Source organism: Pezoporus flaviventris, unplaced genomic scaffold, assembly GCF_033815535.1.
Source record: "Pezoporus flaviventris isolate CSIRO_AGI_PZ_B2104156 unplaced genomic scaffold, CSIRO_AGI_Pfla_v1 ptg000035l, whole genome shotgun sequence".
Lineage (NCBI taxonomy): Eukaryota > Metazoa > Chordata > Aves > Psittaciformes > Psittacidae > Pezoporus > Pezoporus flaviventris.
This window is the reverse complement of record NW_026892583.1, coordinates 13913539-14487139: the sequence shown is the minus strand read 5'-3', so window position 1 is coordinate 14487139 and position 573601 is coordinate 13913539. Positions and strand designations below refer to the sequence as shown.

Here is a 573601-nt window from a genome sequence, read left to right as displayed (position 1 = left end):
GTAACTCAAATGAGCGTATTCAGTATTGATGAGCAAAATTCCATGGGGATGTTTTCTGAATTGCCTGTACAATTCTCACTTTTAAAGAGAGGCCTTATTACATATCCTCTTAAAAGCATTAGGCCAAAATGTTTTCCAAGTCATAATTTATTGAAAACAAAATGACAAAGAAATTCTAATTCCAATACCAGCTCTATTACTGTTTGATTATATAACTTTGAAAAGTTAAAGAACGTAACATTTACAGAAGGAAAAATACCTCACACCAAACGCAAGCATTTCAGTTGAAAGCTTTTTAATAAGATCATTTTAATTCCGTATTCATTGAATTAGGGACCATTTGCATTTTTAACTTTTCTTACACAAAAACAACTAATGAGGCAAACTCATGTGTGTGTCTCTTTCTCTAAACATATATTTGCTAGAAAATGCTAACTAAATGCTAATTAAAGCAAAGGATTGGCCTCTTTTATTCCTGGAAGAGGAACTAAAGAAAGAACACGGGAAAGAAAAAGAGGCACAAAAATAGCTCGAACACAGGCAAGCATAAGTTCAAAAGTTTAAAGTGTACTTTTCTGAAAGAATCAGTTTTCAAGGCAGTGGATTATTCCTGAGTCCTTGTGTCAGCTCCCTGATCTGCCACATGTAGTATTATTATCATGTTACTTAACATGTTTTTAAACTTTCAGCAAGATCCTTTAATGACAGTTTTTACACTAGTAGACACTGAGCATAAAATAAATGGGCAGGTGGAATGAAATACAAACGTTTTTTGTTCCCTGAACTATCTTTGCATATTGATGAAGAGCTTATGGATGACCAGGCGCACCTGAAAGGACTAGCCCATGAAACTACATCTCAGTTTAAAGCCAATACACAGTTGTGCACGTATGATACACTTCCAGAAATCAATGCAATTCTAGTTCAAGTAGAGATGACAGATATACTATAATCTGCACTAGACTTTTAGATGGCATACTCTCAGTTCGACATAGCCACTATTCTGAAAATTTAATCAGGCATAACATCTAACAGCTTAACCCATGGCAAGCACAAGCTGCATATACTTGCCTCACAGCACGGTTATTGTGATCGGGAGCAATAGCTGCACGCCGTCCACGCTTTCCTTTGCCTCTCCGGTAACACCTCTTCATTTCTACTTGTAAAACAAACACACACACATACTTCAATGCTACTTGCCTGGAACAGTCACAACAGTCTCTTAACACAGCCTCTTTTCGATGAAATAGCTTTGCAAAGGCCTAGAGATCAAAGCCATTTAAGAGAGTAATTTACTTGAAAGAGTTTCTTTCAAGCAAAAGAAAGTCCAAGCGGCACCGTATCTTAAAGAAAGACAGACCATTACTACTGGCTGTTCGAAGGGAGGCTGAAGTAAACAGCGTGCGGCACTGATCGCCTTCCCCACACAGCACGAGTAAACGTGCTCTTGCCAAGTCCCGCCATGCGCAGCACGGAGAACAGCGTGTTTACAACCACCAGCCTCCTCCCAGGCAGAGGAGCTTCCACGACACGGGGACAACCCAAAGCGACCCACAGCGATCTCCCTGCTTGCCGCGCCGGGCCCAGGTGCCGGACGAGGCCTCCCGCCTACAGCAGCCAGGCTGGACAGGCGGGGGTTTGTAAACGGCCAGGCCCACTGACCGCTCGCACCACGAGCGCTTCCTCACTCCTGGCGACTTCGCTGTTGGGCCGAGACCAGCCCCGCGGCTCCCCCGCCCCGCTAAAGCCAAAACCCCTAACGCAAAGGCCAAACGAGCACCCCTTACCGGCTCTGACCCCCAGGGCGCCCCAACGCCGTCACGGCTCCGCCCGCTCGACGACGGACGCTGCTGATTGGTCCGTATCCGCCCCCGCCTCTTGATAGACAGCTAGATCACCCAACAGGAGACGGCTGAGCTGGCGCGTGCGCCCCGCGGCAGGGGTGGGCCACGGCTGAGGCCTGGTGGGCAGGGCCTCGTAGGTGTACATGGGTAGGTGTGTGTGAAGGTGTCGTTTACCGCGGTAGGGAGGTAATAGAGTAGGGAAGTGAGGGCTTTCAGGGGGTTAAGGGGTGGGAGTGTGTGAGGGGAGCCGCGGTCAGGGGTTCGGAGCGTTTACTGTGAGGAGCAGCGCTGGGCTGAGGGACGAGCTGGTGAGGCCTTGCTGCTGCTGGTCAGTGTGTTTGGGGCCAAGGGCTGGGAGAGGCTGCTGGGGAGGGTTCACGGGCGGCACAGGTAGGGCAAGGGGTGGAAGAGAGTCAGTAGTTGAGTTCTGTGAGGGGAAATGCTTATTTTTCATTAATTGGGTTTGAAGGCAGTACGTTTGTAGGAGGTGTTAGGGGAAGGAGGCAGAGATGTGTGTTTCTGAGCAATGGGGTCACTGAAAGGGTGCCACTGCTTCCTTCGGTGGGTCAGTCATTGGTTAAAGGCCATTGCTTGGCTTTGGGGAGCCAGAACTTGGTACAACCTCTTTAAATTTCTCAAGAATTTAGGAGAGTGCTGGTTCTGAAGTGGCCTTCTCAGCTGAGGAGTCTTAATGCTTAAAATAGTCTTTGAGCTGCCTTCTGGGCAGCAAGCAGATAGATGGGTGATATTGAGGCAATAAATCTAGGGCAGCTTTGGGAAGCATGCAGCAAATGGAAAAGTTAAGAAAAAAGTTGGGGCTGCAGCAATCAGTAACAACTCAGGTGGTCAGCAAAATCTGAAAGAGCTATAAAAGGATGTAGTGGTAACTACCATCATTTTATAGTCCTTGTAAGAAACCTCTTCTTAATCTTTTACTAAAAGTGCCCTTCAGCTGCTAGTGTACAGTGGCCTTCTTCCTCCCCTTCCTGCTTGTATAACATTTAATTAAGAAAACCAGTATGGTAAAAATATTAATTCATTTTATGGATGATGAAGGTTACAGCAAAACATGAGCTGTAGTTCACACACACACAAAAGTGGAAAACCAGATTTACTCTTTTTTCTTCCAAAGGCTTGGGTTTGGTTTGTTTTTGTCACTTTAAGAATTTTAAATAATAAAATGCCAGTACTGGGAAAATAGGCAATAGGTTTTTACTTGTTTCTTTAAATGTTTGGACCTTGCACAAGTTTGCTGTGGGTGTGTCGCAGGAGAGTAATTCTTGGGAGATAGTAATTTATTCTGCCTCCTATTTGCCTGGGCTGTGTTTTAAGATCAAAATGCAGAGTCAGAAATAGCCAGGAATGTGTGCCTTTAAGGATATAAACAGCTGGAGAATTCACCTGCAGTTTGTATAACGTGAGCTCTATGCCTTTACAAGGCAGATTACCTGCATGGTCTAAGGCATTTTTTTGTTGTTGTTGATTAGGCCTCTTTTTCATAGTGATTTAGTGATATTAATCTTTAGCTTCCAGAAGATAATTTCGGATTTTAATACAGTAACAGGAGAAGAATGAAAGTGCTGATAGAAAGCTGCCTCAGCAGTCCTTTCCATGAACTGTTCAGTTGTTGATACTGTCACTGGTGTAGACTGGGTTCAGAACAATGGTTTATACTTGATTTCTGTGTAAATGCGATGCTGGTACAGCTGTGGACAGCATTCTAGGGAATGTTTGGGTTTTTTCCTGTTGTTTGTTGGCTCACGGGCAGTAGTAATTCAGCATGTCTAATGTTTTACAAGTGATGGTATGACTTTCCTTCTCTTGGCTTTGTTTCATCGTGTTAATTTCAATGCTAGTGAGCAGTGTTTCAGGTTTTGTGGTGCTGTTTGTAAGCTGTTGGTTTGACTCCACTGAAAAAGAATTAGTATCAGTGAAGAAGTGTGTTAAATGATTTGTTTTCACACTTGTATTGCATATACTTACTATGGGAATCCATAGACAAGAATAGCCTGGTAGATAATTCAGAGCTCGCTGTTTTTCCATTTATGCATTTAAATAAAATATATAAATAAAATACGTCACCCTTATGGTTGCTCCTTAGCAATTGTTTGTCTAACCTTTTCTTAAAGCCTTTTGATTTTGTTTGTTCTGATGATTTTATTGTATCTCTCACTGAAAGATTTTTCTGATGTGTTACTTCAATGCTTATTGCTGCAATTCAAAACCATTACTGCTATTCCTTCTGCCTTCTGTGGATATAAGAAACAATTTAAAACAATTTATTACCTTTCTTCCTGCAACCATATTCCATATTTTAAAATTGGTAATGCTGTCCCAGTTTTCTTTTTCTCTAGATTAAAGAGTGGCTAAAGAATGCCAATTTGCCGTGATGTTACGTATGGCAACTTTTAGCTTTGATCATTCTCTCTTCCGGTTTGGACCCTTTTCATGGGGATCACATACTTCCTTGAAGTGTGCTCCCAAAAAGTGGATATACCACTGCTCAGTTGAAGCCTTCCTGGTGCTGAGTGTGTTTTGCAGGATGTACTCACCTTTGATAGTCGTGTGATGTTGTACGCCTGCACAACAGTGTTGGTGTTCAGGAAGCTTATGGTCAAAAGGGATGGGGAGTTCCACTTTGGGAACTGCTATGTGATCAGCCTTTTTTCAGTCTGTGTTTGCGGAACTGGCTGCGCTTGGGCTGGTTACAGTTGAATGCTGCTCTGCTCAGGCTGGTTCTTGGACTTGTGGAGGCCATTCTGACCTGCAAAATGGACTGTGCCATCAAACTGTGTCCTTCATTTGCTCTGGTTGTTCTTGTAATTCTTTGACTCTTGTACTTACTTGAGAGACTGGTTTTATACCTGTTTAGTCCATTAAATAGATATGTCCAAGCTATATTTACTTAGTGTAGTAAGTTTAAAATATAATTCTAAATTTCATTAAAACATTCGGTAAAGACCAAACTTTGGAACTAACATTAGAATTTATGGTTTGGATGTAGGCTGAGGGTTGTTGCAGTATAGTGAGTTGCTTTTCAGCTGAGCTGCAGTACCTGCGTTCATTCTTATCAATCACATATGATAATTAAAATTAATTTGCCTAAACTCCTTGTAAGCTTAAACTGTGTATTTTCTCATGCTTGGTAGGGGTTAAACTTGCAATTTTAAGCTTAGCTTACATAAGGCAACTCATTAAACTGTGGTAAATGGGAGGTGTACTTGGGCCCATGAATTACCCTGGGCTTGCGCAGGGTAATCAAAAGCAGGATTTTATCTAACCATAAAATTTACCCTTGTTCTAGTGCCACTGAAATCAAAGCAATTGCAGTAAGAGCCTATGGAACTTTGTATGCTCGCACTTTGCATTGTGAGTTGCCAAAGCTTTCAGGTGTGTCTGAATGTGAAAGTTGCTGTTTGACTTTTTATCTTAGCTTTCTGAATATTCTGCTGTCCAGTGGTGTGCTCTGCTGTTCATGATGAAAATCGCTTTTGGGTTCTGCATCAGGTGATGCAGGAGGGAATAAAGTGCTGTCGCATTTAAGGATTTCAGGTGATGAATTGTCATAGTACATATAATGATCAGTAACTTGCTGTGTTTATGCGGCACGTGGTTTACTTTCTGTTTGTTTGTTTGTTTGTTTGTTTTAAATCTCGAGATTCCCAAACATTCCTGATGGCCCTGGGGGGGTGGAACTCCTTCAGGGTCTGCCGGGTGGTGGAAACACGGGAGCGAGCAGGTCTGAGCCGCCCCAGGAGGGGGCACTAGCGCACTTGCACAAAGCTGCTGTCTCTCGGCTCAATTGGCTCTTTCCTTTTGATCTCTTTTGTCCCAAGTATCGAATTCCTATAAAAATCAATTTAAAAAGCAGAAGTACACAAACGAGTCTCTTTGAAACACTACTTAGAGTGTATTTGTTTTGTATTTATAGATCTAAGGTCCCGCAGCACTGATGTTACATATTTTAACCAGACTTCTCTCCAAGCAAGAAGCTTCGTTTTCCTGATATATCAGCTTTGTCTCCCTTGCAGGTCAGAGGTTGAGAGAAAAACCTGAAAAGTTGGCAAATGAAACTGAACTTTTGCAGTTTATATCATTTCATTACCTAAAAGGGTGGGATTGTTGTTTGTTTGTTTTGTGTTTGTTTTGTTTGTTTGATTTTTTGTTTGTTTGTCTGGGTTTTTTTGTTTGTTTAAATTCAGTACTTCTGGCCGTTAATACGGCAAGAAGTATTTTTATGCTAATAAATGACTCCTGGAAATTTTGTGGTAGGTTCTGTATCTATCAGCTCTTATGTATATATATAAAATACTGTGCTTCCTACTAGTGCACTGTTTTCCTTTCAAGTATCTTTAGCCATGAGAAATATTCTGGTCAAATCTTGTCTTCTCTTCAGTGCTGCTGTTCTTAATGGAAGTTTTCAGAGATAATTTAATGAATACTCTGCTGATTAATAAACTTTTTTTCCTGTGTGGTCAAAAAGGAATAAAAAGTCTCAAAACCCTGTATGTGAAACCTATCAGAATGAAGTCTCACCTGAAAATTATTTAGGTGCTTAGGAGGGTTTCACTGACTGACAGTAATGAGGATATTTAGGTTATATTTTTGCTAGCACTTGGGGAGAGACTTAATGGCTTCTGATTACAATCTGCAGATTGACTGCAGGTAAGTGGGTGCCAACAATTTACTTGGTTTGTACAATGAAACTGTGGTGTTATGGGTCTCAATAGTTAGGCTGGCACATTCCAGGTGATAGCCTGTGGTAAAAACCCATCTCTGAGACCTTCTACTTGTCATTATCTGCTCTCTCCCAGGAAGGCCCAGGTGATTGGGCTGTGCTACCTCAGTGACTACTCGTCACTTCCTGTGACTGCAGTAGCCCAGTACAGAGCTGTGTTGTTGCTGCTGGTATTTGGAGCTGTCTGGAGGAAGCAAACAAATAGAATCCCCGACTCACAATGACAGGACAAAAAACCCAAACCCTATTCGATGTTAAGGGAAAAGTTGCAGGTACGCTCCTGATCCATGTAGCATGAAACTAGTGAGTGCAGAATGGCAGGTCTGGTGGCTGCTGTTGCCAGTTTGTTAGAGAAGTGCATTTATCACGTTTCCTGCTGTAGCCTCTATGGGTATTAGAATGCATGAATCACTAGGCTGCTATACTTGCGTATAGACTCTGCTATTGCAAGGGAGGCATGGTCTTAGATATAAAGAAAAGATGTACCTGTACTTGCTAATGTCAAAGTCAAGTGACTGACCTGATATGTCTACTGAGTTACTTTCCAGAGTGGAAAAAAAAAACCAACAAAACAGCCTAAAATTGAGAATTCAGAAGATCAGGAGCTGTACTGTGCAGTAGCTCACTTTAGTTGTGCATATGTGGATTTATGTTTGAAATCTTTTTCACTAGAAAGACAAGCTGAAATCCAGACTCTGCTAAATTTTACTCGGTAACCTGCATTTGTCTTAAAGTAGCTCCTCTTGACTCTGATTCTGAATTGATGTTAAAAATCTTCTGACTTTTGCTGTAAAAAGAAGGGTTTACTTTGTTGCTTTGGTTCAGACTTGCTACTCCTGTGATGTAGGGCAGGCTTTTGTGCACCAACTAGTTTTTTAAAGTCTGTTCCAGAAATGGCTGCTCTTTAATACTACATCTGTCTTTCAAAATAGCATGCGGTCTCTCAGACAGCAAACCGCTAGATATCTGCAAAGCCCTTTTGAATGATTTTGATGTTTTAGCTAAATGTCTTAAATGTGATTTATGTGCAGTATGAACAGTTACCTAACACTTGAAAATGTCTTTTGTTTTTTGACTTCTGCCATTATGACTTGTGTGCTCAATCTACAAATTAGTAAATAAAGTAACAATACTCTCCTCTCGTGCTGGTGGTGTAGGTATATGTAAGTTGTATGTGTGTATACACATAGATGAATGTGTCTCAGTCTACAAACCCAGGACTTCATTACCACATATTTCTGTGTATGGGTGGAGGGAATGCTAATTTGAAGGCATGAGATTTGCAAATGATTTTGACCACAGAGGTGTCTGTGCTCTGACATGTTTCCTGTGGTGCTGCATATCTGATGTTTGTCAGTTCAAAATCATAGAATAGTTAGTGTTGGAAAGGACCTTAAGATCATCTAGTTCCATCTGCCCTGCCATGGGCAGGGACACCACACACTAAACTGTGTCGCCCAAGACTCCATCCAGCCTGGCCTAGAACGCTGTCAGGGATGGAGCATTCGCAACTTCCTTGAGCAACCCATTCCAGTGTTTCACCACCCTCCCAGTAAAGAACTTCTTCCTTATATCTAACCTGAACTTCCCCTGTTTAAGTTTGAATCCATTACCCCTTGTCCTGTCACTACAGTCCCTAGTGACCAATCTAAGAAAATAAAAGCTGTCCCCTTCATTAATAATTTAGTGCTGTTTTGAAGCGGGTTTTTTGTTTGTTTTTGTGTTGTTTTTTTTTTTAACAAATGCAGGTGATAAAATGATCCTTCAAGCAGGAAGGGATGGTAAGGGGCTTTGCACTGCCAGAACATGAAAACGCATCACATGTTCCTTAGAGAGTGGAATATCCTGATGGTGTGCTCTTTGAAGAAACCTGTGTCTAATAATGCTGTCCTGCCTCTTCCTAGGGGGAAAACTTAGGATGTTTATTGGGCGGTTAAGTTCCTGGTATAAATAATGCTGTCTTTAGAGTAGTGGCAGCTGGCAGCTTTTTCATTCTTCCTCCAGACTTATTTGTTCAGCTTATGGGCCTCTAATACACAAAGTGCTTGCAGTTACAAGATTGATTTCTAGCCTCGTTTTTACAAATTGCCAGTGAAAAGAACTGGTCAGCATCTCCAAGGTAGCATTTTCTTTTAGGGTGAAAATTGTGTTTGCTGCTTTAAATTCTCCCTTGTCTGCTTTGGATGTAAGTTGTACTTTTATACAGAGAGAAGTGAACTGTTTTGCTTTTACACATCAATAGCAGATGTCAGGAGTCTGACAGCTGATTTCCCACTGGAAGGAAAATTGGTGACACAGACCATAGGAATCATCTTTTTAGTAGACTTTTATGTTAAATGTGCAAGGCTTTGAACAGATATAGAAACCAATGGTAATGCAGGTAAAAGAATCCCATCTCCAGAGATGTCAGTCTGGAAACCAGTGTTTCACTTGCAGAAAGCAACACTTTATTGAAGTTTATAGCAACTTAACTAAAGACACAGTGTCACAGGGCTACTAACACCTCATTTCTCAACGTCTATATCCTGCTTACATCCAAAGGAAAGTAATTGGTGAGACTTGTGTGCGGGAAGCATTGTAATTATGTGACTGTGGTTCTCAGAAATGCACAGTAAATGAACACAGTGCTGTCTTAGAGCATGAGCTTCCTCAATTATCTTGTATGTGTTGTGTGCTATAGATGTACCCTTTGTAAAAGTACTGTTTGAATGATTCAAGAGCGATTCAACTTGTTTAGTCTTTCCTCCTCATTGTCTTTGAAGGTATGTGGTGGAATTCCTTGTTTCAAGTGTTCTTTGTTTTTTTTTTTTAAGGAAAAGGGAATGAAAGTTTTATGAGATAAGAATTCTTCCTTCTGAATCCTCTGTCAGGGAGAATGCAGAAGGAGCAGTAGGAAGAAGCTCAGCCCAGTGTATGCAGAGACTAGTGTGGGAGCCTTCCTGTTATTAAGGTGTAAAAGTATTGAGAGTAAGTTTCTTTGGAGGTCTTTCAGGAGCAGACCCTGAAGGAGAAAGTGTGAGAGAAGGGAAAGTTACCATGGGAAAGCAGTCTCCATATTCCAGTACATTCCGTAGAGGGTACTTGTGGGTTCTTTGCTTTGATGGCAGGGGAAAGGGTTTGAAGGGAAGTTAAAAAGATGCCAACCGACAGATACGTAGTCTCATAATGATACCGCATGTCATCAACTCATGTCTTGGTTACTATTTATATACTGTTTCATATTCCGGATACTTCCAGATGTATCATTGTGGCCTTAGCCTTAAAGACTACTGGGCTTTTGCATATGTATATTGATATTTATGATGGACCTTGGCATTGCCTGCCACTGGAATGCCTGTTTTACATCTTGTGGACGGCACCATAGACTCTCTGCTTCATGGAGCCTTTCTAGGACCTGTTATACTCACTACTTGTTTTCTGTGCACTGAATAGAAGCCAGGACAGTGAACTGTGGACAGTTATAATTACCAGCATAGACATCACCCTGTAGATTTCAGTTCATGTGCCTAGGTGCAAAAGTCTCCCTATGGGAATAGCACTACAAGTTCTGTCCTGTATAGAATCATAGGATCATAGAATAATTAGGGTTGGAAAGGACCTTAAGATCATCTAGTTCCAACCCCCCTGCCATGGGCAGGGACACCTCGCACTAAACCATGTCACCCAAGGCTCTGTCCAACCTGGCCTTGAACGCCACCAGGGATGGAGCATTTACAACTTCCTCAGGCAACTCATTACAGTGCCTCACCCCCCTCACAGTAAAGAACTTCATCCTTATATCCAAACTAAACTTCCCCTGCTTAAGTTTTAACCTCTTACCCCTTGTCCTATCACTATAGTCCCTAATGAAGAGTCTCTCCCCAGCATCCTTATAAGCCCCCTTCAGATACTGGAAGGCTGTATCTATAAATTAATAAAATTAACTTTCTGCACAGTTTATGATCTATCATTTCTTTGTAGCTGTGGAAAAAAGCTGTAATAAAAAGGTATTTTAGACCAAGACATACAGCACTTACATACAAAACAGTTAACTCTTTCTGGAAAGAGATATTAGATAAATCACTAAATTAAAACAAAACTGCCAATACGGTAGTCTTATTCTTAGCAGTATTTTGTAAGGTCTTCAAAAGTCTAAAGATAACTGTAACTGCTCATGTACTTTGTGGAACTGAAGCAGTAACTGTAGCCTATAAAATTTAATATATCCTCAAAACATCCAAACAATACCAGCCGACTAAATGTTAGCTTTCAGCTTAATTGGGTGGATGTCAAAAAAGAGGTAGGATATAGAAGATGGTTTTTGGGCTTGGTTGAGCTATCATTTCCCTGAGCAAAGCCCTTTCTGATCAGGAGCTGGAAATCTCTGCAGGTCCCAAGGAAAGAAGAATAACGGAAGTAACTGTCTGTAGGATAGTGCAAATACCATACTATAATCTTGTGGGAAATGAGGAAGGGATGAGAGAACTCTGTATGAAATGGTTAACAGCTTCCAGAGGCTCTAAGGGGCTACCAGACCATGGGGTTTAAGCACTATTAATTACCCAGAAAGGTGGAATTGTGTGTGCTGTGTAGTTTTATTTTTTTATTCCATCCCTCCCCCACCAACAACTGAGTGTGAGTCGACTAATAGCATTTACTTGTTTTCTTTATAAAACATGCCTGCTTTCATAAACCTAACAGACAGTGCAATTATGTCAGCTGGTAGGAGCATCCTCACCTTCAGTATTGAATCTATTGTATCACCTTTGTTCAGACTGTCAAGTGTGAAAGAAAAGGAAAATACAGATGATCACCAAGTGTGTGTAAGGTTAAGGTCTAGGAGAACTGTGACAGAAGTGATATTAAACGGAGGGCATTGTAAAGTGATAAGTCAGTGAAGTAAAACTGCTCCTAAAAGTTCTGGATAAAATTAAAATAGCAGATTAATGTCTTTATAGAGTGTAGCTCTACCTGTATTCTGTGTCCAACAGAGAAGTACTTCTGACTTGAGGAGATTGTCCTTGTTCTTGACTGATAATAAGTAGTTCAAAGACTGAAGTTATATATGCAAAGTTAGGATTGTTTAATGTGTCACTTTGTCACACATTTTACTTGCCGTTTAATGTCTTATGAGTCAGTTTCTCAATCTCTTACTCCATCCCTTCCCCCTCATCTTCTGAAAACCTCCAAAACAAAAAATGGGCAAGGTGACTCCTGCTGAGTTCAGTTATGTGGGAAGAATAAAGTTCAGTTCCCAGGCTTCTCTGCAAGTCAATTGGAAATTGTCACCAAGAGCCTCTACCACTGTACAATGCCTTTTCAATAGGTGACCTGAAGGGAGCTTGCATCCCTTGGAAAAAATCCATTACTTCAAGGTTCCCATTTCTAGTTCTGATAGAACAACTTGGAATGCTCTAGAAATGTAATATGACTGATACTAAGTGGTTGCAGGCTTTCTGAATCAGTGCCAAATGGTTTGGTGAAAAGAAAAAGTGTCACTGGAAAGACACGTCCCTGATTTCTTTCTGACTGTTGCTGGTAGTGGCAAGCAGTGCTACAGGAACTGGAGATGTTATTAAAAGTTTTGCATGCAGCACATCCACAAAGAATGTGGCTGTCCCTTAAGAGGATAAGAACTTGTCACTTGCAGGTAAAAATAATGCATTTAGGCTTAGCTAATGCTGCAGAATGTGGGGTTTGTTATGCTGCTGGCCTGTGGTGAGCTGCAGGCTGCAAGGTGTGGTGCAGGAGAAATTTCCGATTGCTTGCTGACTGTGTGCCATAAATACATTCTATGAGTTGTGTCACAGTGGATATAATCTAAGGATATAAGCAGTGCCATAAAGATATTGTTTTATCTAAACTGTACTAGTCTTAACATGTTGGGTGTATCCTACGCATTAAGAGGAATGAACTAATAAATGTTCCAATTTAAAGTCACCTCCATAGTATTTCTTAAAACATTAATAAGTTTATGCTGGCTTGTGAAATCAGCTGTTTCCTCTTTCATTTTCTAAGTTCATACACCTGACTGGCATTTATGTTGTGTTTGCATGGCAGCTTTGTGAGACGATGGCACCAGGGTCGCTAAGGAAGGGGTAGCTAAGTCATCATCAGCTTCTGGCTGCATAACTGGCATGGCCATATCTGCATGGAACACTGTCAGAGACAATAAATCCTGTTTGATAGCTAAGGAGCTCCTTTCTTGTGCCATGTTATTTGCAGCTTTGTTCACCTGTCAAGTTTATAGTGAGCATGATGCTTGGCCAGTGGAGTTTGTTGTGGTAACTTGGCGCAGCTTGCTCTGGTGGCCAAGCAAACAAGCTGTAGACAGCTCCAGATTTGATGTGCGTCATGGTGTAGCTAAAGAGTAGGCAAGATTGGCCATAGAGGAGGAAGACACACCCTGATAGATCTGATGCAAAGCCTATTTAATTCTCTAGAATTATTTTTTATGGCATGGGGATTAGGTGCTAAATCCTCAAATGGCATTTAAAGGTTTCTTAGATAAGAACATTTAAATCTCCCAAGACATACAAAGTGCACCTCTTCAGCTTGTTTTGCTGAACCAAAACAAACTCGTTGACTTTAAAGTATCAAAATAATATGCATGGTAGGGTTTTTGGTAGTTTATAGGTATTCTGGGTCAGACATGTGACTACCTAAATTAATCTGGGGGATTAATCAGGCACTGTCTTGTTATTTTGGGGTGTAGTAACTTGACTGTCCTTTAATATTCCTGATGTTAATGAGAAAATTACCAGACTTTATTTATTTGTCTTTTTCACTGCATTTTGTTTCAACCTGCCACACCACAAAGAGGAGACTCTTTTCATGTCCATCCCTTTCCATGGATGGTGGTCTGGGTTGGTTACTGCCGCTGGCTTTTTGTCATCCTACCCTGCTGCCCATTGGTGGCTGGTTCTGGTGTGAAGGGCTGGGAAGGCATTAGCTCTGTATCCTTGGACAGCAGAAGTGTCCAGCCTAGCTTCTAAAATGCTTGAGAGCAGTGCCAGATGTGTTAATGCCAAAGCCAGTGACAAACTTTCACCAGGTTATCCTTTCCACAGGGCAGTGCTTCAGGCTGTGTCCACCTCAGTAGAAGCTGGTCTAAGTGGAAGGACTTGAGATGCTGAGATTGCTAAAGAAGCTGGTGGAGTCCTTGTTTGTTTGTGTTTGTTTTTTTTCCTGAAGGCAATTGTTTGGGCTGTTTTGTTTACCCTTTGTTATTGGAGGAAGAGGTTTTTATAGTCTGGGGGTGAGTGGGGAAGGCAGCATTAACTGATTATGTTCTTATTTTTTCTACTTTAAGGACAAATCTGGAAAGGACATCTTTAAAGACATCTTTAAGGACAAATGTCTGGAAACAGTGCCTTAAAGTATGGAATTTTAAAATAAGAAGTATCGGATCTTGAAATCACAAGTTTGCATTTGTCAAGGGTTTCTGCTGGCTGATATTGGTATTTTTAGCTTTTTTTTTTTTTGGGGGGGGGGGAAGGGTTACAAACTGAGTAACACTTTCTATATTTATGAAAGAAATTGGTTTAAATACTGTAACTATCTGCTTTGCGATACAAGACTTCAACTAAGTAAGTGTCTTGTAAGCTGCTTTGGCTCTATGGGCTGTGACTAGCAAGTCCCATGGTATTTGAGAGACAAACATAGTAAATCCTGAGTGACCCTGTCTACAGGTTGTAAATCTTTCTTTGATCATTGTATGGTGAAAAATTCAAACTTTAGAGACGTGTATGGATTTTCATTGCTCTCTTACCTGATTTGTCCTGATTAAAAATTTTGGCATGAAAATGCTATCTTCTGTGTAGGTGTTTTGTTCTTCACCTGAAGCATCATCATCATCCCTATAAAATCAGAGTTGGCTGCTGTATGAATAATTAGTGTTACAAACAGAACTATGATTTCAAGTGAACAGAGCTGGAGCAGATAAAATACTTCAAAAACTGGCTTTCAAAGGAGTATATCTACACTAGTAGGGATAAATTAAAACTAATAATGCTGTGTCTATAGCACTGATTATTTTGTTTTTTTAAATTGTTTTCAGCTCGAGTTTTGAGATTGTCCCAAGGCTTCCAGCCTGACTTCAAAGGTTGAACGATACTCTGCAGTCTGTGTTCTTGCTTGTGTGTGCATGCCTAAATGCTGGAGAGGGACTCTGTGTGTGTGTGTGTGTGTGTGTGTGCACGCATACAAAGAATGGTCAAAACAGAAGTCTTGGGGTGTAACCTCTTTGTCCTAGTACCCGTAGTTGCTGTTCTGGGGAAAAGCTATATAGAGATAGAAGACCATGTATATGATATGATAAAAAATAAATGTACCATTAAGGTTGCAAAGTCAAGCCTTCAAAAAAAATAAATAATAATTTAGACAATGCCAGAAGAAAGGTTTTCCTCAGAGGTTTAATTCGGCTCCTTTACGTGCACTGCATTAAGAAACAGTTTTCAGTTGCAGGGCTGCATCCATTTTCTCTCCCCTCTGCCCAGCGTACATCAGCAGAGGAAACCCAGAGGCTGGCAGTGTTGGTGGTCCCTCCCTGCTACCTGGTGCAACAGTAACTTCTGGATGAGGAACAAATACTGCAAGAATACAGATGAAAACTGGGGGATTGCATTGCTGCATTCCAGCAGGTTTCTGATGGTATCTTTCATGGCTTGAGGAGTTGTGGATGTTTTTTTTACACAGAAAACTTGTAAAGCTACGCACTTGACACCAAATTCACTGAGTGGTTTGTATTTCAATATAGGTATACAGTCGCTGAACTGTATTATTGTTAAATGTAAGGTACCTTGTTTACTCTCACTGTTGGAAATGCTTAAGTTGTTCAAATGCCAAAACTTTATCAACTCCTTTACCTCATTTCCCCTCTACCAGCCCTGTTTAAAGCCAAACCACCTGCCCTAAACCCCACCAAGCCTTCTCTCAGTGAAGCCTTTGGGCTGGAAGGCCCGGGGTAGAAAGACATGTGCCTTTCACTGATGGCCAGCTGGGTGAGGCTCCCACCCGTGTCACACCACACAGAAGGTGATGGATGCCCAACCCTGGGGAGGTTTCCCATGTATGGGAGAGCTTGGGAAGGCAATTTGCTGTGGGCAAACACCTGAATGCAGAGCAATGGAGAATTATATTATTCTGCAGATATATAATGTTCTTCTGAAGGTATAGAGTTCTTCTAAAGAACATTATACCTGGTACAGCTGAAAGGGAGCGTTGTTGTGCGAGTGTGAGGTTTTTTTACTCATTTATTTGGTTTTAACTCCGATGAGGAGCTTTAATAGTTCATGCAGGGCCGCGGCCGACCGGCAGGGGGCGATACAGCGCCAGGCCCCGCCGCAGGTGAACCGGGTCGGTGGGCGCTTGTAGGGGAGTGTGAAGCCGGAGGGGTTTCTGTGGCCTTAAACCATCGTCCCCAGAGGTGGTCACTGTGCATAAAACACATGGAGTTCAGTTTTGACAAGCGCACTGGTGGTGTATATCTGGGGAGTCAGCACATAAATGAAGCAATTGCTGGGTAGTAGACAGAAGGATTATGTGTGTGCTGCTGTGTTCAGGGTATCTTTTTCTTATTAAGACCAGCTTTCATAAAGAAATACCATATATGCAGGTGAAATTCTGCACTTATGGATATAAAGAAATGCTAGTCCTTTTCAGGCCAGAACTTCTTAACTTTTAACCCTGACTTTAGATGGTACCAGTTTATCTGCTGGGTTGGTCTTATGAGAACAGTACATGAAAATGTGCACGGAAGATTTCAGTGGCAGCATGCATGTGTTTTAAAACCTCTATATAAACGTAGATGATGTTCTGTTTTAGTTTACACCACTATAAATGCAGAATAAATCTTACTGGAAGTATAAACTGGATTTGATTGTGACAATGTTGGACAGCCCTTTTCCCTGTTGAAGTCAGCTTTGGCAGAACCAAGCCTTTGGTTTAGAATTGCATATTACAGATGGGCACAGAACCTGACTGGCAGGGTTTTCTTCTGTTTGTTTTTGACATCTGTAGCCCAAACATTCACCTTAAGACACTAAAGCTGGGCCCCTGAATCCAATAACTCCCAGAGTTACCAGACAGAAAACACTAGACACAGTGACCCATATGGAATTTATGCTGTGTGAATCTAGGCTTACACAGCTATATTGCAGCACTCAAAAATATTCTATTTTGCTTTTTTAAAGTCTCTTACAGTTAAGGCCCTTTGCCCTTAGTGATTCTGCATTAGCTATATAATCCTACTCTGATTCTAGATACATTCTTTACAATATCCAAGTCCCAGCATCCATTGCTTCCTAAACTGTTTTCCAGACCTGTCAGATACCTGTGTTGCTTCTCTTCCCAGTCTTGTTTCCACAAGGTATTTAATAGCAGAGCTTGTCTTTAGCAAATTAATGGTATCAATGATTAGGCATAGACAAATGTTTTAGTGTCTTGCTGAACTAGGGTCTGCTTTTCTTGATATGATATTTGAAAACAGTGTAGGGCTTCCATAAGCCTTTAAGCAGAGGTATTAGGATATTTGTATAAGAATATGGTCTGGAAATAAAGCTTTGCAGGTGGGTTAGAATATATATTTGGGGGTAAAGGGGGAAGGAATATGCAGTGACTGCAAAATAAATGCCTATTGTCCCAGCATTCTTGATGTTATGCTAACAAGCAGGCCAGACTTGGATGTCCTCAGCAGTCCAGTTTGGAATAGCGCCCAGCTTTGGACTATAACATGCTTACGTTTGTATCTGGAATACAAGTGGGATTCTCATGTTCAATAATCAGAGGGAGTGTGAGTGAGGGAAACAGCTGCATGTCACTGGCATTGCGTACTGACCCTTGTTGTGTAACCTCCGTGCTTCAGAAGTTTGAATCCATTTCAGGAGGTGGGCGTTTATTTAGCTGGGAAAAGTGTTAGCTAGTGAATTATTCCAAGTATATAAATAGAGTAAGGGAATCCATCACTTGTCTGATACGGGAGTGATATTAAGCAATAAGCACCTCTCACCCACAGCAAATGCAAGTACATTTCAAACAATTCTATGCTATCTTTCCTCTTCCCCCTAAGTGGATTTGGCCAATGCCTATGCCTAGAAGAATGGTGCGAGTGGATGGTTGTGATTGCTGGGAGAAATTATTACTGTGTGGGGAGAGAAAAGGTTTTAATCAAAAGAACTTGGAGAAAAACTAGCCAAAGGCTAGGAAAGAGTAAGAAGCTGTTGCAGGGCCAAAGGGGAGTGCAAAAGAACGTGGGGCAGTTATGCTTGCTGGTACCGTTTCTGAAGAGTTGTAAACTGAGTAAAGATCAATTGTAAGGCTTTATTTTGTGGACACTGGCTGCATAAAGTTCCTGAATGCTGGCTTCCCACTGCTTTCCTTTACAGTGAGATGCTGATGCTTGCAGGAGCCAGGGAGGGAGGATCTCCCCTAAGAAAATAATTTGTTCAGCTATTCTGTTTTGTGCAAGCTGGAGCATTGCAGCAGCAGCTGCAATATTGTTCTTTGTAGACATTTTTATTCTATCAAAGTTGTTCTTATGCCTTTAAATCATATTTCATAAGGGTTTTAGCCATAGACACCAGATGGGAGGAAGCATTCTGCTGTGTGTGAGATGGGCAAACCTTTTGGGTTTTGCAAGTGAGTGTAGAATTCATCACATACAGTCACCTGTTAAGGACAGTGACTTAACAGGTAACTGGTCTTGCGCTCAGTTTTATGAAGCTCTGCTCTGTTTAAAACATGTAGTGCTTGGTCATTACTGAGCATGACAGGTGCCAAAACATGCTAAATGCTATGAAGCTTCCTCAGGTATCTTTAATGGGAGTTTTTCTGATGTTGAAGATGCCTGTGTCTTCTTTTTTGAATGTCCAGGCTGGCATGGTCCTAGCTGGCTGTTGACCTTTAAAACAAACAAAACCCATCACAAACAGGCACTGGAAGGAATAGAGAGGTAGGGAACTTGGAATTTCTGCATGTGGCACAGTTGGCATGATGGAAGTGTGAGCTTTATGTGACAGTGTTGCATTTAGACTTGTACTCTGCTTTCAGCTCTTGGGTAGCAATCCTTTCTGTCCTGACAGCCCGAGATCTGAAGTGTGTGGTATATGAGAGTGCTGCCTGTAGCAACGTAGGGGGAAGAGTGTGTAGTTCATGACTGATAGGAAGCCTGAGCCTCTGTGGCCTGCTTGAGCCTCTGTGGTCTGCTGGAGCCCACTGGTAACAAGTGTTGTGTGGGGTTTGGATAAATCTACTCTTTTCAGGTAAAAAACAGCAGTCTTGGGCTAAATAGTAGCAGTAGCAGAGCTGAAGTCAGTAGGCCCGTACTAGTAATACACATGAAAGATGTGAACCTGGCCCTAAGTATATGCCTGGTAAAGACTGCCTAGTGCAGAATAATAATAAGCAGCATCAGTGGTAGTGAAAATATGGGCCTTGCATCAGACACTATCCCATCAGCCTTTTTCTTTGCTTGGAACTTCCTAATAAACTTTGACAAGCTCTTAGTTGTTTTCTGTTGAGGCAGCACAGAGTAACGGCGTCAGGAAAGGCCTGTCAACTCCAGCAAAAGCCTGAGCTTTTGTAGAAGGCTTGACACAAAGGCTTAGATATGAGAAAAATAATGGCTGGGGCAAGAGTTACACAGCAGAGCTTCTTACTGGAGGGGTGGCTTCTTCATTAGAGGGAGGTGTCCTGACAGCAAGGCTGCTCCTCCCTTGCTTAAAACAACAATCAAGAACACAAATGGAAACCCCCCAACAAATAATGCACCACCCTTGGCAAGGTTGTGTCTGTATAAGGGATGTTATCAGTGTGGCTATCTCTGTTAAAAAGCATCAGGGACATTATTCTGAAGGGGAGAATTCTGGCCTGAGAGCCTGTTTGGATTGGGGAAATGTGTATCAGATTATGTCCACAGGTGCAACTGTTGAGGAGATTTGGGGTAAGTAAATCAGGGCTGGCTCCATTGTGACATTGACTGCAGTAACTTTCTCTAATAGATTCCCAGGATCAATTTTGTGTTACACCAGTACTGCACGTGTCCACTGAAATTTGCAGTTGTCAAGTTTTAAAGTTAGGCTTGACCTGATTTTTTAGGCAGGTCAGTCCATACCTTTCTGTTGTTTTCTTCCTCTACCAAAGTAAAGTTGGATGGCAAATGGAAAAACAATTTCATGACACTTTTAAAGCTGTTTGTTTGTTTGTATTTAGCAGGATTCAAAGCACAGCTAAACAAAAGGAGACTTATTTCCCCTTACTTGCATTTTCCTGTGGTGTTTGACCAATCAATGCAATAAAATGAGCTAGTGCCTTCTTATCCCCTTCCTAATTCCAAACTGCTGTTTATGTGGATGTTTTGCTTTCCACCAAAACCATCTTGTCAGGTTTTATTTTTCTTAATCTGAACTTTTACAAAGTGGAAAATATTTTTAAGTTACAGATTGTTTTGAAAATAATAGAATAAAACAGAGAGAAAAAAATGAATTCTGCAATACTCTGATTCTTTTGTATATGGAAGAGGGGGTGAAACCATTGAAGGTGTTATTAAAATAATAAAATATTGAAAATAAAATTACAAATAATATTAAACTACAAAAAGGCAGGTGAGATTTTCTGGCTAAATCAAATTTTCAGTGTAGTTAAGAAAAAAAAGACTGGTTTTGTTGTAAGCTGTATAACTTTTTTATGAACTACAAAAGTAGCCTACTTACAATAGTGTTTGTTCCAAAGACCAAAATATACTTTATAAACAAGGAAGCTCAAATATTGAAAGAAAACAAGTCGTTACTCTCAAGCTGTGTCTGGGCAGCTCACTTATGCATGCTCTATTAAAAAATATTATCCGTAATGGAGTCATCAGATAGTCACAGTGAAATACTCATTCATTTCTTTGAGGTGGTCTCATTGGTAATGAAGGAACTCTGAAGCTGTTCAAATCCACAGCAAAAGTTGAAGTTAGCACTCTCTTTGGATGAATGTGGCAGTTTATGTTTTTCTCAGCTGTTAATTTTCTCCAGTAGAGAGCTATTCATTATGTTCAACCCAAATGTTAAACCTATCTTAGAATTGTAATTACGGTGTGTGCTTTGTGCTTATTAGAGATAAGATTGATTAGCAAGGTATTACATTCTGTTTTCTACTCATGGGCAAGAGGAACTCATGCTGCAGCACTCTTAGGCCACATTTGAAATCTGTGTTTAAAGGTGGTTAATACTGTAGGTAGGCAGAATCCCCAGGCTCCATCCACAGTGGTGATGAGGAACTATTCCAGTGGGTCAAATCTGTCCAGGTAATTATGTCCTAATCTACACAGTCTCCTCCCTCCAAGATTTAAGGCACTTTTGAAACTCCCTTTCAGCCCCACGCTAGGAATAGATGGAGATGGCACACACAGCATTATCTCAGATGAATTAGGATACCACTCCTATATTCCATTCATGGATGTAGATGCAGAAATACTTTGTCCTGTCTTTAATGCAGGGAACAGTGAAAAGAAGTCCTAAAGGATTCACTTTTTTCTTTTTTTCCCAGCTCAGGCAGACCTGTGACTCTGGACATGTAAATCTTGTCCTTTGTGATGGGAAAAAAATGTTGCTATAGCTATAGAGGGGAAATTTTGCTTAAAAATGAAACCAACCAAACAAAACCAACTAAATTTTAAGTCAGCTTTTAAGAATGCGATTCCCCAAGTTGCAAAGAATGAATCGTTGGTGCCAGTTTTTATGCTGTGTAGCTCCATAGTTATCTTTGTTATGCTGATTGTGTAAAATTTTTGGTGATGTGTCTGTCGAGTGTTGAGTCTGCAACACTGACACTGATATCTTTCCCTCCCCTTTCAGCTCACCAACTATTGGTAAAGATCAAAGAAAGTGAGGAGTAGGGCTGACAAGAAACAGGGTATGAGAGATGTCTGCACAGCTTTAAATAAAAAGGGGTTAAGACTTCAAATCTGTTGCAAGGTATTTGTGTATGTGGGGCCCTGTTTTGCTGTAACAAGCTACATTACAGCACACAGAGCATGCTGTCATTTGTTAGACCTGGTCCTTGGAATAGTAATGTATTTGAAGAAAATGAAGTTGCATATCAATGGAAATACCTGGGAATAACAAAGCTGAGAAAGACATGTGGCTCCTGGTAGACTAACAGCTGTTTGTCCTGTAGGTTTCCCTCCATAGCAGAATTAGATTTGTGGCTTTCAATGTCAGTGTCTAGTTTGTTTCACTTTCCAGTTTAAAAGAGCTGAGGAACGTGTAAGTAAAACCTAACTTTCCCTCCTTCAAATGAACAATTCTACATTAAAACTTAGCAATGTAAAAAGGAAAGCAGGAGACAATAAATACCGGGTAAAAACTCTTTCACAGTGAAAGCTTCTCAGCTGTGTGTTTGTAGCTGAGTGTGTTTCAGATGTGTTGGTCTTGTTGGGTGTAAACCAACGGTTAGTTACACTCTTGATCAGTGACTTACTGAAATCCAAAGAAAAATTAATCTAAAGATTTGGTTCCTAAATGATTGGTTGATGGTAGACTGGGATATATATGAAAATGGAGGTAACCATGGTGTGGCATAAAGTTTTTATTAACATAGGTTTGTGATGGTCCCTTTACTTGCAAACAGTGAGTAAGTTATGCAGTTCATTACAGCCACTCAGTGCTCCATGCCTCTTTTCCAGCTAAAATGGTAATCTAATTTGTGGAATTCTACATGAAGCACACTATAGGAAAACTATATGGATACCTGAGCAAAGCCTGGCGGATGTTTTTGTTACCATGGGCGAGTCTTCCCACAGCTTTGTCCTTGGGCGTCCTGGATGCTTCTTTGAGGGAGGCAGTGCTGTTGACTGGTTCTCCTGGCCAATAACTTGGGGTCTGGCTGCGAAAAGGGCTATCAGCCGCCCAAGGTCATCTGTGGCTGTTCTCCCTGCTTGTTGCTCTTGCTGGTAGCTGATAAAGGCCCAACATCTGAAAAACAGGAGCAGCCGAGGAAGCACATACAGCTTAATCCCATTTTTGCAATACAGTCCCTGCCAAGCAGCACCAAGAGCTCTTTGCCGCAGAGCAAGAATGGGCCTATATATCCAACAAACAGGACTAGAGGGACTTATTGAACTCCTAAAAATGACCTCAATCATTTTTTTTTTTTTTAATTCTCCGAAAATGTCACCAGTTCGCATTAGAGTATCTCAAGGCTTTCTAGAACTTGGCTGAATTTTGGTGCCTTCTCTCAGAAGCACAAATCTGTCTCCAGTTCTGCAATGTGGCACAGTCCTAGGCTATTTTTTTTTCTTTTGTGTGGATCAAAGTTGCTATCCCAGGAATATTGCCTGTCCTAGGGTAAATGCTAAAATTTGGTTGATGTTTGTTTTTAATATTGTGGCAGTAAGGACAGTCAAAACAGAAAACCTTGTTGTAGTGAGTTATGGTACAGGTCGCTAGTTCAGGGTCACCAGTTCAGGTGCATGCAAAGGCGTTTCTTTCTTTGCTGCATGAACATCAGCTGTGTGCTTGTGAAAATGTGGCAGTTTGTGGTTAGCTTTTCCTGTGAACAGTGAGTGAGAGAGCACTGAGCAAGAGGGTCTTAAGTCACACTCAATGTCACCTGGGCTACTACCATATTAAATAATATAATGTAATATGATAATGGAAACATTCTTAAAGATTGCTTCCCAGAAGCAATGTTTTGGGATAGATCTCAGCATCCTGGCAACTCTCCAGCTGACAGAAAGCTTATTTCTTCTGAGCAGTGCCTGTAACCAAATGGCTTAGATTGCTTTGATGGAAGAGCTGATTCCCTCCAGGGATACATGCTTGGCACAGTACCCAGGCTGACCAGGTAGCTGGAGCAGGCAGTGTTTTGGAAAGAGGGACCCTAGGCAGATCTTAGAAAGTTTAACTTCTTTCAGATTTCTGATGTATCTTTGTTGAATGGGAAGCTGCTGCATTGCTCTCCCATCTTCACTGTGGGTAATAATTTCTCTGTCTTTCTGTTCTTTTTGTTTTTCTGCCCCAGTATTAGGAAGTTTTATTTTGTCAAGCAGTTGAGAGATGTTTTGTTTGTCTTTGCCTTTGCCTAGTTCAGCCACTAGCTTGGGAAGATTGCTATTTCTCCTTCTGTTAGCACCTCAATATCTCACAGACATCATTACTTCCATTTTTTGATTCATTAAGTTGTGAATTCAGTTGGTTCTGTAGTCTCTTTTACTGTTTTGATGTCTGTGCATTTTAACTGTCTTTAGCTGATTTCTTCTGATTATATTAACGCAAAGAATGGAGGAGCCAGCTTGGTTTTGGTGATGGTTGTTGATGTGTTTTTTAAAAGGGATAGAGGATGCCTGAAGGGAGGCAAGACCTTTTAGAGAGAGAGAAGTGTAAGACGACAAAGCTTACGGTAGTATCAGACAAGAAGAAAACTTCTTGGTTTGATTCTGCTCTCGTTAGACCTAATTTACACTGGTGTAATTTTGCGAACTTCAGTGGGTTTACTTCCGAGAGTGAGATCAGGATTGACAGCCTCTTAGATCACTTGGGTCACGCTCCATAATTAATTTGCAAGTCCTTTAATGATTGCAGGTAAGCCTGGGCTTCTGGAGTTTGCTGCCTCCCCAGACATGGGCTCTGCCTGCGCCCTCCGCGCTCTCGGGGTCCAGCCTCCCGCTCTCCGCGGGGCTACACGTCTGGTGGAGTGCGGCTCAGGGTTCACCCCACTCTCCTTGTGCCGCAAGCCGAGGGTACGGCTCCGGCCGCGCCAGAAGTTGCTGTATGGCGGAGCCTGTCGCTTGTCAGTCGGCCGGTCCGGCCGCCGTGCGTTATGTAAGGGCGCAGGGGCTGCGGGCCGGGATGACGGACAGGGCGAGGGAAATTCCTGGGGGAGGGGGAGCGGGAGCGGAGCTGCCCTGGAGCCGCTGCCAGCGCCGGCGGCTTCTGGAGACCTGGAGGGGAGCGCGGCTCTGGAGGAGGGGAAAGCAGACGGGGGAGCACGCTGCCGTGCAGCGTGAGGAGCGAGCGGGGCAGCGCGGCTCGGTTCCTCGCGGGGCACGCCGCCTGGGGAGCCAGGGGCAGCGGTGCGCAGGGGCAAGGAGAGAGCCCGGCTTTGCCTCTCCCGGTACGTTACATTGCAGCCGCGGCCGCGGGCCCGTCTCCCTCTGCCCGCCTTCGTCCCCCCCCCAGTCCCGGGCTCGGCGGCAGCCCCGGCTATGGGCGCTGCCCCTTTAAGACCTGCTCGCCGCCAGCCCCGCGGAGAGGGAGTGACCTCTGGGCTTTGACAGCTCCCCTAATAACTAGAAGAGCCCCGGCCCCGCCCGCGGCGCCGGATTGGTCGGCGGGCCGGTATGCCGCGCTCTGATTGGCTGGCCGCTTCCCCTGAGCGAACCTTTAGAACTCCGAGACACAATATTCTGTTACATTGTAGCAAAATGGCGACTGTCATTCACAACCCCCTGAAAGCGTGAGTACGGATCAAAAATGAACATATTCCGCGTGGTTTCAATATGAAAAAAGGCGCCTTTCCGGCGGCGCTGACAGCGCCAGCCTCCCGCCGCCGCCCTCCCCCCGCACTCCTTTCCGCCCCGGCGGCTCGCCCCGCCGCGTTGTGTGCAACACATCCCCGCGGCTCGCGCCGGAATTAACGAGCAGAAACGGTTCGGTTCGAGCGCCGGTTAATTAGCGCCCGGGCGGGGAGGGGGGGGGGACGAGGCGGCGGCGCGGGGCTGCCCGCCCGGTGCTCCCGGAGCAGCGGCGCCGTGGTGCGCGCGCTTGACAGCGTCCTGCCCGCGTTCCGGCGCGGAAGGCGGCGGGGACACATACACGTATCGGGGACCGGCCCGGGGCACGGGTGAAGGGTGTCTGTGCGCGGCGCCTCCGAGCTCCGGCCGCGGCTTGGAGGAGCCGCCGCTGCTGGAAGAGTTAGGATGTCCTGACGAGCCGGGAGGGAAGCGGCCCCCTCGCTTCTCGGCGGGGAGGTGGTGGTGGTGGTGCTGGGGGGGGGAAGGGGGGGGACGACACTGCCGGCGCCCCTCGGTGTTTGCAGGGAGAGAGGGAGCGAGAAGGGAGGGAGGTGAAACAGACTTGGGCGAAATGAATGACTCGGGAGTGCCGGTCGTGGATTTGGGCAGGAAGTCCGGAGATCTGTTTTGCATATGACAGGCTTTCGCTTTTGGAAGTGGCGAGAAGAGTTGATGGTGTTTCCATCCTGAGAGCGGGCACCCGCAGCCACGGGACCTGCCCCGCTGCTACCGAGCCCGTGAGGCGGGAGCCGGGAGTGCGCTGGGGGAAAGAGGGAAACAGGAGCTTCTGCGGCGAGGGTCCTGTCCCGGTCCGAAATCCGGCCGGTCTAAGAGGGGGACCACGGGAGCTGGTTGTCGACTTCTGGATCGCGTCCTTTATTTTCCTTGTGGCCGGCGGCGCACGCCGCTAATCCCTGAAGGCATTAGGGAGAGTGGGATTTGGCACCGCGCGTGGGGAGAGGAGCTGTCTTAACCTTTGTAAAACGACTGCTCTGCTAACGCGGGCAGCGCTCTCGCTATTAAAGTGGGGAAGCAGAGTACCTGGCGGTGACGCTTCGTCTGCACTTTCTGGCTGCGCTGAGTGGGTGTTTTTATACCTTTGAGTTTTCAGAGATGAAATTAGGGCTGCGAGGGTTTGGGTTTTTCTTTTCATTCTTTTTTTTTTTCTTTTTGTTTTTTCTTTTTCTTTTTTTTTCCGCCTCGACTCGAGTCTCTCCAGCTGGAGTTGGAAAAACACTTGAAGGTTTTTCCAGGGATTCCTGCCGTTGTCTCTCAGCGATCCGGAGGGAAAGGGAAGCCTCGAGCTGGGAAGGGGTGCTGACATGTTTATCTCTTTCCTGCTCCGTCCTGACAGAGAACCTTTGCTTTCATATATCTGTCCTGTCTGTAGCACCTTATGAAAATCCGCGGGGAGAGCGGAGCGCAGTTGCCAGGGGGTTAATCAAAGAAGCCCGAGTATCCTCGGCGGGGGGGGGGGGGAGAGGGGCTGAACACACTCTGGAAGCAGCCCGTTTGACGGCAGGTTTAATGCTTGTGCAGGCCAGAGCAACTTCTCCCCGTGCCCCTCCCGGGCGCTGCGCGGGCTCGGGCTCAGGCCGCGCACCCCGGGGACCGGGCAGCGCGCCCACAGCGCCCGCCGCGCAGCGCTCCTCACCTGGGCTGGGCTAAGCCGCGTACGGTTGCGCTATCCGCTGGCAATGCCGGCTTCGGGGACCCCGGGCTTGGTGGCCTCTGTGGCTGGCGGGCGGGAGGCGGGAGCGGCGAGCAGGGCACGGAGGACGGGACCTCGTCTCCTCGCCTCGCACTTGGTGGCACCGCGGGGCTCCCGGCAGCCGCGGCGGATCGCGGTGAGGGCGAATCCTGTGCCGAAATGATCCGGGGGCCCGATCCCGCTGCCGCTGAAGTCGGGGGGGGTGGGGGGGACGGGACAGGATTAGGCCATTTATAATTAGCTCCCTTCTCCTCCCCTCTCCCCTGGGGGGTGTGAGAGGAGGAAACAATAGACATCAAGTGCTGGATTCGCTTTTCTCTGCATACCTTTTAAAGTATTAACGCTATCTGGAGGAAACAGAATTGGTGCTGGCCGTCTGACACTCAGCATTTTTTATTGACAACTTGTTTAATAAAACATTTTAGAATTTTCACTTATTCTTGAAAGTTGCTGATCGGGAAACAATACACGTGTGAATAAATTATGCATGGGATAAATTAGGACAAAAGCAGTAGGACACATAATAGGGGAAGGGATGCAGTGCACAGTATTTTATCCTCATGTGTCCTTCCTGACAATGAAAAGGAGCTGAATGACATTTGCATTTCCTCTGTCTGCGTTTTGATTGTATCTCAAAACCCACAAACGCCCCCTACAGAAACTGGCCACACAAAGGTTTTGCTCTGAGATGGGGACAATGTGGAGCCTGAGAAATCCTAGCTCAGGTATCAAGCAGCTCCTTGTGTGTGCTTGTGCATTTAAGTGCATCCACTACTCGGTTTATCTCTGGCACTAGGACACACACATGCTAGACTCGTCTCTCGGGATAATGTATTCCAGAGTACCTGAGCATCTGTGGGAATACATTGTATAGAATAGTATATACATACAGTATGTGGAGTCCCGTATTAATGATTGGCAGCTCCTCCACTCAGCTTGTGTCTGTCTCCATCTAGTGCACTCTTCTCACATTCTAGTTCTCTTGTGGTGCTTTCATCCCTTTGCTCTTCTACCCTTCTCTTCCTCTGATGAGCAAATCTACCTGGCATGACCACCCATTATTTCTGCCATTTAATATCTTGTTGTTTACCAAGATGGTGCTACAGGCAGAAATACCAGACCCAAGTTTAACAGATCTGCAGGGAAAAGGTGGCAGGTGTCTTGGTAAACACATTCTTCATCCGCAGGAAAGTCATTATTTGGGTAGCTTTGGTGCGGCAGCGGTGGATTTGAACTGCTGGATTTGTTGGGTTGGGTTTTTTTTCCATTAGTCTGTGTACCTATCTCCATACGTTTTTTTTTTCCCATGTTCTTCTTTTTTGGATATGTTAATATGGAGACATTTGAGCAGTGCAGTAGAAGAAACAAATGCAGTTAAAAAGTATTCTGAATTACGTCGAATGTCAGACAGAAATCTCAGTGGAGTTTGTAAACATTAATTAATTAAACCTCTCAACACCCCTGTGAAGAAATGATTATTGCCTTTGTTTTATGGATGGCTAAGCTAGGACAAAGTGGTTCAGAAACTTCTTGATTTGAAGATGAAGTCTAGAATGCAGCCATTCAACTTCCAGTGTTAGGCATCTAGTCCCATTTCCTCCATCCTTATTAGCCATGTGCATATGGTACCATAATACATTTAATGTAATTAAGATCTTGCAATTTGCAAAGTCTTGTCTAAAAGCAGAGCTGGTTTCCCCTCACCCCTTCTCTGTCTTTGCTCCTACATATGACTTTTATTTCAGGTTGTCAGTTAAATGTACTCATAGGCATATATGTTAAGCTATTGTCTTTTCTGCATGTGAGATTCCTGCTGCCATACAGTGCTCTGCTCGAATGCTCACTGGTGAAGCTGTTGCTTTCCAGTAGTTTGGCCTTGGAGTAGCAGTGCTGGTGCTCTCCCTTTCTTTTGCTCAAGACAACTTCTAGGACAAAAGAGACTAACTCAGACTCAGCTCCTAGGCTAAGTCACTCGCATGCTAGCTGTATTGTCGGATAACTTTGATGTGCTTGGGGACGCTTATTCCCTGCCAGGTGTTTGGGGACCAGATCATTGGAGACTTGTGTGTGCAGTGCTAGAGCTGACCTTATAAACCCTACCAGGCCTGTTCTGTCTCTGTGTTCCTGCTGCAAACACACAGCAGCGGTCGGTTTTCCAATTGCTGTACCTTCTCAGAGAAAATTGCCTTGACATCCAGCTCCGACCCCTGGGCTGCCAAACGGCCGTCCTTGTACTGATGAATTCTGTGGTATGAGACACCTGTGAAGGAATGATCTGTGCTCACATCCCTGTTTCATGTTGGCAACAGACCAGCATGGGTCTTGGGGTCTTGTGCGGCAAGAGTATTTCATTAGTGATACTCTGGCTTGAATTCAGTCTGGGGAATCTTTACGGGAAGGTCCTGTATCACATTACACATCCCTGAAACACCACTATGTCATGATTAAGTGCTTATGAAGACTCACTTTTTCTAGGGGGATGTTGTTGCTGATTTTTAATATTAAAGTGAAAGTATAGTGTGCAGTGCTGCTTTCAGCAGGTGGAAGCAATAAAATAGACAGTTAGGTTGCCAGTTCAGTGTTTACAAGTGATGTGGAGGTGATTTTAATGTGGCTTTGCAGAAGGGAATTTTCTTCTGCTTGACAGAGCAGGGTTGTTGGGCACATTAATTCGTGTACCAAAATCTCTACAGCATTTCCAGAGTGGCTCTGATGTCATTTAGAACCATAAATGAGCCCTAGTGTGACACATTTCAAACCAAAACTGTTGTCCACATGAAACCTATGTTTTCTGTATCTCAGTACCATCCCTCAGAGAAAATGAGGGATGAATGTTACTGTATTTATGCAAGGATATATAAGCATGAACCGAAGTCACTGGGGGGCAGAGAAGCCAAGTTAAGAAGACCCGGGGATATGCTGGTTTGAATATGGGTGAGTCTGATAAAAGGTACATTACCGGTTACAGTGTTCCGTCTGGTTTCATGAGTCTTTTAAGCATGATTAGTTGTCGCAGTGCTTTTGTAGTTCTGTTTTGTTGTTGTTCCAGCCTTTCACAGTGCTTTTGTAGTTTTGTTCTGTTGGTGTTCCAGCCTTTAACAGTCTGTCCAGTTGTGTGGATGGATGGATGGAGGTTGTATCACAGAACTGTCGCTGAAGAAAAAGTTTTTAAAGCTTACTGTTTGTGGTGTGTGAAAGCAATATTGAACCATCTGGGTTGTCCCACAAAGGCCCAAAGGTATGATTTTTTTTGGAGGCTGTAATAATTTCAAGGTAAGCACATGTCCAGCGGGCTGGATGCATAATGCCTATTAGATAGGATTCTCAGTGTCCAAATGGGAATAGTTTACCCAGACCTTGCAGAAGCACAGTACACAAAAGCAAAATGGGGCTCTGTCTTCAGTCTGAGTCATGGTGAAGGTAATGTGGCTCATCCTTTGTGTAGCCTAATGAAAATTGATTTCCTCTCTGCTTTCTTAAAACTGAAAGTGTAGTATTTGGAACTTGCTCTCAAGAGCAGACTTTGTCCATCTTGCATATCTGTCTTCAGCAGTTTATGACACTTGGCTGTACCTCTGCAGTCCCCAAATGAGGAATTCCAATGCCCCCATTGGCTGTGAAGAAACCATCACCATCTTTTAGGATTATAATTTGCTAAGTCTAGTGCTTTCTCACCGTGGTTTTCTTTCATGTCAAAGCTGAATTTCTTTGCTTGGTAGATCAATTTTACAATCTTGGTATTTATTCTGGACTCATCACTGTGTTGTCTGTATGTGATGTTGCCTTGAGCAAGAACCATCCCTGTATTGTTTATCCCCGAGGACTTGTAGGAGCGGAATGAATCTGTTTCTGGAGTTGACGTTTTTCTTCCTTGGACAGACCGACCTCTGATCTGAGGATTCCCTGTCTGGGGTGACCAAGGCAACACTGCTTAAGGCCTGTTCCAAGGGCTTCATTAGGATTGTACTGCTCTTCTGGTTTTGCCTGGCAGTTTTGCCCAGGATGCAGTGACTGAGGTGTGTTAATCACTTCCTTTGCAGGTCCCAGTTTTAACACTGGTCTGTTTCTTTCAAGAAAAGTTATCAACACAATCTAAAAAACCCCATACTTTTAAAACCCTTTTTATTTTTAAAAATTTTCAGATGAAAATGCTTCTTTCTTGTCTTTAACAACTTCTCTACAATTTGTGGAAAAAAAATGAAATACACTGGACTAGTGCGTGAGAAGCAGAAAGTGGTTTTCCTTTCTTCTTTCTTCTTTCAAAAGAACAGAATTGCCCAATTTATTTTCACTGTCTAAACTGACTGACATATAACATAAATATCATAAGTGAGTGCTTGAATACTAAATGTTTAAAATTCATACTTATCGTTAACAGCCTAAATTATTAGAAGCATGATATTATTGTTTTTAATTGTTATATATGTTTTATTTCCCAGCAGAGCAAATTTTAACCACAGATTCCCAGCAGATGTCTCAGAAAAGAATAATGCAGTGTCTCAACGGCTGCTGGCAGATATTCTTCTCACACCCCCGTCCCCTCCAGTATTGGAATAGCAGGAGTATGTCAGCATGTGCCTCAGTTTTCAGGTTACCTGCCTGAGCCGGGTGCGGTCCAAGAGTTGCAATTCCAGCCACATGGAAGGTTTTACTGGCCCCAGCACTGAGGGGAGGCTTCACTGGGAGTCAGTGGAGCAGAGGGAGCAGGGCAGGGACAGGTACTGATGAGTGTGCGCTAGGTAGCTGTGATCAGCAGTGTGTGCTTGCCAAGTCCTGATTCATTGGTTTTGTGTTCTGCTGAGCTGTAGCCAGGAGAGAGTCCCCTGCTCAGGTGTTGATGGGGACACTGACTACATCAGTGTTATTCTTCTGGTGAGAAAGCCTGGAAGTGATATTTAATATTGCAGTCCCTTGTGACAGAACTGATCCAACCTAACTGAGGATCATCTCTCCATTCATATGAGACTGTGAGTTGTATCAGTCTTTGACATCTGATAATGCTGTCTTTGTTTTTTGATAATTTTAATAAATGAATATAAAATGCTAACTATAAGATGCATTGCAATCTTAGTATGGAAAAGAAAGGAATCCCATGTAACTTAGGTGCTCCCCCTTGTTTCTTCTCAGATTCCGTGACAGACTCGTGACACACGATACTTGGCCCTGGTTAAGACGTGCTAAATTATCTACAAGCACATGGCTAAATGCTTCCTGCCTTTCAGGTCTCAAAAATCTAAATAGGATGGATAGTGCAAATGAAATCAGGTGCAGTGCAGTGAAATAAGGCCATGCCCCGAGTTGGTTAATTCCAGTCTGCCCTACCGCATCAGCTGGCAGAGCTGATTTGATCTGATCAGATGTGGGCATGCTACTTCTGCCAAAACACAAAGTACAGTGCTTATGCTGCTTTTATGCTTTGACTTGGCTTCATGCTAGCCACGGGAAGATAGATTATGCCTGCTGGAACAGAATTTCCCTTTGAAAATGTTTTGGGTGCTTTTCACGTTTTGGAAGAGTAAGTGAACGCCAGTTCAGTGCTTTGTGTCATGTGGCTGTGAAATTTTTGGTCTGGTTCTAGGAATTTTGCAGTTTCTAATGTGATTAGTCACAAAGTTGGGAGAAAAAAAATGAAATGGCTGGAATTATAGCCCAGATAGTTCACTATCCATTGAACAGTACTATGGGGAAACTTAAAATGGAGACACAAAGTTAGTATTATTTCTTCAAGGGAAAAGTAATGTCCATTTTTCCATTTTCTTCAAGCGCAGTTCTGAAGAACATAATCCATGGATTTGTGACTGTTCAAGTATTTTGGTCTCAATATTGCCTCCTGTGAGGTTGTGTTTAGTCAATGACAGGGACAAATATATTTTATGTTTAAAAAATGCATGCAATCTGAGTAAGGAATAAAGGGAGCAGCGGTTTAGAAGGCTGTTTTACTGCTAAACTCCTCTTGTCCTGACCATGAATAAAAACTGCATCATGTTTGAAGCTGCTCTTCTGGGTGTTTGATAAATCACTTACCTGTGTCCAATATCGGAAATTATGACATGAACTCACTTGCATCTACAAGCTTACCCTGATTGGTTTTGTAGTTTTTTTTAAATTTTCTATGGATTCTTTATCCTTGGAGTTTCCAAATCATTAGCATGATGTGAAATGTAGAGTAAATCAGGAGCACAATTTTAATGCAGAGCTTAGTACCTTGTGTAGTTGGGGTACTGCAAGTTAAGAGGCATGTGGGGTGTGATGGGTGAGGGTTGGTGATGGGAAGACTCTGCAGTGGGCTCTTTCTTCACAGGTGTGGAGAAGCCCTCTTAACTGCAGCACTGAGATACTACTTCTGCTGCTTCATCCTATCTGACTGACCCTTTTATTTTTAGGAGCTGCTTCTCCAGAATGGATGTGTCCATCTGTTAATTTTGGTGATGTTAGTCCTTACTGACCAAATGGCATGTGGATGAAAGTGACGTTAATACCTCTGCAGGTAGAATAGGGCCCCAAAGACTTCTCCTTTCTCCTCTCCCATGCTGATACATATGAATGGCAACTTGGTCAGGTTAGTTGGCGTTATGTTGATGGCAAGCAGGCATTCCTAAGGTTGAAATCTAACCAAAAAATGTTGATGGGAGAAATATGTGGAAACCCCTTCTCCATTTCCTGTCACCAGATCTGGTTTGTTTTTGTCGATAGTCTCAGCTAAATGTTTTGTCTTCTCCTAGCTTTCCTCTCCCCTGCCTCCCAATCTCTTTCCCCCATTGACCTCTACAAGTGCAGTCCTAGCTGTTGATTTATCAGGCCAGGCTGGCTCAGCACTGTGTGGAGATTGCTTTTAATTAACTCTCTTCGTTTTTCTAACCTTCAGGGAGCAGCAACCCTTTAATGATTTTAATATTTTATCTGGATTTATATCCACCTTATGTATTGTTTGTTGCTCTGCTTCCTCACATGTTCTTCCTGAGTCATTTCCCCAAATGAAATGTTTGTTTCAGACCCCTCATACAGGATGAGGAGGAGAGATTTTAATGGCTTCTGGACTGGGACAATGGACAAGGATCTACCCTGGTGTGTTGAAAGAGGATGGGAAATATGAGGTGGTACATTGTGGTGCGCTCACTTCAGCGTTCTGCCTTCATGCACGGGGAGAGGCAGCTTTGTTTCATGGTTGCAGAGCGGCAGATCAGAGCCTACTGAATTAAATCTGACCCTTGACTTGTTGTATGGTATAGGTAAGTCATGAGCTTATTTTCACAGACAGGTATGACTCTCATGCTAGTCAGGGTGAGTAGAGGAGGCATTAATGTAATTACTTGTTGCTAAAATGTAGTTTACTTTGCACGAATACAGGTCTAAGGGAGAGTCCCTCTTTGCTTACAAAAGTTTACCTTTGCCTGCTGAGAGTAGCTCTACCAAGTGAGCTTTCTTCAGACTGAGCAGAAAGCAGCTATACAAAATTTCTCCCACCTGGAATTTTCCCTTTTCATATCCTGCAGTGAGGATTTTAGGAGTTTCAAGCATGAATCAGGAAAAATATATGTTACGTATAGTGTAAAGTATGTGGCACTTTCATGCCAGAGCAGGAAAATACTTCATAATGGCGCTTAAAGTAAACATCACAGTCACTGTCATGGGATTATTTTCTCCATTGTTTTGATGGGAGGGATGGCGTGCACTGACTGACTGGGTGATGGTCACACTAGGCACACCATCAACCGTTGACAAAATTGGAGGTTTAGAAGCCACATTGCTTTGCCTTTGGTGTTTAGTGTTAGCATATGACTTACGTGTTGAAAGTTAATGGGAATCCTCCTTCTTAGCACTTCCAGGGCCAAGCTGAAATTAGGGGAACAGAGAAAGAATGGGAAACTGAGTTAAGATTGTCTGCCTGGTTCTGATGGAAGAAGTTCACCAATAAATATCACTAAAGCATCCTTAATGGCAGTGATTTATGCCTAGAGCTGATAAAAGCACCATTTGCGTGCAAGGATTTTACCACAGAAATGAACCAAGGGGCAAGTAGTTTTGCATTTCAAAACATACATGCTGCACAAGAGACAGTCTGTCCAGTACAGTTGGTTCATAGAATTCAAAGTCACTGGTGTGAGAACAGTTTGACTTAATTTATTTTACAAGGCTACTTGTATGTGTAAGTGTATTTAAAGTTGCTTTGTTAAAATGGCAGAAGAAATGAAGTTCCCTGGTCTAGTCCTGCCTTACTGAGGAAAGGGACTCTGAGACACTAGCTGAAAGGAACACAGTTGTGGGTGCTACTTGCCAAAATACTGGCAGCAGATCACTGCATAAGATTGTCTGTGTCATCTGGTCTGTGGTTTCTGTTTGTGCCTTTCCTATCTTCCTCTGCAATATGCTTTAATTTAAAAAAACAATACTTGTCCGGGTGCATTTTTTCCATGTTATTGCCGTGATTCCAGAGTAACTAACTCCTGGCATTCTCATCTGACCAGATTGCGAATGTATCTGGTTCAGGTATTCATTCTGCTGAGTTGATATGAAAGCAAATTCCCTCCTCTACTATTATTAACTTTCTAGTTTTGTTTCCACAACTAACTTATCCACAAAGTGCTATGGTTAGGAGAGGCTGTCTCTCCTGACATGTCTTCCAAATTCCTCACTGCTAAACACACACCATGCAAAGTTGAAACCTGGCTGGTCCTCAAAGGGCAGTCTATTTCCCAGGCTGCTGTTTCCAGCTACCTTCTCCTCCATGCAGCCCTTGGAGCGGAAGAGGAGGAACAGATGAGGGATGAGCACTCTGCCTTTGGGAAAGGCTCTGACCTGAAAGTGGATTGCAATTCCAGCCGAATGGTTCCTTCCCTTGGTAACAGAATTGCACGCCTGGGCTCTGAGCTCTTTGCATTAATTCCATCTCTGCTAAACTTTCCCAGTCAATTAACCATGTCCATCTCCTGCTCTAGCAGCCACATGTGCCTTTTCTGCCGCAGCAGGGTTTTGGAGCAGTGACTCCCTGCAGCCTTAGCTGCAGCAGTTTTCCTCTAGCAGCTTCCTTCAAGCATGGTTATCAATCAGGACCTGTCAGGTTTTTCCCTCCGACACATCTATTTTCAGGGCTGTAGGACTTTGACCTTTTGCTTTTGTCTTTATAAGTACTATTTTTTTCCAATAGGGGCCAGTTCAAATGCTGAGCATTAGGTCTTTACACTGATACAAAAGCAGCATGAAAATTTCAGTCTGTGAGGAGGTTCTGCTAAACCTGGAGATTTCTTTTGGTTTCTGTCATTTTGCCTCCTTTGAGTTTTAATTTTGCTGGTCAAAAAGGCCTCATTAAGCTGGCCAGTAGTTCTTGTGAGGTGTTGCAGGCAGCATCTGCAGTGCAGCGGTCTCCTCTGAGTAGCCAACAGGACTGGATGAAAGAGTAGTGAGTTCTTGGAGGCTGAAGTGTCTGGGAGATGCTCACCCATGGGGTTTGATAAAGACTACCTTTGAAGGGAATTTGGCACACACCTCTGGAAGAACGGTTTGAATGCTGGCACTAGTGGTCCCTTGGCAAAGCCATGACAGTGCTTTGAACATGATTTTTTTTGCATGTGCTACCATCAGATGTCAGGTTGGGCTAGAGTGCCTATTAAAGCAAGAAACTGTGCTTAATATCTTGAGTGTGTGGGTAAGTCTGGTCCTGTTTCTAGTGGGTAAGTACCTATATCATAAAGACTGCCATCCCAGTTGACACTAACTGGTTCCTGTGTGGATACTTTCAGATGAGATGACAAAGACTAAATTGGCCTCAGAGGCTCAATTAATAGAAGTGTAGGTTTAAAAGAGGGTTCCTAGGTCTTATGTCCAGTTCCCTGGTACCATGTCAGATAATCCCTTTCATAAACTGAAAAGTCCTTGTCTTAAATCCCCACTTAGACTGTGTGTTCCCTTTACTCCTCTTGGGAGAGTTCCAGAACCCACTGCTCTGATGGCTGGAAATAGCATTTTAATCCCTAGCCTAGCCTACTTGTGACCAGTTTATACCCATTTGTTCTGGTGCCAGCACGGAGTTGTTAGTTTAAATATGCCTGCTCCCTCCATGTCTTCCTCTCCACTGTCTTGCCTTTGTATGATGCTATTATAAGCCTTCTCAGACTTTGTTTTGATATACTAAACTGTCTGTGCTATCTTTTCCTTTCCTTTGATCGCTGGAGTATTTATTGTCTTTGCCTTCTCTGCTCCAGCTTAGATTACTCACATTCAACTTTCTTGAGTGTGAGTAGACAGAATTTTACACTGCTCCAGGTGAGGTTTTGCCCTCTAAAATAACTGTATATTTCACCTCTTTCGGGAGCACCTTGCTTTTGCATTTGCCTGTGGTTGTGTTGTGCTGGCAGTTCATAGTCATCTTGTTACATGTTTCTTCTCCCATACTTCCAGCTGTTGCTGTTAAGACGATGACCTCCAGGGTATTAAGTGAAACTTACACCTTATTCATTCCATCTAATTCTTCTTGTGTGATCTTCTTAATATTTTTGATGTGCCTTCAACTTTTGTGTCTATTTTTTATCAGCAAACATACTTTTGGTGACAATGTCATCAATGGAAATACCGATGTCAGTCTCCAGACCAGTCCTTTCTAGAACTCCAGAGGTAACCTCCCGTCAGCCAGTTACTGTCTCTGTTAGGAGTTTACCTGCGTCCAACTCTTTTAGTGGTTTTTCAGTCACATCACCATTCTTCTATACATACTCATTGTCTCCATGTTCACAAATTTCTCATAGAGCACTGTATGAAACGTCTTCTGAAAGTCCAAATAGCTAACAAGATGTCTGGAATTTCAGTGTCTTATGAAAGCAAGATGACAAGATGCTCTGGCCCAAAGTATGGATCTTGCATCTTAGTCTTTCCTTGTTCAAGAGTGTCTGTGATCATTTTGCACTTAAAAACTGCATGTGAGTAAACTCTGACGCAGTTAACCTTACTGCAGTAATTTGCAAGGCTTGTGTTCTAAAACAGTTAACAAAGAGAATTTAATTTTGCCTGCAAATTACTTCAATAGTATGGTAGAAACCATGATTTTCAGTGTCTGTTTAAATAACTTGCTGGTAGATGCATGGTTTCATGTCACAGTTCTTGGGCAGAGATTATTCAGAATTGATGCTGGAACTGCACAGATGTCTTTGTGACTTCCACCTCAGTCATCCCACTGAAGCACAGCATTCTTTTAGTTTTTGGCCTGTTCCTGTATTATATTTAATCCATGTACCATTCTAGCTGCAAAACAGCAGAACTTTCTTTGATCACGTTTATTTTTATGTTTGAAGAATATTACTGTTTTTTAATAGCTTTTTCAAGTCCCAACTCTTGACTTTGGCAATTCTCCCTATACTTCCTGACCTGTAAGATCTGATTTTTTCTTCTGTTACTGCTATTCTCTGTTCCTGAAAGGTGTCTGTTTAATTCTGATGTCCCTTTCCAAACTAATTATTCAGCCCATAACTTCTCTAGTCTTTCCTATGAGTTTCAAACAATTCTTTCATTTTAATTTTAAAGAAATTCCCCAAATTCTTTTGTATTCCACTCCTCCTGTGCTTACAGAGCAGGTTTGAAGCACTCAGGCACAGGTTTGAAGTAATTTGTGATGGTGATGGGAATTGTACAGTTTTGTACCTATTCTTGGACAGCAGAAGACTTTCGCCATGTTGATCTAAGGCAAGCAGGGGCAATTCTGCTTAATGTTGCTTTCCTTAATTAGATCATTCCTAAATGTGGCTTTCAAAGGTTTATCAATGTAAAATAATAGTATATCTTGCACCAGAGCTGCAACCATTAGCTTAAAGTCCAAATGAGCAACATACCTTTTTTCTTAAATCACCTCGTTCTGTTTTTCTCTGATGTTATTAGTTTGTTATTACTTAGAGAAAACTGTGTGCATGCACACTATTTGTATATGCATATTTGTGTGTGTGTGGCCAATATAGGAAAGAAAGAATGTGTTTACAGATGGTGTTTAGGAAATCATGTTATTGTTCGTTAATCAGTGTCTTGCCATTTTAAACGTTTCCATGTACTTCTTACTGATTTATAGCAGTATATAATTGAAGTCTTCCCTACTGCTCAGTTTTACAGACTCATATAAATAGGAAAAATAAAGAGACATATATACTTTTTTTTTTTTTAATCTTCCTAGGGGGCTTTAGTAACTTTTAAAATATAAGAGCAGTCTATGGATCAATGCATATCCCAGCAATCCCTTGCATAAGTGACCTAAAATCGTGTGATCAAACCTCTTCTCCCCTCCCCATCCCTGGAGAGATATTTGTAATTAGATAAAATGAGGACAGAATATGCATAAGTATCTGTTATGCTGGGATTCCTGCCCAGAAAGGAAACTAATGGCCTGAGCTGGCCATAATCTTTTGCACCCCGTGTACTATTGACAAGTACAGAGATATGTACTGTGGCTTGAGATGTTGGGAGTTCAGGAGCAGATTTTTGCTGCTGTCTTATGGTAACCTTTCTAAATTGACTGTTTTCCAAAACGAGTGTAATCACACAACCTATATTTTACCCGTCATTTATTGTTGGGAACATTTTGCCTGTAAGAGAGGGCCTGATCCTTCAGTGTCATGCCTAATGCAGTGGAATTGAGTGTAAATTACTGCTTCTGTGGTTTGGAAGTGTTTCATGTTGACTCTGCCCAGATGTAAATGACCACGTGAAGTGCAAGACAGTGGAGAACTGGGAGTGGAGTTGTTGGTTATTTTTTTCCATTTCATCTAGCAATTACTGCTTGTCTGGTTCTTCAGAGGAAGGGACAGTGGGGTTCTGCGGGCAGATTCATCTGTCTCAAATTAAAGTAAGAAGCCCCTTTGAAGTCTATGTGACAGGTTGTCTAGCACTGCAATACTACACAATGCAAGAGGATCAGATAGGTAGTACTTCAGAAATCTGGAGGCTGTTTTATGTACTGTTGCTGGTTTCTTTCTCCCAATGTGTATGGTAGGTGTCAGCTCACCCCTCACACAATTGTGGATTTTAGTCCTCTGCTAGATTTGTGGGTTTTGTCTTGTGGCTTGGCAACAGCGAAACACAAACCCTGGGCACTTATGAATCTGTCAGTCTTCCTCAGATATCCTAGTCGTTGATAAATCCATCGATGAAAAGCTTTTCTTAGAGCAGGCGGGCAGCCTGTATGCACATCTTCCTCTCTTGCTTTGCTTCAATGTCCTTGGAAGTAAATGTCAGTGAAAGTAAGAGAAGTGCTTTGATAAAAGGCGGGGCAAGGTCAGGTAAAAGCATGCCCTCATGCACGTTCCCGGGGGTGGTATCTATCCATCATTGCCATTGCTCTGCCCAGTGTAGCTAAATCAGGAAGTAAGAGATCCAAAGCCACACTGAAATGTGATTCCTTTTTTTTTTTTGAAATTATGTCCAGTTTGGCATCTTTTTGAGCTGAGAAAGTTTGGCTTGCTTTCCTGCCTCACTCAGTAATTTGTGGAGTGGGACATTTGGGGTGAATCTCTGTTTTCTGTGCTTACAAGGCAGCAGGAGTTTCTATGGCTGGGCTGGAATGTGTTGTTTCAACACACTGAAAGTGAAAAAAAAACTTTAGCTTTATACAGACTGTGGTTTTTGTTTGTACTCAGTCAGTGTGATTTCACTGAAGTCCAAAAAGCAATGCCAGTGTGAGAAACAAACCAAGTCTATGTTATTTCAAGACAACTGTACTACCAGAGAAAAATTCCTTTTAGTCCCCCACTTAACCTTTCAGAATCTCCCTCCACCTCAGATGTTCAGTAGCGCCCGATGCTTATAATTTGGCAGCAAATGTTGACATCAGCAGCCACGTATGAGATCCTCGCCCGAAGTCTATGGCTTAATGTGCAGGACAGGCAGCAGATGACTTCTTAGCAACAGAGATGGGTCAGAATAAAATCCTGGATCTCAGCACTTCTTGTGAGCTTTGAAGATTGAACCTGGATCTGAAGTTAAATGTCTTTAATGGACAGGATCCAAACACCCACTTGCTTTGGCAGAGCTCAGATCCAAATTTTGTCTACCTAAAGAACCAAGGTTCTGTTTTCATGTAGATTCTTTTACTAGTGAGAAGCAAGGGAAGGGATAAGACAGAAAATATGACACATTGGCAAAATTGTTTTTCAATACTATGTTTTCCAAAGTTTTTTCCATGAGTCGTCAGCAGCTCTTAAAAATCACAGGGAGAGCTACAGCTGTCAATGAGCCAGAACGGTTAAATACTTTTAAATATTTGAGTTGGGTTATTCCTTCACCTTTCTTTCTCACAAACATGTCTGGTAAAACTCCAGTAATGAAAACACTTGCTTGAGAAGAGGGATAAAATCCTTTTCAGCAAATTATGACTGTGACATTTTAATCACATCATAACAACATGGTTAGCAATGGTTTAGGTTTGGCATTGAACATATACACAATGTTTGTTCTTTTATGCACTATTGGTATTACATAGTAAAAATAACACAATTGCAAAACTAATTTCTTACCCTTGTGCCAACTTTGTTCATCTGACAGTTGCTGTTTGAACTTTTAAAGCAGTGTTTCATCAATACGTTAATAGTGACTGCATGATTAATTCTCTCTGCTTTTCCTGTGTCCTACAGACCTGCACAGCAGCTACTTCCCAGTTTGAGATACCTGCAAAACCACTTCTGTCAGATAAATTGTGCTCATCCTGAGTGGGTCCATATTTCAAGAGGGTAAAGAAGAGCCACTGCCTTTAAATTTCCCAGTACTTTCCTGCACAGAAGTTTGTTATAGGTGCTTCACTTCACTGAGGCATTTCAGGATGGTGCTATTCAGAAATATTCATCTTTCTAGTGAGAGATTTGGAGCTACTCTTTGGAGCTACTCTGCACTGTTTTGGATGCTAGATATTCTCTGATTATTTGCTGTCTGTGAAGGATGCGTATGATTTCTTGAGTTACTTAATAACAAGGTTTTGATTTTAAAAATGAAAGAAACAAAAACAAGAGGGCAAAACCAAGGCTAAGAGCATCCATAGGTGAGCATTACAAGTAGTTATGTATAATAACACGTGGGAAGCTGTCATGATGTCTCCACTGGATCACACTTAAACTAGTTTCAGATTAATAAAGTCAAAAAATGCTGGTATATGGGAAGTGGGAAGAACTGTCCACAGGTGGAATGGTACTCCCATGGCAAGTTACTAGCTGGAAACAGGTTGACATACAGATAGACCTGCTGCGGCATCCTTCTGGAAAGTTAGAATTCAACTGAAGAAGGCATAAGTAGATTTTATTTTAAAAACTTTGAATTCTACCTTGTTCCTACTGTTACAGTAAACCCACACTTATTTTAGGAAGGTTGTTGTTGTTTTCTGCATTTACTTAACAGTTTCTTGGTTGGGGAACTTAAAATGGGTAAGAAAGAATCAATATGCAAGAGTTTGTATGTAGACTAGAATCTGATCCCAGAGAGAGAAATCAATGGGCTTTCACACTAGGGAGGCATCAGAAGGGGTACATTTAGAGAGATCAGAGAGGAGCCAAAAGTGATGTTGGTCCTTAAGAAGTACCTCTTACCTAGGAGTTACGTGGAGAGATTTTGTTTTCTGACATGCCTGCTCAGTTTCACTCAGTGTTTCCTTTTATGTATTTATAAACATATCAAATGTTTACAGATGACGGTGAACTTGATTGTTATGACTGATATTAGACCCAATCTTTATTTTGTCCAAAGATACCACTAAGGGCTCCTGGGGCAGGTAGACCTTTGCTTAGTTGGAGGTTGTTTGATAGTTACTTCATAATAAAACTGTAGCTCCACTGTAGGGAGCAATGCTTGTGTGAGACGTTTGTTTTTCTGCTTTAAGTTGGCAGCACACTTATACAGCAATAATTCTTGCAAAATCACTCTTCAGCATGTTTATGCAAGGTATCACCTACTCTAGTTGCAGCAGTGCTCCCAGGGACTGCAGATGCTTACGCTCTGAAGAGTCTTGGGGCTTCCCAGCAGTGGAGACAAAGCTGCATTTTACTTTTCTAAGATGAGGGACAAGGCCAGTGCTATTCCATCTATGGGGAAGGAAGAAGTAGGAAGATCTGGAATGAAGAATGGGGGAGGACAAGGCTTGCTTCTCCTTTTCTTGATGGAAGGGTACAAAAGATGGGAATGGCACCTGCAGCTCTGGAGCAGAGCTTTCCTCCAGCAGCAGCAACTCCCACTCAGCAGCCACCGCAACACTCAGCCTGGTTTCCTAATAGCTTTGACAATGTTTTTCTCTAGAAGCTTTTAAAGAAACTAAAGTGCCTTGGGAAGTCCTCTGGAGGCACAGTTGTTTAAAAGCCTGGAAACATAGGCTAGGAAGAACTGGTTGGGTCACCTGTGGAGACCCAGCTGGATCAGTGATTGGGCCTGTGACAACTGATATTTGCAAATGATCTAGAAAAGAAAGTTGAGAGAGAGATGGCAAACTTAGCTGATCATACTAAGTATATTCCATGTGGGAAAAACACAAGGTTGCTGCAAAGTGTTGAAGAAGGACCTCATGAAACTGAATGATTTGGCTCATTCAAGCGGCTGATTATGTTTGATTTAATTAAATGTAAATTAGGACATGTGGGGAAAACCGATCCAAAATTAATGTATACAGCAGCAGGGACAGAACTTATTACTGACACTGAAGAGAGAAGTTGTAATAGATCTACCAAAATATGAGCTTTGTGCTCAGTAACACTAAAGATAATAAGTAATATGAAGAAAGAGAGACAGGAAGAGACATAGGCTGAATGATAGGAGTTACTATGAAAGGAAAGAAAACAAATGTCAGTGCTGTGACAGTATATTTGACATGTTATTGATCTTAAAGGTCTTTTCGAACCTAAAGGATTCTATGATTCTATACAAATCCAGGGTTTGCTGCTTGTTGAATACTGGGAGAAGTTTGGTCTCCTTCTCATGAAAAGGATACAAAAAGCTCAAAGGTGCACTGAGAAGAAAACAAGGATAATCAAAAGGAACAACCTCTGTAAGAGGAATTATTAAATTGATTTGGGTTTTCAAGTCTGTAAGAAGATTTGTGACTCTCTGCATGAGAGAGGTTCATGAGAACACGGGCATCACAGAGGGGGCAAATAGGGGATGAATGTTCATTCTCTCTCTTGAAGCCAGAAGTTAGGACATCAAACAAGATTACCAAGAGGTTAGTTCAAAAGGGGATGTTTTTTCACTAAATATTAAATAAAGCTGTGGAACTCTACAGTGGGATGTACGAGGTATTAAAGTTTACCTGGGTTCAGAAATCATCAGCTTCACAGAAGGAAAATCCTTCAATGGCTATTGAATACCAAGGCATCAGAACTACAGTTTGCCAGCTGTAGAGAGGATATGCCAGTAAATTTCCTGCAGAATATCACTCTATCGTGTCTATATTTTGTGCACCTCCGTCGGGATTCCTTATTGGCTGAAGTTTGAGACAGAGTCCTGTGTTAGACGGACCTTCGGTCTGACCTGGTATAGCCGTTTTTCTGTTTCAAGGGCTCTGGCAATCACATAGTACTAAGCAGTGTTGCAAGAAAGGCCTCAACGTTTCAAAATAAGAGACCCAGAAATGCAAGATGGAATTACGATTGCTGGCTGGGTAACCAGAGCTTTATTTCGTTCTTTGCAACGTTTGCTCCTTCATGTCAACCCTAGGGGGAAATCTGTGTGCCAGTTCACCCAGGTCTTGCAACAACCTGAGACAACCTGTTTATTAAACATACACTTTGGCTGCTGTACAGAGGAAATGGCATGATCCAGGCTGGTAATGCAGAGACTTGCATTTAGTTTCTGCCTACACCGTTGACTTTCTGTATATTTCCAGCCAAGTCCTGTACCTTATTGTCCCTCTGTTTCCCTATGCAAAGAATAGATAAAATCCTTTGTATCTCTCCTCAAAGAGCAGTTTGAGATTAATGGTTGTAAAGTGCTAAATAAATGCTAAAGGTTGTGAGTAAATGTGAAGTGTTTGATGCTGATTTGTTTAATGGACATTGCAGTTGAGAGACTTGCTATCTTCAGTGTCTGTTCATAGGCCCCTCATGCAGACTGGCTAAGAAACCTATATTCAGATTCATTCTAGAGGGAAAAAATCAGAATTACTTGTTTCTATAATTAGTTACTCATTGGTTTGGGGTGTATATGTCAGAACTGGCAGGGTGAACCCCTGGGAAATCTGATCTGACTAGGGAAAGCGTTATTTTTTTGTCCTTTCTGTCCTGCTGCAGTTTCTTTTTGTGTTTGTGCTCCCACTAGGTCACCGTTGATGGGATGAAGTTTCTAGTCATGTCTCAGATTCACAACCACATGTGACCTTTGTTCTTTCATGTGGCTCCCTTTCTGCTCCTCTGGTCATTTGCAGCCATGTCTTATAAGTTATTATTTATAATGAAAGGCAGCTGATGGCACTTGCACACAAGATGGTTGTCCTCTGCTCATGCTGTGTAGTAGCATCCTGACTAGAAGACAAAGAGATGCTCTTGTTCAAAATTAAAATTATCAGAGGCCCCAGAATTTGCCTTAGCATTTGGTGCTGAGCTAGATGGTACCACATTTCACTGCAATCTGCCAAAAATTCTTGTGGTCCAGCTGTTGTGTCCCAGGTACTTGCTATTTGCTTAAATCAGGTTTCAGCAGGGAGGTAGATACGTAGCCATGAACATAACAAATGCTGTTCCTAACCTTCTTTACACATGTTGCAAAAATTGAATGCATTATTTAAGGCTTTCACTCCTTTGGACTGACTAAAATCTGTCAGGAGAGGTGACTTGAATCTGCTCGATTTCTGAATTTCTGAGGAGTGGTTTGATTCCTGGCTCTCTCTGCTATTACGTCTGATCGCTGTGGTCCTTATGCTCCTCTGGTATAGTTGGGGTATGTGGGTATTTCAGCTCTGCCTTGACTCTTTCCCTACCCACAAGCCCTTGTTTCACTCCCTTTTCTAGGGGAGGAGGCCTTCTAATTTGCTGCATTGCCACACTGGGGTTCATCTGCAGGAGACCTGTCTTTTCACAGGAGTGGCTGCTGCAGTAGGTTGGCAACTGATAAAGAGGTGCATATGAGACACTTGATCAGGCATCTGTAGATGTTTCCAGGATACTGTACATACTGGGTAAAAGGCATTAAAAAATCCATCTTTTCCAGTGCACTGGCTAGGTATTAACACAGATTTCTACAGTCAGGAGGAAGCTCTGATGTTCTCCTTTTATGTATCAGCATTTGAGTTCTTAGACCCGATGTTTTTGAGAAACCTTTGGAGATGAAACACAAACTTTGGCAGCATGACCCACAAGACCTACATGATTGCCTTTACTACTGGGATTTAAATACTGGGATTGCATCAGTCTTCTCCCTCGGAGCTGTTATGGGTCAGGAAATATGGGAGAGGACCCAGGTGGTTGTGCAAACCTCCTCTAAGTTTCACTAATAAACTTCCACATACTTTTCACATGAAACAGCTGGGACTGTGACTTTCCTATGGAGAACCTTGTTGCAGCAACAGGAATTAGCAGCTCCTGTTATATCTGCTTGGTTCTCGTATGTGGAATAGTCCTATTAGGTATGGGGAGAGTCACAATGTGAATGTGAATCTGTATTGTAGATATGAAGGTAAAAGATGTGGAACTGCTTCTTGATATTATTGCATGTTTCCAATGCTTGTTGATGGGTTCACAGGGCCACTAAAGACTGCGGTAGTAAGCTGTCCAGATATAATGCAACACCCGTCCCCATACATCTCATTTCATTCATGCTGCTCACCCTGGAAATCATTTCCACTTACCCTCTAAGAGACTTGTGTGCCAGTTGCAGCTACTTTTTAGCTTGGAAAGAAAATGATTTGTCTCTTTAAATTTTATGTAGTTTCCTGATCCCTGCATGTAAATTCTGTGTGAAGGCCACCATGCCCTCTTGCTCTTTGCATAAGTGTAGAGAGGTACCTAAACATGACTTAGGAAACAGTTATTCTATGCTATGCAAACAGCAACTCTGAGCAAAGGGCATTTACCCCAGCCTATGCTGCCAGTCATGATGCTCAAATGGTGGTCTGTCTCAGGCTTTCCTTGTTAACTTTATGTCTGATGGTCTGTGTCCATTGCACTGCTTCACCATCTGTCTGGAGACCAAAGGCATCCTGTTATGAAGTACAATAACTGATTAAAAAAAACCCAACAAAACAAACACACAAAACCCAGTCTAGTTTAAGATATGCTGCCTTTTTAGCCAAGTACTAGGGTGTGCCTTGAACAGTTGAAACAGCCACGAAAATGGAGTGAAATACATGAAACTAAACTAGAAGCATGAACTCTAATTCAATATCAATATGTCAGTTTATAGGGGTACTGTACCTTAGTTTCACTTTATACCTTTCTCTGTGTGTAATCCCAGATATAGTTCAACATTTTCTGTACTTTCTGGGTGCCTGAAAACTATCTTCTGGCACATTTAAGGTAGTTGATAACACTGTGAACGTGTTAACTTTGAAAGTCCACTCCTCCACTTTAACCCTTCTTTTTGAGGGGCCCAGGGACACTCTTCTTGCTGGTTTTCCAAGCTCTATCCATTTTTTTTTTCCCTTTTTCCTCACTTGCTGTTATTTTTGAAGAAAATAGAAATATTTCTAGGTGCTAGGGCTTTCTATTTCTCTAATTCCTAGAAAGGCCAAAGTGAGATGGGAGAAGCTAAGCAAACCCCCAACAAAGGGAAGTGATGAGTTACCGCTGTTGAAGCAGGGTGAGAGGTCAGGATTGAAGGAAGGATTGGAAAGAAAACATATGCGTTTGTGTGCATGCATGTCTGTGCTGCTTTGCTTTGAGAACAAGTCTGAGGGAAGGACTGCAGGTATGAAGACATCCCATCCTTCAAAAAGTTTGCAACATTTTGATTTGAAGAAACTGATATTCCGATGGGCAAAGGGATATGTGCTGTTTTTTTCCCATCACTAAACTCTTGGCTTTGCTCTAATTGCAGTAGGGACACTTCCAAAATGTAACTTCATGGGTCAGCGCTCTCCTCATATGCTAACAAAAAGTAAGGTGGTAGTGGTTGGGGCAAACTTTCAGCTCCTGTGGAGGGTGTGAAAGCAGATATAAAGGCTTGCTACAAAGTGTGGTGACACAGTAAGACTTAGAGAGAACCATCAGCTGAGTTCTCAGGAAGAAGTGTTTTAGTGGAGGAGGGCTGATAGGGAAGGCTCTACATGGGGAAGTGACTGGCAAAAGCACATTGGGGAATAAATAGGAAGCATGGTAAGATAGGAAAAGAGGTTTTGTGGGCCAGCAGGGAAAATGAAGACACAAAAATACAGACTGTAATGAAAATTAAAGACATTTCTTAAATTAATTCCTTCAAAAATACTATTAACTAGAAATCAGTATTGTAAGTGGCTCCCACTAGGCTGTGATTTCATTGGACTAATTGAGCAGTTTGTGACCCAAAGAACGTACAGCTGGCAGTTACCATTGCTCCTTGCCCCTGCTAAGTAATGGGGTGGGCATATATTAGCAGATGAACAACATGAGAGCCCTTAGCTATCCGCAGTGCTCCTTGGAAATGTTAGCTTGTGGGGCCTGCTGTGATATCCTATGTGCAATGTTGGGATTTTGGATTAGAAGGCTGGGATTTGGAAGAACAACAAGACCTCTTTTCCAGGTCCAATGTGAAAAAACGGCAAGAAGGAGTTTGGGAAGGTTTGCAATGTGAACAGCGGGAGGGCATTCTTGGCAAAGGGGAGGAAAACAGCTTCATCAGTACGTACCAAAGCTACTGACTGATAATTGTATTCCTGTTCCTGAGGGGAGGTGTGAGGCAGAGACCCTTCTGTGCATTTGGGTTTGAGAGACTACATGGGTACCACAACTCAAAGAATCTGATCACTCTTCCTTCCACTGGTAATGGAAGGAGATCCCTGTTCCTCCTACTCCTGCCACTGAAGAAAAGAGGCAGGGCATACGGTGGCAGCCTTTCTGGGACGGGCAAGAGGCAGTGTCAGGGATACCTCTGCACCAGTCCATTGCAACGTGGAAGAAAAATGCACCACTGTCACATTGAAGCTTTGGGGTTATTGTTCTGGGAGGAAGCAGAAGCAAGGATCCTTTTGCTGCAGCTCATAGGCTTAACCCTTGAGTTGCTAAGCAGGATTTGTCATACCAGATCAGACCTGTTATCTGCCTCATCCAGAATCTTCTTCTGGCAATAGTTTTCTAAGCTGGATTTTTAGTGTCTTCTGGGGGTCTTCAGTGAAAGCTTTACCATGACAGCCCAGCTGCTTAGGCTAAAGAGAAAGTGTATGCTGTCTTCAGAGGTGCTGTTTGCTTAAACAGATGCCTTCTCCTGTGCTGTTTCCACTCCCTTCTATTGGGAATTTATGGGGACTGGGAAATGTAATCCCATTATTTATTTTGCTCATGGGTACAGAACGGGTTCTGTGCCTGCTGAATTCAGCAAGGAGGTCCCGAGGGGAAACCTGTGAGAGTAACTCCCTTGGGGCCTGCCTGCATGTGGGTGGTTAAACTGATCTGACCACCTCTTCCCCCTTTCCTCCTCTTGGAGAAACTTTCTCCTAAACCTCCTTCAGCCTTTGTGTGGCCTGAAATCATTTAGTCATAAGTGTCCAACAACAGCTCTCAACATACAGCATCACCAAATACAACAGAGGCAGTTTCCCACCCTTACCATCAATCTGTGCTAGAGTCATCTGAGTAGTTCCCTATTTTGTGCCTTTTTTTTTTTTCCCCCCCTGACTTGATCAGTATAAATCAGGATTTGGTAAGTGAGCTTCAGCCTCTGTTGTTTTCCTGATACGGTGGTTTGTCCACCAAGGGCATGTAAAATACTTCAGTTTGAAACCTGTCACATTTTAACCAGGTGTCAACAGCAGTGCAAGGTGTGCCAAGATGGGTGAGATGGGCCTCAGGCTCTGTTAGTATATAAAATTGGCTTAAGAATCAACTCTCTTCTGTCCTAAATGACTGTTTCACCTTTGCATTCTCATTTTTGAGGCAGTGAATAGCACACACAAACATATTCTTTCCTCTCACATCATAGATATGAGACTAAGGGATACAAAGTCCAGCCCAAGATGCACACATAAAGGTGGAGTGATGGCATTATGCCGTTCATCTTCAGAAGACAAATAAAAACAGTTCAGTGTCAGGAAGGGTTTTCTGGAAGGTTGGCATTTGCAAAAGATGTTGCAGTGGTCCTAAAGACACCCTCTTCCAGTTATGGTTTGGATTGGTGCTTGTCTATTGTGTACAAAAAAAACATACAAGGAAGTGCTACGTAGTTTCTTGTATAAATTTGGTAGATGTCTTTATTGCCTTGCTTTGTTCTGTCCTCTGTCCAGGACAGGGCTTCAAAACTGGCACTGGACATTGTGCTGATGGCCAGGGCAGTTCTACAATAGGAACCTCTCCATCCTGTGCCATGTGCTTCAGAGACTCTTTTCTCTACCCTAACATACTTCCTTGAGAAAGGAGCCACAACCTGCCCTATATTTGCTTCTGTTCATTACAGACTCAATGGTAGGGAGACACACCTCCTTACACTCACTGCTTAAATACTACTGGGAGTTGCGCTACATGCACTCAGAACTACTGGTGGGATTTTAGTTTCATGTAGTTTCTATTTTCAACAACTGTGCAGCCAGTAAAGATACTTCACAGGCTTTATACTGAATCCAGTGTGTGCTGGGCAGGATTTTGCATGTTTAATCATTGCTGTGTGACTGTGCGTGTAGTGCAGAAATAGTCCAAAAAGTGTGTAATTATGATACACCTCATTGTCCACTCTTCATGACTTGAATTAAGGAGCTCAGAGTAGCAGTTCACATCTTCAAAGCACCGCACCAGTTCTAATACAGGAAATTCCTGTGACTAGGCCAAGCGATGCTATTCCCATTTTTAAAATGAGGGAATTGAAAGAGTAGAGATGGGAGAGAAAGAGGGAGAGAGTGGTGAAGTCAGAAGCTTGGGACTGTAGGAAGATTTAGTAACATTTAGAAGTTTCTTGCCCCTATGCTTGTCCTGAGCATGACAAAACATGTCTCTGTCTGGATATTATTTATATAATCTTATATGTGTATTACAATTCCTTATGAGTGTCAGTCATCTTGGAGACACAGCTTGTTAAGTGCCATACTAAAGTGTTCTGATACAGGTTCACCTGCTTGCATCATTTCATCAGACCCCCTCTGTGACCCCTGTCAGAGCTGGCTGCTCTTCCCTTAATGTGCAAGCTAGGAAATAAATACAAGAGTGTACTATAGTCTGAAAGGTGACATTATTGATGTCCCATCTCTTCAGTTTCTTTTGCATAAATGCTGAACATGAGAATTAAAATAACTTTTTCTTAATATTCCGAAAAATCACAATCTAATGCCATTTGATTGGAGACATTAGGAAGACCTTTTCCTGTGAGGAGTGGCTGAGGGAAATGGGCAAGTTCAGGCTGGAGAAGAGACATCTTTGCGGGAAACTAACAGCAGCCATCCAGTACTCACAGAGAGGTCATCAGCGAGATGGAGCCAGGCTCTTCGCAAAGCTGCGTGGTGGGAGGATGAAAAACAATGAGTATAAGTTGAAATAAGCAATTCAGAATGCATGAAAGGAAAAGCTCTTTCACCCTGAGGACAGTCAAGTAGTGAGAGAGGCTGCCCAGAGAGGTTGTGCAACCTCTATCCTTTGAGTTTTTCAAGACCGAACTGGAAAAAGCTCTGAGAAACTTGGTCTGACCTCACTGCTGACCCTTGTTTGAGCAGGAGGTTGGAGTGGAGACTTTTGGAGATCAATTCCAACCTGAATAATCCTTAGATTGTTATACAGTACTTTGCTTTGTGTGCTACAAACAAACCAGTGTTCATACCAAATTTCCAGAAGGCTGTGATGGTAGAGTAAAATGCTTCCCATTTCTGAAAAGTTTCTGGGTCTCCTTTTTTGTAATGGAGGTGCTTGAACACAAGAATTTGATGGAGAGGCTTGGTGACAGTCTTGTGCCTTGGAACTAGCAGAGTGAAGAGCTCCTTTAAGCTTTCTGCAGCTATAAAGTAGTACTCTGTTTCAGATGGTGCATATAATTCCTGCTAACATTAAAGGTCTGTAGCTCATTCTTTCCCCTTCTCTCTCCTTCCCACCAGAAGCATTGCCTTGGGGTGACTCTTTTACAGTTGATGGCTGTGAGAAGAGGTGGAGGAAAATCCTCACAGCTCTTTTCTCTGGGTGGAGCACAGCAGTGTTACTTACAACCCCTGTTACCTCCAGTGACCATTGTTTGTGGTGTATGACATACACATTTTCAAGGAATAATTTCTTTCCTAAATTGTATTTTTGACTAGGGTAAATGAAGACTGTCTAGGCCACAAGTGTTTGCTTTGGAGAATTTATATATACGCTCTGGAGAGAGATGAAAAAAAAAAGTAGTTTTTGCAAATACTACATTTTGGGAACAGACTAATATTAATCACTTAATACCCTTTCCTTAGAAAGAAGAACGCAGGCAGTATGTTTAATTTGGTTAGCTTTCTTGTGCTCAAAACTGTTGATTTATTTGCACTACACTATGTCAATAGAGCTACTTTAAGTGAGTGCTGGAAGCGGTAGGTTTTGCGTGGGATAGGATGCTGTATTTTTCATTTTTGATCATGTATTCTGATGTGCCAAGACTTGAGTTCAAAACAGCTGTCCTGCACGGTCTGGAGAAATAAAAAGTCATCATCAAAGAAGAACATAGTGCCAGACAAAAAAGGTACAGCTATGGAGTAATCATTGTTGAGCTGGATACACCGTAGGGAGCAGCACAATGATCATGGCTTCTGCCTGGAGCTCCTGATCTGAAAAGGGCTCTATGAAGTCTTTGCCACACTTTACCCTTCTCTACCTCATTTGGTGTCACTTTTTGGACATGTTGCCTAACTGTTCTTACTTTCTGTGAAAGCCAGGCTTTTACATTGAAACAGAACCTCTGAGTCTCTCACCTGACACCCAGTAAAGGTAGATAGCATGAGACTCTCCACTTACCATTGAACATCTGAAGCTGTAAGAGCTCCTTTGCTCTCCTTTGCTACGTTGAGGCTCCAAAAAGCTTAGCAACCTGTTTCTCTTTTCTCTTGAACTCCAAGAATACCATTAGGATAGGAAAATTGAAGCTGATATAAGTATAAAAAAGAAGAGTCTCATTCCTTCTCTCTAGCCAAGTTGGGCAGGAAAATCCCTTTGACAGTTCAGATAATGTGTTTCCTGAAAAAGTTAATGAGCTCTGCGAGCTGCCTGGAGAAACTAGCATGAGAAGCATGCCTAGCAGTTAGATTTCAAGCACAATGAGTCAGAACACCCAACTTGTGTTTGTTGCATCCTTAGTATCCTTGGACAGGTTGTTTAACTACTCAGCGACTCAGTTTCGCTCCTTTATAAGGAGAACAATAAACCTCACATGCATTAAAGTGTTTAAGGATTAGTTGATGCATACTTGTAAAAAGCCTTAAAAGGGCATATTGAGAGGCAAACTGTAATTATCATGTGCATCATGATTACTTGAGACTGCTTCTGTGTGTGTACATGTATGTGTATGCACACAATTGATTCAGGTATACAGTCTGCTGAGGGCACCTGATCAGTAGCAGATTCAAAAAGGGGTTCTTAGACTTGAAAGATGGAGAACTCTTCTGCTGAAGTTAAATTATTTGCTTCAGTGGGAGTTGACATTTACTGAAGTATTAAATTTAGGCAAGGAGGGGGTGATGAAGGAGGAAAATAAGTGCTCCCTATATTTTGGTGGTTGCAGGTTCTTTCCTTTATCTACAGCAGGCTTGCAGGCAAGATCTTACAAGACTCCTTCATCTTGCCTTAAAAAGATCAAGGGATCCTTCATTCAAAGGAATGAGAAGATATGTTATGCTCCACAACCCTTTTAAGCCTATGGCTTCTCTCCAAGGGAGGTAATTCTAATGGTGTTTCTAGTGATGTGCCTGCTTGTCCACAGGAAACTAAATCAAACTACTTCTCCCCCCAGGTTCACAAAGCCATGCACACCATACATGTAAGAGTAGGTCACTGCCAGAAAGAGCTGTGTGGAAAAGGCAAAGATGAATTTTGGTGACTGTGCTTTTATAATAGATGTTTAATAGAGAAGTGTTGATCTCAGGTGGGAGAGACAAGAAGTACAAAGAAATGAAAGGTGTGGTTGGAGGTGGAGTCTTTTAGTAGGGCAGCTCTTCCTCCTCTTGATCTCCCATGTATTTTTAGTTTTCTTGCTTCTGAGACCTTGAAAAGAAATAGAAGCCTTCAAAGAAATACTGCTTTATTTTTTAACCAAAATCTTTAGATATTCACATGTCTATAATCAAGGAATGCCTAAGACCTATATAATGCAAGACTGGCCCTCCTAGTTGGGGGTGCTACCTGAACTCTCTTTAAGTTGTTGCTCAAGAGTAGAATGCCGTGTGCTCAACTTGTGAGGTGGGTAGAGAGAGCAGGGAGTTTCTGGAGCAGTACTTTGAAAACTAGAGAAGGCTGGGCAATTTTTTCACTGACTGTTTTGAAGTATGCCAATTCATCAAAACCGGTCTGGTTCACAGACCACAGCTGATTTTTGATTCATTTCTTAAATCAACGAATTAAAGTTGTTTTTCAGAAAAGTTTTAGAACATGTAGAAACATTTCATTTTGATGTTTTCCGACTTATTTCTTTTAAAGTGGAAATTACTTAATAATTTAAAAGGCCCTAAAGGTTAAAATCAAAGTGAAGCACTGTAATTGACTTAAAGACTTTTTTAATGTATTTGCAGTTTATGCATTTTTCTGAGATTTTAAGTTTTTGTGCTGTTGTGGGAGGGGGCAATGAATTTCCTCCAGACCACCAAAGGTGAGAAAATAATGTCACAATCAGATTTAGTAAATGAGAGAGGTGAATCCGAGAACTTCTAATCATAGTTCTCTGAATGTCCGTGCTGTGTTGAACGAACTGGGGTGTAGGGTTGCAGTACTGCTAATGTGAAAACTGCGACACAGACAGATGCTTTTCTCTTTATTCCTAAAATTATGGGGTTTGAGTATTTAAGGTGCAAGTCCAAGGTACTCTGTGCAGATCCAAGAGTTGGAAACACTTTTATACCTATGAAAGCTATGATTGTGTAAATCATATGGTTCTGGAGTTGAAATTTGAGGAACAAAGTCACATTACACAAAATGTGAAATCAGTCCATGGGAACTGGTAAGAGTTGCTTTATACTTTTTGTGATATTGCAAGTGAGCTGTGAACTGATGGCAGCTTCTGAGAACCGAGCTAGGAACTTGACTATCCCTGATTCCTATTTATGGGCTGACTGACTACACAGCAGGCATGTGGAAATGCATTCTTGTTTATAAAGTTCCCTGAAGTTGCAAAGAGAACGTGATTTGTGCAGATTTTATTAGCTTTCATTTTCCTGTGATGACAGCCTATTTCAAACTGGAACAAAGTGAGGCTCTTTCTTGTTTGCCAGGATATATTTAACTTTCCATAACTTATTCACCTGGTTTGGAAGCTAGCTTGTTTGTTTTTTTCAGGAAAGGTGCCTGCTTTTGCCCCACTATGATGGGTAAACAAAAATGCAAAGAAGATGAGTGGCTGATACAAGGTCACCCACTGAATTATCTGCTTAGCTGATTTTAGAGCTGTAGACCAGTCTGAGTCATGGTCAGGCCTGAGGACCAGAAGTATGTATGCTCTTCTTCCCCCATTTCCAATTCCTCACATGCAAATCAGTCCCCTCCATAGTCAGGGATGACTTGCTTAGATTTGGATGTTTTGCCCAAAAGGCACCAGAATGGGGCATTAATTCGTGGGGTGTTTCCTGACATTTGTGGTAGGCTGTCCTGGGTTCAGCAGTAGCAGTCATTTTTCTCCTTCTTAGTAGCTGTTGCAGTGCTGTGGTTTTGACTTTCAGCCTGGGAACAGCGCTGATAACACCGATGTTTTTAGTTGCTGCTCAGTAATGTTTACTCTGACCAAGGACTTTGTGAGTCTCATGCTCTGCCAGGGAGGAGGGGAAACTGGGAGGAAGGAGAGACAGGACACCTGACCCAAACTAACCAAAGAGGTATTCCATACCACAGCATGTCATGCCCAGTATAGAAACTGGGGGCAGTTACCCAGAAGGGCTAGATCACTGCTTGGGTCGGACTGGGTATTGGTCGGTGGGTGATGAGTGGTTGTATTCTCTTCCCTTGTTATTTCCTTTATCATTATTATTATTGGTGGTAGCAGCAGTGATTTGTGTTATACCCTAGTTACTGGGCTGTTCCTATCTCAATCCATGGGAGTTACATTCTTTTGATTCTCCTCCCCATCCCTCCAGGAGCTGGAGGAGGAAGGCGGGGGAGTGAGTGAGTGGCTGCGTGGTTTTCTGGGTTGCCGGGTGGGCTTAAACCATGACACAGGCCTACCTCCAAACTCAAACAGGTTCTCTTTAAAGCATGTATACTCCATTGTGTGCAACTTGGTTTACAGAGTGACTGTTAAAAGATTAGGTTCACTATAGAGGCTGAGGTGAGGAACTGTTGTTGATGCAGGGTGAATAATGCCCTTGTGCCCTTTGGAGGAGCAGTTTCAATCTCCTCACTTGGCGCTTTTGCAGCGTTGTGTTGGAATGGCATTTGCCTGGCTGCTGCTGTCCTAGCCTGATCCCTGCTCCTTCAGCTAGGTCACCCTTTCAGCTGGTGTTTTCTGTTGGGCAGATCAAACAGTATCCTGTTTTATCTGCTGTGCTTTATCTCCTGTCATGAAAATCAATTCTCCCATCCCTGTCTGAGAATAGACTATTCCCCTGTGAAATGTCTCATGTCTTTCTCCCTCAAACTCTTACTTTAACTTGTTCATGGCTTGACCAGGTAGTTTTTTATATTGCCACATGCAGTTTATACAGCTGGGCCTCTGAGAGGGAAAAGAACACCCCTCAAACCTGCAACTTACATCTCTTTTTCTCCACCTCCTCTTCCTTCTCTCCTCCCTCCCGCCATACCGGAAAAATATTCAACTAATCAACCGTTGCATCTATTAAAATATTAGTCTGTGGGATACTACATGCAAGAGCAAATCCTACAGAAACTTCTTGCACCTGCAGGGGAAATGTTCCATATATGGTATGGAGGCTGGCAGACTCTTGATTCAGAATAAAATCTAAATGATTCTGGTCGTTTTGCCACATCCTGTTTCTCTCATTTATGCATGCACTATTTTGATAATCAGCCAAAAGTTCACAGTTTGCTAGAGCTAAAGATAGCCTTGCATTGTAGCACTAGTATCCTGCTTCTTCAGAAGTGCTTAGGTTCTCTCCCCTTGGGGCCAGCCTTAAAAACTGGGGTAAGCCTGAAGTTTCCTTTCAGGCCTTTCTTTAGGTATAGCACAATTTCATAATTGTTTTTAAAGTGTTTCGGAGTAACCCAGACATGACAAGCTGCAGAGTTTCATTCTCTGGTTAGTCAAATGACCAGTATCATCTCTCTCTTTGTTTCTTGTGATCCTTTGTTTTGTGTGAGATATGAAGTAGTAGGAGAAAAGCAGTTGGTATGCTTCAATTTCCTGACTCTGCCTGAGGGCCTCCCCCAGTTAACTCTGTTTCTAACAGTAGGTCTTTTTTGGCACGTAAACCGTTCTGTAGATCCCTTGGCTGATTTTGGCACATCTTGTTTTTACATCCTGTTTTATTCCTCTCAGACCGTAGGTGTTTTAATGCCAGAGAGAAAATTTGATCTTAAGAACACTGTTAGAAGCCGCAGGAGAAATCTTGATGTGGACCCCCTGACTAACATGGCAGCTATGCCACTTTAGCAGTTTCCTGCTGCTATCCCTTAGTACTGCATCTCGCCCTGTAACAAACCATGGTGGTTCAGGGTGCTCCTTCAGTCTTCAGCTATGTTTGAATGTCCATGTTGTCTCCTTCACCTCTTCTGCAGACTCAAACAGTAGTTGGATTTAGAATCCAAAAAGCCAAGCCACGTATGTAGGATTGGATAGATCCACCTACGTCTTTCAAATTTGCAATGAAGAAGGGAACATGTCAAGAAGACGCATCAAGGCCCATTGCTTGCATGTACTTTTATTTATTTAACTTCCAAAATTGTTTGGTCTATTTTGTATTGAAACATTTTTCAATACAAAATAGACCAAAAAACTTTGAAGTCTTTGGAAATCATGCAGTCTGTGGAAAAAGCAATGGTGCTGTTGGAAAGAGTGATGCAGTTTTACCTTCAGTTAGTAAACCCATACAGAGCTCAAATATGAGGGAAAATCTTTATGAAAATGTGGGGTTTTCTAGCCCGTTAGCTGTTCAAGTGAAGCGGTGAGTAGAACTTAGAATTTACCTTGATCTGTTAACGCATTAATAGTGTAAATGCTTTGTCTTGGAATAGTGTTTTCCTAATGAAGAAAAGAGGTAGATTACAGAAGTTAAATATCTGGCAGGGATTAAAGTGGGAATTTGATAGTTTAACGGTGCCCCCCTGCTGGAAAATCCCAGTATGGGCTCCACACACCATGCAGTTGATGTGTGTGCTCAGGAGCTTACATGTGCTGTTGGATCCAGCCTTTATGGATATAGGCCTTCGCTTGAAACTGAAATCTAGTCAAAATCAGTATTTGGTTACTCTCAAATCTGAAGAATGAGCAGGCTGGTATTCTGTGCAGTTCCATCACACTTTTAGAAAACAGAGTTCGTCCTGATATTTGTCACTTTCTGGGCTTTTCACTTAACGTATGTTAAACTGAATCAGGCTTCTATGCAGGCTGTTGTGCTTCCTCAGAGAGATAGAAAAGATGTATATTTTAACTAGATATTTATGGAAGATTTCAGAGGACAAAAACGGTAAGCAGCTCCTTCTACAGGCTTATTAACTTCTTCATGTTTCTTTTCCTTGATCTATTTGGAGATGCTAACTTAATACACTACAGTCATTTAAAGCTGCACACAAAAATACTTGGCTGTCCAATGCCCAATAGCGAGAACGCTGCAGCTCCTGTGTGGCAGATGGGAGCCCAGCACAGGGCACACCAACCATTATCATCAGTTATTTGCTATTTGTAGGTAAGTAGCATCCAGTATAAGGATGAAGTCAGTAAGACCTCTCAGGTGAGCAAGACTCGTACTTTGGGGTGCCTCATGCTCATCAGCAGCCCTGGAACTACTCAGCTGTGCGAGGCTAGTAGCATTTCACTGTGTGTGCAGGGAGTTGTGTTCTTTCCATTAGACAAAACGTGAACTCTACAGGTTCTCCTTTTCTGGTGTAAGCATGATGTCTACACAGTCTGGGCAACCTCTGTACTAGTGCTGCAGATTCCAAATAAAGTAATGGTGACAGGACCCTACCCAGGAACTTACTCTGCCAAATTCATAATGCAGCAGTACAAGAAGATGAACTCATTGGACCAGATCCTCACAACTGTGTAAATCTCAGTCGCCTTACGGACTTTGCTGGAAGTGTGCCAGCGTACACAAGGAAACAAATGGGGTCATTCTCCTTAAGAGAATTCCCTAACACCACCATGTATATTTTATTTTACTTTTAATACTTGTATGTGACTGATGCTCTTTCTTGCAGGAAGTCCTTTGCTTACTTATTGTTTTCTTCAGTGGTACAGATGTGGTTTGTTACCAAGTTTCAGTGTGTGTTGCCCACCCCTTCCCCTTTTGCCTCCTTTGCTGCATTTTGGAGCAGATGGTGCTAATTCCCATGGTGGCTCTTGATGCAGCTGAGGTCTCTTTCCTGTTGCCTCTACTCTATCATGGAAACTCCCTATGGTCTTTTTGAAGAGGAGAACACACAGTTGATTATTTGTCTTTTGTTTATGACTTTTAAGATACTATTAGCATTATATTTCTTTACGCTACTCTCTTCTACCTCCGCTTCCAACCTGTCCCAAAGTTCTTCTGAGTGAAACTCCCTACATCTTGGGGAATACTGCTTTTCATTACTGTTGTTTGTTATGTTATTTTGCATTCTTACAGACACCCATCCACCACGTGTACCTTTGTAAGCATTTTCCCTTTTTGATTGTGTTTACACTTATTTTCAAGCAGAAATGCTGACTCTTTACATATAACAAAGGTCATTCTAATGTTTTGGGTTTCAATTTAGAGACTGAAAACCCACTAATTGCCATTTTTAATTAGCCCTTTCTTTAGTGACCCTTTTCTCATCCTTTGGGACTCTCCCTCTCTTGTATTATACAACAGGATGAGTGCCAAAACCCATCTTCCTCTCCACTGGGCTGCCAATGTATTCTGCCCACACCTCTTGGACTCTTTGCTATGATTTTTGGTCTCCTTATCCGATTCTAATACCACATCCCTGTCTTGAGCATATGGCATTGCTCTCTCCAGACCTTTGTGATTCTTTTAAACTATATTCTTTCTTCTCTGTAATTAAGTCAGTGGTTTTATATTGGTGAAATGAGGAATAGAATTTCACCTTGTATATCTGATTGCTTTATTTCTTGTGCAGCTTCTCCTAATTCAGCTTGCTGCTGCTCCAGCATTTTCCTGCCACATCTCTGTGCATTTTCACGTATCATATAATGATGCCTCCCTGACTCTGTGCATTGTGCTACTCAACTGTCTTTCAAAGCACTCACAGAATCCACTTCATTTAAGTTAGCCTTCCCTTGCTGTTCTCCACCCTTGCCTTTTATGCCAGATATGAAGCCAAATCCTGACGCTACTAAGTCATTTGAAATGGTGCCATTTGCTTCCCTGAGATGACGACTGAGTTCACTGTCTGCAGATTTAAATATTATGAATGAGGGGAAGTGGGGAATGAAGAAGAAGAAGAATCATCAAGAAGAAAAAGAATCATCAAGTTTGTTACACCCACCGAACAGATCCTGTGAGCTCTCACTGTTGTGGTATGTGTCCTCCTGTGCTGCTGTTTTTTGTCACCCTTGCTGTGCTATGCTTAGTTTAGACTCTAAATTCCTCACATCAGACTTTCTGTTCCATTTCTCCTTGATGTAGCATGCCTATCTATGGCACTGTGCCAATGTAGCAACACAAGGAGAAGATGTAGTCTTCTGAGAATTTTTCCCACTTTAAGCAATTAAAAAAAATAATAATAAATAAATCACCTTCTCATAGTACCAAACAGGAAACCTCTGAGCAGTGGTCAGGAACTCAATGGAAAGTCTAGCTTCACTGTGTGACAGGACATGCAGTGACCACAGTAAGGGGCAGGAGAGAGGATTGTGGAGGAACATTTTGTTCATCAGCTTTGTATCTGTGGCAGGCTGAGCTGTATCAATCCTTAAAATTCTTTGTATGGGCAGAAGTACTCTTCTTTTGAAAATATGCTCACAGAAATTACCTCGTTATAGTCCTCAGCAAGTATTCACCTTGGTGCTGTGTTATGAGAGAGGACAAGCAGCGATCTTGTGTTTTCTGTTACGGTACTGTGTATGGTCTGCTAAACTCCATCAGCCTTTCAGGTGAATCCTTAAAGGCCTGAGCAGTCCCAGTGACAGAATGTTTTAGAGTAGCTGTTGTATTGTAGAAGCCATTGGGTTTGGTCCAGGCGGTGCTAATGATGTGCTGAGTGCAGGTCATGTCCAAAAAGCAGGCAAGAAGTGCTCTGTACAGCTGGAGCTCACACTGGCGGTGCGGGAGCAAAGCAGACTGTTTCTGGGGAGCTGCATGACTCTGCTGGTCACCCTCTTGTTCATTAGTAAGTGGCCCGTGGCCTTTGTGAGATACAGAGCCATGTATTCTAGTTAGATACAACTCTGATACTGCCTAATAGCCAATGGCACAATGGATTTGATTTTATTTTGCAGACGTCAAAAGCTAATTTCATTCTTACTGAAGTCACTGGCTAAACAAAGCCAACATTCCTCTCTGATGTGTATGAGATTACTTCCCTCCCCCCCCCCTTCTTCTTTCTGTGCTTAAAGTCCACTTTAAAACACAGAAGACCTGATTCTCCTCTTGCTCCAGGATTTCACTGGTTCAATTCCTACAGCTTGCACTGCTCTTAGTTTAGGGAGGTGATAAAAGAAAACCGGAGTATCTTTTATGTCATGTGACAAGCCAGTGGTGGCGTGGTGCACTGGGAGAGCTGCTCTGAGCATTGGCTAGCAGCGAGGGTCTGTCTGTCTTGCTGCATCTGTTTCTTTGATGTTTGAATAGGACTCTTTTGAGGCCCTGTCACTCCTTAATTAACCTGTTACTCCGGGGAGAGAAAAAAACTCAACAGAAAAAACCTGGGATGGGAATCTAATCTGGCTTTCCTGAATGACAGGGCACAGCACAAGGCTGGCCAAAGGAATACGTATTTAAACAAAACGCTTCACATTTACATGTTAAACCTCAAGTGAGTGTCTTGTGTTCCTTAAGAATCTATTTTGTAATTGACTAATTTCCCATATTTTGCTAAGGAAAGTGAAAGAGCATATATGGAGAGTACAATCATTCATGTGTTTCTGCAATTATTCCTTCTATCCTGTCTTTTCTGTGCTAGAAATCCTCCTCTATCTCACTCCCAGACAAGTATCTCAGAGTAGAAACCTTCTGTTCTGACCATTCTTAGTGTCCTGTAGTCTAAGAAGTAATGGTGGGAAGTGGTTTTAGGCAGGAATTTCAGAACATCTCCTGTAAGCATAAAGATGCTCATGAGAATAGTGGCGAAGGGAGACTGTGGTCAGAGATCTACAGCAGGAAGACTCTGCTTCACACTGTCCTCTAAGAATGATGGCTAAAGTTTTGGATGGCTGATTTGGAATTCATGTTTCTCTATAAGATGGGCTCACCTGTACCTGAGAAACAGCCTCACTCACTGTCCTTAGGATCTCCACTAGAGCAAAAGGTATCACAGGAGTAAGCGAAGATTTTAAACCAGGCTGGGATGTCCTGCTGTGTGCAAGATAAGTTTTAGTGAGAGCCAGTTGCAAGCTTCAGAACATGTTTGAGCCAAGGATAAGAAAGGCCGCTGTGGGAGTTACAGTAAATGCAAAACACAGGCTTGCTCATTGTTTCAGTCACTTATGAACAGTGAGTAGTCCATTCATTTAACTCTCTTAACAGGTGTCTCTTTTCTTGCAAGAGATGAGAATTCATGTTTTCAAGTACATAGCTCTCTTACGGTGCTTTCAGCTAGTATTTTAGCTAATACAAGTACAACTACTCTGCTACTCTGCAAAACATGTGATGAAGTCTTGTACTTTGATTTTTTTCCTAAGGTCATCTGCCACTTTAATTTCTCTACAACTTTATTTTTCCTGCTAGAAAAGATACCTAACAGTTTCACTGTGTGAAACCTCTTTGTTTTATTGCTATAAAATGGTATTTTCTCCAAACTGTGTTTAACCGGAGTGTTCATCTTTGTCGTAACTCTGACTTCACTGGAATTACAGCAGAAACAAATTTTGTCTCTAGAAACCAAATAATGGATCAAAGATTTATAGTTATATCTTGTACCCTGTGGTCCTGTAAAAGTTTTCCACATCAGAGGCAAGGTCTTCATTAGGATAAATGTGATAATACACTTCAGGCTTGTAGTAGCCATATAGGCTTTTTTGTCTCCCCATTTAAACAGATTTAAGTGAAGTCAGTTCTCGCTGCTGGATTTTCAGATTGTTGACTTAAATCTCCTTCCTGATGAGCCTGTCCAATATTGTCAGTAGGAATGGAAACTTTCCCATGGGCTGTCCTGCTAATCTGCGCCAATACTAGGCCTTGAACATGTGAGGTAACTGAATCCTTCTTATTCTTTCAGTTAGAAAGTAAAATGGTAAGCAGTTGGTTTAAAGTAAATCAATGTATTACCTATCTAAAGCAAAATAAAGCCATATAGAATGACACTGTGTTAAACACCATCTCAACTGAACTCAACAGCCCATGCATGGGAGCTGTGGCACTCCAGCCAGATGGCAAGGGAGGAAGGAAACCTGCTCTTAAAGCTTCAGTGGTCCCTGTTCTTGTCTCCTTAACAGGAGCAGGTAAGGGGCAGGCAGGCTCTGGGTCGTGTCAGTAGTATTTGCATCTATCAAGACAAAAAGGTCTGGTGCAACCCGAAGACATCAGAGGAAGGAGCTGCCCACAGGTACCCAGAGGGTCTCTCTGTCTGCATTGGGAAAACCGAGGGCAGAATTGGGTGATATGGCTTAGTGTGAGGTGTCCCTGCCCATGGCAGGGGGTTGGACCTTGATGATCTTAAGGTCCTTTCCAACCCTAACTATTCTATGATTCTATGTTTTAACCAGCACAGTTAGTTTAGAGATGGACAACTTTTAATGAGTGACATTGAAATGACAAGCTGTTTGTGACTTCCTTGCTCCCAGAAATTACTGCTGTCCCAGCCTCCTAGGAGAGCAGTTTGTGTGCAACAGCTTTCATCTTACATGAAAACAGTTGGTTTGGTTCTGACCGCCAATTTAAACTATTTAAGCTAACCCAGTTTCTTTTGCTTGATGCAACTGAGGAACCTCCTTCAACAAAACTGAGTCAGTAACCTCTGATATGGTGCTGTAACCATTGCAGCTGGAGCCAGATGAGGACTTCTGTGCACAGCAGAAATTAGTACAATTTCCTGGGTAACTTGTTCTTCAGAAATGCTTTTGGCACATGTGGTCCTGAAGAAATAGGCTCGTTGTGGTACAGGTGCTCATGGTATCATTATCTGACCACTACTAACTGATTCTAGACTCCCAAGACACTATGTGAGGATGCAAGTTTCATGAAATTATCTCAAAGTATTTCTCTCTGGTTTTTCCCAAATCCCTTTTATTTCAAAATGTGGCTGATGAGCACCGCAAATTTTGTTAATCTTCATTACAGATCTATATATCTCAGAATTTGGGCTTTTCATATGTCACAAGGAGGGTATTACTTGCCAGTAACACTTTTTGTTGTTGGATCTTCATAGTTATCTATGAACCATATCAAGAAAAATATGATGCTCAGGGTGTATGTTGACTTGCACCAGCTGATGGTACTCTAGCATCTAACAGATGAAGTGTAACTCTGTGTTCACTCCTCACTTATCCCACCATTATAAAGAACAAACATAGAGAGGCAGTTGTGGAAATTATCATTCTTGTACTCTACGTCAGGAGAAGACTTAGTAAGAATAGTGCAAACAAGTTCAGATTTAATAAGAAGCAACTTGGGCTTTTACCAGGATAGACCCATCTTGGATGACAAATTTCTGAAAAGTAAAAATTTCCTCCTGTATTGCTTTCACATTCCAGCTTGCAAAAGTAAGTAGAAAAGCCAAAATAGAGTGAAAGTGCTCTGTGGGTTAGTGAGCCTGCCGGGAAGGGAGACATTTCTCCTGTCCCAGAGGAAGGCTGTGCTCAAGTGGAATCTTAGCTCAGTTGTGCCAGACCAGGCAGTTTGTGTCCAAATCACAACTGAACCGGTTTGCTAGTGAGATTCCAAGGTGGTTGGCTAGAGAGATGCAGTAAAGCTTCCCAAAGCAGGGCATCAGTCCTGAAACAATTAGCCATCTTTGTGTGTCTGCCCCAAATGCAAGTGTTTGAGAAGAGGTTGTTTATTTTAGTTCACAGAGGTATCTATAGACTAAAATTTAGTTATGGATATCCTATATAGGGCTTATTCAAGTATGAGTGTATGTACATGATGAAATATTTATAAGGATGGTTACAACATGGAAACATGTTGTCTGTTTCTGGCTGTACAAGTTTTGGAGGAAGAAGATGGAAAACTACTCTGAATTGGAGGAATTAAAGGGACTACTAACATGAAACTCAAATTTAGTAGAAGACTTGGACATTAGAATTGCCTTATACTTGTTTTTAATTGTTTTTCTATTTTTCATGTACTTTTTTCTCATCTGTTCTGTATGAAAGATGTGAAAAATGGTGATATCTGTATATGAGTAAGGCATTGTCAAAACTGCAGAGTAGGCAAATTGAGGAGCATTAGCTTTTTTTTTTCCCTAATGTCTTCCTTACAGTGACCTTCAATATGACTTTTGTTAACAGGAGGTTAAAAACCTTCTGGTAGGAATGAGACTTTGAAATTGGCCATGTTCCATTTACTGAAGTCTTTGTTACAAGGGACCCCCAGCCTTCCTGCTCCACTGTTGAGAGGCCTGGCACTGCTGTGAGGTTTTTCTTGTGGATGGAACAGAAGGTGAGTGCTTTCCCCAGGAGAGTTCACAGCCCATTGTGAGTATTACAAAATCACTACACTAGTCCTCTTCCTTCTCCCCATAGGAATAAGTTTGTACTCTCTGTTCAGAAGGTCAAAGTCACTGTTGAGTTTTAGTGGAGTGTGGTCCATCTTAGTATGCATTTGACTTCTATGATAAAGTCTGTAGGATCTCCAGAAATCATGGTGTGTCAGGATCTACACCTCTGCTGATTTGGGCATCTGCTCAGTGTTCCATTAACATTAAGTTTGGGCTTTGATTCAGTAGTGATTCACTGATTACAGAGCATTGCTTCATGAAGTACCAGCTATGCACTCTGTACTGCCTGAGGTTTCAAACCAACCCATAGAAACACTGCCTTTGAAATGCGTGCCCAAGCAGTTCATAATACAGTGATGCAAGGAGGGTAAATACTGGGGACCAGTAGCCATACTGGTGAGAAATCTTTTATAATTGCAGACCATCTCAGGACATTCTGATTTCTTCTGGAGCCAATATGGCTTTGGCAGTTAGGGGCTAGTTCTGAGAACCCCCTCCCTACCAGTGACATACTTGAGACATCACTGGCAGTTCTTTGTGGTTGTATTGGATGTAGTGTGAAATGATCCAGAAGAAGCAAAGGTTCAGTCTATTTGTTTGTTTTAATGTATTAGAGAAGATTGTTGAGGCTACCAAGAGCATTGGAGAGGAATATTTATTTATTTATAGACACACTGTTTACATATTATAACTTGATGAAAGGCTGAACTCATTACACTTGAACTGAACATGTGACTGTAGTTATCTGCATCACACTGGGTGGCTGTAGGCCAAGTCGATACATATATGTGTTATGAGCTGCAGTCGTGCCGCTTGTCTTTGCCTCTCTGCTGAAAGTTAACACCCCCTTGGTGTGCCACCTAAGCTCCCCCTTTTAGATATCTCTTTAAAAGATAATTTAGTTTAGCATGAATAATTTAAGCAGTAGATCTGTTTACTTAGGTTTATCTCAACTGGTGAAGGTTAGGGTATGCTTGCACAGGCCCTTTGACTAGCAACAAACTTCTGGCTGAGGCCTTGGGGATTAAGTGGGGAGCAGCAGACTCTCCATGTATTATGGTGGCACTTCGAGACATGTGACAAAGGCATTTCCCTTCATAGTTCTTTATTTAAATCCTGCTTTGCCTAAGTAATCTCCACTGGCAGCAACAGTAATTGAAATGGAATACACTGTTCATAAAGGTTTCTTTCTGAATCACCACTGTGATTTAGTATAATGGGTTTCTGTAGTATGCAGTGGAGGAGAGAGTAGGTAAAAAGACAAAGTAGATTTCTGCTTCTAAGCAGAGTGAAGCTGCACCATATTCTGATATGGTGCATCCAGCTTGAATAATACCACAGGGGTTATGGCTGCTTCTTACGAACAGGCTTTTTTGAAAGAGAGACACTTTATTGTGGATATGTTATGTTGACAAATGCACAAGAGTAATTGTGCTTCCTGTTGACAGGGTAGCTTATGAGTAGCACATAGACTATATATTTGGAAAGAATTTCTGTGCAGTCTTACTAAACACTACCTCTTCCTTCTTTGGAGGCTTTTCTATTGGTGTGCCTTCACAATATCATCTAAATGAGCAGGGAACCACATTTGGGCTTGTGTAATCTCTTAATGAGAGGTCTAGCCATGTTTTTTGTTATCTTTGCACTTGCAAGTACGTTAATGACTTGCATACCAAACAGAGAAACTGGACAGAGTGGATAGAACAATATATGGTTGACAGCACAGCATAGGAGAAGAAAGTGGGCTGCAAGAAGAAATAGCACGAAAGTTGAACTTTGCAGCCTCATGGAAAGCCCAAGGTGGCAGGCACATTAATATTGACTAGTCTGTTCCTGGGAAAACTGTCTTGTCTGCTTCAGCGGGTCTGTATGATCACACTTCATTTGCAACATGGATGGCAGAAACTTTGAAGGTGCTAACAGAGGAAAATGGGACTGAAATAACAAATTTATGACTTCTGAGGGTGAGAGTGAAGTTCCTGCAGGTATGCTGAAACAACAGGGACAACTCCTATAGCCTTCTTGCTCCCATCTTTTTTGAAATGTGAAAAAAAGTTACTGGATCAGTAATTTGAAGGATGTGTAAGACTTGCTGACTGAAGGTGTAGGTTCATAATTGGTTTAAGCCAGTGCTGCAGTCTGTCCTCCTACTGTCCCTGACTATATGTCCCAACCCCAAAACTACTTTTTCTTGTATCAGCCAAGGAGTAGTTCAGGCCAGAGAATCAATTGCACTTAAAACATATACTTTCTTTTTACATCATTGCTTTGCATTTAGTAATTATGCAAGACCTTGTGCTGGCATAATGGGGAAAGCAGTGGGAACACTGGCAAGAGAAGGGTAGAGGACATTTATTTTGAGGTCAGTGCTAGCTATTGCTGGCTTAAACTGATTGTGGAACTATGGCATAGAGTGGTCATGTAGTAGGCAGGGAAGGAGATAAAGAATGCCTGGTTGATTAAAATAGTGCAGGTGTTAAAGCTAATGTAGCAGGTCCTGTGCTTGGAGATGGTTCATGTCCTCCCTGTGCCTTTAGTTACTCTATCAGCAAAAGTGCAGATAACTCCCTCAAGGGGCTCCTGTGGGGTTTAATGCAGTAAAGCCCTCAGGAAGGGAGGTTTATAGAGATAGGCAGTGTTTGTAGATTGTAACCAGGTGCCTGTGCTGACCAAGAAAGTTTGCAGCATTTACACTTCGTTGGAAGTGTGCAGGTTTCTCAGGCCTGGCTGGTGTAGACTTTCCTTCAGAAATGGGGATATCAGCTTTGTAATGCTGATGTTGTGCTGCATATTCTGGCCTACAGCCTTCAGTGATGAGAAACAGGGCGAAGGCAGTGTATGTTCAGAGGGACAATGCTTGCAGGGAACAAGTGCCACCTTGTCCTCGGTGATGTTTGCTGATTGCAAATTTGTCCCTACGTAAGTAGCAGAGCATTGACTTTCACTGAGACTCTACCCTTAAGTAGATTATTCAGGTAACACCTGCATGATAGAGGAGATGGTGCAAAGCAATTATCTAGCAGCCTCTCAGCTGGGAGAACAAGAGCAGGATATTGTTTGAAAGGTCTTTAGTAGTGAAATTTGCTTCCTTTTGGTATATTGTCCTAGCTCTGTCTTATCTCCAGACCCTCCAGAAAGGGAAGAATAAGCCACAGTGACAGCAGGGAAAATTTGTTGATGATGCTGAAGCATATGAAGAGGTGGTGTTTCATTTTATTTTGAATGGGGACTATTGTAACACTAATGAAAGTGCACAGAGGTCTGGAGAAGGAGCCTACCTGCTTTTCACCTGATTTCTTGTCACCCTGCTAAGCAGACATCTTTCTGGTTACTCTTGGTTTTCCCCACTAAAAGGTCACATGTACAATAATTTTGTTTAAATCTGTTTCTGTCAAGGAGGGCAAAGAAAGAGACATCATTAGGTCCCATAGAACCTGCTAGGTTTAGAGCAAAATCTGAGGTCTAGGTTTTACAAGAAGATTGATTCCTCAGTTTGTTTCTGTGTATTTCCAATACTTCTGCTCATTTATATGTCTCAACTCATGTATCATTTACTATTTTAACATAGTCTCAGGTCAAACACTGCTTTTGAATATAATATTGACTGTCATAGAGTCATAGAATCATTTAGGTTGGAAAAGACCTCTACGAATGAGTCCACTGTAAACCTAACACTGCTAAGTCCACCACTAAACTGTATCCCAAAGCATGATGTCTACACACCTTTTAAATACCTCCAGGGATGGTTACTCAACCACTTCCCTGGGCATCTTGTTCCAATGTTTGACAATTCTTTAAATTCACCTCTTCAGTGAAGAAGTTCTTCCTAATATCCAATCTAAACCTCCCCGGCGCAACTTGAGGTCATTTCCACTTACCTATTACTTGTTACTTGGGAGAAAAGACCAACACCATAAACTTGCTTCCTCATGGAAGATTCCCCTTCTCTCCTTTTATCTACCTGTCATATAACAAATGCGCTTTTACCTTCCCTTGGTCAAATAGATGGGCCACAATATTGTAAGCATGAAATTGTGTTACTTTGCCCAAATGTCCTGCTCTCTGCATAACTTGAGGGAGCTCTGGTTTTGTATCTGCAGCTCTTTTGTTCTGGAGATGTTGCCAACTTCCAGCAATACAAATGTGTGAGTGGAGGGGACGTCAAATACCATAGTATTTGGTGTACTTTTATATCTGGCTGTTCTTTGACTCTGCCTTCTACTACGTTTTCTTTAATGTTCTGATTCCTAGAAGAACATCATTCAAGTCATAATTTGGTCTCAGAACAGTTTGTTACCCCTATTTTAAAATATCTCCCAAGATGGTATCAGGAAAAACAATTTTAGTATTTTTTTCCCAAAAAGTTGTTAATCTAACAGCCCTTAACAGCACTTACTGAGTGTGTGCAGGAACGGTGGGTGAGAAGCAAACATACAAAAGTTCTTGCAAGAGGCGATGGCATGGAAAGTGTGGAGCATCCTGCATGAGGAGCCTGCCTGGGCTCTGCTGGACTTCCCGTGCCTTACTGTGCTTCTCAGCCAAGCCTGCCTGGGCCCCCAGTTCAGTGGGAATGATGAGCAGTTGGTCAGCACTTGATTCCTCAAGGTTTTCCACATGAGAAAGCCTGTGGTGCTTCTGGGTTGGCTTCCTCCCTGGTTCTCATCTGAGTTAAGTCAAAAAAGGATATAGGGACAGAGTGATTTCTCCTGAAAAAATGGAAAGCATGAGAATTAACCTACCAGACATTGCTTTGGCCAAAGCCAGAATAGGGGAAACAGGAAGGGAAATTACTACTTCTTCTAGGAAATCAGAAGACATTCATCAAAAGGCAGTCCTGTGTATCCACCTGGCAGGAACACATAAGTTTATTTTTGTCCTGGGAAGCTGGTTTTGGATCTTTGAAATATAACCCTTGTTATGGCAAGTTTGAGAAGTTTGCAGAGTATTGGACTGCTGAGGAATTTGCTTTGTTACATTTTTGTCTCCTTCCTTCTGCTCCTCCCCAAGGAAGATAACTTTTCAAGCTTCTGCCCCCTCCCAAATACCATAGTAACCACCAACTTTGCCAGAAAATGCTTAGCACATTAGCGGGTTTAAGTGTCATAGTTGTAATCACTCAGAAGGCCACAGAGCTGCATAGATTTCATTCCAGTGTCCTTTCCAGCTTTTTGACAACACCCGGTGGGCAGAGTTACAAACTCATGAAGCCTGTGGTACAGATGAAATACGAGTTGCTGCACTGCGCAGGGAGGATAGTCGTATATGTGTGGATGTGGCAGAGGGAGGAGTGTTATGAGATCAGCTGGGTGTCTGTAGTGAGAGAAGTGTGAATGGGAAGGGTAAGTTTTCCATTGCGGAGTGTCCAAATAAAAATGGTTGTTATTACTGAGGTTATCTGTTCTAGAGTTAAACAAAAAAGGGTCAGCACTGCCCTATCCAGCATTCTCTGTAAATAAGCCGTATTTATGCCCTATTGTTTTGGCTCTTTGGCTCTCTTGGATAATCCTTGCCTCCTGTAACTTACTTCTGCAATTGCCTGCGTGCCAGATTCTGCTCACAGCTTCAGGAGCATCACATCAGGAACCATTTTTTGTTTTAACCTGGGGCAACTGAGAGCACTTCTTGGTCACTGTCTGTATTAATACCTGTTAGCCAGAACAGAGAGGGCCCCATGCTGCTGAATGGAGCCAGACAGCTGCTTATCTCTCTTGCAGATGTTCCTCCCTTTTTGTCTGCTCAGTGTGAGAAGAGATGATGGAGCGCAGGAATGTGTCATATCCTTTCCATTCCCCTCCCTGCTGGTTTGGGGCAGCCAAAAATGAGAGGGGACTAGGGATCCATTAGCAAAGTGAGTGAGCGAATGCTTAATAAGTCTATTTTCTTGAACATGGGATTTGACTTTTTGGCTGCAGGCAGGGCTGCAAGTGGGGATATGTACAAAGAGGATGGGTACCTCTACATTCTTTTCCCCACATTAAGATACTGCAGGTTTTTGGTGTGCTTTCAGACTGTCTGCTGGGTTCAGACAAAGCCCTGCTCTCACATCCCCTTGCAGGACCTTGCAGCAGGCTGGCTTAGGATTTCAGAGTGCTGATGTTCGCACATTTGATGGGCAGAACCTCACTTCTTCAGAGCCAGTGGTCCTGTCCCAAGTTGTTTCCAGCCTGGGAGCTCCTCCCTTGACCAGGGCAAACTGAACTTTTGCCTCTATGCAAAACAGTCTCTTCCAGCTCCCTTTGCCTTTTGAGCTCCGATGGAACCTGGATTTCTTCTCCTACAAAGGTGAGATATTGCTGATCATTCTTGCACTCAGCAGTGCCACACATTTCTTGCTAAGTTCAGCACTCACCCCAGCCTGTATCAGCTGTTTCTGGGCCTACACAAACTTAGCAACAGCTCTGCACTCTCCCACAGAGGTCAAACGCTACCAGAGGTATCCTGCTTTGTGTAAAGCAGAGGCTTCTGGATTCCCTTTCCAACTCTGAACACTAGATGAGGTCTGAATCCCATTAGGGAACAGCACTCTGAGTGCTAGGCTGCAACAGAGTCTGTTCACTACTGGGCCATAAATACCTTTAATAACTTTTCATTTTGGCATTTCATAGCTACAGAGCACAACCAGCTCAGTACCTCTGAGGATGTGTGTCTGGCCTGGCAGGGAAGGCAGGGAAACTTTACTAGGAACACTCAGGCTGCACAAAAATGACATGGCAGGGTCCCACATGGGGTAATCTTTGTTTTGTTAGGAGCTAGGTGCAGTGTTCTGGAGGGAACAGGTCTCAATCTGTCATGTTTGTAGGGAGGAGCAGAGTCCACCTAGAAAGGGCAAAAGAAGAGGTGCTTATCCTAGTCTGCTCTTTTGCATGCTCCTACATGGTCTAACCTGTGGAGCAAGTGATAGAGTTGCTTACACCAGGTTGTCATATTTACCCACTTTCTATACATTAAAAATCAAAAAAATCAAGGAGGAACATCAAGATTTTTTAGAATTGATAGGCCACTCCAGTCTTTTTCTGTTACTCTGGGACAAAAGCAGTGTTTAATGCAACATGCCATCTCTTAAAACAAAGAGCAGAAGCAAAAACCCACAATTCCAAGTCTTTCTTCCAGTATTTCCCCAACATTGCATAACACTACAAATGTGTGTGTTAAACAGGTGTAGAGGTGTGCCTCACTGCTTCCTGTATTTCAGTACCTGCTATCTGATTGGAACGAGAGTACAGGTATTGAGTGCCTGTGTGCCCTGTGTCTTGGTAACAGTTGATTATGCATTCACTGAATCACCAGCTGCTTGGTTTTCTTTGTCCAGAGCTGGAGTACATTTTGGAGTACATCTCCATCCACCTTTCTCATCTCCCACTGCTTATACACATGGTGCAGCCATGCACTGGGCAGAGCTCCTGCTTGTGCCAAATCCACCATGCTGTCGAAGGAGGATGTTACAGTGCTGGAACCAATTGCAGCATAAAGAAGCCAAGAAATGCATGAAAAAGGGAATTGTGTTTAAATCATCACATCAAATAAAAGAAAAACCCAAATAAATGTGAAGAGAACATGAAATTTCCTCTTTGATGTTCTGTGCTGGGAAGGTTTCAATCTCTTTTTAAAGCTCCACCTCCACTCCCTTTCTTCTTATGGGATTGTATCCAATATTCCAATGTTCATGTAATGCCTTGACTTTGCTATCATTCTTCTTGGGATAATTATAGGTTAGTATAATGTACCTATTGTTCTGTTCCACAAAGCAGCACTGTCATACGGATGGCAGGGGTGGGGTGGGGGGGATCTCTGTGTGTTCCCCTGCATCCACACTATGTCTTTAATTAGTGTTCTTCCTTCTCTTTCTTTTCTTATTTTAAACGTTTTTACTTCCCCTGGTGAATGCCAAGCACTTCCTTTCTCTGACTGTTGGTCTCATTTTCCAGTTACACTGGTGCCCTGTTTTTTGGTTTTGGCTGAGTTCATTTTCATCATAACAGGTTTGCCTTTCAGATGAAAATGACATGAAACCCAAGTAATGAGCTATTGGTATTTACAGAGAAAGCAGATAAATGATTCTTTCCCAAACCTCATTAGTTGAGTCTCGTATATTATCTTGCTTGATTTTTCCTAAATTCAGGAAGAAGAAGAAACCTACCCTGTGCCCAGGGGCTCCACTCTGCATTTGGGCCCTGCTGCACAAGGCACTGCATAAACATGTACTAACACAGTCCCTGACTATGAGTGCTCACACGATTTTCTATAACAGCATTTGTCTTTGCCCTCCAGGTGCAGGTGTGGGAGACTGCTGTTGAGTGCTGTAAAGTGTTTCTGGTGCTGGGGCTTTGCTTGTGTTCACTAGAGAAGGTGCTGAGTATATTACTGGTTGCTTGAGATATATTAAGGCTGAAGAACCCAGTTAAATCGCCGTTGCTGTCCACAGGAGATAAAAGTTGGTTCATAAGCGGTGGAGAAGCTGTGTAATCAGTTGCTCGCATTCTGTTGTTGCCACCTCCAAGATAAACAATATCCAGGGCTGGTGCTGTATTTTAGCCATTAAGGCTATGTAAGCAAATAAGTTCATCTTGATGAGCTGCTGTTTATTTCACTGTAAACTACTTTTTGCCTTTGAGTCAAACAAGTGGTCTGGAGAGATGGTTCCTGACTAGCCCATCAAAAGAGAACAGTAGTGGGGTGGTTTTTTAGTTTTCAGGACTTCACACAACTTCCTCCACTTTGAATGTGGGTTTACCAGAATGATGAAATGGGAAACCTCCAAACCATTGCATTTTTAAAACCTATTGTTTTAAAGGAGGAGTTATAGATTTTGGGAGAATTTGGATTAAAACCCTTCTGCTAGCAATGAACATGCCTCAAGTGCAACTTTCCTGCTACAGAAGTAGACAGAAGTGTGTTCAGAGGTCAGAACTCTGTCTCCTCTTCTCTTGAACATCTCTTGTAAAATGCCCAACATGAATCTTGGAAAGATAGGAAGGTTCATCCAACACTGTCATTGCTAGGCTGTTCTGTCACAGGGAATGACTTCTAGTGTAAAGCCTTTAAATTTGTCAAAGCCTCTGTATACCTTTGCAGATTTAAAAATCTGAACAAGTTTAGTGTCCATTTGTGAGTGTGCGGAATGGAGGAAAAGGGACTTGGGCGATGGAAGTGGACTTCTTCTTGTGCCCTGAGAATGTGATCTTTCTAAAACAAAAATTAATCTCTTTCATAATGATAATTTATAGAATTGTGTCTCCAAAACAAAAGAACCAACACAGATGCACAATTTGGCAAGCTGCAAATATTAAACAGCCGACCTCTTTCTCCCTGGTGTAATTCCGTGGACTTCAGGGGAATTACACCAGTGACAGTGAATCTGGCCTAAAATGCCTTTGACTAAAATTTGTTGGTTGTTTTTCCCAAGTAATGCTGGATGAGATCTGATGTTTTAGAAATGGATGAAATCTCATGTGTTCGGTGGGGCATGCTGAGAAGCACACTATGTGTGAGCACACACATGTCCATGCATGTGTACACATGTGATTGCTTTCTGTGGATGTTCCCAGAACTAGCCAGGACACGCTAGCCAGGTGTGTTTGCAAGTCAGCTCTGGCTGTGTTGCATGTGTTGGAGACGCACAAGGATGCTCTTTACAACTGCTGCTTGGCTTCTGCTTATTGTATTTCTCCTTTGTATCCTGAAGTGGAAACCATAGGTTAATCCCAGTCAAATCTTGTAAATGATTGCCCCTGTTGGACCAGACACAGAAAAATTCCTTCCCCTGGCTTAAGCGTATTTACATACCACAGGTCATTACAAGTTGGCACTCACCTTTGTATTCATTCCCACGTGTCAAAGAACAGATATTGGTTCCTTTTTCTTTTTTCTCTCCAATATATCTTCTATTTTCTAGGTTACCTTTTTTTGAAGGAATAAGAAAGCCCAAGGCGTGATCCCCACGGGTCCTGACATCTGCTGCAGTTCATTCTTACTGACTCAAAGAAGACCTAGGGAAGGAGAGGGAGCAGTCTGGCTGCAGTCTCTTATTGTTTCTCTTGCGTGGGCCCCCACCCTGCACCCTCCTGGGCCTGCAATCCACTAACTAGCTCCTCCTGACTCCAGCTGTCATTTTTCCTTTTTATCTACTCCTCTCTCAAAGAACCAAATGTCATCTCTTGTTGTTCCCTTAGCTGGGGTCAGAGACTCCTTTATGTGCTTTGCGCTGATCAAGGGTTTTAAACTGGGAATGAGAGCGGTAATCAAGTGCATGGTTGGGGAAGGAGCGAGATTAAATCTGAGAATTGCCAGTGATTGCCCCACATGAAAAACAGCAGCTAGCAAAACACATGCTATCATTATGCTCTTATGATTATTTTATTCCCTTAGTGACAGTAAAATGCTATCTGTAGCAGAAAGGTAGGACAAAGTCCATCCTTGCTTAGCCCTGTGGTATTCAGTGGATTTTCAGTGGGGTAGAATTGGCAAAAATTTAGTTTTTACAGTGAGGAGTGACTCATATTTTCAGCCCCTCTCCCTGAGAGATTTTAAGAAAGAGAGAAGGCTAATCAAAGACATATTTGTGTTCTGAATTGAGGACCCACTTTTGTTGAAAAAAGGGCAGCCATTTTTATTTCCAGTCTTGACTCTACAGCTACAGGGAAGTCATTGGAAGGTGTAGTGGAATGTGACTTCTGCTGCATCCTGACACTTCCACTTCATCAGCCAGTTTTGGGGCATGCTGGCTTGAATAAATGTGGGGACAGGAAGGGTTCCTGGCACTGTTTCAGTCTCTGCCCATGGTTTATTTGTCTGGTTTATTCAAGACAAAAATCAGGTTCCAGGGACCGCAAGAGATTGCAAAATGTAAGTTGCATAGTCAAACCTAGCAAGGCGAAATAGTTAACAAATGGGCAAAATGATGAGAATTATCTTTGGATTGATTAATTTCTTCAACTTTAGTAGTCTAAACTGTTTCATTCAATAGCCTCTTTTTAAAGTCTTGCCAGTCCCTCTAAAATGTCTTCTGTTGTTACAGTGCTATAGGAAGAATAGTACAAAGTGTCCTGATTCTCCTTTTGCACTGATGGAAGTCAAAAGTACTCTGAAGTACGCAGGAACTGAGTCAGCCGTCTTCCAGAAAAACGTTTTCTGTACAAGAGAAAATCAGGCTGTATTTAGAGTTTGTTTAATTAAAGGAGACCTGGCCTGGTGGAGGAAGAGGTTTCACTGAACTCAGATTGGCAACTTTTGCCAAGAAGTGTTAGGGACTAGCACTCTAGTATCATTCTGTGTTTATTCTCTAGGCATTTGACAGTGATTTTTGTTAATGCTTTCAAAACTTGTTACTTTCTTAGCAACACCAGCTCCTAGAACTGATCAAAAATTTCAGTTTTATAGCTGAAATTTCTCGTTCTGCTTGCTGTAGAAATATCTACATCTAAAAAAATCTACCAGTTCAGGAACAGGACCCAACTCATGATACTTTGAGTGGTTTGATTTGGAAATACCGTAAGTACCAGGTGCAGGTGGTAGCTGGAATACAGGGGAAAAAATGGGAATATCATGGTAAAAAAATACTTCTTTACTGGAAGTCCAGGGTTAAGCTTCTTGAACTTGGGCTTCACCGCCTTCCTGTCTGTTTGTCCAGTTAAAACAGGAGATGTGCCTGAATCTCAAGTTTAAGATGGAACCTATTTCAGTCAAATGCTACATTTTAAAGCTCCCAAATCTGGGCAGGTGTGGAGTTGTGTCTGACTTGACTTTTCATCCATCCCTCTACCAGGATGTTTCAGCTGTAGCCTTTGGAATGGGCCTTTATATATGGTTTTGAGGCCTGATCACCCCTTTTATGCACTGTGATATGAAAAAAAGGATGGATGAGAGGAGTCCACAGCCCTAGAGATGCTTGTCAACTGTATTCTTGGTCTCCTCCTTTGCCTTTCTCTGTAGCATGGGATATGAATCACCTCCTAGAACCTTCGAAGCACATACATCCCATGAATGCCTTGGAATTGTGCATGCCCTAGAACACTAATGATGCCCTTTTTTTGTCTTTCTGGGGCAGATTGTAGTACTTGAGAGTACTGGTCTTTTTTACTATAGACTTTAAGGTTTTTTTAGAATACTTTGAATTTGTACCCAGTTTTTTGTAGGCCTCTCTGTGCCAAATACCTTGCACATTATTTTCGGGAGTTGCTGGAGACTGGTCTCCATCTTTCAGTTTGTAATTTCCAGTCCTTTGTTGTTCAAAGCCACACAAGTCCCTGCTGTGTGCTGTTCCATTTACTGCTCCCTTTTCAGTCTTTCCTTGCCATCATTCCTTCCTAATTCAAATTTTTCATTCCCAGTGGTATTGCTGTTTTGTTCAGTGGGAGCCATGATTAACAGTTTCCCCATTGGACTGATTTGGATTGACACCTGTCTTTACAACCTAGCAGTCTTTGAACAAATCCCTCAGTACACAGGCAAAAGCCAGCACCAAAACTGCAGCCTCTTTCTTCTATCTTGTGTGTCTCTTTACCTCAGCAAAGTGGGTATAAAATAATAGGAGAAATAAGGATGGAGAGCTCAGCATTTGCAAGCTTTAATAGCAGCCAAGCGTACAATTGCATGGAAATGATGTTTCTGAAGTTCAGATTCAGACCTTGTACCCAGAGTGAGGTTAAAACATTATTTGTTGTAATTTACCTGCAATATTAAATGTTTTAGAAAGTGAAGTTCTATTTTTTCTGCTTCCATATTTCTTTTTTTTTCTGTGCTGTTGATGTACTCAAATGTATTGACAGTTGTAATCACATGGAAATATTCTACTACAGTAGCCAGTTTGGTTCTTCATTGGCATATCATAAACATGTTTTTCAAGTGACTACAGACCATACAACCCTGAAGGAAGCAAATAACTGCAGAAACAACATACAGTATTTTTACTGCCATTTTTTGAACACTAACAACTCTCAAAGAAGTGGATATTGCTAGAATTTGTCCTCTTCCTTCAGCAGAAACACATGCTCTGGGATTCTTCAGTATTTTATCAAGATTTTCTCTTTTCTGTAGGTAGAATTAACAGAAAACAGAAAATCTAACAAACCAAAGAAGTGGTAAATGCTCCATCCCTGGCAGTGTTCAAGGCCAGGTTGCCCAGAGCCTTGGATGGCATGGTCTAGTGGGAGGTGTCCCTGCCTGTGACAGAGGGGTTGGAACTTTGGAACTAGATGATCTTAAGGTCTTTTCCAAGCTAAACCATTCTGTGATTCTGTGATAAAAGCATGCGGAATAAAGATTCTGAAAAGTGTTTGTTTCTGTATTTAAAAACAATCTCAAAAACAAGTCAGCCTATACTAAATTATAACCATACATGCTATCACCTTGAATCCTTCAGGAATTTTTGCCACAGATGCTTGCCAGATGCTGCAGCAGTTTCCATCTGTTTCTCCACTTTTGGATGCACCAGGCAAAACTGAGAAACCTCACCAGCTAATGGACAAACTTATGGAGGGTAAAGTGAAGTAGGAGCTGCTTAGTAGGAACAGACAGAATTTCATCTAAAATGATGCTGACTGAAGACACAAATGCCAGCTGTTTATCAGCTGGCTTCATACTGAAAGTTCATTTAACTTTAGCATGCTCTGTACTTGTACTTTCCCTCCTTCCTTCAGTCTTTTGCTTTGCTAGGAGTATAAGAGAGTGAGATATGAAGTTATTCATATAAGTGTATAATTTGCTTATAATTGAACTACTTACTTTCAAGAAGTCACATGGAAAGCAAGAGAAGAGGTGTCTCAGCTCTTCATTACCCCTGCAGCAAGAATGACCTGTAAGGGATTGTATCTAAACACATAAAATGTCAAATAAACCTCAGTTATTCTTTGCATTCAAAAGCCAAGCATAAATTCCTACGGCTCCTTCAGAGTAAAACGTTAAGTCATTCATGGCAGCCTTAAAAAAAAAAAAATCAGTGTGTCAGTGATTCATTTTTAAGTATATGCAATCTGTCTGTGTATAGGCAACATTATAGATCTGTGATAGTCAAACCTGAAAAGTTTGATTTTTGAATGGACCAAGAGGAAGCAACATAATCAGCAGGGTGTGGTGACCTGACGCTGTGCTTGCTGGCTCTGATGATTTGTCGTCATTGTTGCGTATTGATGGTAACCTGTGAGCAGATGCCTTGGTGCAGTGTCATATCCTCACACCATGATTAGGTTGTAGAACTCTGCAATTGTGTTTTCTTCCTGACTGTTGGTTAAAGTGTTGCTTCCCATATCTCCATCTTCCTGCCTCTCTTTGACTACATCAAAGAGTGAAGAACAATCTCTAGTGCTTTGAAATATTAGCCAAGCCTTCTTGTTTGTTGAGCAAAGAGAGGTTCTGATTAAGCCTACAGTTTCCTCCAGAACCCATGTGTGATGGCTTAAGGAATTCAAGTTGAGCATTGTTTATATTACATAAATTACAATCTATGTAATACATTAGATTATTTTCTGACTTCTGCAAAAATGTCCCATATTTCACTTAGTGACATGGTGCTATGTCCTAGTCTTTCTCTTTATAAGATGCAATGTGTAGCTGTTTAGTGTACGTTACACAGAAACTCCAAAGAAAGACTGTCTGCATGGCTTTACTCTCGTACCTCTAACCAGATGATGAGAGTTTTTACTGTTCAGTGCATATGGCTTGTAGTTCTTTTTGGAGAGAAGTGGGGAGAGTGTACTCTTGGAGAGACAGGAGATAGTCATTCTGTTGTGCATGTGATAAAGCCAGCAATGTTGCTGTCAAGTACTAGTGGTTCCTAATGTAACTACAATGGAGAACCTCTGGTTGAGGACTGAGGAGACATTATGTCTGCTTTGTGCTCAGTGGCAGTTACACCAAGATGATTTATCTGTGTATGATGGTCCTCAGAAGGAGAAGACTTCTGTGCCCTCCTTGTGTTGTGACCTTTTTGCAAATCCTACTTTCTTCCCTTCCCAGCTCCTGCCCATGGAGGCACTCTTCCCTTCCCCCTTCCATTGCCTTGGAGCTGTTTTGCTTCTCCTGATGAATGTCAAGTGCTTTGGGCTTGCAGCCCTAATGGGTGGGGGTTAAGACTTGGATCTACCCCTGAGACAGAGTGGAGCCAGCAAAGACGGGTTACTTTAAATTGTGTGGTGACAAGCCTTTTTTTTCCTTCCCTTTTTGTTCCCAGAGGATAGCTGGGGAAGTTTGTTGTGCCAAATGCTTGGAATGTGATTTTTCTCCTCTTCTTCCCCTTCAAAACAGAAAGAGAAAACTTTATGCTGTGAATTATGTTAATTGGGAAACATAAATCCCAACTGTAGTGCAGCACTGCTGGGCCTAGGCACCTACTGAAATTTAATGAGGGAAGAGCAGCTTTCTCTTGCCCTCCGTTCTTATGCTCTCCCCACATCAAACTCTTTCTTGTTCATATGGGAGCATGGGAATGCCAGGGACAGCATGTACATTGGTCCAAAGTTCTCACAGGTCTGAATGCAGTATGTGACTCCTTTAAAATAATGCAGACAGAGTAAGGCATGGATGTTCTCCCAGGCCAAAGTTAGTTGTGTAGCCAGAGTAGGAAAAAAGAAAGAGAGATTCACCTGGGTACGTGACTGAAGTGTTTGCAAGCCTGTGTAAGGCTCATCCATGCCACAACAGAGATTTGATGCTGTGTGTGCCCTGACCATACACTTCTGGACTGATGACAACATCCATGTAACATGTTACATGACTGATAGTTTCTCAGAACTTTATGTTGAAGTATTTTTCTCATGGTTACTGACTGGCCGAAGAGATGTCTCATTATATTCACAATGGAAAATAAGAATCCTTCTTCCTATCCCAGCCACAGTACTGGGAATAAGTTGGTGCCCATCAACTTATACAGGATGTAATGGAGTCTTACGCAAAAAGCCAGCCTAGAAGGGCCTTGATCATAGCATGAATTTGAGTATAATTACACAGAGTGTATTAATGTATACTTTAACAGAGATGGACAAGTCCATCTGAAATGGCTCTGGAGCAAATGCCAAAAGAGAAAGTTTCCCTTTGGCACCAATGTTTCAAGAAGAAAAGCAATTCATAAGTGGAAGAAAGGTAGATTGGGAGGGTAACAGTAAGAGAGCTTAGAGGGCCCTGGAAGTCTCAAAATTTAGTAAAAGCAATACTGACTGGCTCTGAGGTCTGCTGCAATAAAACAGTAAAATTTGCTCTCAGGTAAAAATGCTTCTTATGGTGGTGCAAGACCAGTATTCATCCCTCAGTTCTGGATAATATAACGTTACTGCAGGTGGTATTTTACCTGCTGGTAATATTGCACTGCTTTTGCCCACAAGCTCATCAATGTTTGTGTAGCATTAAGCATTAAAAGTCTTATTTTCATTAGCTTCACCAGCCCTTGCTGATGCAGCACTGGAGGTCTGGGAAGAACTGCTTGCTTTTGCTTTGAGAGATGGGATGAAAGGTTAGAGGGGGTGGATGGTGATTGCATGAGCAATGCAGGTCAGGTTACTGGTGGATTCCTCTTGCAAGATAACTGAGAGCTCTCTGAAAGGTAATTATTGGAAAGCATAAATTCCTGAGATAATCTGTCCAAGAAGAAATACTGACAGGAGCAGAGGCCATGTGCTAAAGGCTAGCCATTACTCCGGGCAATGGGCTAACCTCTCTCTCTTGATTTTTCTGTAACCTCTCCTTGCTCTAATAGTTGACTCCCTCAGTTCTTTTCCTTCAGTTACTTGTCAGTCTTTTCCTGGTTTTTGTTATGGACCACTGTGATACTTGTCTCCATTCTGTATTAATTGGGGTGCAGACAAGTGAAGCCTCAGTATGCAGTTTAGTTCCAAGTCCAAATCCTTGTTTAGTCATTGTCTTTGCTTGTCATTATCACTGCAGTGTTCAGGTAGCTTTTACAACATATCTAGAAAAAAAGAAAGGTTGTTTTTGTATTTCTTTTCCTGATTTTTGTATAGAAGAGCTTCAACTAGCTTTCAGGGATGACATGGAGTCAGCTTTGCTTCTGAATGAAGAAAATTGCTGGATTGCAGTTGGAGAAGGATGTCTTGAAGACAGAAAAAATTCAGAACAAAAGACAGCAAAACTGGGAAATAAGAAAAGAGCCTTCTCTTTCTCTATGGCTTTGTTATGTAAACTCTCTGTGTTTTGTCTGTAATGTAGAGATAATGATATTTATCCAGCTCCTTTTTCCACTGGTTGATTGATTATTGACTGTCTCATGATCCCTAGATTACACTTTTGTGACCTACAGCTTTAACTAGTGCAGTGTATTAGATCCCAGAAAAAAATGGAAGCAATGCGTTAGCTGTGGCTACTTCCAGCTGGGAAAACATGATAAACTGACCTGAACAGGCTTGCCTACGTGTACCTGCTTCTAAGACCTCATTCTAAAAGTGCACTGAAGCATATGCTGTCTGTTCAACTGCCATCTCTGTTCAGCAAGGCATTCAAGTATCTGCCTAACTTTGAATTGAAGTGGACCTGCATACTCAGTGAGGTGCTTTGCTAAACTGGGACCTAATGCTTAGTCACAGCCAGGGTTTCATCTTGAGTCTTTGAAGACATCAGTGAACAAAGAAGACCAAAGAGGAATCTGAGATCTCCTCTAGCATAATTGGGATATGCATTGAACAACTGAAGTCCTTAAGAATGGTGACACTTGACAAAAGAGTAAGTTGTCTGAGCAGAAGAGAGGATCTTCATTGTGCAGTGGTAATTGCAGGAGCACACTTCTGCAAGCTTTGCTAATTGCTAAGTGAATTACAAGGCTTTTCTATTTTCTTTAGTTGTTCTACAGTAATCACCACCTCAATCTGATACTTGAGTTAAGGTGGTGCTGAGAACACGAGGCAAGCTGGAGGAAGAGCATATGCAAGGAAAGTTGGTGTATAGGGGAACAACCATCAGATATTTGACTTTCTGAAAGCTAGTTGTGGCAAGTGCTTTTTCTTGACTTTAATAAAGAGTTCCTCTTATATGCTGCATAAGTATCTACAGAAACAAAGGCACAGGTGTTTGAAACATGCCTCCTCAGAGTTAAAGCAGTGTGTGTATTTGCAATGATAGTTTTCTGTGCTTCAATTGGATGTGCTCCAGGTGCAGAAGATCTTGTACCTAGTCGTTTGACTTAGTTCAAGTGTGCTCTTAAGGCAGGACATTCTTTATTCTGAGGCAACCGTGAGATGATGTGTTGGAAGACACAGTGCATCTGTTTCACCTCTTCTAACTTTCATTGTTTCTTTTTGAGGAGCAATAACGATACTTCAGCAGAGGAATGCCCGTAATCTGCCCTACTTGCATTTGTGGGTGGAGCTGGGGGAAGGAGGTGAGAAAAGGAAATCTAATTCACAGTGCTCTTGGGAATTCCCCTATGTAGCATGAGTCAAGTATATCCCTGCTGTACGTCTGCTGAGGTCAGTAGATTTATACAAGTGATTGTTCCTGTGTATTCAAGAGAAATAATAACTCAGAGAAACGTAACTTTAATTATGTAGGCTTAAGATGACTTTGGAGAGAACAGAAAGTATGATTTCCCGTTGTGTTTTGTGTGGTTAATAATTATTGACTGGGTAGAGTAGACTTTTGTGTTTTCTTACATGTGTATTCTATTTGTCTTATGTATCTTGACTGAGGAACTGAAAGTGCTACCCATTCAAGACTGGTAACTTTATCTTTAAAGTATTTGTTATAGCTGATCATTTTTTTCCAAGCCTGACCTCAGAGGCAAAGTAAACCCTAATAATTCTTATTCTAGATCTATATAAATCTCTGCTTTGCTTGTGTGATCATTTCACCTGAGCAAAATGGATTGTTTCCTGTAGTGGGATTTCCGTTGCAGCAGGAGATACAAAGTTCCTGCAAAGGAGGCAAATCAGCAGAAGAAAGTGAGCTCACGAACTCTTTCTAGTCAAAGGATAACATAAAATATTAATGTTATTACAGTTCTGTGTGATAGGGAAGCTTGTCTGTCATTTAGGAACATTTCTACTACTCTTCTATTCGCATGTTTATTTCGATCTCTTCTAAATTCTGCCATCTGGATTGACTGGCACTGTGTACCTGTCTACTCAATAACTACACAAGGTGCAGAGGAAATCCCAGACTGGGAATTTCCAAGAGGGCTAACAGATATCATTTTAGAGCAGGACTGTGCTGTAGAGCTTGGACAGTTGTGACTCTGACATGGGTAAAAGCATGCAAAACCCTCATGCTCTCTGCTGACACCTCACTGTCTGTTGAGATCTGATGGAGATGCATGGCTTCGTGAAAGATGAGATACGTATCGGCACATGAAAAGAGATGCTTGTCAGCTTAGCTGATGTCATTTTGGCCAATGATGTAACTGTGGTGGGAGGGAAAAACTCCTTCCATTTGTATATGCTGTGTCTCCCAGGATAGCTGTGCTGACTGAGTGAGGTAGCTGTCACCACTGGCAGCATGGACAGGCTTTTTCCCATTGCAAACAAACAAGTGTACTACATGAAGACTAACCCTAGCTGTACTGCTGGACACTACCTTTGGTGGCAGAAGGGGGTTTGTGAGCTCACCCTCAGCTCCCCCAGGCAATGCCAGCTGGGTTTGCTCAAACAGATCAAGCAGCCTTTCCTGAAGTAGATCAGGGAGCACTGGCAGGAAGTGTGGGAGAAGTAAGCTTTAGGAGACAAGCAGTGAAATGTGAATAGGAGGGAAGAGGTGACATTTTTAGCCAGCACAACTAGGGTTAGGAGAACATGTCCGTTTATGATCTGAGAATCTTTTTGCATAGATAGTGCCTAAAGTGATGCACATGGTTTATTAGTGAGGTAAATGTAGGATGTTACCTGTTGTCTACAGGGAAACTGTTAAAGGTACAAAGGAAGTTATGGCAGAGTAATTTGTAGAACTCTGGTTTGCTGGCTTCCCAGTGCCAGCTTGAGTAATAAATTGTTTTTTACTAGTCTCCCTTTCTCCTGGATGTGGGCATGCAAAAGATAGGTCCACTCTGGGAAACCAGGACTGAGGGAGTTGAATGGATTGATTTTGTCTTTGACTACATCTGTCCCCTAAGGTGATGGCTGCACTAAACCAAACAGACTTCTGGTGACCCCAAACCCCAGCAGCTTGAGATGCTTCTTTAAAAACACATATAAAAAAATATCTCTTGAATGTTGTCCTGTCTGATCTAATACTGTTGCTGAAGTTTTCATTAGTTCATTCCTTTAGTAATTGGAGAGATTTTTTGACCTTTTGGTGGAGGTTAGGACCAAGCTGAATTCTGACTGCTGTCTTCAGATGCAGAAGAGGTCTAGGTTATTACCTTTCACACCTGTTGTTCATTTAATTGGATGATGCTGCATCTCTTTAATAAAAACAGAAACCCTGGCCCGAGAAAAAAGAGGTGCTCTGAGATATCCCCAAGGAGTCTGCCTCTGAGATTAACCTAATTGGTCACTGTGCTGAGTCTAATAGAGATTGTATGCAAGTCTGTCTCTGGAAACAGCTTAGATAGCCCAGTATATGGCATGGAAACTGTTGCTGTTACTTCTCCATGGAAATGGAAGAAAAGAGGAGAAGTGGGCAAATTACTACAAGCACTGTAGTATAATTGTTCACAGTCCAGTATATCTGAATGGGCCTGAGCAAATTAATCTTCTAAAATGCCTCAGCTAAGTACACATCATCTTGTACTATACAGAGATATCCCTTGTATCTAGCCATTAACTTGCATATTAACTGCTGAGTAAGATGGGCATACTCAGCAGTTAGAAGCAATCCCGCTTTTTTGGCTTTGGGAGCTGGGAATGTTGCTGCAGACTTTGCGTGAGGCCATGAACAACTGCAGGAACACCTCCAGCTCTGGTCCTTCCTGCACAAAGCTGCAGCATCTCCTGAGCCTGAAAGCCAGATTCGGCCTGCAGGCTGCTGTCAGCAAAATGCCGATGCACAACACTCTTCTTGGCAGTATTAACTTGTGCTGCTGTTTCTTTTCTTTTGATGGAAGTGCTGGCAGAGTTGTCATACTTTCACAATACTTGTGAGGATGGGGGTAGTCAGATCCATTTTCCCCCAATGTAAGTTATGCCTACCTTTTGTCATTTTTCCTTCACAGATGGGTTGTTTTTTTTTTTTGCGTGAGATGATACCTGTAGTTTCACACTGGATTAATTTACAGTCTGAGACTGTTTCCGGGGTAGTGAATTTAGCTCATTCTATAAGGTTGGGTTCTGTTATGATTCAGCATCACACCAAGATTCAGGCAGTGAAAAGCCTGTTGATTCTGCCACAAATAGCCAGTAGGGATTTCCAACCTACTGAGGGAAGTCTGCTGATAAATGCCTGGCAAAAGGGGATCCCTCTGCCCTTCTGCACATAGGGTATAGGATAATACTAGGTGCTCAGAGGAGGGTACTGGAAAATCTCACATTACTCTTTCACTGATGTAGGATTCAACCTAGAATTGTAGCTCAGAGCACCTCCTTGACTGTTGTAAAGTCTGGGCTGTGCCAGTGCTGACCCAGGAACTTGTCATCAGTTCTCTGATGGCTCCTAATCTCTTGCACCACATACAGACTATGCACCTGGCACAGTACTTTTGAACAAGTGCTTGAAAGCTTGTCTATTTTGACCTGGCTGTATGAGTTCTTCCGAGGAAAGGCATTAAACTCTCCTTGAAAGCCTTTCCTTTCATTTACCCTTCAATCACTGGTGCTCCAGCAACACTGTGTCTGCTTGCAGCTGTATACTGCTTTGTTGTCTGATACGTGTACTCTGTCTACTACTGAAATAGTTCTACTAGCCATGTTTTTTCTCTGACTCCCATGGTGGGAAAAATTGTACAGGCCTCTTCTTTTGTCCATCAGGTGAAATTATTCAATCTGTATAGAAATGAAATAGATGTCTCAATGACTGGCTCTTGAAGAGTCTGGGATAGATGTGTGTTTGTGGGTCTTTACAAAGCTGCCAAGTTTATGTTAAAAACCTGAAAGCCCAGAATGTTTGAGTCATCCTGTAGCACATCTGGAAATCCTATTTTGCCTTTACTTATATTCACACCCTTTACATTATCAGAAGGTGTCGTGCAGGGACAGACGCAACTGACCATTCTGAGAAAACTGATTCTGCACCTTCCTGCACTACCTGCTTTGCCCTCAGAGTTTGTAGTAGATTCTGAGCAATCTGTTACACTTCACCTAATATCAGGAAAGCCATTCTGTACTTCTGTTGAGTCTCAGTGTCCTACCTCTCTGCGGTTGCAAAGTGTCCATAATTGTAGCATGCAGGAGCTGCCTACAGGCTAGAAGTTCAGCCAGAGGAGGGGGCCAGCCAGGCTTTGGTGGTCTAATACTCTTGAATATGTCATATTTTCTTTAGCTTGGATCTTTTGATGAATGTTGTGTTAGCATCTTGCAATGTAATGTGAGGATGAGCAGAGCGGAATACTTCATCTCCTCTGGGAAGATGCTCTGGAACTGGGGGTCTGCTGTCCAAACTTGCTGCAGGAGGCTGGTGATACTGGGCTCTGCTAAGCACAGATTTCCAGTTGCAGCTGCTCTTCTGGGTCTAGAAAGAAGAAGCAGCTGTTGAAGCAGTTTGAAATTAGTCCGCTGTGCCCTTTGTGAAAACTGGCATTCAGAGCATATGAAGAAAATGCATGAGGACAGGCTGGGGACTACTCATCTCTGGCCTGCTCGGCAATAGCGTAGGTACCACAGTTTTGCAACTAACTCTGTCTTCATTGCTTATCTGCTTTAAGGTAGGGAATCATAGTAGCCAAGCCCAGATGTAAAAAACACACGTGAGCATAACCAGACTACTGCATGAAACAGAATTATGCTGACTGGGGGGGAAGGCCCTTTTAATGATTGTGTCTATTAGATTGTCCACATTAGGGTCTGCCTCTGAATCATAAGCAATGTTAGCTCATAGTTTGTAACATTTCCCACTTCCAGGCAGCCTCACTACTACCTCTTCTGACTCTGGGAGCTATGCTACCCTTGCTTTCAACACTGAGAAATCTGGGAGCCAGCAGTCTGCATGAAGCAGGGGGAAAGATACATAAAGCTGTGTGTCATCAACATAATGGCTGGCATTGCTGCCTATATTCTTCATCATATTCCCTAGAGGTTTTGCACAGATATTAAATAGAAGTGGTGGAAGAATTAAGCCCTGTGGCATTCTTCAAGTCAAGGCTCAGGGAGAGGGGGAGCAGTCTCCTCTCAGGGGCCTCCTGGGATCTGGTGGAAGGAGCAAGTGTAGCCAGCTCAGCGCAGCTTTTCAGCACTTGCCAAGACATGTGGTTGGTCAAGTTGTACCTTTGGTCTGCAGTGTTGTGGGCAGCTGAGAGCTCAAGCAGGGTCTGCATGATATCTTAGTCTCTGTCCATCTGTGTGAGAAGGCCCCATTGGTACTTCATTTACAGACTCACTCATGGATGTCTCCAAAAGGAGAGTGCAGAGTACTTTCTGAGGCTGCATTGCATCACTTGTTTCCTACCACTTCTCAGGCCTTGCCCAGTTTGAAACTGGATGGCAGTGCTGCTGAAGAACAAAGTCTGATTTAAAATGTCTTTTTCAGTTGTCCTCAGTGTTCCTCACAGTATCACATGATCTAAAATACAAGACTAGAGGCTAAAAGTATAGTAAATGAAAACTACATGGTCTTGAGGAGAGCAAGTCCCATATTTTTGATCATGGCTGAGGACCACTGCAAACTGTGGAAGGAAAAGCCTGTTGCTTTCTGTTACATGATTAGTCATTTCTTTCTGTGCTATCAGCTCTTTACTTGCCTAGTCATGTAGTGAGCATGGTTTTAGAGGGAAATGACTAGAAAGGGGCCTGGCCTCAGGAACTGGAGACAATCTGGATTCATACTCAAAGAATATGTTGAAAATTTAAGAGCTGCACTTACGGAGGACTGCTTCTTTGTTATACAAGTTCTCCAGGGGTGATGTGGGCCAGTAATCATTGCTGAGCTTGGCTGGTTTTATGTCTTCAGTGAGTGCTCTCCTCTCGATCCTAACCTGAAACATGAAACTTGGATAGCTGTGACTTTGCGGGATGGGCAGGAAAGCAGTGGTGGAGAGCTGCTTTGCTGCTTTCAGGGCCCATCAGGATCCCTTGTCAGCCGGGAAATAAATGTCCTGGAGCAGCTGGAGTGAAGCCAGGCTCTGGGCCCTTGTTGCTCACTTACAGGTTTATAAGCCAGGCCAGTTCTTATTGGTTTTTGTTTTGGTTTTTTTTTTTGTTGTTTAAGGCATACCTAGACAGAGGAGTACAGGAGGTACTGTACAGAACAGTGGTATGACAGAGTTTGATCAGAAAACTTCTGGTCTAGTTAAAGCAGGTAGGCGAAGGTTGAGAGAAGGGAAGGGTTGTTCTTTGCCAACTTTGTTATTAGGTGACCTGATTCTATCACAAAAAAACTCAGTCTCTCAATGCTTAAAAGGACAGTGACCTCATGAAAGTCACAGGGGACGACCCTCCATCCCCGTGCACGCTCTCATACCAGTGACAACCTGTAAGGCTGCATGGAATTGCACCAGTCTCACATCGCTGTCCCAGGACCCTTGGAGCTGGTGGTGCTTTCAGAGTGCTCACCTCCCTGTACACACTACATTTCTGGTGCTCCAAGCCTGCTGTTTAGTTTCAGTCCCCTCCTTTTTCACATAAAAAGAGCCACTAACTACTAGTAGACGTATACCTCCCCCATGCAGCCTTGCAGAGATTCTGGGTGTACAGGTTGTTCTTTCCAAGCCAGGGAGCTTTTCATAGTCATCCAGAACCAGGTTATTTTAGTGTCCTTGGGCTGGAATGTCAATGCAAAGCCTGTGTGTGTGCCAGCAGTGTCATCCTCCCACCTGCCCCAAGCATCTGGGATTTCATCTGTGGCCTTGCACTGAAGGGCTCTGTGCTTTTAGTAGCGTGCTGACAACTGTACTCTGCGTTTCCAGTTGTGCTCTTTTCAGGATGATTTGCCTTCCTAGACATGCAGTTGTTCATGTCTGCTCCTTAATTTTGTTTTCCCCAGCGTCTTTGAAATCTATGCGTATGCTGATGATTTTGTGTCATTAATATCAATCTAGGCAAGTCTGTGTGACCTTTCACTCCCGTGTCCAAAGGGAAGGATCGACCCTTGCAGTCAATCACAGCACAGCACTGACTCATACATACTTTTCATAAAAATAATGCAGAAATTCCCCATAGCCTTTAGATATTTTTTTCAGGAGATGAAGTGTAAGTGTTCCATAGCAACACAGCTTGGGAAAACTATGAAGCATGTAACATCAGCTAATTAATCTTTCTGACATATCATACACTTTTTTACTATTCATATTGTCTGTTTATTTTTCTTTTTTGTTTTGTGTATCTTGCTTGCTCAAACTCAGTTGATCCGTTTGAGTTTGATTTGAGCTCTTGTACTCTCAAGTCTTATTCCCGTCCTTGTTCTCCAGCTCCATTGTAAGCCTCCTGGGAGGGCACTGGTATTTGTCCCACCTCCAGGAATTCACAATGATGAGCACAATTGGATTGTACTTTCCCTCTTTTAACCCAATTCTAATAATACTTTCTGCTTTTCCTGCGTAAGGCCAAATATACTCTGTTTAGATATGTAGCACAGAAAATAAAGAAAACAAATCTTGAAGTTTAAAGTTCCTTAAAGAAAAAAACCTAACTGAAATTTGGAATGAGTGGGAGTCACTCCAGTGAAGTCTAATGGTAAAACAAAACAACCAGCTACCCAGAAGTAATTTGAGAGAAGCTGTTTTCCACTGAGATATGACTGTCATAAGGAAATATTGTTCCTTTATTTTCCTGTATTTGATTATTTGTCACCTTTTAAAAGTTCCATTTATAATTAAAGTCAGGGCAAATCCTCAATGTCCCAGTATCTGAATACGTTTCCAATGAATACTATAGGTCTGGGGGTTTTGATCATGCTTGCTGTAGTGGAGCCAAGGCAAGCTTTCTTAAAGTATGGAGATGACTAAATGCTTTCCCTAAACTATTTTTCTTTAAGGCAAAAGATGCATATTTAATATCTTTAACATAAATGTAATGAAACAGCTAGATTACAAGACTGTGTCAAGACTGAATGTGACCTGTTAACTGGGCAGTTTCTCTCCCATTATGGTTAAAAAAAAAAATCCTTTCTCTCTCTAGTACAAATCTGAAATTTAATTTTACAACCCACTTGAGTGTGCCATTTAAAGCCAAATATTTAATATTCTAAGATTTACAGTTATTTTCAGTCTTAGAAGAATGTGGAAGCTGAGGTCATCTCCAGCCAGATCCTGTATCTGGGCTGCTGAGACATACTGGTTTTGTTAATATGGATGCTTTGTGGTGCAGTTACATTCTGATGAGTGGATTGAGTTTTAGCATAAAGAACACCTCTGCAGGGGTGGCATTTTGTTGTCCCACACCAGTGCTCATCCTTCCAGTAAACTCCTTGGAGTTAGTGAGCATCTCTGGCCTATTACAGGGGGAATATGACATAGCTCTGTGGAAGCTCAAGTGTTTCTGGAAAGAGCTGTTAATCTTTGATCAACTGGAGTCTCCTTGTTACTGACTTTGATTACACAAGTGTACAACTTTAATTACAGCTTTTAATAAGCTTTCATGTCTTCCTAGTCACATTCTTTCTGTAGTAGGGCAGCTTATCTTTTCCTTTCTCCTGCTCTTCCCTTACATCCCCCCTGCCTTTTTATGGAAAAAGGGGTTTGAGGCCACTGTGGGGGATTCAGTGTCCAGAGGGATCCCACTGTGCTTGCCCATGGCTCTGCCCTCTGCATGTTAGACCAGAGAGCTCTCTCCTTCACCTGCCCTGCAAAGATCCCTGCACTGGCTGCTCCCCAGGAGCTGGTGGTCAGCAGTAGGGGGACAGGTCTGTGAGGCACCACATACACACAGACGTTCGCTACTGCACAAACCCACTGAACAACCCTTAGAAAGTCTCTGTAGCCAAGGGACATACCGACTCCTGAGTGTGATTCCTGCTCCCTTCTCTCCCTTGAGGATGCTTTGAAATGCAGCAGATGAAGTCAGAATAGCAGAAGGCAGCAGGAAGCTGGTGGGCTTTAGCATGCAGACATGGTATTCATTCCACATCCGGGGGCTCAGTGTGCTGGATACCCTCTGCTCATTAGAGAAATGACCTGGTGGAAGCTTTGTGAGAGACTTATGGACTTGTAATTATACATAATTGAGATATGGCTTAAAATAAGCATAAGAAAGTGGGTTTTTCACATGAACCATTTCAGCTGTGGAACTCGTCACCCCGCAACATTTTAGGTATGAGAAAGTTAAGTGGTTTGAAGAGCTGGTTGGATAAATTCAAGGACAAAAGAATCACCGAAGTATTAAACGTAATATTGCCACCATTGGGTAACCTGAGACTTGGGGAAGCTAAGTTCTGATCATCAGACATGAGAATGGGGAACTAGAGGTGCCTCCCTCTGTATTTGCCCTGGTCTTGCACTCTTCCTTGAGCCTCTGCTGTTGGCCCCTCTCAGCAAGAGGGTATTGGGCTAGTACAGCCCAGGGGAAAAGAAGATGGCTTCCATGGAAGTCAAAAGGTGCAACCAAGGAGTGACTTAGAAGGTGTGAGTCAGAAAAAAGACACAGAGGGTAAAACAGAGCAAGTTGCTGTGATTTGACGTTCAGAGGTGTGCAAAGGGAGTATACTTTTAAAACACCAATTGTGCCTGTGGAAGAGGATAGTGGGGAAAACAACTAATAAACCAGGAAAGGGAGCCTCTTTTATCTCTGTGCATGCATCCCTTTGGCTCCCTTGCAGTGCATGCTATGCTCTTTTTGCACACTAATGAATATCAGAGTCAGAGCAAGTTATGCTATGTATCACTCTACTCCTATTTTTCTAATGAACTTACCCCTAATGGGTACCTTTCCTAGCTATTTCATGTCACAACTCAATTTCATCTTGACAACAGATCAAGAATGAGGTTCAGTAGTGTGGCCCACCTACTTTGCAATACTCCAGCATGACAGCTGCTTTGTGTCCTTAGGGTAGCTTTACTTTGATGCTTTTCCCTGTTTAGAAACATTTGGAGGGAGGATTTTGGTAATCTCCAGCAAGCAGAGTTTTTAAACCTTTCTCAAGGGAAGATGAAGATTGTATGGAATTTTTGAACAAATAGTTATTTACGAAGTAAGTGACATTGTCTTTAGAACTGTCCGTCCCACTGGGCCTCAGAGGAAAGCAGCATTTGCCATGCTGGATCTTACTGGTCAGTGTTGTAGCCTGCTGCTGCTGGTGCCTCAGGCTTGAGTGTGGCAAATTCTGGAAGGGTTATGACCAAATGTCTAGTCTGACCACTGCAGACATGGCCCTAGTTGTTTTCATACCTCAGAAGCACTCAGTATGAGGACTATGCCCTTTCCTTTTATGGGCTCTCTGACACCAGAAATGCTGGAGTAAAGTTCTAAGCTTGGCTGGCTTTCTGGTTGCTCAAAATATAGTGCAGGAGTTGCTGTTAACATAGGGTTGAAATGACTGGTTTGCTGCATTGGCTGGACAAACCACGGGGGAAGAGAAATAATAGAATGAGTTCCCTGTGGTGTATGTGTTGCCTTACCCAGGGTCATGGGCCAGTGTGGTTGCATCATTGGCTCATTTGGTAGCTGTGCCACTGCTGAAAAGATCTGTGTCCAGTTCCTGAGTGTCTGATCTTTTGTTGGCACGTTCTGCATGATCTGCTCCTCCAGTGTCTCGTGTCAGCAAGCTTTGCATGTCATCAGGGAAATTTTTTCTGCTTGTGCACTTATAAACCAACCTGACGTCCTCTTTTTCCTCATCTTGTTTGAGGGGATGGTGCAGTCTCTCTTACTCTCTGCCCTGTCTCTTTTGGCAGACTCGGGGACCAGTTCTACAAAGAAGCAATCGAGCACTGTCGCAGCTACAACTCTCGGCTGTGTGCTGAGCGCAGCGTCCGCCTTCCCTTCCTGGATTCACAAACGGGGGTAGCTCAGAACAACTGCTACATCTGGATGGAGAAGAGACACAGGGGACCAGGTCGGCAGCATTGTGTGTGTGTATGCATGTGTGTATGGAGGGCTGGCCACCGAGCCCTCATGGGGTTTAATTAATAGGAGCTCAAACCTGCTGCAGGCCACACAGAAGAGAAGCTGCCTAAACCTCTGTGCCTGCAGGGGATTTCCTTTGGTAACTGCAGAGAGCTCATCCTGATTATTCTCCCTCTACCCAAAGAAGTGCCTGGCATGGTAGTTTCTAAGGCTGCATCGTCACTCTATTCATGCTATTGATCCCAGTCTGTAGCAGAAGACACAATGCTTTGCTCTAGGTCAGACTGGAATTGTCTTCAGGGTGGGGAGGTGGAGGTGGGAGTTTCTCAGGTGAATGCTGAAAATAAGGAATTATATAGGGAAGGATATAAGGCTGATGTAAAATAGAGGAGAGTTCAGTTATTGGAATGAATGTTTTTTTGGTGGTTACAAACATATCTATAACTCCTGGTTTATGTATGTCCTTAAAGAGCTTTGGCTAATGCCTATTCCAAAGCTCAGTGAAGCCCAAGGGAAAAGACCGCTGTTATTTTTTTAGACTTTGGTCAGTCTTTCCTATGTTAGAGTAAGTTCTTCTGAAATCTGTGTTTGAAAGGCAAAGGACAGTCATCAGTTCAAAGGCTGTAGGTGTTAGTCAGAAGTCCTCCTGAGCCCCAGGAGAAATTTTTGCCGAGTGTGGCTCAGCGTCTGACACACCATTAGCTCAAGGAACAGTTTTTTTTGACAACACCAAACTGGGGTTCTATTATTTTGGTTGTTTTTTTTTCAGGGGCAGACCAGAGAATGCAGGCAGGGAGGGTGGTAGGGTGCATGGGCACTGGGAGCATGACTTGCACATATGCACGTGTACACATGCCAGTTCCTATAAACCATACTGAAAAAACGCCCAAAACTCCAGATCTGGAATTACAGGAAGGTACAGCCTGCTCTTACCTCTTCCACTGGACAGTTTGCAGGAATGGCAGGAATACATAGGATATTTCCCACCCCTCCTGGGGCTAACAAAGCAATTGCTGCTTCTGAAGAGTGCTTAGCTGAAGCTTTCCCTCTCCCTTTCCTAGGATATACTGAGAGAACAATCCTTGCACTGCTTCAATTGCTGAAATATCCAAAGTAGGTTTAGTATTGCCTTGCAGTATTATCAGAAAGCTTTTTCTATGGTAAAACACAGCCAGTTCTGGTGCAGGAGGCAACAGGTGTTTTACCAGTGTTAAAAATACCCGAAACATGTCTCAGCTGCCAAATCTGCTGGGGTAATCTGGGACTGCTGAATGTGGTTTACAAGCTGGGAGTTGTCTGAGGTTCTGGGCTAACCCTTCATTTGTAGGTTGCTTCATGACCACAGCTGGGTTTTTATTTCAGCCGAATATTCCCCATTCCTAAGAGATTATGCCTTGGCATAAAAACTAGCTTTCCTTTTTTCCCTTTTTTTTATTTTTTATTTGCTAATCTATTTACCCAAAGAATTTCTGTTCTTTTAGCATCTTGTTGAGTAAGGGGCTGCTATTTTTACCCTTTTGAGCACAGTCATAAGTAGGTGTACATCCACTGTATCCACAAAGTAATGTTTTGGCAAGAGCATCTGCTAAAAGATAGACACAGGTAGACTCGTATGGGTCTCACTGGTGTCTCCACACTTACAGAAGAAATCATCATAACAACATTATGGCATCACATCAGGAACCAAGAGGTCTTAACACTTTGCCTTTCTCAGCCACAAGCTGTCTGAACTACCTTGAGAAAATTCACTGTGCAAATCTTTCATTCCTCACTTCTGATAGTGAGCTATCAGTTTACCCTGCCAAAGGGGATCACTGGCATTTCTCCTGCAGGTCTGCAGTGGAGACGATGGAACATTCTTCACAGAGAGTCAGTGTGAAACATGCCTCCCACATCTGCACTGGCTACCAGATCTGTGCCTTTGTTATTTAGAATTAGAATAATCAGTGCGAAATGAAGCAGCCCTCCTCCCCCATGTACACTTTCCTCTTTCTTGTTTTTTATTAGCCCATTTAGTGCTCCCTTGGGTGTCTTTGCATCATCTATTTCTTGCAATATTATGGTGGGTCAAAGCATCCCTCTACAGCTTTAGCATGCCTGTTTTCAGGCTGTACAAAGGCATTTATGTCCATACTGAAGGGCTCTGGAAAGTCTCTGCCAACCACCCTGTATGTATCTGTCTTGTGTATTGTGTTCAATGCCATTTACTATCCCTAATCTGAAAAACTGTACAAAGACAAATGGTAAAACTCCAGGACCTCTTTTCATTTAGGCTTGAAAAACAGAGAGAAGAGTCAGGATATCAGCATATTAACCTGGGTTCTTGCTGTCCTCTTTGTTAAAGGAGTCAGAAAACTGCATTTCATGATAAAGAGTTCAGGGTTAATTTCACACAATACTGCACATAACTCCCTCCTTTTCCCCTCCTCCCCCAGCCTTTCACACCAGCTTTGAGTTATGACTCTCCTACACTAATGAGATAAACAACATAGCTCACTGCAGGTTCTGCTATTCCATCAATACGCAAATGGCTGGAGCCTTCTTTGGTTGCCCTATAAGGCACCAGAAGGAGAGACATCTGAACCAGTACTGAAGACAGTAAGACCTGTATATGCATCATTTCCATATGCACTGCAAGATCAACTGTGTATGGGCTAGATTCAAAGTATTCAGAACTGACCTTTTCCTCCTTGATCCTCCTTTGTGTAAAGAATCACAGATCCACACATCATGTGAGCCAGCACAGTGGAGGTCAAGGTGGAAAACCGAAGGTAGCATTTTATAGGTTTGGATCAAGCAAAAGTTAGATATGTTTTTAAGTTCACTGAATGGCTGTGTATTAATGAGCAAGGGTATTGTGAATAGAAACTGAGATCTTGCCTCAAGGGTTGCAGAAATGGATGTTGGATCGTCCATCTCTTAGTGATCTGTCTGCCACCTGGAGTAGGTTGTAGGTCCTCTAGGGAAGAGGCTTTCCCACCTCTGCTTTTTCAAGGCTACTTGCTTTGTTTCTTGTTGGGCTTTCAGTATTTGTGGTTGACTTTCACTGCCCTGCCTGAATCCAAACTGCTCTTTCATGTATGCGCACTCAGTAATTGAACATGAACAGATACTCCCCAAAAACCGCATAGATCCTTGTTCCTCCCTGTCTGGGACTAGTGCTCAATGCTGTGGTGCTTATTTCATTCAGATGACTTCTCTGTGGAGGCTTCTGCAATGGAGAGCTGGTTCTCTGTCCTATTCTTTGGTCTAGCAACTGCCATTTCAATGTTGTGAGCAAGTTCTTGCAGAGGACCTGCTGGGAAAGGGTGAGGCTTCTTGCCTCCACCTCTCTAACGACTCACATCAGAGCCAGGCACAATCCACCTCATCATAATAGCAATTGTTTGCAGTGGTTAATGTTTGCAAAGTGCCATGAAGAAGTGTGTCTAAACACTGCAGAAGTGCTAGTTATTCACAATTTTTATTTCCCAAACCAGTCCTAAGTGCCCTGCTCTGAAATCTATCTTTCTTAGGGTGGGCATAATGCCCAGTAAGCTGTGCAGCAATGAAAGAAGTGTGTGAAACCCCACCATTTGGTAGCATTGTGTGTCCTGGAACAGCCAGGATCTCTTCGAATACTCCATCATTTGGCCATAACAGGCAGTGTCCTGTAGATGCTTAGTTTATGCACCACAGCCTTAGAGGTAGGTGCGAAGTGCTGGGGTCTGAACTAGTATTTCCAACAGTTGAAATATTTCAAACCAGGAGCTTAGGCTTCACTTGCAGAATTTGATTGGCCCATTCTCTTGAGGTGAATAATTTTGTTGTGTCTTTTCCCCACGTAACAGGATATTGTTTTCATTATCCTCATTTGGTTTGGTGGATCAGTTTTGTTCTCAATCTGGTCCACTCTCCTGACTGTTTCAGAAGAATGAGAGAACACTTCAGCCATCATGCTGCCCTTGAGCTGTTCTACTTCACTGGCACCCAGCTGTTCATTGTTGGTGCAGTCTTGATAGGTAACACCAATCCTGTCCTTTCTTATGCGATCTTACCGTTTTCTACCAGCAATGAGTCTGAAATTGCAGTCACACTCTGTAGCCCCTTCAAGACAAAGCAACAGCAGAAGGACAGAAGAGCCAAAGCAGAATTGGTGGATGGAAAGGGTAGGCGGAGCAGGGAGAGAATTAAATTCTTCCAACTTTTCTGTGTCTTGCTGGGTATTTCTCTGTGTCATGAGTATCTGGGGCAGTTGAGGACACTTTGAAGCACTTGGCAGTGTGCATCTGTGTCCCTAGTAGCATTCACGAAGCCCTGCTGTGTTCTGAATACAAGAGAGCAAAGCATAGCTTGAATGTTGGCTAAGGGGTGTCTGTCAGGAGAACCAGGGCAGCTCAGAAGCCAGTGATGCCAAATGTGATTCAATGGAGCATGCAGTAATATAAACATTACTGCTGTATCTCCTCCCACATCCAGGATGTTGGCATGAGGAGGTAATAACTAGAACGAGGTATCTGTCTTCAAGCAGAAATCCAGAATTCAAGCAAAAATACAGAGTCCAAATAGAAGGACCTCATGGATATTGATCTGTTCCCACTTGGAAGACAAAAATTTCCAGAGCTGCTCTGTGCATCAGGGCCTTATGATTTGCATGTCAGAACTTCATCTCTTCCCTCCCAAGGGGCTTTCTCTGCCAGTGGAGGAAGCATCACCCCTGTAACCCAGGAGAGTCTGAAATTCTATTTACCTTCAAGAAATCACAAATTATTTATGTGCGGCTCTGGTTTCAGTGAGCTGAGTGAAGTGTCTAAGTGAGACCTAGATTCTCTGTAGGCCTGATCCCAAGAGGTGCTGAGGAGCCTCAGGAGCACTGGATGCCTTGAGTGTGTAGTTCTGCCTCATGATGTGCAAGATTGAACCCTCCAACAAACAATATGCTGGAAGGGCAAAAACAAAGATGCTGGAGACAGTGCTTGTGGTTTGCAAACTGAGATGTGATTATATTTATCTTTTGCCTTTTACCTTCAGGCCTGGCCCCAGGTCAGCTGTACACGTACCCAGCACGTTGCTGGCGCAAAAAGAGGCGTTTGCATCCCCCTGAGGATTCCAGGCTGAAGCTGCTGGAAATTAAACCTGGTAAGTATTTGTTTGCCTCTCTCCCTCTCTCTCTCCTGTGCTGCAGAGCAGCTGGTATACGTGCAAACTTGGCATTTAGACCTTGGACTGTATCTTTTTGCCCCTCTCCAACCATTTCTCTGTACATCTGTTGCGTCTTACTTGATTTGGTGTAACAATATACACTAAACTCTCTGCATGCAACTTATCCCTTACAGAAATGTGTGCAACTTGTATTGAATGCATTGGGAGCTGAATTTACCTTCCGCAGGGGTGAATCCTGGCCTTTATTAGCAAATTCATAAGGATGTAAAGGATCAATGTATTTCTAATTATTTCCTCAGTGCGTTATTAATACAAAATCTCAGTCTGGCATCTGCTGCCTCATCTCTGTGAAAAAGGCTGCTGTGTGTGTGGAACACTCTGGTAAGATTTTTCATAATGGGGCTGGGGACCAGGGGTGTGACCAGATTATAAACAGAAAATAATAAAAATTACTGAGCATATGCCACATTTGTATATGCGTGTATGGCTGTATGTGTACCTTAGTCCATTCTTCTTTAATTCTTATAGTTCTTGGTACTCTTCTCCTAAAATTAAACTATGTGAAGTGATGAGTCTGAATCCTGAATGAGTGACTGTAATGCAGATGTGAAGGAGGTACAGCTGTGTCAGAGCATAGTGTTGTGCATTCTTCCCTGCAGTTAGTAATAAAGGCTTGCTGTCATTGGGGTCAGCTATTACAAGAAAGAGAGAACACACATACTCACAGCTGCATGTGGATTTTAAGAGATGAGACACTGCCAGTATGGAAAGGATGGGATAAAAAATACCCCAAAATACAAATTAAGAATATTTAAAAAACCTGTCTGTCTGACAGAAGAAGGTGTCTGGGAATGGAGCAATGCTCAGCGATACTGATGGCTTTGCTTCTATGCAGTAGTTGGTGAAAAGAAAGGAAGGCAAGTTCTAAACCCAGTAAAATCACAGGCAAAATTCATCTTGATTTTGGCAGAAACAGTTTTTGAAGGCTTTCTATCTTCAATATAGAAGATGTCATCAGGGAAATGGACAAGAGGAAGAAATGCCCGTAACTGCTCAGCAGAGCCCCTCAGAAAGAAATGGTGAAATCAGTCAGGTACACTGATGGAAATGGGACTGGACTCTAGGAAGAGGATGATATTGTACCATAGAAATGTCTATCTTGGACTTTGTGATAATGTAAATGCCGCTGTGTCTTGGCAATTTAGTAAAGTGGTAGTGTAGAGTTTGACTCTTCTTTGTTTGCATTATGCTTCTTTGCTGTATTCACTGAATGCCAAATTAGCGCATCCTACATGCCACGGGGCACGAAAGGCAATTACCACAAAGTTATCAGATAAAGAGACCTCAGCAGGTCTGTGTCTGTGTTGTTTTCCCTGCTATAAACATTTCTTCTGCATCTCAGGAGTACTACTTCTGTTGCATTGCCGGTGGCAGCCGAATAAGGCAAGTTCTATTGCTCTGCCATTTAAATCTGTTTTCCAACCAATTTCTATCTAGCGATTAACTTTCCTTATCAGGTACACCACAAAATAATTTCATTCCATTTGTGCATATCCAGAATAGACTCACTAGCCAAAAATGTGGTTTTTCCCTTCTCTGATTTGAAAGTGTAAAACTTATGGGAAGCGTTGGATCTCTATTTAAAGATATCTTTTGACAATTTGCGAATAAGATAGTTTAAATGATTTTCAACATGGACAACAGAAATACTGTTTGGTTCAGAGGGGGACATTGTGGGAAAACCTAATGGTGAACTTAGGAAGCTACCTTGTGCTAGCCTCTCTCTTCCTCAGTCAAATGTTAGATGACTGTGGGGCAAAGATTTCACAATTTAAGATCCCCTAAAAAGCACAGAGATGAGAATTGTAGGACATTTAAAATAAATTTGGAAGAAGTCTAATCTAAATGTTCTATAGTTTCACTCTTCCTATGGCTTGGATATCCTAGTCATGGCCTAGAGCTGCTCTCTGCAACCAGAGAGGGCTTGCGCTCGATTTTATGTAGGAGTCTGTTGAATTGGTTACATACTATATAACATACACAAGCAGTGCAATTCTACATCAAACTAGGGCTAAACCTCACTTCTATTATCTTTTATATTTATTGTTTAGTACTTCTCATAAGACTGCTGCTGTAACAAACACAGAATGGGATCTTAGTTCCAAAAGTTGCCAATCCAGCGGTCAGTGGGATCAGCACTAGAGCAGTGAACACTTGCTTGGACTGCATCTGGGCTTTTGAAGGAGGCTTATTGTAGTAGCAAGCTGTATCCAGAATGTCAAGACTTCTGCATACTTCAGGAGATACGTAGACCTAGGTTTTTTGTTTTGATAAGTCATAGCTAGTCATCAGCTGGTAGAAACTAGAAGCAAACCGTTATCTTGCTAGCAGTTCAAGGGTATAATAAATCACTTATTAATTATATAGTATTTATATTTACAGCTTTTGTAGTCTTGGTACCTTACAGGTTTAGGTAGTACATGAGACAGCTTAGTGAGTGAGAGTTTCGTATTTGGTAATACCAAAACCTGATGAAGAAAATGATCAGGCTCTAATGGTCTCCTGATTTTTTCTAAAATGCAAGTGCACTATAATGTTTTTCTTGGGGTCAGTTGCTACATGCTTCTTAACAGAGCATGGTGTTTTTATTGTCCTGGTCAGTTGCTTTTATTTGGTTTTAAGTGGAAGTGTTTGGTTTTAAGAATAGTTACAGCCACAGTTGTAAAGATCAGAACACTGGAATAGGTGTTACTGATGCAGCCTTTAGATGTCTGTTTTCCTCTGCCACTGTACTCAGAGTTACATGTGTGGGTTGCCTTAGTAGAGTTATTTGATCAAATATCTAGCAATGTTCATGTTAATGCTATTTCTAAGCATGATCCATTCCACTCAGTAGCCTATCCAATAGATAGGAAGTAGAAATAAAGTATTGCCAAAACTTACTTATGATAACTGCTTCAGTGACAATACACTCAATATTATTACCAGACCTTTAGGATTCCTGACATTTACTTTCACATGGTCTTCATCTTTCAGTGGTATATTCATATCATCAGAACCAAGTGTTATGGCTCTAATGCAGCCAAGTTTTCATTGTTGTAATGGATATGATCTGTTATATTAGTCATTATAGTGTAGCAGTCAAGATTCCTTTGAGCAGTGGCATATATTTGAAACAAATCCCCAGTCATGGCAATATTGACATGCTGCAAATATTGTGATTTTCTAGGTAGAGTGCTAAAGTTATTTGATGTTAATACTCTCATAATACTCATGATACTAGATTTCTGTTCAACCAGGTATTAGCAAATCTGATTCTCTGCAAAAAAGGCACTTTCCAATTTCCAGCTCTCCTCCCACCACCTTGAACTGCAAATGCTGTGAAGGCAAATAATAGAGTTCTGGCCCTCGTTAATATCAGAATGGCAAGAAAGATGAGGGTTAGAAATGGAAGAGATCACCAATTACCCTCAAGGACCCTTGAAATCTTAATTGGTCTTTGTCCTATATGCTCAGTGGTTTTGTGGTGCTGGGTGCTATCACAATTCTGTGTTGGGTTACATACCAATATTGTGGAAGTGGTATTACCTACAGTAAACCCTGCTGACAATCAGGTATTACCCAAGCTTTGCAGCTATGTGGATGACAACAGATAGGGTGTGTATGGCCAAAAACTCCTGTGGAATTTAAATTGGTAGTATCCTACTTCAGTTTTACATGATGGCTAAATATGGATGTGTACATACATGCACAACAGAGCTTTTATTTCGCGTCGTATGTAAGTGTAAAGAAAGTGACTGGGAAGCTTTTGTCTCAATTCACTGCCATCCTTTGGTTTTGGACTGAAAGCCAACAGTGAGGTCTCACAACGGGCAGCTTTCCCACCCACTTGGAGGGTATGGAGTAGAGTTTCTACCATGGTGAGAATGAGCTGGTGTCCTGTGCTAGTGTCTGTCCTATTACTTATCTCTGGGCAGTCTAGTGTTCAGTTGAGCTACAGAGATGGCTTTTTTTCATTACCAGCTGTTGAAGAAGTGACAGTAAACAAAAGTATTTTTCATTTGCTATTATGAGCCATGGTAGAGTAGTTTGAGGCGAGTACTGATAACAGATTTTTAGATGCCACTTAAGCAATACCCGATCTCTTTTTAATCTGACATGTGGGATATACCTATGTGAGTGTGCTTGTGAATGAATGAATGGAATGCTTACAGATTAGCTATTATCTCTGTCAACCATCTCAATTTACCCTGTAAAGCCTGTGTCTGTTTGTACAAGACACTTTGTTTCTCCTGGGAAGCGATGAGTGCCCTCAACTCTTACGGGAGATGTTCAGCATGTCTGTGGAGGCCCATGCTCTTTAAGATGGAGCACTTCACCAGGACAAAGTTAAGATGAAATAAAAAAGCAAAGGACAGAATTTGCATTACTGTCACATATGTGATAGTTTCAGAGACTCAAGCAGCATGTTAGATCATCATCCTGAGAGTTGTCGTAAAGGCTTCTTACAGTCTGCTATAGTCACTTACTAAAGTAGATTTTAGCCAAATATACAAAATATAGTAAAGGAAGGACTTCGATTCCAAAATGGAGAAATGAGCAACAAATCCGATAAACTACTTCTTTGAAGATTTAACTTTAGGTTTGTGTCAGAGCTGGAAATCAAACCCAAGAACACAGAAAAAGCTCAGCTCTCCTGAATTCCCTATTCTTTTTTCTTTCCTTGTTTGCTATGTCCACTATCAATGATATTAGAGCCTAAAAAAGAATTCAAAACACTAATGAGAATTTCCTTGTATCATTTTTCTCAGATAGGCCAATTATTATTGACTACTTTCACTTTTCATTTCAGCAATTTACACACGTTGGTTCTTGTTCAGTGCTACAAGGCAGCAGTGTTGTTTCGCTATGAACACTGTCAGGAGTGGTGCATCCTAACAAAAAGTTTTGCTTCTATTTAATATATGGGGAAACTTCTCTGTGATTAAAGGTTAGGTTCCTGTTATATTATAAAACTTGCCTGTACCTCCTCTTTAAATCTATTAAGACTGTGTTAGGATCAAATCTGGCAGAATAATAGTGCTGCCAAATAGAACACATTTGTAAAATACAGATGAGTTGGATATGCTATTCCTGAAGGGGGCTAATAATATCAATGTACTGATTGTTCAGACTTCTGACAGGTGTCTGCACATGTGAATTTACCAAAGATACTTTTGTGTAGAGGTTATTTTTTAATTGTTCATGGCTTTTATAAACACTTGCTGCCATGAAACCTAAATTTGGGGTGGAGATAATATGATGACAGAGAGAAGCAACTTTTATCCTTTGGTGACTTGGTCTAGATTCCTCATGTAAGATGGATTTTAACAGCCTGTTATCATCTTCTGTGACTTTTGCTGTCTGCCCTCCAAAATATTGAAATTATTATTATTATTATTATTATTATTATTATAGTAAGGGAAGTTGTGGATGCTCCATCCCTGGCAGTGTTCAAGGCCAGGCTGGACAGAGCCTTAGGTGACATGGTTTAGTGGGAGGTGTCCCTGCCCATGGCAGGGGGGTTGGAACTAGATGATCTTAAGGTCCTTTCCAACCCTAACTATTCTATGATTCTATGATTATTAGTTTTAAATCTGCTTTTTATTCAAGTACTCCTGCATTCTGAAGTACTTTGGCTTTTAACATAACTCTCCTCATTCTTTAACAACGTATTCTTCCCTATTTTAAAATATCACTGATTTTAGGATTTTGTTTTCCCTTTATCCTCGTTTTCCCCGGTTTTCCCACTCCCTATCCAGCGTTTGGCTGCTGTGGGACCGACGATGGGCAGCCGGGGAGCTGCGGGCCAGCAGAGGGCGCAGCGGACGGCGAGCGCTCTCGGCAGGGGCAAGGCCCGCCCCCGGGTCACCTCCGCGGGGTCAGTCACGAGCTCCTTCGGGAGTGGAGCAGTGAAAGCAGGGATGGGACGGAGCGAGCTCGTTAACACACCTCCTTCCTATTCCTGCTGAGGCAGGAATGGCCTCCTTTAGAGTTATTATGTGTTAGAGACTGGCCTTGGTTTTGGTAGGTGGTGCCAGAGCAGCAATCCTGCAGTGCGTTCGGGTCAAGTGTTCGGTCAGACATCAAATAACATCAGTGTGGACAACGATGAGCTTCATGATTGAAGAATCTGAGTGACCCACGTCAAAGAATCTTACTGAGCAATTCCACATGTATCCTGTACTTTCCGGTTGAGCTAGAGCAGATCTTATTTTCACCCATTCCCAAGAAGCTTTATATTTGGCACCTCACATAGAAGAAAACAAAAGAAATCCTTAGCTTTTTGTGACAGGGAGAGTGGATAATTTTCACTCCTTGTTTGGTGATTTGATCATCATTTGATGTGTTCCAGTGCACATCTGCAGGATGTCCGTGCTGAATCCTGACATTGGTCTATCATGTACCTGTGTGTGTCACATTTTTGTAGCACTTTGAAATAACATGAAGCTTTATATTGTGAATCCAAGACCGGGAGCCACAATGCTGGGTGGTGGTTTTGGTTTGGTTTCTTGTTTGTTTGGTTTTTTTTTAGATCTAGATAAGAAATTTCAATGTATGAGAAAAAGGAAACATTCATAATGGCTGCAGGAATTCCTAAGCACCCCAACTGTCTTTTTCCGATCGTTAGTAAATTTGGAACCTCTCATGCAGATGGGGGGGAAATTAATTTTTACCAACTCTAGCTTTTATTTAAACCAAACATAATACTGATTTCTCCTAGGCCTTCTCTTCTGGGTGTCTTATCCAGCAAAGTACCTAAATATTGGCCTAGATTTAGGTAGGTGTTTATTCATCAGCTAAGCCTGCAGCTTACAGATGAGTCCATCAGTGCTACTGAATTAAAACAGTAGGCTCCAATTCCCCACTAATCTTGCCTTCGCAGCAGAATGTGGCACGACAGGCAGGAGCTGCTGCTCTATGGCCCTTATACATCTAGCTATGTCTCGGGTTAGAAAAAGTGACTTTCTGTCACTGAGAGAGAACTCATAAGTGTGTGACCTCCTTGCAAAGCAGCTTCTTTTTACACACATTTAACCAGACTCCATGCCATCTCCTCGACCACCTTTAAATTCTTCCTACAGTGGGGACCTTCGCTGGACCAAATCTTTGGCCAGATTAAGTCTGCTTTCCTTTTCTTACGTAGCACTAAGAATACCAGAGAGCCTGTCTCTGCATGTATTCACTGACACTGAATCATGATGTCGAAGTCCTGCAGTGAAATATCTTTGTCCCATTGCCAGTCTGCAGTAGAGGTGCCAACCTCTGCCTTTAATGTCCTGCCCCACTATCACATGCATGCATCACCTGCATCCCATACAGGAATACACAGCACCAGGGACACTGGGATATCTTTTCTCTCAGCTTCTTGGAGTATAACATGGAGGTGCTAAAACATTGACCTCATTGGTCTATTTCAGAGAAGTGCCTAACAGATAGTTAATAAATCCTTTTAGAGAGTTTGGGAGGGGTACGGGAAAACTTTAAATAAAAAGGAATGTATGAATAAAGCATGCCACTTGCCAAGCCTTTTAAGTGCCAGTATTAAATGTTTTAACCATCAGCATAAAGCCTTGCAAAACTGGTATGAAAGTGTACCAGCTCTGGTGCAAAACCTGGGCTTATGTGTACAGGGATGGTGATGAAAAGAGCAATTTGTTACACACCCTTAAATACAAATAGAGAGACTCACCGTAGACAAATTGTTGAGTCAGTTTTTGCGAGGCTGGCTGTGCAGGGTAAATGTTAGAAAGATATCTCAAGGTTTGCACAGTGTAACTCTTCTTGCTTCAGTTTGGCCACCGATAAGCTGGCCTTCTACATGTCACAGGCCTGTGATTACTTCTTCAGATCACGCACTGTTCTTCCTGGGTATTGTTACATGATAAGCTGCAAATTCTCAGACTAATTCAGCTCAGTGAGTGTGAGTGAATACATGTTTTTCCCCAAATGGGATTTCATGATTTTGCAGGTATGGAAATAAAAGACACTCATTTCTAGAAAAGCAAATACTGTTCTATAAATAGTCCAGTCAAGAAAACAAAAACATTGTTGCTGCTGCTTGGCTCTACAGTCATGCTGCGAGAATTTACAGGCTTAAATTCGTGTAAATAGTTTCTCTTTCATTTGTGGGATCTGGAACAGGTCACTACAAGTATTTTATATGCACAGTTTTACCAAGAGAAGTGTGTTAGCCAGCTAAGATTGCTCCTATGAATCACCTGAGATTACTCCTGGTTCTGGTTTGGCTGAGCCAGTTTGCCACGCTGCCAGAAAGCTGTGTGAAGAAGCCATTGGGCTTTGGAACCTCTCTGGGCTTTTATCAAAAGCCCATTGAATCCAGACCCCTCTGGCTCTGGTCATCAGGCTAAGGCAGAAGTAGCAACTGAACAAGATAAGGCAATTTTGGAAACTTAAATCTCTGAGTTCTCTGGGTCTCATCTCTGAGAGTGGGAATGTAGGCTGCATGTGCAGCAACCTGCAGACACAAGGCTGTTGTTATTTCAGAAACAGCACAGCCACTTAGTAGTGATTTTCCCAAGTGATTTGTGAAAGTAGAGTTATGATGACTTTGGGGCTAGGCTGTTTTGGTCACTACAGTAGGCCATTAAAGCTGAAGGAATGGGTTGTGCTCTTCAGAGCCTCTGCAGTGTGACTGCAGGTCATCTCAGGGCTCAGTGTGTGGAAAGCTTGGATGGCTCAGGCAGCTGAAACGTCATTGGCTTGAAATACCTAGGCTGCTTGAGAGGGACCTTACTTGTAGTGCTGCCACCCTTTCTGTGTTATCCAGCCCATTGTTTTGGTTGTTTGCTTTTCTTGGCTACCGTGTGTTTGACCTACATCTGGCTGCTAGCGTGCATCTTTGGAAAGAGGTTTTACAGCATGTGCCTCTTGGGCTGCCAAGGCCTGATCATGGATGCTGTGTCTCTAGGAGACATATTATACCTCCTGTAGAGGGAAAATGCTGTGGGATTTATCCCCTTACTATGAAGTTAACATTGATGTTTTTTAGTAACTATAAGGATTATTTATTTCTGAAATAAACAGATTTAAACTTAAAAAGAGGGGAGTGTGGTTAGGCTGAGGATGAGATTCTCTTCTTAGATAAAAAGTGGCTTTGGAAGAGTGTTTCAAGCAGATCCCTAGAGGCTTCTCAGAAGGAAGGGGTGTGGGAATCCCTGGGGAAGCGCCAGGGTATAGCACCTGAGGAGGTGCTGGAACCCGGCAGATTTGTTTCCCTCAGGCTCAAATCATCAGCTCTCCAGCACAGGGGAGGGGTGGCTGGAAAGCCATCTGCCCTGTAGGAGTCTTGCAGCTAGAGCTGAACCTGAACAGCTTTGCTGGCAAACCTCCTTGCCACTGTTCTTAGTACAGCTGATACCAATGCCTGGAAAAGAATAAGTGGCACTTGAAAAAGGATTTTTGTGAAGAACAGAATAGTTTAGGTGCAAGTACTGGACACAAGATCCTACAACATGGGTATCTTCTATCTAATTCACTGTGTCTATTTTATATGTCCTTGTGGGTAATTATGGGAGCTATCCAGTAATCACATGAAAAAAGGTTTATAGGATCAAGTCCTCTGGGTTTAGTCTTATAAGATGCCAAGCTGTCTAACCCCAGACAAGGGAAGCACCTGAGCTTGGACTTTAAGAACATAAGTGATCTTTTTGGAATTAATGGCACTTGCCACATGCTTAAAATTAAATCCACATGTAAAGTACCAGGTTGGACTAGACTTGCAGGTTTGGTACTTGGCATCCTGCAAGGCAGAGCCCAATAAAGGCACTGGGCTACTAGGTCAACTGTAAAGTAGCACTTGTGCACTATTCTATTTTGTAGAAGAAAATGTTAACAAAAAATAGCAAAGGTATAATGGAATATCATTACATTCAAAATATTATTTAAAAAAATCTTTGATTCAGTTTTATTGTTTTCCTGACACATAGAGAATGAAATTACTTTATAGTACAAAATATAAAATTTATAGCAGGTGGTATTTTTTCTGGTGTGTAATATAAACGAATGAGCAGTAAGTGTTAATATAAAGTCCAGTTTGAAATCTTACAAGACAAGCTTTAGAGATCTGTTGAGAATACAATAGTGAGTGTGATGGCTTCCCATCCCACACCCCACTACCTCCCTTGGTGTAAGCCTTCAGTCTGTCATTCCATTCTCTGGAGTAAACATTTTGCAACCTCATAATCATCTTGTACCTGAGAGATACTAAGTATGTTTTTACTAAGTTACAAGTAATTTCAATATTCCCTACATTTTCCATTTGATTGCCCAATAGTTTATTACAGGTATTTTACGCTTGAGGACTCTGACACCATTGGTGTTTGCCATGGCATCCATTCCCAATAAGGAACTCCATGGGGGAAGGAGGGTTTATGCAATGTACATTTGGAGAGGAATTAAGAATGGTGTAGACGGATATGGCTTTTCTGTGCAATGTCTTTCAGACCAGAGATCTCACTTAGGATGCACTTTGAGCATGGTTCCCCCTAAACAAACAAGGTAATTTAGGGTCAGGACCTTAGGTGTTGTAGGAAGTTACAGTTCTGTTAAAGACTACAGGGAGCAGTGATTTTCATCAGCTAAAGCTATCGTTCTTGATGTAGGAGAAAGGGTGAAAACTTTACTCCTCTTGATGGAAATGATGCATTTCTGAATGCATGTGATTGCCCTCGGGAAGTATGGGGTTGATGTCTTAGGGACACATATGGTCATGATTAATATCCTGTGCATGTCCTACAGAGCTGTAGTGAAAATCCCTTTGTTGTTGGCTTAAAATAAACAGCATTGCATGATGAGAATAAAGCTGGCTCAGACAGAATGCTAAAACTACGTTTAAACACTTCAAATAAGTGACTCACTTCTTCGTGTTTTTGAGAGATAGTGAATGCTTCTATCTTCTCATGATTTCCTTGGTGCAATGTCTGTGAATGACACGGTTACAGATCTGTGCTACTCTGACAAAGTGAGCTTCATAGCCGTAGGAATTTCTGGAGTGACGTTATATTTGTAAATGATGCTATGGATACATCTGCCATGTAATGCTCATTGCCTATGTGAGGTAGCAGTACAGCAGAACTGGAAACACAGAGGTTGTATCTATCTGTGAGCAATGCTATCCACCAGGACAGTATCAGCAAACAAAGACACTATTAGCTAAATACAAAGGAGTCAGGATTAAGTGCTTTGTGCTTCTGAAGCTGCTATACCAGGATTTGCACTATAAATATACTTGCAGTATATTCTTCCAGGGAGCTTTTTGTTACTACCTATCTGGATGGTCAAAATAAAAAAAATTAACCTCACTCTGCTAAAGATGATGCCCCAAGTATATCTGAACTCTCAGCAAGTTGTACAGATGGAACCAGAGTGCATCCAACTTTTTTGTTTTGCCTTTCAATCCTGAATCTTAATTAGTTCCCTACTGCTTTAGTACATGCACAACATTTTAATAGTCATAAGGACTTACTCCAATTCACGTTGCCATTTTCACAATTCACTCTTTCATACCAGTAGCAATGCTCCCCCCCTGCCCTGCATTAAGGAATAGTGTAAAGAAAACTAAATAGCCAAGCGTGTAGCTGTAGATTGATGAGGTTGTCACACCATTCTCTTCACCGTTTTCTTCCAACATGCACTGTGCTCTAATAGATGGATGATTGCTGGGGGAGGGAGAGAGTTAGCAAATCCCACAGCCAGATGTTCAGGGATGGACAGAGCAACCTTCTCAAGGAAGCCAGAGGACTATAACTGTGTCCTTCTGCGGGAGAAGGACACTCAGGTGCCTCCGGCTGCCTGTGTTTATCTCTCTTTTCAAGAGGAGCACAAATGGGCTCAGCATGGCTGCAAGGATGGATGTTTCTCAGTGCATCGCGGGAAATGACCAGTCATCCGTCTCTTCTCTGTGGAGTCTGCCTGCAGCCATCAATCTTGTAGCCCAGCACGGCAGCTCCTTTGGCTTAGTTTGGCTCAACATTAGATGAACAAAGGGAAATGAAAGCTGAGCAGGGGGAAAGGAGAGAAGAGCAACTGTTCTCTATTTCACTTTGTTTTCCCCTTGCATGGCTATCTCTCCCTCTTACCCATTATCATCTATTTTCACTGTGTTTTGTAAGGTGTGGAAAGGGCCCAGAATATATATTTTCAAGATCAGCTTACAGCTTTCCTCTGATAACAGAGAGGAGAAAGGAGAGAGATACTGCAAAGGCATAATTCAAGGTCCAGAGCTTTCATTTTTCAGACTTTTCTGTGGCAGTTTTCAGAACAAGCCTGCCATGGTTTAGTTGCAGTAGGCAAGGAGAAGGAATATAGTAGCTTTCCTCCATCTTGCTGTTTTTCTCTCTTGTTCATCCTGATTCCTTCCTCAATACCACTTTAGTGTTTTCAGGTGTGTACATCATCTCTCCATTCCTCTTCTATTCAGGAAACCATCAACAGAGCTACATGATGGGGTTTCCTGGAGAAAGATATGTACTGATGTCCAGAGCCATGATAGCAGCTCCTGTCAGCAATTGCAAGCTCACTTGAGCCAAGCCTGCTTGATGCAGCAGTGGTGGGGCTGCACAGGCTTTGCACAAGGTGCTTGAACTCATCCAGCACCTGTGGTTCCCACTGTGAAAGTGGGTGGTCAGTATCTTCATTGCGGTTGATTTGCAGCCCATCAGAATAAAAACTATTTGGATACGTCTGTTTGTACACTTAGCATGGAATTAACTGATTCAAGCACTGAATTCAGATTGGCCAGCTTTTACCTGAAATACTCAGACTTTATGTACTTTGAGACAGGCTGGAAGGAAGAGAGGTATGTAAGTTTACTACGTGTTGGGCTCCCACAGCTGAGGTCTGCTATTTTTTATAATGAGCAGCAATGTGGCTGCTTATTCTGTTTTCCCCTAAAATTCTTGCTTCTGGACATTACAGCAGAACATGTTTGGCTTATTTTGTAGAAGGGTTATTTGAAGATAGCATTGTTCCCTTAGCACTGCCCCACTGTGGTGCTTGGCTGATGTGTTTAAAAAAATGTGTGACTGCATTTACTTCTTAATTTTCCTCAGTGATCTAAGCATCAAGTCTGAAAGAGCCAGGCTCCCCTGCAGGACTTTTGTAGGAGATTTCTCTCCCCCATGTTTTACTCTAGGCAAAGAACTGAACTTCAGGTCCTTTCCAACCCTAACTATTCTATGACCTCCTGGGCACTTTTGTGGATATTCAAGATCCAACTAAGCACTGAGATGGAGCAAGGTAACTCTGTAAAGGCAGATATTGGACATAGAGATGTCTGAGGAATCTTCACCTGCTTTCAGTCCAAATGTGCCATCTGAAGTGAATAGACTTATGCCAAGATAGGGAAAATTTACACCATCATCAGTTAAAAGAGCTGCTTTGCAGTTTGTGCTGAGTTTTTTTTTTTCTTCTTTTTACCATAAACCTAAAGCATAAACCCTCCAAGAAAACATTTGTTTTCTCTTCCCCCACACGTTGCATGAGCAGGCTTTACAAGTGGGCACAAGATGGGGATGTTCAGGGAATGTTCAGGGAATGCGAGGATGTTCAGGGGATTTTTTCATATTTTCCTTAGTGGGGATGTTCAGGGAATTCTTTCATATTTTCCTTAAAAAATAGGCCGCACACTTTTTGAGCCTCACATTTAGTTGTGCCTCTTCTGCGTGAATGGTCATATTTCCTGTTGCAACCCATTTTGCCTCCCTGCAAATTCTGAAGAAGACAAATCTTGTTCATGTTGTCATGAGACAGCCTACCCCAGATGGCACATCTGTGTCTCAGGATGCCCTCTGGCTGTCCTGTTGGCAGGCATTCCCGTGGCTTTGAAGGTCACCCTGTTTACACCTTGCCTTTCCCCCCCCTCCCTATTCAGTGTCTTGCTGAGCCTGCAGGCTGGGCTTCACCATCTGCATTTTCTCTGGTGCCATTAATCTTCCTGTTTACCATTCTGTTATTAATTCTGGAGTTCACCTTTTTTGTCTAAACACTTTATAGGCCTCTTGGAGTTTCTTGCCTTTTTGTGGCAGGAGATCTGAGCAACTCAGTAGATGATTTGCTTTGTTCTTTCCCATTTCTGAAAGGATACCTACTAGCATGTCGTGCCATTTTTCTCTTACAAATCTTCCTTCTTATAATAACATTTTTCAATTATATAGCTTCATCTGTCAGATGCATCTTGCCGTATGAGTAAACATTATCCTCATTCCTTGAAATTTGTGAATTGGCCACTGAAATCTGTTATCTGTGGAAATAGTCTTGTTTTTCAGTGTTGTTCATGGCTGTAAGAAAAATGTGTTTAAACCTGGCTTTGCGAGAGCCTGTAAGAACACCTTGCATTTTTGGTGCATTTTATTTGAGTGCGTAAATGCCTGTGAATATTAAACAAGCCCTACCAAACCCCAGAGGGTGGATGAAGACTATCTCCATTTGACAGATGATGAAAAAGCAGCGGGTACCGTTGTTGAGTTTGGCCCAAGATCACATAGGGAGGCAGCAGCGATGCCAAGAGCAGCATCTAGCCTGATTGTTCCCTATCCCATCCTAAAATCATTGTCACTTTGCTGTGGTCTTTCTGTTCTTCAGTGGTTTATGCAGGTTTGGTATTTACTGGGCCAAGGCTGTTGAACCAGCTCTTCTTGGTGTGGCTGACTTCTTCAGACAGGGCACCATACGAATGTGGCTATCCTGCTTCCCAAGCCTGCCTGGCTTGCAGAGCACTGTCTTCCTGCAAGTGGGAGCTTTGCAGACAGATGCAGGATCAGGACTGGGAGACCTGTAATCTGGCTAGTTGGTGCTAATAAGCTCTGGTGCATCCTTGCTGATGCCTTCAGAGCTGACAGGGTGTCTCTGCCTGCACCCCAGCACTTCAGGTTTTAGAAGGGCCTCATTAGTGGAGTTGCCGCATCACATGGATATGTGGAGCAAGCCAGAGCCAGAGCATGAGAAGGCGCAGAGCAGGCTCCCCAGGAATCACTGCAGGACTCAGATTGGCTTTGGCAGGTTTATCAGCTCTGGCTTAGTGCCGGCTCTGCTAGGCCCAGACTGAATTAATTGGGATGCTTGTGCACTGCAGTTGAGAGATAACTGCATTACAGAGATTTATCTGTTACTAAAGGTATCCCCTCCACTGTCCTCGATAAGAAAGACGAGAAGCTATTCAACATCTCACAGAATTTGCAGTAAGGTTACAGCATGGCTGGTTTTATGCATGGTTTATGTATGAGTTTACCTCCAGCATGACTGGTTTTATTCAGTGTTGTCACATATGGAAATAGTACAGTTGATTGCAGTGGAGGCCCCCACTCCCTGTTACCATTTGCAGAGTGCGCAGTGTGAGGGTGCCTGGTGTTTGCTGGTAGCTGTGTGGCTACTGGACAACGATCACATTCTGGTTGTTCTGGTGGATCAAAAGGCCGGCCCATCTATCTCTGTGAGTGTATCTATGTGGCCACTTGCAGATAGGTAGGCCAAGTTATTCTATTACTCCAAACAGGCCAGAAGCCCTGTTAGGGTAGGGCAAAGCCCAAAGGAATAGAGTTTGTACTCAGGAATTTTCTCTAAATCATAGCAGTTACCTAGCCTCTGTCCCTTGATATTGCCTATGGTGTTGCCTGATGCTGCGAAAGTCCTGGTACAGTGTGAGTCCATCTAGAACTCTAATGCAAGAGTGACCAGAACACAAATGAGTGCTAGAATAATGTTATTGATGGCGATATTTCTTTATGATTTGAGCCCTGAGGGCAGTTACCCAATCCAGCATTTAGCCTGATATTGTAATTTGGCAGTCTTTGAGAAGCAGGTACGGTATATTATATGTGACAATGATTTATATCTACGCTGAGAAATAAATCTGTAAAGAACTTCCAAGAGACAACTGACAGGATGGTATTTTTTTTACTGAGAGATTTTATAGAGGCATTCTAGTCTGCCAAAGAAATACAGCTGCTTATAAAGTCCACGTTTTGATGGTGGGTCAAACTAAACAATGTTTAACCTTATGTTTGAGGGCCTCTGCTCTTTTCTGCAGCCTTACTTCTCCCTCCTGTTGTGTTGTAGCCTCTGGGACATATTTTATCTAGGGGATGATAGCAACTTTCCATTGGATCCTGGTCTTAAAACTGAAACTTGTGTTCTGATTTTTCTGCAGCTGACGTCCAGGCTGAAGAGTGAAAGAGTACAATCCCTCCATGTCATAGCTTCCTCTGTCTTCTTCCATCTCTTCACCTTCTCCTCCTGATCCCCCCTCAGCCTCACCATGAGAGTAGCAGCTTTGCAGGAAGAGGTGTTATTGAGGAATGGGGATGTTCCAGTCTCCCAGTGCTCCCTAGAGCAAACCTCAGTGGCACCTAAAACTTGGAACAAGTGTCTACTGAGATTCATTTTTGAGCTTTACAGGGCACCAAGGCTCCATCCTGCAGAGGAGTTTTCACTTAATGGCAGATCGTCCTGTCAACTATTCTTTCCACATAAAATGGTTTGTTTCTGAGGAAGCAAATGCTCTTTTGTTTACTCTCTTGTCTTGCTTCTAAAACCAGTTTATCATTCTCTTTGACTGGATTCTTGTTCTCATCATGGCCCTGTTATCTTGAGAATACAATACTATAGATGAGGTTTGAGGGTGGAATTGGCAGTGGAAAGCAGTTACTGGTGTAGCCTTACAATCTCCAGGATAGCCATGGCTTTATTGTGTCTGGCTTGGATTAAAAATAAAGTGAGTTGGATGTTTACTAGTCTCTAGGGGCATTTGTTTGGCTTTATGGACTCATTGTGAGAGTCTGTGTTATCAACAGTCTAATCTCAGGGGAGGCCCAGGGCTGGGCTGGCCAGAGGTCCTATGGACCAGGGTTGGAGAGGATTGTTAAGTGTAGAACTGGCACTGGCAAATTTGCTACAGATGGGTGCTGAATTGAAGTAGTGTTGGGAGAGCAGGCTGGGTTAACAGGGACTGGGGAACATCAGGATTAAAACATAACACTAATAACATGAGCATTTGCTCCTGGGATAGCAGGAGATGGTGCAATGAAAGTAAGGTTTTGGAGATCCAGATCTGCAGGAGCAGTGAAGATCCATGCTGCCCTGTGCTGGCAGAGGCATGCTTATGAAAACAAGCTTACAGAGCCCTGCCTTTAGTATACCTGGTTCTGGTCACTGCTGTGAATGCATCAATTCTGAGTATGCTAACAAATCACTGTATTGGTCATGAATGTAACAGGCAAGTGAGCAAACAAGCTAAGGAGAGTCTAGTTGCACACACACAGCATAGCTACAAAATCCAGCTATTCACGTAAGGCATTGTCTTGTCTTTCTTTCTTAAGGGATTCCATTCCCCCTGCCCCCACCCTTTGCACTCTAATGCTGTATTTGTGCCTTGGAGATGTGGAGATGAGCGTATGATGGATGGATGGATGCTGCTTGTCTGGGTTTTTCACCACCATTTCCCCTGGGGCACTCTGTCTGCTGGCAGAGAGCACCATCCCAAAAGATGGTATCTTTTGCAAACTCGACAGCTAACAGACAGCTTCTCTCTCTGCATATTTCCCAAAAGAAGAGCAGGCTTAATCTGGTTTTTATATGGCATATTTCATTATAATCTTTTTGACTTCCCATGTTCCCAATGCACTATCATAAATAAAACGCTGGGGGTGGGAACAGCAGAGATGCTGAGGCTTCACACTCTTGTGACACTGATAGATTCTCATTTTAAACTGTCATGGGATTTAATTGCTTGCTGAGCCACTGCACTGCACTTTCAGACACATCCTGCCACATCCTCTTAATGAGCTTAGTGGCTGCATTCACTCAGCAGTGGTTCTGTTTGCTGTGAATTAGGTGGCTTTTTTAGACCACCTATACAATTTTAAAGAGGTAGTGGTTATTTAGTTAATATCCTTGGATTTATCAATCTTAAACAGCAGTTCATGGACTCGTAATATGTAGTTTCCTCTGACACTTTTTATGTTCCAAAAAGCCAGAACCAAGAAACAAAAATGCAAGAATCTATGTGCAAAGTCAGTGTTTGTCTAAAAGGGGTTTTGGAAGCCGGATTGCTTTGGTTTGCATAGTAGCTGTCTCTGGCATGATAGATCATGCTGGAACTCACCCAATAAGTATCTCTGGTCCCAATTAGAACTGGAAATGGAGCTGCTTACGAGTGCACAGAGATGATGGCTTGGGTGGCAGCTGCTACTGTGGAGATGGAAATGATCCATTGTAAAACAAATACATTGCACTGTATAGAAAAAGAGATGGTTGTTTTTAATTTATGTTTCAAAGAGACACTGAAAAGTTGCTTAGCCCCCAATGCGTTGTAAACCAAATGTAAGATATTTAAGGACAGGAATTTGCAGCTATTTTGGTGAATCAAAACTTGAAAAAGCCCACCATTTTGTAGGATTTGAAAATGTGCTTCTTTTGGAGTCAGCAGTTCAATAGAAACCAGATACAGGAATGATACTGGCATGGGTGCTCGTTCAGATTCTACCACTGCGCTCTAAGGACCTTGATAAATAGAGAGGTTGCTGCTCTGAGCTGGTAAGCAGAAATAACCATGTTAATTTAATCACTATGAAAGGGACTCTGCCAAGTTAAGAAACATAAATCTTAATTATATGCAGAACATGTTTGAATTATAATATACGCACAATGTTTAGCTGTGACACCAGTAATACTGTGATTTATAAAAACTGGAAGAGTTCTTAAATTACATTGTATTTTTCATTGATGATTTTTGTTGATTTGATGCTTCCATTCTGCATACTTTTGACTATTTCCTGTATCTACTACACCAACCAGGTGCTACTACATTTGCAATACTAATCAAAAGGAATGTCATCTACAAACCTTCTTAAAATTTTTATACAAAGAGTAGGCTTTGAGTTATAGTGCTTTTACTAGTTGTTATTACTTGTAATAAAGATTATATTCTCTGAAATTACAATGTCTGAAGAACAGTTTGTGATACAAACTAGGAGTTCAATAGAAAGAATTTAAAACAATTAGTGGGTAGGAAAGGTTACTACCTGTATTTAAAAAGGATTTGGATGTGACTCAAGGATTTAAAGACCCATAAATTCTATATGAACATTTGAGAAAAGTGATTGAAGCAGTAATTAGGTGTAAGCAGTAAAGCACCTGGGAAATTATGATATAAGAGGTTCTGACTACTACCAAGGAAAAGCATATTACTACTTTCTTAAAATTCTTCATATGATCTGTAAAGGACTAATCAATAACAGGGTTAACAACTAACTTTGACTTTCTGAACACCTTTGGTACGTTATAGACATCCAAAGAGAAACAAGCCATTGGATAAAAACTGTTAGAATAGAATATGAAACAAAGAACAGAATGAAACTAAGAACTTTCATTGCAGAAAACAGCTAACAGCCAGTGCTTGAAGGTTTGACGTTTGGTCCTGTGCTGTGTAATATAGTAATGACCAAGCCAGAGAGATGGAGTATCTTGTAAACTATAAAGGTTTGCACACAGTACAAAACAATGTAGAGCCATCATGGCCAGAGCAGTCTGCAGGCCTCCTTAGAAGATCTGAATGTGCTTGGTGAATGGGTGGTGGAATGGATGTTTTAACTGATCTGTGTGCTTGAATGTATGACTTATGGGAAGTTCTTCTCCCTATTACAAGGTTTCTAATTCTGCTTGGTATGCAGCTTGGACACTGCCTGAGGACTAATATAACAAATATTATAGTGCATTTATTTAAATACGAGTTGAGGTTTCATCTGAAAATACTGTGTGCAGTATTGGTCCATGTTGGGAAGATTATTGAGGAATAAGAGGAAGTTCAGAGAACTGTAACAGGACCAAGCCATATGGAAAACTTGCCACAGCAGAGTAATAGAAATGATTGTGGATGTTTATCCTCAAAAGGAGGGGAATAAAAAGAAATGACAAAAAAGTTTGGTCAGGAACTTCTATTTTACAGAACTCACAGCAAGAACAAGGGGGCAGGCAATAAAAAAGGTGAAACACCCCTCCTTTCAAACCATAGTTTAACTAACTGTTGAATGTACTTAGGTAGGAAAATATTGAGTATACCAAAATTCAGAAAGGGCTGGGCTATTCTGTGTATTTCCAGAAAAGCTAGGTTTAGGATAACAGGAGCTGCTGTATTAGTCCTTCAGGGTTGACTTGTTAGAGAACAGAATGAAACACAGCATTGGGGTATATGATTTTCTTTGCATTTCTCTCCTGACAGACACTCATACCTTCTTTCGCAGCATCCAATGTGACTGCATAATGTAGCACAACAAATATTAAAGCAAACAGAGGCAAGTGTGGGGTCATAGTTTCTCAAGCCTATAATGGTCCCTCTCTGGCCTTGTTTGAAGCTTCTGACACTGGCTGGTACTTTCATAAGCAGGACAGTGGGTGGAATGGACCCCACATTGCTTCCAAACAGCAGTTCCCAAAGCCTGGGGGAAGCACGTTCTTCCACGTGAAAACTACATTTCAGGTGTTGAGTTGGCTTCTCAGTTTTCTTCAGGGTACAGGCATAAGAGAAAAATACACTTTTCCAGCTTTTGTGAGAAATCCTGGAGAGTTAAAAAGGAAGGAGGAAATTAGGGATTTAGTAAAATGAATTTAATGACCCCCTAGTAGTGTTTACCTATTTCTCTAGGTTAAATGAACTATCTTTTAGATTTTTTGAAGATTTTTATCTCTGAGGATTCAAAAAGTGGTTTGGAAACATAATTTCTTTCTTCATTACTGTGTTCTTTACAGACTAGCCATCTTCCAGGAAGGATTGAATTCATTACAAAGATTGAATTCATTATGAAGAGGTCGTCTTTGGGCCTCTGAAGATTTTTATATTGTAAACTTTACATTCCAGATAAGATAAAGTCTGTCATTTCCCACTTTCAGAGCTCCTTAAGCATGAAAATGGACACCTAGAAGCTACTAGAGAAGAAAATGGGTTGAATAGGACTCAGCTTGTTGTGCAGCTGGGAGGCAGCTGTCCTGAGTTTCTTTTCACCAGATTTCCTGCTCACTAGGTTAAGTTTTTGGTGACTCAATCTGCCCATCAGTGAGATGGGAACAGAAGTATTACCTCACACCGCCTTGCCAGTGGGATGTTAAATTTAATAATTAAAAAATGCTGTAAGAGCACTGGATGAAAAGCCTCCTGGAGTGTTGCTGGTGGGAATTAGTAGCTCCACACAAAACAAACATGACTATTAAAGACAGCTGCTGGTTTTGACCTTAAAGCCTACCTTTTCCTCTGACTTAATGTTCAGTATGTCTGGAACAAACAGGGGGTAGTTTTACTTTCATATATGTTCTACTTATCCCTCACTCCTTCCTTACTAATTCCCTTTCCTAATGCATTCATTTGCTGAGTGTATTGGCATCCAGAGACAGACATAGCTCATCACAGTGCAGACATGCTTGTTTCCGATGCCCTTGAGCTTGTTTGAAGCTTCTCTTCCTGAATGTAGGATGACCCCTTGGGTTTTGCAGTCCCACAAGGTTCTAAATACAGAGCAAATGCCCTTTTGCACCTAAGCACAGGACTTTGAAACCAAGCCAAGCCCACAGCCAGAGATGATTACAGAGGTTCCTCAGTAACTTTAGATTCAAGTGTTGGGATTTGCACGTAAATAAATTCTAAAATCCCCTCTTTCTATTGAAATGTCTGGATTTAACATCCAGAGGGAGAAGTTCATACAGGGAAATTCAATCTGTATGACTGTTGATTTTTCTGTCATTTTTATAGCTCAAGTAAGGAAGAAGTTGGGGAAGGTGGCATAATGGGGTGGGTAGGCAGAGCTTAATGCTGAAAACAGAAGCCTGATTGAATAGACCTCCTTGTGATGAGAAAGGGGTTCAATTCACAGTTGACCCCATCCCATTGTGTGGGCTGTCCTGGGAGTTTCCTTTGAAAATCCCAGTGGTCTTGGTTTTCTGCATGTACTCAGCCTTTCCCTCCATGAACAGAATAGCTTTTTCTGGAATTCTTGCTGGATTTTCTATGGTTGTTGGCTGGGCAATGCTCTCTCACTTCAGAAGCAAGCAAGTTATGGAAGCGCTGATTAGGGACCCTGAATCATTTGCTGGTTTAGAGTTTTTCATATATACAATAAACATATTCCTGGGACACAGTTGACCTCCGGAAACAGATTATACTTTACTGTCCCAGGTGGAAGTGTTCATTCATTATTTGGATTGCAGGAGTGATTTGGGACTTCATAAACACATGAATTTCTGCTCTGCAGAGTTTACAGCTCATGGTGGGTGATAGAAAAGCAGGGAGCTTCAGGAACACAACACGGTCCTAAAAGATGAGAAGTGAACTGAGCTCTGAAATAAGGACACCAGGTGCTGATTTGTGAGCATTAGTCCTGTACATTACTACTTTATATTGGCCTAGATGAAGGAATTAATTTCAGAAGGGAGGGAGTACTTGAACCTCTGCATGAGTGAAGTAGAGGCAAGGATCTATGAGGAAAAACAGAATTCTTCCCTAGGTGTATTTTAGCATCTTGCTAAAATTAACATCCTGTATTTGCCTGTCTGCTGCACCACCTCATAATCTAGTAGCAGCATTTGGAATGGGAATAGGGCTTTTTTCCTTCACTTGTATGGCAAGTTGTATCAAGCTTCCTCATAAACATGCACTGTTTTTGGAGTTCCATGCCAGCTTTTGGCTCTTACTGCAGTGACTGGGGGTTGTCCTGTTTTATGGGCTATATTCTGCACTCATAGCTGTGCTGACTGGTTTCTTTATTGGTATAGACCCATTTAAATGAAACTGAAGATTTTATCTAGTCAATATTACATAAAAATTCAAGACACATCCCTTTGTTTTTTTCAGTTTAAGTTCTCAGCACTGGCCCCACACTTTAGCTTTCTGTTTTTTCACATGTGGAATATGCTCTGGTGTAGGAGAATGCTGCTTGAAGCTGTGCTGTATAAACTATGCCAGATGCTAAATTACATTAAGCTACTTTTCTGCTTCAGGAGATCAGATTTTCATATTTGTTATTTCAGTATCTTAGAAAGTGCTGGTTTTATTCTTTATTTGAAGCATAGGGAGTTTACATATGAGAAGGAATTTTATTTCCTCTTCATACAATACAGCCAGCCTTTTTTTCCTGTAAGCAATCACAGTGATTTAAAAGATATCAGGTTTTCAGTAAGATAGAAATGAATCCTATATGGAGATCCTTAGTGGTTAGAAGAAGATCTTGAAGAACTGCAAGAAAGAAACAAGCTTGAAGATCTGTCATTCTTCTGCTTGTCATCTCTGTCCTGCTTGTTGGTTGTCTGGAGAGACACATACAGTTGGTGTGTTTTGTTTTTCAGAAGTTGATCTGCCTCTGAAAAAGGATGGGTTCACCTCAGAAAGTACTACTCTGGAAGCCTTGCTGCGTGGAGAGGGAATAGAGAAAAAAACAGACACTAAAGAGGAAGACACTATACAAGAAATCCAGGTAAAGGAGATCCCCATGCCCTGACAGCAGGGCTGGATGTCACAATTTGTCTCTAAGCCTAGCAGACTTTTGTCCTGTGGCAGAACCATCTGTTGATAGTTGTGTCATTTGACTGTCAAAATGTTATCAAACCTTTGTGCTACACTGTGATGCTCAAAATGAACTCGGGATCTCACACACTTCTCCTGTCACAAGAATCTCGGTCGCTTGGCTGTGTTCTGCACAGCTCCTGTGTTAGAATTTGTTTTGCAGCACTATGAGATGATTATATATAAAACTGGCAAGCAGAGATGGGTCCCAACCATAAACTGAATTTTTAGTGCCGCATATTTAAAGTGAATTTGGACATGGATTTGAATTTGGACTTACAGATGCTGACTATAGACAAAAATGTGTCATTGCCTTGCCTGTCTTTTTTTATACTGAGAAACCTTTACAAAGTATACAAAAGAAGTATATAAGCAAAATAATTAAAAACATTCTAATCTTAATTATCTCAATTATTATTAGTGATGCAGGTATGAGCAATATTACTTCACATGTATTATGGTTTGAAAGTTTTCAGGATTCTATTTAATCCTGAAATACATTTAATTTAAAAATTAAAAGTAGAAACACATTTGTGGGTCTGCTGTGGAAGGAATTCAGCTAGTATGAAGGGTTCTTATAGAAAAACATGTCACTTTATAAAGGCATCTTAAATTGTTAAGAAAGGGGGCCTCTCTCACAGCAGCACATCTTTGGTGATGTTAAAACACCATTGTGCTGTTAGTGTGTTAGTGATTTTTAGTGAGAGCCGTAGGCAGTATGTCGAACTTGGTAACTTTGGCTTGGCATGTTGCATCTATACGTACAGTTAATAAAAATCTGAGTGGTCAGCCTCATGCCAAATGAAACAGAAGAGTGTGGGCACCAAATCTGTATTACTTGGAGTTCAGTTCTATTTGCCTGTTTGCTAGAAATTTCACACGTTAGGGCAGAAAAATGAGGTCTGCTATTCCCAGTTACACAGATAAAGGAGCCCCATCTAAGATGAAGCATCCCATGTTCATGAAGTGGGGAAAGCTTGTCATGAGGCCCTATCTGTTCTTCCTTCTTTAGTAGTGTATCCGAGTCTATTAAGCTGAGAACCCTAAAACTTTGTTTATACCTGCTTCCAAAGCACAAGAAGTCGTGGTGCTGCATCCTTAGTAGATCAACAAGTGCTTTTGGGTGTTGTGCAATCTGAGCTCCCAAATTATCCTCATCAGCTGTTCAAGGAGAGAGACTTCAGAGATGATGGAAATGGCACAAGTCTGGGCATTGCAGAGCAGGGAGGGAGTGCAAAAATATACAGAAATTTTTCAGCTAAACTGCTGTAGCTGTGACCTGTCACCTGGATGCTAGTTTCACTGGAAAAGGCATGTCTTGCCGTTGTTTCTTATGCAAACACAGCTTATCTGGATTCAGTCTATACAGCAATGATTGCTGAAGCCTTTAGTAGTAGCCAGCTTTCAGTGTGTACTTCAGCACCTGGCAGCTAGGCTGTACCAATCAAAATCTTGATCAGTGCCTTTTATCCCTATGACAAATAAGAGAATGCAAATCTCTCTTTTGTTCCTTTTCGTGCTCCTCTATGCTGTAACTTGAAAGGGCCCAGCCTCAGTGCAGGGCAGAGTGAGCAGGTGGGATGGTCATAATTGTAATTCTCACCTCAGTCCCAGCCACTTTAACACCCTCTCTAACTCAGAGTATCTGCCAGGAAGAGAAGACTTGGTGCTTAGCTGCACTGAAATACATTAGGCTGGGAAACTGTCTTTGAAAGACAGAATATAAAAGAAAAGTTACTTTGCTAGAAAGGGTAAGAGTTCCCCCTGCTAAATAGATGCAGACATTGGGATCTGCTGTACAGCTGGTATTTAACAGGGTTGAGGATTTTGCCCTACAATAAATTGGTATTGAATGTGTGTCGGAGAAGGCTTAGAATAGCCTTTTGATCATGCATCAGAAAGGCTATGCCCCTTCTATCAAGGACTAAAGTCATTACCCTGGCAGTGTCACTAAATTCACACTTGCTTGCTTATTATCTTTTTCCTAAATTGGTGCTGCAATTTTAAAGGAAGTTGTTTGTAACATTTCTCTTAACTTCCCTTACGTAGTAGTATTGCCATAAACTAGCTCCTTTCCCACATATGATATGGTTGCAACCTTATCTGTTTTTTTGAGATATATTCAAATATGAAGCAATGTGAAAATATAAACTCATATCAGTAAGTTTGCTTATTTTCTTACATACCACTAGTATGTAACGTTTTCCAAGTGTTTCAGTTTCCTAAGATCAAGTCAATTAATATGCAACTGCACGAATTTTGAGGAAACATTTTACGTATGCGGAGCTGGAACTTGCTTAACTTTTACACCCTCTAGTATTTAGTACTCTAGTATTATGTGAAATTACATTTCATGATGGTCTCACCTCGTTAATAGCCTCCTGAGATTAAAATATAGAAGGAGAAAGAACCACATGAAGACTTGATCCTCTACCACATTCTAAAAGTTCTTAGTACTTTTTAAAATGGACAGTGTCCAATATTACTCTTAAATATTTAGCTGATAAAATAAAAATAAACTTGTGTAGTTGGTCTTCCAAATCCAGGTTGTTTTAAAAGTGAAATTTTTGATGTATCCTTTCCCACAAATTCAGAATTTGGTGTTTGAGGTATGAAGGAAGGAGAGAAACAACTGTCATTTGCTCCTGTTCTCCCTCTGCTGGCTCTCAATTAGCTGTTAAATAGAAATTACAGGGAAGAAAAAAACACAGAAAGACTGAAAAAACTTCCCATCAGTTTAATGTCACTGATTTGAATCTGTATCATGGTTGCATATTGTAATTTAAATGTATGGTGGCATGGCAAACATAAATTAGTTATTCCAGATTAGTCCCTTGTGAAATGGCACCACCCCATGAATGGCAGGAGAGACTGGAGCCCATTTCTGTATTTCTAGCAGACATGCCAAGGGTCGAGGGGACTTCAGTGGGAATTCTTTCCACATCATTGTAGTGATGATTTATCATCTTGCCTTTGTCTGTGCAATGTCTGACTTGTGCATGTTTCCAGGGTGGCCGGCCTGTGTTTGATTCTATAGAGGTTACCTTCCAAAAGATCAGTATTAAAGGATTTAAATTTGCTGGCCTGGGAATCTCACAGTTACGTGAGATGATAAATTATTGCTCCCATTAACTGATTGAAGGAACTATTGCTATTTTTCCTATTAACCTCAGTGATATCTGTACTTCCTCAGCATTCTCATGCAGCAAGATCCCTTCCAGTTTACAGAGTTGTATGCGTGGTGTAAACTCCAAAAGATGTTACGTTCTAGATGCATTAAACATGCTGGAATATATGGAGGAATTTTCTCTATTTTTGCTAAACAAAGGAAACGTGAGGAGAACCACTGATTTCTGTCACCTTCAACTGCATTGTCAATATTAGAGGAAAACAAAATAATTAAAGGTGCAAGAAACCAAAACAAAAAACATCATGCAAGCAATACCCCAAACATGGCCTGCAGTTATGCATACTAACACTTGTGTTGACTTGGGATATCGGTGCTCAGTGATGCCACTTTTATTTCTTAGGAACTTTTTTTATAGTTGACTGATATCAGTGGTAGTTTTTAAATAAGAACTCCTTGGAGAACTGAGGGTGGAAGGGAAAGCAAGTTTTGCTTTAGTGGAATGAAGTAGGGATCCTGGGCTCTGATTTGGCATTAAACCATTAATCAACTGTAATTTAATAACCTGTAGTCTCTGTGGTAAAGAGCAGAAGTTGGTTGATTGTGTCATCTTCTTCTAACCATTCTTTTCTATTGTTCAACCACAGAGGGTTTTAGAAAATGATGAAAATGCAGATGAAGTGAATGAGGAAGAGGATTTGGAAGAAGATATTCCAAAACGAAAGAACAGGCCTAGAGGACGGGTAGGTGGAGAATTTACTGGAAGGAAAGGAAGGAAGCAAACATCTGCTTTCTCATGTATATGTCACGTATATTGTATATGCAAAGTGTATATCCATGGATACATGATCGTGATAACACTATAGGTAATTTTCAGTCATATGGTCAAAGGTTTGAAATACTTTTTTCAGTTTATTTTTGTGACTATTTGCAGAGTAAAAAGTTGGGATAAATTTATTATAGTGTTGTGTTTACAATTGTAATGTAAGGTCTAATACTTACAATGACATCCTGCTATTACAATGCTTTTACTTTAAAACAACATTTACTAATTACAGAAAAGCAACAAATTCAGTCATGACACACCAAAAAATATTCAATATTAATAAAAGTAACTTGAACTGTGTTAATACATTTTGCAGCTTTCCCCAAGGTAGCACTCTGTGGCTGACAGTGGCCCTCTTGAGACCCTGGCAAATCTTCCATTTGCTTAAAATGGGCAGTATTTTATCCTTAGGGGAGTCTGTGTCCCTTCTCTTACCTAAGATATCTTTTCACAATTTCAGCAGGGCACCAGTTAAGTAATGAGGCCAACATTTTAAAACTTGGAATCAACATTTCCAGTTGTGGCCCTGCAAGCTAGGCATCTCAATAAGTGTGAGCACAACTCTCAGAAGTTTCAAGCATTTTCATCTCTCTTTGGCTCCAGTGGATGCTGCTGGGGCACAGGAGCTCTAGAAGTACTTTTTGATGTGTTTGTAGGAGTCAAGCAAGAAGGGCCACATTTTAGGCCAAATGAGCAGGATATAATAGCTTTTGAATAAGAGGGAGACATGAAACTACACTGAATACTTGCAATGTACTTATGCATCAGACCGTCTCTTTTAGTTTCTTCTGTTATTGTGTTTCAGTTTTCTGCTCCTCATTGTTTTGGAGCTTAAGTCTTTTAATATAAGATCAAAGCACTTTAATAATTGGATAAGTATTATTTCACCTTCCTTATTCTCAAAATCACCTGAACCAGTTTCTTTCTTTCTTTCTTTCTTAGCCAAAGACCCCCACCTGGAAAAAAATTTTCCAGAAAAATGTAAGTTTCAGAAAATTTGTATGAACCAGTAACCAAAACCAGGAGTTAGAATCGACACATGCACATAGGCTTGACTGTAGCAACCAACTAATATTCCAGGCTAATAACTCTTTTCTAGTAAGTTGCTGTCACATAAATTACACATGCTGGTCAGGGTGAGTGAAATGGAGTGAAGAGCTAAAAAAGATACACTGCTCAGGAGAAGGGGATTTCCTATATTCATATATCCTAGGCCTACATAAAGTTCTGAAGTTACTGTTAATGTGTAAAGTTTTACTCCCCTGATAAGGAAACTGTTTCAGAATAACTCTTATTACATTTTCTCTGCTGCTGCAGGGAAAGGAGTTGCAGTACACGTCCCACTCATTTTTAAAGCATAGATTTACGTCGTATTTTCTGCCCTAGAACTGGCCCCCTATAAAGTACAGGAGCAGCAGGATCTCTTGATTTTTTCTGGCAACTAACCCCTGCTCTGCTAGTGCCCTGGCTTCATTCAGTGCAAAAAAAGAGAAGTCTGAAGACTGCCAAATACTTTGAGCAATTTTTGGTTTTATTTGATGGCATCAATAACCAAAGCAAAATGTGGTATAAATTAGGATTTCAAAATTAGGGCCAGATTTTCTTGCTGTTGAAAACTGGTAAGCCTGAATTGTGTCTGGTCCTGAGTGTTTTGTTACTGTTCAAGCAGCCCTTTTCTAATGTGAGCCTGACCCAGTGTAGGGAATTGAGGCTAAGGATTTGAAATTAGAGGATACGAAACCTGGGCAGCACTTTTGTTCTGGGAAGGAATTGGTTAGGGTATTTTTAGAGGACAGAAGAGAGGAAGGACATGCATAGGAAACTAGATCCACCAGAGTGTGGCCTTTGGGGATTCAGAGAAGGAGTGAGAAGGGCTGACAGCATTGATGCAGGATTAAAGTGACAGAATTACTGCTCTGGACTTTCCAAATCGCACATGACCCTTCCTTTCCCTACAGCATGATTTTATTTTTAATCCTGGACTCTCCATCTGTCCCTCTGGCTACTCTCTGCGGCTGCTTCAGTGCTGCTTGAAGGCTGCTATGCCTTGGCTTCCAGGCCTCACACATCAAGTCTTATAGACTCTGCTGCATCCTTCAGGAGAATGAATGCAGTCGTGGATGACTGAATTCAACAGACCTGAGTGCCAACAGTAAGCATGAGGCACTGAGTTTAGTGCCTCTGGGGCAGCTGCTCAGTTTACTAACCCCTCAAGGCTAGCCCTGAAATTGTGGGAGCATTAGGAAGGACACTGAAGGTCAAAGAGATGGATTTTCTGAAGGAGTTGTGGAATATCTTTGGTGGACAAGGAGAATTTGATAGGAGCTGGGAAGGACAGTTTGCTAGGAGATAAGAGAGGAATGAAGCTGCACCTGTACAGATTGTCTGCTCGTCAGCTGGATATCCCATGGGACAATTTCAAAGGAACTAGAGACATTTAGGAGCTCAAGTTCCACTGAAAGTTATTGACTTGAAAAATCTCTCCACGTGTGTTCAGTGTATGAAAAAGCATACCTGACATCTGGTCACGACATGAACCCTTACCTTTGCGTTTCTGTAGAAAACAGTTTGAAGGGAAACAGCTGGCTGTAAGACTAGCGAAACTCTGAGCAACAGACCTGAAATTACCATTCTCTTCTGGAAGGTGCCTATATAAAAATAGTACTTTCTTACTCAACAGATCTATTCTCAGTGTGTAAAAAGTCAGACCTACTGACTAGTGAAAGGAAAAGAGTTTACAGGTTTTTTTCACAACCATGAAAAGCCAATGCAGCTGGGAGGATAGAGAAATTATATCATAATCCAGGTACCAGCAGAAATATTCATGTAGGGCCAATCACTTGTCTCTTTGAGGACTCTCTGATGAGCTGAGGGTTGTATGGGAGCTGCCATGGACTAAAATTCAGATTGCAGCACATTTTGCAGTAGTGAGGGAAGAAAGGAACTAGCCTGGGATTGATTTCATAGCCCAGAGGGAGTTTACAGAGCTGGCAGTCAGAATGAAAATATTGCAGACTAGTAAAATGCTTTTATGTGATATGGTCAGTAAAGTAGCTTCCACCAAACAATTGTTGCTGGAGCCTTTCCCAGGGTGAAACTGCTTTTCAGTCCACCCTTACAAGTCTCACTTCACATGTGCTGATCTGCACAGAAGTCTTTGCAGAAGGCAGAGCTATACTTGTCATACTAATAGTATTTACCCCATCCAGACAGCTGCAAATCCATGTCTTTCCTTCAGGACTCTGTTAAGAGTTAGACCTGAGCAATCCCAGAGAAATGATGTGTGAAGTTTTTGCAAATCCCTGTTTTGACAGATTTTGGCAGGCCAATGTAAATTGTTCCTTGTTCCTTCTCTTTAGATGTCCCATGGAATGCAGCTTGAATAGTGCTAGTTCAGTCCTAACTCCATAGAAGAGGGGCAGAGCTTCTATGACCCCTTTGTGTCTGGGGTACTAATATTTTCAGAATTTTTACATCTTCTCCAGCTTTACTTGACAAAGCTCTGTCCATTTCTTATTTTTACATATAAAAGCTTGAAGGATTTGAGTCAGGCAGCCTTGTCTAGTGTGAGAAACATGATTGGTTTAATAAGAGGAGCAGCAGAAACAATTTTGTTGCTTTTACACAGGAAAAGAGTAGTTGGCAGAACTAATAAAGGGCTGTCTAGCCATCTACCTGCAGATCACTTCCTCTAATAAAGATCAAGTCTAAAATTATTGTCATCTACACACTGCACATTAGTGAACAGGAAAGTATTGAAGGCCTTGGCTCAGTTCCCATTTACACCTCACAGCCTCTACTTCTGGAAGGATATGAGCTGTCCCCTTGTTGGCATCTCAGCTGAGAAGTGTCAAGACCAAATAGCTTTGATGCTGGAATTCCACTCTTACCACTGGAGCTCAGGACAGGGCAGTCTGTGCTGGGGAGAAACAAGAGCTTTTCCATTTCCAGGGCAGCCAACTTGGTATGTTGTAGGAACACAGAACAGTGAGACTTTCTGGGTAATTCCCATTCTCTGTTATTGCAGGTAGCTATGTTTCCTAATCTTCTCCACTAACTGACCAAAGTTCCATTTTAGAATTAGCCATGGTATCTTTGTCACAGAAGGCCATTTCAAAACATTGCTTTTCAGCTAGAAAACAGAACAAAACAACCCACCCCCCATTTGAAAATATTAAAGGAAATAATTTTACCTCTCTTCTATTTGGGGCCTATTTTCTGGCTGATTGAATAGCTGCATTTGTCCTCTAACACCTGTTCATCTATTCATTCATATTCAGTTAAGCAAGGTATTTGAACATCTTCAGAGATGAATGTGTGATGATACTCGACTGAATATGTGCTGGCAGTAACCTATTGCTATGGATGAACAATCTGGGGTACCTGTGAAGGGGATCTCCACTGCATTACAAGGTCCACTAACATAGTGCATATCTTAGGAGGTGAAGGGTCAAGCCCACCCTTGACAGCCCTATATGGCAGCTGAGGAATTGTTTAGTTTATATTGCACATTTTTCATAGGAGGGTGAGGGGCACAAGGATACCCAAGGGGCGATGGAATAATGTTAACATTCATCTTGTCCTTGCAGGCTCGGGGATCTGGAGGAGGCAGGAGACGGAATGATGCTGCCTCCCAGGATGATCATGACAAACCCTATGTTTGTGACAGTAAGTAGCACCAAGACAGCTGATTCTGCTTCCAGCTTGGTCCTACCAGCTTGGTGTACTCAGGGCTTCGTCTTTTCTCTTCCAGCAAAATATTCTGCTGCACTCTGACTTGCATGTTTGCCACCTGCTGCTGCTTCATGCTCTTAGTGTTTTTGCATGAAGGAAATAAAATTAAGTCCTCGGCAAGACTCCAGTTCCCTTTGCCCTGTAATAAATCATCCCTTATATTTTCTTTCTCTTCTCTTTTTCTGGCTTCTCTGCCTTTTGTCTTCCTTCCCCCATGTAAGATTCACCCTCTATTTCTTTCTCTGTTTCAGATAGTTACAAACAAAAGCATAACTCAAAAATCTCGGACAAAGGTACTTCACCCTTGTTGTATCTCTTCATATATTTGGTGATTCTCTTTCCTTCAAATCTCACTGGACTGAATTTTGAAGGTCTAATTCTCATCCATCACTCAGAAAGTACTCTTGTGGCATCATCAGAAGTTGAGCCCTCCTAAGAAACAAACACAACCAGAATGCTTTGTTTTGAAACATATTCCCTTTGAATATGGCCATGCTGTTTGACATGTTGCAGTGGGACTGCAGGTGAAGTAAGGCATTGCCCTACTGAGAAATTATACCAGAGCCCAAAGCTCAAACTGAAGAAGGATACCAGAGTCCTACTATATTTGATACACAATATATTTTTTTAAATAGTCTAGTCCTTGGTGCTCTCCTTCTTCTTTTGATATTCTTTTTTGCTTCACTGTGTCATTTCTGTGAAGGGCAGTTATTTTACCCACATGCTTTTGAGGTCTTCCATCTTAAGGCTTACTGTAGTGTACATGCAATGGTAATTTGTGCTACTGGCTGCTTTTTATCCTATAAACCAAAAACCTAAGAATAGTTAACAGGAGAATAGTGGGAGGTCTTCACTTCTGTGATCCAAAAATGTTTGGTGGTTTTAAGGATGATTAGAAACCCCCTTTCTCCAATATCTACCTATCTTGCAATGTTACTGACTTAAAAGACCAACTGTTCAGATGTTGATCTATGGGATATTTTTAAAAACATAAGAATATATGTTTTATATTTTTATATATAATACATATAAGAACTACATTCCATGTGATCAAATACTCTTTTATGGTGAGACCAGGTGACTCTGCACAGTACAGTGAGGGACATGTTGGGTATTTTGCTTCAGCAAGGTGAATATTCTAAGGGCAATGAGCAGAAATGGAAAGACTTGCACATGAATGGGACTGTCTGAACACATGATCAAGGGGGAAGAGCTCTTTACTATATGAAGAGTCAGGAGATTTCTACTGTGGTTAAATAGCTGTCCTTGTGTGTTAGAAGAACTGAAATGTGACTTCTAAAACTTCTCTGGGAGCCCAGTATGTATCTTGCTGAAATCCACATCTGTCTTCTATTGGTATATGCATAACTGTCTTTAACTCTTTTCTGGAACATCCTTCTAAATCCAAGGACACTTGTCAGTGCTAGTCATTTTGAACATAATGTCACTAATTGTCTGATCTTGTTTTCCTTTTGTATTTTTCAGAGAAATCAAAACATGCATAGTAGTGGTTTGCACACAGTAGATAAAACATACAAGATATCAGAGTAGGCAGCAGAAATCTGGACTCAAGTCAAGGCTTTAGCACATTGTTGTACTGATGGAATTTTGCCTTGGCTTACATTTTGGAGCATAAATTTCCTCTTTGGTTTTGGAAATATAAACTTTCCTATTTCAGTTGGCTGATACCTTTCATTTTTAGGAAACTTATAGTTAGAGGTGAGTCATAAGGAATCTTGGAATCCGAACTTTAGACAGTGATGACTCCTTTTCCATTGTAAATAGCTGAGAAAGGGGTTATGTGGCAGCAAAACTCTTTTACCTGACTGTGGAGTGGAAGGAAAGAACTGTCCCAGTTGTCATTCCATTGTCCTGAAGTAATATCCTACCCTTGTTAACTTTCTGTAGAAATATTACATGCAATTCATTGTGAATAATTGGCTTAAGTTGAGGCCTCTTTCATGCTTGGGTGGATTTATTGAATCAGTTTTTTTTTTTTTAAATTATTTACTAAATATTTTTATAAATAAACCTCAATCTAGTTGTTGTAGGTTTGAAATTGGTTTGCAGTACTCCATGTGCATATGTTTTGGGCAGATAGATTTGTTTTACATGGAAACACGCAAGTCAAAAACAGTGAAGCTGTTTCCTGTTTGGGAAAACATGATTCCCACAATCACATTATTGGTATAAATAATAATGGTAAACACTTTACCTTTTCTGTGTATTATTGCTTTTTGTGCAAGTGTTCTGATATTTGAGTTTGGAAAGTGACCACAAAGAAGAAAGTATAAGCCTATCTAAACTAAATTAATTCTCTTATTTAGAATCATAGAATAGTTAGGGTTGGAAAGGACCTTAAGATCATAAAGTTTCAACCCCCATGCCATGGGCAGGGACACCTCCCACTAAACCACGTCACCCAAGGCTCTGTCCAGCCTGGCCTTGAACACTGCCAGGGATGGAGCATTCACAACTACCTTCGGCAACCCATTCCAGTGCCTCACCACCCTCACAGTAAAGAGCTTCTTCCTTATATCCAATCTAAACTTCCCCTGTTTAAGTTTGAACCCATTACCCCTTGTCCTATCACTACAGTCCCTAATGAAGAGTCTCTCTCCAGCATCCTTATAAGCCCCCTTCAGATACTGGAAGGCTTCTATGACGTCTCCAAGCAGCCTTCTCTTCTCCAGCCCCAACTTTCTCAGCCTGTCTTCATACAGGAGGTGCTCCAGTCCCCTGATCATCCTCGTGGCCCTCCTCTGGACTTGTTCCAACAGTTCCATGTCCTTTTTATGTTGAGGACACCAGAACTGCACACAATACTCCAGGTGAGGTCTCACAAGAGCAGAGTAGAGGGGCAGGATCACCTCGTTCGACCTGCTGGTCACGCTCCTTTTGATGCAGCCCAGGGTACGGTTGGCTTTCTGAGCTGCAAGTGCACACTGAAGCTGGCTCATGCTCATTTTCTCATCCACCAACACCCCCAAGTCCTTCTCTTCAGGGCTGCTCTGAATCTCTTCTCTGCCCAACCTGTAGCTGTCCCTGGGATTGCTCCGACCCAGGTGTAGGATCTTGCACTTGTCATGGTTAAGTTTCATAAGGTTGGCATCTGCCCACCTCACAAGCGTGTCAAGGTCCCTCTGGATGGCATTCCTTCCCTCCAGCATATCAACCAAACCGCACAGCTTGGTGTCATCGGCAAACTTGCTGAGGGTGCACTCAATCCCTCCATGTCCATGTGACTGACAGATGCTAAACAAGACCAGTCCCAACACTGATCCCTGAGGGACACCACTCGTTACTGGTCTACAGCTGGACATTGAACCATTGACCACAACTCTTTGTATGCGGCCATCCAGCCAGTTCTTTATCCACCGAGCAGTCCACCTATCAAATTGATGTCTCTCCAATTTAGAGACAAGGATGTCATGCAGGACAGTGTTGAACGCTTTGCACAAGTCCAGGTAGATGACATCAACTGCTCTACCCCTGTCCATCAGTTCTGTAGCCCCATCATAGAAGGCCACCAAATTGGTCAGGCAGAATTTCCCCGTAGTAAAGCCATGATGGATGCCACCAAGCACCTTGTTGTTTTTCATGTGCCTTTGCATGCCATCCAGGAGAATCTGCTCCAAGATTTTGTCAGGCACAGAGGTGGGACTGACTAATCTGTAGTTCTCTGGGTCGTCCATTTTCCTCTTCTTGAAAATGGGGGTTATATTTCCCTTTTTCCAGTCATTGAGAGCTTCACATGACTGCCATGATTTTTCAAATATGATGGACAAAAATATTTTTGAAATATGATGAACTGCATGGGTACTACTCCTTTGCTCTTTTTTCATAGTTGCACATTCATATTTATGGGAAACAAGAACATATTACCAGCTCTCATCAGTAATAAACAGGTTATGGGAGAAAAGTAATCTGTGGGCCAGTAAGATGAAGTACCCAGCTGACACTGCCCCTTGTGCTTGAAGATAGCAATGTTATTGCTGAATAGGCCTGCTTGTTTGGAAGAGGCATTCAGCTATACACCAATATTAAAACTGATTAGAAATATGGAATTTCTGTCTGAAGGGCAGTTTTCAAATCTAAAATGTTTCATATTCCTGTGTTTTTAGGTAAAGGTGGTTGGTCGCTTGTTTTGTGGAATGAAATATTCTGAAATACTTCCATTGACTTTATTGAGCATATACTGGATCAGAAGTTCAGAATGAAAAGCTTGACCATCCTAAGCATTGATAAAATGGCTAACATAATCATGAAATGCCTTGTTTCATCAAATCAGGAAGTTCATCAAATATGGAAACCTCTATTCTGGCTTAAAAGTTGCCATCAATTGTAGCAACTGAGCTTCATGACTCCCGATTCCCTAGCCAGAGTGATTAATTTGTGCTGAATCTCTGAAGATATTAACTTTCCTGCTATCCATACTTACTGGTCTGCTCTCATTCTTTTCATGTTCCCATGGAGGCTTACCTGCATACATACTTCCACCTTTGTTTTCTGTCATTCTATCTATTGAAGATTTCCCTCGCCCATCTCTAAAAGTTGTTTCTTTCTTTTCCTTTTACCAATATGTCCTTGTTTCCTTTTAGCTTAATTCATGTATAAACTATTTTAGCATAACAACTTATGTTTGTATCGTATCCTTTATTCATAGCCCCTCTGAGGTTGAGATATGAATTCAGATTCATTCCTTGTGCAAAATGAGAATTGACTGAAACCTTCCTGTGATCTCTGCTGGATCAGTGACTAATGCAACCTTGCATGTATCCAGAGACACCGATCCTGTAGTGTTTTGTAGAAGCTGATTCTTTGTCAAAAATGTCATTTACAGGTTTTTCTAGTTATTTAACTTGAATTTTCTCTGTTACAGTCTAAGACCAGCAGTCCTTCCTTTGTTCATAGTGGATAACAATGTCCTCTGTCTGTTTCTGTAAACAGTTACTCAGGCTTCTTTCAGCTGTGTTTTCTTCAGGAATTTAACTAAACTTGTTTCTTTTCTCTGAAAAATCTCCAAAGGGTCTTATTTAAGTAGCAGTGGCCAGAATGAAGTTGAACGTGCTGTTCTGAGGATGAAATTAGTTCAGAAAAGGAATGGTTGATACATTTACATGTAACTTAAATTCACTTCTAGAACTTTGATTTATGCAACTTGCTCTGTTATGTATCTGTGAGAGGTTCAGGCTGACCTAACAGGTTGTTTAGTAAACCTTTCTTCAGTGCAAGACACTCCTCTCCAGTGCTGCGTCATGTTTCAGTGGCAAAGGAGTTCTCATCCTTGTCCACCATGTGAGTTCGTATTTAATATACCATTTGCTATAGTTTCTTGATCCTTCCCTCTTTCACCTGTTTCTACTCAGACAGATTATCTACCATCTTTAGTTTCCTTATTATGCTGCTTTGTCCTGTTTATACTGTGTTTTTTCTATGGATAGTAGATTTCATATTAATATTTACTAATTAGACTATGAAAGAATTCTTAGATTCATGAAACTCATACATTTTTATTATTATTCCAATATTTTTGCCAACAATCGGTTCTCTGTATGTTTGATACTTTCATTTTCCATTCCACCCTCCAAAATAATGATAAAAAACACAGGCAAGCACTGGGCCCAGGTGCCTTGTGAAGTTTACAATAAGATTAGACTCCTAATCCACACTGATTTCAACTGAAGGTAGGCTCCTAAACTGTAGATTTAGATTAGACATTAGGCAGCAATTCTTACTATGAGGTGGTGAGGCACTGGCATAGGTCGCCCAGAGAAGCTGTGGATGCCCCATTCCTGGCAGTGCTCAAGGCCAAATTAGATGGGGATGGGGCTTCGAGCAACCTGGTCTAGTGGAAGGTGTCCGTTCTGTGATTCTATGTGTATCCCACTAAGTGCCTATCTCTTTGTATTGTGCCCACAGATCATATAGGGCTTGGTCCCTAAGTGGACACTTTGAACTTGATTTTAAACTACCAGTAATTATTCAGAACATGGTCTTGTTTTTAAAAGTATTTCACCCTACATCCACATTCTCCTCCTTTTTCTCTAAATTCAGCAGCAGAAGGGTATTGAAATTTCATTATTTTGAGGTTAAATTTTTTCTTCCCTCTTTCCTTTCTTCACTAAACATATTGTAGGTGCTGCCAACAGAAGGCTAGAGGCTTCAGGTAGTTTAAGCGGCATACATAAGATGAACAGATTCCACTGAGTTTCAATTGGTACCAAGGATCTCTCTCTTTTAGTTTCCTTAGAAAATTCCAGTTAAATGTCATATTGCTCCAGCATGATTTGCCAAATGCAATTCCTTGAGGCCTATTCTTTAGGAAATATTTGATTGCTCACAAAGTGATGGCTCTAGTAATTACCTTGCTAACTTCACCTGCCTTCTTTCTCATCTCCTTGAAATGGACCTGTTCCTGTCATACTCGTTTTAACAAACATCTCATTGACTCCCTGGAAAGTTTGCTGTAATGCAAAAAGCCTACAAGATAAATCATGATTTAGCTTTATTTTTACCAGTTCTCTGGCACTTAATCTGTTGTCTTCTTACAGATACTATGAATGAGTCCAGCACTACTAACTGCTGCTTCTTAGGACAGACCTTTGCTTAAATATCACAGTGACAAGTAGATTTGAAAAAGCTTTGATTATAGCATTATGTTTTTATATGCTTCTCATCAATCTCCATCATGACTTCAGCTTCCCTGTAAACAATTAGTAGTTCAAGCCCTAAATCATCTTCTGGTATTATCCTTTCTGGTGAATCCTTAAGTAGTTAATGGGCAGTAAGATCTAAAATAAGATGATTGTTCAGTTGAAGCCAACAAATAACTCTCCCACCATAGCTGCTGTACTGGACATTCATTGACTCATTATTGGTAAAATCCCCAAGATTATAGAGGCAAGGACACTTTTTTTTTTTTTTTTTTTTTAAATAATATTGAATAATATATGTCTGGAGTAGAGCCTGTGGTAAGAGGGGAACAGAGGTGACTCATAAGCTACTTGTTTTCTCCTTTGCTCCTGCTAGCAATTCATTTATTGAAATGTGGACATATATATTGTTGGTCTGTGCACGTTCTGCGCTGGAGTTTAGCGTTCCTATACAGCAGGTAGACTTGTCCTCTGGGGGCACTGGAACAAGGACGATTTACTATCACAGAAACCCCCCAGTGAAATGGGTTGCTAAATAGCTGCTCTAATACTAGAGGTGAATAGCATGACAGTACTGATCAGAAGGATGAACGTAATGTCTTCCCACCAGTGGAGGTCAAAATGCATACACTGTTAGTCCAGAGTGTGGACATAACTGTAACAGGGGAGATTATATTACCAAATCAGTGCAAAACAAGGAATGTTTTTTTTGGAGTGGAGTGAATGGTGGGACTGGAAGGTAACTTTGAGGAATGACTGCTTGCCAGCAGTTAACTTAAGGTTTAGTGTTTGACAGCCCAGCTGAGAATTAAAAACAGGAGGCAAAGGAGAAAAGCAAAGAAAGACAAGGAGGGGAGCAAGATTCAGTGACAAAAAAAAAAAAAAAAAAGCATGCACTCCCCCAATTTCCTGGTTCCACTAAAAACATGGATTGTTTCCTTCTGTCTCATACTGGTGACAGATTGTGCAAAATGTATGTGGAGAACTGGCTGGAACATAGCTCACAGCCTGCCAAGGACCAAATGTGTAACAATTTCAAAATGACAGCAACACAGCCATTAAATATTTGATGAGGAAGTCTTTCAAGTCATGGATTTCAAATTCCCTTTTAAAGCAGGGGAAGTATTTTGTATTAATTTTAGTTATTGAGAAATGTAAACAAGGTGAGAATTTGCTTATCCGAAGAGTTGCAGGCTGCTACAGGTCAGAATTTAGAACTGAGCTCTCTCTTATGAAACACTTAATGCTTGTGATTAAACTGTCTGCAAATTGTGTTTTTTGCCAATAACTCAGTTGTGTAATGTCTTCATTTCAGTCTTCAAATTGGAGGGAAAGTGAGGTTCATCATAGAGTGTCTAGTGGCCTAATAAAATCTTTCCCTCTTTCCCATTTGTGGCATTTGATCTGCACTGCTGTATTACTGCTTACTTACCCAGCTTGTTCCTAAGATGGCATTCACATCAGGGTATAGCAAAAATATATCTTTTGAATACAGGAGGAATTGGAATGGGTTACGTTCTTCAAACTCCTGCTGTTTTCATTGGGCTTGGCTACCTAATTAAAGATCCAGTCAACTTCCCAGTGTTGAAATTCAGGATGAAATCTACCACATGCAAGGATGATGAGCCTATCCAGCAAGGAAAATTAAAGATGATAAAAGTCAAAGCTGCTGAAAGAAAGGCAAGGCCACCTGGCAAAGTTTATGAAAGGCACACTCTCACTTGCTATGTGTGAGCTGCATAGCTTTAAAAACTAATCAGCAGTGTACATTTCAGACTGGGAGAACCAGTTCTCATTATGCTTTTGTCAGCTTGGAGAATGAGAAAGATGCGGCGTAAGCACTGGTGTGGATGCTGGAACTCATGAATTCCAGTCCTGGTAATGACAAAAGATCACTGTGTGGGCAAGTCATTTAACCCCTCTGTGGTTCTCTTTTTTTCAGAAGTGAAATGAGAATAGTATTTCCCACTCAGAAATTCAGAGGAAGATTAATTAATGTTTGAAAAGCCAGTCTTGCAGTGGGAAGAGTTACATAAGAGCTAAGTGTTTATTAATGATCACCCTTTTATAGAAACTACTTCCTAGCACAGTGATATGGTAGATTAATAAAATGTGCTCTATCTGGAAAATAAGAGATATGGTGAATTCAGGAAGATTCAGTCTGTTGGAGAAACCATGAATTTCTGACTTAGCTTTTATTTTAGCAGTCTCAACTGAAGCCAATGGTTCTTTTGCTCAACTAATATCATGATACCGTTTTCCCCCTGCAGAAGTCTAATTTGCTTGGGGAATAGGAAACCTCTGCAGTTTCAACTCATAGTATCACTTCAGACTTTTTTGGTGACAGAACATGAATTTGAAAGGCATAGAAGTCTAGACACCAAGAAAAAAAATGCTACTGGAAGCTGCAGGTCTTTGGTCCTACAAAGGATCTTTGGGGCCTGTGTAAACGCCTTTGCCTGCACTCTGGTTATAAGGTCCTCCAAGGTTTCCTTTTAGCTAGGCATGTCTCAGCTTATCGCCAGCCTCAAAGGCCATCTGAAAGTTTTGGCATTGGGAAGGGCTCAGCTGCAGAATTACTACTGCCTCAGCTTATATTGACACTTGCTTCTTTATTAGTGGTGAACTGATATTTTTTGCTGCAGAAGGGCAAGTCTACAGATCCATCTTATGCCATCCTGAACTTTGCAGTTAAAATCCCTGCAGGATCCTGTAGGGAAATGAGGCAAGGCCACTGCCTTGCGACTTCATGCAGGGAATGCAACCTTTCTTCTGTGCACTGAGGGAGAAAGATCCTTGGAAGCTACATTCAAGGACATGGTGCTCTTGTATGGTAACAAGAGTAGAGTTAGAACCTTGGGTGTGTTTTCAGGTAGACCTTAGTGAAATGAAGTCTGGTAGAATTTCTAGAAATATTTTTATTTTGAAATTTTAAATGCCCTCTAATAGCTAAATGGGACTGGGGTTTAGACCGTATCCGGTTTTACATCTAGGTTAGCACTGACACAAGATTAAGCTATATAAGAGCAAAACAGAGTTGGAATGCAAATCTGTCTCTCCGTTCTAAGAAATGCTGTAATATTTGGGTAATTAGAGGAGTTATCTTTCTGAAATAATTTAAAGAGTGAGTATTTTGTTGGTCTCTCCAGGTTGATGGTTACTTTTGTGTTACAGTTTTTTTGCTGTTCAAAAAGTGGAGACAAAGTCATACAGAAGTGTGGATATCTTGTTGTTTGATTCTGCCAGCATCTGTTCCACTGCTTGTCCTTTGCTCTGTAGAGCTGCAGAGGAGGAGAGGGAGTAGTTTCCATCTCCAGAGCGCATTAGAAGAATACATGGTTGGTACTAGGAGAAGAGAGACTGAACTGATGCTCTCTGGAGAGCATGCATGTAGCAGCAGTCTAGTTGTTCAAAATGTCTGTCAGAAGAGTTAGGTTTAGATATGAAACAAAGACAGATGCTTCAAAGAATGGATGTGCATATATATCTGGGCATTTTATTTCTCCCCCTCCTCCCTCCTGCATGAGTTCTCATTTCTAAATCAAGAGCATTCAAAGTCTTTAAAAATCTGTCACTAAGGACACATTACATTTGGAAAAAACTTTAGTCCTGTTATGATGACTCTGTGATCATCACCTTGCAGAACAGAGAAAACTGGATAAAAGGACCTAATATTCCAGATCACTCACCTTATTCATATCATGAGGTTCTTTTACACGTTTCTAATAAGGCAAAATATTTTCCTTGAGGGAGTCTGCAAATCAGAGATCTCTGCAAGAGATGCAGAATGGATTAGGTTATCATGCTAGGCTTTGTTTTACAATTTTCTGTCATCTGTTCCGGAATGTGGACCATCAATTGGCTTTTTTTGTGAGTAGTACCATTAAAGTATAATAATGAAAATTTTACTTATATGTAAATGAATAATTTGGGAGTGGGTCTTTTTTGTTTGTTTTGTCTGATTCATGGAGTCTTATGACATTCCCAGGCTTAGGTGTCTGGGGAATAGGAATTAAGTATCTATATACATTTCAGGATACATTTTCAGTCTCAGGGCTGAATGAAGTTTTTAAGAGTGAATGCTGACTTTCCCCTTGGAGAATTTTTCAAGGGGTCTAAAATCAAGACAGAGAACTAGACACTGCTGGGTTCCATTCTCTCTTCTTGCACCACTTCCTTTGCCTTTCTAAGCAAGATATGCAGGATAAACTACTAGGCATGACATTTATTCCTGTGTGAAATCCTTAAGGTTAATGAAGCTAATGAAGTGCCTGGAAATGTGGCTGGGAGTAAAAATGTACAAGAAGAGCACTAAGCTTTTTTGCCTTTGTTTCCTAATCTCTGAAAATGGTAGTAATTGCATTTGGTAGACAAAATAGCTGTATAAAAGAAAATGGACATTCAGAGACTGCTTTAAAGATGAAAAAAGATAACTTTTAGAGACAATAACACGAACTAAAACCTTTATAGAAGCTGAATTTGTATGTAAGGAATCTTATGATGAAGCCCACCCTTGTGGTGAGCTCCCTGTGAAAACATAGACCTTTCAACATCCTTAATTGTTTGATCTTGTTCTCTGTATCAATTGACTTTGTCCTAGAATAAAAAAAAGTTCAGAAGGATCATCCTCTGTCACATGTATTATTTATTGGGATTCTGAATATGAAGTTTACCTGGGCAAATAAGTGTCACTGATATGTGTTCTTTTAGCAAGAAACTGTGGATGATTTCCATGTCCTCGTCTTGACTAGGAACCTGCGAATAAAGCTGTTACCCTTTAACACAAAGTCTTCTCTTAAAAACAAACAAAAAAAAAGTTTCCTCTTCTCAGAGATCAGTAATGAAGAAAATAATGTCCTTTCTTCTCAGTTCAGTTCTCATTGCTGTGGGTTGTGCAGCACCAACATCAGAACTGGCATTTCATTTAATTTTATGTGTAATCTTCTTAGTAATCTTAGCAGAGAGGATTAGGGCTGTATGAGCTGCAGAGACTCAATGTGCATTTGCCCAGGCTGTAGGAAGGACTGCTGGCAGCACCACGGGAAAAAAATCTTGTCCAGGGACCTGCAGCTTCAGGGCTGCCCTTCTGTCAACTTTCAATCTCTTGGTTGGAAGAGTTTTGGGCAGGCAGTGGAGTCTGCAGTGCTGCTTGTGGTGGGGAGAATGGAGCATTATTTGAGAGGTTGCTGCCCTTGTTGCAGATTACACTGATGTTTCTGTTCTCTCTTCCCCTCCCTTGTATCTTCTTTCCTTCCAGTCTGTGGCAAGCGTTACAAGAACAGGCCTGGGCTGAGCTACCACTATGCTCACACCCATCTTGCCAGTGAAGAGGGTGATGAAGCCCGCGAGCAGGAGACCCGCTCTTCCCCTGTCCACAGAAATGAAAACCATAAGCGTGAGTAGTTTTTTCCCTTTGCCTTTGAGATCCTTTTCAGGGATGTTGCCTCCACTTTGTCTTTCCCTTGTGGATGCTGGCATGATTGCCTGGCTCCATTGTGAGTGATTGGGACCTGGATGCTTGGAGCTAATCAGCCACAGCTCACACGGGTGCTGGCTGAGCTAGTCAGAAATTCATTTCAAACCCAGCATTATCTCTGCAGCAAGTCACTTTTCCATTACTGATCCTGAGAGGAGGAGGTGGCAAGGAGAGGGGGGGAAAAGAAGAAATACCCAACCTGCCCATCCTCAAGCAGTCTCTCAGTGGCTGTTAGCAGGGATGTCAAGGAAATACACGTCCAGTAGTTTGAGGGGGCTGCCTTTGTTTTGCTTTTGAATAAAAGACATTTATGCATGTCTTAATATTTCAGGTATGAAATTCATAGCACCTGTCCCCCTCATCCTTGCATCTCCTCCCCAGACAGCTTACCCTCAATTTTACCAAAAGCCACTTCTTAGTTAAAGTTTGGGAAAATCTATGAAAAGCATCAGTACTGATCTGCAAACAGGAGAGCTGGAACACAGAAGAGTTATGTGCCTCGATTCCCCACACTGGAACAGGGATGACAGAAATCTTAGTAGCGTGGATGGCTCTACTTGACTCTCCTTCCTCTGATTCTTTTGTGCAGAACTGCGAGTCAAAGAGACTTTGTTTTATTGCTGATTGTTTTGATTGCAAGTCTCTGAGCTGCTATTTCTCAGTTTTTCAGTGTGCAATACTATGTGGTGTTTGCTTTCACCTTGGGGTTTGTGTTGATAGCTTTGTTCACTTTCAGAAAGTTCTTTCAGATCAATGTAATGAACAATGTGGACAAAGCGATGAAAATGCTTATGGAGAAAAATATCCAGGCAAACACTTTCTAATACATTAAGAACTGGAAGAAATATGGAAGTAGAAAAACGTTTTCTTTCTAAGCAGGATAATTGATACTTATCCCCAGGGAGGTGTGCGAGGGGGTTTCATTCCTCCAAAGCATCTGCTACTAGCCACTGTCTGAGCTTGAAGGGCCGTTTAGTATGATCCCATTTGGCAGTCCCTATGTTTCTGTCACTTTTATGCTCTACCTTTTAGTTATTAACATGTTTTGTAGATTCACAGCAAAAGTAGTTTTGACTCCTCCAGCTGTTGATAAACTTGAGCTGTCAATGCACTAAGAGTGACTGCTTGAGTAGGCTGGAGAATGTCAGTGTTAAGCCAATGGCTTTTGTTTACTTAGCATTTAGATCATCTCTGTTGTTGTTTTTTTTTTCCTGTGCTTGTACTAGTCAGTAATAGTTGCATATCTGAGAGGCATATTGCAAATCTATTTTGAATTAATATTGATAATGGCCTGGTACAGGTGCCCAAACAAAGAAGGGTAGTGTCCCCTGCCTTTCAGCTTGTTACAGAGGCCAAAGACAGTTTCAGTCCTTAGGTTTCTGGTGCTTAGGAAATGATACAAGTTAGAAAGAAGAGGAGCTAGAAAAGCTGTGGTAAGGTTAGGAGCAGCCAGACTTAGCCTATGGAAAGAAAGGCGCATTCTACTCTATGGGAAAAGTGGGAGCTGCTCAGGCTTACGTTCCCCCAGAGTTCCTGTGTGATGCTTGTGGCAGAGGGAAGCTGCTGATGCACAGATCCCCAAACAGGCAGAAGTTTAAAGCCAGTGGGGTAAACTGCTCTGAGACCCAGATTCCTGAGCAGAAAGAATCTGCTTAACAACCAGCCACGAGCCAGTGAGGTATGGGCAACAGCCATGTGAAGATGAAGATCACCCCTGGGGAAAGTCCCAGCCACCAGAAGGTAACTCTCCCAGATGGCTTAGCTGCTGCAGTGGCTGTTTGTTCCTGTTTGCCTGTTTGTTTGTTTACAGCCTTGAGCTCAGATCTTGCATCTTTGCTCTTTCACTTGGCGATATTTAATTTATGCTGCCATTTATCTTCCATGTGAATGCTAATTGTCCACATTGCTAATGTGCAGTCATTAAATGGTCCCTTTGTACAGGGGATGGTGGGGAGCCAGGGCATCAGATCCTTCCTCTCCCCTAAGAACTGCTAGGCATGTGTTATGAATTAGATTTGACAGGTCTGCAGCATTGCAGGGCTTGGGCTTCAAGAATCCTCTCTGCATGGGCTTGGGGGGCAGGAGGGAGGGATGAATGGAGGGAGGGAGGGAGGAAGGGAAGGCAGGGGGGATGTTAATCCAAACAGCTAATCCTCAACCTATTGAACAGGAGGAACAGAGATACGGTATAGAGCAGGGTCTGGTTATTTGCTTAGCAGTGTGTCAGAGAGATATGAGCAGCCTGATTTAGAAAAGGCAAGGAAAATTCAAACCAGCCATTTGGAATTTGCTGTGCTGTGGGAGGTGAGCACTGGGTCAGCAAAGTTCAGGCGGGTGGCTGCAGTATGAACTTCCTTCCATTGTACCCGTGTCTGCAGCCTCCACTCCTCACAGTAGTTGTGGCAACAGCAGCCGTGCTGATGCAGGAGGGAGCTTTCTGGAGCACCGCTTCTGCTGGATTCAGCTATTGATGCCCTGGCTGGTGCCAGCTCAACAGCTGATGTCTTCTTATCTTTCTACACACCCAGTCCCCTTTATCTTTACTCCTCTCATGCACAGAACAATTTGGGTAGTTCAGTAAATTATCCAGGGACTGGAAAATTGCTGCAGATAGGAGGAACCTACCTGAAACCAAGAACCACTGAACAGATGTGTATCAAAGAACAGGGACTGGCCCAAGCCCCAAGCCTCGCCTTCTTGGCACATGTCACTGTCCTTGACTGTCATAGAAGGTTTGTTTATTTACATCTCTCCTTCTGTCCTTCTTCCTCATCTGTAGCTTACCTTTTGCAATGTGGAAGATAGTTCAACAGTCTTCCTTGGCCTTTGTCTTTCCTACAGCATCTTAGCCTGTGCTTTGTTCGAGCTTTAGTTGCTTTGTTTGTATGTCTTATCTAGCCCTTTGACACAGATAAATAGACCTTCCTCAGTGCCTAGTCTTGCCTCTGCCTACACATGCATTTATTTTTTACCTACTCTGATTTTTCTTACGGGAGTATGGAACTGTGAAAAGGGTGTTATAGAAAACCCTTACAAAAGTCAATTTCCCCAGCTCCACTGATAAAAAGAAATGATCCCCCCCCCCCCCCCCGTTTTTTTTCTGCTTGCTTTTCCTCCACATGTTGGCACTGAGAGCATGAGATTTGTGAGCCCAGAGTGCATCCAAGCCTGCCACAAAACACCTGCTGTTTTATTCCATCTCACTCCATGGGTACTGGCCAGCTATGGGGGCAGCTGGTGCTCACAAATTTTGAGACACTTCTGATAAAGGAATTACATTAGACTTCCATCTATTGAATGTGTGTGTGAATGAGTGTACTGGTATAAATGCTCTTCCTTAATTCCTGGGAGAATAGGATAGTGTGTCTACATGGAGAAAAACTTCCTCTCCTTTAAAGGAGAATACTTTTCAGTGGCTTTTTGATGTTTGAAACACTGGTTACAGGCAGCTGTGTAGTAAACAGCAACTGAACGAATCTTATGCCCACAAGCACTTTGGCCAAAGACAATCCTAAATAAAGGACACTGAGGGCTGTCACTGGCCAAGCTACTGTGTGCAGGTTGGTCCATGCAGTTAATGAGAATGCAGTCCTGTGCCCTCCTGTAACTCTGCTAGCTTACACATCTGACCTGCAAACCCCCGTGTATGTTATTTCATGGCATCAGCCAGTTGTGCCCAGTTCCATCACAGGTTTTATTATGTGGATAAATCTCTAGTGGAGAGACCAGCCAAAGTTGTTTGTGTACTCTAAGCATAATTGGATACCCAGTCTCCAGAGATAAAAAATTAATGTGCTAACCTTAGTGTGCCTCCAAGCTGTCCTCCAGCTCCCCCACGCAGTCATCTCTGAAACATTTTTATTTCCATCCAGGCAGGGGGCTGCCCATGAATAAATGACAAGAGTCAGCCCCTCAGTTGGAGACGAGCTGTTTGTTCCTCTCCACAAGCAGCATCAATTTGAAAAGCTGCATCAGGCCTACTTTTTCTGTGCCTAGTGCTGATGCTCGCTGGGGCCATGATGGGAGCTACTTCTGAATGCAAGGATGCATCAGTGCCCACCTTGCGACAAGATACCCTGCAGCAGGTGTCTTTTCAGTGAAAATATGTACATTACCTTGGGTTGACTTCTCATTAGTTTAATCTGGCTGTGTTTTTCTGTTTTCCAGAGTTTGTTTTCGTAAAGAAAAAGAGAATACTAAAAGAAATAGTACCAAATGCAGAGCTTGGAGCTGTGTAATGATTTCCACTCAAACCCTGTCTGCAGCTGTGAATTCTCAGACTTTTGTGCCTGTGTTTTGGGGTGCTGAGTCAAAAATAGATCAGTTTGAAAAGCTGCATCGGGGTATTTTTTGAATAGTGGAAAATCACAAGCTCATTTCCTACGTACAGGAACCCCCAGGGGACTTTTTATTGTTTTTGTTTAGAGTTGCGGGGGTTTCTTTTTGGTAGTTTGGGGGTTTTGTTTTTACATACTGCCTGGCCAGGACCTGAAATGTTGTTGTCAATATGCAGCTACATTGAAGAGAAGCACCTAATGCTTCTCAGTGGTTTATGGTAAAACATTTCCAATTTAACTAATCGGTTTTTGAAAACCCTGTGTTGCTTCAAGAACATGTCAGCCATTGACATTATAGTGAGATATTGGGACATTATAGTGTCATTTATGTATTTATATTTATTTTTCCTTTCTTGCTATCTCCTTGCTTTTCTCCCCTGTGTAGAATTTGAAGGAAGTAAACCCCAAAGTTTTGACTGAATTTAAACTTAGATGCTTGCCTTCTCATACTCCTCCAGTGAGTAATTTCCAGACTCAAAGTCTACATACTGCAGAGACCCATTTCATGACACTGGCTGTTCTTACCTGAACCCTAAGGGATGTTGCCAGATGAGGCTGTATATTGGGCACTATAATCACTCCATGAGTTCCCAGAGCTGATGGGAATGATGCTTTTCAGTGGCTGATGCTTTTCAGTGGCCAGATGCCAAGTCCCAGGACAGGTACCCCTCAAAATCAGGAAAAGTATATGTTAACATGTCAGACTCTTTGTTTGCCTTTCTATTTTTTACTGTCTTTTTTTTATTGTCATGAGGCACTAGACAGTCACAATGATTTACTGTGGGATTTTGGCTCATGCTTTACATGTTCCTGCAGAAGACTCTATAAGATCAGCCCACGGACATTTCTACGAAGTGCTATCTTATGATGCAGGAATGCTGGCTCTCCAAATCTACGATATCTGATCAGTTGATGCTGTGTTTTCCTAGCTGTACCTTCCACTGCCCACCTCCCAGCTCATTCATTAGCTGTTAAACCCAAGGGCCGTATTGATTCCTGTAAAAGACATGATCAAATGTTCTTCCTTTCCCCACATTCAAAGGCTTCCTCTGACTTGTACAAATGTACCTCCTTTTCATAGCACTTCCTGTAGCTTGTAGTGCTCCTTGGCCATGCCTGAGCAGAGCCTGTAAGAAAGGCAGACTTGTCAGACCTGCTAAAAGCTGCACAGGCAACAACTCCTTCTATCCCCACAGCACCAACTAACTCAGAGAGGAGATAAAATTCAGTTACTAGGGAGAACTGGCAATACTTTGAGTGGGTGGTTTTCAGCACCTTTTGGTAGCATAGCCTGCTTCTCTGGCTGCCAGCAAAGGGCATGGCCATGCTGTGAGGGGGAGTGCAGCATGGAGAGTCTGAGCTAGCAATGGCCCATGGGGCTGCACTGTCTGATTAGCTTGGCTTGGGAACAGAACAGCAGCCATTTCCCAGTGCTACACCCAAGTTAACAGCTTATTTAGTTGAAAACTGTGCCACAGCCACACAAATGCGTTGCTACCAACCTAAGCTGTGCTTAGAGCCTGACAGAGGGTTTCTGTATCAAGTGCCTCAACACTTCCCAGTTTGGGGCTAGCCAAGGTGCTTATCTCTGGCGTTAAGGACTGAGTAAACATGCCCAGAGAGACCAGCCATTTCCTCTCATTCAGTTTGATTTACATTTCTTCTTGGAAAACTGCAATGAAAAAACCCTGCACTCAATTCATGGCGAGGGGGCTGCAGAAATGACTGTGCACATCTTTGCCTGGCTGCACACACACAAAACACCAAGAACCTTGAATGCATTTCAGCTATACCAGGCCTGTTCCTCACCAGGAGTTACAGATATGATGTTCCTTTATTGTTCCTTTCCAGGACAGGGTCTAGCCTGAGCAGATGCCTCTCCACAACCCGCCTCTCTGACCCTCACCACCGCTCATTATACCCAGGCAATGACTGGGGCCCAGCCAGGCATCTCCCTCCTCTTCCTTCAGGAAAAGCCATAGTCCTAGTGCCGCTTTTCTCTTCTCCACAAAGCCATTTTTGCATTTAATTCTCACGTTATAATGTCTTGCACAAGCCTGCTATCCTCTGCTGATGCATTCTGAGCAGCAAATGAAGGGGCTTATTCCTTACACTTGAGAGATGAAGCACTAACAGGTGGCAAGGCCGGAGGCAGCCCTGGCCAGGCACTGTGGTCACCATGGAGACAGGCCAGGCCTGCCATGGATGAGCGCTGGCGGGGGGATAAGTGAACGCACATGGGAGAACTTTGGCTGTAGGTTGGGATTATATGTCATCAAGTCCTCCAAGGGGCTTGACGATCCACGATGGGCTCTGGATCTTGGCTGGTGTTTTGCTGCACAGGCCTCCAAATATTGGGCTTGCACTTCAACAGTGAGAAAAAGGGAGGAGTCAGGAAGGAAAACCTGCCCCACGTAACACAAAGAGTCTTGTAGTTTAAAAAAAAAAATCCACCCAAACCAAAAAACTCAACAAAAACCAAATCCAACCCTTTTCCTACATTGCAAAGTGCATTGACTTGATTCAGACCTACACGCAGGTTACTGTGGTCTCTATTGTGCTCTGCAAATTTTTGTTGCAAATGGAGTAAATGGCCTGATTCAAAGCCTTTTGAATTGAATTGAAAACCTTCTGTGGATTTTTTTGGTTTTGGACCAAGCTCAGAAGAAACAGGTAGGAGCTGGACAAAATGTGCTCAGAAAAATCCCTTTGGGAGTGCATACATGTCCAACTGTAACCGATTTACTGTAATCATTTAAAGAAAAGATGCACCACCCACAATCCAACCACAAGGCATGGACTCTACTCCTCATTCTCTACTGCCTTTCTAGTAGTGTGGATATGACCAACATAGGGATAAAATGCTACCAAACCCAAATGCACAGCTTAAAATATGATTAAATATTATGCTGTATTACCTAGAGGATGAAGAAATGTATGTGACTGTGATTCGGTACCAAAGAATAGGGAAATCAGTTTTTCTTTTAAGCACTGATTCCAGCTCCAGGTTTTTAAATTATTATATTTATATTTTAAATCATAATCCAAATCATCAAAATAACTTCACTTAGAAATCCGAAAATTGAGCAACTACAAGGTTCTATTTATTTGAGGTTTTGCTTGTATGTATTTAAGGAAAACTATTTAAAATATCTGGATTTTGAATTTTCTGATTAAAATCAAGGACAAGAATTGCTTCTTCTGAACTTGCCTTTCATTCAAGGTACTCTCTGCAGCTACGAAAGCTAGAAAACTGAGATTCTTATTGAGTCATGTGGCTTTAGGAAATGATGTTCAACATCTTTGTTGGTGACATGGACATGGAGGGATTGAGTGCACCCTCAGCAAGTTTGATGATGACACCAAGCTGTGTGGTTCGGTTGATACGCTGGAGGGAAGGGATGCCATCCAGAGGGACCTTGACACGCTTGTGAGGTGGGCTGATGCCAGCCTGATGAAGTTTAACCATGCCAAGTGCAAGGTCCTACACCTGGGTTGGAGCAATCCCAGGCACAGCTACAGGTTGGGCAGAGAAGAGATTCAGAGCAGCCCTGCGGAGAAGGACTTGGGGGTGCTGGTCGATGAGAAAACGAACATGAGCCAGCTTCAGTGTGCGCTTGCAGCCCAGAAAGCCAACCATATCCTGGGCTGCATCAAAAGGAGCGTGACCAGCAGGTCGAAGGAGGTGATCCTGCCCCTCTACTCTGCTCTCGTGAGACCTCACCTGGAGTATTGTGTGCAGTTCTGGTGTCCTCAACATAAAAACAACATTTTAGTGTGAGGTGTCCCTGCTCATGGCAAGGGGGTTGGAACTATTCTATGTAGAAAAAAAGTCCTCATGTCTTGATGTTATTTCTCTAGAAGCAGCTTTCTTTTCTTATTAAACTGAAACCATGAGGAAAAGAACTTCCAGATTTTTTATAAAATCATAGAATGATAGAATAGTTAGGGTTGGAAAGGACCTTAAGATCATCTAGTTCCAACCTCCCTGCCATGGGCAAGGACACCTCACATATTTTTTAATTACTTGGGGACGGGAGAAGGGAAACTAGAACTCTCTTTAGAGCCCCTGCCTTCAAAATCAAGAAGGCATAGAAGTTATTTTAAACCTATAAACTCAGTCAGTTACAGTTTGTTACATAACAAAGTTACTGTGTGATATACTACAGAATTTATTTAATATGAAGTACTTACTTTTCAAGAAGACTCTTGTGAATGATGGCACTATATTTTAACTAGGGCTTTATTCTGCTTAGCTTGTTACAGTTTGAAATTAACTTGATTAGGCTAAGAAGAAAAAAAATGTCTGAATAAGCATATATCTAAGTTATTTGGAAATACTGACTTCATTTTCAGTCTGCATCCTGTCTTCACATTAATCAGCTTTCTGGTGCAGAGAAACTAGCAATTGAACTGTGCAGATCTGTGGCTCTTCTTAATCTATTTTCAAAAGTATTCTATAAAACTGTACACTCTATTTATTTTGGAGCAAGTGTACAGGAACACAGGGCCTTTAAAACTAGGAAGCAAGACTGAGTTGACAAGGCAAGAGGGACTGATTTAAATCCACCCCCTATGAGCACACCTCAGCTCAGGTGGCACTCCTCAAAGCTTTTCATCTGTTGTTGTAGTTTGTAATGTACAAGAAAATCAGAGGAGTTTTGAGTAAGTTCGGATGAGACCATGGCTGGTTTTCAAGGCTTTGCTTTAGAACAGTTTCTGATTCTGGGTGAACTTTTTTTAGACAAAATCCTTGATTATAGTCACACGATCCCAACGATTGAGCTCACTACTACTGAGTTACTTCTCATTAGCTGAGCTATTGTCTGACTTAAGATAGTGCCTTCTACTTTGTGATTAACATGTGCAAAATTGTATACCTGGTTAATTAGTATATGTATATTATAAGCAGCAACACATTAGTCCCTCGTAATTTAATTGCTTTCACTTCTGCATTCCCATGCTTACTTTGGTAAATAATTTTATTGATTAAGGGGTGGGATTAGGGTTGGGCTTTTGTTACACAATATCCTTCTCATGAATATTGCACATCATATTTTGCTATCATTTCTTTGTTCCTGAATTCCCTCATTATTTCTGGACTACAGTAAAATAGAACTAAAAACTCCAAGGACATACATAAAAAAAATAAAATAAAAAATCCTTTGAAAGTAAGAACTCTGCTTACTATCATTTGAAAATCTCTTTATTCTCAAACCTTCTGTGATTTAGCCTGGGGCTTAATTCACTGTACAGTAGTGATCAAGAAAATAAGCTTGAGTCAGGTTTGATTCTAGTTTTTACACCTGTTAGAACAAAAAAATCATTGACGAGAATAACATTGCCTGGCTGATTTGGCTCTAGAGATATATCATTTAAGACATCTTTGATGTAACTTCAGGAACTTCTCATCTGTGTATGACTTTTCAGGCCTAATATCTCTATTACTCTCAACTGAGCTAGGTACATATTAAAAATTAAATTAATTTGGAAGCAAAATAAAAAGAAGAGGAAGAGAGAAGAGAAAGGAGGTGATCAAACCCCATGCTTTTTCCCTTGCCAGTAGTCTAGGAGAATCTCTTTGGCTTTATTGCAGTCAGTAAATACCCTGCATCTGTCTCAGACACCACAGACCAGTTGATCAAGTATACGTATTTTCACAGGGTCCTCCATCCCATTTCCAGTTTGACAGTCAGTGGATCTTACTTAAGTGTCATAAGCTGCAGTGGAAAAAATTAAGTCAGTATATGAAGAGTATTAAATCAATGATACTCTTCTGAGTGGTTGTAGAAGTGGAGTTCTTTCTTAAGGCTGTTGTCTGGCACCTTGAATGCTTGTTTTGATTTGTGGCCTCACCACAGAATTGTTGTGAGCCAGTTCATCACTCTACCATCAAATCTTTTCACTGTAAAATGCAATGTGGCCTCCTCACCACGAGACTTAACCAGGGCCCAGCAACACTTCAGTTAGAGTCAATGGCACAAGAGGCTTCTGACCTCACTAAAGGCTAATATTAGGATCTTGCTATCTGTAAGGCTCTTTAAGAAACTCAGATGTAGGTGAAGTATAATAAGGGACAAAAAAAATTAAAAATGACTGAACATTGAGCTTGCTGAGTTTGCACTGCACATGGTCTGTCTGTAGATGCAGCACAATATAAAGAAGTAATTACTTAACTTTTTCAGAATGGGGCCGTAGTGGGAAAATAAATGCTAGGGAGTTCTGCTTTTTATACACAAAATATATACAAGTAGCAACTTTATGATCATTTTGTTACAGCTCTTAAAATGAGCCAGCGTGCTAGTCTTCCACCTGGTTCCTGTTCTTTTTTTGCTTATCTTGCATGCAAGTATTAAATGCCTCACAGTGAAGAGGCAAAATGCTAACCTAACACTGGAAGTTTCTCTCTAGTTTTGGGAAAATGGGCTATCTGCTAACCAGGGCTATTTCACAGCAAACTCCATTGTTCAGTAGATACTATCAGGGACTTGGCGACCATGCAGGAAGATACTGATGTATTTGCAGCCTTATGGGTTTTCATTTTTTTCTTAATGTTACTTTACTGCAATCTTTCAGTTCCCAATCTCCAAAAATTTCAGCTAATCAACAACTGGAAGTAAATGAATAGCTAGATGCACCCAAACCAAAAAAGCAGATTGAACTCAAAGGAAATTTTAATTTTAAGTGTATGTCTTGGACTGCTACCAGAAGCCCTTTAGAACGTCATTGTTCTTTGGGGGAAATTTGGTTGTGGACAAAAAGACCATTAATAAAGGCTGTCAAAACATCTGTTAAAAATCTGCAAGTTACAAAATATGCATTAAAAAGATAATTAAATATAGATGGTGCTGTTTAATGGTCTTCATTTTCTAGTTTGTAGACATCTTCATGGGGTAGTCTTAGGTCAGGTATACCACTGGCATTTTTAAGTTAAAAAAGGATAAACAAAGATGAAGACCAGCTATTCCCTCTCCCTTCTGCCTTTCCCAGTTCATACTAAGAGTGTACAGGAACAAGAAGTTTACCCTCTCTGGAGAGCAGAGGAGGAAAATGGTAGTTGTGAGTGAGGGAAAAAGAGCACATTGCTCTTCTGCTCAACTAAGAGGAATGCAGAAGACCTCTGCCCTTCTCTTCTTTCCGGGGGAACTGCCTCCTCCTCTGCTTAAGGCCCAGTGTGTGTCTTGTGTGTGTCTGCTTTCCAACTGTTCCTATCTGGAAAATAAGAATGTAATTTCCCTCCTTTTTGTCTTGGCTTAAAATAGTTTGTATCTCTACCAGCTGGGACATCTGTTCCAGGATGAGTACACCTGCGCTGGGTGCTCAGGTAGACCTGCTTACCTCCCCACTCCTCCTGGGGACATGCATTTAGCTTAAACTTAGGGTGAACCACTTACAAATGGCTTTGCCTGTGAATATTCATGGCCATTTGTATCAACTTCTTGACTAAGGGCACCCTGCCCCTTGACATGTAATCCCCCAAAAAGCTACTTGAAAGAAAACCAGTTAAGGTACCTATCCCTTCCATGTCCCTGCTGCTGGCTTTTGAGTTTTGGGGAATGTATTTTTCCTTACTGAACTTGTGTTTTGTGGTTTTACAACTGTGACTGCTATCTGGAAAAACAGGCTTGGCTTACTGACAGTGTAGGCCAGATTCTGCATTAGGGATTGTTTCTATTTTGGTCCGTGTTACCAAGTCCCTGAACTGTACAAGGATATCTGGCAGCAGCACCTTGTGAGGGACCAGCCTGGCTGGCTTTATAAAGGAAATGGTGAAGTGCATTTCAGGCAAAATAGATACAATGCAGGGTGTACTTAAAATGGAGTGATTTATACAGTTCACTTTTTGTTCTGATTGACAGTATGTTGGGAAGACTATAGCCTGAGGACTCAGAGCTATCATGTAAGGAGAAGGGGCAAATGTCCACACTGAATGCTCTTTAAGTAAATCTGATTTCTAACCCAACTGCAGCCCAGAAAGGACCAGACGGGGTCATCATTCCCAATAACTACTGTGACTTCTGCCTTGGAGGCTCCAATATGAACAAAAAGACTGGTCGGCCAGAGGAACTTGTATCATGCTCAGACTGTGGGCGCTCTGGTAGGTGGCTCCTTCTTGCATCTTTCTTGTACAAAGGCATTTGTGTGATTTGTTTTTTGCTCCTTCTGAAATTTTGAAGATAGGCAGCACATACGGGAGGGGATAGAAGATGAAGTCATACCTCTTGTGTGTGTTTGTGGGAAAGGGTGACTGGGAAATTTTCTATCATAAAACCCATTGTTGGATTCATATTTTTAAGCTAATGGGGTCTTGCAAGATAATGAAGGTTTAATATATTTATTGGCTTCTGTGAACATTGGTACATGTACTAGTTGTTCTTCAAATGGAAGGAGAAAATCCTATGACAATGTTAAAAAATGGTCTCTGTCTTCAAATGGTGCAATTACAACTATAAATTACTTACAAGATTTATTAAAGTTGCATGACAAGCATTTCCATTGATTGCACATTTCATGCATTTCTTCATCCAAAAAAAAAAAAAGGAGGAAATTACAGGGTAGGGATGGGGGTAGCTGTCAAGGATTATCCTCTTACAAGATGACTATCATTAATTTTGTTTAAAGAGGTTTTTTATTTCTCCATTTTCTTCTCTTCCCTCTATTTAAATGTAGGCAAGTGTGCCTTTCCCATTCTCAGTTGTCTCTATTTCTGGACTGTTGTTTTCTTCCTTCCTTTTTTTTTTTCTTTACCTTTTTCCTTGTTTCCTTTTTTCTTTTTCTTTTTTTTTGGCTTTGTTTTGTTTTCTTAAATTTTATCCCAGCTGAGCAGTTATTTATACCTTACATGGAAGCTGGTGGTGGGAATGAGAGACCTTTAACAACTGCATGTTCCAGTTTTGATCTAAGTTTCCAGTTGTGATATTTCTAGGCAATGGTGATATGAGTGGTGGTAAGACCATCAGATGGAAATCTGAAAACCAGAGAGACCTTGACATTCAGTACTGCTGCTGCTCCTTCTGTACTGTAGTCACTGAAATATGTCTGTTGCTTGATCGCTGAAATGCAATGTGGAGTGTTCTTGTGCCAAGGGAATGGCCTTCTTATGCTCCTGCTGAAATTCATAGTAAGCCTCTTACCACATTCAGTGGGAGCAGGGCAAGACTCTCACTGACAAATTGCCTTCTGCAGTTGTTGTGACCTCTGAAGATACTCTGATACGATACTGACTTGCCACCAGAGGACTGATGGCAACCCCTTTGGTATTCTTCAGGGGGGTCCTTATTAATGCTGTGCAGTCAGGGACATGAACCTTTTAGTATATATGTGTTTGCTTCTTAATAACTGAAGGGGGATACGCACGGGGTCTGTGGTGCCATCTTGGGAGGTCATTGCCCTTCCCCTTGATTGATATAGTTCAATATAACTCATTTCAGCATTGTCCTGATACGGCACTATAAGATGGATCCATTTTACTTTTTTTTTTCTGCTGTTTAAACATTGCCATGGTGATTATATCCAAATGAAACACAATTAATTTCCTTGATTCCTTAGTGTGATAGAACAAGAAGCATGTAACCTAAATTGTGCAAAACCAGTTCCATTAAATGCTATCCTTGTACAAATTCTGACCTATCTGGATCATTCATAGGAGTCTGCAATGATGTGACTGATGTGTGATGAAAGTGATAAAGGTACAACCACACTAATCTCTAAACTAAAGCAATGAAACCTCTTTGGTGGCTGCCATCTTTCTCTTTCTTGATAATGGAGAACATTTTCATTATACTGAAAGAGAGGTTGTGGAAATGATACTGTTTCTTCTGTTCACAGTCAGTAAAATCACATCTCTACAAGGTGGTTCATCTGCCAATCATTTTGTTATATCCATTTTCTTTTTGTAAGCAGGATTTAATTATTTGTGTCTCAAGCAATTCAGTGTACTTGTTATATGACTGATTCCTGTAGCTGGAGTGGGGACCAAACAGTTGGTTACTTAATACCATGCTACTGTTTCTGAACGCTAAAATAGCCATTTCCTAAAATCTCACACTCTCATTTTGCTGGGGTGCAAGAGACATCTTTTTCTCTTCCTTTCCTGAAGAGGGAATTTGAAAGCTGTACTATTAATCACATAACATGTTTGTTTGAGGGAGAAAATAAGTCTCAGTTTCACATATTTCAGTACATGACTTCTCTTTTTAATAGTTGTCTTGTTATTGTTGTTGTGGGTATTATGGATGTCCTGTGTGAAGAATTTCCTGTTCTATTGAAAGTTGGATTGACTCACACACATTTGAACTTTTCAGTGTTCCCCAAGATAGTTCACTTTGTATCTTAGTTGTTCTAGTTGTTGAAATCTATACATTTGTTTCGGTTTTGGTTTTTTATTTGTTAAGGAGATGCCATGAAATCAGAATAAAAGCATTTCTTTAGGTTACTTTCACTTAGTCTTCAAATTGTATTTCATTTTGTTGATAGAGGATGCTCTTTAGAATCAGGTGAAGGACAGGGACAAAAAGTAGTCCTGAGGTTGATGAGCTATCTAATGGGTTACATTTCTATAGTGGCAAACTTGTGATAGTTGATGCCAGTCTGAAGGACAATCATTGTGCTTAGAGCTAACAGTGTCTAATTACTTTTATGGTGTATAAGTCTTTTAAAATTGATCTAAGTAATCACAAGGAAATATGTTAATGTCTATTGAAGAGAGGAAAACTTGATTAACCCTTTCGCTGCCATAGCTGTGGGCACCTGTTGTTTGTAGACTTTTTTCCCTTGAAACTGATCCTTTTTTATTTTACTTACTGGAGTTCTACTGAGCTATGTTGTTGAGGTGTGGGCACAGACAAGCACACGCCTATGAGCTCAATAGTCTGTATTGTTTAATAGTAATGATGATTAAAAGAATGATGATGATGATGATGCCTGTTGCTTAACCCATGTGCTGATATATTCATCATACATGTCAGCTCATTTGGGAAGAGAAGGCAGGAGGGACGAAGCAGCGCCAGCACGCACTACGGAGGACTTGTTCGGTTCCACGTCAGAAAGCGACACCTCGACCTTTCATGGCTTTGACGAGGATGATGCAGAAGAGCCTCTCTCAAACCGAGGAGGTGGCTGTGGTGGCAGCTCTCCCTCTGCAGACAAAAAGGGCGGCTGCTAAAATAACTAAAAAGACACACAAACTTTGAAAGATTTGCTGTCCTTTTTACTACTAGGATTATTATCACCTTTTATTTTTATTTTTATTTTAATTTTAGGTCCTTTTTTTTTTTGTTTGGGTTTTTTTTGTTATTATTATTTTTGTTGTTTTTCCTGTGGGGTGTACACTGAAAGCACAAGCGTTTAAAGCTCTTGACAACTACTTTGAAGAAACAGAAGGTTTTGATTTTCCTGTTATGTTTTTCATTTTTATTTGTTTTTCTCCCACCTCCCCCCTTCTTTTTCTCTCTGGAGATGTAAAAGGTGGATTTAATATTTTTTTTAATAGTGAGCAGAGTTGATTTTCTTGTCTTTTAATATATATATCGGCAAACCACAAAAAATACAGATGGGCTGGGGAGCAGAGAGCAAACCCAAATAGTTTTTTTTAATTATTATTATTTATATATTCTATATATTATTAGAAAAACTACTTTTTAAATAAAAATAGAAAAAACCCACAAAAACAAAAAAGCAATGGATGTCTACTTGATAATAGAACTGTTCCTAGAGAACCAATGTGGGCGGACTCTATTGCGGGACAAAGAAACCCTTGATGTGATGGCTTCTGCATTTTGAGATTTTGCACTTACTGTAGCATGTGGAGTTTGGCTACACTTGTCTTTAACAGTCTGAAAACATAAGCAGCACCACTGAAAACCATAACCTTGGGGAACACATTTCCATCCCTCCTTTGGACACCTTTGCACTCAATAGATCTCTTCCTCCCTGAACCCCTTCATGTCTTCCTCACTCCGTTCTACTTTTTATTTTTTCCTTTTCCTCCACCTTTCACTTCATGGACAGCAATTTCCAAGAATAGGGATGGAATATGAATGGCAAATCATAAACGTCAAAGACAAAACAGATGGAAGAGCAGAATCATGGAAGAAATTACATGGAAAAATACCTCACCTGTACTTTTCTTTCCATTTTTAAATTTCAATTCACAGCATTTTTTCCTGTGTCGCCCAGTTTTTTCTCTCTTGTAGTGTCTTGTGGGACACTTTGTTTGCTTTTCAATAGCTTCTTTGAAATAAACCAAAGCAATACTAATTAAAGTTCCAAGGGCAATGGAGAAGAGTGGCTCCCTTCCCAGCGACTTTCCCAGAAAGGAGGAAACATGCAGCAGGATTTGAAAGGTATGTCCAAGCTGAAATGTCTTTTACTGAATTGTGAAATCTCTATGCCCTGGATTTTCAACAGACCCATGACTGGGCTTTGTTGTAGGACTAAATCCCACGGATTAAATTGGGTTACGAGTATGTGCCACATTCACACCTCTTGTGAAGTTAATTGAAGTTCTGTGGGAGCAGGATCCAGCCTGATTGTACAGTCAGAAGTGATTCAAAATGGATTAGTGTGTAGGTTGCATTTTGCTGTCCTAATGCAGTCAAAAATCTCCCTGAAGTGGGGGCAAGATTAGGTTCTAAATAAATATTTTTACTAATGTGTATAATACCAAAAATCATGACTTTATTTAAATTGAAGGCATCTATCTGGACAATGCCTAATCCTTAATCTGGAGCTGTGCTGTTTTAATGCCAGAATAAAAATCTCAGCCTTGCAATAAAGACTTTGAGTATATACTGTTTTAGTGCATGAATGATGCCTATCCAAATGGATTAAATTTCTCCTGTTTCTTTTGGTGGGGTAGCACAATACTGTCTGTGAGAGCTCTAATATTCAGCCCCGAAACCTTAAAAAAAAGAGAAAGGATCTAGTCTCTTAATTTTTTTTATTGTTCACTTAGGACATGGAATAAACAGTGGTCAGATTCTGCTTTTAGGTACATGGCTGTAAATCCAGAATACATGCTAAGTGATGTCTAGATTATGCTAATAATCTGCCTTCAGAATGCTATCACAAACAGTTATAAAATACCTCTGTGTGTTTATACCTTAGGACAGGACAAGCCAGAGCCATGCACACCTGCTGGGAGAAAGCCTTCTTTAAACTTTCCTCATATTGATAATTCTATTCTGCTTCTATTCTGTTCCTGCTGGTGTATTATAATTGATCAGGTGTCAAATCAATGATATTTTGACCTAATGCTGTCAACAAGAAGTGTATTTTAACTGATAAAAACATTAATTCATTCCACAGCCAGTCCTTTTTCCTCAAAAATAACATAAGATAAATTCATAATATTCTGCCACTCTTCTGTATTTCCTAAAGCTTCAAAGTTAAGATGGTTTCCAGGGGTGAGGCACAGGTATACAGGCATCAGCTTTTGCAAAATCCTTGAAAGAGCTAGGGCTTAGTTTGCATATCTGTATCACTTTATATATGTATATGTTTGTGTAGGTAACCATATATCAGAAATATATGTACACAGACACATACACACATATAGGTAATGCAAACATTAAAATAAAGAGCAACAGAAGTCAAGACGGAAAACACTTCCCAACCAAGAATGGGTGGAACCAGCACTTGTATGAGGCACTGTGGGCTCACTCGTTCCATCCTGACCCTACTGTAATTGAAGAGTATCAGTAAAGTCCAGTGGATTTTGTCTGAATTTATGCTAATGTAACTGAGAGCAGAATCTGGCCCAGAATTAGAGTTACTCCCAGATCTGAAAGAAACACCACAAACCCGAAATGTTACAGATTTTAAAAGTGCAGTTCAATTTGATCTCTCTTGCTACTCCTGCCCTTCAATCCCTGCACTTATATTTGTGGCATTAGTATTATATACTCTCCCTTTAAAAAGAAAAAAATGTGTTTTTTCTTTCTCTTGCCACTCTATGACATGTCCATGTGAACAACAGGGAATATAGAATGGGAGCAAGTACCTAGAAATGTTCCAAATCCACAGTAAAGAAACAACATGATTTCATGTATCCATCCTGCATCTACCTCTTGTACCCATATACTGGTCATGTCACATAGATTAGAAGGTTAAGAAAAGAGTTTATATTTTACCCAGTGTTTTTCAAAATACTCTGAGTATACTTTCACAGGGAAAGGCTCACAGGAATAATGGAGGCTTGAATTATCAAGGACTTGAAGAGACCTCAGTTTTCATTTGTCTACCTTTTTCTGCCTCACAGGTGTAGGCTTGACACACTGGAAACAGAGATTTGCAACTGACCATGGTGCAGGGATGGCAGCACACAACAATAGCATTTACTAGGCACTGCTTCTTGCATGCTGCTGCAGCCCATCCTGAGCTCCATGCTGTTGTGCTGAGTGTAGTCCTCACAGCACCTGAGCTAGCTAGCTGAAGCCTCCTCAGGTACATCTGGCTGAAGAACTCCACTCGCTGCATGAACTGCAGAATAGGCATACTCTTAACTCTACTTTTTTTCAAGTGGAGTTCTTAACTATTGTCTTTAGTGAACCATGCCTAACACATTCTGGGCTCTTCTAGAATACAAACAATAATCAGACACCCATAATTCATTAAGTCTTGGTTTAGTTTCACAAATGCAGTTACAATAACAATGCATACAGACTTAATCCTTTCGCAACCTAACCACCCATCTTTGTGACAACTGAGTAGCACAGTACCCTCAGAAAGAAGCCACAACAGCTCACAGACTGCATAAAAGAATTGCCAGCTGACATTTGTTACAGATAGCATAGAAAAATATCCATCACCGTTATTTATACCACTAATGTGTAATGAACAGTCACTGGTTCAACCTAGTCCTGAGAGAGGAAGGAAGGTAAACTAAATTCATTGCTTTGGAGAGCAGAGTAATTCTTGAATTCCTCAAGATGTCTTAATTAGATGGAGAAAACTGACATGAGTTTAGTTCAGCAGGCTGAGAAGTGTGGTACTGACCATAAGAGGGCATTGATCATAACGAGGAAATTAAAATGTAGAGGTGGAAGCTAAAAGAGTTCTTGTTTAAGATAGGCTGTAAAGTACTGTTAATGGCGAATACTGAATGGAATGTTGATATGGAAATGAAATATTCTCAGGGCAGGTATTACGAGAGTGAAGGCTGGGAACAGGGAAAGGAGGTTGGTATCTTGTAAGTTAAAGGTGAAAGCAAATCAAAGGGGCTGCTACATGAGACCCTCTCAGACTGTTAAGGGGAAGGTGATAATGTTAATGAGGCAGAAAATATACAGGAGGAGATTTCATCAATGCAAAAAAAAAAAAAAAAACCCAAACCCAACAGAAAAGGAAAATCCTGGCACTAGCATAGCTAGGTCAAAAATGAGGGAACTACACAGTATCAATTGTATCATCAAAGACACATAAGTCCCAAAGCAAACTAAGAAGGCATGAAGAGAGTTTTCAATGTGAATTCTGGGTTGTACCTGAAAAACAGAGTCATCTTTGAAATCAGAAAGAAATGTGATGCTCTGTATTCCTCAGTGATTTCAGCAGTTCAATAAGACCTGCTGTTCTGAGCTTCATAGGAAAATCACTGAAGGTGCAGTCCTTCAACTTATCACAAGCCTAGCTCTTCCAGTCCTCTTCCAAAGATGTCCTTCTTATTAGAGGAAGGTTAGCATAAGGCTGTCCAAAGATTCTCCTGAAACATATGCTCCCACACAAATCATGTACCAAAATGACTGTGCCAATGTGAAATGTGAATAAAGGGATGTTTCATTTCAGGCCCTAAATTCAGACTTTTCTGTGTTTAATCATGGGAGTTGTCTTCTCAGGCACCTTTCTACTACTCCACACTGAAAGACCTTAGAAAAGACACATAATTTCCTGAGCCATCCTATGCAAACTCTGATTCACAGATGACAGCAGGAGAAATAAGGAAGTGACGTGCTGCTTGAGCAGCTGATTAGGGAGAAGAAAGGCTATGTAGAGTATGCACTGATCGTTAGCATATTCCCTTTTGTGGCACTTAATTAGTTGACATTTTAGCAGGGACAGACCTCAGCTCCTGCATGAAAACAGTATAAAATTTTAAGCACGATAATATATATTGGGAAACTTTGAAGAAAATGTGGGATTCTGAGATAGCAGTTAAAAAGTAAAAGGAGACCATGAAGCATGTTGCAAAACAGGCATGGAAATGAAATCTGGTTTGCTTTACTTTGCACCTCTTCCCTACACCCGGGCACCGCCCTTTTTTGTGGGTTGGGTATTTATTTCTTTTATATGTAATGGTGTTTGGAATAACATTGTATATATATGGCAAGGTTATTTACGATGAGCCTAGGTTGCTGAAACAAGGGCCAGAGAGAACTTTGCCATTGGCTTCAGAAGGGTTAGCTCTGGGCTTTCTTAGTTGTTGCTTTTATTGAATGAAACCTCACTGTTAATACGCTTGCTAGTATGGTGTAGACAAGCTCTGAGATGGCCGTTTGTTTCAGCGGAATGTGTTATTAGAATCCCCTCCCCACATTGTTTTGCCTTTGAGCTTTTACATTATTCATTTTGAGTTTGCCATTTTACAGACCTCAGCTTAGGCTCTTGATTGAAGACAGGGACTCAGTTTGCTGCCTGCTGATGCACGGAGCAAATGAGAACTGCACCCGGGGAGTCACTGAGTCTGGACTGTGCCGAGGCACTGCTGTGTTCTCTCCTGCCTGCTTTGCGTTTCTTTGGTTAATTCTTGCATTGATATTTTGAGATGGGCCCTAAAATTATAGTTTAAATACCATCAAACTATAGAGCTTTCAAAGCCTGGCTCCTCATGCAACTTGCCTCTTCCCTGTGGCAAGCAGTTTTACCAAACCAGTTCCTCAAGCAAACATTGTATTGACCCCCCTGGGAATTGTCTTCTTATAAAAACGGCAAATTCTGCCCAATGTGCTTTGTGCTGCAACATATGTAGATGTTTCCAATAAACACCCATTTCTTATTCTCTGTGATTTTTTTCTATTTCTATAAAATTTGTAGCTACAAGTATACGTAGAATATGAGGCACATGCATTTGTTCATGCTGGCATGGGGTTGTTTTGACACACCCTTACAGTGCAGGAATGTACCCAGGCTGAATTTTTGCTGACTGAGCCATTACAATAAAATCTATCAACCTTTGTTCTCTTTGCCAGGTATCTACCAGGGCTGAAAAAAACCCAACCTCTATAAATGCCACAGAATACTGAAATTGGGTCAGAACTATTTTCATGTCCCTGTCTGTATTTCCACAAGTGTTAAGTTACCAATTTCAGAGCAGGCAAGTTGTAATAACATTTAGGAAAAAAAAACCCAGTTGTGATTTCAAGTCCCGATAGCCCTGTTAAGCCCAGTTCATATCTTTGAGTTATTCTTTTGGGCAGTGGCAGCTCCTAAGTTTTTGAACCTTTGTGTCATCCAGAACTGATATCAGAGGTGTGGGGAAGACTTGTGGGGAGGCACTTGCATGTTGTGGAAATAAAGAGATTATTCTATCTCATCCTGCTCAGGACCTTACGAGCATGTAACTTAGTCAATTAATGGATTAAATGCAATGCAATATGCAGTCTTTTTTTTATTTCCGGAAGTTACCATGTTGCTGCCACCCTATGCGTATCATTCAGACTTTTAAAGATGTCTTCTGTCCAGCACTGCATACACTTGCATCTCTATACAAATAATTAGTTATATAGCAAGGTAATTAGAGCAGGATTTCATAAGCAAAGGCCGTAACTTACAGTGAAGAGACAGTTACCTAAGCTGAATGATGAAGGTGGTTTAATGATGTTCACAGTAAAAAAACCTGAAAGCGTTTGGTGCCTTTCTTTTGGATATACTCCTTCATATCCTATTGTTTGCTTTACGTTCACTTGTGGCTCCCACAGTCAGTTAAACTGAGCCTGTCAAGCTAGATTTTCAGAGAAGGAGAATGCAAGCAGTGTCGGAAGGTTGTTCTGTGCTGCCTCTGGTTTGGTTTGGTTTTGGGTTGGTTTTTTTTGTTGTTTTTTTTTTTTTTTTGTGAACACTTGTTTTTCTTGTCTGTTTGAGTTTGTTTAGTTTTACTTTGTGTTGCCTTTCCCTCTGCAGTCAGCCGTGCCCTCATGGACTCCATCATCCTTCAAGCAAGACATTTCAGAAGAAGGCCGAGAGAAGCCAAGATGCTTTGATACTTCTCCTCTCCTTGCCCTGACCTTCCATACCCGTGTTTCATCTGGCACAGGAGCCTGGACTGTGGGAAGTTGACTGCCAACAGCTGAGAGAAGTTCTGGGGATGCCCTAAGCTGGTGCAATACAAAGAAGTTTTTTAAAGTCTTGATTTCACTTTCTTTTAAGTGTGTGTATAAACCCAGGTCAAACTGGAATTGATCTACAGTAGAACTGACTGAAAAACAAACAAACTGAAAAAAGACTTAACTATTTTATTTATTTCGATATTTAAGAAAGAAAAGAAGTGCTGAAGTTGCACAGTATTTTTGTTTTAAATACATTTTACTTCAAATTTTAGATGCAATTTTGTGAAGACATGAAATTTTAAAAAGCACTTAATGTAAAATAAAGACTGAATATTTACTTTAAGGAAAAAACTTTTTAAAATAATGAAAATAAAGATCAACTCTGCTCTCTCTCTTACTTTAAAGAAGCCATTCATACATGTGCTGGGTATCTTTGTTTTTTGCAAATTGGATGTGGTAAGTGATGATTGTTCTGGTTTACTTTCTCCTTAATCATAATATCCTGTTAGATGCTTAAAACTTACTTTGCTGTACTGTGTTAGGCACAAATCTGAACAAAAAACCTGTTGAAATAGCGAAGATCAGGCTCAGTGGCTGGATTTTTTTGTTACCAGATTTTGCGTCCCATTTTAAGGACTGTCTTCTCCCAGTAGGATTGATGTATCTCTTCTGCACAGTAAGAGAGGTTTGCTCTTCAGCAACTTTGAAATACTTCTGCTGAAAGAGGGGTTTAAAAAAGGAGAACAACTCTCTTAATTTTAGGTTTGCTTTCTTCTTTTTTGGTAATTCCACAGCTGATTGTGAGTTGGTTATAATAAGGAAAGTATCTAAATGTTCAGGTGCTCTTGGCATGGATCTTCCTATTGAAGTCAAGGATGATGCCATCTGTAGAAGCCTTATGTATTTTAGCTCTTTCTGAATTGGTAGTGGACTTTTAAAAGTGTACAGGTGCACCGATATATCAGCAGTGAGCAACAGGGTGACGGTTACTCAGCAGAAGAATGTGAGTTCCCATAGCTACAATCCTAAATTGTCCTATGAGGAAGTGGTGAGGGATGTTCTCATCCCAAATCCTAAGTTGTTAGCCATCTTCTCAGTGAAATAAGGAGTTCTTTTCTTACAAGCACTGGATGATTTTGTTGGCTGCCAAATGTCACAGTGGAAAGCACAGAATCGTTCACTGTCACGTGTGATACAGTCTCGTAAGACTGCAGGATAGCCTTGTGTTCTAGGAGAAGGGTATCGTACTTGGCTCTGAGATTAGCTTCTCCTCTGTAACAGGGGTGCCAGACATACCTATTGGTATGCACTCAGGGTATAGGTAGAAAAAGTGATTTTGCTAATGTGGCTTGTGTTGGGTTTGGAATGAAAAAAACTACGTCTAATAGTGGTGAAGCTAGGTGAAGCTGCCAGAGAACCTCATCCTGCATTGTGTTTCTTGCACATCTGAAACTCAAGCTCACCTTATTGAGAGGTTTCCATGTGTCAGTAGCAACAGATTTTGTCCTCTTCTCCCTTCCCCTTCTCCTTCTTCTTCCCAGATTAACATACAGGGCCAGAAATAACTGTGTAAGAAGTCTGGTAGACCTGAGTCCTGCTCCCACTAAGTTAAATGACAAAATTTATGTCCTAATTGGGCTCTTCGGCAGGATTATTTTATTTTGTCATTTGCTGGTTTCTAAACTTGCAGTGGTGAACTGCCTCCAGAGAAAAAAAGAAATCAAATTTTATCTTGTCAAAATATAATAAGACACACAACTGTAATGAAGACTTGCAAACTGTAGGGTCTTGTGTTCATGTTGTGTAATATTCCTTCCAAATAAAAGTTCTGCTTCCAACGTCCCTACTGTATATTCCTCTGTAAATATTATCAAACCAATTCCACAAGGTCTTTTTTAGTGCAAATAATCTTTTTTAAAAAGACATTGTTGAATAACCTACTTGTACATATACTTTTCTAAGGCCTCCATTGTTTATAATACTCTCTTTGAAGCGTAAAATAAAACTTCCTCCTCTATTGGTTTTGTTTCCCTTTTCCATTTTGTAACTTATGACTTTTGTCCCTGGATTTTGTTTTGTATTTCTTAATGAAGCATGACATTAACCAAGAATTCTTTTTTACTTTCTCTTCTCCATTCATTGGACTACAGAAACTGGTCCTGTTGCTTGCTATAGTGGAGGCAGGCAGGAAATAAAATACTGTTTTTCTGTAGGACTCATTTTAAGAGTGTGATAATAGAGGATATCCCCAAGTGCGTTTGTATTTTAATAACTTTCTCCATGAAATTCATAGAGTTGCATTAAGCTGATTTTGATTTAAAGGTGGAGTTTAAATTATATGAGAGCTTTTTGTATAGATTTTAGTGACACTGCCTTAAGGAGTTCTGACCATTTCTAATCCAGTCACCGGACTAACTGAAAGTGGTGGTCCCTTTGTTGCATTTCACAGTGCAGGCACAAACTCTCCCTTTTCCTTTTGGAATCACATTAGCTTAGTAGTATGGTTGTACAGGATGGAAAGAGAAAATACTCTTTTGGGATAGATGCCATCTTACTAGGAAACTGTCCCTTCTTCGCCAGTAGACTTGATGTCATTTTTATGAAGCTCTGTTGCCTTTCCTCTGCCTTCCCATTAATTTTTCTGCTACCAGTAGAGACTATAGATGGCCTTTTTACTTTGGCAGCTGCATTCAAAAATAGCAGCTAAGGTGTTTTTAGGTGATCTTCTGATGTGGGCACAGATATTTTAGATTAGTGAACTGCCCCCTTCCCCCCCCAGCAGATTAAATGGCAAAACTGTCCTAAAGAACACATCAGAAATTAATCCAGTTGGACAATATAAGAATTGTACAGAATTGTACCAATGGGCTCCTACCTGCCTAATTTTTAAGTTGTGTGCCTGTGACTTTGCAGCAGAGAATGAACTATTCTTGCTCTTCTGTCATCTTCTTTCTCTATAGTTTTATTTTTCCTTAAAGTTTTATTTTTCACATGTGTATTTTTGATTTCCATTAGTGTTTTGTTTCTCCATTTTTTCTTCAGATGAATATGACTTGACGACTTCATTGCTTGACTTCAGACCTGAAGGCCTTTGCCTAGTTCATTGGAGGAAGGAGGAAACCAAAAGGCAGTTTCAGCTACCTTTGCTGTCCTCAGTCCCTACGGCTCTTGGGAACCCGTTTGGGGTCTGATAGAGCAGCTCGTGGACTCCTTTCTGGATTGTCCTCAGCTGTTCTGTGGCTAAAAATTGTCTCTCCTTCCTTTTCACCTGCTGGGCACTGGGGACCAGAGGCAGCTGAAAAGGTGAGGTAAGGTGCTAACTATTTCTGAGCCGTACTGAGAAGGTAGATATGAAGCTCTCCTTAGAGCACAGACTGAGTGACAGGATTGCTGGTTTTAAAGCCCCTCCTAGCAACTTCCAAATTCTTTTCTGTGATTTGCTCTCAGATATTCTTACAGCAGTCTGAATTGCAGGGCTACAAAACTACTTTTCCATAGGGATTTCTCAGGGGGCAAATAATCTTCTTTTCCTGCCCTGTAACAGAGAGGAAGGAGGATATGTGATGACAAATCCAAAGCCCCTGGCCGTCGCTGCTCTTGTTCTTCTCCTAGCTCCTCTGGAGCTTTCTGCTGTGCTGCACAGCATAGAGACCCAGATAGAGGTTGGACCGAGGGCAAAGCTGAATGCTGACAAATCAGAGAAAGGGAAGTTGAAGAAAGGAAGGAAAGAAACTGCTTGTGGCATCAGTGCACTTTTCTTTTTCAATAGGTCACCTCCCATTCTAACTCAGTTGTCATTTTCATTGTCCCAAGTGTGATGGATGCAGAGAGCAGAGCTAGACATTTCTGCTAAGGTAACCAGGAGTGAAAGTGTATGTTGAAATTGACCTTTATGGATGACTGTCAACACCCTGTTTAGATGAATGGGATGCTTTCTACCACAGCAGAGCTATTGTTACAGGCTGTCAGACTCTAGAGAACAATTCTGCATAAGTTTTCTTCCTTTGAACATTTTTGTGCCTTTTTTATTGTTGTTTTGGTTTAGGATTTTTGGTTGGGTTTGTTTTTTTTTTTTTTTAGGACATAGTAATGTTCTAAAGGAAAGTTTTAATTTTGCAGAAATTATCTAAACAGGGAAAAAATCCCACTGTTTCCTAAGTCCCAGAGCAGGTTTCTGTAGGAAGGTGTCTTGTTTTCCTGTTTGGAGAATTGTTCTTGCTTGTGAGAGTTGGACATGGTAGGAGGAGGAAGTACAAATGTCTACCAGCATTGTGACACCTAACAGGTGCCCCCAAAGCCAGGTTTCCTTGGGCTGAGTCTGAGTTGAATGATGGCAAAGCTGAGGGTTGGAGTAGGACCTCAACTACATAAAGCACCCATAGCAGAGCATGGAGGCAGTAACTATCCTCTTAGCTTTGGCTTGGCTTGTCCAAATTTGGCTTGATGTGTTTCCCTTGGAAATTACTGTAAAATTGTATTTCCTTTGCTGCATCAAAGCTGGACATTTGCCACAGTTTAGTCCTATCTTTGGTTTTAGTGATTTAAGATGATATGCATCCATCTGTGTCACTTAATTTCACCACTATGTATTTTAGGACCTGAATGCATGTTTTGCTGTTTCAACAAATGCTCTTGCTGTGTGAGTTTGAAACTTGTAATGTATCGTCTGTTGTTTGATGACACTTTGTTTTTGCAACGTGTAATTCTTCATGATTCCAAGGTGTGTGCACCATGATGGGAGAAGGATGACATTTACCTTTAAAAAAGCACAGATTTCTGGAGCATGGTGTTGTGGCTATTATTGTCTTCCAGGATATAATTACAAGCAGTTTTGTTTAATGTTGTCTAGAAGAGCTGTGGCACCTCAGAAAGGCCTACAAACCAACTATGGCACTGCTATAGAAAAGGCAATACTCTTTGAATGTCGAAGCTGAGTGGTGGGCTGAAGCTCGTGGAACTACTGCTGTCTGCCTGAGAGAAGCTTCTATTGTGTGGAACTTGTAGAGGGGTATTCCTTCTTTGGATTCACAGCTGATGGATGGAACCTCTTGAGCAGAAACAGATGTAGTCACCCTTCAATGTCTTATTCTGAGTGGTTTTTTTTTGGAATAGAGTTTCATTTCTCAGTGCTGACCATCTTCCATAACTGATTCTCAGTAAGACCTTCTAGTTTAGCTCTAGTTTTGCACAGGTATTAAGGGTCATTTTTTGCTTGGACCAAAGTCCCTTCTCATTATGATTTTTGTCTTTGCTGTTAGTGTCCCTGTGTCAGTGGCTTCATTGTGGACTGCAGGAAGAGAATGAACATGATCAAATCTTTCAGATACAGCCTTCTTTTCTTGGAGCAGATTAGAGATGTTAAATAATGATGGAGAGAGTTTTGTCAAGTGTTGCTGAAGACTTAGCTTGTTAATTTGGATTTCTTTCATTAGCCAACAGCCATTAACTTCTTCATATAATGATTTCAGGAGTCAGTATTGAGGCCAGCTCTCTAAGGTGAGAGGAAGTCATTGGATGGAAAATAGTTGAAAGCTGTGCTGTAACTAAAGAGGTACTTTTATTTTAGTGTCACATAGCGAGTTAGACATAGCTTTCATGTTCATGTAGTGTGGTGGAGTTTACATGGGGTGGTTTTAAGCCTATGTTTGAGAAATCAGTTCTCCACTATTGGTACAAATGATAGTTGCTTCACATCAATGCTCTGCTGGGAGTGACTTGAGTGTGTTATACAACGCCAAGTCTTTCCAGCTCTTCCCTCAGGCTCAACAACTTGATTTATGGTGCAGTGGATCCTGCAGCTGGATCTTGGCTCAGAAGTCTCATCCATTCTGGGGTATCTGGGCTTGGGCTTTATAAAGAAGGTTAGGTCTTTCCACAACAACTGTGTCTCTGAATGTATCCATCAGCCTGGAGGCTTAAGAGAGTTTTTAACGATTCACAAACTCTCTCTAAATTGAATTCATATTTCTATTGTACTTTTCAGACATCCATATGGTCCAGAGCTAGATATTCCTTCACCTGGAAAAAAGAACCTTCTGTGGGTTAGGGAGTTTCATTTCCCTTGCCAGGCCAGGTCAGCCTCTTCATTAATTTGCTCTCCAAGACCTCTCCTCATTTCCCAGATACGAGATTTTACATCTGCAGCCATTAGATTCCTCTGTGACTGTTTACATATCTACATGTCTGGCATTATGTGAAGAAGAATCAGTCCCCATAAGGCTCAGTGCAGCCATCATTGAGAACTGCCAAACATCTCATGGGTAATGGGATCCCACCTAACAGCAAACATTGCAGGTGATGAATGCCCTCAACAGTTGTTAGAGGTGAGAGAACTTTGAGTGCCCAGAACCTGGTCAGACCAGCCTGGAGGGGAGGACTTTCCAAACTCTGCCATTAACAGACCCACCGAGCAACACTCCCACTAACCAGCGTAGCAGCCACCTAAGAGCAGGGTCAGAAGACTACAGTTCCCTGTAGTACTGTGGAAGATCATTTTCTGGCATTAAATATGATAATATTCTACTTTTGTATAGGTTCTGTTAAGCAATTCCTCTGGTGCTGAAAAATAGAAGGACTAGCAAACTGTTCAATGAGGGGCGTTGTCCATTGCTGGGGAACTAGTTAATTTCTTGTTTCATCTGATGTGATGTCTGGCAGCTATGAAGTATTGATTATGTAGGTTAAAGCATCCAAATTAATAAGGCTACTCGCTTGTTACAGGTTAAAGAATAGCCTGCACTTTGACTTGGCTAATCTTAGCTGAAAGTTCTGGTGAGCTCTGGGAAACTAGATCACAGATTTAAATCTGGTGTTTTTCCAGTGAAAAACAAACAAAAAAAATCCTACTGTTACGGTGTTTCTGGCAGCATTTTGTTGGACAGTTACTCAGAAAGGCTGTTCAAATAACTGAACTGAAAAATACCATGGTGAGGAGAAAAGATCTGGGTTTGATTTGAAACAAAACACATTCTCTTTTTCTCAATGAAATGACCCTTTCTTATCGCCAAGTGTGTGCAGGCTTGAATGAAACATTTAATCTGTGAGTATTTCTTCCTTCTTTTAAAAACAATTCCATCAAGCTCACTTCTGAAGCAAGGTATTTCTCCAAACTGAAATTCCAACTTCTTGTTTGTGAAACACTGGCACAAAATGTCTTAACTCTTGCTGAAAATCAGTTTCTCCCAGAAAGCCACCTCCTAACCCTTTCTCCCTTCCTGCTTGTTTTTAACTGAATATTTCATTCAAATTCACTCCTTCACTCAGATGCTTAGATCACCCTGAAATTGCATTTTTTTACAGAGTAAACTGAGCCATTTCACTCCTCCCTATGGAGCTTGTGCTGATGCTCTGCAGAGTGCAGTTATGGCTCTTACTTCCCTCTAGATATTGATGTTGCTGAGACTTTGATGGAGAAGTGAAAACTGGCTGCCTTATTGATGAAATCTCAATTGGCAGTTAGAAGTTCCAAACCAAACAAGGAGTTTAACTAATGGAGAAGGGAAAAAAATCGGAAGATGATGGGATTTTTCCAGCTTCTGGCACTGTATTACAAACAATGGAGAGTGTGCATGGAGAGAACACTGCCCATTCGGCAGCTGAAAAGGGTTTTTTTTTAAAATCAATGAGGGACTGAAGTAACTTGCTCCAAATTGTTTTTGTTTGTGTTTAGTTGAGTGAGGCACTTCTACTTATGTCTGAATATACAATCACATTAGCAACAGTGTAAATTATGCTTGCGTGGGAAAGTCAGACCCCTTGCATTTACAGCATGTCCGCATCGGTTATCAACCATTTACCCATCATGCGCTGAATATCTTTATCTCAGTGACATGTGCTTACCTCATGTAACAGCAATGAGGTCACTGCCTATGCAATGGCATTGTGTCTTCTGCATAGTTCAGTTTATTTAGTATTAAAATGATGACATTTAAATAATTTCTCTGCAGTTTGACATTTGATTTGAAACTGATGGTACCTTGCTGGGAGGGAATTAGTCTGGAGTCATTCCTTAATCTTTCTAGAAAGTAAGTTTGTCCAAAGAAAGATTTGTAATACTCTCTCATTTTTCACTTTCCTGTCCCCTAATTCATCAGCGTAACCCCAGCCTACCCTGTTTTCAATTACTTTTATGGTGGCTGTTTCTTGGCTAGTGGGTGAAAACAGCTCTGAAGTTCTCCCTGAAGCCCTCAGTGCTTGAGGAGGACCGCAGTGGTGGTTGTCTTGATGCTCACTGAACTGACTGGGTGAACATGGCCTGGTTTTAGTGAAGAGGTGTCCATGTCATGAAGCATCGCCTCCATCACGCTCTCCCATGTAATCCCAATAGAGAAGCCCTGGTCAGAGTGCCCTGGGGAAACAACAGTGCTGTCGCCAGCTTGGGTTAGATGTGAAAACGCTGGAGCTGGTCTTTTTGATCACTACCTTGATAACATGGGTATGCTGGGCAGCACTGGCTGTCCCTGCAGGCATGCTGCTGTCTGTCCGGCTATGTTAGTAGGGCTGTTTAACACTAGGGAAGGGCCAGGTATGTGGACAGCAGCCATGGATTCAAGCAGATAGTAGAGTTGTTCAGATTAAAGGGAAGGGAGGAAGGACAGAATTGGAATCTTGGTTTATAGGGGCTTTTAACAAGGGTAATGCTCCCATGGAAAGCTATACAGGCTGCCATTTCCCCAGCATTTTAAATACCACCCCACTCCTCTCATTAAACCTGGGATTTTGGCTCTCCCAGGGGGGAGGAGATGTTCTAAATGGGCTGCCAGGGAGGTGGATTTAATGCACTAGGAAGAACTGGCTTCACCAAGTTAAAAAGCAAAACAAAACCCAATCCTCCATTCCTATTTTTAGTGTTTATGACCAAGTATTTTTGCTTGGTTGCTCATTTTGAAAGGGTTTAGTGAGCCTGCCAGTTGATTGAAAGCTCTGTGGTGTGTGAGCTGGCCTCGCTGGGGAGCCTGCAGTGCATAGCGACGAGGTCGGAGCTGCGCTGGGGTTTTTTTTCCACTGCGGTTTGTTGAAGGGTAACAAAAGTGTCCCCCGGGCAAAGGGGATGTTGGCTTTCCAGGTTGCGGTGATTCATCTTGTCTGGATAAGCAGTCTTCCTCCCACTGCCGCATTTTCATCTCTCCCTCACCCCTACTTCACTGTTCAACCAAATGCAAAACCTGCCCTGCACTGCATGGATGGAATTGCTTGGGGGGGTTTTACAGAGCTGACCCCTGTGAGGGGTACCCGATGGGCAGCATTAGCATTCGGTGTCCGTCCTGGCCAGTTCCTGCTCTATAAATGGGTTTATTCTCATTATTAGGATCTATGTCCCCGGCATATGGAGTCTGTGTGGTGCCTGCAGGCAAGTTTCCTTCCTGTTGGTGTTGGTAGGCAGCCCAAGTGCCTCCTGGCAATTAGCAGATCTTTACCCATAATGCTATGCACAGGGATGCAGCCTGGTGGGTATTCTGGAGGTCACTCTGACCTAATTCACCCCCAGGAATTGTACAGTGCTGGCATGGCTCGCCAGTGCATTAACAAGCTGATGCTTCAGTAAGAGGTCATTTGAGTGCTTCCACAGTGTTTTTCTTAGGCAAGAAATAGCCATTTTGTCTAGCGGCCAACAGCAGCTAACAGGGGCTGGTCTGGAAGAGGAGGGAGCAGAGTTCTGTCTGGTTTTGAAATGGGACATCGTGGGCATGTGACATTTCCTTGGATTTAAAGCTGTGGGTCATTTCTGATCCCCCAGGCTGCACATGTGCAGAGCTCAGCTTGTCACCTTTGCACTCTCACAGCATCTTTGCAGTGAACTGAGTGGCATGTGTCAGGCATGTGCCTGAATGCCCACTGCTCAGCCTCAGAAGGGGGGGACAGAGGAGCAGGACTATGCCCCAGACCTGCCCTAGCCTAAATGTGTGGGAGATACGAAATAGGGGTGCCAGTATCAGCTTGTCCCAGATAGGTTTGGAGGGGTAGGTGTGCCTGGGCAGAGAGGGACTCCCACAGAAGAGTGGTCATCCCACAGGCCTTCTCCCTCTGGCAAACCTGAGCCCAGCATCACCAACCCAAATCAGGGTGCTCTCCCAGAGCGGTGATTTGTATGTGCCAAAGTTAGCTGTCAGCAGTTTTTAGAGGCTTTTAAAATCTGTAACTTCTGTTTTCCATTTCTCCCTGTAAAGGTATGTGTGGCTGGACTCTGCATGCTGAGGAAGGGCGGCTGTGCCGGGAAAGGCACACACAACCCCATTGCAGTAAAACTTTTAAAACATTTCTCAAGTAGTTTTCCTGTAAGACTAGTGGTGTCTGCTACCAAGGGAATGGTGTGTGGGGAGGGAGTGATTTGACTGACAAACCGTGAGGCTGCCCAGAATTACCTGCTCCTGGCTTCTCTCTTTGCATGCTCTGGAGGTCACCCCTGAATCCCACCCGGCTCCTCCCACCACCCTGTGCCAGACGGAGTTACTCTGCCTTGTCTGCAGCTAATCCCTCTGGGTGCACACGAGTCGGTGTGTGCGCATATCCTTCATGTTGTTTATGCACGTGAGCAGCCTTTGAGCCAAGCTTTGGTTTTGATGTGCCCTCTGTAGCCCTCACTCTTTGTCCTAGCTGGTGCTTTTGGTGCTTAAAAATATTTCAGAGGAAATTATGCAGCATTGTAGAGTCAAAGCTGTGACCCAGTTGAGCTGGTGGGCAGACTTTCCTCAGGCAACAAGATTTTCCAGGGAGTGCCTTGAGATGAAGGGTATTTTGGTAGAAGCTCACTCCCCTCCCGTGCCCTTTGGTGTTTGCATGTCTGAATCAACAGAGAGTGTCATCTTCCACACAGCACCATTTTATAGCTTCCTTCAGATCTTTTGCTGTTGATTGCTTTCAAACACAGATCTGTCCTGCCTTCAGTTCCCATTGACTCCAATTACACCTGCCTAACTGCAACTGGGACTGAACCACTATCTTTTGCACCGGGGTTATATTTGTCCCTTGAGTAATGAGCTGCAGCAGACTCTTTTCTATTGGTGCCGAATATTTGAGCAATTGCTTGTGATTTATGTCTCTTTTTCCACTGGAACTGGCAGTACTGAGGAGCAAACCAGCAACTCCAGAGTGCAGCTGGCTGCCAGACCCGGATGCTAATGCGGTAGGGCATCTCTTCCCTTTCTGTGGACTCGGTTTAAGCTCTGTCCATGCTGGCCAGAATGACTATAGGGCCAGGAAATGAAATAATAGGAACTATAAGCTCTTCTACAGCTGAATGGTTTCAGAGGTCCATCAATTACTAAAAGTGTTAATTCTTCAACAATTACTGGCACATTGTGGCATATGAGATTAGAGGAAGCTGGTCTCTGACCAAATCAGACTAACCAGCTTGTTCACCGCGGCTCCCAAGTCCTTTCGGACTCACTTCTGTAGCAGAGTTGGTGGTGCTGGAACACAGTGCCTTGGACACTGAGAAAAACATCCAAGTTTTCTTATTCTTTAAGGTCCTTTCCAACCCAAACCATACTATGATTCAATGATTTTCATCAGGATATAGAAAATCGCACTGGTATTATTTCTTTTCCTTCTCTTCTGTCTAGTAGCAGTAAAACCCAATGGTGCCTATGAGTGAGACTTCCTTCTTTGCTTGTTTTTCTTAAGAAGCTGGGTTCAGCAGGGCTCTGTGCCAAAGGGGGTGAGACAAGAGCTCTTCACCTGCAGCTTCTCACCCTTACCCTTACCCTGGCCTCAAGAAAAGCTGTTGATAATTCTATAATGAAATACGCCTGCTTTCCCTGTTACCACAGAGGTATTTGGCAGGTGGTGACTTGGATCCTAACCCCACAAACACTTTTGAAGGCTTCTGTTTATGAGTATCTCCATTTGAGTGGGCAGGCATATATCCCTGCATTGTAACACCTTAACGCTGCAAGGTGGGAAGGGCCAGGAAAATGCCAAGAGCTCCCCATCCTCATGCCTTAGTAATGTTTGGTCTTTTCCTGAGAGTTGCAGCTGCTCAAGCCCTGGGATTATGGCAGAGCCAAGCCTTTTGGTGTGCTTGGATGGTTTCCATTTTAAGGGCCCTTTCTAACCCGTATATTGTATACATATCTATAAGCATGCCTTTGTAGACAGACAAACGAGGGCTAAACTTTTATACCATAACCATAAAATCATATCCTACATTAGAACCGCAAGTTACTTTTCCCTTATTTTGTGCTAATAATGCTAATAATTTTGTCTAATGATGACAGTGGTCCTTATTCAATCTTAGCAGGAGGAAATTTTACAGCTTCTTTGCATGTAAAGCTTCCATTATTTGGATGAGGTTCTTGTGACATAGGTCATTTTATCTGTAATATGTGTTTATAGTTTTTTAAAACCTGAATAGTTTATGGAATAAATTCTGATGTGACATAGCCAGGAGCCCTGTGGGTTTTCATTATGCTATTGATTAAAAAGCCCAACACTATACAGTGAAGATAGGGGAAAGAATTGGAAAGTGAGTAAAAATTCCTTTTACTCTGTGTAAATAATTTCACATTTGTTTTAAAAAAGGAGTCTTTGCTTATTTTTTTTCCTCAAGATAATCTCTGCCTTTGTTTGAAAAAGGTTATTGATTGGATTGTTAACTTAAATAGTCTGTGGCGGGTGTGACAGAGCACATGGCTGCAATTAATCTTGCGATGCAGAATCCATTATTGAAAAAGCACTAATGAGCCATTCTAAGGCCTTCACTGGTCACAGAGCGCCTGGGAGCAGCAGATTGCTCCTGCCCTATAATGTCAGTTTTGGTCTTTAGTGTTATACAGCTGGTGTAAGCAGAAGAGATTTTTAGATAGATTTTCCTTTTAGGGTATTTATGTTAAAATTCCCCTTACCATCAGTCTGCCGTTGCAGTGGGTGTGGGAGACAAGAGTGTGTTTGCCCCCCACTCCTCTGACCAGATGTCTGGTGGACATAGTGTACAATTAAAGCCAGTGGCATGTGAAAAATGGATGTCACTATAAAATATGGTCTCAGTTGCAGGGTTCAGATCCAGAGGAGAGTTTTGACAGATATGAGGGAGCTTTCAGACCTGATCTATACTTTAAAATACTGCTTTAAGACAAAGGGATGAGCTGTTGGAAACCTTCTCACTGCAAGTTTTATTGTCTATGTTGTTTATAGCTATTGCAGCAGAGCAAAAGTTTAGGTAGAGAATAGTTATGGTAGATTAGAAACTGTCGATGTTAACGTATCACCTTCTCCTTCAACAGAATTGCTGCTGGGGTGTATTTTAGAGGTCTGTCTATTGACTTCGGTGACACCATAAATATGTGTTACTTATTCTCCCTGCTAGATCTGCTGAGCTGATACAGATGTGTGAGAGTGATCCAGGGTTTGCCAGGGCTGAGCCACTAGCTGAATTATTAACTGAGTTCCAGCTGCAGGCTCTTTGCTGCACGCCTTTGCCATAGCAAATGCTGTTTATCACAAAATGAGCAAAATAAGACTGTTTCTTCATCCTGACCACATTAAGTGATGCCATTAAGCAAGAAAGACTTTCAGGTCTGTAGCTCATATAGTACCACAGTGTCTATAACTTGAACCACATTTTGGACTGTTCTTTGTGTAAGACAAAATTGTTTGTGAGCTGAACTTTAAAAAGAAAAGCAATTTTCAATCTACCTGCCATACACAGCTACAGGGTTTTGTTTTCAGGTACTCTGCTAGAAAGGGAATGCCAAGAAGTGCTGTGATACGGAGCAGGGATGATGTTCACTGCCACTGCGCCAGGGAGTCTTGGATGTGTGAATTTTCTCATTGATCATGAAAAGCACTGGCTTTTGAACCAAAGTAGCAGGAAAATAGAGAGATTGTGAAGAAGGAGAGCTGAGAGGGCAGGAAAAAGAATTTCAGTGTTTTGTTTATCTATTGACATGCTTACCGGACGCTACAGTGCCTCATCACGCTGCTGGCATAAGTAAAAATAGTCTTTCCAGCAACGTTAGGTTGGGGTCATGGTACCACAAGGCACGCTGTTTCATGTGAAAGCGGATCTGACTTAGAGGCTCAAGAAAGACATGTCCACAAGATATTTTTTTTCCCTTAGACATGCTGTAAGCCCTGGGCTAACAGAGAGCGATCTGCAGCCATGCAGATATGGCTGCAGGCATTTGTTGGACTCTTTTGTAGTCACAGAACCCGATGGACTGAACAAATTGATATATTTCTGCAAAATATTTCTGCTACTGAAAAGAAGCCACCATGGCCCTTACTCCACTATTAATATTTCCTAAGCAAAACTCAGCTCACAAGAACCAGTTGCTTTTAGGTTTGTGGTGGATTTGGTTCTTAAGAAGGGCCCTGTAAAATAGGATGGATCACTCAAAGGATGAGGCACCATCAATACGAGATGCAGCACAGAAAATCTGCAGAGGTGTTTTGGGGGCAAGTGAGGAATGAGACAGTCAAGACTGATAGCAGGAAGAGAGCAGGAATGGCTGTGGTGGGACAGAGATAAAGTAGTGAACAGAACCTGACCTTCATGTCATTTGAGAAAGGGAGTCTTTAGCTGGAGTCTCTGCAATGAGCAATGTGTGTACACAGACAAGTGAGCACATGAATTCGTGTATGCATTTAGCTGTGATTTATTTCTGCAAGTTTGATTCCATTCTTTCTGTTTCTTTTCAAATGTGACTGAAGCTATTTAACTGTCTGATTAACTCACCTCCCTGTATGAGTTGCTTTCTGTGATATATTCCAGCACTGTACAACTTTTCTGGAAGCTGACACTCTGCTGTTGGGATGAATTCCTCCCTGATGTGTAGTGTGGCACATTTGTTCTATTTACTGGTGTTGGAATGAGGTTCTGCACTTGCTGTAAATCAGATCTGGAGGAACATTTCAGTGTCATGTCAGGTTCTGCTTGTTTGGTAGTATCAGAAATTATATGAGGTCTTTTCAGCAGGAAAAGGTATCATGTCACATCTACTTCTGCACAGTTGCAGTTTCAAGGACCCCAGAACTTTAGATTGAACTTGGTCCACTGTACATCTCAGTAAAATCTGACTCTTGTTTTGTGCTGACATTTCAAGAGCTCCAAAACCTATATGAGCTCATCTGTACTGTCAAAACATTTATTTGTTCAAAGGCTTAAGAGTGATATGAGCAATGTCACTGATCCCTCCTCCCTTAAATATCTCCTTCATTTTCTATTCTATTTTGATTATAACTTAGGTACACACATTTCCTTGTTGGACAGGCTTAGTTTTCGTATCATAACCATGAGAATATAACCAGAGAACAAAAATCATTACAGCATTTGGTAGTATCATGGGCACATAAAGGAAATAGATTCCTTACAGTATTATTGCCCCACCCAGCAATTCTCAGGAACTGTTTGCTTCACTATCTAGAAAATATAGAAGCTTCTTGTAGGGTGGTAATGACTGATGTGACGACACAGCAAAACACCACTGATAAATCTAGTAATGAAGATAGCACTTCTGTGCCCACATCTACAGTTAGCAGTGCCTTATTTCCTTATTGGAGAAGGAGCCTTTCGTTCTCTCTTAAAAGCATACTTAGGCTGGCAGAAGTGGAAAGCTTGTTTTCCTACCTGCTGGCTGCATTCTAAGAACAGCACATCAGCAGCAGGGGAAAAAGCCCTGTGCACGTGATGGTGCAAGTTTCTAGCAGTAGCATGCAGTAGCGTTGGGTGTGTGTACCAGTAGTTCTAGTTTTTGTGTAGATGAGCAACTGGTTATCCCTGCCCCGTGCCCCTCAGCCCTGACTATAAGCAGTGTTAATGCTTAATGTGTGTCAGAGAGGGATGCTAAATACAGGGCTTTCCAAGAAGGCAAGCGGTAGCTTAGTGCGGGTGATTTAGGGACTGCTCCAGCCTGATAGGGGTGGTTTGGGAGTACAGTGCTTTATTTCAGTGGTGTGTTTTTCTTGTTTTGTTTTGCAGAAGGAACACTGCTCCTACCTTTGGTTTGTTTGTTTGCTTGTATTTTCCCCTCCAGAAAGCCCATTGCTGACCCTGCTACTGTGATACTGCTGTTTTGCAAAGCTGGAGTCGACACGCATGTAGGGGCGGGGGTTGTAACTCTGGCAATTTGTCCTTCCCGATTAGATGTGACTGTTCTGCTAGCTTTCCCTTCTTTATTCTTTTCATTTAGTTCATTGTGGGAGTTGGCTTGGGTTTTTTCCTTTCGGTTTCTTGTTTTGATCCTGGAAAGTTAGCTGTGCAATTTGGTTTCTTCTGTGCCAATCAACTTTAGTGGCAGAGCTCTTAAAAAAATTAAAAGCTTGTCCCTCCATTCTGTCTTGCTTCTTCTCTGTATGCTACTGCTTCCATTTGAGCAAAGTTTACAGAATTGCTTGCTCCACCTATTTGGAAGGGAAGCTCTGAAATGGAGAATAACCTCATTTCCACCAGGTCCTTCAGTCCGGTTGAAGCGCTAATGAAACTGTAGTCCAATTTCTATTAAGATGGATGGGCTGTTTCTGAAATTTGGTTTGTGTCTGATTTCATCCCTTCTTTTGTTTTCTTTCCCAGAAAAGCCCACAAAAAACCAAACCCAAAGCCAAACCATTTTTAAGAGCTCTGAATAAAACTGCTTTGCCAATGGGGAATGAGTGGGGATGACTCTGATTTTCTCTTGTGCCCGGCAGCGAAAGGGTTAATGCCTGCTTTCCTCTTCAGTATCTGTTAGTTGCAGCCCATGTTGTGATCAGTCCACGTCCATGTATGTTTTGTTCCCAAATTTAATACCAGTTAATGAACAAGCTATAAGTGAGCCCTAACAATGACAGTTGTTTCCAATCTTCCTCAGGACACCCGACCTGCCTGCAGTTCACCACAAACATGACTGAGGCTGTTAAAACCTATCAGTGGCAGTGCATTGAGTGCAAATCCTGCAGCCTTTGTGGGACCTCTGAGAATGATGTGAGTTCATTTACCTTTTCATGCAAATAAACATCACTGCAAAATACTGTCACATGTGCCCTTGAGGAGCATGTAGCAATGGTGTGGGTCATTGCTGCTTCCATACATCTCCAAGGAAGAGCTACTCCTGAGAGTAGAGATGGGCTTCGCCCCAGTGCCCCTGTTCTTCTGAAATTACCACTGATATCATATAGGGCCACTTAAGATGGTGGTACTTGTGGTTTGTATGCTTGCCCAGTAGAAGCAGAAGTTAGCTGGAGCCCACAAACGTGTTGCGAGGAGCTGCCAGAGAGTAGTATTTTCAATATAGTTTTCAGGAGCAGATGTGATGGGTGATAACCTGAGAGATGGCAGGTGTGTTTCTTCTGTCCCTGATTTTGCTTACTTTCTTGGCATGACTTTGTAGTCTTAATTACAAGACTTGGGAAACATGACAGCATTTGAACTGGGATGGTGAGGCTTCTCTCTAGACACTTAATCACCTATCCCAGTGATTTCCAAATTGTGTTCCAGATCCTGCAGCTGGACAGTGTCCTCTCTGTAGGGTTTTCAGTTAAAATCTAATCCTAAGGGTCCTTGGCAGTCTGTGAGAAATTTGGAGAATTGTCAGTTGCTGGGCAATTTTGGAGGTGATTAGCTAACATTCCATTCCCTATAGCAGAACAAACTTGAAGCCTGGGATTTTGTTTTGCTTTAGCAATAAATAAGGAAATCTGAAAACAGGGATCTGTTCTGTGTTAGGAACCTTGGGATACTTCAGAGCAGCCTTTTTCCCCCCAGATATATGAAAGGCTGCAGACCCCACGGTGGGATTTCCATCTGTTTCACAGAGCATTTACTTAGTTTAGTTTTGGAGAACTGGCTAAGTCCAGGCTTTTGATGAGGAAGGTTTTCTCTGAAGGGATGAGATCCAGCATGAGGTCACATTGGAGCCCAGTAAAGCCTGTCCTCTTCTCTCAGTACAGCATATCCCCAGCTTAACAGCTGTTACTCCTGCATCATGAAGCCACCTTGGAGAGGAAGTCCTCCACCCCCCATAGAGATTTTTCCGCTAGACACTGAAATGCCTTTGTGATGAGAGGGGCTCTCTGCAGCCTCTCAGGAATATGATGCAAAGAGGTGATGCCTATAGCCTTTTACATTCTCAGTATTAGTCTCTATGTTGCAGCTTTGTGTTCCTGGCTAGGAACTGCTAGTTACTATGTTTTTATGTTTTCATCTTGGCAAGAGACTAATTTACACCATTTCTCTCTTCTCCCCTCCTTCTCTCCATTTCCCTACTGTCTTCCCAACAACCCTGCCTCAGGACCAGCTGCTCTTCTGTGATGACTGTGACCGTGGCTATCACATGTATTGCTTGAATCCACCAGTCTTTGAGCCCCCAGAAGGTAACATATGTTAGAGTCTGCTTTGAAAGTCCTTATGGAAAAGGGAGGAATTTCAGAAAGGTGGAAAGGCTGTGCAGGATTAAGAAGGCTGTAGCAAAGCAGAAGCAGATGGCTTTGGAAATAAAATGAATAGACATGGATGTCTAGTGCGATCTGAGATGTCCTGTTCAATCTTACCTGGTCTCTACCTCCTCTTCCAGGACACGGGCCTTTTGCAGGTCATGGGTACCCGTGGATGTCCCACTTGGCACTGGACGCCTCAATTTAGACAACTGAACTGAGCTTCTCTGAATTGTGACTTTGGACTTCCTAAGAAGTCAAAGTCCCAGAGAGAAACCCCCATACAGGAGGGTCCTCTCTGGAATAGCTGAGTCTGTTGTCATCAGGAGCCTAGATTAAGAGGAATGACCTTCCTTGTTCTTTGGTCTGTCTGTGCCTCACAAGGGTGAGAGTTTTACTGTCTGTATTACATTCAGTATGTAGTTATGTCCTCTGCAGGGTATTGAATGTGACTATACTACAAACGGTTGTAGTTTGTCCCTTGGTTGTGGAGCAGAGGAACTACTCCCTTGCCATTATTGATTCTCTGACTAAAATCTGCAGAGAGCAGTAGAATTGGAGAAGGAGACATGTGAGTGTGAATGACTGCAGTTTACATGAGGGGTGAGACAAGAATAATTACAGATCAATCATGCATTCAGGAGCTAAATGTTTGGAACTCTGATAAAGGCAAAGCTAAATCAGGAGGAGAAAACTTTGAAATGCAACTAATAATTAGCTAAAGGTTTCTGTTTGACTGGGAAGTGGTGTATTGAAAGTATGAAAATATAAAACACGTAGTGGAAAAGGACACCCCAGCTATGTTGTAACTTGGGTAACTTGGGTATAAAGCCTACACACACAATACCAAGGGCAGCAGAGCCTGCTTCAGAAAAATACAGGCAATTCCAATGCAAGGAATACTTGTTATCTCATTCAGGCAGATCTTGACATAAACTCAGTGCCTAGATTTGATGTCATTCCTACCAGAAGGATTTCTTCATTTGCAGGGAGCTGGAGTTGTCATTTGTGCCGGGAGCTGCTCAGAGAGAGAGCATCAGCTTTCGGCTTCCAGGCCTGAGGAGCTCCAGCAGTCAAGAAACACTTTGCTCCTGGTGTTGCCATACCAGCACAAATTTCCCATCCAGAACACAAAGACACAACCCACATCAAAATGAATGGACACTTACATACAGGAAGAGGTATCTGTGGTATTCACTGTCATTAATGCCATACCTCCTGGGCTCTACTAGAAGGATCATGTACTTTCTCGATGCTCCGGATGAAATCTCTTCACTGCTATGCATGGTTGCTGCTTCCTGTTATGGGCTCACATGCATTTTACAAAGGGGAGGGCTGTTATATCCACAGAGTTGTCAATTTTGTGTGGCCTTGTGCTTTCTGTTCAGTCTTTTTTTCAAAGAAGTAGTAAGATACCTCCCAAGGAATTATTGGTGAGTACTTTGGCTGGGAGCAGCACCAGTTGTTTCTCTTCACACACTTGACTGGAAATCTCTTTACTCTGTATTTGTAGGGGTGCTTTGAGAGCTGCGTTAGTTCAATACTTCCCAGGTCATGAACAACATATTGTCACTGAAAGAAGCCCTGATCAACAATTTTTGGGGTGACACTTTTTCCCTTGGATCAAATGCTTTGATTTGGTAGATCTTCATAAATCTGGTTTTAGTATCTCTGAAGGAAGAACAGTACCGGTATGTACACACACAAATGCTTAGGAAATCCCACTGCCTTTGGTTTTTCAGTGTATTCAGGCGCCCTGCCCCACTCCAGTGCCAGCATACAGTCCAGAGTCTTCATTTAATTTTGTACAGAAAGTTGTGAATGGTCGTGTATGCAACTGACTTGCTGTTTAGCTCAGAAAACTGAACAAAACAAAACCAGCATCTTAAGTTGAACATAGAAAGTAAACCTGTCAGTTTTCTGAGCAAAGTAAGCTGCAAAAAGCAAAAACTTTGGCTTATGATCAAATGAAGCACTTTTAGTAATATTTTTGAAATTTCTAAACTAAAATGTTCCACAACTTAAAGTTGCATTTTATTCCAGGAATTGCTTAATCAAGACTTCCAACATTTCCAGACTTACTGTTCTTTAGTGAAGTAATTATCAAGATCTATCTGAATTTCCAAAAAATTTTGCCCCCAAATTCTCCACCAAACTGCATTTTTGGCGAATGTGATAATTTGTCAAAAAGCTTTCCCCAGCTCTAAAGTAGGGAATAATTTACTGAAACTAATAATAAAAGAAAAAATTCAAATTTATTTTAACATTTAAATAGAAAGAATTGTATTTTATTTATGCAAACCTCTACATGTGAAATGAAGAAACATTAAGCAAGAGCATCAGTTGAAAAAGTATTAGTTCAGTTGAATCACTAGGAGGACAAGTGAGTACATTAAAGAATTTCTACCAGATACATTTTAAGGTTAAAAACCTGCAACTCCTTGAACTGCCAAGTAGCCCAGAATGACCATTTTCTTGGGCATGATGTATATTAATTTCTATGCATAGATTTAAGTGGGTTTATAATATACATTTATGAGAGTCTCAAGCAGCATGTGACTCAGGTTTCTTGTACAAGTAGGTAAGGACACTGAAGATTATATTTGGCATATTCATATTAATTGAAACTTTTCCACAAAATTAAATGTTCCCAAACACTTGAAAGAATGTTGTTAAAGAATATCGGTGAGCTAATTTTTCTTCCTTCTCTTGCTAATTACACATAGTTAGAATGAGTTATACTGACCTAATGCACTTTCCCTCATTATTTAGGTAGTTTCTTCACCTTTTGCTAGAATTGACAGTGTCAGCTGCTGGATTCTCCCATGTACTCTCACAGCCTCTTCTCAGGCAGCAGAAGTATTTTAACCTGTTAGAAAGAAGATTTAGGAAGTATTTATCCTGGTTGTATTGGACCAAGTCTCTCCTGGGTTAGGTGCACTGGCTACCTAGGGAATTCATTCAGTACCTTAGGCTTTTCATGTGATGACCCCTCAGATGAGCCAAGAGTGCCAAGAGTACAAGGAAATTAGAGCATCAGCTCTGGGGAGCATAAAGTGGGAGCTCATGGACCTGTGTTAGGTCTCTGGTACCTGCTGGGACAAAGCTCTAGAAAAAATGTAAAATGAAGCGTTTTCTACCTAGTCTGCATCTACCCTGATCCTGGGAAGCACCTGGAGGCCACAGCTCATCCACATGAGCGTTTGCACCCATCTTTTGGTGTGGTCAAACCCTGCTGACTGGGCACTTTGGGACCATTGCAGGGTTTAGGCTCAAACAAAGTCCTGTTGCTGCTGTGACCAGGACCACAAGTATGTATTCTCCAGAGAAGCCACTGAGCTCTTTCATGGGTAGTGCATGGTTTGGCTAGAGGGACTGGAGCTGAGAAGTGTGTGTCTGGAGGAAAGTTTTATGGTGGTGCTGGTGGTGGGAACAGCAGAGGTGGGTTGGTGTTTGGGCTGGTGCTCAGCTACCAAGGCCTGCTGGGCTTAGGGATCTCCATCATAAAAACGGCCATTGCCTCCCAGTTTCCTGGTATTTGCATTGACCCTGGGAGAGGAGTGGGACAATGTCTGCTCTATCAAAAGGAGAGTGAAATACATATGGTTTAGGCCTTTGTTTTGCACAGACAGTGGACAGTTCATCATGTAAGTCTCAGATAGCCCTGTTTCTGGGACTGGCTGGTGCAGAAAATCAGTGCTCTCCATCCCTGTGACAGACATTGCTAAATGAGCTGTGCTTGGCACACACCTGTTTCCTGCTTTGTAGTTTTGATCCACATTGCTGGCTGTTTTCTCCTCCCACAAGCATTCTGCAGTGAACAGTGTCTTTCAGTTTGGAAATATTCCTTTGTGGCCTTGCTGAAGTTTCACCACTAATGAGGTATGATGGCAGGAAAGACTGCTAGATCTTCAATGGCAAAATATTATTTGCCATTTGAGATCAGTGTCATAGGGTACTTACCTGCAGTGGTCTGTCTGCATTTCATCTCTCCAGCTTTGTGCTGTGTTGCTGTGCAGCCAAGCAGCTCCAGGTAGCTTTGGCAGCAGATAAGATGCAAGCTCTCCCATGCTGAGAACTTCTTCCAGCTACAGTCTCCCTTCTTCACTAGCTCGGTCTAAGATAAGGGGCTATGACGGATCTCTCAGTGATGTTTTTATCATGCATTCAGAGCCATATGTCTTGGCACACTTCAGAAATATTAATTGATCCACCAAGCAAACAATGCTGTAACTGCTTTACTGAGATGTGGAGAGGTTGTGGTACAGCCTTGGAGGTGAGGAAGAGGAGTTCAGAAATTCTGATAATTGACTCCCTGTCATGTGGTACCCTTTGGGGACAGCGTTCCTGCATGACTGCTGGGATGAATAACTTGGGTGGCACCATCCATGGTCAGGCAGATCTTGAGACCACTCTTAACGGTGATCTGTTCTGGGCAGTAAACAATGTGGGGACACTGGCTCTGTCTGTTTCTGTCTCTCTTGGTATGGCAGGACGTGCAGGTTTGTTGGCAGTCTCTGAGGTGATCGAGCTCTGGCGTATTTCAGAACTCTTGTGTAGGCAAGGCAAGCAGTATTTTAGCACAAATCAGGGCAACTACCATGGGAGATGGTAGATCCTGCATCTCTTGAAGTCTCTGAATCAAGAATGGGTGGCTTCCCTGAAGACGTATTTTAATTAAATGCAATTTTATTTAATCACATGAACGTCTGACTGAAAAAAGGCTGGTGTTATAGAGGAAGTCAGGCTGGATGATGTAATTGTTCTTCCTGTCCTTATTATAAAAACAGATGTTTACTGTGGCAGAGGATGTATTTAAATACAAGCTGTGTCTGCATAATGGCCTTAAAGTACATTAGTCAAACATACTGATGTAATTCTTCTAATTTTTAACCTCTTTTGGGTAACCTAAAAAAGGTCAGTTAAAGAAAATCAGCCTTATAAAGAAAATCAGCCTTATAGATGCAGTTAATTTTGTATTACATTGTTCATGTGTATGATAGCAGCTACATTAGTGTTAGCTACCTCAGAACTTGATAATTATGACTATATTGTGTGAAAACATGGCTTGATTCTGGCTCTCCCTCCATCACATTTGTGTTCTGTGTTGCCCAGTTTTCTGCCCCATGGTGGGAAAACTGGCTGGGGAGGGGAGCTGCTGCAGTGGCAGCCTCAGAAACCAGGGCAGTATTTTCAATATGGTAGTCAAGAGTAGATGTGACGGGTGATAACCTGAGAGATGGCAGGAGTGTTTCTTCTGTCCCTGATTTTGCTTACTTTCTTGGCATGACTTTGTAGTCTGAATTACAACACTTGGGAAGCATGAATATTTAGACTTTGATGGTGAGACTTCTCTCTAGACACCTGATCACCTATCCCAACAATTTTCAGACTGTGATCCAGAGCCTGCAGCTGGACAGTATCCTCTGTGCAGGGTTTTCAGTTAAATCTGATGCTAAGGGTGGAGAAATAAAAAAAGGGGTTCATCCAAGTCATGCCACTGAGGAGGTGAGCTCATGTTACTTAACCATCACAGAGCCTCAAGTCTAGCTTGGAAAAGGCAATCTATTTAAGGAACATGAGATGGGTTCCATTCTGCCTCCAAACTATTTCCATAGAGATGTCTTTGACTGAGTTTACAGCATTTCTATAAACATACCTTAGGTCAGTCCTTGCACTAGGAAAGCTACCATTGTGTTCTTCTGAAGCAAACGTTGCTGTAGATAACTTTGAAATAATAATTTCTCAGCTTTCTGTAAAAGGGGCTTAGTAAATTCTGCCCCAAAGGAGGACTTGCACACTGTGCAGTGTTATGGGGCTGTTGCATGTTCTTCACGCCTACAGCATGTGTTTTGACACTGGTCATTTGGGAAGTGAGGAGTGGATAGGGTTAGAGAGTTATATTAATTAAGCTTGTCACTGCCGGAGGGATAATGTGTGTTGTGCACAAGGAAATTCCAGGTAGAGCTGGGCATGATTTTTCTGTGTGGAATTACTAATTTCAAAAAATGTGCTTTTGAGAGAACCACGATTATTCATTTATTCAAGTTCAATCTGGCAAATTATTTCATACAAAACAATAGAGAATATCAGAAAAGTTGAAAATGATTGTTTCAATCTTTCTAGAATGAATCACTTCAATATTTGAATTTCACAGTTACTTTAACTTCAAAATAAATAAATACTTCTCATTTGACACAAAACTTTTAATGTGGGGCTCAAAAGTATTTCAGGTCTATCTGAATTGAAATTTTCCAAATGTTCTTATTTATTGTCATATCCACCACTGTGTATCTGGTTAATTCAGTTCCACCATGTCAAGAAATTTCACTACAGAAAACTCTACAGTATCTACTTAAAAGGAAAGAAAGCAAGCTATGGAGGAATAGGGATCTTTAACACGATGCAACTGGTTCATCCAAAAATAAAAAATAGTAATTAAAATTGAGAGAAAAAAGTAATTTTGAATGCTAGGAGCACTTTCTTAGAGTGAGACATCTTGGTTGATCTTACTTGTCTGTCTGTCTATCTAATCAGCTGGAAATGCCAACTGTTAGTCTATAAAACTGTCTTTCAGAGCGGAAGGGGGAAATGCTTTATGTTTTCCCAATACATCAAAAAAAATGGACAAAGCACAAGAGACTGTATTGAGAAAAATTTGGCACCAGTCTGGGAGGGCAGAAAATGCAATTCTTATAGAGGAGATGATTAGAAGATGGATTGTCTTGTCAATTTTGTTATGGGAGGCTGCAGGTTGGACAGGAGGTGATCTTCACCTGAGATTTTAGCAGTCAACCAGATCTATGAGAGAGCTGCTTGAGTCACTATCCCTGGAGGTATTTAAAAGACATATAGATGTGGTGCTTAGGGACATGGTTTAGTTCTGGACATGGCAGTGCCAGGTGAACAGTTGAACTCAATGATCTTAAAGATCTTTTCAAGCCTGAACGATTCTCTGGTTCTATATATTTTATGGAAATAAGTTGTGTGGAGAAGAGCAGGCAGACAGGACAAGAAAGCACTCTTCTCTAGCCAGTTTTAGGTTTATGATCTTAGCATATCTCAGTATTTGTAAAGCACTTAGAGCCCACTAACTGCATGCAAGCAGAGTGCTTCCATTTACTACAGTGATGCAGAGCCAGGCTGTGGCAGGGCAAGCAGAGCCAACCCTCCCATGCTGCTCCTCACACCATTTATTCCTGCCCTGGGAGGTGGGAGCAGGTGACAAGCCAGGAGTTAGATGCTGAAGGTCCAAGACCCTGTGGAGGAAATGAAAAGTTCTAGTTGCTATGGCTGTGCTTCTCTTCTGGTCAAAGAGGGCAGGAGTGGGGACTGGCAGGCAGCCAGATCCATCTGCAATGGTGATTTAATTACTAACAACGACCTCCAGCCCTGGCAGTAGTTAAATGCCTTTTGAGGGCAGGCACCAAACCTGATCTGGTTTACATAAGATAAACTCAGTTTTGCTGGAGGGAAAGGGAGAGGAGGGGGTGTCTCTGGTCTGAAGGGAACTGATTTATAAGTGCAGCTTCCCAGCCCGCTTCCAGTCACATTCCATGGCAGTGCAGGCTCCAGCAGCCTCCTCTCTGCCAGTGCTGCTGCCATTGAGCAGGGCCAGAACACCAAGTCCCTGCTCCTTAGTTTTTGCAGAGAGAGAACTGGCGCTGTCCCAGCTCTATCCCCTGAGGTGCTGGCTGGGTCTCACTGCACTGCAGACAAGGACAGGAGTGACCGATGCTGCCAGCCAGTGTTGGAGGCCCCTGGGGGACAGTGGTTCTCTTGAAGGATGTGCAAGTACAATTCATCTGTCCTGATGGCTGAGTCTTAGCATGCGGCAGAGGAGAGCTGTTACTCTCTTGCCTCTCCAGCTGCACTGCTGGGGTGTTTGCTGAGTGCCACCACCACTGTGCATCGAGACACTTAACCAGGGAAGGGAGGAGAGAAAGGTAAACAACAGCAATTACTTCTGGGGGACACAAGGGGTTTTAGGGCTTACCCTCATATTGCAGAAATGTCAGTGAGAATGCGAGGCATTTTACAGCCTGGAAGTCAAGCCAATAGCTTATTAATGTTTGGTCTGTGTTTCTGCCATGCTGGATGAATATGTAAAGTATTATTCTAGTGTTCACCTGTGCAATTGAAATATGCGCTTTTACTGCTGTTTTGAAATGAGGGAACCACTATTTCCAGATCAGCTTACCTCCCTTTGCTTGCATGAAGTTAACAATAAAACACTTCATAGCTAAAAGTTGCTGATTTCTCAGGTATTGATATTTTCCTTCAGACTGCCATCAGTCTAGTCATCCGATTCAGTTCACTGTAACAAACCATAGGTTTGACCTCCACAGTGACTTAGGAAATGTTCCCTCTCTCCTCACTTTTCAGAAGACAAGGAAAGAGAAGGTCAGGTTTTATTCTTTGTATTCTGAAAGAGTGATAAAGAATGACAAGTCCATTTCATGTTCATCTCCTTTCCATGTCTTGAATGATTGAATTTGTTGCCTGGAAGAGTTCTCCTTTTTGTAGCAGTCTGAAGCGTCTTTTCTAGCATGTCTCACCTGGGCATGAGATACCACAGCCTGGAGTTTTGTCTCTTTGAGTAGGACTTTTCCTACTGTTGCCATATAAGACCTTGAAACTGGTAAGTCACATCAAGGAGCCATGTGCCTACAGACCTGAAAATCAAGATAAGGATTTCCCTTAGGTTTCTCAAGATTTTCTGCCTGGAAGGCCAAACCCCCTGCTGCCCATGAACTCTGCTGGAGCATAGACCCAGACATCTGTTGCTGCTGGATTCAGGACTGCATTTTTATGTCTGCTATGCATGGCCAGTGCAAACTGCCAACAACATTAAAAGGGAAGTATCTGCCGAAAATAGAAGGATGAGACATGAATATTATGCCTAATGTGCTCTTCCTTTGTAGCTCTCCTAGGAGTAGTACACACGAGGTGTGCCTCTACATCCTTTTGGGAAAGCTATAGTACATGAGGGAATTCCAAGTGTCCTCTCCTTTAAACTTCATGACAGAATATCCATTCTCATCTTGTTTTCTTCTTTTACAACACACTCTTGGATTTCATGGACACTGTGTACCACAGCTGATTGGAAGGGTCTAGAACAATTTGGAAAAATAGAGAGGTCCAAACAGAACCATCAGCTTTTATCTCCCTCTTAGATGTGTTCAGCAAACCCTTGATCATTGCAGGAAATCAAAGTCCTGGGCTGACTTAATCCCAGCTCAGCACTAGGGTCACACAACAGTTCATATAGACTCTTTTGTAGTCATAAAATGTTCTTTAAAAATGCAGGGAGAAATGTTTCCTCTTTACCTTTTTGGCTTTCCATTCTTTGTGCTGCAGCAGAGATCGACAGTCCTCCTGTTTATTCTGACTTTCTTCCAGCAGCTCAGCTGGGTCAGAAGTGATGGTGACAGGTGGGGGAACAATTTATTTTATTGAGTTGCAGATGTAAAGAGAGGCTCAAGAGCGTTCAAGTAAATTGCCATTTGTGTTAGTCAGATCTCCTAAGAACCAGAAGTTTGTGTACATGTTAAGTCACTGCTTCACTTTTTCTTATGCTATTTCAGACTGAGTGTACCATTGGTATACACATGCTTTTTTTCACTGGACATGGTTGAAAGAAAACCATCAACAACAAAAATTGGGAAGGGGTGGGGTGGAGAAGGAGAGGATAAAAGATAGATACGTTATTTGACTTTGGGACAACATTGTCCCCATTGTTCAAAATGGGAATAGATGGAGGATAAATCTGTGACTGCTAGTGGACCACTTGGATAAAAACTGTGGCATCATCAGCTTCTAAGGGCACTTTTAAAATTCTCAAGTAATGATCCCAAAATAGTGACATTCCCATAAATACATTGGTATTGAATTTTAATTAGAAGGAAACCTAGATATGTATATAAATATATATGTATTTGTGTATCATATTAATTTTATTTACTGTAAATATTGGTCACCTAGCAGGAGTAGATCTAGTGTCCTATAATAAGTGTTATTCGCCTTGATTGAGAAGGAGGAGGAGGGAGACAATCTTATTTGTTTTGCAGAGGTATGTCAGCATTCTAACAATGTAAGGCAAAACATTAGCCTTTGCAACTTAACCTCAATTCTATTTGGAGCATGATTTATCAGCACATGAAAGAACACCAGTACTTTAAAAGATAGGTCAGATTCTCAGCTGCTGTCAATCAACAGCAGCTCCTCCACTCTCAATTCTTCCACTGACTTGAAGCCAAGAGGTTGGCTTGGGGTCTTAAAAAGGCCCACTCTAAGTGGTCTTGGACTTCACTCTTCATTAAAAGATGCATGCTGCTTAATAGTTAAGCACACCCAACACATGTAAGAAAACAGCTATTTCTGAACTGTTCTGGCTCAGCCTGGTTCTGGTGATGCTCTCTCACAGGCTCCAAAGTGAAAATCTCAGAAAAGACAATGATGGAGCAGTCAGCAACCTGTGCAAATTTCTAACTCCATGGAGTTTGGACTTGATTAATCAGTTTTCAGTGTATTGCCTTTTGATTTTCTGTAAACCACCCTTTACTGCCATATCAGGAAACCGGACAGCAGTGCATGATTTTCATCTCTGTATCAGACCTTCCTTCACTCAGCTGTAACCTCCCCTCTCTTACCTATTTCTAATCTGTTCTAGTCTTTTTGATCTCTCTCTCTCCTTATGGGGAGATCTTTTCCAGCTTCTATCATTTTTAGCTTCTGTCCTTGAAGTCAGTTCTCTCCAGCATCATTTGTTCTAAAACAGGCTGAAGGGATAGTTTGCATGACCAGGATTTGTGATAGGTTTGCTGAGTGATGCTTAAACCTTCTAAGCCTTATTTCTCTCCCAATGGTATGTCCTGAGAGCATCTGCTTTTTAGCCACCCTGTGAAAGGGCCCATGAACACCTCTGGGATGTTTTTCCTCTGTGGTTACAGCTCATCTCAAAGGAACCTGTTTTACAGCCAGTGAAAAGCCATGCAGCCTTGCTGCCGGCACACACTCGCCCTCCTTTCCCCGGTGCCAGCTGGGGATGTGGTCAGGCTGCTGGCACATGAGATCACATCCAGCACGGCTACTCCCTGGAAGCCAAAGTGTTGCTTAGTAACCTACTCATGGAAGTACCAGAAGCATTTTTCAATCTGTCACATTGGCAAAAAAACACTGGCTTCTTGATTTAGAGGCATTCTGCTGTGCATAGCAGGGCTGTGCTCCATTACCTTGCATCCAGCACTCTCTGCAAGTGAAGAAACGAACCTCCCATTTAATGGAGGGCCTATGGGGGAAAGGAGGATGAGGCACAGAAAATATTTGCCCAGGATTGCATGTGAAGCCTTTAGCTGGTTCTTCCGGCATCTAGTCCATATCTTAACTGCTTTCCTGTGGGAGATATTTCCTCCTTATGAAAGTACACTCCAGGGTCCTACAGCAATTGACCAAACAGGACTCTGCAACACCTTCATCTATTATGAGACATTACTGCAATAAAACATGGTGTGGCATTCAGAAACTGGATGAGGTATTGCAATATTTATGTTGTAAGCCTCAGTGTCATGGACAATTGCTACAGAATAATGTATGTCTTTTTTTAACGCAATGGAGTCACAGCAGCTTCACAAATGCACACAGAACAGAGACCATCTGGGATTACATGGTTTCCTCAGTTATTTTCAAATGACTTTGTTACAGAGAGTTAAATGAAAAACATCCTCTCATGTAAAAATGGACTGTAAAGGCTTTTAGCTTACTCCCTTCCTCTTTTAAGAATAATTCAATTCAGGAGCAAAAATTCCAAGAACTTTGGAGCCTCGCACCTTTATCTGGAACTGGTTTATCCTTAAAAATGGCTTCAAAAAGTAACTTGAGGTCTTTTATTTGAGGCACCTTCTTGATTTTACTATCAAATCTCCTCAGTTTGGAAGTGAAAAGGTATTTTAAGAAATGTCTAGGTTTGAGCTCCGGGTCCAGCTGGGCTCTTCCTGTCCTACTTCTTGTCATCAGAGAGAGTAGAGCTGTAATCTGTGTCTAACCACAGTATCACCCATTTCTTGTTGTCAGACTGTGTCATGGAAGCCCTCTGCAAAAATATGAAGGGATTTTTTTTATAAAAGTCATGGAAGGTCCAGACAGGTCTGAAGACAAGGTTGTTAGACAAGTGTTCCAGAGAGGTCCTTCTGGTCTCCAGAGAGTCTTCTACCTGGGACAATGCTCAATGCCACGGTGAAGAAATCAGCAAAGTTTGTTTCTTGTGCAAAGCCTTTTCAGTGCAAGGTCAGTGACACACAAAACAGTTGTGAGCTAAAGCTGGACTTAGCATAAAGATGTAAAAACATCCCCAAACTTGAGCTCCCCACTTGATTTCTGAGGACTTTCTGAGGAAGTGGGTACATCTCTGTGGTCCCAGTCTAATAGATAAATTTGAGCATGGGACAAAGAATCTTTCAATTTTATTGCATGTAGTTGCATTTTTATTGCAAATGGTTTAAGAACTACAGAAAGTCATCAAAAAGTGTTCCTGATGACTGGTGTGTGGCCAGCATAAGAGCAAGTGATGACCCGCTATGGGTCCAAGTGCAGAAGTGTCTACATTGCACTCAATCAGGGAGTACAATCAGAGAGCATATTTGGCAGGGGAGACAAAGGCTGTGGAGGCCTAATCTACATTTTAATTCTTAGAACTAGCTGTGCCAGCTCAGCTGATGGAAATCTTGCCCTTGCGACTCTTTGCTCTGTGGAAAGAAGACTCAGAGAAGCAGTAAGTTTACAATGGATCATTTGTTTTAGAAGTAGCAGGGTATCTATTTCCAGTCTTCTAATACATTAACCTTGAAGTTTGTTTGTAATTAAATAGTCTTGTCTTACCAGTTAGCCATTGAAGCAAAAGAACTGTTGTTGCAAAGAGAGTGGGCTAGGGAAGAGTAGTTGGGCTGGGTAACTTCTGGGCAACACTGAGCATCCGCTCCCTGCATTCACAGGGGAGAAGCACCTCTTTCCTTGTATGTTCTGTGTGATAAAATTATTTCAGCTGAAAGAGATTTTAGAGGAACTTAGTGACAAAGCAGGGTTATCCTAATGATGATTCTTCTTTAGTTTTTGAGGTTACTATCTGCTCATATACTCACAGCTTTCTTTTTGACATTGGGAATGCTCTAGGTTATCTCTGGCTCACCTGACTGGGATCTGCCTGCCCTTATGGAAACAGCAAAATGTGGGTTGGACGCTGCCCCACTTCCTGGCTGTACACACCCCTTCCTATACATGGTATATGTGTATGTTGAGTGACTGCGTCATAGGACTTTTGTAATGCAATAACTGTGGTGTCAAGACAATGTGGTTGGAAAAAAAATGACAAAAGGAATACCAGTCAATGAATAGACAATGCAGATGAAATTTTCATACTCTGAACCACCACCATGTTTTCTACAATATGCCAACTTCTGTATCCTCTAAATAGCCTTTTATCTTCTTTGCAGCAGAAGAGGACTTGACTTCTGTGTCTTTACTTTGAGCTGGAGCCATTGGTGTTCCGTCTTTTCAAAATGTGCTGATGAATTAAAAATCTAACCCTGTCATGGGTTTGCCAACTTCCATAGCTTCCCATCAAAATAATCTAATACCAGTTAGTGAGTAGCTTGGCAGAGTTTGGGTGCCATTGAAATGTTGCTCTTCAGGGCAATAGTGATAAGGAGGTTTTATATGGATGCTTGTGAGGAAAACCCAGCAGTCTCAGATGAAACCAATTGTCCTATTAGCCACTTGGTAAGTACAGAGGTGAGCTAGAACAACTGAGTGAGGAAAAAAATTAAGGACTCCTGCCTGAAGAATACCCCAAATATCACTCTCACTTTAGAGGAGAAACCCTTCTGTGACCAAATCTAGTGTAACAAGTAGGTGGGCTCACAAGGCTGGAGAGACATATCCCTATAGCGTGTTTGTCACCATGGCTTCAATTATGTAAACATACCAGAATAGGAGAAAAATGACTGTCATTTCTTTCAAATTCCTTTTCAGCTATGTACACTATCTCCAGGCTGCTAGTTGCTACCCCCTGTGAAGTCTCACTGGCGTTTACACTATGCTGCTTGGTCTTCATTTACTTTCGGTGGCCACAGACTAAGGTTAGAGGTTGGGAACCAGTACATAATTATAAGGACAGCTTCTTGTGTTATTTTATTTCCCTTTCCCTCCTCTGTAACATGTGAACCTTTCTTTTGAACTCTGAAGTGACTGTGTTGTTACAATGTGTGTTTGTAGAGATTTGTTTTGACATGGCTTGTGTGGAGGACCTTTGCTTCTCTTACTCATACTCGGTTTTATGAAGTGCTTGATAGTTTTGCCAGCCTTTTGTGGGGGAGGAGAGGTGATGGGGTGGGTTCTTGCACTTCAAAATTTGGTTTTCTTTGAGGGAAATTTGCCCAGCTTTCCATAGAGAGGTATGAGAATCCAGGGTGCTCCTGACTGTTCTTCTGTCATCCTGATCTGACTTCTTCCAGGATAAAGAAATCGGTCTTGAAACCCTCAGAAAAATATGTTGCTTAATGCTAGAAGCCAGCACTGACCAAGGATGCCCATCAGTTTGATGTGCATGGAAACTTCCATGATGTTTCACCCCTGTCTGAAGGTGTCCATCTGAGCACAGAGTGAATTGCACCCTTTCCTCATGACAAGTGATACTGCTCCATGGACGCTAGTGGAGCTACCACAGCTTGCACCAGCCAAGGATCAGACCTTCTGTGCTTTTGTGGTTAGGAAACCTGTGAGTGAAATCCTACTGGGACATGAGAGAAGAGGGTAATGTGTGTTGAAAGCCTCTCAACTTTGCAGGATTTCTTTGGTATTCATACACATTTTCAAGAATGTATTCCAAGCATCTTGTACTGTTATTAGTAACTTGTACTGTAGTTTGTTAGCAGTGTTGACTGCCTACGTAGCTAATATTCTGTTGCAACTTAGAAAAAGTGTAAATGATTGCAGAAAACAGGAGTTTAGAACTTGTATGTATTTTTTTTTTTTTTATATATTAAAGCACTTCAATTAAAGCTACAAGGAAAAATGCTCCTGTAGCCTTTGTTGTACAACCAAACAAATCTGTGGAAAGAGGAGGGAGAGCTCTCTTCCTGAGATCTTCCCTGTTAGCTTTTGTAATACCAAAAAGAGGTGGTCAAACTCTGGGGAAGTACTCTGAGTATTAAAGTTTGTTTGGCAAGCAGAAGGCATCAGCAACCTATTCCAACATATATTATGAACTAATGGAATCCCTGCAACCAAAGCCGAAGCATCTGAGGGATCACCAAGCCATTACTAAGTGGTGAGTCACACAGACGTGAGTTGGTACAAAAGGAGTGGTAACTGGGAAGGAGTTAATGAATGAGTCTACTGTGTAATATGTTAGATTTCCTTTATTTTTACCACAAAGTACATCAGAGGTCACTGTGAGTCTGTTAATGTAAAAGTGGAGGTAAAGCATCTATAGTTATGGGTTATTTCAGGAGTACTAGAAAGTTATGGGTTTGAGTACCAAAGGAGGGATATTGGAAAACAGCAGCACATGGAGGCAGCAAATGATCCTTACCACACATCCAAGAAATGGTTTTTCTCCCCCCCTGCCTCCCTGCCCCTGAACTGTGCATATCCAAATACTTCTCTGGATCACATCACTGTGAGATCAGTGTGCATAAACAGGCATCTCCAAAGCGGCTTGTGATTTGGTGATCTCAGCCCAGCTCTTAGTAGCCAGATGCCCATAATATGAAAACAACCATCAGAACTGTCTCTTTTGCTGGCACTATTTAATCAAAGGGACAATGGGAGAGAAAGGCAGTCTTATTTCTACAAAGAGCCCTTCAACGTCAAATTTGCCATACAGTAGAGTAGCATTCACCTCTGTGGCACAGACCACAGCCACTCTGGAGAGGAACAAAAGCTCTCAGACAGCACGCAATTAATCCAGCATCTATTAAACCAAGCACGGGTAATTTTGAAGGAACGTAACAGATTTCTGCTTTAAATTATTCTAAGAACTTTTTTTTGTTTTGTTTTGTTTAACTCTACGTGGTACACACGGCTCAAAGTACAAAACAGAAGGCTGTGTTTCTGGCAGCTGTTATCTTCCTGGTAGCTGTTTTACATCCCCAGCATCTCATAATCCTGAGACAAAAATCAAGTAAAGCACAGCAGAGGAACTACATTAAAATGCCACTGGCTTTCCTGCTGCCCACAGCCATGATCAGGTGCCCAAAGCAGGAGCAAACAATTAGTTCCATGACCAAGAGAACTAATGAAATCTGGTTTCCTATGGATTTATGACAATACGTTGCCTTGGTGCCAGAGATTTGAGGAGTTAGTCTTTCTGCTAGTATCTTGAATCCAGATGAGGGTTTTTATCATCTATAGTCTCTCAAATGGCTTAATGAACTCTGAAGTGGTGATGTATTTTGAAAAAAAGGATGTATTACATGCTGCATACAGTGAGAGATGAAATTTAGTGGTGGGAATTTACAAGATAGATAACTTAAAATCACAGATCAAAACAAATATAGCTTGTCTGCTAAGTCCTAAAACTGGGACTGCTGCTGGTTCTATTTCTGTAATGTCTGTCTGCACTTTTGCCAGTGCAACTCCATTGCATAATGGTGTGATTGCCAAGAGGGTGGTTCCAATAAAAGACAAAGAGTAGTTGCAGCAGTAGAGTATAAAGGTGTAAATAAAGAATACGTTTTCTCAGAGGAGGAAAATTACCCAGAGATCTAAGCTGGATGTCTATTTTTTAATCTATTCACAAGTGATTTGGAAAAGAAGATGAAAAGTGAGGTGAGAAGTTTACTGAGATATAAAAGTGTTCTGGGCAGTCAAAACAAGAGTTGACGGTGAAGAGCTGCAGAAATTTTTCATGATAATGAGGGACTGGGCTGTAAAATGACAGATGAAATCTGCTGTCGATAAATGCACAGTAATGTTTCTGGGGGAAAAAAACCCCACCCTAATTATACATGCCTAATGAGGGGCTCTAAATCAGCCATCACTGCACAGGAAAATGATCTCGGCGGCGTTGCTAATTCTGAGAAAATGACAGGTCAAGGCTGAGCAGGTGTCAAAAAAGCGAGTAAAATGTTAGGAATTACCAGGAGGGGAGAAAAAGAGGAGAAAACAGTAAACACCATTATGTCTCTGCATAAATCTGTGGCGTGGTTCTGTGCTGGGTAGTGTTTGCAGCTTCTCTGTGCCTCCACCCTCACATCCCCACAGCCCAGTGCACATCTGAGAAGCCTACAAGGAGAGCCAGCAGAGGCATAGGGGACAGCCAGAAAGCATTGGTGTTACAGGGCAGCTTCCATGCGATGAGAGAACAAATGCGCTGGGACTCGCTGGCTGTCAAGAGAGATGGCAAAAGAGAGACAGGTTTGCAGATTTGCCAGGAACCAGCCGCCACAGCAAATGAGCTGCACGTCAAGCCCCAGATATTCCAAAGCATCTGGCTTCCTGCAGCAAGGTGAACACAGCCCGGCTGTGGGGTCCACTGTCTATATGCACCTTGCTTCTCGTATTTTTGGCCCCCAAGCTTCCTTTAGAGGTCATTGTTAGGGAAGGTTATTTCCCCAGCCAGGCTGGTACTTTGGTTGTCACATTTTATATTAGTGGAGTTAATTTCTGTTCCTAGACATGTTTTCCTTCCACTTCAGTATGAGCCCATACTGGGAGAGGAAAGTCTGTTTGACACTTTAACTGTAGTCCTTCTCAAGCAAGTTACATTGTGTGTGCTTATTTCATTCAGTGCAGTTGATAAAAGGGTATCAAAAAGCTTGTGGTTGAAGCTTTCAGCATTTTTCTGGCACAAAACCTGTATGAAACAGTAAGTTTAAACTCAGTAAGCCAAAGCTAAACTCAAGCAGCACAACGCTAGCACCATGTAAGCAGAGGGTGAACCTACCATCCTCTTCCGTGGGCCCAGGATTTCATCTCTAAGTGTAGGAGCTTCCAACAAAGTTACAACAGTGATCGCAAAGACTGAAGGTGGCCTTTTGCAACAGTAGAAAACAATTTAATGGCTTTTTATTATGTGCTCCCAAAAGGCCCTAGCGCAGCTACCTGTTTTGATCCCACAATAGCTCACTGCTGTGCAGCCTCTGTATAGTGCTTTCTTTAACATGCCTACCTAATTCCTGGGGAATAAGAATCCATAGGAATTGAAAGAACCTCCTCCCAAGGCTGCCTGACTGTGCTGAATGAAAGAAAGACCTATCAGTCTTGAGGAAGAGCTATGGAGAGCAAAAGTACCTCCCCGGCAGCCTGACCTTGGCAAGGAGACAGGGGCCTCAACATTCCTGACAGGCGGCAGATCCCTTTAATAAATATTTCACGGCAGAGAATGGCAGACTTGGGGAGAAAATGGAGGGCAGGGTTCAGCCTGTGACGCAAGGTGATGTGACCGGACCTTGTCTAGCAGGGCTGGAGGCCACCTAATTGGCATTCCTGCGCCATGCTTACGAAGAGCATTCTGTAGTCCTCTGGGAATGCAAAAATAATTAAAAGGCCCCTCAGCACGCAGAGTTGCTAATGGGCTATTGCCTGCCATGTGATGTTTTTGTGCTCAATTAAAGCTGAGCAACACAGACTGCTAAAAATTCATGTCTCCCTCCGAGAGACACCTAGGTGGACCAAGCCTCCTCTTCTGCTGCATGATGTCCCTTGTCGCGCATTGCCCTGCAGCGTTGTTGATAAGGAGCTGAAGGTAGAGGTGACAGCTGAGCTTCGTGCAGCAGAGTACACATCACTCTATTTACTGTGCTGCAAACTGAGCTCCGGCACTGGGAGCCTGAGCGAGTGAAGCTGGTGAGTTCAGATGAGTCCTCCCAGCACACCCAGACACCTCTGCGGTGACCTTGAGCTGCAGAATGACTGTGCATATGGTGTGAAGCAAAGGCCCTGGATCTTTTCCAGGCAAGAGCTCGCTCGCGCGTTGTATGTCTGTGTGGACTTCTGGCTTCTCCTAGCGCAGTGCAAGGCTTAGTTGGTGCCAGCTGCGGCTGCCTGGCAGAAGAATTCCTCCAATACCCCCCCCTTTTCTCTGCACAGATCCTGTATGAGATGATGCTGAGAGACCTATCAACACCTTTCGCATTTTCTCAGGAGGGATTTGGCCACCTCAAGGCAATTTCTCTCTGCAATCTCAGATTTACCTTCTGCCCAGGCACCTCTTGTATTTTACCAGTTCTGCTGTGGAGGCTGCCTTGCCAGGTCTGTGTGCCTCATGCCTTGTGTCTGATGCTCTCACAAGCCTCAATTCACTTTGCAAGCCATTGGTGCTTCGTTTGGGCCAAAACAACAATTCATTTCCAAGGTACGGTCAGTTGAGTATTCATGGGCTAAACTTCAGGTAATTAGCATTGTTAATGTTCTCTGTGTGATATTACAGCTGTGGGCCTCATTAAAATGTTCTCCTGGGAGAAGTCAGGTGAAGAGTCAGGTGTCAGCTTTGCTTCGTGTGGAAAAGCCTGCCTGTTATTCTGAGAGAATTATTTGTTTAAACACCGGATTTACACATGATGGTGTATTTAATCCCCAGTGCTTCTGGCAGTCTGAGAGGTGGGCTTGCTGGGCAGCATCTGATATGCCTCAGGTGGCCAGACCCTGGCAGGCTTTCTTCCAAAAGGATACCTGTTCAGAGGGAGGAACTTGCAGTGAGAATCTCCATTTCTTCTGCACAGGAAAGCCTCGGGCCCCTGGGTTCCTCTCCAAAACACAGGCAGCAGGCAGAGCCTGCAGGCTGGCCTCCCCCGGTGCCCACTGTCTCACCCCATCAGACATCCCTGCCAGGTCTTACCCACTGCCTGGCCAGCCCTAGCCCCCACAGCTGCACTGAGCAGTGGGAGACTAATGAGTGCTTTTAAAAGAAAGGAGGAAGACAGAAGGCTGCAGAGATCAAGCTGATGAGGACCAGGGCAGTTCAGATGGCGAGAAAAGAAGTAGAGGTTGCATTTCGGTCCCCAGGGGAGATTTCCTGTTCTTGCTACCTGGGAGGCTCCAATGTGGAGACGGGAGAAGGTGGTGGTGGTTCCTCCCACCATGGACTAACCTCCCTCAGCATAGGTCTCCTTACAAGTCACCTTTGAGGCAAGTGGCGTGCTGTCCTTCAGCATCTTCCTGGGGCAGCACCAGTCCCTGCTCCTCAGAGCGGCCTTCCTTCGGCACCATCAGGAGCAGTGCTGATCATCCCAGCCTGCCTCTGTATTTTATAAAAGGAATAGGAGAGGTGAGCACGTTTAACTACCCTTGGATGCAGAGGTATGCCCCAGTAAGAGACCTGGAGGAGTTAGTATGCCCCAGATATTGGGCATGACACATCTGTGCTATACAGGAGGCTCTGCATTTGCTCCGTGACCTTCCTGAGACCTTTTCCCCAGGCCGGGCAGCAGCTGGTCAGGCAATTATTTATGAACACAAGTTGAGCTGCTTCATCTGAAGGTGGTAGCTGTGGACAGATGTCAGTGCAACACATGGGCTCATACCAGCTGTTTGCAGGCTCTGAGCACAGGCAGGCAGAGATGCCCATTACCAGAGGCAGAGATGTGCAGAGATGCGTGCTGGCTCCAGACCTGTCCTGCAGTAACTGAACAGAATTTAAAGCATAAATGCTGGTGCTGTTGTTATTTCATTTTTTTCATTATTTTTTAAAGTTTCACCCAGTATGGCCCCAGTATCACTTACTGGTGTGCCTTCAGGGGAGCTGTGCTTGTGCCTGGGGAGAACAGCCTCGTATGTGGCTAGCTTGAGCGCTCAGGCTAATCCTTGTGTTTTGAGATGCCGCGTGTAACTGTCATCTTGCCACCTTCTGAAATGACGGCTTCAGCTTCTAGGTAAGTTTCTCCAGCAACACATTTTTTGTTGCTATTTCCCTTGGGGGGGGGGGTTGTAGGCAGCTCAGATGGGTAATGACCGTGTCTGGAAGTCTCTTCCTTCCTTTCCATTTTAACTAGTTAAATGTCCTCACTTCCCATGGATCTTCTTTCTGTCAGTGGGAGTGGTAGGTAGGTGGATGGAAGATCAGAGAGATGGAGAGATGTAAGGGAGATATCAGGTTCCTCATGTGAAGACAAGCTGAGGGCCTGGGCGGGAATGAGGGATGATGATGGGTGAGTAGGAGGAAGCCTAACAGGATGGAAAGTGGGAGAGAAAAGACACAGGGTGGGGATGAAGATTACCTGACTGCAGGGAGAGGATTTGTACAGTGGGATGCTGCTTTGCATCAGTTATGCAAATCACCTCTATGTCTTGTGCAATGTTTGCTTGGTTTTGCTGTTTTGGTAGAGGAAGGCTGGCTGCTCCCTGTGCTGCCAATGCAGTCACCATCAAAGGAGACTGTACTTCCTACAGCTCTGCTGACAGCATCAGCAAACTCTGAAGCAAATGAACAGAGTACCTTGATGTCTGCTGAGTTTAAAAAATCATGATAAAAAAACAACAAACCAAAACCCTACAAAAAGAAACCCCTAAGGGGGAAGAGGAAATGGGGCTTTGTCTGGTGAAGACCTGTGGTTCAAAATCTTTCCCCAGCACCACAGACAGTCCAGAAACTCACCCTTTAAACACATCATTTACATGTTCCTATGGCAGGGCAGAGTAAAAGCAAAGACCCCCATCTCTCTGGAAGCAAATGTGGTGATGGGGGTGTTAATGGCCATCTGTCTGTCTTACCAGTGCTATTTAATAACTTCTGCTCCATTTCCTGCCTTGTTTTAGCGCAGCTTCCAAAGGATAGAAGACTAGTGCTGCCATGAAATCATCTTCAACATAATGCTTTCTAAACTCCTTTTGGCCAAGTATGATAAAACCATGTAGCTGTTAGTGTCTTCTAAATCCGATGGAAACATGCGGATGAGCAGGGGAGGGAGGGACAGGCAGTGTGAAACATCTTGTTAGTCCCTTCTGAAGGAAAGGACGCAGCATGACATTATACCATATTAAACACTAGGGAATGAGAGAGAAAGATTATGAATGCCCCAGCTGAATGGAAAATTGCAATTGGAGCCTTCATCTTAAAGGCATTGGGGAATCCCATGCAAAGCAACAGAAAACAATGTGTCATTTCTTCTCTGCTCATGGAGCATCATCTCTTACACTGTGGTTGAAAGATAAAAATGTCATTGGAAATTTCACAGTGAACAGCACCAGGCCAAGAGCACAGGAGGATAAATGCAATTGCCTTGGTCAGCTCTTCTGGTAAACACCGCAGCTGGGTTTTGCTGGAGTACCTCCACTGGGTCTGCTGTGCTGTTTTACACCTGCAGGAAATCTGACCTGTCACATTTTGTGCTGAGGGAAGTCTTTAGTTCTTCTTTCACTAATAAAAGTGCGAAACATCAGCCAAATCACCTGTTATACAAGGCTACACTTGTTCTTTTAGAAACATTTCACTAGAGCTAAATCCAGTCAATGTCCCTGTTGCTCTGGACCTTTTCAGAGCTGGGAGGAGCCTCCCGGGGTTCCTGGGCTAGAGGGATGATGCAACATAAATCTTAAGAGTATCCAGCTTTTTTCTTGGGCCTGTCCAAATACCCATAGTCCATCCATACCCAAGCCTTCACTGTTTCCAGAGGTGGCCTGCATTTCAGCAACAGGACTTGTGGAAAGGGATGTCCTTCCTCAGGAAGGGAGTTCTGCACAACACTGCCTGCCCTTGCTCCCCAAGAATGGCTCTTGGGAAAATGTGACCCTTTCTGTGGCCAGGGTGTGCAGCCAAATCAACTGCAAAATATGGGTCCAGACTTTGGCCAGTGTCACTTAAGGGTAGTCAGAGTAGACCTTTATTATGCCTCACAGGCTGCAGGCAAATAGCAGAATTCAAAGGCAGGACCACTTGCTGCAAAGCCTGTGACGTACCTTCATACATACGGAGCAGAAGACATGGACAGAAACTCCATGTAAGAATGGGAATCAAGTAAGAAAACCAATTTTGTTTCATGAGAATTCAGAGCAGGTTTTTATCTGGTGTAGAGGCCAGAACAGTGCGATATCTTTAAAATCTTTACTAATAACACTAACTTTAGAGAATCTCTGGGCACAGGGATTTTATCCAATTTAAATGTAGCTCTCCTGTGTTTCTTTTGCTGTGAACTTGCACAGATGAAAGGAGGAATAACTCTCTCGCAGATAAGCAGTTCCACGTACCAGAGATTAGCAGAGGCACCGGGCTCCTGCCGGGTGCTGACAATCCCACGGCGCTGAGCAGAGCCTGCATTCAAATTACTCTGAGGAGAGCTGGGTCTTCTGCAGGAGCAGCACAAGGAATGCGTCAGGGACCAGGCAAAGGGGTGCTCATTACTCACAGCTCACCAAGTGAAGGGGTACCCACTTGTTATCTGCCCAACAGACTGCTGTGCGCTTCCTTTCCTCATGTCCTGCTGCACGTGTGCCTTGCTGTGTGCATCTGTGTATCTGTTTCAGGGCTGACGTGTTCATCTAAAGGTACATATTTAAATAATATAAATAATTGACATGTGATAAGGAAATGTGCTTCATCAAATGAAGTGAGACCAGGCAAGGCCCAGCTTCAATTCATATTCATATGCTGTGCATTTCCTCCCTGTTTAATCTGTGTTTTAAAGGAACCTGTCCCTACTGGGAATTCCACTGCCAGCCCTCACTGGCCTCATTTTGTGCATAGGATGCCTTCAAAACTAATCCGTCCTCAAAGCCAGAGGCTCATGTCAGCTTCATTTTGAGAGTGAGCATTTAATTTCTGCTTGCTCCTGTCCTTTAGAAAAAAACCCAACATTTAAGATAATAAAGGGGAAAGAGCAAGGAGGGAGTAGAGAAACAAGAACCTGACTCTCCATCAATCCATCCATCACAGCTAAAGGCAGCATTTTATTATGAAGATGGATTTCTCCTTGCCCTCTCTGCATCTTGCATTGACACTAGGAGTCTGTGTAAGGCTCTTGAAGCCTGTTTCTCCTGGGTTTAAATTCAATGCCCCTGCACTTCATTCTCTTGCCTTTAAAAGTCTATTCTCCTCACTGCTTATTTTGTACTGGCAGCATAAAGTTCTGAATGACCAAACAGGGACTTCAGTCTGTAGTGCCCGGTGATCCTGGTGACAAGCACGGGCTGAGCAGTACAAATCTTCCCTAAATCCAGCTCGCCTTTGATCCAGCCGTGTGTGTACCCTTTTCAGCCTCTGTGCCTCCAAACGTTTGCAGCGTTCCTTCTTTGTTTTGGGGAATCTGTGGAGCGTTGCTTTTATTAATTGTGTGCCACAGCCTGTGAACAAATTAGCATGTGTGCACAAAGGTGCTTTCCTGGCCACCCTATCCATGCAGCTATGCTTAATTGGTGTGAGCATGGCAAGGGAGAAGCCATCAGGCAGGCAGGCACTGCATTTGGCATCACTCTTTCTTCCCCTCTCACTCAGGAATTCATCTACATTAGATTTGAATTGGAGTCTCCAGGCATCCTGTTTAATTTATGCTGCAACTTTCTTATCAGCCCCTAAATGCAATTGGAAAGAAAAAATCCATGCAGAGGATCTTTAGGAGAGGACGAGGGAAGCTGCCGATGGTGATTATGCAGTGAGACAATCAGCATGAGGAGCAGCTACTGCCTCTGAACAAACAAGTTATCGGTAAAAAATGGCAGCTTTGATCAATCTGTGTTTTCATTTGCTCCATGCGAGGCTGTAACCCTTTAACTTCAAGTCCAGCCATTAAACTCAGGCTACTCTTCCCTAGAAAAGAACTTCCATGGAAAAGCATTTTCTTCCTCTCCGTATCCCTGTTTCAGGCATTTAGGATTAGCACAGCATCACCAAGCTTATGCCTGGTGTTTCTTCACCTGGGCTTTTGTCTTTGGCCTGTACTGCTTTCCTGTGCTTTGTCCTGTTTTCACTCACACACAGACCATGAAGAACTTGCATGTCTTCAGTGTTTTTTGTGGGGGGCAATGAATGCACTGCTGGCTGGAGAATATGCCCTGAGGAAACTGGCTGGAGCAGGACCAGAGCTCTTCAAAACAGGGTGAGGGAGCATTTTTGTGCACTTCGCCTTGGGCATTTGCAAAGCTGCAATCTGGAGGGAGAGCTGCTGCCACTGTGCTGGGAACGTCGCCCTGGCCTCTGCCTCCTGTGGGGGTCCGGGGAGAGAAGTCTGCAGCCATCCCTCAGCCAGGGCATCCCCCAGCACGTCCACAGCTGGAAATCCTGCTGCAGCTGGTGGCCCTGTCACCCAGCCCCTTGCAGGGGGCAGCTGGTGGTGGCACAGCACCATCCTTTCCCAGCAGCACTGCTTGACAGTCAATGGTTCAGCAGCACTCGGTGATGGTCTGTAGGGCTGCAGGAAAAAGGAGAAATTAGCATGCATGTCCGTGTGCCACTTGGGCCCACAGCATCCAGGTCTCATAACTCTCCATTTCTCTGTGCTGTCCTGATGCCTCTATTGTTTCTCATCAGCTCTCATTATGTTGATTTAACATCTTCTGCCTTCCTGGAAAGAAAGAGCACTCGTCCTTCCCCTGCATCTTCAAGACAACGCTATGCAGCTACGAAGAGTCCTTGAGAGTGCATTAGTGGTGGCTCTGACCCAGAGACATCTCTTATGCTCCAGACATAAGATTGAATTCCCTAGTCCTACAGACCATAATGAAAAAATGAATGGAAGACCAGGGTCATTACCTGAGTAAAGCAGAGCTGTCATGCTCTCTGAAGAAGCACTGATTCCTCTCCTCCTTGGCATTCCCACTCAGGTATGTCAACAGCAGGTAGGATTGCTGGCTTTGGTGCTGTCAGAACAGGGCCAGTTACCTGTTTGGACCAGAAGTAAAGGAGCAGGATCTCCACAGGGCACAGAATCCTAGGAGATGCAAGATTTGGCTTCTGCATACTGCCTGCTTTTCTACAGCTTCATGTGTGCAAGGTGGGGTGTACTGCCCAGGCACTCAGGGGAGAGACAAGCTGAGGCACATTATAGTGTGCCTCAAGACAAGGTGCAGGAGCAGCAGGTTTAGATTGTGCTGAAATGCTCCAAACATGCACCATCTCAAGGCCATTACTGTAATGAAGGATTCATTCAACACAAAGCTTTGGCTCACTTGAAGTGAAGGACTTGCTGCGAAACACTGTCCCCAAAGTCACTCAAAGATATTGCTGGACTCAACACCTCCTGTAGAGTAGTTCATAAGGTAACAACAAGCTTACTTGAAATGTGGCCTGAAGCTTCCTTGGAACCTAGCTGCAGGCTGAGAAGTCTGCTTTGCCTACCAACACCCTGGGCCAGTGCAGATTGCAGCCTGCCTCCACACAAGCTTACTTGCTTGTAGGGCAGCCCCAGGCTCCCTGCAAACCCAGCATCCCTGTGAAACATTCATCAGCCCTAGAAAGCCTGCAGCTGAGCCCAAGCTTAGCTTTGTGTCTTGCAGGAACTGAAAAGCCCAATAGACTTCCCTTGATTTCACAACACCTCCTGTTCTTGGTCTTTGCCTCTCATATGCAATGTCACTGCTGTTTATTTTCTTCAAGGGATGAGTCAGACTGGCAGCACCATCTTGTCCTGCCGTTTCTGAACCCCAAAGTCTTCAGTAGTTTTTTACAGAGATGATTCCAGCTCCTTTGGTTTGTGGTTTTGTGCATCAGCTTCCCCTTCCACCTCCTGATTCTGGGCAGCCTTAGCCAGGAGGGACAATTTTGTGTGGTACTGGGAAGCTGATGGGGAACCCAGTGTAGGAAATGGAAGCTGGCTGTTTCTGTAAGTGCTGGGCAGCTGGGCATTCTGGCCTCAAATGAAGGCCACCTTGGTTCCTTGCCAGCAGCTCTGCCTCATCCCTCCCCTTGCTGGAGGGGAGGCAGGTAAGTTGTGATCTTAAGGAGCTGGCATGGGCACAGATCCAGGGGAGACCAAAGGCAAGCAGATGATGATGGGAAGTGTCATGAGAGTAGGTCAAAGACAGGAGAAAAGAGAAAAGAGTGAGGAAATTTTAGAATAACCGTTCTGCTGCAGTTTCCAGGGAAGACAACCATATTTTCAGCAATGAAAAGGTTAATTCCCTTGACAACTTCTCCCCCTCCTTACAGAAGTCTATCTCAGAAATAATCAAAGTACTAAATGAATATTGCACTAGTCCAAATAAGTACAATCATCTTCCAGGAGTATTTACATGTTGGGCTATAATTAGCAGCCTCCTTGGCACCAGCCCACATGAGTTGACAGGTCACCGTTTCCATTACATACTACATTTTTCCGTATCATTGCTCAGTCTTGAGTGATTATGAAATGAATGATTTCATGAGTTAACCGGACTCAGCAAAGATGAGGGACTGAGTGAGACATGGTGGAGACCAGAAGAGGAGCAAGTGATTTTTCTCACCAGGAACTTCCTGAGAATCATCAACATCTCAGTTAAGTGACTACCTCCGAAACTGTACTTTTTTTAAAGTATGGTTTTCAAGTAGTCTGAGAAGTGGAATTTCAAGATTTTTGTGATTCCTAGTGATGGTGAAACATTTCTTCCCTAACTAAGCTTCTTCCTCCTATTGAGGTAGAAGGCAGGGCTATGTCCAAACTAGTAGAAGATGTCTCACATGGTACTTAAAAACTCAAAGATGTTCTTGAATGCCTTTTCTTCCTAGACCTTGCTGTTAGCTGCTCAGATATGACAGGACATCTAAGGAAGCACAGTGAAGCTTCAGACCAAAAATGAACAGCCTGTGAAGGAAAGTTACTTAGGATCAGAGACGCAGGAGGATGAGTCCTTAGAACTGGTTTCCCCCACTGCATTTGCTGAGACTTTCCAGTTGTCCCCCACACATTGCAGCCATGTCCCATACATTCCAGTCAGACAACGGCTGGACTATGCTAATGCTGCAACTGAGATGAAAAGGTAGAAATGAAGCCTTACACAGCTTTAATACCAACACACCCCTTGGCCTGACCCCATAAAATGAGGCTTAATTAACTTAAATAAATAACTTAAATTAACTTAATTAAATTCTGCAACTATAGTCAAGACCAGCTTCACAAATTCACAATATTGTTTTTTTCCCCTCAGGAAAGACATCACAAGCTTTGCAGTGAAACTGGGTTAGGTTTTTATTTATCTTTTCAATAATCTATTGCTTTTTTTTTAATATTTCTGGCTTTCTCCCTTATTTAAAGGAAACTGTTGCTATAGATAATCTATACATATTCTGGCCTCATTTTATGAAAATGCCTTGTTACAGATTGAAAAGCAGTGCAAGTCATTAGAATAAAGTCAAAATTTTCAGTGAGGAAGTGAGATAAATGGACATTTCCCTGTGGAAAGGGATCTTTTTCCTGTCAGAAAATGCTAATTCATCTAATTTGAAATGTTCCACAGAAAGATGACAACACAGTTGATCACAAATTCTTGTGAAACAAACCAGCAAACAAACAAACAAAAACCGTGATAAAAAAAAACATTTCAACTTGAAAGGTTCAATTTCGATCATCTTTAATGTCACACTTCAAACGACTTTCTCTTAATTATGCTAATGTCAAATTTAATTGTATAATAAAAAAGGAAATGTAGAAAGGAATAATTTTCTTTCACCTAAGTCCAACACTTGAATCAAAATGAAAGTAATTTGTTTTCCTAACTTAATTCAGAATTACTTGGCATTTCTGTTTCATTGCATTCTGCAACAGAAGAATGTTTACATCACGAAAGTCCCACTCTCAAGTGAAAATATTCATCTGCTACATAGCTCCTGGAAGCAAGGATAACACCTAAAAGATTTCTTGTGAAAGCATGAGATCGTTGCCTTGCCTCTAGATGCACCCAACTGACATTTGATTGGTTTGTGATGTTGGAATAAAAGATAGGGGAAATGAAGGTTTGATGATGGAATAACATGGAGTATAGAAACACAGGCTTTATTACTATTTTTGTTATTTTACTGAACAATGTTACTCATAAATGTTCAAAATAGATGTATGCATAAATCTAAAAAAAATAACAATGAGGACACTCTCACCTTTTCTCTTTCAAAACTGTTACCATCCTTACTTTGTCACTCAGATATACAGGTTGCCTATTTGCAAGAGCAGCTGGGTGGGCAGAGGGCCAGTGAGGTGGGCACCCACACCAGAGTCCTCCGGTCTCCCTGGATGGCTTTTTACCTTCTAGCTGGAAAATCAGCCCTACATAATATAAGGGTTTTGCAGAAATGATGGCTCTTGGTTTGGTACCATGTTGACTCCTCATTTAACTGGGTTTCTGCTTGGATGTGAGCTCCAAAAACTCCTATTCTGCATTCCTTCTCACTAGCCCCCTCAGAAGAAGATCCATGCTGCAGTGTTGGTGGGATTGTAAAAGCAGTATTGAAGGGGGAGGAGGGAAATGAAAGATAAAGCATTTAAGATGCACACAGATTTCAAGCTGATGTCCTGCCTGGCTGCTGTGAGGAGAAAGGAACATTAATGCTGGCCCACACCTACAGGCTCTCCTGCAGTTGCAACTGGTCAAAGATGCCAAGAAGGAGAAGTGCCTCCTTCAGCCAGGAGAAAGCAATGAGTAGCTAGGTGCTGCAACAGGTAAGGAAGCAAGTCAGATGTTTTTACACTGAAGTTTTCCTGCTGAACCTCTTCTCCAGGCACCAGTGCCTCACACATGGCTGCCACTCGTCCCCCATGCTGGTGGCAGTGAACTGCCCTTCATGCCTTGGAGCTCACAGGGCTCTATTAGGCACTCGCATGCCTCCCTCAAAATTGGCACCATCTGCACTACCACCTGAATGTCATTTTTCCCTGCACAGCTTCTCACATGATTTGCCAGCTTGTGTTTGTGATTTGGAGGGGGAGAGTGTGAAAGGTGCTGAGATCTGGCACAGTTTTTTTTGCATAAGCAGTGCCGCTGACGGAACTTTTCTTTAGGATTTACTTGATCTCTGCACCTCTTTGGAAAGCTGTACTACTTATTTAGAGGAGCTCCCTTAATCTGTGTCCCTCAGCCTAAAACAAGGAGCAAGTGGACTGCTGTGATCCCTCTAAAAGAATAAACACATTGATCAGCCTAAGGACAACCTCAGCAGTAATAAGCAGCTTTTAATTTGCAGTGCATTTACAGGGGAGGGAAAGCATGATGGGACAGGGCTTGGAGAGGCCAGCATGTGGTGGGTGGGTGGGTGGCTGGTGCTACAGGCACCCACTCAGCATCCTATGGATCAGCTGTCACTAACAACCTGCTCCAGGATGCTCAGGTGACACAGATATTGCTCCATCATCTACAGTGCAGTTGCAGTTCTGTTTATACAAAACTGGGTCTCTGTAACTACCTGAAAGGAGGATGGAAAGAGGAGGTGGCTGCTCTCTTTTCCCTGGTAACACGTGGTAGGACAAGAGAAAAATGCCTCAAGCTGTGCCGGGGAGGTTTAGATTGGATAATAGGAAATATTTCTTACCCTGAAAGTGTGGTCAGGCATTGGAACAGGCTGCCCAGGAAAGTGGTGTAATCACCATCCCTGGAAGTGTTCACACACTATGTAGGCAAAGCCCTTAGCGACATGGTTTAGTGGTGGTCTTGGCAGTCTTGGGATAAAGGTTGGGACTGTGGCAAGTCCTTCAACACTCTGGGGTAAGATGCGTTGCCTCCACTGGTAAGGAAATTCTTCACCATACATCATTCACCATTAACTTCATCATATTATCTGCTGCCTAGCTTCATTTTTTCTATGTAAGGGTATCACACTGCTGCCTCCCCACCTGCCCAGGTCCATCCCGAGAGAGGGGTCTGCTTATGTACTTCTTGGTTTTGGGGAACTGGTCACTGTAGGTCTGCTGGCTCTGCTCCTCATTTTCCAGCCAGTGAGGCTGTATCATCAGATGTACTATCTGTATCCTCCTTATTTACAAACAAGCCAAATCCACCATGTGAAAGCGTGTAGCCCAGTGGCCTTTTGGTGGAGACTCTGTGAAAGCTCTCCTAGTTTGCAGACAGCATACATACTTTAGAGACCAAGACAAAGAATATATCCATTCCTAATTACAGGGAGGAGAAAAGGATACGCTGGGCCACTCACAGCTGACCATAGATAAGTGGGGTAGGGCTGTAGGTCTGTACTAACCAAAGGATTTTCCATGGCCTTCTGGGAACCAAGCAGGTCTAGGTCAGCCAGTAGAGGGTCTGCCAGGGAAGGGCCATGGGTCTCAGCTTTTTATTTGAGACTTAAGTTCATTGCAGTGTCAAAAGCTCAGCTGCTGCTTCAAGACAACTCTAATTAAAACTGTATCTTACGTCCCTTTAGTGAATGGTGTGACAAATGGGAATAGGAACTGATCGCATACCAGAAGTCAGTTAGTTCTGGCTGCATCTCCAGAAAAAACATGAGCAGTACCTGCACGTAACTTCAAAATAGCTCTTAGCCTAACACACAAATGGATCGAGACATACGCACTCACAGAATTAACTCCAAAGAAACTTAAGGAAAAACATGCTTTTGATCAAGGTGCTGGGAGAAGAGATCCTTTTACTTCCTAAGTGCTTGTCCTAAGTTTGAGTAGAGGATGGATGTGTGGATGGATGGATGGAGGGAGGGAGACAAAAGAAATGATTGAACTTTCTGTCATGTTACTTGTTTTTAACAGAAGGAATGGGTTGTTCAGGGTTTTTTTTTAAGTAATCAACCACATCTTCCATGAAGTCCAGGGGGGCAACAATTGCTCTTTTTCTCCTAAAAATTGAGTCTTGAAGTGGTACCAACTCTCAGAGAAATAAAGTGCTACCCAGTGGCAAGAAAATGCAGTTTGATTTATTGTATACCTTTAAAGTGACTGGTAGGCCTTTTCTATGTACATTAAAACCAGCAGCCTTTTAATTATGGATTGGTTATTTCTAGTAGCCTTAAGATACAATTATTATCTGTCCAAATGAAAAAACAGCTGGGTGGCAAGGCTGGAATACAGGCTGCCTGGTTTTGCCTGAACAAGGAGATTTTAACAACTTTCATGGAAGTTTTAGCTGCATATATACTGCAGGCATCTACCCTGCAGCTGGATACAACCCTGCACATCATCTGTGTCCAGAGCACAGAGAATAACACTGACCACAATTTTTCAGCAAATAAACAAACAATGATTTAGGTTTGACTGTGTTCACACCCCTTTTCTTTCCAGGAATGTTCTGGGTTAGAACTTGACTTAGAGGAATCATTATGGAAACAGTCAAATTAAAACTAGTAGCAGAGAGAGGCTGAGCAAACCCCACTGTAACAGTTGATGGTAGAGACAATACCAGGTAACCTGCATGTCTGAGCACAACTAAACAAAGTTCCCTGAATTTCAGCTATCCAATGCCAGTACAAACTGCTTTGTAAATAAGCTTCAGATCAAGAACTTCTCCAGGAATAACTCTCTGGCAAGTAAATATTTAGCAACTATATTCAAATAGTGAATAAATCTTGGAGACACTGCAATCTACTTGCAGGCAATTTGTTAACACAAAAAGAGATGGAATTCATCAAAGACATCTTTTGCCCAGGAATGACAGGCTCATAGGCTAATAGAAATTAGTTTTCCGTCTCTAATATTGGGCACTACTTCTACCTGGTATCACAGAACTTGATACTTCTTTGACGTGATGTTGAAAACAGCCAGTTGCAATTTGTATTTGCTTTTAAATTTACAGTTTAGCCAAGGGGTAGAGAAATGCTTCCTGTTGGGAGCAAATTCACCCCTCCAGTGGGCCCACACAGAGTCTGCACCGTGCTTTGAAGTGCCCTGTAAAACCGTGTAAGCAGTATATGGCCACCCCTGGCCCTGGAGGGAGGTGTGTCACCTGGTATGTGACCTCCCAGGATGTGGCTGGGGCAGGCACAGGTTGCCTTCAGCATGTTTGAGGTTAACACCTTGTGTTCTGCCTGCATTTGCAAGTCTCCCGTCATCACTGCTGTGTAGTGGTAATGAACCCAGTATATGATGGTACCCCACGCCATGATACTCATAAATCGCATCCCTGATATAAATGCTATCTGAAATAAATGATCCTGTATTCCAGACCATTATCCAAGCATGCCAGAGGGGCAGGATTTGATGGCCAAGATTATGCACGCAGGAGCTCATCAACCTCAGGGGAGATGAGAAGGCCAGGAAGATCAAAGGACTGTCTGAGTCACCAGCTCATCCACTTGGTTCTTGCCTCCAAGGATGAGGATGGAGAGGGGGTGAAGGGGACTTGCTGGGAACTCCTTCTGAACCTCCTCTCCTGCAGGGGTCTTTCATCAGCCTAAATGGATCACCTACCTCTGCCCTGCTGAGATGAAGCCCACTGAACCAGGTCAAGCTCTGCTCCCCACTGCAGCAGGTGCTCCTGTGGTGTTTCAGGGGAACAGTAAAACTGGATCATTTCAAGTACACTCCCACACAAATGCTCAGCTAGGCTGAGTCACCGGGAGCAGGCTGGTAATCTCAGCAGGGTCTCATGCCTGGCTGCAGTGCCAGTACAGCCCTGAGGGGAGCACACATTATCTCCAGAGAAGAGCTCCTGGAGGGTATACTGTAGGAAAAAAACACTTTTGACTCATTTTATGAGGAACTTGTGCATAGAAAGCCCTACTTGACTTTGGAAATACCTGATTGCATGTGTAATGTTGGTACAGTGTTGCATAAAGCTTTCTCTAACATGATTGCAGGATGGTTGTATTACATGCAAACAAAACCACTCTGTGGATATTATACGATATGGATATTATATATTTTCTGTGGAAAAACAATTCCAGGACTGATCTAGGTGGCTTTAACACATTTTTTGGAACTGTTTTCAAAAAGACCCTCACTTGTTGCAGCCAGCTGTGTTAGTTTCTGTGAGGACAAACGTACAGGGTTTTGAGAATGTCATGCATATCGATAATCGAATTATTTTCTGATCCTACAGACATTGCAGTTTTAAAGCCTTTGAGGATCTGCTCTTCCTGGGCTGGACACAACTGCTGATTCCTCTTGCAGTGCTGGGCACAACCCCTTTCTGATGGAAGTCAGCTCCCCTTTTCAGCTACAGTGACAGAATTGAAAATGTGCCCAACAGGAAAGCTGGAGCGGGTTTGGTATTGACTCTGTCTCCCCTTGGCACTCTTGCTAGGGTAAATTTGCAACTGAAATTCCAGATTTGGCAAGAAAAAGAAGAACCATTTTCCTGGCAGCCCTCCCTAGGTACTCAGGAGAGTAGATGGGGGGTGGTAGCCACAGAACAGATGGCAGCGTGGGTTGAAGGTAGGTAAAGTGGTCAAAGATGCGCAATAAATAGATTTAACAAATATGTTACACCACAACATGTGTGACACATGCATGTAGTTTGCCACGAAGAGCAGGATGCCAGGGTGATACCTCACTTACGCAAATGACTGGGTATTTGTGCCGTATGGATGAGCACAGCCCTTCTGTCTTCACATTATTATGTTTTTCAAGAGCGATATTTTAAAGAAAGAGAAAGGCAGCAAAGTTGATAGCAACCTTTGAGAAACCAGCTTATGCAAAGAGCCTCAGCCAATGTAGTCTGACATGGGGATAAGGCTGAAAAGAGAGATGAATGTCCATAAATATCGAAACTGTGTCATGATGTAGAGTGGGTGTTGATGCAAAGTGCAACAGAATCAAGACAATACATAAAAAATACATGAAGGGAAATACTTGGGTAAAAAAATCCATAGTGCTGAACACCTCTGCTATCTCTGGCCTACAGATGGCTCTCACTGTTTTTAAAGTCACTCAGAGATGGCTTTTTAGGTTATAGATCAGAAGTTTGGGTTTTTTTTACTTTCAGTAAGAAGGCTTCAAGTAGTGAAAAATGTGTTCCTGAGGGCATCTGCTGAGGTCCCATCCCTGGAGATTTCAGAGGCATGCTAGATAAAGTAGCCTTGGTGAATATTCAGTAGGGAAAATCCTGCTGATTACAGGGAGCAACGGAAGATGAGCTGCCAGGTCTTTTGTTATCTATGACTCCCTGACTATTGGTGGTGAAGAGAGTTCTTGCACAAAAGCTTTATTTATATCAAGGCTGCTACCAGAAAGGGGGAATCCATCATGTCAGAGATAAATGCAAACATGGAGCTTCTGCTCTTGCCCTCCCTCTCATTTTGGGCTGTCCTTTTGTCTGACACAGAGACTGTCATGCTCTCTGTATAGTTTGCAACTTGATTTGCTTAAGACTCCCCAGAAACAAACTGGCGCTGAAGGCTGGATAACCTTAATATAATATAGCAACTAGACTGTTTTCTGGGAACTGCTGGCTTGGTTAGAAGAGAAAGCCAGGGAAGGAAGCCCATGAGAGTGGGCTGCAGCAATGCCCTGATGGCAAGGCAGGGAGCCAAGAGAAGGACGCTGATCCAGGTCCCTTCACTTGCAGCCAGGGCACATCATTCCTGTGACCCATTAAAGCTCTCAAAGACCCGGCAGATGATTCAAAAGGTCATACTCAAACCACTGTTACAGTGGTAGAAAATTGCTGCCATATTCATCTGGTCATTAATAACCAAAGTGAGAAAGAAAATGCCCACACAACCAATTTCATTTCCTTTTTGGTGCCAGTACCTCTAACACTGCCTCTTGCTGTTGCTTCCCCATTTCAGAAGCCTGTGGCTTGCTGCTTTCCATAAGGCTCTGACAACTCTCAAAGTATGGCAGAAGGCAGCTAAGCTCTGCCTGGCTTTGGCTGTGAGGGCTGTTTTGCAGAGGGGAAGGCAGCGTGCAGCAGAGAAGTCTGGCATCATGGTAGGGCACCTCAGTGTCCAGAGGCAGGTCACCACAGGAGCATTTTGGGTAGGGTAGCTACCTAATCAAAATGCATGACATGCAGAAGCTCAGGAGTTTGGCTACAGGATAGGGCTTGCAGTTTGCAGGTGGCCCACAGCAGATGATCCATCACACTAAGCACATAAAGATGTTATTTTTTTCCCATGTATTGGATGTGTGTGTGTACGAGCAGGGCTGGCTGAGGGTCCTGGCAAGACAAGCCTTTTCTAGACTGTGGAAAGCTCTACTTATCTTGAATTGGCCAGACTTAGCCCGAAATCTGTCTGTCCCCCCGTATGGAAGATCTAACATACGGTATCAGCCATCAACTGAGGGAAGTATTGAATCCCTCCCTACTGCTGTCTGTATAAATAAATATGCAGCTGCACTGACATACACACATATAGAAAATGGTGTCAGAGATTCCAGCTGTCCCAGGGGTGACAGAATGGCCAAGCAGCCCTGAACAAAGTGTACAGGCAAATGCTGCAGGCTTGTTTTTGCCAGGGTGCTGCCACTGCCTGCGCTTGGGATGTGCCAGTCCTGTTCGCAAGCCAAATTGCACTGTGAGGCTGAGATTCAAACAGGGGTGAGTCCAAACCCATGTACACATCCCCCTCTCTCTGGCTTTGTAATTGAAGAACAGATACAGAGCTCAGTAGCCTTGCACGTGGCAGCCCTAAAGGAGCATTTCTTTCAGCAAAGAGACTGATTCTTGAGACAGCTTAAGCAGGGAAATGTCAGTTTGACAACCCCTTCAACGAGCTGCATAGACCAGCCTCTCTCAGATGGGGTCAAAGGAAATGAGAGTGAAAAGTGATGAGGGGGAAAGGCAGCTGAGAACTGCAGGTGCTGAAGCAATGGGCTGCAGGGAAGATCCAGTGTAATGGCGATGTGGTGTGCTGGCAGCATGACACGCAGAGAAGCGTCGATGCTCTGAGGAGCAGAGCTGCAGGATGGCTTGAAGGTAAATAAGCAAAGCAATTAAGCCTGTCCTGCAGGACAAAGGACTGCACGTGGCAACTCTCAGCCTTATTCCAAAGATATTAAAGATGGACTCTGGTGTGTGCTAAGCAGGGGGTCTAGTTGATGAAGGTATCAGTTTTCCTGGTCTGCATTGGTCCTTTGCTTCAAACCCAGCAAAGGTTACAAGCCCTGCAGAGACAAATGGCACACAGAAAACAGAGATGCTCTGAAGAATTAGAGCATGCATCTCCCTTCTAGCCCAGTGGGCTCAAGCTGCTAGGGCTGGGCACAGTGCGGGGTGGGGGGGGTCACAAGCAGGTCTAGGGAGTGGTACAGTTGTGTCTCATAGCTCTGCAGCTTTGCCTGCACAGGCATGCATGGGCTGATCTTGGCAGAGGAGAGCTTGGGCTGCAGACGCCTCTCAGCCCTGGGACCTTCCAAACCTAGGAGCTGCAGGTCTTGCTTTCCAGCAAGGCAGCTCACCCAGCTCACCGACAGGCCCCTTCCCAGCTTGCTCGGGGTGAGCAGAGCCTTTCCAGGGTGATGGTGCTGGAAGGAGGGATGAGGGTCACAGAGAAGAGCGCAGCCGCCAGCAGCAGCACGGCTGTGGGCTGAGGGGAGCCAGTCGGCTTCACCACACACGCCCCTCCCCGGCATCTGACAGCACTTCCAAGCTGAGAGCGAAGCCTTTGTCTTCCGTGTCTGCCAAAGCAGGGAGCGCCTCAGGCAGGGTTGACCCAGCTCCCTCCCTGCAGCCCTGCGGCGGGTGCAGCTGCGCCCGGTCCTGCCTAGAACCCAGAGCACTGGCCGCTGTGCCCAGAGTGACTGACACGTTCCTGCTGTGCTGGGAGAGCAGTTGGCAGCGAGTTCACGTGAGGGGATGCCGCTTCCCATCTCCCCTGCCCGGCTGCTTTACCAGAGTGCTGGTAAATGACGCTTCATGTCCCCTGCAGCGGGGATGCAGAGATCCCATCTACCCTCGGGGAGATCACCTCCACCCACCTTGGCGCTCCTCATGCAATGGCCACCACAGTTCCCTGACCCCCGAAACAGACTCTCCTTCACCCATCCCCAGGGCTTGCCCTCTGCCAGCACGGTGACGTGGCCCTGGAGAGAAATGGGAATTGCTGTGCCCAGGGCCACAGTGTGCTGACGTGGCCTGGATGCCTTCAATCACACCATGGGGGTAGGAGGCCCTTCAGGTATTTTTATTGCAGAGGAAAATCCCACAGTGCCTCATTTTTCTGTGTTTGGCCCCAAATGGCCTCTGAAGCACAGAGTGTGGCATTTTGGAATCCCAGATGCTTTTAGGGGAAATTATGTGTTATATAAAGCATCGTTTGAATTTTTTATCTGATGTGCCTTAATCCATGTGGCATCAGGCTGACGCTGAATTGTGACGAGAATCAGACACCACAGTGCTGGGCTATGAAGTTATGCAGCATGTGGGAGCAACCTGCATGTGGTTGGACATAAGGAATCTTGAGAAGGATTCAAAAGGTCACTCCTAAAATCCCAGTCCAGATGAGGATTTCCTAGTCCACCCACAGAATGTGCTGCTCAGGTTGGCTGTCACCTATTATTTATGGGAGGATGTCATGAAAGATGAGACAGAGAAGCTCTGTTAGTATGTCTGCTGACGGATAACAACATTCAGGTATCGATGCCATATCTTCCAGGTAACATCATCTTGTCCCAGGTAATAAGGACAAGAGGTAACAGTCACAAGCTGTGCCAGGTGAGGTTTAGATTGGATATTAGGAACAATTTCTTCACAAAAAGGGTGATCTGTCATTGGAACAGGCTACCCAGGGAAGTGGTGAAATCACCATCCCTGGAAGTGTTCAAACACCGTGCAGACAATGCCTTTAGTGACATGGTTTAGTGATGGTGTTGGCAGTCCTGGGGTAATGCTTGGTCTTTTCCAAGGTAGCTCATTCTGTTGTTGTATAGTTGCCCACAGAAAGTTGTCCTCTGCCACACGAGATGTTTCAGGCTGTTTTCTGGATCCCCAGACAGGAATGTTCTGGTCATTGCTGCCAATACTGTGTGAATGACCTGTGCACTTTTGACCATCTCAAACAGCATTAGACTCGCTCACATGCAACTCATTTGAGCCCCAAGCCTGCAAATTGCTCCCTAAATTCTGCCCGCTATCATCCACCCTCTGTGAGGAATCTGCAGTTCCCTATTGCAAATTCGAGAGGGCAACCATACTTGTGGTGAAAGCCATCAATTCACAGTAAAAGGCTTCAAGTAACAGCATTGCTGTGTAAAGACAGCCTTTGAGAAGCATGTTTCCAAATGCTTAGCAGCAGGATTAGAAGGTTGCTGGCTCTTAACTGTGAGCTTTGCAGATGCTAGGGGCTGGCAAAGCAAAATCTGTATCACATGAAAAAGTTGATCAGGTCTGACTCTCTCCTGCCCTGAGATTACTTTTCTCACTACAAAGCATTTCTCCTCACCAGTAAGTTCAAAGTACATATGGGCATGAAGATAGCGTATTGTTCACCAGCTCACTGTTCTGCTGAGCAGCTGCCTTGCTCATTCTCTGTCTCAGGCTATAAACACTGCTGAGAAGCTGAAAAATTGCTCACAGCTTAAATGACAAAATCATGATAACCTACCCTGTCTTACCCTACTGTGAGCTCTACTTTAATAATCCTGCTTAATCATTAAATCACCATAAAAGCAAGCCAAGAAGTAGAAGGTGAAAGTCAAGCCAAGGCATACCAGGGCACTGCTCAAAACTTGAACTGAGCACAGTTAGCTAGAGACAGAGAAAGCCACATAAAGGGGTAGCAAAGCTGTTGTGTGAAAGGTCAGAAAGATGCGGCAGAAAATTCCTATCTGTTGGGACTGGTTGGAGGAGCCAGAGCCAGCTGTGAGCTGCTCCTGCTAGTCAGGAGTCTGCAGTGGTGCCCTATTTACATCCTTTTCCCAGGAGACCATCTTGTTATCTAGCACACACACTCCATTCAAGCCTTGCTATTGACATAGATGCTTTGACTAAACCCTTATGCCTGATGATTATTGAGTGTAACGGTGGTTGCTGGTTATTTTCCAGAATGCTTTACCCTCCACTGAAGGGTATAAAGAATAGGACATAAGTGTTCTCTGCCCACCTTGCTGCATATTGTCTTACGATAAACTGATTTTTCCAAAGGAAATTTCATACAGAGGTGAGGTTGAATTAACAATAAATAAATAAATGGAAAAGCAGGAAAAGAGATCATACAAAAAATAAAACCTGAGAAGACACAATGCTTCTGTCACTCAGCTGGAGACACTGAGAATGGGTTAAGCCAAGCCCTGCCCATAGATGCATCCAGGACTCACACCGATTCCAGCAGGATTATTCATGCGCACATGCATGCATGACAGACAGAACAGATTTGGTCCTTATTGCTTTCACTTTTCCAGGATGCTCAGTTTATTTGTGCATTTCAGGAAACAGGCCAGTACAGTCAGATGTTCTGTACCTGGGTTCCCCTTCCCCCCCCAAAACCAGAAATAACTGTAGGCTAAAAGCATCACCCATGCCAGAAGATGAGAGAGCCAAATCCTTTCCAAGGCAAAGGACCCACCAGGATTTCACCTGAGTAAGGACTATTAAAAGAACTTCCCCACAGTCTGTGACAATTTGGCTGAAGAGACAATGAGTCAACTTTGCATTTTCATATCAAAACAACAGAGTGGATGGGAGAACACTCTTGCCTCAGCTTCCTTGAAAGGATAGGATTGGTATTGCTGAGGTCATTACAGAATTTGGGTTTCCGTGCAGAAAACTGCCTCATGTTTTGCAGTCTGAAATGGGGCATATTTTGTCTTCATTGTCTCACTACCACATCTTGTAGGATTTGACTGCAGCATGGAAGCATCCCAACATAAGTTTACAGTGCACCGTGTTGTTGTTACTGTAGTAACTTATTACTAGGACACCTTCTGTTATCTTTATTGCTGCAGTACCTGGTACAAATGTACCACCGTTTGTCCTCACACACCATTATTACTGCCTTATTCCCCAAACTAATTTACTGCAGCGTCCTGTTGTGTCTTATTGCTGCACTATCAAAATGCTACTTTACTGCAGTGGCCTGTATTACCTTATTGCTACATTTATCCTGGTATTATTATGTCAGCTTACTGCCACTTTTTATGGCTGCCCTGCTACCATTTTATTACAGTACTCTATGGGATCTTAGCGCTGAGTTATACTGAGAGTACATTAATCCATTTGCTTTAGCCTAATGCTGTCTGCGCAGGCTCGTTGAACCTTACTAGTGTGTGTCCTGGTGCTGTTTCACCACAATAGCCACGAATGCTCTGGATACTCTATTATCTAAATAACAGTGTACAGCCATATTTCACAGCCATAGCCCTGTAAGTATCAGAAGCTTTGTAGCTAGCTTGCACAGCATGGACATTGTAAAAGCTTTCCAGACTGCCTTTCCCTGAAACAATGCCATTTAGAACATAGAAGTGGAAAGCTGATTTCCTAACTCATCTTCAGGACAATGAGGTAGTTGGAAGACATGGAACTCTTATAAAGCAGCAGATTACTGCTTGCAACACTCAGTGGGATACTGGTGGGTGTACAAGAGTAGCATCACTTGGAAAAAACAATGTCATTACAAAGCAATTGTTCAAGGATGCAGTTCAAGTGTAATAGTTACATGTTGATATCAGCATATGTGAAGTAAAGGACATGTGAAAAGCAGTTCATTCCTGTTCCCAGGAGGAGGTCTTGTCTACTCTCACCTTTGTTTTAGAGAATTGAGGAGCAGAGCTTTCTTCTCTCCAGAGAATATGCATATCTGTCCTCTCAGCTAGCCATTACTGAGCAGATTAGCTTGCACAAGTGTGCATTTAAATGGCAAGCTGTTCAGCATCCAGGCCCCCTGATGTACGCACATATGCATGCTCTCTGTCAGTAAGAATTCCCTCCATGCACTCAACAGTTCGAACACAGCATATTCCCAACAGGCAAAACACTGCAGCAGCCAACATGACCATCCTGCAGGAACGGAGCAGGAAAGACAAAGCAGGGTGCTTTGCTCATGGGGCAGCGGCACAGCGCCAAGTTAGTCTGACGTTTTGCTGTTCCCCGCACAGACCATAACCCAAATTCCACCTATCCCATGCACCTGCATCATCCTCCAGCCCTTTCCACGTGTGCCCCATGCTGCAGGACACCGAGGAGTAACTCCATGGAGCTACCCCATATCTTTCCCTCAGAGACTTGTCCAATGTCAGGAACTCACTGCAAAGAAAAGACTCCCTGGTAACTTTGCTGTCTCTGCTAGTTGCTCCACACCAGAGTTCTTGCTTTATGTATACCCCCCCCCCCCCCCCCCCATCTCAGGAATGCCCTGCAGACCAGTTTCAGGGTTTGTAGGACAGACCTCCCATGGGAAATGCCTCAGCCTAGAGGCTGGGCAGCACCGGCGGTAGAGTAGCTTGTGGTGTGAGCAGTTGTTGGTTTACAGAGCTCCAGTGACACATGGCAATGGTGGGTTCAACACAGATAACATCAACAAGACTCTGAGAAGAGCCAGCCTTTGCCTTTTCCTAGGGACAATGTACAGGGAGACGTATGAATGTGCATGAATGAACCTGTTATGCACTGATGTGCTATTACCCAAGGGTGGCCAACAGAGGACAAATGTGTCCTGCAAAGTGACAGTTTGGAGGGAGGCAGGACACCACACAAATGTACAGGTACATCCATGATGGTGCTGCAGTCCTGGAACTCACTGTGTGTCATGTGTGTGTAGGATGAATTTGGTCTAAAGACCTCAGAAAGCAGAGTGTTCATGGGAACAGGAGTATGTAAAGAACAAATACAATACTCAGTATTCTACTGTACATTCATGCAGGTGTAAGAGGGTCCTATGGACCTTAGGTAAAATCGATAATAGGAATTTTCTGGGGGAAAAAAACAAAACAGGTATCAAACAAGAAATATTATGGGTAAAGAAGGAAGGTCCTTCTTCTGACAAAGTATGCTGGCCTGATTTTGTGCATATATAGGCCTAAGATATTAGATTAATACTTGCTTCAGAAGTTAATACTGCCGATAGCCAGCTGTCTACTTAGCTAGATGGTTTTGCCTAGGTAGGAATGCAGACTTGTAGCCATATAGCAATTTCTACCACCTGCACAAAAAGCCAATTTGCCTTGGCATGAGTGAAATGTCAACCAAGAAATGTCTATTTTCACATGAGCTTCAGATCTGAACTGCTTGCAAATTACAGGAGGTTTTGTGGCATTAAGTCAGCTGAGTCTTGAAATGTTCATATATAGGCAATACACTGCATGTAAATACAGTCCATTTTCCTATCTGCAGCTAGGATACATACTTTTTTTTAAAGTCACTTCACATCTGTTCTCATTCTACCCTCCATACTCCCAACAGTTTGAAACAAGCTACTGGGTCATCACTTGCAGTTCTGTTCATGGGCTGTAGGTCAGAGGAGTTTTAGCGGAAGTTCATTTCCTCCAGTGGTACAAGTGCACTCTTACAAAGGTGCTTCTCGGGGGACTCAGTTACCTGAACATTATACCACAGCTGATTGTGATGCTTTTTAGGAAGGGCTACCTGGCACCCAGCGCCCTGCCTGTTCCCACCCTCTTCTGCTGGTGCCATTTCCACCAATTCCCTCCTCACTGCAGAGTGAATTTTAACACCTGCCCACATCAGAGTTGCCTTTCCCTGTACACACGTGAGCAGATTTTGGCCCTCTGTGATTGGAGTTGGAGTCTAATTTTATCTACTCGGAGTAAAGCTTGAACATCCATCTTTAAGTATGTAAAACATTAAATAAATAAAAAATCAAATACAGTATAAACCAACTCACTTTTAAATACTATGCATGTGTGTGTGTGTGCACATTACACATTGAAAACATGATTTTTTGAGCATCAGGCAGAGTCTGACCACATTTGTACTACGCGCACATGCAGAGCAATTCCACCGACGTCAGGGGATTTGCACCAGGATCAGTCTGACTCAATGGGGCAGATCCTCAGGTGATGAAAACCACTTGTGCTCTCTTGACTTCAGCTGAGGATCTGGCCATCATCTCTGGGCATGCTACATGCTATTGGAAGGACAGTGAGTGATGAACTTGAATGTGCCTTTTTCTTTTCCATTGCTTTAAAGGAGGAGAGATATAAGAAAGAAAAAGTTAAAGTCAATGAATCTGCAGGAGAAATTCATGTGAGATTTTGTGAGAAGGAAAAGCAGCTTCCAGCAGATATTTTATTGGATCCAGACGGCCACAAGAAAGGGAGCAAGTGAGATTGCGGCACCATCTATTGCAGCCATGTTTGTGCAATGGAGAGAAGAGATGAGGGAAAAGTACCTGTCTCTCTCAGCTCCTCTTTCTTTAAGTTGTGGTTGGGTCTATTCCCTTAAATAACAAGACAGCAAGCCCCTGCCTTGTTGACCTTCTGCATACAGTGAAGTGTGCTCCTCCAAACCCTGGTCAGAAACAAAGTACCTGCACAGAGCTCAGTGTCCTTACAAAGCTGTGCAGACAGGAAAGTGTTGATACAAACTGTGACGAGAGGCGCTCCCCTGGCACGTGGCTCTGCTTGTGTTCGCTCAGGCTCTTTCCCCTGCAGGGACCCGTTCTCCCTGGTATGCCCCATCCCCAGCAGCGGTCCCAAGTGTCCTTCCCATGGGGTGGTAGGCTGAAGCCGTCAGGAGGACTGCATCAGGCCCGTGAGGCGCTTGCTTGCCAGAGACTTTCCCTGGAGGGAGGGACAGACAGACAGACAGACACAGAAGAGACCGGGAGGTGTGAGTGATGCTGTGGATAGTTTGACTGCGAATAACAGGCAGGTGCCTTCCCCCAGGGCTGCCCATTCTGGCCCTGCCAACAGAGAGGCAGGTGATGGGGGATGAGAAGACCCCCAGCATTTTGGGTGCTTGTGATTTTGCCCCAGGCAGGTAGTTTGGCAAGGAGGGCTTGTGGCTAGTGATGTCCATGTGGCTAGTGATGTCCATATGGCTATAGCTGAAAGCTGTTTCCTGGGATGCTGTTTCCTGCCACACTGTCTCCAGTTACCTGGGAACTGGTAAAAGCAAAGTCCTGTCCTACGCTCACTGCTATTCATCGTGCCCAGTGATGTCCTGCCAGTGCCAGGCCACAGCTTCCATGCAGAGCACTGCTCCAGGTCCAGAAGTGCTGCAAAGTCACACTGCTGTGAAAGCTGGGATGTCCCTTGCACAGTTTGTGAATCAGTATCACCTGCACAGCATTCATCAGAAATACATCTGTTGGAGAAAAAGCTCAGCCTGTGCCTGTCCTGTCACCACCCCACTTTGCCCTCTCCTTGTTTTCATGTGTCCTTGGTCACTGCTTGTCCATTCCTGCCTGGCCTCCCTGTCTTCCTCAAGCTTTCCTCCAAGCTACCACCTCAGGTTCATGGCCATGGCAGCCTTGCTTGCATACTGCTGGCATCCACACAGGCTTTCTCACTGACTGGCAGGAACAAGGACCTTCATGTCTGGATCCCTTCACTGGGTTAGGCCATGCAGCTCCTGCTTTTGGGAGCAAGGCAGGACCTACAGCTGGTTTTCTCCATTTGCAGACTATAGGAAGGGTATATCCCCACAGGGGATACTGATGGCTTTGCAATTACTGATGTAACAGTGAAAAATTGATTCAAGTACTGCACCAGTTGCTAGGTTCCTTTAGTGAGCTTTCCTCTTGAAAGAAGACTTTGTTTTCTTAAAAGAAAAAGAAGTCTTGGTTGAAATAAACATCCAGGGAATACCAGAGAGCTGTGGAATACCTAAGAGCTCTTAAACAAGCTCCTCTGTGTTACTATATTTAGCCAAGCTTTTTTTTGCAATAGAAAGTCTTAATAATTGCTGTTTGAAAGAAAGAGCCACAAAAAGAGCAACGAAAACAGATGATACAGTAGAAACGAGTACGTGCAAAACGCAAGAAAATTTGAAAGGTTAAATTTACCAGGTTATTTGAAATAAGCCTTATTTAATAAGTTAACATTCTAAGAAAAAAAGAAACCCCACACTCTCTGATTTCTAATCTCTTCCCATTTAGGGCTGTTCCAGCAGGATGTAACAGTTCCCTACAGAAGCCTCATTTCGTTACCCAGATGTGCATCTTTTGTCACATAATTTGCTCAGCTGAACAAAGACACATAACCTGATCTGGCGACTTTCTGTACATCAGAAGTTGGCTGCTGGAAAGACTATCATTCAGACTCCTGCCCAGGACCAGAGAGCAACAGTTGCAGCTCCGTGGCTGCTCCATGACTACAACAGAGCTCACACCAAGGGCACGGCTCATGAAGGACCAGCTGCCTCCCGGAGCTACGCAGACATGACAGCACTGCTGCCATTTAAGGCATACGTGCTTGCTTTCACTATAAATCTAATCCTTCACTATTATTATTTTTATATGCAGTTCTGGGAAACTTGGCCCAGTGCTGCCCCAGAGGTAGCCAAGTCTGTGGGGCAGCATGGCAGTGCTTGGGGGGCTGCAACTGTGGCTGTCATTTTGCTGCTGTTGAGTAATACCAGAGAAAGAATGATAAGGAATTATCAATTCCTGAATCCCACTTATATGAAAAAAGAAGGGAAAGATGTGGATGTTATTTTTCTTTGTTTTTGCAAGAATAACATGGCTGGTTTTAGAAAAAAAGATGTTCGTTTCCACCTATATTTGGATACATCCTTGGGAACAAAAAAACCAAGCAAGCTTTGGGTGTGTATAATGACTGTTCAGGCAGACTCTAACTAATCTGTGGCAGGCTGTTCCTCTTGTTATCTCCTCACCGGCAGGCGGCTTGGGGGTATGCCAGCTCCCTCATCAGGGTCCAACCGGGGTGAGGAGTAAACGCTGTTCCACAAGCAGCCCCAGTTTCAGCATGCACGTGTTCAAAGCAGAACAGGGTAATGCTGGTGCTGGGCTGGGCTGAGGGGAGGGGACAGCTGGAAAAAAGGCTGCCTTGGGGAAGGTGGCCAGAGCTGATGGCTGTGGTTTGTGCAGAGCAAAACCTCGCTCACAGGTTTCCCAGTGGGAAGCTGCTTCCAGTCATGGGCAAAGGTGGAGGGCTCCATCTGCAGCTCCCCCATCCTGAGGGAAAGGTGTAAGCCCGGGAACACAGATCTGATGGCTGGCTCTGCAGCAAAGTTCCTGCCTGCAGGGTGGGATGAGTCCCAAGCACGGAGCCTGGCTGTCTGGGAGGATAACTGCACCAGGAAAACGTGAGGTGCAAAACAGTTTCGTGTGCACAGATGGGTGTGAGAAGCTCTGTTTCAAGACAGTGAGAAGCAGGCAGTGATGCTGTCTGCTTGGCTGTTGTGTCCACCTCTGTGATATGACAGATGGCAAAAGGATCCCTGGAATCACATGCAGGGATTAAGGCTGTGAAATTTTTGGCTACAAGTGAGATTGCTGGACTGTAAATAAGTGTAAGATTCAGCTTTGCTACCAAATAGGCACACTGATGTAGGGGATTTTGTTTCCACCCAATGCAGAGACAAGCATCAGCCTCACAGTGTGGGTCTGAGCAATACGAATATCTGCAGGCTAGAGGTGAGAGGGATGCAGACACTCAGTTTGGGATTATCTCATTTTAGATATCCTCATTAAAGAGGATCATAGAATCACAGGATCAGGAGAAAAACCCATTCCATTAGGAAAAACTGGTATCTGTTTCCTGTTACTAAAAAGAACAACAAGAGAACAAAACATTGTGGTACAGGTGGAAATGCTGCAAGGGTTCCAGGATCCACTTGCCGAGGTAAATCAACATGACTCAGTTGCCTCCACAGAACTGCTGCTGATTCACATCAGTTGAGCAGCTGGTCAGTGGCATCTCTGTTTCAGGTTTAGCCCTCTAGGGCTTCTTGGGCACAAAGTCCAGCAGGAGACACAAGAGGTTTGTGCTAGCTGACTGATAAAAGCCAAAGCATAGCACACGTGGTAGCTCCTTTGGGATGGTGTGGCAGCTTACCCCCAAAAGCCAGCACCCTCCCCAGGACCCCAGCCTGTCTGTCCAAGCCCCCTGCTCCTGCTTGCCATGGCTAAATCAGTTCATAGTTGGGTACAATACATGCCAAACAAGTTCAGACCTGAGAAGCCATGTTTGGTCTCATCTGACACTTGGCTGGGATTCCCTTAGGGGGAATTCTGATGGAGTGAGGAAGTTTCAGATTATTACAGTGTGAAAGTTTGGCACTAAGAACACCTAGTTTCTTTAGAAAGGTTCAACCAAAATACATGATTTTTTCCTCCCACACATCTTTGTTTAGCATGAAACTAGTGACTGCCTACACATTTCTACCCCTCCTTTCCCCACTGAAGGAAAATGTCAACAACTCCTGCCCTATTTCCAGGAGAAATTTCATCTAAGCTGTGTTGGCAGGGGATTTGGAAAGCATATGATTTCAAGCTCAGCACACAATAGTGCTTCTTTTACTCTGTCGTATGCATATGCTGAATAACTTAAGGCGAGATAAGAGTGGATGTAAGGAGTACATGGGGTCTAAAGCTTATAAAGAAACCCCCAGCCCCCCAGCTGCAAAATATTTGTCATTACTAATTAGGGTTACAACAATTAAAACCCCAGACTGTTGTCACTCAAGCAGCATAGCACAAGCAGTAGGGCATATGTTGTGGGGCATATGCTGTGTGTCTTGTTGGATGCAAGAAGGCTTTCTTTTCTCTCATTCCCTGCAAGCAGCTGAGCTGTAACACAGCTTTTAGGCAAGGATCACATGCAGCTTCACTATGTCTTGGTAAAGGTAATGTCCAGTTCTCTTTATGCAGCTGAATGAATGATTATTTTTTACCCCTGAGCACTGGCATGATAGGAGCCTCAGGTTTTAGAGGCAGTGTAAAATCTGAATTTTGAGTAACCTAAGGTAACTGTTAAAAAACCTTACGAAACTGCCCCCAGAATCTGATTTCTAAGTACATGGTGCATCCTACTGCTTGGCTGCATGTCAGGCAGAGGACCAGACCTCAGCACATGTGGACCATCACTGAGGCATAGGGAAGTGAAGTTTAACCTGTAGGTCACAGGAGATAGTCAACATCTTTGATGGCTGAGCCTTTGCTGAGCAGCTACTAAACTAAAGTGTAAAATGCAATTAGCAATTATTTTAATGAAGCAGAATTCAGCAATTTAACATAGGCAAGAAGCCAAGTAAGAGGAATAAAAATATGTCTGGGATTTGACACAAAAAGGAGACAGCATTCCTTTCATACCTCCTGTATGAGCCAACGGAGTTTCCATCTTGCTCTTTGCTTTTATCTACCAAAACCAGCACTTTGCACAGTTGGGAGAGAAGGCAAAGGCTGTGAACTAGCTTTTAAAAATAATTTTAAATAGAAAGTTTAGTTTTATCCAGTGCCTGTGGTTTCACACAACGTTAACGTGCTCTGCCCAGCACAGAGTGCAGTTCGTGTATCTAGCATGCGGGCATTCACCACCACCAACATGCACAAGCCATCACTCCCACACATGCCATCAACAACTTACCTGAAGACACAGACAGGATTTATTCCATAGGGAGCTTTGTGGATACAGTGACAGGGAAGAGGGAGTACGTGGGGAGCTTCTGGTATGGTAGCACAGGCTCCCCTTTTGCCATGTCAATTACAGACCAAAGCGCTTTTATGCTGACTGTTCACCTCCACCCTCTCCAACCACCAGCTTAGGACTTTGTCTGCTGTAGCTGGTTCCGCTTCTTGCTTTCTAGCTCTCTTTTGTGCTCAGGGCTACCCTTTTCCCAGTATGGTGCTCAAATTGCCCCAGCCAGAAGCATCACCTTCCTGAAGGAGAAGCCATCTCATGGGGAGCTGCATCACTGCAGCCCTCTATAAGACCCTCAGCAGAAGCCTGGCGCTGGTCTGCATCTCCACTGGAGATGAGCAAACACATGACCCATCAGCTTCAATCTAAGGTTTTCCACGTGGTGACAGCACTGCTCAGATTTCCTTCTAGATAACAGAATTTTGGCAGTGGGCAATGTCCTGCCACCAAATCCTACTTCTGAAAAAAGAGATTGCCATGGCGCTAGCCTTACCAGCACTGTCTGGTTTTCACTGTTGTATTATGCTTCAGATCTTTGGGAAATTTAATTTTTGTGTCAGTTTAAAAATATCTTTTTTATTAGATTTTTTCATTTAAAGATACATTGCAAACATAAGATAAAGTAACAAATTAATGAAGTTAAATATGAAACAGAGTTAAAAACATAATACAGAAAAATAACTTAGTTCAACACAAAATAAACACAGACACATGAACTATGAACATAACATAAATCAGCACACAAAAAACAGTGGGCAATACCACCAATTACGTGCTGACACTGACTGGAAATACGAGCAGCAAAGTGGCTGTAGTGGGTAAGCAGGGGAGCATGCAGGATGCTCACCCATTCTCACCAGCACAGTCCCACAAGCTACCCCAAACCCCTGCAGAATGGGCCCCACTCCTCTTGTAAGGCTTGACTGACAAGTTACCTGAGCTTCTTGCCATTACTACTTACAGAGGAGCTGAGCAACCATGGGCTGGGTTCCAGCTTGTATCACTATGGGAACAGTTCAGAGCTGCAGTCCAATTAAAATTGGTATTGTCCATACCCATTTTATTTTGTAAGGATTTCCTGTGCTTCCTAAGTGAGCCATTGCACTTTGCTTTGAGAAATACCAGCACACCACTGCATTTGGCACAAACCAGGAGCTGACACAAGCACCATACTCGCCCACTCCTAGACCAGCTTCAGAATGGTTGGAGCTTTCCTCTACCGTTCCACCAGCAGCATGAGGAAGATCCTCTTCTGCTGTGGAGCAGTCTGTGTTCTTTGCATCTGACAACGTGTCTGAGCCAATTGTGGCATCATTGGAAGCAGCTTATGGACGGCTTGCACTTACCACACTGAAGGAAAGCACTTCAGCACAGCCCTGCCAGCTGGGCAGCCTGTGGCTGCAGGACCTGTCCCTCCCTCCAACAATAAAAATGGGAAGACGGAGGCACAGATGGATCACTACAGCCAGTATAAAATGGTTCAGTTTCAAGCCACCTCAGAAAAGGCCCTCATTACACGTTGCTGGTCTAGCTCTCAGCAGGATGTGATTCTGTTCTTCCCTCTGTGTACAGTGGATTCAGGTTGTTTAACTGGCTTCACTGGGACTGGGAACCAGATGTGTAAATATCTTGCATAGTCAGAGGAAAACAGAAAGACCCCTGAAATATCAAACCTCTTTGGAGTGTCAGAATTATCTTGGCTGAAATCACAGCAGTCTAAGCCCACCCACCCTCCCAGACGTCTTGCTAAGGTCCTGGGTTGGTATCTGCAGCTAGCAGCTAGAACTCTCTGTAGTGAGTGGTTGCTGACTTTTATCTTCCAGAGTTTGTGTGTAAAGGACAGTATGTCCTGAACTCTGTATACTACCTTTCATCCAGAAGGATCCCAAAGCATTTTGCAGACTGTACACACAGGGATCACTCACCCAATGCTGGAAGGCAGCTGCCATTCTGCACCAGCAGCACTACACAGCAGTGTTTTTAGGAAGGGAAGAACAACTTACCCATTAGAAATGATGAATACTTATCTCTTAAAGGAGCCCCTGTATACAGAACAGACTAAACAGCATACATGTAACACATGGAACCCACTGCTTACCAAACCAAGTCAGCTAATATGACAATACCAGGAACAGATGTGATGTACTGGAGCATGCAGCAACCAGTCCTCCTGGTCCTCCCCAGCATTAGGTACTGACACTGGCTGGCTATTGCAGATAAGAGAATAGTCAGAGGACAGGCTGCAAATGCTGACTAGATCGCCTCACATGCTGAGTACATTCTGATGCTTTCCACCACCTATGTGATGCAAGTACCTTTTCCCAGTAAAAGCCAGTATTTGCTAATGACTGGAGTAGTGTAGCAAGCACATTTTGTTTTAAAGGATCTTTCCAAAGATAAAAATAACTCTTTTCCCAGATTTCTTTCCTTGGTGTCAAATCTAAAAAACGTTGGTTGGACAGCCTTCCCTTCTAGCTGTCCTGATATCTACTTCACCAGCATCTCACTGTATCACCTTTTTATACTTTCCAGTTTTGCAAACCCATAACAGTTTAAACCTTTGTCTTTAAGATGTTGGAGGTAGTGAATACTTGCCATGCCCTCAAATGCTGTTATCTATTTATGCAAGCTGGTAGAGCTGGGAAAGTGAAAAGTGGGAAAGCTGCTAAATGTATGACAGTTTTATGAGATTATCAAGGAACCAGATAAAAAGAGAGTCCTGGTGATATCAGGTAGCAATTCTTTCTTCAGCCTTATGCTTTCTTCACTGTGTTCATGGCTAGTATTTGTAACACATCACAGTGACACACAGCTGTGCAAAATATCACACACTTCACCTGAGAAAGATAAGATCCCATCAACACATTTCATGAGTGACACCATACTCATGAATTAAGAACAGGACCAGGACAGTCAAGTGTGACTTGGTCTCTGACTCAATAGCAGACAAACTGAGAGGACGTAAAAACCAGCATAAGGCAGTAGCTGTGCCCAAAGGATGTAACTGAGGATCAAGAAATGGGAAAATGACGGCAGGGAAGAACAAGGGTAACAAACACAGAGCTTGAAGACAAGACTGCTAAGAGCATCTAGGAAGGGACATTCAGGCAGGCAGGCAGGGTAGACACCAAGACTTTCATACCATATAATGCAAATGAACAGATACACGTGGGACTGAAATGTAGGACTTCAGATTTGTCTAGGTAGTGAATCGAGGTGCACTTACAGTCCTGAGCCAAGGGTAGTTCAATACAAAATAAGAAAAGATACCAGAAAACTAAAGCAGAGGAAATGCTATATGAAAATGCCAGTTTGCAGCGCTGCAAGGAAAGAGGGTGTTTCAGGTTCCAGACAGAAAGCGTCCTGGCCACTAAGCATTATAACTATATCAAATACAAGATCTCCAGTTGTATTCTTGTTCCTGGAAAAATCATCCTTGCATGAGAAACCTACAGTGCTTCTGGATGGGAATACAAACCCACCCTGCTGTTGCTAATGCAAGGACTACAGCAGCTCCTGCTTACCATCTTCTGCCTACTGCAGCGCTGTCTCCTATGGTTAATGAAGCTGAGCCAGACTGCCGATTCAGTTATTCACCTATGCCTGGGAACTGAGACAAACTTGAGCCTTCATTGACTTGCTGTCCCATACAAAATGTTCCATAATGTCCAGGATTCTTTAAAGTAAGCTCATTAGAAAACTTTCATTCTGATATTCTTAATCTACAGTCTACTTCCTAAGCAGCTCAGACACAGACCATCTCTACTTTATTCTCTTTCTGCACTAAATTGAATTTACTACTTGGAAAAGCTCCCTGCTTTTTCATACCTGACTGCTTGCTACATTTCACACCTCTATATCTGATGTATTCTACTATGCTGACTTTAAAATAAATCTGAGTCTTTTAGTCTCATGACATACTTACATTTCCTCTAAGACTTAACAGGAGGGCTCCTTTTCCTGTTAAGTATTATACTCTTTACCAACTGTAACGATGAAAGCTAAAGAGAAGCCTGTAGCTCACCACGTGCAAGTGTAGGATGTAGGCAGCCATGACAGGCCTGTGCACTTCACACCTCTGTATACACTGTGCTGTACTGTTATAGCTTGAGGAAGAAGGCAGGGAAAACACAGGGAAAAGGACTTCCCACAGACTCCAAGAACCAGTCCAAAGTCTGGCATTTGCATATTTGCCCACCCTGTCCTGTGCAGCACTCTCTGGCTGGGATGTTGCTTTTGCCTGGAGCTGCCAGGTGCTGCCTTTGCTTGGGCTGAGTTTCACAAGAGGCTCTGGCTAGCAAATGCCTCTCATTTCTCCCAGGTAGTGCAACTATTCTCTTTGTCCTCAGAAAGAGAGGCACAAAAAGTTCTTTACCTTCTTCAGGTAGTTCCTGGACTTTTTACATGGGCAAGTAGTGATAGAACAAGGGGGAATGGCTTTAAACTGAAAGAGGATAGATTTAGATTAGATATAAGGAATAAATTCTTTACTATGAGGGTGATGAGGCCCTGGCACAGGTTGCCCAGAGAAGCTGTGGCTGACCCCATCCCTGGCAGTGTTCAATGACAAGTTGGATGGGGCTTTGAGTAACCTGGTCTAGTGGAAGGTGTCCCTGCCCACTGCAGGGGAGTGGAACTAGATGAGCTTTAAGGACCCTTTCAACCCAAATCATTCTATGGTAACATTATATAAAACACTAGGCCAAGTTAGTTGGTTCAGACAGAAGTTGTGAAAATTCTGAACAAAAACTGTATCACTGCTCTGGCCACCCTCCTGTCCTTGAAAGCCTGAAGACTGAGAGCTCTAATCCTCTCAAAAGCTGTACATGTGAGCACACCTCTTGTTCTTAGAAGTGTCAACTGGGAATAAAACACAGAGATCTTCTCATCTTTGAGTCACCACCCTGATACTGAGTCAGGAATTTTAACGCCAGTTTCCTTACATGGGAAATTCCTTCCTTGGAATATAGCAATTTTAGAAAAGTTTGGATTCAGCTCTGAGTATGATGGTCCAGATTTATCTAATTTACCTACCAAGGCTGGTATCTGTAGGTAAATCCCTGTTATTACTGAAGTGACCATTGCTGCTTTTAGAGATAATACTCAAGATGCTGCAAGACGTAACAACGGAACTCCCTCCTGTTTCCCCCTTTATTAAATATATATATGTTCACCAGCACAAGTTAAGCAGAGACTTGGTGGCTTCCTTTGTGAGGCAAAAGCAGCAGTGGCTTCTCTAAGTGCACTTATTAAAATATATTTTCCTTCTACTCCCGTCCCTGAAGGATCATCTCAGTTTATGAGAACTAAGCTTCTGCCTATCTGATTATTAAATCATTTCTAAAGCAGATGGGGAACTACAGTGGTTTAAACAGCTAGGCTGAGACTGCATGGCTAAAAATAGTATAGCAGCCTCCTTTTAATTAGTAAGATGATCAAATATGACAGAAGAGAGAGATGTAGATATATGGATTTGTGTGTATGTGTGTCTTTAAAATTAAGTTATTACCTCAATACCAGGTATTATTTATAACATATATGATACATGATGTCTGATTTTTATGATGCCATTTATCTTCACTTGGGAGAGACGACAGGCTAACTCTGCTTTCATAATGTCAATCTTTGCTGTATTCAAAAGGAAAATTGTAATAAGATAAACCTGCCACTATGTGCAGTGCCATCATTTTTTAAATGAGGTGGATTAGTAAGTGCTCCAATGGAATAGACTGTCAGATCTGCCGCTCACTGAGATTGACCCTTCCACAGGGCCCCCATGGAGATCATGGAAGAACCAGTCTAGATTTGTACCTGTGATTTCATATCATGGGAACCCAGCTTAGGGCCAAAGGGGTGATACCTATCCTACCACTGTGCTACCCATGTATTTTTGAGGACTCTTCAAAGCCTTAACAGGAGAGAAAAGAAATGCGTTGCCCCTCTGCTCCAGCAGCGGCCCTTTGGTGTCCACCAGATGACTGATGACCATGATGTTTGGTCCTGGCACTACACAACTACTGTCCAGGCTGTTGTGGCAGGCTTCCAGGAAACACATACTGATGCCACTCTTCATGCAGGTAAGCAGAGGAGGTTGAGGATGTCTGGCATGTTGGGCACTAGGTCAGACAGATGTCCCTTGCTCCAAAGGGAAACCAGACAGGGAGGCACTGCAAACTATACCCTTTACTACAGGAGGACCCAACCAGCGGTGGGCACAACCCCCTTCTTGGCCATTGCATAGAGGTATCAGCTTGTACTTTGAAAAGACCTGGAAGTAAAAGATGAATCATCACCAAAATCTTGCCAAAGATTTTCCAGCCAAACTTTAAGCATATGCTTAACTTCAGTGCGCTGCAGGGTCAGCTAGAATATGTGATCCTGTAACGAGGAATCACTAAAGCATAGTGGAGCTCTGGGAATGAAGGCTGCTGCATTGCTCTATTCCTACACAGCTAGGGAACTGCAGTGCACTTTGGAGAACTACAGCATGCAGAATTAACTTTGTCTTAATTTAGTCTTCTGAGTATGCCAGAAAGTTATAACTTCGGTAATGCTGTTCTCTGAGGACATTATGACGTGCCAACAGTGACTATTTTCTCATCTGACGGTAGTGACAAACTGCCATAATGCAAAGTATGAAAAATTCAGACCTTTCCTAGTTCTGTTAGCTACCATGCCGTTGGAAGATGACATTTTATATCTGTATTAAGAAAAATGAAAGAAAATGTTTACAGTATACTTGCTAGTAAAACATCAATGAACTAAAGCCGACCAATCTACAATGATTTTCTTTACAGGTACTTAGATTATAATTCTACCATCCCAAACACAGCTTGTCAAGTTACCCTTCAAATCAAATGCAAGAGAAAAATATGTCCTTGGCTGTGTTACTATAAACCCAGCCAGTCTAGTAAAGTGAGAGTTACTCTTCCATGTATTTGGCAAATCTGGGAGCAGAATTTACCACTCGGTGTAAATATTTCTGCATAGTTTGTTTTGAAAAAAATCTTGCCTATTCCTCTTTCTGGCAGACTCTTAGAAAGCAGTAAATATGCAGATGGGCATAGTGATATATTTTGTATCAACATATTTTAAATGTGTGCATATGCATTAGCTATATAAATACATTCCCCAGGAAGTCTGCCAGTGGATATACTACAAAGCTCTGCGTGTTACATTTGGGTTTGCTTGTGCAGTGGCATGACAGCATCAGAAAGAACCCCTATAGGCTTATTTGCTCTACAACAGCTCACACTTACCTGAGCAGTTTCCCCTTTTCTATCTGTATGTACAAATATTTTGTATTTATATGACATGTGTATGTATCTAGTGTATATATAAATATATATACATGCACACACAAATGCAAATATATGTACCGTATATATACATAGAATCACAGAATCATAGAATGGTTTGGGTTGGAAAGGACCTTAAGATCATCCAGTTCCAACTCCCCTGTCATGGGCAGGGTCACTTCCCACTAGACCAGGTTGCTCAAGGCCCTGTCCAGTCTAGCGTGCCTTCATTATAAAGCTGTTGTAAAGCCATAACAAGGTTTATGAATTTTCTATGAAATATTGTTCTGTACAGTAGCTTCTATGGGAATCAACCACTTGATGACTGTCTGCTTTCCCAGTATCACCTTGCAACTAATGATGGGTGATACATGAAGACCATAGCATTATGCCAAAACCATATGACAAACCGAGTCAAAGTGTACTATTTGATATTAAGCAACACAAGAGTAATTCCTCACTGAGCCATTGCTGCATCTTCAGCTCCAGATCTGTGATTACTCTGTGCTGCCCCATGCGCATTGTCTGTCCCACCCTGTGCTGTCCAGTATCCTTGCTCCTCCACCCCACTTGCAGCATCTGCCTCTGGTCCTGCTCCCTCTCCCTGCTCTCCCCTTTCCCTGGAGAATCTGCTGCACATGCAGATCTCTGAAAGCAAGTGGAACAAGTGGGTATTACCCAAGCTCTGGGGTCCTGCTTGGGGGGCTGGAGAGAAGCAGCCCTGGCAGATGCCCAATGCTGCCCTGTGCTGCAGCATCCCCTCCCAGCTGGACCAGCTTCCTCCACCTGGAAGGACTGTCTGGAGTTTGGACACTGGTAAAGGACAAGAGAGGAAAGGACATCTGTTGACTGCCCTTGAGATCCCACTGTCCACTTACATAAAGGTTTAACAGTGTCATCTTACTGTTACTGTACTCAGTTTCTGGTATCAGCATCATGAACTAGTCAAAGGGTATTGCTCATCACTATTTACATAAGCATTTACAGAGGGGGGCAATGGAGGAAGCAGCTGCAGTGCTGTGGGTGGATATGGATGTGTATATGCATATGGTATCATTAACCATGCACTATACAACCATATGGATACTGCTGCAATGGCGCTATGAGAACCATGCTCTTCTACTTCATTGCGCAAGGAAAAAGCCACAACAATTACTGTAGTGGGAGCACAGCAAGAAGGCAACCTTGCATTTAATTCTAGACAAAAGTCAATCTGCTTTTGCAGTGATGATAAGCTAGAATGAACATTATGGAATTCTGCTTCCTGCCCACCCACCTCCCCCCTTCTTTACAGCTACAATTTAGATGAGCTACAGTATTAAAAAAGAAGCTGCAAAAATGCTAGTTGCAAAAATAAAGGATGAAATAAAAAGTCAAGCATCCACATTCCCCCCAACTGAAAATGAAGCTCTGAGGAGAGGGAGGAGGGAAAAGAAAAGGAACTTACCACACTGCGAGTGAACTTTTCTAGAGAAGTTCTACGACCTTGCTCATTCTCTGGCTTAACAGGGAAAAAAGTGCAGAGAAAAAAAATACAGAAGAAAACCCTTCAGCTTAAATGCAGTTTTTCAAACCAGCAGCAAAATATAAAGAAGCAGCTAGGGGAAAATGTTGTAAAGAAATGTAAAAAGCAGAAATCAATGTTTGCAAGAGCAAACATAAGAAACCAAAACCCCTTAAAGAATGAGAGACATCGCTACTTCTACTCTAGGAGAATGTCACCTTTTCTCCTGTGAGTTTTTTGATCAGTTCAAACAGGTCTGTGCATTGCTGTGTCTCACAGCTATTGGTATTGATTTCTTGTTCATTGAATTTTCCTTCTGTGGCTGTTTGAGCTGGGACCTCTGATTCTGGTTAACATCTGCCAAACAACTGATTGGAGGCTCCCATCCACTTGGTTTAGAGAGATAGAAAAAAAACCACAGCAACTTTTAAAGTATTAAAGAGCAAAGTGTGAGTGAATACAGTGCTGGAGGAAAACCGCCACTGAACTCATTGCCAGGGAATCTACACTTCTCCATTTATCCAGAAGGCAGAAGCACATTTCCAGTAATTTTGGCTATATCAAAGCATAGGTATGCCTGTGAAAGGTCACAGAAAGATACAGGCAGATCTGGGGCACTGGTATTTTTGTATCTGGAGTACAGGACTATTCATATGCAAGAAAACATTCAATTTCACTGTGAGAAGACAAGCGTGTGCATCATGGCTTTATTAACATATCCCTGAGAAGGTTGCTCACTGCAGCGCTTCATTCACTTGGCACAAGGGAGATGTAATTGTCACTAACAGGGAAGAACTAAATAGTTTATTGGCATGTTTGCTGGAATATCTAAGAGAAAAAAAAATGTTATAGAGAAGAATCTCAGTAACATGAAGGAAAGCTCATTGCAGTCACAAAGCTGTGGTCACTGCTGATTTCCAGAAGAGAAACTTACTTTAATGTGGTGAGCCAGTGAAATGGAGGTGATAAGATGAAAGTAAAACTGCAGCAAGGGGGATAAGGAGCTACATATAGAGGAAAGCCAAAGCAATGGTGGTGCTTGACACTGCACTGGAAATAAGCATTGCACTGGAGGTGTTCATCAGAGGCACCTACATGTCCTATCATATGCCACAGATGTAGCTGCAGTAACAACCCCAGGACAAACTACCAGTGCAAAAATCAGAAAGAGAAGATGTAAGGAAAAGAAAAATTGGATGAGTACTTGTGTATGTGAGTCTAGGCAAAGCCTTTTGATGCTTCTGCATGTTCAACACAGCTGCCACAGCTCTCTGATGTCTACAAGGTTAGTCTGAAGCATACCAGGTAGAGATGGGGCTAATTCTCCTCACTGCATCACCAGAGAGGAGAATAGAACATAAGACTCTTCTAAGACAAGCAAATATTTTTGTCCAAAGCAATATTCTTTGTCCAAAAGAAAGAGTCAAGCAACCTCCCCACTTATAACCATTTGAGGATGACACACCACCAGCTCTGATGTCCCAAAAGCCGAACCAAAAGTGAAAACTGCATTTTAGCCACTGACAGTGGAGCCAGGGTCCTGGAGCATGTACCAAGCAACAAAGCAGGCTTCCTGTCTCACAGAAAAGCAGTAACGTACCCAGTCCAATGCTCCCCAAAAGTGTACTTATCATGCACTAAGCCAGGGGTTAGTTGCCTCTCCCTGCATGTGGGAGGAAAGGGAAAAGAAATGTCAGCCTCGCTCTTCTGCTGAGCATGGCAACAGTGCAAGTTCTCAGAGCATCACAGATCCCCTCTCTGAAGAAGCCTCAGAGGTGTCTCTGCACCCTGGGTTGGCAGAGGTGACAGAGAATTGCTGAAATCCTACTGCCTTGGCTGAACATGTCAGGACGAGCAGGACTGAGGACAGTAGTGCACAGCCATGAGCTGGCCTCTGCGCTGGACTGCTGCAGAAGTGGGAAGACCTACCAGCAGCCAAATTAAAGGCACAATTTCACCCAGGAGAAGAAGCACCTAAAGAAAAGACAAAAAGTTCTGCAAGACTTCTGTGGGGAGCAAGGCGCTTGGAGTCTACGGCATCCCATTGCAGTAGGCTGAAAATCAACATCTGGCCTGACTGCATTTTAAGTAGAGATTTGCCATGCAAAAAAAGTGAGCTGCTGAAAACAGACTACATTGAGCGCCTGCACTTGCTGTCAAAATTTAGTGTCTCTGGTTTTGCTACCTGCAAGGTGATGCAGCTTCCCACCCAGCAGGAAGGCAGGACGGTGGTCTCCAAAGACGATGAGCACTTTGCTGGGGTTTGTGAGAGCTCCTCTAGTACGGGGGGACACTCACAAGGCTGCTTCCCTACGACAGCTGAAGACGTGTGGGGAAGCAGGCACAGAGAGCACTGATAGCATCCCACCAGAGCGCCTTGCAAGCACAGACTGCAGTAATCCTGCACATTTGGCATAGGAATGGCGGGCTAGGACCAGCTGGATGCGTGGAAAGCTCATCCCCATAGCATCTAGCTCTGAGTCAAAGCGTGACATTTTCTAGTAAAATAAGAAGCAGCTGAGGCAGGCTGGCTGCAGAGTGATGAGCTGGTTTGAGCAGTTTAAATGGCAGCGGGTGTGGGTGCTGGCTGCACAGCTCCCCGGCTCTTCCTGCCTGTTTGCCTGTAGACTGCGTGGCTGGCAGCCTGCTGCGGAGGTAACCGTCTTCCCGCATCCCTCCAGTGCGGCTGGAGGTGTGGAGTGTGGCCGCATGCACAGCAGAGGAAGGAAATGTAAAAATAAAGTGAAAACACGAAAAGAGACTGAATCAGACCCTTCTCAGTCCTGTGAACATATCCGGGGTCCTGTCTGACAAGGCTGAGGACCCCAGGGCTGTGCCTGCTGCAGCACCACAGCTGTGTTTGCACAAACACACTGCGACTGCGAAGGGAAAGGCAGAGAAATGTGTGTGTGCCAGGTCAAGCAGTCCTCCTAGGTGCTTCTGGATGTGTGCATTTGGATAAAGATGGAAACAACCACCCCTGCTGCAGATTAAAACCTCTCAGATCAGGTAGGTGCAGAAAAATAGATTTCACCCCTTAGGAGCTGTTCTGTAATTATTGACTGTCTTCTCCAAATTTTCCTGTTTTCCATGATTAATTATTTACCCAGCCATCCCAATTTCAAGTTCCTTTGTGTAGATTCTGCTGGCACAGAGCAGTGTAAGTAGAAAAAAAAACTTATGACAACCAGCTGGCAATGATTATTAAAAGTAATTATAAGAAAATTGCTCAGCATCTTTATAACACTCAAGCCAAGTCCTGCCACTGAATCAAACTGGTCATGTGTGCCCTGACGGGACCGAGATGGGAACAGAATCTGTAGTAGGAACCTTCCTGACAGTATAAAGCAGTCAGGACAAAGGATTTGGATAAAAGCAATGCTTCAAAAGGTTTATGCTGAAAATGGAGCCTGTTCCTCATGGCATGAAGCTCCTAGACATTGTCTTGCTGACACTTTTTGCCAGGGATATGAAAAGGGGCTGGAAAATACATCCAGAAACTTGTTCTTCTGCACTGCAGATCTGCAAAAATCTCTTTCTCCTTCCCTGTACACATGTACACCAGTGCAAAGCAAGAAAGCAAAGGGCATGTACAGTGCTACCAAATGGCTGGAACAGTATTTTGCATGTTTTGTGCCCTTTTGTGCAGGACCACGGAAAACTCACCCTTCTCTGAACCAGCTGGAGAGGAAAACAATGCTCTAAACCAAGCAAAACCAACCTTCTCTTCCACCAGTGTGAGGGGGCTCACTCCCATGGCTTTGCAGCCCATCTGCACTGCAGCTACAACAGCCTTTTCAGGATGCTCCCCTGCCTGTGGGCAGGGCTGGATCATGGGAAGCCATCCTGTGCCAGGCTGACATGAATGCTGGTGCTGTGACAGCTCAGCTGCTGCTTCAGCTAATGCAGAGATGCCCACCCATGTCATTTTTTCACCTTTACAGGGAATAATGAGAAGTGCCTTGAGGTCTTCTCTGTTCCCTTCTCTCCTTCTCCTCAAAAATAACTAACAGAGCGTGTGTCTGGCTGCTCCTTCACCATTAACAAAGCTCCTGTGCAGCCCCTTTCATGGTGCATTCACTCATCTATGCTGCTCTTTCCCCAGGGAATAAACCCTGGCTCTTCAGTCACATCACCCAACTTGAACACCTCCTTGCCTTGAGTAAGGAGGTTTGTCATGGCACTTATTCTGAGGTTTGCTGCTGTCTAAGGACAGCCAGCCACTATTTTGGCTACCATGGAGGAGGGCTAGGTGGCAGCGCAGTGGTGATTACCTGCTGTAGTCTGCAGCAACGTGCATTATCTACATGCAGGTCAACACTTGACTGCCCAGCACAAGTGGGGCGTGTTGCACACATACACAGATGAACCACAATGAGTTGGTTGGGATCTCAGCACCATCTGGATAGTTCTTCACCACTGAGCTGACCGCTTTCAGCAGCCTCATGATTTCTACCTGCTGCAGGGGGAAGACTGGGCATGGAGGCACAGAGCTTGAATCAGGCCGGGTGTACAGCCATTCCTCTTGAAGACAGGGCTCTTCCTTCATCCCTCCTCTTCTCCAGCCTGGCAGGGGAGGAGGACCTCTGTGTGAGGCAGGGAGCTACACCCAGCTTTCCCCCTCTGAAGCTCACTGCTTCCAATCACACCCTTGCTGGAGGCCAACCTCATGTTCCCTGCTGAGCACCATGAATCTGCAGGATTGAGGCCAATAATGCTGTGGTTATTTGTAATAATGACACTGGGAAGAAAGGCAAAAATAGTTTAAAATGGATTAAGAAATCATGTATGCTGGTCTGTACGCAGGCTACGTCCACTGTCTTGCATCAGTTAGTGGTGTGAACAATATGTTCCTTTTATCCTCCCTGGTCCCCCCCCTCATAATTCCATCATTGTATCTCAGTCCTGACCCATAACTTCTCCTCCCTTCCTGCCTTCCATTACTGCTCTCCCAGAGCAGGGAGGGAAAGCTCCCACATCTGTGGTTACTGTACAGTGTGGAAAAAAAGTAACTCTTCAAACCTACAGTATCTCACAAATCTCAAAAATGTCAAGCATGTTTTGAGGCACTAATCAAGCCTTGCCACCTCTCCACTGTGCAGGTTGCTAATATCATTCCCATTCAACAGAGAAGAGGATATGAGGTATGCAAAGTTGAACTTTCTTTTCCCCAAGGTCACACAAGAAAGTAAGTGGGGAAACCAGGGGAAGTACATGGATTTTGTGGCTCCAGTCACACAGTCAACTTTTCCCTTTATCCTGCCCTCTCACCTTGCCACAACCCACTGCTGGAGGGCAAAAGATCCCAACTGACATAAACTTTTCCACAAAATATTCATGTATAAATCTCAAGCCATAGTGAGGTTCATTTGCTTTGTGCAAGCAGCTCCTTTAGCCCAAGTTTACCATGCTGTGCTTCTGACAGAACTTATTTTCAGTAATAAAAGTAAGGCTAAGCCATATCACTGTGCTATCCAGGCAATGTTAAGATAATATCTTTGGGACAAGACACATTCATGCCCCAGGGAGATATACCCATCAAGTCTTAAGCAACTGCAGTGAATTTCTCCCCACATCAGTGAATCCAGGGCTTTTTATGCAGGCTTTAAACCAAATCCTTCATCTACGCAGGCTTCTCTCTTCCTTCCCTCCCGTTGCAGCTATTTAGAGGAATTTTAAAGGGATGCCTCTCAAAGCTGCAACAAAAGTCTTACCATGCAGCTAGGAGTACAGAAACTTCATGTTCTTTCTCTCAACATCTCTTGTACATAAACTGTTTCCAAAATGTTCGCTTGCACAACACAATGCAATGTGATTGCAAAGAGCGTCACAGATTCTGGGGTAGTATCAACTCCCTATCCGCATTGTGTGAAGCCTGGTGAACAATGCATCTGCACAGATCTACTCCTGCCTTTTTTTGTGCCTTGCCATGTTTACTCATGCACCCACAGCTCCTTCGAAAAGAAACTTGATTCTTACTTTCATGGCTGTGTTAACATGACACCAAAACCTGCTCCTCTGGCAGTTTGCAGGGGGATGAGGATATCATACTGTCACATGCAGGGCTTGATCTGACAGTAAACAAGGATTGCAAACCCTCCCCCCCCTAAATCACCCTCCAGTTTGAATGTGCTCAGCTGGGAGAAGAAAACTCTCTTGATTTTAGGCACATGAACCTTCATGGGCTCAATGGAGTTTTGGGGAAAGGGGAACAATTAACTGATAGAGACAGGAAAATGGCAAAGGTTTTTATGCTTTTTACCATCAAAGGGCTTTGCCTTGCACCTCCTTCTTTCCCCACAGCCTCTGAACTCTAAGCCAGATCTAACGTTTCCAAATGTAAGCAGCACTGGTTTATGCTGTCTCAAACCAGAGATTTTGAAACAGATGATCAATGGCTGACCTCATTACATTCCCTTAATCCACCTGCCAGTAGTCCCATGCACAGCAAAGAGGGGGGTTTGTCTCCTTTTGTTACCATATGCATGCTTTTAGGGCACACAATGACAATCAGGACAAAAATACCACTGGGATTTCATTGTATTGTGCCGATGCAATGTAATTTGGCAGCACACAGAGAATGCAACAGAAAAACAGCAGGGAAGATGTTGATGGGAAACCACACACTCAGGCTGCAGGAGTCGGCAGTCAGTTTGTGTACAGTCATGGAAGCCAAACGTAAGTGGGACATGTACACATGTACATGCATGCACATGCACACAGAAGGACACACAAACTAATGGGAATAAGTCAGGAGGTGCAGAAAGCATTTGAACACAGCCACAATTGCAGAGATCAAGTAGCTTATCTCCCAGCTCCTTCAGAAAGAAGGGACACTTTGACAGGAGCTGACGTAACTATCTAACCACTCCCTTCCTACCTTGACCTGGGGGTTCCTGGCAGAAACATGGTGTTGGCAGAGCACATGAAGAAACCAAACAGGCTAAGAAGAGCTCAAACTCAGTTCTTCTGTAAGACAATGTGGCTGGATTTCTCTATTACTGCATGGGAGTTCTCATCTCCAAGGAAAAGGAAATATCTCTGGGGAGCCAAAAGCAAAGGAAAGGGAGAAAAGGAGCATGGGAATCACTTCAGGGGTCTATAGTTAAGGCATCCAAAGGGAAGATCACATGGTGAGGCTAAGGATGTGAGAACCAGAATGGGTGAAATTTGGACCAGTAATGAATAATTGCTGGGTTCTGCTTCTCATACCAGACACCATCTTTGTCATGAGGAAAAGGCAATACAATTTGAATTGCCTGCACTGAGTTTGGGCAACAGCTGTGCAAGACAAACATTTTCCATATTTATACCTTGGGTCACCATGTTTTCCCCAAAACTCACATTGAGGTTGTACATACAGACGCTGTACCCTGTGCCCCCAGTGAAGAAAACAAAAAGTGCTCATTTCTTTCTTAAATAAAGAAAAAAAAAAAAGAAATAAACAATATTTTCATTTTCACACTATCAGCAAGCAGCAGGCAAGAATCAAGAAGTGTTAAGAGATGCAAGCACGTCCTTTCCAACAGATACCTTCTTCTTTGCCAGCAATAAATCCTGGTAAGCGTTTGAACGGAGGAAGCGCGCATAGCTGTCACTCTTCATCAGCTTGTAAATGTGCTCCTATGGGATGGAAGGAAATGAGAAACAGAGAATTGTTATCAAACCTCGTTTAGACATCACATGCATTTAAAACACAGCGAATTAGAAGGAAGAGAGACCGATCAAAGTTCTAATTAAGTCTGCTATTATTGATTATCTGTGTTGTGGCAGTGTACAGGAGATCCATCCTGGGGCAGGACCCTGCTGTGCCTGGGGCTGTACGACCACAAAACAAAGAGATGGCCCTCACCCCCCAAACTGGCACACACTATTTAGTAATCAGTGTTACTCTCTGAAGCCCCCAGATTATAAGCAGGTGTCTAGCCAGGCTGAAACTACTGGGATGTCTCAAGAAGGAAGAAACAAACACCAGAAATCGTCCCACAGATTAGGTTTCATTTTACCACTCACAGATCTTGAACTCCCTTCCTGTTCACAGAGGAGAGCTGATACTTGGGCACATTTCATCTCCACTGAAGATATATATACTGAAAGTAAGCCAACCTGTTAACATCCTGAAAAAGCCTGTATTTCTGGTGACTATGCAGGGTGGTTATACAACTAGATCAGATGTGGATGGCTATAACATATACATAAAGTTATGTTAGATGAGTCCCTTTCATAGGCTCTTTTCTTCTCCTAGCAAGTCAAACTGCTGTTTCCAGTTTGCTATGAGAGCACTTACTATGTGCAGCTTCAAACTTACAAAGTGGTGTTTCATTGTGGCAGAACTTAATGCCTGCCCTTTTCCTGCCTATTTCCTTGCTTAGTTTTGCTTTCCTGCTGATAATCCCTTAACAATCAGTTCTTCTTCTAATTGTCCCTGGATTTGCAATAGATATTACCCCAAACACCAACAAAACAAAATCAAAATACTTTGACCAAATAATGACTGAGAACACACTAAAGGAACTCAAGAGAAAAACAGGCACCCTGGGTGTTTCTCTTAGACTTTGCCCAGGGAAGCACTTTTATAGAGTTAATGAGCAATTTTATTTGTACTGATTTACACAATGTGAAATATTCTCTCCTGCCCTAAAGACACTGCACATGAAACTTTAGAACAGCCAAACCAGGCTGAAGTTGCATAGGTTATTTCACAGTGTTAACAAGCCAAGCAGAATTCCCTTATCTTCGCCATCGTGGGTAATTAGTGATGACCTGTCTATACACAGAAGAACTGCTTAATTCAGCTTTCTTGCACTATTCAGTATAGTCTTAAGAGGGGCATAACTGCCACTGGGTTTCCTACAACACAGCATAAAGGTATCCTTTGAGCTAGAACCTGGTATAGAACAATTTTTACTGGTTAATTTCCATACTTGCTTTTAGACCTGACAGTTCTCATTTGTGTAGCACTATCTAGCTGAAGGGTGGCACAAGATTTTGCAATAGAAATGCTCAAATAATGCAATTTAGCAACTGTCACCCTTCCTTGCTGCAGAAAAACACAAGGGAGGGCATATCTTCATACTTCTCACCTACAGCACTGCCTTGACATTTCACACCCAGCTGTGGGTCATTTGCTTTATTTATTCAGGACAGAATGAGCCAAGTATGCATTAAGACAAGGAGAGGGAAAATAATGCATGTAATGGATATGGTAGTCAAAAAGTTTCTATTCCTTGGTGTGAATAAGGATTTTCAATATCAGCTCTTCTTTCAAATACTTCATCTAGGAGAAATTAAGGATTTGGTTGATTTATTATGATTATTGCAACCAGTTCATCTGTATTGTTACCTTTTAAGGTTTCTCAAGGAGACTCCATGTCCTCCTAATGAAAAAACCCACATGACTATATACCTGAAAATCTTTTTCCTTCCTCTTCCAGGACTATGAGGACACTGATGAGTAAGTAAGGCAGCCACCGTGTAGCCCATTAACAGCAAAGAGCCTGATGGGTTTCCAGAGCTCTCCTCCTCCTAGCGGTCCTCCCTTGCAGCAACCAGTACATGAAGGCTGCTGATGGAAGGGAGTGCTGAGGGGTGCAGGAAGGTGCTGTGGGTAAGGTGGTGGGTGACAGACGTACTTCAATTAACTTTTTGATAGACATGTATTTTATTGTTGGTTTTTCAGTGCCTTTGGACTCCAAGTGGTTTCTTTATCTGTGGTCAGACAACTGAGCTTGCTCTGAAAAACAATCTTCTGAAAATAACATCCATCGCCACACAGACAGGTCACATGAGCTGTTTGCAGGCCAAGGAGAACACTCCAGGCTGGCCATACAACCTGCCAGCACGCCAGTGACAACTATCGTTCTTGTTCATGTCAAGACGACTTCACATGTTTGACCTTAAAACAGTGTAAATTCAACATCTGGCTGTGTGAAGGGGAAAAAATTACTTCGATCTTGAGATGAAATAAACCACAAGCTGACTTCTTAACTGAAGCCCTTCCCTGAGAAACAGGACTATTGCACACCCACAGCCCAACTGCCACTGTGATTAGCTAATTGGAATGAAACATTTTCTCTTCTTTTCACATCTTGGAATCACTGAACAGCAACACTGCTACTTTTCAGTGGTTCACCAAAGATGTAATCAAACAGGGAATAACTATCCCTAGGCTTTGAATGCTAATGAAGAAAGAAGGCTCGGCATAGGGGAAGCGAGGGACATGCATAGCTTCAGAAGCAGACTTCACTGCTTAGAATTCAAAGGGCTTGCTTTGAAAAAGCTCTGGACTGGAGGCACGAATGATACTCTGATCATTTATTTTACAGCACTGCCTTTTCGAAGCACCTACTGGAAGTCTGAGCCAGTTGCTCAGGTCAGCAAAGCCTGCCTTCCAATTTGCAACAGTACAGGACAGCTTACATTGCTGCAGCCAAAATCCCCGCTGAGATTGCACCATGAAGGTTCCTGCTAAAATTGTGGCTGCAGTGTGTGTTCAGCCCAGTTACACAACAAAACTAGCTGCAGGACAGGAAACGCCAGTGGCTAGGACATTTGTTTTGATCTTTAGCCTACACTGTTCTTCGCCACCAAGCTATTTTCTGCTATACTTTCTAAAATGCAGCTTTCTAGGGAGAATTTACAGCTAGCATTTAGCAGTTCCTCATTTTATAAATACATTGAAAGCTACTGGAGATCTAGCAATTGGAATACTGTGCTCAGTTTTGGTCCCCACTACACAAAAAAGACGTGGACATGCTGGAAAGGGTCCAGAGGAGGACCACAAAGATGATCAAAGGACTGGGAAGCCTGCCATGTGAGGCAAGTCTGAGAGAGAGAGAGCTGGATCTGTTCAGCCTTGAGAAAAGAAGGCTCAGAGGAAACCTTATCACCATGTTTCAGTATTTAAAGGGTGACTACAAAGAAGATGGAGGCTCCCTTTTTACAAGGAGTCACATGAAAAAGATAAGGGGTAATGGGCACAAGTTAGACCTGGGGAGATTCCAACTGGGCACAAGAGGAAAATTTTTCACAATGAGAACAATCAGCCATTGGAATAATCTCCTCAGGGACATGGTGGATTCCCAAACACTGGACGTTTTAAAAATTTGGCTGGACAGGATGTAGGAACATCTAGTCTAGGTCATTCTTGCCTAGAAAGATTGGACCAGATGATCCTGGAGGCTGCTTCCAACCTCGTATTCTATGATTCTATGAACTGAGCTTATTCTTTGCAGAAGCCTGAGAACAGAGCATATCAACAGAGGTGTGTGCATGGACTTAGCTGCTCTATGCAATTTGTGCAAATTGGCTTGTCCCCTTCTATCATGGATTTTTAACTCACTTGGTCATTGTGACCCACTGGTCTCTCACATCTTATTTTACTGAGAAGCTGCTTTTGCTCCTCCTCTTTATCACATGGTGGAGAGGGAGCATAACCTCACCAAAAGACTGAACTCTCCAACTGCAGCCAGCATCTCTAGAAATGCACTGTATATACATGCACACTCCCTGACATACCTGACACTGCTGGCAAGAAATTTGAGACTTCCCATCCTTATGCTGAGAGAACTCATCATTTTGTAAAGTTCTTTATTAGAGGGTAAAGAGCTCATTGTTACTGGCTTCCTGAATACACAAAGCAAGTGCACTACTTGTGTAATTTTTAATGACACAGCTGCAGCTATGGACATTACAGCCTCTTGCAGTGTGAGCAATCTGGCCAGAATTATCACTGTGACACTTCTTTGTAAGTGCCATGGGAAGTTCCTGTGCCACACCTGCACAACAGCAGGAGATACATTACATCTAGACAGTGCGGCATCTCCCAGCTATTGCTGAGTACTGCTTCTCGGGTATGGCTCAGACTCTTGGCTCCCGGCTCTAGCTTCAAGACAGCAATCCTTTAGGGAGTCAAATTGCAAAAGCAAAAATGTAAAACAGTTGTATAACAGAATTGTCCAAGTGATCTAGTAAACCATTAAAGAAGGTAGCACCCTGCTTCTAAAGCCAAATAGAAAGCAGAGGGGGAAAGAAAAAATGTCTTTCAAGATATGGCCAGGAGCTGACAGACATCACACGTCCCACTGGTCTCCCCCGCAGCCTTGCCAGCTATCTCTGAGCACCAAGCTGCCATCTCAGGCCACTGCAGTGGCAGCTGCGAGTGGAGACAGGGACTGACTTGACATGTGCGAGCAAGCCCTGGCGAGCTGGCTTTTTGAGCTGACCAGTCACTTAGTCCTTCACACAGTGTGCTGTTGATGAATGCTGGCTGTACTGGTGCTTCCCTGAGAGGACAGATGCACATTTGGAAATGTCAGTCTAACGTGGAGGGTGACACATTAACCTGCATTTCTAATTACAGTGCATTTCGTCACCAGGAAGCGAGCAATTCCCTTACAAAACTGCTGCAAGCAGAGCAGATTTGCTCTCAAATATCCCCAGAACTGTGTCCCCAGACCCTGAACCAAGGCAACAGGATCTGAGTGCGTATCTTCTTGAGAAAAAGGTAGACCCCTTTTGTGTTTTATGCACCTGAATCACATCTCCTCCATGGTGGCAAGAACTATGCAGCAGTCCTGAGGGCTATCAAGGTCCACTGAGCATCTTCTCTGTACCTGGCCTTGTATCACTTCAGACAGCATAACTATCCCACTTGCCATTGCTAGATACATAAAGGAGAACAAAGAGTAAAATTTAAAGGAGGAAATGTTGTCACTTCTGTGAACTAGAAAACAAAGGAACCAGCCAGGTAAATCACAAAAACACCCTTTTCTACAGATACGTGAAACCACCAGGAAATCCCGCCCCTGACAGCTGACAACTTAAGTGCAGGGAAATAAACCCCAGTAAGGTTCAGCATCTCTTGGCTGTTTCCCTTCCACGAGCTCTATCTTTGGAAAGTGATGAAGGACAAGCTCTGTAAATTTTCTTGACAAGAGAGGAAGGGGGAGGAATAAAAGAAAAAAGTTTGCAATCCAGACGGGAACGTGGGAGGTGGTTGAGATAGCAGAAACTGCCTCAAAGCAGCACCTGCTTCAAATCAATGTGCTGCAATGGAATCTCAGGCCTGCCTCCCCCCTTGCAGTCAAAATGCAGTGACCCTGAGGAGGGCAGAGGTGGGAGCCAAGAAGGACCTTGAGAACACCCAACAATATGTGGGGAAAAAAAATGAATGATAAAAAATAGTAACAACCCCTGACTTGCACAAGGCACCCAGTGCATCTCAGGGACTGAGAGCAGTTGTTTTTAGAAGAAAATCTTGGTTCTTTCCTCTGAATCATGTATATGAGAGGAGTGATCCAATTCTAATCCCACCTGTATTTTAGCCATTGCGAGCTCTGAACATCAGTTAGATTCCAGAAAACCCTTAAATTTTAATTTGCTGAGCTTGTTTTATCTGTTTGTGCCTAAAACCAGCTTTAACTGATCATGGGAAGTAGGGGGAATCGTTTCAAACACAGGTATCCCATTTAGGGCATTTTTAGCCCATTACAGGAGACTTACACTAAAGGTAGACAGCTGTTGAAATTTACTTGAGCCTCAAGGGCCTGCTTTGCCCTTCATAAGCTAGTCAGAAGCCTCCTTGCCGTAGCTATCCCACTAACATCTTTTGAATTGCTCTGGAACACCCCTTCAGTCCATCACCAACACCTGGTATTAAACTAGTGAGAGCTGATTTGAAGACCCTTTTGTATTGCAAGCACACGAACACCAGCAGCTGCCCGTCTGGCCAACTCCAAGGGAGATTTGCAGAATGTCAGACAAAACCATTAGAAGAAAAGCTCACAAGCAACGTAAAGCAGTAGATTAAACAACTAAATAAATAAGAGCAAACCACAGTGAATGTTAATGTTTGTTCTACCTGTATGCTGGGCACTGGGGAGGTATTTACTGCAGATCTGCCTCAGTGAACACCTTGCAGCCTTCGCTGGAAGGATGGTTACGGATGCCAGTTGAGACCCTGCCTGGGGCTTGCTTTTCAAGAGCTGTGTGTATAGCACAAAGAGGACGTGGGAAGGAGAAAGCAGAGAGACGCTTCTCTGAGCACACAGTGTGTGACCGCCCCACCTTCCAATTATACTTGGCAGCAGCCTAATATCTTTCTGCTGGCACCTCCACTTTGCATGGACATCTGCAGCAGAGGAGGTGAGGTTAACCTGTGCCAGCACGCATGCATGCTGCAGTCAGCAAAACCTGGTATCCAGGGGCTTTTGGAGATGTATCCTATTCACCTTGTTGAACTCTTCTCAGCCTATTCTCAGGAATCCTGCCTGACCAGCAAGACCCCCTACCATACCACCACCAGGGTCTTCCAAAAAGCCAAAGAGAGGAAAGGAGAACTACTCCTCTTTAGCAGTTACTTGTGTTGCTCCTTAATGCAACAGGTTTTAGGATCAATTATGATCAATTGCCCTTCAGTCTTACTGACAATGCACTTCAGAGAAAGGAGGAAAAAATGCTGCACCAGCTCTGGGAGCTGAAGTAGCAGGCACAGTTGAGATGAGGCAAGCAGTAAGAAGCTGCAGAAGAAAAGACCTTCACACTTCCCCTGACTGAACATGATGGGAAAACACCAGTGGGGTGGAGGACGCAGAGAAACACAGGGGTTTTATTCCAATTCCCTGTAGTGGCTCCAAATGCCTGCTAAGAATGCCTCTGGATCTACTTATTCTTGCCCCTGCATTTAGGATTTTACACTTCTCAAAAATGCTGTCTTGCCTGCACACATTAACCAGCCCCCTTCAGCAGGTTTTCTGGTGCCTGCCAGTAGTGCCATCTAGCAGGGTGAGGGTAAATGGGTGCTCTGGCTGCTGTGGGAGCACTTGGCTTTCCTTGATTTATGATTTAAAAAGAAATATTTCAGGTTGGTAACTGGCATGTAAGGGTCTTGACCTGAGAATGAACTGCTCGGGAAAATCTGAACAATATCTTTTTGGCCACTCTCAAGTTATTTGAGAGACATAATAATTTACACCCAGAGTTTCAGCTGGTGGTGCATTTTCTTCACACTCAACCAAGTTGGTTTTGATACTAAGGGAAAAAAAAGGGGAAAAAAAAAGATGAATAATTATATGGTAATATAGACTAACCTCCCTGCTAAACTAAAAAGCATAAAACCTCTTTTCAGGCCACAAATGAAATTACACAGGGCTGAAGGCACAGGAATGTAAGAAAGAGCTTTAACAGGAGGGATAACTGTAAGCAATGAGAGCTCATTTTGAGTAATACACAGAAATCCTTTGTTTAGCCCTGTAGATACATAGTTGGAAACACAATGTAAATCTTCTGTGGGAAAGTGCATTGATAAAACTAACACATAAATTTAGCTTTGGCTCCTCTGTAAATTGATGAGAAAACTGGTTTGCTTCATACCTTCAAACATACAAATGGGAAGGCGGAGTGCTGGGTGGCCTATGGCAGGCACGGTGAGGAGGACTACAGAGGCAAAGGGGTCAGCCTGGAACTGCAGGAGGATTTAGTCCTAAATATAGCAAGGGCTATCCTGGGAGACACGAGTGGGCTGCTGGGAGTCTAACGCCATATGAGCAGCTTTAGGGTTTGAGAACAATGATTGTGGCTAAGAGGCTGATTCTCTCAATATGGACCAAATCCTGGCTACTGGCAAAAAGCCCAAGTAAACAGGTTTTCCTGGGAGGAGAGGACAACCTCGTGTGGCATGTGAGGGACTGGCATCTCTTTTACGAACAATATCTAGGAATTGCAGCAATGAAGACGTTTTGTTTTCTTTCACTCCTATACGTGCTGTGGTATAGCTATGAGAAGTAACTACGTAAGTTTTTGAATAACACCCTGACCCCTGTAGGGCTGTCTGCAGCTTCCTCTTTTTGTTTTCTCTGGAGAAAATCCTGCCAAAAAACTCAGTTGTGCCGTGGAGAGGAACATGCAGAATCCCTCACACAGCAGAAAGAAAATTCTGTTGCACTGGGGCAGTCTGTGTCCCACAGGAGAGAGTGACAGAGCAGGATGCAGCCCTACAGAAACAAGCAGCAGACAGCTTCTGAGTAAAGGTGGCTATGCTCAGATAGGGACCACCAGCATAAAAAGCCTTCCATGCCTCATCAACATTTTGGCTGTAAGATATCTGCTGCAATACCACCTTAGACTGCCTTTAAATGGTTGAGCTCCAGCTCTTGGAATCTAGCTACAAATGCATATTGAAACTTACAACTGTTTGCCAATGAACCCCATCCTGACAGCACACAACAGTCATACCTGCTGTGGGCTGAGAAGGGGATATACAAAATGTAATGCTGACAAATCTCTCCAGGTTTTGTTTGGTTTTTTGCTTTTTTTTTTTTTTTTTTTAATTAGAAGGTTAAACACTCTCAGAGATAATAAACTCTCAGGAAAATTAAAGACCACAGTATTCCTGCAGCACACCGGTTTGTGATTCATCCACAAGAACATTCACCCATTGTCCAGGAGAAGTGGACTCCTAGAGTCCTGGCTTCTCAGGTAGAAAAGGATGCACTTGCAAACACTTTCACTCCCTGACTGGGAGAAACAGAACAGTGTCAGCTGCTTCCTGACCTTCACATGAAGAGGAAGTGCTCTGCATTTGACATGCAGTTGTTTCTTGCATTCAGGAAGCACAGTGCACACTAACTGGCACGAGAGTCCAGGAGTCTGAATGCTGAATTCAATTTTTAAGCAAGCTAGAGACTTTCCCATGCAATCCATTTAAAGGTATTTTTTTTGAGTTAGGAAATGTCTGGCACATAAGGCACTGTTACTGCTCGTGCATGTCGTTCTAGCTAGCTTGGCAGGAGCAACACTGAATAACAGGCAGACTATTGTCCTGTGGGAATTGCTGACTGTTCTTGTCACCCCATTCCCATGATCTTTCATTTGGAGAGATCTGCTATCTTCTGTCACTATGTGTGCAAGGACAGAGCTCGCTCCTGACTTTTTCCTAGCCCTTTTCCACCCATGTGTAACAGAGGGGCATTAGCTTAGAAAACAGTTTGATCCCTGATGCCTTCAGAGACAGAAAGGCAACAGCAAGACAAAGGCCGAATGTTAGTTTTTTTTCATATAGCATGATTACTAAACCACAAATTAAAAATGAAAGGCAAAAGATAAAAGGAGAACTTTCTGATGTGTGGTGCGTATGTACATTTTGAAAACCCCAAGAAAATAATAACACTGAGTATCTGCTCTTACATAAAGCTCTGCTTCAAGTCTTTTGTTTCCTGCTTTGCACAGCACCAGGTACACCAGCACAAGCCTCCACCATCACTTCCCTATTTTTGTTGCAGTCATCCAATTGCTCTTCTGGGTGTATATTTGGGGCTCTTGTTTTTAGATTCTGTTTGGTTGCAGGTTGTTTTGTGAAATCCACAAGGGAAGGGGCTTGCATTTTTTTTGTGTGTGTAACAAAGACACAGAAAGAGGGAGGCTTCACATGAAGGCTGTTTCTACAGTCACTGTAACCCAGATACAGAGAAGACAACTGGAGTGCAGTGTAAGGAAGGATTTTCTCCTTCAGTCCCACAGAATAAAAGCCAAAGGAGAAGAGAATAAAGATGAAGCACTCATGCAGTTCCTGACCTTCGCAAAAAGGTCCAGACTGTCAAAAGCCTCCAGGATACCCAGGCCTGGATATCATCCATCTGTACATTATGGATGCAGCACTGCAGTGCTTTTAATTCCCTGTAGTACAAGTGCCAGGTTTCTGAGGAGTGAGCAGTGCTGGCTCAGGTGGACTTGAGCCTCCCTTCAAGGCAGAGCACCTGGGTTTGCCCCATGTCCCCTTACTGCCTGCATTTCCAGCCTGAGCTGCTTTGCTGTTACCTCGATTCTCCATCCTTAGCCACCATCCTTAGCCACCATCCTTTACAGACCTCCAGCAACTGGGGTGATTGGGTGAGATTTTAAGAAAATAGGAATAATATTTCTTCAAGTTCTTATATGAAAAATGATACAGATGCTCAATGGGTGATTATTTTCATGCTTTCCTTCCATGCTGTGATTTTGCTCTAGACAAAAGGAGTTCTTTTGCCCACTGAATAGGCACCAGGCACACACTCCTTTATATGCTTGCTGTCACATCCTGTGCACTCTTGAAAAGACAAAGTCAGTGGAAGAAAGTCACCCTTTGTTTTCTCTTCTTGCTAGAATATGAAATCCTACTTCCAAGAGAGCCTTGCTTAACTTGGAGTTTCTTTTTTAATTCAAGAGGATCCTGTCAAGCTCTGTCAGTGCTCCCAGCACTGGGAGCAGACTGTGAACTGAGGACTGATCACTTACAAATAGTATAGTCACAGTCCAGAACAAACTGAACCAACACCTGGGGCAGCTGAAAGCATGCACTGGACTCAAATCTTAAATCTCAGACTATAGTTAAGGAAGAAATTTTTTATGTTGAGAGTGGTGAAACACTGGAACAGGTTTCCCAGACAGGTGGTAGATGCCTCAGCCCTGGAGATATTCAAGGCCAGGGTGGACAAGACTTTGAGCAACTTCATCCAGCTGAAGATATCCCTGCTCATAGCAGGAGGGCTGGACTAGATGACATTTGAATCTCCCAACCCAAAGTATTCTATGACTCAGATATGGGCCAGGTACATTTCTGGTTTGAGCAGAGTTTGGCATTATGGTCTAAATCTGATCTGGTGTTAAGCCAAGGATCTGCACAGTACAGTTAAAATCCCTAACTGAGCCCGAATTAGAATTGAATTTCCCTAATCATTGTCACAGAAAGAAGACCTGGTAAGGTAAAGGAATTCCTTCAGGTAAGGGAATGTGAATCTAAAACTCTGTTTTTATCTATTAAAGAAAAAAACAATAAAGGAAACAGGAAAGTAATTCCAAAGACAGCTATGTGGTTTACCTTACTCTAGTATACCTGGCTCTGAAGCCTACCAGTAAAAGTCCCTATAAGCAAACATTACAGGAGACACAACGCATTCTTGTGATACTAGCGCCCAATGCCAAGGCACTGAGGAAAGAATTAAAAACTTTCTGAAGGCAGAAAGACACTTCAGGGAAGGCAAGGAGATGCTGGAAGGTACGAGAGGGGGAAATGTTTAAAAACTAATAACGTGCTGTACAGATGAGCTGTAATTGTCACACTCACAGCTCTGGGATCCCATGTGAAAGATGAATTCCTTTGGCTGTCAGCAGCTTCGTTAGCCAAAAGAGGACATTCATATGGACCCAAACCTATTTACTTTCCAGAGCTGGCTCTGCCTGTTTCATATTGCAGGGCCCCGCATTGGTTGTTCAATGATGCTGATAACTCCTGTGGGAGCTTACATCCTGCTAAGTAGTACACTGTTTAATTGAACTGACCTTTCCCGATGGTGGCCCTTGTATTAAAAGCTGCTTTACTCCCCAGTGAAAATGGTTTGATAATCATAATATTTTACTCAGTGAACAGTTGTTTAAGAGAAGAAAATAATCAGCTAAACTGGTAGGCTTGCCTCTGGAGGGGTCCAGCACTAAAATGATGAAAGGTGATGCAGATCAAGATAGCTGGCACAGCTGTCAATCAAGACAGAGCTAGGAGCAGGGGCTGTGCTGCTTAAGGATGGGGGACACCAGCAAACCAGCTGGCTGGGGAAGGCCAGCACAGGTGAACCCAGAACAGCACGCTCTGCTTGGAGCTGAGATGAGGTGGCACGGCTTGAGTGGGACATGGGGTGGGCAAGGGCATGTGCAGGAGATGCAGCAAGAGAAGGAGGCTCTCTGCAAGTAGAGTGGTGCAGGACTCCAGGGTGCAGTGGCAGCAGCAATGGTGGCTAAGTATCTTAAACTGAGATGGGGAAATGGCAAAACATTTGCTTCTGTAATACAGGAATCCATTTCCCTCCAGAGTGGCCTTGGGATGAAGAGATCTTAAGCGAGAGGCATGGTTTATTGGAAGCTCCCTTCTCTCCTTGTTTTATTCCAGGCCAGTTGCCATACCAGATGGTCATCCATCATCTGGAAGAGCTCCTTGGGGCTAGGAGCCAAGGTTGTACAAAGCAGCACATTGATGTAGACTGTTAAGCACCTGATAACAGACAATGCTTTGTAGACTGTGTTCTGCTACACTTTCCCCTTCCCAAGCACAGCAGTGTGTTCATTTCCAGCACTTTTTATACAGAACTGGTATTTTGCAGGTCTCACAGGTCAGCTTCACCTTCTCCAATTTTTCCAATGCAGGAGCAGCAATTTCATTTTCTTAGTTCAGCCAACCCTTTTCTTCCTCTTAGTGTATCGGAGCTGCAGGCATTCAAAGAATGTGCTGTTCAGTAAACTATTTTTTTTCTTGTTCTTTATTCACAAGGATGTTACAGTTGTTTTCCTCTTTGTGCTAAAGATACACAGGTCAGGACAGCACTTACATTTTCCTTCCCACAGTGCGGTGTTTTGACTGGTTATGTCTGGTTGAGTTCCTAGGAATGTGGGATGTGTGGGAGCTCTCATGGGCTCCTGATGCCAGGGTGCCAAGATAAGGCAGCTGGGCTGTGACCTGCTGCAGATTCATGGACAACAGAGCCCCCAGTGTGGCAGGACTGACCTGGGGGAGACATCAGGACAATACCTGGGAGACACAGAGAGCACTGGGGGGACCTACATTGGCTCTGCGAAGTGGATGTGGAAACAAAAACATCCCCTCTCCAGGATGAGCCAGTAAAAGATAATGTTGCTCCAGCTTCACAAGGGCACTATGCCCTTCAGCAGCATCCTGTTTCTCCCTGGTTTTCTTAGACAGCCTTCTTAGCTATCTGGTCAAGCAGTCAGAGACAGCTTGCTTGGCCTTTGGAGAGCAACTAGAGCTGTCCACTGCACAAGAAGGTAACTGGGTTCACCTTTCACATTCTTATCTTCTCTTGGCACAGATTCAGTCTCCAAAAGGACCATAGCTGGGCCTGAAGATATACCTTTGCCTCATACTTGAACTGAGGACATCCATCAGCATAAAAAACCTTAAAAATAAAATTAACCCAACGAGCTAAAATTGCAGTCTAACTGCAAGAGCTCCAGCTTGATTTCATCAACTCCCCTTTGAATGGCAATTACACTGTGAACTGCTCAGTTCAAGCCTAAATCCTGTGTCTTCTTCTGATTAAATACTCATTGTCTAGGCCTCCATCTTATTCTCAGTACTTCGATTTATCAATTTAATCAATCCCCCCACTATTCACCTATCTGCTTCAACCTGCGTTTTGCCACCACCATTTTTTTTTTCAGATGATGCAAATTTGCGGAAGTTCATGTAACTGCAAAGCAAAAAATACATCTTAGCCAGAATGTCTTCATACTCCTGTGTTTCTCGGCTTTAAAAAGAACATTTAAGTTGCCTGATGTTCACAGGGGATTACCTTGAAACTTTGCACACATTCCTTCTATGCTGGCCCAAAAGAGCAAGATGCATTCAGGAAAATATAGTATTTGATGCTGGCTTGAAAAATTCATTGTTTAACCTTGTATAAGTGGTCCACAACATCTCCCCAGACACTGAAATATTTTGTTAGTGGAGTATTTTGAAGAACTGCCTTTGAACACCAATTTAAAGACAATATAAGAACAGTGATTTTTTTTCATTTGCTGTTGGTTTTACTACATGCTTTTGATAAAAATGATTACAAGGACAGTAACTTTTAATTGTGTCCTCGGTAATATTTGCCAAATGAGCCCTTCTTCCAGCTTGCTGCGCCTTGCAGACTTGTAAATTTTGGAACATTTGTTCCCAGAGGAGCATTAGCCTGTTATAATGGACAGATTCAAAGAAAATATCATTTACCCAGCTTGAACAGATATCCTCAAAGTCACTTCAAACTGTGCGTCTCCTTTTTCTTACAAGTGAGCAGTGACAATGTGATAGTGGAATATCACAGAAAAACTGAAAGGTTTATTAGCAGTAGTTCCATAAAATCAAAACCAAACCTGTGCATCTTCATATGTATATCTCCCTGGGTCTTTGACATTTTGGCTTGTTTTCTCATAGCTGTGGGAATCCAGGTTGATAGCACTTTGAGCCCCAGGAGCTAGAAATTCTTGCCAGATTTCTTCCACTCTGGTGGCTACATCCTGCAGAGGTTGTTTCTTGAGATCCTGGACAGCCAACCAAAACCTGTACTCGGCAAAAATTAAAACAGAACAGAAAAAGAGAGAAATCTATATGACTTCATGGATATGCCTGGGCAGAGTCCTCAGACACAGATATAGAGCCTAACCCCACATCTAGCTAAATTCACAGATGACTCTCCACTTAGCACGATTTCAGGGCAAGGTGTAATATACTTTACACCAAACCTTTACACTCTGGCTAAGATCAGGACAGTGACACACAGAGAAGTAATACATTCTTATTCAAACCACCCTGCAGAGGTGTGACATTGGATATGCAAACAGGAAACCTCCAGAATCGTGCAGTCTTTTTGACTTGTAGACTGAAGAGCATTCAGATGGATGCTGTGGGAAGAGATGAATCTTGTCATGGCCACGCTCCAGTTCTAGGGGGATATTTTCTTGACTGGACCACACTTACAGGCTAAAATAACATCATAAACATTGAGAAGATACTATCTTTGATGGCCAAGGGCATAATTTAAATCTCAATCTGTGAAACCAAAGGACACAGAATATTTTTGCAAGACATGCATTGATTGTCTTTTACCCTAGGGAAAAAAAAAAAAAGTATTTTGGTGGTGGTGCTGGTATTATTTATTGCTGACAGAAATATGCTCTTTCAGGTTATCAATTCAGAAGATGCCTACCTCCCAGTAACCATTTGTTTTGGTCAACTCTACTTTCTAGCAAGAAGATATGCCCCAAGGCCTCTTCCCTGGGTGCCCAGGTCCTGCAACACGGCTGAATGGGTACAATAGTGCTCTGTGGGGACTGCTGAGGGCTATAGGCCAAATAGTTACAGAAGGTACCTTTGCAGCCACCTGCAATAGCCAGCTCTTTCCTACCCCAAGGCAAAGGAGTCCATTGCCCAGGGATGACAAGAAGGCCAGAACTGTGCAGTGGGGACAGGGTTTGTCTGGGTCACTGCTTGCTCAGGGCATCTGCAAGAGCTGCACAACTTAAAAAGTTCTGCTCCCCCCTTTGTCACTATGGGAGACTACTAAATGAACCAGTTGAACTTTAACTGAAAAGTCTGATTTCCCACCCCTAATGACTTAATGGTGGCAACACGCTGGCACGCAGCAAATGTCCCTCCATGGCGGAAGGAGGAAGATAAAGTCTCTCCCAAACCAAAATCCCATTGGCAGTGAGGGTGGGTGGAGGAGCCAGCAGCCCAGTGACTCCTGTGCTGTTTCTGACCCTTGTTTCCTTACTTTTACCAGTTCCTAACCACCTCAGAAACACTGGGGTTATTGTAATCAAATGAGGCCCCTAACCCATTTAGCTTGGTCCCCTACCTGTAACAGAGGAAAACAGTCAGTCTGGGAGGAAAAAAACATGCTCACTGGATGCAAGGACAGGCTCAATCCTCCTTGCCTGTCCTCTGCTCCTCCCCTACCAGGCCTAATGCCACAGCCCTGACTCACCCAAGCCACTTGATCGTATTCCTTCATATGGTTTACCCTGCTCCGTGGTAGGCTGTCAGTAAAATGGAGTGGGGTATGCTCAGACACTATATCAGCACTTGTGAAGTCACATACTAGTGGCGCTCACACATTAACATTTGGTTTTATAAACTGAAATAGAGTATTTGGGGTTGTCAGACGGGTGTGCATGGTGAACCCTTTTCGACTTCCATGTTCATTAGGTGCACCTGATGTCCTGCCATGTTATTTGAGCCATAAGTGACACCCTCACTTATCGCATGCACACAGAGAATAAAGGGTGGTGCACACAGAGAATAAAGGGTGGTGCACTCAGTGCAACAATCTGATGCCATATGTGGCTTCTTTACTTGGAAAATATTTCATCTTCCAATTTCAGATGCCATGGGAACATGTGAATGCAGAAAAGGCACAGAGAGAAAAGATGCTAATCATTCCAGAGTAGCTGGGACATTTCAGACAAACACTTGGCTAGAGAGAACATTTTCTGCTGGCTTATCTTCTGCCCCTGGAGCTGGGGAGGCGGGCTGGGAAAGCACACTCATGAGAGAACAGGGTGCGCTGTGAAGTGACAGCTTGCCAGAACAGGAGCACCATCCATTTTAATAACCATTTGGCTCAATCTGAAAACCAACCAACCAGACCAACCTGACACTAACAAGAACAAGCTCTTTTTACTGCAAGCAATTGCAAATTCATGCCCAAGGCTGGATGTCCTCTTCAAGGCAAAGGGGAGTTTTGCCTTGGTAAAAATTTCAAACCTGTTCACTACAGCTGGTATCCGAAAACCGAGGAACATCAAAGAGGAGTACTCAGCCCCGCAGCCTCAACTCCAAGGCAAATTCTTTGCCACAAGAAATCATCCTGAAGCCAGTGCATAAGCAGGGCTTTGCTATCAGATTTGTACAGCTTTTACATGAGAGAAGCAGGTATTTCTTCCCAGGAAAGGAACAGATACACGATGGCTGTGCTGGAATTTGTGCTCAATTATATTCCCTGAGTCAGATCCACCATTTCTGAAGCACAAGCCCAGCCCCACGTTCACAAGGTGTCAGGAGAAGATCCTACATTGCCTCCTCCCTTTCTCTGGGAGGCAGATCTCCAGTGGATTCTTCTGGCACAGGGCAGGGGAGGAGGGAGATGTCCTCCTGTGTCCTCTCTGTAGGTGCCCTATAAGGGGAGCAGGACTGGCATAGGGACTGTCTGCACAGAGAGAACAGCAGCATTGATCACAGGTTCTTTGCCCTTTATCAAACAGCATGTAAGCTCCGGAGAAGGTTGATAATATGGTGTTCTAAACTGTTGTCAGCGGAATAAACCATTCCAGTCTCATCCAGCTTTTAATTAAGCTGCTGTCACTTGCAGGAGATATCCCATAATGACACTTTATCCTATGCAGCCTTTCAAGGCAAAGAGGGCTCCTGGGCCTCAGTGTGCCTGCTCTGCCTCCCCATAAGGCACTGCAGAAGCCCCCTCGTGAAAAGGCTGCTGGGGAAGGACAGGAAGCTGCTTCTGAGGTAGGTTGTAAAAGAACATTTCATTTCAACACCTGATGAAGAGACTGAGGAACAACTGTCAACACAAGGACAGTGTCATATCCCCATCGTTAAGGAGGACACGATACTCCTGGCTTGTCAGTGAAATCCCCAAGTGACTGAGTTTAGAACGAAAACACAGTTGCTTCCTTGCCTCAGCAGCTCCATGCAAGTATCTGGTGCACCTCCCGTCTCACATCTCCAACCATTCACAATCTTGCTCCCACTACCTTTCACAGAGAGAATAAATACAATTTTAACATCACAGCTGGGAGGGGAAATGAATGAAAGTAATAGGTATAAATCAACACGCGGTTCTGACGGGAAATAGTTACATCTGGGTGTTGCTGAACGGCCAGATCCTTGGCACAGTGAGCTGAATTCTGTTCTCCAAGGAGCACACTGGGGACAGATGCCTACAGCGAGACTGCGCGCTCAGGACACAGTCCTTCCCTAGCGCGGCATTGCCCAGGTGACTACGGTGCGAGGGCGCGCAAGCTGCCCCCCGGCTGGCCCTACACCCCACCTCCAAATCTTAAGCCCCTCTTCCTGCTGCCTTTCAGTTCTCTGGCTCGGGAGATGCCCATTCGCCCACGGGCGGCGGCCGGCTCGGGCTGACGCGGGCCCCTCACCCCTGGCAGCGCCAGCCGGGCTCGGCCCGCCCGCGCCCGCTCCGCCGCGGAGCAGCGGCGCCGCCTGCTGGCCAGGCGGGGAGGAGCCCTGCCGCCCTGCTCCGGCGGGGCGATGCATCCCCGGCGTGACCCCCCCAAGATGACCCCCGCACACACCGTGACAGTCGCACAGCACCCCGTGCGACCAGCCCGAATGCTCAGTGCTCTGCCTGCCCTTTTGGAGGCTTTGGAAGTGGTTGGAAACTTCCTCTGTAAATGGTTTTTTATTAAGAAAAGGGCCTGGGTGGGTTTTGCTTAAGGTATGTGCTCTCCTCAAGGCCATAACTTTTCCTTTCCTAATAAAGGCCAAAAGAAATGTAAAAAAATTGGCAACAAGTTGCAGCCATCAGGGATCATGTAAGAAAGAAACCTTTTCTGCAGGTAAAGTCCTTTTCTGGATAACTCTATTTTCAACATATGTTCACAATAACCCATAAAACTCCTCCATTCGTGCACTGCAAGCTTTGCCATGCATTCCTATGCAGTGTCATGTGTTCTCTATTTAGGTCTATAAACAGGTGTGCAATCTGCCTCCCCTTTGGGTAAAATTCCCATGTCCCATATTCCCACTTAGTTGTTTCTCTTTCCAGCTGACACTCTTTGAAGCTGGCAGGAAAAAAACACCCAATCAATCCACCAGATAGATGAACATCTCAGCAATCTTGAGATGTCTCAGGAGATTTCCAGGTCATAAAAATGTACAACAATTCCTTGTTGGCCTTTTTTCTTTTCTTTTCTTTTTTTTTTTTTAATTGAAGCTTGGTATTTTCTCTGCTCTATTTTGGTTACTTCAAAAACCAACAGAATCAAAACTAATTGTAGATGAAAGATAGTAACGGAGGGGAGAAAGAAAAGAGCGCAAGAAAAAGAGTTAAAATGAAAACAGACAGAAAAATACCCAACCAACTGGTTTCCCTGCTCTCAAATGATGGACGGCCAGTAAATAAGTAAGTTAAAGGGCTCAACTGAGCCCAGGAGACTTGGTGGACATGATCCTGCAAGTTTATTAGAACACAGAAACACAGCTGGAAGGACACCCGGGAGGTCAGCGAGTCCAGTCTGCTGCTATCTCTGGCAGTGCCTCACTCGAGATCCTCACTGGGACCAATTTTTCTCAGCCAGGAAGATATGGAAATACCCCACCACAGTCAACCTACCTGTGATCTGGGACTTCCACCATTGAGTACAAGAGCAGAATTTGGTCCCCTTGCCATAGCAGTGAGTTACATTAATGTCAAGGCATTCTTAAGCACATGCTTCATGGAACCTTTTCTAGCACTACCAGGAATTTTTAGATTTTCCAGCAGTTTCTCAGATCTGCCTTGAAGACACCACGGGTCTCCAGGACTCCTGTCAGTGTTAATGAAGATCCTACTGACACTCCCAAAAGACTGCTGCAACAGTTCCCAAATCTCTGCATAATTACTGGGAGGAAAGTCCTTAACTGCAAATGTGCTACATGCTGTGCTCTCCAAAAGCTCCTTACAGCTTCCCAGGGTTTGGGTGGGATGCATCTCACTTAACTGTAGACATCTACCATGCAGAATCTGTAATTTGAATCAGTCTCTCCAGGCTTATAGGTGGTAGATAGGGATAGGTGCTTTACAGGATAATTTAGGTGCTTTTAGTTTTGTTTATACTTAAAGCTGAAAAAAATCCTTCCTGGATGATTCACTGACTCCTCTTCAGCTTCCCTCCTTGAGCTCTAAAAGGACCCTGGATGATACAGAAGAAAGCACATGCTTCCAACTTGCCAACTTAGGAGACACAAACCCCAACTTTGCTCTTGGGTGTAATTTAAATTTTGCCTGCATGTCAAAGAACTCAGCAATTGCTTTCCTTTCTCTCACACATGCCTAATGAGAATTCAGGAGCTTTCTCTGCCACACCTGAACCCTGGAGAGCCACCTTCTGCTCTCTAGCGCCACCGCTAATGATCCACGCTGTTCCAGTTTTCTTCATTAATATTTCTGCCTTTACATCCTGTTGTTATATAAAGCTTTAAGCAGCTTGCTAATACTGATCCAGTATCAGACAATAACGATACCATGTAAGGCAATACCATGATAAGGAGACTGTAAGAATGATAGCAATGTTCCCATATTATACCACTATCTCCCAAGAAGGATGTGGGAGTTAACCTCTAACCCAGCCCACTGACTTGCAGCCTCCCTTTGCTACAAGCCATCTCAAACCCAAAGAGAATGTCCATCAGCAGGAGGAGCAGCTCTGCCTGACCAAGGAAGGTACATGCTTGCCTTCTCTTTCTCTATTTGAGTAGGAGTAATGTGGGGGACACCTGCCACAAAACCTGTCATAAAACCTGTTGGATTTCATTAGTACAACCCCAGACATATTTCAGAAAACCTATTTGAGGAGTATTTCAATGCAGTATATTAATTTTGTACTTCATCACTACAACTGAATTGCAAATGAGCACCACTGTACATAAGTGCAGTAAACATATGAGCTCAGTACCTGTTCAGCAATAAAATTTCAAGCTCATTTATGTAATTTAGTAACACTCCCTTGTTTATCTCACAAGTTAACTCTCAGGTTTTTAAAAATAACAAACAATGGTGCATTGATTTTTCACAGTTTTGCTTCTAGCATGTTCCCTGTATTTCTCTCTGGACAGGCAAATCTGATAAATAGGATGGTCAGTTCCAATGTCATTTACGGTCACTTTCTGGGGAATTTCCCTTTCAGAACTCACAAGCTAGTGGACTGCACTGAGGTGGGTGATTGTTCACATACTTTACTAATGTATTTGATTTTTCTAAGCAAAAAAACCCCAACAAACCAAAACAAACCACAGACTTAAAAGGCCATACAATCAAGCTCTCAGTTGGTGTAAACTCAGAACAACATCAAACCAGCTCAGTACCAGTAAAGACCAAAACCCAACTGACCGTATGCTCAGTTACAGCAGGTGTCCTCATCTGGGGAGCAGGCTCCGTTTTGCCAGTGAAATTGTGAGCTCTCTGGCCATGCCTACCAATGATAACTGGGCGTCCGGGAACAGGAGTGCCCCAAAGAACTGGTCCCTGTGCTCATGCATGTGCTAAGAGGGCACCAGAGCACCATGAACAAGCCTCTGCAATGTAATTCAGGCTCTGTCAAACAAATGGGTTTTCCTGGATACTGCCACATCTAGGGCAGTCAAATTACATTACTGTCAGATCCTTCTGTGTCTCCAGGACTAATGAGGGGAAGGAGCAGGTGAGGACTGTTGCAGTTATCTCTGTAGCGCCTCTGACCTGCTGTACCTCAGTCACGGAACAAGGTAAAGGGTCTCACACACAAGAGTATAAGAGCCCACAATGGCACCCTGACACCAGCTCAAACCCTCACTGGCAGCACAGGCTGGTGGCTGCAGCCTGCCCTGCTGCAAACCACCCTGCTGCTAAACCAGCATCTTCCTGCTCCTGCACAAATGGGTGAATGTGGCAGTAAATCTGGTTGGTTGTCACATGCAGGTGAGGATCTGAACTGTAACTCCAGCCACCGAGTATCAAACTCTACCTGTTTGTTCAGACTGCATCTCTGGCTGGTACAAGCCTTCTCCTATTTTCTTTGGACCTTGCAGCCCCAGCCCTGTTCCAAGCATAATCCTGAGAACCCCAGTTTCTCAGAGCTCACTGCAGTGCATTTGCTTCTGTTACAGGACCTGTTGTGGCTTGGTTGTATCTGCATCACCCTCTCCACAGCAAGAGAGCTACTTTCCCTAAGATGAACTACTTTTTTTTAGGGTTGGAATTAGAGTTAGGATTCAAGACAAGGATTATAAAACCTGTGGCTGTATCCTGACTAATTCTAGGGCAAGCAGGGGACTCAGATCCTCGCTATGTAGACAGGGCTATGAGTTTAGCTTGGCGCCTCTGGGGGTATCTAGCTACACCTCTCTTTTTCTGTCAGTATGAGAAGATAACTGGTATCAATAAAGGCAAATGACTTAATTCATTAGTTCTGGGGTATGTAGGGGTGACAAATGAATCCTAAGATGCTGACTTTAGCACTTAGTTTTGCAGCTGTAGAGACTGAAGAAACAGGCATGCCCTTTGAAGCATTGAAGCATGCTGTTGGCACTTCCAGTGTCTTTTTATCAGTTCTCCAATGGGACTGTATCTTGGAGCAATGTGTTAGGGCCAGAGATTGTGTTTAGAACAGTATTATGGATAAGGCCAGAGGGGCTGGACCTTCTAGGAAAGGTTTTGTCTTCATCTAGTGTTAGTTCACCAAAAAATTGGCAACAACTACTGCTGCCTAGTCCTGCTGTAGTTGAGGCAGCAGAATTGTGCACAATAGATTTATAGACTCTCAGTCTGATGTAGGATCATGTGGGTGTCTGCATAATGCTTCATAATAGAAGTTTTGTCTTCCGAACAACATAAGAAGCCAGGTACTTTGAATCCTCACACAGAGAGAGTGCTATTAAGGTGAGAATCAAGCTCTCAAATACTTAGGAGGTGCCAGAATTAAAACTAGCTGTTTCAAACCTGATTTGGTGAGTGCCAGTACTGCAACAGGTTTTAGCCACATGATCACCATAATGTTTCCCTTACACGACCCCTGACATAAATGCATATGTAAATCCTATATATTATTAGGGGGCTTAATAGCACTATTAATAGCTGTGTCTTACCACATTATTACAATTTTGCAAGCCTTTTGCACATGCTGCTTGACAGCACTGGCTATGCTAAACACTGTTCCTGAGACTACTGACATAGTTCTAGTATAGGCATCTATAGCAGTGCTATGGGCCAAACCTTGCCATTCTCAACTTGATTCAAATGGGCATTTTTAGCAGTTCAAGACAGAGAAAGCATTGCATTTCACCTATGCAAGAGAGTAGGATTTGACCCATTCATTTAGTTCAAGTCAAAAAAAAAAAAAGATTTTACCTCAGGTTTTCAGAGCTGAATTCTGATTCCAGGAAACGAAGGAACTGGTCTCGTCCTACTGGGTCCTTCAGCACCTCATCCATGGAGAAACCCCATCTTTTCACACGCTGCTGACTAGGTTCTTTGCTGTTTGGAAAGAGAACGGAAAAAACAGATGGAATGTACATTTCTGCCTGCTGTCCAAACAGCTGCTGCTGTTTCTGTTAAGCAGCAAAGGGAGGAAGATCATCAGATGAGATGGTGGATATTTGTTCTTAGGATTTTGCAGAACTACAACTTAGCAAATAACACACAAAGGAAGCTATAAAGACCAGGGCCATCATTAAAGCAACAGTACTATTTGGGTGCTACGTATAAGGCAAATGAGCGAAATAGTGAATGATATGCAGAGTAATTTCTAGTAGTTTTCATGTAAAGAACAGCACACCATACTTGAATAAGTATTGATTACACACTTCTTGCATATCTCCTAAATGTACTTTGGGATTTCTTGTATGTCAAAGCAGAAATTTGCCAGCAGGGCTCCTCTCACTGCTGGTATGCTCCAGAGGGTCTCCTTGTGTCCCACACAGTGCTGGCTGGTCACTTGGAATTGGCTTCAGACTTTCAGTTCCACATTTGCATTAAGCAGTTTCACTAAGAAGCAGTGCAGATGAGGTTTCTAAAAATTACTGGTTTATGGTATTTTATTTTTCAGTGCCTCTGATTTTTGGATGCCTAAGTCTTGGAAGACTAAAAAGCCTTTTACCCTCCATGTTAATCAGAGTCTTATTTTGTTTCTCAGCTGGGACACTGAGATGCAAGGCACCCAAAATCACTAAAAATATTTCTCCTGAATTATTTCTTAATGCACTCCCACTTACATAAGCCATTGTGTGAATTGCCAGACATGTTGCAGAGATGCCTATGGGGAGAGGCAATGCCTGGGAATCACAAGGATCCTATGAGACAGTCCACATCAGAGTATAATCTGGGCTCACAAAGTGTTTGAAAGCTTCTGGTGTGATGGCATCATACTACGAGACAACCATTAAAATACAGCTCAGCTGCTCACATTTGTGACAGTGGAGCCATTGTTAACAGTACATATCTATTAAACTACACGTCCTGTCATGTCCACGGTGATTCCTAATCTCAGAGCCTTAGGGGACAGTGGCGATCTGTGCTGAAGACCAAATAAGCCAAAGGGGTAAATAAAATGCCTGCTTTGATTTCCTCTTGGTGTAAAGACTAAGTAAAATTGATGGGCATGTCCTCACTCGAAGTGCAGAGCACTCAGGATGGCTCCTTTTGCACTTTCCCAGCAGCCAGCACTGCAGATGCCAGCCTACCTGTTAAATGAGCCAGCCTGGACATGGGGACATGAAAGCCATGAATTTCCTGCTGAATCCAAAGATTTGTTGCTCCTCTTCTTGCTGCTGCACAGTGTTCGAGCATGAAAAAAACCCTCACCAATGTGCTGTCTAAAATGGAAAGATTTCCATGATGTTTTCTGAATCCAAAGTGCCATGGAGGATGAACTGCAGTGGCACAGGGCTGCCCATACTCAGCAGCCTCTCTTATCATTAGAAGTGATAGGCTCTTTGTTTTCTTGAGCAAAGGCTCTGCTCTCCTAACTGAGGAAACAGCTTACCAGGCAACACAAGGGGATCTCAGGGATCATTTAATTATTCATCAAGTTGGAACTGTATGCAGATGCAGTGAGTTCTTTTACAATAGAGAATAAAATAGAAATACAGAGCTGTTTATTCTTCTATCTTCCAACAATACAACTTTCTCTTTTTCCATCAGCAGAATAGTCACCTTCCTTAACTCTGAAATCATAGCAGAAGCCAAGCATTTATTTTAAATTCCTATAAAGGCCATGACCTCAGGCTAATTGTATTCTTCAGGGACATGGACATCTTTTCTGGGATTTCCAGCTACCTCAACAGATGCAGAAATAATGGATGCCTGGACTACTTTGTGGGTCAGGGTTCCTACAGAAGTGTATTTTGCAGGGACCGTATCTGGTTCTAGCCCTGCTGGAGAGGATGGAGAAAAGGAGAGATACTGACTAAGCAGGAAATCCAAGAGACTAGAATGATATGAAGAGGGGCAGAGATTATGAAACTAATGGAGTTCTGTGACTACCAGAAAAACAGGTGAAAATCTTTCACATCCCAGACCAGATGGTTTTTAAACAGGGAAAAACTTGCCCTTTTCCTATAACACTGTTTTACTATGAATTGGCTTTCTTAGGCTGGTAGCATCTTCAAGTTTACAATATTATTCAAAACCAAACAGGATTAATTTGGCATTTTCTTTTCAAAGAAGAGAGCTCCCAGTTCAGATTTGGTGCTGAACAGCAGCAGTTAAATGAGAAGCCACTGAACACTTGCAGTAGTTGGCCACAGGATGCGTGTGAGCAGTCATGGTGATACATGGCATGGTGATTCCATTCAAACCTGCTGTGATAGCTGCTAGGCAAAAGCGCAGGCAGGACAATTTCAGTTCCACTACAAGGCTGTGGGTAGCCTGTGATACCAAGAGATGTAGACACTGGGCAGACTTCCCTTGCACCAACATCTCATGGGCAAAAGATGAGCTAAATTGCAGTGCTGTGCTTGCTTTTTTGGAGAAACTCTCTGAGGTGCCAAACATTGGAGTTCCTACAGCCTTTCAATCTCCTTTTCATCTATTAGACACCATAACAGAGACAGGCCAGCTTGTTCACTAGCAGGTGCGGCCTCAACTCGCTTTGTTAATCTATTATAATTCTGACCTGCCAGGTCTCATACATTATGTGTGAGCTAAACTCCTCTGGCTCCTGTGTCAGATACAGCTCCACACAGCAGGAATGGCCACTGCCCTATAACCCGTCTCGTATTTTTCATGGGACCCCAGGACAGGAGCAGGGCTGAAGTACCGCAGCAGAAGGAGGATCAGAGAGAAGGATCTCAAGGGTCAAAGGAAATGTGCTGGAACAGATATTTTTTACCGTGTCTTATCTGTGGATTCTTAAGACCCGAGTCTGCATGTCTTAAACAGGCATGAGAATGTCTGTTACCTGACTTACAGCATTTCACACATCAGGTCATATGGTAGTGGAAAGGCTGAATAATTCCCAGAAGTGATAAAGCTTAAGCTCCTGTTTAAACTTTAACTATGTACTCATATCTTGTCAAGTCACAGACATACAACTTCCTACCCAAATAGGGCAGTGGGGAAACCACACAAACAAAATGGCAAGACAACTGTAAAATTACTTAGAACGACCAATTCTTACCTCATTTCAATGTCCCACAATGCTGCATCATCACTTATCCAGGGATTGGAAGGCTCAGCAGGTGTTATAAAGGGGTCATATTCCACATACTGCTCTGTGTAGGCTATTAAACTGGCAGGTATAAAAAAAAAAAAAAGAAAAGAATCAAAAAGAATCAGGGCCTGAATACTCAGTCACACATCAGAGAGACACAGCTTCTCCTCTCTTCTTTTTATTTGTTTCCTTTTATTTCTGTAGGGATTAGCCAGTTTCTCAGCCACCACAGGAGTCCCATTTCCCAGGGATGATGCAGGCCAGGATTTCTGTGCAAACACCCACCAGCTCACTGCAGGATGTTCCTCAAACTTGCCTCTGTTGATGTGCCCACAAAAAGCCCCATGAAGCAACAAATGGATTGCTAAGGTAGGATTTCCCCCCAGGAGCCAAGGGGTGACTATGAAATGTATGTCCTGTTCATTTGCTGGTGTTGCTATTGCCTCTTGCCTTTTTGTTTTTTGCAGACTTTTGTACCCACTTAACTTTATGTGTTAGGAGCAACATGTTTAAATAGGGTCATGAGGAGCAACATGTTTAAATAGGGTCATGGGCTGTAGCTGAGAATATACTTATATCTTCTGGGGTTCACAGACCTGAGCATCAAAGCTTCAAGCTATAGATCATGTTTTTTGTTACTTTGGTATACCATTTAGTCTAATGGCATTATTGTAAAACACTTCAATGGCAGTTTATAATAATCAACTTAGAATGTAGTAAATTACTTGCATGCTGGAAAAACACCTGGCTTTTCTACTGGCTTGTTTCATAACGAGTCAGATAAGACATATAGTGTCTAATCCTCACTAGGATGAGATTCAAAGAGCTTTCTGTGTCTGCTTGCATAAGTGATTTCAGGAATTCCACTGGGGTTGGGGCTAGGGGCACTTTTTTACAAAAGAAAGACAGCATATATAAAATAAATCAAAAGAAATTTATCCTAGTCTATACTGGAAATACTCTAAGGCACTTCTTAATTTTTTGCCTAGGCCTGCCAAGTAATTAACTAAGTTAATTGAGTCTGATCAAACTGAACAACTAATCTACTTGCACTGTGACTGTCCATGATAAACTTTACCTCTGGTCTTCAGTATCTCAAAAGGCAGGAGAATGAAAAGACCCTGCAAAACAAAGGGTCACAAAAGGCAGAAAGTTTCCCTGACCTGCTCTACAGTAATTATTTCTTTTTTGTTTGTCCTAGCTCTTATCATGAGGCATTAAAATCATACACTTTTCTAACCACAGCAGGTTCCCGTTGCCCCTCAGGGCACTGAGGGCTGTCTCATCTCATTTCATTAATTACATTTCATGACCGCTGTGGGTCAAGGGTTGGAGGATGGAGCAGCGTCCAATTTCAGAGAGCAGCAGCAATCCCTGAGACATCAGTGAGAGAGAGGGTTGCTTAAAAAAAAAAAAAACCAACAAAAAGGATCAATCAGGAGGTATCTGCTGTGAAACCTGAATTACTCCTAATAAAATAGTAAGAAGGCATCAGAGGTGCTAGTACAAGCACTAGCAAAAATAAAAGGGGAAAAACTAAATTACATGAAACAAGGGGGAATTGCTAAGCACACTTTGCTGATTCAGTATAATGACAGCAGCAGAATCATTGTCTCATTGTCTAATGGAGACTACAGGAGGGGGACTCCTATGGGGAAAAGCATTTCTGACAAAATGCAAACCTGGGCTTTTGGGTTTTAAGGTGATGCACTGTAATTCTGTTAGAAGAGGTGGTGGGAAGAGTTCACTAAAGGGGCAGAGCTTGCTTGAAGAAGCCAGCTGTCTCACAATGAGGGGGCCCTGTTCAGCCTTTACAGTAACTTTGAAGATCTGAAAGGATAGCACAGATTTTCATCTAGGGAGCTGAGATTGCTTCTGGTAGGAAAATGCTGCAATGCCCCAATTTTCGCACCCATTAGTGTGATGCCACATGTAGCGGAATTGTATTAATGCTGCACAATGCAGTCAGGGAAAAGAGTAGGTAGAATGTATTGATTGTTCTGCTCAACAGTTCTCAAGCCTTATTGCTAAATCCTAAACCTGAGAGTGTGCAGGTGCCAAGTGAGAAAGGATGTGGAAGAAAGGAGAAGAAAGGAGAAGAAAACAGTTTCCAAGGTGCCTAGCACGGCTGAGGGATGACTGCTCCCACAGTTGGTACAGATCTACTCTTGGAAGGAAAACAGGAAGGAGGGGGAAGTAAACGTTTAGGACTGGTCATGGATACTTCATGGGAGCTGGGATAACCTATTGACAGCCTTTCCATTCCCCTTCTACTGAACAAAGGCTCTCCCATAGAATAGCTTACATTAATAGAAAATGTATGTGATTGATCTATCACTATTACAATACTTTACACCTTATTCCTAGAACATATTGGACAGCAGCTTGTTTCCCCACCACCCCCTGCCTTATTTTCTCCTCGTTACTTTCCTCATCCTGCCTGAAAATGCCTTTGTGCTGTATTGAAAGAAATGGCAGGTGACGCCACTGTCAGGCTTGGCTGTTGAAAGGACTATGCCAAGAAATCATCTCCTGCTCCCCTGATCTGCCACACTGTTGCTTAAGCTAGTCCTGAAAGCAGGGTCCAGCCTGAAAAGTGACTTGCTAGTAACAGCACCTCCTCACGCAGCAGATTTGTTCCTGGCAGTTTTATTCAGCATTTTACATTGGACTTTCAGGCTGCACAGGTTTTTATTTCAGGCAACTGTTCAACTCAGGTCATCCATATTCATTCCTTCTCACCTACCCCAACCCCTGCCAAGCCACTGGACCCATCAGTCCATCTGTTTCTCTCCTGCCTGCTCTGTGATGCTCCACATCCAGGCTGTGCCTCCCACCACTCTTTGCATCAAGACCTGGGACTGTCCAGCAGCACTGCCACCCAAATGTCATCACATAACAAAACACTTCTTCACAAGATATAAATATCATGGCCATGATTTTCATTCTTTATAATTTCAAATAAAACTTTCAAAACAGAAGAAAAGAACTTCTTGATTATTCTCATTTTATTTGGTTTTCTCCTGGCTATCAATGTGACAGGTTTTGATAGCAACATTTTCTTCTCCAATTTGGGACCAATAAAAAAAAACAACAAAGCCCTTTAAAATCAGGAAAACTTTCTGTCCAATTTTATTGAAAACTAATATCTTTTTTTCTTTCAACATTGGCATTACATTTACAAGGTCAGTAGCTTCTATGAAGTTGAACAACAGGTGTGTCATGTGAACGGACTTCGATGAACAGGAATGAATGAATTTTATTGAGTCCCTCTTATTGAATAAATACCTACATAGAAAAAAGTCAAGCAAACCAAATCTGCTTGCTAGTAAATTACCAGCCTGGAAATTATTACTGTCTCAGTATATTAAGGTCATTGTAGGTAAACTCAGTACAAAATTACTTTTTTTTGGTGAAGCACAAATTATCTTCCTAATGAAAAAGAACCAGAAAGCCCGGAACATAAATATGAACATGCTAATTTCAATGATACAGTATCGTGAATGCAGAATTTCAAGGAGCCTCTGAATATTTTCTATTTAATTGGATGAATTTTTGTTTTAATTATTAAACTTTATGAGCCAATAGGAATCTACTTTGTGGCTCTTGCCATTTAATTTGCCTATTTTAGTATACACCTGCTAATTACGGATGTGAGCACTGCAATGCACATTTCAGAGGGTAATCTCTTTTTAACTTGCTTAAATAAATAATACTCTATTATTTCTCTAGAAGGCACGAGCCCTTATCATATCCTTCATGTCCACCATGGTTTTGTTCTAAAAGTGATGTTACTGAAGAGCATGTCAATCCCTGTGCTTGTCTCAGTGATCCCTCTGCAAATGCGCATAACTTGAAAGTACCTGAGGAGCTGTTACTCTCAATCAAATTTGAGCTTGTTCTTTACCTGTTCACATTTTCTGACCAGAATTAAATATTCTGCAAGTCAAATTGTGCCTTAATTTGCCTCTATGAGAAATCAACCTCTTAAAACTCTGCTGTGAGTAGTCCAGGTACAACTCCAGTACCTCCCATAGGGTTTCATATATGTAAACGGAAGCAGAAACTGGCCCTACAACTCCCGTATGAACATGGACATGAACACCACTTGCAAGAAGGTGCAAATGCAGCTCCTTCCCCAGATCTGTGCGAGGCTAACAAGCTGAGCTTTGAGGCTTCATCCACCAAGAAAAAAGGGAATTTTCAAATTGAAACAGGAATGACTTTTCTGTAAATAAACTCTAGGGTTGTGAAGGAGTGGGAAACGAAAGTACTACAACTGTTCTTCCTTTTGTGAATAATATTTCTTTTGCCTTTACAGTATGACTGTCCACTCTCTATTGCTGGAAATGCCAAACTGGGCATGAGAAATCAATGGGAAATCATGCAAACAAGACACTCACCTTTCTGCTACTTTGGACATCTTTAAACAATGTCTCTCTATCTGCATGTTCAGAAAAGTTATCTGAGGAGAGAGATGACAAGGACATTAACAATCGAAGAGCTCTAGAACATACATTGATCATATCCCAACAAACTATTGATTTTTGTTTCCAAACAGCTTAGAAGCAACTCGGAAGGAAATGGGACCCTTCCCTTGGTATTAGAGGAAGCTTATTAACTGCTTCCAATAGGAGTCTGCATTTCCTATGGCAGGGCCCCAGGGAAAGCGTCAGATGAAAGCTTTCTTTAGCTCAGAAAACCTAAGGCCCAGTTAGAATTGAGTCTGATCAGGAATGTTTAGATTGGCTATAAGAAGGAAGTTATTTACTATGAGTGTGGTGAGACACTGGAATGGGTTGCCCAAGGAAGTTGTCAATGCTCCATCCCTGGCGGTGTTCAAGGCCGGGCTGAACAGAGCCTTGGGTGACATGGTCTAGTGTGAGGAGTCCCTGCCCATGGCAGGAAAGTTGGAACTAGATGATCTTGAGGTCCTTTCCTACCCTAACTATTCAGTGATTCTACGGCATTATTAAAAGCAGGAGAGGCCCATATTTGGGACCAACATCCGTAGACTACTCAAGATGCAATATGATCCCCTTTTTACACCACACTACTCTCTTCATTTCTCTGACTGGCATCACAAGACCAATAACAGTTTTATATCACATTTGCACTCTGCTATGAGACACTTCTTCACAGTACTATGCAGCCTATGTTGCCTATGATGGAAAAAGCTCAAGAAATTTTGTGTTCAGTTTTAATTCAGAAGAACCCCCCTAAAACTGGCTAAGAAACATGCTCAAAGCTGCCTTTGCTAAAATGCTGACCTAGCGATTCCTGCCTGTGCTTCAGTGAGTGCTGCTTGTTGCAGGAGAGGAATTTTGAGGCAGAGCTCCCTGTGCCAGGGCGAGGACATGTGAGTCGGCTGGCTGCTCCTTGGAATGATTGTGCAAATAACTTCTTCCTAGTTCCCTAAAAGCTCTGACGTACAGTCTAACAATAATGCACTGAATTGACTACTTCAGCCTGTGCCCCAGAATGCTGGCTTCTTCCCTAGCCTATGTCAGTGCCCACTTTTTAGATATCCTCAGTGAACCTGAAATTAATCTGTGTACTGGTCCACAGACAGAATAGTAGTCAATTCAAAAGTCAGTATTACCCATAAGCCATATTATCATAGAATTACTTTAGTCTTTAAATACTTACTGCTTTACCCGAAGTGTGTGAGGATCAAGGACAGTTAAAGGATAAAATTGGTTTTGCTGATACCTCAGTAGCTTTACGTGCTTTTTTCCCCCTTCATATAACAGTTCTCAGAAGAGCAGCCATACAGCCATCTACTTACTTGTTTCCGGAAATCCTCTTTTGTAGTTTTGCGTACAGGTTGGGAGGGCACATGTACAGGGCTTTGGGGCTGAGACTCCTCTGTAACCCCATATACTGACTGTGAGGAACCAATAAACAAACAGAACAGCAATTACGGTATTTTTCTCTCTTATGCAATGATGAAAAGTGCAGTATGCAAAACAGTGAGGTAACAAATCAGCAATTTCCTACCTGATTATTGACCTGTGTTTATACCCACGCAGGTCAATAATCAGTCAGCCTGGAGCAAAATTTACAAATCAGACTGTTCCTGCAGATACCTGCACTTGGAAGGTCCACAGGCATGTTAAGAAAAGAGTTTATTTTAAATGTTAAAATGCAGCTGATAATTTTTAGGATCTCTGTCAACACTTGTAGGATGAACACTGGGAGTGGTCACTGTGGTCAACTAAGTAGAGGAGGAAAAGACTAGAACCCAATCCCATGCCATGTTCTTTCACTTAGTCCAATTTCTTGTTGTAAAAATACACATTGAAGAAAGTGATTAACCAGGTGCCTGTCAATGGTTCAAGTTCATGTGAACCTCTCTAAACAAAAAACTGCAGATTGACTTGTTGACATTCACTTTCAGGACATAGGCCTGCACTGAAAGTAATATCAGCTCCCCTTTCATTTAGTGCTTTTGCTTTTTATTTCAAATTCACATGTAAAAGACATATCTCTGCTGCAATTGAACTACCAATGGAAGTTCATGAGTTTGGTGTTCTCTCCAAAACAGGTAACAAGTGACAGGACAAGAGGAAATGGCCTCCAGTTGTGCCAGGGGAGTTTTAGATTGGATATTAGGAAAACTCTCTTCCCCAAAAACCCCAAATGGTTGTCAAGGATTGGAATAGGCTGTCCTGGGAAGCGGCTGAGTCGCCATCCCTGGAGGTATTTAAAAAGATGTGTAGACGTGGCACTTAAGGACATGGTTAAGGGGTGGACTTGGCAGTGCTCAGTTAATGGTTGGACTTGGTAATCCTAAGGGTCTTTTCCAACCTAAATGATTCTGTGATTCTATATACACAGAACAGCTAGAACTTGCTGGAAGTCCAAGATACCAGGTTGCTAATGATCCAGCCTTTGAAATGAGTAACGCTGGTAAACAGCTCTGAAAAAATCTGTGCCCAAATAATTTCTTAATATGGGATCTTGGTACTTTTGCCAATTGATTTAATTTTATGTGCATGCAGAGCCAGCAGACATCTGGGACACAGGTCCTTAATGCCCTTCTCAGTTCTACTTATCACCCAGTCTACACTGCTCTGCTGGTAAAATGGGATAGTAAATTCACCAGTTAGAATAAAATGGAACTGATATGTGCAAGGCACTTTTTTTCTGTTCATATTCCAGAAACCCAATCTGACCTTTTTCACCTTCTGTGGATTTTTCATACGACGACACTTTCTAATGTCCATTTCCGTGGTGTTCACACAGCCTGGCTGAAAAGAGATGGTAATTGTGTTACTACTCCATTTACAATATTCGTGCTACATTATCTTTCTAAAATATACAATTAGATCTTGTCCAAAATTCTTTCCTGAAGTTTGTGTCCCATAAATTATCCTTGCTAAACAAAAGACTGCATACACCTAATATTGGCATCTCAATATCCAATCCGTTTACTCATAACTTTGGCACCAAAAGGAAGTATCTCAGCTAAGAGAGGAGCTATTTCTAGGAAGTCTGAGACAAACCTGGTAAGCTGCTTTTCTTTCATATGCACATTAATCTTCAAAACTTCACATTTATCGTATATTTCCAAATCAATAGTTACAGGCATGCACAAGGCTAGAATGTCTAAAATTATTTTGTAGATACTTGGTGCGTTTCAAACTGTAAGAAAAACCCATGTGGTGACTTTGAAGGCAATATCTTTGTGCATAGTGCAGTTTACTAGTATTAAAACTTTTCTGTCAAAACCTGGAAAGACTCATCATTCAAAAAAAGCTTTACCACAGGCCTGTGCACATCCCAGAACGCTCTTTCTTGGCTGTCCAAAATCTTTCTTTCTGTTTTATCCTTTTTTCTGTCAATTCTGAAAAGAAAAACAGAAACAAATGAGTCGATGTACAAGAAACACTTTCTTCTCTGTTACAGTTCCTAGCTGGGGTTTTTAACCTCATGACAAAAAAATACAGAAATCCACTTTTTTTGTACAACATTGTCACACTCCCACTGACAAGGCCATGCACCATGAACAAAATATCACTGGTGTTTACTCCAGTATGTGTCAAAAGAGATTTTCCTTTTAACGTGGAAAATTTATTTTAACATGTGCTTTTTTTACCTGCTGAGGAAAAAAAACCTTTCCTGATACTCTGGTCCCAGACCCTGACTTGATGGGCAGAAAGTTCATGAACAGAAAGTTCAAAAGTGACCCTCTTTACACCAGGTGAAGTTCTTGGCTGGTGCTGCTCCACATCAGGAAGCCCCATTGCACCCTGGTGCCCAAGTAGCACCACTGGCATGACCAGACTGCAAAGTGGCAGCTCTCCCAGGCATTCCCAGCAGCAACATGGGCAGCACTCATGACTACCCCTCTCAGAGCTTCCAACCCTTACACTGGCTCTGCTTGTATGTGCTGGTGTTGGGAGAGCAAAGGGTGACAACCAGCACTCACCCAAGAGACACAAGATCGGGCTGGCACAACAGTAACTCCGTAATTTCAGCCCTGATGCTGCCAGAGAACTGACTCACTCAAAACACACACATCAAAGGACACCAGAGGCTGTTCAAAGCAACTGTTACCCTATCTCTTGGCAGCACTGAGCAATTCATGTCTGGTGCCTCACTCCCATGCCCAGCTCTACATGTGGGCACAGCAAAGTCACCACTGGATTGCAAGATCCACCTGCAGAGGCTGGATGAGGCACAGGGAAGGAGGAACAGCCTCCACCTCAAGAGCAGAACTGAAGAGCTGACACTGTCCCTCTGCTGGGTTCCCACATTGCTGCCACCCAGAAAATCAAACCAGTGAGGGGAAAAAAACCCACACCAGGTGGGACTTCTGACCATCAGGTTCTCTCCCTTATGACTTCCTTTTGAAGGGACAGTGATCCTCAGTTAAGCCTCAATTAGAAATGTACCAAAAGATAAGAAACAGAAGACTGAAGCTGGAGCTCCTGAACACCCCTTCCCACTGAAAGTCCAAGTCCTCCACAGTTTGGTATCACTCTGAATATTCCCCTGCAAGGCTGAGACAAGAAATCAGCTCTGCACCACCCCACACATAGACAGAGCAGCCACCATATAGCAGTCACTGTACTGCACTGATGAGCTAGTGCAGACACTCAGTCCAAAACTACTTTTAGTGAACAAAGGCCAAAATGGAAGGTGGAGTCCTCTGCCAATCTCACACCACACAGCACATAGAAATTGGAGGGACTTTCTGAGGGCTTCATGAGTTGTCTTCACAGGTGCTTTGTGCTCAAACCAGGTTCTCAGCTTATATCCCTAAACTAACTCAGTATTTCACATTTTAAACTAGGAAGATGCAACATATTAGATGGTCTATGGCTATGTTTTTTGAGCAGTGTAGGTATAGCAATGGTAATCCTGTGTGCAAGTGAAGACATGCAAGGCAGAGCAGAACTTGATAAGGAGGAGGGACATTTTCAGGTGTTTTGGGTTGTTTTCCATTTTAGTTAACTCAGGGCTGTGAATTGCACTGTGTATTCCAGCCTTGCCTTCTTGGAAACCTGAACACTGAGCCATCACAGGAACTGCCAATCAAGAAGCTGAAACTAGCCAGCTAAAAAAGTTGACAGTGGCCAGTCCATGCTTATGTTTCAAAGAAAACAGAATGAAGATGAATAAGCAACAGTTATCACAAAGAATCTGATATTTACATTTCTTTCTTAGGTACTAATTGTATGCTGTAAATAGAGTACAGAATCTTGTTTTAACTTAATTTTATTTTTTTTTAACTTGGCAATAAACTTTTAAGTAACTGAAAGTACAATTGCTATTGTAACTTCTAATCTTCTTTTCCAAACAGAACACTGGTGTTGTGGTCAGAAAAAAATCCCTTAATAGCCTTGTGTTTTAAAGGATAATTACCAATGTACTTAAATAGTGCATAATTACAATGTTATTAAGCAAAGAATTAATCAAAATCCAAAGGGATAATCAAAGATAGAGACATGCCTCAGCCACACCCTCAAGAAATGATGTTACTTAACTTTTTAGCATCTAATACTGAAAGTGCAAATTCTTTCTTGTGGTACAGCATCAGTACTGGTGTTCTCATGTGCCATCTTTACCAGCTTTTCCATTTCATAGATGAGAACGAAGACCTTGCGCTCACTGTAGGAGGGGAACTGGTTCGAGACCATCTTAAAAATCTGAATGTGCACAAGTCCATGGGTCCTGATGAGATCCATCCGTGGGTCCTGAAGGAGCTGGCGAATGAAGTTGCGAAGATGCTGGTCATCATATTTGAGAAAGCATGGCAGTCAGGTGAAGTTCCCGATGACTGGAAAAAGGGAAATATAACCCCCATTTTCAAGAAGGGGAAAATGGATGACCCAGGGAATTACAGACCAGTCAGTCTCACCTCTGTGCCTGGCAAAATCTCGGAGCAGATTCTCCTGGAAGGCATGCTAAGGCACATGAAAAACAACAAGGTGCTTGGTGACAGCCAGCATGGCTTCACTAAGGGGAAATCCTGCCTGACCAATTTGGTGGCCTTTTATGATGGGGCTACAGAACTGATAGGCAGGGGTAGAGCAGTTGATGTCATCTACCTGGACTTGTGCAAAGCGTTCGACACTGTCCCACACGACATCCTTGTCTCTAAATTGGAGAGACATCAATTTGATGGATGGACCACTCGGTGGATAAAGAACTGGCTGGATGGCTGCACACAAAGAGTTGTGGTCAATGGCTCAATGTCCAGCTGGAGACCAGTAACAAGTGGTGTCCCTTAGGGATCAGTGTTGGGACCGATCTTGTTTAACATCTTTGTCGCTGACATGGACAGTGGGATTGAGTGCGCCCTCAGCAAGTTTGCCGATGACACCAAGCTGTGTGGTTCGGTTGATACCCTGGAGGGAAGGAATGCCATCCAGAGGGACCTCAACACGCTTGTGAGGTGGGCAGATGCCAACCTCATGAAGTTTAACCATGCCAAGTGCAAGGTCCTACACCTGGGTTGGAGCAATCCCAGGCACAGCTACAGGTTGGGCAGAGAAGAGATTCAGAGCAGCCCTGCGGAGAAGGACTTGGGGGTGCTGGTCGATGAGAAACTTAACATGGGGCGGCTTCAGTGTGCGCTTGCAGCTCAGAAAGCCAGCCGTATCCTGGGCTGCATCAAAAGGAGCGTGACCAGCAGGTCAAAGGAGGTGATCCTGCCCCTCTACTCTGCTCTTGTGAGATCTCACTTGGAGTATTGTGTGCAGTTCTGGTGTCCTCAACATAAAAAGGACATGGAACTGTTGGAACAAGTCCAGAGAAGGGCCACAAGGATGATCAGGGGACTGGAGCAGCTCCCGCATGAAGACAGGCTGAGGAAGTTGGGGCTGTTCAGCCTGGAGAAGAGAAGGCTGCGTGGAGACCTCATAGCAGCCTTCCGGTATCTGAAGGGGGCCCATAGGGATGCTGGAGAGGGACTCTTCATTAGAGACTGTAGTGACAGGACAAGGGGTAACGGGTTAAAACTTAAACAGGGGAAGTTTAGATTGGATATAAGAAGGAAGTTATTTACTATGAGCGTGGTGAGGCACTGGTATGGCTTGCCCAGACAGGTTGTGAATGCTCCATCCCTGGCAGTGTTCAAGACCAGGTTGAACAAGGCCTTGGGTGATATGATTTAGTGTAAGGTGTCCCTGCCCACAGCAGTGGGATTGGAACCAGATGATCTTCAGGTCCTTTCCAACCCTAACTATTCTATGATTCTATGACAACTACATGTACAAAATGGACATGTACAGTTATAGGCACTAGCTTGTAGACACTAGACTACAAAGTCTGGACCATACCCATTTTGCAGCAATAATGAAAACATGCTCAAAACATTAAGAGGCTTCAAACTATTTTCACAAGGGAAAATGGGGGGGGGGAAGGCAGATTTAAATTATGAGCAGAGGATAGGAAAAATCCCAGTACTAAATCTGAGAAAGTTTCAAGTAAGTGGTACCCAATTCTCCACTCTAATTAAGAATACAAGTCAGACTGCAGAGAGGGGAGATAGAATAAAATCAACTGGAGATTGGTATAAATGAGAAAACCAAATCCAGTCTGCTGTAAATACCACCTTTACAATCACTTTAAAGTGGCAATAGTTTTAGACTTACACACTTTACTAGCATACAGTAACACAGACAGAGGACAAAGTGCCGTTCTTTCCATTTGTAAAGAATGCAATACAAAAATACTTCACAAAAGTAGAAGCTGAATGGGCAAGTGAATAGCCCAAGCTCCCATGGTGAGCACAGGCTCAGGAGATCCTCACCAACATTTCCACGTACAGATGATTAAACCCATCTTTCAGATTCTGGCACAAAATTTCAGAATCTGCTCTCTATCGTTTCTAGGCTGCCAGCAATTAAAACTCACCAACACCTTCAGAGCTTTATCACAGTAAAGTTTTTGACAAAGAAATTCCATCTTTACGGAATCCCCTTCCCTTCGCAGCTGTAAATACTAGTGCAGTTCAGTACTTTAGGATTACTCACTTCACTTGGGCCTCAGCTTGCATGAAGATGAACTCCCACTTTCTTGCAAATGCTCTCTGAAGTCTTGCTAAGTTTTCCTGACAAAAGACGAAAATAGTAAGAACAACTAATCCTTGCAATTACAAGTGCTTAAGATTACATTTAGCAGAGTGGGTGGTTATTTTATTCCTTTTTTCTTTTTTTTTTAAGCTGGAAAACTCAAGACACAGAAGTCAGTGTTAATTTTGGGTGAACTATCTTGCAGGCAAAGCAAGGCTGTAATGCATCCTTTTGGGCTGCAGTCCTATAGCTGCAGCCAAAAGAGCCCTGTCAAGGGTAAGTAATGTAGTGTGATGAAGACAGCTTGAGCTCTACAATGAAAATAATGATGGACTTGTTCCCAAAAGATAACACCGAGAAGCTTTGTGAAGCTGACGACTTTCATTTCTGATAGCAGATGGCTGCCACCTGCACATTTCCCTCTCATCCCCACTTTCCCTTCCCCCCCCAGCTGCTCTCTTCTCTTCAGGCTTTTGCTGAGGTGCAAAGCCTGAGCATCCCTTGATTTGCTCAGCCCTGGTCACCGCTGAGAGCATTACGCAGCTGCACAGCACTGAAAGCTGGGGACTGCCAGGATGATTCACAAAAGGAAACAGCTTGTTTGTCTGAACAATGAATATAGCTGACTGCAAAGACTGGGTCCAAATGCAGCCTTGCTCTACATCTGAACTAAGAGATCTGGTCCAGACCCATTACAGAGAGTGTCATGATCTGTACATTTGGATGTGGATGTGACTTCATCACAGCTCAAGGTCAAACTCAGGACATGGCCAGAATTTCAGGCTAAAATGGCACCCTAAAGTCACATATTCATACCCACCCTGAGAAGGAGGTCTATGGGACCATTAACCTGACCCCCTTCTCCATTACAGCTGGTTCAACTGTTGCAAATTTTCATTTTGAAAATGAACACTATTAGTTCTACTGCTGTTTTTTTATACCTATTCCCTTCATTTCAAGGAAGTACTTAAGTGCATGCACTTCAATGCTAGAAGAGATTTTCCTATTATTTACTTTAAACTCTTGTATAACACAAGGCATAAAGCTTGGCCTTGTTACCATCAAGTCCATGTAAAAATTCAAGTCCGTATACACAGAAGAAAACAGTTAAGCAAATGATTTACAGCTGTGCTGAACTGTGGTGATTTCCTTAACTGTGACTACAAGGAAGAACTACTTGTAATTATCTGCAAAAACAATTTTTGTGGGTTTCTTTTTTTTAAGATTTTGCTTTAAATTATGTTCACATGTGCCTTCTGGTGTAAATATGCTGAAACCAATGAAACATCATCAATTGAAGCAATACTTGAATTATGCTTATGTTTGGTCGATTATCAACAAAACTGAATGAAATTATGTAAGCTTAATCATATCATTGACGCCTCTGCCCTAATGGTATAAATTGGGGGTGGGGAGTTATCTCAGAATGCTACAAGCAGAACCTAAACATGAGATGTCCCCTGAAATGCTTTGTAGAGATTCTTTCTGGAAACTCCAGGTCAGTGCTGATGCCTTCAGAGAATCACTCACGCTACATTTCCAAACATGTGTTCTACATGGACAGAGCTTCTTCCCACTCCTGTAAGCCTGTTTCTCTCACTTGTGCTTACAACTCTGTTGCTGGATCGACTTCAAGCTCCCATAATGACTAAGTAGAGTTAGAGCCATTCTTATCTGATTGTCTCTAATTAAGAGAACAAAGTTTGAATGCAGAAGTAATCTCTAATTGTGCAATGCAATATTCACAAGAAAAATGAGACACTGCCAAGGTCTAATTATTTATCATTACTGAAGCATTGCTACACTCTGTAGACAAACGTGCAAAAGTACTTAGCCAAAGCCTCACTGCATGTGTGTGGGAGTGGGCACACTGCTGAACAGCCTTTTGTTGCTTTATGATAGACCTCTAGAGTGCTTACAGTTAATTGGTTGGCTGTGAGAAATTTTAATGGTTTTAATAATGAAATCAGCAATATGCAGAAGAGAAAACTCAGCAAAAGGATGTGTAAGTGCATGCAGATTATTATATTCCTTCCTTTATGCCTGTACTTCAAGATTAGAACTCTTGGGAACGCTGGATGCATTTTCAGGGTGGACTAGATAAGTGACAATTTTTGCATGCTCTTCACTGGAAGACCAAATGTCATGTAGACATATCTATGTGCAGAAAAGTCCCAAAACACAGAAGGTAAGGAAGAAGGGAAAAGTCCATTCTTGGGAAAAAAAACCCTAAAATATATGCAATATAAATGTTTTCATTGAAATAAACAGACATAGAAATCCAGTAGAACAAATTTTGTAAACAAACCCTCCAGTGAAAAATTTCACACTTGAAATTCAGGTGTTACATTATTAAGCTAGTAAACAACAACAAAGTCAATACGATAGAAAGAAAAGTTCAGCTGGTTAGAGTGTTACATTGCTCGTATTCAAAGAAACTCATACCAGCCCTGTCCTTCCTGCCTCTTGTCTTCCCACTCCTCTCTACTCAAACCCTGCACAATCTGAAGCCAAGGTTGGTGATACTTTTATGGATAATCATTTCATAACAGAAAACTTGACCTGAGTAAGCTTGAGTAATAGTTTTTCCTATAAGGCATATTGAAAACAGTCCAAGTCTGATATCTGAAAACTTTCATAACTAGAATCATATGGTCATCAGCAATTTAACTGACTAACAATGCACCTGAAAATCTGTAATTTCTGTGCGTTAATATGTACCATATATTAATTGGGAATGGTTAACAGGAAATCAAGGTAAACTTCTGTGTAATTTGCCCCAGTCTTGAAGGTCTGGCCATAGAGAAGATGGCCAGAGATACTTTGAGACACTGCAAAGCCAGGGATATTCCCTAATAATGTTCCTGATGTTGTGTCCAGATCAAACTTCACACAATTCTGACAAGAGACACAGTAGCTGCTGATCCCAAAGTACAAAACAGCAGCATTCAATTAGCAAGCAAAGCTTTCCCTGCACCCCCCAGCTTTAAGCTCTAGCAGCAGTGTACCTACGGCTTCATAATCTGCCAGCTCCAGCCTAGCTTTGTTCTGCATGGTCCGTTTGCAAAGATAGATTGCTAAAGAGAGAAACAGAAAATAATTACAGACAGATTACTAGCATTAGATCTTAAAAAAAAAAAAAAAAGGAAAAAAAGTGCACTATTCGTTCTTATCAGAAAGCAACATGAGTCAAGGAATGAGAGGGTTGAATACCCAGCTGACATTACCCACTAGTAATCTCAGAAGCCTTAAACATCTGGGGCATCTAATTTAAAAGTGCTGAGGGTAGATGCCAGAACCTAGCAAGATATTTGAAAAAGGCACAATTGCTTCTGGGGCTGGTAAAAGATTTACCTTTAGCAACCTGTTCCCCTCAGTACCTTGGGAATATCCCTGCCAAAGTGAAGCTGCTCTGCAATTTTCACCTTTTGTTAATAAAAAACCCCAACAAAACCAAACAACCAAGCCAACTACACACCCCCAAAAAACAGAGCAAAAACCAAACAAAAAAAAACCCCACAAACAAAACCACCAAAAGAATTCAGAATATTGAAATGAAAATAGAAACATGGGCCACATTTTAAAGGTATGAGCATTTTTTCATATGCTTAATCGTACACATTCATATGCTTCATTCTACACATTTCAAATGGTTAAGAAAAGCCTTCTCACATTTCATCATAGGCAGACACTGCAGAAACTGATGTGGTTTGGGATTTTGAGGGTCAAGATGAGCTCAGTGCACAACACCAAACCAGTCCCAGGCTGCCTTCTGGTAAAGCCTCAGCTGGACCTGCTCCTCATCCCATTTCCATTGCAGGCTGAAACACATGGTCCCCAGCACAGCCTGGGTATACAGTCAGGTCTGAACTACATAATAGAGGTCCAGTGCTCTCATTTGGGATGAATCTAGATGTGAATTTTATAGCTTCCTTCTGTTCTGCCCTCTTCTCAAGCTCCAGGGCCAGGTACTTATTATCCAACAGCATACCAAACTGGAGCTGAGTGGAAGGCAAAGCATCACCTACAGAAAACTACAATAAATCTCTTCCAGAAAATTTTGTCTTTTCTTTGAAAATCTTGGTGGGTTGGTTTGCTGGTAAATACAATTTTCTGACATCCTGATAAATGTTTTTCATTGGAGAACTAATCTTCTATGGAAAATATATGAAAAAAAAACCCCAAACAAAAAACCCAGACCAACCAGTTCTACTCGTGTAATTCTATTCCTATAATTCTAACATTAATATAATAAGCCAATATTATGCATAGTAACTAGAGGTGGTCAGTTCCTGTATATTTATACATCTCAAGGGCAGGTTCCTCTGTAAGCCATTGCAACACCAAATAAAGTTAGTCAGTCATCTCACAGTATTTCTTCATGCTAAGCAGTGACCTGCCATTAACAACTTAGTTCCTGTCCTCTGAGTGGATCTACGCAAATAAAAAAAATATGAAGTGCTGCTGGGATTTCAGTTTTATTTGGGTCTACTGCTAGTTTGGGATTAATTCCTGGGAGGACTCCATCTGTACAGACCTCTGATATGCGAAGACTGATTATAAACATATGTTAGAGATTTCTGGGACAGATGAAAATCTGTCACTGCAGGGCTCAGGGCTAATGCAGCTGCAGCTTGTCCAGCTCACACAGGACTTTATTTTAAGGTGCACAGGTCCACTCAATGCCCTTGCAGCACAACAATCTGACTGCAAAACCAGTTACTTACAGATACTGTAGAAAAAAAGAAACCCAGAACTTCCCTCTTCAGATTGTTATTCTGATGTTTACAGATAGATATTTGGCACAGTTCAGACAGTTATATATGGTGTCTGTAAAATCTGGAAATTATTTTGCATATAATGAACAGCATCATGTTTTCTCCTAAGCAGTTCCCCTCACTGGGATAAACACATAAACCTCTGTGCTAGCTTTCCTGCAGATGAGGGACTGCAAATGAACTATTACATGACAGATACCATTGCAGGATACTTCTCCACCCCAGCAAATGATTCCCAGAATCTATAATGATGAGTAATTATTGCCCAGGAAAGAAAAGAATCTGATTATTCAGGGAGAAGTTCTAAACTGATCTTAGATTATGAGATACTTTAAAAGAAGGACTTCCAGGGGCTTCTCTTTTAGGAGCACACATGTGGATTCACTTCCTCTCCCAATGCCACACCAGGATGCAACAATGGATTTCATCTGTGAAAGAAGGGCAGTTCTGGAAGAGACAGCAATGTTGCATGCAGACAGCTAAAGATAACAACACTGACATATTTTCTTTATGTATTATAACTGTCTGCAGGCACTCACATGTTTAACACATCATGTTGCAGTTTATTAGCTCATAAACCATGTTCAATCTTCTCTTTTTTACCAGCTCTGGGAAAAATTAGTCTGGAGTCATATATCAGAAAACTTTAACTATGAGTTGCCATGATTATACTGGTTTATTGATCAGCCAGATGAGTGCCCAGATGAGGTAACTTTTTATTGATCAATGTATCAGATTCAGCTACAGATCAGAGTATGTTCTCCCACAAAAGCAATATTGGTATTATTTAAGATTCCCAAGGAGTAGTATTCTGCTTGCCATAAATTCTGCCAAAATGAACAGACCTATGGATGAACGAAGGTAATGGTAGTTAAAACCCTGGCCTCACAGGACTCAACAGCTATAGTTCCATGGGCTTGAGACACTTTAGGACTTCACATACTTGGGATGGGCACGTATCTGCCTCTGATGCTGCAGTCTGACAAGTAACTCTGCTGATGAAGGGTTTAGATGGCCAACAGTAATTAAGGACAAGTTTTTCCATCACAAGCTTTCTGTACTAACTTTCTACAATGAAATAATTCTACTCTCACCGTAATCTGTATTTTCAGGTTCCCAGCAGTTTGAAGGCCAAAAATATGGTGCCTAAGAAAGAACATATGCATTTTTATAATGAAAGAGATGAAAAACAACTCAGATGCAGAAAAACATTGCAAGTACATAAAGAAGAATTATACAGGTGCAGAAAGAAGAATCACAATGTCTATGGCTCAGTCTCAGCCCTCGGAGGAAACACTGCTACAGACCTCCGCAAAAGTGAGGATGCTTTTCCAGGATGATACCACCTTTAGCACCTCATTGCAGGTAATAGAAATGCTTAATTCAAGCATATAAAGTATGGTTGGCAGCCTAACCAAAAAATTAGTTTTTAAATACAACAGATACCAGAGGTCAAAAATCAGCTGATTAGAATCATTCTGAAAAGAGAAGTCCTGCTAAGCTTACTGATTTTGGTTTTTATCCAGGCCTCCATATTGCAGTTGCTACAATTAATTACAAGATATTACTACCTGTAGCTGTATTTCAGTTTTAACATGAATGAAAAAGAATGTCTGTGTCCAAATTACAGAACACTGTTTTACGTTACTGATGTAATGCCACAAACGGACATAGGATATTACACACAGATTGTTCCTTGTACAAAAGTACAACGAGAACACTGAGGGATCAAACAATCTGGGTTCAACATTCCTTGCTAATACACATCTTATGTACTTCACAAGATTATGAGCTACTGTTAAAGGAGGGACTGAAGTTCAGGTAGAAAGTGGCAAGGAGAGAGTAATGGAAAAGAAAGATGTTTCTATCAGGTTATTTTTCCAGAAAATGGCTGAGGAGAACTGTTGCAGGAAATGACAGCAGGCAAAGAGTAAGCAAAAGTTGTAGGAAAAGATAAGGGAAACAAAAGTCAGTAAGCAATAACCACAACTTGATGATGTGGTTTACACAAGCTTAAAATAAGGGAAAGTAAATTACATTGAAATCTAGGTACTGAGAGATGCACAGGACAATGACTTATGGTGTCATTCTTCAAACAGAGAAAAATACAACTAAAAGGGCAATCAGTATTACCCTTGCTTCTGTCAAGTCTTACATGACAGGGGAGCAGGACTTTCAGAAAAGCAAGGAAATTGTAATGAAAAATCTTAGTTTGAATGAAGCCAGGAAACCAGAAGGTGGGGTGAGATAAGAGCAGTTCTGTGATCTCCTGGGCTGCATTGTTCACTGTACCATTGGTCTTATATGATAACACAATATCACATTAACAGTAGGACAGTGAGTATGAGCAGCAGCAACATCAGGTGCAAGAACAGGCTTTTCAAATAAAAACTAAAAAAAGAGGGGGAAAATAAAGTGAAGGAGGAACAGAAGGGTGAACAGAAGAGAGGTCATAGGAAAGATAAGGGAGCTGGCTGGGATCACACAGCAGATCAACACAAAGTCAGCCAGCAGGATTAGGCAGCAAGACTCTAGGTTTGAACTTACTGCTTCATTTAAAGTTACAAAATCTGTCCAAAAGCTGTTGCACCACAAACACTCAGTTATCTCAGAAGTTGACAGGAGCAGATTTTGGACAGGGCATGGAACTCAAAGGCAGGAGGCTTTAAAAATTTAACACATCTGGAGGCACAAGGATACTGAGGGATAGAGATGTCCCAGCTTAGGTGACTGCCAAGGTTACATATCCTTTGCAAAAGAGCCAAAGCCTGAAGCTTGCCCTATCCCATAGCAAGCTGTAACCAGGAATCTTCTGCTGTGTAAGAGCTTGAGTACCCAACTCCAAAGCTTGCCCTTGGCCATTTTGCACAGGACAGTGGCTCCTCAATTCTTGCCAAAGTTAGAACCTGAAAGCCATTCTCCTTCTGGTTTAGCTCAAATATGAGCACAACAGCCTTGACATATCAAAAATAATCACAGGATATCTGTTTATTTATGTGAAAACTGTGCATCAGAAAAGCAGTAATTTGGGATTTTAAAGCAGATCCTTTTGAAGGGGCTTTATGACTTCTTAAGGTCTCTAACAAGATAGCCTCAAGCCCTGGCTTCAGAGACCTAATGGGTGTTTAGGGATAAAGAGCAGGTGATTTCAGCAGTATTATTGCAGGGACAGTAGAAGGGGCCACAAGGGACACAGAGAGCTCACCAACCTGAAAACGATAGAACGTCCCATCATCTTTCAGGGTAAGAACATGGTCTGAGATTGGAAAGATATAACCCTGTGCAGCAATAAGACTTCCCAAGTGTATTGCTTCCCCTGTGAAAGAGAAAAACAACAGGGATGTGTCAGGAAGACATGCACTGCACACTCCTCTGCTTTCAGCAGTGGCTCTGGTGATGACTTGTGCAGAGACCTGATGCACACATGCCTCTCTGTACCCACACCGCATCTTTATGCCTTCCAACAAAACCATGCAAAGCAGAAGGAGCAGGAATCAGCCTTGCAATACTGATGAAACACTGTTCAAATGTTTAACTTGCTGGCTTTGTGTTTACAAAATGTCACACATCAGCTCTAGTCTGAAGTTCAATTCAAAGCCCGTTATCCACCACAGGTGACAGCTGACAGGAAGACATGAACCCCACTTGCCTTTACCAAATCCAGCAAACAGCTGCAACACCAGGTCATTAGCAGCGCATTTATTTGTAGACAAGTCCGGAGAGTGTAGCATTGCCATTCATTACAGGAAATGTGCAGAGGCAAAAGGGAGTACATATCCTAACTGCCAGGGCAACCCTCACCAGCACAGAGGCACATCTGCACAGATTTTCAACCAAAGTCAGCTCTCAAAAGCCGCATCAACTTTCTCAGAGTTGCAAAATACACATCAGCTGCTCATGCACCCCCAGGCAGATAAAGCAGCTATTGTCCGCAGCTGAAATTCAGGTCTGGGACTTGACTAGACTCGCAAGAAGGGATGTGTGAATATGGATGCCCTGGGTGAGGCAACATTACCTATATCTCTGCTTTTACATGGTGACAGTAGGCAGAAGTAAACAAACTGGGAGGTGAAAAGAAAAAGAAACTTCTGGAACTGCAGACCTTTTCTTCCTCTATTCCCAACAGCTCTTATGTGTGCCATAACGATTTTTGTTTCTCTGAAGAGTGAGCTATTTGGACTTTGCCCAAGCCCTGATCATTGTTTGTGGCTGATTATCCATTTATCTATCTGCTGTGATAAATTAGCAGCCATCACCTGATTCTGTGATGGTATCTGTGTTGTCCTTGGCCAGCATGTCCTGTCAGTCATGGTTACCTTTCTCCACATGATGAAAATCTGTGACCTCATTTGCCTGCTTAACTACACACATCCACCAATTTCTTTTCTAAGACTGGGAACAGCTTTGAAAACAATAAGTCTTTCCTAGGTAGCAATAATTTCACAGGCAGGCTAAGGCTCCTACAAGGTGCTTTTGTCATGTTGCAGTGTAAGGCATTAGACTTCACATGTTGATTTTTATCTCTTTCACTCCTCCTTCACCTCAATTCTTAAATCAACCTTGATCTACTGGTATTTTAGACTGCAGCAAAATAACATCTACTGTCTAATGGCACACACAATACAGATGGAGTATCTGTTCCTCCCCAGCTATGGTCACCTTACCTGGATCCTCAATGCTGAGGTTCTTCATAAGCCACTGCACAATATCAGCACCTGAAAAAAAAATTAGTGAAGAAAGCATTAAGCACTGAGACCACGGGGTTGAAGACCCCAAGAAAGGAATAACATTGAGATAGATAGAGTAAAGCTGACATAAAAAGGAAAGTAGATTAAAACTAATCTCCACTGAGGTTTCAGAATGTTTTTCCTTCTTGTGTCACACTGTAATTATACAGTTACTGAGAGGGGCACTAAGTCCTAAGTAGTGTGATACGAGACTTGGTATACTTGAAGTCAGACAGTACTCTAATGGTTCCATGTAACTTGTTCTCTCACAGTTGCTCTCTCCCACCTCAGCACACAGGGAGGTGTATATATGCAAACACTAGCTAGCAAGGAGGCAAAGGAGCATTTACTGGCCCCTTGCAACTGTCATGTGAGAGGCAATAATATAAAGTACAGAAGTGAGTTATCAGTCAAAAAAGAAAGGAAAGCCTCACTTATATTGAAGACAAGCATTCAGTGTGCTGTAACAAAGCCACTGCTGAGCTGTCACCTGTCAGTGATCACATTAGACAGATGGTGGCCAGGAGCAGAAAAGTAAGCCTCTTAGAGCCCATCAGGTTTATTAGGTCTTCAGGGCCCATCAAGTAGTACAAAGGTTGTTGCTATCTTATAAGCAGCATGAAGATCTCTAGGTTTGATCCTCTGCATGTACACAAGCTCTCTATTGCTTGCATGGAAATCATAGAAGTGGAAAACTTGTCACTCTTCAATAAAAGCTAAAGCCTTTTATTAACAAAATACAACATGACAGGACAGCAAAATTTAGTTAAATCCCATACTCAGAAAGGTGAGCTTAAAATGAAACATAAATGTGTGTACAAGTCTGCTAACTTGACCTGTCCAAAGTCAAAGGCAATCAGCAAAGGCACTTGGAGTTAATTTAGCAAGTCCATGCCAAGTTAATAGCAACGTGCAGTACAACCTAACAATGCCACGTCTGGCTGCAGGCATGACACCAATGCCTTCTCAGCATACAGTCAATTTGTTGGGAAATATTTGCATTCATATACAGTAGGTTAATAGCCTTGGTAATACTTAGTGCTGTGCTTTGTGATACATCACTTGAAGATAGCATACAAAAAGGAACCAATCAACCATATGGTTTGGGCTTACTGAACAAACCCCAGAGGATCTTATCTGCATAGAGCACTTCTGGGCTCAGACATGAAGGGTCCTTCAAGAAACAGCATTACCCACATGATGCCTGTTCCAGAAAAGTCTGAAGGACATTTTACTTTCCACAGACCCATAGCAACCCCACACCCTCAGCAAACCTGAAATACTGCAAAAGCCAGGAATCACAATTATGATGTGCCACAGAGACAGATGAGAGCACTGCTAGTGTCACAGGTTCCTGCAATATCTGCAGGTCTGACTGACTCTCCCATACAGGTGAAATTCCCGGTAGAAATGTGTGTTCTACTCCACACAGGTAATAGCAGCTTCTGCTCCCCCTGGCAATGCAAGCTGACCTCCACCTCCACAAGAAGCACTAGCAAATACTCTTCAGTCAGGCTTCAGCAACAAGTGGAAATATGAACCTGGCCTCCCTCATCCCCCAACCAAGGCAAGTGAAAGAACTTACTTGTTGCCTGCAGGTAATCAGCAGAGCTCCTGAAGATCAGGGAAGCATCTGCTTTGACTTAAATACTGAGCAGACAGATGTGACCAAAAGGCAACAGCTGGGCATTGTCTCAATCTGCCTTGAAAGAATCAATGAACCAGACACTGAAGGACCAGTCTCACAAGCTGGTATTTTTAGCTTTATTGTCATTCTCCAAAACACTCAAATCCACCTAGGAGCAATTCAAGTTGCCATAATCCAAGTTAGACAGTTATTCCAAAACTTTATTCTTTTATTATTGCTTTTTTAATAGATGGAAGTCTTCTTGTAACCTCCAGTATATGTTTATTAATATGCAATTTATATGAATCTGATATCATCCTTGAATTACCATTTAAGGGAAATAATTCTTCTTCTTCCTGATAGCTTCTCCTGAATTTCTACAGAGGGCTGACACATTGCCCCCCCACCTCCATTTCACTAAACCAACCAAACTTTTAATGTCCTCTTATGATGGACTCTCCCTGTACTTGACCGTTTGGCAACTTTTCAAATTTAAGTTCCATTTCTTTGCACTGGGATCACCAGAACTGTAGGCAGTACCTTGCAGAACATCTAACCAATGCCTCTGGCAATAGTCCCAGCACTTTGCTCCCTCACCTGAAACCAGATACCAGGTGCACCCTAAATCACATATTTTTTTTTTGTGTGAACAGTAAATTTATTCAGAAAAAGATGTCCGAGCGGTCCAAAACTGCCTGTTATTTGAGAACACATCTAGTAAGCAGTGCTAAATGAAAAGCATATGGGGATATTCAGAGCCAGTAACTGTTGTTTGACATGTTTATTAATAAAATATTCTATGTTATAAACATGAATGTTTCCTTTTCCTTTTCACTAAACAAAAATATCCCAAAGGTAGAACAAAACATTTATGGTTAGAGAACTACTTCAAGAAGACCCAAACTGAAGTTGTTGGAAACAAAACCAAACCTCACAAAACGGTTCAAGCTAAATCAGAATCTTTACTGGGTTTTCTGTTCATCCTCCAAACTGCAAGTTTACTTTTTCTTCTGACTGTGGTCACAGATTACAGGCTTGCAATGATCTAGATCATCTTAAGAACCTGAACGTGCACAAGTCCGTGAGACCTGATGAAATCCTTCTGCAGGTCCTGAAGGAGCTGGCAAATGAAGTTGCGAAGACGCTGATCATCATATTTGATAAATAATGGCAGTCAGGTGAAGTTCCCGATGACTGGAAAAAGGGAAATATAACCCCCATTTTCAAGAAGGGGAAAATGGATGACCCTGAGAATTACAGACCAGTCAGTCTCACCTCTGTGCCTGGCAAAATCTTGGAGCAGATTCTCCTGGAAGGCATGCTAAGGCACATGGAAAACAACAAGGTGCTTGGTGACAGCCAGCATGGCTTCACTAAGGGGAAATCCTGCCTGGCCAATTTGGTGGCCTTCTATAATGGGGCTACAGAACTGATGGACAGGGGTAGAGCAGTTGATGTCATCTACCTGGACTTGTGCAAAGCTTTCGACACTGTCTTCCACAATAATCTTGTCTCTAATTTGGAGAGACATCAATTTGATGGATGGACCACTCGGTGGATAAAGAACTGGCTGGATGGCTGCACACAAAGAGTTGTAGTCAATGGCTCAATGTCCGGCTGGAGACCAGTAACGAGTGGTGTCCCTCAGGGATCGGTGCTGGGACCTGAAATGATTCAGAGCAGCCCTGTGGAGAAGGACTTTGGGGGTGTTAGTTGAGGAGAAACTTAACATGAGCTGGGCTGCATTAAAAGGAGCATGACCAGCAGGTCAAAGGAGGTGATCCTGCCCCTCTACTCTGCTCTCGTGAGACTTCAGTTGAAGTATTGTGTGCAGTCCTGGTGTCCTCAACATAAAAAGCACATGGAACTGTTAGAACAAGTCCAGAGAAGGGCCAAGAGGATGATCAGGGGACTGGAGCAGCTCCCGTATGAAGACAGGCTGAGAAAGTTGGGGCTGTTCAGCCTGGAGAAGAGAAGGCTGCGTGGAGACATCATAGCAGCCTTCCAGTATCTGAAGGGGGCCTTTAGGGATGCTGGGGAGGGACTCTTCATTAGGGACTGTAGTGACAGGACAAGGGGTAACGGGTTAAAACAGGGGAAGTTTAGATTGGATATAAGGAGGAAGTTCTTTACTGTGAGGGTAAACCACAGCCTTTGGAAAAGGCTGCCCAAAGAAGTATTAAATGCTCCACCCCTGGCAGTGTTCAAGGACAGACTGGACAGAGCCTTGGGTGACATTGTCTAGAGTGAGGCACCCCTGCCCAGGGCAGGGAGGTTGGAAGTAAACAATCTTAAGTTCCTTTCCAACCCTTACTATTCTATGATTCTATGATCTCTTAGGCATCTTATTGCCATGACACCTGATATCTTAAAATTATCTAGAGCAGTGCACTGCTTTGCTCCGAGGAGGTGTAGTGCATTCTGCATGATCCCTTTCCAGATATACAAGAATACTTAATGCAGGATTAAGTCCCATCCCATTTTAACATCCAACAATCATGTCCCCAGCTCTAGGCCTCTTTTGAGGAATCTATTAAATTTTCATCAAACTACAATGACAAAATCATGTAATGCTGAAATGTGGCTCCCCAGTTTTCTTGCCCCTATTACTAAGATTTAAAAAGAGAGGCTTTAAAGGTGCAAGTAAATTGTAAACACCAGCTCAAACAGAACTCCTGTGATCAGTCACTCTGGAATATAAACAGCACTTGAGATCAGGGATTTTAATTTGTCTCTGTTAAAAACATGAAATCATTCCTGAATGTTGCCAAGAGCCTGGAAGATGTTATAGTTGTTCTCCAGTTGTCCTGAGGCAGATTATCTTTCTGCTGAGTTTGCTGAACCATTATTTATCACCTGCCAAGACTGATTACTCACCCTGGGGACAATGACAAGTCTTTCCTTCCTCTGTTAATTACTGTCATCCTCAGTAGCCATGTCACTAATTAATATTCAATCATAATGAAATCTCTTTACTACCATCTCCCATAAACCCACTAGTTTTAGGGTTACCCTCACACATTGGTTTTGCCTCTGTTTTCAGCTGCTTCTATCACTGCAACCTACTTTTGCCTACCTAGAAATACTACTTATGCCTTTCCTCAAATGAGAAAATTCAGGTTTATTTTTATAAGACACAGTGAAGACTTGAGTGAATCCTTTACCAGATTCTCCTGACAGACCAAGATATATATTCCTTTATCCAGTTTTCCAGAAAACTTCATCTTAACCTCTCCTGTAGGTGACAGATGCTCCTCACATAACTCATTTCCCCAGAAGATCTTTTCTGGCTGATTTTCAGCATCCACATTTCACAAGCTCTTTCAGATGACACCCAAGGGAAACCTTGGACTCTAACATGTTTCCACTAAACAGTAACAGGGCATTTGAGACCTTCTGAGAACAAATAGTTGGACCTGTTTTAATAACAGAAAGTGTTGCTGGATCCAGGTAGAAGAGTAGCTGCCATCTCCTCAATGCTCCTCTCTGTACATCTACGTTTCCTCTGAGTCAGCATGATCAGTTCAAGGGTAGTCTGTGAACATCTATTTCCTCCTCACCTATAACAAAAAACATCTTTTTTCTCTAGGCTCTTCTTTGAAGCTGAAATAGATCAAGTTGTTTAATACCAACAGAATAGCTGTATTTCTATGTGCAAACAGATTCACAATGAGCATTTATCCAGCCAGCCAGTTTAGAGACAGACTAGCAGTTTTACACCTCTTGCTATTTTTTCCATTTTCTGTTTGGCCTCAGTGATCCTATAATAGTAGCTAGTGTTCTCAGACAGCCACAGCCTGTCACCATGACAAATGAATGCCCAGCCATGAAAAGGTGAATTAAAAAGAGAGTTCACAGGGTGTGTGGACATTGGAAAGATACAGTTAATGAGGTGAGTTGCCATCACAGTAGTTGATACCTTTTCTAATCAATCCATGTTGTTCTATCTCTTTCAGAAAATCCAGGACTTACTTGGAAAATGAAGGGCCATCTATAACTAGATTCACGCATCTTCCACAGGTTGTATGAAATGGCAAAGGCAGACAGAACAGCAATTTCTAAAGATCAGCTATCTGGAGTGTAGACTATGCCACTATTCTGGGCAAAGGAGCTAGGACCATTGGGGTCTGCCAGTCATCCAGGGGACTGGGCATGTCCCTGACAAGGCACATACATGTACATACACATACACATATATGAATACAAATAAAAAGTACAAGAGTCCTTCTGAAACTTCAGTGAATATGCATTTTTGCATTTCTTTTTAGGCCTGGTAAGGCAACTGCATTTTTGGCTCAGCGTCCTGAGCTGGCAAGCACTGACGTGTGGAAGCCCATACACAGGACATGGGACGTCTCGTGTTTCCCATCTATTGTTGCCCTTATCTCACAATGCTCACTCACTATGACAATGACCAAGTAGTAAAATGGGAGTTGCTAAGCTGAGCCCTGATCACTGGATGCCAACCAGAAGCTTTGCACCTCAGACTGTTCACAGCCTCACACTGCACCGACAAATACTAACACTGAAGAAAGTGAGGTCTTAAAAAATACTTTAAAACCACCATCTGATCACTTTATGAAAGAATGTCATAAATACGTATCTAAAGGAAGAGACACAAGATTGTTTAGTTATTTCCTGACTCTTTCCAGAGTTAGTGTAAGCATTATATTACCTGAACATATTTTAATGCTTTTAAAAAAAAAACTGTATTTTTGCATGGAATGTTTTTTTTTAATTATTATTATTTTACAAAAGGAATAAAAATGTGAAATGTTCAGCTCTTCCCTAGACCTTACCTACACACTCCAGTTTCTCTCATCAGTCACTTCCAAACTCAAGGTCCAGAGTCTTTTCATGCAAGGGTGAAAATGTGTTCTCCTTCCTGTCACTTCATTCTCAAAAAGAAATTTTAGCACCAAATTTTCCAAACAATTTGCTCCTGAACTCAGGCCAGTCTTTAAATATTTCTACCAGAAAAGCAAGACTGGGAGAAAAAAGAATTAAATCACAAGCAGTCAAAATGACATAAGAATACATGTATAGGTGTATGAGCAGCCGCTCAAGCTGCTTTTTACTCTGCCAATCACAGCAATCACATATTAAATGAAAATAATGTGTTTTGGCCCCACTCAAACATCATTGAGTCCTTGGTAAATCTGGGACAAAAAAGTTAATTAATTATTTGCACTTTTACCAGTGGGCTTGCAAAAACAAACATATGAACAACATTTCAGGGGGCAAAAAGATTTCATAACAAAAGTTTTCATGGCCTCCAGCACTGCCTGCTACAATTTCTCTTACAGAGTCCCCCACTGACTTCCACAGTGTTTTCACCTAGCTTGGAAGTACAGACTCCTGCTCGCAGGAGGGATTTAATGCAAAGTGTCAATTTTTATGGTAGAGGAAAAAAATAAAAAAAGAATGAAGTTGGTGTCTCCCTGGTATCTGTTACAAATATTGGGGAAGCACCTTATCGAATTTGCCTACAAAAAGCATATAAATAAATACCAATGCCATCTAAAAAATATCTCAGCAGTTGACTCAGAAAATGTGGTAATTGCAGCTCTCCTCCATCAGCATGTGGTAATTGCACCACTCAGTGTCAGCAAGGAGCATCATCAAAGCTACAACAGCTTAAGGAGCATTATCAAAGCCGCAACACTTTAGCAATTTTCCTTTACCTTATATTCACTTTAAATCTTGTTTGTGCATTTTTAACAATCATTAGAAGCAGGAGTGTTAACCCCTTTTTGGTCAAAGCAGCCGAAGTTTCTAAGGGGTCTTTTTGTTCATTGTAACTTTCGGGTGCTTGAATTTACAATTTACTTTTCTTGCAATAAAAACATTGAAAATATAATACTTTGTGTGAAGTTAGAATGATACTTGGTGGGAAGCTGGAAAACAGCACATGGAGCTAAGCTATGTGTGAACATTCCAGGATGATAAAACAATGATAAGGACAGAGTATTTGTAAATTTAACAGGTTCACAATCTCTGATCCTTTGCTTTTTCCTGACAAGGGTGTTATTTGTCTCAGTGTTTGGGCTGATATGACATTAGAACCATTTCTCCATCCCTCCTCTGTCTCTTTTACTAAGTGCTATCTATAGAAAGTTGTTCAGTATGCTTGCCCATTTATACCAAATGTTGGCATTTCACAGATGAGTCCCATATAAATACTAATAATTTGGTTTTGTGTGTTGCTTGTGAACTTAGGAAGCACTCTATACCTCCACTGCATAGATATTCATATCTGTGTAAAAAAAACCCAAAACATAAAAGAATCATATTTATCAAAGGTCAATTAAAAATAATAATGCTGATGTTTGATTCATGCACATTCTAGCCCCTGACACTGAGGCCCTAAAGCAAAATTAACAGCAAGTCTATTAATAAATGCTTTCACAAAAGGGAGTCATGACCCAGACTTGTGTCTGCAGTGCAAGGTGTTGACAGACACTTGTGGTGCAGGGAGAGTGACAGAAGATACCCTTCCCAGGAGAGAGAAAATGCCACAGGTTTCTATAGCCGTGATGGGATAGGGAGAGGAGCAGCAGGGAGCGAGACCAGTCAGAGGTCAACACACCAGAGTTGCAGAGCTGTTATGTGCTCTCACAAGGAATTGAACGGAATATCTAACAACTGAGTGTTAATGCACTTTGAAATAGCTTACAAAGTAATGGGCTGTAAATTCACAATTTAGCCATCAGCACTGCAGTGTAAATTTGATCTTTCTTTCAAATATATATATGTAACGCACACACAAAAAAATCACTCCTGCCTACATTTTAAATATAGATGGATATAAAAGATGGAAGATGGAGATTTGGGTTTGCAAACTCCAAATTCCCTGTGTACCCTGTTAGTAGCTCTTTCTTCTGAACTGCTTTTTGGAGCCGCTTCTGCCTTCTCATCATATGGGCCAGGCTACCACAGTGCACGTACCCTCTATAATGCAGACTCGTAGAGGGAGATTTTCACTAGGCAAGAATCAATAAATTATTAGACATGACAGTTCAGAGTGATGTGTGGGCTAATTTACCCAGGTAAAGATAAATTAGATCATAAGATATCATGGCCAGACTGTTTCTGTTACAATGCTGATCATCTAAAAATAGCTCAGGTAACTTTACAAAGTGTGAAAGCAAGTAGCAGAAGACAGACCCAAAGACAGGCTTCTGACTTGTAATACCCTCCCATCAACACTGTTTAAAAACAGGCATTCAGCTCTGAGGAGAAGAAGGATGCCCACTAGCTGAGAGCCCTAGATTTAAAATGATCACTCTACAGTGGTATTAGTAAGGCTGAGTTAGCAAACCTCTGAATGGACGCACAGCTAATCCCAATGAAAGAGGTCTGCCAGGACAGTTTAAACGAGGTACTCAACTGGAAAAAAGTTACACCAGCAAAAGATCTTTTTGCAGTTGACCTGCACCGATACAAAGGGCTTGGTGCTACACCAGCCCCAGACTTGTATTCCCTCCACTTTGAAAGAGCTGTGTCATGTCAGCCCTGCCCTCGCACCGAATGCTCAGCACGTTACTCAGTAGCCTTACCACAGGAGAAACTACACTGACTTAATTGTGCTAAATGTTCCTCACCTGCCTTGGAAAAACTGAGCTGCTATCAATGCTATCTACAGACAGGCCTGGCATCAATAAGCATGCTGATAGACCCAAGTACACACACACAAGCACCCTCCAGAGCTCAGAATATACCGTAACCCCAGTGTAATTCCCCCTTTGCAGCTTTGCTTGGCTAGAACTTGGCCTGCTCAAAATTAAAGACATTGTGTGACTTGTGCCCAGACCTTTTTCTGTCCTCAAATGCAACTCTGAACAAACAGCTGGTACTACAACTATGGGAGGAAATCCAAAATAAAAGAAATCAACAATCCCATCCTTTGCGTCATCAAAACCTGTACCTGCTCCTCTTGTAACAGGCACAGAAGATGAGCACGCTGCCTTGAGAGCCATTATAAAGGTACACAAGATGAGGAAAGTTGTACCTTGCAGGCCTAGCCTCCCAGCAGCAGTAGTAACTGCTACAAGAAAGAGCTACAAGCATTTCCTTGTAGCATCAGAAGTTACTTCCTTTTACAAATCACTAAGAACTGTGGGTGTCTCAAGATGTACCTTTACACCTACAATTGATCATAAATTTGCAGTTGCTTTTCAGGCTGCTCTGCCTTTGTGTTACCCAGACTACTGAAGTGGCTCATGCAGCTTAGCAGTTTGGCGCTCTGCCACATAGTAGTGTTTAGATGCCATTCCTCACACTGTCAAAATGATTCGGCAACCCAACAGCAAGAGAAGCAACTCTGAGCACTGCTGGAAACTGAGCTATTGAAGATTCACACGTCAGATCCTGTTAGGGCTGAAACATTTGTACTGCTATGCAATTCATGTGCACAGCATTTAAATCAAGTCAACCCTTCTGACATTTCAATCATATTTTAGTATTTTTAATGGCGAATTTTCTTCTCCAGGAAAGAGGAAGATCAATAAAACATAGAAGGGAACTGCTATATTTCAGCATGTGACTATCAGGTCACTTCACACCGAATCCTCATTCAGAGTGGCTTTCAAAGGCTGTCACATCAAGGTCCTCCTTGCCCTCACCAGTGTCATAACAGTTTCCCTGCAAAGGTGTAAATGTTACTAACTGGTGCAAGACAGTAAAGTGCTCTGAAAGCTGCAGCATTTTAATGATTTTGGCACAAGGCTTGCTTACTAGGAGATCTGACTTTCTAGTCCTCACCTACAGCCAGTTCCTATGAATTTCCACAGTAATTCTGTTTGCAGCAGCACTCAATTTTTAAACCTTCTAAAGAGCTCTGGCCACAGCAGATCTCTCTTTCACAAAATCACACACTTCCATGTAAGCTGCGGCATCATTGCCTGTGTTCTTTATTATAGATAAGGATAATTAGCATAATCAAATTCTCTAAGAGATCAGATTCCTCCTGACATGTTGTTACTCTTTTCCCTCTTACTATTCAGGAAAGGCTGAGTACCATATGCACTATTCGTTTTTATGACAGTCACATCATGTGGAAAATTAAATAACCTGACATCTGTAGGTATTTTCCATCCAGGAGTTTATTGTGCTTAAAATTAAATAATAGGCATTGCATAGCTTCCCTCCTTCCCCCCTCCGTTTCCCTGTTAGGCCTTTCAATAGTGTATAATGCAGGGTGCACTGGTGCCCTGTATCGGTGCAGGAATCAGGAACAACTCTCTGGCAAGACTGCACATGCAAGTTCTTTTAGTCGAGGGTAATGCCAGATGAATTAAGATCATATAAGCAATTGCTGATTATTTACTTTCTGTCGTGCTAAACAAAGAGACAGTATTGGCACTAACATTAGAGACTGTATTTTAAACAGGGCTTCCCAAACCATGTGTTAAAAGTGCTTAAACTGGCAAGGAGCAACTGATTTTGTTGGCAACAGCTCATTCCTGCATTTCAAATTTGGGCAGAGATATAGATCAGTGGGAATTTAAAATGTGCAGAATGGTTTAATGGTAACACTGAAACGACCAACAGGCATAAATCTGTTAGCATTCATAATTAAGTAGCAAGTTCAAAATAGGCAAATTATTTGTTCTTTCTTGCATTTGATGGGATTTCACAGGACTGTACATAATAACAGAAGCAGAAAAAACAACCATCAGCTTCTCCTAAATACCTGTGCTATAAAATTTTATTTCCTGTCTGAAAATTCTTCAAGTTTATTTTGCCAAATGACCTCTGAAAGTAAGAAGCATTTTGAAAATCTGAAAGCTGCACTAAACAAGTATCATTCAGTTTAAATAATTGAATCTACTGTCAAAACAGTGTGGCTTAGAATTGCAAAATATCTGCTTATGAATTTCTTAAGTCATTCTTGTTTCCATGCTATGACAGAAGGAATCTAGGAAATTATTTTCCTTCCTTTCTTTTATTCTTTCCAAGAATTTGAAGACCAACATTTTATTCAACTCCTTTCAATGTAAGTATGGCTTTGGACTTGGAAAAACTGTTGGGCTGTTCTGAAGCAGTCATGATTTCAGATAGCAACAGGCCCTGAAAGTGGGATAGGCTCAGAGCAGACACAGCTGCATAGTTGGTTGTTACCCAAGCAGGCTCACAAAGCACAGCCTTCATAGAATAGAATCATAGAACCACAGAAACAATTAGGTTAAAAGAGACCTTTAAGATCATCAAGTCCAATCATGACCCCAAGACCGTCAAGTCCACCATTAAACCATGTCACTGAGGGCCTCACCTGCATGGCTTTTGAACGCTCTCAGGAGCAGTGATTCTATCACTGCCCTGGGCAACTACCTGATCACCCTCTACATGAACAAATTTTTCCTAATATCCAACCTAAACCTAGGCCATTGCTTCTTGTTCTGTCACTTACTACCTGGGAGAGGAGACCAGCCACATCCTGGCTCCAGCCTCTTGTCAGGTATTTGTAGACAGCAGTAATGTCCCCCCTGAGCCTTCTCAAGACTAAACAGCCCCAGTTCTCGCAGCCATTCCTCATCACACTTGTGCCCTTAACCAGCTTTGTTGCCCTTCTTTGGACCTGCTTCATAAAGCCCTTCATCAGGCAGGGAGGATCAGCCTTGTTCAAAGCAGCTCTCACTTCAGAGACTCCGTGGTGCAACACCCAACAGCAGTGGGACAAACCAGACAGTGCTGCTGCTTTCCAATTCCCATCCAGCAGTGCCTGGGGCTGAGGCCCAGCAGCTTCACTCACTTATTTCTGGAAACCTCAAGAGGGTAAGGGTACTTTGTCAGCTATCACCACTGATTCTTGACAAAACCCAGTCTGGTACTGCTCTAGAAACACACTGCTGGGCACATCAGCTGCTCTGTGCACTCTGAAATCAGCCCTGTCGCAGAGGAAAGGCCTGAGAGCTCACAGTGTTTCTCAGCAGGTGCAGTTTGCCTTGGCAGATTTATACAAAACAGCCTTATAATGCAGTGATGCACATTCTGGTGCTTTTAGTTTCCACATAGGTAAAACTCAAAATTATCTCAATGTAAAGCAAAGCTCTTTTTCAAGCCAGCAACACTGCATTCAGTAAGGTCTCAGAAGTACTTTAATTCGTCAGAAGTTTAGGGAGAGGAGTCTTAAAATATCTTCAGAGAGCAGAGTTTCACAAGTGACTGAAGAAACTAGAACTATGTAAATACTTTATTAAAAATATTCCATTAATATTAAAATAATAATAATAAAAAAAGACAAATACATTTCACTTGTGCTCACAAGACTCTTACATTTGCTTTCCAGTAATAACAAGTGTTTCACATTTGCACTGTAACATCCTCAGGGGCCCGCCAGTAGGCGCTGGGCAAATCCAGAGTCAGTCCTGCCTCTGAATGTCATCGGGAGTAAAATGACTGACAGGGCTGTGAGAGCAACAGTTTCGTTTCAACGAGCATTGATGGAAAGCAGACTCTGGTGTGGCAGATGCCAGAATATCTACTTTAGAAACCTACTTTACACAGTACACTGGTCAGGGACACAGGACAGAGACCACACCACAGGGATTTCACAGCTAAACAGCACCTTTTACAATGAAAACTAATCTTCCCGGGATTACAAACATTCTTAGAACGCCTTCAGATCACATGCTCATTGAAACGCATGTTGCTCCTTTCCTCGTTTCACCTTATGCCATTTCCCTTGCCCAGGCCTCTGGGTAGCAGCGGGGAGGCTGAGCATCAGTCCCGACAGCTTCTGGAGAGCAGAACAAGGTCCTCCACAGCCCCGGGACATAGCTGGTCACGGCTGGGCTCGGGCAGGCACGTCCCAACGCGGCCAGGAGGTGGGGGTGTTGCCCGTGGAATGGGAGGCAGCTGGCTGCGGGTTGCTCAGTGCCTTGCGCCTGGACGGGAAAGCGAATGGGAGCGGGGACGGGAATGGACGGCAGCACCGCGGGGTCGGCAGCCACGGCCACCGGCCCTCTTGCGGTCACAGCCAGCCGGCCTGACCCCAAACCCTCTGGACGGCAGCTTACCGGGCGGTGCAAGGGGGAGGCAAGGTCGCTGCTGGAATCCGACGGAGCCCGCAGTGATCTTAAGGTGCCACTACTTTTGCAGGTAATGACAGGAAACACGGGCTCCAGGAGGAAAGGAGCAGGCACCGTCCTCTCCCTGCCCCGGGAGAAACACAGCAGAGAGGGGGACACCATCTCAGCTGAAGTTATTCACAGTGTATATAAGATGTGAGATGAAAAGGTCCCAGGAAATCATGGGAATTATCTGGTTTGGAAGAGCCCTTAAAGATCATCTAGTTCCAACCCCTGCCATGGGCAGGAACACCTTCCACTAGATCAGGTTGCTCAAAGCCCCATCCAACCTGGCTTTCAACACTTCCAGAACATGCAGAATTTCAAGATCACAGTAAAATAAAACAGGTCACACTGTCAGGTTGTATCTGAAAACAGGTGCGGAAAGGCAGAGGAAGGAAAGGCCTTATTTATCTTATGTTTATTTCTCACTCTCATCTCAGGACCACACGCTCATGAGGAACACTCAGATGTGTGGTAAGCTTTTCTCCCATAGTGAGTCATCATCACCTCACGCCAGTAGTGCCCGAGAACTAGTTGAGTCTATGATTCTACCACAGTTGATTCTATGGAAGACGGCAACAGGGTGGGCATGGAGCTCCGGTCACTCCGCTGTCAATCCTAGAGCTGCCCAGCAGCATCTATCCCAGTGCAACCAGCTTACCAGCCTTCCCCCAGAATAAAGACAGGTACACATGGAAGTTCTTGTGAGCCCAAGTGGGAATTCCAAGAGCTGTATCACTGGGGAGATAAGGGTAATCTTTTCTGTGGATCTCAGAAATGCAGTCCTTCCTCGGGAGCACAGGTTAGAGAGTTGTTTGCTGGATTGCTCATTCTATGGTTCCCACTGCAAGAACAAGCATGCAAGTGATGTTTGGAAGGTGCGGAACCAAAAATCCTGCTGTACAAAAGCAAGGAAACTCAGTGATAGTTAATCATGACACATGCTAAATATAATAATACTGACTACATGTATCAAAATTATAAATATTACACAGATCTCAATACAAAATACTCTTCCAAAGGCCATATAAGAAATAAATAAATCACAAAGCAAATCAACTCTGATGTAGCAAAGGCATGCGAAGTGGCCTTGTGTTTTCCAGCAAAACATATGACTACCAAGTCCCAAACCAAGAGTGGTACTGGAAAAGAACTGTCTTCCGTAATCCTTTCTTGGATCTGTCCTCTCAGGACTTCCAGGCTAGATATCTCAACCACAAAATGAAGTATAAAGGCTCTTATGCTATTTTTAAAAGTCAGCTAGCATTGACCGTTCTTCCCTTACTCTTAGCCCCATCAGCTGCACATTTTATTATCAATATTTACTGACAAAAAGGGTAAGAGAGACACAATACCTATGGCTCCAGCTAAAAGCAAAGCACAGGGAAGAACCCTGCAAATTCTCCCAGACTACCCCTATGCCAAAACTCCCTGTAGCAACCTCACAGGGATTGGGAGCATACCTCCTCTTGGCCACTTGGCATTACCAAGGAGAGTGTCAACAACTGCAGTTTTTCTGGGTTTTTCCTTAAAGAGTTAAATTGCAAGCCGTGGATCAGCACACACTCAGGCAATCCTGAAAGAATTTTTAGAAAAAATTCTGAGATAAAATATTTGAGGAAAGCCAACTTCTTCTATTCTGTCTTTCCTCCTCCTTCCCCTGGTGATGTATGTAGAATAACCCTGTGGCAATACCTCATATTCCTTGGTCAAAACCTGCAAATTTTCTTTAGCCAATTGCAATCACACCCCCCTACCAGTGCTGTGTGCCTCCTCCTCCCTCACTGTGGGTTTTATACCGATTTCACTGCTAATGGCACTGTCACAGTTCTACTGAAGCCAGTCAGAAGCTTGGTTGGTCAATATTTATGATCATGGTATCTCACAACTCAGTAGATTCTGTCCAACTTAGTGATTCATTCTGAAATAAACTTCTCAGTTTCACACTGATTAGCTTTAGCTTATCCTGCACGTACAAAGGCAAGTACAGATCCACAGATTTGCACTTTCTCCTCCATCTGCTCAGGTTGTTCCACCCCTGCAGTTACAACAGAGACAGAGTAGAAGTGCATGAAGGAAACATATAAGGAGCAAGAGTACAGGCTTGTTAAAAACAGTCACAAGGATTAAAAACATAGATGATGAAAACAGTGGTAGGTATGCAAAAATAAATTACAATAAATTGAAAACATAAACCACCATACAACTTCATAGTGTGTTGAACACATGAACACATAGTGTGTTGAACACATGAACACATAGTGTGTTGAACACTATGAGTACTAATTCCTGCCAATGGAGTTCCCCAGTGTTACCCTACCGTGCAGAGTCCTTCCTCTGTAAATGCTCATTTTTGGTTTTATTTTCACAGTCTGAAAACTGTCAGTGCTTTGCAAATTTTGCTAGCATTATACCCAGAACAAACCACAGTAGGTCCCAAGGCAGGTAGCTCAGGATATTGTTTCCAACCAGAGAGAACAAACTGAAAGGGCAATATTTACATCCTTTTGACAGCTTACTCACAGACTGTCCCGTGAAAATATCATCAGTCTACAAGGCCATGCAAATTTGAAATCAAGATCCCAACGAAGTAACTTTATCATTATGAGATATTACTCAGTATTTGTTTGGTACTGTCTCATTATCCTTCTTTGATTTGGTTAGTAATAAATTAAACTAATTGCCCCAAGTCCAGAGCATTTCACCTGTGATGGTACTAGGCGAGTGATGTTCCTGTCCTTATCTCGACCCACAAGCCTTTTGTTACACATCCTCTCCCCTGTCCAGCTGAGGAGTGGGAGTGATAGAGCAGCTTTGGTGGGCATCTTACCTCCAACCCAGGTCAATCTGCTACAATACCAGTCAAAATGGACATCACAGAAACCTGCAGAAAAATCCAAGAAAGGCCAACAAATTTGTGGCCTCTCCCTAGTAACTGTGTATCTCATGAGTATCCCATCAACAGATCAAAAAGAAAAAAAAATGCACAAAATTTCAACATTGTACAAAAAATCAGTGCAAAATACTGATTTTAACATGCTAAATTACTCTGCTTTTAATCAAGCCCATGGAAGACAGAACTCTGCCCCCCAGTCTAGACAGGGAAGTCAAAGGAGAACAGATTTTCCCATCATTTGAAATGTAAACACAGAATAGCAAGGATGTGTTTATTCCACGACTATTTCAGATGTAAGTTTGCAGAAAACTGACTGATTCAGGATATGCAATCAAGTCCAGGAAGCAGAGCAGCGACAGCAAAGCAGAAAAGCATACAGCAAGCTTACCCATGGCAACAATGAAAGTTCTCAAGCATTTGCAGGTGCTCAGGAACAAGACAACTGTTGGTAATGCCCATCTGAAACACTACTTGCAGACATGGCCAGTTTATGCCTTTTGGGCCACATGGCACTCATGAGCGGTTGAAGTAAGGTTCCCAGCCTGGGGGACTCCCTTGCACAGGAGCTTCTAGATCACCCAAATTGCTATCTGCAGGAGAAAGAGTGCCTACACTGTTGGACTGTCATCAGAGCCAGCACAGGGATGTGGGTCATGGGAGGTTATGGGCACATCTACCTGCTAATTATTCTTCCAACTCTTACACTTCTGAGGCTTACAAAATGCGGTCAGGAAGTTAGCTGCCTCTAGTCTTTTGGTGTAATCCTGTCTACCCACTCCATAGTACCAGAGCTGCCTGTCTAGCACTGTGAACGCTTTGACTTGTCACTACACCAAGCTGTACTTGGCTGGGCAATAGCTGGTTGGGCTAAGTTCCAGTTTTAGGGAAGAATATAACTACTTATAAATATAGACCAGTTTGACCGTTAATAAATTCCATCCTGAAGAGACCAAGATCTCCATACAAAGCTACAACATCCCTGCCAAAGCACATGACAATGAAAACAGCCATACTGTCATGGGGCTTAATTGCATTCTTAGCATTAAAAATAACATAAGAAAAGTTGATCTATAGCAACAACAAAGAGGGCTTTTATCTTTTTTGTAGGAAGGATGATCAGTAGCTATCAGGAACAGAGATAAGCAGGTCCCCATTTGGCTTACATTCAACTAGATTTATTTTCTTTTCCAGTTAGATATCTTCAATCTTATCATCTGGTTATTAAATGCACATTTTTGTCTTAAACCTATTTTACAGTAATTATATGGATTATGCTGATTTAGAATGCTCCCTTTTATGAAACTAAATTGTTGGGTATTTGTATGCTGTCTGTAATTTGGTACTGTAAAGTAGTAATTCTGAAAGCAAAACAATGCACCTCCTTGCCTACTGCTCTTCTCTCTAATTGTTTGCATCCCTTCACCTCCCTGAATACATAGCCATGGACATTTCCCTTGGATTATCACTGGGCCATGGCAGCCTAATAAATAACCATTCATACTTTTGAGAATTACCCCTAGATAGATTTGTTACATCTTTTGATTATAAAGGATGTCAACCCCAGACAAAATTCCAATGCAGTAAAGTTTGCTATGCAAGGGGACAAGACAGGATGAACTTTGTGAGTAACTCCCTCCTTTAGCAAACAGAGGCAGAAACAGGCTTAGAGTCTCAGTCTGGCTGATCAGGTACTGCCAAGTGACACAGCTGAAGAGCAGATGCTATCTTCCTTTGATTTAGTAAAGCCAGCAAGGTGGCTCAACAAACCCATGCAGACATGACACAAACCAGCTGTCGGTTTTATGTCTCACTGGGGCAGCATATTAATCTATCTCTCTCAGTACCACCTGCAAAGGACACCCCTCCTGTTTTACAGGGGAAACCTTCAGGTCCATGTGTATGATCTCCATTACCCAGAGGTAGCCTGAAGTGAAAACATGTAATTAGAGGTGACCATAACAATCAAGATGTGATGGCTTTACAGCCTCCCCTTTTATACCCTCAAGCTCCCCTTCCCATGTGCTGTCATGCCACACATTAGAGTACATCTGCTCTAAACCTTGAGACATGGGGATTTTTAATCTGCCTCTGCCTAGGACCCTGCTTGCAGTGTCTCCATCCTTCTAGCAGCCATAACAAGAAAAGGGACAGACTTGTACCTAGATCTCTATGTTCACCTTCACTACAGCCTTCGTGTCTAACGCCAGGCAAGTTACACTTTTGTCTTCACTAATTCATGAATGGATATAATAAAATCTCAGAGGTTGCTGTCAAGCTGCACTGTTTAGCACTGTAAGAGGCAGAAAGCCCATACAAAACCACAGGCAAGGAGCTCAGCTGCTTGTGTCTGACTTAACTGCTTCACTGGTGAGTTCAAGTGGTTAATCCTAGGTTTTCATTCCTGGAAATGAAAGGCACTCGAAACACACAGCGGCTTTCTGAAAGCACCCCTTTGATTATCATCAGTGTACCTGGTTATGCAGGTTGCAAGGGGCTTCTCCGAGCCCAAGTAATGGCAGAGAAGAAAGTGTGAATCTGGCAGAAGATGACACCAGTAGGTGGTGGGGGTTAATAGTATCATGCGCAGAATGAAATGATTGTGGGCTTTAAGCAGACCACAGTGGATGAGGCTGCACAGAACCTGCTGACTGGGGAACATACCACACACAGTACAGAAAGAGCAGAGAGGGAATGAAGGGTGATCTAGAAGGAGGAGCAGCAGGATTTCTTCATTTTAAAAATGAATCATTTTTTAAAGGTGTTAGTAAGGCACCTACTATAGTACACAGACACAAGTATCTAACAAGCTGTCTCTAACGCAGACAACCCCTCTTCCATGAACAGACTAGCCCAGTAATCCCAGGAAAGACGAGTGGGGGGTGACAAAACCAGATGTCAAGATCTTTTCTTTTGACAGCATGGGCCCTAATAGAGCAAACGCCATTTTAACAACATCAGTCACAGACTGAGAAACCTCCATCCTGACACTTGCATATGCAAAGAGTTTTTTTTCTTAGTCTCATACTCCATACTCCCGTCACCAGAGTGATTTTGCAGTGCTCTCAATCTGCTTCTCTAGTATTGGTACTATTTTAACTCATGTAATGTCTGTTTCAGAAAATGCTCTGTGGCCTGAGACTATTTTGAAGAAAATTCCTGCAACCCATCCCTGAATCTATCCAAACGAGTAACAAATCCTTTGATTGCTGAAGATAGGCAATGAAATGGAATTTAGTCTTGACATTTCTAGATTAAACAGTTGACAGACAAGGACCAGAGGCCTCAGTGGCACAGAGGACAGCTCCTTCCCAAGGTGTGCCTAAACTAACAGAGTCTAGATGTATGAATGAGAGCTCACCAGAGCTAAAGAAGTTTGTCACAGCAGAGGTAGAAACCCAAATTTTACATGATTCAGTTGAAGAATGCCAAGGCTGGAGGAAAACGCCGAGCTATTTCTACCTCCATGTCTCTATGGCTGCCCTCACGCTACTGTGGGTGTAATTACGTCAGATACACAATCCTTTAATGGAAGGTGGAATTATTTAAGGAAAACAGCTGGCAAATTTAGAGCTAAGTAGGAGCACAGAAATGGCAATGCTGAAACGAAGAGTGTGTCAGACATGACCCAGATACCTAATTAGAAGTTGTGCTCCAATCTGACTTCCACAGGGCTCAAGAAACAGGCTGACTGAATACATTGGAGAGGCTGCAAGAGGCACATTCCTCAGTTTATTGCTCTGATTGCATTAGATACTGTTCTGATATCCTCACTCTTCCTCAGCTTTAATGTCACAACCCTGACAAATTTGCCAGGAAAGCTGCCAGAGAGTGCGGCATTACAGAATAATAAGACAAAGAACCTCATCTGTGAGCTTCGAGGGGGTGTCAAGGCTGCCAGAGAGCTTGCCCCAGCACAAAGAAGTAGGAGCTCAAGGCTCTGTGTCCATCCCCGGCCAACCTGCTCTGAGCCAGCAACCAGTCATAGGGAATGAGGAGCTGAAAGGAGAATGCTACCACTCTGGGATGCTGGCTATGGTAACCCTTCTGCCTTGAACACCTCAGCCTAATGGGCCCTGCATCCCCAGAAAGCACTTAAGGAAAGAAAACTGTGGAACATGAAGGAATCTGCAAAACCTAAACACCACTGTCTTGAATTTATGTTCACATATAGAACAAGCACCTGCAGCCAAGTTCCAAGACACCAAAAGGATTAACAATATCAGGTAACAACACATTAATTAACAATGGCTCTGTGAATGTTAACTATGCTTAGTCAAAATTTTTTTAAAATACATCACTCTGCAAGAAAAAAAGCTCTGGCTATATTTATTTTATTTTTTTCCCCACCAGGGCAGATAAATAGCTCCTCTATGGTTTTAAATAAAAGTATCCAAATACAGAAGAGGAATACACTCACGGATGTCTGCTCAGCTGTCTTGTACAAAAATAAGGGGAACCCACAGAGATCTTCAATTATCTGAATGAGTGAGACGATCCCCGTGGGACAGCCCGTACAAGTTAATGGGGAAGAACAGTCTCCAAAGAAAGAGTGTAATGTGCCAGAGTGCTTTCTTATTGTAGCCGACACAAAATAATGTTTGTAGACTAGGCATGCTTTTTATCTTGATGTAGACTAGGCATGCTTTTTATCTTGATGCTCAAGGACCCCTGCTGACAACAGAAGCAAAAAGCTGAACAGGGAACATACAAACTGGAAGTCATTGACAGAGATGGTGCTGAGATATGCTAGCATAATGCATAAAACATGGAAACTCATTAGTTTACTTATATATATCATGGATAAGAACAAAGATATAGCACTTACCAGAACCTTTCTTGATAGGCATCTTCCTGCTGGGAATTTGCACCCAGTAGGCAGATGAGTACCATGAGTGGTCAGTGTAGTGCTTCACATCTGCAGGGGAAGGCAGTTGTGGAGCCGGATCGGGGAGGTTATGCTACCCCCTACACTTGGCAGTAGCACAACAGTTAATGGTTCTGGTGCTCACAGTTCAAACAGGTTGTTACAAACTTCAAAAAGAGTCCGGGGAAAGCATGAAAGAGCAATTAAAGGCCTGGGAGAAGTGCTCTGTAGTCAGACACACTTTCAGGGACACAATTTACTAAAAGTCCACAAACAGAAAGTGAAGTGGCTATTTCACTGCAGTGACTTAATATCTTTTGGGGAAAACAAATACCTTCACTGTCAAACATAACGCTAGGTTCAATACTAGCAGGTGATCTGGATGAAGTCAGACCAGAAAGAAGGAACAACTTTTGGGCATATTACTACTTCACAGGTGAAAGCAACTTCTTTAAAGATTACAGCAGATTTTTTATGTGAAGCATTTTTAAAAGTGGATACTTTCCTGTAAGATCTACAGTTGCAAACAGGATTTGAGGCAGGGAAGCAAGTATGTAAGCAGACCTAACCAAAGGACCACCACAACCTAGTGCTGCGCAGGTCAGTGCAACAGGCAGAAGTCTCTATCCCTCCTCTCCTCTCTCAAGGGAGCATGTGTTGCACTTACAACAGTTTGAGGACCCACAAGACTTGTGAGCCTTTACACGTTGTTATTTATTGCTGGGCACATGGCTGCACTGTCAGCCTCCTCTGAGCACAACACAGTGCCCAGACACACCAAACTTATGGCACGCAAGGTTCTTAAATCAGTAAAAGGCGGCACACTGACAAGCTCATTTTCAAAGTTTTTCTGTTGTCTTTTTGGCTGTTTGTCGGTGGCGGGTTTTGTGTGTTTGTTTTTCTTTTGTTTGTTTCTTAATACAGTTTCAAGCTGTGTGTTTTCAACTTCAAGGCAAATGTGCCTCTTCTTCCTCTCCAAGAAAGCAAGCCACTGTGTGCAGGACCCAGCACTCTTTGGAGCAATAAAATAAGCTCTTCCTACATAAAACAAACCAAACAACCAACCGTAATGCAATATCCATGTAACAATGATGTAAATGATAAATAAAAGATGCTACAATGTAAAACTATTGTCATGGTTTAAACCCAGACAGATAGCTTGTTCACTCACTCCCAGTGAGTGGTGCCCACATCTCCCCCCCCACCCCAGGGGCTCTCCCCTTCCCAGCTCCCGGGGGGATGGGGAGGAGAATCGAAAGAATGCAACTCCCAGGGGTTGAGACAAGAACAGTCCAGCAACAAACATACAACACAAATCACCACTGCTACCACCAATGACGACAATGATAAGAGAAAATAACAAGGGAAGAGACTACAACACCACCCGCCGAAAAATGAGTCTGACCCAGAAGACCCCGTGTCCTTCCAGGTCACATGATAGAGAGGGCTTACAATCAAACTGTAATTTGGGACGGGCATTCTCCAGTACCCCACTGCACCCAAGAAAGCTTGTGTTTCTTTCTTATTAGTTAGTGGAGACATTGCTGTTATCTTGTTGATCACATCTGTGGGGATCTGTCTACGTCCATCTTGCCATTTTATTCCCCAAAATTGAATCTTCTGTGCAGGTCCCTTGATCTTACTCTGTTTTATGGCAAAACCGGCTTTCAGCAGGATTTGGATTATTTTCCTCCCTTTCTCAAAGACTTCTTCCACTGTATTGCCCCACACAATAATGTCATCAATTGTCCTGGGTTCAGCAGTAGCAGTCATTTTTCTCCTTCTTGGTAGCTGGTGCAGTGCTGTGTTTTGACTTTCGGCTTGGGAACAGAGCTGATAACAATGATGTTTTGGTTTGGCCAAAGACTTTGTGAGCCTCATGCTCTGCCAGGGAGGAGGGAAAGCCAGGAGGAAGCAGAGACAGGACACCTGACCCAAACTGACCAAAGAGGTGTTCCATACCACAGCACGTCATGCCCAGGAGGTAACTGCACATGCCCAGAAGGTCTGGGACTGCAGGGTTGGAGGTGGTATCTGTCGGTGCTTGGTCAGGCTGGAAGGGGGGGGTGGGGTGGTGAGGTGATGTATTCTCTTCCCTTGTTATTTCCTTTATCATTATTATCACTGGTGGCAGCAGTAGTGATTTGTGTTATACCTTAGTTACTAAACTGTTCTTATCTCAACCCATGGGAGTTGCATTCTTTTCGATTCTCCTCTCCATCCCTCCGGGAGTAGGGGGAGGGCAAGAAGGGGGGGGGAAGTGAGTGAACGAGCGACTTGACTGGGTTTAAACCACAATTGCAGGTGTTCTGGAGCTTGCCCCTGTTCCAGTGCAGACTGGATCAGTCCATGGCAAATAGTAGGGCTGTGTTTCCACCTCTGGGGCAGTCGGTTCCAAGTGAACTGGACACCCCTCCAAGTAAAAGCAAACTGTGGCCTGCACTCTGCTGCCAAAGGAATTGAGAAAAATGCATTGGCAATATCAATCGTGGCATACCACTTGGCTGCCTTTGACTCTAGTTCATACTGAATTTCTAGCATGTCCGTACGACAGCACTCAATGGTGGTGTAACTTCATTCAGGCCACGATAGTCTACTGTTAGTCTCCATTCTCCATTAGACTTTCGCACTGGCCATATGGGGCTATTAAAGGGTGAGCGGGTCCTGCTGATCACCCCCTGACTCTCCAGTCTACGGATCAGCTGATGGATGGGAATCAGGGAGTCTCGGTTGGTGCGGTATTGCCGCTGGTGCACTGTTGTGGTCGCAATTGGCACTTGCTGTTCTTCAACTTTCAGCAACCCCACAACAGAAGCATCCTCTGAGAGACCAGGCAAGGTGGACAGCTGCTCCATTTCCTCAGTCTCCAAAGCAGCAATACCAAAAGCCCACCGGTACCCTTTTGGGTCTTTGAAGTACCCTCTCTTGAGGTAGTCTATGCCGAGGATGCATGGAGCCTCTGGACCAGTCACAATAGGGTGCTTTTGCCATTCCCTCCCAGTCAGGCTGATTTCAGCCTCCAGCACAGTCAACTCTTGGGATCCTCCTGTCACTCCAGAAATATAGATGGGTTCCACCCCTTGACAGCTTGATGGCATCAGGGTACACTGTGCATGGGTATCTACTAGAGCCTTATACTTCTGTGGGACTGATGTGCCAGGCCATCTGATCCACACAGTCCAGTAAATCCGATTGTCCCCTACCTCCACCTGGCTGGAGGCAGGGCCCCTCTAAGGTCATCACAACATTGGACATTTACGTCATGTTGAAAGGGATTATTCTGTTATCACAGGAGCTGGAGTAAAATCAGCTCTTCCACTCCATCTGGGAAACTGCTCACCAGAGACTGAAGCCATAGCTCTCATGGGATGATCAGTCTCGGCCCTTGCTCCCCTCTTCAATTCACTCACTCGTTCCTCCAAAGATGAAGTAGGTTTTCCATCCCACTTTGTCATGTCTTCTCCGTGATTCCGCAGGTAAAACCATAGGGTAGCCCGTGGGCATATACCTCCTGTATCTCCTCTGGTGACATTCCGAAATCTTTGCCCTCTGGCCAGTCCATGATGACTTCTAGAATCCCTGGACGACTGAGATTTCCTATTCGAGTTCGTTGTGTAATTAGTGCAGCCCATTTACTCCATGTAGCATCAGTTGCATGATGTGTAGAGGAGACCCTGCCTTTGAACATCCAGCCCAGCACGGGCAACCGGGGTGCCAGGAGGAGCTGTGCTTCAGTGCCAATCATTTCCGAATCAGCTCAAACCCCTTCATAGGCTGCCAGTATCTCTTTCTCAGCTGGGGTATAGCTGGCCTCAGATCCTTTGTATCCCTAACTCCCAAAGCCGAGGGGTCAACCTTGAGTCTCCTCTGGAGCTTTCTGCCAGGGGCTCCAGGTAGGACTGTTCTCCCCAGTTGCAGTGTACAGTAGTGGATCGTTGCCTGCTGATGCTGATCGTTCCTTTACTGCAGAACTCGTCTGGTTCTATCAAAGTTCATTCTGTGTTGGGATGATGGTTGGAGGGAAGTCAGGGCTAGTTGCTGGTGACCTGAAGACATCTAGTTGATGGGCTATAAAAGTATTACACAGCAGGCAACTGCATACAATTAAGTTCACTGGCTGTTTTCCCCTAAAATCAAATCCCCTTGAGGTATACATCGGATTTCCCCATCTTCCCGCATTACCCACCAAGTATATCCAGGTCCCTGAGCAAAAGCAATCCCATGAGTGGGTTTGCCTTTACCTGAAGCAGGAATAACCCAGACTGTCTTCCCCAGGAAATTCTTCATGTGCACCACGGGAACTTTGTCTCCCTCTACAGTATGTAAAAGTTCTGACTGGGTTGGACCAGCCCTGTTGGCAGATTCTCTGGTGTTGACCAACCAGGTGGCCTTTGGTAAGTGTGTATCCCAATGCTTGAAAGTTCCCCCACCCATTGCTCTCAGTGTAGTTTTTAACAGCCCATTGTACCGTTCAATTTTCCCAGAGGCTGGTGCATGGTAGGGGATGTGATATACCCACTCAATGCCATGCTCTTTGGCCCAAGTGTCTATAAGGTTATTTCGGAAATGAGTCCCATTGTCTGACTCAATTCTCTCTGGGGTGCCGTGTCGCCACAAAATCTGTTTCTCAAGGCCCAGGATAGTGTTCCGGGCAGTGGCGTGGGGCACAGCATGTGTTTCCAGCCACCCAGTGGTTGCTTCCACCAAGGAAAGCTTCCACAATGCAAGCACACATGGTGCAAGGCGCTTGCCTTGGCAGGTTGGTGGCAGTGTGATGTAGTCAATCTGCTAGGCCTCCCCATATTTATACTTCAACCATCGTCCTCCATACCAAAGAGGCTTTAACCGTTTGTCTTGTTTAATTGCAGCACATGTTTCACACTCATGAATAACCTGGGCAATAGTGTCCATTGTTAAGTCCACCCCTCGATCACGGGTCCATCTATATGTTACACCTCTGCCCTGGTGGCCTGAAGAGTCATGGGCCCACTGGGCCAAAAATAATTCACCTTTATGTTGCCAATCTAAGTCCATCTGAGCCACTTCAATCTTAGCCGCTTTATCCACTTGTTGGTTGTTCTGGTGTTCCTCAGTGGAACATGGGCCTTGATGCTTCCAGCCCGGCACCATTCACTGGGAGTGCGTGAACAAGCTGTCTGGCTAGGTTTAAACCACGACAACTATAAATCAAGTTTTAGAAGATTCAGTCTTCTGATTGTTTTTTCTACTTGACAAATAAATAAACATGGATGAATATGCCACTGTCCAACTAATTTCTTTCAGTAACAATAGTCTTGAATAGCCTTGTGATTGAAATTTTATCAGAATACAGTAACCTTTATTTCTTTTCTGTGGCTATTACTGTTCCCTTTGAAAGCTCACCTATCAATGTGCCTGAGGTTAAAGAAAAAACATAGGCAACATTTAACAAAATAACTCTGGAAATATAGCAAATATCTCATTTGCAAAAAAGTGTGTGTTTTCCTGTTCAGGAAATAGGAATAAAAATTACTGAATACTTAGAGCAAAGGTAAAAATATCAAACAAGAAACAGCCATCAGAAATTATTCACTCAGATGAATCTGACAATGTTTCTGGCACCAATAGGGAAGCAATAAAGTTTCCATAAAAAAACAAGAGGGAAGGGAGAAGATGCAATCCTATCCACAATAAAAATAGGTACAAAACCAACAGAATAAGACTTTCTATGCGATACAACAAAGCCTCCCTCCCCTCCACCCCTGCAATAACTGGATATAAAACCTTCCACCGCTATAGACATACATTCCTTTCTTATCAATCTTTGGTTGGTTGTTTTTTTTTCTTGCGAGTATAATTACCATGTTACATTAACCAACTTCTCAAAGCTTCATGCACATTTTATTATTCATCTCTAGGTAGAAGGTTATCTGAAAACCTTGCCATAAGTGGAGATCTCTGCATGGAGAAAATTCTTATTGTGCAAGTGATGGTGTAATTCAAGAGAATGCTGAGACACTCTTGCAAAGCAAGCGGCCGTCAAATAGGAGTTAACTGAATGAAGATCTAATTGCTTAGTTTTATTTCTTGGCAGGACCAAAATATAATTTTCTTCCCTGCATGTGGTAGTGAATCATACATCAAAAATACCCGAGCTCATCAATTCACACCATACTCAAAACAAATCCATGGGAAACCAGCATGTGATTTTGAGAGATTTCTCCACACACACACACAAAAAAGTTAAAGAAAACACATGAAGGTGCATTATTTGTAATAAAGGATATGCCTGGTGAGCCTGGAAGCGTTCTCATTTTCCTGTTTGCCATTTCTGGTAGTTCTAAAGCCGAATGTATGGCACTCTCAGGTGCTACGCAGTACAAATACTTAACAGACCAAAGAACTGAGTGTTTCTACTGGAACAGACAGAAGAAACCAAGTTATTCATCAATCATTCAGTGTATCCATGCAAACCAAGTAACAGTTTGTCTGCTCCAGCACTGTGCCAACCCCCCTCAGCTACAGCTTCTTCTGGATATGTAGTCGAGCTGTCCCCAGTGAAGCTTTGAGCACCAGTGATTTGACTGGTGTGCTATTTATTTTTGTAAAAATCACCTGGTGCACGATGTAATTCTTACTACTATTTAAAGTAAAAAACCAAAACCAACCCTTTCTTCTTCACCCCACCCCCAACAGTTACATTAATGGTTACTTCAATGTTGTAACTGAGATATATCATACATGGAAGAATCATCAAACCTAATGTACATGTAAAAGACTAGAAAATAATTCATGAGTGTCCTGGGTTCAGCAGTAGCAGTCATTTTTCTCCTTCTTAGTAGCTGGTGCAGTGCTATGGTTTTGACTTTCAGCCTGGGAACAGCGCTTATAACACTGATGTTTTCAGTTGTTGCTCAGTAATGTTTACTCTGACCAAGGACTTTCTGAGTCTCATGCTTTGCCAGGGAGGAGGGGAAGCTGGGAGGAAGCAGAGACAGGACACCTGACCCAAACTAGCCAAAGAGGTATTCCATACCACAGCACGTCATGCCCAGTATATAAACTGGGGGCTGTTACCCAGAAGGGCTAGATCACTCCTCATTTCGGGCTGCGTATCGGTTGGCAGGTGGTGAGAGGTTGTATTGTTTTCCCTTGTTACTTCCCTTATCATTATTATTATTGGTGGCAGCAGCAGTGATTTGTGTTATACCTTAGTTACTGGACTGTTCTTATCTCAACCCATGGGAGTTACATTCTTTCAGTTCTCCTCCCCATCCCTCCAGGAGCAGGGGGAGCAAGTGGGGCTGAGTGAGCATGTGGCTGCATGGTTCTGGGTTGCCGGCTGGGCTTAAACCACGACAATGAGACTGGATTTACAGGATATACAGTTACCAGTTCATGAGTCTGGATTTACAATTACTAGAGTTAACTTGTGCATTTCATTAGAACAGCACAGGAAATGTAACAAACTTGTGTTTTGCAATATAGGCCCTTTAATTAAAATGCAAGTAAGAATCTGCTCAGTAAATACCACCCTGAAAATTACTTTCATTAAAAAGCCAAAGAACAATAGATAAGAATGAATAGAATATATGCATGGAATAACGAGGCAGATGTATTCACCAAATAGTAAGAGGGGTTTATTTTTCTATTGGCTGGAATGGCATGAAATTAAAGCAACAGATTCCAGGATTTGCTCTTTCACATTGATAGTGGTTACCATTGGGCATTTACATATCATTGCTTTTGCAGTACCTCAAGACAGAAATGGTTTGTCTAAAGGGTCAGATCTCCACATACACCTTGGTGGGGTACATGGCTTTTTGGGCACATGGGAGCAAAGCTGCTCCATGGTGTATCTGATGATTCGCAGCCCACATCAATGCTGGAGGCAGGGCAGAAACAAAGCAAGAGTTGTGAAAAAAACAAAACTGTGTCGGCAGATCTTTCACCATGCAACTCACAGGTTGCTATGAAGTGAAGACAAGAGAAGTGAAGTATTGCAGCTTGAGTGCAGTCTGCTCAACACTCACATCCAAAAATGAAAGCCACACGGTACTTATAATTAATCTCTGCTCTTTTGCTGTGTCATTCAGATCTGGAAACAAACTTCTGTAATACTGCTGAGCTTTTGAAGATAGCAAGATGAATGCATAAAAGCATAAATCATTCATTCCTATGAATTTCTACAGGCATTGAAATATTGTTGACTTTTCTTTTTAATGCTTTATTCATTAGCCACAATATTCATTCAGCTAAATGCTGTCTTTCAAAATAAAACTGCAGTCAGCAACAAAAATGTTCTTAATATGTAAAATTTTTTTGTTATTGTGGCTGAATTACCAATTCATCGTAACGCTGGAGTTCAGCAGGTAATTTATCATCAAATCTGTCTCTATTCCAGCTTTTAGTCTCAACTGGAAGATTGGAAAGGCCTACAAGCAATTCTTGGGAAGAACAAAACAAAACCAAATGCAACAGTTTTAACAGACCTGCTTTGTTCCAGGCTCATAGCTTTCACTTAATGCCTTCCAGGCCAGTAATTTTCATGCTCAGATTCTTCAATAAGCGAAATTATAATTTTGTGTTGTTCTAACTTCTGCCTAGGCAGCTGGAAGGTCTTCTTGGTTTTACTTTCCCTTTTGACAACATCACTTATCTTTGGTGATTTTGGTGATTTTTCATTGCATTTTTATTGCCCACAGGAATACCCACATCACATGAATATTTAAGCTCCTGATTTATCATAGCTTCAATTGACAGATGCAGAGACTCAAATCCAGCAAGAACAAGCAGGACCACAATTCTAATGCAAGAAAATTAAATTCCTCATAATATTCAGGGCTTTTAGATTGCACTTCAGAGGTCATTTTACTGACTGAATACTAAGGCTTCAGAAGGTGTTTCATAAGTATTCTGCAGTGGCCTAAGCCAAATTTTAATGCATCCACTGCTGTGATGCGATTTTCCACTGCAGGAATGACTACTTTAAATGCTGCCATATGAAAGTACATGGTTATGAAAAACATCTAGTTTTGCTAATTCTAAGCGATACTTAATTTCATTTAAACGTTTAGGATTTACTCCATAATGTGTGCACACATTTTTAAGGGATGTGCAAGCTTCATGTGATGTATGAGCATAGTTACGCAGAGATTAGCAGCCCCAAAGAGTATGGAGAACTAAGAAGGAGATGCAGAGAAGTGGCATCAACAACCAGCTATGAAACCTGCCTTTCTTCTCAAAGCTCAGAGTAGCTGTTAAATTACACATATCCAAATAACTGGGATAGGTTCATGCCACACAGGTAGGGAGGACCACTACTATATAACGAGCTGCACACAAAATGCCCCACACAAACCACCGGAGCTGGGAACACACAATATAAACCTAGCACAGCTTGTGATGAAAAGCTGCAGAGGCTGAACTGTAGCTTAACTGCAGCAGAGGGCAGTGATGCACAAACACTAGCAGCACTCATTCTGCATAGCACCTCCAAATGCAGAAGCCTGTCCTTATTTAGTTCCAGCATTCTTACCACTCTCAGGCTTATCCTTAAGAACAACTGCATGTTCTTTATGTGTCTTTAAGTGTACACACATGCAGATGCAGAGGTATATTGAATGGACACTCTAAAATACAAATTTTGGTTGCTTTCTCATATTTATTTGACAACTAGATCCTATTCAATTAATCTGCTATGCCCCTTGTCTTCTGAAAAAATCAAATCCTTTCAACTTTTGCTCCACAAAGTTGTGACTTGCATCTTAACAACAGGCAAAGAATTGCTACACTTCAGGCAGCTAATTTTTGTCTTTCTCTTCTCCATCCCTCTCATCCTTTGAAAGGTAGGAAGCTGAATACAGTTAAAGAAAAATAAGGGAGGGAGAAGGGAGCTGTGGATGTAGACAGCACAACTCTTTGGCTTCTTAACTGGGTTAATTTGTCATTTGGCACAAGAATAGAGAGTTTAAGAGAAAGCTACAGGAAAAAAAGAATTGCAAGGCATGCATTACTTGTGTAAAAGCTGACATATCTAATGCTATGTGATTCACAGCAGCTTTGAAATACTAGATTAAAAGGTATAACAGCCTTCTTAAGGAGGGATGGTTGGATTACATTTCCACTGGGTGTAATTTTAAGAAGAGATGTATAAAAGAAGGAAATAGAAGTCGCGATGATGAAGCCCAGTCTTGAATTAGTTTCAATGGAATTTTCTCAGAGCATTTCATTTTCTCATGAGAAATAAGTGGATTTCATGCTTGACTGGTGTTTGCAAGCCAGGTTCTACCACGCAACTGCACAACTGCTGAATTTACTGAGTAGCATCTCCTGTACATAAATTTGCAAAACCATACAATACTATAGACATACATATATGTCAATTTTAACCCATAAACATGTTCTTTCTATTATTTACAAATCAGTAAATACCCCAAATCAGTTAGGATATTGATTCAAGTTTTGCTGGGGTTTTTTGTGGGTTTTTTGTTTGTTTCTTTTTTGTTTGGTTTGTCTGGTGTCCCCCCTCTCTGTTTTGCTTGTTTTAACTAAATAGGCTCATTCATGTTTAGCAAGAGATTGACCTTGGTTTAGTTTTGAGACTATCTACACCTACTAACTTTGTCTGAAGCAGACTCAGTACCACATTTCAAGCCTCCTGTTTCTCAAAACAGGAGAGAAATGCCTCAAAACTGTAGAGGAATGACAAATGAAAGAAGATAGATAGACCTGGCCTAGAAGTTCAGACCCAGACACTATTTTTGACAAAAGTCTTAGCTGTTCAGGTTCAGAGACTAGTGCTGTCCCAGATTCAGGGATGAGTGGTTTAAACTGAGAATAAAACTACTCAAATGTTGAGGGAAATCTGTATCAGGCACATTCCTCTGGTTAAAATGCTACAGTACATGCATGCAGATGTAAGCTGCACAGATGGCCCAGAGGAGCCGAAATCCATTTGCAGCCACCTTATGGAGTTTCTTGGACCCAGTGAAATTAGTTTCTGTAAGGCAGCAAGGCAAGTTCTACCCCTGCAAAAGCATTAATAAAAGCAAACATCATGGCAAAGCACTCAGCCTCACAGCTTGCTCTCTGGGCCCTGCTAGGTGATAGGTGCTAGCTCTCAGCATTGCCAGTGCTGGTCCTGCTCCCCATACCATGACCTCTTTCTTTGTACAGTTCCTCTGAACAGGGACCTTTCAAACCCTGGATGCAAGGAACTCACTCTTCTCTCTTGTGCTTCTGGCTGCCACATCTAGATGAGATGTGTTTGATCTCCTTTGAAGGGAAAAGGCAATGAATACCCTCAGAGCAGCACCACAGGAGCTCATTTTGCAATGGTTGTATAAGTCCTCTAGCAGAAATTTTGTCCTGAACTACTTCACCAGGGAACACTATCAATAATGAAGTCTCCTTTTCCCAACTCTATGGGATTTCCAAACTCCAGCATCTTCTTTGAGTGACATTCTGATGTGTTCTGGGACAATGCCATAGGCACTTGCCAAGACACATGCTGGCTTCTTCAGACAGAGACACATGGCAGTTTAAACTTGGTTTAGATCATGAGTCTCAAGTAACGATAGGCCATCTGGCATATTTCAGTAATACTGGTACTTTCAGCTCAGAGTGGTCCAGGACTTAAATAAAACAGACATGGCAGGTCAGGAGTGAAATGCATTGGCAGGGCTGTGTGCACAAAGCTTGCATGGCAGCACTTAACACAAGGCAGTGCAGTGAGGACATCACTCATCTATCCAGCACAGCCACACAGGAAGCTTGGGGAGGAGAGCAAGAAGACAAGCGAGTGCTGGGGTAAGCTTTAAGAGCATGACCCAGATCCCAGCTAGGGGACTGCTGATGGAAAGAGGGGTATCAACTCAACAGAGTACAAGGATGAACTTGGAGTGAGTTTGAGGGCAGACTGGGAAGCATAAAGGAGGCTTTTTGCACTGGAAGCCTCAGCTGTTGCAGCACTGACTTCTTGCTGACTTGTTTTGGCAATGTTGTATAAGGTCAAGTCTGAATCAGTGGGAGCAGAAAGAATACACATTTGGTCCTCCAACCAAACAACAGGTTAATTTTAAGTTGCAATTGTATGGTGTCGTGGTTTAAACCCAGTCAGGTAACTCGTTCACTCACACCCCCCCCCCCCCTTCTTTCCATCCCCCTACTCCCGGAGGGACAGAGAGGAGAATCGAAAAGAATGCAACTCCCACGGGTTGAGGTAAGAACAGTTTAGTAACTAAGGTATAACACAAATCACTACTGATACCACCAATGATAATAATGATAAAGGAAATAACAAGGGAAGAGAATACAACACCTCAGCACCAGCTGACCGATAACTCGCCCCCCAAGCCCGACCAAGCTCTGACCGATACCTCCTCCAACCCTGCAGTCTCCCAGCCCTTCCAGCTAACTCCCACTTACATCCCGGGCATGACGTGCTGTGGTATGGAATACCTCTTTGGTCCGTTTGGGTCAGGTATCCTGTCTCTGCTTCCTCCTGGCTTCCCCTCCTCCCTGGCAGAGCATGAGGCTCACAAAGTCCTTGGCCAAACCAAAACATCCTTGTTATCAGCTCTGTTCCCGAGCTGAAAGTCAAAACACTGCACTGCACCAGCTACCAAGGAGGAGAAAAATGACTGCTACTGCTGAACCCAGGACATTATCCACCCCTTATTCCATACCATTCACGTCGTGCTCAGATCCCACATTTTCAATATACCATCACTCTTATCTCAGTGCACTCTTATCTTAGTGCATGGACCAGTCCCTATAAAGCTGCTGAGTCCATCTGGTCCATGATGTCAGGCTCCATCTCTTGTAACAGTCTTCCAGAGCAGGAGAGACTGTGTGCAGTGTTCACACTCGTGAATAACCTGGGCAATAGTGTCCATTGCTAAGTCCACCCCTCGATCATGAGTCCATCTCTATGTTGCATCTCTGCTCTGATGGCCTGAAGTGCCATGGGCCCACCAGGCTCAAAATAATTCACTGTCCCCTTAAGCAGTTTCTGCAGCTTGTTGTTGGGGACTCCATACAGCTGCCTTCCATCTCCGATGCTTCCAAAGCACTGGAGGGGCCCAGTGGACTAGATACTTGCCCATACTGTCCCACACACCCTGCCACTCATGACTGTTCAGCCTTGGGGAAAACCTCTTGGTCCCCCTATATTGTTGTCTAACCCCAGACAAGACCCAAACCTGACTCTGCTTAACTTCTGAGATCAGACAAAATGGTGGTGGGTAGCACACAGCCTGTGTGTGTGCCAACATGCTGATCCCCATCACAATCAGCAGGCAGGTCCCAAGGATACCCAAAGGCCATTCAAAACCTTCAGAACTCTCAGTTGATGCTGCTGTACTTGTCACTGGGGCTGGTGTAGCTGCTGTGCTTGCCGGCTCTCCCACCACCAGCTTCTCTTTTCCTGAGTCCAGCTCTTCCTCCTCTGCCTTGCTGGGAAATGCTGCGTGGTCTCCTGCATCCTCCTGGGGCTCGGCAGGCGGCTTCCGGGGGATGCTCTCGGCCGTCGCGGAGCTGGGATCCTCCGCGGGGCTCGGCTCGGCCGCGGGGCTCGGCTCCTCCGCCGCCTTCTCCCGCTGCTCGGCAGCCGCTTCCTTCTGCTCCTCGACCGCCCCGGCCTCCTCCACCGGCAGCCGTCCCCTCGCGGCCTCCGGCCCCGCTCCCGCCGCCGCTTGGTGCCCGGGGCCGCTCTCCCGGGCCGGTTCGGCTGCCGCCGGCTCCCGGGGCCGCTCCCCCTCAGCTCCCCGCAGCCTCACGAAGATGGAGAGTAGGGTGAGGACCAGGACGGTGAAGAGCAGCCGGACGGCCAGGTACAAGTCCACGGCCACGTCCGTCCCGCCCTGCTGCTGGAGCCCGCCCGTATTACAAGTCATTGCCATAAAGCACAGTGAGACAAGAACCTTAGCCCAGGCCCCACACTTGATAAACACCAACACAGCAAATACCGGCTCTACGTAAGTTACAACATTCTGAAGCTGTGAGATCAACAAGAACAACTCTGAGAGCCAATAAATCAGCATTGTGACGAGTGACTATTAATCTGGTCAGATCTGTCGTTATCTCAACCCTTCGTGCCCCACGTTGGGCGCCAAAAAGAACTGTCGTGGTTTAAACCCAGTCAGGTAACTCGTTCACTCACCCCCCCCCCCCCCCCTTCTTTCCATCCCCCTACTCCCGGAGGGACAGAAGGAGAATCGAAAAGAATGCAACTCCCACGGGTTGAGGTAAGAACAGTTTAGTAACTAAGGTATAACACAAATCACTACTGATACCACCAATGATAATAATGATAAAGGAAATAACAAGGGAAGAGAATACAACACCTCAGCACCAGCTGACCGATAACTCACCCCCCAAGCCCGACCAAGCTCCGACCGATACCTCCTCCAACCCTGCAGTCTCCCAGCCCTTCCAGCTCACTCCCAGTTACATCCTGGGCATGACGTGCTGTGGTATGGAATACGTCTTTGGTCAGTTTGGGTCAGGTATCCTGTCTCTGCTTCCTCCTGGCTTCCCCTCCTCCCTGGCAGAGCATGAGGCTCACAAAGTCCTTGGCCAAACCAAAACATCCTTGTTATCAGCTCTGTTCCCGAGCTGAAAGTCAAAACACTGCACTGCACCAGCTACCAAGGAGGAGAAAAATGACTGCTACTGCTGAACCCAGGACATATGGAAATCAAAGAGATGACTAGAAAGCCAGTTATGTTGCTTGTTAGTGCAATGAGATGTTCTTAAACAGTCTGATGAATGGGAAAAATAGAAAATTGTTGATTCATTTACAGAAACATTGTAATTACTAAGGAAATTGTTTTCTCACTAGAAGTGCAACCCCATTTATTGCAGCAACTGCCATCACATGCATTGGCTGACAGCCTAATCTGGACATGGATCACAACACTACTCAATACCTGTCCTCAGTCAGTTTTTCATTCCATACTCTAAACTTACCATTGGAAAATGTCAGATACAAGCACACAGATGTTATGCAGGCTGGTTTCATCTTACTTTTATTCTCTGTGCCTTGTCCATAAAACTGGAGACTTAACCAAGAAGATAATAGGGAGCTGTGTCCTCCTTTGACTTTGAGCCAAAACCAGGGAAGAGGATACGCAAATCTACTTCTAATGCAGATTAAAATGTGCCTTTGGCACTGCATCCCTACATGGACTCATCATACAATCAAAAAGGTTTTTTCATTTTTTTCCCCGATTCCTCTTGTCAGGAGAGGACCATTAATGATAACTCCTGGAGGCTCCTTTCCTTGAGTTACTCAATGCCTCATTCACACCTTAGGCATCAGGAGAGATGAAAGCAAACCAGATGAGTGGTTCTTTCCCTGGTATTCAAACTTTAAATCAAACACTCACTTCCTGTACTATAAACAGAGCCGCCTGTTTAGAGCACCAAGGTGCTGCTGTAATGTTTCTTTTTCTTAAGGTTTTATATTTCTCCTGTGTAACAAGCAATTAAAATAGAAGTGTCAAGCAAAAATAACCCCCTGTTAATCACAGTCATTGTGAGCCTCCCAACTAAGTCACATCTCAGTGTTGCTGTTCCATTTTTCAGGTAGAAAACTGTCTGAGAATGCCAGAGTCTAGAAATCAATCTCTTTGCAAGAGGACATCCAAAGTTTCTGAAAAATATGATCTCTGTTCATGATACTGAGTGGAATTAGATGAGCACCAAAACTGAATATACAATGAACCTAAGAATAATTCAAGTTGGAAGGATTCTCTGGAGTTCATTTAGTCTAACCTCCATCCAAAACAAGGTTAACTGCACAGTTAGGTCAGATTGCTCGGTTCAGCTGGGTTCAGGGCTTTCTGAACACCTCCAGATGCTGGTTCCACAGCTTCTCCAGGCCACTAGGCCCATGCTCAGCTGCTCTGATTATAAACAACTTTCTTCCTAAACTAGTTGGGATTTCTTTTCCTGCAGCTTGTGTACATTGCCTTTTATGCTTCCAACATGCATTCCTGAGAAAGGCTTTGACTGTGCTTTCTCCATACCCTTTCATTCCTTTCAGCTTTCCTGCCTCTATACTGAACAAACCCAGTGTCCTCAGCTTCTGCCTAAACATAGGTGCTTCTGCCTCTTCAAGTGCTCCAGCTCTTTACCAATTTATCACAAATACTGAAATATTATATAAAATTCTTTTGGTTTTGGTATACAAATAGGCAAATCCATGCATCTGAAAGGAGAAACGAGAAATGGAAAAAACTCTGGACTCTCAGCTGAGCCATTATTTTCCCATACTTCTCAAACTCAGAGGGTTTATTTGCTGCCTGGTGCATCACAAGGGAGCTGCCTCCAAATCACCTGAAGGGAATGATACCGAGCTTGTTCCCTTCCAAATCTGAGAACTTTCTGTGAGCTTTGAAGGGAGGTTTTGTTCATATTTTATCTTCATCTTTTTTACTGTTTCCTGTGCTGTATAAACCAGCCATTTAAAGATGATGCAACAGCAGCTGCTGTTCCAGAACAGCAGAGTGCAAGGCAGTTTCCATCACACCAGGGAGCTGTCAACCGGAGTGGTACCCAAGGATAAGTATAATCTGTTTAAAGATGCTGTGAAGTCACCTGTTTCCTTTTTCTTTTGAGTAACGGGTGGTGACTTGATGACTAGATCAAATGTTTAATAAATGCTATGAATATTAACAGGAATATCAGAAACCTGGTTTAGATGAGTTAATCTTAAGACATCCAGCCTGTGTATTGCAGACTTGAGCTTATAGAATGAGTTTTAAAATCAGATAAATGGTTATTTTCCCCAGGAACCTTCAAGAACAGTTAGCTCATACCCAATCCAGCCATAACCTGCAATTTAGTAACACAATTTTCACACCTCAGTCTAGATTTATGTGTCTTTTACACTGTAAAATCCTAATCCTGCAACTGCCAGTTACACTGAGTCACCAGTCACATCAATTTTAGACAGAAGAGCCTGTTGTTCAGTAAAATGGGGTTAATTGTACTAAACCTCAGTTCAGTAGAAACTTCATTTCAATTTCCATATTCCCTGCCTTTCCCCAAGAAATCTGTAGATTTGTATTCCCTTCTTGTAGCTTAAGTTTGACATTTTTTCTGATGCAAGGATATCAATTCACACTCCTGAATCATTCAAACTCTGCCCCATACAACCATTTTCACTGTAAAGATATTTTTGAAGTGCATCAGCTCAGATATGCTCTACTTCAGGGAACAATGGCTTGATACCAGCTGCACTGCCAGAATCCCCATTGACAACAGATATTGTTCGATTGTTTTACAACAGCATAAAGACCCCAAGAGCAAGAACTTTGAACTGTCAGTCTTCTCTGAGTTACTGATGTGCTATATATATGCAGCAACACAATTTCTGCATTTTTAGTGATTATCTGAATTTTACTGCCACAAAGGCACAGTCACAGAGAACAAAGCCTTTCACTTTTCAAATAGGAGGGGAAACTTCCCAAAACAGGCTCAATGTGTGGATTTTATCTGATTCGGAAAGAGACTCTGCAGGACAAAAAAAGTCATATTTACAGAGATACACATCCTCATAAATTAGATATCACAAGGTATCTCATACTGGACAACAGCTTACTGGTAAGGAGCGGGAAACCAGTAGTTTTGTGCTACCATAGTGAATACTAGTATTAAATTAGTGAAAACATGTACCATAAACTAAAGTACAAATCCTCCGAGCAATTTACATCACCCCGAATAAACTCCTCATTTATCAATGGCAGAATTCTTTATTGCACTGGATGATATTCTGCCTGGAAACACATGTTGGAACAGTTTTATACTCTGACTCACAGTTTCTGCACCGTCTTCACTTTTGTACATACAGCTTTAATAAAGCAGCACACATGCATAAAATTCCTCTACCTGTACTTGAAGTCCAGTAAGAATATCTGGGAATTATATTCTTTATTTCTCTTCTCTGATATTGTCCTATCCCCATAACAGCGAATTCCTCTGACTGGTGATAATGTGATAGCCACAAAAGCTATATAACATTTTTCAATAATGCACCCCTAAAATATAAATGCTTGCTTGCTTAAACGGAATTAAGAAATCTTGGTTCAGTACTGCACCCTGTAACAGTGACAAGCAGGAAAATAAGCAGAGAGGGGCATTTTTTTTTTCTTACATTCCTTTTTTTGTTTTGTGGCTGTAGTAGTTTGCTTAGAGCCAGCAAGTACCAGCTCAAGCTCTCTTGGCTGCTACCCAGGGTCCTTACCGGTGACGACACTGGGGATTTTAGACAGAAAGCTCTTGACAGTGCGGATGGGAACTCCACCTGTTTTGTCATCCTGCATTCTCGTAATGATGTCTTCAATCTGTCAAAAGGAAGGAAGACTTAGTGTTTTATGCAAAATGGTGACTGTAATACTTATATACTATGAGTTATTTGGAGCCCTGCTGGTAAGATGGGCTTCAAATATACCATGTGTATTACTGCACACACACAGACCTAGAGACACAGCTATTGCTTCCTACATTTAAACCTTGAGACCAGAAACCACAAGACAACATAGACAAGCTTGGAAATTGTCAGTTGGAAACTTACAATCCAATTGCACTTGTCCTTTTTTTTGCTGCTTGGGGTGACAGAAAGGTGTTGTTTGGTCCACACGTGAATTGGGTTAGCCTCTATACTGCAGTCAGCTTAAAGTCCTTCCCATCCAGTCCACTTCCCCCCTCTTATCCCACTTTCGTTTGAATCCTTGGTGCTGTGACCTTTGGAGTCCTTCCATTTTCCAAAGGGTCACAGACAGTTACCAACAGCCTACGGCTTGAGAAGAGCATAAGACAGGACAGCTTCAGAATGATTGCCACTGCCTCATGCTGTAGGCTTGGATGTATGATCTGCAGCCATCATACAAAGTAAACAACCAAAGGTAAAACTATCATAGAGAAAACCTAGTTACATTTTCACAGTCAAGTTAACTTTTACTTCACATGAACACACAAAATCCATCAGATATAGAAAAACATATAATCATCTTCAAAAGCCATATCAATCAGATGATCTGATTACTGGGGGAAGGAGCTTAATCCTCCTTCCATTTACTCTAAAATGGGAAGGGATTTTTGCTCCTTTTGAGGCTACTTCCCCTGCATTTGCTTGAAGGCAACGCCAGGGAGAACAAATAGCTGAACATAAGCACAGCTGAACGTAAGAAATCTGATATCTCCAAAAACTTCCTTCAAGTTAGTAAGGTCTCAAAAGCCCAACAAAAATAAACGCAGAGCTGCTGGCTCTGTTAGCTTGTGCAGTTGACAGTACAGCCCTGCCCACTGCTAGTGACAGGGAGCAGAGGCCAATGGCAGACAGACAGGGAGTACAGCTCTGATTTCAGATGAAGATTTTTTCCTCACATATCCTACAAAACACAACCTCAGCAAGAAAGATTGTGCGGTGCGAGCACAGCCCCTCTCTCCTGTAAAGGCAGCCTGAGAGCTTAATGAGCTCTCTTCAAATCTGGAAAGTCAGCTTTGTTTAGGGATGTGCAAGTGAGTTTTTCCACAAACTTAACACCTACATTTCAAAACAAGTTTAATTTCAAGCCTTCCCAAGGTGGTAAGGCAAGCTCTCTGCCAACTTCAGACACTGAATTTGATCACTGTGTTTTTAACCTCAGGCTATCACTTAACTGATCTGTTCACACCTTGTTTACATGTCATTTTTAAGTTAACACATGCCCTGAACAAATTCTCAGTAGGAATGAAGTCACAAAGATGAAAATATCCTGAGATATTCAATACATTACATGAGAGCTGGGTACCTACAGTTAACTTGTGATAAGAATAATTCTACTTTTCCTCCAACCCAAACACTATGAAAATTAATACCACATCTTCCTCTTTACCTGAACCTTATGCAAGGTTATTTGCTGATCAGTCCACTAAAAAGAGAAGATCTGACCCTTTCTACCAGCTTTTGTGTTCTGCTTCCAATGTTTGCAGATATTACCACCCAAATTTCTGGCTAGGTATGGAAATGTTTCATGACATAAGTAATACAGTGACAAAGCTGAAAAAAAGTGATTATTAGAGCTTCAAGTGTTGAGAAAAGTAAAGAGGGAACATCAAGCACAAAGTTCCCTTTCACCAAAGCTTTTCATCTTAACTTTGAAGAGTTAGACACTTCGCTGCAAATGATTCACCCTTCACTTTCTGCATATTTTATTAAATATCCTTTAGGTTTCCCTATCTAGCAGGCAGGGAATAAGAGCCCTTCGATAGTTCATTTCAACAGGCTAGGAGTCAGGAACTGATAAAACTAAGCATTCCTCATATTTTCTCACTCCCAAATAAGCAAGCTTTGATGAACTAACTTCTGCCCAACAGGAGTCATAGTGAGAACACAAAATGTTGGGTTTTTATGGCAGTCACTGCTATTTCAATCTGGTCTTATTTTGCATCAGTAAAGGGAACTGTTATTCTTCCCTCTCTGTAGATTCTGGGTCAATATGTCCCTGAGAAAGCCAAAGCAATTTATGTATCCGCTGTCACTGTTAGCTACACAGTGTAATGTATGCCTAACAAACTAGATCTGCCTTTTCTCCTGACTAGTTGCTGACAGCTCTACTCCCTACATTTGTCCAGAATGATTTTATTTCCCATTTCAGTACATTGAAAGCGGGGTAAAGGGCTTTTGGCTTCAGGGCTATGTTATTAATTGAGAAAGAACCCTACAGCAGGTAGTTTATGACAGTTTACCAACATACTGTTACACAGAATGTGTTAGGGATTTAACACATGTATGGGATTTGCTGGTATTTATTAGACTTTTCCATTGTCATTATTTTTACTGGCCTGTGGAAGATGAAGGCATGAAGTATGCACCAGGTTTCTGCCCGATTATTTGTAGCAGGTACCCTACACTTGGGCATTTCTGTCAGCAGCTAACCTGTGGCTGGAGAGTCTCTGAGCATCACTCATCAGTGCCAACATTAAACATATAAGGTTGTATAAACGGCTCTGTGTGATGCCAACCATCCTCTTCACCGCAGATGAGAGCACTCATGAGCATTGGTGGAGCTGGATGGTACATGGAGGAAAGGATCAGTCTGTTTTCAGCTAGCATGAGCTATATATATATATCATTATGTATAAATTTTATCTTATACTTGACTGAAATACAAGTCTAAAATAGACCATTTCTCACCTTGCCAATCCCTACGGGTCTCATAAGCACTCCTGACAAAGCTCTCTGATGCTACCAGCATGCCTATGGCTCTATCTGCTGACTTCTGCCACACAGCCCCACAGCCTCACAGACAAGAAAGGTTAATTTGACAAGATGTCTGAAGCCAATTCGCTTCACTGGACCAGAAAATTTCACTCTGATAAACACAGAAAGAGAAGGCTGGGAAATAAAAAAGGGCTAATAAACCTCCCTTCCTCACCCTTGAGGGAGAAAGAACAACCTTGATTCTGAAGCAGTGCTGGAGAGCAGCGAAGCAGCACCACCAGAGAATTGCTGTGTGACCTTCAGCAAACAGTTTCATCTGTCTCTGTCCAAGTCTCCCCTTCTCTATAATGGAGATAATACCAAATCACACAGGGGCAGTGAAACTTAATTTAAAGGTGTCAGAGAGGAACTTGGAGTGCCTTGGACAGTGGATGTTACACAACTGTGGAAGATAGGCTCTCTGTCTTTGACAACCTTTCACAATCCCAACAGCAGCAACAAAAAACACGGCAAAGCACTGATGCATCAGCTGGCAGGGCCATTTGGCTGCTTCCCACATGAGTAACTCCCAACAACAGATGAGGGCAGGGACACCGATGAAACTTGTCCTCTTCCCAATGGAGCTTTTATCTGTGCTGCTTTAAATTTCAGAGCTTATTTCAGATAAAGGCAGAGTATACCACACAGCTCCCTCATGCTTGAGTGTGTTTCAGGGGAGAAAGAAAACAACAATTATGTTCTTCAAATATTTAGTGGGAGGGTGAAACAGAGCTAATAAGGTCACCTTGAAACTGGTAACATGCTTTAGAGATATTTTTATATCTCTGTTGTGAATAGGAGGGTAGGAGTAAAGACACAACTACCAAGGCACTCACAATTGTTTGCATACTGCTGCTAATCTAGATACTCTGTGAAGCTCTAGCTACTCAGCAAGTCATCACTTGGAGAGACAGGTTTCACCACATCAATTGAATTAAGCAAAACAATGCTTAGGAAAAAACTGTGACACTTCTCATTCAGCTGCTGAGGTGAAATACCAGAGTCTGGGGAGTACAAGGCAGCAGCTTTTTGACCAGATTATGCTTCCCCTAGCACAGCCTACGGTATCAGCTCTGCGCAGCCCCCCTCACTCAGGCCTGGGCTGTGTTATAAGAAAATGTAGTCATGGAAAAAGAGAGTGGGAGTTATTCCCCTCAGGCAGTGTATGCACAGTTGGAAAATAGGGTTTAATATTCAGCAGAAAAACAAAGCTTAGCAAATTAATTCAGCAAACAGAGATTCTCCAAATAAGCTCAACTAATGCAATTTTCTCCCTTCCCAAAAATCAAGTTTTTTAGCCTGTCAATGTCAACAGTCAGAAGTAAAAGACATCAGTGCGTCAATGTTATGAAACTCAAATTTTCATTAAAAACATTTCAACAGACAACTCCCAAAGAGATCAAATTCTACATAAGCTATAATTGCTTAAGAGGAAGATATTTGGGCATGTTATAAAGCTGTGTAAAATACTAAACGTGAACTCTTATTTACTGATTGTGCAACTGCAATAGAAGTAGCAAATGGTTGGAACTCTGCTGCATTTTATAGCATCACAGAGGTTTCTCGTGAGCAGAGGAATGCATTTTTTTTCTCGTGCTTTCTATAGTTACGGTAAAGATGTCACATATAAGCATGTAATCAGCTTCAGAGATCTTGTACCATTTAGAGCACGGCTGCTCTAATTAGAATCCTTCTTAGGTTAGCTGCAAATCAGACCAAATGTTTACTTTGTTCTGTAGCAGAAGTATTAAGCTACAAGTGTAGGAAAGTATATCCAGGGAAGATGACGTGAATTTTAAATAAAGCATTTCAGTTGAAACCAAATGGTCATAGAATTACCACTGAGGTGTGATGCAAGCCATATTTTGGTGTAAGAAGTTATGCCATTACTGATATACAGTGTGTATTGAATAGGGGTGGGGTTTGTGCAATTTATGAGGTAGGCAAACACAAATGCAAATCAGCATACAGATTGATTCAGCCAGGAAATCTAGGGTGGAATCCTCTATAAACAGTTTCTCATTGTGCAATCTGAATTCGAGGAACCACTTTGGTGGGGAAGAAAGGAAGAAATTCTGTCCCTCTCCTCTAAACAATGCTGCTGAGGCAGTCACTGGTGCTGACAGCATCTGGGCTGTTGGTATCTGTCAGCTAGTGACAGCACTGCACCTCTCAGACCATTTCATACAAGTCACCAGCCAATCAGTACTAACTCCTTCTGACCACGCCATCCTCATCAAAATTTGTATGGATAATCCTGACGTGCTTTGCGATTACTATTGCAGATAGAAGGCTGAATCAAAACAAAGAAGCATCATGGGTTGAAGCTTGAAGTTATAATAGGAAATCTAGAGATGCACTTACGTAATGTATTCATTACAGTCCCTTATGTGAATAACCAAGAGGGGCTTGGGGGAAGCATGAGAGCATGTGCTTTCTTTCGACAAGCTTTTACTGAAGTCACTGGCTGTGGGACTGGCAGCATCCTGCTGCCTTGCTCCACCCAGGGCCCGATGCACAAGTTGCCATGGAAACAGCAGAGGTTTTCTTTTCTGTTGCATCACTGCACTGAATGTAAAACTCCAAAGGTCTCCAGACTGCTCATACAGTGATGGATGAGGAGTGGAGCAGACATTCCTACTGCAGCCTGCCCAGCAATCATTGCAAGAGGAATAAACTGTATGTGATGTGCCAGAGCTCCTTTCTATGTCTGTTCCCATGTGGGCATGCACTTTTGGGCACCTTGCTGCTCCCACCGCAGTCAGGGTACCAGGGTGAGCCCAGCCTCAGGAATGCCCAGGAGCAAAGCTGTGACCCAGCTGCCATTTGAAATAACATTACACAAACTGCTTGAATTGGCAGGTGCCAAAAGTAAGAGTTCGGCTCAGCAGCTTTGATTTGGTGGGTGCCTTTTGGGGGTTCGCTCCCACACTCCCAATTTCGCTTTGAATTCTAGTCAACTAATCTTTCTCATGCAAGAAAATTATGCTGTAACGTGCTTTTGTGCTAGAACAACTGACAAAGCTCCACAAATCTTAAGTCATTCAACTCTGGGCTGGGTTTCCAATTTCCTCAAATCCTCCATGATAATAGGTCAGCTTTTGAAGCCTGATTAGAAGTAGCACAAAATAGTTTTAGTATTACACCAGACTGCATGAAGTAATCAAGAATCTTAGCCTGTGGTGGTCTTTGCATGACCTGGTATGAGAAAGCAGCACCTTACTCTCCCCTGTGACAGTGAACTGTAGTTTGATAATCACAGTACTTCCAGAGGAAGTTCATGTTCGTCTGGAGCATCAAATATAAGGCACTTCCAGACAGAAAAAATCCAGACTTCGGTGGGTCACTAAGGGTGTCTGCTGCATTCCTGAACATGTTCTGCATAAAGAAGAAGAAAACAGAAAAAGTAACTCCCATTTAAAGTAACTATTTTCCATTTAAAACTAGAAAGCTTATCTTTGCACTTAGATTTAGGCCCAAGTGCTTGAGAGGAGATTTGTGTCCATACCCTTGTGAAAGAGCAGAAGGGATTTGCAGTGAAAAGGAGGACACATGAATCTTAAGACTTTTACAGTGTAGGCTTCTTATTTCAGTCTGAGCTCCAACAAAGGGCTACCAACAGCAGGCAAAATTGGATGAAACTTCGTAGTGCAAACTTGAGAATATTATGATTGAGTAATAAATGCAGAGTACTGTAATTTCCTATTCATTTTGCAAAGCTTCATAAACATGTGCCTAACTTCTCCTGCAGTAATGAAGGCTCTCCGAGGCAATCAGAAAATAAGTTATCTCCAGTAAGATGCAAAAAGTTTGGTTTTGCTGTTCCCTGCCAGAAAGCTGTATCACATGAACCAAATCTCCACCATTATCTTCCCTAATGAATGGATGAGAGAAACTCTCCAGCACATCCCTTCTATTTTAGTAGTTGATGGGCTCCTGTGGCTTAGCTAAAATAAATTATGCAGAAATGTGTGTACACATACAACAAATGTTTCTCTGCAAAACAACATAGAGGTGGACCTTCAGGAACTGGGAATTTTTTGCCTTTTATATGCCTCTGGCACATAATACAGTGTGACAGGTCATTTCATGCACCATTTAACTCTTTGCACTGAAAAGTGCCATACCACAATAAAGATTAGATACATCCACCCTCACCCTCCTAATACTGTGAAGTTAATGCAAAGCAGGGCAATTTATAAGTTACTGGAAAGAGAGGAAACAGAGGAAACCCTGTTGATCACCATGAAAAGGTTGTATTTTGTTTCTCTCCCTCTCCATGTCATAATGTCACCTTGCAATATTTTTTTTTTATCTTTTAAACACATAAAAACTAAAAAAAAAAAAAATACTTCAAAAAAATGCAGAAGCAAAGTCATGGAAAAATCCGTAAGTTTTCCACCCAGGATTTAAAGGCACCACTGCAAAAGGAAATGTAATTTTCATTTGAATTTAAGAATAGAGGGAAGCAAAATACTTGGGGATTTGTTTGCTGGTAAGTGAAAGAATGGAAATTTGAATTCTTTATATATATATATATATATACACACCTTTGCACACTATGTCTTTTTCCATATTGCTTTTTAATACCTTTTAAATGCATATATTAAAAATTTACAATTTTATAACCAAAAAAATCCACAAGATCACCAACGCTGGAAACTAAAGATTGGTTTAGTCCACAAAGAGACAAAACGGAAGTGTTTAGCACTGTAAGACTTTCTGTATTAGCACTGGGAAGAGTTCTGGACAAAAGGCAGTGACAGGCAGGGCTGGTATGTCCACCCACCAGACCTAAACACTCTGCAACATAGAGGTGCCATTTTTTTGGTAAGGTGATAAGGTTTGTGCATTTAGCAATCATTGAAAAAAACATTTTTCCAGTGCTCTGCTTCACTTTCTCATATGTCAGCGATCAGCAGTAAAATGGAATGTATTAGAGAAAATTTAAAATGAAGCTGAGCATTAAATCAAACCAGATATGATTCTCTGCAATGAATTAAAGGCATGAACTAAAAAATGCACATACAGTTCTCATAACTTGATCATCATTACTGGATTCATTAACATTTTCATGCACCGTAACTACCATTTATTATTCTAGGCCTGACTGGTGCTTCCCCTTTGGCAAAGTAAATGTTGCAAATCAAACAGTAGGTATAAGTTCTCCTGCATCACAGTTACAGTCTTCACCATGGATGAAGTTATTTGCTTCAATGCCAATTTGTGTTTTATTCAGTGGTTCCACTACTAACTCTGTCCTTTAGTCGTAAATTGATAATGTTGTTACTAAAAGGAATACTTAAACAAAACAATTTGTAACAACACTTTGGAAAAACAGTGATTTTTCTTTGTTCACATAAAAAGAAGTGTCAAATTCTTCTTCCCTCCAACAGACTTTTCCTTCTTCTGCTAGTAATGCATCAAGGAACACATCACTTGCAGTAAACTTGTACCAAGTTAATAAAAATGATGCCATGTCTGCTTTGTTTTCAATCTTAGCCTCTTAACACATAACCAGTATTTTGCTTAACTCCTGGGGGATGGCAAGGAAGAGTTATCAGTAGAATGAAATTTAGAACTTCTACAAAGAAAGGTTTCATTTACTTTTGGTAGCTTATTGCTGTCTTCTCTACAGGGGCCTATGTAAAAGACAACTGAAGACACTGCTCACAATGCAGTTAGCCATCAAAAACCCAAGGTGCTCTCAGCTGCCTCTCCTGCCAGCAGACAGCACAAAAGCCTGTCTCTGGCCCTGTAATGCCAACTTGCTCTTTTATCCACTGGGAAAGGACAGAACAGAATAAAAGGAGCAGACACTGCATACTGTGGCTGCAGCTTGATGGCTATTTCATCAGGTGAGCATATCAAATGAGCAGGCACCCTACCTCCAGAGCATTAAATAAAAGCATCACTGTCGTGTGATATCTGTAATTGTACAGAGATGGGGTTTTGTTTGTTTTGTTGGTGCGGTTTTTTTTTTATTCTACTTTTAAATGCGGGAAGTATTAACTCCAAAAGATAAATAGCAAATAATCCTTTTGTGTGACACAGGTAATTTTTTCTCATGGATTTCATGTTCAATCAGTGATGTTTTCATGGTACGGAAGGAGAACATCTTGCACAGGTGACACCATCATAAACATTAAATCTTACTACACAACAAACAACCTGTTGTACAATATGGTTTTGACTTCCACTCTGCCTTACTTTCAAAGCAATGGTTTCTGCACTAGTATATTTTTGCTTGTCTATACGTCTCAGTTGTGTAAGTCTAGAAGAGTAGTTAGCCAGAACATCTTTTCCACTACCTTTTTTTTTTTTTTTACTACTTGATGCTGAAAGATGGAATTGTTAAATACACAACTGTCTTGTAAAGGTGGATATTTTTAGTTGTCAAATGTCATCTGAGAGGCAGACCAAGTGCCTGGTCATAGGTTGTATCTATCTCATGTACTGAAACAGTAACACATCAAGCAGCACACAAACAACATGATTTTTCATCACATATATCACAATATAAATCAGAGACCGTTTTAAAATCATTTACCTTCCTCATTACAAAACAGAAAGCAGCTCCACGTGCAAATGGAAAACGCATTTTATTGGGTTCAAAATGGGATCACCATTTTACAATGTTTTAATTTTTTTTCTGTTTTAACTTTTTATAAACACACCTACAACCCTCAGAAACATGACTTTGACTTTTAGATATGAGTTACATTATTAGCAGGCCTGGCCTGTACTTCCATTCTGTTAAATCTTACATTAGTGCTCAAGTTTGACACTAGTGCTGAACGGTAAATTATTAACAAAATAGTATAAGGGGTTTTCACTTTGCTATAAAGTCATCTTCTTGCCAGCTAAGGTCATTACTGAAGTCACTGAATTATCGAAACACTCACTATGGAGGCAGATTCAAAATCTCCCTATTCCATAACTTTATCTTCTTAAGAAATTATTTCCCAACTTTCTTCTCTGGCTGCAAAGCAACATCACTATTGCCAAAACAACTTAAAAAATACCTAACACACTTCTCAGCAGCTCATCTTTCAGTGGCCTTTCTGTAGTAATATAGGTATAGAGCTATCTATAAATGGCTAGAAACAAAAGCAGAATGCTTGCTGGTAAGAACAAACCTTGTAAAAAAGAAACTTCCTTAGAGCTTTCTCATATTTTTACCCATAAATTCTACTCTAAAATAAAATCAAAACAACAAACCAACCCCAAAAAACTTATTCCAGAGTATTTTCCCTTCTAGGGACCCTCTTGTGCCATTTCTCCATCCTGGCTTGCTCTATCCATCTGCCAGTTCCTGTCCCTGAACCGCCACTACCTCCCTCCCTCATTTGTGCACGTTGTCCAAGGACTTCAGCACATGCAGCTCTGAAGGGATAGACACTATATGCCCTGAAATATGGTGCCACATTTAAGCTCTGCCGTCTTCATCTTTCTGCACATCAGAACTAGCCAAGCAGCTCAGCAACCTTTGATCTGAAACCTTTTCCAGGGAAGGAGAAGAGTACAGTAACCATAAGTCCTTTCAGACTGAATGTTGACGGGGGAGTCACGGACAAAGGCAATGTTGATCAATGTGATCAAGCGATTGCCAAATTTATTCACACACATCAACAGCTTTTATAGTTTATAGGACTAGTTGATGTAACCAATATAGATTCTGCATAGTTCAAAAGTGCTGTCCACACATTTTCAAAGTAGATAATAGGTTAGCTGAAAGCTTGTCCATTTGTTACTTTTTGCACACATCTTACAGTTTTCCCATCCCGCTTCTACATCTTGTTAACCTTGAGCAAACGCCAAGTTCCTTGTTCTACTGCACATAGCTGTCCTTTAGTAACCTAAGGTTAGGCCTTGCAGCCTGGGTAACTTGAGTTCAGGCCTTACAACTTAACTCAGAGTCTGGCTAAAACCAAACAGCTGGGATGCCTCATATGTCTATTGTTCAGCTGTATCCTTCATAACCACCATCTCCTAAGGCTAAGACATCTGGGTTGGTCATGAAATGTCCGTCGCTCCTTAGCCAATCCACAACTGAACACCAAATGCAGTAGCTCAAGCCAGTGCTGCAGCAGATGACTGCTTCCTCCTGGACTGCTAACACTCAGGATGAAGATGGACCTATGACAGTAAATGGTACATACAACCAAAAGGTGCAGGCACTTGACCATCAATTACAAGGCAAGAGAAGAGCCTTGGGTTACCTGTGTCCAGAACTGAACAGCAGAGACTATAAAATGACTGGCCTCTGAGCTCTGTGTTGCCACATGAACTGACTGCTTATATAGGTTTTGGGAGCCTACAATAGTATTTCTCCCTGCCTATTAGCAGGAGATTGACGCAGATGTGCAATCAAAAACGTAGTGTTTGTCTCTCACATTAGTCAAGCACCATAATTAGATGCTAGCTTTTAAAATATCTTAATAATAGACTTACAAGGGGCTTTGGATTTTAGCCTGTTAGCAGAGAGCAGATAAAAATGTTTAAGGTAGAACCTAACTTTGATGAACGCTTTTCATTGTGACCAGCTCCTGAACCTAAAATTTTAGTCATATTCTTTAGGTAGTTTCAGTAACAAGCTTTGCCGTAAGATCCAGCAATTATTCAGGGTTACTGAATGTAACTCTTCTACCATTTGATTTCTACAACCTAAAAGAATTTCTTTTTTTCTCTGACATGTCATCATTTTTTCTGCAAGACATAGAAAGACTAAATGTGGAACCTTCTATTAATGCATGAGAACTGCAGCTTACATAAAGCTAAGAATACTTGCTTGAGTAAAACGTTTCTCTAAAAACACATGCACATCATTCTTTCCTGTGTGAAAATGCTTGGCTAATGAAAACACATGCATGTGTACATGTGTACACGGAAAAAAATCAGACTTCAAATATGAGTGAGTGGGAGTGAAATGAAATTTGTTTTGAGACTCCACCACCTTTGAATGCTTTTTCTATTCACAATTCCACAAACACAATTAAATGCAAAGGGTATACAGTGAACTTGTACTGTTTCTCCTTACTATTTTTGATACAGGGCATTCCTTTAAAAGTGACATTTTATTTCCTGTAAAAACGTGACTGAGGAACTTAAGAAACCTCTGAAATAAGTAGTACCAACAGATTCTTCTCTAATTATTTCAATGTAAGTCAAAAGTGAGTGAGCAGAATTTGGTACTTAACACTAACAGCTTCACCAAGAAAATCGCAACAAAACAACACTGGTGAAAAATCAACAGGAATTTGACAGTTAACCCTCTATAACATGTCTTACTTGTCTGAAAGCCCAAAGGCAGGAAACAACAGACTGCACAAATCTGTTACTTAAACAGAGTGGTGGATTGGTAACAGAATTCTCTTATACCCACAATCAGCTCAGTAAGATACAGCTCTGCATTTCTTACTCAGCCAACCAGTAAGATATTAAAAAGAAAATTAGTAATGATTGAATAACTGGATAATGAAAACAAGAAAGACTCTTTGCAAGTCCTCTTCAGTTTCTGTGCCAGTATGAAGTAGTCTGTATTAGTGCTAGGAAGTATGCATGAAAAAAACAACACCTGACAGCCTGGAGATCAGCCCCACAGGCTCCACGCTGGTCTCTGCACCTGCTTTGGCTCAGCAGTGCACAAGAGCTCTGCAGGAGCAGGGTGAGAGAGGATGGTGGAAGGCCATCAATAATACATGTCTGAACAGCCAGAGGGAAGGAAAAGGGAACTGCACACTGCATGGCAAAGCTGGAATTCCTGAGTGTATTCGAGGCCAATTCTGTGCATACGGCCATGCTGTATTTACCGGTGTCATCCAGTACATAAATGAGCAGCTGGAAGGGGCTTACTCTAAACTGCATCCCACACCTGAGCAATCCAACATGCTTGCAGAGAGATAGGACTCCACCAGAAATTCAACACCAGTTCTTCCTCTTTCACATTCAGGACTTGAGTTCATATGCAGGGAGGTCTGAATTCGACAGTGTTATCACAGTTCAGCTCCTGATGTACAGGCTACTGATAGGTTTGCAGATCAGGCACCTTGTCGTGGTTTAAACCCAGTCAGGTAACTTGTTCACTCACTCCCAGTGAGTGGTGCCGAGCTGACAACAATCAAGGTCCGTGTCCATCTCCCCCCCCCCCTGCACCGGGGCTCTCCCCTTCCCCGCTCCCGGAGGAACGGGGAGGAGGATCGAGAGAGTGCAACTCCTACGGGTTGAGACAAGAACAGTCCAGCAACAAATCACCACCGCTACTATCAGCTAAAACAATGATAAGGGAAAATAACAAGGGAAGAGAATACGATACCACCGGCCAAGAAAACGAGTTCCACCCGGAAGCTCCTGTCCTTCCGGGTAACTCCCAGTTACCCCCCACCCCGGGCATGACGTGCTGTGGTATGGAATACCTCCCCGGCTAGCCCGGGTCAGGCGCCCCGTGTCTGCTTCCTCACAGCCTCCCCTCCTCCCTGGCAGAGCATGAGCCTCACGGAGTCCTTGGTCAGGGTAAACATCACTTAGCAACAACCGACAACATCGGCTTCACCAACACTGTTCTCAAACTAGAAGTCAAAACACAGCACTGCACCAGTTAACACAAAGAAAAAAAACATGACTGCTACTGCTGAACCCAGGACACACCTAACACTGCAAAAGCTTTCCAAAAGCCAAATAATCCATAGGTCTCTATTCTCTGTTGCTCATAATCGTTATTCAGACAGAGGATTTACCACCAGCTTCTACGTATCATTTGTCTGGTCATTTTTGCTATCCTGCATCCTGATGCATCCTGCTCCATGGAGTCAGCAACAGCATTTTTCATCTTCCTGGAAATAAGAACTAGCACTCTTTAACATACCTAAGTGCAAAGTTTTGTAGCACACAATCACAGGGCTGTCAGCTCCTGAAGTCTCATCCTTTCTTAGGTGTGTTAATGTTAATTTTCCTGGTATTTGCTGTTTCTTATCCTGTCTAGATTTCTGACCTTCCTACTACCCTGTTGATACCAGCAAGTGATTGGACACAAGCATTTTGCCTTTGCTTCCAGATGTACTAAAAGAATAATTTGGATCCTCTCATTTCAGTACACACAGCTGCTCACCATCAGTTTCCTGGGCTTCAGGAAAGGTTACTTCTCACTTTTCTGCATCTTTATTCCTGAGCACAAGATACCCCTTCACATAGCATTGATACAGTTGATACTGCATTGATACTGCCTCTTTCCACACCATCATTTCATGTTTGCAGATTTAAAAACAAGTGACACTAAATTTTTGACATCTCCAGGTAACTTCAGTAAAGCCAGGGCTCCTCCCTGGTTTTAAACTGCTCACTTACACAGTATCTTTCAGTAGTTCTTTTTCTAATTTTTTGTGGGTTTTCATGTACATGGGAGTTTCAGTAGGAGTCTGGCCATGAAGTTTTTCTAAACAAAATACCACAAAATATGTTAAAAAATTATTCCTTTATTATTTTAAAAAATAACTCTCAATGATAAAGTCTCAGATTTTATGTATAATTTTTTTATTCACAGCTGCAAATAATTTTCTGATGAATTTCACTGATCAGTTTATTGAAGTTTGTTTATGAGCATGTCTATTAAAGTGCTTGCCACTGGAGCTGAGTGCATTGCTTGCTCACTCTTTCCAGCTCTGTTCCTACGCATGTTGATCTTACACATACAGCAAACTGCAGGTCAGCTCTGTACCAATATGTACAGTATATTGATTGATATATATATCAATATATACAATATATTGATAGATATAAACTAACAATATATTGATATCAATATACTGATAACATACTGACAAAATAATAAGTAGATATTTAGAGTATGTTGAGTATTACCCAACTGAACAGAACAGTTCAGAGGATCTGTGACAATAAGAAGGAAGGGATACTTGCATGTAAAACCACTGAACTAGACTGGCTCCCACTGCCAACAGCTACGCTTTGGTTGATGAAAAGTCTTTGAGCCAACAACTATTACTATATGCTCTGTGCATGGAAATACAGAAAAGAATTATCCATAAGTAATATTACTCTGCGCTGCTTTTGGCTTTTACTACAGCTTCCCCCAGATCTCTTGTGTTATTTAAAACCATTTAAATGGCATTGCACTTATTTAAAAGTGCTATGTGTAACCTAGTGCATTTGCTTCATCTGAATGATGCTAAAAGCAACTCTTGCTGAGCTTAAAACAAACAAGTGATGTTTGCACGAACATTCTCTGTGTATCTGTTCATTGCTGTATAGCTTTGTCCTAGGTGGAAACAAAAAAAAAAGGCACAAGAGAATCCTGTCTTTTTTGAAGGAGTCCTCTGTTTTGTTCCTCCAGGAACTGAAAACTAAAGCAGCAGAAAATATCCTTCTCTCCCCTCCTTTTAAGTCCCAATAAGACACTTGAGCAGTGTGCTCCCTAAGGGGTAATACTGGGCCAGTATTTTTAAGAGTTTGCACTTAGGCTCTAATACCTGTATACCCATCCTCGTTGCTGCTTTATCTGCTATTCTTTATCAGAATTTCCTCCTGCGGAGAGCAAAATGAGAAATCCCTCCCTTTCCTGCAGTTTATTCATCCAACCAGCCCCAGTGGTTGAGGTCAAGTGGGGATAAAGCCACAGCTCCTCTGCCAGCCCTCTCCCGTGGCATGTGTTGCTCTCCAGAGCAGGGCAAACAGGGCTGCCTAAGCAGCATCTGGACTTGAGGTGCTGTCTCTTAAAGCATGCTGTTGAGGGATCAGTCTTACACTCAGTTTTCTTGCACAGGGTCAGGTCACAATCTGGTCTCTTAAATCAGTAGCAGCTATTCTACAAGTTTTTTTCTCAATAAGGACCTCAAGGAACTGTAAAGACATGCAACTTAAATGTTTTTCTCTTTCTAAACAGAAATTTAGGAAAATCAATGTTCTGTCATTTCAGCTTTCTCTGCACAATTTTTAAAATAACTTGTGACTACACAAGTTACAGGATGCTGTTTCATACAAATTCTGCTGCTTATATTGTACTGAATCACGTTTATGAATTGGGAATATCATCACTAAGGCATAAACAACCTACAAAGGCAAAAGCAACTGCTATTATTGTTAGCACTGGGAGTCCAAACATAGACATAGTCCAGGGACATTTTTAATTGCAATTGACATGAACCTTGGTTTTTTGCTCTAATTAACTGAATGAGAAATGAGTGCAAAACTATCTTGGGAGAAATAGTCAGTGATCTGCACAGCTGGGTGAGGAGTTATGGAAAAGTGAACCCCAACATGACAGAGCCCCCCTGACTCAGGCACAGGCTAGAAATTTAACCTGCTGTTTTTTCCAAGTCATAGACAGCAACTGGAGATGAAGAGAATTGCTTGCTCATCTTCTCTTTGATTTTAAAAGGTGCTTCCCTAACACATTTAAAATCAAATGCCCAAACATGACTTGGATAAATAAATAAAAGCTGAAGCAGGCAAGCTGGGGACCCAGGGACAGACTGTGCTGCATCCTCAGCCCTGCTCAAACCTGCTGCATGGGTTAATGTGGGCAAATTGGTCAGATTCACCTGTGCATGTGCAACAGCTAATGGAAACAGATGCAGCTTCCTGCACAGACACAGCAAGTAAAATGGCTCTTACCTAGCCAAGCAAAGGATCTTTAATTACAAGCACACCTTCACGAGAATCCTTAAAAGGAAAATTCAATTTGCACCTAACTTGGAGGCTTTTTACATTGCTTAATTAATAGCAACTATCTTAGCTAATGAAAATGGAATATCTTCTTCACATGCTGTTACTTGGGAGGTCATGTGGTGCAGCTGCACATGCTTTCACAAGAGCACTCTGGAGACAAACAGTGAGGAAACCTGGAGTTCACCGATGGCTGATACTACTGCTGCAGCAGCTGCCTGCAGGGTGCGTGGCCAAGCCCTCTGCGTAGCTCTCCCCTCTCCAAAGCTCCTCTGACAGGTTCTTCCAAGAAATGAAGAAATGGCATTTCTCATGCAAGAAATGTCCCAGTGGAAAGAGACAGATTACCTCAAGCATAACACCAAGATTCAAAGGGAAAACTGCTGCATTTCCTTGCCTTGTCTCCATCCCACCTGACTGAGCATTAGCTTGGTATTTCCAAGCTCCTGATCTTCCCTGAGCAGAGAAGAACATTTACAAACACTGTGGGGTTGCTACCACAGTTACTTTCACTTACGTCTTGAAATCATGCTCATAGTTTCTAGCAGTCATAACTCCCTCAGAAATGCCAATCAGCACACAACCATGCTTCAGGGATTGCAAGTTCACAGGAGGATTATACTGAGTGCCTGTCGTACACACAGGTCGCTTCAACTCACATTTGCTGAATGAACTGCTGCAGCAGCTTAGGATATTGTGCCCCCAGCTCTGTGTGATAGAAGGTGCAAATTCCCCCCAGCAAAGTCTGCAGAAGCAAATCTATACTTACACTCTTACACTGCAGTTCACACTGATGTCTTAGCACCAACACCATTTCAATATAGCTTATGGTGTTATGCTGGGCTGTGAAGGAGTGAGCTAAGGCTAGAGACCACAAACTCCTTCCAGTCTCTCTTGTACAGGGGGTAGCATCCAGAGTAATAATATTGTGAAGCCACCATAGCAAGGTTCCCCTCAGACTCAATCCCAGCACTCTCATCTTGCCATAGCCTGCACTGGACACCTGCAAACAGTCATTTTTGTTTACATATCTTCCGTTCCTCCTCTAGATCTGACCTGCAGTGACGCACCGGTAAGTACTTCTGAGGAGAACACCAGTTTATCAGCTAAACCCTCAGCTCTCCTCTTTTCCAGCCCTTAATCACTGGCAATCATACTTGAACAAGTATGGCTGTTATACATATCTTACTTGCAGGTGACTGCGGAAACATCAGCCTTTAAGGCATGAAACATGGTAGTCAGTTAACTTTGGCTCCCAAGTGGCAAATATCCCAAATTTAACAACTTGAAAGCCTCAGAAGGCTGGATAGATCAAAGCAGAACAAGTGTGTCTGCAGTATGGGACCCTTCACCTGTCTTCTCCCTCAGGACAGAGCCCACCAGCTGAAAGCAGACTCACAAAAAGTCCAAACCATAACACATATCTAGGATCTTCTTGTCTTATATATGGCATATTCCTTCTACACAGTGATTGGAAAAACACATACCTTCAGCCACCTGAACTTCCTCTGAGTTGCACAACTTAAGCAATTTTGTTTTGAGCATGTGTCCTTGAGAGATAATCTGTCCAGTTCATCAAAAAAGCCTGCACTAGCAAAAAACTCAATTGTTTCATTTAGAGACTCAATTTCAGAAGATTTTCTTGTTTTCTTTAGCTGCGTGTTTTGTGGGGGTTGTATGTACCACCTTTGGCAAAGGTCTAGCAACTTTGCAAGAGTCTTTGACGATGTAAGAATTGACTTACTAACTGATCACAGCAGGACTGCAATGTTGGTCACATCACTTCCCTGACAGCCCAGATGATGAAAAAGGTGCTGTATTTTGTTCTTGTTACACTTTAGTTCCCCCTTGGTTTTATTTTCATCGCCACTTTTCCATAACTTTCAGCTTCTTCCCACTCTAAACAGGCATTTTTTTTATTATTTTTTTTTTACTTTAAGTACTCATTTACAACAACAAAGGAAACAATCACAGAATCATAGAATGCGCATATGCATTATATTACCCTGAACACTCTTGTTTTATTCAACACCTAGATAACAGGTGTTTTCTCATTCAAAGCAGCATCTGAAAATATCATATTTATTTTAGATGAGGCATCAAACTATATAAGTGTACAACAAAACATGAAAGGCTACCGTAGAACTCTGGTCCATCTGAGAATAGAATGCATTTAAACTACATAAAGCTTAATGTAAAATTGTAGAGTTAAAAAAGTACCTTTTATGTGCAATACACACTTCCATAAAAGTATTGACAAAAGCTCTCCCTCCTGTGGTAGCAGTGACCTAAGAAAGCATATTTGTTGTATCTGTACTCCTGGTCATATTCAGAGCAAAGCAAAGAAAAATCAAAGCTGGAATTTCACCCAGTGTTTCTTCAGTGAAACTTGGAAAGCCTAAAGCCAGTCCATGCCTTCACTGGCAGGTGGAAGTCAGCTGAGTCTACCACAATTTCTCTTGACCTACAGTTACAGCAACTGAACCATGATTACGTACAAGGGATTTCCTAATTTCAGAACACAAGGCAAAAATCACACCAAATTTAGTCTGGACTGTTCAACAGCACCTTCTTCCTTGGCATTATTTTCCCTGCAAATGGTCAACATATTACCCTTCTCCATTTTCAGTGCTGCAGTCACCAATCATAAATAATAAACACACAAGTGCACAATTCAAGGAGTGCTATGCTGCTTCACTTTGTTATAGGCATAAATTTCCACACTGCATTTTTCCTGGACACCTCATCACTAGTACAGTGCCCTGTCATTCCTGATCATAATTCTGTAACAACTTTAAGGATGTGTGTACTTTCCCAGCTTATTTAGGCTAATAAGACCAGGTTATACCCCTTTTCTTCTCCATGCTAATCTGTTGTGTCCCCTGTAACAGTACTGCATACCTGGATGTCAGTGAAGTGATTTATGAGCAGCAATAAGCTGTGCTGCAGATCAGATCTGAGTTAGGTTGGCAGATCAGTTTGGAAGCCTGGGCTGGAATAAAAAAATGTCATAAGAAGGGAGGCACACTGTCAGAGCTGTGTAGCTATATGCATCTGTTTATGTGCTTTGTGATGACCATGGTGGGGAGGAGGTCCAAGACTGAAACAGCACAAGGAATTGCTAAAAATCAGGATTAGGATGCATTGGCAGAGCTGCGAAAGAAACTTTGCATATAGGCTGCCTACACTGTGACTGACTCAAAGCTCTTAGTCACATTTGTATGAATAATATCAATCAAGTATTCAAACGCAACTGTTTGTGGAACAGTATCAGTGTGACTGGACCAATTCAGTGTAACCAACTGTCCCCTCTCCAAGTAACTTCAGGGTGAATGTAGTGTTTACAAAACCTGCAGTGTGCATCAGTTTCAGATATTCAAGAGGCAGATAGGTGCTAGAAAATACATTTTTATGGTCCTTTAACTGTTGTATCTACACAAAAAATAAACCATGGAGGGAAGTGCAGCGAATGGTGCAGCAGAGGTCCAAGCTGTTCTGCACAGAACTCTCCTCCTTGATCTATTATTACCCAAGACTGCTGAAAGCACCTTTTTGACCCATCACTAAAATTTACATTTATTTGTGAACCCCAGACACCACCAGCAAACAGAAGACTAGATCCTACAGGAAGTAACCAAATGAAAATGGTACGGTGGGAACAAGACACACAGTGGCAATGGCAAAGAAACCAAAAGGTGTGCTGGGAGCCCACCACTGTGGCTTCAGGGAGGCTGCAGGCAGCCAGGGAGCAAGAGGTGGGAGGCCAGACTCTCTACAGAATGGGGTACAGTATGTGCTGAAGCTGTGATGTGGGCCTAGACACTGAGCCACCACTCAAACTCATTAATGAAGCTGCAGAGGCTTCTTCTGTTCCATGTGTCACTGTGGAGTCTGTCAGTGGTCTGTAAGTGCAAAGTACTTCATTTTTGTGATCAGGGATCAAGCTCCTCAGGCAAACACTGCTCAGCCCCAATGACTTATCATGTGAGACCCCATCTGCCTTGGCTTCTCCAAATTTCTGCCTCTGACAGAAACTACCCTTCTTTTCTTTGAAGGGTAACCCCAAGGCAGGAGCCTCCTCCTCACCTTTAAAATAGATAACTTGTCAACTCCTCCAATCCTGCACTTAATGTGTGCCATGAATCTGAAATGACAGTTTTGCTCTGCCCTGCACATGAACGTGAATACCCAACACAGGATTTTTGTTTAATTTTTAACCATAAACCAGGAGTCAGCTTGGCTCTGTAAGATCTTAGCAGGGGGCAATGGGAGGACAAGCAAATGCCTGAAAAGCTTATACCTGCAATCTTTTAATGATGACAGCACTCGTCCACGTAGCTTCTTTAAATAATAAGAACTAATATATTTTATAATAGCTACAGTACAAGATGATCCCAGGGGATTCAGCTACTATGGAGTCATCAGTCCCACAGGATTAGAAGAAGTCTGCTGAGCCTAATGCCTTAACATCTGAGAAATTTTCATCATCTCATGATAACCATATTTTCTCTAATGTATTATTACTTATATGTTAATGGCACCCTTACAGCATTTAAAAGCCTGTCACACCCAGGATCACACTGCAGTTTATTTCCTGTATAGACACCACTTGCTGTCATCAATGTCTCTTCCCAAGCCTTTTTAGCTGTTGACCTAATTTAATGCCTTGCTGGAGATTGTGTTCCCAGCTGTAATTACAGTAAAAAAGGACTGCACAAAAAATGCACTTCTCCAGCGCCCATAGCATCTGTTAACTTTCCTCTCAGTGTTTGCCTGCTAGACATATTTCAAGAAGATACACATTTGGTAGCATAAATTCTGTGTCTTCCCAGTACAATTCACCTCAGAATAAATATTTAGATCTTAGTAACAAAAACCCAGCTAATGCTTTAGCTGGCATTTTGCAGTGCTGCGCATACTTAGAAAAGAACTTGGACATTATAGCAATTTGTAGCATTACTCACAGCACTGCAACCCAGCTTTACCTCAGTGGTGATTACAGCATGGCCAGCAGTCAATCTAACCTAATTTGGTTGCTCTTTCTGTGACAGCTTGACACTAAGATTGCAAGAAGGCCTATCTACAACACGGCAATTAGCAACACACATTAGAATAAAACAACTCTTACACTGTAAGATTACTTCAGCTAAATGACCTTCAGGTATAGCCTGATTCCATAAAATAATGTATGTTTGGGGTTTGAGTTTTCCTGTGATTTCCCAGGATTTTTCCCTTTCTGCAACTCAGACCTACATTTGAAATAGATAATAATGCTGACAACTTGCTGCATAATCCTGGTGTAAGTGATCCTTCATAGTATCAGATCAGGCATCTCCAAATATTATAAAAAAATAAAAAATAAAAATCAAGTAAATAAGTGACTACTATTTATTTCCCATCACTCTGTACAGAAGAAATATTTTGAAGGGAAAGGGAAACTGCACTGAAGGTGTGCTTGCGGATCTTCTCTTCTTGCGTAGGACAATGTAGGAAGGACATTTTCCACTCTTTGCCTTTCTTCAATGAAAAGTATTTCCCTGATCATATGAACCTACTAGAACTTACAAAACAATCTGCCATCGCACCCAGCCTTAGGATTTCCAAAGGTGGGGCACAGACCTGATGGGACCATGCTGTCCGGTGCAGGTAACGGACACCAGCTTTGAATGCAGAGTGAGCATGTCCAGCCAGGATCACACATCTCGTGCCATACAGACTCATTTGATGCATAATCAAGCAATCGGTAGAAGTCTGTCAATCCCAACACCAGGTGAAGGTATCCTTTGACATAAGGACATTCAAAATAGAAGGATGCAGAGCCTTGTACACATCCATATTTGTTAATCTGATCGGGATAACACCAAGAAAGTTTACTGCTCACTAACTTGAGAGAGACAGAGGAAAGGGAACAGGGCTAGATGCTAGCAGGGAGTGTTGAGAACAAATCAGCCATGACAGTCCCCACAGCATGTATGGCACTAGAAAGCAAAGCTTAGATGCAACTGTTCTTTGCTGTTCAGTAACTAACACCTTTTTTAGGATGGGAATGCAAAGTAATGAAGCACTGTCAAATAAGGAACAAATATTAAAAATGAAAACTCACAAAAAAAAACAACCAAACTTGTGCCAGTCTTGCAATAGCTCTTCTGTTTACTTCAAAAGCAAATAAAAAAATCTTTTCCATCAAATAATTAATAAGTGTTTACAACAATATAGTCCCATTAGGATCAGTGGGAAAAAAAAAAGAAAAACTAAAAACCTAGCAGTCATAGGTAGATAAATGTTTGATTCTGACACAGTCTTTGTTAATACTAACAACAGTTAACTCTGAAGCAAGAGCCATCCATTCACTTGGCAGGTAACACAGAGGGCTTCCAGCCATGCTTGCGATATTCCTGGGGAGGTATAAACACCACTCTAGGACAATTAAGTGAGAGTAGCTCACTGAGCATTTGTTGATCTCTTGTATCCAGACATAGCTTTATGATGTACAACTAGTTCTGTAACATCAGACTGACAAAGTGCAGATTATTCAGCCTGAAAAAGAGTATTGTTTGAACTTAATTTCCTCAGACTTGACAGGTGGTAAAAAGGCTCATCATGCCCTTCTACATTTTTCACATGAGGAAATGCAACTGCTCAGAGAAAAGAATCTTCAAAACTTATTTTCAAGAGATAAAATCCTTTAAGTTAATTATTACAGTATTCCAATACTACTTACTCTCATCCTATCTTATTTTACTTTTAAATGCATTATTTTTCTTCTTGAATTAAGCTGTAACCTTTTCGGATCAAGCACAATCTTAATCTATTCACATATAAATAGGGCAATGGACACAATATTCCATAAAATATAATTCAGTTTCTTGAAGCCCGTGATTTCAACATAGAAGGTTACGACACCTGGAAATGCAGTAATTCTATGTGACAGTGATGAGCAATCATAGTAGTCTCTCCTGAAGCCTACGCTTTTGGTAGGTGATCCAGTTTAAATGTCAGACATAATATACCATTACACAAAAAGGATGAATTGAAAGAGCACTCCATGGTAAAATTGGGCATTACGCACGAAACACCTTAGACAAGAGCAACAGAGATCCTTCTTACTTCTCTTTTTTGAGGAAATAAATCCTACAAGAAATGATAGTGAAGAGGGAAAGGGAAGAGACCTTTCAGTAGTCAGCAAAGGAGGAGCAGAGACCAGACGTGACCTCCACTCGGTAGCTTGTGCAAAGAGGGAGCAGTGGTTCTCATATAGTCTATATAAAGTGCTATAGTGTTCTCCTTTGTGATGACCCAAGAGCTGCTATGCACAGTCAAAACATCATGGCCATGTCTCTCCAGTGTCAAAATGCCAGGATGTAACACTCACTACCACGAGATATCAAGCTGCATTCAGGCACTGCAGAAAGTGAGTACAATAGTCAATAAAATTTGCAGCTGTGCAATCTTATACAATGGGATGGGTTAATCAAATCTCATGCTTCAAGGCATAACATGATTGCCTACAGGATGAAGAAAGCACTTCTTGCCCACGGCATATTATTAACAGTTGTTCTTATCTTTCTCCAAAACAGGAAGAGAAATAGGTGTTACAAATACAAGCAAATTGTGCAAATTATGACAAATCATATGTAGGACACCAATTTCCACAAAAAAAAAAAAATTAGAATCTTTTTATTACTTCTAGTTGCTTCTTTTTTAGCAAAAAAAAGTTAGTTGGAAAAGCCTGCAGTTCTATGAATTACTAACAGAAAATCAGTAGAAAAACATTCTAGTCTCTGGCTTCTCTATTTTTACCATATATTTAACTCAAACTCATTCACAGCCTGTTGATTAAAACTGTTTACATGCAAGTTTTGTTTCACCTCACATTAAAAGATTGCTAGTAGCTATGGCACAGCTAAAAAATATCCTCCTCTGCTATATGAGCAAGTATGAAATAAAGCTTTTAAGCAGATTTTTCTGGAACTGAGGCAGTATTGGCCAACCTTCAGTTATAATTTTCTCCCCAAGTGGCTAGGCTAGATTTCTTTTTTAATGTATGCCTTTTCTGCAACAGGCCCAAGTTTCCTGTCTTGTAGGCATGTCCTGCTGTAAAGTCAGCCTCTCTGAAAATAAGAAATTCCAGAAAATCAGGAGACTACAACTAATGACTATTTGTTTCAAGCAATTTGCTCACCACCACGCAGGAACTCTGTGTCAGAGGCAGGAAGCAGCTACATGAGCTACCATTGCCCTTGTTATCTTCCGCCCATGAACCTCACCATCCACGCGTCTGCTGCCTTCTGCAACAAGTCAGGCAGAGACATACAGGTGAACTGCTAAGGTGCAAGAAACTCCACAGAATGTGGTAAAAAAGGTGCAATTGCAGGCAGAGCTAAGATTTGGAGATGGAAACATTTAACATCCAAGAGCTCAGGAGGAAAAGCTCCGAGATGAAGATACCAAGTTCTTTAGGAAAAATATGAAGTTGAAAGATCACAAGTGAGCACCAGAGATCCACTTCCAGGGGGCTGCAGAGCCCATCCTGTGCCTACTTGCTGACAACTGCTCAGTTCACCACATACTTTACTAGGACCACTTCACTTCACAGCTACCAAGCTCTACCTATCTACTTTGTGTATTGTCTAATAAATAACTGCTTTATGATTTAATATTGTGAATATTCTGCTTGCAGAGTCTTTGTGCTCAGCAAAATGTACTTCAACAAGCTGACCCAGACAGGAATGGTTACAGGCTTGCTGTAGAAAAATTTAAGCTTGATTAAGTATGGGAACTGCTCCCACAATAATATCTCCATGCACAAACTGTGACTAGATATCTAGTTTTGGCAAATATTTTTGTGGAGGAAAGAGTGGAAGAATGTAAATTTACAATGAGCCTGAAAATTTGTCAGGTTTCCATAACAGTTAACAGATAATATCCATATGGGAAACATCCCCCAGAGAAGTTATTTTACCTCTCAAGCATAATATGAATAACGTGAAAGCGGGGCAGAAAAATACACCTTTTTTTTCTTTACAGCATTATCACTGCACATATGGCAAGGAGGTCTTATTAACCACAGTAACAATATTCCATCATTTACACAATAATCTAAAACTCTAAGAGCAAGACTTTAATGCCAATACTGTGTAGCTATCCACAGTTATTGCCTGAATTTCCAGCTAACTGGCAACAAGATCCCTTTAGTTTTGGAGAAAGAAAACCAGACACGATAGTGAACACATACTGGATAGAGTTATTCCAGGCTGTTTATCAGCACTATGTCATACAAACTGCCAAGAGGTTTGCTTAGATAAACTGAACTTCTGACCAGTGATGAAATTCCTAGGGGGAAAAGGGAAAAAAAAAAACAAAACAAAACAAAATCCAACCCCAAAACAAACAGGAAAAACTTGTCAAATCAGCTTAGAAGATACTCATGTGAGATGCTAAGGTTCTGCTGCTCTTCAGCTACTGTCCACTCATTGATCTGAGTGACTGAATGAGATGAAATCATTTGGGGAAAATAGTTGCCAGAAATAACAGACTTTTGCTTGTATCCTGACCAAAACTGGGGAAAATTTCCTGTGCTAGGTATAAGAAGGTAATACAATAGAATTAATGTATATAGTAGGTAATTAGATACACAGAGAGAGAGTAGATAATATATATACTGTAGATAATTTGGGACCCAATTTTGAAAGGGTCTCATGTGGGGAATGATACATGACAGGGTAACATTGCAATTGCAAAGAGGATGGAAAAAAAATGTGAATGCTATTCACAGCCACTTCAAAGCCACTGCCCTAGAACAAGAGGTATATGGGACCTTTGTGGATACTGGAACCCTGTGCAATGGTTGCCATTAGATGGACACAGAAGGACACAGAAGAAAGTATAAAGTTACATTTGGTACAGGATCAGGAATCGTGCTTTAACTCCCAGGGCTCAACTCTAAGCACTGATAAGGCTTGCTCAAAATAAAACTTTGAACGTTATCATAAACTGATCTGAAGTTCATATCTGGTTCCAAAGACTTATGTGTCCATTTTATTTTTTATCTATTTCTGGTGGAATGGCTGAAAACACATATTTTTAGATGTTTAAATGATCCAAAAGACAATAATTAAGCTGTTTTCTAATTTCTGCCAGAAACAGAAGACAAGCATAGAAAATGCTGCAAGAGAAACTATTACTGTTTATGTATTATTTGTTGCCTCAGAGGAGGAGAATATGCTTTTTCCAACACGTTGATTTTCTTCCCCACCTTCTTAAAACACATGTAAAGCAGATTTTAATTTGAAACACCGAGGTAAAACCCCTCATGACCTTCTAAATTCAGGAAGAGGCAAGTGCAATGAGTGGTGCAAGTCCCTTCCATTATCCTCCACATTTTTCTAAACATGGCCTAAAATGCAGGTTTGGTGTTTTTTTCCAGTTGCAACCATAGTACACATTTCATAGTTGTCCTGGGTTCAGCAGTAGCAGTCATGTTTTTTCCTTTGTGTTAACTGGTGCAGTGCTGTGTTTTGACTTCTAGTTTTGAGAACAGCGTTGGTGAAGCCGATGTTGTCGGTTGTTGCTAAGTGATGTTTACCCTGACCAAGGACTCTGTGAGGCTCATGCTCTGCCAGGGAGGAGGGGAGGCTGTGAGGAAGCGGAGACGGGGCGCCTGACCCGGGCTGGCCGGGGAGGTATTCCATACCACAGCACGTCATGCCCGGGGTGGGGGGTAACTGGGAGTTACCCAGAAGGACAGGAGCTTCCGGGTGGAACTCGTTTTCTTGGCCGGTGGTATCGTATTCTCTTCCCTTGTTATTTTCCCTTATCATTGTTTTAGCTGATAGTAGCGGTGGTGATTTGTTGCTGGACTGTTCTTGTCTCAACCCGTAGGAGTTGCACTCTCTCGATCCTCCTCCCCGTTCCTCCGGGAGCGGGGAAGGGGAGAGCCCCAGTGCAGGGAGGGGGGGGAGACGAACACGGACCTTGATTGTTGTCAGCTCGGCACCACTCACTGGGAGTGAGTGAACAAGTTACCTGACTGGGTTTAAACCACGACAGTTCTTTTTGGCGCCCAACGTGGGGCACGAGGGGTTGAGATAAGAACAGATCTGACTGGATTGATAGTCACTCGTCACAATGCTGATTTATTGGCTCTCAAGGTTTTTCCTCTTGATCTCACAGTTTCAGTATACCATATCTTACGTCCATCCGGTATTGGCTGTATTAGTGTTTTTCAAGTGTGGGGCTTGGGCTAAGGTTTTTATCCCATTGTACTTTATGGTAATGACTTGTAATACAATAGAATCATTGATCATGAAACTGATCTGGTTTATGTTCCCAGTGTGGTCACCACCTTTATACTTTGGGAGGTATATGATGGAGGTGCTTAGCAATTACACATCTTTTTTCTCCTTCTCAGGTGCTCAACCTGTGAAGGAGACATCCTTTTACCCTCCTAGTCGTCCCCCCAGACCATTTACATTTGAGAGTTTTGAATTTTTTAAATGGCCTTTTAATGCTCTTGAGACTTGTTTGCTGATGGTGATGGGAATCACCATGCTAACACGCATACAGAGTGTGTTTTGCCCACTACTAATTTCAAGAGTTAAGCAGATTCAGGTTTGGGTCTTGTCTGGGGTCAAACGACGATGTAGGAGGACCGAGAGATTTTCCCAGAGGCTGGACAGCCATGAGTGGCAGGGTGTGTGGGATAGTATGGGCAAGTATCTAGGTCAGTGGGCCCCTCCAGTATTTTGGAATTTCACTACCGAACAACTGCAAAATCCAGAAGAATTAGTAAAACACTTAAATGAGGTGTGTGGTCATTCTGGCCATACCAGAGATGGACAAATCACGGCAACGTGCTGGGGCTTGGCCTATGCTTACAGGGCCTTGTTCAACACTATCCAGCACCTTCAAAAGGAAAAGAATGTCGGCGGATTTGAGGGCAAAGTGACAGTCGCTACTCAAACTTTGGCTGCAATGAACTGCGCAGCTACCCCAGTGGCAAGTACAGCAGCTGCTCAAACTTCAACTGCAACAGACAGCGCGGTTACCCCAGCTCCAAGCACGGTAGCTACACCACCCCCAGCAACAAGTACAGTCGCTACTCAAACCACAGTGATAATCACTGCAGCCAAACCAGAGGACCAATTCGTACCAATATCAGTTGCCCCTGTACGCAAGAGAACAAGCAAAAAGGAGGCAAAAAGGGTGAAGCGAGATGAAGAACCAATGAATTCACCACCCGGTCCAGAATCTGATCAGGAGTCATCCTCACATGACGAAGAAGGAGAAGAAGAGGTAACTTCTCGACCTCGGACCTCAACCGAGCTGCGGAATATGCGAAAAGATTTTACCCGTCAACCAGGGGAGCACATCATCACCTGGTTACTCCGATGCTGGGACAATGGGGCCGATGGTCACGAACTAGAAGGTACAGAAGCCAAGCAGCTGGGATCACTTGCTAGAGAAGGGGGAATTGACAAAGCAATTGCAAGAGAGAAAAAGTCCCTCAGCCTTTGGAGGAGGCTCTTGGCAGCTGTGAAAGAAAGGTTTCCGTACAAGGACGATGTTACGAGTCGTTCGGCCAAGTGGACTACTATAGACAAAGGCATCCAGTCTCTGAGGGAATCGGCCATCGTAGAGATGATCTATCACATCAAGCCGAATAACGGGGATACACCTATAGATCCAGATGAAGTTGAATGTACACGACCCATGTGGCGAAAACTTACACGGAATGCACCGTCATCATATGCCCATTCATTGGCAACAGTGACCTGGAATGACATAGTACCACTAACAGTGGATGAAATGGTTCATAAACTCCGAGAGTTCGAAGACAATCTCACTCCTTCCATCATCTCAGCTGTGAAAAAACTGTCCCAGGACCTCGACAAATTGAGGGACGATGTATCTGATTTATCCAGCTCCTCACGTGTACCAACACGCGTCTCAGCTATTAACAAAAGACGTCCTATTGTTCAAGAGAGGAGATACAGAAGGTATACGCCACGGGGTACCCTATGGTTTTACCTGCTGGACCACGGAGAAGACATGACAAAGTGGGATGGAAAACCTACTTCAGCTTTGGAGGAACGGGTGAGTGAACTGAAGAGGGGAGCAAGGGCCAAGACTGATCGTCCCATGAGAGCTACGGCTTCAGTCTCTGGTGAGCAGTTTCCCAGATGGAGTGGAAGAGCTGATTTTACTCCAGCTCCTGTGATAACGAAGAATAATCCCTTTCAACACGACTTAAGTGTCCAATGCTGTGACGACCATTAGAGGGGCCCTGCCTCCAGCCAGGTGGAGGTAGGGGACAATCGGATTTACTGGACTGTGTGGATCAGATGGCCTGGCACATCAGTCCCACAGAAGTATAAGGCTCTAGTAGATACCGGTGCACAGTGTACCCTGATGCCATCAAGCTGTCAAGGGGTGGAACCCATCTATATTTCTGGAGTAACAGGAGGATCCCAAGAGTTGACTGTGCTGGAGGCTGAAATCAGCCTGACTGGGAGGGAGTGGCAAAAGCACCCTATTGTGACTGGTCCAGAGGCTCCATGCATCCTCGGCATAGACTACCTCAAGAGAGGGTACTTCAAAGACCCAAAAGGGTACCGGTGGGCTTTTGGTATTGCTGCTTTGGAGACTGAGGAAATTGAGCAGCTGTCCACCTTGCCTGGTCTCTCAGAAGATCCCTCTGCTGTGGGGTTGCTGAAAGTTGAAGAACAACAAGTGCCAATTGCGACCACAACAGTGCACCGGCGGCAATATCGCACCAACCGAGACTCCCTGATTCCCATCCATCAGCTGATCCGTAGACTGGAGAGTCAGGGGGTGATCAGCAGGACCCGCTCACCCTTCAATAGCCCCATATGGCCAGTGCGAAAGTCTAATGGAGAATGGAGACTAACAGTAGACTATCGTGGCCTGAATGAAGTCACACCACCATTGAGTGCTGCTGTACCGGACATGCTAGAACTTCAGTATGAACTAGAGTCAAAGGCAGCCAAGTGGTATGCCACGATTGATATTGCCAATGCATTTTTCTCCATTCCTTTGGCAGCAGAGTGCAGGCCACAGTTTGCTTTTACTTGGAGGGGTGTCCAGTTCACTTGGAACCGACTGCCCCAGGGGTGGAAACACAGCCCTACCATTTGCCATGGACTGATCCAGACTGCACTGGAACAGGGGCAAGCTCCAGAACACCTGCAATACATTGATGACATTATTGTGTGGGGCGATACAGCGGAAGAAGTCTTTGAGAAAGGGAGGAAAATAATCCAAATCCTGCTGAAAGCCGGTTTTGCCATAAAACGGAGTAAGGTCAAGGGACCTGCACAGGAGATTCAATTTTTGGGAATAAAATGGCAAGATGGACGTAGACAGATCCCCACAGATGTGATCAACAAGATAACAGCAATGTCTCCACCAACTAATAAGAAAGAAACGCAAGCTTTCTTGGGTGCAGTGGGGTTCTGGAGAATGCACATCCCAAATTACAGTTCGATTGTAAGCCCTCTCTATCATGTGACCCGGAAGAAGAATGATTTTAAATGGGGCCCTGAGCAGCAACAAGCCTTTGAGCAAATTAAACGCGAGATAGTTCATGCAGTAGCCCTTGGACCAGTCCGGACCGGGCCAGATGTAAAAAATGTGCTGTACACTGCAGCTGGGGAGAACGGTCCTACCTGGAGCCTCTGGCAGAAAGCTCCAGGGGAGACTCGAGGTCGACCCCTCGGCTTTTGGAGTCGGGGATACAAAGGATCTGAGGCCAGCTATACCCCAACTGAGAAAGAGATACTGGCAGCCTATGAAGGGGTTCGAGCTGCTTCGGAAGTGATTGGCACTGAAGCACAGCTCCTCCTGGCACCCCGGCTGCCCGTGCTGGGCTGGATGTTCAAAGGCAGGGTCTCCTCTACACATCATGCAACTGATGCTACATGGAGTAAATGGGCTGCACTAATTACACAACGAACTCGAATAGGAAATCCCAGTCGTCCAGGCATTCTAGAAGTCATCATGGACTGGCCAGAGGGCAAAGATTTCGGAATGTCACCAGAGGAGGAGGTGGTGCGTGCTGAAGAGGCCCCACCATATAATAAACTGTCAGAAAGTGAAAAGCAGTATGCCTTGTTTACTGATGGCTCTTGCCGTATTGTGGGAAAGCATCGGAGATGGAAGGCAGCTGTATGGAGTCCTGGACGACAAGTTGCAGAAACTGCTGAAGGAGAGGGTGAATCGAGTCAATTTGCCGAGGTGAAAGCCATCCAGCTGGCCCTGGACATTGCTGAACGAGAAAAGTGGCCAGTACTTTATCTCTATACTGACTCATGGATGGTGGCAAATGCCCTGTGGGGGTGGTTGAAGCAATGGAAGCAGAGCAACTGGCAACGCAGAGGTAAACCCATCTGGGCTGCTGCACTGTGGAAAGATATTGCTGCCAGGGTGCAGAACCTGGTGGTGAAGGTACGTCATGTAGATGCCCATGTACCCAAGAGTCGGGCCACTGAGGAACACCAGAACAACCAACAAGTGGATAAAGCGGCTAAGATTGAAGTGGCTCAGATGGACTTAGATTGGCAACATAAAGGTGAATTATTTTTGGCCCGGTGGGCCCATGACACTTCAGGCCATCAGGGCAGAGATGCAACATATAGATGGGCCCGTGACCGAGGGGTGGACTTAACAATGGACACTATTGCCCAGGTTATTCATGAGTGTGAAACATGTGCTGCAATTAAACAAGCCAAGCGGTTAAAGCCTCTTTGGTATGGAGGACGATGGTTGAAGTATAAATATGGGGAGGCCTGGCAGATTGACTATATCACACTGCCACCAACCCGCCAAGGCAAGCGCCATGTGCTTACCATGGTGGAAGCAACCACCGGGTGGCTGGAAACATACGCTGTGCCCCATGCCACTGCCCGGAACACCATCCTGGGCCTTGAGAAACAGATTTTGTGGCGACACGGCACCCCAGAGAGAATTGAGTCAGACAATGGGACTCATTTCCGGAATAACCTTATAGATATTTGGGCCAAAGAGCATGGCATTGAGTGGGTATATCACATCCCCTACCATGCACCAGCCTCTGGGAAAATTGAACGGTACAATGGGCTGTTAAAAACCACACTGAGAGCGATGGGTGGGGGAACTTTCAAGCATTGGGATACACATTTACCAAAGGCCACCTGGTTGGTCAACACCAGAGGATCTGCCAACAGGGCTGGCCCAGCCCAGTCAGAACTTTTACATATTGTAGAGGGGGACAAAGTTCCCGTGGTGCATATGAAGAATTTGCTGGGGAAGACAGTCTGGGTTATTCCTGCTTCAGGTAAAGGCAAACCCACTCGTGGGATTGCTTTTGCTCAGGGACCTGGATATACTTGGTGGGTAATGCGGGAAGATGGGGAAGTCCGATGTATACCTCAAGGGGATTTGATTTTAGGGGAAAACAGCCAGTGAACTCAATTGTATGCTGTTGCCTGCTGTGTAATGCTTTTATAGCCCATCAACTAGATGTCTCCAGGTCACCAGCGACTGGCCCTGACTTCCCTCCAGCCATCATCCCAACAGAGAATGAACTTGGAACATCATGGACCGAATGGACTCGGCAGCATTATAGGGATTGGTCCATGCACTAAGAAAATGATTTTTTTCCTCTTGGTCTGTATGTATATGGATGTATATATGTGGGAGAGCGATGGTGTATTGAAAATGTGGGATCTGAGCACGACGTGAATGGTATGGAATAAGGGGTGGATAATGTCCTGGGTTCAGCAGTAGCAGTCATGTTTTTTCCTTTGTGTTAACTGGTGCAGTGCTGTGTTTTGACTTCTAGTTTTGAGAACAGCGTTGGTGAAGCCGATGTTGTCGGTTGTTGCTAAGTGATGTTTACCCTGACCAAGGACTCTGTGAGGCTCATGCTCTGCCAGGGAGGAGGGGAGGCTGTGAGGAAGCGGAGACGGGGCGCCTGACCCGGGCTAGCCGGGGAGGTATTCCATACCACAGCACGTCATGCCCGGGGTGGGGGGTAACTGGGAGTTACCCAGAAGGACAGGAGCTTCCGGGTGGAACTCGTTTTCTTGGCCGGTGGTATCGTATTCTCTTCCCTTGTTATTTTCCCTTATCATTGTTTTAGCTGATAGTAGCGGTGGTGATTTGTTGCTGGACTGTTCTTGTCTCAACCCGTAGGAGTTGCACTCTCTCGATCCTCCTCCCCGTTCCTCCGGGAGCGGGGAAGGGGAGAGCCCCAGTGCAGGGAGGGGGGGGAGACGAACACGGACCTTGATTGTTGTCAGCTCGGCACCACTCACTGGGAGTGAGTGAACAAGTTACCTGACTGGGTTTAAACCACGACAATAGTACACAAAGCTAAAGTTCAGAGTTCCTCCCTCTGTGGTTGTATAGGAAGCTTCTCCATTTAAATTCAGACAATTTTTTTGGTGAAAAAAGTGCAAAATTGGCAGCTAAGCAGAATCCAAGACAGCAGAGAACATTGTTCTAAAGTCTATCAATACTGAAACCTGTGAGAGAAACATTGAGGGCTTTTTTACTTTCTGGAGAGAGTGCACTTCTAAGAATTCCTTCTTTATCTGTCAAAGCTCCCAGATCATCTCTCATGGGGCCAGCTGGCATTTTAAGGCTCTTTTTCTGCAGAGTTTGTGAAATGAGGTCATTCTTTTTACTATTGTCACCTTTTATCAGAGTGAAGTTTCTTTCATCAAAACTTTATCTTCTCACAACACCTCCAGAGAAAACTTTCCAATGACTTTTCTTCAGTTTGAATTTTGTAGGGAAAACTTGTACAACTACTGAAAGCTTTTCCAAACATAGTTTCTATATTAGAAAAGAAAAACCACCACCCCACTATTACCCAAATTACTGTGCTTTGAATTAATGCATTTTTCCCCTAGAGCAAAACATTTCGGAGCAGAACAAGCTCCCCACACTATCTGCACCATTCTCATTAGACTTAGCTGGTATGACATTTCAGAAAGCCACTGAAATAGTAGGAATGATTCTGACCATACTCATACCACATCACTAGTATTTTATTGACTTCACCAAACTATACCAAACTTGTATCAGCATAGGTGAGCTAGAACTCAGGGCATATGCATGAGGTGGGAACAGGGATACCTGGGCTTATCCTGCACTGAGATTTCTGGGATCTTTATCCCAAGGCAGCTGGAACCTGCAGCACAATGCCTGGCTGAACAGGTAGCAAGCCTTGCAGCGCTGCACTGCATCCTGCTGTCTTGGCTCCCTCCTTGTGAGTGAATGCCATTGCTCCACTATCCACTGTAGACATTCCCCCATGTCTTAGATGAAGTAGGGGGACTCATGAATGACTTCTCCTGCCTTTTAAACAATACAACAGAAAATGCAAGAACACAAAACCAGCAGTGCTATGTCAGACCACAAATCCACCTACTCCTGTCCACAACAGTGGTCAATAGCACATGTCTAGAGAAAAGCACGATGACTGCAAATATACTTCTTTTAAATCTATTTCTGTGCACTAATTTTTGCTCCTGGACATTTTATTTGGTACTCAGGCTTCAGAGACATTATAAAAATATATATTTTAAGGATTCCTTTCCATTAACTGCAGAACATCAGCTTTAGAGGTGTCAGCTTGACAGAACAATTAGCATCTTTGCTCCAACTGCCCTTTTAATGCAATAATCTTACAGCTAATAATTTCATGCCACTTCATAATTAAGGTATGAATTCCAGCACTCAGACAAGTTCATAAAGCTACTTTGACAACTGGAAAAAAAAAAACCACCAGAGGGAATCACCTGCCCACAGCTACATCAGCTGTTAGCAAGAAAGTTAAAAGCAAGTCCACAGCTTCAGAGTTTTGATTCTGATTTAGAGCCATTGAATTGCTACTTTTGCATTTTACTTGTGAAGCATTCAAAAAAATCTAAAGAAAATAAAGACTGTTACTGCCCTCATTATTATGTTAGAGTACCATTTTAATGGCTGTATAGACAACAATGCACCAGACGGTGACAAAAATCAAGGTAATGGTATGTGAAGTTTTGAGAGTACATGTTTAACTGTCCGGTGACATAAGGTCTCCATTCAGAAAAGCATGGAAGCATGTACCTACACCATTCCTATTAAGTAGAGCATTTCAGTGTGTATTTAACTTTAAGCACCTGCTTAAGTTCTAAATCACTTATTTTGGGACTTTGGTATATATTACTGCCCTTTCAAAGAGGGATGCTTTGCTGACACAGTAACTACATAAAATCATAAAATGTAACCCCAATGGAAATGAATTCAAAGTCTTTCAGGAATAACATCATCCCCCCTGCAAACTAGCAGGGTAGGGCCTTACACGGGACCAGCAGAGGGAACCCAAATGCTGCACACTCTGGATGTCGCCCAGCAGAAGCAAAGTTACTCTTATGCAAACACAGAGGTGAGAGCTCCCTGCTTTTAAGCTGCAGCACTATCCACTGAGGCTGCAGCATGCTTGCTCCTGCTAGAGCGACCTAGAAAGACGCACTATTCGTATCTGCCTCATGGTCTCCAAATGATACATGGACATTTCAGTCTACATATGTTGAATTTCTTAATTTTGAAAGGACAAATACACTGAGCAGTGTGTTTATACAGCCTAATCTAGACAATTTATATTTTCCAACTTCACTTTTTCATTCACATTATGCCTCTCTTCTATTACACCACATTATCTAATGTTTGCAGTGGGCACAGTAATGAACACCTAAAAGGAGCACACATAAGGATCCAATCTACAACTTTGCTATCTTAATTCTTTTCATATATAGCTGTTTGGTAGCACATTTGTAGTGTTTTCTCACTGTATATATTGGTCTGGGGGTGAGGGTTGTTGCCATTGATATAGGTTTTCCTGGCACCAAAAAAAAAAAAAACAACACAAGTAGGAGTTTCTCCCCCACTGCCTGAGAATTTCTGCTGCTTAAGTGTTTTGGAAAAGGTTCAGCGGGTTTCCCATGAGTTTTCTGGCAGCCTATATGAATGCCTTTTCAGCATCTTTAACTGGATTTGCATGTGAAAACAGATTACCCTAAGACAATTACAATGTCAATGATTTAGAAACTCCTGCACTGTCTAGGGTTGTGAATTTTATTTTAAAAGGACAATGAAGACTTTGTGGACAAGTGAACACACTTGAAAGACTTTAGGAAGCTTGAAAATTGCTTATTTTCCTATAGCATCACACTTTGCAAGAGAGCACTATTGACTTCTCTGTAAGTTAAATTCACTCAGCCACACACCATCTCTTTCCTGTTGGATTGTCCACAACAAAGTTTCATGTCCTCTTTCAACAAGAGCACATCTGTATCCAAGCACTCAATAGATAATCCAGAGTGCTAAAGGTAGCAGAGCCACTGAAAAGAGTGCATGGAAGCAGAGGAATCCTCCACCAAGACAGACCAATACAGATCTGAATAGTAACTCTACACTGACTTTATCCATCACCCTCATGACTCTGTAAAACATGATCAACCCTCCTTTAGTCTTCTTTTAAAACTGAGGAATTTTAACTATTTAATCATCTTCTCATAAGACAGCTGCTCTATTTGAGTTGCCTTTCTCCATATGTTCTTGAACTCTACCTTGTCCTCCTTGAAATCTGGACACCAGAAACATCAGCTTGCTTAGACGTTGTATGAGGAGCACAAGTATTTGCTGGCTTGCCTCATGTCAAATGTCAAAAATCTGTAATTCCCTCCAGCCCTGTTTCCTCTATGAAGATAATCTGCTGCCAACACTGATTGTCAACAGTGAGGGTAGTTTAACAGGGGACGAACATCATTTAGTGAAAATATTCTCAAGGCCTCACTGCATGCAGCTGGATTTCTAAAACTGCAAATGGGTTATATCCCCCCCAGCCCTAGAAAAAAAGAAGGGAAAGAGCAGAAAAGAAGGGTTTTTACATAGATGCAAACCCAGCAAATCTGTCACAGATGTTACTTGCACAACTCCCTGATTTGCCTGGGGACAAAGGATGAACTCAAAGGGATGTGGGAAGTTCAGTCTACCAGTACTTACATGGAGGAAGAAAAGTACAACCCTCTTGTATTTTTAGACTAGAAACACGACACCATAATTCATTATGTCAAGCACCAACGTAGGTTTGGGGAGGGGAAAAAAAGTAGGTTCTGCCTTAATTTGAAAGCATATCGGATGAACCAAAAGCAGGTCTCTACTTCTGTGATTTATAATAGGATATTGTAATAGCTAGGTGGAAGTAGATTTATGTGGTCTGTATATAATTTAGATCCAAAAAGAGAGGCAGTGTCACTTATAATGAGTCTTAGCTATGAGGTATGTCCCCATTCTCTTGCTTGTCAGGCATTTCAATTATCTCCCTTGTACTTTGTTATAAATAAAGCTGCAAGGACATGTTCCAATACAGGCTGTCTGCAAAAAACACAGGCTCGAAGAGCCAAGAGTCACTCCTATGATAACGAAGTTTTAACTCAGAACTATTGAAATCAGTGATGGCATTCATACACAGAAAAAGCCAAAGTGTTTTACTACCACAAAAATACAGTTGTATTTATCCCATCAGCCACCACCATCTCTTGATTTAAAAGGCAAAACAACTCTAAGATATATGCAGTGCATGCTTCTTAAATACCCAGTTTCCAACTACTGCCTTTCTGGCCAAGGAAAGTTCAGCCTTACTCTCAAAAGCAACCAATTTCAGACACTGAGAACAGTGTTATTATCTGAATTGCGAGACAGCTGTACTAACATTGACATGGTTCTACCAGACTTTTTCCTTTCTTCATCTCCTTTCCACAGTTTGTCCTGCACTTTGTCACATGCAACATTTCATTTCAAAAGATTGTTGTATTAATAAAATTATAGCTTTCATAATACAGAATATATCTATTTTATGCTTCATATAGTACTGTACATACATGTAATAGGACCACTTCTACATTGCCAAGTTAAAGGGACTCTATTTTGCTGCTTCGCAAATGTATTTCCTGGTTAGTCAACAGCTTTTCATGAAGAAGGTTACTTTCCTGAATGTTAAATTCAACCTACACTAACAGGAATATTCTCCAGTCCTTCCTCATGTTCTTACTTGCAGATAGCCTTTGCTAAAACTTACCTTCTGTTTGGCAAAACTCTTTCTAGCTTTAATAACCTACAGCTTCAAAATACTAACTACGATTACAAAATATGAAAGTCAATTCTTAAACTGAGAAAACTACAATTTTCTCACCTGTACATCCATCCAGATCACTGACATCCCAAGAAATTCAGCTCAGAACACTAGTCTGTGCACAGAGCATGCCTAAGAAAAATAAGTGGAATGAGCAGAAGGGAGTAAATATCATATCTGAACCACACTCAAAAACAGGGCAGCCTCATTTACCTGCATCAATTTCACCTGAGCAGGTGCTTTCCAGGAGCTTTCCTAGAGATGATGTCTATAAGTAGCTAGCCAAGACCCATGAAGTACAAATAATTTTAATTTGGGCAGATGGCCACCTCTACCTTTAAAATGTCTAAAATGCAATCCTAAAAGGTACAACACAATTTTACACTACCAGAGGATACCTTCTGTTTTCACATCCTGAAATTCAAAGAGCTATTTAACAATGTTTTGTTTTTCTGTGTCTGGAGGGCAGGTTAAATTTAACCTAATTCATCTGTCACAGAAGTTGACAGTATTTAAAGGCACCAACACCAGCATTTTCTTGCTCTCAGTTACTTATGCTTATGGACTTACAACATACTGAGATGGTGGTGAGGCACTGGAACAGGTTGCCAAAAGAAGTGGTAAATGTTCCATCCCTGGCAGTGTTCAAGGCCAGGCTGGACACAGCCTTGGGTGACGTGGTCTAGGGTGAGGCATCCCTGCCCATGGCAGGGGGTTTGGAACTATATGATCTTAAGGTCCTTTCCAACTCTAACTATTCTATGATTCTAAGCATGTACTCCTCCGCTACTAATTTGTTTCAAATTAAATCCCCCATGATAACCTCAGACATCACACAGCACTTTATTGAATGCGTATCTTCCCAACAGGAAGACAATACTTGGATCTACTGTGTACTTTCCGTCTGATATTGCTGTGATTACAAAATTTAATTACCCTTCCAGGACGAGATGGGAACTACTACATTAATAACCTGTACTACTCTGGTGTCATTTGTGTCTTCAGAACCATGATAATGGTCTGGCCAGTTATGTTTCTTTCCAGTCTGGGGGAGGTTAAGCACTGGAGAAGGATGCTCTCACTATGCTAGCCAAAGGGTGTCCTAAAGTGGTAAGTAGCCAAGCTAAGGCCAGGCCAGGTCCCCAGAAAGGTGTTTTTTTTTTAAATGGCTTCATTAGGACAGCTGTGTGTATGCTGACAGATTCCTCACACAAAGGGTGCAACCTGTGTTGTAATTGTAAAAATATTTTTCAAGAGTGCTAGTGTTCTCAGAAATTATGCTTTGCCTTAAAAAGCTGCTGAAACACTGGCTATTACTGGCACACAAAAAATAACATAAATAATAACTACCATAGAGGTGACCTGGTTTCACCAGTTTATCAGCTATGCTGGTAACCTGCCTCCTAAACTAGCTGCTGAGCAAAATAAAAGGTATCTTCAGTCCAGTACAATATTTATTCATGTACATAATATTGCTAGTTGTGTGGTTGCCCTGCTAGAATAGAGAGAAGAACGGAGCTCCCTCATACTTTCTTGAGTTTGGAGCATACATTGGAGTTCTGCTAAACTATGAAAGAATAGGGACAGCAAAAGGATGTGAAGGAGCTGGCTGTATATGCAGGGGATCCCCTGGAACATACCATGAGCTTCCCGACTTTGCACAGGTGATGAACAAGCACATGCGTACATGCATGCATACACACACCCCTCCAGAGATATATATGCATTTTGTAAGGATGAAAGTGCGCACCTCTTTAATGACAGCTTTACAAGGAAGGCAGGAAGCAGAGAGTTTGCCATTATTCCATTTTAAAGCATCTGCCTGAAAACCTTTTAATTGCTTACTAGCTACAAATAAATGTATTGTAAGTGAACAAAAATAGAGATTCATTTTCAGGCAATTGGCATGATTACTTTCCTTAAGTGATGAAGACGACTATAAACAAAAGTCATAAACAGAGTGCAATGATTAACTCCCAAAACACCATCCAAGCACTAAAATCTCCAAATTGGTAGTAAAACACTTTTATGTTCAAGTAAATATGTCCTCCTTCTACTGATGCTTAAACCCAGGTGGAAATTGTTACCATTGGAACTTTTTATCAACAAGATTAATAATGAAAACAACAGCAAAAACAACTGCTAAATGTTATGCTACAAATTTAATTAACATCAATGAAGAAAGTGAAAGTTTCATTGACTCAAGTGTCATACACGAGTGTAATATAGGACAGTCAGGCAACCATGGGACAATATTAATCACTTGTGATAATAGAAAAATGGGAAGTGAGAGGGTAGGAAAGACATATTTCTTTGAAAATCATACAAACACCAAGAATGCAATCTATATTATTAATTTTTATGTGGTCACTATAAAAAGCTGAAAGCAAGTTAAAGCTTGATTAGGTGCTGGGAAAACATGTACAGAAAATACCTTATAAAAGTATAGAAAATATAGGAGTCATGTGAAAGCCTGTTGCCTTCTCCCTTTTGGAAGCAGGAAATTTATGTTCAGGTTCCTCTGTCATGCTTATTATCTGGAATTCTGTTTTCTGAAACCTCAACTGATTAATTAAAAAGAAGCTGGTAATTACAGAAATAAAGTTTAAGCCTGAATTATTTCTTGACTGTGGTTTTAGTTATTTGCTTATTTAAATCAGGGGCCTGCTATGCTCCTTCCAGCTACTCAGCAACTCAGAGGTACATAGTAATAACCCTGTCTTGCCGTGCTGAAGGGACCCATTTTGAGGGTTGATTTCCCTACAATATTCTACATCATCATGTCACCAATTCTTGATGAACAACTATTTACCTCCCTGACACAGAACAGAGGCAGTTACTGGAATCAGCGCAGCTACTCCAGCTCCAAGCACAGCAGCTTCACCACACCCAGCGACAAGTACAGTCGCTACTCAAACTTTGGTTGCAATGAACAGCGCAGCTACCCCAGTGGCAAGTACAGCAGCTGCTCAAACTGAGGGAATCAGCCATCGTAGAGATCATCTATCACATCAAGCCGAATAACGGGGATACACCCATAGATCCAGATGAAGTTGAATGTACACAACCCATGTGGCGAAAACTTACACGGAATGCACCGTCGTCATATGCCCATTCATTGGCAACAGTAACCTGGAATGACATAGTACCACTAACAGTGGATGAAATGGTTCATAAACTCCGAGAGTTCGAAGACAATCTCACCCCTTCCATCATCTCAGCTGTGAAAAAACTGTCCCAGGACCTCAAACAATTGAGGGACGATCTATCTGATTTATCCAGCTCCTCACGTGTACCAACACACATCTCAGCTATTAAAAAAAGGCGTCCTATTGTTCAAGAGAGGAGATACAGGAGGTATACGCCACGGGGTACCCTATGGTTTTACCTGCGGAATCACGGAGAAGACATGACAAAGTGGGATGGAAAACCTACTTCAGCTTTGGAGGAACGGGTGAGTGAACTGAAGAGGGGAGCAAGGGCCAAGACTGATCGTCCTATGAGAGCTACGGCTTCAGTCTCTGGTGAGCAGTTTCCCAGATGGAGTGGAAGAGCTGATTTTACTCCAGCTCCTGTGATAACGAAGAATAATCCCTTTTGCCATGACTTAAGTGTCCAGCGCTGTGACGACCATTAGAGGGGCCCTACCTCCAGCCAGGTGGAGGTAGGGGACAATCGGATTTACTGGACTGTGTGGATCAGATGGCCTGGTACATCAGTCCCACAGAAGTATAAGGCTCTAGTAGATACCGGTGCACAGTGTACCCTGCCATCAAGCTGTCAAGGGGTGGAACCCATCTATATTTCTGGAGTGACAGGAGGATCCCAAGAGTTGACTGTGCTGGAGGCTGAAATCAGCCTGACTGGGAGGGAATGGCAAAAGCACCCTATTGTGACTGGTCCAGAGGCTCCATGCATCCTCGGCATAGACTACCTCAAGAGAGGGTACTTCAAAGACCCAAAAGGGTACCGGTGGGCTTTTGGTATTGCTGCTTTGGAGACTGAGGAAATTGAGCAGCTGTCCACCTTGCCTGGTCTCTCAGAGGATCCTTCTGTTGTGGGGTTGCTGAAAGTCGAAGAACAGCAAGTGCCAATTACGACCACAACAGTGCACCGGCGGCAATATCGCACCAACCGAGACTCCCTGATTCCCATCCATCAGCTGATCCGTAGACTGGAGAGTCAGGGGGTGATCAGCAGGACCCGCTCACCCTTTAATAGCCCCATATGGCCAGTGTGAAGGTCTAACAGAGAGTGAAGACTAACAGTAGACTATCGTGGCCTGAATGAAGTCACACCACCATTGAGTGCTGCCGTACCGGACATGCTAGAAATTCAGTATGAATTCGAGTCAAAGGCAGCCAAGTGGTATGCCACGATTGATATTGCCAATGCATTTTTCTCCATTCCTTTGGCAGCAGAGTGCAGGCCACAGTTTGCTTTTACTTGGAGGGGTGTCCAGTTCACTTGGAACCGACTGCCCCAGAGGTGGAAACACAGCCCTACCATTTGCCACGGGCTGATCCAGACTGCACTGGAACAGGGGCAAGCTCCAGAACACCTGCAATACATTGATGACGTTATTGTGTGGGGCGATACAGCGGAAGAAGTCTTTGAGAAAGGGAGGAAAATAATCCAAATCCTGCTGAAAGCCGGTTTTGCCATAAAAAGCAGTAAGGTCAAGGGACCTGCACAGGAGATTCAATTTTGGGGAATAAAATGGCAAGATGGACGTAGACAGATCCCCACAGATGTGATCAACAAGATAACAGCAATGTCTCCACCAACTAATAAGAAAGAAACGCAAGCTTTCTTGGGTGCAGTGGGGTTCTAGAGAATGCACATCCCAAATTACAGTTTGATTGTAAGCCCTCTCTATCATGTGACCCGGAAGAAGAATGATTTTAAATGGGGCCCTGAGCAGCAACAAGCCTTTGAGCAAATTAAACGCGAGATAGTTCATGCAGTAGCCCTTGGACCAGTCCGGACCAGGCCAGATGTAAAAAATGTACTGTACACTGCAGCTGGGGAGAACGGTCCTACCTGGAGCCTCTGGCAGAAAGCTCCAGGGGAGACTCGAGGTCAACCCCTCAGCTTTTGCAGTCGGGGATATAAAGGATCTGAGGCCAGCTATACCCCAACTGAGAAAGAGATACTGGCAGCCTATGAAGGGGTTCGAGCTGCTTTGGAAGTGATTGGCACTGAAGCACAGCTCCTCCTGGCACCCCGGTTGCCCGTGCTGGGCTGGATGTTCAAAGGCAGGGTCTCCTCTACACATCATGCAACTGATGCTACATGGAGTAAATGGGCTGCACTAATTACACAACGAGCTCGAATAGGAAATTCCAGTCGTCCAGGCATTCTAGAAGTCATCATGGACTGGCCAGAGGGCAAAGATTTTGGAATGTCACCAAAGGAGGAGGCGGTGCGCGCTGAAGAGACCCCACCATATAATAAACTGTCAGAAAGTGAAAAGCAGTATGCCTTGTTTACTGATGGCTCTTGCCGTATTGTAGGAAAGCATTGGAGATGGAAGGCAGCTGTATGGAGTCCTGGATGACAAGTTGCAGAAACTGCTGACGGAGAGGGTGAATCGAGTCAGTTTGCCGAGGTGAAAGCCATCCAGCTGGCTCTGGACATTGCTGAACGAGAAAAGTGGCCGGTACTTTGTCTCTGTACTGACTCATGGATGGTGGCAAATGCCCTGTGGGGGTGGTTGAAGCAATGGAAGCAGAGCAACTGGCAACGCAGAGGTAAACCCATCTGGGCTGCTGCACTGTGGAAAGATATTGCTGCCCGGGTGCAGAACCTGGTGGTGAAGGTACGTCATGTAGATGCCCATGTACCCAAGAGTCGGGCCACTGAGGAACACCAGAACAACCAACAAGTGGATAAAGTGGCTAAGATTGAAGTGGCTCAGATGGACTTAGATTGGCAACATAAAGGTGAATTATTTTTGGCCTGGTCAGCCCATGACACTTCAGGCCACCAGGGCAGAGATGTAACATATAGATGGACCCATGATCGAGGGGTGGACTTAACAATGGACACTATTGCCCAGGTTATTCATGAGTGTGAAACATGTGCTGCAATTAAACAAGACAAACTGTTAAAGCTCTTTGGTATGGAGGACGATGGTTGAAGTATAAATATGGGGAGGCCTAGCAGATTGACTACATCACACTGCCACCAACCTGCCAAGGCAAGCGCCATGTGCTTACCATGGTGGAAGCAACCACCGGGTGGCTGGAAACATACGCTGTGCCCCATGCCACTGCCCAGAACACTATCCTGGGCCTTGAGAAACAGATTTTGTGGTGACACGGCACCCCAGAAAGAATTGAGTCAGACAATGGGACTCATTTCTGGAATAACCTTATAGACACTTGGGCCAAAGAGCATGGCATTGAGTGGGTATATCACATCCCCTACCATGCACCAGCGTCTGGGAAAATCGAACGGTACAATGGGCTGTTAAAAACTACACTGAGAGCAATGGGGGGGAGGAACTTTCAAGCATTGGGATACACACTTACCAAAGGCCACCTGGTTGGTCAACACCAGAGGATCTGCCAACAGGGCTGGTCCAGCCCAGTCAGAACTTTTACATACTGTAGAGGGGGACAAAGTTCCCGTGGTGCATATGAAGAATTTGCTGGGGAAGACAGTCTGGGTTATTCCTGCTTCAGGTAAAGGCAAACCCACTCATGGGATTGCTTTTGCAGTCTTGGTGGTAATGCGGGAAGATGGGGAAGTCCGATGTATACCTCAAGGGGATTTGATTTTAGGGGAAAACAGCCAATGAACTTAATTGTACTCTGTTGCCTGCTGTGTAATGCTTTTATAGCCCATCAACTAGATGTCTCCAGGTCACCAGTGACTAGCCCTGACTTCCCTCCAACCATCATCCCAACAGAGAATGAACTTTGATAGAACCGGATGAGTTCTGCAGTAAAGGAACGACCAGTAGCAGCAGGCAACGATCCAATACTGCACACAGCCTTTCCTGCCCTGAAAGATTGTTACAAGAGATGGAACCTGACATCATAGACTGAATGGACTCGGCAGCATTATAGGGATTGGTCCATGCACTAAGAAAATTATTTTTTTTCTCTTGGTCTGTATGTATATGGATGTATATATGCGGGAGAGCGATGGTGTATTGAAAATGTGGGATCTGAGCACGACGTGAATGGTATGGAATAAGGGGTAGATAAGGTCCTGGCTTCAGCAGTAGCAGTCGTGTTTCTCCTTTGTGGTAGCTGGTGCAGTACTGTGTTTTGACTTGCAGCCTGGGAACAGTGCTGGTGAAGCCGATGTTTTCGGTTGTTGCTAAGTGATATTTACCCTGACCAAGGACTTTGTGAGGCTCATGCTCTGCCAGGGAGGAGGGGAAGCCGGGAGGAAGCAGAGATGGGGCGCCTGACCCAGGCTAGCCCAAGAGGTATTCCATACCACAGCACGTCATGCCCAGGGTGGGGGGTAATTGGGAGTTACCCGGAAGGACATGGGCTTCTGGGTTGGACTCATTTCTGGGTGAGTGGTATTGTATTCTCTTCCCTTGTTATTTTCCCTTATCATTGTTGTCGTTGGTGGTAGCGGTGGTGATTTGTGTTGTACATTGGTTGCTGGACTGTTCTTGTCTCAACCCATGGGAGGTGCACTCATTCGATCCACCTCCCCATCCCTCACGGGAGCAGGGAAGGGGAGAGCCCCGGGGGGGGAGGAATTGCTCTCAGCCCGGCACCACTCACTGGGAGTGAGTGAACAAGCTGTCTGGCTAGGGTATAAACCACGACAGCCTGTATGAAGCAGGCTCTGATAAGAGTTCTGGGTTCCCATTCTGGGGATTGGGTATAGTGCTAATCCTTACAAAGCTCTCAGTTACTCCAGTGACTGACAAGCTACAAAAGCCATCTTATAGCTACAATCATCTGTGACACAGAGATAAGTGAGCTGCTATGAACACTGAACAAGGATTTGTCAATTTTTTACTTCTAGCATTAGAAATATTCCAATGTTTTGATACAAAGAAGAGGTGTCTGACAGAAGAATAACCGTTCTCACAACAGTTTAATGTCTTATACACTAAAATGTTGGTAAAATGTTATTATAACTTCTGACACAATATTGCATTTCAGCACATTTGGTGGTAGAGCACAGTACTTCTTCAAATGCAAGCACTTCATCACAGGAAAAGCAAGCTTTAGACTTCTCTTTATATCTCTTTTAACGTAACTATGAACACTAAGGCACTTCAGGCAAAATCCCAAAGGGACAAAGAAACCTCAAAGCAAAAATAGCTGAAGCGTAACTAGATATATACAACAGAGGAAACCTACTGCTATGTAAACATAATATGCTTGGATAGATTTCGATGCTTTCCAGTTACTTGAAACAATTTGCATTATCTTTGAAAGGATGCAATAATGAAGATGAGCAAGCTTATTGGATACTAATACTATCATGCCTGTGATATATTTTAGATTTAATAAACAATATTGTAATTCTACATAGTTTAAAAATCTCTTGAAGCAGACCAAAATGAAAGGTACATATCAAATTCATACAATTACACATATCAAATAATGTTGGTCAATGAGAAACATAATATGAGCCGGCAGTGTGCACTCTCACACTGGTCCTACACCTGGGTCAGAGCAATCCCAGGCACAGCTACAGGTTGGGCAGAGAAGAAATTCAGAGCAGCCCTGCGGAGAAGGACTTGGGGGTGTTGGTTGATGAGAAAATGAACATGAGCTGGCTGCAGTGTGCGCTTGCAGCCCAGAAAGCCAACCGTATCCTGGGCTGCATCAAAAGGACCATAACCAGCAGGTCGAAAGAGGTGATCCTGCCCCTCTACTCTGCTCTCGTGCGACCTCACCTTGAATACTGAGTGCAGTTCTGGTGTCCTCAACATAAAAAAGACAGGGAACTGTTGGAACCAGTCCAGAGGAGGGCCACGAGGATGATCAGAGGACTGGAGCACCTCCCGTATGAAGACGGGCTGAGAAAATTGGGGCTGTTCAGCCTGGAGAAGAGAAGGCTGCGTGGAGACCTCATAGCAGCCTTCCAGTATCTGAAGGGGGCCTATAGAGATGCTGGGGAGGGACTCTTCACTAGGGACTGTAGCAATAGGACAAGGGGTAATGGGTTAAAACTTAAACAGGGGAAGTTTAGATTGGATATAAGGAAGTTCTTTACTGTGAGGGTGGTGAGGCACTGGAATGGGCTGCCCAAGGAAGCTGTGAATGCTCCATCCCTGGCAGTGTTCAAGGCCAGGTTGGACAGAGCCTAGGGTGACATGGCTTATTGTGAGGTGTGCCTGCCCATGGCAGGGGGGTTGGAGCTTGATGATCTTAATGTCCTTTCCAGCCCTAACTACTCTATGATTCTATGATTATATTCTAAATAGTTGGCTAAAACATTTTAAACTTCCTCTGATTTCTGAACACAATTTCCACAGATTTAAAATGAAAGAAAACATTCACACTTAAATTCAAACACCAGAAAGTTTGTGGCTGTTACATGTTTCTCCTTTTTTGCTGTCAAACAGAAGCAAAGAATACTTTGAAACTGGCAAGTCAATTCTTGCATCAAAAATGCAAAAAATTGTTCTAGTGTGAAGCTATTAAAATAAATAAATGACCAAACAATGAATAAGTAAATAAATATAAATTATTTGTTGTTCCTTGCCATTTGGTAAGTTAGTGTTTTCCAAACACAAGATAAAGTTAGTTAGAGGACAACTTAGCAGCCTTCTTGTCCTGAATTCCATCAGACTCAGTAAGTTGTCCTGACAGGATCCATCTCCCAGCCCTTTCCTCAACTTTGCTCTGCAACCCCTGTCTCCTCTCACCTGCATTTTCTTTGAATCCTGGGATTCAGTAAACTCCAACTCTGAATGCAACAGTCTGTCATGGGCTTGGTAATGTCAGCTTTTTCTCAGTGCCATCATCTGACCACACTGATGGTCTGTGGGTTTGAAGCAAAGCAACACAAGACTAGATAATTTTAAAGATGCTCACTCTACAAATAACCAACTTGAGTAGAGAAATTTTGAGCTAAGAAGGCCATGACACCCACAGCTTGATAACTAAGTAATGACTAAGTGGTCATGATGAGACAGTCCTACAATCTACAACCCCCTGATCAAATTCAGTTTCTTTCAGGTTTCAGTTCAAACACCTAACTCTATACAGCTCACTCAACTCTCACTCAAATTCCTTATATAAACATAAATCAGGATTTAATATATCAAACTCCAGGCCTCAGGACTTTGATATTGTACATATTTCTAGAAGCAGCAAGGGGTACAATATAAACGAATTTACCTTCTTTCAGTATGCAGAAAATCTGTTCTATGCTGAATAAATTTGCTTATCAAGCCATGTGATTTGGCTGAACCACCCTTCTGACCCACTGTGCATAAAGCAACTGGTGTGTAGATCGGAGACTCATCTGCAATGGCAGCCCTGCATATTGTGCTCACAGGTGGTTGGTAGAAGGCCGACCAGGCACAGCAGCTATTTTTATTTGGCCGGCATGCTCCATAGAATCATAGAATAGTTTGGTTTGCAAGGCAACTGAACTCCCCGTACCACAGGCAGGGACACCTTCCACTAGACCACTTTGCTCAAAGCCCCATCCAGCCTGGCCTTGAACATTTCCAGGGATGAGGCAGCCACTTCTATGGGCAACCCATTCCAGTGCCTCACCACCCTCATAGTGGTGAATCTTTTCCTAATGTCTAATCTGAATCTCCCCTCTTTCAGGTTAAAGCCATTCCCTCTTGTCCTGTCACTGCATGCCCTTGTGAAAAGTCCCTCTCCAGATTTCTTGTAGACCACCTTTAGGTACTGAAAGGCTGTTATAGGGTGTCCTTAGAGGCTTCTCTTCTCCAGGCTGAACAACCCCAACTCTCTCAGCCTGTCTCCAGGGCAGAGGTGCTCCAGCCCTCTGAGTGTCTTCGTGGCCTCCTCTGGACTCACTCAGGTAGTTGTGTTGGGGGCCCCCAGAGCTGAATGCAGGACTGCAGGTGTGGTTTCATCTGAGCAGAGCAGAGGGGAGAATCAACTCCCTTAACCGGCTGGTCACACTTCTTATGATGCAGCCCAGCATACAGTTGGTTTTCTGGGCTGCGAGAGCACATTGCTGGGTTATGTTGAGCTTCTGATCAACCAGCATCCATAAGTCCTTCTCCTCAAGGCTGCTCGTACATAATTTATTTACATGTATATGTATGTAGATAAAAACCTGATTGTGTGCACAGGCAGAAATACTGGGAATAGTTGAAGTGTGTCGTGGTAGCACCAATGTTAACACCATCAGCCACCCGTGACATGGTCCCAGCCTGTCTCAGCACCCCTGCTCTCACTCTCCCAGGCATGGGGATGTCAACCACAGTTATGCTCTGCACTCATTGCTAGAGCAGATTGTATGAAGGTGGCACCACCTGCTACAAGAGCTTTATTTCTTGTCAGCCTACCCCTGCAGTTCTTGAACTCTGTGGTTTAGAAGTCTCTTCTAAGCAAGAAGAAACAACATAAAGGGCAGTGGTTGGGTTTTGAAATATTTAGACACTACTATCCTCAGAAAAATCATTGTGAATCTGCCAAGCTGCTGAACACAGTCTGGCCACTGCAGGCTTCAGGCTTGTTATTTCTGTTATAGCAATCTTTCATGGGAAGACAGGGGAAATACTCTCAAGTAATGTGCTTCCTCCCATGTCACTGGTGTATTTCTGTTGCTTAGACAGTAAAAAAAATAGAGTAGGAGTTGCAAATCAGGCACTAACCAGCTAGCATAGAAAGTATGAGTCTGGCACAGCCACAGCCACCTTTGTCTTCCTGCACTACCAGTGCTATTGTTGGTGATCAGCTGTGGTTCACAGGTTTGGAAGAGTCCAGGAAAGGGCTGCTTTGCCACCTGAGGCATTTGTGAGCAGCCAGGAAGAGCACAGGGTTGCAGTGTCCTCCAGGAGTCCCAGAGCATGAGCTGCTCTGGCATTAGTCAGATTCTAGTGGGGCAGAGACTTAGAAAGGGAACTCGCATTAAAGTGTCCTGCCAATTTCAAGTGCACCAACTTACAAAGTGAACAATGTCTCCAGAGGTACAGGAGCTGGCTTGCAGTAACATGGATTACCTGCTTTCCCAAGCTGAGGCCTGACACCACGAAAAGATGCAGTCAGAACCCAGTTCCAAAATGAACACACTGAGTGAGCACTCTCAAGTGATTCAGCCCAGCCAAATTTGCTCTACAGTTTATTATAAAGGGACCATTTTACATGACAGGAATGCCACCACTCTGCAACTGGCATAACTTGATTTCAGTAAACTGGTCTTAGCTTTAAATCAAACCAAGTTTTGCAAATATTTCTTGCTTGAAGTATTTGTTGCTCTCATCACACTTTCCCTTCATTTCCCTGAGCAGGCTGGGTATCCTCTCCAGGTAAGTGAGAGTCTCTACAAGCAAGCAAAAGCATTATGGGTTGATAGATAACATGAGGGCATCTGAATGGAGTTTTTCCAAAACCTCCACTGACCAAGCCTCTTGCTGTAACAGGGCTGTTCCCCACCTGCATTCCCCGCTTGTGGTCCATCTACCACAGAAACAAACACTCCCGTGACGTCTTGAATGTAATAAGCCCTATCTACACTTATTGTACACTCCTAAGACAGTAATTAACATTTAATTAACATTTTCTGGCAAAAAGCAAACCTTCTGGCCAATAGCAACTTACCAATAGTCTCCAGGGCTGGCAGCTTAGAAAAAAACCCATCTTACCATGCCCATTTCCACTTCAAATCTGGGGAAAATACATAATAATAATAAAAATGCACAAATAAACACTCAGTAAATAATGCACTGAAGTGCTGTGGTTGTCTTGTATTACACGTATTTAGTTGTCAGATGTGGCTTCTGTGTTTGGAAGACTCATGGAGAAAGGGAAATTTATCTTACAAAATACCCATGGATATGATCCAAATCACAGAATATGCTTTTATAAATATTGCTTATTACTTATAACAATAATTCAATCTGATAACTAAAATATTATTCTCTAAAGGTTATCTTTCAGTTGCAGTTATGATCTCAATCAAAAGCCCAGAGCTTTGCCTGGAAGATAACTAAAGGTGAGGAGACCAACAAAGCCACGTTACTTATGTGAACTGTCAAAACACAAGGTTCAAGAGATTTTGCTCCTATTCATACTTCTTATTTAGGACCTTTGCTTTTGTATAGCTCTAGAATCAATAATTACATAGGCATAACAATTCAGATGAGATTTTTCTACACTGACCCTTACAACACAAGTTAAGCAAGACTGCATATTCTAAACATTGTTCCTTAAATGTGGCATCTGCCCTCCAAAAAGCTTTGCAATAACAAGCCAGAGGAAAAATTTCCTCCCATTCAGTTTCTCACTCAATATATCAAAATACAAACCCTGAACAACAGTGTAAAGATAAAGAAGCAACTTTGTAAAGCATGGGAGGAATTTAAATAAACTCATTACACAAATCATTGTATTAGGCTTAGACAGGCCAATCTTTTATTTAAAGAAAAGGGGAGTTATATTTAGTGAGTGGCAAAGACATGGCAGCAGAAAAGATTGCTGTTGAAGACAACACACAATTATCAGACAAATCGTAATTTTGCAAAAAGCTGCGATGAAAGCCCTCAGCCTTCATGTCCAGAGGTACAGCAATCCCACAGTGAAGCTAAAAGCTTCCAGAGCAGACATGGCCTCATCCTCTGACTCTCTCCAGCTGGGAGGCACCTCACACAAGCTGTGTTTCCCCAGGGAAGGTGGTGGGTCTCTCTGGCACCTGAAGAGACTGAGACCACTGCTAGGTCCATTTCTGTCCTTCATGCCCTCTATCTACAGGCAGAAGTACCCCTGTCCCTATGCAGTCATACGCATATGGATGCTGTAGCAATTCGTGTTCTGACTGCAGGAGCCAGCTTCATGCTCCTGGGTAGACAGGCTGAATTTATGAGCTAACTGCATATATAGGGACAGAAGGTTTCTGTGAACTGGTGTAAATGGTATTTTTATTCATACATATCTAAGAGGTATCATTAACATGGGACTCTGAGCATTGCTAGGTGTCAGACTTCTCCTCCCATGTGGGCCTTTCCCTTGTTCCTTCTCTCATGTCATGAGAACAAGGAATAAAACTCAGCCACCAAGCCCATTATATCTGACACTCAGAGCCGTCTTTAAGCTTTTAATTTCTTGTGCTCCCCTGCAACCAAACCATTCTTATAGCAGACCTTAATTACTGTTTCCTTATCATCAGGCTTACATGCAGTCTGATCTGTGTGTCTGTAAGCCCTACCTTGGTGTCCGTTTCTTTATTAGCTAGTGACTAATTCAAAATGTTTCATTAAGCCTGAAACAAAAGAACTGAGGCAGGAGGTTAAACTGTCACTGAGGTGCTCCTCGCTGTCTGACTACTGTTGGTATTTGAAGAGGAAAAAGATCTTTTGGACACTGCAGATGCAGTCAGACAGCCCAGCCTCTCCCCCATACTGAATCTACAACTTCCAGTTGTAGCCTTTACAGTTTGACATCCCTTCAATCCCTTTGTGTGTCAGAACTGCCACATACAGTTCAGGCCATGCTCTTTAAAGCAAGCCATGTATTCCTGACAATGTAACAGAGTATGCTACACATCATCTTCTGCCTGAGCAGGGCCACACGCTGGCTTTATGCACAGATCGTTGCCTTGGCTAAAACCGACACTGAAGCAGGATGGGATTTGTTTACAAGGAACAGTGTGGCTTCGGTATCTTATATCCTTTAAAAACCCGGCTAACTTCTTAGGCACCATCTTCCAGGCACCCCTGAGCCACAGCTCTGGTGTTGGCTATACCAGATACTTCACCTTCATACTTTACTAATAAAAGCTGCTCTATAGCTGTCATTTTATATTTCTACAATCTTCCATCTTTTGTGCAAGTGAATTTGTGTGAGTACAGTGCATGGAAAGATGGCAGAAGATCCTCTTTCTGTTGCTCTTGTTTATTGAGTAACCTTTTCTTTGGGGGAAGGGATGGGCAAAGAGTCATGCAGAGGGGAAGACAGATCTCTCCTCATTATTTTCTGGGTTATAGCAAGGGAAGTATTTGACCTGATAAAGTCCTGTCTGCTGCTTCCTGAAGTGCTAAAGACATGACCTGACAACCACGCATCTGGAAAATGAATATTTAACAAAACTTCATGAAAATTCCCTGCTCTAAAAAGCATTTTCAAAACCAGCAAGCTACATGCCCTGTCATTTTGAACCCATGCAAACGTCCAAGTAATCAGTAAAGGGCCTACAGAGTGCTGTTAAAATCAAATGAGTCACAGTTGCTTTCCATTTACAATGTGCTCTATAAATTACATGTTTTTTTAACTTATCTAGAGAGGTATGACATGACGCTAGATCTATTAAATTGGAATTTTATTGTAAACTATTGGGATTAGAACTTTAAATTAAGCTGTCAAGTACACTTTTCTTTTTCCTATCTCTAAATAGATACCAAAGGAAAATACATGCCTCAAAGACATTAAGCTTCTTTGATTTAGCACATGTCCTCATTTTTGAAAATGGAGGACTGTAAATTTACCAATATTAACATTTTCTACCTAAGTACACATTTAATTCACCAAAACAGGTAACTAACAGAAATCCTGACTACGGCAGAATTGCCTATCAAAAGTCGTTAGGATTTTGATGTTCCCTTCTTTTGCCTGTTTCTGTTCTACTCAGAAATCAGCAACATCTCCATATTACTACAGTGTGACCCATAACTTTCTAATTTAAAAAAAAAGATGAGAAGTCTGAAGAATAATTGTTAATTTCCTTTTCTGAAATTGGCTGTCATTATTATGCTCTGCTGTTAGTTCAGTTATTTGTAAGCACCTTCTCTAGCTCATCAGAACAGTAATAGAAAAAAGGTCTGTGTTGGAAGCAAAGATTTGTTTCTTCTAGAAATCCAGTATCTGTTCTGCCCCGTCATTTATCTTTTTCCACAGCATTGCTGTGCTGTGGAAGCTGAATGTTCATACAGATTGCCAATATTTTCACCATTTTCAACAAGTCATAAGGTTAACTCCTTTCAGAGGAGATAGTAAAAAAGGCAGAGAAAGCTTTTGAAAATTTATTTACCTTCTATTTCACATTGGTTAGCATTCTTTTCTGCTTGGACTACCTGAAATTAAAACCTCAGACACAGATAATCTATTTTCAAATGTTTTAAAATAAATGTAAATGCAGGAAAGTTTAATACAATGAAACAAAATGTTTTCTGTGACAACAGGATCTATCCCGAGAAACTGTGAGGTAGCACTGCTCAGATTTTCACAGAATTCTCCACTCATGTTGAACTCAGCACCAAGAGCAATATCATGTGCTGGCATTATAATTTGGTACAGTGTCAGCACAAGACTCACCTGCCTTTACAGATGTTAATGTGCCTTTTTCCTAGGCTCTGAATAAGACCCTCCATGAACCTGGAGCCTTCACTGATGGAAGGACAGTTGTCAGGGTGTGGGACAAGCTATAAATGCTGCTTGGAGTTGTCTTGCTCATTGCAAATGCACTTCTAAACAGCTTGCAGGGTTTCCAAGAGACACCTCAGCAAAGGGAGCAACAAGAGATCAAGGTCAATGGAGAACTGAGAAAGCAGGTAATTTTTGCTTCCTTCTCTCCTCAGATGTGCAGGCTAAATGAAACTCCCGCAGGAGTCTGCTCCTACAGACTTTCTTCCAGCTCCCTTGAAGAGAGCGATTCAAGAGAATTTAAGCCTGATTATGCAGTATACATTGTACACTGATGTGCACTACTTTCCAGACACTTTCTTTCACAGAATGCAATATAACAACAAGATATACATATTTTTTCTTTGAATTACCTGTATCTGAAGTCACAGTTACAGATGCACAAATTCACACAAACACACACCCTTTAAGGAATTTTTTTCCCCTGGAGGCAGAGAAAAGCAAGGAGGGAGGCTACAGGTACAATTATGACTGGCAGTAGCAGTGTTGCAGCACTAATGTAGGTAGTTGCTACTCCTACTTTTTTGGTCTTTACAAAAAGGAAGATAATGACTATCAGTTGCTTTTAAATATTTGCAAGGTACTTCAGACACCATGGCAAATGCTATACATAGAGAGCTCTTAGTAACCCTATAGCACCTTTTGCTGTTGCAGTGGAGCATAGAAAAGTTACGTGCTTTACCCATCCTCACAGAGGGAATCAGTGTTACAGATAAGAGTAAAGAAACAGGAATACTGGCCTGTACCCATTTCTTTAGTCCCTGCATCACCATTGTGCTTTCATACTCTGAAGTCCTTTCATTTCACTACTATCAGCTACCCCTCTGTGATACCACTTAAATCAATAGCGAAAATATATTCTCACTGACTCATTTTCCTTAATGAGACAATCACTCTTGTGCAGAGCAGCATGCCTGGGCTAAAAAAACACACACTTATTGACTGCAACCAAATCATGGCCTACACTGTGAACAGATTTATTTTCTTCCAGATCCTTCTTATAAATAAAAAAGCAGTTGCCACTTGCATTGATTACGTATGACTACCTCTGTCACTATGTTATCCTGCATGACGCACATAGTGTTTTCATTGCCTTCATTAGGATGACTGCAGGTAAGCCTGGTTGGTAACAGCTCTTAGAGCAACTGCAGGGCATAAAAGGCTTGCTTAAGTGGGGTTTTCAGCTTTCTGAGAACTCTTCTTAATCTATGTGACCCACTGCACAGTGGAAACTGCATTTATGCAGAATGAAATTATGCAGAACCAAAATATTTCCACCTCAGGAAGCAATTTCATAGCAGCAAAGAGGCATCCCTCAGGGACCAAAAAATTCATTAAGCAGTTCAGATTTTAAAACAAGACTACAGTTTATCATGGCAGGTTTATTGGGGGTGGCATCCTTTGGTACAGAGAGAGAAGGGACTGGGAGGTCACGTAAGACCATATATTATTTGGCTAAACTGAGAAACGTGGTCTACTAGGCAACTTACTGTCCATGCTCAGATTAATCCTAACTATATCCAATATTTCCCAGCTCTAGGTACACAGAGTGAGGCAGGAGGAATATCTGGAATGTGTTTCCAGGGTATGGAGCAGAAGGTGTTCTGGGGAATGTTTATTGTGCCGTGCTATTCTGGAAGCCAGCATCTGTTTTAGAGGGTTCTTTACCCTTGAAAAACAGCAATGAGATGGTTTTTCACACTGCTCAGGCCTCTCAGCATAACTGCACTAAACAGAGCGATAACAACTACACTAAACAGAGTGGAAACAACAAAAAGAGCCTTTCCCCAGAGCCCAATTTGTGCACTTAGCCAAGCCTCAGCACTCCCCTGGGGCGTCTTTGCACATGGGCAAAATGCTTCCCACCAGCGCACTTCAGTGTCTGTGAAAATGGGAAATACAAAGTTAATCATGGCTGGCAAATTGTAAGACTTTGCCTAACTGAAGTCTGGGAAAACCTAAGCTCTCTTTACACTTTACCCATTGTAATAGGACCATATCCAGAAGTGGTTTTCTTTTTTAAATTCCCCTTAATTTCAACTCAGCACATCTTTGCCTAACAAGCATTCTTCCCCTTTTGGTCTTGCTGTGTCTCTGTACCGGCAGGATCATTCTGCTTCTCATACTTTTAGGTGAAAGTAAGTTAAGCCTAAATGATACTTTGTACTTTATAGCAGATAAAAGCAGTAGCTGCCTATTAAATAAAGCCATCATCCTCCACAAACTATACTACTATGAGACAATTTGGTAAGTTTAGGAAGGGATCCATAAAAGACCCAGACATGGGTGAAAGGCCTGTGAGAGCCAGAACCACAGTAGGGGCCAATCACAACCTGCTCAGAGCAAGTGAGCCTGTTAGGAATCAGGACCTGACAATGTATCTTTTCTTTAAAGGAAAATGTGTGAGGAAAATAAGAGATCTACCTCACAAATTAAGTGTCGAACTCATCACTGCTATATGACACAATGCCATACCCACTTTCTCAGTCTGGACTGCACTCTGGTGTCAAGGTGAAGACCACAGATATCAGCCCAATTTCACATGTTAATAAAAATATTTATCAGTAATGATAGGAGATGGACTGACAGCTCTGTAACTCTTTATCTGTTCACCAAAAAGACACCACATACATGCAGACTTCTCTTGTGAATCACAGCCCCACTGCTAATTTTCTCAAAAAACAATGTACCAGTGATGTCCTCTGATGAGATGGGGACATCCACACCATTTACTAGGCAAGACTTGCAGGCATTCAGCACTCCATGCTTTAAGATAATTTGAATGCCACTTATTCTATGAATTGTGCGAGGCTGTTGTACTTCAGACAGCACAGTATGTGCAGTTCATAATGTAATACTTCTATGTACAAATCAGAATTTTCCTTTGAATGAAAATCTGGGGAAACAGCAGAGATTGGTTTATTTTGTGTGCTGTGGAAGACTGCTTGAACAAGGTTAATTTCATTTTTAAAACCCTGTTTTTTTATGGGACTAACAATAAAAAATTGCTACTAGTTATAAATAGCATTTTTTTACTTAAGTAAAAATGAAACCAGAGTATTCCTATCACACTTTTGGAACTACTTTCTCTTTACCAGCCTTTGAAAGAAATATAAGCATCAATACAGTTGTTAGATAATAATGAGATGATATTTACCTTTCTATGGCATTTGAAATCCACAAGACTGTCTGCTGCAGCTGGGAACTGCATCCTAAACTCTTGAAGGAAAACATGCAGTGAAATGAAGACCTATGACTGATTCATCTGCGTTCAATGGACTGAATTCAGACCATCAGCTATTTTCAGCATGACTCTTTCCTAATGCTCGATAATGATAATTTGTCCAGCAAACTAGAGTAGCTGTATGAGACACAGATGTTTAGATTTAATCCTCATGACAGTTCTGAGAGCCAGGAGAGAAGATAAAATAAGTATTCATGATAAAATTAGTATTCATGTAGTTGCAGATGATATGGAAAAGGTAAGTCCCTTGGAAAAGGTTACCCCTCAGAGCCTGGTGCCGGTAGTGCACATGGACTGAGCGAACGAGTGTCACTGTACTTGGACCTCTGGTGCCATGAGCAGTTGGACTGAAATAATTCACAGGGCTACAAATAAATCACGCCCACAAGTTAAAGAGTATTTCTTTAGGTAGGAAGCATTTGTTTAACATCAGGCCAATGAGCTTGCTCTGTAATTTGCCATACACAAGAGGAAATCCTTAATTTATCAATTTCCAGTTTTTCACTTCCCACACATCACAGGTTTCTCTCATTAGGATGAAGATGATGAATCTCTGCTACAGGTGAGGAAAGTTGCATGAGCTATTCTGCTTTGCAGTGACTCAAGGATATTCAATTGCCTGATTGAAGTAGCACTTTTCACTTCCAAAGCACTTTACTGTTGCAGAAATCAAAATGTTTCATGAAGATGTAGCTTAAAAAATTCCTGGCTCTGTATGAACCTGGGAATAAATTAGCATATTTCTGATCAAATGCTCTTGTGATTTTAGGCTGATGTCCACCAGTGTGTGCAATTTGAAAAATTGTAGCTCACAGTTACAACTTCTATAAGGAAACCTTAATTTTTCTTTTCTGATCTAAGTTAAAGGGGTCTTTGTTTCTTTGTTTTATTCAAGTAAAGGGAATGCAATATATTAGTGAAGTGTGAATATTATTACCTAATAATCTCCTGGTGAAGTGTGGCAATAAACATCTCTGACACCCCACACACACACTGCACATGAATGACTTTCTAGAGAGTCACAAACTTGTAGCACAAAGATGACCCATTGGCTAATAAGGAGGATAAAAGTGACAATAACCACACTGACTGTGTGGCTTAGAATCACAGACCCACTGAACAGCCCAGATTGCGTGGTTTTAAATAAGAACTCAGACAAGCTTCTCTCAAAATTCGTTGAGCTGACATGATTTTGGAGCTCACTGTGTCTTAGTGACCTTCTCCTTCCTCTACTTTCTACATTCATAGAATCATAGAATCATAGAATAGTTAGGGTTGGAAAGGACATTAAGATCATCTAGTTCCAACCGCCCAGGCCATGGGCAAGGACACCTCACAATAAACCATCTCACCCAAGGCTCTGTCCAGCCTGGCCTTGAACACTGCCAGGGATGGAGCATTCACAGTTTCCTTGGGCAACCCATACCAGTGCCTCACCACCCTCACAGTAAAGAACTTCTTCCTTATATCCAATCTAAACTTCCCCTGTTTAAGTTTTAACCCATTACCCCTTCTCCTATTGCTACAGTCCCTAGTGAAGAGTCTCTCCCCAGCATCCCTATAGGCCCCCTTCAGATACGGGAAGGCTGCTATGAGGTCTCCACGCAGCCTTCTCTTCTCCAGGCTGAACAGCCCCAACTTCCTCAGCCTGTCTTCATACGGGAGGTGCTCCAGTCCCCTGATCATCCTCGTGGCCCTCCTCTGGACTTGTTCCAACAGTTCCATGTCCTTTTCATGTTGAGGACACCAGAACTGCACACAATACTCCAGGTGAGGTCTCATGAGAGCAGAGTAGAGGGGCAGGATCACCTCCTTGGACCTGCTGGTCACGCTCCTTTTGATGCAGCCCAGGATACGGTTGGCTTTCTGGGCTGCAAGTGCACACTGAAGCCAGCTCATGTTCATTTTCTCATCAACCAACACCGCCAAGTCCTTCTCTGCAGGGCTGCTCTGAATCTCTTCTCTGCCCAACCTGTAGCGGTGCCTGGGATTGCTCCGACTCAGCTGTAGGACCTTGCACTTCGCATGGTTAAACTTCATGAGGTTGGCATCAGCCCACCTCACAAGCATGTCAAGGTCCCTCTGGATGGCATTCCTTCCCTCCAGGGTATCAACTGAACCACACAGCTTGGTGTCATCGGCAAACTTGCTGAGGGCGCACTCAATCCCACCGTCCATGTCAGCAATGAAGATGTTAAACAAGACCGGTCCCAACACCGATCCCTGAGGGACACCACTCGTTACTGGTCTCCAGCTGGACATTAAGACATTGACCACAACTCTTTGTGTGCGGCCATCCAGCCAGTTCTTTCATCAAAGTGGTCCACCTACCAAATTAATGTCTCTCCAATTTAGAGACAAGGATATCATGTGGAACAGTATTGAACACTTTGCATGAGCCCAGGTAGATGACATCAACTGCTCTACCTCTGTCCATCAGTTCCGTAGCCCCATCATAGAAGGCCACCAAATTGGTCAGGCAGGATTTCCCCTTAGTGAAGCCATGCTGGCTGTCACCAAGCACCTTGTTGTTTTCCATGTGCCTTAGCATCCCTTCCAGGAGAATCTGCTCTGAGATTTTGCCAGGCACAGAGGTGAGACTGACAGGTCTGTAATTCCCCGGGTCATCCATTTTCCCCTTCTTGAAAATGGGGGTTATATTTCCCTTTTTCCAGTCGTCGGGAACTTCACCGGACTGCCATGATTTCTCAAATATGATGGCCAGTGGGTTAGCAACTTCATTCGCCAGCTCCTTCAGGACCTGCAGATGGATTTCATCAGGACCCATGGACTTGTGCACGTTCAGATTTTTAAGATGGTCTCGAACCAGATCCTCTCCTACAGTGGGCCCAAGGTCTTCATTCTCACAGTCCCTCCGTCTGCCTTCCAAGGCTTGGGTGGTGCAGCCAGAGCCTTTGCCAGTGAAGACCGAAGCAAAGAAGTCATTCAGAACCTCAGCCTTCTCCAAATCCTGTGTAGCCAGCTCTCCCGAGAACTTCCAGAGGGGGCCTACATTCTCCTTAGTCTGTTTTTCATTTGCTACTTATCTGTAGAATCCCTTCCTGTTATCTTTAATATCCCTAGCCAAGTTTAATTCTAACTGGGCCTTAGCTTTCCTAACCTGGTCCCTAGCTTCCCAGACAACATCCCTGTACTCTTCCCAGGCCACCTGTCCTTGCTTCCACTTATTATAAGCCTCTTTTTTTCATTTGAATTTTCCTCAGGAGCTCTTTACCCATCCAAGGAGGTCTCCTGGCCCTCCTGCTGCCCTTCCTTCTGGTTGGGATGCAACACTCCTGAGCTTGCAGCAGGTGATCCTTGAATATCAACCAAGAGTCTTGGGCCCCCCTGCCCTGTAGGGCTATATCCCATGGAACCTTAACTAAGCAGGCTCCTGAAGAGGCCAAAGTCTCTCTTTTGAAGTCCAGCACAGTGAGCTTGCTGCACGCTCTTCTCACTTCCTGAGGATCTCAAATTTGACCATCTCGTGATCGCTGCATCCAAGGCTGCCCTGGAGCATCACATTTCCAACCAGCCCTTCCCTGTTGGTGAGCACGAGGTCAAGCATGGCACCTCTCCTTGTCGGCTCCTCTATTACTTGCAGAAGGAAGTTGTCTTCCACACAATCGAGGAACCTCTTGGATTGCTTGTGCTGGGCCTTACCGTCCTTTCAACAGATGTCAGGGTGGTTGAAGTCCCTCATGAGAACAAGGGCCTGTGAGCATGAGGCTTTTCCTCCCTAGGATATTTTGAACAAGGAGACTCCTCTGGTACAGTAAATCAGCAAGTTCTGCAATCACAGCTGGCAATGAGCAGAGAAGCAGCTCAGTAGCTAGGAAGATTTTGCACAGTCCTCAAAAGGTATCATCCAACATGCTTTAATGGCAAGATCCACTGGGCTCTGCTGCTGCCTCCCAAAGAGAGCAGCAGAAGCCCATCACGGGACACATGCAGGATGAGCCTACAGAAATATGGGGAAACAAGACTGCAGGGAACAAAATGGTCAGGCTTGTGGTGACTTGGTATGATGGCTTAGTGGGTTTGTCTCATTTTAATTTCTGGGATTCTGAACCATTGCGTGATTGTATATAGAAGCTTTGCTTTTAACAATCTGCAGCAATACGTACAGTACAAAAACCCATATCGAGTCCGATTAGAGTGTCTTACAGCATACATTAATAAATGCTTCTATGGCAGACCAGTATTCTTTTCCTATCACCTTAAAAGGTAGGTCTGTGAAAAACCTGGAACAGTCTGATGTACTGCTGAGTAGTTTTATTCTAACCAAATGAAGAATGTAAGAACAAAAGCAATGTAATTTTAAAGAGACAATGAGAGAGAGCCTGGAATACACAGATAAATAGCCACCCTGTTGGCAGATGGTAGTAATGAACAGTGAAGCACAGGAGTTTAATTTCCTTTTCAATTAGCAAAAGGAATGTCATCACAAGTGGCTCTTCTTTCCCAACCCTATTTACAGTGGCCTGAGCTGTGTGATGTTTCACTTGAACGACACAGCATTCTTACACAAATAAGGTATCTGAATTCTTAGCCAGGGGATGGCTTCACAACATGCAAAGCAAAAGCCAACCCTCCTTATAAGGACTGCATCTACAGCACAAAGGCTTAAGCACTGATGGTTATCACAGCGTCCTCCCCACCAACTGAACTCACACCTGTAAAGTGTTGGTTATCTTTGACACTTCCATCTCTTCAGGTGTTCATTCATTTTAAAACCTGCTTATGCAGATAATTTCTGCTTCAACCTCCACCTAGCTTGGACCTACATCAAAACCAAAAATCTTGCACTTTATAGAAAAACAAATGGAAAATTATCCAAAAATATCAATGGAGCTAAGATTTTTTGAGTGACACATGGATCAAACCACGGGTAGGCTAATCTAAGAGCAAAATGAGAGAGGCAACCAATTAAGTTACTCCATTTCCTATTCATTTTACTCAATTTTTATCTTTTACATCTAAAAATACCCAAAACCCCAAGCTCAAACAGAACAAGAAAGGGTAGCACATCTTTCAGTGGACCTATTGCTTTTGCCTAATGCTTGTCAATCAAAGAGCACAGATTACCACCCAGAACTGATGTCAAATGATTCTTCAAACTCATTCACTTTCCTTCTCTGACTCTCGAAATACTCCTATTGCTTTTTGTTTCTGCTACCAACCACAAAAACCATTTGACAAAGAGATGAAAAATAAAGGCATGGAGCCTAATTCATCTTTCCACTGCATCAGTTTACAACTTGTGTGGTACTAAGTAGGATGAAAGTCTGTGGTTTTTATGTTCTGTTAGGAAGGAAGGTATGAGAATTCCTCATAAAATAGGGAGCTCCTACCTTCTGTTGCTGAGGCCCAGTTTCCAACCAAGACTCATTTGGAGCTCTATATAGCTACACAAACACATGAAAGCATGCTAAATATTCATTTGTAATTTATACCTTTCCAATTATTTGATCTTCTGCTGGATTTCTATCTTCTGCCTTCTAGTGGACCAAAATGCTGTATTTTCACTCTTCATATTTCTCCTTCACTGTATTTCCTCAACCAATAGCTATTACTTAAGTGTCAGCTTTTACTTTTATCACCCCAATGAATCCCAAGGGTTCAAGTGTTGGCTTACATTATACAGCCCTGATGATATGCAGTTTGGCTGAGTGAATAGCCTGCTTCCAGATCATACAGACAGCCCTGCAATACTTAACATTTTGAATAAAGAACAGAATAACATCTCTCTATTTTAATTTTAGACATATGAAAAAACACATAATACCTGAAATAACTGAATGCTCCTAGACCTGTATACAAGCAATGGTGATGGCAAATGAACATAAAAACTGGAGTACTGTATCATTTGCAACTCAGGTACAAAATATTACGAAGATAATTTTATTTCTGACAATAATACACACTTTAAGAAAAATATACGTCAACTCAGTTTCATTTCCAGATCCCAGGCTGAATATGAGAATCTGACAGGTAGGAACATTATCTTGTGTATGCGCACACTGATAAGAAAATATTGAGGGGAATAAAAAAAAATAAGCAAACAACAAAGAAAGCAAAAACCATGCTGTGTCATTTTGTAATGTTTAATTTAACACATGGAAGGAGCAGATCTGAAGGCACAAGATATTGATTAAGGAAAACAAACAGGCTCTAAGACCTACCACAGTCTCAGACTGAGATCTATCATAATCATGTCCTCCTGTCCTTCCCTTTTTCCTTGCTATTACTGAATTGCACTGGCTCTCAGCTAAAATGGGTTCCAAGCCAAATACTTCCACCTTCTGTTTAACAAAACTATTAATACAACCTTGCTTTCTTTAACTGCTCATTGCTCTCCTGCAGCACTTACTATCCCCAGCTGGGTTGCTCCCTGCATCTTAGCAGCACCTGTAAGTGGCCAGCTGAGACACAGGGTACTTTTTCTGACTCAGGCTAGAAGGGACAAGATCCCACAGTATTTCTGTGGGGCACGGTGAAGGCATATACCTGGGATGGTGGAAAGCAGTGAATAAATGATGGAAGGCTGGCAAAAATACCTCTTGGCTTTGCCATAGCAGCCTTTCTCCCAAGCCGCTAGCCATGACACATAAAAGGGATGGAGAGACACTCAAGCTGTCATGCAGTAAGAGGGGAGACGGGGGACCACACTGCTGGATGGCAACATCTCACCAGTATTTCTGCACTAGAATATGGCAAAGAGATGCATAAAAATGTACCCAATTTCACAGGCAAGTATTTAATGAGACTGGGAGGATTCCACAATCTTACTTTTGAAGCCTCACCATCCCATGTGTACTCCCCATCATTTATCTAGTGTTTTGTCTAAACATTGCAATAAGCATAGGATTTACCTGTTATGAACAGAAATATAATTTGAGCCACACCATCCTCCAGTAGGTTGTGAAACAAAAAGCACATGCATGGATCACTAATAACTGCTCACCTCCAACCCCATATCATTGGAGAGGAGCTCACTCTTTCCCCTTTCATGGAGGAGGACATCCTCAGATGCATGCATCATGTCCATCTTTATTCCCATCTCAGAACCAAGAACTATACATGGAGCAACACCTGACCGACATGTCTTGTTGTTATGGTTTGGATTGGGGAGCATCAGGTATAAAACAAAATATGGCCACTCTGTTCTTTGCAAAGAGTTGGTCAGCTCCTCCCGCAACTGTTGGAAACATTAAAAGGAAAAGCTATTCTGCTTGCTAACTGCTAGGTAGCTGGGTAGGCTAAATAAACACTGACACCATGACAGACTTCACTGAGTAACACTGGCAAATGCACAAATTTACATCTGTATTTAAACCTGAGTGCAAACTGAAACACTGCTATTACCATGAAAAGAAAAAGCCCGAATGTGATGATAATACCATAGACCTGGCAAATGGAAATAGGGGCAGATGGATTTTTCTATTTACTTGGCAAGCGGACATGCTCTGTCCTCGAGAGAGTTATTTTCAGACTTAATTCTTCCTGAGGAAGCAATGCTCATGTGGTAGTATGGTATATGCACCAGTCTGTGCCTGTCTTCCAAACCTCGTACTCTTCAATAAATCAGCCAGTTTCAACCCAGTTAAGCAGACTGATAAGTATCCAAAAATGCCAAGCTTACAGATGTGTTTGGAAAATATAAGTGAACAGGTGCAAGAGTCTGGGAACCCCATTAGTGGCACAGTGAGGGAAAGTCAGGGATGGGAATGCAAAACTCAGTATCATCAGACAAATTGCCATCAAAGCAGATTTTGAGGGGTTTGTCTCACATGACTATTTCTAAATCATCCCCTTTAAAGAAGGATAATAATTTCAAATACTACAGAAAAAAAAATTAGATTCCACTTGTGCAGCAGAAGACATCTGAAAGCCAATACCTTGAAAAGAAAATCAAGAAAATATTCTAGCAGCACAAACATGTACTGACAGTGCCAACAAAAGTAAACTTTTCTGTTTATTTTCCCTCTGTCCTTAAGGTGGAAGGTAAAGAAAACTAGTGCCATCTGCCAGAGCTAGTTCTAACTTTCCAAGACCACGTCATGGTCTCTGCGTTGTCAGTGAAGAGGAGTAATTTGCAACAGCAACCAGTATCAGGAGGCTTTCTATTGGGCAAAATACATTACCCAGGCAAAGACTAGCAAAGATTACAGGAAGCAGGGATTGCTTTGCTTGCTTGGCGGAGCTTCATGTAACACTTCCAGATGGTAGACTTACTCCCTCTCCCAAGGTCTGCAGTAAAGGGTTATCAGCAGTTTGCAGAGCAAGGTTACAAAATAAAAAAGCAAAAATACCCCATCCATCTTCACAGCTGCTCTCTTTGTGGATTCTCCCATGACATTGCTTCAGGAGGTGTTCCTCTTAAAAAAAGTATACATATCAAATTATATATTCAAATAGCATCACTTTTAATTAATACGGCAATAGTAGTCATGCTTGCTTTAAAGACCACAGAGTCAAAAGTCACCGGAATTTGCGGTTCAGAAATTTCACAGGTACTGAAAGTTATACAAGAAGGCATTATCACCAGCTGGGAACACTCAGTTGCACTGCAAAGGCTGAACTTGAAATTTCAAAGAATGCTAGTCAAAAGAAAAGATATTTACCCAAAATAGTTAATTCAATTAAATGGATAGATAAAATTTCATACTAAATGGCAGAGTGTTTGTTCCGGTTTTGTAATTTTTCTTCATCTCTAACTTGTTATTTTTCTAGTGTTTTAGACTTCCATGTGTTTGAAACTTATTATAGTGTTTCAAAACCTGTCTCATGGTAAATATCTAATACAACCCTAGCCAAAGTTAGGAGAAATCTAACAAATAACAGCATAGAATCATGGAATAGTTAGGGCTGGAAAGGACATTAAGATCATCTAGTTCCAACCGCCCAGGCCATGGGCAGGGACACCTCACAATAAATCATGTCACCCAAGGCCTCGTCCAACCTGGTCTTGAACACTGCCAGGGATGGAAAATTCACAACCTCCCTGGGCAAACCATACCAGTGCCTCACCACCCTAACAGGAAAGAATTTCCTTCTTATATCCAATCTAAACTTTCCCTGTTTAAATTTTAACCCATTACCCCTTGTCCTATTGCTACAGTCCCTAGTGAAGACTCCCTCCCCAGCATCCCTATAGGCCCCCTTCAGATACGGGAAGGCTGCTATGAGGTCTCCACGCAGCCTTCTCTTCTCCAGGCTGAACAGCCCCAACTTCCTCAGCCTGTCTTCATACGGGAGGTGCTCCAGTCCCCTGATCATCCTCGTGGCCCTTCTCTGGACTTGTTCCAACAGTTCCATGACCTTTTCATGTTGAGGACACCAGAACTGCACACAATACTCCAGGTGAGGTCTCATGAGAGCAGAGTAGAGGGGCAGGATCACCTCTTTCAACCTGCTGGTCACGCTCCTTTTGATGCAGCCCAGGATACGGTTGGCTTTCTGGGCTGCAAGCGCACACTGAAGCCGGCTCATGTTCATTTTCTCATCGACCACCACCCCCAAGTCCTTTTCCACAGGGCTGCCCAACCTGTAGCTGTGCCTGGGATTGCTCTGACCCAGGTGTAGGACCTTGCACTTGGCATGGTTAAACTTCATGAGGTTGGCATCAGCCCACCTCACAAGCGTGTCAAGGTCCCTCTGGATGGCATTCCTTCCCTCCAGGATATCAACCGAACCACACAGCTTGGTGTCATCGGCAAACTTGCTGAGGGCGCACTCAATCCCACTGTCCATGTCAGCGACAAAGATGTTAAACAAGACCGGTCCCAACACCGATCCCTGAGGGACACCACTCGTTACTGGTCTCCAGCTGGACATTGAGCCATTGACCACAACGCTTTGTGTGCAGCCATCCAGCCAGTTCTTTATCCACTGAGTAGTCCATCCATCAAATTGATGTCTCTTCAATTTAGAGACAAGGATGTCATGTGGGACAGTGTCGAACTCTTTGCATAAGTCCAGGTAGATGACATCAACTGCTCTACCCCTGTCCATCAGTTCTGTAGCCCCATCATAGAAGGCCACCAAATTGGTGAGGCAAGATTTCCCCTTAGTAAGGCCATCTTCTCTTTCTGGGATGTATAAAAATCTTATAAATTAGTTCCAGTATTTATTTTTTGATATTTTACTAAATTGCAAGTTAATCTAAAATGAGACTTGAATCTTGTGTATTACTGTGCTGAGAACACAGTGTTAAAAGAATACAGCAGACCAAATCTGTGCTTCTGTATAAGTGGAAGCAAGGACAGGTGGCCTGGGAAGAATACAGGCATGTTGTCTGGGAAGCTAGGGACCAGGTTAGGAAAGCTAAGGCCCAGTTAGAATTAAACTTGGCTAGGGATATTAAGGATAACAGGAAGGGATTCTACAAGTACATAGCAAATAAAAAACAGACAAGGGAGAACATAGGCCCCTCTGGAAGCTCTCGGGAGAGCTGGCTACCCAGGATTTGGAGAAGGCTGAGGTTCTGAATGACTTCTTTGCCTCAGTCTTCACTGGCAAAGGCTCTGACCACACCACCCAAGCCTTGGAAGGCAGACGGAGGGACTGTGAGAATGAAGACCTTGGGCCCACTGTAGGAGAGGATCTGGTTCGAGACCATCTTAAAAATCTGAACATGCACAAGTCCATGAGTCCTGATGAGATCCATCTGCGGGTCCTGAAGGAGCTGGCAAATGAAGTTGCGAAGCCGCTGGCCATCATATTTGAGAAATCATGGCAGTCAGGTGAAGTTCCCAACGAATGGAAAAAGGGAAATATAACCCCCATTTTCAAGAAGGGGAAAATGGATGACCCGGGGAATTACAGACCAGTCAGTCTCACCTCTGTGCCTGGCAAAATCTTGGAGCAGATTCTCCTGGAAGGGATGCTAAGGCACATGGAAAACAACAAGGTGCTTGGTGACAGCCAGCATGGCTTCACTAAGGGGAAATCCTGCCTGACCAATTTGGTGGCCTTATATGATGGGGCTACAGAACTGATGGACAGGGGTAGAGGAGCTGATGTCATCTACCTGGACTTGTGCAAAGTGTTCGACACTGTCCCACATGACATCCTTGTCCCTCAGGGATCGGTGTTGGGACCGGTCTTGTTTAACATCTTCGTCGCTGACATGGACAGTGGGATTGAGTGTGCCCTCAGCAAGTTTGCTGATGACACCAAGCGTTGTGGTTCGGTTGATATCCTGGAGGGAAGGAATGCCATCCAGAGGGACCTCGACTAGCTTGTGAGGTGGGCTGATGCCAACCTCATGAAGTTTAACCATGCCAAGTGCAAGGTCCTACACCTGGGTCGGAGCAGTCCCAGGCACAGCTACAGGTTGGGCAGAGAAGAGATTCAGAGCAGCCCTGCGGAGAAGGACTTGGGGGTGCTGGTTGATGAGAAAATGAAAGGTAGATTTGCCCCATGGTAGCCGGGTATCTCTTTATTTATTTACCTGTTATCTGCTCTTCGCAGCGTAGTTTCACTATTAAGCAGCTCTGCCAGGTTAAAATGAGGTCAAGCTCTGATGATGAACATGTGGCTGAAATGGTCCTGCACTCCAGCCAGAAACAGGTCATCTCAAAACACCTCCCCATTTTTAGCTCAGATTTTTTTTAGTTTAAAAGAAACAAGTCTTGCGTAATTTCAAAGACTGAATTTTGCAGTTAAGATGAAATGTGAGCCAAGCTTTTCCTAGTGAGATGATGGCTGTATAGACTCTGAAATCCACCTTCTTTCTGGAATGGGAGAGATGAGAACCTGGTGGATCAGGAGTACTTATGTGTTTCAGCCACCAAACACATGCCTAACTCTATATGGTAGTTTTAACTTGCCATGTTGCAATGACTGTAGTTCATTGATGGTTTTCTTATTTCTTCCACCAAGTACTAGAGCACAGACCCTATGCCAAGACAAGTGAATGTATCATGCAACAGGGCTTCAACCATCTCCATGATAGTGGGCTTAACATTCCCATCCTGTTCCCCTTTCCAGAAAGCCCATAGAATAAAACTTCACTTCAAACACCTGATCAGTTACAGTTGCTAATTTCATACTTCACAGTTTAGGCAAAAGTTACCCTGTTTAACCAGATATTGTTCTTTTAACATAACTTCATAGAAACATGTCTAAAAACATGTTGGACTTGAACTGAGGTGCATCACTGAATATATGAGCATTTAAATGATCAAATGGTTTAGAGAAAGACATTTTACAGCACTGAATATTATCCTTGACTATTACTGAGTGTCAGCATATCCTCTCAGACACCAGACTGGCACCAATCATGTTCTGCTGAAATAGAATCATAGAATAGTTAGGGTTGGAAAGGACATTAAGATCACCAAGCTCCACCCCCCCTGCCATGGGCAGGGACATCTCACACTAAACCATGTCACCCAAGGCTCTGTCCAGCCTGGCCTTGAACACTGCCAGGGATGGAGCATTCACAACTTCCTTGGGCAACCCATTCCAGTGCCTCACCACCCTCACAGTAAAGAGCTTCTTCCTTATATCCAATCTAAACTTCCCCTGTTTAAGTTTTAACCCATTACCCCTTCTCCTATCAATACAGTCCCTCATGAAGAGTCCATCCCCAGCATCCCTATAGGCCCCCTTCAGTTACTGGAAGGCTGCTATGAGGTCTCCACACAGCCTTCTCTTCTCCAGGCTGAACAGCCCCAACTTTCTCACCCTATCTTCATACAGGAGGTGTTCCAGTCCCCTGATCATCCTCTTGGCCCTCCTCTGCACTTGTTCCAACAGTTCCATGCCCTTTTTATGGTGAGGACACCAGAACTGCACACAATACTCAAGGTGAGGTCTCACCAGAGCAGAGGGGCAGGATCACCTCTTTCGACCTTCTGGTCATGCTCCTTTTGATGCAGCCCAGGATACGGTTGGCTTTCTGGGCTGCAAGCGTACACTGAAGCCAGCTCATATTCATTTTCTCATTGACGCAACACCCCCAAGTCCTTCTCCGCAGGGCTGCTCTGAATCTCTTCTCTGCCCAACCTGTAGCTGTGCCTGGGATTGCTTCGCCTCACCTGTAGGACCTTGCAGTTGAAATAGTATCTCTACGTTAGGCATCACTATCATTCAACCACGAGACACGGGACATTAGTTAATCTGTTTTCTGGTTTTCCTGCACAAACGTGTTCAGGAGCAAGATGTGTCCTGAATGGCATCTGTTCCGTCTCATCCTGGTAAGTTTAGGAGCAAGCTTCTGTTTCCGTGGAAAGACAAAGGGGAAACAACTGAGCCCATAGATTTTTCCCTCTGTATGCAGTTGGCCGTGGATATGGCGAAATTTATCACAAAGTCCTTGCTCAAGCCAGACACTTTTTCTTCCCCCAAGAGAGCACCTGTTGACATATACAGCATTTATGTTCTCAGCAGGTTGTAGTGGGGATAACCCAAGGACTTTCCAGAAGAGAAAAGAAGGCATAAATGTGTTGTGGGAGTTGCTTCTACACCAGTAGCATTGGGCATTTGTGCTAGTAACAGCTAAGGACGGGGCTGGTATGGCAAAAACTGACTACTTACAGCACAGCTTAGGGAGAGAAAAGGATAATGTTTCATTAATGACATGTAACATAAAAAGCACTCATTATCTTGCTTCTTACTACTGACACAATAGTTACATGTTCTACAAGCTCATAATCAAGTCTAGAGTTTCAGAGGTACAAAACTTTGCTATAAACAAGAGCTTCCCAGCCCCTATTTTTGTAGACAGGCCATTAACTTGGTAACAAGTTAAAACATTTAGTTTTCCAATTTGACCATGTTTTGGCAAAATGCATCAGTGTCATAAGCTCTTTTGTTCTGTATATCCTAAAATCACATATAAAAGTCTATTTTTTAAAATTCTTATAATAAACTCTTGTCAGCCATTACTCTGTAATTTGGTTAGCGATCCCTGGAGGGCGGGAGGTGTAGAATCAATCAGGATTCTTCACAGCACCTGTAGTGAAAATTCCTGACATCTCTATGAACTCCCCAAGCCTTTGCTTTGTTGTGTCTTTTAGAAATCATTATATACTTTGCAAAGGCAAAGAACTGAAACATGCAGAGCTTACATCTAGGCAGAATGGAGATGAACAAGGAAGAAGCGCACTCTCTGCATCAGTGCAAAGGCCATACAGTTCAGACTGCTTATTGTTGTTATGCTCTGCTTTTATCTTTAATTGTGTAAATCTTTTGTTAGATTACTCATATCCTTTAAACTGCCTTTTTACCCTACAATATTATAAATTGACATAGCACTTACATGCAAATGGTGAACTGCACATTGTGCCTTTGGCAGGAATCATACTTAGTAATTTTTCCTCAATAAATGAGTGATAAAACACTGCTGTTACTAAATAACATAAAAATGCAGTTTTTATTACCAGCCTTACCGCCTGCAATTTTTCCTGTTAGTAGTGTAATAGTAATTCACAGACCTGTGCTGCCAGTTATAGGTCAGATCACTGGCCCACTAACAACCAAATATACAAGAAAGTCTGCAGATATAAACTATGACTTCATGTTTTGATCTAAGGTAAACGTGAATACACAGTTCAGACATAAGAGGCAGTTTTGAGGGTAGAAGCAATTCAGATAGATCCAGACACCAAAATCAATGCACAGAAACGGAACATCAGAGATGTAAATACTGAACATTTTCATTTGAACCTTTTATACTGAATGGTACTAACTTTGCAACTTTACCTTTCAAATGTTTAACCTTTTCTCACATATAACTTTTTTCTGTGTTTCTGTTTATGTGCATGCATAAATGTAGGAGGCTAGATGGAGGGATTCACACATCTCTTTCCCTGATCTAGGGTAACACAACTGCAGGAAATGCAGCCATTGCTTTGGCCCTTACACTATGCAAGCATTCTGGGAGACCTGCAGATGTTAGATGACAACTTCCATTAGACTGGTATGACATTTGGTTGCTTCACATATTTACTTCTTTCAAAATTCTGGGCCTTCCGACTAAGATGGGCAAAGAGGCATCTTGATGATGAGGGGAAGGGCTGAGGTTAGTGCTCCGTTCAATGACTGCACTGGTCACAGGGCAGCTCCTCTGGAAAACACCACAAACTTTCAAATCATGTGTGTGCTTACCTTTAGCTTCCCTCATGACTTTTGAAGACAAAGAGATACATGTTACTTGAAAAGTAAACTGAAAAGAGGTCCTACTAGAAATCCTAACATAAAGGCCACTATTTTTCCTTCTCTTTTATGCTTGCAACTCAGCACCTCTTCAGGTGTTGGACTTCTCCTTTACCAGCACCTTCCCCATCCACTCTTGATTACAACTCCCCTTTCAGATTTCAGCTTGAGTAAAATGGTAAATAGCCATTCCCTTCATTCTTCCTTGCACAGAGGCATGACCATGTTGCACAACTCTCAAACAACTTCAAAGTCAGACAGTGATTTCAAGCTGTAACTCATGACAATTTGTATATTCAGCATGTGTAGTCTCTCGGCTCCCATTTTGATTTAGCATTTTGGTTCTTGTTGATCCATCCAGTTGATCTTGTTGCTGTGAAATACAGTAGCCTCTCTCCAGAACCTGCCATCTGGAACACTGTTCTACTTATGTTTCAGCAAATGACTTGCTTTTACAAATCTGGAAGCATATCTTGTCTCTCCTTGCTCAAAACTAAATTCCTTTTTTTATCACTAAGAAAGTGATACCACTGCAGGGCTGGCTTGTCCCTCACTCTCAAGCGTACTACTAAACTGCTGTCATAAAGCACTCTATTGAAAACTAGACACACAAAGCAAACCCCAGATCTTTGAGATCAGGTTCAATTTTCTTTCATTTTCTCCTCTTTTTCTTTTTTGTTTTTTAAAAAAGACCATATGACAAAATCCTGAGGCATCTGGGAATACAGTTTGCATGAAAGCTTTTACACAAAATAAAGCTGTCTTAATCTCTTAACTGGCCAGTTTTGTGTATTCTTGGAATTACTTGTGATGAAGCAAACAGCCTCCAAATAAACAGAGGAGGCAGTTATTTGCGTCGTCTACTTTGAAAACATTTGCTTGAAATAGAACAATTAGTAATTTGTCAAACAAATGGTGACAGCTCATAACTGCTGCTGATATACTGCCTGGAATTACTCTCATACTTTAGAATCAAAAAATAGACAGTAATGTACATATATTTCAAAACTTTGTGCATTACTAAATATTTCCTTCAAGATTCAATATACGATCAGAATTTTCACTGAAAGCCCTCACTTTTAAAATATCATTATTCTGTAAACATGGCATTACAATAATTCAGAATATTGCTCTAGCCCTAGCTAAAGGGTAGATAACAACATAACCTTAGGATGGCAATGGAAGATACCAGTGAAGGTCTATCGTCAATGCTCTGTGCATTAAGCCAAAGATTTTAACTCAGAGTGATAAACTGAAGAGCTAATTTCAGAGAGCATCCACTATACTGCTGAGTTAGGAACTGAGAGCTGTGAAAGATATTTGATGCAGCTATGACCAGCTGTCAAAGGGAAACAACAGCAGCTTTAAGCAAGTGCTGGAAAGATGCAGGATACTAAGCCCTTCTCCCAACTCCCAGAAAAAAAAGTTTTATCATACACTCTTCTCCAGTTGATCTGGCCTTCAACCAGGGTATGCTGACAAATCATTGCCATGGAAATAGGTCCATGTGTGACTTAGCACATTGTGCAACTCCAGTGAGACAAAATGAAGCGACCATAGTAAGAGAAGAGAGATAGCACCAGCTCCTGCTACAGGTGCTGAGGTGCATAGTGCAGCCAGCAGTCGGGATTTTTTCTGGAGAGTTGCTCCATCCTGGCCTTGCTTGGTGACCTTGTCAAGGGAGAGTGCCTCATGCCAACATGTGTGGCTCTGGCTGAGATCTGATGGAAGACTGCAGAAACCTTCCAGCTCTTTTCATAGGGTCTTCAGGGCAGGCTGAAATTATTTTTATCTTCTGCCCTTTTAAAAGCTGCATTCATTTTATGAAGTTAAAATATTAACTTGGTTTCCCTTGCAGTTATGGTACCGAAAAGTGGTTAAGACACTACAGTAAGAGGTGTATTTTCTACTTTAGTTTTTCTTATTTTTTTTTTAACTTTTAACTCTGTAAATCACAAAATGTAAGAATCACTTGGTAGGATATGACTATGTCCAGTCTCAAACACAGGAACTAGGAGTAGGAAAATAACACTCAAAGTCTATTTTCTGCTATAGATGTGAGACAATTTAGAAAAATGCCAACAGAATAAAGCTGCCTTTTTGTCCTTTGGACACACAAAATTCATTGTTAAAATTTACAATTAAAGAAAGGATCTGAAAGTAATATAAGTTTTAACAGTATTACATGTATTTTGCCTTGAGTCTAAATTTCTTTGATGTCACAAGAAGACCTTTTCCCCTAGGGATCTAGGGATTATAGCTCTATGTACGGAATGTTTCTTTTGCCTTAGAAATTAACCTGAAAAAAAGATTTAGAATCATAGATTCACAGAATCATAGAATAGCTAGAGTTGGAAAGGACCTTAAGATCATCTAGTTCCAACCCCCCTGCCATGAGCAGGGACTGGCCTTTAACACCACCAGGGATGGAGCATTTACAACTTCCTTGGGCAACCTATTCCAGTGCCTCACCACCCTCACAGTAAAGAACTTCTTCCTTATATCCAATCTAAACTTCCCCTGTTTAAGTTTTAACCCATTACCCCTTCTCCTATCACTACAGTCCCTACTGAAGAGTCCCTCCCCAGCATCCCTATAAGCCCCCTTCAGATACTGGAAGGCTGCTATGAAGTCTCCACGCAGCCTTCTCTTCTCCAGGCTGAGCAGCCCCAAATTTCTCAGCCTGTTTTCATACAGGAGGTGCTCCAGTCCCCTGATCATCCTCGTGGCCCTTCTCTGGACTTGTTCCAACAGTTCCATGTCCTTTTCATGTTGAGGACACCAGAACTGCACACAATACTCCAGGTGAGGTCTCATGAGAGCAGAGTAGAGGGGCAGGATCACCTCCTTGGACCTGCTGGTCACGCTCCTTTTGATGCAGCCCAGGACACAATTTCAGGTCCTTTTTACAAAGTAACTTTTACATTATCATTTATAGATAAAATGTTGCCACTGGCTGAGAGTCAGAAACTATTCATTCACTTTCTTGTAAGTACTACCTGACCCATTACATGGCTTTTCTTTCTAAGAAAGGAAATCCCAGCTCCTCAACTCCATCTCTACACTGAAAGTAGTAGTCCTCAATCAGATGTGAAATGGGCAAAGAAATGAATTAATGTCACACAAACAGCAAAGAACAAGGGAAATTAATTAAGATGATGAGTATTTCCTGTTCTCAAGGCAGCAAATTGCAGGTTGGCTGAATACAGATAAAGAGACAACACATTCTAAAAGATGGCTGATTGGTTATTCTGACTGCCAGAAAGCTGTTCAGGATGCACCAAGAGAAAATTTCTGCAGCCAGAAAAAGAATTTTCTGATGCTGGTAAGAAGAAAAGAAAGAAACCACTCCTCTCCATAAGTTTACAATTACACTGAGTCCAATCCAATTAAAGCTAACTTAAATGAGTCAGTTACATGTATTCCTTGATTAAAAAAAAATGCTGTTTGGTGACTTAAGAATTACTTTAAAATGTTGTCATGGTTTAAACAAAGTCAGCCATAAATCATGCAGTAGCTCTCTCACTCCCCCCTTTTTGCCCTCCTCCTACTCCCAGAGGGATGGGAAGGAGACTCAGAAGAATGTAACTCCCACGGGTTGAGATAAGAACAGTTTAGTAACTAAGGTATAACACAAATCACTGCTGCTACCACCAATAATAATAACGATAAAGGAAATAACAAGGGAAGAGAATACAACACCTCAGCACCAGCCGACTGATAACTCGCCCCACCCCACCCAACAAAGCACCCACCCATACCTCGTCCAACCCCACAGTGCCCTATCCCTTCCAGGTAACTCCCAGTTACATCCTGGGCATGACGTGCTGTGGTATGGAATACCTCTTTGGTCCGTTTGGGTCAGGTGTCCTGTCTCGGCTTCCTCCCAGCTTCCCCTCCTCCCTGGCAGAGCATGAGGCTCAGAAAGTCATTGGCCAGACCAAAGATTTGAGCAGTAACTAAAAAAATTGGTGCTATCAGCACCGTTCCCAGGCCAAAAGGCAAAACACAGTACTGCACCAGCTACCAAGAAGGAGAAAAAAAATGACTGCTACTGCTGAACCCAGGACAAATGTATATTTTAATATACCTTGGATGGACTTTCTGGTATCCTCGTGTACGCTTCTTCCGAAAGATCAGAATAATACAGCTTGAGTTTTGTTCATGTTGCATATAAAATGTTATTTCAGTATCTTACTGAAAAGACACTGAAGCCTTTCTGTTAGGAAACTTCTAAAGGGGAAATTTATTTTAGCCAAAGGAAATGTTTTAAGTCATAACTTTTTTAATCTATTTGCAAGAAACACCACTAATATTACTGGAGTGTTCTACCCACAGTCCAGTACTAGAAGCTGCCCCTGTATGAAAGGAAGGAGACAAGAAAATCAGAAGAACAGCGCATCCCCCAAAATAGCTAGAAATTCCGTATTTAAACATTTCACCCACTCCTACTAAAGCCTGTAAAAAACCACAAAGGTCTCCTTTAAGCCTTGCTAATTCTAGGCTTCTCTGTAAAAAGAGAGGTGGAAATATTTATGCAACCACATAACTTTAGGACACCAACATACCTTACGAAGGGCACTTCCATTGCACAAGCATGCTCTTGGCAAGTTCAGCCGTGACATTACACTTGGTGATTAAATGGAGCTGGCCAGCAGGATCCCAAGCAATGCCAACCACTTGAGCTAAGTGCAGCATGATGGTGCCCAGATCCATTGTGACTTTGGGCAGAACAGTGAACTCAGCGTTGCAGCAATCCAATTCTGACAAATGATGTGTTCAAAGCACATAAACTTTGCTGACAATAATGCATGTATTTATAATGCACCCTTCCTCCAGGAATCACAAAGCACTTTACAAATATCAATGCATTCTCTGTAACATACTTCTTGTTTAGCAGTCCCAGGATTTATATCCCAGTACGATTGGCAAACAAAATTTCACTTGAATGAGAGGTACTTTAGTGGCATCATCCCTTGCTGGTTTAACATAACTACTCCGTTTTCCTTCAAACTAACATTCAGACACATTCCCTGTGCTTTTTGAAAGAATAAAACAGCTGAAGTCTCATCTCTGCCTTAAAGGCTGTTGGCTAGGTTGAATGAAAAGGCTATTTCACTAGAATTCATAACAGCTGGGAACAAGAGTTATCTCACAGTAACATCTGGGAATACATGAATACCCTGGATTTCTTCCTGTTCTTTCAGTGGTAAAACTCAACCGAAGCTGAAAGCCTATAAATCCAAGTAGAATAATTGGACTATACTGCCAAGATGTTTATTCTCTTAAGGCCACCTAAGCTTAAAAGCTAAAGGGACATCTGCAGCGTGATTTACTGAAATCACAGTTCATTTCAGCAGAGTGATCAAGACTCCAGAAGTATTTTGGACACTAAGTTGCTTGCTATGGCCCATATTTATACCTGGAAGATACCATTTGCCCTCAATTATTTTTCCTCATGCCCAAAGAGTGCCTGATCTAGACAAAGTGATTTTTTTCCATCATCTCATTGACTGGTGTGTTTTCTAGCCAGCCAACTATAGGCACAAAAGCTAGCATCTTCTTTATGACCAACACTTGATGACCTTGAAAAAGCTGCAACAGCAGCCCGTGGGATGTCTGAAGAGATCAAAGAAACAATTCAAGTTTGTATTCATTTGAGTGCTATCCTATGTCTAGCACTGTCTGGAGTGATGCTACAAGAACTGCATATTACTATTATGCTCAGCAAGAACACTAACAGAGCTGCAGAGGCCAATAAACAAAAGGCACTGTGCTGTTCTGAGGGCTCTATCGCTGTCAGCATATTGCCAGAAATCCCCCGAGAACAAAAATGATACTGTATTCATCTAGACAAGTTTCTATCCACAACCTCAGCTGATGTAAAAGCATTATGTCAATGTATATTTGAAATAGATGGTGCAGGCTGTGTAGGTACCACTTCACCTATCAATCAAAATAAATTGCTTCTAGGGTGATAGTACATGGAGTGCTGTTATGCAGCTGCTTAACATGAGATTTGGAGAACAATTTAACTCATTTAAAATGCCAGGAGATTTTAGAAAATTAATATGAAACTGAAGAAAAGCCCATCTGTAGATTTAAAACTTCCTTGTTTACAAAGCTTCTTTAATGAGAGCTGGCATCACAGACCTCAGTTTTGTGTTTCAGGCAGGAGATTCTGCCTTTTGCAAATGTGGCCCAGACAGGCTAACCTGTCTGGAGAGATGAGGAAGTAGAAGCAAGGCTCATTGATACATCTCAACACTCACTGCATTATTGGTTATCAATAATGAATAACTATCTAGCATTGATACTGCTCAGAGGATTTTTAAGTATTTGTCTAGTCCTATCTCCTCACACAGCACAACAGACAAGCACCATTGTGAACAGCAAGAAACTGGGAGGACCTCTGGGATGCGACTCAACTATATAGATCCTTCAGTGAAAAATAACTAAAATCCATGATGGGATAAGGAATTCCAGCCAGAAGTGTCCATTCACTAGTGCAGGGACAGAAAGTTTGCACTTTGCTTAGTGCAACCCATTTTGTACCAGTCAAGTGGTGCTTCAAAATCGTATCTGGAAAGATTCCCAGATTTGATCCTTTATTTTAAGACTCTGAGAATGAGGGCGGCCACAGAAACTATGAGGAGGATTAAAGGACTGGTTTCGTTCTCCATCTCTGATGTTGGTAGAAGAGGGTGACTCACGTACATCTTTTCTTAATCACTGAGCTACATCCCATCTCCCCCTTTTTTCTTCTCCCACCTCCCCAAGCCTCTCCTCCCAAACCTGTCTGCTACAACCAGGTAAATAAAAGACCAGCCTTTCCTGTGATAGATGTGTGCTGTTGTCAGTACACAGCAGTAAAATAAGCTGCAGTTTCCATTTTCCATGATGGATCCTATAAGTCTGTGCTAGATAGTTACACAGTTCAGTACCCTTCCTGGAAAGGAAGTTCATTCACCCAATTAAAACAGAAGGTGAATCAATGATGCCGTTATCACAACTGAAACATGGCCAAGACGCTGAAATGAGCATTCTTACTGTCACACTGAGGGATGTGTGTGTGATTTCTCATGTTCAGGACACAGACAGATGCATTTGCAATGACTTTGGTTAATTTGAGAACGCCTTCTCTTGTCACTGACAGAGAGGCTGCTCCAAGGGGAAATTCAAAACAATGAAAGTTAATCTCTTCCTCTGAATTGCCCTTTCTTGGAACCCTATGTGTTTCTTCTGATGGGCAAAGTAATATCCATCACCCAGGTTTCAAGGTATCCCTTGTACGCATGCCTTGGAGAAAGATGACAGCATTTGTGATTTTCTAACATCTCTAGCGGAGCTTGTTTTGCCATATTCCAGGCCTCCCCAAATACTAAAAGCCTATTTTAACTCTTTATACTTTGAAAACTATTCATGCTGATTTTTTCAAAACAGTCTGCAGGCTCACTGGGCATATTTTGGAGTAAGAAAATAAAAAATAATAAAAATCAGTACTTCAGCTAAAAAGACCAAGGGTTATAAAATAATCAAACTGTGCGTAAGACAGAATGAGAAATTCACTGCCAAACTCACTTGGCAAAAGTACTCATGATCTCATAGCTATTATAGATGAAATAGTTGTTTTGATAGTGAGTTTCTGGGGTCTTCAGGAACAGAACATACATTCTCTATCCCCCTAACTTCTTCCTAGTGAAATGAAACCAGTAATTCAGTTCTCAACGAGATAAACAATGTGGTGTGTCCCATCCAGTAAAGGGTAATTTAATGCTTCAAAATATCTTAGGAAAGTACTTGTAGATGCTCTGATGCCTCTAGAAACAAGCGCCCCAATACAAGTATCCCATTTTCTAATGCACTAAACACAGAGCTAGATGTGCAGAATCTCCAAGCAAGATTATCCTGATGTCTTTAAAGCATGCCCATATACAGATATGTCAGCAAATCTGGACTCCTTAGCCTCTTCATTTTCAGCACCATGTCAACTCTAAACGATTCTGGCTGAGCGAGATGGCAGGTTGCTGAAAACAGTCAGCAACTGGCAAGCTGACTCCATTAAGGTATTCAATATTACTAACATTGGTTCAACAGGACTTAAAAATGCCTCCCCTGCGAAATCAAATTCATAAGGTTCTCCCTCACACTGCCCACAGTGTGAAGAGATCACACATTTCAATCCACACAAGCACAGGGCTTAAGTGCTCCCCTGATCACGGACCATTTTATATTCAGGGTTCAATCAAAAATAAAATTGCAAAAGGAAAAATGACTGAAACTACAGAGGGTATAATTCGGACCATTAGTCAAAAATCTGCAGAAGTCCATATAGAACACAAGGTGATTCACACACCAGGTATGTACTGAGATTCATAGAAAAGCTGCGGGTGGAGAGGATGGGAAAGGAGGTTCCAGGTTTTAATGAAAGGTCTTTGATGAACTATGGCAATGTCAGACTTACCTGCCTAAAAAGCAGTTTTAAGGCTTAGAATTGCACTGTCAATTCCACAGATGGATGAAGGGGATGATGGCACCCAGAGATGGGGGTCTGTGTTCAAATGTATTTAATCACTGAATTTCATTTGGATTCAAACTACAAAAAAGTTTTCCTGATGCTGGTAGAAAATCACCAAAAACATGTACTTTGTAAAAAAAAAAGGTCATTCCGAAATTAGCAGCTGTAAGAATATAAGAACATCTTACCCCTTTCCAAAGCTAGAAAGGCTCCAAGGTGAATGGCCTTGGAAGAGTCTACAAACACAGAGAACTAGACCAGTCAACTACTCCTCCCTCAATCTCCACTTCATAATACTCTCTGAGATCAAATGAAACTCCAAATCCTCTATTTGATTCTACCACATGAAGCTTTATGGCCTGTGACGTGTACAAGCTGGAACAATGTTAATGACCCAGCTTTTAAACCTACTTATTTCAGCTTGAAAACTGCATGAGGAAAACATTTCCATCATCTCACAGGGAGTGTGACATTTGGTTCACTAAACTCCTCAGAGGTGCTCATGCCAGCTGCAGGAACGTAATGCCTAATTTATCTCTGTATCGTCAGATCAATAACATCAGCAATCTACTTCAAGCAAACCTGACTGTAGCTTGGTAAAAGTTCAAGCTTACACTACCTTTCTTCATCCAAGACATTTTGCATTCTGCTGCTGCTTAAGCTAGACGCAAATATTTAGCTCTTCAGTGGGATTGCTCTATTTCTGAATGGTATGAGCTCCTTGAAGGAGGAAAGCATATAAAATCATATAAATCTTCCACACCTTCCATTTGAATTTATATACAAGTTGTAAATGGTCAAGTCATAACAAGAACCTTATGAGGATAGTAACTTCCTTCTTTTTCCAGAATTCATCTGTTCAGTATGTATGTGAATGTCTGAATAGGATCTCATCAGACAGCAAAGAGGACAAACATAGAATCACAGAATAGTTAGGAGTGGAACATGGTGTATATAATTTAGTATCAATACATTCCACTGATAAAGAATAAATTAAACTTCAAAATGCAGGTCATCCACATAGTACCTCATCCAAAAATTTCAAGCTTTGGAAGGCTGGAGCTTCCCTCCACAACTTTTTAATGATTTTGATAGCATGACCACATTCACAATGAATTAATTGTTCTGTACACACTCCATCCTAACTTTCCTGCTGAAGGGTAAATCTAATTGTGCAAGAAATAATTTCATTGTCTTGGGAATCTGTTTTTCTGAACAAATACCCAAGGAAGATTAGCAAATACTTCAGAAAAGTTTGCTTTGGAATTTGAAGGGCAAATCTGTAAATGTCCTTCTAGGTAGATTCATGTGGACACTACAGGATATATAGATTTGCTGGATTAAGTCAAGCTTATCTGAAACACTGACAATAATAAGCTGTACAGCAGCACAACATCAATACACAGAAGAACTGAAATGGTAATAGCTATCACTACCACCATCTTAAAGAACAGACCGCTGAAGCAAAACTCTGTGATAAATAAATGAGCTCAATCCATCTTCACGCTCATTATGAATGATTTCCCAAGCAGTGGTGAGATGTTATTGCTTCTAAAGGCTCCATCACACCTAACATAATTCCCCAATCTCCCCTTCTAACCAGAAGGCAAAAAAACGACACTGCAGTTAGCAACCCAGTTTGTTCTTCATGCTTAATATCACCTCAGCATATCGTTTTGCTTAAAATCAAGAATCTTCTTACTAGTGCTGTAAAAAGAAAGACATTTCATCCTGGAACTGACAAAGAAGTCTCATTACCAATTTCTGAAACAGAGCTAAAGCTGGTCCAATCTTCATGACCTTTAAAACAAATTTCAAGACAGACTTACTTAATTAGAAGCTGTCCTGAATTCCTCAAACACCTACAATGAATACAAAACAGGAAACATTTATATGAATTACAATTATATTAATTTATGGGCTTATGCAAGCTTTTGTAATTTACTAATTAATATCAAGAAGTTAGCTACTCACTACCTGGCAGTAGCTCTGCATGACCCTGCCCCAAAACAGCATCCCACTTGGCAGTGCCCACTGTCAGTGTCCAGTAACTCCCCCCCCCAATGCTACCATCATCTCACCTCTTTGGCCTCCAAAATATGCATCATACTGATCCCCCTAGGACTACCTGGGCTTCTCAACCCACTGCCCCCATTCTCTAAAGCTCTTTAGCCCAACAATTACTTCCTAACCCATACACCTGAGCTCTTGCTCCAGACACCCCCATACCTCCAGCTCTCTCTCAGCTCTTTCCATCCCTGGCTTCCTTCAGCTGGTCCAGAGAATTCATCCTTCTTCCCCCTTCTCTTCAGGGGTTTTAAGGGTGCTCCAAAAAGCCAGAGTCAGGCTGCTGCTATGAAAAACACACCAAGGCACAACTTAGAGAGCAGAAAATCAGAATGGGCCTGGGGAAAACCTCAGGCTGTATGGCAGGCCTATCTGAGAAGCAGTCTTTGTTGATGCCGCTGCTGCCTGGAGAGCCAGGCCAGGAATGAAGAAGGTGGCTCACAGCTGCAGATATAATTGGAGGCATTACATTGCAAGACTAGGAGCTGGAATATGACTAACACATCTAAGAAAGCCAATGCATGTTCTGGTGGCAGCAGTACTACCCCAAAGCAAAAAGGGAGCTGGCCCAGGGAAGGAATGATCATAGACACATGCTCTCCTTTATCCTGACAGATTATTTTATTTCCATAGGGCACTTTGCCAGCATAAGATTCCACCCCTGCTCTATAGCCTGAGGATTAGAAAGCAGCCTGGCAGTTTACACAAACGCCTTCATCTGACAGTAAGACTCCTTAGTTTCATCATCTTTTATTATCTTTGTCTTTTTTTTCATTCCTTTAACTCTGCTGAATTATTTTCTTAATGGCAATCATCAAAGAATTAAAATTATTAGAACATCATCTGGAAATTGGTATGCATCATACTAAACAAGCTATACAATAGATTCCTGTGTTACTCACCTTGATTTATTTTATTATAGTAGATCAGACAAGTATATTTTATTCTGTATCTAGGCCAAAGTTTCAAGATGAGGTCCTGTGATAACTAGCTAGTTAGGTGCTCATCAAACCTCAAAAATAAAATTGGTGAAATCGTGCCAAATGCAATTGAGTCAGATGAAGCTGGAACAAAAAACTGCACAGTGGCAGAATACAGTTTATGTTCTTCTGAGTCACACGTCACTAAAGATATTTAAAATATAATGAGACTTCATGCATTTGGAAGATAGAAGGCATTCAGTTTTTTTAAATTATACCAGCTTTGTAACAGAGATGCAATGAAAATTGGCTGTGTTTCCTGACCACCAAACTTTCTGTCTCATTAATTAAAGCCTCTTGTATTACTGTAAAATAAAGGTTATCTAGATTCAGGAGCTTTCAAAGCAGTGGGTTTCGTATACCGTATGAAGCATGTAGTAGATATATAGAAACCCTCTTCCATAAACAATACTCCCAGATATCTGGACCCCCTATAGAGATGTGCATGCAGAGACTTTATTGGCAATAGTATCTGGAGGTAAACATCTGGATCTACTGAATGCAAAGAAATAAATGCAAACACAATTCTCTTTCTCCCTGAGAATGAAGAAGATTTAGCATTTCATAAAATTATAGAAGAGTTTGGGTTGAAAGGGACCTTTAAAGGTCATCTAGTCCAGCCCTTGCAGTTCTTTCATTCCTCCTGTTTCTGAAGCACTGCCAGTGGACGCTTTGGAAGAGATGTGCTAAACAGGGATGTCCAAGTGCACTGTCCTTCCCATCTCACCTGTGGCTGTCTCTCCTCCAAAGGACCTCCTTCCTCCAAGCACTGCCACTCAGGTATACCATTGTTCATATCACCTTGTCCTCACAGCCAGTCTATGCAAACAAACCAATAGTCCAGGATACTCATCCCGATGTAGCATCAGAAACACGTTCTTTAAATAGCATCATAGGTCTACCAGGCCTCCAGATCTACAAGAGAACTGTAATCTAATATAACACATTCCAGTAATGGTTGTAAAATAGTAGAGTTGTCTCTTTGACAGCTGAAAACCTTGATGAGAAGCACTATAGTGCCTACCCCTTTGGCCTTCTAGAGACTTTAGTGAACTTGATTCTGGACACTTGATTGAACTAAAATGTCAATAAGTTACTCCATTTATCCAGGAGAAATTGGAAAACCAGTTTTAGGCCAAAACAAATACCCTGGTACATGACAGGCACTCTTAGGGAGTCACGGCAGCAGAGAATTTAGAAAAACAAACCCAACAGCATCACAACTATTTCTCATCCTCTGTTCTGTGAAAAACTGCCATAATTAGAACAGCTTGAAATAAAACTCTTGAAGGAGTTGCAGTGTTTTAACTATCCTAATCCTCTAATACCCCACACTTCTCCATCTTGTGAGATGTGACTTGCATACCTCTGCATTTGGAAAGTGAAACACTACTCAGTTCCCCAAGTATGTATAATTCTTCTTGGGTAAGACAGTAGAGGCTTGTATCCGGAATGTTTATAAGATAAGGAAATGTAATTCTACAAAACCCCTCTTGCTTCTGTTGGCAGGCCTCTTTGTTAGCTGCAGCCAGCTCCAGTAGCTGTCAGGCAAACACTTCTGATCGAGACTGAGTTTAGGAGAAACTTTCAGATCAGCTTCCTTTCTGCTGTTGACTATGATTGTTTTCCCAGCGTAACCCATCTCTCATAGCCCAGCAATGCTCTCATCAGGAGAAGCAGGCTTGACAGCTTGGAGTCTCATGTAAAAGAAATCTTTCTGCTACTGAAGAAGTGCTGTCATTTTCCATACGTCACTCTGCTCCACTCTAATTGCATCTCTCTTGTGCAAGAGACCTGGGTGAATTCTGAGGAACAGACAAAAAGAAAAAAATCAAACAAGCACTGCTCTACTAGTATTTACCCAGTGCTAAGAGCAACTTCCTTTAGTGCCATTCACTTCCTATTGAGCACATCTTGCACAGGTGCAACTTCAGAACCCAGTTTGCAGGAACACACTTCCAAGTGCAAGTAGAGCAGACAGGTAAGAGTTCAACTGTGCTACACAGCCTCATCTCCAAAGGCTGCTTCTGCATCAGTGACACTGCTGCTGACAGAAAAAGTGCCCAGCAGAAACCATGCCCATCTCACAAGCAGAGTGCTTCTTGTCCCATCAGGGTGAGACACAGAAAGAACATCCACTAAATTCCCCTTGCTTTCACCAGCGCCATCATGCTGAGTCTGCTCCAAAAGCCAGGAACGGGCCAGCTAGCAAGCCTGTTCCATGTTTACGTAGTGAGCTTCCTCTACGTGATAAAAACAGACTTTACACCACAAGTGGCATGTTTTCAGTTAGCACTCTCTTATTTTTTAATTATATTTTAAGATGCAGAAGTTTAGCAGCCTTCCACTATCTGAAGGAGACCTACGAGGATGACAGAGACGAGCTATTCATCAGGCACTGTAACGATATGGACAAAGGGTGATGGGTTTAAACTTAAACAGGGGAAGTTCAGGTTAGGTATAAGGAAGAAGTTCTTTACCGTGAGGGCGGTGAGGCACTGGAACAATTTTCCCGAAGAAGTGGTAAATGCTCTATCCCTGTTAGTGTTCAAGGCCAGGTTGGACAGAGCCTTGGGCAACATGATCTAGAGTGAGGCCATGGCGGGAGGGTTGGAACTAGATGTTCTTAAGGTCCTTTCCAACCCTAGCCATCCTATGATTCTATGCAGATATGTGTTTATATTTTAAGACATAGATTTTTTAGCCATGGATTTGGTCATGTCAGCAGATCTTCCCTAATTAGATCTGCCATAATTTTAAACTCAACACATGCTTTTATCCTCTGCAGAAACTTTGGAAAGTTTCCCTGCTATTACCTCAGCACTTAATCCTGTACTTACTTCCACCAAAAGGCTTTACTGCTCACCTGAACAATTACTGAGTTTCAGAGAAATTTTCCATTTCAGATTCAAATACAACCTCACCAGGAAGCAACCTGTAACTTTCTTAGTAATTAATTATCTAAGTTAGATACTGCTTTTTGTACTCCACCTTTCAACTCTAGTTCATGCTTGAGCTGCATAAGTGCAAGAACAGAAGCTAATGAATAGCAGCATACAGGTCACCTTTCTTATGAATGAAAAATGCTAGAAATTGGAAACATGTTAATTTTCTGCACACACAATTCATGGGATAATTAATCAGATGCATTTTTCTTTCATAAATTCCTCCCCCATTTCAGTCCCCAGTTGCGGGGGGGACAACACTGCATTAATAGTTGAGTCTCACTAGAGACCACAGATGGCCCCAAGCCTTCCTTCAAACCCTTCCCTTCACAGCAGGCATGCTGTAAGTAGCTACAAATTGAAGACACTCTTCCAAAACTGAACTTTCCTCCAGGAGATGGAAAGGAACTTGGCATGCAACACCAGGACAAGTTGGTGATCCCCTGCTCTGGGCAGGGCATGTAGGCGGCCACCTGTGCTGACCAAGTTCCCACAAATGGTGTGAGAGGCCAGAGTAAGGAAGGAAATGGATGTCCTGGGTTCAGCAGTAGCAGTCATTTTTCTCCTCCTTGGTAGCTGGTGCAGTGCAGTGTTTTGACTTTCAGCTCAGGAACAGAGCTGATAACAATGATGTTTTGGTTTGGCCAAGGACTTTGTGAGCCTCATGCTCTGCCAGGAGGAAGCAGACACAGGACACCTGACCCGAACTGACCAAAGAGGTATTCCATACCACAGCACGTCATGCCCAGGATGTAACTGGGAGTGAGCCGGAAGGGCTGGGAGACTGCAGGGTTGGAGGAGGTATGGGTCGGTGCTTGGTCAGGCTGGGGGGGGCGAGTTATCAGTTGGCTGGTGGTGAGGTGATGTATTCTCTTCCCTTGTTATTTCCTTTATCATTATTATTGGTAGTAGCAGTAGTGATTTGTGTTATACTTTAGTTACTAAACCCATGGGAGTTGCATTCTTTTCGATTCTCCTCTCCATCCCTCCAGGAGTAGGGGGAGGGAAAGAAGGGGGGGAGTGAGTGAACGAGTTACCTGACTGGGTTTAAACCACGACAATGGATTAACAAGAGAAGAAAGAAAGAAAATAAAGAGCCTGGTTAATTTTATAACCTCTTTTGACTGGTTTCTATTTTTTAAGCTTCTTCTAGGCCTTTACATTGGTAGTCTAGTACATTAAAGGAACTAAAAGTAAGTGACAACATGAACCACTTTCCAGCACCAACTTCTATACAAACAAAACTTTTTTAAAATCAGGATGAGCTAAGCAATATAATTCTTACTTTGTAAGTGGGAAACAGTAACAGAGCAGTGATTTATTCTCAGAAAAGTTGAGGAGACAGTTCCCACACTGTTCAAGCCTATCTCCATCCCTAAGCAGGAGATAATAATGCATAATGTGGAACAAGGGCTGTTTCTCCCTCTCTAGATAACAAACTTCTGAGCACATTTCAGCACAATCTAAAATTCCTCCCCTCCCCCAAGTATTTAAACAAAACTTATAAAGACAGTGAAATGAATCTGTGAAGGAAGCTCACTAACCGCTAACTATTCTAAAGTAAAAAACAGAGCCTGTCTTCTGTTACATCAAGCCCAATATTTCACACACCTCCAACACTGATGGAACATCCAGAACAGTGCTGTTTATTCATTATGGCAGGAGAAGAAGAAACAAACTCTGCCTGTAAATCACTTTGAGCAAAACTACGTGTTTTGTTCTAATAAGGAGCTTGATTCCCTGTGGCCTTGTATCTTCTGCAGTCATTTACATCAGCAGGAAGCACATCAATGGTCTGAATAAGCACATCTTTGATGTAGCAGCATTTTACCTACATGACAGTCTTCTGCATTGCTGTAAGTGTCTCAAATGGTGCAAGCCTCTTGTGTTTTGGAAGAAACAATACAGTCAATTGGTTTGACAATGCACAGGTGTACGTATATGAAAAAAAAAATTGACAATAAAAATCTGCCTATAGATGAAAAAAGAAAGTTAGGATAGGAAGAAGACAGCTAGAGTGGACAGAGTCAGCTTTTATTAATACTGTTTATAAAGTTCACAAATATGTATTACACATGAGAACACTATTAAAAGACCCTACATTACATGACCATGTGACCATGCAAGTTTAAAGCTTGCGTTTTAAAGCTTTAAAAGATATCAGAATTACAGCTGCTTCAGCAGCCTTAATCCAGCTATCAAGCATACTCTGGACTACAAGCTTTAAATGCTCAAATATAGTTTACTTTACAGGGTCCTTCCTTCAATCAGTACATAGAAAGTATAGTTTCTATAGCTACTAGACAACTATTAAGTGAGAATGCTTTCTCATCATACTTCTACATTCAGCCACAGGCCTTGCATACTGTGTGCACTATCCACATTGTGCCTGAAGTATTAATTTCCTGCTGACCATGCCTGTATTACCATCACAACTGAACCCACCTGCCTCACAAATATTATTTTTTTGCACTGTATCATCCTTGTTTAACATATTTGTGACTAATTTAGAAAGAGATAAAGGTCAAAAATATATCCACTGACTTTCAGGAACCTCAGCTGAGAAGCACAGGACGTGATTTCTCTGGTTTAGTTATGACTTTATTTGGCATTGTGGTGCTTCATCTTTCTGCAAACCAGGACCCAAGACTCATCCAGTAAAAGAGAATCTTATCATTACTAATGAGTGAGAAGTTTGGTTTAAGCTACTTAAGGAAAATGATGCAACAGGCAGAAAGAGGATGCAGCTCTCCAGGGCAGCACTCACCTGTCTTTATTTCCTGCCACAGTCGCTCGCTTCAGTCGCTGTGCACTTTTCAGCTCCTAAAGCAAATAAAGTGCAAACAACCTCTGTTCAATACTATAAATGAGAACAAAGTATTGTGGAAGACTCAGAGGGCAGTTATAAAGACTACATTACAAGTTATAAACAACAGGGGGAAAGCAGGGTCATGGAGATACCCTTCCTTCTGTGATTTCACAGTCTCGTAAGCACTGGCATCTATAGCCTTATTAATATTCATTGGAGCTACCTTGTTACCTGTGTAACAATCTAGGAAGTTCTGTGGGGTTTTAATAGAATAAATTTAAAAGAGACCCAAAGATTCTATCATGTGGCATAAAATCAATACCCAATTCTAGTTTAAATCTTGTGGTATCTGCAATCAAGTTAGCTCTTTCCTAGACACTGCATGGGAATCCAGGAATGAAGGAGGCTTCATCCTCAGTGTGGGTTTTAGAATGAGACTCAGAGTTGGAGCCCAGGGCTGCAGAAGTACAAACAGTAATGGTCAGTCCTGTTAAATCTTAGCTATTAAATTAAAAGAATTTAAAGCATACTGCATGGATTTTCACCTAGGTGACTCAAAGACCAAAACCTCAGCTGAAAATCATACTCTTGCTCCAAAGCAGAGTATTGCTACAGCTCTTCAAAGGTAAATTAATGAAAATATTTACATGGGGGAGAGAAGATAGTCTTTAATTCTATTTCAGAAATGAGCCATCCATTCAGACCCATAAACTTTAGCATGGAAAACCTGATCCCAAAGTGTGACAAAAATTGTAAGTACCTGAAAATTGGGTCTTAATAATTAGTCAACACAGAGAGTCAGTATATGTTTTCCAACCCTTAATGTGTTTATATACTGTTGTTTCTGTAGTCTCTTCTGATATATCTGATTCAACTATGACATTAGTCCTGCTCTGAGCAGGAAGCTGGACTAGACACCTTCAGGACGTCATTCCAGCTTTACAAGGAGAGTTTTCAATACACGACGTTTCAGGTAGAGAGCAATCCTGCTTTTTTTTTCAAGAGAACAAGTAACACCAGCACAAACTCAAGTATTATAAGCAGTGACTCTAAATTCACATCAACTCCAAATTCACAGCATGGGAAGCCACCAAATAAAACACTGACAGGCTTAAAATCATCGATGGCATCAGTTTTCTGAAATAAGTTGCTTCACAGCAGGGAATTATAGACAGGACACTGTTCATTTTTAAGTACCACCTTGTTATCCGGTAACTATGGCTAAAAGTAACTCAACAGGCTTACCTGATCATTCTGAATTACTGAGAAAAGCAGAACTACAGAACTGTCTATTTTCTCAATTTATTCAGAAGAAAAAACAATCCAGGAGGATTACTATTTCAATGCTGTTTCCCTAAACCTATGGAAGCCATAATAAGGTTTGCCCTTTTGTCATTTGGTTCCCTGTACACTTGGAGACAAAGTGTATTTATTCTGTATGTAACTGCATCCTTAAGCTTGCCTGAAATGTGCTTTTCATCTGACATCCTGCAGAGAATTTAAACTCAGGTGTTTCATTACTACAAGTGGCTATGCAGCTAGAATTTCAGATCAAGCCCCTGAAACATTAGGAATTGTTATTCTGTCCTCAGGCTTGCTGTAAACAAGCAGATCATGAGGAAAAGGATAGAAGGAAGAAGAATGGAAAAGGCGGGGGGGGGGGGGGAGGAGTTAATTCAAGTATGTCTTTCCCATATAAAGAGGCCTTTTTGTGCTCATAAGTGTGTTGCCAGACCTAGAGTGTATCTACAGTGTGAGCTAGACACATTATTTACAGAAAGTTAAATATACAAAAATCTCATGATTTTAACTTTGATGACACAGTACATTTTCTGTCAGTAAGATAAGAGAATAAGGAAAGGAATGTTTTTCCAACCAACAATGATGTTCTCCAGTTACAACAGCTGGATTTCTTGATGTTAGGTGTATTGATGAGGGGAACTTGGGTACAGAGGTAGGAGAACAGTGAGGGTGCACTCTGAATGTATACATATTGAATCAGGATTGTTGCTTACTTCACTCACTTTATTAGCATGATTTCAAACTATGTGTTATTACTGCGATTTTCTTCTTGTTTCCAGACACCAGCAGGAATGAAATACACTAATATTTTTAATACCGTGGCCTGAATCCCACTGCTATTAACTCTTTCCAAGCAGAAAAATATTTAACTACAGCAATGCAAGTGAGAGAGTGGGAGATATTAGTAAATCACCATGAATTAAACAGTGTCGGATGGCAAACTCTGGAAATGCAGCTCTGGGAGAGTGGGGAACACAGGATAGGGTCTTCCTTCACAGCAACTTGGAGCAGCATAGGAGGCACTTATTAACCTTCCCAGCTAGCAAGAGGTGGCTGGGGCAGGGTGAGTGGGAGGGAGGGAGCTGCTGGGCAATAATTACAGCCACTGAGTGCAGCGTGGAAAGCAGAGCAGCATGACTGCCAGCATGCTGCAGCAGTGGAAAGGCATGCTTGCTGCCTCCTGTCTTGTCCCAGTGCTCTGTGCTCCCTGAGTTTGCTGTTATATGTTGCAAGAGAAAGAAGGAAGCATTGCTAAGGAGGAAAAAGCAGCAGAAGGTGTCAGAGACAACTGGTGTTCCCTCCCCTCTATGGTGTGACTGTCTTCCAGTTTGGAAAGCTGAAATGCAATGCAAGAGACCAGTGTCAAAGGGGACCACAGTTGCCAATTTCTTTGTGTGAAGTCTGGCAAATGTTTATGCTTCTCACTTTGAGGTCACTGACAACTGTACTTCAGAGTCTTCAAGAAATAGACTGAATAGATGAAACTGAGCATCTGTAAACTATCACACCTTTCAATATCAGCTTTTGCCCATGCTAGGAAAAAATATGTTTAAAGTTGCCCTGGACTTGCTGTGCTGTAAAATGGTGGCGTTCATACCCACAAGAACCTGTATAAAGAGTGAATGATTCCACAGCATTTTAAATGGACCAAAAATGTAAGCCTGGAAGGAACAAAAAAACCATGGTTCTCAAGAGTGGATGCTGTCATGAATATTCCCTGTACAACACACAGCCTTGCTGTGCTTTATTATCTGTTTTAATTACTACATTTCTATTACTACAGACATGAAAACCACTGCAATCAGTGTCCCTCTGCCTATAAAAGCCTCTGTTATGCAGAGAGGTCTCAAAGTTGAGATCTCTGCCTGGTATTCACAGATCTGTCAAATTCCTTGTATCTGACACAAGACAGAGTTGGCTCCCTTCACATCCATCTGCAGCACAGCCTGGACCTCATCCATTTAAATCCTGTCTCCTGCTCCAAGGTCCCATGCCACAGCCAGCCACATACCCAGGCTCAGGGGGTGATATATTACCATAGAAGAAAGATGCCAAGTCTGCATTTGCACAGCAACCTATGCTAGGGAAGGCTACTAAGGGTAGAGAAATAATCAGACAAGAATAATCAGGGGACATAAGACTACAAAATGGGTGCAGCCTTTGCATGCCAGAGTCCCTTCTTCCAGCAAACAGCTACCTGTATCAGCAACAATGGGTAAGTCACCAGAAAAGCCTTACTTTAGAAATGGTGCTCACGTATTTGTACTATTAGCCCAGCAGGCTGCCAACTTTTATTGCTTCTCTCATCTTAGCAGGATTCACACAGCTGATCTCTTGAAAGCAATTAATCAGTGTCCCAAATTCCACCCACCAATGAGTCCTTGCACACAGTTTTCTTAAGAGAAAAAAAAATTAACTTTTTAATTAATTTTTTCCATCAAAAATGCAGTCCTGCTGATAACGGTCAGAAAGGCATGCAAAAGTAATTACTCACACAATCTGTTTTTCACACACTTGCCACTCTCTTCTGGGGCACCTAGCTTTTCTTTTCGAACTCATTAGCACCGCTGCCCTGCCCACAGTGCCTCAGGAACAGCATGCTCCTCTTTTCCTTCTCTCAGATTAAATGTACGTTCACAGGTCAAGAATTTGGATGCCTTCCCCCTTGCCACAATTGCATAAATGCATCTACATTTGTTGCCTGTTTACAGAAGCCTGAGAGCAGAGGAGGAATCCAAGCCACTCGCTTCCCTGGTGAGTTTAATTAGCATGTCAGACAAAAACCAGGGGGAAAGCAATTTTTAAGAAGCTATTTTCAAAATTGCAGCCACCTGCCAGACAATGAAACTCTTCAGCCTTTCCTCAGACAAGGAGGGACTGCTGGGCTTGGAGCAAACTTCACCTCTTGTCTGCCAAAGGTACAGCACCAGACAGCACTAACTCAAGTGTGAAATGTTGTGACTTAAGGGAAAAAAAACAAAGGCAATGTGACCACCTACACCACAGTTATGTGTCTCCTAGATCTTTCAGGGGAGATGAAAGCAATCTATAAAAACTCTCGCATTTTACGATGACCATTTAACTTTCAGTATTTCCTACAGCAGATGATGGACATCTCAGTGTATTATTTTTGTCAGAAAACACTACCCTGTATGGGTTACTAACCTGTATTGTTCACCCCTGTCAAAATGAAAGCAAGTTAAGTCATCAGGGCAATGTATTTGCACCTCACCAGGTTTGACTTCATTGCCTGCGATGAAACCCCTTCCCTACCTGGGAATGATAAGCAGGGTGCTCAGTATGCAGATTTTGCAGGTTTTTACAGGAAGAAGTGATACCACTTCAACACATTTGTGAAATAAAAAAACATATCTTCCCCCCTGGGGAGGAGGGGCTGCCATAGGAACTCTGCTGTAGGAACTCCTCAGCCCTCTGGCCAATCTCTGCCCTCCTTTATACGGAAGAGACTGTGTCAAGAATCAGGAAGTTATGCAGCAAGGTATGATTTCTCACAAATAAATCCAAGGCATACTGTCACTCTGGGTATCAATAGTTGCACTGAAACAATCCCTCACGAACTGGAAACTGAAGTGCCTACCTGTCAGTTTGAATTTGTATATCTTTCTTATTCCACAAGCATCTCACAGGATCAGACTGGCAGCACCACAAGGTTGCTCATGCATGTGTCTATCATGCAAAGGTAACTCAGAGAGTGGAAGATTCTGCTTGTGAAATCATGGCCATAAAATCTCCAGCAATGTTCCTACCCAGCTTCTCAAGCCAGGCAGTCAGGTAGCCAGAGCAATACTGGCTGTTAATTGTTAATTGTAAATTGTTAAATAAGGACAACATCTCCCAGTCTTTGAATATTTCAAAAGAGAGACTGAGAATTGATTTGGGCTTCTCAAACATGACAGGAAATATGCAAGTTATAAAGAAGGATGGGAGCCATTTCTTATCCCTCAAAACCTTTTTGACCTTTCCTGAACAATCCATACATCCTGCTTCACTATCCTACACAAAGCACCTGAGAAAATACCAGAAATTCTATCACCATGATTTTAGCTTTGAACTTTGAAGAAAGCTTTTGGACAGAAAATACAGGGATCTCCATTTCCCTACTTGTTGCTTCTCTTCTAAATTGCTTCTGCTGACGAATCTGGGCACTGTTTCCCCAAATGTTCCTTCACACTCAGCAAACTGCCCACCTTTGTGACAGCTGGTACTGTGTTTACACCCCAGAGTGTAAGAGGAAGCAACGGGAGGCAATGTAACCTACTACCATACAGAGGAGATTCCATGTGTCCTCCTGTTTTCAGAGTCCAGAGTCTACAGGTTCTTGCAATGAAACCTGTTTCTGGAAACCTATGCAAGTGGTCCTATATTTGGGAAAAACAAGTGGCACCTCTCTCTCCACAGTTCAAAGCCAATTCAAGTCAAAAGCATTCAACCAGCACCTATATGAAAGTCAGGCTACTCAGGCTTTACCATTTAGAAATTTGGTCTTAGTTCTTATGAAATAAGACCTTTAAGGACAAGACATAAAACAAGGATGGAGTGGCTAGAGTTAGGTTTGCCACTCCAAAGTTTCATCCTGTCTACATTTCATGTACCAAAAATACTCTCAGTCTCTTACTCAAATCCCATCTTCAGGGTTTCTGTTTAAGGCAGTTTCGGCGTATGGTATTCCTTCTATGTCTTGTTTAAGCTTTCAGACTTCCTGGCATTGGAAGGAGAGTCTGCAAATTTGAAGTCCATAAGGTGGCTATTAATACATTATTAATATTGAGTTAATGACTCCGTGTTCATCTGATGCATATATTTTTCTAGCCACCAAGACTGATATTAAACACTGCTCGTACACTTGCTACAGCTTTCTACATAAAATATTCTGTAGATTATGGGTCTATATGCATTGCTAGATCTTAAATAAGATTAATCCCTTTGAGGCAAAAGTAAAGGAAGGATGAAAACCCCCTGACCTACTTTTCCCTTCTAAACTTGAAAGCAGTATTTTTACAGTACCCTTATCTTCGTCTTCCTTAAATAACACTGCAAATATAATGACTTTGACGGAGCGACTTGTTTTTTAAAAATACAGCTGACTTTGCATCTTTGACTACAGTTACTTTCAGGAAAGCCTGCCTCACTGATTCTGATTATTTTTATTTTATAGACTCCAAATATGTTCCCTGACCCTTAAACCCCTCAGCACCTTTGTGACTCTTCAAAGAGGTTTATTCCACAAACTCATAAATCCATCCAGAGACAAAACTGCATCAGGGACATCCTTTAGGTGGTTTCTGCCTGCTGATTTTTGCCCTTTCTGTCTCATTTAAACAATTTCCTAAATGTTCATGTTTCTCTTTGACAGGGCTTCACCCTTGTCTGCTACCTGACACTTTTTATATATTGATAAGATTTTTACCTTGCCTTTCTTGGATAAATAAGAAGCAGCTATACAAGATCCTAGTAAGAATGAAGACCTTGGGCCCACTGTAGGAGAGGATCTGGTTTGAGACCATCATAAAAACCTGAACGTGCACAAGTCCATGGCAACTGATGAAATCCATCTGCGGGTCCTGAAGGAGCTGGCAAATGAAGTTGCTAAGTCACTGTCCATCATATTTGAAAAATCATGGCAGTCAGGTGAAGTAAACAACCCTCAGAGACCAACACCACAATTCTGTACGCATGCGGGGAACTTTCTGGAAAATTATGTAATCCATAAGTAGCCTCATGTATATGTATGTATGCCCAGTGGCTATAAAAGGACGGCTTGTTTGGCAATGGGGAGACACACGTTAGGAGGAGCTATCCCCAGTGTCTCCCGGCACCGCAATAAAGAATACCTGCTTGTCAGCTTGAAAACTTTGTTGGCACGTTTGCTCCTGGAGTTTTTTCCGTATCACCAGCAGGTTGAAGGAGGTGATCCTGCCTCTCTACTCTGCTCTCGTGAGACCTCACCTGGAGTATTGTGTGCAGTTCTGGTGTCCTCAACATGAAAAGGACATGGAACTGTTGGAACAAGTCCAGAGAAGGGCCACGAGGATGATCAGGGGACTGGAGCACCTCCTGTATGAAGACAGGCTGAGAAATTTGGGGCTGTTCAGCCTGGAGAAGAGAAGGCTGCGTGGAGACTTCATAGCAGCCTTCCAGTATCTGAAGGGGGCTATAGGGATGCTGGGGAGGGACTCTTCATTAGGGACTGTAGTGACAGGACAAGGGGTAATGGGTTCAAACTTAAACAGGGGAAGTTTAGCTTGTATATAAGGAGGAAATTCTTTCCTGTTAGGGTGGTGAGGCACTGGTATGGGTTGCCCAGGGAGGTTGTGAATGCTCCATCACTGGCAGTGTTCAAGGCCAGGCTGGACGAGGCCTTGGTTGAGATGTTTTAATGAGGTGTCCCTGCCCATGGCAGGGGGGTTGCAACTAGATAATTTTAAGGTCCTTTCCAACCCTAACTATTTTATGATTCTAAGTTTTTGAATTCCCAATTTAAACAACTAAGTATACCTAAGTGCTCAGCAGTCTCATAAGTACAATTCTGTCACAAGTTGTTGCTATTTAATGAACTGCTGATTAGAGAGCACTCTTTCCCTCTGCCTCTCTCTTTAGTAGTCCCTAGATGGCATTTACATACAATTTCCTTTCCAGTAACTCAAAGCAGACGGTCAGGCACCACTACACTGCAAGCATTCGTGTGAGCTCACATATACGCATGTATTTGTGTGGAGAGAGACCCAAGATATCTATAAATAAAAATGAATGTAAATCAAAGATATGAAAGACTATTCTATATTGGACTTTGATGAGGCAACAGCGCAGCATGAAGAAACAAGATGATTGTTCATAGCTATCCATGGACCCAAAGAGAAAAAAAAAAAGAAAACAAAACACTGGGGGCACAAGAGAGCATTTTAGGGCTGCATCATCTGTACACAGCATAGGAACCTCTATTTTGATCATCACTATATTAGTATTCCCAAATGCACCCTCCATCTCCAAAAGTAAGTGATTAAACACAACAGAACCACTTTAGAGGAAGGAAGGAAGAGAAGAAGGAAAGGAAGGAGGGAGGAAGTGCTAGCATGAAGCCACCAGACCAATTCAGGATCACTACTAGTGTTCCATTTCTCCTAACATCTTTAGATGTTTCTCAACACCCCAGTATCCCTCTGGCAGGCAGCAGGCATGGATGGCTGCAAGGCAGCCATTCCCACAAATGAGGGCAGGGGATCACCCCTCAGCTGCTCTACCCACCTCCTGTCAGAAGCATAACAATGTCAGAGAGAGCAGCCCTTAAATGTGCCTCTTTCTCTCCATTGACTATACTTTGAGCAACCTGGACTAGTGGAAGGTGTCCCTGCACATAGCAAGGTGAGTAGAACAAGACGACCTTTAACATCCCTTCCAATCCAAACCATTCTCTGATTCTATGGTGATTCTATGGTGATAGAATCACCATATTTTTATTGTGTTTAAAACTGTGCATTTTAAACACAATAAAATTATTAAATAAAAGTGGGACTATTCAAACACCTGTCACAGATGTTTGAAGACAGATGAAACTAATTACTTCATGTGTCAGAGATCCCTCCCCCTCTAAAAGAGCACTTATTTGTACATTAGGGAAATTTGACCAAAGACCTCTGATGCCCTCAGATGAGCTGCTGTGCTGCAGAACTGCTTGTTTAAGGTATGAACTTTTCCCACCACACACTGTGTAGTGGCTGTTGCCTCAAAGCCATTTGCTTTCAACCTTTACCCAGGAATGGATTCTGTGATTCTGTAATGGATAATGACGTGCATCTCAGCCAACGCCTGTGAGGTTCTGGACAGGTTTCTGCACCACTTCAGCAAGCGGCTCTCCAGATAACCAACCCTTCCCCAGTCACCTGAATCATTTTATGACCAAGTCAGATGTATGCAATTTGCTTTATTCTACAGATGTAGAAAAACTGTTATACTTCCATTCAAGTCCTTTCGTTTGACAAGCTCAAAAATACTTCATTAGCATCCCCAGTGAATGACGAGAACAGGGATAGAAAATTAAAAACTGTACATGTAAACAGAGATTTTTATCATTTCTGATCAGCAGGAAAACAAAATTCTCCTGCTGTGACCTGATTCAAGGGATTTAATTCATTAGGAAATATTCCACCTCCTGCACAGAGTAGCAGGAGCCCCAGTGACAGCTCCGTGTAGCCGTTCAGACGTTATACCCACCCATTCCACTTTCTGCCAAAATCAAGTCTCTTTCCTTAGGCAAGAAGATTTCTCATGAAGTGGTAAGTCAAACACCAACTCTACAGAGAAACTTGAAATGGAGGCACTAACAAAACTAAAAGGCAGAAACTTTGAAAAGAGATAAAACCCACAATACTCCTTAGGAGAGCTGAGGATTAACCAGGGGAATTCACTGCCAAAGGACATCATTCAGGCAAACGAATTAGAGGGATTTAAAAGGTTTGAATATTTGTAAGAACATGACTAATATCTTCATTTGAATTGTAGTGGGCTCCATTTAAAAGCATCAATTTTTAAATAAATTAAAATTTACACACAATGGCTTTATTGAAAAGCAGAGCACGCAGCCATGGGGAAGAGGGGAAAAGACTCACTTCATGAGATGTGGGATGCAGCTCTGCACCATCACCTGGCTATAGCATGGAGCCACTGGTAGTGAGAGCAGAACAGTACACATCTGAATGCCATTAGATATACCTACTCTGCTCCAGTACTGCAAAACACATAGAGTATTTAAGTTTCAGAAACTCAATTGCTTTTATGTGATTACATGTATGACTGCTGAGCTGCGTATACTTGCATATTCACCATCTTAGTATAGGAACCTGCAAAATTGAAATTCAGAGTAAAAGCTTCTTTTATCTTTTATTTCCCTGTGTTACAGTTATAGCAACCTTCTATCCCATAACAGCACGTAAGTTTATCAGCATTTATAAATTGGTTTGAGAATTCACTTGCAAGAGAGGATGGCGAGAAGGCATTCAGCTCCTCAGGGCAAAACAAAAATGGGCAAATTTAAATTCAGCAAAAATAACTCTCACAGAGAAACCCCAATAGCAGCAATACTATGCAACTTGATTACCCCTCCAGAGAAACCAGAGCTACAGGCATGACACTGACCTAACTAGATCCTACTAATAACCATTCTGAACATGGCTTGGAAAAGCTGTGCACTCACAGCGCTCACACAGCAGAGAACTAAACTGCAGTTTGGTTTCTGACAAGAGGCAAATATTGATTTTTATTTTTTTTTCTTTTAAAGATCCTGGATATTAATCATGGATTCTAGACAGTTTTATGGAAATAAAGAGATTTAGCTGAGCAAAAGTCCTTATATTTAGCAGCTGTCCATGAAGCCACTGTGTCTAAGCTTCCTTATCAAAATCTGAACCCTTCACTGAAGGGCACAGCCAGGGAGACCTGAATTGCTGTTTAAGATCGCATATTCTGGTCAGCTATTTGGCAGTCCCTATGCCAGAAATTCCAGTTCACACATGATCTTGCACAGACAGTACCCTTCAGTTTCACAGTGCTGAGTGCTGTGAAACTACTGAGCTTACTATGAAAGTGAGGGAAGTAGCATAACATTCACACAACTACATGTTGTTATTCATGTTATGCTTTAGCTCAGCAATCTCAGCATAGCTCCTCAGCAAATTTTGATCATTCAGAAGTTCTTGTAGGCATGCATGGGGGAAGGATGGGGAAGAAGGCACTTTCTGCATGGTTCACCTCCCATTGTTATTTGGGCACTTTCTGTTTTAGAGTATACAGAACAGACACAGAACAAGGATTAGCGCAAGCTGCCTGTGCACAAAGGTTTTATTTTATTTCCTTTGTAATAAACAAACAAAACCCCCTAACAACAAGAAAATCCCCAAAACATTTATTTTAATGTGACCTTTTCTGGGCTTGAATGACTATGGAATTCTCACAGGGAAAGCAGCAGGACAGGACAGACTGGCACAGCGAACTGGGAAGTGAATTTTGGCCCAGCAGCTCCCTTCCCACATGCAGAAGCCCTGCATGCCAAGGAATGCCATTCCTGACAGGGGAGCTGTAGCCACCCAGCTCCTAACTTTCCTTCTGAGCTCACAACCTCCAGGGCCAAACTTTTCCAGTTCCACTACATAGGCAGGTAAAGAAAGAAATAAAAACGCACCTTTCTTGTTTCTATATGGAAGTCTGACACAAGCAATGGAAGAAACCTAAATATAGAGATTCTGATGAAATACTGACATAAGCAATTTAGAAACAACCTAAATATTCTTTCTTTAATCCTTTTCAGTTAGAGTTTTCCTATTTAGCTGTAACAATGTTAAAAAAAAAAAAAAACAACAACAAACTGGTGAATTTTTAAAATGGCAAAGTAATTTTACTATTATAATTTCTACCCCCTCCTTTTACTTTCTCTCCCCCTCCCCCTCTTCCATTGGTAAAACAAGCCTCAGAGTCCCTCAGGTACAAACACTAGTCAAATTTTATTTTAACATTTTGCAATCCATTTATCCATCAAACTAAATGAGATTTGGGGTTTTTTATTCAAAAAAAAAAAAAAAAACAAAAAGAAAACCAAAAGAGCCAAAAAAAAGCGTCAAAAACAAAACACCAAATCAAAACCAAAAAACATGCTTTCTTGCTTGCTAGTTCGAATTCCTTCCTTTTTTAAAAGCTTAATGTGAAAAAAAAAAAAAAAAAAAGCAATGCTAGTTTAACATGCTAAATGTTAAACATTTAGAGTTTAGAGCAACTTTACAGTAGAAAAAACTTCCAAGGCTCAGCAGGAAAGCAAGCAGCCCTTGATCTATGTGAAATCCACCTGTCCAGCACAGTGACTTGTTACATTGAGAAGGGAAATCCCATTGTCCTCCTTTATCTTTTTTTCAAGTCAGTCACAATAATTTGTGTAAAATTCATAAATGTCAAATATAAAGAAAATCTAAAATATTAGATCTCGGGCTCAAACCCCCCATAGAGTCAGCATCCTTCCACAGGGTGAGAGGAAAGGTTGCATCAAAACACTGAAACACAGGAGTGGTCACCCGTGGTGGAGGCAGGAGTCTGACCAGCCCAGCACTGGTCTTCTGACACAAGACAGGCTCAAACGTCTGAGGAAGAGTGAAAAGGCCAGGATAGGGTGTTTGTTGGTTGATGAGAAAATGAACATGAGCTGGCAGTGTGCGCTTGCAGACCAGAAAGCCCACCATATCCTGGGCTGCATCAAAAGGAGCGTGACCAGCAGGTCGAACGAGGTGATCCTGCCCCTCTACTCTGCTCTTGTGAGACCTCACCTGGAGTATTGTGTGCAGTTCTGGTGTCATCAGCATAAAAAGGACATGGAACTGTTGGAACAAGTCCAGAGAAGGGCCACGAGGATGATCAGGGGACTGGAGCACCTCCTGTATGAAGACAGGCTGAGGAAGTTGGGGCTGTTCAGCCTGGAGAAGAGATCTCATAGCAGCCTTCCGGTACCTGAAGAGGATTGAAACTAGATGATCTTAAGATCCTTTCCAACCCTAACTATTCTATGATTTTATGATACCTGGCCAAAATGCTCTCCTACTCTCAAAAAAATTGCCATTGAATTTGTTTTATGTTTGATGGGAGTAGAAATAGAATCAGGATTCAGAGACAATATGCCTTTAAATAACAGAATAATAATAACAAGAAAAAAAAAACACACCCAAGAATAAATGGATTTTCTTATATCAGAACAGCTAAGGGGCAGCATGGCTCACAAAACACCTAGTGTAAAACCCTCAAAAGAGAGAATAGCGTTTGTGCTGCTTGGTTTAATGCAGGACCTATATATAGAAGGGAGTGGGAGTATTAACGTAGTAACACTAAGAGATATTACACGCAAAGAATATCCTCCTTCCACCCCAAATAAAACAGCTGACTCAGTGTCAATTATAATTGTGTCTGAACATTAACTGAGTTTTCACTAACGTGATGTTATAAAAATATATTGCTCAGCAGTATCACAGTACCACAGTATCACAGTATGTTAGAGATTGGAAGGGACCTCGAAAGATCATCTAGTCCAATCCCCCTGCCGGAGCAGGAACACCTAGATAATGTTACACAGGAATGCGTCCAGGCGGGTTTTGAATGTCTCCAGGGAAGGAGACTCCACAACCTCCCTGGGCAGCCTGTTCCAGTGTTCCGTCACCCTCACTGAGAAGAAGTTTCTTCTCAAGTTTAAGTGGAACCTCTTGTGTTCCAGTTTGTACCCATTACCCCTTGTCCTATCATTGTTTGCCACTGAGTAGAGCCTGGCTCCATCCTCGTGACACTCCCCCTTTATATATTTATATACACTAATAAGGTCACCCCTCAGTCTCCTCTTCTCTAAACTATAGAGACCCAGCTCCCTCAGATTTTCCTCATAAGGGAGATGCTCCACTCCCTTAATCATCTTCGTTGCTCTGCGCTGGACTCTCTCCAGCAGCTCCCTGTCCTTCTTGAACTGAGGGGCCCAGAACTGGACGCAATATTCCAGATGCGGTCTCACCAGGGCAGAGTAGAGGGCAAGGAGGACCTCTCTCGACCTACTAACCACCCCCCTTCTAATACACCCCAGGATGCCATTGGCCTTCTTGGCCACAAGGGCACAGTGTTGGCTCATGGTCATCCTGTCATCCACTAGGACCCCCCAGGTCCCTCTCCCCTACACTGCTCTCTAACAGATCATTCCCCAACCTATACTGGAACCTGGGGTTGTTCCTGCCCAGATGCAGGACTCTACACTTTTCCCTGCCCAACTCTCCAGCCTGTCCGGGTCTCGCTGGATGGCAGCACAGCCTTCTGGCGTGTCAGCCACTCCTCCCAGCTTAGTGTCATCAGCAAACTTGCTGATAGTACACTCAATTCCCTCATCTAAATCATTGATGAATATATTAAATAATACTGGTCCCTGTACTGACCCTTGAGGCACTCCACTAGTTACAGGCCTCCAACTAGACTCTGCCCCATAGACTACAACTCTCTGGCTTCTCTCCTTCAGCCAGTTCACAGTCCACTTCACTACCTGATCATCCAGACCACACTTCCTCAATTTAGCTGTGAGGATGCTGTGGGAGACTGTGTCAAATGCTTTGCTGAAGTCAAGGTAGACCACATCCACTGCTCTGCCATCATCCATCCACTGTGTTATTTCCTCATAAAAGGCTATGAGATTGGTCAAGCATGATTTCCCCTTGGTGAAGCCATGTTGACTGCCCCTCATAACCCTCTTATCCTTGATATGCCTTAAAATGGCACCAAGGATAAAGTGTTCCATCACTTTCCCAGGGATGGAGGTGAGGCTGACCGGTCTATAGTTACCCGGGTCCTCCTTCTTGCCCTTTTTGAAGACCAGAGTGACATTTGCTTTCCTCCAGTCCTCAGGCACCTCTCCCGTTTCCCAAGACTTGGTAAAGATCATGGAGAGTGGTCTAGCAATGACTTCCGCCAGTTCCCTCAGCACCCGCGGGTGCATCCCATCTGGACCCATGGATTTATGGATGTCCAGATTGCTCAACTGATCTCTAACCCATTCCTCATCGACTAAGGCAAACCGCTCCATTGACCTGACTTCATCTAAGGTCTCAGGGGTACAGGGCTCTTCAGGACTGCCTGCAGCAGAGTAGACAGAGACAAAGAAGGCATTCAGTAACTCTGCCATCTCTGTATCTTCTGTCACCAGGGCACCCATCCCGTTCATCAGTGGGCCTACATTGCCTCTGGTGTTAGTTTTGTCTGCCATGTATTTGAAAAAGCTCTTTTTGCTGTCCTTGACCCTTCTCGCCAGGTTTAATTCTAAGGAGGCCTTAGTCATCCTAGCTGCCTTCCTACATCCTCTAGCAGCAGCCTTATATTCCTCCCAAGTGGCCAGCCCCTCCTTCCATGACCTGTAAACTCTCCTCTTCCACTTGAGCATACCCAGCAATTCCCTATTTAGCCACGCAGGTCTCCTGGCCCTCTTCCTTGACTTCCTGCGTGTCGGGATGATCCGATCTTGAGCTCGGAAAAAGCAGTCCTTGTATGCCAACCAACTATCTTGGGCCCCTTTACCTTCAAACAGCCTTGCCCATGAGATTTCCCCTAGCAATTGCTTGAAAAGGCCAAAGTTTGCCCTGCTAAGTCCAGGGTTCCAATTCTACTTGCTATTCTACTGGTCCTACCACACAAGATCCTGAACTCCACCATCTCGTGGTTGCTGCAGCCAAGGCAGCCCTCAACCCTTACTGCTTCAACCAGATCCTCCTTGTTAGTGAGGATGAGATCCAGCAGCACTCCTCTCCTGGTTGGCTCATCCACCATTTGCAGGAGGAAGTTATCATCCATACACTGGAGGAACCTCCTGGACTGTGGCTGGGTTGCTGAGTGGTCCTTCCAGCAAACATCAGGGAAGTTAAAATCCCCCACGACGACCACGGCCTGTGACTGTGAGGCCGCTATTCAGCTGTCACTGGATTGTTGAGGAAAGACCCAGCAGCATTTCCTTACACAATGTACAGTGAGAAACCCTACCTGCTAGACAGAATTTCCCTACCTTATCCCTATTAAAACCAAGCAAGCACCTGTAAATGCTGATGTTACAAGTATTTCACTGAAAGCACTGCCCTGGGGCGCGCTATAAAGCATCCCTGATACAACATGACCCATACCAAGTACCTCAAAGGAACCATGTGTTTTGAGTCCATCTACAGCTAAAACCTTTATCTACTATGGATAAAAAACAAAGTGTTGCAGAACATCATGTCTCCTGCAGCAGAGGAGGGAATGGGAGGAAACCAACCCCAAACTACAACACAGAGAAAGAGGAAAAGAATAAGCAATATGAGGGTTGGACTAGATGACCTTAAAGGTCCCTTCCAGCCCAAACTATCCTGTGACTCTATTAATTCATTACACATGCCTGGAACTGCATCTCTGTAATGGATTATTGTGTCATGGTTACCTGTTAGATCCCAGCACTCTGCTTGGGTAGAAAAAAGTTGCCTTGGAGATCCTAATAGCAACTTTCTGAAAATGGAGGTGAAATGTTTTACCTGAAGTACCTATATATACCCATACACTTGAAATGCATGAAAATAGTACTGCTCAATTTTAATTCTTTAAATATTTCTATTTGCAATGACACTATATTTTTCCACTACCCACTTAAAACAGGAGATACAAGAACAATCAGTTACCAGAACAGGTACTAAACATTATTCATTGCAAGCCTGTATTTAAAAAATCAAATGCAAAGAAACTAGCATACAGTTGAGAGCTTCAGATCCCAGAAGGGTATAATTAATCCAGAAAGACTAATACTTTGTAGTAGCATCAACAGTACCAATGCTTTGAAGAGGAGCAAGATGAATCCTACTAGACACCACTGGCATGCTTCTGCCTGCGGTGTTTGCTTGGGCATGCAGCAGAGAAGAAAACAAGGAATAAAAAGATTAGAGTGGTGGAATGAAATGCCTTTATTAACATTTCTAAACTGACCTGGATTCTATACTGCTTTGGGTTTACATGCATTATTCCTTCCTGCTTCTAAACACTTACAGCACCTTTCTAACATAGATTTTAAATAGAAAGCATGCTACTAAGATTATAGAATGAACACAACCAACTGCCAGCAAACTCCACCTTTTCTCCTTCTGTCTGCCCAGCACAGCCATCCATTCTACAGCCACCCATCTAAGGACAGGAGAGTCAACTGACTCAGAAACATTATGGTGTTGTTTCTATAGACCCCCAAAACGGATTACAAAAGGCTTTTATCACAATATGCATTAAGATAGTGGATGGTTCTGGATGCTTATGAGAGCTTACCCACAGTAGATGCAGTGACCTAAACTGGAGCTAAGAAGGCAGATTGGTGCTCACCTTTTAAAACATGAGCTGCTCCCACTAGGTACGTTTAAGAGTAGGCACATAGCTCCATATAATCAAGGCAGAAACACTTAGGTGACTGATATAGCTTCGATTAACATAAAATCTTGAACGCATGAGAAATGTAATAAAGCAGATAGAAAAATCAAGTGAAAACTGCTGTAAAAATATTACTTTCAAAATAGACAGAAAAAAACCCTGGCAATGCTGAAGTGTTGGGGGAGGAATACTTGTAAGCCATAAATTATTAACTATCCCTTCAGAATTATCGCCCCCCCCAAAAAAAAAGTATTTGGCAACATTGGCAACATCACAAAATGTGAGCAGCCATTTGACAACTTTTTAGAATTTTTACTGTAAACATTCTGTGTCTTTCAAAATATAGATAAATTTAGAAATAAAAACCCAAACCCAAAAATAAATGAACAGTAAAAGCTGTTGCCCATTTCACTGGCATTAATATTCCTCTAAAGAAGACTCTAAAGAGAATTAAAAGAATCCCTAGGATTATTTTTCAAGAGACATGAACAGTGATCTTGGCTGTATTTCTTTATATTACAAGATATGAAGTGGCAGAAACAGAGTGAAACACCTGATCTCTGGGTGATGGTCTTGCCAAATACCACTTCAAGTATTACTATGATAAAATTAATTCAAGTAAATGAAATTTATTTCTATACTGCTTTCTTTCTTACACATAGTAGTTTTGTTAGTAGCTTGCATGTATGAAAATGCATTTGTGATCATAAACATCACCTTGTGTTCTTCATTTAATTCTACTCTACAATAATAGAGCACATAACTGTACACATTTACTGGGGTGAGAACAAAGTTAAGGTGATCCTGGATTTAAAAAAAATATATATATACATACTTTTTATAATTTTAAACATCATGATATCCTGATTCTTTTGCTGTTGTAGCTTTCCTGTTTGCACATGAAAAGTATTTTTGTCATATAAAAATCTGCTTTGTTATTTTATCTAGTTTACCAAAAGTGAACATCAATTATTCAGCCCATATAATTAACTCCCAACAGAGAAAATATTCTACATGCAGGAAGACTCTGCTTTAAGCAACTGATCTGAGTTAAGTAGTTCTATTTGAGTGACTTACCAAATAATTCAAATCAGGAGTGGGTACAGGAAGCATGCAAGACACCAAAGCCTTCCTTCATGGCACTTAGGCTGTCCTTCCTTTCCACGTGTCCTTTCATTCCTGCTCACTCCACACGCCATGGACACATACGCCTTCATTCCTCCCCTTCCCTTCAGGCATGCTCCCATCCAATAGTGCTTTGGCTCGCCCCCCCAGCCATACCCTTTGTCCATCCCCCTTGAGACTGGGCAAGTGAGCAAGTTCTAAGCAGGTCACTGCAACTGCAAGTGATACATTAGAAAACACTTTCCAACATACAGCACGCTATAAGATAAGAAGGTTCAACAAAAGTTCATCAGGAATGATGCAGTTACAGTTAATCCTACCTTGAATGCCAGGCCAGAGCAATTCTCATTTTCCTTCCAGCCCCATATTTGCAGCTGTTATCTGTGGTACTTTTTATGTGGTTAGCTTCATGTAGGCAGGCAAATTCTATTAGCGTAAAGTGTATATATAGTATACATGTGCATGTGTATGAACAAAGACAGAATATCACCTTGGGGACTTTTTTTTCCTGCAGATATTAGACTAATTCAATTCTTTTAAATATGATATAGATAAATACGCCGAATTCCAAAAAAGTGTATGTGCACTTTGAAAGCTTCCTGAGCTTAGCAAGCTCTAAAAAACATACCGTCTGCCCATGTACATGCAAGGATGAGCAAGAAACAATGAAATTAAATAGTGAGACCGGCTGGCTCTGCTCTTCCCTCCAGAGATTTTATTTAGAACCTCTCTAATGAGGCACGCTTTTAAACCCCCTTGAGTCAAGGCATGCTTTATTTTTCCTGACTTTAACATGCAATCTTTCTTCTCAGGCCCTTAATTTGAGCAATAGAAACTGACTTTACAACAGTGAGAGCTGACACTGAGTTTAGAAGTTTTCAGATCACCTTCAGCTGAGCTTTTTCCTAGATTCTGCAAAAGGTTGTGAAGTTTCAGCAGGTATTTGAGAAATATTATCCTCTAATCTGGAGATAAGTAAGCTAACGTGCATGGTAGAAATTTAACTTTTCCAAAGTTATTACCTGTGCTGGTAAGACCCCAGCTGCATTTCCAAAATCTAATGCTTTTGCAGCATGTGTTACATTATCTTCAAGAGATGAAGGCAGCTTTGATATTATTCATATTTTTCAGAACTTCTCCATCCTTGATTTAAATCACTGCCTGAAAATGCTTTTGTCTACCATGACATCTAGTTTTTCCACTCATCTGGTGAACATACTTTACATCTTTATTACTAATGATACAAAGCACAAACAATAATTCTTGCAAAATGCTGAAACACAGTAGAAAGGATTTTAAATACTGATGGCTGGAGAGAAAGAAGAGTATAGAATTGACACAATTCACCCCATGGATCAGATTCAAATTCAGCTGTAGGTCACTACTGAAGGGAAACATGAATAATGGTATCATGAGCTCAATCTATGTGTCACTAATGTGAGAGAATCAGTTTGGCAGTATGGGTCATCTTTTAGTGGACTAAACCAGCATCTTAGGTTAGAGTTCAGCAAGGAGACAAGATAGAGAATGGGAGCATAGGTTATGTTAGCAGAGAGCTCACATGCACCAGGCAGCAGAAGAATTTCTCACTTCCAGAGTGCTGTGTCTACTCACAAGTTCTCAAGACATAAAAATCAGAAAAAAAAAGACAGAAAATCCATGAAATAAAGTCTTAAAAATATCTTTAAAAGGGCATAACAACAAAAATTCATGTTTTACCCCAACAGCATTCTAGTCAAAGTGTTAATTATGGAAGAAAACACATTTCATTCTTATAGAAACATAGAATAGTTAGGGTTGGAAAGGACCTTAAGATCATCTAGTTCCAACCCCCCTGCCATGGGCAGGGACACCTCGCACTAGACCATGTTGTCCAAGGATCTGTCTAACCTGGCCTTGAGCACTGCATGTTCAGTTTCTCGTAGATCAACACCATGCTGGCTGCTCTGAATCACTTCTCTTCCCAGCCTGTAGCTGTGCCTTGGATTGCCCCGACCCAGGTGTAGGACTATGCTTTGGCTTTGTTGAACTTCATAAGATTGGCATCTGCCCACCTCTCACATGTGTCAAGGTCCCCCTGGATGGCATTCCTTCCCTCCAGCATAACAACCAAACCACACAGCTTGGTGTCTTCAGCAAACCTGCTAAGGGTGCACTCAATCCCACTGCCCATGTTACTGGCAGCTCATTTCTTTTCAGGCTTCCTGAACAGTCACTATTTCATATAATTGATCACTTTTACTGGGAGGGTGATGTGAAAGATTTTTTTCCTATATCCTCATAATTTATGTCTCTTCCTGAAGATGTCTTGTATACATTTCTAGCCCCAGCATTTGAGTCCTAGCTGAAACCAGAAAATTGCTCTTTTATTTCTCTCTCACCATCATCATCATCATCATCATCTCCTTCTACTTGACCAGGGCCTTTCAAGTATTACCTTTCAGGAAGAATCTTCCAAGTGCCAGTTTTCACTTGGCTTTGTGTCTTTAGTTAATCTCCTCTTCAAGAGCCTCACATTTGCTAAGGATGCACCACAAGTCTGCAGAAACTGTGCCAAGGAGACTACTGCGCCTGATGGTCATTGCCACACACACCCAAGACATGCACAAATACCATGAGATGCAGAAGGCCAAGTAGGCTTTCGAGATGTAAAAAAAAGAGAAACATGCAATAACAGCAAGTTATGGGAAAGATTGCATGAAGAATATTATCTTTGCTGTTCAGGAAAATCATGGAACACCTCCTAATTTCCTGCTGTCTTATCTCATTTCTCTTCTGTGGTTTATCTTCCATAAAAATCACAGAGCAATTGTCAAACTGCTGGTGTAGTTCCATTGCTTATGTCAGCAACACATTCAATAAGCCTCATCTGAATGTAGCAATTTCAATATCAATAGCAAGCAAGCATGACACTCCTTCATACTCTCAGCTAGAGTAGCAGGGGCATGGAAAAGCTCTTTCTTTAACACCTGGATAAACAGCAAAATTGCCTTTGATGTTTTTCTTTGAAGTCAAGGCAGAATCAGCTTTTTAGTCGCATTAGGAGTGACTCATTCATTTTGGGTGCCAACTAGGATACTCTGACATTTGTATTTTTTAAATCTTTGTGTTGTCAGGGAAGAGACAGCCCTCCTGCTAACTCCTCCAGGAGTAACAGTTAGTATCTTAAGGACTCTGCATCCACCTCAAACTTGCTGATCCTCCCTTAAGAGGGTTAAAAGAATCCTCCCATTCTTGTGCATTAGAATTCACTGTAAGATAAGTAAAAACACAGATTGATCAGACTTCTCCCAGTAGTCGGACCCCAACAGTGCAAGAAGAGATCCCTGAACACAGCACTGACAGCGTCTCCAAAAACTCCATGCTGTGGTAGCCCACTTCTCAAATCCAAAGGAGGCATGTGCAAAGAAATTATCACCAGCAAAAGCCCATTATTTCAGAGACCAATTCATCCACATCCATGAGCCTTTCTGTTCTAACAGTGTGCAGAAACATGAATCACTGGTGAGGGAGTTCAGAGAGAGATCTGCCAACATTTCTTCAGGGGTGACCATCCGTGCAATGCGCAAGTGTCCAGTCAACATTTGCACACACCCAGTTGAAACACCACCAGCCATCAAGGCCAGTATTTCTGCAAGAACACCAGTCGCTGCAGAGGTAAAGGAACAATTTCTTCTGATTCAGTCAGACTCACACTCCAACATACCCGCAGACCCACTGTCTTGTACAAATAGGGCCATTAATGATGCTGGTGCCGTCTTAATTAGTGGGCCACGGGAAACGGCTGCTCTTTGCAACAGATGTCAAGGGCTCCCATCCATTCTCAAACCAGGATCAGATCGTTACCATAGCTGCTGGGTTCTACTGTGCCTGAAAGATTCCTTTAGAGACTGGCATTTCTTCAGCTGCAGAAAGACCCAAAACCCTTGCTGCTCTTTTCCTCCCACAATAGCTGATAACAAACCAGATTAGAGAAAGGCAGCAATCCCAGGAAACACAAAATTTCTCACCCATGAAGGACAAGTATTGTGGCTCCTTTCATAAAGTACTTATGAGCCACTCTATAAAGTCTCCTTAGAAAGTGTACAAAATAATTTTCTCTACAGTGAAGAAATACTATTACCCTTCATGCCTGAGAGATTCTTTTTGCTCTATGGGATTAATTTCAGTGTATTTCAAATTAAAACTCCTGGCTTAAACATAGCTGGCACATACAGAAAATGGAACATGCTGGAGAAAAAAATCCTTGGATTTTCCTAATTAAAAAAATATCCAAATCACTGCTTTGCTCTTGAATTTTTAACTTCTAACATTTAGATTTTTTGGGGGGAGGAGGCAGGAGTACTCATGCACATTTTGTTTGTTTTTTCTACTTTAAAAGAAAGATCCAGTGGTATGCCTGATTGAAAATAAGAACTTCTGGGGGAAGTGCTCACTTAGCCACTTTGAATCATTCATCAGCAGTCCTAGCTAACTGGGGAGGTCCCAGTGTAATGGAGGTTAGCAAATGTAATGCCCATCTAAAGAAAGGGCTAGAAGGAGGATTCAGGGAACCACAGGCCTGTCAGTCTGACCTCAGTTCCAGGGATATATTCAGAATAGGTCTATACAGAAGAAACTGATGATGACAGTAGGAAAGCTATCAAAGCCAAGACTGAAATCTAATTCAGCATGAGAACAGAAAAGTCTGCGATTTGGTTAACCAAGGGCTATAGGAAAAAATTAATTATTTTATAATAATAAATCAAAGCTATGGAAAACTGTCAGAGAATCAGGGCAAATTGAAATAATTAAACAACTTCAGAATTAATTTAAAAGAAAAAAACATTACCAGAAATTTATCTCCAGATTCTGAAAATAGGGCCAAAATTCTGAATCTAGATTATTCTCAGATTTTAATAAAACCTGAGGATGTCTCTAATGAGAGATGTCACTCAAACAAGAAACACGGCTTCTGCTAATACACAAAAGTATAAGCAGAGCTCTACAATATTTACATCTAAAATGAATGCAAAGAGTCATAGAGTTGCTAAGCATCCCCTTCAGGTAAAAACATGAGAAAATAAACCATATTAGGTAGACGTCTCCACAACACCTAAAACTAACACACACAGAGAAAGCACATCCTTTCTGTGCTGAATGGCAATATTTAAACAATAGAAGAATTTTGGGTTTACCCCTAAAGATGAAAAATTAGTATCTTCAGGAAATGATCTTTTTCAGTAAATTTATTCTTGGCCAACCTGAAAATCAAATTGCCCCTGGCATAGGACTGATTTTTGCAGTACCCTTATGGCAGACCCAGGTTTCAGTGCCTCTTTGTCCATTCATGCCCAAGGAACTGCTGCTGCTGTTACATTCTGTAGACAGGACCATGAGAACAACTGGTTCTGAAGAAAGATGGAAGCCTGGTTTTCAGTTTCTGAGTCATGAAAGCCTTAAAAGCTGGAAGTAGGGCCTGACTAAGAAGCAGCCACTTCTATCACACCTGCCACTGTATTATCACACTACTCTTCGGTAAACCTAGTTTATGACTCTCACGGGTGGTACAAGAGCATCAGTGGACAGAGCACTAACTACAGACATCTTCCAAGAGACAAAGATACGTCCTGCTGTCTTCCATACAGCTCTGAGCCAGCTTCAACCCATACCTTTCAGTGTGCAGTATCCGAAAGGTTCCCAAATGTCAAGAGGAATTAACACCTAGCATCTAACATCTAGGAAGCTCTGGAGTCTTTTCTTCTGGAATGAAGGAGCACACACATCCCATGCAAACTTGGATGTACCCTAAACCACAGGATTACACAGACTTTCAGAAAAAAGAGCCTCACATCTGTGCTAACCCAAAAGTCCACTACTTTCCTCCTTGTCCCTCCCACAGTAGTAGAAAAGACATCTGCAAAATCCTAGCAGGCTCCTAATTAGCAGATTATTCTGAAGTTAAAGTATTTTTACAGGTACAGGTTAATGTCAGTTCAGTGCCCAGGAAGGTATTTCACTCCAGACCTCAAAATCTTATGCAAAAGCAAAACCAAAGCAAACAAACAAAAAACATTCAAAAGCAACATATCCTCATGAAAAATCTCATTTTCAGTGAGCCATCATTTTGAACAAAACTTGTCCTCCTACCTCAAAGCTAAACCTTTGTAGAAACATTCATGTTTTCTTGCAGAAATCAGACCCTTTAATTTATAAGCTAAATTCAAAACGTGTCACTAAATCACCTGCTTAGACTGGTCAAATGTTTTCTGAATACACTGGAATAAGATCTTTGCAAACAGTGAAAGCTACTAATAGAGAGGGAGAAGCAGCATTTTATTGAAATCATCTTCCTAGTCAAACTCAAATTATAAAATGAAAGTAAGTAATGGAAGTAAGCATTCAGAAGTTCAATATTTCATCCAATGATATGCTGTAGGGCTGCTCTGCTTCTACATATTTTATGTATACGGCAAAAAAATCTGGGCACATACAAGCAGGTGAATGATCAGTAGTACAATCAGCTAAACGCTAACCAGTAAGAGAATGTTTTTCTTGTCTACTGGTAAATGCAGTTTTATTTTAATGCAAGTTACACAGGAGTGCTCAAGTAAAGATTGCATGTTCCTCTGATAACATAGTATATCTGACAAAAGCATTCATCACCAATTTCTCTCATCTTATTCAAGTGTATATAGCTGATTTCACCTAATTTCTCTCTCTACTGCTGGCACAAAAATTCTAAAATTATAAATACTCAGACCAGAAGTTGGAGCTTTACAGCTCTGGACTCCTTTATCTTGTTTCCTCTGAGTTTTTCCCCACAACAGCAAGGCAAGAATTACAATACTTCAATTTTTATACTGAAGGATGCTAATCTGGCAAAGCACAAACTGCTGTGGGGAAAGCAGAAAACAGAGAGGATGTGATTAACTGAATACAGAATAAGTTGCACATGTTTCCAACACACAACCCTCTAAAACTGAACACAGGTCCTCAGCCAAATACAGAGAATGATCAACAACTGCCACGTATTTTTAGGGACAGAAAACCAGAAGAAACCTCATGAGTCCATTCAGTCCTGTGCTCAAGATGAGGTCTGGATTGAGAACTATGTTCAAGTACAGCAATCGTGCCTTACATTTTCAGTACTTATCTACAAGACTGTCTGATCATACGTTCATCTGGTTCATTATGTCATGTTGGTCCTTGGTCCTTCACGGCTCCTTTTACAATTGTACACTCTCAACTTCTTCAAAGGATGTATTTGCTACTGATGAAGGAATAAATTCACGGTTTTGATTTAACATGCATAGGCTTGCAGCTTGGACCTGTAAGTTCCACAGATTCCTTCTTTTTATTCTTTTTTTTTTTTCTGCTCTAATCCTTAAGCTCTCCCAGCTCTTTCTAGAGCATCCTTCAGTCCTTTCCCATACTGACTAAAGCTGTTGGTATTGCACCATCTGAGCATTTTGCACTCAGTTCATCAGAGAAAACAATTAACAAACTTGTTCTTTAGAAACTATCTGTAGTCTTTTCTTGAGTAACTTCTTTCTTTTTCTTCACGTTTACTTGTTGCAAATATTATTGTGTTTGGGCAGTAGTGTGCCCAAAGGAAAAAGAGTTCAGCTCTGCAGAAACAGCAGGGCAGGAATACTGGAACAGTAATGTCTCTGGAATTCTTTCACAAGAAGACATGCGGAGAAGGAAAATACTGGATAAGACGAGGGAAAGGCTTGTTGGAATACATAGATTTAATCTTTAATTTAAACAAACAAACAAAAAACCCCACACAAAACCTGAAAGTGTAGATTAATTTTCACCAGTCAGTATTTATTATCCAGCCTTTGAATGGGAACCACAATAATTTAGATAAATATCAAGGTAGGTCATCTGCGATTTCTGGAAGCACATTTGGTAAGGTCCTCTGCAGTGTGTATCAGAATTTCATGTACTCTGAGAGGTCCTGAAATTAAACCTAATGTGCAATTTATGTCCAGAACGTGTCTCTTCAATTTTTACTTCATTCAAATCCAAAATGTACACAACATAACAGCCAAGTTCAAACTGAGGTAGCAAAACAGACCAAGACATCTCTTATTTAATCTTATTTTTCATTAAATGTATTATTATCAATTATTAAATTAAGTTTTAAAAAAATTATTCAAGGTCTTATTTAATCAGGCAACAGAAACTCACTGGAGCCAGGAATGGAAATGAGGAGTTGTGAGCGTATGATAACAACAGCTAATACATTGCAGCCACCAAGTGAGCTTCTGCTACAGACAGTGCAGTTTTGGCAAAACAAATTTATTCCTGATTTGTCAGAGCTGGAACATACCTGTCAGCAACAAAAGTTTCAAGACAGAGATTGATTGTGCAACACTACCCATGTGTATTTTTCACTGCTGGAAACATCCTTTTCAAGTCTGGACTAGGATATTTACTTTCATTAAGATATTATAAGGTGCTATTTTGTTTGGCTTGTTTTTTTAAGGTTTCTGCTGCAGCTGGACAATGATACAGTCTGAGAAAAGGGGAATAAAGTTTAGAGATTTTAGGGGATGCCCTGGGTATGCTGCTGGTGAACTAGTAACATTCAGCCTACTCTTAACACTACTATAAATTCAAGACTCAAGTCAGAGTAAGCTACCTCTTATCATGCAATAGGTACAGGTCAAAAGAGGTAGGAATTGTGGTGCAATGAACCCATGAAAAAGCATTACTTGCAGGAATAGCCATACTAGAGACAATACCTCCTGACCAAAATATTATTTAAAATAACTAACACTGTTTTAACTAACTCAAGACAACCAGGGAAGCTGGAAAATAAAAGTTTGTGCAGAATGCTTCCTTGAAAGCAATTCCTTGCTTCTGTGCTCAGCTGCAATCAACTCAATGGCAGTTGACAAATTCTGTGTAGTCAAACTGTTTGTCCTTTCAAAAACAAACAAACAAAAAAAGCCTTTTCTTTATTTGATCTTATTATTCTTGGCAATACACCCTGGTTTTACATACCCTTCAGACAGCACAAGCAGGATGCGACTTGAATACATGTTGGATTAGGATAGGAGAGATGTAGGCCTTCTTTCTTTCACAGTCTAGTTTCTTACTGAAACTCTCACCACAGAAAATGATGCTTTCCCTACACCTCTACCTTGCGGCCTTTGCATAAACACATGCACTGCTCTCAGCTCTGATGACCCAGAGAACCTTAGCCTGCGACTGAAGTATTTGTATACCCCTTCAAACTGTTCCACAGGCTCAAAATACAAGCTTTGATTATAGCAGCAGAATAGAAAACAACCATCACTAAACAGCACAAAAATGTATTTCTTCAACTGGAAACAAACAAAAAGGTTAGAATAAAAGTCACAAGAAAATCCATGACTGAGCACACAGCAGAGCTCAATCTGCCACCAAATCAGCTTTAAAATAAGAAAACACTGTAGAATTAGAAAGCCCTAAAAAAGACAAAAAGGCCACTGCCAGAAAGCAGTGCACCTCTGCAGAAAGTAAGTGCACCTCTGCAGTGCACCTCTGCAGTGCACCTCTGCAGAAAGCCCTAAAAAAGATAAAAAGGCCACTGCCAGAAAGCAGTGCACCTCTTAAGCAAAGTAAAAAAAAAGGTAAAGAAAAAATTCACCAACTAATAGACCTGCAACTCCCACAGCTCACAGACTGGTGTGATCATGATGAATAGCCACACACAAGCTGCTAACCCATGCCTGACATCCTCCGCTGCACAACAACTGTGGTAGCTGCTGGGAGCTCATTACGTTCCTATAATAGTTAGCTCATGCCCACAGTGGAATGAAATGAATTTTGAACTGAAAATTGAAGTGTTCCTGAGCAGACATGTCATTCCGCAGCAAACGATTGCCTGCCCAAAGACACATTAATTTCGCAGTGCAGCTAGGAAAAGTTGCTTGGGCTGACTGCAGGTACTGGGTGGGCATGTGTGAAGAGCCCTTCAGGAAAGCACAGTATGGTCTTCAACACTGTGGCATAACAAATAGTGGATATTTCTACCTACCCTTACTTCTGTGACAACAAGTTTGTTAAATTTGAATACTTTTAAGGTTTTAAGCATCTAAAAAAATATAGAAGACGCTCCTCATGGAGTTATTAAAAGTGCTAGAAAGACAAACATTAATCCTCTAAAGAAAGAAATGGTCAACTGTTGTGTGTTTTAGAAGAATGTTCACATAGATATCCTTGAGGTTTCTAAATAATCCTAAATCCTTAACCCAATATGTAACCTTTCATACATCTTAGGCACTGATACACTTGGTTTTGAAAGGCCAGAGCTACTCAAGGTTTATCTATGCTTATACTGCCTTATGAAGCATCCACACTGGTCTCAAATAAGCCTGCACTGTTCCAGGCTCAAAACTTGTATTTGGTGTGTCCAATCTTGCCACTTCCGTGTCTGAGGATTTTGGTTTACTGTGTATTGGAGGACCCAGACATAAGGCACGGGAATTCCTCAACCAAACATACATTGCAAACGGTTCTTCCCCGTTGATCTAGTGAGTCACGCAGGTACTGCAAAATATTGCCATTTGAAAGGAATCCCATACAAGGCGAAGGCGACACTGTTGATTGCTGCAACACCAGTAGTCACTAACACAAACACACTCCTATGCTGGCAGTGGTTCAACAACACCCAGGGTGAGGCAGAACTACTCATTTGTGAGAACTTTTACAGGGACTTTTCTTTGAGCACTGTCATTCGATGAGCTATCCCTTCCAGATGGCATGGGTGGGAAGTGCAGCAGATCTGGCTGTTAAGCTATGTCCCTAGACATTTTTGGAGCACTCAGAAGGCACTGATGAGACCGCTCTGTGTCCATCTATATTCCAACTCCTCCAAAATATATCCTGTCTGGGTAGTTTTGCTGTTGTTCCATGGAAGGATTATATGAGCAACTCTGAGATAACAAATTCACAGTGACAGTTTTAACTTTAATAAAAACCCTTCCAAATAGCCTAATTAAAAGGTGGGAAGAAATGATTACCTGAGAAACGTTATCCACCAAAACAGTATATGAAAAGGCTCATTTATTAACAAGCTTTACACAGCATCATTTCTCCCATCCTCTTCCTGAGTTTAATCTCCCGAGGATGGAGTGATTTATTGTAATGTAGAGATTAATATAAGAAAGTAATTTTATAAAACACATTTACCTGTCATACACAGGTGATCAGATCAGCTCACCTCATACCCGTTACTAGTCTTACAGTGTAATAAATTACCCATTTACTAAAATTTCCAAAATTTGGCATATTTTCGTGGTACAAGTCAATAAATAACTTAGGTTGCCACTGTATTTAAAATGATAGTAGGTGGCAAACCAGAAGAAGTCTCAAGGTAAAGTTATCCTCTGTTCAATAAAATTAGCTCTTCTGAGGATTTTTTTGCTTTTCGGAATCAGAAATAAAACATAAATCCTTTGAAGGATGAACAATTTCAGTATGTCATTTTAACTCGTTCATCAGTATATTTTTAAGAATAAACTTAATTTAAAAAGGGCAGTCAGTCTTAACCTGGGTTAGGGCAGAAGGTACAGGTGTACTTTTTTCCTGCACAGGAAAAAAATTCACTTTCCAGGTAGCTCTATGCTACTAATTATTTGCCTATATCTTGATATGCTGTTACTCTTATTGGGCTGGTGGAGTAGAAATTGCTGTAAGTGAGCTCAGCTAAAAGCTCACTGGGGGCCCTGAAGTAGGCAGTAGTGTATGAAACTGCTAATGATCTGGTAGAAGATCTAGGAAGGAGAATGAAATGCACAGGGAGAAGAATGACTGAAAGCTATATGCAAAAGTTTCCAACAGATGAAACCAAAAAATCTGAAATTTGGGGATGTGCTCAAAACAAAACGAACATTACCGCCAACCCCCATTTTTCTGCTCTGCCTTTTTCCATTTTGGGATATGAAGAAAACCTAACAAGTTTTTATTCCTAGCCCATTTTATAGGTATCATCTGCATACTTTAACAATGAGAATGGTTTTCACAAACCTTCCATAAATTAGATTCAGTCAGTGATCACTTCTAACCCCTTAATGCTCCCTATTCCATGAGATATTTCTACAGCTGCCAGAATATATCCTACAGCAGAGCTTTGGACAGTACTTAAGGAGGTGAAAGAACAAGAATACCTGAAGATCAAGGCCCATTGTGCTATTGGCATCACTGCCCCTCTTAAAAATAATCTCCAAAATGAGGATTACTTTACTGTTCTGTGTCATCACTGTTGCTGTGACCAAAAAAAAAAAAAAAAACAAAACAGGTTAGACAGACAATGAGTGCAATTCTCACTTATTGCACTTATTAGCAAACAAAGTAGTAACGACACTCTCCATTAGCTTTAATGAATTAGACCTGAAACTGCATCCAGGTAGGATAAGCTGTTCATACCTGGTTGATGCAGGGTAAAAGCATTATATTTAATTTTCAGTGTCATTGTAATCTGTAGCAGATGCATAATTGTTTCAGATTATGTTTAAAAATGGGTAGCACTCCTCCTCTCAATTTGTACTGGACCATTGCACAGTCACAAGAAGTCATGAGAAATTCCATCAGGTACATTGAAAGTCAGAGCTTACTCACTAACAGAAACCTTCCCCAGTTCCCCAGATCAAAGCATCAGAGTGTTTAAAGTTAGAAAAAGCAGTGAGAAATAAAAGTATTTCTCCCCATCATGTCCACCCCAGCAGCCACAGGAGAGCAGAAGAGGCTCAAATTTAGCAAAACAGTAGTTATGTTGATATGAACTATGGTACCACCTAAACAGGAAATTACACTTTTCTTACTCCTCCCCACAGAAATTGGAGGTTGCAGGACTTAAATTGATGTGTCTCTGGAGAGTGAGGACTTCTCATCCTGTCCCCTGCACCAGTCCTCCTCAAATGGCCCTACAGTGTTTGGAGCTGCCATTGGATTGTTTGTCAAACCAGGAAAATATTAAATAGGGATGTACATATCTGGACGTCAGAAAGGGATGGACATTACCAAAAAAGGCCACTTTTCCCCAAGTCAGCTGAATTGCAGCTTTAATTTTAAAAATAGAAGGTATTGTTTCTTACAGTAAAATGTATTGCTGTTTCTACAAGTGAAAAAGCTTTTTAAAAAATAAAATCAATGGTTATGAGAGCATTAAGGCTACTCCAGCAATCCCATTACCAAACATCTTAAACTGAAGCTCTGCCCCACTTATAATGTTCCCCTTCTAAGGGTCGTACTCTGCGCAACCATGTGGTCACATGCTGTGTCTGAAATGCTGCCATACATCCACTCCATTTTGCCAGCTATCTTTGGCAAGTACTTCAGGTTTTAGTATGGTGAGTATGGAACTGTGTAAAAAGGATGCAGATTTTTATAAAAACTGAGAAATCGATCATTTTCCTACTAAAAGTGCAAATTTTATGTACCATAACTTACTGAATATTTTTTCCACAGCTTAAGAAGAATCAGTTTCATATTCAGGTGAAGACCAGACTGAAAGATTCAGCCTGTAAGGTAAGTTTTTGAACTTTAAATATGTACTTTATTAATAAACCCACCTGCCCTTACAGTGGTACCCAAGAAAAAGGCAAAAAAAAAGTACACAAGCACTAGAAAAAGGCATTTAAAAAAAAAAAAAGTTGCAGTTTACCTTTATCTCTCCCCTCTTCATATAAGTTAATAATGTTTGCAGAGCTGGAATATAATCACAACCAACAGGTTTTGTCATTGTGTCTTAGCATCACTATGCATTTAATCACCTGCAAACACCATTCACTGCCTCACATACTACTCCACTGTGAACATTATAATTAAGCAAGATGAAAGTAAATAATACCATAAGAACATGAATCTTACTTTATGCAGTGCAGTCTTAAAAAGAAAAATTACTAAAAAATGCAAAATGTGCCATCCCACAAACTGCAAGTTGGATTATAGACTTCTTAAAAAATAAACACATAGATAATCTATGTCTGCTGTAGGTATGGTTTTGGGTCTCTCCATGATTAACTGATGCAGTATTTTCCCCCTGTAATTGCTTGGGTTAACGATACAGAAATGCAAGTCCTCAGTCTTGGTTCATTTTGAATTCTGAGTATGCCATTACTTATTAATCCTTCTATATTTCTTTTATGAAGTGCTTTTGTTAATGATCCTGTGCTATACTGGGAATGGTAGTGCATAAGGAAAATTAAGAGATAAAAGCATACTCAAAAATAGCTCAAAACTTTATAGAATTACATATCCACATATTTACTGAGATGAGCTACCTTTGTAAAGAAAGGCAATTGCATAAAGCTATAAGGACACCCAGCAGCTCTCAGCATATAATATATATGTACGTTTTTGATCTGAGGTTTCATCACTTGAAACAGTAGAGTGACTTGGACTACATCACTCTAGACCTCTGTGCATTTAATTATTCCAATATTTGGCTAGCAGTTCTTGATGTATCTGTTAAGAACAGCCCATCTAAATTACACAAGAAACCACTAGGCAAGTGACTGGCCACAAAGATGATTTCTAGTTAACCTTATGATAGCCAGCCATGTCGATCACCCCCATATTTTTGGCACAGAGGAACTGATAACCACAATTTTGTTCAAAAACTGGGCAGTTGTTTCTGCACCTTTCACCCAAGCCATCAAGCCGAGAGGATAACATACCCACTCAACATGAAAAGAAAACCACGCTGTATGCCAGCCTGACATGACCTTCTGGTACACCAGACATGCTGCCATGCAGGACATTGGTGAGGCCCCATCTGAAATACTTTTTAATCAGGTCACTTGCGTTCATAAAAAAAGTATCTGAACTGGGAAAACTGCAAAGAAAGGATTTGACGATAATCAAAGAAGTGAAGCGCACATTTTTCCTAGAGATCAGAAACTTGACTTGTTTAGTCCTGCAGACTGAAAGACAAGAAATTTCTCTCTCAGCATAATCACACTTCCCCCTCTTCCCTGGTTAAGTCAAAGGACAATGACAGCAGTGAAGTAAATGGGTGTAAACTTGCCCATTAAGAAGCTTAGACTGGAAACATGAAGAGGATTTCTAAACAGGCTTAAACTTGAGATTGATTACTTTATGAAAGATATTATATGAGATGCAAAAGCAGGGACTGGAGTCATAAACCCTTACATTCTTATACTTTGCTGACTTTAAGCAGTTCAGATTAGGGCTTCCTTCTCTCTGCCTACCAGGACGAGAAAGGGGCAGATGGCATTCTCAGAGCTCATGCCTTCCCTAGGCCCACTCAGCTCATCCCACAGTGCAGGCTGCTGAAGGACCCCAGCCACCACCTGAACTCTAGCTCCTGACTTAACCTTCTGTCCAGCTCCTGAGGACCCAGGAGGGCAGCCTGTGCTGCCATCTAAAGTAAGGGGCTGTCCAGGCCCCGGCACAAAATCTTCAATTCCCAATAGCCTGGAAAATCATTCAACATCAGCATAGCACACTACTAAGTCTCTAATGCCACCAGGAAAGATTACACCTTCACACTTTGCTTCAGACTTCTTGCAGACTGAACGCTTGGAGGCATGTTTCAGATTGCACACATTATCAAGTGTTTTTTCTGAGAGCATAAGGAACAAATAAGAAGAAAAAGAAAATAATCTAAAGATTAAGAGCACCATTCTGCAACACAGGATCATCTCTGTATTGCAGGGTCAGTCCAGAAACACAGGATGACCTGGATCCTGCTTCTTTGTCATGCAAAATGACACAGCTTGGATAATGCAACTTTATTAACTGAGCAGCTATATGAAATCAGGGAATACTTGTCATCCTCCTGTACCCAAGAGCAAGCATGTAGCACCAGGTGCTGCAATCAGAATGTTATTTCACTGCAATTATTTTTAATCCTCCAATACTGACCAAAAGCTGATCTCATTACAAGGCAAACAGGACTAGATGACTGTTTGAGTTAAAGGAAGAAACAAAATTAAAGAAGGCAGAGACCATGAGTGTTTCTGGTAAAATACCACCGGTCTTCACAGTCAGTGCTTGTGCACTGAAAACAGCTTAAACACGCTGGAGTTAACGTATAACACCTTAATGTCTTCACTGGCTTGCTCAAACCCAGGGCAGCTGGGATTGCTGAGTAACAGAGCTAAATTATTCTTGCTGCTTATTAGCAAGTAGCCTCATAAACCCCAAAAGGAGAAACAGTTTCCAGTCATCAGGAGGATCTGCACTGGTGGTGTGCAAGAGTTGTGACAGCAGCAATGTGAGGAAAACAAGGGGAAGAGTCTCTTGTGTGCATGTAAAATTGCCATAGGTAAAATACTAAACTGTGGGCTACCACACCTCGTAAAGGCAGGGAAAGCAGCACAAGAAAGGTGGAGAGCAGTAAGAGTTTTGCCCAGGGTTTTTATATATCATGAGGCTACACAAATCCTGAGATACAGCCACTCCAGGAGCTTCAGCTTCCCCATCCAGTGCACTGGAACAACACTTGGTTGTGAGACACTACAGAAGTAGTATTAGTTATGACTAAAAAAGCTCACTGGAGAGATTTTGCACCTTAAAGCTCTATTATTACACTCAAATTTCTAAGCAGAAAAGCACATCAATCACTATTTTATAAACAAAACCTTCCTCAGCCATTTACCCAAGCCCCAAAATAATGAACCACACTGGTCCATTCTGCAGAAGCTGACCCACTGCATCTGGTTCCCAGAGAGGAATCCAGAACATGCCTCAAAGCAAGGGATGCAAGTGGCTGAAGAGCCATACCATGGGTGCTCTGTAATGAGAGCAGTGTGTCACTGTGTGACAGGAAGAGAACAGCTGTGACTCATTTCATAGTCTACTGAACATGAAATGAGTTTGTTTCCATTTGTGATAAACTGTGCTACCACTTGCGATACACATTAGACATTGCTGCTATCACGTCTTCTAATTTCATAGTGAAAATTAAAGACTAAGCAGCACTTAGTCTTCAAATTTCTACTTAGTCAGTAGAAACATGCAGTTTCTACTGCATGAGACCCTGATACAGTTCTGGCACCACTGGTTTCACTTTTAGAGTTAATCAGTCTGGCAAAAATAACAGAGAGCCAAGTGTCGGTCCGTTGTTCGTCAAAACGCACCATTCACACTGACAGGAAAGGCTTGTTCAACTGTTCAGTGGAAACCCCCAGCTAGGACAAAGAGAGGGACGCACATTTCCAATGATTAGGAAAAAATGATATTTTAATAGGTACTCATAACATGAATTATTTTTCTAGCAACAGATCATAGCAACTTAGTAGCCTGGCATTACCCAATCCTTCTTTCCAAGGGACTGTAGTAGATCTTGCAGTCCCAGCAAATGAAATACATGACCCCCAAAAGCATTTCAAGGTCAAACGTTGCTCCCTTGTTATGCTCCTTCAATCATTCCTATGCAGGCTAAAACTGATCTAGCCTCACCAGTTCCTTTAGCCATCTTTCTATGGCAGGGACCTAGCACAGCACAAGGCCCCACAGTGAAAGCTGCCTGCACAAGCATTAGTGTCAGCCAAACAGTGACCAAAGAGACATCCTCATATGTTCATTAGATTAGAAGTCTTGATGTGATTGATCTGCTGTTTGAGAGTGAAAATGGGATGGTATGTAAAAGTCTAATGAATATACATGGATTTCAGCAAATATTTAATGAAGTGGTATCCAAATTAATCACGAAATATCGTGAAATTAAATATTTTGACAGTCAAACAGTTTGCTTCATTACTACTGTCACTCTGCTTGTGACATGCACAATTATGTCATTTCATGTCGTGGCAGTCAAAATAAATTTGTGTGTTAGGACACAAACAGATGACAGGCTGCTTTTCTTTCCAATTCTGAATGGAAAAACCTGAAATATTGTGATTTCCAGTACAATGTAAATTTCAGTTTATGGCTAGCTCAAACTGTCAAATCTTGGCAAAAAAAGTACATTGTCTGTCTTCTCCTCCAGAAGTATTCTGTTAGCAGAAAATAAAGGTGCTCTTAAATGAAGAAATAAAGCTTTAGCAGAAATTCTCATCAAGGTTTCAGAGTTGTGTGCCAGGAGTATACTTGTTTTATTCACATTGCAACAGGAAAATACCAGAACTAAAGAATGAAAGAATTCATTTTTTTTTCTCCAGACGAGTACATTTAGTGGGCCTCAGAAACACATTTTCCCCCTTAGGTCTCAGATCAGACCATAGAATCAACTAGGGTGGAAAAGACCTTTAAGGACATCAAGTGCAGCCATTATCCCAGCACTGCCAAGTCCACCGCAAATGCCAAAGATGTGAAAGATGCAGTATAGCTGTAGAAGGCTCCCAAACTGTGATACAGTTGTACCACAGTCTACCTCAAAGTGGTACCCAAACACTGCCTCAAGAGCCTCACATCTCTTCCTGAGCGCAAGCATGGCTAGGAACAGAGCCAGGAGCTGCTGCTGCTGACAGCAGTAGCATCTTTGCAGATTTAATTCAGGAAAGCAAAATTTGAGTGTAGGACTGGAAGTCACAGGCTTCTGAAGTTTAACTGCAGTGCAAAAATGATTCCCTGAGCATCCTCAAATACATCACTGTCTTTCATCTGTCTCATACACACCCTTGCTTTACCTCACAATTTCATCTTGGTGCCTTTTACAGCTAGCCAGAAAGTGAGTTTTCATATAACCAAATCCAAACACTGATAAGAAGCAGCATTGCGGTTCACAAGTCTTGTTAAACAGGTGATTAGACTAGACCAAGCGTGCATTCTGCTTTTGTATCACACGGCACTGGATTCTCAGGAATCAGAAGGGCAGAATTTCACAGTGTTGCTAAAAGTAACTTTAAAAATGGAAGTGCAAGGGTCAAATATTGTGGTAATTTTTAGACATTTAAGAAATCCTTTGCTCTTGAGGCAGAAGAAAAAAACCAAAGCAAAACAACAAACAAAATCAAAACCCAAAATCAAATAATGTGCAGCCCAAGAACCAAAATGGGTCTCCCCAAGAGCAATACACCTCAAGCCAGGTGCAGTTTCCTGCCAAATGACCAAGACATTGCAATGCCTTTAGGGAGGAGGAACAAAAACCCAGGAAACCCAATTCTTTGTTTCTCCGTTTAAGCAGGCTAGACTCTAAAAGACAGTGACAGAGTGATGAATACCTTTAATCTGGGGGCATTTCACTAGGAACACTTTTACTCTGAAGCTTTTTAGATACACAGGCAAATTAAAAGCATTCAAGCTTGGATAATTGGTAGTAGGATGAAGACCTGTTCTTGGGAGGGAGCACCTTCCCTTGGGCACATCCTACCACAACTTTGCTATTTCAGAGGCCAAAAAATTTCTCTGGAGAAAGTATTTTTATGAGCCACTGATGATTCATCCTTGGCAGAGTGATTTAACTTTAGTCAGCAAAGCTGAACTCCAGCAAAAGGAGGAAAATCATCCTGATCTTTCTTGTCGTTTTGATGACAGAACTGAATAGTTTCTTGTTAGCAAGTCCCCTCCAGAGCATCATTGGATGCAAGGAAAGCTACAAATACAATTTACGAAGGACACACTAATGTCGACAGTAAGAAGCTCATTAAAGGCAGTATCTATTGTCATTATACAGGTAATCCCACCTCCAGGATTTTCTGATGCACAAAGCTCCTACTACTCAGCTCATCTCCAAGGGTATAATTGCCTTCTGGAAGTGAAATGTGGTTGTATGGGGGAAACTTCTGTGAGAGATTCTGTTTCACACAAATCAGTTAAATGCTGAAGGCTTTACATGTGCTAAAAGGCTTTAAAAGACCATGTCATTTAGTCAGTGGGCTTTTTAGCAGCAAATGTTTGCTATATAAAAATCATTATCTGATTTAGGCTTTTATTAGCTTTGTCACCACTCCAGAGAAATGAGATGAACTAACACCATTGCAGTTGCTGTTTTAAACATGCACAATATATGCTCAAATTTAGTTAACACCTCATTTGTAAGACCGGGTCTATTCTAAGTTTGGCAAAAAAACATTAGACGAGATCTGAGGGCATGGTAATCATCTCATTTTTCTTCAGCTAAAATTACTTAAATAGAGAAAAGATCCTTTGCCAAGAAGGACTAGCAGCACTGAAGACAGCATGTCAAAGATAATGACTTGCGCAGCTAATCTAGTGTATCACACTGCATATTTACCCCTTAATATAATTTGTGTTTCTCTAAATAAGAATTCATCAACACTAATATCACTGGCTGAAAGAGGATAGAGAATATAAATCTTATAAAAACATCTCTGGTGGGTGCACAATTAGCATCTGTCTACAGAGATGCTGATCTACAGCTTCCAGATGCAAGCTGGCTCAGTAGCAGCTCATAGGCAGCATGCATTCAGGTCAGCACACACCAGCACATAGCTCCCTCTCTGGACAAAGCTCTCTCCAAAACGTTATGCTTCCCAGCACATTCCCCTGGTATATTCCAGTTGCAGGAGGCCTTATATTTTCACTTCCAATTGAGGGATCAATCTCAAGTGTTTGGTGGTGAAATCAGGACCTACATCTTCCTTCCTCCTTCCCAGTTATCTTTGGTTGGGCTTGCAAAGCCCTCTCTTCACTGGAGAAGGGGGAGAAGAGGATGACAACCCTCCAGAAGCTCTCCTAGTACAATGGCATCCACATCTGCTGTCCCTGAGGGACAAGAACAGGTCTGCATGGTTGCCACACTGAGTCTGATGCAGCCCAAAAATATTAGCGTACCCACCCATCCCATGGGAACTTGCACAGTATCCATGCAGTGAATGCCATGCGGTAACCACAGAGTACATTGGAGCAAGGACATTTAGGTGGCCAAGGGCAGACAGGTTTCTCTCAGAGGGTCCTCATCCTTGCACTACAGCTTCACCTAACAGCACCATACTTCCATGTACCGCATGAACTTTAATCCATTTATCCTTCTTCCTAATGGAAATTACAGACCTCTTAGAATCGTATCAATTATGGGAAAGAAACCGTTTGCTGAGGTTAAGGAGATGGGCCGGAAGACAGCTGAGCAAAGTTTGCTAACATTAATATTTCAGACATTGTAGTACAGAGCCCATTGCTTAGAGTAACTTGAAATAAACTAGTTTTCAAATACAACATCAATGCGAGCCTATCATCAGAGCAGCAGAGATCTTGGAATCTGTGACTCGAACTATAAAACAAACCTGTCCTACAGTCTCCTTTAATGTGGTTGTTTAATTCCTTAAATTCAGATGAATACAGAATGGTCTAATTTTGTATGCATTTTGGAAATCAGGAAGGGTAGGTTTCGAAACAGCAAAAGAATCCAAACCCACGTGATTTGTAGATATATTTGCTATGATTAATTATGATTTTCTTTAACCTGACTATAATTCCATTGTTTAAGTACTTTAAGGTAAGGACTGCCAATCTTCTGAAAAGACACCAGATGGGTCTTCTGTAAAATATTAACTTCTTAACTTCAGTGGATAGGTGGAAGGTTTCAACCCCCAATATCTTCCACAGAAATGATATTACCAATTTAAAGTCATATAATCTTAGGATAAATGCCTCCTCATCTCATGAGCCAACAAATGGAAATTAATCCAAATGTTCTATGATCATCTAAGTTCATCTACCAATCAACTCTGGAACCTCTCTGCCAACTCAAAGCCCCAAAAGACTGGGTCCCAAATGCTTCACTGCATGATAAGGAACAGAAACATAGTGAAGTCATGTTTTCTACTTGAGAATATAAAAACATTTAATAGCTTATACTACTTAAAACTTCACAGTTCATGTAGTCATCCAAGCTCCCCATCCCCCAACTAGGAAGGGAAAGGACAGAATGATGTTTTGCTTTCTTAAACTATCACAGAACTGGTATATCCTGGAAAAGCAGCTTTCAGTATAAGCTGATTTTAAACTACTGCATTTTCAGAAGTAGACTACTCTGTATAATGCGCAAAAGCCAATATAAATATTAGAAGAAAAACCAAAACCCAAACAAACAAAAAAAAAACACTCAACCCAAACTTACAAGATTGTTGAAGCTTAAATTTAAAATTAAATATTTTTCTCTTTTCCCTCCAACATTTGCTTTTTCTAAGTGTTTTATTTCTATTTTCGAGGGGCCACAGCAGAAAGACCATTTAAATATAGCTTGAAATGGGATTTTATTATGTTTTATTTTTTTGCTGGGGATGGAATTACTTCTCCCACTAGTTCTATATGAGTTACTGACAGTCCATTCTCAGCATCCTAATTTATTGCTAATGGTGACACAGTGGATGAGGCCATTCATAGACACTGCCTAAATAATCAACAGAACAACTTCATTCAAAACATCAGCTCCTTGTCCCTCTAATTTTTTTTTTAAAAAGCAACACATCATTGGTTTAAACAAGAAAAAATTAAATTAGAAAAAACAAACTCACTCCTACCTCAGGTTTCTTCCCACCCTTGCTGCATTTAGCACAGCAATCAACAGCACATCAAAGCCTTTGTAAAATTGCCCTTCAAGACAGCAACAGATAAAGTCATATAAATTCTAAATATAGCCTTCTTGATATAAAAAATTAAACAGTTATATAGAATTATTATTAGTATGCATATTCTTTCAAATCAATACTTACTTTGAACTAGAAAAATAGCTGTAAAACTACATAGTTAATGAGAGAGTTTCTGGTAAGTGGGTATTTTAATCCACACCAGAACAGCTAGAGGAAGTATTTTTTGAAAGGTTAGAAAATTCAAAGTAATGAAACAGAGATGACCCACGTTGCACTTAGTAGGCATTGCTGAGAAGAATAAACAGTTGCCATTTATTAGCCCACACTTAACCACACATCTCTTGGCTAAATAGAAACCACATTATTATTATGCAGTAGCTATTTTTTTAGATTCCACACTTCAAATTAGTTTAAAATGTAGTCATAAAGGTTCAAGACTATGCAAATACTACAGTGCAAATACAGCCATTAGTTGATATGGATTTCTTCATCAGCATTTCCTGCATGTAAGAGGAGCTCCTATGAAGAGACAGCAAAGGGTCCACCAGAGGATGGATTCAAGCTGAATGGTGAAGTGATGATCTTTATAGAGTAAAAGAATGGTTTACGAGCAGAACCATTATCAACTGATCAATGCCCCCTATCAACTGATGTTGGATTTTCCCATAGCAGTTTCACTACTGACATAGCATTCATGTACCTCAGTTTCAGGAAAAGATTAATGAAAATGTATATGGGAGAACTGAAAGCTTTTAGTCTGGTGCTGATTCACAGAAGATGCTCACAAATAAAACTGTGGCAATAGCAATTTGCCTGTTCCATCCCATGCACAGGAATGAGGGGCAAGTGAAGATGGGGAGAGCATGTCCTGTCACCAGCAGAGCTTTACATTGGGTTACAGGGCAACGACTGTGAACCAGCAACACAGACGTAGCCCTGGCCTTCTGGAGTCCCAAGAAATATCAATCTTCTGTATCTGGAAAGGTTGCACAGCTGTTCCCCATCTTGTAAGCACTAAATGGTAACATCCATTCTTCCCCATGAAGCATGGTAGAGAAGAAAACAAACCTATATCCTGAATCTACCTCCAGAAGGACACCCATGGCAGCATGGCAACAGCATCATACACCTACAGAGCATGTCTGAAACTTTGGAACTGGCTAAATACAAAGCTCCGAAGCCCCTGCTCTCATGCTGCTCAGCAGAGAGATTTGGCTGCCTGGGACTGGCATGCACCCTCCAGTGCAGTGACAGCAGGCTCAAGGCAGACAAAAAACAGCTGCCAAAAGAATGCTTTTAAATGAGTCTGCACCAAAACCTTTCAAGAAGCTTCTTTTATGAAGGGTTTAAAAATCAATACAGCAGCACTCTTGATGTAAGTAATCACCGATAGTCCAGGACAGAAGTACAGGCTGCAATGGGAAGAGAGGCAGAAGGCCAAGTTCACTCCTCGTGTAAGATGTAAGCAAAGAGGTTGTTCAAAGGATGGCAAAAAACATAACCTCTCCTTTCATGTCTGAATGTGACCCACAGTGCTCAAAGATCACTGCTGCTGATCACTCAGATGAGACCATGGTGAGATTCAGGCATCTAAATTTATGAATAAAGACAGAAAACCTGGAATGAATCATTTATTCCCTTTGTGGCTTAATTATTGTTTCAAAGAATAGTTGCAGCCTTAATGGGATATTTTCAATTAATTCAAATGGTTTCTGAAGTTCTTGCATATGCTCCATTTCTCTGATATAACTCATTTACAGACGAGGGAAGCCTCCACTTACAAGGCTACAGCTCTCGTCTTTGTCAGAGTTAATAGCAGCTCCTTCCACCAATATTCAAGTTGTCAGTCAGACAGACATTTGCTATAAACATCTTAATTTCCTTTTATTTCTGCAGACACCTTTAAACAGCACTACCTCTCAATTCATAAGCCATATTAGTGCTGTTACTGTAGTGCAATATCTCTAGACAGTCTCGCATAAAATTAAATGTCCATTTAGCAGCTTATAAACCTTATAGCAGTTGGTTTATTTTCCCTTTTTATTGTAACAGGGCAAGCAGGAACAGCAGACTATTATGGTATCATGTAACATAGCTTCTTTCTCAACTCAGGGGCATAAAATTAAATGGCTATCTGAAAGATGAAGTAAAACATTTATATCTTACAGTTTTGTGAGGCCACTAGGCAAATAACCACAGCAGACAGATTTCTAAAATCAGGACAGCTCAACTTGCCAAGGCTTAACCTGTTCACACACCAGAGCCTAAGCCTTCCTCTTGCTTAAGGACTGTTTAATTATGTATACCAAGTGCAATAGCTCCAGCAGGAAAGATTAAAACAGACTCACAGCCTAGTGTCAGGACATTCAACCAGAACACTGAGAGGCTACAGACTAGTGTCTCCCATGTTCATGCGGGTATCAAAAATCAGGGTAGGAATTTCATTCCCTAAGAAAATAAATTTAAAAAAAAACAAATCTGAAGGGTCTCAGTTACACACTAAAGCAAGGTTTGAAACAGCTTTCATAAGGAACAGGATTATCTGTTCCTGAATGTCTCATGAAGTGCTTAAATAGTGCTTGGATGCTTTTGAAGTACCAAAGAGAGTATGCAGCATGTACACCAAGTGGTATTTTTCACTTTCATGGATATAGTAATATCCTTTAACTTAAAACTGATTTTCATGGGGAACAAAAGCCCTCAGAGCCAACCATTTAGGATGCTTCATGACACTTCTCATCATTTGTTCCATCAGCAGTTTGACCTTAATACATAATGATGAAGAATGTTTTGAAACACTCTCAACAGAACCCACAAATGGTAGAGGACATCCTTACGTTGCCTATTTTTATTTCTGCAGTATAATCTGCATTCAGCACACTCCTCTGGCCAAGCCACCTGAATCCTGTCCACTTTGTCCATCTCAATCAAGACTATTTTAACAATCAAAATTTTTGAGCAGTTCAATAGATATTTATGGAATAAAACTAGTGTTTGCAGAAAAACATCCACGCAACAACCAAGCTCAAGCACATCATCTTTAGTTAAAAGAAAAAAAGAAAAAAAAAAAAAGAATATAAATAAATTTCAAAAAAAAAAGCAGCAAGCTAGACAACACACGACCCATCTCCAGCAGAAAGCCCAAACCATCTCATTCCTCCTAGCAAATATATAAATATGCCATGGCAGTGGCAGGAGTGGAGACAGTCTGAAGAAGGAACCTGCTCTCTTCTCCATCCCCAGAGAGGACCAGGGCCTCATGAAGCCTCGAAAGAGCAGGAGAGATTTACACTGAGCTCAGTATATGGGGCTACCATGATCTGGCTGATGCTGCAGGCCCTGGATGACACTGGGAAATCAGCAATGACATGGCCCAGCTTTTCTCACTAAAGCAAGCTGCTCTTTCTTTATCTGACTACTGTAGCATTTTCTTTCACAAGTGCTGTAGCAACACATTTGCACCAGGCTGAAACAATCATGCATATGAATATGCAGTTTTCTGCAGAAGATACTAAAATTATTTCTGGACTGTTTTCCTCTTCCAGACAAAATTTGGTTAAAAAATGAAGTTTTTGACAAATTAACAAAAAGCAAAAAGAATTTATATGGTGGTCCCATAGGATGGAGAAAAAAATCCAACCCCAAACCCAAATATTGCAACAAAAGCAAAACAAATACATAGTTATTCTTCCAGCATCCCTTTTACCACCTCCCAGCAGAAAAGCCCCAACAGCTCTCAGTAAAGACCTCTTTTTTTTTCCCACCCTTTCTACCCATCACATTAAATTTCAGAGAGAGAAGCATCATCTACAATTTTATTTTACAAGCCCCCTGGAAAATGAGATTTCTCAAGCAACAGGAACTTTTCAAGCCTCTTTCATCTCTTTCACATCTTTTCTCTTGCAAATAGGTGCCTTTAGGGAGCTCCCCCACCCCGCTTTTAAGCCCAAGTACTGATTTAAATATCAGGAACTCTGGGCTGACAAGCAGCAGATTCCCAGAAGCCCGGGGTATATTAACAAGAAGCTCTCGAGCAAGGCCTCAGAGCTTTCCAGCCCAGTTTATTTTCTGTAATTTAAGGTGAAACTGTTAGAACGAGAAGACTAAATGCACTAAATGGACTATAAGGTGCGCTGGAGGCTCAGAGCAACCTCCTCTAGACTCCCCATACTAAGAGGTATATTTTCCAAATCTCGTCACGGCAGGGATTCTTATTAAAAATTAAACCAGAAAAAATACAAAAAGCTGCACAGAGCCAGTGTAAAAATTATGGTAATAGAGTACATGTGCTCATTTATAGAATCACAGAATGTTTTGGGTTGGAAAGGACTTAAAGGGCCATTTAGGTCCACACACCTGACATTGGCAGGGACACCTTCCACTAGACCAGGCTGCTGAAGGCCCCATCCAACCTGGCCTTGAACACTGCCAGTGTAATGTTAATAAACATTAAACAAACTCTAAAAAGCAAACTACCAGCAAAGCAGCAAAATACTTGCATGGATGCTCTCTGTACCATGCTGCAGTTTACTTCCCTCCAGTCTATTCCATTTTGAGCCACATTTTAAGCATTCAACAGCAACACAGACCTCACTAAGCACCTCAGCTTCCTGAGCACATTCATTTCAACTGCAGTTTTTTTTCTGAACATCCAAGCAGTGTAGGTTGCTGGCATTTACATTCACACAAAGAAAAATCAGGGCTGTATACATCAAAAGTTATTGAATCTACAGCTGGGCTTCCCTTGTGGCTCACCATAGACTGGAAATGATGTTACTGGACAGCACCAGCCTCTCACAGCTGGCTGCTCAACCTCACATCTGCCTGCACACAGCAAGCCCCTATGGTAGAGTAAGTTCCCAACAGTGAACATGTTATCACCATGAGCTGCTCACTGATCCCTAGCTAGCAAGTATTTAGAGAGCTCTGGGCAACCTAGTTTTCTGTCAAGCAGAAAACCTGCCAAGCTTAAGCAGCACTGTGTGCTCTGTCATTAGGGACATATCTTACTCAAGAGATTTGGAAGTGCTAACTGCTGCAGTCCAAAGAATAACAGTGCCATTTATTCAGAGTAAAGCATGCTTCTGAGCACATTATTAAATTCCAGCAAGTTTAAGTTATATTCGATACAGAAGTATCTAGCTGCGCTTTCAAAAATGCAGGTTTGCCTGGTTTTCTAAGAACATAACTATGTTACTTGAAAAATAAATTAATTTCTATACTTGCTTTATCTTTTTGTGCTCAGATCTGTATCTGAATTCAATAGACACTGTTCAGTAAGACACTATTCATGCTTATTCCTGTTCAAACCATAGCATGCTTAAACATTCCCTTCTAAGAATGCAGCAATTCAGTAAAAGACCAAATGGTAAGGTGAATAATACATAAAAGCAGTTCCCAATAGCGAATATCTCACAACATTTTACTCTTACTCTACGGACTAAGAAAACAGACAGAAAACAGGTGAAATCAGCTCCTGAAAACATTTCAGCTCATCAGTGGAAGAGCCAGTAACAACAAAAATTTAAGCCTGCTAACTCTTCTTCCAGCATTCAAACGACTATGTTTGTGCATAATGAGCACTATGGTGATCTCTCTCTTCTTTATCCCCTTTTTCACAGCCAACATAAACCAAACCAAGCTCATGTTAAAGGACAACAGTAAATCAAGAATAAAGTACATTTGTACAGCAGACCAATTCTTTTTTTCCAATACAGAAGAGCACTTGACTGCATCAGCTCATAAGATATGTCTCCAGGAATGAGGTACATCATAACTTCTGGAATAGATGTGAACAAGAAGGAAAACACATGGAAAACTGAAATGTTTTGACTAAGGTCTTGTGCTGTGGTTTTGGTTGGTGATTGTTCTCATTTTTTTAAGAGAGAAAGAGAGCAAAGAGCCCTTGAAAGCGTGAAAGTCCAAACAATCTCATGTCTTTTCATTAGCTTACAGGATAAAACAAAAACTGAAAAAAGTGATTTTATAAGCTTGAGCTGTGTGAGAGAGTGATCTGAAATGGGACTCCACTGTCCCTTGTCTCAAAGATTGGTATGAGAAGCTGAGATGGAATTCCACCACTCCATTGTCTCAGAGATAGGTGGGAGGAGTTGAGATAAGATTCTTCCATCCATTATCTCAAGGATTGGTGTAAGGAATTGCTGCCCATTGTCCCAAGAACTGCTGCAGAGATGTATAGTTGAAGAGCCGGCTACCAGCGAAACTGGTCCACCACGAAGGTGTAATACTTTAAGAGAGGTACTCCCCCCAGCTCCATTATAAAAGGGGGAAAAGGTAATCACCAAGGAGGACATCCCCCTGAGGACACTCTCCACCGATGACTACTAGGGACCCCGAGGAACATGCTCCATGAGACATAGCCATGAAAGCAACTCTATCAGGACACCTCCCAAGGGTACCTTCAAGGGAACAGCTCCAAAAGGACAACTCCACAAGGACACCCACCTGCAAAGACAACTACAGAATCTCAGCTCATCTCAGTGAGGACACTTCCAGCACAGATGACCTGTTGCAGTTTCCTGACTTAGCTCTCCTGCCAATGAGCAACACCCCAGTTAAAAGGATCCCCATAAAACTTCATAGTTTCTAGAGAAGCACAAAGCAGAGAGAAGACAAAGCAGAGAGAAGACAAATTAGATGCAGATTACTAGGTCTTGCGACACCGTAGACACCTTCAACATTTAACTATGAAAGTGTGACTACCGGGCCATTTGAATGCAAAGAAGCATGTCTAATGACTTGCCTTAGAATCTGGGATTAATACATCCTTATTAGAACACAAATACTTGTAAAACAGTACAAAGAAGGCTCAAGCCCTGAATAAATATTTTGTGGTTCAGGTAATGTGTTGTCACCACTGCAAAAGCACTCAATTTCCTGGACAAGAATAGGAAAATCCAGAAAAATTTATCTAAATGTTCAGAATTCATATTAAACTAAAGCTGGTGAACAGGGCAAAATGCTTACATGCATTTTTTCTAGCCATTTGTGGTATCCAAAAAGCTGTTTTGTTTACTCAGTTACAGTATTTGGTAGGCAGGAAAACTGCCAAAGTTGTCTTATGCCTTTCGTTTCAATACTTCCATCATTATCAATAGGACTACTCTGCATACTATCTGTTCAGATCTTCATCAGAAACCACTTGGCAGTCCTTTTAGCCTCTCCTATGTAGCACCACAATCATCTTACTGTGGAATTTTACCCAGCATTGCAGAGAAGCAATTTGCCATTGTCACCATTATATTTCTTTTAAGAAAGCTCTTCATTCCTCTTCCAAGTTTGAGAAGTAATAACAACAGAAGGAATTTGAACTTTATGTTGACACTGTGATAAAATCTTAGCCCTCTCAACTGCCCATTCACCCCAGGTTTCTATTTCTGAGAGCTACTTCCACGTAGATGTACCACAAGTTGAATGATCCTGTTATGTCTGCAGTTGCATTTATGAACCCAAGAGCACTGCTCCGGAAAGAGGAAATGGTGTTGCCTTCTCTTGTGATTTAAGCTCAGTTGTAAATCAGCCATGCAGTCCTCGTTCACTCCTCCCCCCTTTCCTCCCCTGCTCCCGCTGGAGGGATGGGGAGGATAATCAAAAGAATGTGACTCCCACGGGTTGAGATAAGAACAGCCCAGTAACTAAGGTATAACACAAACTACTACTGCCACCACCAATAATAATAATGATAGAGGAAATAACGAGGGAAGAGAATACAATACCACCTGCCGACCGATACCCAGCCCAACTGAGCAGTGATCTAGCCCTTCCGGGTAACTCCCAGTTTACAACCTGGGCATGACGTGCTGTGGTATGGAATACCTCTTTGGCTAGTCTGGGTCAGGTGTCCTGTCTCTGCTTCCTCTCCTCCCTGACAAAGCATGAGACTCAGAAAGTCCTTGGTCAGACTAAACATTTGAGCAGTGACTAAAAACATCAGTGTTACCAGCACTGTTCCCAGGCTGAGTCAAAAACACAGCACTACACCAGCTACTAAGGAGGATTAAAAATGACTGCTACTGCTAAACCCAGGACACCTTCTTACAACATTAAAATAAAAATCTACTTACTTTTTTATTTTTATATATATATATATAGTCAAATCATAGACACTGGCTGGAAGGGATAAGGGCATAAAACTAGTTATGCTCATATGGAGCACTGCTTTTGTAGCGAGACTGAGCTACTGTATATAAAGTTGAATTTTGAAACATTTTTTTCTGCATTCATTGCTGTGAATATGACTTAGAAGACACAAACTATGCTTGAAATACCACAGCAGCGTCATGCTTCGTAGCAATCCAAAGCCAAGCCTGTGATAACTGTGAATGATGCAGTCTACCCTGACAAAGAACTGAAACCTACAGACAATTTACATGTTCCCAGCACTTCACCACTGCTTTGGGAAACATATAACAAGGCACACTGGGCAGCACTGACACCTGGACATCTGCTCAGACCAAGTGGGTCCTAGATGTATTCCCAAGGACAGAAGCAACAATGCCCTTGAACATCCACCAGAAAAATCCAGTTTTCCTTTGGGGCAGACATAAATTGTAAATACAAGAAATTGTAGCTGAACAAGAAATAAGAGCATGCAAAGAGCACTGTTTGATAGAGTTCTGCACTTAGCAGCACAGGAGGGTTTCTCCTGCCTAATCATTTTGATACTCCTTTCATCACAGATTTCCAATATGGCTGCAACAGGGTATCTGAACTGCTGCACCTGAGTACTGCTGCACCCAGCTCCTGTTTGACGCATAATAAAAAGGGCTCTGCTGCAAAGAATAAACCCACTAAAATTTAGATATCATAATCCTACAAATGTCCGTTTGAACCTTTCAGCATAGATCCATTACTAATTAAAATGCACCACAGTTAATTTTATTTTAAATTTCAGAACAAAATTTTGGTATAAATTTACATTATTTCTACATTTGTGTTGTACCAACTATAGCATCAATTCTCACTGCAGTTTAAAAAAAAAAGGCAAAACTAAAAAAATGGTAAAAATTACAATGGAGTATTCTAGTATTGTTCAAAGAAAATATTATAGAATCATAGAATCAGCTAGGTTGGAAAAGACCTTTAAGATCATCAGGTCCAACCTTTGCCCCAGGACTGGCAAGTCCACCACTAAGCCATATCACTGGAGAGTCAATGTGAAAGAAAAATTCCCAAACCTCTTTTTCTTTTTTTTTTTTTTTTTTTTTTTAATGTGAAGTAGAATTGCCAGTTCTCCTGCCTTCATGGGATGGTTGGCCACCTTCAGGTCTCTCCATAGGGAAAAAATGGAAATGCATGTACCATCCAGGAAAGCAGAAAACAAAGCTGCTCTTAATCTTTTCAATATGATGTTCAGTAAATAAAGATAACCATAGACACCTTACTAAGTAGTCCAAGTCTGTAGGCTGCAAGATCTCTATTGTTCAAAATAATGGAAATCCCTGAAAGCCTGATGCACATAAGTGGTATGGGGAGCTTTCAGGAACAGTATTTCTGACAAAACATTCCCGGCTACCTGCAGGTCTGTGTGTGCGGTTTTACCTTGAGTCAGTTAAACATGGCATGAAAGCTAATGAAAACAAGGAGTGAGTTGGACTGAAAGACTCAAAGGTGGTTGAGTCAATTTGCAGTTGCTGATTTTTCTTTTTAAAAAAAGTTCTACAGGCATAACGAACTGCACTTATTGGCAAATTAGGATTCATCAAAGTATTTGAGCACCCAGTTAACATCAACAATTTCATTAACAATGTTTGAATAGCATGATTTCTGCAAACAGAGCACTTCACTGATCAGAAATATGGTGCATATTTCTGTAGACAGTTCTGAAATATGCTTTCTCATCCAAAAAATATGGGACAAAAAGATAAAAAAAGGGAGGGTCCAATTAAATCAAATAGGTGAATGGCTTAGGTAAAGGCAGGTCTGGTTCCAGTGTCAGAAGATCAAGTATATAACAGAAGTCTGAGATTTTCAGATCTTCACACTGAGGAGAGTGGGGTGGACTACGGATAAGCCAGGCTAACCTCTGCCAGGGGAAAAGCACTGCATTCCATAATGCTTTAGAGAGTTACCCTCTGATCAACAGAAATAAAACATGCTAAAAAAATACTAAGCTGGATACAATTGCTACAGTCCAGAAATAGCCCCTCTTACTTCCATCCCATCTAACCCAGCTCCAGAGGCAGCAGAGGTACAAAAACATATAAACATGATACTCCATAGATATTAAATTTGAGGCATTTTGGTGGTCTTGACTGTAAGGGTGAAGGAGCAAATTAGTAACAATATAATCATCCTTTTCAAGGTATAAAAGAAAAACAGCCAGAAAGTTCTTCCTAGTGATCTCAACAAATCTTCAATACTAACAGTAAGCAACAAAATAAAAGGAGGAAAAATAAAAAAAAAAACAAGAGAGATGATAATGATGTGACAAGTCCAACTCCTTTAAGTCTTGGTAAGAACCAGCACATTTTAGCTGTGCTACACCTCTCATACCCCTTTTCCTATCAGTCCAAGGAGTGAAAGAATTATTATCCACCCTACAAACCTACAAATAAGGTAGTGCCGCCATGCCAAAGACAAACAACAGGTACAAACATCTTTTCAAGAAACCATAGATATCCCATGGTGTAGTCAATAAACACAAATATACATAGAAATGTCTTGTTTTGCACATATATGCATAAACCTGTTTGTACTTGGGGATATATACATGACAGAGTACTTAATGAAATCGAGGAAAAAGGAAAGGACTGAGGTGTGTTGGTCGATGAGAAACTTAACATGAGCCATCTTCAGTGTGTGCTTGCAGCCCAGAAAGCCAACCGTATCCTGGGCTGCATCAAAAGAAGCGTGACCAGCAGGTCAAAGGAGGTGATCCTGCCCCTCTACTCTGCTCTCATGAGACCTCACCTGGAGTATTGTGCGCAGTTCTGGTGTCCTCAACATGAAAAGGACATGGAACTGTTGGAACAAGTCCAGAGAAGGGCCACGAGGATGATCAGGGGACTGGAGCACCTCCCATATGAAGACAGGCTGAGAAAGTTGGGGCTGTTCAGCCTGGAGAAGAGAAGGCTGCGTGGAGACCTCATAGCAGCCTTCCAGTATCTGAAGGGGGCCTATAGGGATGCTGGGGATGGACTCTTCACGAGGGACTGTATTGATAGGAGAAGGGGTAATGGGTTAAAACTTAAACAGGGGAAGTTTAGGTTGGATATAAGGAAGAAGTTCTTTACTGTGAGGGTGGTGAGGCACTGGAATGGGTTGTGCAGGGAAGCTGTGAATGCTCCATCCCTGGTGGTGTTCAAGGCCAGGTTGGACAGAATCTTGGGTGGCATGGTTTAGTGTGAGATGACCCTGCCCATGGCAGGGGGGTTGGAACTTGATGATCTTCAGGTCCTTTCCAGCCCTAACTATTTTATGATTCTATGAAATGTAACATAAGATAGTTAGGTTTTGTCATTACCTGTATTGTCAAACATATCCTTGAGAAATCTACTAACAATCCAAATATAGAAACATTTCCAAATAAAATTAAGTAGTATTAACTTTGTGGTAGTTAAAAGCATCTAAACCCAAATCTTGCTTACACAGATTTTTTAGGGAAATTATCCCACATTTGAAGCATAAATAATCAGTAAATCTTACAACTTACTATCGTGACTATCCCATGCTTAGCCTGTTCTGCAGAGGACAGCAGACACCAGCAGTGCATCTCTGATGTTACAAGAAAATCATCAGGTATTTCTCTCTGAAGAGATGACAGCTTCACAACAGACAACAGTCACCAAAGAAATCACCCATAATGTTAGACTGGCAGAGCCCTGCACTTGACATAGTGCCAATGATCACGACTGCTACATCTGATAGAGAACATCAAATTTCTAGTCAATCTACTCATAGCCTTTGGGGGAGCAACCAAGCTGTCCTATTGAGAAATGTGTGCTTCTGTTTCTGGCTTTTTCCTACTGACACTCTTATTCCAACTAGCTTCTTTGGCTAAGATGAACTTATCCAATTTGCAATTGGGTTACATGAAATTACAGAAAGGGAGCATAATATCTAGGTTGGGAATGATCATAAAATAGCTACCACAATTTGCATCCTCAACACTCGGATTTCTTAATACCTTTGCTACACCTTTATTGTGAGGACAAGGTCCCCTGGTTTTAGCATTCTTAATATTGTGGAAAATTAAAAGATTTTCTTTGGAATCATTTTTCAGAGTTGAGAGAAAACTGGTGCAAGCAATTTTGCTGAAGAGAGTAGGCTGCAAAATCTTCCACAGGACTGTACCTGTGGAGTGACAGATCTCTACTTACACATGCACTCACACCAGATGAAAGCAAACAAGAATGGGGACATTTCTGATTTAGGTCAAACTGAATGTTAAGGAAGTTAGGGACATCCAGAAGTTGTCTTCTCGAAGTAGTATGCATGCTTTACGCAGCTTTACTGTCCTGAAGACCACAATGAGTATGATCCCCACGTCCATGCTGTTTAAAACTGATGACCAGTGAAGCTACTAGAGTCCTTATGAAAGGTACCTGCATTTCAGGTAATCACTCACGCAGTAGCACCATGCTACTGCAACCCAACACATTGAAAAAATCATTCAGGTCCCAGAAAACATACTTATGGTGCCACCCACTAAGGGTCAAACAAGGAAGCTATAAAGAGGATGTTTACAGATGAGCAAATAGCATAGGTTAACATGAACATTAGATGTACCAAGCCACAATCCTGAAACTTTGTCAGACTCTTCGTGTTCATACTGTATTTCCACTATAAAAGCTTTAATTATCATAAGTTGATCACATCCCTGAGGCATTACAAGGCAGCAGGCAGTGGTGGATGCCTCTAACTCCTCTGGAGCATAATTATTTCATAATCACTACACTTCAGGGTTACCTGACTGCTGTTACTGAAAATTTATTCTCTTTATCAAGCCAAGCCTTTTAAATTAAATACATCTCTGACCCATTTTATGCAATCCCCATTCTTTCCCTTTTTACACAGTGTAGGACTTTGTTCTTTTCTTTAGACAGTAGAGGAAGGCTAACCTCTTCCTGCCCTTCCTCTCCCCAGCTACTTCATGGTATATCCAGCACAGCATAAACTACTTGGAGACAGTATTTTCAAAGGTGACAGACTGGATTTGAATAGAGATTTATTCATTGCTTTATTTTGGAAGGATTAAGATCCTCAGCTTCACAATGAAAAGTTTATGAATGACTTCTTGTTGTGAGAAACTAGAGTCAAATACATGCAGACATGTTTTCAGCTACAGTTTACAACTTTTCCAGTGGAAGGGATTTTTGACATGATGGCTGTTGCCATCAAGTTGCTTTCATATAAGATGATAAAAAGGATGTGGATCAACATGAATGAATTTTTTTTTTTCTTAAATTATGAAGCCTTCTTTGCTTTGTCCATATTCAATCACAAAATCCTGCAGGACGAGGACTTCACCAAAAGAAACATAAGCAAAAGAGGTCTTGCTTGAGGAACAGACTTTTCCATTTTCAGAGACTTCCAATGGCAGATGAAAATACCATTTTCCTCACCAAAACAGACCAGGTTGAAAGCATAAGGAATTTTAGGGAATACAAGAGGAATGATTTCTCCTTTCTTCATCCAACCCCTAGCAGAGTCCTCAACAACTTCTCATATTATGCTCAGGCCTCTGAACAGGAACAACCAGGCCCAAGTCAAGACTTTGAGACCAGGGCAATGCCATTTCTAGGTCTTTTCAGTATCCATCTATGCAGCTCTGTCAAAACCCTCAACACAGTTCCCACACTGACACGTGACTAGAGCGGTAACTGGCAGAGCTCTCACAGCCTTGGTGGGTCTGACATCAGACTGTATTCAGACACCAGCAGGGAAGAATGAACTAAACTGCGTTTGATATGAGGATGATGGATTGGAATATGCTGAAAGTATCATTCTCCCTCTTAAATTTTAAAGATCTCAAAATCTAGTAATACTTCAAGCTTTCCTTTTCATGTTTATCAGGTTTCAGGTCCTTATGCTTTTGTTTTGTTGAGTTCCCACAGGACATAAGAGCAAAGAATTAGTAACAAAAGCAAAGGGGTGAAATGAAAGGGGGAAAAGGACATTTCAAACTTGTCTGCTTGATCAGCAAGAATCCAGGCAAGAGCACTGTCACTCTCTGGCAGAAGCAATAAAATAATCAATATAACTGTAAGATGTCATTAGATGTCACGCATCTTAGCCAAATCCGATGGCATCCACCATCAGATCTAGCATCCTTTGCATCCTGACATTTCTCTTTCTCTCTAAAATATGCTTTATAGTGTGACTCTGAACAAATGCTTTCCCTTACACTATTCACAATAATGCATAGATATTTTAAACTATACAGGAGTCCAAACAGCTGACAACAGCCATCTCTTGCTAGCAGTGTAGCTATTTGGCATGGTAGCGAACGGATTTATCCAGCATATTTTATTTGCGTGATGTGCCAACTGGATGGATACAAATACTGTTTTTGTTTGAATTTGCCAATTTTAAAGCATTTATTTAGACTCTGAGGAAATCTTAAGTATTTAGGACCTTTAGAGTTCTGATTTTTGAAAATGACACTCAAGGGTTTCCTTTCTAAACTCTGAGGGCTCCAATGCATCACATCTTTGCAATACCTGGATATTAAAGTAAAAACTTAGGGAGTGTTTTTCAGAGTGGTGTTTTAAAATTCAGGCTACGGGATAAAACTTCATTTCTTCTGCTCTGCTGCTGGTTTAAGATGTCACCCAAAGTGTTTACAGTAAGCTCTGTAGTTCAGGTGCCAAGCTCTCTTCTCTAAGAATAACTGCAGCAAGATGGAAGGGAAACTGTTGCTGAGAAGATCATTCATTTGCCTGCACCATTTCTCTTTCCATAAAAGCAAAAAGAAAAAAAAAATGTTTGCAATTTACTGTTGTCTTTAAGATATTGTTAAGAGATCTCTTATAGATTTATTAACAATAACTCTATACAGTAAAATTTCAGATAAATTAGGACAGTAGAGGCAGAGACATCTTTATTTCAAAAATAATAACCTAGCCTATGTAATGTGGACTGTGAAGTGGGAATTTTTAGTAAACTGTGTTAAAGTTTGAAAAGGGATCTATCAATGACTTTTAAAAGTCCTTGCACCTTCTGTTCTCCAGAGATTTCTTGATGCATTTCTATAAATATTAAACCAAAATACTGATCTCCTTCATAGAGGAAACATTTTCTTTTAAGATAAGTGACCAAAATACAGGAAAGTGCTTGAGTTCAATGACTTGCAAGTCCATACCACAGTAAGTTGTTTCATTAATCAGCCAAAACATGGTGGGAGTGGCCCAGTTTTAGATACTTAAATATATTTATCACCTCAGTATTCCAGGAAAACAGCGGCATTGATAGTTTTCCAAACCATGAAAACTGAAGGTCTTATCTTTCAAATGGCTCCAACTCCCACAGAAATATGAACAACATTCTAGAATTTTGAAAACAGCACTTTATCAGGCTGTGTTTTCCTTCTCCAATAAGTTATTTGACACTGAGTCTTTCTCTTCAAACAGAAGCAGAAATGAAGACAGCTATTCTGGACACAAAGGCATCAAGACAATGGTAAAAATCACAGACTCATAGAATCAACTAGGTTCGAAGTCCAACAATTACACCAGGACTGCCAAGGCCACCTCTAAACCATATCACTGAGGGCCTCATCTACACAGTTTTTGAACTCTTCCAGGAATGGTGACTCCACCACTTTCCTGGGCAGCCTGTTCCAATGCCTGATCACTCTTTTGGTGAAGAAATTGTTCCTAATATCCAGCCTAAATCTCCCCTGGCACAGCTTGAGGCCGTTACCTCTTGTCCTATTACTTGTTACTTAGGAAAAGAGACCAGCCACCTCCTCTCTCCATCCTCCTTTTAGGTAGTTGTAGGGAATAGCAAGTTCCCCACCGAGCCTTCTCTTCACCAGACTAAACAACCCCAGTTCCCAGTTCAACACCTTTATGTATACATCCTTCTATGACCTCCATATAATTGCTTTGAATCTGGTATAGAGAGGGGTAAACAAGAAAAAAAGCTATTTCACTTTCATTAAGCAGGTGCTAATCTGAATGGCCTGACTCTGTGGGGTTGCCATTGTGTAATTGAGAGCCAGTTGTAACAGCAAAACTGTAACACCTAATTTAACATCAGAATTGCTCTCTTTGGCAGTCTCGGACAGAGTGATGGACTGGGGAAAAAAAGATAATAATTGAGATTTTAACCACCCATTGTAAAGTACACACAAACATGTAGGGGAACCTCAACAGAGGGACTGCTCACATAAGTTTGACCAGAGACAAGAAGTTTGAATCAGCAGCTGAAAACACTTAAGCCCTGGTGTGGTACATAAACCTTCTGGCTGCTAAGCACTAAGAAGTATGATAAAGAAGAGATATCTCATACATGTCAGCTCCAAAAGCCAAAACGCTGGTTCAGAAATACAGAAGATCAATCTGAGTCAACTGCAACCATTTGCTCCACTGGCAGTTCCACAAACCTTAGTTATTCAAACCACAAAGTCACTTCAATCTTCAGGTATCTGTCACCATTAGACAGGAGACAGACAGACAAATTAACTGTTTTCAATTTGTGCAGCAGAAAGAATATAAGCTCTTTTATTAATCAGGATTTCAGTTATTCTTTCAGTTGATTTCTAGTTCTGAAGGAATAGAACACCTTGTTTGGCTTTAAAAAAATACATCTTTGTGATAAACCGCATGCGCATCTCAAGAAATCAAAATCATTATGACCCATCAGGAGGTGAACGCTACTCTCATTTTACAAGACAGCTGTAATTAAAATATGTCGCCCCTTGGATGGGGCTCCTTTTCTGCCCAAATTGGAACCAGGACTGAGTTTAAGTCATGGATCATTAGGCTAAGTGCTGCATAGGCACAAGGAGAAAGGATGTTCCCCTTCTAAAGAATAGGTAGAAAATACACACAGGATGCTAGAGGGGATGTAGTAATGCTAACAGATTTCTGCAGCTTTTTTTTTTTTTTTTCTTAATGCTTTTGAAGTTAAGGCTTTTAACCTAAGTAACTTAGGGCAAAATGAAATACCAGATGAAAGAGAATGAAGGAAAGTGGTCACAGATGAGAGGCTGTAGAAGGAAAAAAAAATATTCATATGCACAGGAGGAACTGACTAGTTTAGGTAATGACAGAGCAAAACAATAGGTTGAAAGCTGGACTTAGCCTGCCTAGATATAGGGAGATACAAATATAATGACTGATGTCTTCAACTTATTAATCCAAATGTATACTGGTGATAAAAGAACAAAGAGGGGGTGTGGAAGGGGCAGAGCTCCTCCAGCAGGGCTGACCTGGGGCTCATGCTGAGATTCCTGTCTGCAAGGCCAGTGGAAACCATGCCTGGGGCAAGCTTTAGTCTTCCCTAAGTTATCTGATACTGCAAAACTTACAGGAACTTTACTATTACCTTAAGTTTATAATATTGCCCTAAAGTGCAGAAATGTTTTCATGGAACACGATTATGACTTTAATTCCAGGATAAGGACTCTAGAGGAGCAGCTTCATTTCATTTTTTTTTGATATATTTATAGTGTCTTGTTTTTCCTTGGCATCAGAACAGAAAGAAATGCCAAAGCCTTCTCAAAAACAAAACATGAGTTGTCTTCTGGCAAAGTGTACTAGCAAGAAGGCATCACAGAGAGGAAGGGAATGATATAGGAAAAGCAGTGCTTTTGATATTTTTCATTGAACTGACTAAGGCAGAGTGAAGCCAGCTGAATTGAAGCAAGAAAGAAAACCCAGATCTGTGAAATTTCTCTCCACTACCTACATCACAAGATATTTCTCTTTTCAAATACAATATACCTTACACAGGCACATATACATCCATATATTGTACCTATGCAAATACCAGACATACACATGCATATGTATGCACCCACTGCTATTATACATTGAAAATTATTATTTTAGATATATATGTAGCCTTTAATAATCTAAAACATTTGCTATTTTTCTAATTTTCAAACATTTTCTGTATTGTGTATATCTAACATCTACCTTAAATTTCCTCCTCCTGCTTAATTTCCTATCACATTAACATTCAGAAATTAAATACAATGGATTTCAGTGCAAAGCACTTAAAAAAAAAAAAAAACCACACCAGAATTTGCCCAGTCTTCTGCTGCAAAATTGTGGAAAGAATTTATACTGCTGTGGGCACATCTAGAAAGATTCAATAATCAAATGTAAAATAATTTGATTGCATAAAGCAAATTAGAATAACTGCATAGAGTGATACCAGTGCTTCCAGCCCCTTCCCACAAGATCAGAGAGAGTATGAGACAGGTAGTAGAAGGGGCCAGAGCCTTTATTTTCACAAGTCCTTTTTGTCCATTTTCAGAAGTGCACCTAAAGAACCAGGTTGGTCAGGAGGAAACACAGGTGGATCCTTCTGCCACAGCCCCTTCCAGAACAGGCTGCCATGCTCAGACAACCTCCTCAGACACCAGGTTCTGCCCTTCTGGTAACACACTCAAGTGCAGTACTGCCCTCCTAGCAAATTTTTTTCTCCCTAACCTTCAGCTTCCCAAGTGTCCCATCACCTTTGTTATATCATCTGGCATTACCAAGAAGTGCTTGGCTCCATCAGCTTTGCAATTACTCTTCAATCTTCTGCAGGCTGCTATTAGATTTCCTCTTTCCTAGGCTCAACAAGGCCAGCTCCCACAGCCTGCCCTTGTGAGACACGTGGTCTAGGCTCCCTGATCATCATCTTGATAGCCCGTGCTATTTGGACTTGAAGCTCTCCACTGAACAAGCTTTACCTTCCTTGCAATCTGTTGAAGAGGTGGCAGTTTTAACAATCATATTGCCCTAACTTTAAAAACCACACAAGAATACGTTGGTTCTTAACATAGCTGAGCTGGCCTCTCAGGAAAAACAGGCTTTTTCACTTATCTGAACCTTTTTTCAATTGTAACTGACAACCAAGCATAAACATGGCTCAGCAAGTATTAAAATATACACATATACACAAACACTTTTCTTCATTTACAAGAAAATTATTTAGGGCAAAATCCAGCAGCCCTTTTCATTTGTGTAAGCACAAGTCCTGATCAAAAGCCTGCTGAAGTCAAGCGGAGCATATCCAATGACTTTCATCAGTTTTGTATTAAGCCATTAACAACCCTAAAGACAGCCAAATCTGAATTAGCATTTCTACAAGGAAAAGTCCAATTAGTAAGTGGGAGAACTCCAAAGTAGGTGTGGTATGCTTCAAAAGCTGTGCTGGTAATACATGACATAAAATCAAATCCCTTGTCCGGTATGGTATTAAGACAGATCTCAGGCTTTAATATCAGCTACTGACTGAATACTTATTTTTGTTAATGATAGTAAAGGTATCAGTCCAAGCATCTGGGACAAATTCCAATTTTGAGTTATTACATTTTTATCCAGCTGAATCTCACTACTGCATCTTCACATGCAGAATCGTTTTCAGCTCTCAGTATTAAGCAGCTCTTGACTGTGAACTCTACACTTATTCAACTGAGAGTGGCTACATTTCAGTAGTCTATGAAATTATTATGTACAGTAAAATCTCAAGAAATATTATGGGTATTTATTCCATTTTAATTTGAGTGCATTAGTTAAAAAGAAGCCCCATTCTACAGAGGCACATCCAATTCAGCAAATTTAGCTTTGACTTTTTAACATTATATCGCTAAATTACTTTCCTCTGGAATTATAGTAGGCTTAAGCAAGATATTAATTTTGCGCAAGACTAAGCTACATACTGAAAGATACTGGCCACTTTAATTAGTTCAGCTCTCCCAAAATCATTTAAATAATAAAAAAAAAGTAGAGGAAACTAAGAATAAGTTGCATGTCACACATTTAATTTCCCTGTAACTTCATATTGCAAATTTGATTTCAAAGATGTTAGGTCAATCAGCAACAAGGAATCCAAATACGTGGCTTTTGCACAAATAGACAATCCAAAATCATGAATAAAGATTCAGTAACTTATAAGGCAGCTGACAGAAAAGAAACAGCAGTGTAACCTAATGGGAGAAAAAGTGCGGATGACATGGAAGGCAGCAGGACAGTTTATTTACAGTGTACAGCTCATAGTTGGCTTTGAGGGACCTATTACTGTGTGCCATTATTCAGACTCCTTGCTTCTCCACAGAACAAGACATAATCCTCATGTTTCCATAAATTGTCATGGTGAGGTATTTCATGTGAGCTTTCATTTTAAATCTGCACATACAATGCTTCCAAGAGATATATTAGGTACATCCTCACTTAATTACTAGCACCACTGCAGGTACATGTTCGGACTTTATTTGATGTGTCCATCATCCTACACAGACTCTGTACATGAACTCTGACTAACAGATCAACTTTATCGATGCAATTTTTTTTTTCCCTCCTGTTGAAGTCTGCACTAGCCTCTCAAAGGAAAGAAGGAATTACACAATAATACACCATGTTCAGATGCTGGAAACTCATGACAGCTTCTCATTCATTCAGAGGAGGCATTGAGGTAGCTGACTTGAAGAGAACTGGTAAACCACAAAGTAAACGGCAAGATGCAAGTCAGGCTAGTGGTAACATTTGGATTATAACACTGAAAAACAACTTTGTGAGTATAGCTGAGCCAAGTAGCCCCACAGCAGCACTGATGAAGTACATCAGTTCACTGCTGCCACTCCAACACAGCCAGAACAAATACTCTGACACAATTCATTGGAGGGCTCCCTCCTTATACATCAGATTTTATGCTAGTCAACTATTTCTCTTTAAGAATGACTAACTCTAGGGTGCTAAATAATCAGGCCATCATCTACCCTGTGCATTCCCAAATGAAGCAAACCCAGCAAATTATTCTTTTTTTCTCAGTTTCATAGGCCGGGGGGGGGGGGGGGGAAGGGGGGAGGGGGGGAACATATGAAAACACTACAACAAGCCATAAAGTAAGAGAACTGATTTTGTCATCAAATTCTTTAGACATTGTACACAGACCTTGGACAATAGTACGACAGCAGCACTACCCATGTGGGATTTCCAACGCCCTTAAGAACTGTAGATTTAATAATTTTGAGGTACGCTTTAGCAACAACAAAACCCCCAAAACATTACATGCATAAATTGAGGTCAGTGTATCCCAAATGATTAAACCAGAGTGATCTAATATTCATACTTTCTCTAGAGTACGTCTCTTTGTTTTAGAGTGCTGTCTTGAGACTTCTTGGCAGAGAGGAAGACTACGAAGTGCAGCTGAGCAGTTCTCTTGCCTGAACTGCTCTCGAGACAGCACTTTGAAACAGGGAGAGACAGGACTCAGGAGGACATATAAATATCTTATAAGGTGCTGGAACACTCAGTAATTAATTTTTCAGCAAGGAGAAGTTTTTATTTCAGCAATGTGTAAAAAATAAATTTTGAATTCCATACCCACTGCCTGGCTATTCATGCTCTGACCTGAAGTAATAGCAGAAATAGAAGAGTCATAATTAAAGAACTTGCATGAAACAGGCCAAGAGCCCCTGCTTTTACTTAACCTGATTTCTATGGCAATATGAGAGCTGTATTTCCATTACAGAAGTCTGTGGAAATTTTTTGGTTTCTTTTTATATAAACCTAAGAGAAAAAAAAAGAGAGCACTCTGACTTTAATTATGGCAAGAAGCAGAGGGTGAAAGATCCTGCAACCTTGCAACCTTTATTTACTCCAGTGCAGAAATGCTTCTGCCATTCTGGAGTAGGTTAGACAAAGCAAAAAAGCGTTAGCCACACCAAATGTGAATGCCCGGCTTTTGTGGGAACTTTACCTCAAAAGTTACAATGAGACAGATTCAACACATAGTCTGATGAGGAAAAGAGTACTCCTCCATCCCACCACTCCTTCCTGAGCACTGATTTTGCCAGAGGCTCTTGCTACATGATTTTAACCCATCTCTCCTTGATGTATTGTTCTTGCAACATGTGGGACCACTTGCCCTATCCCAAGCTCTTCTCCTGAGTAAACAATTAATGATAGCCTCAATTAGCTCCCTGATTAGTTGATCTGCTCCATCTGCCAAGATTTGCAGGACAGCTTTGGACATGTACCTAAATGTTTTGCTGCACATTTCCACTTTCAGCCAGGAAGCTACAAAGTAGAGAATCTATTTGTTGTGATGTGTCTGGAAAAACTTCCAAGATCAAGAAGTCATCAGACCTGAATATGAATTCAAAAAATGCTGAAGTCCCCCGGTTCCTTGATTTCACTTTTAGTAAAAAAAAAAAATTAAATTCATACACCACCGCTGCAGCCCAGCACTGACACAACAGACCCAGAATAAGGATGATAAAATTATTTTTCAAAAAAATGTGATGGTTTTAACACATTGTTTCATTCCACAAAACAGAAAAAGCATCTGGGGGAAAAGAAAAGGAAAAAAAAAAAAAAAGAAAAAAAAGAAAGAAAGAAAAACAAATAAACAAAACCCCCACAACAGTCATGGAGTAAAAAAAAAACAAACCAAAAAGCCAACAGAAGTCAGGAGTGCAGCTCTGACAACACTTATCTGATGCCACAGTATTGGATCCAAACAGCTGCAGAGACAGCAAGAGAATTTAAATCAAGGCAATGTGCTGGGTAGGTGCATTGCAATACTTGAGCTAGTCTAGCTCTTCATCTCTGGAGTTGATAAACACACCAGCAGGAACCCAGTAAAAATCCTTACCAATACCTTTTACACAAGTTTTCATAAACAGTTCCTTTAAATAAAAAAACTGTCATCCTGATATACCCACATAAATGTACCTACAGCATTTTGCTCCTCTGGGAATTACAAAGTCATTTTATAATGATTCAGCTATTTGTTCAGCTGCTTGCAAACTTACTGACCTAATAACGAACAACAATTCCTATTAAATATTTCTTTCAAAGGTCTCATTCATAGGAATCCAGGAAGATAGCACCAGTTTCCACTAGGCAAACATATTTTCAGCAGTAATTCAAGTTTTGTACACTAAGAATTCCACAGAGGTAAAAAGACATTTCTTGGATCAGATTCTGGCATTAGCAACAAATGATTAAGGTCTAAGGCAGCAATGTTCGAGGGGGAGGGGAAAAAAACAATCAAAATAAACTCAAACCTCAAAATTAGTAAACATATGGGGACACAGAGGGTGAGGTCACTGGGTTACCAAAGACAGAATCGTGCAGAACAGATGAAACATTCAGTGCTCTAGGTAAAGGCAGCAGCATGAACTGCCAGCTTGTTGCTCTTAGCAGTTTGATCACTAGAGGCAGTGGGAAAGTCCTTTTCCAGCAGACCCCAACCACTTGATTAGGCAGTTACCAAGAGTAGCCATTCTGATCACACATCGTCAGAAACCTTTATTCCATTTAGTTGCCGGTGGTGTTTTTCTCTGGAATTTATTTTGTTGCTTTGTGGTTTTGTTCAGGTTTGGCTCTCGGTTGGTTGGGATTTTTTTTTTTTTGATTTTTTTTTTTTTTTTTATTAACAGAGGCAGCCAGTAGTTAGTGAAGCTTAGACTTCATGGATAGTAACAACACAAGAGTGATTCCTCGTGCACCTCACAAGCATGCTCTAGCTTCAACCCAGGACAAGGTTTTAACGGGATTTTGACTTTTTCAAGAGCCCTTCTCAAATTTTGCTGAACTGAAATTGAAAGATCTGAGGGAGATTTTTATCCAAAACAAAGAGAAGACCTGAGAAGCCCCTTTAGGAGTTAACCCTGGCGAAGCAAGGGGGTACTGGGGAAGCCAGAGTGGTTCCTTTGTGATGAAGCTGCTGCCTTCTCCTCTAAGCTGCTAATTTTCCACAGGACCAAACTGTCAGGTCCTGTGCATACAGAGCCCAAAGCCATCAGAGCCAAGAGGGCAGACTGGTATTTCCTGGACATCTCAATTCATACTACTTCATTATCTCCAGGGTAATTTCTTTTGCAAGGGGTGTCTGCTACAAAATCAACCAGAATGAAACTATTTGCAACAGCCCTACAAAGAGATAGCAAATTGCTGATGTTTTCTTATACTTTGGATTCAAGTCTGGCTGTGAGGTGTGAGCCTAGATGTTAATACAGCTGCCTCCTCCCTCGTTACAATACCCCTCCATTAATCGGTTTCCCAGCCCAAGAATTTTGCTTGCTCTGTTCAAAATACTGTTAGAGTAGCACAGCTGCCACTGAGAAAGCTGGTCAACTGCCATAATAAGTATGAAAAAAATTAAGACACTAGGGAGAAAATAATTAAACTAATGGAGCCAGTTTACCCATTCCTGCGTGTTTTTTGTAATTCATTTAAAAAGAAGCATCTCAGCTGCTTGTCCTTGAACGCCCTGGGAAGCTCTCTGCAACTTAACATATATAAATGGTTTCTCTGGTCACTGACTCTTTTTCTCAGTGCTTCAGCTGAATGCATCAAAATCAGGGGAGTAAAGAAGTGTCCACCACAGCATAGATGCTCCAGCATATGATGACATCTCCCTTCCATTGCTCTCCCTCAGCCTGGCAGATGAACTCAGTTCTATTGAGACAAGAGTGCCCTAAAGAGCACCCAACTTTCAGTTAATTTCCACCAAATTAGAACAGCTACACTGTGAGAACAGCAAGGCTGTCAAAGGAAAGACAGGGAGCACAGGTGGAGCAATCAGGAAACTGCAAAATGGAGCAGGAGCACATAGCTTCGGTGTGCCTTCAACCTGCATCACAGAGGTGACTCACAACCTCATTCTATGGCCAAATGCTTTGCAAATAAATCAAGTTACAAGGGCATGTAGAGACAGGACAGGGGTGAATGGCTTTAAACTGAAAGAGGGTAGATTTAGATTAGATATTAGGAAGAAATTTAGGTGGTGAGGCACTGGTACAGGCTGCCCAGAGAAGCTGTGGGTGCCCCATCCCTGGCACTGCTCAAGGCCAGGCTAGATGGGCTTTGAGCAATCTGGTCTAGTGGAAGGGGCAGGGGGGTTGGAACTGGATGAGCTTTAAGGTCCCTTACAACCCAAACCATTCTATGATTCTATGAAGTTCACACAGTTAAAGACAATGACAGACTACAGTTAGAGCTCGCATGCAGTCCACAAGTGGAGTCAGATACTTCAAAGATTGCTGAAGAACTGCATTTAAGTACTTCTAAATGTCTCTTGCAATTCTAAGTCAGCAAATGCTGGTTCTTGGGTCTTAACACTCTCTCCAAAACACATCACCCTTCCAGTTCACGTATCCTTTCTGCCTCCTTTTGGTGCGTTCTCCATCCTGTATTTTTCCTTCAAACATTGTTAGTCAGAAACATCTAGACACACACACACAAAATAAACACTTTAGCAAAGACAGAACTAGAGCATAGACCACCACCACAAAAATTTTAGCCTGTCACAGTTTCATGCAAGTTTGTGTCAAGTTCTTTCCTTTGCTCCCTGAAACTTTCTGACATCTCTTATGTAGGAGGAAGAGAGCACCATTGGTACTTAATACGCGATGAATAATTTAAATACCATTTTTATTGTTTAAAAAGGAAACAGGTTTCTTTCTTGCATGCAGAAACGAAAACTTGTTAAAACTCAACATGCTTTAAGTGCTTTCCAGTCAAAAATACTATTTAAAAAAAAAAAAAAAAATCACTACCAAAGTAGGTCACCTTTCCTGGTAAGACAATCAAGGATTAAAGCACTTAGGCTCCTCGTTCCCCAAACCAGATGCTTTCACATTATTAGGAAAGGAAAAAAATAGTGGCTTTAGTTACTGTTTTTCCACAGGTAACTTTCCAGACAGAAAACAATGCTTGGACTGTCTTCACCATACAGACAACAGTAGTGCCATTATTGTAGTTGTGTTTTTCCACATATAGAAAAAAATATAATTAACACAGCTCCAGTTAATTTTACTATTAAAAGCCCTGTGGGGAACAGTGCAAGTGACAAGAACCCAGTGCTGCCAAGGTTTATGTGATATTTTGTGCAAGTTATTGAATGAGATAATTTGTATGTAGCTACAAGCAACATTTAACAAAATTGTGCGGATTTACTGATGGGGAAAGGCATCTAATTATAGCATCAGTGAATTAAATATTCCTTTTATCTGGGGCACCACCAAATCAGCTCCTGCAGCCATGGTCATGCCAACAAGCAGAGGAGAACTGTGCTCACAAACAGCCTCCACAGCCCTACAGTTCCAGATCTTCCTGCTAAAACTGCCAACTAGTGCAAGACGTAAAGAAAAAACATGTGAAATGGTAACGGAGCCAGAGAGGAAAATTCTTAATGTGCAGTGGCTACCAAACCTATTTTCAGCAAAAGGGGGAAAAAGATAACTCAAAATAGCTGGTAGAGGAGGAGAACAGAAATGAAATCTGCAGCACTATACTCTGAGAAGACTCTGGTACACAAAATCGTTCCCATTTAGACTTTAAAAACATAACCACGGAACCATTTTGATTGGACTTCAATCTCACAGAACCCCATTTTCACAAAATCCACATCTGAACAAAATTGGAGTTGGTCTGCTTTCTCTCTCAACCAAGAAACAGATCTGAGCAATTCATTAAGGTGTTTCTTAATTAAATTCTTCCTATATACTCCACTCATTCTGCCCTCAACTAGAACATTAGAAAAAATTCATATAGTATGTTATTATTCCTTCTTGTGTGTGTAACAAACACGTATGACTTTACCTTCAGAGGCACTGAATTACTGGTCCAAAGTACAATTTCCAAACACTTTAATGTGAGGTAATATTAATGAGCTCCATTAACATCAAAGAAAAGCAAAGCATAGAGACATCATATTTAAATAAACAACTTTGCTCATTCCTCCCCCCGCAGACATGTAGCCTTTGAATTAAAATATCAAACATAGTTAAAAATAAGAATGAAATTCTTTGTTAAGCAGACCTGTGTACTTCAGTGTCTGGTTAACCCGTTACTTTTCATTGTCTTCAATTCATTCAGTTTTGTAGAAACAAGGAAAAAGAAGATACAGGGCACCAGCAGCAGTGATAAATAAAAAAGAATGGACGTAATTGCTTCTCTTTAACACGGTATGACAGATTCTCATGAAAAAAGAAAGTGTGCTTCAAAATCTCTTAGGATGCAAAACATGAGTTTTTACGTGGAACTTCATACGCATGTTTTCATGGTCCTGTACATGTCATTCTGTTTACTGAAGTGAATCTTACCACCTAAACTTTATTGCAGATCCTTATGAAAAAAGTTCATAAACCTCTGAAGTTATATTTTATCAATCAGGATATAATAAGGGTTTAGCTGAAGTTATAAAACAAAACAAAAACCATGGTTTCATGTGCATTTTATTCAATTCTACCCAAACTTGTTTCTCTTTCATCTTAATATTAGGGTTCAAGACTGCAACTTAAATAACCAAAAACTGCCTCCTGGAACAAGTCAGGCTGACAGCTCTCTACTACACTACTTCAATTCGTTTTGTTTTTAACAAAGGCAACAATCCCATGACTAAAATAATGCTTTAGGCAGAAAGAAAACACTCATATTCTCCATCCTGCCCAAAACAACATGCAAAACTAAATCAACAAACACTGCAAAAATACTCCCAGACCATAACTTAAAATGCTGACAACAAAGACACAGAGAATGACATGAGAAAGATGCTGGAGGAATAAAATAAAGCCACTTCCAAAAATGCAAGGCGCTAAGTGCTACAGCATAACATAATCTTACCCTCTAGCTGAGCCTTCCCTTTTTATCTCTGTATTCTAAATTTGCACTGGTTGCTTTGCTAAAAATATACTTTGAAGTTGTCACAGCTATTGGTCCTGGCTTGTCTTTTTTCTGCCTCTAAGAACAGCTAAAGTAATAGATCACTGTAATTAGACTTTTATGGGTGCAAGAGACAGTTTGCTTCAGTTACAAACAGGAACAGAGAAAAAAAATGAGCTAAAGAGGAAAGAAAACTAAATAAATTTAAATAAGATGGCTGCTTCTGAATATGGAAAAACTACCACTAAAAAAAACCCAAGGCTTATCACCAAAAACTCTAACTAGAAAGAGGGAAACAATACACAAGAGCTAAAGCTACCTTTTCCAAGACTGGAAAGACAGATTCATATGTGTAAAACGAAAATTATTTATTCAGTGCATGCATTACTTGAATGGAGAAATTTAAGGCCTATAGGATATATAATAAAATATATTATACATATATATATTTAAAATATATATGTTCAAAGAATGTATCTCCTATATTAGGCCAAATGATATAGTCAGGAAAAACAAAGATTTGTTCATCATCGCTACTTTAAAGGAATTCAAGTACATGTGTGTGCATGCATATATATATATATGTATTTATATATCTAAAACCAAGAAAACAGTTATTTCAGGCTCTACCTACCTACCATGTTACATGCATTTCCCTATCTGTAACTTGGCACTAATCTGAATCTTTAACCTCAGCTAGGTCTTAACTTTCACTGCGAGACAAATGATGGAAAGAAACAACAAATCACAAAGTGTCTAAAAGCCCTTCCTACAGGTAGGTCACCTCCACCTGACTCTAAAAACCTGTTTCTCCCACTTGTATGACAGCTTTATTTGTGTCTAAACAATGATGCAGGTCAGCTTCTGAAGTCCCCTGGGAACTTAACTTCTTGCAATTTTACACTAATGCCTTAGATCATTAATCATTCATACACGTCTAACAGATGCCAAAATCAAACCCACACTCCCTAGTCTTAGCGTAACAAAGTTCCCCTAACAGCTACAGTAAAGGTCAGCAGCATTAGCTTTGTTCAAGGACATTGACATGTGTCAAACTTAAGCAGTACAAATTGTTTGCTACTGCAGTGCATAAAGGGTGTTTGCAGGTATCTTAGTCCCTGTTCAAGGTAATCTGAAGAAGGTACAAACCTAAAGCTAGAAAGTCTTTTTTTGGTTACTGTGTCTGCTTTTTGCAAGAAACAAAGTCAGACCAGCCTCTTCAAAAACATGGCTACATCTATCCTAAAACGAGCTGGCTCCCTTGGCCACACTACTCCAGACCTCCACTTGCCTGAGAATTAGGAACTGCTTACTATTACTTGATTGCATTTAGTCATCAAAATTTATAAATATTTGTGGGCACACTAGTACTATCCTCAGCTTTGTAAGGTCTTCTCCCTGCCTGACATTTATCCCTTAAAACACTCTGGTAGAGTAATTGCATCTCTTCTACACCACTTTCTTTTGTTCAATTAAATAAGCTATTTGTTTCTAGTCTATCAGATGTAACTAGGTCATGTCTTCTGAAGACAGGAGATGACAGTGGAGAAGACTACACCATGACCTACATGAGGCCATACCACTGGTCCTTTGCACTCCCCTGGAAATATTTCTCCAAGACACTCGGGGATTATATTTGTGTTTTCATTGCCACAGCACAATACTGGACCATGACTGCCCAGCATACTTGTGCCTCTCTTCTCTCCTGCTCCCACCCAACAGACCTGTTACATATAGCCATTCCCATCTTTGACCCCCACTGTACAGCTTCCCTCTCCCTCTCTGCAGGGCTAAATTAAATGCCACTACTGTGGTTCCTCTCCCCAAGATTTTGCCATATGAGTTAAGGAAAGAAGTTTAAAACTGAGATACAGCTTTTCATCTGGAAAGAGTAAAAATTAGGAAATGTCAAGAACAAGATGTCTCAAAATGCCATGAAGTATAATGATAGTACAGAAAAATCTTTGCATAAAATTTAAAGACAACAGGTCTTCAGTGCTATCAACTCATTCATTACCATAATTTTACAATTTTATGTTAAAGAACCAGTTACAAAACAGAATTGATTGTGTGAGAATCTCAGATTTCATGTACAAAACCAAGGTTCAAGGCCTTTACATGCAGCAGAATCCTAAAATACAACTGAAGAGACAAATAATTAGAATGCCAAAAGGATTCAACAGTTTAAATGCATTTTAGGTTCAGTTGCCTCTTCCTAGAACAGCATAAAACCTTGAAAGCATTAGGAAACTTCAAAAAGATGCAGACTGTTTTCATAATAAAGTATAAAAGTTGTATTCATGAAATCCACCGCATTTTAACACACTGCATCTTTTTCTTTCTTTGCCATGTCATGATTTGGACTGTACCCTTATGAGCTTTGTCTGGTTTGGATTGCTTGGCAGTGTCCTATGGAGATACATTTCACGAGATGCTCAAATTTGAGATCCTCAGGACAGTGAGAAGAGCATGCAGCAAGCTCACTGCGCTGGACTTCAAGAGAGCAGACTTTGGCCTCTTCAGGAACCTGCTTAGTAAGGTTCCATGGGATACAGCCCTAGAGGGCAGGGGGGCCCAAGACTCTTGGTTGATATTCAAGGATCACCTGCTATAAGCTCAGGAGTGTTGCATCCCGACTAGAAGGAAGTGCAACAGGAGAGCCAGGAGACCTCCTTGGATGGATAAGGAGCTGCGGTGGAAAAAAGAGTCTTATAATAAGTGGAAGCAAGGACAGTTGGCATGGGAAGAGTACAGGCATGATGTCCGGGAAGCTAGGGACCAGGTTAGGAAAGCTAAGGCCCAGTTAGAATTAAACTTAGCTAGAGGTATTAAAGATAACAGGACGGGATTCTACAAGTACATAGCAAATAAAAAACAGACGAGGGACAACGTAGGCCCCCTCAGGAAGCTCTCAGGAGAACTGGCTACACAGGATTTGGAGAAGGCTGAGGTTCTGAATGACTTCTTTTCCTCAGTCTTCACTGGCAAAGGCTATGACTGCACCACCCAAGTCTGGGAAGGCAGACGCAGGGACTGTGAGAATAAAGACCTCGCACCCACTGTAGGAGAGGAACTGGTTCTAGACCATCTCAAAAACCTGACTGTGCACAAGTCCGTGGGTCCTGATGAGATCCATCTGCGGGTCCTGAAGGAGCTGGCGAATGAAGTTGTGAAGCCGCTGGCCATCATATTTGAAAAATCATGGCAGTCAGGTGAAGTTCCCGATGACTGGAAAAAGGGAAATATAACCCCCATTTTCAAGAAGGGGAAAATGGATGACCCGGGGAATTACAGACCAGTCAGTCTTACCTCTGTGCCTGGCAAAATCTTGGAGCAGATTCTCCTGGATGGCATGCTAAGGCACATGAAAAACAACAAGGTGCTTGGTGACAGCCAGCATGGCTTCACTAAGGGGAAATCCTGCCTGACCAATTTGGTGGCCTTCTATGATGGGGCTACAGAACTGATGGACAGGGGTAGAGCAGTTGATGTCATCTACCTGGACTTGTGCAAAGCATTTGACACTGTCCCACACGACATCCTTGTCTCTAAATTGGAGAGACATCAATTTGATGGATGGACCACTCGGTGGATAAAGAACTGGCTGGATGGCCGCACACAAAGAGGAGTACCACGAGGATGATCGGGGACTGGAGCACCTCCTGTATGAAGACAGGCTGAGGAAGTTGGGGCTGTTCAGCCTGGAGAAGAGAAGGCTGTGTGGAGACCTCATAGCAGCCTTCCAGTATCTGAAGGGGGCCTATAGGGATGCTGGGGAGGGACTCTTCATTAGGGACTATAGTGATAAGACAAGGGGTAACGGGTTCAAACTTAAACAAGGGAAGTTTAGATTGGATATAAGGAGGAAATTCTTTCCTGTTAGGGTGGTGAGGCACTGGAATGGGTTGCCCAAGGAAGTTGTGAATGCTCCATCCCTGGCAGTCTTCAAGACCAGTTGGACGAGGCCTTGGGTGATATGATTTAGCGTAAGGTGTCCCTGCCCACGGCAGGGGGGTTGGAACTTGATGATCTTAAGGTCCTTTCCAACCCTAATTATTCTATTATTCTATGATTTCATGTGCCATTTAGGCCAATTTAAGAGCAAACAAATAGCAGTTTTGGTTTTCTGACTAGTTCCCAATACCAACACAGTATTTCCTTTGTCTGAAATCTGAACAGCCAATTTTAACCGCAACATCTTCCCCATCTTTCTGCTTCACAGTCCATGCATTTTTTGCATGTGTACATCTGTCTTCACAACTGCTTGCTCTCCCATTTTCTGCCTTATCACTACTTTGGACCCGGTATCACAGCAACACTCCAGCTATTTGACATGACTGGAACCCTGAAATATGCCTATAGAAAAGCTGTTAATGTAAGGTTGCCTTTTCTTTTTTTAAATGATTACAATTCATATCTTAAACCAGCATTTAAAAAGAGGGTAAAGCTGCCAAGTGCTGAAGGTAGCAAACAACTCAGATTTTTCTGAAAGCATTTTGTGGCAGCTGCAAGTTTGTATTACATTTACTTAGAACAGTAATTGCTTTTGGAAATTAGATTTTCCTGCTTGTTCAAAAGATTTATGATGAGTAACCATAAAAATTCAAAATTTAACTCCCTAAGTGCCAGTGTTAGCAAGTAGATATAGAAAATGTGCCTGGCAAAATTAAGCAGAAATGGAAATATACATCAGATAATCCAGGTCATTTCTTTGATGATAATCTTTGATACACCTCAGAGCATGCATGCTTACAGTCAGTCTAAACATCTCTAACAGTACAACTTGTTTACTCTTCCCCATCCTAAGAGGACTCTCTCAGGAACAGGAACGTGTTGCTATCCAATCTACATTTTCATTTCTGTGTTTTCATCCTTCTTGTTATATTCCCCAGGTACTCCTAAACAATTATTCCCTATTGGTATTTTCAGTTCTTACTTAGTCAAGCCCTAATTTAATTTTTTTTTCTTTCAGTGACATGTTTTTCCATCACCCTTTCTCTAAGAAGATTCGATTTGCCAAATTATTTTGGTAATATCTCACCTAATACCTTTCATGCCAGAAGGTGTCCTTGAACTGTTTGTCTTCCAATACAATCTGCACAAGTTGAACTTTCAGACCTGTATTATTGGAACAATGAGCCAGAGGGCCTCTGGGATGTAGTAACCAGCACTTGAAGCTAGAAAAGCAATCAAGGATGGCTGGATTTCACAAGGGAATGCAACCAGCCTTTATATTTTCTGTTACTGTTTGCTTGCTGTGTATTTTTCTCCTCTCACTGGCTTTCTGTTGCATTTTTTATCTTCCATGCTGTAGCACCCACACAACGCTCACAGACTGAAGTGAGGACTGGGATAGCACTCATTTCCATAGAAGCCCTCATGTATTGACATCATCTGCTCCCATGAGAAGGAGGGTAGTGCATTTCAAACACTCTTTTCAAACATTGTGTACCATTCTTCCAATCAATCAACAAAAATCACTCTTCCTCTATCAATAACAAAATATATCAGCATCTTCTCCAGATGTGTCCAAACTAATTAAAGAAAATATGGTGCCTACATTTTACTTACAGAGTAGTGCTTAAATGGCAATGCAATTTCTGCAGCACCCTTAAATTTTTCACTGGATGTAACTATGCCACACAGACAAATGACAGCACATCCTTACTGCAGCAGTACACATAGCCCTATAACCAGCCCAGGGCTAAGTACCAAGACATACAGAGAGATGAGAGGAAGCACAGATCTTAGGAGTGGGATGTAGCTTGCTTAATTATAGATACCTAGTAAAACATAAGTACCCAACAGTTCGGTGTCAAGGCACCCATGACAGTAAATGGAGACCTAGTCAATACAGCTTATGTAGTTTAAGGTACAATTCATTTTAACAAGTGTAGCATAAGGCAAATTACACCCTAAACATTACCCACCCTAATGACTGTATCTGACCTGCCCAGTTCACACACAGATGTTTTCCAGAACAGCAAAGCAACACTGAGCATTTTGGATTAAAAAAATAACGTGCCTCACAGTTTGGTAAATATCAGCCCCCAAAAGGTTAACCCTGAATGCAGAAGAAAATAAGACTTGTCTCATTGAGACCATCTGCTGTAGCAATCAAAGCAGTTAGAATCCATTTTCTTGCAGAAGTCTGCAGAGAATATCACAAACTAATTGGAGTCAAAACAAATAAGTTTATTTTGTTCTGCATGGCCAAAATCCATCCCACTTAGCTTTACCTATCTAAGTAAAGATAACAGCCTGTTCTAGGCTTTTCTCCATAAACGAAACAGACAGAGGTTGCTCCAAAGGCACACTCAGCACCACCTAAGATCTGATTTGTCCTTTGTATGTGTGCATCTCTCACTAGTGATTATAAAGAAATCCAGGCTGCCACAATCATCCACTTGACTTACAAAACTCAAATAGACCTCAGTGAGTCTCAGTAAACAAAGCATGAACAATTTGAGATTGTAGTTGGAGGACCTTTCTCCTTCAAAACCCAAAAATATGACAGTATGTCAAGCAATAAAATAATTGACACAGCAAGAATTGCTGTGGTCCCATTACTGAAGCCCACCCTTATTTCTTCCTCATTAGGGAGATCAGCAATTGCATGTCAGGATGTTTGCTGTGAGAAGCAAGACTTTTTTTTTTAACTGTGACACAACACCATCCCTGAGCTGTATGGTATGATGGCAGATTGTGTTCTGTATTTCAGGGAGTCCAGTGCAATGTTTTTCTCATTCATTACTGGCAATCAAGCCATTTGAAGGAAAATGAGAGATGAAGAGCTAAACACTCATTTGGAGAGAGGAAAGATAATCAGGAGAATAAAAGTCTTGTCTCAGATTTTGTATATGATTTCTCAACACTAAGGAACATATAATTGATGTGCAACACATATAACTAATATCAAACAGTAAATTAGATTCAGAGAGTCACTCACCAATGGAAATTAACTTTGAAGAATAAGTAGTACTAACCCTATTCATAAAAACAACAAAAACCTCAACAAAAAAACTGACAGATATGCATTAGTTTAATATTGACAATATAGAATACTGTATTACTGAACAATGCATGGGGCATGCCATTCTAAAAGATAACTAGGTATTTTGACACGACTGTTTTAAGAAGGGCTGAGAATACTGATATCTAAAGAACACCAGTAAGGAGAGATGAATCAAACTATATGAGTATGCTCCCTGTTGATACCACAGAATTTGCAAGCCTTATTCTACAGCAACAATAATGAAACACAAAAAGGCAAAAAAAAAGAGAAATTCTTAAGTAGAAATGCCATGAGATACAGAGAAAGTGAGGCACATTCAAATAAAACATAAGATCTTCAAGGATAGGTATGTGTGCGTGCAGAATCACAGATTTAATGCCCTAATTCTAGATCATGCAACAAGAAACTTCTTTCATATCCCCTATCTGCTTCCACCTGCTGGGGTGTTGGACCTCTCAGCAAACAGGTTCTAAAAAGATAATCTGACTAACTGAGTACTGCTTCTTCCAAATTAGCAGCCGAAGTGTGTTCATAACACATTCAAAACAAACAAGCCTACACATTACCCAGAAAATTTTCCCATGCTAACAATTCCAGATTCTAAACCAAATATGCAACAACTAAACCAAAATTATGGTTATCAAAAAGTAACACTTTAAACAACTTATGCTCTATATGAAACCTAAATTATTTTCTCAGCACATGACAGTTATCAAGATTGCAATCACGCAAGCAGAAAACTGAACCATGTACACTCAAGACATTTCAGTTGCTTATAGCTGGTTTATAAGGTGTAAAAATGAATGAAAATATAAATTTTACCCAGGATCACATGAGGAAACTTGATTTGAGCTAGCACCGTAGCTGTCGCGTTAACAGAATGGTATCTTATATAAGCCATGCAAGAAATCTTTTTGTCAGAACCGTACAACATTTTCACATGCTACATCAGAAATATTTTGCAGAATAAATAAAATATATTTACATGACTTCATTAAATTACAAAAAGACTCATTTTCATACAGATACACCTAGCCCAAAGTAAAACAATACCCTAGCAAATGGATCAGTAGACTGCTTTCCTTCATCTTTTATACCGCCTCCAAAGTACTTCAGAATAAGACATTTTACCATGGGGAAAGGATGTTTCACATCATTTCATCATGCATTGCTGTTATTTTACCTTTGTCATTCATTTTTCACTTACACTTGAGAGGTTTATATCTTAATTTAAGCAATACAAAACAGGAAGTAAGAACAACTACTATGCAACTAAAATCACAATATGAAAATAGAAAAAAATGTACTAAAAGATTGTTGTATGCCAGTTGCTTTACACTAGTGCGATAAAACTTGGAAGGTATGTATAATTATTTTAACTAGATTTAGTAAAGTCGAATGATTAGCTAAAGTCACACAACTATTCACAAAAAGTCACAATTTCAAGTTAATAGTTTGTCTTCAGGTATTTTATACAAACAAGCTTAAATACCTCTACTGAACAGAATAAGATTTCCAAGCTCTCAAATGTTATGGTTTTAAATAACTACTTTCTGAAAACTATTTCACAGTTATTCATCCAAGCAGCCTGAAATATACCTCTGAATTCAAAAGGGGCACGGGATCCTTTTACAAGGCAACCATATAAGAAGAGATTTTTTTTTTTAACAGCTCCAAATCCTTACCTTTCTGTAGACTATCATATTTGGAGAACTCTCCTCTGGGTCAGGGGTTTCCACATTACTTGGATCAGTGGGTGCTTGGGCCATGTTTGCCTCTTGTCACTCAGACTGCAAGGAAAAGAAGCAAAAGTCAGCATCACTCCAGGCTGCAGGGGAGCATGGCTAGGACACATGACTACCTCCAGGGCAGACAGACAAGGATGGTACAAAGGGAACCATGCTCCAGACTTCACCCAGTGCAGGATTTTATCACACTATGTCAAACAAATGCTTTGAATTGATCTGTCTTAAGCACAACGTTCCACGAGTGAGGACCACCATATTGCTGACATTAGCATCATCACACACACACTTCTCCCAGTTCTGATCTTGCATCATAAGCCCCAGTTGAATAAAAGACTAATTAATACACACACTCTGTTTCCTTGCTATAAAGCACAAATGGCTAAGACTTCTCTAGATTTTGTGGTGCCCTCAAACAAAAAGCCAAGGAGAATAAAAAGCTTTCTGTGAGACAGTACAAAACCCCACCGGAATCAGCTTGTGCAGCACTGCCAAGCACACTGCTGGTTGTTGCCTGCAGACGCTCAGAGCTGCCTCCAGCTCTCCACAACCCCAGAGCAGTAGCCAGGAACCAGGGGGCATAACTGATTGCTCAAAGTAGCATCCCTCACCTCTTATAATACATCAGGGAAGTGGCAGCAAGACAGAGGAAAACAACCATGTGTAATACTCCTTAACCTGAACTGTCTTCTAGAAGCACAGAAGTGCTGCCTTATCTCCTTCAGGTCATGCCAGACTTGAGGCAAAAACATTAGTTTAAAAAAATAAGATGAAATAAGGGCACAGGACGGGGAGGACACTTAAAAGTCTAAGTCAAATGCTGTTTTTCAAATTTTAATTCCACCAGCACATTTGATAAGCTACATCTTAAACGCTGTGGAGCCATGTGGTGACCTTTCCTAGCCTAAAAGGTAACACTGCCTCTTAAAAACACTGGCATTAAAGCTGTTTCACAAGCTCAATTTTTTTAACCTTGAAAGTTTTGGAATTTTCCATCTCAACATACTGTATTAAAAATTGAGACAAAAAAAGCCTAAGTATAGACATACATAATCTACACATTCTTTCCTAAATCAGCTCACTGTTTTAAACTGTCTCCCTTACTTAAGGAAGGAGATACTTTCCTGTTCCTTTCTCTACTCACTTTTCACATTCCCACAGGAGACAAAGTGCCCTAGTATATAATATACACATACAGCACACAATTCTACATGTAATACAGTCCTAAGTCATTGTAGCAGTCAGTTATCAGCAGCCAAGGACAAGTGGCAGAATCAAACGACCTCAGACCATATCCCAGCTCTGTCCAGTTTCATCAGTGAAAAGGCTATTGCTGTAACATGGCATCCTCCACTGGAGCCAGAACCAGATGAGATATCCCTTTAGCAACAGATATCCCCTTAAGCACGAGATAATAGAAACCAAGGTTAAAAAAAGTCCGCATCAATCCATATTCCTTCATTTCTTTCTTTTATAAAGTACACATGCACAGACACAACTACGGGCACAAATGCATTTGTACATGCACGTACCAATTTTGGAACTCAGTAATACAGTTCTAGCTCAAATTAAACAATCTGCATATACACAGAATCATGGAATCACCTCTGAAAGGCAAATATAGACCAATTTAGACATTATTTTATATTTCAATGATACAAATTTATTTCAACTCCTATTAAACTCTCATCTTTCTATAAGCCCAAACACTGCACTGCTGTGCTAGGTCATGAGCTAAAAAAGGAAACAGAGTAAATTCCCTAAGCAAAATTAGTAGTTGCAAAAAAAAATTTAAAAATACCAGAAATGGTAAAGGGTAAAGCATTTTAAAATTATAGCACTTCAACTTATTTACATTAATGTGCATTTTCACAGCATTTCTTAGTCGTGATTTCAAAGCACTGAAGAATTAGGCTTTAAGTATCATCACTCAACTGAACAGAGCAGAACTAGACAGATTTTATGTAACTCTGAAGGCAATTACAAAGCAGAGTTGAAAGCGTATGTGAAATCACCCAAGTTTCATCTTCACCTGCAATATAGAAAGGCCACGTTCACTACTTTCACTATATCTGAGATTATATATGCGTACTTAAAAGAAAACAATTGTAATTAACTTTTGATTGAGTAATGCTCCTTTAAAGAAGACATTTCCAATTTCTAACCAAAAAGCCTTCTGCAGCATTACAGGGAACATTTAGATTGAATATAAGGAAGAAGTTCTTTACTGTAACCGTGGTGAGGCACTGGAATGGGTTGCCCAAGGAAGCTGTGAATGCTCCATCCCTGGTGGTGTTCAAGGCCAGGCTGGACAGAGCCTTGGGTGACGTGGTTTAGTGTGAGGTGTCCTTGCCATGGCAGGGGGGTTGGAACTTGATGATCTTAAGGTCCTTTCCTACCCTAACTATTCTATGATTCTATGATTACTGAGCTGCACTTCACTCATCAGATTATCCACTTTGAACACCCACAAATTCTGTGGTTGTTGCTATACTATCAGTTCTCTTGACCTTTTCTGATACTTCAGGATTTTCCCCCATAGCAGATCTTTAAGCTTTTCATCTACTCCAGTAAAACAAGACAAAAACATCTCACACAATCTGCAGTAGTGTCTGTCATGCTGTTCACGGTGACATGGAGGGAGCCACTGACTGCCCCTGAAGCTCTACAGAATGTAACCAATACAAAGGAACCTGTTCTTGGAAGACAGAAGTTTGCAAAAGTGCTTCCCACTGTGCCAGGCATCTCCTGCTGGGTTTCAGTCAGGAGCAGCAGGAGTGGGGTCACTTTTGTGGGAGTGACAGCAGGATAGATGTGGAGGGAACAAGACTGGAGACAAGGTGACAAGATTGGACTGAGGGGCACCCCAGGACAGAGACAAGTTCAGGCACCCCCTTCATGCAGCCCAGGCATTGCTGGTGCTGGGAGGAGACTTAGCATGGGTCCCCAGGGCCCTTGAAGAATTGTCTTTAACCATCACCCAAGTTTCTTCTCTTTCTTTTAGTTCATTTTTTTTTTTTTAAATCACAAAATCCTTTCTTGGATGGTATTATTTTTTTAGAGGAAAAAAGACTGCAGAGACAATTGAGACAGTGATATGACACAGGCATGCTCTTGGCCCTTCAAGGTGAAAGCATGGCAATATTGGGTCCTCACAGATCCCACTACACCTTGCTTTTTAACATGTGAGTTGAATGGAGCTCGGCACCTGGCAACGCAGGGCAGCTTGCCTGCACTCCTGCCAAGCCTAATTTCAAGCATTCTCACTAGCCTGTGGATTGTGGCACTGACTTAACACTCACAAACTGCTGGCTACATGGCAGCAACCCTTCAACCATTGGGCAACTTCGGGATAGCCCCAAGAGAGCACAACTCCATCTCTGCCTGGGGACAGGCCACCAGAGGGAAGGGCAGACAGCCTAGAGCCAGGGCTCCGGTGATTCAGACTACCTGCTGCAAACACAAATTAGGCTACTAACATTCAAAGTACAGGGGGTTTACCCTCATACTATGTTATCATGCTGCATTTGCAACCTCTGAATTAATATAATGATATGTAAAAGTCCACATCTGACTTGCACAGTTCTGTGTTAAAAAGCAGACAAACAAAACCCCACAGCCTAGTGTGAAAGAGTCAGCACTAATTTTTCAAGGGATTCTACTGAAGTCTATCCTTTCTACACTATTTTTTCCTTACTGCCAGCCCATCTTCTCAAGTTGCAAACAGAAAGTCAACACTATGTCACCACACAGGTTAAAATGTCTGCCCTCTGAACCATTCTCTAAGCACACCAGACCCCAGAAGAGAATACAGCTCCGCCTTATGCAGACGGGGCTGAGAAGGGTGAAAGCAAACATTTTATTTAGTTTTTTTTTTAAATTAACAGTACTCATGAACAGCCTTCAGTTAAGAACCTCACCAACTATCCCTGAAGAGTACTGCCTCGCAGTTTACAACGTTACAGGTGGATAACACATGCTAGCCTGCAACCACACATCAGCAATCTAAATCTAAATCCAAAGGCGTATCTTCAGAAAACAAATTGTCCCTAAATTCCAACTTTCAGGTTCAAAAGATGCTGTTTTCCCCACAATTGTTTTTCTGACAATAGCCATGCTTGCGGTAATCCAGACTCCTCAGCAGCAGAAGTGAGAAAAAAAAAACATTTACGCTAACCATTCTTTCACTGTGCCACACCCAGGGAGCAAACTAGCAAATAAATTTCTTGTTTGTGGGTAAGATGGCCTATTAAGCCTTTAGAAAAATACTCCCAAAAATATGCTAAAGAGAGAAGGTGTACTTGCCTCTCACTGATTTTTCCTTTATATTTTATTCTTTATTATAGAACTGTTCTGCTTTTTCCCAAAAAAACCCTAAGCACACTGTAATGCTAATGTCAAATCATGAGAGATTTAGAGCTTTAGCACAATCACAGAGTAAAATATAATTTCACGTCACCAATACCTAGTTAATAGTTTTCTAATTAGTGAATCCTAGGTGTACCCTAGACTACAAAACTTTTCACATGCCTGAGAAATCATATAATCACACACCCTGCTGAACTGATAATTACCTAATAGGAAAAATCCCTACCTGCTCTACTAGAATATTTAGATCAAATTGATCACATTATTAAGGTGACAGGAGGGAAAGGGGGAAAGGAGGGGAAATCAGTGACTCCAATTACTTACCATTAATTTTAAGTTGATATTTCATATCCATTACAGAAGTCTCTTTACAATGGCACTGGGAGGAAAGAAACTTATCTTGGTGCTCTTCTCCTGGCTATTACTTCATTAAACTAGGATTTGGGCTTGCAAAGCAATGTGTGCCTACTAGAGGACAACATAGAACATACTGTAGAAGTCATCATGTTTATGAAGGTAAATACATCAACCAGAAGATCCCCAGGTCCAACGTGGTGCAAACACTGCTTTTAATGGGTGTAGCTCAGTCTGAGCACTGCACAATTCACCTCTGCTCTTCCTTCTAAAGTAAACCTGTATGACTAGTGAAATAACTTTCCAAAGAGAAACTGATGCAAAAGCCATCTGACTCAGACAGGAACTGGAAGGTCTGGAACTGAGATAAAAACTCCACATCTCCTTCAGTATCCTTACTCTTGAGGATCATTATGTCTTTACTCTTACTGGTATTACATGCGGCACTGCTGAGGACAGTGGTCAGCAGAATAAGACTGTGCAAACATGTTCTTCTCCTGAACCAGAGGAGGAGGACTTAGTGAAACAGGGCTGGGCATCGTTCCGTAAGGAGCCACATTACACTTAGCAGTGACAGACTGAAGGGTCTTGTACTACTCTGGACACCATGGTGCTGCTCCCCTAGCATGGAGGAGCAGCAAACGAATCTGCTTTCTGTCAGTGAAGTATAGCTCCCAAAGCATCTAAAACTCCTTCCAATGACTGCTTGGACATCAAACTATAACTGCAGTCACTCCAAAAATACTTTCTCAGTGGAAGATCATTGCAGACCTTCTGCCCCTCTTTGCAAGTGCTGAACACTGCAGTACTATCAACAACATTCAGTCTGTTGCCTTTTTTAAGGAACAAAGTATAAACAATTCCAGCAGCTACACTTAATGTTCAGATTTTTGCCAAGTGAATTCCTTTTCATTTGTAAAAAAAAGCAGTTTTGTTTATGCTGAAAGAATTCACAGATTCTGAAGGACCATAGTTCTCCTCTTTCTGAGGTATGAGCTCACAGGGAGCCCCATGCGAAGTAGCGCAGCTGAACACTTCTCTCACTCTGCAACCAGCAAGATGAAAGATGGATGCACATCTAAACATGGAAACAGCAGGGACTCTTTTTCCTCATCCTGCCAGAACAGACAGAAAGGAACCAATTCTGGGACACTCCCTTTTTCTTCTCTTTAGGGAAACTGGAATCCTGATGAAGACTGGGGTTTCCAATTCCTACTGCTCTTACAGACACTTCCAAAAGGGGCAGTCCTCTTCCACACATGTTAACTAAGCGCTGTTTCCAGTTATACCTGCCCTTCAACAAAATGAGTAAACACTCATGGTGTGGTGGTCTATGCAGAACATTGATAACCTGGGGATCACGAAGGCTTTGTACTACCCCCAAATAAGGGCTGCCTCTGTGGTCTTGAACAGTTTTCTCTCCATCTGTGACAACTGTGGTAGTACTCAGCCTGTCACATAACTGTGTAACAGACAACACCAAGGATGGACAGTTCCGATTGTTCAAGTTATGTTAGCCACAGGTGACCAATCCAAGTCACCTGGCAGACGATCAAACTGCTTCTTGATAAACCATGGAAGTTGATCCATTTCCTCTCCTTTCCTCAGGGAGTCGCACCCCATTTTGAACTTACGTATTTCTAAATCTGCAGATTTTGTAGTTATTTTAAAATGCTGAAAATACTGTCTGCAACTGGACATTACATCTGGGAAACCTAGGGGTGGGAGCCAAGATAAATGCACCTAGTAAAGAGGCATTCTCTTTTTTTTTTTTTTAAAGATCGAAATATGCATCCCATGTTTTCTGCTTTGCCCACCCAAGGTGTACTGGAAGCACTGCTGACTTAAAAGGAAAGCCTTTGCCATTTTCAGAATCAATCTATTATTTGATAGATAACAAACAAGGAGAGCAAGACAACAAAAAGAAAAAAAAAAGTAATGGGGATGGGTGGTAGCAAATATTGATACACGAATTGCTTATGAAACAAAGCAAATTTTTCCTTTTATGAAATCAATTGTTAAAATGGGCACTTGCATGCCAAATTTACTTTTAATGGACCAGAATAATGTTATACCTGGGAATAAACGGCCCCCAATACATCCATCCTTCTTCCAAAGAATTCAGAATAAAATGCAGTAGCTACCTGTAACTGGCTTGTCTTCCAATAAAATAATACTGCTGTGAGCCAAGGGCTCTTGGAAAGGCTCTGAGCCAACACACTCTTAGTAAGGATAGCTACAGAGAATGTAACAGCAAAAGTATGCTGAATACTTAACTGAAACAAGTGTCAGTGCTATACAAATTCAGAAATGCAAAGAGATAGATACAGCCCAACTTTGAACTTCATCTGAATTGATGATCCCAAACTACTGCAGTATTTATGAAGTGCTATCAGTCTGCAAGGAGCAGTTGCAAACGCAAGAGCCGAAGCTGTATTTTGTTGTTTTGCAACAATGTCAATTTATCAGCCAGAATCACTCCCTGTGGAAAATGAGTAACTGCACTGATAATACAGAGCTTGAGGGTAGACTTCTAATCCCTTCTTCAGTATAAATCCTTCTTTGAAAAATCATCTTCCTTGCATCAGCTAAGATGGGTGAAGAGCATCTTGTCTATGAAGGTGTTCCATCAAATACATCATCTCCGAAAACGCCTTGTACTTCACACACCATAGAAAATACTAACTGCAACTACAGAAAGCTACTTCTGTGGAATGTACTGCATTTTCTATTTTGCACTGTATCCAGTAAGTTGAAAACAGCTGAAATAAATTGACTGAAAGAGAAAACTGAATGAGAAGAATGAATGCTTCAATACAGGCTAACAAGAAAATAAAAAGAATAACTATTTTCTTTTTACATATATGTAGGTCCCAGTACCTGATTTCAAATTCAGAATTGCCCCATCTAAACTCCCTCTTCCAAACAGGGCTTGCTAAAATAAAGCTGTCTTCAAGAAGTCTAATGCAAGTTCATGTAACAACCAATCCACCCTTTCATTGATCAATGACTGCACAATCTCATCTAAAACACCTCAAAGTGCTGAGAATTCTTGCTGGTTGTTCATTCTCAAGAGGATGGAAAATTGCAAGTACCCTGTAATCAAATAAAATAGGAAATTTGCTAACCAAAAGCACAGGTGCTTTTGAAGCTGTGGCACCTTGCAATACTCCTGGTACAAATGAACACAACTGGTTGCACTTATGTACTTCAAGGAAATGATGCAATATACTACAATTTCACTGCCCTGCTGTTTATCACAACAACGGGCATGCTTTTCAGATGCAAATTATGTCCAAATCACTTCACTAATTGCAATGTAAAAGGCATCTAAACACTCCTGGATTAGCTAGCTCAAATTCACACACCCACACGGTTCAGCAATCTACAAATCCCACTGCAGTGGTTCACCTACCCTGAACTCCACAATGCCATAACTGTACTTCTACAAATACAGCATTATGTATTTATATATATATACATATGCACATTATAAATACCAATACACTTTACTAGTACTGCTCTTTTATTATAATCCTCCTATAAAGAGAGTTCCTAATACACATCTATGCCAGACTGCTGTTACACTAATAAAGACATAATCTAAAACTAGCTGCTCATCTGTGACAGAGGCATATATTACTTGCTTTTACAAAATGATAAACTAAATCACAATGAAATTAAGTGACTTCCCACATTCACATAATGGATGACAGAGCAATAAATTGAACATGTAAGCCCTGACTTTCAAACCATTAGTTATCATTTGCGCAACACACATCTCCATAGCATAGTAGTCTGTAGCAATCAATCCGAGGAGTTTTAACTGCCCTGTGACCCTTTCACTGCTTATGCCAACTTCTATAACCTTAGTGAAAAAGATGAAACATTGTCCCTTTCCACTGAAATTATGTTTGCAACATGTAATTGAATATTTCTGGCAAAAATACAGCACTAATTCTTTATTGCCTAACTGCCTCGTGGTCCTACCACCCTCATGCAGATGAAGCGCAGTACCCGTGCCTTACTCTGCTGCTGCTGAGTCTAGCTGCTTCCAGCATGACAATGCAGAGCTCCTGGGATGTCAGAATGTCAGAACCTTACTCCTCACTAAAATTTTAATCTACCTTTCTGTCTCTTCACATTCTTTGCCACCAGCCACAGTGATGTTAAAAAATAGTAGGAGATCTGATGCAACACAAGTGGGTAGCAGCAGTATCTCGACTCCACAATCTTTCTACAGCTTGACAACCAATGGGGAAAATACAAATTAGCTTCTCTTTCTTGTGCCTCTTCATAGATAGAGAACAGCAGAAATTAGTTCCACTACAGTCCCAGTCAGCACACTATGCTATTATTCCAGCTGAAAACAGTAACTGAAATAATGGAAAAGTCTTTTCATGGTAAAATTTATATAGGTTAGGAGAAAACTGTGGATTCACTAGCATTAATATCATCCTTTAAAAGCTTTAGAAATCACTGTGTCACTAAAGGAAAACTGTAATGAAACAGAGTTTAGAACCCTCCATGATATACCTATTACTACTTTTTCAAGGGTATATAGACATGCCAAATTCTTCAAAGTACTTCAGACTATGTGCTCTCCAGGAACCTCTAAACCCCCATAAATCCACCATTACCACAATATGAGCAGTGCTTTCACAGTTGCTACACAGAAAGTTAAGAGATGAAGAGCGGAGGCTGAAATTTGCAGGGGGAGGAAAAAAAAATAAGTTAGAGAAGTAGGAACATAATAATTTAGTTCAGAATATGAAGACATGTTCAACTATACAGAAATGCTCCAAGATGCAAAGAGGAAATCCTGTACTCTGAGGAAGTCAGATGTGTATCTTCACAGGAACCAAACGGCTGACTGGTCCAGATGCTTTCGAAAACCCAAGGTGGTGTCCATCACCACCTACAGGCCCCTAAGTGTTTCTGAAATGTGCTTGGCCAGCACAGCTCAGACCAATTTTTCTCTCATACGCAGACAGAGCCACAGGCATTCAGGGTTAAAAGCACTACTATATCTTCAGTAATAACACAGGACCACAGTATCCCGCTTACAACTTGTTTGATACTTCAGATGGCAGAGTGCTGACTTCTGCCACATTGGTGTCAGCAGTTCAAAGACCGACATGAAGAAACGCTTTTCCAAATCAAAGTAATATTCTTATTGTACCCAGGTTTTCTTTGTAATTGCAGTACTGTGGCATGAATTGACACAGGTAATAATGCAGTCTTGAGGAAGCTGCAAAGAGTATAAGCAACCAGGAACATTTCAGTTCTGACAACTGGATGCAATACTTGCACCCTGAAAGTCCAGAGCTGCTTGGTGAGGTGGACCTGTTTGTTCATGCAATCTCACCCCTAAAAAGCCTAGGTGTGCTTGCAGAAATGAGGATGAAGCTCCAGGTGATGAATACACATATCACAATGCCCGATTGCAAACGCAAAATTGCAGTCTTGTAACATTGGCATGGGAAGAACAGCTCACTCTCCTTGTGTGGACACTTTGCAACTACAGGGTTTGATTTTGGTATCAAAGGTATCCAAAGCCAGAGCCTCCAGGTTAGTTATCCACATTCTTGAAAAGCTAGAGACTGATATTGCCATCATGGACAGAAAAAAATCCAAACAGTTGCCTCGCAACACCCTTGTATTCCCATTAGGAAGCCTGAGCCATGGCACTGCAAGGTTCAGAAGTTTCACCACAGACTAGCACAGCATCCTAACATACTGTGTTAGGATGACACACTGCAGCTATTTTGTCTTCCTACTACTCCACGTACAGCAGCTCCTTTTCTTTCCCTGCCATCTGCTAGTTTGCTGCAGTCTGCTGGGACAGGACTGCTTTCTCCTTTCCTCCCCTTCCTGATTGCTTGAAGGGACAACAGATCTAGCATTTCCAGTCCATACACTCAGCTTTCCTCCAGCTGCCTCAGAAACCATTAACCAATGCAGAGTTACTCCCATGAATGAACAGTGCACTGCTCAACTCTGCTGTACCAGTGAGCTCCACCAGAATTACATGTTAGACACTGAAACGCCTTGTAAGTGGTGAGCAAGGAGGCAACTGCTGCTTTAAGAGGACACACCATTCCCTCTTATCCTCAGGTGTCATCATATCTGCACTACCTGCACCACAATACCCATCAGTAACTAAGGCAAGCAGTATCCACAATAACTATATGCAGCTCCTTATCATGAGTTTTCTTTGAAGGGAAAGGTAGTAAGAAGAAATCAGTAAGCAACATGTAAGCAAACAGCAATCTTCAAACATTCAATAATATAAGCTTCTGTATGACTTGTGTAGTAAATAACCATTTCTCCTTCTGACCACTACTAGTTCAAAATGGAAAAAATAAGATCTAAACTCTGCCACACTTACAGCCAGATAGGAAAGAAACTGGAATGTTTGCAGTTAATTATTCTATTAGTCAGGTTGTTAGAAAAAGAAAGCGCTCATCTAAAAATAAAGTCAATATTGGCCAAGTCTAAACAGTTTCTTCAGTTTTTAACACATACATCCAAGCAATGAACACTATTATTCTGCGCTTGTAACCATATGTCCCTAAGTCAATAACTGCTCCTCAACATCTGACCTCTTTTTAAAGCAGATTTACAAGGAAGCATAGTGAAAGTGTTCCCAGTTAACTGGTGAGAAAGTATTACAGATTGTAACCACACAGCAAACAATTGTTCTGATTGGCAAGATGAGGATAAATCTGCCATTAAAAAAAATAAATAAAAGGAAGAAAGAAATAGATAATAGCAAATATACATAACCTTTCACTTCAAAATAAACCAAAATCAACCTCAGAGAATATTTATGATGATATCAAATGCCTTAAATCCCCACAGCTTTGAACTACAGTTAATCTCTTTCACTATGTTCTTCAGCAAGCAATTACAAATAACACCGTACCTTTACAAAGTGCTTTTTACACTCACAGCTCTCAAAGCACTTCCCACAGAAACACACAAACACAAATGAAATGTAGCTTACTTTGGGGGTGAGAAGCCACCAATATACAGCATAACACGCCAACACAGAGGTGAGGTTTACAGTATGTCTTTATTTATCAAACAGATTTTCCTGCTTTCCAATCCCTACATACAAGCAGTCAGCAAATAAGAAAACAATCAAGAGCAATCATGCATATCTGTAATTTCAGGGAAGTGCCAGGAAGTGTCACACTGCTCTGTAGCACACAAGCAATGACTAGGACACTGTTCTTGCAAGCCTGTTGTGGGTCAGCTGAAGCAAGCCCCGACTCACCTAGACTGTCCTAGCGAGGACTTCATCCAGCAGCAAGAGCAGCACCAGGGCAGACAGGATGACAAGACCAAAGCCACAGGCACAATCAGCTCCTTGGAGCGGCAGCCCTCACTGCTATTATGTCTGCACCGCACAAGCAGCAGTGTGTCGTTATCTATGCAAAAATCTGCATCTTCCACAGAAAAAAAAACATACTCGAAGCTCCTTCCTGCCCCAGAACCTATTTCACTATTTATGCCATCGCAGCTAGTGACTAAGAAAATGCTTTTAGTGTCACAGGAGATTAAGGACCTGGGAGGAGAGCGCCTGGCAGCTTTACTCTCACACACTGATCAGCCTTCATGCAAACGCACTTTGTCGGCAGATGAAAGTGCATTATTGCCACACACTACCGAAGAGAAACAATTTCCAAGTTTTCCCACAGCGCTCGCTCCCCCTCGTCCTTCTCCGAGGAGTCCCCCTGAAGAGATCTGCAGCTTCTGGGCACCACAGCTTGCCCCGTGTCCCCACCGAGCACCGGCTCTCCGGGCACAACCGTCGTACCTGCGGGACACCACGGACCCCGGCCGAGCCCGAGGATGGCGAGCACCCCGCGCCTCCCGGACGGAGCCGAAACCCCCCAGCTCTAGGGGCCGGGTCCCCCTTCCCAGAGCCCCACAGGAGGGCAAGCCGTGGGGCGCTCGGGGTGGGGAAACACGCACGGCACGGGCCAGTGCCCACAGACACACAGGTGACACACACATGTAACACACGTGTAACACACACACCGCCTCGCACCTGTCCGCTACCACCAACTCGGAGCAAACTCCCCTCTCCGGCCGTGAGGACCGGGGCGCGGGGCTCCGCTCTACGCGACGGGACGGGTACCGCGCTGTGCGGACAGGGCAGGACAGGGTAGGGTAGGGTAAGGCAGGGCAGAGCCAAGCGGCAGCCGAACAGATACGGATGAAGAGGCAAACATCTGCGAAGAGGGCAGCCCCTGCCCCAGCCCACTCCCATTACCTTAGCAACCGCTCCGCCGCCTCCGCCGTCCACGGCCGCCCCCCGCCTCGCCTCTCCTCTCCTCTCCTCTCTTCAGGGACGGGGAGGGGCCCGCACCATGGCGTGAGGCTGCGGGCGGGGCCGCCGCGCCACGGGCTCTTCCCAAATGCGCTCGCCCCTCGGCGCCCCGTAGCCTGTGGCGGGGACTGCGGAGGCCCGCGGGCACCGCTCCTCGACCAGCCCCGCGCTCCGCCAAGCCCTCACCCGGCGGGGGCGGTGACACCCCCGGCCCCGCCGCCGCAGCAGCAGCGCCCGCTGCGGGCAGCCGGGGCACGGCTCCGCCGCCCGGCACCGTACGGCGCGCCCAGGGAGCAGCTTCCCCCGCGCTGGAGCGCATCGCCCTTCGCGGTGATGCGGAGAAGCTCCAGCATCCCCCATCCAGCCGCCTCGGCTGCTCCTGGGGGACTTGGCGTAGCTCTGAAGGAAGGGAAGGAGCCGAACGCAGGCCTTAGATCTGTCTTGCACTCTTATTTATGTGTTTTAGTGTATCACACGATTAAAGCGTTAGGCAAAATTCTTCCATGTGTAGCAGTGGAAGCCTTTATGTCCGGGTAATGCTCCTCCAACACCCAGGATTTCCCAGCTGAAGTATAGGGTTACAAGGAGCCCAGGACTCAGCACACCATAATCAATCACAACAGGCACCATAGTTTCCACAAAATCATTTGGAGACCCAGCTCCTTAAGCAGACCTGTGACACGGGCAAAAGCCATTGCTGTTGGTGAGAAGTTTCCATCCGATACTTAGGTGTGCAAAGTAGCTTGCAAACTTCCCACAGATATTCTCTACCAATTTCTCTGTTGGATGGGATAAGATTTTCACTGTTTCCTCTACCCCCCAGAAAGCAAGTTAAGCCCATCTTGCCCAAAATCGACCTCCAAGTCAAAGTACTGGAAAGCGCTAAGCCAGACCCTTCACAGCAGGTGTCTGTGCCCATCTCTGTGCCCAAATTTTCTGCATTTCCAAGGTTTGGTTTCTACACATTGGAATTACTGGAGTTGAAACTCTTCACAGTGAGGCTCAGCTGCACAGAGGAAAGACTCCTTTACCAATATGCATACCCTGTCTTAAAAGCACTTTTGTGGTGCCCCTATTCCCTCTTTGCCTAACACTTTGGATGTTATCAAAGCCAGGCTTATATTTGATCAGCCTGCTGACTGACACCAAAAGCCACCTCGTGCTGGGATGTCCTGTTACATTATGGCTACCGTGTGCCTAGCACATTGACTTTCTGGTGATGTCTGATACACAAAACCACTGCAACAATTCGAGTCACAAATTCTGAAGAAACTCAGCATCACTTCCATTTCTACTGGATCTGTGTCAATCTTCATCTTTACCGTTCTCAACTACTCCTCCCGTAGTCTTGCAAATGCCAAATTCCAGCCTGCACAGTTTGCCAATGCTCACCTCCTCTAAAAGGCCCTTAATCGTCACAGACTATGCATTTATGTTCTTGTCACACTCAAAACTGCAGTGGCAAAATTCTGCAGTTGTGCCTCGCATTAGCTCATTGGCCCTTACTGGACTTCGTGGGGTGTTGATTCAATTGATTTGGTTCAGATTTCAGCTGTGGGCATTTAAAACCTTCTGTGGCAAGTTAAAATGTTCTGGCCTTGGTGGACCTTCCCTGATTTTTTTATTCAAAGCGATTGCGTTTCTGAAACATCACAGGATATTTTTGGGAGATTTTTTTTGAAAAAAATTAATCGAAAAATATTTCTATTTATATCAAGTTGGAATTTAAACTACTTGTCATTCCCTTCAGATAAACCCAAGCATGTTACACAATATCTGCCACACAAAGTTTTCTGGCAAAGGGGAGAAGGTGAGAGTGGCTACCTATGAGACAGATTTTTTTTTTCCAGAGATTTTCCTCATCCAAGCATTTCAAACCAGTTGTTATGTCAACTTATGCTGGGGTATGACTCCATGTAACCTCAAGGATGAAATATTTCAGTATCTTACATCAGGAAAAAAAGTTTCACTTCTGTTCTACACAGTCTGTTCTTCCAACTCCCCTAAAGGATTATACATGCAGCAGTTAACAGGTCTAAGTACTTAAATTTAGGGGTTAACTCAGACTAAAATGCAAGTTCTATAGAAATGCCATTTTCAAAATACAGGATTGATAAAACATATTTCACATGTGTATTAACATGGCAATTCAAAGAAGTTACAAATACGTTTCTCAGCAGGATTGCCAGGCTGAGTAGTATTGTACTACAGCACCATGTGATGCTGAGAAAGGAAACTGAATGGAGACACCACAGAAGTGACTACTGAGTGTTTTTTAATCATGCTCAACAGAAGAAATTGGAACCAAAATGTACAAATAAAAGGAAAGACAAATGATAAATAACAAAAATGATGTTTCAGGTTTGGATAATATTTCATGTCTTATTTCCATGTTTTATACTATAATTAAATGAATCTGTCTAGTGGGTTCTCTCAAGCAGCAACTATCCTTCAATCCTTTGAAGCAATAACTGCTGTAAAGAAAAATGGCATAGCAACATGCATTAACTACTAAAATAAATGGTACATAGTTAAAATCAAAAGCAAGGTTTGTATTTGCATTTATCCTTCTGCTGAAAACAGTGTAGTCAGACTTGGCTCATTGCAGAGATAATTTCTCAGTTTAAGCTCCTTCCCAGTGGGAGAGTCCAGTGGTTTGATGAATGTGACTAGGGATGTAGGAACAGATCCATGCAGATCAGTGGGACACCTCAAGTTGGTGTAGAAATATGCACGTACAGAAATGTTTGCAGAAAAAGACCTTCCATTGGAAAGGCTTTGTTATGCTCAGCAAGAACTGAGGAAGAATGCATAGGAATGGACTGCTATGCATTTTTGCAGCCAGGAGGACAGAGAGGTTTCTTCCCCTCTCTGCTGTACTTTATGATGAGATTTTAAAACCAGAAGAGACCACCATGCTCCACACCAGGTACAGAACATCACTTGTCAGTAATGATACACCATTAAAACTGAAAGAAGCCAAGCTCAATTTTCATTTTCACTAACATTTACACTGAAAATTTTTGTTCAGCTTTACTTTATCATGGAGACTTATTTTAATGACCAAACAACACATTTTATAAAGTTATCCTACCTTCTACTGAAGACTACAGCAATAGAAAACTTTCCTCACACGTGGTAATAATCTCCTAAAGTTGTATTATGCTCATTGCTGTAAAGGGGTCATTTTATTCACCTTTGAACAGTACAACTTCCAATGACTGCATATATTGGCTATGACACTAGAGTAACACATGCTCACGGGGCCTGTGCTAGCTCTTACAGCTCAACAGTGAAAGTCTCCATGGTACTTCAAGAGCTTCTTCACATGGTAATGAGAGTTACAGCACAGCATGTTCCCCTGTGATTGTCTGACAAAAGGAGGAGTAGATAGGGCTAACTTTCTGGCAGTAGCATCCTCCTCTCCTGGTACTTGAAGAAAACATTGAAAAGCAAAAGCCAGTACAGCTGCAGTGGTTGAGGTGCTCCAAGGTAGGGCCAGTGCTTCCCTTTCACTTTGCAAACCAACAGCATTGACGATTTGATGAATAAGTGTTACCCCGTGGCACTTACTCCATAAATATTCAATAGCTGTTAATTACAAGTAAAAAATGGAGCTGCTGGCTCAGGGGTGGCTGCTGAGACGTCACTTAACCGGTGCTTTCTCCCATGAAAGCAGTAAAGCGGAATAAGTGCCTCTCTCTGGCTGAGTGCATGAAAAAAAGTAAAGAGGTTTTCAGAGTTGTTCAAGGTAGGTTCTACGTTTCATAAAATGTTTAATTTAACAGTGACCTAGTTTTAAAGCAGCTTTCAGTGTCTTGGCTTTTCTTATCCCCTGTGTCTTAGCCTATGTCATTAGAACAACAGAGTGATAGGCTTTACAGACTTTGTTAAAGCAAACTAAGACATTAGCTGGTGGATTAATTCTTCTCTCCTATCTTGTTTCAGGCAATTGTTATGGCACAATTTCTTTGTAGTTTTAAGGAGGTTTTATCACATCCTTTATGACACATATTGTAGATTTTTCAAAAAATGTCTGCTCAAAGCCTTTTGCTTATTTCATGCTATGTTTTTGAGTACCAGGCTGTAGCAGCACTCTTGAATTCCTCAGCCTTTTTACAGCAGAATCCTTTGCTTTGTAAACATTCAATTAGCTGTATGTATTTAGTGGCTAGATTGACTAGCAAATTTGGAAGTTTGCAAGCAGTACAGACTCATGCTAGCATTCAGCAGGCGCAAGTTGTGGGGTGCCCTTAATTTTGCTTACCTTACTTCACCTACCAGAAGATTTTAAAAAGTTATTCTGCATCTTGTCATTGCAGACAATAAGTGGCAGCTCGAGTGATGCTTGCTTTCTCTTTTGCTGTACACTGCAGACAGTTCTCCCAGCTACTGTTTCCCAGTACCCCTCTGTGATTCCTAGCTTGTCTCTAAAGAACTTAAAAACTGCTAAAATGCTATTGTGCGTGCTATGTTCCATATGAATCAGGAAAAGGAAATAATTAGAAAAAGGACTGATTTCTGCCGTGCAGCCCCAAAACACGTAAGGTCTGCAGAAAGATAGCTCTTCCTTCCACCTGCATCTCAGAGACTTTCAGGAAATGCTGTCATTGAAGAGTCAAGTATGGGGAGCCTTGCTGTGCTGCATACCCTGCTCTGAAGAGAAATCCAGCATAGGAGATCCTGCCACATCTGCTCGGTTTGTGCAAGTGTAAGTGTTTTCTCTAAAGAGAAGATTCCCCCATGGGGATATCAGCCCACAAGAGGTTTCCATTCATCACTTCAGCATGTTTTGCAGAAATTGAACATGTCAGGCTGAAGAATGCAGGTGATGTATACTGGCAGTTTCTGAGCCATGAGTTGAACACAAATGTATACTTCAAGCCAAATGTAGACTTCTATGTGTACAAGGATCATGCAAGCTGAAAGAAAAGAAAATACCTTAATAGAAACCATTCAGAGGCAGCATGCACTGGCCTTGTTGTGCATCACTGAATTCCTCCCTTTGTGCAAAGGGATTCCAGCTGTCTTTGAAAACATGAAATTTATGTCAGCTCTAATGCTTCTTAAATTTTGTGCAACTTCTGCAAACTTCTCAGTGGTTTGTTACCATCAGAAAAAAAAAACAACAACCAAACCAAACCAAACCAAAACATAGTGGTGAATTTCAGGCATGGAGGAACTTGCACCTTGCATCTAGGGAAATTACAAAACCACGAGTATTGAGAATATTTTTTCATACAGAACTAGAAATACCATTAGTAATGGTCCCTGTGTTCAATTTTGTCACTCAAGAACACTGTGGGAAAGCAAAATGCACAGTCTTTGCAAATACACCTGAGGCAGCCCAGAAGACATTGTTTGCTGGCATTATTAAACAGATGTTTGTGTAAGAAGCTTTGACTCATATTGTCTTACCTGGAGATCCAAAATGGACCAAGAGCAATAAAACTAATCAGAAGGGGAAAGATTCCATTTCCTTAATATTCTGATTCTTGCTCAAGAATAGCAGAGGCATCTGTTGCTTTTTATTCCTGGCTTGGAAATCTCACACAGGCAGGTCTTTAGAGGGGATTTGAGTTTTTTCTGTAACACCTAGGAATCTGCTAAAATCTCTGCATCTCTTCTTTCAGTTCACCAGTAGATCAGTTCTTTATATCTAATAATGGTTATTCTTTTCTGTGCTTTAGTCAAGAACAGTCTTCTGCCCAGACTCCATCCATCTGATCTCAACATGTAAAGTTTTACCAGGCCAAGCAGAGCCTCCACTTCTACCGTGTTGTGTCCAAATATTACGAAAGCTCACAGCAGTAAGTGGCAGAAATGTGTGAATTTCCATAGAATTCAGGCTTTCTCCAGTCAGTCTTTACCTGCTGGACTGGAAAAGGTGCACAAGGAATACTTACTTTAAATTAATCCTTGGCTATTTTCTTCTGTGATACTGTAGAAATTTTCCTTTCAAATTTTCTTTCTGTTTGAAATAGGTTTTATGATGATTAATTACATAAGCTGTGATGGGAGCTGCTGCACGGTGGGAATGAGGAGCCTGAAGTGTGGAGGAAGGCATGAAATGTGTTTTAAAAAACACTTAAAACTAGCAAGATACAGTATGTGCCTTTCATAGCCCTGATCATGCTGTTTGTATGCTATATCCCTCTCTTGCCACTATTTATCTGTGTCTTATTAAATGAGGCATTTGTCACAGCAGAAACTATACGATCTTCTGCTTTTGAAAAATCATTTAACATATGGAAGAAACTGCAAACATCACCATAAAACATGTTTCTTTCCTGTACTTGGATGATTTATAGTACCCACCAACACAGTTCAAGTATCAAAATGCATGTCTGCATGGGTTTTGTATCTATATATATCCACTATGTGTACACACACGTTTTTATATATAAAATATTTTCTCTAATAGTTACAAAAAAAATTGCAGGGTGTTCATGATTCCTCTAAATCACATGGTGCCATTTCTCCCTCTTTGGCTAATTAATGTAGCTCAACATCACAGTGCATTTTCTGGTTTTGGCAGAAGAGTTTAATACTTGACATTTGCTTTTGGTGAATATTCAGTTACTAATTTCACACAGCCCCTCTTGTTTTCTCTCCTATTAACAAAGTAAAGCCTGAGCAGTCAAACATTTCTACAATTTGAATAAAAAAAGTTTTAAAAATTCCCTTTCAAATTTAAGTGACAATTAATAGATTGCTTTTAAATTATTGTTCCAGCTTGTCTGCTGCTGAGAACGTACTGCACAAGGAGGCGATCTGTCTGAGCAGGGGTCAGTCATACAGCACTTGCTAAAGTGAGTGGGAGGTGGGAGACAGAAGGACTCAAAAATCAGATATTAGCCCAGAAAACATGATTTTTTTTAGACTCTCACTAGAGACGGTGATAGTGAGTTGGAGATTCAAAGCAGGAGCGTAACCTCAGATGCTCAGACCTGTGCCAGAAAGAATCTTTCTTCCTCCCTCCTGAGCACAGGAAGACCATAAGAAGGGTTGCCTCAGTGGACTGCAGTCAGCCTTCCCTGGCTTTGTGGGTTCCACTTGTCTGCAAAGTCAGGAACTCAGATGCCAGATTTGCACATCTCAGCAATGTGAAATATGGGATTGATCCCAGGTCTCAGCTCTGTTCTTGTCTTCCACCTCCCTGGACAGAAATCTACCAGCAGTCCTCTCCTTGAAATAAACTACTTACTGCAATACTCCTCCTGCTATGCCATGACAATAAAGAGACTGATATAGCCTGATTCAATTAAAGCACATTTCAACCTGTTCTGCTTTCTAAACCAGAACACGAGAACCACACGCTTGCACAATGCATAAGTCAAGATAATGACTCTTTTAAGGCCTATTTTAAAAAAAACATGGGTTTAATTATTTTTTCCTGTAATTATCGAAGAAACTTCTTTAAATCTGCATCACCATCAACAGCTCCACAAATCTTTAAAAGACGTAATACACTTCATGTCAGGATCTCAACAACTCTAATGCAACAGTGAGTCCTCAAATCCACTTGCAGGTAAATAACCATGGCAGGCATGATTGAAATTCTGGCATAATTTGACTGCTTGGGCTGAAATGTTTCATTTTATGGATCAGCATAAGGCTGGCTTCTTATTTTCAATCTGGTGCATTTTGGTTGTTTTTTTTTATGTTTCAACAAAATCAGTTTAACTGGCTCCAAGATGATTTGATGAAAAGTCTTTTGCCCATGTTAAATATATTCTTATAACTGAATATGTCCATGTTTTGAGACTATTGTTAAAAATGTATCAGGGAGATGGGCCTTGGTGACAAGGATATGCTGTTGTGTGAAAATCTGCCCAAATTTTGACAAGTTACAAATTCCAAAATTTTCAACTTGTTCCTGCTTACATTCTTAGAGATTGAAGGCTAAAATCCCCAGAAGCTGATTGCAGTGATGCATATTCAGAATAGTATAGTTAATTTTAACTAAAAATGTAAATTACTGGGGGGGGGGGGGGGGGGGGGGGGCTGGGTTTTGCTACTTATTGTCAATTTGTAGCACAGAAGGGGACTGTAGATCATTGAGTTTGTCCCACTGCTCAAGGTAGGCTCAGCTATGCATAAGTTACTCCTGACAAGTCCTCAAACATACTCAGTGCTGGAGATGCCATAGACACTCCAGGAAATTCATTCTAGTGTTTAGTGAAACACTGTCTGTGCAAAGTTTCATCCTAATATTGAAGATGAATCTCTGTTGTTAAAATTGGAACCCATTATTTCTTGTCCTCCGTCATGGATGTAGAAAGCAGATTAACAGTTCTCTTTGGAACAGAATTTCACATTTTTTAAGGCCCATTTTTCTATATCAAATTACTCGGCATCAATTTTCTTTCCTTACAGCTTGTTTTTTCAATGCCTTGTCATTCTCTTTGCCCTCCTCTGGACCATCTGCAGCTGCTCCACATTTTTCTTGCATCTACAAATGTACATACCACCTCACTGATGCCTCACCAGTGCCGAACAGAGCACCCTGTGCCTGCACAAGCAGCTCAAGGTGGCATTCCGCTTTTTTGCCCTAGCCCAGCATCACTGCCTCCTGTTCGATTTGTGGTATAGGAAGCCCATGAAATATTTTCCCATAGAAATGCTGTGTGAGAACAGTTCCTTGCTGTCCTGTGCTTCTGCAGTTCCTCGATCCTGTCTAAATGCAGCTCTTCTTCATTTTGAATGCTTCCCACATTTTTCAAATCATACCTGCAATTTATCAAGATCACTGAATTTTAATCCTGGCTTCTAATGTATGTGCAGTCTCTTGCTGCTTGAAATTATCTGCAAATTTAATAACAACTCTCTTTGTGTCATCATCCACCTCATTAATGAATTTAATGAATACTACCAGACCTGGAGCAATCCTCTGTGGAATTTCATGCAATTCATCCTTACCTTGACAATGAAATATCTATAACTGCTGTTTGAGTATAGTCTGCTAATGCTACTCAGCACCACAAATATTTACAAGTTCACAATTTTCTTGCTGTAGTTTAAAGATCATTCTTTCATTTTCCTTTTCCTTTTTTTTTTTTTTTTTGGCCCGGATATACTTTTATTAAAATATTATGGAACTCAGACTTCAAAAGAGATTGAACAGAGGTGAAGCAAATTTTGTGTTTCATTCAAATACTTAACTATGGGAAATATCCTGAGGTGCACATTTATTAACATCCACAGAAGGTAGTCACTCTGATAAACACTGTCTCTCATCATCTTCCATTCCAAAACAGTTTCTCAGATTTTAGCTCAGCAACTGATGGCAATAACACACAAGAAAGCATAGATACTGAAACATGGAGAAAGAAAGTCCCTAATTCTCCACTAGACCATCACACTTTGAGTAAAATCTCTGTATTTACAGTGACTTAAAGACCTTATGCTACAGTTTTGCTCTCTTGAACCCCATATTGTGCAAAGGAATAATACCTTCTATGACAGTTAGAACATATTTAGAAAAGGCTCACAGATCAGCTCATGTGGCTGTGAGCTATAATCTACCCACACATGCTAAAATAACAGAGCTCTCTTCACTGTTATAATCAACTGGTCCTCCTCATCCTTTCAGAATATGAAGGAAAGCCTCTCTTCCTAGATGCTCAACTATTCAGGTTTTGGAATGACCAAGAAAGTGCAAAAGTATTTGTAGTGTCACCTCTCAAGTGGGCTAGGTCTTCCTTGCTTCTTTGTGTCTGATATGTGGACTTTCCAAACTGAGTAATTCTAAATAGAATACCAAGAATCAAAAGTGTAGCAACTACCTCTGGAGGTCTAGTCTAGCTGGGAGCTCAGACATCACCTTGAAATGACAGCCAAGCTTCTGTTCTTTATTAGATCTCATGCTTTTATTTTGCTTTGTAGCTCTGAAAGCTCCCAGGGAAGATGAAACTTTTACCATCCTGCCCCTATCTGCAAGGAGCTGCATGTTCACCCAGTGCCATCCCTGTGGATGTAGCCTCCAACAGACAGTCCAGCTCACTGGTCTGCTAGGGTGAGGAGCACAAGTTCAGTACACAACTGTTCCAACAGGCACCTGCTGCTAAAATGCTCTCAGCTCACCCGGGTCCTGGCCACACATTTGCCACACTTCCATCAGATCCATCTAGTGACTACAGAGCAGGTTGATTTGGCTGGCAAATCTGAGGGAAAACAAAGGCAATAGATGAAGATGACTCTGCAGCTGGAACAGAGGGGCAAAACTGCCTTTGAAAAAGACTACTAGGTTTAAGCTCATTTTAAAGGCAACACAAACTGTTACCTCTGCCTTCTCTCTGCATATTTAGTTCCTTCCTACCCTCTAGCCTCCATGCATAAGTCCCTGCCCACATGATTTAAGTTGTTTGGTTTTAATTATTTTCAGTAGTTTTAATTTTAAATCTACAGTTTAACATCCTGTGCTCCATGACAAACGCAGCCTTGGCTCTTCCCTGACATCTCTAGCAGAGCATCTTTTTAAAAGCAGATGATACACTCGTTTGGTCTTTGCTACACCAGTGTGTACGTTAATCTTCCAGTCAATTTCACCGTGATTTAGATTATCAGAAATTAATTCCAAACAAAGCTAAAAATACTATGCTTATTCTCCAGCTCAGCCTTGAAGGACTGTGTTACTGATGGGGATGGTGCACTGACCCTGGTAGTAGGACTGCTGTCCTACATGAAGTGACTGATTCACCTTGTGACCTCTGATAACCAAAAAATTAGGTCTTCCTCTAAGACAATGTTCCAGACTTCCTCTGTAGTCAGAGCCAAGTAATTCACCTATTTTAGATCCAGATTTGGCAATCTGATATATTGCCCTATGGAGCTGACACCATCTATTCATTCTTTTGGGGCGTGCCTAGTCAACCAGCTCTGACCAGCTGTGAAAGGGTGGAAGCTGAGCAAGAAGAAACTCAGATAGTGGATTTTAGTCAGAAGGGATTTGATTCTGCAAAACACTCCGAACTCTGATGGTGGTTTTGGACAAAGTACCAGCCTTCAGGATTGTTTGCAAAACCTGAGGAGAAACCAAGCGTAAAGAGCAGTGTGAGCCATTGCATCCTTTATTTGTGGAGGCTTAATGCTTCTTTTTTTACATTTAATGATCTATACTGTTCCATATTTCTAAAGGAAAGTGGTAAAAATTACAAGGGAAAATGCAAAAGGAAAATTAAAACATATCCTAATACTGCACTATCCTTACAGATAGCATGTAGGAGATATCAAGAGATCCGATGTTTCTAGTTTTCCAGCCACCATTAAAATGAGATCATCAGAACAGCAGTTCAATGCTTAACAGTTTTCATAAAGCGAAACACAAACTACTGCACGAGGGAAAAACAGGACCAGCTTCAAAGACACTTTTTGCACACATCATTGGCTGCAGGGATGGCAGGCTAAGTCTGTCAGTAGTATCAAACATATTTTCCCTGTGGCTAAACCTGCAGGCAAAACTTTTGGTGCCTGCGCACTGCATCACTGCTACAACCGCTGCATCGTCAGAAAAAAATCCAGAAAAGGAAACAACTGAAAAAAAAACATGAGAGAAACAAAGCAGAAGTGAGAAGAGCTAATCAAATCCCCAGTTTTTATCTTCCCAAGGTCATTTGCTGCCTTAGACCATGCTATCATGGTCATGATATAAATCACAGTACTGAGGTATTAAACTGCCCATTGTCTATTCCACAACTTTATTTACACACAGAACACTTCTACAGCAACTGCTGAAAAATATCCAGAGCCCGTGAAAAAGAATGGAAAGTAAAATCCTCTTTACAGAAGCGTTGTGCCATCTGGTCGATAACATAAATGTAAATACTACCCTTTAACAAAAAATCCCCAGCACATCACAGGTTTTTCTCAGTCTTTTCTTCCTTCAGGGCTTCTGCCTTAAATTTAACAGGCAGTACAGATTCTGAGATTTTATATATATATATATATATATATATGTAGACTGTCAGCACCTTGCATTTTGCCCAGCGTCATTATTAAGAAGAAAATTGGAATGTCCCCTTTGTAAGAAATGTATTTCCCTACTTACACCTGTGTTTTTATATACCTGGGACATTGCGTGTAGGCTTCAGCTTAATGCAATTAACATTCTCCAGAAAAAAAGAGCAGAACTAATTCTGTGTTCCAGCAGGATTCCTATTTCTCATTCTCCCTTTATTTGGAAGCAAATGCAATGCTATTTGCAATATTTTTTACTACCTTTCATTTTTGGAAAGCGGGTAGTTCTGTTCTTATTTAATTCTCTTAATTGAAGCTCAGTCTGAAGGGCACCATTCATTCATTCTCTACTGCCAGGTATGTCTGCTCTGCTCAGATGTTACATTGCCCATTTTTCCCTCTCCCTTATCACCAAGAGTCAACTCTGACCCTCCATACCTGTATAAAAGCATAGCCTCCTATTTATCTCATGGCCTTTCACTTTTCTCTGCCTACACAGTGTGTCAGGGCTTCAGACACAGGAAAGGTCACCCAGCCCAGCCCTTTGCTTTCTGTTCATCACAGACCATAATGGAGGTGGCAAAGCTCAGGCAAAAGGAGATCCCTGAACACTTTTGTTGTTTGCTGTCTATACGCAGTGCCCAGTTTTATAACCAGATCTCATGTTCCTAAACTTGCCATGACTGAGGCACCAGTGTCCTGTAAGTTATTCCTTCTGTAATGTTAATATGGAATTATGCATTTCTCTGAAAAGAATCAGGGAGACTTGCATCACAATTACAGAGAAACCGTTAACTGTGCTGCTGATGGAGCAACAAAGCAGCATGTCTCTCAAGCCTGGCACCAGAAATGCTTACACATTCATTTCCTTTACTGCTCAGAAGTTATAACAGCGTTCCTAAACGCAGATTTGGATCTAGCTTTGCAGAATTCATATTCTGAATTCAGAATACATAGTTCATATGTGAACTATGGCTCATAAATACAGAGTACTTAACCATAGTTCATAAACACGGAATTCACAGCTCATATTCCCCACTTCTGTCTGGAATGCTCAGCTGTACAGAAAAATCCTTGTTATTCCTGCTTTCATCATTGCCATAATTTTCTTAGGATTCAGTAAACATAAAATAATACTGGGATGCATACTGGAGGAAAACAGGGAGCATTAGAAGCTCTCATTAAACATTTATATTATCAGATGTAGATTGACTGTGACTAGGAGCTGTTATGACAGGCATTTTTTAACAATGGTAAACAATTCTTGCTCTGTATGGCTTACAGCCTGTGTCTTTGGACACAGGCTGTAAGACACTGTGAGACACTGTGTCTCAGGCACAGAAGCCCAAGCTGGGGGAACGGATACCTCACCTAGGTCTTTGGATAAACATGGTAACTCAGTCTCTGAAGTCTTTGGTGGTCTGGCTACCCAGCTACAAACAGTACAGTGTGAACGTACACAGATAAATCTAAATATCTTGTCTTTCCAGGGTATAAACTAAACCTTTACAGCATATACCCCTTTACAGGATATGAGCAAGTCAATATGTCCTCTCCTATCACCAACGCTTCCTCTCGCCTTGCTTTTGACAGAAAAATATCTGGATTTTAATCAGAGATGATATGTTGTTACAAATGAGGGTTATAAAGGAATCCAGCTGAAGAAAACTCTCAAAGACTACTTTCCTGTAATAAGAAGGGAGAAAGTAGCAAAATGCTCACATGACCCTTTTCGATTCTTCTCTCCTCCTGTCTACAGGAAAGTGCTTTTATCTGTCCAGAAATGGGAACAGAGAGAAGACTCCAAGCCCCATGGTGCAGGAGAGCTCTCTGCAAACCATGGTGATTGTTATACTTTGTAAGACAGTGTACAAGTCAGTAAAAAGTGCCCGATATTCTGTAGAATATAGACATGGAGTTTGGGCATTCAGTTTTGGTTCAGTTCAGAGGTGGTTATTGTCCAAGTTCCTTCTCTGGCAGGGATGAAGGGCCTCAGTTCTCATGAGGTACCGAAAGAGGACTGCTGGGATGTACTGATTTTTGGATTCTGTATAGGCTTTGGATCTTGAGAGGACAGTCACTGGGACATCTCAAGTTGATAAAATGCTAGAGATGAAGATCCTCTTCTGGAGAGTGGCAGCCTCTCAGCCTCTAAGGAAAGAGTACAACCACAAAGTACAATCACAGGCAGCATCTGCTGAGCCAATCCCCCTCTCCTACCTGTCTGCAGAGAGCTGATCACTGAAGCGCAACCTAAAGCAAGAAATTAATTAGAAAAACACTAAACCTCCTATGTGTTGTCACAGCTAAGTTGGAATCAGGGCCTGAAGCCTCCCAAAGTCCTGAGAATAACATGAGAATGGAAAATCTTTCAGCAGTCTTCGTATCGCTCAACACACTATTTAATAACACTTTCCAAGGCTTTCAAGGAGGATGGATCCTGATACAACCCTGCTTGTCACAGCATCATTTATGGTCATTCAGTTCTTAACTACCCCAAAAATCGCAACTAGGGCTGTGTAAGTGACTGGTCATGAATCCCACAAATCTCCTAAAGAACATCTCATGACAAGGATTTCTGTAGTTTGGTTATGAAATGGATGAAAGTACCCCTTTCTCTCTGTTTTTTTTTTTTCCATTTGCTGTCCTCCCTTTTCTTTCAGCACTCCCCTGCTACTGCACTTAGGAAGCTCACAAAGGACCCACATGTACTTCCTTTGTATTACTTAGCATTGTGCAAACCACATACACTGTAACTTATCTTCTCAGTAAAATATTCAGGCTTCACCTTCTCCATCTGCTCTCATAAGGAAACCTTGTTGCCCTGCAAATTATTTTATTACCTGTTTTGAAGCCATTCTATGTTGCATGGATTTTTTCTGATGGGTAGCCAGAACTGAGGAGAAAATAAGGTGTTTTTCTGGAGGCAGCTGTATTTACTATTCTTTGTTCTCCCAGGAACAGTACCTGTGTATTTGCTGCTAGTTCGTATTCCCAGACTCTTTAAGAACACTATTTTCTTTCTCTTTCCGAATTCCTGGCTTCCCAGTGCCACTGGAAGTTTTCCCTACCAGATAAGGGGAGAAGCCTGGGAACAGCTAAGATGGGACCACAAGGAAAAAGAACTTCAGAGCTGGGAGAGACAGTGCCACATCACCTCCTTGCTGTACTGCAGCTCCTGCAGAGATGCTACAGCTCTGGGATATAGGCCAAAAGAGCACTTACCTTGCAGAGACTGGCAAACTCCTCACATTTCCTGACCTAATGAGGAACATCAGCAGCTCCACCTGCCAAAATGCCACACGTGTGTTTGTGCCTCCTGGTATGAGCCTGCATCTGAAACCAAACCTCTGCAGCTCCAGTACTGCAAACCAGCATGGGCCCCTTCCTATCTAAAGGGAGGGGTTTAAAATGATTGTTAATTGCAGAAATACTCTGGCAATCTCCCCATTAACCATTTTGGGGATGGGGGAATGCAACCAATCCCAGAAAAGCTAGTATTTACTATTTCTGATACTAAGTCCCTGCTTTGTGTCTCAACAGGAAAATAAGTTTTCTCTCCTTGATATGGTTAGTAGAGTATTCTAGTTTTAATGTCACAGAAAGACATGTTTTAGGAAGAAACTTCAGCATCCTGTACTGTGCTAGACTTGTGGGGAAATACATTTTTAAAAGAACTTTTCATGCTTCTCTTCATTAATGAGAGGGAATATTTCTTTAGTACTTCAAGTTGCTGGAGAGAAGAAAACCCTATCTCTCTTTTCGTCTCAGGGCCCCCAAACCCTTCCCAAAAGGGTAAATATAAAACCATCAGAAATGATGATCCATTTCCAGCATGATTTATTACTTATAGGGACATACCCAGTCACCTTTCCTTTAGATTTATTTGGAGGTTAATTAAACATAACATGTAATTAGGCATTAAGTCTCTGAGCATCTTATCACTCTACTGGAGGAGCTAAGAACTGGAGTACATGTGTGCTATTGTGCTCATTCTTTGACTTGGGGAGAGCAGCAGGACCTAAAAGACTGGAAAATCTTATCCCAAGGTTCAGGTTTTCTACAGGAGCTTGCAAAAGCTGTCATCAGTCTTGCTCTAGACTCAGCACCGCTTTGACATTTTGTGAAACTTCAAGCTGAAAGAAACTAAAATCGCTTTTCTGCTTGCTAAAGGAGATGTATCAACAGTACGTTGTCATAGTAAACTAAGGATGAGAGATGGCTGTATTCTTATCTTACAGACATCATTCATCCTGACTGTATTTCCATTTTCTTGAAGTGCAAGAATGCACTTTAAAACACAGAGTAAGAGAAAAAAAATATGAGCAACCAGGAATGCCATAAAATGACCTGATTAAAGAATTAGCATCTTAGCACAGCTTCAGTTGAAGCTGAGATCAGCCCCATAGCTCAAAGAAATGCAGCAGCAGCAGCAGCTGAGAGGCCACTGTGGCACTCCGCTAAAGCAGCATGTGACAGCTGGGCAAGGAAATACAAGTTGATGACTGCCCTGATATGCACCACTTGCCCCAAATGAAAGGCCCATTAACCTCAGCAGGAAATAAATGCAGCTTTTTAATTTACTCAAAACATACATATTGGAGCAGTGACTCAAGGAGTGGGTTGGTTTGATTTTCACTCAGCTGTCAAGGAAGACACAAATACAGGTGATTGTTATGGCTGGTAACTGCTAATTCTGATTTGTGCAAAGACTCAAAAATCTGTGCTCCAAGGAAACCTCTTTGCCCCTTGCTGTTGTAAGTGGTCAGAGCTGCAAGGTCTCATCCTGCTCGCAACACCTAAACCCTGTGAAACCAGGCACAGCAGTTACACCTAGTACAACATCCCTCCAAATCCAATCTGTGCAGCCTCCAGTGCAGATACACATGGGTACACACTTTGTCCCCTGCTTTGTCTTACCCAGGGACTGCATCAGCCATGGTGCAAACACTCAGTAAATGCTTAATAATGGTAATAGTACTGCTCTATCAGGTAAAATATAGAACTTGTATTGGAGTATTGGAGGTAGGTTCTTTTCAAACCTTGAACTTCATAGAAAAACATAGCGAAGTGTCACTGGCCAAAGTCCCCATAGCTTGGTGACAGAGCTTTGTAAGGAATGTGATGGGAGACTTTTTAAATGTCAACCTTATGCGAGGTGAGGTTGCTGCCAAACAGAACTGCGTTTGAGTAAGCACTGGAGGACTAGTGGATTTGGCCATCCCTCATAAAAACAAGATAATTTAATGATTTCAAAGTCCTGTGTTTCCTTCTAACTTGGTTTTAATGGCTGAAGCCCTTCAGAATATGTTTATATATCCACTTATGAGAGCAAATTAATCAGTTCCTCCTCTGTGCACTGTAACTAATTATGAACCCAGGATTCGCAACTATTAAATTCACCTAGAAATTCAGAAGTTGCCAATAAATGATTTGTAATTTAATAAAGAATGAAAGATGGACAAATTTATTCAGATAGATAGAATAAGAAATGATCCAATTCTTTGCTGAAGTGTTTTAACTAACACAATGAGAAGTAGGGGTGTCTGAGTCAATCTCTTCTTTAAGCAGTTTTCACCCTATTCAGTCTGACTTAGTATATCCACTGTATTCCATAGAAAAATCCCCACAGCTCTGGAGCGCAGATGGATGGAGCTTTTAACTGCACATTGTAGACTTCATAGATGGTGTCAAGCACAGCAGTTCTGGCTCCATGTTTGTGGACCAGTTATCTCCAGAAATCCAAACTACTAATCATAACAATTCAATTGCTGGATCACAGGAAACATGAAGGGAAAAAATCAATAGATCTTGGAGCATCTGTCCTGAATAAGAGATGGAAATGTGCAAGGAAGTGTGTATAGAGATGCTTTTTGTTTTTTCTTAAACTGAAGTCACTATGTACAGTGTGTGATGTCAGAAAATACTCTACCTCTGCTAATACTTGTTTCTCTGTTAAGATTTCCTGGTAACAGATGACAACACAGCAGGCCAGGTCCTCCATTTCTGTATTCTGTTTTTGCAATGAGTTGATCTATGCCTGCTTCCAGTTTAAGTTCACACTTCATGTTTTCCCTACCTTCAAATATAATAATATCATCAAAGTTGTGTTTTAAGGTATATAACTGACTAGTCAGTGCATATTGGACAGTGGAGCGTTGTTGCCTTTCCAAGGTCACACCTTTTCTCTTCCCTGTAGCGTAGTTAGACAGTTCAGTACTGCAGTTTCCTGTTGCTTTTGCTGTGGTGAACATCAGGAGGCCTGGGTGATTTCAACTTTGCTGTTCTTGGGAACAGAACAGAGGCTCCTTCACAAGCTGCAGGACATGGATGCACAGGGATCAGTTTGGACAGATTCAACAGATTTTAAGTAAGTTTGTGCCATGAACCTGACTCAGCTCCCTTATACATTCCTCTTTAAGTTTCCTTCTGCATTTCATTTCCCCAAGCCACTCAATAATGACCACTGGAGTCCAAATCATTAATAAGGTATTTGATGGCTATAGAACAAGCATAACCATTCCAAAAATCCATCTGTCTTCCAGTACTGGAGAGCCAAAGATCAAATGGACTAGTGGTGGCACCAAATGAGACCAGTAAAGTGACATACTAATTCTTTACACTGCAATTTTGCCTACAAAAAAACAGGCCAGAGAGTGGGAGGTCAGGGCTTGGAGAGAGAAAGAGAGTAGGAAAGAGATTAAACAGCCTCTGGTCTTCAATGCCTGTGGATGACAGTTTCAAAAATATTTCTAGGGATATACTTGGCAGCCACTTGCCTGAGATTTCCTTCTATAGACAAATAAACAGCAAAGGCACATACGTGGCCTCTTATTAAAAGAGATATAGTTATCTTAATTCCCATACACATACAGAGACAGTTTACAAGCTGGACAAGGCATGACTCCTATCACTGCCCCTTCCTTCTCCCTCCACACCAGGACAACCTGCCCCTCCAGCAGCTGGTACTTACCAGCAGAAAGGCAAGACTTGAGGCCAGGCCCTTTGCCATGGCAAAGCGAAGTGGTTTGTGCTCTTCTGGTCCTTTCACCAGGCACCTGCCATCCCAAGGTTTCAGAGAGGGTCCTGGAGTCATGGGATATTTAGCGGATGAGTTCCCAGTGCTTTTCAAAGAGGCATGAGTGCCTCTGTACTCCACGATCCTCTGAAAATCCTGCGGTCACAGACCCACAGATATGAACCAAGTGACAATTTCCTCCAGTGTGCAGAGACTATTCATCTCTGGGTTTGAAACCTAATTCCTCAGGAGAAAAATATTAGGCTATAAAGAATAGCATAGATAGATGTATGGAAGAGTGGGAAATAGGAGAAGAAAATTACAAAAGAGGGAAGGATGGAAAGAACAGAAACAGGGAAGCAAGGGGGAGAAAGGGAAAATAAAAGCTGGAAAAAACTCTTTCAGTGTCTTTCTGTTGCTTTCTACTTGGTCCCTATACCTTTGCTCCTTATTTTTGGCTTTTTTCTTTGCCTGAAAAACAATAAAGCACTTATAGGCACCCAAAGGAGAAGAAATTGAGAGTTCTGACTCAGAATAGGTGCAACCAACTTCTGCTGGCTCCATGATCCAATGCCAGCTATGCAGAAGCTGTGCACGGCCACCCCTCTTTCTGATCTCTGCTGGACACCCAGGTTAGGATGCTGGGGAGAGGAGGGAGAAGAAGGAGTAGCAAAAAAAGGGGAGAGCGAGGTGCACGAGGTTTTGGAAGGAGGACCTGGCATTGGGGAAGACAGTCAAGCAGGTGAAAAGCATTGAGGAAGAGGCTCCTTTGGCCTGGCCATGCTGCAGGGCCTCCAGCCTGGCTGAGGGAGCTCTTCAGAAATGCATGGCAGACCACTGCTGTCTGAGCTGCTGCTGCTGGTTCCAGCCAGCAACTTTATCTGGGGATAAAGAACAGAGGCAGAAGAGGAGCGGAAGGACGGAAGCAGGGAACTGCCTCCTGCCACCTTCTAACATCAAATGGCAGCAGGACTTCAGCCTGGGAACCCTTTGAAGTGTGACTGATCCTCATAAGCTACAGAAGTGGGCAAAACCTTCCCATTTAAAACAAAAAAAGTTACATCAAACTAATGACACCATGTGAGTGTAAGCCATAATCCCTGAGTAAAAGACAAGCCCTGCTGAATCCAGCAGAAGGATACCCCTGCTTTACAGAAGGGGTGTGAAGGAGTACAGCAGTGCCCTTCATGATTTTTCTCCTGATTCTAAGGATTTGCCATGTGTTGTGAGCCTTGCCAATCATTTGAAATGTGGGCAGCTCTGGACCACCTCTAAAACAGCTCACATAAAACAGGGAGGTTTGTAAAAACCAGAGTCAACTCCACTGCCCTTCTCAAACTCCTCGGCGTACACACATTTCAGGAGGGCAGGGATTTCAGGTAAGACTATGCAGCATGAGTTACTGATCTGGGTATTGATTTAGCTTATTTAAATGACCTGACATACTACTGCCACGCAAACAAATACCAGGTACTTGTAAAACAGGCTGAACTCAATCCCAAGCTTAACAAAATACAAATGACTGTCATACAGTCAGCCCTCAGATATAGGTGCAGAAAGTACCATTGCAATTGAAATGTAAGATAGTAACTCAGAAAGTAGACTGATAAGTAATTCATTCACTGAATTAAATAACATCCTACCTACAGAATGAATTGTAATTATAGGTATCATGAAACAGAGTCTCACAGTGTCACTGAGCTGTAATTATATTTGCTATATGAATGCATGACCCTGGTATTGCAATGATAAATGAATAAGATGAAAAGCAAGAGTAAAATCCCAGCTCAGGATCTGAGTGGGTGGAACAAAGGCAGGATGATACCTATTCAGCTTTTGTTTTTTCATCATCTCCCTGCCAGAGGTATGTTCCATGTATTTCTGGAGTGACAACACTGGTGTATGTATCTGTATCAGGATTATGCACATGCTGCTCTGGCTTATTATCATCCCTGGAATCTCTGCTCTGTGCTGTTACCAGTGAGAGGCAACCTCCATAACAGGAGTAAACTGTCAGCCACACAGATTCTGTATTTCCCCTGCAGTATATTTGGTTCTAGTAGGCTTAATGTTAAATGCACGTATACTGGGCTGGTGCCAATGCACTCTGCTCCTTCCTGGTCCTTTCTGATTAGCTAAAGAACTGGAAGGAGGAGGGGAGATGATTGTTTTTGTTGGGTCTATGGTTGTTGGGGGCTTTATTTATTGCTTTTGCAGTGGCAAAGCTTGCTGATTAGCTCTGTGACCTTTCCAGTGCCCAGTCAGCTCAGAAGAGGCATGGGAAAGGCACTAAGAAAAAGAGAAAGAGAGCTGGGAGGGAATAAAGCATGGGAAAGTAGTCCCCAAAGAAGAGAAACAGGATGGGAGAAGGAAATTTAGGGAATCTGGTCAGAAAAGCAACAAGTACATCACAGTAGGCCCTCTGTGAAAAACTCACCTTTCCAGTCACAGACATGGCATGCTTTGTCTTTATTCCCAAACCTGAGAAAAATAAAATGTGACTGAAGTTGTGTAACACTGCCATCCAGTGCTGCCAGTGCCCCAGGCTGCAGACCCACCTCTGCACCTCAACATATCCTATCCCAGAGCAAGACCACCATCCCAGTGGGACTTGGTTGTCACCAGCCTTTGGGCAGTCTCCTGAGCTTACAGTGGAAGTCCTGTCAGGGCTTCACCCTACAGGGTGGGGATCACTCCTCCATTTTTGTGGGTTTTTTTCAACAGCTCTAGAAAGAAGGTTTCCTATTTGCTAAACAAAATGACAACCAGTTGCTTGCTCTTGGGCTTGAGAACTGGTGTGGCAACTGGCGTCTCCTTCCTGGAAGGGAGAAATTGTTCAGCCCGCAAGGGAGATGGGGTCACAGGCCACTCATGAGGATGCTGGTCAGGTTTTGCTCTAATGGTCACCATAGTTAAGTTTGAGGAGAGGCAAATTTCCTATGTTTAAAAAACAAGTGGAAAGTTTCACACCCTTCAATCAGACAGAAGGGATGTTCTTAGACATTTTTCAGCCTTGCCTTGAGTTTGTTTGGCTTGTTTGTTTTTTTTAACTGGATAAAACCATCAAATTAATATTTTGAGACTCTTTTCAAGACCTCCCTCATAAAAATATACAATAGGTTGATTAATACAATACCAAATAACATACATGCAAAAGCCTCAACATACAGAACAGACCTTTATCCTTCTCTTGCTTCAAAGCAGAGCTTTTCTTCCATATGATGCTAGTTCAGAGCTGTGAGCAAGCCTCTCCCAGGCCAACTTATTCCCTCCTGTGGGATAACGGTTTTCTTCTCAATCCATTTATTAAACTTCGTTAGGGAGATGTCTGGAATGTTTTCGCTAACTAAATTGATAAATTTCATAGAATCATAAAATCAAAGACTAGTTACGGTTGGAAAGGACCTTAAAATCATCTAGTTCCAACCCCCCTGCCATGGGCAGGGACACCTCACACTAAACCATGTCACCCAAGGCTCTGTCCAACCTGGCCTTGAACACCACCAGGGATGGAGCATTCGCAACCTCCCTGGGCAACCCATTCCAGTGCCTCACCACCCTAACAGGAAAGAATTTCCTGCTTATCTCCAATCTAAACTTTCCCTGTTTAGGTTTAAACCATTACCGCTTGTCCTATCACTACAGTCCCTAATGAAGAGTCCATCCCCAGCACCCTTGTAGGCCCCCTTCAGATACTGGAAGGCTGCTATGAGGTCTCCATGCAGCCTTCTCTTCTCCAGGCTGAACAACTCCAACTTCCTCAGCCTCTCTTCATACGGGAGGTGCTCCAGTCCCCTGATCATCCTCGTGGCCCTTCTCTGGACTTGTTCCAACAGTTCCATGTCCTTTTTATGTTGAGGACACCAGAACTGCACACAATACTCCAGGTGAGGTCTCACAAAAGCAGAGTAGAGGGGCAGGATCACTTCCTTGGACCTGCTGGTCACGCTCCTTTTGATGCAGCCCAGGATACGGTTGGCTTTCTGGGCTGAAAACTGATCACAGATCCCTTCCTAGTAGGTTTTGATTGAAATCTTTCATCTGGAAGGTTTCTGGAGTTCAATACTCTTCCATGGAAGAAGCCAAAAATAATGCCCAGAAACACCACTCAAGCAAAATTAAACTTTCGGGGTTTGCTTTCATAGGTAAAAATAATAATTGTTGTATCCTTCTATCTATGTCAATCAGTAGTTAGGTTTTTTTTTCCCCCAGGAACTGTTATTACTCTGAGTATTCCAGAAATTTGACTGAAAAACCTTAAGTATAAAGAAAAGGAGAATACTATCTACTTGGCTTCAGCAGGTGCAGCATTTGTTTTAATTAGTAATGATGGATCTCTGCAGATCAAGACTAAAAATACAATCTCCACTATCAATCCTTACATTAAATTTTCAAATCAGCCATTCAATATTAACTAAACATAGCTAGAGTAAAATAATGAAGCAGCATTTGTTTGTTTACACTCCCTCAGCTATGCAGGACATTACTGCGTGTGTTATATCAAAGATTTGCTTTCAAATTCACCTGATTTAAAAGGCAGTTTGTCCTGAGAATGCAAGTCAACAGAGAAAGTGTCTGTATTTTACCAAATTCAGCTGCACTTTTCTTGCTGAAGCATATTCAAAAGCCAGCCTAACTATTTTTGTGGCTCATTTCAGTCCATTCTGCTGCTGTTAAGTTGAAGGAAGCTCTTTTTGTAATTATTTGGTAGCAAACTTTGACTTTAGGAGAGCAGACTTTGGCCTCTTCAGGAACCTGCTTAGTTAAGGTTCCATGGGATACAGCCCTAGAGGGCAGGGGGGCCCAAGACTCTTGGTTGATATTCAAGGATCACCTGCTACAAGCTCAGGAGTGTTGCATCCCAACCAGAAAGAAGTGTAGCAGAAGGGCCAGGAGACCTCCTTGGATGGATAAGGAGCTGCTGAGGAAACTTCAAAGGAAAAAAGAGTCTTATAAAAGGTGGAAGCAAGGACAGGTGGCCTGGGAAGAGTACAGGGATGTTGTCCGGGAAGCTAGGGACCAGGTTAGGAAAGCTAAGGCCCAGTTAGAATTAAACTTGGCTAGGGATGTGAAAGATAACATGAAGGGATTCTATAGGTAGATTGCAAATAAAAGGTTAGAGACAACGTGGACCCTCTCCGGAAGCTCTCAGGAGAACTGGCTGCCCTGGATTTGGAGAAGGCTGACGTTCTGAATGACTTATTTGCCTTGGTCTTCACTGGCAAAGGCTCTGACCACGTCACCCTATAGGGACGCTGGAGAGGGACTCTTCATTAGAGACTGTAGTGATAGGACAAGGGGTAATGGATTAAAACTTAAACAGGTGAAGTTTAGGTTGGATATAAGAAGGAAATTCTTTCCTGTTAGGGTGGTGAGGCACTGGAATGGGTTTCCCAGGGAGGTTGTGAATGCTCCATCCCTGGCAGTGTTCAAGACCAGGTCGGATGAGGCCTTGGGTGATATGGTTTAGTGTGAGGTGTCCCTGCCCATGGCAGGGGGGTTGGAACTAGATGATCTTAAAGTCCTTTCCAACCCTAACAATTCTATGATTCTATGATTCCCTTAGCTTCCAGGCTTTTCCTGATCTGTTTATGTTGCTTCCACCTGTTCTGATAAATTTCAGCCAGTATTTCCCATTTCTGATAATTAGAGGCCTTTCCTTTGGCACTGGACAGCAAGGGAGCACAGCACTGAGCAGCACCTGTGATCGCCTTCCAGCATCAAACTTATCTTGGATGCATATGGACTATGCTGTCTGTGCTTCACCAACACTGGCCACCTTCAGATTAGGATGATAAATGCCAAAATCAAAAGGCCATAAGGAGAATTCAGTGCAGCCCATTATTAAAAACCCTGAGTTTTTCAAATGCAGTCATTACTAGTAGCATGCCAGAGGGTCATTATCTTAGCTTTTCTACTTTCCAACTTGGAAGAGTATCTCCACTTGGGCATAGTGATCTCTGACAGTTCATAACTATGAAAGGAACAGCATGGGAGAACTGCAGATCTTTGATACAAAGGTGTTTAGAGTGCCAAAGCACAGTAGTGAAAAGGTGAAAATCCTCACTTGCAGATATCTCTCCTTTAAGGACGGAAATGGAAACTGTATGTGTGTTTGTATGGAAGAGAGTTGCTGGTCCCTGTTAGTATGAGCCTCATATAACATTGCTGTCAGTGTAGGAAGTGAAACCTGCTGGCTTGGTTTCCCCCATCACTGGTTTCCTTATACCTACTAGCAAACATGGTGGAGAAATATTTTGTCTTAACCATGAATGTTTTCATATTCCTAACATCAGTGCCTAGGCAGGACCCAATTAAGAGAAGTGCCTCCCCAAAAACTCTGGTGTGTGAAACAGCTCAGCTGGGCAACAAGTGGTCAGAAGTCCCAGGGGCTCACCTTAAATGAAGGTCAAGACAGGCATGTGCCCAGGGTAACACACACCCACGAGGGAGAGATCCTCAAGCCTCACAGCAGCTGGAGGGTGCCAGCCCAGTGGCAGGATCACTTCCTAGGCAGCTGGACACCAACACCAAACAAGCTCTCCTTGACCCCTCCAACTGTTCTCCTGCTCTGAGAAGGAGCAGGCCCTCACTGAGAGGCCTTGAGCTGGCCCTGACTATGGGTATCTCTAATGGGAACCAACAGGTATTTTATCTGCTTTAGCCCCCTTTTCATAAAGAATCTACTAAAGTCTAGATTTTGGACCTCAGCCAAATGCATCATGAAAATGAGTCTTTCACATACATGCTTTTTGCCATCTTCCAGAGACCATTGGTTGCTCTTCACACCACTCTTTGTCCCCAGTATAGTACTATGTTCCAGAGTTATCTCCCACAGGAATCCAGACTTTCATATTCTATCTTTGTATTAGCCCTTTAAGTCTTTTGGTGTCAGAAATGGTCCAGTTCAATAAAGCAATTACATTGAAAGACACAGGAACAAAGGAAGTAACTAAGTTTCTTTGGAGCAGAATCAATTTGCAGCAGATGTATGTATTTCAACTACATGTAGTGCTTACTTTGTATCGAGACGCAAAGCCAGAGGGTCACAATGAGAAGTCCTGTTCATTTCCATCAGTCAGTTCTCTGAGGTCCAGGGGAGGAAAGCTATCCACCATGCATCTTGGAGGACTTTGTCACATGCATTTCTAAGTTAAATGGTGTTCAGACATTGAAAAAGAACTCTGACAAGGAAAAGAGAATTGAGGGGAATTTTAGGTTTCACTTTGCTCAGACAATTAATATAATATGATGCTAGCTCCCCATTTTCTCCCATCCTGCATAGTTACAGAGATTTTTCCGTCATTCAAAATGCAAATCCTCAGAGCCCCCTTTTCAGCTCTTGTATAACTTTGGAGCTGGCTGAATCCCCATGACACCTAAGATCCCATCAGTAAAGCTCTCTGGTTGCTTTAATTTCTGCCTCTGGGCCTGCCCAAGTATACTTAAATCCTGACAGCCCGGAATAACTCATTAATTCATTCCTACAGGGATTCACAGATAAGGTGTTCCTCTTATAGCAGATGTATCTGCTAACTGGGATCCCACGGGAATTTTGAAAACCCAAAGCTAGCACAGACCATATCTGCAGGAAGGGATGGTGGGGCTGTATAAACTGCCACTGCTATAATAAGGGGGGGGGGGGGGGGGGGGAAGAGGGGCAAAATATTTCCAAAGAGCTGGTTTTGGTGTTTTTTTTTGCCACTCCTGGATGTACCAGCAAATCCCTAGTCTAAATCTCGCAGAAGGAGGATTTCACTTCCCAGGTGATTACAGATAACAGCTGGGCAGCCACACAGGTAATCAATGCCTCAGATGACCAGCACGAATGAAGGGAGGTGTCCCTGTTATTCATGATTTAACGTGTGCCTCCTGTTCCTCTCTTCACATTTGTTGCTGACCATCTCAGAGAATCTCTGACTCTGCATGGCAGCTTTTGTAGGTCTAATTAGGCACCTAATTACACATCACTTAATCAGACGAATCATTTCACTGGGCATCAGGGCACCTAAGAACTAAGCACACTAAAATCAAGTTCTCTGAATGACTTGTCCTCTGCTTTGCAACTGAGGTTTGCCTGGGAAGCCCTTGGATGATAAAAAGCTTGCAAAGCAACAAATCAGCCCTCTGGATTTAATTATGCATATGCATTAGTAATGGGAGTAATCACACTGTCTCTGTCACATTGCATGGTGTACTCACTTGAAACCAAGCTGAAGAAATTCCATCAGCAGCTACAGGAAGACAGACTATATAAGTAGACACCCGGTGCAATGAGGCTACAAGACTGTCATCTCACCTGCTCTGGTAATTAATGGCCACAACACTCACCATGCAGATCATGATCCTCTTCATCACTCCCTTCTAATGAATGCTTACTATCAGACTGTCATCCCTCTGCAGGGCACACTCCTGTATGAAAACTAAAGAGCTGCAAGAGGAAGTTTATCTCCTTGCTGTATATTCACTAAAAGCCTTGAATTATGTGACTGCTACCCTCATAGAATAGGAACATGCATTGGGTATTCATGGTCAAGCTGAAACAACCTAGAACTCACATCGGCACTGCTAGTCCTGTGCTGCTGTGCAAAAGATAAAACAAATAAGCAGGGAAAAAATCCTGTTCTGTTCACTCAACAAATGATTTAAGTTGAACTAAACTTGTAAGGCAAACCACAAGTGTTCCCTGTGGGCACTGTGTAGTGTTAACAAAGTGCTGGAGATGGTTTGTATGTGTGACTGGCACAGGCTTAGAAAGAGAAGCTTGGTTCAGTTCAGATTTGTGGAGAAAACTAATTTTTCCTTCCTTGCTAAACAATTGCTAAGACAGAGCACTCTCTGTTGGATGTGGTTTTGCCCATTCTGCTGTCCTCTGTGGTCTCTCTCAGAACAGTTGGTGCTGCCCCGTTTCAGAATAGTCACTTACCTCCCACATCCTTCTCCTTTTTGAAGGCCTACAGGTGTTTTCATCTTCTTTGACACCATGCCAGGTTTTAATTCCTTGATCCCAGCAGTAGCCTTGGAGGTCTCCAAATGTACCTGGTATTCTCCAAGCTCACCCTCCTCCTGTCTATGATTTTATAATTAGTAACTGAGAAAATAGCAAATAAAGGGAACTTGGCACAATTATTCTGTAACTTTCCTTCAGAAATACAGTCAAGTCTAAAGATCCATGACAAACTGCTGAAGAAACATATTTTCAGATGACACAAAAGTATCACATTCAGAGAAGGATGTGTAATACCACATAGGAATTAAAAAAATACCCAAAACAGCTGAAATGACAATGCTACTTTCAACTTGATGTTTTATTTAAAATTATAAGCAAAATAGCAAAAACTTTAGGAGTTCAATTCCATTAGTATTGACAACATAGAATCATAGAATAATTAAGGTTGGAAAGGACCTTCAGATCATCTAGTTCCAACCCCTCTGCCACAAGCAGGGACACCTTCCATTATACCAGGTTGCTCAAAGTCTTGCCCAACCTGATTTTGGACCAGGAAAAGAACATGGAAGAGAAATTCTTGGCCAGGTCACAGCCGTATGCATGAATGTGATCAAAGTTAGCTGTTGCTGGCAAAAGGAAAGTGAGTTTTGGAGTGTGTACATATAAGCTTGTACAGTGATCTGGAAGAAACACCAACCCTTTTGATAAAAATGGTGTGTCTGTCACAAAGCATAGGTAGGTCTCACAAAGGGAGGTGCTGATGGTAAGCACTGACTGATCTATGGAGCTAAAAGAACAGGGCAGCTATCATACCAATTCTCAGGATAGCAAGCAGCTCACATGCTTCAGCTGCAGGGTGTGTTGTGTACAGGTGACAGGGTAATAAAATGACTTGACAGAAGCTGCTTATGAAAAAAGGTTTTACTATCTGACTCTCCATCATCTTTCATGTTATGCTGACATTTGTCTTGAGAAACAAAGCTCAAAATGAGTGTGTAACACAACTTCAGTGGAAAACTCTGAATAGGTATGTGTGCTCCAAACCTATTTTTCATAAGTGGAAGCAAATATAAAGATTACAGAAGAGTCAACACAGTTGTGTATGGAGCTTGAATGAGTGACACCAACCCAAGAACAGAAAAGATCAAAGTGCCACTCTGCATACACACATGCTGACTGTGACAAACATGTCACGTTTATACTCAACAAACCTTCTAGAGCTGTTTACTTCAAGCAACATGGTATGCTTGTGGATAAAATAAGTTCCTGCTGCTTTGCCTTCTATCTGTCCTGTAAAGCCAGGCAGCCATAAGATAATTTATCTGCATCATCAACACATCCCTATGGTCATAAGTGTGGAATGAGCCATTCAGCAAACAGACTGCTCATGCAGATGCACATATAACTGAAGATCTAAATAATGTAAGGGGCTTTCAGCACAATTAATTGAAGCATTGAGGTCATTATCTGCCAGTGTCCACCTATCACAACAGGGAATACTGTACTTCTGTCAAACGTCCCAAATTATATATAAATGCATTCTCTTCTTTGCTGTGAAATTTTGTTTTTCTTCTGAGAAAAACATCTATTTCAACATCTACTTTTAAATATTTATTGGTGAATTTACTGTTCTTCAGTATTCTTTAACATTTCAGCTGCCCCATCATTTCACCAGAGCACATTAGTCCTGATTGGTGGAAGACTAGGAAAATGTTGTGTTTGGGTCTGGGGTTTTTTTATACCCTTGCTCAAATCAGTGTGATATAAACAGTGTCAGTAGCCAGTGAAGCCTGTGTTCCTCATCAACACAAGGAGCAAACACAGCCAGGACTTACTGGCCTGTGGGAAGCTCCAGCTGAAACAGTGACAAACTGCTGCTGCTGCACTTGGCAACCCTTGAAGAGGGCAAATATACATATATACATATGTATGTATGTTTGTATATATATACACACACATATATGTATGCACACACAGAGTAAAAGAGGAGGAGGGAGACAGGCGAGTTTGTAAAGTGAAGGCTCTCCCTTCACAGAATTATCTGAACAGTAAAACCACCATGAGAGCGCTTTGTAAAGCTGAAGGCAGTGCTGGTTAGAGGGATGAAGATGGTGGGGTCTGCTCTGAAGCAAGTTCATTGCAGACATAAGAAGCCACTATTTGAGAGTGAGGCAACACATAGGATGAAAAGCAGAGCAAAGATGGGCAGAGCAAGCATGTGTTGCCTGCAAACTGGTTCTCTGCATCCGCCTGCTGAACATGTTCCTGACATTTAAGTGCTGCGGCTGCTATTGCCAGTGCTGGAACAGGGCAGAGCCTACTCCCAAATTGCTAGGAGAAGATAACTGCCCTTTGGGACTGCAGAGCTAAGCAGTATATGGAGGAAAAAAAGGTCCAGCCATCCTTTTCCAGTTTAGGGAATACCTGTGAGCTCTCCTAAGAGGTGACCTAAGGATAATTTATGCTGCATTACATGTTTATTAAGCACTAGTACCCTAATTAAAATGATTCACAGTCCTTTTTTAGTTTTGCTTCTGTGTTATCCCAGCTGGTGGTGGCAAATGGGATGAAGGAGGGATTTTAATGCCTCTCTATATGTCTGACAAAAGACAGCTTATGTGCTCTAGGCTGTCCCAAGGGTCAGGTCCAGCTTTCAGCTCTGCTGCCACCACTGGCACATCAAACACCCTCAGCTTTTAGCGCCAGATTTTCTTCGCGGAAAAGATGATGAAGGACAAAAGGAACTTCTTCCCTCTCAGCCACAGGCTGGTGGGCAGCTCCAGCTCACCAGCACTGACTTGGCTGAGCAGTCAATTCCAGTGCCAGCATCACTCCCTGAGGAGCTGCCAAAAAGGACTGTGGTGCCCCAGCTGTCCTGCAGTGAAAGGGTGACCCCATGGTAATGCTGTGCACCAGCCTGTCCTGCCACCTGCATCTTCTGCCCTGAGGCCAAAGTGTTTTCTGTGTATGAAACAGCACAACTCCAGTTGCAGCCAAATACTGCAGGTAGGTAGCGAATACTAAATCACCCTACTTAAACAATATCAGCCTTGAGAACTATGTGCCTGATTCTAATGTGACATCCCAGGTTTTCCTTGAAGTAAACCCAAAATTCAAGACCTTGATCTTGACCCTGAAGGGAGCCCAAGCCTCCTTGCATAGGCAGCCTACCTCATTACTAGCATGACAAAACTCAATGACATCATAGGTTTTATTAGCTAGTTCGAAGCTCTATACTTTGTCTCAGATTGCTAAAGTGTTCTATAAACACTTTACTGAGCCACTGAGTGGCTGATTTATAGTTTGACCTCAAAACCAGCCCAGATTTCAAATGAGATTCAAAATATTTCAGGCAGGTCAAACCCATAGGGCTATACGTCTTGGAAGTTGTCAGAACAAATCCCTGTGGCTTTTATCTAAACAGTGGGCAAATACTGCAGTTCTTTGATGCAGAACCTCTGGTGTTCACCTTCCACCCCCCCTCCAACTCATACCCTTGAAATACAGCTTTCAGAATGAAACCAGTACAATTATAAATATAAAAGCAAATATACTAAGCTGAAGTACTAACTAAAGTCCAAAGCCTAAGCATATTTAAGATCACAACAAAATTAGCAACACTCATATAAAACAAACTAGCTGAAAAAGCAAAAAATAACTGTACGAAAGAGATGAGAGTAAAACAGAAAGGCTGGGAAGAAGAATGCTAGTATGAAGTTTAAGATCCCTGCAGAGCTCAGTTTGCGTTGTGCCCTCTGATCTATGCTCAGATGGAGCCACGTGCACATCTTGCTCTGCCTACGAGGAGCAGCAAAATCTCTGCTGACACCCTGCAGTCAGCAGCTATATCTATTCTGGGGCTCAGTGCAAACAGACTTTGTGAAGGAGAAACGAGGAATGGGGCAAGAATAAAGGCTATCACCTCCAAAATCTACACACACTTGAGTGGGAGCTACTGCAGGAACAACATGGCCAACACAAATCCCAGCAGAAGTCCTGTCAGTTCTGCTTACACATGTCCCTTAACCTGATTCTCTGCTCCACCTCCTCCTTACCCAGGCAGTATTTGGCAATAATCTGGTAGTGGACCATACGGGTTACTCACAGGGAATTTTGATGCAGGAGAAACTCCTGCTCATAGTGCATAGATTCAGAGGGGGTCATCTCTTGTTCCCGCAGGGAGCTCCACTGAAGCAACAAAGTCAATGGGACAATGACACTGCTGACCTAGCTTACATTTAAGCAGTGGCTTTCATTGCCAACATTGCTCAGGAAAATGCAGTGTAAACAGGGTGCTTTCTAGAAATAAAAAGACATGTTGCACCCCCAAACAGTAGTGAATGACATCTCTAACTGCCTTCTGGTATCTTTATTAAGAGGTTACTCTGAGCAGCCATATTCAGGAAAGAGCTTTAAGATTCTGGTGACACAAATAAGCAGCAGCAAGATGAGCTGTGGAATAGGTAATAATTTATTCTGTAGATAATAATAATCTCTGTCTATTATAGCCACCGTAGAGTGTTTGTTACTAGGAGAGCATGAGAAACATTGATAGCTAATTGAGTCACAGTGCAATGATTTCCTTTGCTACCGTGGTCAGTTTGAATTACAGTAAGCTTTGTATATAAATTATTAAAGACAGTCTATGCCATTGTCCCTGTATTTTTAGGAAGCACTGTTTTCATCAGCTTTCTTGGCCATACAGGAAAATCTTTCATATCGCTCATAAAATGAGAGGATGTCTTCCACTTCTTTAGTAAGTACAAAGGAGGCCAGTAAATTACAAGTGCATATCAGAGTTTAAAAGCATTTCGTACTAACTCTGAAAGAGAATAAAACCAGCCTATGCTCAAAACATTTCTGAGGGGTCCCAAGCAATGACAGGCACATCAGTCAGGAGTGAGCCACTGCTACACTCCTGCTACACAGGAGTCCCTGCAATGGAGCTGTGGCAGCTGCTGGTCCTGCAGAATGAGGCATATTCATGGGGACACCTCCATATGACAGTGCCCAGGCTCTCCTGGCTGTGCTGGCGAGAGTCAACAGCATGTCTCCAAGTTGGTTTAACTCACAGCAAATAATCTCCCTCCCAGAATGGGGCTGTAGTTTCAAGGGAATGGAGTCTCTGCCTTAATCCATCCCTCTCCATTCTTGCAGGGGGAACAAGCAAATGCAAACCTCCCTGGTTTAGCAAGCAGTAAGTAAAATGCTCTAAAGCTGCTCACCATGGCTCAGTCCTGCCGGGAACCTGCGTTAGCCAGTGGCTCCGGCAGTTCTCCCATCTCGGGTGTAGGGAGTAGAACACTGCCAGGGCTTTTTGGAAGCCTTTGTGGATTCTACAGTTATTGGATCGTGCCACGCGTATTTATTGTCAGCCTTGTGATGCTTTCAGCTCTCTCCTTGAACACAAGGCTTTCTGTTGTCTTTCCAAAAAGTAGAACTGCTAAGCAAGGAAATTACTGGGGAGGCTTCCATGAGTACTTCTATTCCTCGGCAACTCACAGCAATCAGTCTAATAAAGAGATTTAACAGAAACTTGCCAGTAACTTCATTGCACTAACTGCACACTGCCAGGGTTACTCACACTAACTCTACCATTGCATAAATCATCTCACCAGAAGACCCTGCATTTTTCTGTCACCTGCCTTGCTCCTCTGGCATTAGCTGACACAAGGCTCAGTCATTCTGCCCTTATACCACTTGCCACTCTGCTCCAGAGGTGAGGAGCAGACACAGCAGAGAGGGGCAGGACATTAACAGTACAAAAGTCCTAGAGAAAGCAGATTGGGAGCCACGCATATTCATTTCTCTGCTACAGTAATACATGTAAGCATAAATCTGACTTACTGTCAGCAGGCAAACACTGTATGTCAAATCTGCTGGCAACACATCAAACCCCCTAAATAGGAGAGACCAGGAGCCATGCGTGGGCAGAATGGACAAGCTGCAAACTGGCACTGGCTCTTCAAAGAGGATACTGCCAGGCCTGCAGCTCAATATCAGCACAGGGGAAGGTAAGCTGATGAAGCAACACCATGTCTATCCCACTGCACACAAGATAAGAACTTGATGCAGTATGGAAATCCTACACATATAAAATGTTAATGAAGTACATACATTTGCACAAAAAACTGAGACCTTGGAGAATTATATTAATTCCCTTAAGATTCACTTAATGTGTATGTTATAGCAGAGGCATTCGCTATTAAATACAAGCCATTTACTAAGTTTTCGTTACATTACTGTAATTTCCTCTTTTTAATGGCTTCGCTTTATTGAAAAACTTTTGTATTAAAGTTGATGGTTGTAAGTTGTCCTTCTCATGGAGAAAAACAGTTACTCAAATATGTAAGGTGAGAAGATTACAACACCCCTAAGTTAAACACATGCTTGAAGCACTCTGGTGGATGGCTGAAGCGTTAACCAATTTACTGGATCTCAGCCTTGAGCACAGGTAAACTTCCCATTCATCCTTAGAGGGTGAGCTTGGACAAAGGGGACACAGGTTCCTACAACAGCATCTGCAACACAGTTCAAACTTCTCAACAGCAAGAGGTGCCAAGGTTGCAATTATGAAACCAATTCACGCTTAGGTCCTCAGGAAACCGAGTCCTTAAGAAAACAGCAATATCAGCATCAGTTAACAGTGATGATAGAAAGGAAACTTTACCTCATTTCTTCTTTTTTGCTTGGCATGGAGTAATCGTGTAAGAATTCTTTTTCAAAACTGTGTGATGGATGCTGTGATTTTTTTGTAATTATTTACATCCCTGTAAAGGCATATGGTGCAATAGTTGCTCCACTGATGCTCCCAAAGCGGGAGAGGGTAATACAGGAATTGGGTACTGACAGCTGAGGTCATCTCATGGTTACACTGCTGTTGCAGCTTGCCTGTACTATGTGCCACCCTGCAGCATATGCCTCTTCCAGGTATGGGGAAAGATGGATGAAATCAGGACAGTGAAGCACATGCTAAAGGACTGGATTGTTCCTGTAGCAGGATGGGGTTTTGCTATACCACGCTGTTAATGCTGAATTATTTGTAAACTCTGGGCTGGTCTTTGGTATATAGCAACTGTTTTGCACATACATAAGCATGCAACTTGCTAAAAAGAGGTACAGAATTAAGCCAATACTATCACAGTGTAGTCAAAACCGTCATTTGGCAGCAGGTAGCATAGCTCCCCTGCCAATTTCAGTAGCTGGGACAGGGAAGCGAAGTGGAATCTGCACTGCTGACCTCCACACGTAGTTACAAGTCCCCTTCCAACCTGCCTAATGATGAGAACTTAATCTGGAATATGCACAGAAGGAAAAACCACTAAATGTGATTGCGCCATTTCAATGAGCCTAACGAGCTAATAAGGGTCAGTCTCATTAGAAGCTCTTCAGGGAAGGATCCACTGAAAGAAATTAAACACCAACCTAATTTTAACAAGCTGTCCTCCCTCACCTGCATCAGACATTTCAAGGAGGAATCGAGAAACCAAATTTCCTGCGATGAAGGAAGGTGTTGATATACAGGCATTGTGACAATAAAAATGCATTTCTTAGCTGCCAGAAGACCATTCAGCATCACACTGAGGGAACCTGTTTGCTTTCTGCACAGGAGATATTAGTTTCCTTGGGTCCATAAAACAAGCTTGGCCCTGAGGTACATCTCCTGTTTGCTGCTCTACTCCCCAGAACCCAGAATCTCATCTCTCTTCCTGTCCTGGGCAGTCAAGCTCCTACCCAGCACCCCAATATGCCATTTTCCTTTGGTTTCAGCACACTCTGCCTCCTTCAGCTAAGGATTACTAAAGGCTGTTTTCTACTCATGGATCTGCCATCCTACTGCTGGGATAACTCAATTCATGCATTCATTCACTCCAGTGAAAACCACTCATGAGTTATGTCTACCTCCTATTTCCCTCCTCAGGAAAATCTACCTCCAGAAGTCATAATGGGTCACCATACAAAAACATTCAACTAAGTTACACCAAATATTTTTTCCAAAGCATAAAACAGATCTCTGCCATAGCTCCGAATTAGTCACCCCAACTAAAGAAATGCTTTCAGCTTTTTCCCTGCTCTGAAATAGCTTAGATGAAGGCTGTAGGTGGGTTGGATTTCCTCCCATGTTTCTAGAAATCCCTACAGCATAAAAGGGATAGGGAACAAGTCAGGCCTTTTTGGAAGCTGGAAGTTTAACTGAGAAAGGGACTGACAGCTCTGGCTTGCATCTGGCATTGGAAAAAAAAAATAATGAAATGCAGTGGTGAAGGAGGGGAAAATTATTCTCTGCATTTTCCATAACTAGGCCAGAAGAATCCAGCAGCCACACTCGTATGTTCTAGTTCCAGCTGACCTCCAATCTTCTGTGGTCTTTCTGCCATAGCAGATGCCAGACACATGGAGGGTTGGGGGAACAGTGTGGAGAAAGTTGTTGCTTTGGACCGAAATACCTATGTCTTTTTAATAAGCCAAGTTCATGGACTCCATAGGAAGAGCTTTACCATAGCTTCTTGCCTGAGATCAGAAAAATTTGTCTTCAAAGAGACAACCATTCCACTGGGGCTGGGCTAGTGCAGAGCTTTTCCATATTGACAGTCACAGGACCGGACTCACCCTACCAGCCTGTACACAGACATCTACTGCAGGCCCATACAAGAGGTACAGGCATCTCTTGGCAAAGCAGAGTAGTAAATGCATAGGAAGGGTGTGGTCTCAGGAACACTCACTTCCACTGAGGACCAAACTAAAATAGGATAAGCTTTCCTGCACAGGGCTGTTGTCCCTCCTGTGGCTAAATCTGCTCTACCAGAAAGGTCTGGAAGAAGCATCAAGTGGTCCAAGAGGTCTATACAAATAAGATGCATTTCTGCTGCTGTTCAGACAAAGAAAAGGAGTGTAATTTCTTTACCAGTGCTCAGTAGGCCCTAGGGATCCCAAGTTGTGCTTTTGTGGGTTTTTTTTTACAGCTGGACAACTCCCTCATGGGATGGAGCTGGTGGTGGCTGCAGCATCATTCACTCCTGTTGGGCTCTACCTCTAGATGTTTTATGTAGCTCCAAGGAAAAAGAATGAAAAGAGACTGTAAAAACCTCACAAGCATTCTTTAGATGCTGCTGTCTGTGACAAGCAGCACAAGGGGGTGTCATCCTTCCCCTACTATGGAAAGAAGAAATATGTTTTGAATTTATTCATTCTTTTGTAGTAACCACAACAAAGATGAATTAAATACATTCAAGTTCATTTTTGTAGGTAGCCAATATTTTAAAAAATTCTTTGGAATATTTTGGGGGTTATCAAGCAAATAAAAGCAGCAACCTCCTTACATTCAGGTTTTTAAGCAATTTCCTGTCAAATGGCTTTGGTTTTCTTAGCTTTGTCTATTTTTTCATTACTAAAATAAAAAATTAACCTCCCCCTCAAGATTTGCCTTAATAAGCACATTTTACAGAAAATTATTTGAACTATCACAACTAGTTCTTTTCAGAGCCACAGAGCTCTTTCTGACTGATGCCCTGCCTTAGTGCTACAGCACTAAGTTACTGCTGTCATGTGGCTTACAAAAGTAAGATTTGGGAGGACTTTGGCTTTTACGTTTGTCTGTTTTTAAAGGCACACTTTAAGGAGCTTTGAGGCCCTGAAGTGGCCCCTTTGCTCCTGATTAAGCAATAGTTATTCATGGAGACTGTTTTTCCCCTTTTGTTTTTATGCAGAGATGTTTGCTAGCCTTTTTTTTTCCCGGTAAACTCCAGCTTTGAGCCTCGCTGGCCAGACGCAGCTCTGCATTCAAGTGTTGCCTTGTCGCTTCCCCGTCTCTGCCCGCCTTTGTGATGTTTTGGACCCCAGCCTCTTTGGAGAAGGAAGCGCAGCCAGCAGGCAATAGGCAGGGAGCTGCTCCACCCAGTGGGTGCAAGCAGCAGATACCACAACAGGCTTCCTTAGAAGAAGAGCATAGAAAAACCCAAGGAGTGGAGGAGTTTGAGTGAAGGGTGCGGTACCCCTGTCCCTCAGGGGGAGATCACATCCCATCTTCCAGCTGCTCCAACTCCAAGTGGGAGTGATGCAGTTGGTAAATCAGGTCTGAACCCACAGCAGAGCTGTACCCAGAACAGTTTGTTACTCGTAATGTTGAAGCAGGATGCTGGTTTGTTGCCTTGGTCTGTCTGCAGAGGCTGTGTCACCTGCATGAGCTCTGCCCTGGCCAGACGAGGAAAGCCAGGGTCCCCAGACTGACACGAGCAGGTCAGAAGCCTCAGCTGGCCATCCCGCTTGGGAGCATGTGGGACACACGGCCCTGGCAAGGGAATGATGGGGCTTCCACAGCAAAAGGGAGGCAAAGCTCTTTACACCAACAGTAGCAAGGTGCAAATGCATTTGTGGTAGCCTGACCCCATGAAATCTGATGCAAATAAAAGCAGTCGTTACTTTTAGTAGTCCAGTATATCAAAGCTTGTGCGTTGAACACACATTTCCACCATTTCCACAGAGCATAACCACAATGTACTTATAGATGGGGTCAAGAAAAACCACTTCTGCCCATGTTCTGGCCCTTCAGTCTTATGCAGTTAGCATTAAGCACAGTCAGGAAGGGGTTTGCATCAGTCAATAGAAGTGGTTCTGCAGCCAGATGATACAAAGCCCAGGCAGAAGTGCTCCTGCTCTGCTGACTCACCCAGGCAGGAAATCCAGGCCAGCCTCATTAATGTCAGTTCTAAAATGTTAACAGCCCCATCCCTTGGGGTGGATGATGATAGCTCAAAGGAGGGACAAGGCCAGAAGATATCCAATTTAGAAAACTACTTTAAGGTTGAAACTAAGTACAGCCCTATTCTAGAAGGAGGTGAGCTTAGACAGTAAACCACTGAACGCTAGAGGCTGCTGAAAAATAGTTGTAGAGTTGGATTTCTGCTTACTCATTTCTGCAAAGCATAAAACTAAGGGAGATTTCAAAAAGCATATTGTGACACAAGCAGCTGTGGATGGAAAGAAGTTTCCTATGCTCCTTACATAAATGGGCCAGTTAAGACTTGACCCTCAGATGTACTTTACAGGAGACTAAAATGACTCTAGGACACTCCAAGCCAAAATAGCTCTTAGTTCATGATCTAATCCTCTTACTTTCAGGCCAGAGTCTGCAACATTACTCTGTTTCCTGTGATAAAGCAGAGCGCTGTCACTATTACTATTTGATAGCTTTACACTGCAATGGCTGTAAGACCATCAGGAAAGTCCATCTGGATTGTACTGGGTGCCACTGAGATTTATAACTGATGGTGCCCCATTGAAGCATCTCCAGTGCCTCACAGCAGGTGGGCAGAACAAGCACTTGCAAAAGACGGTTCAGTTCAGTGCATAACAAAGCATGTCAGGCACTGTTCTCTGCTGACCAGAAACTGAGATGGGATCTCTTTGGTGCCTTCCTCCCTCAGGTGTGGGTGCAGGGAGGGCACATCAGGCAACTTCTCTGCACTCATCTCCCCCAGGCTGCTGGGAAGACACTGAACACACCACTCTAGAGGTCTGGGGGAGCACTGGAGACTGGGATCACTCAGGGCTAGGCTTTCATGGAGGGCAGACTTCTCACGAACAAGAGGACCTGGTCTAGAAGAAGAGGATAAGAAGTCAGGGGAGCCCATCCCAAGCATGCCTTCACTATGGCATTAAAACAAGCTTTTAAGCAGGATCAGCCTCTCTTCACGCCTCCTTCCACATTCACATCAGGTTTTAACAGTTCTTCCAACTTGGGCTAGCTGGCCTGGTGCAGACCACACACTCAAGATGACTGCTGGCTTTGCATAATTAACAATGTACTCGCCTTGGCAATGTGGATGCACTCAAAACACATTCATTTCAGACTTACAGTGTTAGGTTTTGGGAAACTGTTCCACAGCTACTGCCCAGATGAACAAAATGGTTGTAGAAAGGGGTAAAGTTTCCCAATTGCAATTACACACTTATTTGTTCTCTGCTCTGCAATACTGCACAGTACTAGCAGTGCACTGACTGTAAAATACTTGTGGGACTGAGGAGCCTTTTCAACCTGGCTTCAAACCCTGGCAGGTCTCCTCTGTGGGGCAGAGGAATGCCATCTGCCAGGCGTGACCAAAGAGGGCACTTTGACCTGAAGGACGAGCCCAGCAGGAAGACAAGATGGTGTTCGTCAAGCTTTTTCCTTGAGTGTCAGTGATGTCTGCAACAGCCTGCTTGACTGCATCACCTTTTGGCCACCTGACAGACCCTTTGGCTCCTCATGGTGCAGCTGATGGACTCCCTGAGAAGAGCCTGAAATAATTTCCACTGGCTAAGGAGAGAGAAACACCTCAGTGTTTAATTACTCTGTATCCTCCTTGGGTAAGGAACAGCCTCATGTTCACGGCAGTAGCGATGGTGCAAAGCGCTGCAGCTGTCAGGAGGACAGGCAGGACTCTACGCGAGTTGCTGCAGTCATACTGCCTTTTTCCTACCACAGCATTAGCGGGACTTTGGGGAACTGCATTTGCTTACCGGGCATAGAGTGCAAAAATTAGATTCTCAAAACGTGTGCATTACAAGCAGTAATATAACGAGAATGAAAGAGACAAAATTCATCAGAGAAAGACACTAGCTTGGCAGGCTACCTGATGGCATTCACTCACCTTCATTTTGAAGGCAGGAGTGGCGCCACTTTTAGGTAGTACCTCTAGGGCCTTGTTGATCCACATTTCCTTTTAGCAGAAGCGAGACAGGTACAGGAGAAGGATGAACTCTGAGCAGGTAAATACAGTTTTGTCTCAGATTCTTGCTTCTTGTTGCCAGAAAGGCTAAAGTGTACAACATAAAACCCCATTGCCACATCTTGCATCTTGGCTTTACTCTGCTCACCCTGGGGGGACTGTTGAGATAGATGTTCTGCAGCCAAATGTGTAAGGACAAATTTTTTCAGCACTCATCAAACTGCTTGTTCTTTTTCAGCTTGCTCAACTGAATACAGCTGAGTGCTTCAGCTGGGCGCCTGCTGCAGGAAAAGGGCTGAAACAATTTGACAATGATGGAAAATGACATACCCAGGAGGAAGAATAGGTTGGCCTGTTGGCCTTCAGGACTTTGCTATGGCACAGGCCTACAAAGGCCTTCTCCTGATGCCCTTTATTCTTAATTGCTGTGCTAAGTGTTGCTGCAAATCTGTGGTCCCAGGCAGCAGTATAGAAGCCCCACATCGCACCTTGGATTCAGTGAGCTGCCACTGCTCCTAGAAAAGAGCCTCCTACATGTGGCAAAAGTTGTGTTTCACAAACTCTGTGACCAAACCAAGTTTCCAGCTGCTCATGTACAGACAATGCATTCCAGAGCCATTTTCATGCTTACATAAGTTCACTGGAAGCATGAAAAACAGTCAGCAGGGTTTGCTTTTAGCTGAGGAAGACTTGCAGCAGCAATTTTATGGGTGATGCTTATAGGTTAAACTGACACCACCGCCACCTCACGCCCAGCTGAACAACTGAAAAGTTCATCCTAAGAAACGCTAAGGCACAGACAGGGTATGTTCTGCATCTGCTGCTGCTTTCAGATTAGCGACCACATCCATTAGCCCGCAAGAGTGGATGTAAAAGCAGGAACTGCACATTTATCACTTGACAGCTGATTCCATCCGCTGAGAAGCTCTGCTGTCTACAGCCTTGATTCAGCACAGCAGGAGGAAAATGGCCTATGACAGCCACACAATACATCCAAAAACCTTCGCAACTATAAAAAGGTAGGAGGAGAAACAGAGATTGAGCAGAGCTGTCACATATAAAAAGTTGAAGGAGCATTCTTGAGAAGAGAGCAGGGTTTGCAAGGAAAGCAGGATATGCAACTCTTTTCATCTCAGCCTGCAAGTCTGCAAGATGTGAAGCAAGAGAAGGATATCATGCAAAAAGAGCATTACATGCTTTCTTCTACCAGAACTTCTGCCAAACCACCAGCATGCTTCCTTCTTTATCGTGACAGCTATGCAATATGAATAGTACTTACTGAGAAACACGCAGAACCTCATCTGCAAAACCAAAGATAAATCAACCATGATTCCTCACAGAAACAAATTGCAATGTTTATGCTTGAAATAACATACAGACACATAGATGAAAAACTGTAATTGCAAGCAATGAGCTCTTTTTGCAGCAGACAGCATTTGGGCCCACAAAGCAAAACAGTTTGTTCTGCTGGGCTTCAACTCGGCTCCCAAGTCTGTGACTGCCCACCTCTTCCCATGAGGCCAGGAGAAACTTGGTTCCCATGCAGCGCTTTTCATTAGCAGAGGGCACTGTTGCTATATAAGGGCTTTTTATAAGCAGATTTTAAAACACTTCACAAGGGAAGGGGAGCTCCTGTGCAGGTTCTCCTTACCGGGAACCTGAGGCAGGGACATTAAGTCACAGAATCATACAGAATGATTAGGGTTGGAAGGGAGCTCTGGAGATCATCTGGTCCAACCCCCCTGCCAAGGCAGGGCCACCTACAGCAGGTTACACAGCAGCATGTCCAGGCAAGTTTTGAATGTCTCCAGAGAGGGAAACTCCACAACCCCCCCAGGCAGCCTGTTCTGCTGCTCTGCCACCTCCAGCGTAAAGAAGTTCTTCCTCATGTTGAGGTGAAACTTCCTGTGTTTTAGTTTGCGGCCACTGCTCCTCATCCTGTCACTGGGCACCCCTGGAAAGAGGCTGGCACCATCCTCCTGGCACCTGCCTTTGAAATATCTACATGCATTAATGTGATCCCCTCTCAGTCTTCTCTCTTTTCCTCCAAAATGACCACACTGCTGGGGAAAAACAGCACAAACCTCTGGAGCAACTGCCTGTCCTTGTATACAAGAGGCCAAGCTTTTTGCTTAGCTGGGACATACCGGGGCTGTCTCCAGCTCTGCGGGGAGAAGAGCCAAGAAGGTAGCAGTGTTTAGGAGCAAACAGCCTCCTGGATGCTAGAAGTGGATGACAGCTTTTGGGGAGTGGGGATTTTAACCTCTGATGAATCCCAATGGACAGGCTACAGTGAGCAATGAAGAGCAAAGGAGAAAAATGTTCCTGGGACTTCAACTGAGCAGTGGACTTTTTTCTTCTAAGGTTTGGTTTTCTGCCTCTTAAAATACAAAATCCCCAGGCTATATTTTTTCAAAATGTAATTTTTAGGAAATGCTCACCCTGTCTCATTTTTTACAATGAGAGGGATGAAACCCTTGCACAGGTTGGCCAGAGAAGGGGTGGATACCCCATCCCTGGAGATATTCAAAGCCAGGCTGGATACGGTTCTGAGCAGCGTGATCTAGTTGGAGATGCCCTTCTCATTGCAGGATATTGGACTAGATGAACTTTGACAGTCCCTTCCAACCCAAACTGTTCTATGATTCTATGATTGTCAGAGACACCTCCCAAGAGTATGACAGCGAATGCCATCAGCACAGCCCTGAACTCCGTGTTTGCCCTTTGGTTTAGAGATGCATTTACATGCAATGGCCACCGACGACAGGAGAAGTGTTTGACCAAAGTTTGCTCTTCACGCAGGGGCCGGGGAGAAAGGGGCTGACGTTAGCAGAAGGTGGAGAAAGCACATAAAGAACCCAAAACATGGGGACGCTGTATGTAAAGAGGCAGCGACAGGAAATGAGGAGCCGCGAGCGGGCACGGGGGCACCCGGCCCTGCAGAGCTGCCCCGCTGCGACCCGGGACTCAGCCCCAGCTGGCCCGCAGCGGGAAGCGCGAAGGGAGAGAGCAGGGCAGTGCGTGCCGCTGGCGGCAGGCACCGCCAGAGGGCGCCCCAGCCCTTCCCAAGCCGCGGCGGCCGCGGCGCCTCGGCCGGGGCTTGCCCGGGGCAGCGGCTCCGGAGGGGCCGGTCCGTGCTGCCGGGTCCGGAACGCAGCGCTGCGGGGGCAGCGGCGGGGGTGACGAACCGGCACGGGCTGGAGCTGTGGCTGCGCCATCCCCGGCAGTGCTCAAGGCCAGGCTGAACGGAGCTTGGAGCAACCTGCTCTAGTGGAAGGTGTCCCTCCCCGTGGCAGGGGGTGGAACTGGATGAGCTTTCAGGTCCCTCCCAGAGCAGTCCGTGATTCTATGAATACAGCCCATCCTGCAGGCAAAGGGTCAGCCTAAGTCCTACAGACCCGTTATCAGGGACCAAACTGGCCACAACACTTAATCAGCCCCTCAATCACAGGGGCAGTGCAGGCACCTCCCCTCCCTTTTCTTTCATTTTACTTGGGGTGAGGGCAGGGGATGATCTTCCAGTCAGCAGCATTTCACAGCCCGTCCATGACACTCTCCGACCCACAAAACATTATCTGTCTCTCCCAGACTGTTTCCATGCAGATGCAGACCCAGACTTCTGGTTACCTGTGGGAGGTAAGAGGACAGAATGCCGTGCAAGGCCTGCTAGAAAAGTCTTGGGAGGTGCCTGAAACCTCAGGGGGGCTGAATCAGCAACAGCTGAAAGTAGCCTGTTTCAGAGCATCACACCCACTGAAAACCATCTTTGAGATATGGCAGGCATGTTCTGGTCAAACTATGGGAAGTGCTCTTATACAGAAGACTCATAGATAACACCTGGAGTAGTTAGTTATGATCAAGGTCAAAGATCTTGATCAGTGGGCTTCAGCTAGAAGAAGCTGACACAGGAATGGGAGAGCACATGACACCCTGTCGGTTGGTCCAGAGCACTCATTGACACTTCTCCAACTCAGGACAAGCACTTAGAGGAAAGCCAGCATTTCTAACAAAGTTTCTACCTTCTCCTAAACCTTAGATATGCAAAGACTGCAGGGCAAAGGTCAGGCTTTTCTGAGGTGTTCCAGTCTTCATCTTTATAATGCTCAAAAAAACATGGTACAGACCAGGCTTTCATGGCTCCTATCCGACTGCCCCTACATCATTACAAAAGTTGGCATTCTCAGCCATGTCTGATCCCTCCTACTGCATCAGGCTACCTCCCAGCTGCCTGGCAGGCCACAATCTGCTCTTCTCTTAGTTCCTGTCTGTCACTGAAGGCACACAACATCGCAGTCTGACAGCCTTGCAAGTGCCAAAATCCCAACCAATGTGAGCCAGCACATCCCAGCTCCAATGCAGAGCTTCCTATTAACTTCAGCCAGCATGGACCATAAACCCTCTCTGCTGCTGAAAGTCCTTTCCAAGTCGTGGGGCTTTTATCCTACCTGAGCAGCAATCGGCCATTGCAAGGCTGTTCCCAGAAGTGGACAGTTGGTAAGTGAAGTGATGTAAAGTGGAACAGAAGTAGCCTTGTAGCACTCAAAGATGTTTGGATCAGGCAATTTCAAGAGTATTGAGTACATCTGAAGAAATCATAGCATAAGGAGGAGCAGTTAGGTCAAACTTCTTATCTGAGGCCAAAGAGAGTAGGAAAGTCCTGAAGCCAAGTTCCAGCCTCTGCCTTGGCAATAGCTTACCACTCACTTCTGCTTGCTTAAATATGGAGAAAAGGTGCCATGAACAAACATTTTTATCACCGTCTGTCAGTACCCAAAGTACCTGACACAGCAAGAATAAATCTCTCCACAGAGACCATATAGCCCTAAAGCACATTTGGGAAATAGGTGTCAGGCCTCATGAATAAAAAATGAATTACAAAGTGCATTAGAGTATCACTGTGTCAGCTAATACCCTACTAAGAGTTTCTGGCTTTGTCATAGATATCAGATACAGAGAAGATCTTATTAGAGCTAGCTCATCCTTTGGGAACACAGCAGGATTAGATTCTGTAGGATAAGCACAAGTTCTTTGTTTTACATGGGCAAGAAAAACCTGTGATTTCCCATCTGCAAGGTTCTAAGGACAGAAGTGCCCAACAGCTGAGCTGGACAAGTGCTTCTCTACTGTCCAGAGCTTTACAGCATTACTGCAAGCCCAAAGGGAAAACAGTTGCTGGTCAGCTGTCATTTGACTTGATTACAAACCTCCTATACCTACTTGGTTTCAGTCACCTCCTTTTTTCTGCCCATCACCTGGCAACATTCATCCCTGGTTTCTCCACCTCTGCCAGGGGCTTGTGAATATCCACAATGAGCTTGCTCAGAGCAGTGACATCCACAAGAAAGGGAAATGCTCTGAGGAGATAACCCAGGCACTGACCTCTCCCTTCAGCCAAAAGTGGGGCTGAAAATTGGCTTGCAGTTTGTCAGGGCACTGAGGAGCCTCACACACAGTGAGGTGTTAACATGGGGGTCTCCCAGAACATCTCGCCAGCTAGGAACTTTTCCTGTCCCTCAATACACCCACTTACCCATTTTCTGCCTGCTGCATTGCTCTTCATTCCAGGGATTACTTGCAGGTCCTTCTCCCTTGACAGCTGTATGTGCCCCAAACCTGCCTTCTCCCCTTCCTGTTGTGGTCAAGGACACATTGGGTTTTCCAACTTCTTCAAGTGCAATACAAGATTTGGTAATCCTCCCCATTTCTGGGGTTTCTCCTTCCAACTTGCTGCCTATTTGTTAGGTCCTCATTCCTTTCCCCATTGTAGGAGCTCTGGGCAACCACATTCCAACAATGCTCCCACTTCCAGGGGTCCTGTCCCCAGCCTTTTCCGTATACACATCATCCCTCAAAGCATTTGAAGACAAAACAAGACTGTTCTCTGTGTGGAACAGGAGCAGGTGGATAATGGAGGCTGGACTTCACTGTGAAGACAGTTGAGGTCTCTATTTGGCAGTGCTGCAAAAGCCAGCTCTGGCCTTTTCAGGCCTACCCGTCTCTCTCTTAATCAAACATCCTCCTGTGTGGGCTGTACACAATTCTGCTGTCAGTTGTTTTCATTGCCATCCATTCTACTTTCAGTTGGAGGAACCAAATATTCACTGCAACAGCAATGAATAAAAAGGAACCTAAATGACAGTCACCAGGCTAGAAATTCCCATCCTTGAAAGAATACATATTCTAAGCCAAATGAAAGAGAACTAACAAGAGAAAGTTGGAGAATACACAAGTTAGGCTAATAGTCTTGTAGTTAGGATCCTTCCCTGGGAGATGCAGTATCAAATCCCCTTAAAGAAAGGAAGCAATGAAGCAGAGTCTTTCAGCATCCTTGACAAACTCTACAGCCACTGGGCTGTTTGGTAAAAGGGAAGCAGTAGTAGAACTTTCTCTCTCCCTTTCCACCTCCCGTGTTCTCTCCTTGCTGAAAACTCTGTTAGAAGTCTACGAAGCAACCATCAGGTGTGTGGACAAGACTCAGAACATAAACCCCTGCTTATCCTTGGCCTTGCAACACGCTTCTTCCCCAAAGGTTCTCTAGGAATTTAAACATGAGGAGTAGATGAATAGTTAAAGGATGAGAAATAAAAGGTGGAACTAAGCAGTGATCTTTCATAATGGAGGGAGTTCACCAGGGCAATATCAGAGGGATAAGTTTTGAAGGCTGCAGTGTTCAGTGAAGTTGGTAAATTATCTGGCAAATGAGTGGGTAATAAACGTGACAAACCTCCTGGTGGCATGAAGATATGCTGGCTAAAACCAAAAAGAGTATCTGTGAAGAGCTGCAAAACAACCATATGCTGCCAAGTGACAAGGTGAGAAGACAGCAGAAAAACTGCAACCTAGAAATTCAGCATCATGGACATGAGAAAAGCAGTGTTGACCTCACTAGATCAAGACAGGCTCTTAAGCTGATTCTTAGATTCCCAGTTTTCTTAGAAATAACATCAATTTAGATTATGTTCTGTAGCAATTAGAAAATGAAGTGTTAGGAATACTTTGGGAAGTGGTAGAGAACAGAATGCAGAATACCAGGATAACATGGTGGTGCATCTGCATCCCAAAGACAGCATGCACTTCTGATCCTGCCAGCTGCAAAAGGATGGAGCAAAATGTAAAGAGCTCGGAGAAAAGTAACAGGAAAGATCTGAAAGCAATTCCATACAAGAAGTAAGACTAAAATTGGAAAAGAGACAACTGAAGGATGATACAATAAGGATCTTTTGAATCATGAGTGGTTTGGTGACAGTAAATAGGGAGCAATCATTTACTGTCCCTGCCTTGCATAAACCCAGGAGAGACAGGTGAACTACTGGTGGAAACTCAGAATAAGCAAAGGGGGAGTTACTCTTTTTAACTGATAAAATGTCTAGTTTTGTTGTATTAAGTTTCTGTTTCCATGCAAATGAACAGAAGTCAGGCAGGTAAATTAATGAAATTTAAAAAAAGAATGCCTCATCCATTATTTTCTGACATAAGAATGTAGACATCAGAAATATAACTTGTTAAAATACAATGCAAAGGGTCACATTTAGTTGCAAGCCAGCATGATTCAGTGCTAGAAGACACACTGAAACTCAATATTATCTTTTTTTCCGCAAAACATGTAGAAAGTCTAAGCACAGGAAAGAAAAACCCTGTCTATAATCCAGCAGCAGTTACGTTGAATGTCTAAATTCATTTAAGTAACTCTCCTGGTTTATTTCTTACTACCACATCACCAACACAGAAACGTTCATCCAAATCTCTCAGCACAGGGTGCTACTGAAATGCAAGCCAGAGCCAAACTTGAGCACGAGGCCTCCCCAGCCCATCACTGCCGTCAAGGAGAACAGCCTCCCCCTGCACAGCCCAGCATGCTGCAGGGTCCATCTCGCTGGCTCAGGACATGGCATGAGGACCCACATCCCATCTGTGGCAGCCTGTGAAAGCTCTCGGTGCATCCAGCACGGTGCACATACGCAGGGGAAGCTTGTTAATGGCTACAGAGCTGATCAGCTCACTCCCCCAAGCTCTGCTTTCTTCCCTGACCCAAAGAGATGCTCTTCTGAAACACAGCTCTTCCCTTCAAGCCTCCTGTTTTGAACTGACCATGGCTACAAAGCCCACAGGTACAAAGCTATGTAAAAGGAAACCTTGCTGGCTTTCCCCTCACATGGAGACAGAGGTGAAGTTCAGAAGCCAGCAGAAATTCAGCATTTCACCAACTTCAGCACCTTGTGAAACTAATACAGCCTTTATCTGTGTATTTGGATCCTGCCACCTGATCTTTTCAAATCTGCCCTGCGCAAATCCACCAAGATAAACTCTACTTGAAAACAGAGTAGACTGCAAGTGGGCAGTATGCCTTAAATCCTTCACTCAAAAAAAAAAAAAACAAACCCATGAAGCTGAAGCAAAATTTTCTGTGTTCCCAGAGGCATGCTCCAAGACTAGTTTGTCACTTTGTACTCTGGAAAATTCAGTAAGGGAGACTGGTGTGTGCTTATATGCAGGGTTTCACTCTGCCTCTCCCTTTTCTCATCATTAAATGGTTGGCGTCCTGGATTTTCCTGTTCTGCTGGCCACTAGGTTGCTGAGAAAGCACCTCAAGGGCTCTTGTCCAGGATGGCTGTGGCTCCTCTATTGACTGTTGTGTAAAGAACTTGTCTGTCTTTACTTGACCTCAGACGGGGATGTTTTCGCCTGCCAGCACTTTTCTGTGAGGCACTTTCTGCCCATTCCAGCCACAAACACCACATGATGTAGGTAGCACAACTGAGACCTGCAGGAATGGCAGGACTTGGGGAGGGCATCTTACAGCAGACCAGAGACCCACACTACATGCTCTGATTCTACGAAGTCTGCTCTGTGCTGGCTGAGGTATTACCCATATTTTGGCTAGTAAAGATGGCTCAGAACAAATATGGTTAAAAACTACAGGATTTTAGTGGAGAGCTTCAGCTGAGATCTAACTGGGAAATCAGAGCAAACAAATCAGAGCTGTGGAACTAATGCTAGTTTCAGTGTTGCTTTTAGGCCATGGAAGCCTCGAAAGAGAAACCACAGACAAGAGGGAGACTCATGTTTTCCAAGCTTCCCAACATTATGAGGCAATTTCTTGCTTGGTGCTTGAACAGTTAGAATACAGTGCAGCTCTCAGATGTCTGCCCTCCACAAGTAACTTCAGGACACCTTGAAAACTTCACACATGAAAAATTCTCCAGTTTCAATAGTCCTAAGTATGGCAAAAACACAGGCAAGCGTGAGAGGCAAATAGCAGGCAAGAAGTTATATGTACTCCCTGTCCCCTTAAAGCAAGGAAGGACACAAAATCTGCTAGACAGTAACACCATTAGGACTTAGAGGTTATGGTGACTGACTGGTCTACCAATGCTAAGCGGTCGAGCATGTAGGGATGGGACAAGGGGGAATAGTTTTAAACTGACAGTGGGTAAATCTAGATCAGATATAAGGGAGAAATTCTTCCCTGTGAGGGCAGTGAGGCCCTGGCACAGGTTGCCCAGAGAAGCTGTGGCTGCCCCATCCCTGGCAGTGTTCAAGGCCAGGTTGGATGGGGCTTGGAGCAACCCAGTCTAGTGGAAGGTGTCTCTGCCTGTGGCATTGGGGTTGGAACTAGATGAGCTTGAAGGTTCCTTCCAACCCAACCCATTCTATGACTCTAAGAATGGCATTTTATCAAGTGCCTGTGCACAGATTGAAAAAAACTAACCTATTAAAAAGTGTTGCAAATAATGTTAAAAGCAAATAGATGCATATTTATTTACATTATCCCACTATTACGATCAAAAGTGATGGGTATACGGAGGAAACAAGACTGAAATCTCACCAAACTGCCACCCACGGTATGCCTGCAGCAGCAGCTGGCACAGCAGAGCTGGACTGAGCTGATAACCGAGTGGTGAAATGCCAAGCAAGCACGTACCAATTGTTTCTGCTGCATGTGGGCAGACACATGCCAGGTGTTACCACTGGCACGTGAATCTTTGGGCATGGCACAGCTTGTACCTTCCATATGCATAGGAGCCTCCCAACTCCAGCAAACTTGATTTAAGGTGAGATGCAAAAATACAGTGAGCAGTCAAGCTCTTTTGTTCAACCAAATGCTCAAATTGCTTGACTCAGTGTGCCTTTCAGCTCAGCCACAGGCAGCCACAGCATTGCTGCAGCCCCAGTGCTGCAGTCACACCTGCTGCACAACTGCAGTCACCAGGCAAAACAAACTGCTGGAAGGCAAGTGCAAGAGCAGGCAGGAGAGAGCAAGAGGAAAGAACAGGAATGCAGTTTAAAACAGCACCAGGATGCCCCTGGATGGCATCAAACCTCTATTTAGTTACTAGTTGGCAGCATCCACCACGATCACAACACGAGGTGAGGAAACCACATCCAGTCGTTGTCCTTGAGCATGTCCTAGTTTCATTCTCCAACTTCTTTGTGTGCCAAGCACTGATGGGCCTCCTTCAGCTGCTGAGAGCACCATCTGCCCAGCAGCACTGCCTCCCTGCCTGGCAGCATGTGTCCTTCTTGCAGGCAGTGCAGAGTGAAACAGAACCTGGGGGCTCAACCCAGGCCTTGGTTAAAGCATAACTGGTACCAAGTACAGGAATGAGAAACCTCTATAAAAAACCCCAGAGATTTTTTGGTGGGAGGCCATGCAGATTGCTGCAGCACCCTGATTTTACTCCCCCATAGCAGCTCTCACTTGAGTTGGCCACACTCTGCCATGTCACAAACAGCCCAGCCTGCTTTAAATCATTCAGACACCAAACATCTTGGAGAAACACAAGCTGTTTGAAATCACCTTCTGGCAGGAGGCAGGTCCATGCAGGCACAGGAGAACCCAGAGAGAGGGGGGGACTTGCCTGCTGTGACCTTGCATACCAAGATCATCAGTGCCACTGCCTTGGGGAAACGGGCCTTCAAACACAGACCTTGGCCTCCAGCAAGTCTGACTCACATGAACTCTTCAGCCTCACTCCCCTCATGCCCAGCCAAAGCTAACACCCTGAGGAGAAGGGGCTCTTACTGCGGAGCGCTGAAGTCAGTATTTCTGTGAGCTGTTTTCCTCCCAGCATTGCCTCAAACAGCACAGCAAGGACTTCCTCACCACAGTTAACATCAGGAAAAGGTAATGGCATCTGTACCAGCCTCATCATCTCATTGCCCAGCTCCTCTCCATTAGTAACTGCCTCAGTAAAGCCCACGTCTCTGCTCCACCTGCAGCGATCAAAGAGGGACAGTGTCATCTCTCCTCCAGGGAATCAAATTTTGGATTGCTGGTAAACAGCAACCGCCTCTGTTGCCCTCCTGTCTTGCAGCAAAGCAAGTTGCTCACATACAGGACTAACACCATTCAGAAGTGTCTGATAGGAGACAGTCAACTGCTTTAAAAGAGAATTTGTTAACTGCGAACCTAAAAGAAGGGATTATGTAAAGGTTTTAAAAACAGACACAAACCCTCCCTGGTTTGTGGGGACCTTTCCCACCACAGGAAAAGCTGGAGAAAAGGCTTCCTCACAATACCCATTCACAGGGCTGCAACACAGCTTCCACAGAAACAAAAGGCTACCATACAGCAACCATGCTTTTCGAGGAGTAAAGCCTGGATGTGTTCCATTTCATCCCCTCATCATCTTTCTCCTAACCCTGTTAACTAGCTCTCCAGGCCCTTTCCCACCAAACTCTCCTCTCACAATCCCAGCTCCTGTGTGCCTCACAGCTTGTCTCTTACGGGAGCCCAATACCCTCTGACCAGTTACCTACACCACGCTTCATTTCTGATAGCATTATCCATCATGCATGCTTGGCAGCAGCCCCTCCATGGTGACACCTTCCTCCCACCCCCAATTTGGGAATCTGGAGAGAAACCACAGCTGGCTACCCAAACACTGCCACAGGAGAGCAGCATCTTCACACTGGAACACAGACAAAGAACACAAAACTTGTCAGGAATATAAAACATCACTTTCTTGGGAGAAAGAGGTGAAACGGGAAGGCAGCCCCTGTCACCCGCACTCCTCCCACAGCCACCCGCTTTCGGCTGAGGCTAATGATGACTCAAGGCTGTAGAAGACGCTTGCCAGTTAGATCCTGCCCTGGTCTAGGCTGACCTATCGCTGTGTGTGGCGGCGTGTGGGAACCCCTGGCATAAATTTATTATGAATGTGGACAGGGCAACTCCTTGACCTG

At 42.4% G+C, this 573601-nt stretch overlaps 2 protein-coding genes across 19 annotated transcripts; one reads left to right on the top strand and one right to left on the bottom strand.

Moving 5' to 3' along the window:
• Nucleotides 1-5747: 5747 nt before the first annotated feature.
• DPF3 (double PHD fingers 3) lies at nt 5748-195067 on the top strand. Of its 10 annotated transcripts, none has more exons than XM_061462664.1 (12): nt 5748-5875; nt 94776-94936; nt 99958-100065; nt 123475-123602; nt 127466-127561; nt 128587-128625; nt 132234-132312; nt 144292-144429; nt 156817-156945; nt 183892-184004; nt 185311-185392; nt 186442-195067. In XM_061462664.1, the coding sequence occupies exons 2-12, from the start codon at nt 94912-94914 to the stop codon at nt 186510-186512; spliced, it is 1008 nt and encodes a 335-aa protein (XP_061318648.1). In that variant the 5' UTR covers nt 5748-5875; nt 94776-94911; the 3' UTR covers nt 186513-195067. The 10 variants fall into 10 exon arrangements, 7 of the variants coding, with proteins under 7 accessions (XP_061318648.1, XP_061318649.1, XP_061318642.1 ...); XR_009744965.1 differs by lacking the exons at nt 5748-5875; nt 185311-185392; nt 186442-195067 and adding exons at nt 24890-24999; nt 159815-161191; nt 166962-167563 and having other exon boundaries at nt 183892-184005; XM_061462665.1 differs by lacking the exons at nt 5748-5875; nt 128587-128625 and adding exons at nt 24890-24999; nt 132630-132671.
• A 33926-nt stretch (nt 195068-228993) lies between these two features.
• RGS6 (regulator of G protein signaling 6) lies at nt 228994-520983 on the bottom strand. Of its 9 annotated transcripts, none has more exons than XM_061462703.1 (18): nt 520726-520983; nt 507660-507764; nt 339205-339304; nt 299449-299499; nt 297994-298100; nt 295879-295930; nt 293019-293083; nt 289968-290044; nt 285247-285328; nt 284658-284732; nt 283268-283366; nt 281883-281944; nt 277447-277557; nt 274179-274304; nt 265435-265621; nt 251071-251160; nt 243481-243534; nt 228994-229911 (listed from the first exon to the last, which is right to left on the bottom strand). In XM_061462703.1, the coding sequence occupies exons 2-18, from the start codon at nt 507741-507743 to the stop codon at nt 229861-229863; spliced, it is 1473 nt and encodes a 490-aa protein (XP_061318687.1). In that variant the 5' UTR covers nt 507744-507764; nt 520726-520983; the 3' UTR covers nt 228994-229860. The 9 variants fall into 9 exon arrangements, with proteins under 9 accessions (XP_061318687.1, XP_061318690.1, XP_061318689.1 ...); XM_061462706.1 differs by having other exon boundaries at nt 507660-507758; XM_061462705.1 differs by lacking the exon at nt 520726-520983 and adding an exon at nt 520501-520624.
• Nucleotides 520984-573601: the final 52618 nt, after the last annotated feature.

Excerpts from the sequence above, each read along its gene's own strand:
- DPF3 (XM_061462665.1), top strand. The coding sequence starts at position 24,968 with ATGGCGACTGTCATTCACAACCCCCTGAAAGC. Across the intron at positions 25,000-94,775 it reads ATTCACAACCCCCTGAAAGC|ACTCGGGGACCAGTTCTACA; the intron begins GTGAGTACGGAT and ends CTCTTTTGGCAG. Across the intron at positions 123,603-127,465 it reads ACACTATACAAGAAATCCAG|AGGGTTTTAGAAAATGATGA; the intron begins GTAAAGGAGATC and ends GTTCAACCACAG.
- RGS6 (XM_061462703.1), bottom strand. The coding sequence starts at position 507,743 with ATGGCCCAAGCACCCACTGATCCAAGTAATGTGGAAACCCCTGACCCA. Across the intron at positions 290,045-293,018 it reads AGCTGGCAGATTATGAAGCC|GAAAACTTAGCAAGACTTCA; the intron begins GTAGGTACACTG and ends GTCTTTTGTCAG. Across the intron at positions 265,622-274,178 it reads TTCAGCTCTGAAAACCTGAG|GTTTTGGTTGGCTGTCCAGG; the intron begins GTAAAATCTTTT and ends TGCCGAGTACAG.